The following is a 576,716-nucleotide window of genomic DNA, read 5'->3' on the forward strand; positions in this document are numbered from 1 at the left end:
ATAATATGATCAGATTTAACGAGTGTGATTTCTAACAGTCAAAATTTAGACACAGCTTCAATGTCCAACAGAGGGACCAGGATGAATAACACGTAGTGAATTCACATGACTGAGTGGCATGCAATCACTAAAAATAATATTTTATATATATATTCTCTTAGAAAGATAACCACAGTGTACTGCTAACTGATGAAGCGCATCATACAACAATATATATTAGTATTCCATTTTGTTTTTTTTTTTTCAAAAGGAAAGATTACATACAACAAACGATTAAACGTGGCTCGCTCTGTGTGACAGAAATTATGGGTGGTTTGTCCTTGCTTTGTTTATATTAATTTTCATTTTTTGTCTTAATGTCTTTGCAATAAGAAAGGAAAGTGAATATTTTAATTAAAAATAAACCCTACAGAATTGTACTTCTGGAGAATCAACACAGAAGGTGAAATTCAGCTGCCTTAAACCCTCAGGTCAGGAGCACCCCACACTTACAGACACCTGGCTTACCTCTGTAGGCCCTAATTATTCTCTGCTGAGCTCAGCCCCTTCCCTTTCTCCATTGCCCTCAGAGACAGAGATGCAGTGGTCCAGGTAATGGCCATTATGAGCTGGAAAATCATTGCTGTAGTTACTAGCCCAATTCGTGTGATACCTTTGATTGGCGGGAATGGAAAGCCTGAGGTTAAAACCAAGTTGGGGGGCCGTGGGTGTTGTAAGGACTGTGGCTGCTGGAGGGGGCACACTGTCCTCTACTTTGCTTCCCAGCCCTCCTTCCTTCTAGGGATTCTTAGGCCTAGAAGTTACCCGTATGATCGGGAGAGGCCACGTTATTTCATCGAATGATGCTTTGGAACAGAAGTAGTCTGTGCTTGGCCAGCAGAGGTTCAAAGTGCAGCCCCCTCTGCCTGGAGTAACTCTTTAATTCCTTGCTACTTTATCCCATCTCTGCTTCCTGAACAGACTGTTACTGAGGGAGGGTTCTTTCTGCCTGATTTGTGGCTTCCTCAATAGCGACCAGCCTAGTCCATAAACCAGATGCAAGGACAGCTGTTCAGCGTCCGAGATCAGATAAGATGAGCTGTATCCAGGATGGTGGGTTTTAGTAAAACCTCTAGCAACTTTCTAGCTGCCCTTCCTCCAGCTCCCCCTTTCTCCCTGCCTCACTTCAATTTCTGACTCAGTGGCCTGATCAAGTTTAGGTGAAAAGTAAAGGTTTGGCATGTTTGGGCTCTACTTCTCCCCCAGGAAAAAGGTGAGAGGCGGAAAAAGGTGCTTGACCTAAGTGGAATGCAATGCAGTGAGCCTGTGATCACGTTGGGGGAGAGGCAAAGGGAGCCCCTACTGGTGTGTTCCTGGAAAAGGCTTCAGCAAATCCATAAGACTACCTGAGCCTCAGTTTCCTTATCTGTGAAATGAGAAAAAGGCAGAGGGCAGCGAGCTCTGACCTTACCAGCCTCCTGCTCTAAGATACTAGGCATCTGGTGAATTCCCAATGAATGGAAGACAGTAGTCCTGGGGGCCCTGCTGGGTGATGACAGCAAGTTTCTCTTCAGTTCGGGCTTACAGGTTCCTAACGGGAACATTCCTGAAGGTAGAGCACACCGTGTACTCACTATTCCAGAAATAAGAGCAAGTAAACATGGCTGTAACCTGTCGGGGTGTGAACTGCAAACTTCCCCTGTGTTCTCAGCTCTTACAAACAGCTGTGGTGCCGGTTCTGAAGATACAGCTTCCACTAAGCAAAAGTTTGAGGAGCCAGAGGAAAGCAGAATTAAGATCAAACTGGAAGATCGTGGCTCTTAAGGCTGCAACAAAACAAAATCCCCGGGATGCAAATCCTGTTAGTAATCACGCACACAGGCACCCACGACTCCCACAAGGCTGAGGATGAGGTGCGGCCTTGGCTGACTGACAAGAACGCTCTGGTCTTGTTTCTGAAAACGTTTGTGCCAAGAGAAGAAAATTCCTCCCTCCTGGAAGCCCTACCTGTCTTCGTGTGCTTCAATCGTCTGCTATTTATCCTGTGTGGCTGAAATAGACTTTCTCATGACCATGTCCTAAAGGAATGAGTCTTTGACACCTGAGCAAACTTGGGGCTTTAAGAAATACTTTAAACAACCAAGCGTTCTCCCAGATATCATTGTAATCTCAGGGGAAGAAGCTAGTCTGGCCTAAAGGCCAGATTTCTGAATATTTATTTCACAGTCTCTGTTCCTACTATTTCATAGTCTCTGCTCCTCCTCCTGCCCCCATTATGCCTTGGTATGAAGAGCAAAAACTTTCAGAGGTTGTGAGGAGGAGAAGCAACCACCTGCTCCAGGTACTCGGTATTCAGAGATACGGAATGACTAACAGTGATGTCATTAATTCCAAAGTCACTTTCCATAAAATTTTAGGTTTGCCAAGACAGCTTTGCTGTCATAGTGTTCCAAACACTGAGCAAATACCGAATGTGTCCTGGCCGGGAGCGGTGGCTCACACCTGTAATCCCAGCACTTTGGGAAGCTGAGGTGGGCAGATCACCTGAGGTCAGGAGTTCGAGTCCAGCTTGGTCAACATGGTGAAACCCCATCTCTACTAAAAACACAAAAATTAGCCAGGCATAGTGGCAGATGCCTGTAATCCCAGCTACTCGGGAGGCTGAGGCAGAAGAATCACTTAAACCTGAGAGGCAGAGGTTGCAGTGAGCAGAGATCGTGCCACTGCACTCCAGCCTGGGCAACAGAGCAAGACTCCTTCTCAAAAAAAAAAAAGAAGAAGAAAAAAAAAGAATATGTACTAATCCATCTTTCTCTGGTGATGACACACTCTTGACCCATAGAATGTTTCTCCATCTGTGCAAATTGGCCACCTGTGTGGCACTGGGTTTGGCATCTGGCAGCTTATTTCTGGTAGATAACCATCCATCTAAAGTGACGCAGGATGTCCCTGACTCCTCCGCCCTCTCCAGTTTCTTGTCTGGAGAAACCAGGAGCCCTCTCACTTTCTGGCATTTCCTCTCTACTCCTGGTAAAGGCTCTTGAGCCAAACACGTGGTGTGGCTCTCCCTAGGCTGTGAGCCCAGGGAAGGAAAGCTTGTAAAGCAGAGGATAATATCCTTAAAGGCTTGAAGAGGAGGGAGGTGCTGACCTCCCCCCAGAGTACTGGTATTCCTATCTACGGCACAGGAACCCTGGCTTCTCCCGCCACCTTCCTGTAGAAGGCAGTGTCACAGAATGGCTGTGAGCATAGGTTTTGGAATGAGAAAAGCTGGCATGGGCAAGTTATGTATTATCTGAACCCAGTTTCCTCATTTGTAATTACTCTGACAACCTTATGCAAGGATTAAATGAAGTAGTAAATGTAAAATACACAGCATAGTGCCTGGCATGTAACAACAGCCAGTACGTGGTAGCAGTTTTAAAATAAGGATCTATTGCTCCAGGCAAAAGATCATAAAGTCTGTTGGATGGATTCTATGTTGACCCAAAGGAACAAATTGCTGCTGCAGAAACCAGAGGAACTGATAAAAGATGTTGCTGGGACAGGTTTCTGAAGATGTCTGGATTTATCTTTGCTAATGTATACATGCACATACATAGTTTTCAAGCATGACATGGGATGATGAAGCTCTGGCTGGTTATTAGTGGGGAAAAAAGTTCTCCCAGAACAATTACAACATGTTCACTGCTGCTGCTGGGTAACACTACCTTTTGCTTATATCCTGTAGGTATTAAGTCAAAGGGCCTTTAGTTTCTTTTTCTTTTTTATTGGACTGAGTCTCACTCTGTCAACCAGGCTGGAGTGCGGTGGCGTGATCTTGGCTCACTGCAACCTCCACCTTCCAGGTTCAAGCTATTCTCATGCCTCAGGCCAGGTTGGTCTCAAACTCCCGACCTCAAGCGACCCATCCACCTTGGCCTCCCAAGGTGCTGTGATTACAGGCATGAGTCAACAAGCCCGGCCAAGGCCTTTAGTTTCTAAATCAGCACTGTCCAAAAAAATAACATGAGCAACATATATTATTTAAGATTTTCTAGCAGACACATTAAAAAAAGAGTAAAAAGAGCAGTTAAGATTACTTATCAAGAGTATCCAAAATATTATAATTTCAATACATAATCAATATTTTAAACATTGAGATTTTATGTTATTTTCTGTATACCACATCTGGAAAATTTGGTGTGTGTTTTATACTTAAACACATCTCAATTTAGATTTGCCTCATTTCAACTGCTCAGTAGCCACGTGTAGTTAGTGGTTACAGTATTGAACAGTAAATCTTCACTCTGAGCGACCCTGCAAGACAGTGATGTTTCCTCTGGGGTGTTGAAGGTTTTGGGAATTTCAACTTGACACCTCTCTCAGTGGCCTCAATTCTGTCCCTCTGATTCTTTAGTGCTCTTTGGAAGCTCTTGCTGATAAAGGAACAAGCTGCCTATATCATGACTGTGAATAATATTTACTCAACATACTTAAAGGCTGAGATGGGGCCGAACATGGTGTCTCACACCCATAATCCCAGCACTTTGGGAGACCGAGGTGGGCAGATCACCTGAGGTCAGGAGTTTGAGACTGGCCTGGCCAACATGGTGAACCCCTTCGCTACTAAAAATACAAAAATTAGCCTGATGTGGTGGCGGGCACCTGTAATCTCAGCTACTTGGGAGGCTGAGGTGGGAGAGTCACTTGGACCTGGAAGGCAGAGGTTGCAGTGAGCCGAGATCACACCACTGCGCTCCAGCCTGGGCAACAGGGCAAGACTCCACCTCAGGGGGAAAAAAAAAAAAGGCTGAGATGGAGCCGTTCATAAGCACATCCTGAGGGTTGAGGGGGATCAGTGTCTATTGGCCCTTCCATGTGTCATGTATCTTGCCTCACCCATTGGACAGCTGAAATCTAAGGCTGAAAGGCAATTTGCTTTGTGTGTGTGGTTCAGGAAAGGGGAGGGGTGCCTGGGGTTGAGGGAGCTTTTCATTGTAATCTGGGCAAACACCATTCTTGTCAGCCAAGTGCTCACACTTGGGTAACACTTCCTTCCCACAAAGAATAAGCACGTGTTCTCAAGAGCATGCATGCTCAAGCGATTGCTATTAGCAGCTACAGTTAAGAGAAAGAGTTGCTGCCATTGCCAAGCTGTGGGGTCAACTTCTTCCTCATGCCCTGTGAAGTACCCATGGTGCAGGGTTCACCGCAGGGCCCAGAACGGAGCTGTGAGCCCTTGCTGCATAGCAGACGGCTAAGAAGAAAGAGCTAGGGGGTTGCACAGCTGGGACGCGTGGAGCATTGGCCCCTCCAGTGGAGTGAAGCAAGGCTCTGAGTTGGTAATGGGCTCTGCAGCAGGCAGGATGTCCAGGTTGCTAGGGAGCCCTTCTCAAGGGGGGAGGTAGCTGTTGCCCCACCCTTGGCATCAGGTCCACATGTCTAGTATTGGGTCTGGCTTCCTGTAGGGCAATGGATCTTAGTTTTCTTTGAGAGACCAGTAAAAATTCCCAAAAGAAACGCACATATAAACACACCAGGTTGCTAGGGGATCTTGGAAGAGATGGTATGCAGTCACAGATATGTGCTTGGGCTCTGAACTCAAGACTACCTGAGCTCAAAATCTGACTCTGATACTCAGCCAACTGTTAGCTGTGTACCTTGGACAAGTTTCTTGGACTCTCTTAGACTTTTCTCTCCTTCTAAATAGCAATAAAAACTTACGTAGGGCTGCTGTGTGATTAAATGAGATAGTACAGACAAAGCTCTTAAATGCAGTGTTGCCACCACGCGGTAGGAGCTCAGTCATGTTCACCATCATGAAGGCCTTCAGAGAGGATCTGGCATGAAAGCCTTGGATCACTGCCCTGTAAGTTGTACTTTGAGTGTCATTAGCCTTTTGAAATAGCAGATAACCAGGGAAAGGGCGGACATGAAATTCCATGGCTGATTATGACACCCTCGTTATGAGGTAAGGGACTTCGCTCCTTCCTTCTCATATCTCAGTACAAGGATAAACTTCAGAGTCAACTCTGCCATGTGGGATGCTAAAGGTCAGTGTAACACAGCTCTGTTTTTGCCCACTCCATGCCATCACAACCTCTGCCCTGCTGTTCAGCTAACTCTAGGAAGGGACATCTCCCCGCTTTCTTTGTGATCCATCATTGTGAAATTTACAAGAATAGATCTAGCCCATAGCTCTAGGTCTTTGCTTCTCTTGCCTGTTGAATCATGTTGTTTGCCTGGAAAAGATTTGACGTAGGGGTCAAAACAGCCTAAGATCCTTCCTAAATAAGTGTTTCCCATGCTTTACATGTCTCAGCTACTGCAGACATCATGTGCTTCCCCTTTTCTCTCTGATTCTCACATTTCTTCTTTGCCTTCACCAAAAATGCTTATGGTAAGCATTATTTTGTGACTGTTCCATCATCTTAATCCAATGAAATGTTCTAAAACAAAAGATCTAGAGGTTTAAGATGAATCTTCTAGATTCTGAGGTCAGAAGTTATATTAAAAGGAGAAATTTGGGGCCCGGCATGGTGGCTTACATCTGTAATCCTAGCACTTTGGGAGGCCGAGGCATGTGGATCACTTGAAGTCAGGAGTTCAAGACCAGCCTGGCCAACATGGTGAAACCCTGTCTCTACTAAAAGTGCAACAGCAAAACAAAATTAGCTGGGTGTGATGGCAGGTGCCTATAATCCCAGCTACTCGAGAGGCTGAGGTAGGAGAATTGCTTGAACTCAGGAAGCAGAGGTTGCAGTGAGCCAAGATTGTGTCACTGTACTCCAGCCTGGGCAACAGAGCAAGACCCTGTCACACACACACACACAAAAAAAAAAAAAAAAAAAAAAAAAGACTTCATTAGGTTCAGTGGTCTCTGGAATCTGGACATATTTGCTAAGACCTTTAAATAACATTTGGTTGCCCTGCCTGACTCCTCTCTACCTGCTGTGAAATCTGCTTTGCAACCAGCTGTGCTTCCTAAAGAAAGGCAGATTTTCAGAGACAAGCTGCAAATCACTTGGCTTTGCAAAATTGCCTGAAAGTATTAAAAAATAACACTTGGCCCCACCAGCACCATCATCACTCTTACCAAGCTATAGGATCTCGAAAAGGGTTGTCATTTCTCTGAGCTTCTATTTTTCTTGTCTGTACAAATCGTAACTAACTTCCGAGTATATTGTGAGGATCAAATGAAGTGTTTGTCACAGGACCTGGCTCCCCGCAGCCACTGGAAATTTGGATGTTGAAAGTATTGTTCCCACTCAGACCTCACAGGTTTGCTAAGAGGCAAGCTAGAAGCATTTTATAAACTGGGAGGAGCTATGTGAATGCATGATGGCACTATGTAAAGTTAGTCTGCTTATATTGTCTGTCTTTCTCCGCTTTCTGAAACATGGGGGTGCTGGGTGCGGTGGCTCACGCCTGTAATCCCAACACTTTGGGAAGCCAAGTCAGGCGGATCACTTGAGGTCAGGAGTTCAAGACCAGCCTGGCCAACGTGGTGAAATTCCATCTCTACTAAAAATACAAAAAAAATAAAAAAATAAAAAAATTTAGCCAGGCATGGTGGCAGGTGCCTATAATCCCAGCTACTCGAAAGGCTGAGGTAGAAGAATAGCTTAAACCCGGGAGGCAAAGGTGGCAGTGAGCCAAGATTGTGCCACTGCATTGTAGCCTGGGCAACAGAGTGAGATTTCATCTCAAAAATAAAGTAAAATAAAATAAAGGGAAAGCCTGGTTTCTGTTTCTGAAGAGCTGCCAGCCTCTGCCATTAAAGGTAAAATGGCTGTTTCCAGGGTGTGTTACAAAACTCTAGAATGTTAGACTCTAGTATTCTAGAACAACATTGTGTAGTACATGTGTGGTTGGGAACAAGATGGGAGGGTATACAAACAGTTCCCAGCAGCGTGGTTGTGAGTATGCCAGCGTTGTAACGGGAGTGTATACAAACGGTTCCCAGCAGCATAGTTGTGAGTATGTCAGCATTGTAGCGGGAGTGTATACAAACGGTTCCCAGCAGCGTGGTTGTGAGTATGTCAGCATTGTAGCGGGAGTGTGTACAAACAATTCCCAGCAGTGTGGTTGTGAGTATGTCAGCGTTGTAGTGGGAGTGTGTACAAACAGTTCCCAGCAGCATGGTTGTGAGTATGTCAGTGTTGTATTGGGAGTGTGTACAAACGGTTCCCAGCAGCGTAGTTGTAAGTATGTCAGCGTTGTATTGGGAGTGTATACAAATGGTTCCCAGCAGTGTGGTTGTGAGTATGTCAGCGTTGTAGCGGGAGTGTATACAAACGGTTCCCAGCAGTGTGGTTGTGAGTATGTCAGTGTTGTAGCGGGAGTGTATACAGTTCCCAGCAGCATGGTTGTGAGTCAGTCAGCATTGTAGCGGGAGTGTGTACAAACAGTTCCCAGCAGCGTGGTTGTGAGTATGTCAGCGTTGTAGTGGGAGTGTATACAACAGCGTGGTTGTGAGTATGTCAGTGTTGTAGCTGTGGGGCAGACTCCTCACTCCTCCAGATCTCACCTATGAATGACCTTAAAAGTGAAAGTTTGTACTTTTTAGGGGTTGCAGGATGCCCAAGCCTAAAGATTATTTATTTTTATATTGGGTTCTAAATGGATATGGCTGCAGGAGGGGAGGGAGTGACAGAGCGTGTTGCCAAGAAGCTTATCTAACACGTTTTTGAAGAGAGAGGCTGTAGGAAGCAGTGATTTATCAAGAGACGGTGTAGCCTGCTCGGGCACTGGAGACCTGGGTTCTGGGCTTCTCTCTCTCATTAGTTAATTCATCACCTGAGCCAGCTGCCTCACGTTTTGGCATTTTAGATACCCTCACAAGTAAAATGACTGTTGTTGGATCAGCTGATGTCCCCCATACACCCACTCTCCTACCCACCTGGGCTGTCTAGTGGTGATGCTGTGCAGCTTTGTTTTATATTTACCTAAAGAAGTGCAACCATGGCTGCCAATACCTCCTGCTGTGGCCAAAGCTCTGCTCTGAGACTTGGCCTGCAGGCTGCTCTTGAAGACCGCCTCTCTCCTGGAGCATCTGAGGAGTTCCATTCTGTGTCAAGTTTCCCCCCACCTGCAGGCTCACCATAGCAAATGCAATCCCTGTGACATTTCAGTAGCTGGGCCCTTCGAAGTCAGGATAGCTGCTTGAAGCAGAGATGCTCCTAAATGTGGTCCAAGGGTGGTCCCCAGACCAGTAGAATCCATATCACCTGGAATTGTTAGAAATAAAGATTCTTGGAACCTAGATCAGACCTACGGAGTTAGAAATTCTAGCCAGAAATCTATGTTGTAACTAACAAGCCCTCCCTGAGGATTGTGATGCTGAAGTTTGGGAACCCCTGGCTTGGAGTATCTTGCTCTCTGGTAAGTGTGGTGTCAAAGCAGTTCAGTGGGTTGCTACTTAACACAACTGGGCCCTAGTCCAGTCAAGTAGTTCTCACACCCCCAATCCCCATTGAACTGTCTTCTTTAGACACTTCTTAGAAGCCCTTTTCTTTCACGTGCTAAGGAAGGACTAAGACTCTGTGGCAAAAAGGTGACCTTCAAGAGTTAATGAGCAGGCTGGGCACGGTGGCTCATGCCTGTAATCCCAGCACCTTGGGAGGCCGAGGTGGGCAGATCACCTGAGGTCAGGAGTTTGAGGCCAGCCTGGTGAACATACAGTGAAATTCCATCTATACTAAAAAAATACAAAACTTATCCAAGCATGGTGGTGCATGCCTATAGTCCCAGCTACTCAGGAGGCTGACGCAGGAGAATCACTTGAACCCAGAGGGCAGAGGTTGCAGTGAGCCGAGATCACACCACTGCACCCCAGCCTGGGTGACAGAGCAAAACTCCATCTCTAAGATAAAAAAAAAAAAAAAAAAAAGTTAGTGACCCAGGTTGGGTGCAGAGGCTCACACCTGTAATCCTAGCATTTTGGGAGGCCGCGGTGGGTGGATGACTTCAGCCCAAGAGTAATAGGTCAGCCTGGGGAACAGGGCAAAATCCGTATCTAGTAAAAACTTAAAAATTAATCAGGTATGGCGGTGCATGCCTGTAGTCCCAGCTACTCTGGAGGCTGAGGTGGGAAGATAACCTGAGCCCAGAGGGTGGAAGTTACAGTGAGCTGAGATTGCACCACTGCACTCTAGCCTGGGTGACAGAGCAAGACCCTGTCTCAAAAAAAGAAAAATCCTGTGTGTTGAAGAATCCAGGTCTCTGTGGCTCAGCAAAGGTAGGTGACTGGAGAGAGGACTGTTACCTAAATGGTGTGGTGGCAATGACCTGTAGTCCCAGCTGCTCACGAACCTGAGGTGGGAGGATTACCTGAGCCCAGGAAGTCAAGGCTGCAATGAGCCATGATGTTGCCACTGCCTGAGTGATAGGAGTGAGACCCTGTCTTAAAAAAAAAAAAGCCAGGCACAGTGGCTCACACCTGTAATCCCAGCACTTTGGGAGGCTGAGGCAGGCAGATCACTTGAGGTCAGGAGTTCAAGACCAGCCGTGGCCAACATGGTGAAACCCCATCTCTACTAAAATACAAAGGTCAGCCAGGCGTGGTGACACACATCTGTAGTCCCAGCTACTTAGGAGATAGAGGTAAGAGAATGGCTTGAACCCGGGAGGCAGGGGTTGCAGTGAGCCAAGATAGAGTTGCTGCACTCTAGCCTGGACAACAGAGTGACACTCTGTCTCAAAAAAAAAAAAAAAAAGAAAAAGTTAATGCACATGAGAATCTGACCTAAGAAGGCTTCTGTGTTAATATGCTAGTCTCTCCTCCACACAAGAGTCAACAGGAAGTGGTCTTAGCTTCTGATTTTGATATTGGCCACCTGACCAAATACAGTAAGAAGAAACCTAATGCAGCATTTCCCTGAATTTCTGCAAAACTGATGCACAGAAAGATTTCAAAGATCTAAGGTCTGCTGGTAGCTGAACATACACAGATCAATGGGGCAGCCTAGAGGCCAAGGCGCTGCAGCAGTTCTCGTGACTCTGAGTCAGGCGCTGTCTTGACCAACCGGTTGTGTGATTCCAGAAGACTTCTTTCACCTGAAAAGGCCTCATTGGCCTCACCCGTACAGTAGAAGTTGCACATGGTCTCCAGGGCTTCTTTCATTTCTACCCACTGTTTTTGTTTAGTAATGATGCCTTGCAGTCCTAATGATCTTGGAATCAAGAATGGCGACTAGTGAACTTCAAAATGGAAAGAGAGGCTGAGCGTGGTGGCTCATGCCTATAATCCCAGCATTTCAGGAGGCCGAGGCGGGCAGATCACTTGAAGTCAGGAGTTCCAGACCAGCCTGGCCAACATGGTGAAACCCTGTCTCTGCTAAAAAAAAAAAAAAAAAAATTTAGCCTGGCATTGTGGTACATGCCTATAATCCCAGCTACTCTGGAGGCTGAGGCAGGAGAATTGCTGGAACCCAGGAAGTGGAGGTTGTGGGGAGCTGAGATTGCACCACTGCACTCTAGCCTGGACGACAGAGTGAGACTCCATCTCAAAAAAAAAAAAAAAAAAAAAAAAAGAGGAAAGAGAGAGTAGGATGGCTGAACCATGATGCAGTAGCAATGCTTCTTATTTGAGCACCTTGCTAGACTATGTGTGCTGCAGACTGTGTTCATGATTCCGAATCCTAAATACAACTCTCCTAGGCTTGTCTCTCAGCCTAGACTCTAGACTGTTTGGCTCATTTGGTTGTCTTGGAGATGTTCTAATGCTGAAGGGGGCAGTAGTCCCTTCTACAAGATAGCTGGTCTCCAAATGCACACCTCTGCTTAGTCTGAATCCTAAAGTTATAGCTTGAGCCAATTAAAGTGGGTTCTCATTTTTCTCTCACTCTGATCTCAAGGAGCCCTTTTTCCTCTAGTAATCTAGACCTTCCTCTTCCTTTCACAATCTCAAGGATTGTGCCCCCAAAGCAGATGCAAAGCTCTGTCTACCCCTTCTCCTTCCCCTGAGGTAGAGCTTTATTGAAGGTTTCTCTTGGTAAACGTTAGCTTTCTGAACTGTGGGCTGTCTTTTTATTTTTTCCCTCTTAAGCCCATTGCATAACAATCTCTTGTTGTAATCTTTTGCCGAACACTGCTTTTCTTACTGTCAGAGGTTACTACAAGGGTTTGAACAGGTAACTTCTACCTTTGAACTTCTATTGCGACAGATTCAAAGGTTCCAGGGGAGTGCGTTGGCCACTCTCAGGACAGTACACAGTAGCTTCGGGTGTGTCCCAGTCAGTCCCAGGAGCTGTGGAAAGAGTAGAAGTGCCTGAAGGTGGTGCTGAATCAGTACAGCCAGCTGTGAGGGGAGCACTTCCTCGACCCAGGAAGGAAGAGTCTTCTCCCAAGGTAAGCCACAATGATACTACCTGCTCTATATTGAATATATCTGTGAGATAGTAGGGAGGTGGGTGGTGTGGGGAAAGAAAGTGGGATTTCTTACTCTCAGCCTAAGGCTCTTTTATAATATGAAATTACATTTAGTTGAATAGTAATCTCAGCTGACTTGTGTGGGAGGCAAAGAAAAAAAATCTGCTGGAAAGGGGGTGGAGATACATGAGCTGTCCAAATGCTAGCAGGGGATGGAACTGGAAGGGAACACTGATTTTGCTAAGTGTACTAAAGCACACAAAACCAGAACGTGGGTCTCCTTCATCTTCCATTGAGAAGTTTCTGTCTCAGTGTAGTTAGAAGGATCATGTGTCAGCTGCTGACGGCAGAGAGTCCCATTTGGCAGAGAGAGAGGAAGGGAATCAGCAGATATTCAATTAGGTGCTGGGGACTGTTCTGGGTAGATGACGTATGTTACTTCATTGGTGCATCTCCTCCTGTAAAGCAGGTGGTATCATTCCCATTTCACAGATGCATAGCACATCTCCAGGCTGTTAAACAGCATGGCCTAAGCTACATAGCTCAAAGGTGGTGTGGCTAGAATTTGAGTCTTGATTGGTCAGTTTCCACAGCCTGCCCAACAACGCAGAATTCTTGTGGGTTGCCAAAACTTCTAGTTACCCCTTGAAATCCTGAGGGTGTCACTCATGTGCACAGAGGATTGATAGGAATACAACTGATGGGCCTTTAGAGTGAGTCAACCTTCCTGAACTTGAGCATTTTTATTGGTGGAGGTCAATGAAAAATAAATAAATATGTATCTTCTCCTAGCCCTGAGCCCTTTGGTGAAGGAAGACAGCACCTGCTGAAGGGCCCAGAGGTATTAGCATGGCTGAGATTCGACACCCACTCTGCCATCCTCTGCTCTCCTCTAGAGGACATTGCCTCTTGGGGAGCTGAGTTCCTGAAACTAAGCAAAAGCCAAGTGATCCTCCAGCCGTGAGATGAGCTGGAGGATGGAATGTCACAGGCCCCCCTTCATCTCCCAGCCCTTCATCTTTCTTCCATGTCCAAAGGCGGCTCCCCGGAGGCCAAGAGCTCAGCTCTTGTGTTCTCTAAGATTGTGGCACAGCTCACCCTGGCTTCCTTAGTTGGAAGCTTTTAAGACCCTGCTCTGTAGAAAGAACGAACCCTAATCTAGCTCCAGCAAAGAGCCAGGATCAGGCTGAATTTCCTGTGAGCCTTCGTGGGGGATCGAGGAGAAAGTGCTGCTTCATTCTGAGGTATCTGTGAGGTGGGGAAGGGGCAGGAAAATTTGTTATTTCTGCTTCCTAATCTGATAATGGCAGCTCCAGGGCCCATCTGTGGCCACAGCCTTAGGCAGATCAAAAATGAGACTAATACAGGTCCTGGTAATACTGGGGGTGACCAAGGCAGCGGAATCGATTTTTAAGTTAAGTTTTGAGGTGTGAATGTGTTCCAGGGAAAGAAATCATGCCAACTGAACGACTCACAGCCCTGTCATTCCTGATTTGCTTGTTGGTTTTCTTGGCTTTGCCAGAACAGCTTCAGGGACCAAGGCAGGCAGCTCTGGCGACTGGAGAGATGGGGTAAAAGGTCTTTGTGTGGGTCTGAGGGCTGAGGTGCCCTCTAGCCAGACTCTCCTGTCCTCCAAATCCAGCAGGGAACAGCGCCACTTCTGCCTTTGTGAGGCTGCTGATCTGAGGGGTACCTCAAGTTATTTTAGTTTGTTTTTTTTCATCTTAGTTGAAAGGTGATTGGCCACAGGAGGACAGGGTAAATTGCGTTGAGGCAAGCTGGCTTTTGTATCGGCCCTTAGGGGCTGAGGTGAAAGACTGACACCGAGCCAGGGTAGCTTTGGCAGCTTCTCCCGTCCTGGTCAGAACACTTCCACTTTCAGTTGTGAAAAAAAAAAAAAGAAAAGAAATTAAAACCAGGAAGTGAAGTCCCTGAGCATGTTAGAAAGCCTGACATGGCCTGACTCGGGACAGCTCAGAGCAGGGCAGAACTGGAGACGCTCTGGGCCAGACTTCTGCCCGCATGGACGTTCTGAAGCTACCCTGTCTCTGGAGGAACGGGAGTGAGGGAAGAAGGACAGGGACTCGTGTGGCAGGAAGAACTTGGAGCCGGGAAGTCCCTGTTGGCTAGAAGCACTGAGAGATGTGGCCCCCTCCCAGGGTAAGGGGACCATCGAAGGGGTGTTATTCAGCAAGGGGGTCTTGTGAGGGTGTGACAGAGGCCAAGGGGGCATCCTGACCCCCGACTTTCGTGAAGCGACTTAGAATTAAGGGCCGGCTGAGTTCTACAGGCACACCAGCTCTCTTCCTCCTGGTCTCAGGCATGCCTTCAGATCCTGTGTCAGGAGGAGCAACGGGAAGGAAGGATGTGGGGCATGCATGGAGCTCACTTTCTCCCGACTCTCTTGGGGGAGATGAACCACAACAGAGACCTCTTTTTGTGGGTCTGAGCATCCAGCATAGCTCTCCTGAGGTGGGCTGGGAATTTGCCCTCAATTTTATGTTGGATAAGACTGATGAATGAGACCGATGGGGTGGGAGAGACAGATGAATGGAGTTGAGTGTATTTTAGGAAGCAGGGTCACAGGTTAAGTATCAGGTACTGCTTAATTCCTAAGTACTTCCTTCCTGATGCCCACTCCCTGAGGGTCCTAAGGTGAACCTCAAAGACCCTCAGGGAGTAAGCACTAGAAAGGGACTCTACCGCCGGGGCTTAGTACCTTCTGAGATATCAACCTTTTTTTGGTGGTCTGAAAGGTAGGATGGAATCTGTAGCTCCAATGTGTAGGTGACTGGTATTCTATATCAGAGGCAGAGTCTTAAAAAATATCATTAAGGCCAGGCGCAGTGACTCACACCTGTAGTCCAGTTCTGGGAGGCCGAGGCAGGTGGATCACCTGAAGTCAGGAGTTAGAGACCAGCCTGGCCAACAGGGAGAAACCCCATCTCTACTGAAAATACAAAAAGTAGCCGGGCGTGGTGGCATACGCCTGTAATCCCAGCAACTCAGGAGGCAGGACAATTGCTTGAACCTGGGAGGTGGAGGTTGCAGTGAGCTGAGATGGTGCCATCGCACTCCAGTTTGGACGACAGAGCGAGACTCTGGCTCAAAAACAACAAACAAACAAACAAAAAACCATTGAAACCTGACTTAGTTTTTGTTTGTTTGTTTGTTTATTTCTCCCTCCATAGTCTGATATGGAGTCACTCCGTGGTAGTCCACTCCGACGGATCAGTATTCGAGGTTAAACACTGAACATGTCTTGAAAGAGGCATGGTGTAAAATTTTGTAGGCATCTTTTGTGTATTTGGCATAATAAAAGGAACAAAAACCTAAATAAAACAAGAAGTATAAATGCAAATGCTTATAGGACAGGCAGGTAATATACAGAAGTAAAGTAGATGGTGTGTAATAAGATGCTAATGGTGGAAACTTTAGCAAAATTCAGAGCAGTCATACCCCAGATAAATGCATTCAAATTTAATTATTAAAAAAATAAAACACCTTTAAATCCAGACCAACCAGAATGTTTCAGCCTGGCCTGACCTAAAATAGTCTCTCCCAGGCTATATTATAATTTCTTGAGGGCAAAGGCACCAACAACAGTATCAGTGTGTCACTGATACTAACCATCCACCTACAGTGAGGCCACAGATACCACAAGGAGCCTGGAGATGCGGAAGGAGAGAGAAATGAATAGAGAGAGGGAAGATGAGGCCAGGGAAGTACCAGTACATAGGTACTCTTATATTTAATCAAGACAATCTTCTTCTTCTTTTTTTTTTTTTTTTTTTTTTTAGAATGAGCCTTGCTCTGTCACCTAGGCTCCCAGGCTTGAGGGCAGTGGCAACATCTCGGCTCACTACAACCTCCGCCTCCCCGGTTCAAGCGATTCTCCTGCCTCAGCCTCCCAAATAGCTGGGATTACGGGCATGCGCCACCATGCCCAACTAGTTTTTGTATTTTTAGTAGAGACAGGGTTTCACCATATTGGCCAAGCCGGTCTCAAACTCCTGACCTTAAGTGATCTGCCTGCCTAGGCCCCCCAAAGTGCTGGGATTACAGGTGTGAGCCACTGCACCTGGCCTTCAGGATTTGCCAACTTTTTAGAAACCAGGAATATAGTGTCTGCTCCTGTCTGTATCTCATATGCCTCCTCAGCAGATGGGCAGACCCTTAGCTGGAGGGCAGCCAGGAGTGACTTTTGTGCCTGGCAGCACCCAGCAAGGGTGAGGCAACCCCTGCAGCAGTGAGTCCAGCCATCACTGCTTATCACATTCTGCTGGAAATGTGTCTGGGTCTGTTTCTCCCCTGTGTGTCCGCACATCCTGAGTTCGGAAAGGGACTCTCTCACCAACTTGTCCCCCTGGCACAGGGCCTGACACTTCCCAGGTTCTCAACTCATTTTTTAAATAAATACACGAGATCTGGAGTTTGGAAGGTCAGACAGCCCATGCACTGCTGTGGTCAGGCCATAATATCAGCCTTCTTTGGGGGGAGCTGGTGGATCTCCCAGTCTTCATGGATTATTCTATTCTAAGAGTTGTGAGGTTGCGAGTGGCTCAAGTTGAGGATGTGGGGGCTAGGGGAAAGCTAGGTCAGAGACAGGCCATGGTTCCTACAACTAGAAGTGCTCTGTTTAAATAGAAAAGAGGGCTTGTTGGCCGGGCGCAGTGGCTCACACCTGTAATCCCAGCACTTTGGGAGGCCTAGGATCAGGAGTTTGAGACCAGCCTGGCCAACATGGTGAAACTCCATCTCTGCTAAAAATATAAAAACTAGCTGGGCATGGTGGTGGTCACCTGTAATCCCAGCTACTTGGGAGGCTGAGGCAGGAGAATCACTTGAACCCGGGAGGCGGAGGTTGCAGTGAGCTGAGGTCTTGCCACTGCACTCCAGCCTGAGTGGCAAGAGTGAAAGTCCATCTCAAAAAAAAAGGAAAAAAAGAAAAAAGAAAAAAGAAATGAGGGGCTTGTTAAGACCTTTGCACAGAAGTGGAGGGGCAGTAATCGTTCAAGACCGTGATCATCTCTTTTCTTTTGGGACATCTCATAATAGAACATCTGATATTGGCAAGGATGTGAAAACTGAGGAAAAGGGAAGGAAAAGGGAGCTAGACTTGATTGAGGACTTCCCATGTGCCTGACAGCATACCAGCAGTTCTATACACAGCATCTCCTTTAAGTAGTGATTTTCACCTGCTCCTTCTGCGTACAGTGGCGGGGAACTGATGCTCAGTGACTTTAAGTAACTATCCCCAGGGCTACACATGTAGTAAGTGAGGAGCTGTTGCTCTGGTACCTGGAAGGGCATGACCTTGAAAGTTTGTCCCTGGAAATGACACCATTGACAAGAAAGCTTGTTGCCTGCACTATGGAACTGTTGACCCTTGACCACTGGTTGAGACAGGCAGTGCAAGGGCTGATGCTGCAGAGAACCAACGCAAGAAGTCCGCTTTCCCAACCTCTTGCCTCACCCCGGCACGGGTGACGGGGTCCTAGCACTTTGTCCGGCCTATCTTTTTACAGACCCCCTTATCAGATCCAGTGGATTTCTGACACTACTTCCTCTTACCCCAGTTCTCTCATAATATACTTGGTCAGCAGGCCTGGGATGCCCTTTGGGGGTGTCACTGATACAAGTTGTCCCGGGGTCAGGATTTGGACTGTGACTCACTTCAAGCCCAGTGGTGGATCAAGGTTGACTCTATCAACCTGAGCTCCTGTGGGATTTGTCACTTCTGGGGTCACATCCTGTGGGTGACTCAACTATCCTCTGCTATCTTAATGGACTGACTTAAAAGGCTCTTGGTATTTGACTTAACATGACATTTCCTGATAAATGTACTCAGCTCACTGGCCAAGGCCTGGCCCCACCCAGGCTCTTTGGAGTATGTGAAGGCAATGGCTCCAGTGGTGCAGTGTCTGCACTGGGCCCCATGCACCATCTCATTCATCCTTGAAGACATCCCCCCCCCCACCACTTTTAACTACAGATGGACCCTCCATCTCCAGCAGAAATACCTCTTCATTTACCTCCCCTAAATGTCCCACTTGCCCCACTTTAGTGCCTCTAGCACATCTGGCCATTCCCCTTCTCCACTTCCACTTGGCTCCATCCAACCTAATGAGATGATTGGTCTCTCCATGAGGACAGTAGATAGAGAGACACAGACAACAGTTGAGAAAGATGGTTTGGTGGCAGGGCCACTGGCTGGAATCATAGTTGAGATCTTACTAGACATCAGCTTGATTGGTAGAATTATCTTTTTTTTTTTTTTTAGACAGGTCTCACTCTTGTCACTCTGCACATCCAGGCTCCCAGGCTGGAGTGCAGTGGTGGGATCATGGATCACTGCAACCTCAACCTCCCAGGCTCAACAGTCCTCCTACCTCATTCTCCTGAGTACCTGGGACTATAGGCATGCCCAGCTAAATTTTTTATTTTTGTAAAGATGGGGTCACACTATGTTGCCCAGGCTGGTCTCGAACTCCTGGCCTCAAACGATCCTCCAGCCTCAGCCTCAGCCTCCCAAAGTGCTGAGATCACAGGGATGGACCATCATGTCTGGCCAGATCATCATCTTTGCCCCTGGAAAAGAGACAATTGGCAATAAAGCCAGGGGATCAAGGATCACACATCTTTGAGGTTCTAGTGTTCCATCAGCCATCTTAATGTGCTCCAGTCTGCACTGGCCTCTTCCTCCTTCAACCCATGAGCTCACTGCACACACTGAAGCATTCTGTAAGAGTTGCTAGGACTAGATAGACCCATAAGTACCCAGATGGCAGGAACTATATCAGCCAAGTGTTTGTCCCTCAGCACATGGCACAGTGCTGAACAGGCAGGTCCACAATTTTTGTTTACTTTGCTGAAAATAAATGTATAGGCTGGGTACAGTGGCTCACACTTGTAATCCCAGCACTTTGGGAGGCCGAGGCGGGTAGATCACTTGAGGTCAGAGTTCGAGACCAGCCTGACCAACATGGTGAAACCCCCTCTACTAAAAATACAAAACTTAGCCAGGTGTGGTGAGGCACACTTGTAATCCCAGCTACTCAGGAGGCTGAGGCAGGAGAATCGCTTGAGCCCTGGAGGCAGAGGTTGCAGTGAACTGAGATCGTACCACTACACTCTAGCCTGAGTGACAGAGTGAGACTGTCTCAAAAAAAAAAAGAAGCCGGGTGTGGTGGCTCACGCCTGTAATGCTATAATGCTAGCACTTTGCGAGGTCGAGGTGGGCAGGTCACGAGGTCAGGAGTTTGAGACCAGACTGGTCATATGGTGAAACCTAGTCTCTACTAAAAATACAAAAATTAGCTGGGCATGGTGGCATGTGCCTGTAGTCCCAGCTACTCAGGAGGCTGAGGCAAAAGAATCACTTGACTCTGTCTCAAAAAATAAATAATTAATTAATTTAAAAAAAAAAACAAACGTATAAATAAGTTAAAAGGGCAGAGGGTAAATGTATCCCTTGCCATACACACACTTCTCCAGCCCACCAGGTGCTGCCAAAGTTGAGCGCATCCCATAGAGCACTGGTCTCAAAAGCATCATGACTGCCTGGAGAATTGGCTTAATCTTCTACTGGACCAGAAGTTCTGAGCATGTTTTCCTGTGCTAAACACACTGCCTGGCACACAGTAGGTGCTTGAATACCCAAATGGATGCATTATTAGGGAACCCTGACCTCACTCAGGTTGGGTTGCTTAGCGTTGCCCTTCTCGTGGCATGAAACCCCTGGCTGTGGCATTCTTGAGGAAGACTCCGCCGACCCTGTCCTGCTCTGTGCATAGGAGCACATTCTGTTCCTTGTGGGATTGAACACTGCAGATTTTCCTTCAACAGACTGTCTTCGCTAGTTGCCTTTCTCTCAAATTGTGCCAATGGTGAGTAAAAAGTGAAAGTGGTTTGGTAACAGCAGCTTCCCACGGTGTCTCAGGTGCCGCGCTAGGTGCAGTGGAATCCACAGGTGAGGATGGTCACTATGTGCGTGAGTCTATAGTGCGTGAGTCTATATTCGACAGGAATAGACCTCACAGCACAGGGAGGTCTATTGACACACAGACGTCCATGAGTCACTGGAAGCCTCACTGGGACCCAAACCTGAGGAAAGGGCTTATTCTGTTCCACCTCTCCTAACTCTTCGGAGCTCTGGCTCCTGTAGCTTTTCCTGTGCAATTCAGCAGCAAAGATCTCACCAGTGGATCTGCATCGAATGCCCTAATGATTTATTTATGGTATGCTTGCGTATGGTCCAGGACACCTGTCTGAAGCCTAGACTCTTAACCCTTTCTCTGCCAGCTGTCTTACACATTGGGACTGTTAGATGCCATCTAGCAATTGGGCTTGGAAGAGAGATATGAGAGGTTATTATCACTTACCTTTTAAAAAATTATCTAAGCAATCAAACTGAATCTTTCCATGGTGTGGAAACTACTACTTAGCTACCACTTGGTGTTTTAATAGGGCTTCCTTTGGTAATGCTGTCTCCCTGCTCTATCCACCACATCTCTGCGGAGATGATAAGAAGGACCTTCCCCGCTGGGTGCCATGGCTCATGTCTGTAATTCCAGAACTTTAGGAGGCTGAGACAGGTGGATCGCTTGAGCCCAGGAGTTCAAGGTCAGGTTGGGCAACTTAGGGAGACCCCATCTCTACAAAAAACTTAAAAATTAGTCGAGTGTGTTGGTGCACACCTGTAGTCTCAGATACTTGGAAGGCTGAGGTGGATCACTTAAGCCTGGGAAGTTAACACTGCAGTGAGCTGAGCGTGGGAGGATGGAGTTGCCATGAGCTGTGATAGCATCACTGCATTCCAGCCTAAGCAACAAAATAAATACATAAATAAATAAAATAAGGCCCTTCCCATCTGCCTGGGGCCATGGCTGTTATAAGACAGTGGCTTGAGCATCCATGCACGCTGGTGAGTGGCTGGGAAATCATCAGCAGGCTGTAGGTCAGGATCTCAGACCATCCTTCCTTCTTAGCTACTTGAAATGAACATTGAAAGACACACTTTCAGGGCCCCTCGGCCCCGTGACTCAGCGTTCACCTTTGCTCTGGTTTCTTATCGGCTAGGGAAATGGATGAAAAAGGTTTCCACCCACAGAGCTGCTGTCCAGCTGGATTACTTAGTGGCTGAGAAGCATTTTATACAACATGAGGGCTTGAAAGAGGCTGTGTGTCGAATGTAGCTTCGGTAGTGGGAGAGCCACGCTTGGAGAAACAAAGCTGAGGTATATGCTTAGGTGCATTCACATGAAATGCCACCAACCAAGGTGGTAGGATTTTCTAAAGTAGCTGCCTGTGTTGGAGGTGGGATTATATGGAGCTGTTCATTTTATTGTTCTTTTTTTTAAGCATGAATATTTCAGAAGAAACAGTACACATCAAGTGTTACCTTCCCAGTGAGACTACTCTAAACCTCCCTAATTCAAACTCATCTGCTGGATGCAGTGGTTCATGCCTGTAATCCCAACACTTTGGGAGGCTGAGGCAGGTGGATCACTTGATACCAGGAGCTCAAGTCCAGCCTGGTCAACATGGCAAAAACTATCTCTACTAAAAATACAAGAATTAGCCAGGCATACATCCATAATCCCAGCTACTTGGAAGGCTGAGGCATGAGAATCGCTTGAACCCAGGAGGCAGAGGTTGCAGTGAGCTGAGATCACACCACTGCGTTCCAGCCCGGGCAACAGAGCGAGACTCTGTCTCAATAAGAAAGAGAGAGAGATAGAGAGAGAGAGAGAGAGAGAGAGAGAGGAGAAGAGAATATAGAGATAGAGAAAGACAAGAGAAGAAGAAAGAAAGAAAGAAGAAAGAAAGAAGAGAAAAACAGAAAGAAAAGGAGGAAGGAGAAGGGAGAGGAAGAAGGAAGGAAGGAAGGACGATGAAGGCATTAGAGAAGGAAGATTCCGTAGAAAGGAAAGAACGAAAGAAAAGAAAGACCGCCCTCCGTTATCCCCCTCCAGAAAGAAGAGCAGAAAGAGAAAGAAGAAAGAAAGAAAGAAAACCAGTAAAAACTCATCTCCCTGCTGTATTCCCAATTCTCTTTCCCTGCTCTTGTTGTTTTTGTTGTTCCATAGTCCTATATAATCTAGTTATTGCTCAGGCTTGTTGTCAAACTCCCCAATATAATTCAACCGCATGAGGGCAGGGTTTTCCCTGCTGTATCTCCAACACCTGGAACAATACCACATATACAGCCAAGTCCTTGAGTAACTTTTGGCTGAATGATGGAGTAGCCAAGACTTTCAAGAAATCCAGTCATGATTCCTCCTCTTCCACCTGTCTTTTTCTTGTTTTTTGTTTTGTTTTGTTGTTTTGTTTTTGAGACAGGGTCTTGCTCTGTTGCCCTGGCTGGAGTGCAGTGGCACAGTTATAGCTCACTGCAGCCTTGACCTCCCTGGCTCAAGTGATCCTCCCACCTCAGGCTCCCAAGTAGCTGGGACTATAGACATGCACCACCAAGCCAGGCTAATTTTTGTAATTTTTGTAGAGACAGGGCCTCACCGTGTTCCCCAGACTGGTCTCAAACTCCTGAGATCAAGCAATACATCCACCTCAGCCTTCCAAAGTACTGGGATTTTAGGCGTGAGCCACCGCACCCGACCTCCATCTCTCTTTTTCTGCGAGGATTATCTTTTCAGAAACACAAATGCATATATAATTCATTGCAATTGAGAAGATAATGTACACACTGTCCAAATATATTTTTCTTTCTCCCTGGCAGCACATCATAAGCTCTTTTCATGTTATTACCTACAGATCGACTTTCTTTTTTAAAATACCTGGCCAGAATTCCACTGTGTGGAAGTATTATAATTTGTTTCATTATTCTCCTATCAAGGAAGGCTTTCCTAGGCTTTTGGATTAGCCTATATGGAAAAAGTCCAGTAGATTGTCCTCCAGGGAAAGCTATTCTCAGCTACCCAAGCTATTTAAAGTGATACAAAATCCAAAGGGTCAACAATTCTATAGCTTTAATGATGATAAATATAATAGCTAAATACATGAACCTATGTGCCAGGCGTGGTCCTAAGCACTTTATATATCCATTAACTCTTTTAATCATGGTGACAGCCTTAGAAGGGAGACACCATTATTGTCATTTTGTAGATGAGAAACCACAGAGAATTAAATTATCTGCCCCAGGTCACAAAGAAAATGACCAAGAAGAGCTTGAGCCCAACTAGTCTGAGCCCACATTCTTAACCTGTACTTTACATGTGATTTGTGATGTAGTTTATTGATCTCATGTCTTTCTATGAGATAAGTTGATAGTAGAATTACTAGGTGAAAGGGCATACATTTTATGATGTGGTAGAGGGCAATGGGGACTTCTCTAAGAGACGGCACCAAATGTACATTTCCACAATTCATGTTGCATTTCTCACTGTTTCATCCCTGGAATCTGATGCACAGGGGAAAGGCATGTCATTTAAATTTGCATTCTTAAGAACTGTAAGCAAAGTTGAATGTCTTTCCCTAATTGTAAGTAACTTGCTTGTTTTGCTGTGAACTTTCAGGACATCCCCTCTGCCCTTGCTTTACTGGGTTGAATTTTGTTTTTCATTGACTTTTGAGTTTCTTATTAAAGAAATTAACTCTTAGCCTGTCAGAGGGGTTCGATACTTTTTCCTCAAGTGTCTTTGTCTCTGGTATCTTTTCTGTTGGGGAAGTTTTTATTTTTATATAATCAAACTTGCCAACATTTCTGTTTATAGATTTTAGGTGTTATGTCTGTCTTGAGTCTTCTCCGTGCCAAATTATAAGAGAAAAATCTCTCCATCCTTTTTCACTCCAACTATTCTTATGGTTTTCATTGTTTTATACTTAAGTCTTTGACCTATCTTCAACTTACTTTTGTTGTAGGAATAAGAGAGTAGACAGCTTAGTGTATTCTCTCCTAATGGCTAACCAGTTGTCTCAGTACATTTATTTTAAGTGAAATAAAACTATTTTGATTTGAAATGCAATTTAGCACATGATAATAGCATCTACTGGGCGTGTTTCAGGATGATTTTATTAAATAGGTTTGTCTATTCATGACCAATAGAAAACTCCTGTAGCTGTTTTGTTTTGTTTTGTTTTGTTTTTTGAGGCAGAGTCTGGCTCTGTTGCCCATGCTGGAGTGCAGTGGTGCAATCTTGGCTCACTGCAACCTCCACCTCCTGGGTTCAAGCAATTCTCCTGCCTCAAACTCCCAAGTAGCTGAGCTTATAAGCACACGCCACCACGCCCAGTTAATTTTTGTATTTTGAGTAGGCACAGGGTTTCACCATGTTGGCCAGGCTGGTCTTGAACTCCTGACCTCAAGTGACCTGCTCACCTCGGCCTTCCAAAGCGCTGGGATTACAGGCATGAGCTACTGCGCCCAACCAGAAAACTCCTATAGCTCTATAGTAAGTATTTAAATTTGGTAATGATTACTGCACTGCTACCTACCCAATTCTTGCTATTTTTCAAAATTGTTTCACTCTTTGTTAAGTTTTATTTTTTTCTGGATGTACTTTATAATTGGCATTTTAGTTCCCAAGAAAGTCTTCATTAGGGTTGCATTAAATGTATAGATACCTTTAAGGTGACAGAAACCTTGAATATTTCAGGCATGTCTTTCCATTTTTCTAGCCTTCTTAAGTACTTCAGATCTAAACTTTTAAAATAGAGGTTTTACACATTTATTCTTATATACAATATTGTGAATAGCATCTTTTTCATGACTTCTAAATTAGTTATTTGTATAAAATAAAGGAAAACTATTACCTTTCTGCATACCAATTTTAGTAACTGGCCACCTCTGAATTATCTCAGTAATTATAAAAATGAAATGTACTAATTACCTCTTATTTCCTTAGAGGGTTTTTAGAATTTCTCCTCTCAGTTCTTTTTTTAAGTTTTGTTTTTTTTTTTTAATTGGGAGAGATGACCACAGATTTTTATCTCAGATCTGAATGTTGACCCTTTGGATTTTGAATCATTTTAAGTAGCTTGGGTAGCTGAGAATAGCTTCCCTTGGGGGACAATCTACTGGGCTTTTTCCATATGATGCTTTTCTCTGACTGAGTTTTGTGAAGCAGGATCATTGTCTCAAATCACCTCATCGGTCATTTCCCTAGTAGAAGAAATCTACTTGTGATACAGGAAAGCAAACTAGTTTAAGAAAATATTTTTTAAAAGCCTTTCATCCCGAGGCTCTGAGGAAATTGGGTGAAGCACCTTGCAACTGAACACACACCTGGTTCATGTTCATAGCGTATAAAGGAAAAGGTTATCAGATCTTTCCAGGTGTGCTCATGATGCTAATGGTTGGTAATTTCATGTTGACCTTTTGTCATTACTTTTGGGTTTGTCTAGAAATACTGACTCTGTAGTCAAGGACTGAGAGAGAGGTCTCCTAGGTTGAGGGTGGCAGGAATGCAGAAAAAATGATTTTGGAAGCTGGGTTAGAAATGGAAAGTCCAGCTCAAAAAGCAAAACTTTCATATACTGCCTCCTAAATAACAAACAGGTCTCTCTGGAGTCATAAGTTGTAAAGACTTTTGACATGGTCTCTAGGAGAGAGTAGGTAATTCCTAGTATGGAAAAATGTGTTAACTAATTGGGTGTAAGAACTTGGGGATGCTGGTCTCCCTTTTAATTAGCTTTCTGTCACCATAGGATGAGCCCATACATGCAAGAGAACACAGAAATCAATTAAATACAAATTAACGAAGGCACTTTTTTTTTTTTTTTTTTTTTTTTAGTTTTCTTTTCTTTTCTTTTTAATTATACTTTATGTTCTAGGGTACATGTGCACAACGTGTAGGTTTGTTACATATGTATACATGTGCCATGTTGGTGTGCTGCACCCATTAACTCGTCATTTACATTAGGTATATCTCCTAATGCTATCCCTCCCCGCTCTCCCCACCCCACAACAGGCCCTGGTGTGTGATGTTCCCCTTCCTGTGTCCAAGTGATCTCATTGTTCAGTTCCCACCTATGAGTGAGAATATGCATTATTTGGTTTTCTGTTCTTGTGATAGTTTGCTGAGAATGATGGTTTCCAGCTGTATCCATGTCCCCACAAAGGACACGAACTCATCCTTTTTTATGGCTGCACAGTTTTCCATGGTATATATGTGCCACATTTTCTTAATCCAGTCTGTCATTGATGGACATTTGGGTTGGTTCCAAGTCTTTGCTATTGTGAATAGTGCCACAACAAACATACGTGTGCATGTGTCTTTATAGCAGTATGATTTATAATCCTTGGGGTATATACGCAGTAATGGGATGGCTTGGTCAAATGGTATTTCTAGTTCTAGATCCTTGAGGAATCGCCACACTGTCTTTCACAATGGTTGAACTAGTTTATACTCCCACCAACAGTGGGATTTCTCCACATCCTCTCCAGCACCTGTTGTTTCCTGATGAAGGCAGATTTTTTAAAGCTTATCATTGCAATTTATATCTTATTATTGCACACACAAAACAAATAGTTCTCCAGGCCTAAAAGCAAAGATAATTTGCTTTATTGTCCTTAGACTTCCAGAAATTCAAGGTAACAGAATGATTTCTTTCTTCCCTTTTTTTTTTAGGCAGAGTCTTGCTCTGTCACCCCCCAGGCTGGAGTGCAGTGGTGTGATCTCAGCTCACTGCAACTTCTGCCTCCCAGGTTCAAGGAATTCTTGTGCCTGAGCCTCCCGAGTAGCTGGGGTTATAGGCATGCACCACCACACCTGGCTAACTTTTCGTATTTTTGGTAGAGACAGGGTTTCACCATGTTGGCCAGGCTGGTCTCGAACTCCTGGCCTCAAGTGATCTGCCCTCCTTGGCCTCCCAAAGTGCTGTGATTACAGGCGTGAGTCACCGCTCCTAGTCCAGTATGATTTATTTCTTGGCTGGACTTTCTGCCTACTTAAACCATGTAGATAACTTCATTCCAACTCTTCTAAGCCTGGAGGAGTAGATGGATCTTGAATGGTCCTTAATGTGTGTCAGAAATACACCCCTGTCACCATCCACTATCCCTATCCAATACCTTACGTAAGTATTTATTAGGAAGTAATCCTCTCCAGATTTGCCTGAATGACTTCTTATGATCTAAGATTTGGGAGTTTGAGGGTGGGGTGTTTGTACTGCAGGGAAAATGAGTTAACTAAGAGTATATGGAATAAGCAATTGTGACCTAGAAAACTGTTCATTTGCTCAACAACCACTTGTTGAAAGTTTTTTTATGTGCCAGGCATGGTGAGGGCATGAGAGGCACGGCAGGAAACAAAATTAAAATCTCTGTTCCAAAGAGAACATCAGCTCAGTGGGCACAATGAATGATAAGGAGCTAGGACTATTTCCCAGTGAACAGTGTTGTGGAGAAGAGAACACAAACTCCATGACACTGACTAGAAAGGAAAAGACAATATTCAATGAGGTGATCAGAAACAGTGGGCCTCGGAGGAAGTGACGTTTGAGGTGAGGCCTGACTGCTCAGCAGTACACAAAAATTTCAGATCTGGGGAAACGTTCCAGGCAAAGAGAAGAGCAAATCCAGAGGCTCTGGGGTGGGAACAGACTTCAAAGAGTGTTTGAGTGGGATATACATAGGAAAAATGCAATCTTTTAAAAGATAGAGACTATCAAAAGAAAATGATATTTAGCCAATAGGGATAGTATGAAAGATTCAGAGCAATAAACATAGTTGACCAAAAATTTAAATATTAGAGTAGAAGGAGCCATGTAGGACATTTATCCAAAGAAAAGGAGACTAAATGAAGACATGCTGCCCCAAGTCCACAAAGGGAAAAAAATTCAAAGCTGAATATGGGGTGATCATAACCTAGACACCAAGAATGGTCCAGGAAGCGTGCACAGAGGTGTGAAGGCAGAAGGCGTCCTTCAGCTAACTTGGGAATAAAACATGTTAGGAGCCAGGAGATGAGTGACTGTGGCTCCGGTCATCCATCCACAGGGAAGGGGAGGGCCCTGGAGTGGATCAAGGACAAGGATGGTGGACAAATGGGTACCCTGGGGTCTGAGGCCAAGGCATGTCACCATCACCACGTCAAAAAGCGGAGTAAGCCTTTTGACATGGGCCGTCCTGGAGTGTATTGTGGCTTGTTCAGCCATTTGCATATTACGTGAAACAGGAAATCCCAGATACAGCATGACAGAGCTCTCTTTCCTCTTTTCTTTACCACTGTTGTGCTTCTCCCTACCCTAAACAGGAGTAATGTTAAAAGGAAGAGGAAATGCCAGTCATGCCCACTGCTTGCAGGGGATCCTGTGGAGTGACTAAACCAGAACTGTAGTTTGAGTCACACAGAACATGTGACAAAAGGGGGTGACTTTTTTTCCCCTTGTTTATTTGAACTTCCTTGGAAGTGTTAACAGATTCTAATAGTCAGAATGGTAACCAGAGCTTCCCACTCCTGTCATGGTTTGACCCAGGGGTCTCACCTTCTCTCAGGCCCTTAGTTTCTCCCCCTTAAACAGTGAGAGAGTTACATGATACAGTTGCAAATCCTCTCAGCACTAACCTTGTAAGGTTAAACATGTTTGAGTGTATTGGGCGTTTAAAAGGAGACTATACGCCAGGCGCAGTGGCTCATGCCTGTAATCCCAGCACTTTGGGAGGCTAAGGTGGGAAGATCACTTGAGCCCAGTGTTCAGAACCAGCCTAGTGAGACCCCATATTTAAAAAAAAAATTGTTAATTGTAAAACAATAAAAATAAAAAGAGATTATCAAGATAGTAAAAAGACAACCTACAGAATGGAAGAAAATATTGCAAATCATATCTCTGATAAGTGTTGTGTATATATACATATATTACCTAATTTTTAAATGGGCAAAAGACTTGAGCAGACATTTCTTCAAAAAAGAAATACAAATGGCCAAGAAGCACATAAAAAAATGATCAACATCCTTAGTCATTAGAGAAATGCAAATCAAACCCACAATGAGATGCCACTTCACACCTATTAGAATGGCTATTTAAATAGACAAACAAACATAAAGAAAGTAGCAGTGTTAGGGAGAATGGAATGGAGAGAAATTGGAACCCTCTTACATTGCTGGTTGGATATAAAATGGTGCAGCTACTGTGGAAAACAGTTTGGTGGTTCCTCAAAAAATTAAATATAAAATTAGCATTGACTCAGCAATTTCTCTCCTAGGTCTACACCCTAAAGAATTGGAAAAAGATATTCAAACAAAAACTGTATAGAAATGCCCATAATAGCTCTGTTCACAATATCAAAAGTAGAAACAACCCAAATATTCATCAACTGGTAGGTTGGTAGGTAGGTAGGTAGGTAGGTAGATAGATAGATAGATAGATAGATAGATAGATAGATAGATAGAGTGTAGTCTATCCATACAATGGGATAACATTGAGCCATAAAAAGAAACGAAGTACAGACATACTACCGCATGAATGAATCTTAAAATTATACTATATAAAAGAAGTCAGACACAAAAAGTCACATATATGGTTTCATTTATATGAAACATTTAGAATAGATAAATCCATAGCAATGGAAAGCAGCCCAGTCCTTTCTCTAGAGGCTGGGCATTGAAGGGATTGGGAAATGACAATGTGTTCAGGATTTCTTATTTTATGGTGATGAAAATGTTCTGGAACTAAATAGACGTGATGGTTGCACAACATTGTGAATGTACTAAATACTGCCCGATTGTACATTTTAAAGTGGTTAGTTCTACATTATGTAAATTGTATCTCAATTTTTTTAAAAATTGAGGAAGGGCCGGGTGCAGTGGCTGACGCCTGTAATTCCAGCACTTTGGGAGGCCAAGGTGGGTGGATCACATGAGGTCAGGAATTTGAGACCAGCCTGGCCAACATGATGAAACCCTCGTCTCTACTAAAAATGCAAAAAATTAGATGGGCATGGTGCCGGGCAACTGTAATCCCAGCTACTCAGGAGGCTGAGGCAGGAGAATCGCCTGGACCCGACAGGCAGAGGTTGTAGTCAGTCGAGATCACACCACTGCACTCCAGCCAGACTCTGCCTCAAAAAAAAAAAAAAAAATTTTGAGGAAGGAACCATGTGAAATTCTGTGCACCTCCTACTTGAGTTGGATACCTGGTCAGTGGTAGCAAACTAAGTAAGCTATTTCCATTGACAAATACAAATAAATCCTTCCTTCATTGTCTTCCTTAAATAAAATTCCTTGCCAATATAGGCAAGGTACTCTCATTCTCATGAAACTGTGGCTTTGAAATGTGTAAATATCTCCCTTGTTTGTAACGAAGTGGTCAGTCTTGTTCTATTTGTGGGTAATATGATTGAAGTCTGTCTCCAAGGAGTAGTCAAACATTAACAGACCGTGATCCAAATTAAACTACGAAATGTGTTCTCGTTTATCCCATGCCAGACCTTTAAAAACGGATGTTAGTTAAAATTGAGGTTTCACAAAAATGCAGTCTTCTGGGTTTTCTGGGGGTGGGGGGCAGAATTCTGACAATCTGTGACCCGTAGTATTTTTACTATGTGGTGACAATCACCTGAGATTGACAGCAAGTGCCCCCTTGAGGCTGACCGTAGATTCTCTGTCCGTTTTCTCCCCTATGTATTACCAGTCAGGTTATTCACTCTCCTTCCTGACCCCACCCCCATATCACCACAAATGAAAAGAAATTCCATTTTTAGACCCTAATTCAAAGACATTTTTTGCAAAGTCTTCTATTAAAATATAAATGTGCCATCTGGAAGAAGAGGGCAGAAATCCTTAGTGCAACCATTTTTTCCCGTAGTCGAACAGGAGGGTGTTGGTAAGGATCTCTTAATTTGTGGGTGTGATTGAGGCAGAGGGAAAAAGCCCAGATAAAATATCAACAGTCTGGGGTGGTCGTGGTGGCTGACACCTGTAATCCCAGCACTTCGGGAGGCCAAGGTAGGAGGACCGCTTGAGCCCAGGGATTTGAAACCAGCCTGGGCAGCATGGTGAGGCCGTGTCTTTACAAAAAATTAAAGAATTGGCTGGGCGCAGTGGCTCACACCTGTAATCCCAGCACTTTGGGAGGCCAAGGCGGGCGGATCACGAGGTCAGGAGATCAAGACCATCCTGGCTAACATGGTGAAATGCCATCTCTACTAAAAATACAAAAAATTAGCCAGGCGTAGTGGCGGGCACCTGTAGTCCCAGCTACTTGGGAGGATGAGGCAGGAGAATGGCATCAACCTGGGAGGCAGAGCTTGCACTGAGCCGAGATCGCACCACTGCACTCCAGCCTGGGCAACACAGCAAGACTCTGTCTCAAAAAAAAAAAAAAAAAAAAAAAAAAAACTACAGAATTAACTGGGTGTGGTGGCACACACCTGTGGTCCCAGTTACTCAGGAGGCTGAGGTGGGAGGTTCACCTGAGCCCACGAGGTTGAGGCTGCAGTGAGCCAGAATTGTGCCACTGCACTCCAGCCTGGGCAACAGAGTAAGACCCTGTCTCAAACATATATATATATATATATCTCCAGTCTTGTCACAATATCCCAGCCTGCAGGGGGTGGCTGGTGGTGGACTGGATGGGAGAGCACAAAACAGGCATAGGCTTCTCCTCCCCTTTAGCACTGCCACCTGCTTTTTCAATTTCACAGTCTTCCCTGAGGCAGTCCCCCTTCTCTGCCTGGGCTTTATGGCTAGCTTTTGAATGCTTTTGCATCCTGGAGTGCCACCTCATCATACAAGCCCAGGTAAGGCTGAATTCCAAAAATCCCAGCTTTCAGAATCCTGCCAGGTGGTCACAGTAGCACTCTTGTTATTATGTAACCTAGCACCTGTGGGACCTTGCTTTTATTTTTGTTTTGACTTCTTTCTCTCCCCTTGAATGCAATATGGAAAGAACCAAGGAGTTGAGGACTATTATCCCAGTTTCTGAAAGTTCAGTTTTCTCCTCTAAAATGGAAAGGGACTCTCCAAAGTCGGGTAATAACTCATCAAGGGGCAGAAAGATAGTAAGAGTGGCCCAGGATTTCTTGTGACTGTTCCTGCCCCCACACAAAATTCCTGCATCTTGTGGCCTTTCTCAGACTACAGTGAAGTGTGTTTCCCTTGTTAAAGAAGTTTCCAGGTGGCAGCTAATGGCAGCTGTCCAAAGCTCTAAGGGCAACTGTGATCTTGATCTGATCCAACTTTTAATTGAGCTTGCTTTGTGTTTTGATTTTCAGTGGGCATGTGCGGCCTCATCTCTGAGCTGTTGTTTCATCAGGCATTGCAGTAAACTTTGAAGAATGCAAATTCTGAACTTCATGTGCTGTCACCTGTAAGGTGCTAGAAACATTCAATCCCCTTGAATTCTGTGACTAGAACCTGTAAGAAAAAGTGAATTGTCTTTTTGTAGATTTTCATAGAGAAGTAGCGATAGGTAATGATGGGTGAATCTGGACAAGTCACTTTATCCCAAAGCGTTCATTTCCTCTTCAGTGAAATACTACTTTATAGTGTTGTTTGGCCTAAATTAAACAAACCATGCAAAAAGCCCAGCCCTATGCCTGGCATACAGGAAGTGCTCATGTGTTTGCTGCTATTATATTCTCTTATTCCGGTTTGAAAGCTGTGAGGCAGCAACTTTCCAGGAAAAGGTGGCTTCAACAAGGGTGTGCTCCTAGGACCTACCCGAAAGTTAGTCTCTCCTATTAGAATAGTTTGAAGCTGAACTTGGCTGAAAACTATAAGAAAGGCTGGGATGGGGGAAGCCTTTGTTGCTTTTAGTTTCTTGAGATCTCTTCTTGACCTAACTCTTCAATCCTCGCCACGTGTCACCCATTCTCCAGCACTGTTTCTGTGCACCTGACTGACGTTTGCCTCGTAGTAAAATGATTCCTCTGGGCTCCCTGGGGGAGAGAATGTTGGGCATAGCAAGTTGTAATGCTGTTGATCTTGGAAACCCTTCCGATGTTCCAAAAGAGAAAGCAATGAGCAAGACATATCTAGCCAGCAGGAAATACCCTTCATACAAAATGGTTAATTTCTAAAACCTGTGGCATCACAGCGACCGATCTCTTCTGTTTGGCTTATATGGGGGAAGTCCAGCTGGAAGAGTCCTTCCTGACCCGTGGTCTGCCTGGGCAGAGGAGGTACTATCCTCTGACCACCAGGTTCTGTTGGGTCTAGCAGGCTGCCTTCTTCCAGGCTTTGTGCACCAACATTAAAAGGGCAGTCATTTCTCAAAATTGTCTGGGAAATGATTAACTTGTTTCCTTTGATCCTTCCTGCTTTGTGTGAGGACAGTCAAGTAGCAGGGGTGGAGAATGTGTTCTATTATTTTCAACAGTGCTGAGTAAACATTGGGGGAAATTCTGCTACTAGAGAGGTACAATTCTATTTGAGGGTTTGAAGGCGTGTGTGTGTGTGTGTGTGTGTGTGTGTGTGTCCTTCTGTAAACATAGAGCTATTGAGTACAAAAATATGGCCGTTTCCTCTAAATTTTCTTTCCCCTGTTTTTTTTTAAGGTCTGAATTTCCTGCTGCTATTCACAAAGATGCTTTTTATCTTTAACTTTTTGTTTTCACCACTTCCAACCCCGGCATTGATCTGCATCCTGACATTTGGAGCTGCCATCTTCCTGTGGCTGATCACCAGACCTCAACCCGTCTTACCTCTTCTTGACCTGAACAATCAGTCTGTGGGAATTGAGGTAATCTACTGGTCATCCTTTTAGTTTGTCAACCTTCATCAAACTCAAACGGTACCTCCAAACCTAGGGATAACTCTTGAAGGGGATTGGGTGTGGCATGGGAAAGTTTTCATGTTACCGATCAACAGGCAATATACAAATTTAAACTTCTATTACTGGCACATTTTCTTTTGTAATAAGGAAGGTTGTATGATGTCAGTAATCTAGATTGGAGTTGGCAAACTACAGCTATGAACAAAATCCATCTTTTTTTGTGCATCTGACAAGTAAAGAATAGTTTTTACCTTTTTTAAGGGATGAGTTAAAAACAAAAATGGGCAAGATGAGGCATGTCCCACAAAGCCTAAAGTGTTTGCTATCTAGCCCTTTACAGAAGTAATTTGACAACCCATGATCTAAATAATAGTGTCAGAACTTTGGGGACAGGAGAACATTTTCATTGAGATACCCAGTGTCTGAAAACAATTAAGCTGTTTCCTCCAGTTAAATTCTAGCTTTGAGTTAAATTTATTTTTCTGAAAACTATAGAAATTGAACTAGGCTCACTCCCCTGGCTTTCAGCAAATTCCCCAGCTTCCTGTATCTATGAACAAATAGAAAGTTCCAACAATGTTCTCATTTCTCCTTCCTTCTGCGCCCATGAATATCTTCGTCTGTTTTCATTTTCTACCCTCTTCAGAGGAAAAAAAAGCATTCCTGTTCCTTCACAAGGCTAACTTCTTCTGTTCTTTTTACAGTCTTCTTTCTCCAAGATAGAGGGAATCTTACTGCAAGCTACCTCTACTCTCCAGCTCCTCTCCCACCTGTGGGTACCTCTGCATGTTCAATGTCTTCATTGACATCTTCTTGTCCCGCTGCATTCCACCACCACCTCTCACTCCTTTCCTTTCCCACCAGAGTTCTTTGAGAGTAGTTTGCATATTGATTTCCTCTTCTGAGCTTCAACCCACTGAGATCTGACTGTTTACCACTACCATCTCCTCGACAGTGCTCTAAATCACTCATAACCTAACTTCTAAATTCAATGGCGTCTCTTTCAGCTTTCCTCTCATTTGACTTGAGACTTCTTTCTTGAAACTCTTCCTTTTGCCTTTTATGATATCCTTCCATGAGATTTCTTCCTAATTTCAAGACAGTCTTTCTTTGTCACTTGGGTTCTTTCCTCTCCTCATACTAGGGTTTTATTCTCAGCATCTCTTGATTCCTCTGCAGCAGGGGTTGGCAGACATATTCTGTAAAGGCCAGGCAGTAAATGGTATAGAATTTGCAGATCACATGGGCTCTTTTGCATCAACTCAATACTGACTGCTGTTGTAGAATAAGAGTACAGTACCAGACAACATGTAAACAAATGAGCATGACTGTGTTCCGATAAAAGTTTACTTACAAAGGCAGGTGGTAGGCCAGATTCAGTGTGCAGATTATAGTCTGCCAAACCCTCATCTAAATTCTCACGGCTAAGAAAATACCTCCTCTTTTATGACTTGAAAATGTGCCTAAGTCTGTGACACTGAAATCTGATTTTCTATTCTGACCTCAGTGATACTTAAGTAACTTAAGCTCTCCAGGTCTCTTTATGCTTGTTTTCTCCCTTCTCTCTCTCTCTCTCTCTCTCTCTCTCTCTCTCTCTCTCTCTCTCTCTCTCTCTCTCACACACACACACACACACACACACATGCACATGCACGCGCACACACACCTCCTTTCCTATTCTATTTCAGTTAAATGTATATATTTTTACCCAGTTGCCAAAGTTAAGAGTCTGAAACATCTTGGATTCTTCCTTCCTTGCTCTAGGCACGTAAACAGACAGCAAGACCCTGTCTTCCTTCACTAGACAAGGAGCTTTATTTTTGCTATTTTTTCTCTTAATGTGATAGCCCATGGAAATTTTCCCTGATGTCCTAGACTAAGTCAGATCTCTTGTTACAGCCTCGTGTGTTTTCCTGTACTTTTATAGCTCTCACTTTGGATACTAATTTACATTGTTGAATGCTTATTTAATTGTTGCCTGTTCTTCTCTAGATGAAACTTCATGAGGGTTGGACCACTGGACCACACCCGGAGTGCCTCTTGTGGCTCCAGGGTCCATCCCAGGGCCCTGATCCTGTAGCTCCAGCTGACATTTCTAGATGGATTCCTAGCTACTCCCTTTTTCTTTTTCTTTTTTTCTTTCTTTTTCTTTTTCTTTTTTTTTTTTTTAGAAAAAGTCTCTCTCTTGTCCCCCAGACTGGGGTGCAAATGGTGGGATCTTGGCTCACTGCAACCTCTGCTTCCCAGGTTCAAGCAATTCTCCTGCCTCAGCCTCCTGAGTAGCTGGGATTACAGGTGCCCACCACCACACCCAGCTAATTTTTGTATTTTTAGTATAGAGGGGGTTTCACCATGTTGGCCAGGCTGGCCTTGAACTCCTGACCTTGGATGATCTGCCCGCTTTGGCCTCTCAAAGTGCTGAAATTACAGGCATGAGCCACAGCGCCCAGCTAGCTAACCCCTTTTTCTCGAACACACTGTCCTCTAGCTGCCCACCCAACTCTGCGCTGCGTTTTCTTACCTCCATGCCTTTGCTCAGGCTGTTCCTCCACTCTGGAATTTTCTTTTTTCTCCTTTACCCTCCCCAAATCATATCTTTTTGCCAAATGCCTACTTGTCTTAGAAGTCTGTATTGAAATACCATTTCTTCTCTGTAATCTTTCTGCTTAATACAGAACTGGTTGCTTCATTTCCCCCACGAATCCATTTCCTCCAAACTCATTATAGCATGTACATCATGGTATTATATGTCCATTTTTTCCTTATGACCTACTCATACTCCAACAACCCTAGTGTGTGAGGTGCTTAAGGGCAGCTATTTCGTCTTAACTCACATCTACAGTATTTACAGACTACCTAGAACACATAGTATACATTCAGTAGAAGTTTAAACTCGATACTATAAAAAAGACATAAAACTGTACATATCATCTCTCCTCCATATACATACACAGATGGATGCCAGGAGGGTTACCAAGAACATAACAGTGGCCATCTCTGGGTGGGATTACAGATCCACTTTTCTTAAGCATTTATTACAGTTTTGTATTTTCTCTTTTTTTTCCTGAGACGGAGTCTAGCTCCGTTGCCCAGGCTGGAGTGCAGTGGCACGATCTTGCCTCACTGCAACCTCTGCCTCCCCAGTTCAAGCAATTCTCCTGTCTCAGCCTCCCAAGTAGATGGGACTACAGGCATCTGCCACCATGCCTGGCTAATTTTTGTATTTTTAGTAGAGACGGGGTTTCACCTTGTTGGTCAGGCTGGTCTCAAACTCCTGACCTCCACCCGCCTCGGCCTCCCAAAGTGCTGGGATTACAGGCGTGAGCCACCGAGCCCAGCCTCTTTCCTATTTTGTAAAATGTCTACAATGTAAATATACTATGATTTGGGGATTTTTAAAAACCAATTGACTAGCAAAGAGAACATTCCCATGACCTCAAAATCAGCATTTATGGTCTCTTTAATTCAATTCATAAAGGTTTTGGAAAGAGTGAGGGGAGACTTGGACTCGGCCTAAACTTGGTCTTGTGTCTTAGGGAGGAGCGCGGAAGGGTATTTCCCAGAAGAACAATGACCTAATAAGTCACTGCTTCCCAGATGCCACGACTATGTATGAGGTTTTCCAAAGAGGACTCGCTGTATCTGGTAAGCCTGGTGGTCTGTCCTTGCCTGAAGAAGACAAGGTGGGGTCTGTGGCACATCTCTTTTTCTCTGTCTTACTTCTAAAACCCCAGCTATTTAGATGCACTGATCCAAATAGAATCGCAATATGCAAAATAGAGGCAGCAGTAGAACACAGTATCAGGATGGGTGTTGGAACCAGTGTAAGACAGACTTAGGTTTGAAGCCCGGTTCTTCCATTTCCATCTTCATAATCTTATGCCAACCACTTTGCTTCTCTGAATCTGTTTCTCAATACAAGAAGAACGTCCCTGCCAAAACTGTTGTTAAAGGGTCAAGGAGATAATAATAGAGGACAGTGTCTTTAACTCACTAGTACCTCATATTTGTTTAGAAACATCCCTTTCATTAATGCAATTCCCTGCATTTACAGATAGACAATCTGAGCCAGGACTAGCAGTCCAGGACTCCTGATGTCTTACATTGTCCTTGACTCTGATACCATCCTACTGGCCCAAGTTACCACTTCTTTGGACTTTTTCAGAGACTACCAAATGGGCTTTGACACATTCATTTGGAATACACCAAGCCTTAATATTTATATCTTATATCATTGAACATAATGCCTGGCACACACACGTTTACTTTTAAAAGCTACTGGTTTATAGCTCTTTCTGTGCCTTTGGTCTTTTGGGTGACATTCTGACTATGTAACTTTTATCCGTTCCTTGACTTCTGCGTGTTAACTAACACTAAGAGGATATTCATAGCCAACTCCTGTCAAGTGTTAACTATACAATAGCTGCTGTACATATATTACTTCATTTTCCCTAAACCGTAGAGATTAGTTACCATCACTGCCATTTTTAAAGATGAGGACCCAGACTCACAGTTTCAAGACAATTACCAAGGTCACAGAACTAGAAAATGTCAGAGCTGATAGGAAAATCTAAGTGTATCTGTTTGACTAGGTTGTTCTATTTTAGGTTGGCTCTTAAGTGTTTTATAAAAGTAGCTACTCCTCCAGACAATTAAAGATTTATTGTCAAGAAAACATCTATCTGAAGACTCCCCTGGGGCCTGTACTTAGTATATCTGGCTCCAAATCAGCATTTATTTATAGACTCCATGCAAATAACAAATAAAAACAAACCAAACATCAGTTTGTTTACTTTTCTGGCAATTTAAGATAGTATATGTCCAATACAGTATAATTTCCTTTGGGATTTTTTCTTTTTTTTTTTTTTCAGAGACAGGATCTTCCTCTGTCACCCAGGCTGGAGTGCGGTGGTGTGGTGGAATATAGCTCACTACAACTTCCAACTCTGGGACTCAAGCAATTCTCCCACCTCAACTTCTCAAGTAGCTAGGACTACAGGCATGTGCTGCCACACCTGGCTAAATTTTTTTTTTCTTTTTTTCTTTTTTGAGACGGAGTCTCGCTCTGTTGCCCAGGGTGGAGTGCCATGGCATGATCTTGGCTCACTACAACCTCTGCCTCCCAGGTTCAAGCAATTCTTTGCCTCAGCCTCCTGAGTAGCTGGGATTACAGGCGTCTGCCACTGTGCCTCGCTGATTTTTGTATTTTTAGTAGAGATGGGGTTTCACCATCTTGGCCAGGCTGGTCCTGAATTCCTGACCTTGTGATCTACCTGCCTTGATCTCCCAAAGTGCTGGGATTACAGGCGTGAGCCACCGCACCTGGCCTACACCTGGTTAATTTTTAAATTTTTTATAGAGACAAGGTCTCACTATGTTGCCCAAGCTAGTCTCAAACTGACTTCAAGAGATAACCCCCTCCCTGACTCCAGCCTCCCAAAGTACTGGGATTACAGGAGTGGGCCACTATGCCCAGCTCTAGTGATTTTCTGTTTTTAGGAGTTTTCTTTATTGATGATGTGTTGTTATTGTGACTAAAACAAGCCATTTAGCATGTGATATGTGGTACATGAGATATATAATTTAGGATTTTTTAAAATACTAAATCCTAAACCAATACTGTTAAAATGGCTTCTCATGGAAGCAGGCACGAGAAATCTGGTGTGGCTACTTACATAGAAAAATGATAGCTGGGCATGGTGGTGGTGCCTGTAATCCTAGCTACTTGGGAGGCTGAGGCAGGAGAATCACTTGAACCTGGGAAGTGGAGGTTGCAGTGAGCCAAGATCGTGCCACTGCACTTCAGCCTGAGTGACACAGGGACACTGTGCCTCAAAAAAAATAAAAAAAGAAAAATGACACTTCTGGGCCTATCTGGGGTTGAATACATTAGCCTTAGCTAGTAGTTTGTTTATCTTGAGAATCACTTGGGGCTATTGTTTAAAATATATATCTTCTGGTTACACTTTAGGTTCACTGAATTAAATTTCCAGATAATGAGACGTAAAAATCCTCAGGAAGCTTTGTATTTTTAGCAAAGCTTCCAGGAGATTCTGCATACCAGAGTTGGAATTCTACTTAGTTTAGAGTGACAACTTTGCCAAGAATTTGTTAATGGATGGGTTCTTTGTACATGGCCACAGCTTAGAACAAACAGGTCTGAGTTGACTAAGTTAATGAAAGACTAGGCTGTTGCCTGGTCAGGCATTTGGCTAGTAGGTTGAAGCTGATCAAGTCACAGAGTTTAATGAGACCTGAGTTGTTGCCCCTTTGGGACAATTATTTGACTTGTTCCTTAGACACCAGCCTCTGCTAGCATTTTTATCAATCAAGAGGTGATAAGATACAGTATAATTCCTTCCTTCCTTCTTTCCTTCCTTCCTTCCTTCCTTCCTTCCTTCCTTCCTTCCTTCCTTCCTTCCTTCCTTCCTTCCTTCCTTCCTCTCTCTCTCTCTCTCTCTCTCTCTCTCTCTCTCTTCTTTCTTTCTTTCTTTCTTTCTTTCTTTCTTTCTTTCTTTCTTCTCTCTCTCTGTCTCTTTCCTTCCTTCCTTCCTTCCTTCCTTCCTTCCTTCCTTCCTTCCTTCCTTCCTTCCTTCCTTCCTTCCTTCCTCCCTCCCTCCCTCCCTCACTCCCTCCTTCTCTCTCTCTCTCTCTCTGTCTTTCTTTCTTTAGCGTCTGGCTCTGTTGCCCAGGCTGGAGTGCAGTGGCACGATCTAAGCTCACTGCAACCTCCCCCTCCTGGGCTCAAGCCATCCTTCCACCTCAGTCTTTCAAGTAGCTGGGACTGCAGGCTCATGCCACCACCCATGGCTAATTTTTTATATTTTTTGTAGAGATGGAGTTTTGCCATGTTGCCCAGGCTGGTCTTGAACTCTTGAGCTCAAGTGATCTGCCAACTTCTGCCTCCCAAAGTGCTGGAATTACAGGCATGAGCCACTGTGCCCAGTCCCCAGTATACTTTCTTAGACATTCATCAGCTCTACTACTTGCTGAGTGAGCTTGACCAAGCTGTCTCAGTCCTTCATAATTCTTAGTACAATGCAAATGATAATAGCTGGGAAGACGAGTTAATGTGCTTGGCATGGAGTAAGCATTCAATAAATGGTAGCTATCATTAGTGATTAATGTTAGTACAAATGATCTCATTGGTAGACCACCTAAGGCACACAGCCTGGGGAGCAAGTGACTTCCACTCTGACAAAGCCATGCCTCAGGGAAAATTAGTCTGAGATGTTACTTCTTAGGCTTTCATGCAGCTGTTTCAATTGGAAGCTAAAGTACTAACATTTTCTATACACAGCCTCCTCATTCATTTTTATATCTCTTTAATCAGAGTGGGTCTCTCTTTCCTGCTTTCCTTCTTTTTTTTTCCATCACTTAGTCTAGAAGTTTACTTACTTGCCTCCGAATTCCTAGTAACTGTCTTTACGAATACTTCCTTTTGGCAAGACCTGAATTCCTCTTAGTAATTTGGCTAGATCCTCTCCATACATTTTTCTGCCCTTCTACTTGTCTACTTATAATGGCCTCCTTCTGGCTTAGACGTGAGGGCTTCTAAGCCGCTTAATGTGTTCTTCAGCCTAATATCATTACTTCCTTGAGTTAGCTTTAAAAACTGAGATGCCCTTTATTCTTGTAAATGGATGTTCCCAAACTTATTTTAAGAAAGGCTGAGTAGTTTAGATGTTCAGAAGTTTAATTCTTTTATTGTCAAATGCAAGGTGTAAATTGGAAAAATACTGAAGACAAATACATGAGTATGTGCACACCTGGGTGTGTGTCTCTGTGTTTTTTACAAGCCTTAATATCTTAGAAGATACTCTCATACAAATGGGCAAAGTATGTGAACAAATAAGTCATGAGAGTAAATAAAACCTAACAAGGAAAAAGGTGCCACTTTACTAGCTGTTAAAGAAACTTAGACTACAGTAATAACCTTTCAAACCTATCAAACCTGAAAATAGTTTTGTTTTGTTTTGAGACTGAGTTTCGCTTTTGTTGCCCAGGCTGGAATGCGACGGTGCGATCTCAGCTCATCGCAACCTCTGCCTCCCAGGTTGAAGCAATTCTCCTGCCTCAGCCTTCCCAGTAGCTGGGATTACAGGCATGTGCCACCGCGCCCAGCTAATTTTGTATTTTTAGTAGAGACAGGGTTTCTCCATGTTGGTCAGGCTGGTCTCGAACCCCCAACCTCAGGTGATCTGCCCGCCTTGGCCTCCCAAAGTGCTGGGATTACAGGCATCAGCCACCGTGCCCCGCCTTGAAGATAGTTTTTAAAGACACTATTTAGCGGTCTATGAGAGTATGTTAAAACTTGATATGATAGGAGAAAAGTGAATTGTCACATCTGCTCAAGTAAGCAGTGTAGTCTAGGTATCAAAAGCCTGACTGTTCTGAGCCCCCATTCCCTTCCCTTATTACATTTTAGGAGCTCTATTCTAAGGAAATGTTCTAAATTTAAAAGGATCAATTTGAAAATACTTAGCATAATTTAAGGCGTCAAACTTGAAAACAATCTAAATACCCATGATGAAATAAAGTCAACTACAGTAGAACCCTTCATTGACTGGCCATTGAAACCACTACAGAGAAGAAATAATGACATGAAAATACTTACGTCAGATTGGGAGAGGAAGCAAGGTATCAAAGTATTATATTCATTCTATACATGGGGAATGAACATAACTGTAAAACTATGCAAAAGGGCCATAGAATAATATATCAGTGTTAATAATGGTATTTGGGTGATGAGATTGATGACTCATATTTTATTTTTTTATATTTTTATGAGCATAGTTTTTATTGTAGGGAAATTCAATCCGAGATTGTTCAATACAGGCTGTTTGTGTTTACTTGTAGGCTTTTACTTGGTCATGTTTTGTGGGCTAACCCCATATGGATGGTTTTCTCTGAATGTCTACATTATCATGCAGGTTACATATTCAACACTGAACCGCTCCTGTTTTATGTAGCATTTCCTAAATGTTTCAAGTATAATTTATAGGACTCTTCATCTTTGAGAACTCAGTGCTTTCTGACTTTGAATTTCCTGGACATATAAGAGAAGCTCAAATCCTTGTTGGACTTATCCTTTGTGTCTTGCCCCTTCTTAATCTCCTTTTAGCTTCCTTGGTCCAGAGAATTTGCAACTGGAGTTGATTTTCTTTTAATATTATGTTTTTAGACAATGGGCCCTGCTTGGGATATAGAAAACCAAACCTGCCCTACAGATGGCTATCCTACAAACAGGTAAGTTGAGTCCATGGTTTTAGACAGATTCTTTCTAACATAGTATTCTGAACTACAGGATATGGTATTGGTCAGTTTTGAGTCTTGACCTCTTCTTCTCCCTCTCTCTCTCACCCCATCTCTCTTTTTTGTAGGTGTCTGATAGAGCAGAGTACCTGGGTTCCTGTCTCTTGCATAAAGGATATAAATCGTCACAGGACCAATTTGTCGGCATCTTTGCTCAGAATAGGCCAGAGGTAACTATGTTGAAGCTAACTAAAGGAAATGAGTCAAGGTTAAGTTTAAACGCTTCAAATGCTATTCCCCATCCAGCACTCCAACACTTTTTAATGCTTTACCAAAGCTATTGTTAAAATTTTCTAATGCTTATTCTGCTTGAAAGAGTTACAACTCAGAACCTACTTAATTTCTGGTTAAGTGTCTAGCACTGTCACCTAGGTGTTCGGACTTCTCTTGTTTCCCAGCCTATCATGCGTCATTTGAAGTCAGTCTGATTGTTACATGAGGAAAATAAGGAAGCTAGAAGGGACCGCCAAATAAGATCTTGAAGATATTGTGGAAAGTATGTATTAGTATTAGAACTGAAACTTGCAATTTGTACTTGAACCAGTAAATTCAGCCATTCATTGCTACTGAGTCTGGCCATAGACGTCTTTCCACAGTGAGCGGGAAGAAGATTTGACGGTAAGATGACAGAATCAAGCTTATCTCCAAGTTTTGATCAAGTCATTAGGCACATTATCCCTCTGGGGAAGTCTTTTCATGCTTCAAATGCTCCCTAGAAGTGCAGCATATGATACATATAGCATACAAAATCTGTGTTAATCAACTGTCTGTGTTATCAGCAAGGCTTCCAGTCAACAGAAGCCATCAGTAGTTAAGTTTTCGGGGAGTTAAGTTCTATGTGGATCTTATTGCAAGTTTACAAACTGCAAGTCCCAGTTCTAATGCTAATACAAATGTAAAAATATTCACCAATAATTTTAGGTGAATCTACATACTCTATTCTTGTCACAGTCAGTCTCAATAGAAAAAGGTTCCCTTGACTCTAGTTTAGGAACTTAACACCTAATCTGATACAGTTAATCCTTGAACAACATGGGGGTTAGGACCACCACCTATTCAGTTAAAAGATCCACAGATAACTCCCCCAAAACTTAACTACTAATAGTCTTCCTTGCTGATAATGTAGACAGTTGATTAACACATATTTTTGTATGTTACATGTATTGTATACTGCTTTCTTACAATGCAGTAAGCTAGAGAAACGAAAATGTCGTTAAGAAAATGATAAGGAAGGGAAAATGTATGTACTATTCATTGGAAAATGTATGTACTATTTATTAGGTGGAAATGAATCATTATAGAGGTCTTCATCTGAGTCATCTTTACCTTGAGTAGGTTGAGGAGGAGGGAGAAGAGAGGTTGATCTTGCTGTCTCAGACCTGGCAGAGGTGGAAGAGGTAGAGGAGGTAGAAAGGGAGGCAGGAAATATAGGCACACTCAATGTAACTTTTATTGAAAAAAAAAATCCACAAGCAGACCTTCACAGTTCAAACCCATGTGTTCAAGGAACAACTGTATAGTCTGCTAGGACTGCCATAATCTAATACACAGACCATGTGGCTTACACAACAGGAATTTATTTTCTCACAGTTCTGGAGTCTAGGAATCCAAGATCAGAGTGTCAGCAGGTTTAGCTTCTCCTGAGGCCTCTCTCCTTGACTTGTAGACAACCACCTTTTCATTTTGTCTTCACATGGCCTTTTCTCTGTGCACATGTATCTGTCATGTCCCTTCTTCTTCATAGAAGGAAGGGATTAGGACCCCACCCTTATAAGTTCGTTTAACCTTAATTACTTCTCTAAAAGCCCTATCTCATACACTGTCACATTTGGGATTAGGGTTTCAACATGAATTTGGGTTGGGCCAGAGGAGGGGAGACAGGGAGACAGGATTCAGTCCATAACATCTACACTGACATTTAAGGCCCATCACTAGCAGATTCCTACCTACCTTTCCAGTTTTATTTCCTGTAGTCTTCACGCTTGCTAATGTGTACCCACACAATGATGTCATGCTATCTGTATTAGTTCGTTATCACACTGTTATGAAGAAATACCTGAGACTGTGTAATTTATAAAGGAAAGGGGTTTAATTGACTCACAGTTCTGCAGTGCTGAGGAGGCTTCAAGAAACTTACAATCATGGTGGAAGGGGAAGCAAACATGTCCTTCTTCACATGGTGGCAGGAAAGAAAAGAATAAGAGCAAAGGGGGTGGAACGCTCCTTATGAAATCAGATCTCATGAGAACTCACTGTTAACAAGAACAATATATTAGTCTGTTTTTATGCTGCTGATAAAGACATACCTAAGACTGGGAAGAAAAGGAGGTTTAATTGGACTTACAGTTCCACATGGCTGGGGAGGCTTCAGAATCATGGCAGGAGGCAAAAGGCACTTCTTACATCACAGCAGCAAGAGAAAATGAGGAAGAAGCAAAAGTGGAAACCCCTGATAAACCCATGAGATCTCACGAGACTTATTCACTATCATGAGAATAGCACAGGAAAGAACGGCACCCATGGTTCAATTACCTCCCGCTGGGTCCCTCCCACAACATGTGGGAATTCTGGGAGATATAATTCAAGTAGAGATCTTTTTTTTTTTTTTTTTTTTTGAGACAGTGTCTCACTCTGTCGCCAGGCTGGAGTACAGTGGTGCCATCTCAGCTCACTGCAACCTCCACTTCCCAGGTTCAAGCAATTCTCCTGCCTCAGCCTCCCAAGTAGCTAGGATTACAGGTGTATGCCACCACGCCCAGCTAATTTTTGTATTTTTAGTAGAGACGGGGTTTCACCATGTTGGCCAGGACGGTCTCAATCTCTTGACCTCGTGATCTGCCCACCTCAGCCTCCCAAAGTGCTGGGATTACAGGCATGAGCCACTGCACCCGGCCTCAAGTTGAGATTTGAATGGGTACGCAGCTAAACCATATCAAACTGTATGAGGGTAACCACCCCCATGATTCAATTACCTCCCACCAGGTCCCTCCCAAAACACGTGGGGATTATGGGAACTACAATTCAAGATGAGATTTGGATGGGGATGCAGCCAAACCATACCACTGTTCTTTGTTCATTCACTTCCTTCTTTTAATCTACCTCTCCCTCCATAACCAAATCATACTAGTCCTCTAAAGCCCTGCCCAGTTTTCATCTCTTTCCCACAAGCAGTCCCAAATAGCTTTGCCTCACCCTTGAAAGTGATCTCTGACACCCTAAAGCTCCTAATGCCTTCCATACCTCTTACAGATGGAACTTATCACACTCTGCCTTTGTATTCTGTTCTACCTTTGTATTGCAGTTGTCTCTGTGCCTTCCTTATCTCCCTTATTTAATTGTACTTTATAGCAGTGTTTGCAACTGTCCCTATGGCCCCACAGTGATTTTTTTTTTATTTTTTTACATAAAAGTCAACAAATAAGTAGTGCCAGCACTTTGGGAGGCCCAGGCAGGCAGATAGGTTGAGCCTAGGAGTTTTATGCCAGACTGGGAAACATGGTGAAATCCTGTCTCTACAAAAAATACGAAAATTAGCTGGACATAGTGATGTGTGACTATAGTTCCAGCTACTCGGGAGGCTGAGGTGGGAGAATCGCTTGATCCTGGACAGTTGAGGCTGCAGTGAGCTATGATCACACCACTGCACTCCAGCCTGGGCAGCAGAGCGAGGCACTGTCTCAAAAAACAAAAAAACAAAAAGACAAAAACAAAAACAAAAATCAAAACAAAACAAGACAGAAAACCAGATGGCATTTGTTGGCTGAATGACTGAACTAGTACTCTTCAATATGCCCTCCAGTCCTTACTTGAACTTCTCTCTGTACAGTGGATCATCTCTGAATTGGCTTGTTACACGTACTCCATGGTAGCCGTACCTCTATATGACACCTTGGGACCAGAAGCCATCGTATATATTGTCAACAAGGGTAAAATTTTGCTGTTACATTACAACTTGATTCTTCCTCAATGCTGAGTATTTCTTCAATTTCTGCTGTTTTGTTTATTTGTTTGTTTAAGCAAACTTGAAATGCTGTGGTCAGAAAATGTTCAAGTCTTTCTAGTTTTGTAGTACTTAGGATATAATTTTCAGGAAAGCTACAAAAAGCCCATGAAGCAGAGATACACAGAGATAGAATTTTCAATGACATGCTTCAAGGTGACATGGTATGATGATATAGAGACAAGACTACTTACTCTGAACACACTAGATAAAAGCCCAGACAATGAGCTTAATTGACTAAATCACAGTAAAGCTACAGATTTAATTTCCTACCTTTGTAAATCCAAGTCAGTACAGTTAACCAGCATGTACCAATGTCCATGGTGAGTCTGCAGAAAATAATTGTCATTGCTAGAGAAACAAGTCCAAATTTGATGGGCAAATAACAGTGCTTTCACATATCCAACATGTTACCTTCTGTCATGGGACTAGTAGATTAAGTGAGTAGGTCCGTTTGCACAGTAAACATCATTTGAAGCTTTGTGTAAACATATATCAAAATAAATGTTAAAATTTAGAATTGTAAAATACTTGTCAGCTAAAAATCCTGTTTGCCCCCTCCTGTTTCTTCTATTCCCTACTATCCTCCTCAAAATAAAACACGTTGATAGAACCACACCTCAGTAACCTGTTTAGGTTATCTGAATGACTTCTTAAGCAGAAGGAATTTTGTGGTTCCTCTAGAAACTGTAAAATCTGCTGTCATAGTTCAAGAACATGATGTGTTTCTGTTTCAGTTAAGTTCATTTATCATCAATGGAGTATTTCAGGTTGTACATTATAAATCTGATTTGCAGGTGTAATCTCCTTTGGACACCTGTCAGCTTTGAAAACTTTTCAAACCTCTTCCTTCTTGCAAGGCAATCAGGTACTTAGCAGAGAGGGGGAATGATCTCTGGTTCTATTTTGGCTTTCAGCTGATATTGCCATGGTGATCTGTGACACACCCCAAAAGGCATCGGTGCTGATAGAGAATGTAGAGAAAGGCTTCACACCGAGCCTGAAGGTGGTCATCCTTATGGACCCCTTTGATGATGACCTGAAGCAAAGAGGGGAGAAGAGTGGAATTGAGATCTTATCCCTATATGATGCTGAGGTATGGATCTGAAATTTATCTTGCGGCTCCAATGCTGGTCCAACACCTTGGGCAACTTGCAAGATACCTTCACAAGAGGACAGCGTTCTTGTTCTCCAGGGGTGGCATGTGAGGAGTAAATTAGACTCATGCTGTGAAGCTCTGAGAATAATTTCCACAAGACAACTTTGAAACTCATGCCAGGAGAGGACAAAGTTCTGTGGCCAGCTGCATGGACTTCTAAGTGGATAATATATAAATAGGAGTTCAGTAATAGTTAAAGGAGGTGGCTCCTGGAGCCAGGCTGCTTGTGTTCACATGCCAGCTCCACATCTGTTAGTTAGGCAACCTTGGGCAATCTCATCTCCCTTTCCTCGGTCTGTAAAATGGTGATAAAAATAATCGCTACCTCACAGAGGTCTTGTAAAGAGTTAGATTAATTCATATATGTAAATTTCTCAGGACAGTGATGTGTATGTAATAAGCTCTGAAAATGTTAGCTGTTCCTTTCTTTCAAAAAAGATTTAGTTATGGTGCTAGATGATTGAAACTTAAGAGTACAATGGGAAGTTTGAACATGCAATCTACCCTCTGTAGGTAGATGATTTTCTAGAGAAATCTTATGCTCTTCCCTGGGACTTCCATTGTTCCTGAATGTTGGCTTCTGGTCCTAATCCAGGTTGGAATTTTGCTTATATTCCCATAGAGATGTTCTCATGGGAAAGGGAGGGAGAGGGCCACATTTATCACAGTCTGTCCATCTCAACTGATGTCTTTCTTTCTTGGTTTTCTGTTCATATAGAACCTAGGCAAAGAGCACTTCAGAAAACCTGTGGTAAGTTTTCTTCTGCCTGAATTTGAGCCTTACTATTGTCAACTCTCAAAGTTCATGGTAGAATAAGCCCTTGTGCTTCCTCCTCCAGCCTCCTCGCCCAGAAGACCTTAGCATCATCTGCTTCACCAGTGGGACCACAGGTCAGTGCCCATGAAGCTGAACCTTAGACCCCTGGTCAGCCAAGAACATGGTTTCAATTCTTGGCCTCTGGTAGGCTGGTAAATATTCCCTCTAACGAGCCCTATCCTTAGGGGCTCACAGCCTAAGGCTTCTAGGTGTGAATTCCCAGATGGAAAAACATAAACATAAGTAAATAAACTTCATGTAGTATACTGGGAGCTGTTTACATTCAATAGATTTCAGGGGTCTTAAAGATGACGTCAGAAAGTCCTTTCCTCTGCCCCCACCAACCCACCACTCTCTTGATTTGACACCACTGGGATGGTTTCATTCAATCAAGATAACTCAGTGATAGTTCTCCATAGAGGGCTTCAACCCCACCCTACATCCACCCATCTGTTAGAATGCTTAATAGTTTTTAATGTGGTCCATCATGGTCTACAGTTATATTCATTCTAGTATGCCCAGTTTATAGTGTTTATAACCATATTACTAGATAATATTGGTAGATCTGGAATTCCAAACATATAAACAGCACAAGATGTGGGGCGAAGGGAGGAGGAGGGTTAACTTGAATTTTTCTTTGCAGCTGTGCATCTATCTGAAATCATGGCTGTACTCCATGTAGTAGTAGAAGGCCAATGATGCATTCAGCAGTAGAATCCCCGGGGGAATTAATTATTCCTAAACAGAGGCATATACCATCCACAAAAAGACACAGTGACAGGAAATGCTCTTGGCCTTCTGGAATAAAACCAATTGAATCTAGTTTCTTTCAAGGCCAAAGGCTACCTACTAGTTACATAAAGTATCTTTCTCTCTACCTCTTATTTCCTACAGGTGACCCCAAAGGAGCCATGATAACCCATCAAAATATTGTTTCAAATGCTTCTGCCTTTCTCAAATGTGTGGAGGTCAGTGGTCAGTTGAAAAAGAGGCTCTCATTAAAATGTGAATCTGTCATAAGATTTTTATTTTTGAAGTTAGAGCAGGCAGACACACACACACACACACACACACACACACACACACACATGTTAAAGGCCTGAGTGTGGACAAACACCAGTGTGTTCTTTGTCTACAGGACTGTACATTTTCAAGCCTTGGTCTTTTAGGATCACTGTAAATTTCTACGCTATATGCAGTTCAAGGCATCTCAGATCTACACAGTGTACCACCTATACAGCTGTCTGTGGTAGTCCTGGGAGGAGGTAGTTTTAAAAACTCCACTGGAAATGAAAATTGGCATGAATCTCATGTTGCCTTCTCTTGCTTCCCTGGCCTACATAGCATACTGCTGAGCCCAGTCCCGAAGATGTGACCATATCCTACCTCCCCCTGGCTCATATGTTTGAGAGGGTTGTACAGGTGAGTGTTCTATGTTCCTAGCAGTATGTGGCAAAGGGGGTCCTGACTTGCTATCACATGTTTATTCCAAAGGCAGCTACACAGTATTTACTGTCCTTTCTCTGGTGTGAGAGGCGCAGGCAAGGAGTTGGCTCATGGGAGCTCTAATCGTGGTATGACCCTTCATTTCCTGCAGGGTCTTCCTCTGCTAAGTCTGCATGTGTCCGGGAGGATAGTACTTGCTTCTGCCTTCATGGGGATGTGTGAGTCTAGTGACATCACAGCTGGGAGCTTACTATCTGCCCTTAATTCTGAGCTGACACAAGACATTGTCTTCTTTTTAAATTTTATTTTGGTTAGAATTTTTGAAAAGATCTAGGATTAGAGAAAAGGAAGTTCCCCACAGAGGATCAGGGAAGGAGCATTTGATCCACATAAGGTATGAGATGTCCCCCGTGGGAGTTTTTGCACCGCACCTGAGTGTGTAAGGTGGTGCTGTCAGCATTGTGTGCACTGGAGGAGGGCTACTCTTCTGTGAGTGTACTCCAGGCTTTTCAGGCTATTTTGAGGCTGATTTGAGAACCGAGAGCCGTGTCAGCCTTTCAAAAACACAGGTAGTGTGGTTGGAAAGTTCTCTCTCTGCTCCTCACTACCCCCAAATGCCTCTTCAGCCAGCTCATGGTTGATGCCTAAAATGCCAAAATGCAAGATTCAGTTCTTTGGGCTAAAGTAATGATATCTGATTCATAAAAAATTGATTCTAAGAAACCTTAAAAAATATTTTAACGTAATTTATGAATTGGGCTGGTCTTATGATTGAAGGCAGGTTCTGCTTTAATTGGCAGTGCTTTCTTAGTGCCACATAATGAATTGTGTCTTACAAGGATGATTATCTTAGACTGTCACACAGACCTGTGGTGGAGTCTGGGGGACCACAAAGTCTCAATATCTGTCTTATCTGTCATGCCACCACAGCAGAAATAAATGTTCATCCTTTTTTGGGGAATGAGTCCTGAATTGGCGGGGAGGTGCTGTGTAAGTAAAGTGTCTGTGTGCCTTAGCCCACTTCCCAAATTCCTTCCAAGACAGGTCCCCACTAAAGGGGTTGTTTACCTCTAAGCTCTATAATTTGGTTCTGTTTTCAGACTGTTGCGTACTGCTGTGGAGCCAGAGTTGGATTCTTCCAAGGGGATATTCGGTTGCTGGCTGATGACATGAAGACGTTGAAGCCCACATTGTTTCCCACAGTGCCTCGAGTCCTTAACAGGATCTACGATAAGGTACTAACTTTCCGCTGAAGGGATTGTCTGTGACTTGGGCCTGCATGAAGGAACTCTATACTACTATGAGATTTACTCCACCTCTACCTCCACCCTCTACAAATATCTACGTAAAGCCATGTTTACAGGTCAAGCTATGAAAAACCGTTATAAATACAATACCCGCCAGGTACAGTGGCTCACTTCTGTGATCTCAGCACTTTGGGAGGCCAAGGCAGGCAGATTGCCTGAGGTCGGGAGTTCAAGACCAACCTGGCCAACATGGTGAAACCCCATCTGTACTAAAAATACAAAAATTAGCTGGACGTGGTGGTGAACGCCTGTGATCCCACCTACTTGGGAGGCTGAGGCAGGAGAATTGCTTGAAGCTGGGAGGCAGAGGTTGCCGTGAGCCAAGATCACGCCACTGCACTTCAGCCTGGGCAACGAGCAAGACTCCATCTCAAAAAATAAATAAAAATAAAATTAAAAAATGAAAAGTAAATAAGTACAGTCCCCTTTTCCTTGAGCAAGATGACTTGGACCTGATCTGAAGAAAGAGCTTGACTCAGAGACTTGGGGAACCCCTCAGGGTTCAGCAGACGTTTGGGGAAGCTGTTCCCTTGCTGAAGTGCCAGGCCTCATGATACACATTTCAGAGGCATCCTCTCATTGAATCCTCACAAAATCATAGTAAATCATACTTGCACCTATTATTTCTAACTTATGATGAGGAAAATGAGCCTCAGAGGTTAAATAACCTGCCCAGAGTCACATTCAAAAGGAGTAAGGCAGAATCAAGCTTTCAGTAGTCATGTTTCAGTAGTCATGTTAGCGAGTCATGCTGATGACCAACACTGCTCTGTTTTTCATTAGAAATTACAGAATGGTGATTTTTGTAATTCTGTCTTCCTCTTGCATTCATTAGCTGAGATTCTTCCATAAAACCTGGCAAATATTTGATTATTTTTATTTGTCAATCTTCAGAAAAATGGATTTGTGTCTCAGCAATCTTCAAAAGTAGCCAATGAGATTTTCTCTGTGTATTTTTAGGAATTCATAATTTTCAGATTTGTTTTTTAAATTTCAGTCATTCTTTTTTATTTTTATTTTTTTGAGACAGAGTCCCACTCTGTCACCCAGGTTGGAGTGCAATGGCACGATCTCGGCTCACTGCAAGCTCCGCCTCCTGGGTTCAAGTGATTCTCTTGCCTCAGCCTCCTGAGAGCTGGGACTATAGGCATGCACCACCACACCCGTCTCATTTTTTAAGTATTTTTTAGTAGAGATGGGGGGTTTCGCCATGTTGGCCAGGCTGGTCTCGAACTCCTGACTTCAAGTGATCCACCTACCTCAGCCTCCCAAACTGTTAGTCTTTCTTCTTGATCTTCTAATTGCCCCATCTTGGCAGTTGGAAACCCTCATCAAGTTGCTCGGGTGACCTTTTGACAATACCCCTGTAGCCTCTGATAGCTTCCTTGGTTTCTGGCACAAGTTGTCTCAACCTCATCTTGTATATTTCTCACCCAATTGTTAGATTGTCAGATTGCTTCAAGGAGCTGTCGAAGCTATTTGAACCCAGGCAATATAGTATGTGATGATTCCTCAGGTTGGGATCCGTGAGGAAGTAATACATGGCCATTCTTCACATACTTTGGAACCCTCCCCCACCTCCCCAACCACCTCTGAGATTTTAGCACTTCCTTTTACTATTAGGACTCTCAGCAGATGCTAAATGGGCTCCGGTGACAGGGCAGGCGGTGTTCTAGCAGAACTGATAACAATTCCAACAGTTTCTTACCATGCTATGCAATTATTAGATTTGGTTGTTATTATGGTTTTTGTTCATATGTTGTTGTTGTACATTTTTTATTTTTCAGAGATAGTTATTGTGTAGTTAATACCTAATACACAGTTCACTTCCTGAATGTATTTTTAAAATGAAGGACTTTATTAGCACAGGTCTCTAACACTAACTCTTTGTCAGTGACTTGTTGAGGGAGGGTGAGTCTTGTGAATGTTGAAGAAAGATAAATCTCTTTTAGATGAGGGAGGTTTCAAGAATGGCATGATGCAGGAAGCATTTGAGCATGGATCTTGGAGAGAGATTATGACATATTGGTACAATGATAATGCTATAGGCATAAGAAGATGCTTATGTCCTAGAGCACAATTTACATTAGAAGATAAAAATTATCAGCCCTGCTTGGCTGGAGGCCCAAAAATGGGGGTGTAAACATGGAAGATGGATGGAGAGGGATTCTCCAAATTTTGAACAAGAAAAAAGACTTCAGTTGCCTTGAATCTGACTTCCAGTAGGGTGGAATCTTGAAAGCCAGATACGGAATTCAGGACTAAAGTTTGGAAATAAGGGGTCACTTTGAGTTGTACTTGGGGAAGCTCTCCTTTGGCAGGAGTGTGGTTGATGGAACATATGGTCACAGTGAGGCCACAGTCAGGGAGACCAGGGAAATCATGTGAGCTGGAAAAATGGTGTCAGAATTAAGCCCACTGGAAAGAAGTCATTTTAGTAGGAAGAATTAAGCCCAGCCGGGTGCGGTGGCTCAAGCCTGTAATCCCAGCACTTTGGGTGGCCGAGATGGGCGGATCACGAGGTCAGGAGATCAAGACCATCCTGGCTAACACGGTGAAACCCTGTCTCTACTAAAAATACAAAAAAAAAAAAAAAAAAAAGAAAAATTAGCTGGGCATGGTGGCGGGTGCCTGTAGTCCCAGCTACTCAGGAGGCTGAGGCAGGAGAATGGCACGCACTCAGGAGGCAGAGCTTGCAGTGAGCTGAGATCACACCACTGTACTCCAGCCTGGGCAACAGAGTGAGACTCCGTCTCAAAAAAAAAAAAAAAAAAAAAGAAAAGAAAAGAAAAAGCAGATTCCTAGGCTGCCCTTTGACCTATTAAATCAAAAGCCCTAGAGGTGCTGCCCATTGAGCTGTTGTATTTTTGTTTGTTTGTTTTAAATCTAGTACCCCCCAGGTGACTTTGTAGGCAGTCCCTCTTTATCTCAGTTGTCAAGTTGTTTCCCAAGGACTAAAAATTGGGGCAGTAAAGGGGAGGACTGCAGCTTTGCATGAAGTTCACTTCTTTCTGAGCATGGCCATAATTCTCTGGGCTCATCATTATTCGCAATCCAGTTCATGAGTGTGAGACTGTGAGACCACTTCCTTATGAAGCTAGAACACACTGTTTCTTGCTCACTAATGGCCTTGATGAGTATCTCCAATAGGTTTCCAACTAAAAGGAGCTATCACTCTGCAGGCACAAAATGAAGCCAAGACACCCTTGAAGAAGTTCTTGTTGAACTTGGCTGTTGCCAGTAAATTCAAGGAGCTTCAAAAGGGTATCATCAGGCGTGACAGTTTCTGGGATAAGCTCATCTTTGCAAAGATCCAGGTAGGTTGGGCAAGTCCCAGACTGAAGCAGGCAAATACCTGGGCTGCCTTCTGACTCCATAGACTTTGCTTTTCTTCTGTTGCTTGAGCGTCACTTTAACTAGAGATCCTTTCACACGTTTTGTCCACTGCTTTTTGAGATCTTTCTTGTACTACTTTACTACTAAAGGGAGTAGGTTAAAAAAAAAAAAAAAAAAGGCAGGCTGAGTGTGGTGACTCACACCTATAATCCCAGCACTTTGGGAGGCCTAGGTGGGCAGATCACCTGAGGTCAGGCATTCAAGACCAGCCTGACCACCATGGTGAAACCCTCTCTCTACTGACAGTAGAAAAATTAGCCGGGTGTGGTGGTGGGTGCCTGTAATCCCAGCTACATGGGAGGCTGAGGCAGGAGAATCGCTTGAACCCAGGAGGTAGAGGTTGCAGTGAGCTGAGATGGCACCACTTCACTCCAGCCTGGGCAGTAGGGCCAGACTCTATCTCAAAAAAAAAGAAAAGAAAAGAAAAATATTTTATTTAGGTTCTAGCACTCTCTCTTATTTTCTTTGGTGGTCTGTTGAGATTATAAGCAATTTGAGGGGCTGAAGAATACAAATTATTTGAGAAATATATGGCTTCCGGTCCCAGCTATAGATAGTGATGACAATAATAGCTAACATTTTAAGTGCTTTTCTACAATCCAGACTGTATTCTAAGTGCTTTGTAAATTAACGTGAGAATTGATATCAGTTTAATTCTCATAACAACGCTGGACAGGCTATTATACCCACTCTACAGTGGAGGATATTGAAGCCAAGAGAATAGGTTTTAGTATGTCTTTTGTTTCCATTGAACAGGCCAGCCTGGGCGGAAGGGTTCGCATAATCGTCACCGGAGCTGCCCCCATCTCCGCTCCAGTCATGACATTCTTCCGGGCAGCAATGGGATGTCAGGTAAGCCAAGCACCTTCTTTGAAAATAGGTCAGTTTACTTTTGCACAAATAAGCTCACTGTTTAAATAAAAATGAAAACAACTAAAAGGTACCAAAATGAAGGTCACCCAAATTCTCAAAATCCAGAGAAAATATTCTTCTAATCATCTCTTCAGGCATCTGTGTGTAGAAACTTTCATATAAATAAAACTAGTGCTCTAAAACACTTGTTAACATTGCTCCTTGTCAAATAAAGCTCAGCATCATTTTAATGATTTCTCAATAGTTTATTGAATGTAGTTGACCCTTGAACAATGCAAGAGTTAGGATTGCCTACCCCCACGCAGTCAAAAATTCATGTATAATACTTGACTCCCCGGCCAGGCGCGGTGGCTGGTGCCTGTAATCCCAGGTACTTTGGGAGGCCTGGGCAGGCGGATCACGAGGTCAGGAGATAGAGACCATCTTGGCTAACATGGTGAAATCCTGTCTCTACTAAAAATACAAAAAAATTAGTCAGGCGTGGTGGCAGGCCACTGTAGTCCCAGCCACTCGGGAGACTGAGGTGGGAGAATGGCGTGAACCCAGGAGGTGGACAGTGCAGTGAGCAGAGATCGTGCCACTGCACTCCAGCTTGGGCGACAGTGCGAGACTCCATCTCAAAAAAAACCAAACAAAACCAAACAAAAAACTTGACTCCCCAAAAACTTAACTACTAGTAGACTACTATTGACTAGAAGCCTTACCAATAATATAATTAATCAACACATATTTTGTATATGTATTATATACCGTATTCTTACCATAAAGGAAGCTAGAAAAAAGAAAATGTTATTTAAAAAATCATAAGCATGAGAAAACATATTTACTATTCATTAAGTGGAAATGGATCATTATAAAGGTTTTCGTCCTCACTGTCTTCATGTTGAGTGGGCTGAGGAGGAAGAAGAGGAGGGGTTGGTCTTGCTATCTCAGGAGCAGCACAGACAGAAGAAAATCCACCTATCAGTGGAGCTGTGCCGTACAAACCTGTGTTGTGCAAGGATGGGTCAGCCGTACTCAAATAACTAATCTCCTATTAATGGACACTTGAGTTGCTTATGATATTTTTCATTGTTATAATCAATTAATTATTAATCTAGAATAAATCCACGCAAGAAAGGATTACTGTGTCAAAGTGTATGTCTCTGTGTGTGTGTAATAGTGTATATTATCAAACTTTCTTCCAGAAAGATGTTTTTTACACATTTCGGCAAGTATACGAGGCCTTATTTGCCCACGCTCTTGCCAGTGACAGACTTTATCAGTCATTTAGATATTAGCTAATCAGATAAATGAAAAATCTTATGAAGTTTTGTTTCTTTTATTTACACCAAACATCTTTCTATTGCTTACTGACATGTATATTTCATCCATGAATTATTCTATTACTTCCTTAAAGAAAAACAGGCAAAAGATAATTTGGTCTTTTTTTATATTTCTAAGAGTTCTTCACAGAGTAATACAGGTTAAGTATCTCCCTATTTGAAATGCTTGGGACTAAAAGTGTTTTGAATTTTGCATTTTTTTTCCAATTTTGGAATATTTGCATTATAAAACAGTTGAGCATTCTGAATCTGAAAATCCAAAATCTGAAGTGCTCCAAAAAGCATTTCCTTTGAACACCATGTTGGCACTCAAAAGGTTTTGGATTTTGGAATATTTTGGATTTCAAACATTTGGATTAGAATAGTCAACTTGTAATATTAACTTTTGTCATATTGGAAAGATTTTTCCTAGTCTCATCATTTTTGCCCTGTGTTTTGCCATATAAAAATTTCCAATGTTTTTATAGTTAAACTAAATAATCTTTTATATTTGTAGGTTTTAAATTGCTTAGACAGGACTTCCTAACCCCTGATATTTCATAAGACTGTTTCAGCCTTATTTTCTGGCAAACTTACCATTTTCCATTTTTTCCATTAAGTCTCAGTTCCACCTGAAATTTGTGCAAGTGCTTGGTCATGCATATTGTCTCAATTTTCACCCAGATAGATAGTTTATTCATTCCACCAACCATGCAGAGCATGAACAAAACAGGCACAGACTTTTCCTCATGAGTCCCCTATCTGTATAACCACAATCAAAAGAGACTCCAGATTGATGCCAAGGCCTGAGGTCCTGTAGTCTTTCAAATTAGTATCCTCTTAGCCATTTTTAATACTGTCCTTTCCTTAAGCCCCTAAAACCAATAGATCGGCAGGTCCTGTTGCTAACCCCCTCCCAGAAATGTCTTCTTTAAGCCTTCCTTTGTCTCCCAATTCTGCCTATCACAGGCCACACCCCCCACTACAGCAGCCCGTGAACTTGTTTCCTGCCCCCAGCCTCTCTCCAATCAAGAATATCTTCTATACCAGGGACTGGCAAATTGCGGCACAGGCTAAAACTAGTCTGCAGCCGGTTTTTATTTTTAAAATATTACTGAAATACAGCTACGTCCATCCATTTACATATGGACTGTGGCTGCTTTTTTGCTATGTTGGCAGAGTCAAGTTTTGAGTCAGACACCAGATGGCTCACAAAGCGGAAAATATTTACTATCTTCGCCTGTATAGATAAAGTTTGCCAACTCTTGTTTTATATCACAATGGGAACTATTTCCCTTAAAAAATGCTATTCCCCTTCTTCAGTTCCTTCAGTGATGCTCCATTGCTCAGGTTCAAGTTCAATTGCTACTGGGTTGACCATCACTTAGTGAATAACTTACATGTTCCCACCTACTTGAAATGATGCATTTTCTTTCCTTTCCCTTTCCCTTTCCCTTTCCCTTTCCCTTTCCCTTTCCCTTTCCCTTTCCCTTTCCCTTTCCCTTTCCCTTTCCCTTTCTTTCTTTCTTTCTTTCTTTCTTTCTTTCTTTCTTTCTTTCTTTCTTTCTTTCTTTCCTTCCTTCCTTCCTTCCTTCCTTCCTTCCTTCCTTCCTTCCTTCCTTCCTTCCTTCCTTCCTTCCTTCCTTCCTTCCTTCCTTCTTTCTTTCTTTCTTTCTTTCTTTCTTTCTTTCTTTCTTTCTTTCTTTCTTTTGAGATGGAGTCTTGCTTGCTGTGTCACCTAGACTGGAGTGCAATGGCACAATCTCGGCTCACTGCAACCTCTGCCTTCTGGGTTCAAGCGATTCTCCTGCCTCAGCCTCCTGAGTAGCTGGGATCACAGGCACATGCCACCAGGCCTGGCTAATTTTTGTATTTTTACTGGAGATGGGGTTTCACCATGCTGGTCAGGCTGGCCTAGAACTCATGACCTCAGGTGATCCTCCTGCCTCGGCCTCCCAAAGTGCTGGGATTATAGGTATGAGCCACCACGCCTGGCCAAAATGCTGCTTTTTCATGTAAAGTTCTATACTTTGGTCTATTTCCGGACCCTTTTGGTTTCTGAATGGCCAAAAGGCTTGGTAGTAAATACTTTGCAGCTTGGGTATGAGTTCAAGGTTTTTTGTTTGTTTGTTTTGTTTTGTTTCGAGATGGAGTCTCGCTCTGTCACCCAGGCTGGAGTGCAATGGCATGATCTCAGCTCACTGCAACCTCCTCCTCCCAGGTTCAAGTGATTCTCCTGCCTCAGCCTCTCGAGTAGCTGGGATTACAGGCACCTGCCATCGTGCCCAGCTGATTTTTTTTGTATTTTTGTAAATATGGGGGTTCACCATGTTGGCCAGGCTGGTCTTGAACTCCTGACCTTAGGTGATCCTCCAGCTTCAGCCTCCCAAAGTGCTGGGATTACAGGCATGAGCCACCGCCCCCTCCAAGTTCAAGGTTTTAAGACACTAAGTGGTCTCGAACACTTAGAGACCTTGCTTTCCTCATGTCTTGGCCATAACACATGGCCAGCTCACACTTTATCTTGAGTAAATCTATAAGCTCTTCTTTGGTTTCCCAGGTGTATGAAGCTTATGGTCAAACAGAATGCACAGCTGGCTGTACATTTACATCACCTGGGGACTGGACATCAGGTAAGTCCTCCATTTGCTGGGCAGGAGGTGCCATGGTTGGAAGAAAGGCTCTAACTGAACTAGGACTTTGGAGTTTAGATAACCTCAGTTCTCTGGACTAATGTGGCAAATGCAAAATTCAAGTATTGGGCCCAGGCCTGCCTACCTTGGCTAGTCTGCATTGGTGCGTGATTTTTCAGTCTTACTCTTCTAGAGCCAAGTCATAAATATCTCAGAAATATGCCTGGCATTATCACCATGCAGGACTTTCTCAGCTGATTCAGCGTGGTGTGTTCTAGGTCACGTTGGGGCGCCCCTGGCTTGCAATTACGTGAAGCTGGAAGATGTGGCTGACATGAACTACTTTTCAGTGAATAATGAAGGAGAGGTGGGTAGGTCATGCCCTGTGGTCAGACAATCATGGTGGGGCGGTTTATATCAGAAGGAGCAAATAATTGTAAGCAAACTTGGATTTGGCCCCTTTGAGATCTTTAGCAAAGAATTAAGCACTCTGAACTTCACTTTCCTATCCCCTGTAGTGGAGACTAAGATCTGGTGCTCTTCACAGTGTAGTGGAAGCCATCAAATGATTTAAGGGGGAGCAGATGTTTCATAAACTGCCCACACTGGGAGGAGCAGCCTTTGCTATTGTCACCGCCTTGTATGTCTGCTGTGCAGATCTGCATCAAGGGTACAAACGTGTTCAAAGGATACCTGAAGGACCCTGAGAAGACACAGGAAGCGCTGGACAGTGATGGCTGGCTTCACACAGGAGACATTGGTCGCTGGCTCCCAGTGGGTATATCGTCAGAACTCCTGGAAGTCTGTGCTAATGGACTGGGAAGAACAATTTGCTTATAGCAAGAGGGGCAGAAATGCAAGTAGGTTAATCAGCTGAGGCAGCTGGAGGGGATTAGGTTTGTACCCTACCTGGCTTATGGCTTCCTCATACTATCCAGAGAAGAACATACAGACTGAGGTGGTGGATCACCTGAGGTCAGGAGTTCAAGACCAGCCTGGCCAACATGGCGAAACCCCGTCACTACTAAAAATACAAAAATTAGGTGGGCCTGGTAACAGGCATTTGTAATCCCACCTACTTGGGAGGCTGAGGCAGGAGAATCCCTTGAACCCAGAAGACAGAGGTTGCAGTGAGCCAAGATTGTGCCACTGCACTCCAGCCTGGGTGACAGAGACTCTGTCTCAAAAAATAAGATAAAATAAAATAAAATAAAATAAAATAAAACAAAAAATAAAAAAAAGAACATACAATTGAAAGAATCTAGGTTAACTTGTAACTTAAAAGTTAAAAAAAAAAAAAAAGAATATAGGCCGGAAGTCAGGAGATTTGTGTTCTAGTTGTAGCTCTTCCATGGACCAACAATATGAAATTCTGAGAAAGTAATTTAATGTGTGAATAGGAGCTGCCAAAGCTAGAAAGTCTTTCTTTCTTAAAAAAAAAATTTTTTTAGAGATGCGGTCTCGCTGAGTTGACCAGGATGGACTCAAACTCCTGGCCTCAAGCAATCCTCCTGCCTTGACCTTCCAAAGTTCTGGGATTACTGGTATAAGCTACCACACCAAAAGTACCGCCAGAGAGTACTTTTGGTATTTTGATCACACTGTTATAGAAGACACCAAGATGTAGACCAGTTGAAGTGTTTTCTTCCTGCCTTATTCCTTATTAAATATACCACCAGCAAGCAGTAAGTCAGTGATCCTAGTACTGTTTTTAGACCCAAACTGAAGGTGGGATTCTTTAATATATTAGGTAGACCTGGACATAAGAGTTGGCATGGGTCCCCTGCAATGGAATACATTTGCTACCAGCCAAGGAAAAATTAGGTGACTTCTCTAGGAAAGGAGTAGGGAGATGTACTATTCTGTCCTTTCCCTCCCCCCTTAACTTTTCTTGAGGCAGAAGTTGTCATTTGAGGCCAAGTATGGCGGCTCACGCCTGTAATCCTAACACTTTAGGAGACTGAGACGGGAGGATTGTTTGAGGCCAGGAGTTTGAGCCAGCCTGAGCAACATAGCAAGACCCTGTGTCTACCAAAACAAAACAAAAACCCAAAAAGTTTTGGTTTGATAACGCTGTTGGTCCACAACTTTTGCCTCTTATGAGTGTCTTGGGATAAGTATCCTCCCTATTAATTCACAGGCATATCAAAACAAGGAAGAAGGATTTCTTTTTTTTTTTTTTTTTGAGACGGAGTCTTGCTCTGCCACCCAGGCTGGAGTGCAGTGGCCGGATCTCAGCTCATTGCAAGCTCCGCCTCCCGGGTTTTTTACACCATTCTCCTGCCTCAGCCTCCCGAGTAGCTGGGACTACAGGCACCCGCCTCGTCGCCCGGCTAGTTTTTTGTATTTTTAAGTAGAGACAGGGTTTCACCATATTAGCCAGGATGGTCTCGATCTCCTGACCTCGTGATCCGCCCGTCTCGGCCTCCCAAAGTGCTGGGATTACAGGCTTGAGCCACCGCGCCCGGCCGAAAGAAGGATTTCTAAATCAAGTGTTTGCGGAGGCTAGTGTTTGTCTCTCATTGACCTTGACAGCCCCTTTCTGTGGAAGATACAGAGACATATTTTTAGCATAGCTTGATGATAATTAGCAGTAGTTGCTATTTTCATAAGAAGAAAGGAAATTATTGCAAGGACAGTGATGGGATTTTCCAAAAGATCTCCCCTCTCAAAAGTTTTGTCTTAACTATGTGCTGGGGAAGTGGGAATGTAACTAGAATTTAAAACTCCCTTCTTGCTCAATCAATATTTAAGATTTAAGTGAGATTTAAGGAATGCTTGACAATGTAACTTTTAAGAACACTGGTCCTAACAATGCATTTTATTGATTTGGGTTTGGTAGTTTGCTAACATATTTGTTTCTGTCTAGTAACAGGATTAAATAACACTCTAATAAGCCTAGGATGTAAGCAATAGATATGTCCCCACACCAGGGTTATAGAAGGCGGCACCTTATTAATCACTTTCAGATAATGAACGTTATGCTGAATTGATGGCTAATTTATCGAGTCTGCCTTGTGATAGTTCCAGAGTGGGTTTAGTTAGTCGCCCTACTTAGGGTGTTAGCATGTGGATTGTATTTGCCATTTATCCCAATTCTACAATTCCAATCCCTAAAGACCTAAGCTCCTCAGACCAATTAGTTCAGAGAAATGAAGTTGCAAATGACCTTTGGTGGCTGGTCGGAGTCCTCTCAGCCCTGTTGCTGTCCTAACAAGCCCAGTAATTGACTTGCTTGATTAGCACAGTGGAGCTTTTTGAGCTTACTCCCGGATCTAACAAGGAGGAAAACATAACAGGGAGTCAAGTGGTGGGAGAACTATTCATATCAAATCAAAAGTCTAAACAAAAGACAACACCTCTATCACTGAGAGTTCTGAAAATGAACTAATTGGAAATTAGTGATTGGAAATTGAGAGCTGCACAATTTCTTCCTTGGATGAGGCATCAATTTGCATAATCCCAGCAGATCCAGGAGACTCTCTGAGGCTGCGCATTGACTCTCCACATAGATATACAGTAAAGACAGGTTCTTGTTGCACGATGCTTCCCTCCCCTTTCCCCAAAGCCAAGAAAGAGAAATGAAAGACAGTTCAAAAGTCTCTGGGAGAAATCAGCTTTAGAGAAGAAAGATGACTGTGACTTCACCACTCTCCCCACTGATACCATCTCTGTGGCTCAAAAATACTGATACTTGTATCTGTCTCATGTAGAATGGAACTCTGAAGATCATTGACCGTAAAAAGAACATTTTCAAGCTTGCCCAAGGAGAATACATTGCGCCAGAGAAGATAGAAAATATCTACAACAGGAGTAGACCAGTGTTACAAATTTTTGTACATGGGGAGAGCTTACGGGTAATATATCATTTTAACAATAGCCCATTTCAGTCACAAACCATGCTGGTTCTTGTAGCTACAGGAAATGTGTATAGTTGGATTCAGAATGAGAAGATCCAAGCTTATAAAATCAAAAAAAAAAAAAGTTACATTCCAAACCTCAAATAAGGCAATTTCAATTAAAAAAATTTTGAAACTATTATGGACGTTGTACACAAGTCAGTAGAATTGTTTAGAATGGCTATACTAAAAGGTAATGATTCAGTAAAAAATGAGCTCCACATTGTACTTAGTTCCCATTCCTTAAGGAGTTCCTTAAGGCCATGTTTAAGTACAGTGTGTATAAAACAACGAACTGTTGCAATATGTATAGAACAACACACAAAAGTTTGATCAACAAACTATTGTTTTATACATACTGTGCTTAAATATAGCTTTAAGGAACTCCTTATCCCAAAACAACAAACTGTTTTATACACACTGCGCTTAAACGTAGCTTTTGGGGGGTAAGGGAGAGTTGACATGGACAAGTCAGAGATGCTTTAAGCTTAATGTTGAAGGATCAGATTTGAATAGAACATCTTTGTAATGAGATATTGAGTGGGAAAATGGGATTACAGTTCCATGTGTGTTGAAAATATATGATGAGAAAAGAACATTAGTGCTGGATTTAGGGTTTTGAGGAAATAACTATTACAATGATGTAATTCTGCTTTATTTAACTACTGGCGAAATCCCTACATGGCTTCTCTCATGCCCTTGCACCTTTTATTTCCTTTCCATAGTCATCCTTAGTAGGAGTGGTGGTTCCTGACCCAGATGTCCTTCCCTCATTTGCAGCCAAGCTTGGGGTAAAGGGCTCCTTTGAGGAACTGTGCCAAAACCAAGTAAGTCTTGCCTAGGAAAGCTTTATGCACACCCGTGGGTCCATCGTGGAGGAGAGGATGCCTCACCAGTTCCTGCGTCTGTCACAAGTGGCTGCAGCCCAAACAGGCTGAATAGTTTTATGAGACTCAGGGATAGGATGGAGAGTTTAAAAAATAAAACTCTCTTTTCTATTTACAGTAATATGTCCATTGTGGGAAAAGATTGGGAAAGAAGAATAAAAACGCTATTCAGGGAAAACTGTTAACATTTAGATGTACCTTTTCTTCTCAGTTTTTCTTTCAATATTGGGCATATAATGTGCCCAGTTTTATATTCCTGCTTTCATACTGCACGGCTTTGTCAGGCACTCTGAGTTGGTTCATGCTTAGCTCTTCAGGCTCTTTTTGAAATAGCCATGCTTTAAGCGATGTTTTGTATTCTTAGGTTGTGAGGAAAGCCGTTTTAGAAGACTTGCAGAAAATTGGGAAAGAAAGTGGCCTTAAAACCTTTGAACAGGTGTGTACTACCACTGATGTTATACTGGCCTCTCATCATATTAGAAAGTTTTGTTTCAAGTTTCTATCTCATGAGGTTTACATGTATAATTTCTAAGGAATTGATTTTCGATTTTGTGCCATTCACTGTAAAATGACCTTTCGTAGGTACTTGTCCTTCTTTTTTTGCTGTTTATTATTCATTCTCCCTTCTCCCTACTCATTTCTTTCTCAAATTATATTTATGGGAATGAGGATGTGCCACTATTACCTTTACCCTTTCCCTGCATCAACCTCACTTTCTTCACAGAGCACTCGGCGGGCTCTGCAGAGAAGTCCAAATCACTAATGAGCGCGGATGTGTGTGTGTTCATCTTCCAGGTCAAAGCCGTTTTTCTTCATCCACAGCCATTTTCCATTGAAAATGGGCTCTTGACACCAACGTTGAAAGCCAAGCGGGGAGAGCTTTCCAAATACTTTCGGACCCAAATTGACAGTCTGTATGAACACATCCAGGATTAGGATAAGGTACTTAAGTACCTGCCTGCCCACTCTGCACTGCTTGTGAGAACATGGATTAAAAACTATTCTTACATTTGTTTTGTCTTTCCTCCTTTTTTTTTTTTTTTTTTTTTTTTGCCTACTTAACTCTAAAGCCATAGCTTTTGTTTTATATTGAGAGACATATAATGTGTAAACTTAGTCCCCAGATAAATCAATCCCGTCTTTCCCATCTTCAGTGTTGCTAATATTAAGGCTTTAGGGCTACTTTTATCAACATGCCTGTCTTCAAGATCTCAGTTTATGTTCTGTGTCCTTCCTCATGATTTCCAACCTTAATACTACAAGTGACCACAAGTTCAAGGGTCAGAGGGACCCTCTGTGCCTTCTTCCTTGTTGCTTTGTGATAAACATAACTTGCCAACAGTCTCAATGCTTATTTACATCTTCTGTTCAAACTAAGATATTTTTAAATTCTGAAAAACTGCTTGTAATTCATGTTTTCTAGCCACTCCACAAACCACTAACATTGTAGTTTGAGCCTATCGGTCATGTCAATCATATCTGTGAGACAAATTTCTCCGATGCTCTTCTGTGTAAAATTGTGTACTGAAGGGAAAAGTTTAATCATACCAAACATTTCCTAAACTCTCTAGTTAGATCTCTGACTTGGCAGTATTAAAAATTGGGCCTATGACATATTGTTCAAAAGGAATGCTGTTTTTAAAGCATTATTTATAGTAGCAACTGGGGAGTAAATCTGTCCCCTATAGTTTGCTGCTGAGCTGGAAGCTGTGGGGAAGGCGTTGACACGTGGGCACAGTGAACTTTTCCAGTAAATGAAGCAAGCACTGAATAAAAACCTCCTGAACTGGGAACAAAGACCTACAGGCAAGCAAGATGCCCACACAACAGGCTTATTTTCTGTGAGGGAACCAACTGATCTCCCCCACCCTCGGATTGGAGTTCCTGCTCTGCCTTATCCACAGATAACACACGTTGCTTCTACTTGTAAATGTAGTCTTTAAAATAAACTATTGCAGATACTTATGTTGTGGTGTTTTTTGCCTCATGGACCATGATGAAAATCAGTCTTAAACAAGGAGCCCTTAAAAATCAAGTACAGTATCTGTTCTTAAACTTGGCTACACAATAGAATTATCTAGGAAGTTTAAAAAGACACTAATGGCCATACCACCCTGAAGGTGCCTGATCTTGTCTGATCTCGTGAAGCTAAGCAGGGTGGGGCCTGGTTAGTACTTGGATGGGAGACCACCTGGGAATACCGGGTGCTGTAGGCTTTTTTGCTTGCTTTCTTGTCTTTCTTTCTTTTCTACCTTCCTTTCTTCCCTTCTCTCACTCTCTCTTCTTTCTTTCCTTCTTTCTTAAAAAAAAAAAAAAAAAAAAAAAAAAAAAAAAAGACACTAATGCCCAGCACTTTGGGAGGCTGAGACGGGCGGATCATGAGGTCAGGGGATCAAGACCATCCTGGCTAACACGGTGAAATCCCATCTCTACTAAAAATACAAAAAAATGAGTTGGGCGTGGTGGCGGGCGCCTGTAGTCCCAGCTACTCAGGAAGCTGAGGCAGGAGAATGGCATGAACCCGGGAGTCAGAGCTTGCTGTGAGCTGAGATTGCACCACTGCACTCCAGCCTGGGCAAAAGTGCGAGACTCTGTCTAAAAAAAAAAAAAAGACACTAATGCCTGGGTGCCACTCCAGAGATTCTGGCTTAAATGGCCAGATACAGCCTGGGCACTGGGATTGTTAAAGAGATCCCCAGATGATGCTAGTCTGCAAACAGGTTAACTAGTGAAGAAAAGTTCTGAAGACCAACCCTTCTTATCCAATAGCTGTAAAGAATAAAACAAACACCAGCTGAGCCAAAACTCCAACTGAGCCCAAGTCATATCCATTCTCTTTTACCATCTTTGTTGTACTCTAATTAATCTTGAATATTAATAGTATTCTTTTCTGGCCTCCAACTGGAGTTAAAGAAAATGTTCTTGGATGGGCTTTCTAGACTTTGAGCCCAGAAAAGCCAAAGAAATGTCTATTCTTAGAGTATCTGAAACAAAAGGATAGGCAGGAATTAACTTTTAAGTCTAGCTCCCGTTATCACTTTAACCTTCTCGCCTTCACTTCCTTTCCTTTTCTCCCCTCACTCATTCCAGCTGAACCTCACCGGTTACCTTTCTGTGTATCAAACATGCCAGACACAGGTCCAGCCTGTTTTTGTTCTTACTGCTGTCTCTAAAATGCAAATATCCCAAAGCACATGACTTGTCCCCTCATCCGCCTCAAATGCCAACTCAAGACTGTCCTCCCTTCTTGCTTCACAACAACATGACTCCATCTTACACATATTTTATTTGTCTGTTCACTGCCGAATTCCCAAGTGCTCTTCCCTTATCCTTAACTATTACAAGCCTGGCCCCCAAAGCTTCACATTCCCTGCCTTGGAAAGGTTTCTGAAGTCCAGAGAAATAGGCTTTCTCTTTCCTTCTGTGATTCTACTCTTACGTTTAGACAAGCCCAACTTAAGCATTCAAGCCCACCAGCTAGGATCCTACCACTCACACAAGCTTCAGTTTTTTACTCAAGGGTACATGAGTAGTTTGATATCACTATGTTGAGGTGTTGCTTTACCAGCTGGAACCCTCTATGGCTGGCAGCCCAAAGCCCGGAGGGGGCCTAGGCAGCAGGGCGCCGGTGTGTCAACACCACTCAGAGCTCACGAACACCTGGCCAGGTCCTGACAGCACCCGGGCTTGGCCTCCCCTTTACTCCAGAGCGAGTGCCAAGAGCAGGGAGAGGCCAGGTGGTTGGTGGTGGTGATGGTTGGGGGGTTCCCTTGGGCCCCCTAGAGCACAGGGATGCCTGGGTCTGCAGCCATGACTGGGCAGTTGTAGCTATGCTTGGCTCCTGCCTATCACGGCTCCCCCTCAACCCCCTTCAGGCCACCGCTGCCATCCACTGCCATCACTATGACCGCAATATCCCATTAATAGGGTTAATATGTTGAAGCAAGTGTGTCATGTCTTAAGACATGTTTTAAGATGCCAATTGTCCACAGGGCAGCAGAGCAGTTTTTCCATAAGGAACTAAGATGAACCTTTTTAGATGGCAAAAAGAAAAATGCCTTAAGTAAAAACTGATTATACAGAACATCCATTGATCTTTATTTGATTTGACAAAATCTGCATTATTAAAAGACAGGTAACAAAATCTGAGCTTATACTGAATCTGACAAATTGAGTTCTATAGTATCTAGAATATCATATAAGAAATATCAACTGAGGGAAAAGAGAAGTACCACATGCAGATGCTCCTGGCAAGGGGGGAACTGTATCTGCAGGTGAGGTCCAGAGTGTGCAGTGCATAAGAAAATCCTAGAGAAAATGCCGCTAACTTACTTGGGTGAAATGTTTTTCCTTTGCGGGGGAGGAAGAGGTGGTAAAGAGGGGCAGGAAATCAAAGGCATATGCAGAATGGCTTCTCCATTTCAAAATGGTAATAAAAATATTTAAATCATGGCACTAGGGCACCTTTGAGGAAAAGAACATCTTAACCAGAGTAGGCTCTTTGCATAATTCTTTAGTAATATGTACAATTTTCAAGTAATTAAGCAGACTTAAAGGATAATTTCATTTTAACAGCAGCTATCTATTTTTCTTCTCGCCTTCTGGGGCTTGATCTGTTTCTGCATCACAGGGACACTTTTCCACACATTTTCTAGGGAACCATCCCCTTATTCTTGAAACACCTGAGGGAGAAAACGAAATTGAGGTGAAATTGTCTGATGGATGAGTGACATTACTGAAAGCAGTAAGTCCTATTACTTCAAATTAATAAGCTTTTAGTCAGACTTTTATTCCCCTCTTTGCTATCTAATATAAGCACAGTTTAAAGAGGAAAAAAATTAAGGTTTTTAAATGTTCATTACAAGATAGGAACAGGTATTTCCCAAATTCTATGATCCAGAACAGGGACTAATGTGGTTAAAGACAGCTCCTAACTAGAGTCAGGGGAAACTCAGTATGGGTGTTTACTTATATGTGTATAATCAGGAAAGGTGTTTTTGGCACACCATCACACTACGTATTTTCCAGGGAACTATCTTCTTGTACTCTTTGTAAATTTCCTTTTTAGACTTTTTCTAACGTACATATTTCTTTTTCTTTTTTTGAGATGGAGTCTCGCTGTGTCACCTAGGCTGGAGTGCAGTGGCACAATCTCGGCTCATTGCAACCTCCGTTTCCTGGGTTCAAGCAATTCTCCTGCCTTAGCCTCCGGAGCAGCTGGGATTACAGGCGCACGCCACCATGCCGGCTAATTTTTATATTTTTAGTAGAGATGGAGTTTCACCATGTTGGCCAGGCTGGTCTTGAACTCCTGACCTCAAGTGATCCATCTGCCTTGGTCTCCCAAAGTCCTGGGATTACAGGCATGAATCACGCACCTGGCCTAACATATACATTTCTATATCACGGCCGTCATAAGAGGTTAATTTATGATTAACCCCAACTGTTTTTTAAAGAACACCCTGAGCTAATCTTAACTTTAAAAAGAAACAACTATAAAACTTAAGAGAAAAAAAAAAATACGCAAAGTTTCAATCTACTGGTTTTTGTAGTAAGAGAAATGCTCATTCAAAGTGGGGGGAGCAAATAGTACAGGAGTTTGATGCACAGAATGTGGAGTCAGATTACTTGGGGTTAAGCCCTCGCTCCATCTGTTTTCAGTGCATAGCTATGGGCAAGTTGTCTCTCTGTGCTTCAGAGTTCCCTCAATAGAATGTAAATGATAGTGCCTACCTCCAAGTCTTTTGGGGGCTTTTACACCTTAAGGGAAGCACTTATACAAGTACTTGTCACATAGTTATGAGCTCAAATGTTAGCTATCATTAAAAAGACCTGAAAAATACAAGCGCTATAGAGAAATATATAAGGAGGTTCCTTTTGTTGCTTAGTGATATGCCCTCCTATGCAGTTCCCCTAATGCATTAGGCATGATTAGTTTATAAAAGTTACTCTTGTAAAATTTGGAATTATTGCTAATAGTCTTGTCCTTTAAACATGTCGTTCCATTTCCATACCTTCTATAAAGGAATCATCAAGGATTTTGTCTCCATATAACCAGTATCTGAAATATTTAAAAGACTAAAGTTAATTTTTTAGGCTAGATGATTTTGTCATCGAATAAGAAACGCAGTACTTCCTATTACTTACCGTAAACCTCTTGTGGCTAAAATGAATTCCCCTTTTTGTAGCCGTATTCGAGGTTCTTCAGTGCAGGGGCTTGTGAAGAAGGTTTTGATTCCTTTATTCAAAGGGCAGCAGGCACCACTATAATCTTCTATTACTTTATAGCGAACCTGTCAGCAGTGATCAGAAGAAACCTTTAAATATCCACCCATGATATCTGAGTTTTAAGTCTGAATTTCATATTTTAAAGGGAGATCCAAAATATCCAGTGACAAGCCTTCTAGTTCCCCTTCTAGGGGAACCTCCCAGCTCCCCATCCCCTTCCCTGGGAAGCAACTGATGTTTCTAGTTCTCAAGGCTTTTCTTACTCTTCATTTTAAGCCCATAGCTAAGAATTAAAGTTAGAGCAGGGCTGAGAACATTCTGCTATGATGGAAATGTTCTGTATGTGTGCTATCCAATGCAGCAGCACTTGACACATGCAGCTACTGAGTGAGCACTTACAATGTGGTGAATGCAAATAAGAAGCTGAATTTTTAAATTTATTTAATTTTAACAAATTTAAATAAAACAGCCACATATGGCTGGTGGCCATCATATCCAACAACATAATTGTAAGGATAGGTTTCACATTAAGGAGCTGTATTGAGGATAATTATTTTCCTATGTTGGCAATACAAATTGACTAAATTCCTCCCAACCTCTAGTCCCAACTATTTCAATAAAAACAAAAGTTAACGGCATCAAATTTCAACAAATGTATTAAGGAATACTATTTAATAAAAGCCAACAATTGGTTTCTAGTCAGCCAATTAAAAAAACTGTATGGAAGTACGGAGCCTAACAAAAGAAAAAACAATTACCACTGCAAAAGAAGTACTTACACTTCTGACTCTCTTATCTGCTTTTTGTTTCAACTGTTCTATCTGGAAGAAATGAAAAGAAAAAAATGAAATCTCTTGTCTCAATGTTGAAAAATAGCCTTTCCTCATCAACTGTCAAAGTGATACGGCAAACCCCCAATTTTCCAGCATTTCAAGTTGCTGATAATTTAAAGGCCACAGGTTGTTTTAGCATGGAAAAAAGGCCCTATGCTAAGAACCAGGGGCTGAGAGCGAGGTCCTCTTCTCGCTCTTCACTCTCTAATGTCCTCATCTGTGTATATTCCTAGAGTGCTTACTGTGGCCCAGGGATCAGGGAGTATATTCTCTGCCCTCATGAAGCTTCTCAGGTGAGAACACTGAGATTCACTGATTCTGTAGAGACATAGCAGACACACTACAAATGAATAATGAAGAACATTTAATAATGAAGTTGAATGAATGAATAAAGGTCATCATTATAACTTATTTTGACATAGCTACTATTAAATAGCACTATATTAGATATAATAGGAGAAATAAAGATTACTCATGATCTCTGTCCTAGAATCTTATGAAGTTACAGATATAAGGTACCAGAATTAAATAAAAAAATGAGACTTCATGAGCTACCACAGAGTAGTATGTGATTAAATACCAAATTCAGATGAGTCTACGGGGGTAAGTTAGACTTTATGGAAGAGGTAAGACTGGAACGAGTCTTAATAATTTTAGATAGAGTGGAGGTCACGTAAGATGAAAAAATTGTGGGCAAAGTTGGGAGACAGGAATGTATAAGGAATTCATATGATACTGTAAGTTGGAAGGTAATTTTTGGTCAGATTTCATAAAACTATGTTAAAGGATCAGGACTTTATCTCACAGGTATACAGAGTTAAGGAGATACTAAAATAAAGGGAGAGACATGATATAAGGAGAGCTTTAGAATTATTAGATTCATTTTGACAGAGTGAAAACATTCGTATTACTTATTTTACTACAAAATGTCACTTGAGGGGGAGTTAAGGGAAAGAAGGTGAGGCAAAAAGGAAGGGCTATTTAACAAAAATACTCACTGTTAAGCTGTATGGGTGACAGCCTTCTCTTACTGGCCACTCAAGTCCATCTCCTTCAGGGACCCCTGACCACGTAAATACCTGTTTAAAGTTCCTCCATCTACTTCCCATATCATATGGAAAAACAAAGACTTCATCTAGTTGATAATACTGAATTCGATCTTTAGCCTGTAGGTAACAAAGATATAAGATGGCCACTGCCTCTGTCTAAGTGGCCTTCAGTAATATATTATTGAGAACACTTATTTCTCAAGTTTCTAGCATTCATAAAAGTAATTCCTCCTCGCTGTAATATTAGTGTACACGGAAGCAATAGACAACTTCATCACAGTACAGGAAGAACTTGATATAGAACACCAACCTTGTACACTATTACCTAGGAAATATCTGACAGGGTTTCTTTAGGAATAAGCACTCATAAAGGCTTACTAAAAGAGTCAGCTGGCCGGGCGCGGTGGCTCAAGCCTGTAATCCCAGCACTTTGGGAGGCCGAGACGGGTGGATCACGAGGTCAGGAGATAGAGACCATCCTGGTCTACACGGTGAAACCCTGTCTCTACAAAAAAATACAAAAAACTAGCCGGGCGAGATGGCGGGCGCCTGTAGTCGCAGCTACTCGGGAGGCTGAGGCAGGAGAATGGCGTAAACCCGGGAGGCGGAGCTTGCAGTGAGCCGAGATCGTGCCACTGCACTCCAGCCTGGACGACAGAGCGAGACTCCGTCTCAAAAAAAAAAAAAAGAAAAAGAAAAAAAAAAAGAGTCAGCTAACTTTATCTCATATATAAAAAGTCTTCAGTGCTCCTGGTTGTTCAGCAATACAAAACAATTCAGGTATATAGAAGGGATGCTGATAAACAGATTCAGGAGAAAGGTAAGGGTTTATTGAGGATGGAACTGTTTTAGTCAAGATAGAACTGTTCTGTGGTGTGCATCAGAATGTAACAGTTGTATCAGAAGGTAACAGTTATATCCTGGGTGGCAGTGATGCCCATGGGAATGGCCAGGAAAGGTGTAATAGGAGAGTTGTTTTATGAAAAACATTTTTTAAAGCTAGCAGGTATATACAGGAGATCTTCTTTCTTTTTTATACTATCACACATGTATACATACTCATTTATATATGCATTTATATGTACATGTTATGCATGTACATAACTATTCAGCTTGCATAAATTATATTCCAGGCATTTAAATTGTTAGTTTTAACTTAAGGAAATAAACTGGCTTTGGATTTCTTAAGTTCCACTGACACCTAGTGGTACAAAGATACATTATTTATTTTAACAATTTGTGTACAAACCCTTCAAATTTGTTGTATATAGTACCTGGTAATTTCTAGAAATTTCCTATAAATTTAATATGGTCATTTGTTTGAATTTTTTACTCAGCAATAAAGTGCCAATTCGGAAATAATTTCTAGTGTATGGCCATACCATTGAGCATACTCAGTCTCATCTGAATTAATTTCTAAATGTAGCATGGCGGTTTATAAGGAGCCTTGGTCATTAGCAAAAATAATTAAAAAAATGTTAATCTAATGTCAGTATATTTATTGTGCTTATCAGAAATGATATTTTGAAATATTTGATTATCGGGGACAATGTTTTATGGAAAATGTTATTGCAATTATCTGTTAAGTGATATTAAAGTTAACTATTTACTAAAATAATTATTAAACTATACTGCATATGAATCTACTAAATTATATAAATTCATCTTCCCCAGAAAGTAAAGAATAATTTCTTTTTCTTTTTTATAAACAAAAGCTTCAGAGTCTTCAAAATGGACTGAATTTCAAAGAACAGAGATCTAGGCTACTTACAAAGAAAAACTGGTAAACATAAGAGTAATTTATAAAATGACTAAGACATGTCTTTGCCTAACAGAAACACTCAATGAAGTTAGGATTCTATCAATATTGTGTGTTAAAAGGTGACGAAGGGGTGTGGTAGATGCTATGGGAAAAGGGAACAAAGGAAACAAAAAGTACTTAGCCAAGTCTAGGGAGTGTCCAGGAAGGGTCCTTGGGAGAAACAATACCTTAACTAAGTCTTGAGAAGCAAGAAATCAGGCAAAACAAGAGTGAAGACCATTCTAGGCAGAGGGAACAACATGTGCAAGGATACGGAAGCATAAGATGTACAAACTATGAGTAATTTAGTATCAAGTGTGAGAGACAGTGTAGAGAAGGGTAGGAAATGAGGCAGGAGAAGTAGATAAACAGAAGTCGGCAGTAGCTCATGCCTGTAATCCCAGCACTTTGGGAGGCCGAGGTGGGTGGATTACTTGAGGTCAGGAGTCTGAGACCAGCCTGGCCAACATGGTGAAAGCCTGTTTCTACTAAAAATATAAAACTTAGCTGGGCATGGTGGCATACATCTTTTAACCCTAGCTACTTGGGAGGCTAAGGCAGGAGAATCACTTGAACCCAGGAGGTAGAGGTTGCAGTGAGCCAAGACTGTGCCACTGCACTCCAGCCTGGGCAACAGAGTGAGACTCCGTCGCCAAAAAACAAAAAAAGAAGTCATAAAAGGTCTTATTTATGTAGAAGCTAAGAAGCTCACACCTAAAACCTGTACATCAGTGGCTCTCAAAGCATGCTTTGAGGATCACTTTGAGTTTTCAAGACTTTTTCTTGCTAGTCATTAAGGCCAAGCCATTTTCATAATAACACTGAAATGTTACTTGTCTTTTTGTTGTGTTGACATTTGCAATGGTGAATAAAACTGTTGGCATCTTAGCAGAAACCAAGGCAGTGGCACCAAACTGTGTTGGTAATCATTATGAGCAATTTCATGTAAGAACGTCCTTGATGAAGCAGTAAAAGTTATTTTTAAACATTAAATCTCAATTCTCAAGGAGATGTTCTTTATTTTTAACAGTCTGTGTGACAAAATGAGAAGTATACATAAAGCATGCCCAAGTAGAATGATCATCTCAAGGAAAATAGCTGTTAAGCTGTAAGGTAACAAAAGCTGTAGAGCCAGCTTCTTTAATGTAACACTATTTTTACCTGAAAGAATGAGTAATGTAGCAAACTAAGGTTATTTGGACTTTAGTACTTGGTGAACATTTTCTCAAAAATGAACAGTCAGGCAGTCACTTCAAGGGAATTGACTGACAGTATGGGTTGATAGTAAAAAAAATAAGGCTTTCAAATGCATATTAGAATTAAAAAAAAAATACAAAAAAACTTGCATCTACCACTGTGAGCTTGACAGCTTTCCAATACTTAAGGATTTTTTTCTTATAAAACTGATATATTGATATAAGTGAATGCAGTTTTGGGATACTGTATAATGAAAGGTGTTTAACGTTTGGAAAATCTACATAACCCAGTAAATCAGTATCTCCCAAATGACCAATGCCTGATGTTACATAAAACCACATATTGGTAAAAGATTCATTCAGGCCGGGCGCGGTGGCTCAAGCCTGTAATCCCAGCACTTTGGGAGGCCGAGATGGGCGGATCACGAGGTCAGGAGATCGAGACCATCCTGGCTAACACGGTGAAACCCTGTCTCTACTAAAAAATACAAAAACTAGCCGGGTGAGGTGGTGGGCGCCTGTAGTCCCAGCTACTCGGGAGGCTGAGGCAGGAGAATGGCATAAACCCGGGAGGGAGAGCTTGCAGTGAGCTGAGATCCGGCCACTGCACTCCAGCCTGGGCAACAGAGCGAGACTCCGTCTCAAAAAAAAAAAAAAGATTCATTCAAAGAGCAAGATAGGCTGATGAGTTTTAAAATAAAAAGGTATACAAATCTTACTGATAAGAAGTATCACTTGTCAAGTTTTCAAAGTAATATGGAAGAACATCCACTATTATCATGTAAAAGGCCTATTAAAATACTCTATCCTTTTCTACCTACTTATCTGTGTGAGGCTGGATCTTCACATACTTCAATCGAAGCAACATTTCTCAACAGACTGAATGCAGAAGTGAGAATCCAACTGTCTTCTCTTAAGTCAGACACTAAAGAGATTTGTAAAGACATAAAATGATGCTATCCTTCTCCCTATTTTGTAATTTGGAAATGGTGAATACTCCCCTCTGGCAACTATCAGCTTGGTCTGCCAGGCAACTCTTTGGTATACAGGCTTGCTCCCCTTCATGGACATTATCTGCCCAGACCCTGCAGGTATTTGGGTTTCAACCCCTGCCACAGGAATGGTGAGGCTCTGAGAAGTTTGAAACAGGGAGCAGGGTAGTCAGATTTGTGTTTCACGCTAGAATCACAACGGACAGCACGAAGTATTGGAGGTTGTGAGGTCTGTGATGAGCTAAATGTTAGGAGCTTCACTGAATGTCTAAAACATTGAGAAAAACTTGATGGCAGCTTGGTAGGGTGGAAGCTCCTTTCCAAATGGGTTGCTTTCTCCTCTAGTCTAAGAGATAACGAACAGATGGTTTGACGTGTGGCTTAGGCCTCTGCAACCACTCAGGGTGTATGAGAAGCACATTTCTGTGGGAGTTATAGAATGAATAAAAATGTTTCCTATATTCACCTTTTATGTGGCATGCAAATGACTTATGGTAGCCATTTGGCAGCCACTTTTTCACTTTCAGGCACTTTTCTATTAACAGACTTTATTAATATTGAGGACTTTACCAGTCTTTTATTAATATACTTTTTTAATATTGAAGAAACAATTATTAAAATTTACCTTCTCTTCAATCCATGACTCAATAGAAGTTTTGTTTCTGAGAATTATTTTCATCTGGAAATTAAATCATAGATAGTAAAATTTAATAATGTGACTTTGGTTTCTTTAATATTATCATATTCATAATTCTCTGAGACAGCTTTTATTACTCCATTCCATAGATAAAGATACCAAGGAAAACGGAGGTTAAGTACCACAATTACCATGTCAGCCATCTGACTCCAAAGACCTCCTTCTTAACTACTGCACCACAGTACCTCTCCGTAACAATGATTACACCCATCCATAATCAAATCTGAATCTAGTATATTAATCAAACTTCATGTCATAAGTACTATTTTCAGAGCAAGGTTTGGACAGTATTAATAAAACACTGATATAATCCATTGTAATTTGCTATTAAAATCTTTTATCATTATTTTTAACTAACTTTACATTTATGATTAATCTATTTATGAGAAGTAACAGTGACTCATTTCAGTCAACCTCATTCACTTGCCTTAAAAATAATGAATGTATTCAGTCTTTATTCTATTATTTGATTTTCCTAGATATGACAGATTCCACATATACAGGCTTTTATATTATAGGATCTTAGTTTATTTCTAGTATGATTCTAAATTAGAGGCATTGGGGAAAATTTTTCAAAGAATTTGGTCCCAGGCTAGTAGATGATAATAAAGTATAAACAAAACCAGATTATTTTAAAACCAAGAGTTCCCTCAAAGTCTAGCTGTGCCTTCAGAGAGACAGTGTAGTATGTTAGAAACAGCCTTGGCAGAGGCTGCAATGAGCCGAGATCGTGCCACTGCACTCCGGCCTGGGCCAACAGAGCCAGGCTCCATCTCAAAACAAATGAACAAACAAACAAACAACAACAACAAAAATAAACAGCCTTGGCCCAGGAGTCCTAATGCTATTCCAAGGGCCTAGCGGATAATACCTGGTCCACAGTAGGCCTTCAATGAATCAATGAATGAATTACGTGAATGCAATAGTCGTAAGAATGGTTTTTGGGCCGGGCGCACTGGTTCACGTCTGTAATCCCAGCACTTTGGGAGGCCGAGGTGGGTGGATCACAAAGTCAGGGGTTCAAGACCAGCCTGGCCAAGATTGTGAAACCCTGTCTCCATTAAAAACACAAAAATTAACTGGGTGTGGTGGCAGGCGCCTGTAATCCCAGCTACTTGGGAGGCTGAGACAGAGAACTGCTTAAACCCAGAAGGCGGAGGTTGCAGTGAGCTGAGTTCATACCACTGGACTCTAGCCTGGGCGACAGAGTGAGACTCCATCTCAAAAAAAAAAAAGAATGGTTTTTGGTCCCTTCAGAGCCAGGTCCTCCTCTGTCCTCTCATAGCACTGTGCACATAAATCTACGACATATGGCCCTGGATTAACTGTTTAACATTAACTGTCAGTTCCTAAGGGCAGCTACCTCTTCATTATCATTTTTGCAGCCTTAGAAATTAGCAGAATGATTCACCAGTGTAGGCATTAAATAGCATCTTTATCATAGGGCTGTTATGGAGATTAAATGAGCTAATACATGTAAAGTGCCTAAAACAGTGCCTTATATATAATAAGTGCTTAATAAATGTTAGCTATATTATGATTACTATTATTAAATAGATACTATTATAAAATAACAATGTTTACCAAGTACATGAATGGGTGACATTGGGTAAGTCACTTAACCTTTTTGAGAATCAATGAATTAATCATCTGTCGGGAAGGGAAAACAGTAAGACTCCTCTACTGGGGTGGAGGTGAAGAGCAAGAGAGACTGTACAGGCGAGAAGTGCTCTCTCAATTCTGAAGTGCTCCAGAACTTACCTAACTCTAAGTTAACATTTGAAAAACTAAATCAATACCTAGAAATTCTGGTAAAATCAAAATTATCTGAAGAATACACAGGAGATTAGTTACCTAAATGAAATAAGCAAAAGTGATTTCCATTTCATACTGCACACTCAAATACAGTCTTTCTCTTTCTTGTTCAATCAGTCCCAACAACTTGACACTTTTGACTAGAGGTAACTGAGATGCTTACCTGGATAAAAAACAACATCCCAACAGCTATGGTTGTTCCTAAAGCTAATCCCAAGGCAAACAAGGTGGTAGCAAATGCAGCTAATCCAAATGGAACAATTGGAAGAGGATCTCTCCGGGCTGCACTCATGTCAATCTTCACGGTGTTCCACCCAAAGGAGAGCTAGCACAGCAACAACAGCACACACACAGAATATTTGGTTATGGTAACTGGTCAGACTCTACTGTGACATGTAAAATAACTTGATCAAAGAGATGACAACATGGCCTTGTGGCCAAAGCAAACACAGCTATTTTTATTTTATTTATTTATTTGAGTCGGAGTCTCACTCTGTCGCCCAGTCTGGAGTGCAGTGGCACGATCTTGACTCACTGCAACCTCCACCTCCCGGGTTCAAGCCATTCTCTTGCCTCAGCCTCCCGAGTAGCTGGGACTACAGGCATGTACCATCACACCTGGCTAATTTTTTGAAGTTTTAGTAGAGACAAGGTGTCACCAGATTGGCCACGCTGCTCTTGAACTCCTGACCTTGTGATCCACACTGCCTCGGCCTCCCAAAGTGCTAGGATTATAGGCGTGAGCCACCGCGCCCGGCCAGCTATTTTTAATTAACATTGTAATGAGCTCAGACCGATGTGCAGGGTATCATTCTTAGTTTTCTCAAATGTTACTTTTCGTTGTTGTTGTTTCCTCAGTAAGTGTCAAGGAGACCTTACCAACATCAACATGCATACACAACACTAGACACTAATCTAAACCAAAACTATGTCTTCTCTCTTCTCCTTGCTATTCTACACTGCAGTATTCTTCCACGGTGACAAGCGCTGCCTAGGATTCAGTAGTTTCTTCCCTCATGTTTTATAAACAGTGATGAAGAACTGATAAAATGCAGGCCAAATATGGCCACAGATGTGTGCTGCCTGGCCTGTATAAAGTTTCAACATTCAGAATTAGGTGCCAACATTTAAAAATCAAGAGATTTCACATAAAAATCCAGATTTTCAGATTGTTCTGGGCTAGAATTTCCAAACATCACAAGCTTGCAGATCAAATATGGGCTGTCCCCTCCCCAAAAGACAGACTCTACAGTTTGGCAGTCCCAGCAGGTGTGTGTTTCTCGTTTACTTTCAAGGCCTCTTTAGGGAGTTTTGTTTGTGTCCCCTGAACTTTATCTCATGACTACTTGCCCATAAATCAACTAGATCTCTTGCTGGTTTAATCTGTTTATATTTTATGGTATGTATCTGCTCCATGAGCCACCTTCCAGGGCACTAGAATCAGAAATGAACAAAGAACTACAACTTGCCACATGAATGGGATGGAAGTAGGAAGCACTAGTGTTGTCTTTTTTCTTCTCACTATTCTTTCCATAACTATTAAGTCTGAAGTCTAACAAATTACATATAAAGTATTAAAATATTTATCAGCTTCATCTAGAGCATGTAAGGTAAGTTTTCAGAAGAAATAATCTTTCCTCATCTCAAAATTTAAGTTTTAATGCTTCCTAAAAAGGAACCCATATATCAGTAAAACAAAGTTCTATTTCCCCAACTAAATCACAGAAAGTATATTTCCAAATGAAACTCTTAAATGTTGATAACTACCATTTAATCTTGCATGGATGATTTTATAACAAAACATTTTCATTTTCACTTACCCGATTATAAAGCTGTGTGTACATAGTCATCACAAAAATGAAAGCAGCATGGATACAACCCAGTGGTGCTAAAAGGAGAAACAGTGTGAACGAAGCATGATTTTGGTAACCACAACAGTTGTTGATCCAAGGACAGTGATGGTCCATCTTCATCACACATCTAACAAGAAAAATTTACATAAAACATGAGGCAGAAAATCCTGTCTACTTTAAATAACTTTGGTCTTCAAAAGATCAAGCAAATAGGAATCCAGCATGTCCATGAGCTACGGGAGAATTATACTTCATGGAACAGAAAGAAAAATCTTTATGAGCTTTTAAACAATTATGAACAGTGACTCCTTTTAAATTCTAAACAACACAGGAAAGGGCAGGCTTTCTAACAGCTTCTGAGGAAAAGATGTCTGCTACAAGTATTTGTTTAAAGAAGTCAGGAAAGAGGGTCTCTTTATAATGCTCATTATAAAGAAATGAGCATGGTTCCTGGTTTTCTTCCAGCTTGTAAGTGCAGTGACCCAAGTGACCTATAATAGACTCAACAAATCCCTTATAAATCTCCATTGGGGTTAATGGACTCAAACAGACACATGTAACTTCCTTCCTGTTCTCATAGTATCCTTTAGTTAGTGGATCTCTGAGCTAAGCAAGCAAACTCCAGAATATAAGATATGGTATAACAAGCAAAGTCTTGCCATGCATCTGTTCCTTACTGTTGATAGAAGACAATGTTCTGGCCTCAAACAAAACTTTATTTGCTTTCAACAGTTCTCTAAATTTCTTACTAATCAGTGATTATAGCTGTTCATTAAAAAAGGTTGCAGGTTATTTCACATTTTTAATAGTTTTCTTCTGATTAAGTTTTTGATATTAAAACATTTGTGATGATAGGCACCTGGATTATTAGATTTGTATAAAGTGTAAATGTCTGTCAATAAGTAATGGGGAAAGCAGATCTCCCTTATAATTTAGACTCAGAACAATTCTAAAGTTAGCCCAGATGGCAGCTGACTAACACAATTAATCTTGATATATGGAAACAAACTTAAAGTATAATTTTTCTCTTGTTCTTGCAGGACAAGAGGCAAAGTAAATCTCTATTTTTCTAGAAAAGTTTTTCACTTGTAACAAAGAAGAATTAAATGTATTCATTATCTGGATAATTTAAGTATAAAATGGCGATTATGGATACAAGTATTTTGACAGTATTTTTTATAATATGGCAACCTTGCAGTGAATAGAAGTAGCATTAATGCAGTAGAAGGAACAATGAAAACATCAGTAATTAGTTGATCAATCCTCTCTGAACAGCAAGAAAGACAGGTACCTGTTACACTTTCTGCAGTGATGTGAACGTGGTGCCTTGTATGCTTGGCAGACTTTACAATACTGGAGATACATGGTATCCTGAGAAATTTCCTTGGCAGCAAAACAGAAACAAAAATGCATCAGATACTTGAACCCAAGTATGATTCCTAAGGTATGATTTTCTTTTATGGGAGACAGGGGAAGGAGGGAATCTTAACTTGCACTTCCAGTCCTCTTATTTGAGGATATATAAAAATATTTTATATTTTTAAATAACAATTTTCTGGTAAGAGCAGCATCACTTTCCCAATTACGCAGAAGTCCTTTTAAATGTTTTTTCCCTGTGCTCCACCTAAATTCAATGTCACTAGTTGGTTCTACTTACCCCAAATCTTAGCAGATTGAGGAGTTCAGAAAAAGGCAGCTAACAACTTGGCAGGTATTTTAGAGGGAGGAGTTAAGCATGAGTTGATACTCTTACTGAAATCTGCTCCCTCCTTGACATTACCCGTCACCACCCCTTTCTGGGGCCATTTTTATCACTTTAATCATTTTAATCACTTCCTAACTAGTTTCCTTTACTGTAGTTTTTCTTTAGCACAAACCGTGTATTGTCAAAATAACATTCCTATAACACAACTCTGACTGTGTCAGACTCTGCCTGAAAATTTCTAACACTCTCTATGGTCTACAATTTCTCATGTATTTGAGACCGTCACGATCTGCCTTTGTTTCAGCTGTCTCTGCACTACATAGTCTTTTCCCAGTCACATAGGGCTGTCCATTGCTTCTGAACATGTGCCCCCACCACTCTCTCAACCTGCATGCCCTCTTCCCCATCTCCTTTGGAAATTCCCACTCCTCCCTCAGGTCCCCAACTGAAAATGCTCAATTCTTCTAACTTTAACAGCACCCATCACATTCTACTTTATAGTTTAGTGATTTGCACAACTGCGTTTGTTTCTTGGTTAGGTTATAAGCTCTTTCAGAATTCAAATTGTGTCTTGTCCTTCTCTGTACTCATTTTGAATAGTACACAGCACACGATATACACCAGTGTTTCCCAAACTTTAATATACCTAAGAATCACCTGGACACTTTATTAAAATAAAGGTTCTGATTCAGTAGGTCTGAAGTGGAGCTCAAGATTCTGCCTTTCTGACAAGCCATCAGGTGATGTCCCTTAGCAGGAAACATGGACATTCATAAGCATAAACCTTCCAGTAGTTTTTAAGCTATAAGTGGAATTGGACTATACTTCCCAATGTTAAATTTTCAGTGCAATGATTTTAAAACTTTATGATTTAAACCAGCAGTTTCTAAAGCGTTTTTCTCAGTTCTAAGGGATGTTAAAGTATTACATGAAAAAAGGTCCTACAGCCAAGCCTCACTGTGTATGATATGTGATGTTTCCTAAACTTCTGACCATGAACCCACCCCACCTCCATTTTTTTTTTTAATGCAGAGCAAATATTCAATAAAATTGCTTTGGAAAATGCTATTTTGGATCAATATGTTCAAACAGATATGAAATAAAGTATCTGAGCCTAAATGATCAGTGATTAGAGTAATACACTTACAACTGTGTTTGGTATTATTCGCTAGCAGATAAGGAAAAAACCAAATATGTGATTATCATTAAAGTTCACTGTCTTACAGAATCTTTCTTACCGGTTTCCACCTCAGAGGGACAAAGCCCGGACCGACAAACATGGCATTGAAGTAATTATAAAGAATCATGACAGTCCAATTTATCAACATGATGAAATTCACACTTCCTCCAGTTGTATGTAAGGGCCAATACCACAACACAGAGTCAATCATGGCCATTGTAGAACATATTGCTATAACACCGAGGGCTATGATGGGACCCCAGTGACACAGCCTCTTTAATTCTTGGAGATTTTCAAACTTGATAACTGAACAGAATGTACCCATTTTGGCGAGGAAGAATGCCTTCCTACTTTTAAAGAATTATAGATGTCCTTTTTCTGTGTGCACATTTCCATGTGCCACAAGTCCATGTGTGTTCTTTAACTGTCATGCCTTCAAGCTGTGAACTGTTAGCAGATTACACCATTTTCACTGTCAGGCACCCAAAGCTCTTTATTTTAACTAGGAGAATCCAGTATCTTGGTCTCAAACCCAACCTAAAGAAAACAAAACAGGAAAGTTCAGTTAAAAACAAAACAAAACAAACAAACAAAAAACCCCGCAAAAAACCGTTTATTACATACCATACTTGTTAACTACAATAAACACCTACAGCACAGCATGTCACAAGTGCACTACACTTCGGGATGCATATCTTGTCAAATGGCAAAAAGAATTACTTTTAACTTATCCAAAATATGGTACAAATTTGAATGGTATGCAAACTGGATACATGATTCCAAAATAGTTGTTTTTATTCTTTCTCAGCTTGTCAGGGGACTGTAACCATCCAACGCTTAGTGAATAGTTTGAGAAGACAAAGAACTTTAGAACCGAGAACCAGGACCTTAGAGTTGATTTAATTCAGTTTCCTTCTTCACAGAATAGAAATTGGCTTAGAGAGGCTGAGTGATTACACCAAGGTCACAAACGGGTGAACCAGAATAGAAGGCAAGTCAACGAACTCCCTTTATGAAATTCTAAGCTGCCTCTTATGAAGTCTTGAATTAAGCCAAGTGTGAGTCAGACATGGTCTATGCCATTTGCCTGCAGTCTCCCCCATCCCGCCACCCAAACATCAAGAGAACAGTCAATCTGGCCCAAAAGTAAAGGAGCGAGAGTGAAAGCAAAGAGAGCACGCAAGGAAAGGAAGGGAAGAGAGACAGCGAGAGTGTGTGTGGTGTGGGAAATTATGACCAGAAGAGTACAGGAGAAGAACCCGAATTAGAAGATTCCAGGGAAGAAAGAAGAGGAAGTGCCTCCTGGAGTGAGGGAAACGGAAGGCAGGACGGCGAGCTCGGGGGAGATTTGTGAAAGGGTATCTCTGCCTGGACAGGATCCGAAGATCTGGAAGAAGATCTGAGTTACATGGATAATACAGACTACCACGGAGCAGACGCTGTTGACTTGTGCCTCAGTTTCCCGCCCGAGTCATCGAGCTTAGAAATAAATCCTCACCCAAGGAAGAAATACCCTAGTAAGCCAGGTTGGTCTCAACATTCAGGAGGGCCGGCTCCTACTCTGGTGGGGCAAAGACCACCAAAATCGTGCTTATATTCCCTGCCTTGACTCCCACCTCAGTGTGGTCCCTGGTGTCCGCTCCTCAGCCATCGCACATCCGGGGCGGCCTGGGCTCACCCGGAACAGATTGTTTCCTCCTTGGATGACTCCGTCATGGGCACCTCAGTCCAGGGCAAGCAGAGAGCAAACCCTGGCCGCGAAAGGTTGGAGTGCGGGACCTGCTATAAGCCGAGCGCCTCTCGGCTACCGCCCTCGTCGCGACTCTCCCGCTCAGGGTCCCTGCGCAGTCTCTGTTACCGTCACTTCCGGAGGTTCGCCGCCTCAAACTTCCCTCCGGAAGCAAGCTCCTGTGATCTGTAGCGTGGGGATCCGGAGCCGATTCCCAGAACACGAAGGGGAAAAAAACGCTCCTAGTGATCCCTCAGAACCTGCATATTTTCATACGCTTTTTTAGGGGGGCTACTAATTGGGGCGCTTTTCCTTAGCGAACTTACTTATCTTAAAGACGGAGCGGAAAATAAAGCACGCACGCAACCCAATTTCCGGAGAACCGAGATCGCGACGAACAACCAGGAAGCGACTGGGTTGAGAGCTGTTCCCGGTTCTCCGTTCTGCTCTCGGGGGCACCTCCCGGGGTTCCTAAGCCGCGGCGTACCTCGCTGCCTCTCGAGGCCGTGTCCCTGACCTAGGCTTTGGCCTGGGCCACTCGTTCCGGAGCCGTCATGTCATCCGACTTCGAAGGTTACGAGCAGGACTTCGCGGTGCTCACTGCAGAGATCACCAGCAAGATTGCGAGGGTCCCACGACTCCCGCCTGGTGAGAGCTCTGCCCGACTGGGCGAGGGTGCTGGGGAGAGCTGGGAGGGTGCGGGCGGTGGAACGCCGCCCGAACAAGTGTGTCTGTGAGGCGCGAGGCTGGAGTGGGTGGTGCTGGCTGTTCCCCGGAGGGATAGGGCTTGGCTTGGTTGAGGGTAAAGAGTCAAGTTCGGGTGTGGGGTGCCGTGAAAAGAGCCTTCGGAATCTGAGCCATATGAGTTCGAATCCCGACTTCACTCCCTTGTAACTTGTATAACCTGGAAACGTTTCTTAACGTCTTAAGAGTCTTAGTGTTTTCGTTTGTTAATTAGAGATGTGAGTATTCAAAGAAAATGAATGAAAGTACGTAGTTGATGGATCTACAATCTACAGCGGCGTTGTTGTGTTAGTAATAATATTGTAATAATTATATGCGGCAAAATAGAGGTAAGAATCAGGGTGCCTAGATTCACATCCCACCTCTGTCACTTAAAAGTTGTGCCTCTTAACTGGGGAGGCAGAGGTTGCAGTGAGCCAAGATCTCGCCATTGCACTCCAGCCTGGGCAACAAGAGTGAAACTCCGTCTCAAATAAATAAATAAAATAAAATAATAAAATAAAAGTTGTGCCTCTTAAGCAGACTGCTTAGTCTCTTTCAACTTTTCTTCTTAGTAAATGGGGGAAAATTGTACTTCTCTCATGGGGTTGTTAGGTAGATTAAATTTAAAAAACGTATTTAAAGCCCCTTTGGTGTTGTTAGTTGCTGTATTAGCATTAGTATTTTTCAAACCCCCCATCCCCATTTCTTGTTTCTCATCCTTCTTGGGGATTTATTGTATAACCCAGCTTTATGTAAAAGTTGGTACAAGATAATTTTTCACACTTAAAAAATTTCACATCTCCCATCTGGAAGTGTTTTTGTTTTTGGGTTTGCTTTTGTGTTTTAGCACATCTGATTTTCTATGCTAGACTGTCAGCTATGTGAAGGTGGGAGCTGGGTCTGATTTGCTTGGTGCTTACTTATTAGGGGCTCAGAAAAATAAGTGAATGAGCAGGTGAATATAAATATGATCTTTTGTAACTTTGGTTTGGAAAATGTTGTTTCAGGGATTATCTTTCTCTACAGATTTGAGTAGTTAATCACAGAAAAGGTTTTTACATTTTTGTTTAGTTTTGTTAGGGAAACTGAACCATCATCTGGCTGCTAGGCTTGTCCTTACCCTAGCTCCAGGATATACAGTGTAGAAAGGGGGGTGTCATTCATCTGTGGATTGCTGGGCACTTCACTTGTCCAGTTGTCCTGGTACTAGCAATAATTTCTCCCAGACCTAAGTTGTCATTCCTCTTTCCCTTTCCCTACTTCCCCCAAAACTTACGTGTTTATAAGTAATTTTCTTCCCTTATTTCTTTGTTTTTCTTCCCCTCACCTATTTTCTGTTAATAGGGACATTTGCTTGAAGCCAAGATCTCTGAACTTACATCCCACTCATCTCCTGAAGTCCCCAGTTAGTTCTGGAGGAGATGGATGATGTCTTAAAGAGGTTTATGAGTCCAAGTGAGGGAACAAGAGGAGAGAACCAAGGTAGTATATACCACCAAGCTCTGCTGCCTCAGAGATTTTTGTGTCGAAAGTGGCTGATGGCCTCATCTCTTCATGATGCATCACCTCGCCTCTTCTCTTCAGCTCTGCTTTTCTCCACTGCCGGAGATCTTCTTGATTTTTGTTATTGGTGGAGACTACTTCCTCTGAATTGAGTCCCAGAGCCTCAGAGTATCAGGATTTGTGGTTCCAGTTAGAGTTTTACTCATTTTTAATTGTAATTGTTTTAGTAGTAGAAACATGTATTTGGGTTATTAGCGTTTGTATTGGGAAGCTGTTTTACAAGGTAACAAAATCATCCTTGGATGCAAAGTTGTAAAAACTATTTCCAAGAAAACAGATCGTGTTACAATTTTTCTCTTGCCTTTATATTTTAATGTAACAATTCTTAACACATAGAAGGAAACTTTTTGATTTCAGTACCTTAAAAATAAAACTGTGGGTGGGGCGCAGTGGCTCATGCCTATAATCTCAAAACTTTGGGAGGCCGAGGCGGGCAGATCACCTGAGGTCGGGAGTTCGAGACCAGACTGACCAACATGGAGAAACCCTGTCTCTACTAAAAATACAAAACTAGCCTGGTGTGGTGGCGCATGCCTGTAATTCCAGCTGCTCAGGAGGCTGAAGCAGGAGAATCGCTTGAACCCGGGAGGCAGAGGTTGCGATGAGCCAAGATTGTGTCATTGCTCTCCAGCCTGGGCGACAAGAGCGAAACTCCATCTCAACAAATAAATAAATTAAAAAAGACTGTGCCTCTCCTTAGCTGTAGTATTATATAAGGCCCAAACACAGGAGCTACATTACAATTGAAAGGAGACTGCATTGCTGGCTCTGGAAAAATGCTTACTGACTTGTATTATTGAATAATCATAATTCTTTTTTTTTTTTTCTTTATGAGACAGGGTCTTGCTCTGTCACCCAGGCTGGAGTGTAATGGTGCAATCTCAGCTCATTGTAACGTCTCCCTCCCGGCTCAAGGCTACTCCCACCTCAGCCTCCCAAGTAGCTGGAACTACAGGCACAAGCCACTGTGCCTGGCTGATTTTTTTGGATTTATTTATTTATATTTTTCGTAGAGATGGGGTTTTGCCATGTTGCCCAGGCTGGTCTCAAACTCCTGGGCTCACGCAGTCCGCCCACTTCGACCTCCCAAAGTGCTGGGATTACAGGCGTGAGCCACCGCACCTGGCGTAATCATAATTCTTAAAAATGCAGTGGTTGCTGTCTTAATAATGACTTGTGCTTGCCCCTTTTATAATCTATTTCCAATTGATAAATAGAAAAAGAAGAAAAATATATCCATGTAGTATGAATTTCAGATGTATGTCTGTAGATTAACAGACATTAATATATATAACCATGGCAAAAATAGTCTGATGACAAGTAAGTATAATCTCTCTCTGGGCATCATTAGCAAGTGCAGTGTTCGGCTAAAAGTGACCCAGAGGAGGTGAACTATAATTTACTTGAGTTAAGAAGGATAAAAATTGGAGCAAACTTTCCAGCCAAAGCAGTTCATTCCCTCAACATAATAACTTACTTAAATTCAAGTAGAGTGGGTAGATCTATTGAAATGAACTTTGTGCTGTGCATGTTACAATGTATTAAAGTATTGCTTCCAAAGAGAACAGAAGAGTGAACATTTAAAACTTTTAAGAAAGAAATCTGATTACTCTGTGATTTTTTTAAACAATAAAGAGATTTTGCTCTTAAAGTGTTTGAATCTTAACTAATTCTAGCAGTTGAACTGAGATGGGTGAGTTCTTTCTTAATACCCTTATGGCACTATATTTGAAAATTGTTTTTTTAATTATTACGGTTCTATGGGAAAGTAAGGAAAAGGGATGAGCAGAAGCTATAGTTAGTAGTTTATTGTGAAGTTCCTTTTCCTCTAGTGATGGGAGTGAATTCTTAAGTGGGGAATGTTTTCCTTTGGTGCAAGGATTCTGTTACATGTAGTAGGCTTCCTGAAGAACCTTAAGGTAATCTTTTTGGAATTCATTGCCTACTTTACCATTCACAGAGAGAGAATGATCTGTTGTGAATCCTGTCACTTTATGGCTGTCCTCAGAATTGTACCAAGAAAGTATTACAGCAAAATGATTCAGACTCAGACGTGACATCAGATCTGTTTAGAACCCTAGTTCTGCTACTTACTGGATGTGCAGTCATGGACAATTGCTTGGCCTCTCTAGGCCTGTCTCCTCCATCTGTAGAATGGGGATGACAGAGTAATAATTTCAGCCTTGTAATGTAAAAATCAGTGAAATAAAGCATGTCACACACTAACACAGTTCTTACACAGAAAATGCGTGATATACTAGCCATTAATGATATTACTGCTGCTGCTGAAGACAACAGCTGCTAAGATTAGCCAGGACCCCGATCTTCCGACTTTGTCATGTTAATTGAAGTCTTAAATCTTACACTTCAATTGTTGCTTCCTTTCTGTCCCTAGACTAGAATTAGGTCAATTTCTCTTGATGAACACATTTGAAAGGAGATAAGTGATTAGGGCATTTTAGATATTAATTTGGAAGTGGGCTTTGAACTCAGGATCCCAGCGGGGGCAGTCAGAGGAGAGAAGTGAAAGTGGAGTCAGACAAGGCAGGTGCCCTTTCCAGAAGGAAATACCTGAGTCTACTGCATTAGTTGTGCCAAGCCCTGGAGGATTGTCTAGACCATCTAGACTTAGCCACATGTGGATGAAGGCGTAAACACACTTCTGTGATTCTGTCTTGACTTTACAAGATGGTTGCAGTGAAATAATTCAGAAAAGTTGGCTTTTGTTCATGATATACTGTGGTTTGCTTAAAATATATTTGGCTTTAGAGCTGTAATATCTACATGTAGCTATTGAGCACCTGAAATGTGGCTGTTGCTACATTATGAAATGATAACATTTTAGATATATGCGGTTACATAGTATTAAAACTAAAAAATTATTAATTTCACTTGTTTCACTTGTTTCTCTTAACTTTAACGTTTTTTATTTTTATTTGTTTCTCTTAACTTTAAGGTTTTTTATTTTGAAAAACTTTACAAAATGCTGCTACAAGGAAATTTAAAATCACATGTGTGACCTGCCTTATATTTCTATTGCTCTAGAGGGTTACAGTTGAAGAGATGGTTCCAGTCCTAATTCGGGAATTCACTGCTACAATAGTTTCTTCCTTCTTAGGATTCAGGCTACCTCAAAATCAGCTTTGTGAGCTGCTGGGCAAGGTCCAACTTTTTCAATTGAGCGTACAGGGAAGATAGTCTTTAGCGGTTATTGATGGCCCAGTTATGTCTCATAAAAAATTTAAGCATTTAGGGCTAGCATGGTGGCTCACACCTGTAATCTCAGAACTTTGGGAGGCCAAGGCAGGCAGATCATGAGCTCGGGAGATCGAGACCATCCTGGCCAACATGGAGAAACCCGTCTCTACTAGAAATACAAAAATTAGCTGGGCGTGGTGGTGCGTGCCTGTAATCCCAGCTACTCAGGAGGCTGAGGCAGGAAAATTACTTGAACCAGGGAGTCAGAGGTTGCAGTGAGCCAAGATTGTGCCACTGCACTCCAGCCTGGTGACACAGTGAGACTCTGTCTCAAAAAAAAAAAAAAAAAAAAGCATTTACGGAGTTGTATTCATCTTTGAATAATATACATTCATATAAACAAGTGTGTGTGTATGCATCTGTAGATCTATATATTTATCTGTATGTTGTCTATATGTATATTTGGTCAATTTAGTCAACCTAAGTAATGGCTTCAGTTTTTTTTTTTAAATAAACTTTTTATTTTAGAACAGTCTGAAATTTACATAAAAATCACAAAGATAGTACAGAGAATCCCATATACTCCACGCCCAGTTTTTTCCATGATTACATCATGTTAATATGGTACGTTTGTTACAGCTAGTGAGCCCATATTGATGCATTATTATTAACTAAAGGTCATACTTGATTCAGATTTTGTTTTGTTTTGTTGGTTGCTTTTTACCTAATGTCCTTTGACTATTCCAGGATCCAATCTGGGATACCATGAAACATTTAGTGCTCATTGCTTTTTAGGCCCCTCATGGCTATGACAGTTTCCCAAACTGTCCTTGTTTCTGATGACTTTACAGTTCAGAGGAGTACTGGTCAGATATTTCCTAGAAGGATCCCTCAACTGGGATTTGCTCAATGTTTTTCTCATGATTAGATTGGAGTTCTGGGTTTTGGGGAGGAGGACCACAGAGGTAAAGCATCATTTTCACCACATATCAAGATACATGCTGTCAACATGACTCACCACTACTGACGTTAACCTTTATCACCTGGCTGATGTAGTGTTTGCCAGGTGTTTCCACTTAAAGTTAATCTTTCCCTCCCTTTTCCATATTATTTGGAAGAACATCATATATGCATAGCCTATACTTAAGGAGTGGAGAGTTACGCTCTACCTCCTTGAAGCCAAGTAATTACATAAATTATTTGTAATTCTTTTTATGTAAGAGAGATCTATCTATTCATTTATTTACTTATTCAGTCATTTACATCAGTATGGGCTCATAGATATCTATTTTATCCTTTGTGTTATATTCCAATACTACTTTATTTTCGTGTTGCTCAAATTGTTTTAGCTTTGACCATTGGGAGCCCTTTTTTTCATTTGGCTTCTGTGTCCTTTTGATATACCCCCATCATTTTGGCTTTTTTCTTTCCTTTTTTTTAAGGACTTTATTATTTTCTGATAGTATAAGATACTCCAGGATCATTTTCTCTATTTCCTGTTTCAGTGCTGGAATCAGCCCTTTCTCTGAGGAATCCTGTTTCCTTTAATTAAAGAAGGGTATTAGAAACCAAGATCTGGACACTAGGTGTGCCCATTACTCCTGGGGTGTTGTTGCTTCTGGTACCTCTCAGCTGACAGAGCAAGGAAATTCACATGTATTTACTAAGCCATGTATATGAACATATCTACAAGCATTTGCATATGTAATCATTTGTATATATAGTATGTTAAACACAAGTTCATGCTAGTATCTCCAACGCTAATCCATTATCAGATGGATCATTCTAGAATTGCTTTATTTCAAAACTGACCATTCTATACCATGTTACACAGGGTAGCATCAGTAATATACCCATTTAAAAATTATCTGTTCCTCTCTTAGTGGTTTGACTCCACATTTCTCAGTACATACATAATTGCTGCTGCTAGTTTTATTTTAACATATCTACGTTGCACAAAGACAGGTACAAGTAACTGAATTCAAGTGAGCCTTGACACTTTCACTTTAATGAGGTTGTTCTGTGCTGATTAAGCACTTCTGTAAATATCAAGAAATAATTATACTATGCAAAAACTTGTGTGTGTATGATCACTAAGCACTTCTGTTAATATTGACTAGGAAATGAGAGGCCAAGGTGAGAGGATCACTTGAGCCCAGGAGCTCAAGATCAGCCTGGGCAACATAGTGAAACCCATCTCTGCAAAATAAAATTGAATTTAAAACTAGCTGGGCATAGTGACATGCACCTGTCATCCCAGCTACTCAGGAGACTGAGACGGGAGGACCCCTTGAACCCAAGAGTTTAAGGTTACAGTGAGCCGTGATCATGCCACTGCACTCCAGCCTGGGTGACAGAGCAAGACCCTGTCTCTAAAAGAAAAAAGAAAAAAAACTAATTAAAAATATATTGAGTAGGAAAGTAAAGATCGTACATACCTAAGACTTATGTGTATGTACATCAGCACTTATCAAGCTTATAGGCAAAAAAAAAAAAAAAAAGGAAAAACAGTGGGAAACTTTTTTTATATATTAAATAGTACATTTTATATAATACATATAGCAGTTAAGAGCTCAGTTCAGGACAACAGACCCACCCCAGTGGAGTTCCAACTCTGCTATTAGTTGTTGAACTTTCAGGAAATAATTTAACATCTCTGATCTTATTTAATGGCTTGAGAAAGGAATAGTAATTGTACCTCAAAAAGGTTGTTTTAAGGGTTGACTATAATAGTATTAAACACAGAGCACCATGTACATTAATGATAGCCCTTAGTTACAAAGGTCTGAATCCTAGGAACATGTTATTTGAAAGGGGATGTCATTTGTGGTGGGCAGAATGAATCTCTTTTGGGAATTACATGTGAATGTTGCCAGGTTACCAAAACTTAGTGTCAGTAGGTATTGCCAAAGTCATCTAGTTCAGTCCCCTCCCTCTCCCCTCCTTCCTACCCTCCTTCCCTCCTTCCCTCCTTCTCTCCTTCTCCCTGCCTCCCTCCCTCCCTCCCTCCCTCCCTTCCTTCCTTCCTTCCTTCCTTCCCTCCCTCCCTCCCTCCCTCCCTCCTTCCTTCTTTTCTTCCCTCCCTCCCTCCCTCCTCTCCTTCATTTCCTTCCTTCCTTCCTTCCTCCCTCCCTCTCTCCCTCCCTCCCTCCCTCTCTCCTTCTCTCCCTCCCTCCCTCCCTCCCTCCCTCCCTCCCTTCCTTCTTCATACTTTACCCCTAAATCATCACTTTTAAGATTTGTCTTCTTAAAAACGTGAACACTATAAGGACCAATCAAAGAATGTCTCAGTTCCATCATTATTTCTGACAGCACCATCATGAAATGAATTTTATGAAAAAAAAAATCTAATCGTGTTAATTCCACCTCTATCCCAATTTAATTATTTTTTTTGTAAAGGGAAATTTATCATTCAAATGGGAAGATTTGCCCCAGTCTTTTCCCCTCAGTTTCTCTGTGAGTAATAAGTATGTTGCGGTGTGCTAAGACTGAATTATTCATTCTGTAAGCACTTAATGGCCCCTACCATGTACAGCTCTCTATGCTAAATACAGAGATTGGACACGATTTGTCAAGAGTAGTCTCTGCCTTCAAGGAGCCAGAGATGAGCCTGAAGAGGAAACTGCAGGCCGGGCGCGGTGGCTCACACCTGTAATCCCAGCACTTTGGGAGGCTGAGGCAGGTGGATCACTGGAGGTCAGGAGTTTAAGACGAGCCTGACCAACATGGTGAAACCTCGTTCTACTAATAATACAAAAATCAACTGTGTGTAGTGGCACATGCCTGTAGTCCTAGCTACTCGCGAGGCTGCGGCAGGAGAACCATTTGAACCTGGGAGGCGGAGGTTGCAGTGAGCCAAGATTGCACCATTGCACTCCAGGCTGGGTGACAAAGTGAGAGTCCATCTCAAAAAAAAAAAATAAAAATAAAGAGGAAACTGCAGAACCTTATTTTTAATGACCGTTGGACCCCCTAGAGCCAAGCAGAGAACTCTAGGAATTCAAAGGAGATGAGGTTATGTCTCAGGAGCTCGCCCAGAGGGATAGGTCGGGTTTGGACAGACAGAAACAGGGAAAGACTATATTATAAGAGGTTGCCATACATAGATGCAGTGGACATCTGTTGCACCCAGCAGCTTTCATTCTATCTACTCAATTTCCTATTGAGGAACTACTTAAACCCCGTTTTTCCAGTCTTGATAGAACTGACAGACTGCCCTGCCCTCTGTAGGTCAAGAGATGAACATACTATCCAAGCAAGGACATTCATAGACTTTTTGCCAGGAATTTGATCAGGATGAACCAAGGAAAGAGAATAGAGCTGCTCAAGACTTTTCTTTAGCAGGGATTGTATGTTCCTATTCCCTTGGTACCCTGAGCTACTCCTGATACTGTCTTTCCCAAACTATGTGGCTCATTTTTGTCCATTGATTCTGTGAGCCACCCCACATTATTCTAACAAATTCTCTTTTTTGGCTTAGTTTAGCCAGAATCACTTCTGTCGCATTCAGCCAAAGAACCCTAAATGGTAGCTTAACAAAGATGTAGAGAAGAGAAAACAAGATTTGTTTGGGTGGCAATGAACAGTCTGTCTCTAGACTGCATACTAGAAAGCTTGTAGTTGGAAATAAAGTTGGAAAGGATGCTTGGCTCTGGAATGTCGAGGACCTTAACTGCTAAGCTCAACTGATCCATCAAAGCGAGATTTTAGGAAGATTAAATGGGAGAGGGGGCAGGGAAACCAAGGCGGTTAGTAGCATAGCTTCTTTTGCAAATTCTTGCTCTGTTCTGCATTATTTAACTTACCTTCATTTTTTGAAAACTGATTGTATATGTCAAGTTCATTATAGTGTAGGACTATAAAGATGATTAAGACATGGCTCTTGTCTTCCCAGAGCCCCGCTAAGCTGAAAGGTTGTTTATGTGAGGGATAAATCATTAGGATAACATAAGAGTTATATGTATTTTATGTACAAGAGAGTGATTAACTCTTATGTTGGGTTAGGAAAGCCTTCAAAGAAGTGATGATTTCTGAAGAGAGTTTTGCATAGAGGTTTGCCAGGTCGGCCTGGTGGAGATGGGCATAAGCATTGGGATTAAAGGATTGAAGTCCTGGAAATGTATCAGTGTTAGAGATAAAGATTTAGGATCATAAATACATAATATGATAGTTTTAAAATGGATGAAATTGCCCAGGGACATAGATGATGGTCATAAGAAAGGCAAGGACTGAACTCCAAGGAACATCAGCGATTAAAAGATGGCCTGAAAAATACAATGCCTAGCAGAGGACCGTGAGACAGGAGTGAGCGTTCAGGGGAATTACCAGATCAGGGTGCCATGGGAGCCAGTAGAGGAGAAAGTTATAGGGCGGGAGGAGCAAAGTGTAAGAAGCCACAAGATTAAATAAAAACAGGACCTAAGAATGTCTATTAGTTTGGGCAAAGGAGGGGTTATTAATGCAGTAAGAGTAATTTCAGTCGAATGGTGGGGGCAGTAGTTAGTTTACAGGAAGTGGAGGGGAGATGAGGAAGGGAAACAGAGTCTATACCCTTGCTTTCAAGAAAATTGGCTGGTAATGAAAGGAGAGGAATATTAGCAAAGGGGAATACAGGTCAAGGGAGGCTTCTTTCTTTGTTTTGTTTTGCTAATGAGAAAAACTGATACTTATTAGTCCTGGAGGTCCATGGCATGGACTTTCCTATCAACTGAATATGTTAAAGAGAACAGGATGTTCCCCCTGATGTGTAAATACACCAGCTCACTTTTGATCCAAGATAGGCCTGTCTTTTTTTATATTTTTCTCTATCACAAAAATATAGGGCTATCTAACTATAACTGTGTGAAGATACTGAAAGGATTGAAATGTCCCAGAAGCAAACAAATCTGGGATCATCTATTAAATATTTAATCTGGCCATGTGTAGATTTAACTTTTCAAGGAGGGAAAATTAAGTGGAATTCTAATCCCAAACGCATATTTTTCTTAGGGAGAAATATTGTGAGTACACATAAAACACCTTATGTGACAACTGTTTCCCCTCTATAGTTTGGGGATAACAAAGGGAAAGGGTTAGGATTAGCAGAATCTACTAATAATCTAATCATTGTCTTAGTGAAATAATTTTTTTTTTTTTTTTTGAGATGCAGTCCTGCACTGTCGCCCAGACTGGAGTCCAGTGGCGCAATCTGGGCTCACTGTAACCTCTGCCTCCTGGGTTCAAGCAATTTTCCTGTCTCAGCCTCCCAAGTAGTTGGGATTACAGGTGCCTGCCACTACACCCAGCTAATTTTTTGTATTTTTAGTAGAGACGGGGTTTCACTATGTTGGCCAGTCTGGTCTCAAACTTCTGACCTTGTGATCCGCCTGCCTCAGCCTCCCAAAGTGCTGAGATTACAGGCGTGAGCCACCGCACCTGGCCAGTGAAATAATAATTTCTACTAAAGCTTCCCCACTTAGGATTGGTTGCCCTTCTGACGGCTGGTCACCTGGTAGGTGTTGTGCCCATTTCAAGCTTCGTGACTTTTCTAGTCTGTTGTGTTAGTCAATCTCATTAGGCTCCTGTGTGACATAAACCCAGTTTTAAACAAAGAACAACAAAGTTCTTGGCTCAAGCAACCAAACTATGGTAAAGTCAAGCTTTTATAAAGTCAAGCCATTTCAGTTATTTCAAGCCAGGAACTAACTGTTTCTCTCTCTCTTTGTCTCTCAGTTGTGTTTCATTTTAAATGCAGGATTTATTTTCAGCCGTTGCACGCTTGCTTTCTTCTTGGAGCTAGACCAATGGATGCCAGCAGCTTCTAGGCTCATTTTCTCATTACCAGGAAAGAGGAAAAGACTTTCCCCTTGCTCTAGAACTTTGATTCTTCTCCCTGGTTCATATATGCCTATCCTACCACCCAACCCCCAGATGGATGTGGCCAAAGGATTGAGTTACTAAGATTAGCCCAGCTAGGATTAGATGCCTGTCATTTGCCAAGTCACTCACTGTGACTGAAGAAGCAGAGTCTTTATGGAGGTAGCATTTTCATTGTCCCGCTTGGTGAGGAAGGGGACCTTTGAAGAGAGTAGGGGCTGTTGCCTGAGAAGAGAAGGATGCAGGCAGACAAAAACTAGAGATATTCAATACATTTGGTTTGCACAAAACTTAACTAGGGTATGTGAACAAATAGGCTGACTGGTTGGAATGAGGGTATGGGAAAGCTTTCTGAAATTGTCTGCCAGGACATATCTCTCCTAGAGAAGGGAATTACAGTTGGGTTATAACTTGACTGTATTAGAAAAATAAACCACATACAGAGACTTAGCACTTTATAATATTAAAGTAACGTCACTTGCATCAAGCTTATTGGAGCTACAAGTAATCCAGTAGATTTTTTTTTTTTTTTTCCATTTTAGAGAATACAGACTGAGGCTCAAAAAAAAAAAAGAGAAAAATTTCTTGCCCAGGATCCCATAACCGTTGAGTGAGATAGTAGCTTTCAGTTTAGAATCAGTAGTCCTAACTTCAAATATTTATTCCATTACACCTGATTCTCCATGCTACTGAAAGTACAATTTTTAAAGGATTGTTTTTGCCCAGTTTTAGACGATGTTTTTGTATATGACTTTTAAATTGTATTAACAAATCAGTTATTCCCAATTTATTAAAGTTATGACTTCACAGATTCCTCAGGCCAGCACAAATCTGCTCTTGTTAACTTAGTCTCTCCTAAAGGGCAACATAATTTTTAGTCTCTCTTAAAAATGTGTCTCTCTTAAAAATGGTATGTCTTAATAATTAGGTACTCTATCGGATTATATATTTCTAGATAGCCTAGAATCAGTGGCTTGAAGTGGTTTCAAACCCACCAAAGAATGATATGCTCTTTTGCCTTATGTTCTGTAATCTGGCCAGAAAAGAGAAAGGCATATAAACATCGAAGTTTTAAAATATTAAATTTATTCGTATCTTTAGCAATTTCTTGGTATTATTGTTTGTTTCAGATGAAAAGAAACAGATGGTTGCAAATGTGGAGAAACAGCTTGAAGAAGCGAAAGAACTGGTATGTACAGACAGTAATGCATTTTAACACACAGCCAGAACCATTTCAGCTAATGCCTTCCTCTAGCCTGTTTTATACATTGTGGAAATGTGAAGCATTGCTGATTAGCATTTTATAATTCAGAATCTGTCAGTTTTTAAATTGAAGAGATTTTAATAGCTTCTTGGGATTTTATTCTTCTTAGTAAAGGTGATTCATTAAATATCTGTCTCTAATTTTTATTCCATCATAATACGTTTCGTAACAGCTGTAAATAGCTAATGCTGGATAAAGGCATATTGGATACCAGACACTGGATTAAAAATACTACTTGCTTTATAATATTTAATTTTCTCAATAACCATGTGAGACAATATTATTTGTCAAAAATGATAAAGGGTCTGATATTTTCTCCTATTTGCAAGCTCTCAAGTGAGCTTGCTACAGTTTCATAGATGACTAGAGAAGACATGAGACTCCTAGGTCAGATACAAAAGATTTTTATTATCCACAACAAAAGCAGTTGCCAGTGTTTCAGGCTGGTTGCATCAGTTCCTGAGTTTGAATTCCCACAGTGGTGATGCAGGCAGGCCTAGATGTTGTAGGCAGGCTTACAACAGCATTAGAATGCCTTAGAGGAATGGAACGAGAGCCTAGAAAATGTGCCACTTTCTAGCAGCCTATAAGCAAGGCTGTTGTTTGTCCCAGGGGCACACATTATTTCCTCTCCCTGAGCTCCCCGCAAACACAGTCCTAAAAAATGGCTCAGACAGAGTGCTCAGGACCTTGTATTCTTGGCATACCAGGTAAGACATGTAGGAGCATGAGAGAACCTTGGCCAAGTGACTCTCAACACTGTTACTACTCCTGTTTTATAGGTGGGGAGACTGAGACTTAGAAAGATGAAGGAACTTGTTGGAGGTCCCAAATCCTGTTAAGTCGTAGAGTAAATATTTGCTCCTAGTTTGCTAAACCCAGAGCTCTGGTTCATCTACTACTTTTTTATATAAATAAATTAGTAAAACATGGAGCAAAAAAGGGACTAAAAGTATTGTGTCTTAATTTGGGATTTTAAAAGCCGACTATTACAAGCATGACTCACTTGTTACTATGCATTGTGTCCTATATGAGTGTGTTGCTTTTCTTTTTTATTTTTGATACAGAGTCTCACTCTGTCACCCAGGCCGGAGTACAGTGGTACAATCTCGGCTCACTGCAACCTCTGCCTCCTGGGTTCAAGCGATTCTCATGCTTCAGTGCCCCAAGTATCTGGGATTACAGGCGAGCAATACCACACTTGGCTAATTTTGCTTGTTTGTTTGTAGAGAGGGGGTTTTGTCATGTTGGCCAGGCTGTTCTTGAACTCCTGGCCTCAAGTGATCTGCCCACCTCGGCCTCCCAAAGTGCTGGGATTACAGACAGGCACCACCACACCCGGCTAATTTTGTATTTTTGGTAGATACGGGGTTTCACCATGTTAGTCAGGCTTGTCGTGAACTCCTGACCACAGATGATCCACCCACCTTGGCCTCCCAAAGTTTTGGGATTACAGGTGTGAGCCACTTTGCCCGACCCATACTGCCCTTTTGATGACGACCTTGGGAGGAAAACTTTTTTGATTTGACTATTGGGATTAATTGTGTTTCTGCTGAACATCTGGTTTGTATTAGTCTCTCGGACACTACACATCTTGCAATGATCTTTTCTCCCACTCTGCATTGGCCACATAAATGCTGTGGTAACATGGAACAAGTGCACATTAGCCTCATTCTTGCTTTCATTTTAAGTGCTTGTTGTGTGTTTCCTTTTTCTTTCTTACCTACATTTAATTTAGTTTTAAGGATCCATGTAAAATATCTTCAGCAAAAATATACTTAAGTCTCAGATTTTGGCTTGCATGTATTTTTGTAGTTATTTTTCCGATTGATCCTGTTTACCTTGTTAGAACTAAATAATTGATGATTTCAGAGAGTTGTTTTAAGTAATTGTCTTGCTAAGTAATGATTTTATTTATTGATGCTTCTCATTTATGTTGAGACATAATCATTTAAACTATCACCATTTAAATCAAGGCTAATTAAAATTATCTTTTTTCTTTATAATAAATTGAGCGCTATTAATTGAAAGGTGATTGTCTGGTTTATCTGTATGCTACTATAGTTATTCAGTTGCTAACCCTGAATACAGGTTTTATTAGCGATAAGCTGATAGGGTTCTGGAAGGAACTTACTAGAAAGCTTTAAAAGGTAAACTACATATGATTTTATCAGACATGGCCTGGGCCAATTTGTTGTTGTTACTGGTTTTTATTTTTATTTTTGACATAGAGTCTTGCTCCATTGCCCAGGCTGGAGTGAAGTGATGCAATCTTGGCTCACTGCAACCTCCACCTCCTGGGTTCAAGCAATTCTTCTGTCTCAGCCTCCCGAGTAGCTGGGACTGCAGGCACCCGCCACCACACCCAGCTAATTTTTGTATTTTTAGTAGAGATGGGATTTCACCTTGTTGGTCAGGCTGGTCTCAAACTCCTGACCTCAGGTGATCTACCTGCCTCGACCTCCCAAAGCCCTGGGATTACAGGCGTGAGCCACTGTGCCCGGCCTGGTTTTTATTTTTTAATGACAACTACAAGTAAGCCACTTCTGCTATCTTGTATAGTGCTTGCTGTATCTTCTTCATCACTTGCAATCATCATTACTAGAGTTAATTTTAATCTAACAATTGTCAAGTAAGAGACACTGTTCTAAGTACGTTATAGGAATTGCCTTATTTAATTTTCACAGCCGCTCTCTGAAAAAGATAGTATTTTATAAGTGGGAAAAATAAGGCACAGAGACATTAAGAAACCTGTTCAAGATTCCATGACTAATAAGTAGTAGAGCCTATGATGTGAACGTAAGAGTCTGGCTTCAAAGCCTATGCCTAAACCATTATAGTATTTCTGCATTGCTGCCAATTAAACTGTTCTGTGTTGTATCCAAAGTGTTATCTGATAGCAGGTTGTTAAAAAAAAAAAAAAGAAAAGAAAAGGGAGCCTTGCTGTGATTTCATTGAGCTATATGAAATTTAGCATATTACTGTATCCATTTAATGCCATATCAATGTGGTTATAAAGTATTGGGAGTTAGGATGAAGGTAAAGATCACATGTTGGTTGGTATGTGATTTTCCTAATTAGAAAACACCTGCCAGAATAAAGGTCACCAAATAAGGCTTGGCTTGTTTCACGGATTACCCATGGAAAATAATAGCTTACTTTATCTTCCCATAGTTGTGGAGGTTAATGGTCAGAAGACAAAACCCGGTTAGATTGAATGATGGGCTATTCCAAGTATATTGAAATCAAATTATTAAGAATGTTTGGGTTAATTTGTTTATTTTATTTTATTTTATTTATTTTAGTTGTTATGTTATGTTATGTTATGTTATGTTATGTTATGTTATGTTATGTTATGTTATTTTTGAGATGAAATCTTGCTCTCTCACCCAGGCTGGAATGAGTGCAGTGGTGCAATCTCAGCTCACTGCAACCTCTACCTCCCAGGTTCAAGCTATTCTCCTGCCTCAGCCTTCTGAGCAGCTAGGATTACAGCGGCCCACCACCACGCCCAGCTAATTTGGTATTTTTAGCAGAGACAGAGTTTTGCCATGTTGCCCAAGCTGGTCTCAAACTCCTGACCTCAAGTGATCCACCCGCCTTGTCCTCCCAAAGTGTTAGGATGATGGGCGTGAGCCACCGCGCTTGGCCAAATGTGTATGTTTTAACAAAGCATGTACTTGAGCACAATGTGTGTCACTCGACAAGTACTCAGAATTGTTGAACTAAACAAAAATTAAGAGTAAAAGTAGTTTCAGTGTTATTTGATCATTCAGCACCCTGAGCCTGGTTCCTCAACTACAAAAATGAGGAACTGGAATTAGATCCTTTCAGCTGTAAACATGTGTTCAAATAAGAGTAACAATGTAGTTTAAATCACATTTTTCTCTCCCCCTTCTAGCTTGAACAGATGGATTTGGAAGTCCGAGAGATACCACCCCAAAGTCGAGGGATGTACAGCAACAGAATGAGAAGCTACAAACAAGAAATGGGAAAACTCGAAACAGATTTTGTGAGTCAAATTCGACCCTTTGTCATATTTACTTTTTTTTTTTTTTTATTGTTTCCTTCTCATGCCTCAGTCAGCATTAAATGCACAGTCTTTTGGGCTCGTGTAGAAGACAAGTAACAGCTTTCATTCTTTATGAGTTAGGGATCTAAAAAATGGTTATAGAGACAGCTAATGGTGGAATTTAAGGTATATTGGATTAATAACTCACAAATAGATCCAAGTCATGCGGCCCTTTGCGTGTGAATGGTATTTACTGGTACTTAGCATTTATTAAAATTTTGAAACTCAGTTTCTGGCCTTTCAGGGTTTGGAGCCTTTAGGATGCAGCCTGTACGTTTGAAGCTCCTGGACTTCAGGGGCTCATAATCTCCCGAAAGCATATCTGTATTTCTGGATGCATGTTTCCATGTGTATTTTTTCCTGGGATAAACTCCATAGACTTTATTAGATTCTTAATAGGATATATTATACCCTTCCCCCAAAAGATAAAAGAAACCACTTTTAATTGATAATTTATTTGTGATCCTTTATATTAATTGCCCATGAGAATATTTAGCTGTGTCTTCCTATATATCTGGCTTTCAACTTTATCTGCTTTATAGCAAATTTAAGAATATAAATGTAAAGACATAATGTTAAAGTTGTTAGTGATTAGACATTAATAGGAGTAGAAAAGATATAGCTGAGTAATTCCACTCCTGAGTATCTGTCCAAAAAAAAATTGAAAGCAGAGTCTCGGAGAGAGATTTGCACATCCATGTTCATAGCAGCATTTTCACAATGGCAGAGAGGTGGAAGCAACCTAAGTTAAATAAATGGATAAACAAAATGTGGTATATCCATACAGTGGAGCATTATTCAGCCTTAAAAAAGAAAGGAAGTTCTGACACATGCAACAACTTGAGTAAACCGCGAGGACATTATGCTATGTGAAATAAGTCACTCACAAAGACAAATACTACGTAATTCCACTGATATGAGGTATCTAGAATAGTCAGATTCATAGAAACAGAAAGTAGAATGGTAGTTACCAGGGACTTGAGGGCAGGGAGAAATGGAGAGTTGTTTCATGGGCAAAGAGTTTCAGTTTTGCCAGACTGAAACTTACAAAAAGTTCTGGAGATTGGTTACTCAACAATGTGAACGTATTTAACACCACTGAACCATACACTTAAAAATGGTTAAGACGATCAATTTTATGTTATGTGACTTTACTGCAATTAAAAATAAAAAGATACAGATAAAAAAATATTTTTAAAACTCCGCCAATGATAAAAGGACAAAGAAGTGAACACAGTAACAACTAACGGTTTCTTATAGGCTGGCACAGGAAATTAGGTTTTCGGCAACTTAATGAAATTTCATATGACTCATGTTTAAAAAAAGAAAGATACAGGGGAGGACAGATCTGACTCTTACCTATGAGCAACAAAAGTCATGTGTTGGGTGATGAATCAGCTGTATTTCTGAAGCTGGGGCCCAAATTCACAAGGAAAGTCAAGAATGTGTAAGGATCTTTCTGCCTCAGTTCTCGCCTTAGGTGTTTTGCTTTTTGGAGGTTACACCTTCTAGGCTACTGTATACTTTTCCACTGTAAGACCAACATCAATGGACCCGGTAGAAGTCCCTCCCAGAGTCTGAAAATAGGGTGATTTGCAGTTATGCATGCTTGTTTTGTGTTTGAGTGGCTATTATCCTAAGAAGTTGAGGTGGATCACATCAGTAACTCTGATACCTTTTAGACTGTGCTCCTATTAATTAAAAAAACAAATTAAAACTCATGATGAGCCCAAATTGATAAAATAAATGTATATGCCTAAGTCGGTGCTCTGTACTAGGTAAAATTTTCTCCAACTACTTTGTGAAAGGCTAGTTTTTCTCAGGAAAAATATGAAATATAGTGAAAAAATTGGATTAAGAACAACTCAGATATATACTGAGAAAATTCTAACTGAAGTTAAAGTTTCAGTATAAATGATGAAAGCAAAATAACATGTTTATAAAGATTATTTTAGCTTGCTTGAAGAATGAAACTTTTTGGGGAACTTTTTTTTTAATGGAACTCTTTTCTGAAGATTTTTCTTATGGGTTCTAGAAAAACAAAGGATATGAATTTGCTAGGGCTGCGACAACAAAGTACCACAGACTGGGTGGCTTAAACAACAGAAATTTGTTTTCTCACATTTCTGGAAACTGGAAGTTGGAGTTCAAGGTGCTGGCAGGTGTGGTTCCTTTCGAGGCCTCTCTCCTTGATCTTTAGGTGGCTTCTCCCCACGTCCTCACATGTCTTCCCTCTGCACGTTTCCATGTCCCGGTTTCCTCATATAAGACATCAGTCCTATTGAATTAAGGCCCACACGAATGACATCATTTTAATGTAATCACCTCTTTGAGGACCCTATCTCCAGAGACAGTCACATTCTCAGTATGGGAATCAGGACTTCAACATAGGAATTTATGAGACACAATTCAGTTTGTAATGTTTAGGTCAGTTTTAATCTTTTATTCTTAAATTTTTTTTTCAGAAGTTAAATTATTTCTGTGGTTTATAAGTCAGCTAACCCAATCTTTAGTCTTTCTTGTTTCCCAAAGAGTACAGTCCTGGGTAAAGTCCTTTAGGTATCTGGAAATTGTATACTTGGATAAGTGCTCCTTTCGGGCTATATTTTCTATTATAAAGAAAAATGGAACCAACAACTATGAAACTAGAAATTTATTCTCTAGGCCAGGGATGTCCAATTTTTTAGCTTACCTGGGCCACATTGGAAGAAGAATTGTCTTGGGCTACACATAAAATATCCTAACACTGACGATAGCTGATGAGCTAAAAAAAAAAAAAAATTTCAAAAAACCTCATAATGTTTTAAGAAAGTTGATGAATTTGTGTTGGGCCACAAAAAGCCATCCTGGGCTGCCTGCAGCCTGCTGGCCATGGGTTGGATTAGCTTGATATAGACTATCATTAACAATTCATGTATTTATATGTATATTTGCTACCACAGATTTCTTCTACCATGTTAGGAAACATCTTTCACCACCTCTACTTCTATTGAATAGTGATTTACAGTTTGTAAGTTACTTTAACATACATTATTTCATTTCATTGTGTGAAGAATAGACAGAGCAGATATGGATTACTATCCTCATTTACACATGATAGAACAAAGAAGCTTAGATTAATTATAGATTTCATTCAACGAGAGTTTCTTGAGTACTGTTGTGTGTCAGGCACTGTCCTAGGTGCTAGAATGCAGCACTGGTGAACAAGATAAAGTTCTCGTCATATAGTTTAAATTATAGCAGGGGAAAAATCTAGTGGGGAAGACAACAAACAAATACATACATATTATAATTTCAGGTAGAGATACATTATATAAAGTAAAGTGAATACATGAATAGAGAGTGACCAGCAGGGTGATTGTGGCCATTTTTGCTCGGGTGTTCTCGGAGGTTTAAGTGAGAGAGGAAGAAACGTGTGTGGTTGCAGAGGAAGCAGAGGAAAGATCTGTGACGGCATTGTAAGCTGTGGTGAAGACCTTGGCTTTTATTCTGGGTTGATGAAGTCACCGGAGGACTTTGAGAAGTGAATGGTCCTTCGACTCCTGTTTTACAGCTTTCTTCATTTTACCACACCACCTCACATGATATATTTGAATAGAGTGTAGAAAATGTTGACATAACTCCCTTGTTTTAATTATTATTTCTTTTGTAGATTTAATCCTTTTTTTAAATGAATGGAGAATATCTATTTAAAGATACTTGATAGCTTTTGTATGCTGACATACCATACCTAGAAGTATTGAATTTGAAGAAAGACTAGCAGAGATGGTTCTTCAGCTCTGTGTTTATTGCAATTGAAACCATTCTCCTATTCCCCTTGTAATAGCAAGACTTCGAGGGGGCATTTATGCCCGTGGGGAGGGGCAGAGGACTACTCAATACTGTTTTCTTTGACTCATTTGTCCACTTGCTTTCTTTCCCCAGCCCGTCGTTCTCCTCTGCTTACCCTTTGGATGCCTGGATCCTTCAGACTTCCTCACTACTTCCTCCCATAACCTCCTCTGTGTGTTATCATCTTTCCCGTTCCTTCCATGGCTGCGTCTATACTGACTGGTATTTGTAGCCCAGACCTCTTGGTAGCCCCGGGTTTATATTTCTTACCATTTATCCCAGGGTCTTTTAAACACACTCAGATTCAACAAGTACTGGTTACTTCAGAGTTATCATTAATTTTTCAACCTTGTACATCCACTGCGTCACTGAGAATTAGCAGATCTACCACTGAAATATCTGTACTACTGGAAGCCTTCATGGTTTCTCTATCTGTATAATTGTAGTATGATTTCCTAATTCTGTTCTTGTGTCATTCAAAACCCTCTACATATTCCATAATTATCTTTCGAATACACTGATCTGTATATGTCGTGCCATTACACAAAATCCCAGAGTCCTCATTGTCTGCTGAATAAAATCCAGGTCAATTTCTAGGTATTCTAACCTGTACCATTGCTTCTTCACATGGCTAATAATTTTATTATACTTGCTGTTATGGCCTCTATGTTGTTATAAAGCTTATATTTTATTACTATTTTTTAGAACAGTATATCTCAGCCTTTTTTTTCATTATCACTTCTCTAAGGATACTTTTTAGACATGTTTTTCATAATCATCCCACTCCTTCCCCTATGAAATTTTAATACCACAGATATTCTGTATCTGTATATCTCTTCATGTACTATGGCTCCTTGGAGGGCCACACATCTTTGTAATGTCTTAAGATTCATCATACTCCCAAGAACTAATTTTTGCCTCTGTAGACATGATATTGCTCCTGTTGACAATGCATGCTTTAGAGAATGTGAGGCCTTATTCAGGCAGTTAGATAATTTACCGGCAAATCAGACTGGTCCTTTCAGGGTTTATGGTTTGACTTTGTTAGGACACGTTTAGAGTAGCCCTACTTTTATGGTGTGGCCTTTCTTGGGTTCCTTCTGAATGACTGGAGTGTTTAGTAAGTGCTCTCTCCCCTGTGTTTGTTTGGAATTCCGTCTCTCTGCCCTGGGCAACCTCTAAAATATCCATTCAATCCATTACTCCCCAGTACCTGTTCTCGGGGTGAGACCTCGTGGGGTCTCGTCCTCTACATATGCAAGTTCATTTTCAGCCAGAGACTTAGGGGACCACTTTCTTGATTTCTGGAGCTCGTTCTCTTTGTGGCTGCTTCTCACCATTACCCTGCTATGTTTGATGATGCATCCCAGCAGTCCTAACTCCAGTGTCTGCCTCCTAAGTTCAGTGACTTGCTGCACTCCCTGTGGGCTCCCCCTCCCTGTGCTGCAATCAGGAAAGTGCCTCCAGGCTGAAAGCCATGCGGGGCTCATGGCACATGTTTTTCTTCTTTGAGGAATTACACTCCTCCATTGCTTGTTGTCCAACTTTGGAAAACAATTGATTCGTGCATTTTGTCCATGTTCACAGTTGTTTAGAACAGGAGGGTTTGTCTTGTACCAGTTACTCCACCATGGCAGGAAATGAAAGTTCAGTGTCGATTTAATGTTTCTTAATTTCTCAACAGATAATTTTATATATCAGAGAATGAAAAGTAATAGTCTGCTGTTTACTGTACGAAAGTTGAAACTTTCCCTCTCAAGGGTCGAGTCGAAGTATGCTCAAATGAATTGACACTAGACAGATTAATGGGAAAAACCAAACAAAATGTATTGTGTGCATAAGTACAGGGGCCACACACAAAGTATGAGACTCAAAGTAGGGCCAGATAACTGAAGTTTTTATACTGTGCAGAAAAGCATAGAGGTTTGGAGTGTGGGAACAGGTTATCAGAGCGAGAGGGGAGGAAGGCAAGCAAAGGTTGTCTTGGCTCTGCTTGATGGAGCCTCGCAGGCAGCAGCCCCCCAGAAGAATGGATGGGAACCTGTGGTAAAGCTTTCTCTGTTACCTTTAAAGGTGCCGGGCACGGTGGCTCACGCCTGTAATCCCAGCACTTTGGGAGACTGAGGCGGGCAGATCACTTGAGGTCAGGAGTTCGCATACCAGTGTTCACATACCAGCCCGGCCAACATGGTGAAACCCCTTCTCTACTAAAATTACAAAAATTAGCCGGGCATGGTGGCGCACACTTGTAATCCCAGCTACTCAGGAGGCCTAGGCCTCCCTTGAACCGGGGAGGTGGAGGTTGCAGTAAGCTGAGATCGCGCCACTAAACTCCAGCCTGGGCAACAGAACGAGACTCAGTCTCAAAAAATAAAATAAAATAAAATCAAAGAGCGTCAGACTTTCAGTCTCCTTTTCCTGTGAGTTCATCTTTCCAAGATCTGGGTAAAGCCGATAGGGGTCAGGGTGGGGGCGCTCAGAGAAAGCCTGTTTTGCATTTGCTGTTTACTTCACTAATATTGATTTCCTCTACAAATGCGTATCTCCAGCTTTTCAGAGCCATTCTTATGTTTGTAGCCCCCCTGAATAGCCATCTTAAAAATATGCCAAAGAAGTATATTTTGGGGTGGCATATTTTGGTTTTCTTCATTATAGTGGCTTATCATAGAATATAATTTGTAACTGACTAAATACCTGTTTAAAGGATTTTAAAATTCATGCGGTAGTTTGCAGTCAGCATCGTGTGTGTGGGAGGGTGTTAAGGAAAGTTAATGGTCATACTTACATGCCCATTTATACTATTACCATTCCTGATTATTCTGTTCACTTACCTAATTTCATTCTTCTTGATTTTTTTTTTTTTTTTTTTTTGCTTCTTACAGCCTGTATTGTTCATTTTTGGCTTGTTGTGTAGCCTCAAAGGAAGTTAGTAATATTAAGTTCAGAAGAGGTCACACCTAGTCACCTTATTTTTAGATGAAGAAATGGAGGACCAAGGAGACCAAATGACTTACTGTGAAATCACACTGCTTTCTGGAGCCAGAATCAGAATCCAGTAACTAAGCACCCATTTTACTGTTCCCTTCATAATCCTTTACAACCTGCCCGCCTTCGAGTTTCCATAAAAATTTAATAGTCTGTTTGGGTATTTGTAAACAACTTTTTTTTTTTTTTTTTTTAAATTAGAATTCCTGTAAGCTGTTCTTGTAATTTCTTCCTTCAACATTGGTATGAGGTTAGCTAGGGCCTTCTCATGTCAGAATGTTCCAGAAAAATGAACCAGCCAAGAGGAAAAAAAATAGTTAAGGATTTTTTCAAGTTTAAGATTACTGTTTGCTTCTTAAGAAAATCAAAGCAAATTTTAAAACCCTAAACTTATACAAACAAAAACCCCCCAAAATTGTATAAAATGTTTGACCAAGTCTCAGTAAATAGAAAAAGAAAGAAACAAGTAAGTGGTGTGCCAGTCTAAGGTTCCAAAGGTTATGAGGACATGGTGTGTTGAATGCTTTTTCACTTCTCTGATATTGTGCTATGATGCTAGCACCATCTTGTGGTTGATTTATATAGTTGCATATTTCTTTTTTCTTGTAACAAAGCTGAACTTCCTTTAAGACATACACAGAAGGATTTGGGGTGAATGATTAGATCGTAATGAATGTTAAAAAGAGAGTTTTTTGGCCCCAGTCTGAAGTTCACTTCTATCCCAGGTCAGTGGTGCCCGAATGCTGCCTTTTCCTGTTTGGCAGGCTATGTGATGTGATTGTTAGACCAGCTCCTAGTGCAGAGCTGTCTACATCAGAGAATGGCACTTCTATTGACAGTCTCAGCAGTGAGGCTGAATGGTCCTAGAAATCCAACTACCTGCAGACTATCGGAGTTGGTCCCTTAGGTCAGGGTTCAAAGGATGTTGTGGAACAGCTTGAAGCTTTTACTGATACTACCTGTACTCTCTCTTTTCATAGGTGAATGGACAACTTGAGTATCTGAGTTTATGAGTAAAGCCAGTACCCATATTCTTTTTTTTTTTTCTAACCCGAGATAGACTAAAGACGTTCAAATGAGAAAGGTGAATTTAAATTTTGATTTTTGTTGAAAGGTCAAGAACGTATGCTTCTGTTTACATTTTATCTTTTCTGTACTTACAACTTCCTGGGATATTTTACTTCCATTTCTGTGGAAGTTATGGGAAACCATGAAAACATGTTTTAGAGGTTTAGATAGTCTCAGTGGTAATATGTGGTAACCGTAGCATCAGCTGATCCTTCTTACATGACCATAAGTGCATTCTAAAAAGAAATGAGAAAGGTTAGATAGAACTACCTCAGAAAAGAAAGTTTTCTTTATTGTGTACACTTAATGAATATGCCTGATACTTTAAAAAATTACATTTGTTGTTTGATTCTGTGTAAATATAATACCTGGTCATTATAGAATATTCTGAAAATAAAGAAGAGTAAAAAAGAAAAAAAAATCACCAGTAGCCCTGTTACCCCCAAAGAACTATATTTTTTATTTTGGTTTGTTTTTTCCAATCTTCTCTCCGCTTCTCCCTTGCATAATTTATTGTTTCATTTTACATAATAATGAGGCCATTTGATCCGCATTTCTTTTTTGAGACAGAGTCTCGCTCTGTTGACAGGCTGGAGTGCAGTGGCACGATCTCAGCTCATTGCACCTCCGCCTCCTGGGTTCAAGCGATTCTCCTGCCTCAGCCTCCTGAGTAGCTGGGACTATAGGTGCGTGCCACCATGTCCAGCTAATTTTTGTATTTTTAGTAGAGATGGGGTTTCACCATGTTGGCCAGGATGGTCGTGATCTCTTGACCTCGTGATCCACCCACCTTGGCCTCCCAAAGTGCTAGGATTACAGGTGTGAGCCACCACACCCGTCCCACATTTTTTTTAAATCAAAGATTGTAACATTAGTATTTTCCATTTCTGTAAATAATATCCTCTAGAGTAGCTGGGACTACTGGTGTGAGCCACCACAGCTGGCTATTTTTAAAATCTTTTTGTAGAGACAGGGTCTCGCTATGTCACCCAGGCTCATCTCCAACTTCTGGGCTCAAGTGATCCTCCCTCCTCGGCCTCCCAAAGTGCTGGGATTACAGGCATGAGCCACCATGCCTGGCCTGCATTCATTTTCTTAAAAAGTTGGTTCTCTATTCCTAAGGCTGTGCTAGGTGAAATTGTTAGAAAATCATCATGCAGTTGCCCTTCATTGTCTATAGGATTCTTATTCCTGGCCTTGACCTTGGTCAGTCTTCTCACAGAGCTGCCATTAATTTCAAATGCCAACACAGGAAAGGGACCAAACAGGCAGAGAATTTGCCAAAAATCTATCCTTACCTGTTGTCAGTGCCTTCTGGGAGCTGATGTGTGCTTGTGTATCACCCTGCCCTCCTTATCCAAGAGTCTAGAAAAGGTTCGTGTTCTTGACCCTTCTCTCCTCATCGTGTGCACTTGACTAGAATAATATTATGTGTTAAAGGTTTTATTGTTAGTCCTATGTGCTGAATTTGAGGTTGATCTTAATAGATTTTCTTCACTTTGGAAACTCTTGGCACTTTCTTCCAGTGTGACTATTTTTATGATGACTACTTTGGGCTTGAAAGTGTTTGCCTTTAGCTTCTGTAGAATTTTATAACCTGTAAAATAACTTCCATGTTCACTGTAGTCATTGTCAAAGTTGAAGCATGTCCTGATACAGATATCTGTGTGCATATGCACCCACACAGTCATGTGAGTGTAAAATTTTTTTAAGTTCATGTCAGATTCCTGATTGAATTCTGCAATTCAATTGTAGTTTTTTCCTACCTACTTAACAATAATTTTTCATCATTGGAATTGTAGCTATGTTACCATTTTATGGCAGAAGGAGCAAATTTTTGCTATGACTTTATGGTATTTCTAGTTGTTTGAGTTTTTCAAGTAGATGAAGTATATATTTTCCAGAAACAGTGCTAACTAACTTGCTCTATGTGTATGTGTAGTTTATTGGTTTTCATACAGTTGTTTCTGTTTATAATCCTTCTTAAATAACTTAACAAATTATTAGCAACTTCTATTTGCTTGTTTTGCCCAGTGACTTTGATCTTACTTAGGAAATAAAGAGCAAAGATAAAACCAGAGAAAATTTTGAGAGATTAATTATAAACTGATGACAAATTTGGCTTCATTGTTAGATGGCACTAGATGGCACTGTTTGTTTGCAGAGTGCCATTTTTTAAAAAAGAAACTATGCTAGTAACTGAAATTACTGCCTCATGAATAAAATATTTCTGATGGGATTTGCATTTCTATATTGGCTGAAGACACTGTGTTGAATGTTTTATTAACCAGCCCAGTGCAACTGTCAGCCTATTAAAGAGATCCAGTGGTCCCTGTTTAGATAAATAAGCTAAATAAATCCAATTCATCAAATTGTGTTCCTGGCTGTTTATTTTCCATTCTTTTGATGTACAGTTTATTTTAAGTTAAAGCCACATCGGTTTAAAAATTAATGGGAAAATGTTATTTGGTGTTTGGAACATGAAGAAGCTAATTGCCATCGTCAAAAAGCCAGCTCTGTTTTAGTGTTAAATTGTTTGCTCATAAATAGTAAACTTTTTAGTGATTGCTTACAGACGGTCCCATGGTCATAAATAGTCCGATATTCTGCAAATATATGGCCAGAAACTTTGTTATCAAGACTAGTGGAACCTCTGTTTGATTTCCCTGGGAAAAGTACTGCATAGTTTAAAAGACAAGCCTTTTCCTTGGCTTTCCCTTTGAGTCACTCTCATTTTTCATGTATGGTATACTATTCCTTGGAAAGAAAAGTAGCTAATTGATTTTTAAATGAAATGCCTTTTATGAATGTACTTGCTAGTCACTCTGCTGGTGAAATATCAAACATTAAAGAAGAGACAGTGATGCTGTGGGAGTGATGTTACTGAAGGAACCAGAGACCTCAAGGTGATGGCTCAGTATGGTACTGATGTGCACATGTTCATTGTCCTCTTAAGGCTTACGTTCTAGAAATCTTGAAACTCACAATTTAATACCACAAACTGAACAAAAAGATTTCACGCTTTGGCCCTAGGGTTACAAAAACATTTGAATAAAGTGTGTCAATTTTGTGCTTTGCTAAACTGAAGTAAGGTAGCAATTTGAAATGACACCTCATGATTCCAGTGTCTCATGTCTTTTTTCATAAGTCTTCAGTTGCTTTTATGCCATTCTTATTGTCTTTACCCAGTTCCACATTTGTGAGACGTGGAGTAAAATTTAAAATGGGTTAGGCACTTTTGACTTAGCGTATAGCTTTTAGGTGCGTTTAGCTGATTGTGTTAAAAACTGAGCCAGATCTGATCTCTAGGGTGAAGATTTTTAAACTGTGTAATAGTAGTTGAGTTTTGCTATGTCAACTATTTTAAGCTTTCTTATACAAGAAGTTAAATTGGGACTAGAATAGATTTTGCCAGAGACTTTTCTGATGATTTCAAATCCTCGTAAGCCTAGCAGAAAATGGACCATGCGTACAAATAGTCTCGTTTTTTGCTTATATTGTTTTGTTTGACTTTGTGTCCTTTAGTTCCCAAAACTGGATAGATTGTATTTTAGGAGTAAAAACAAATAACAAGCGTGCAGTCAAATTGCGCTTTGGGCTTTTCTTTTAGGAAATTCATCAGATCATTAATTAAAAGCCTTCGCTAAAAATGCCTCTGAAATGCTTAAGTGCAATCATACTGCGAAACCTCAAGAAACGTGACTCCATCCGCAGTGCATTTTATTAGTTCTTGAGGCTCCTCATGTCTTTGCAAATACTCCAAAGCTATTACAGGTCAAGCTCCATCAAAGAAGATTCTAAGGAAATGTCCAAATTTTCTCATTCTCCATTTGGTTCTGTTAAGTATTATTTAAACAAGTTACTACTGTCTTGGACTTGGAAATGTACTGTGAAATGAAGACTTCTTTTATTAGTCATGAAGAATTTGACCTGCAATTGCATTAGTAAAATGGAGACAGAGTGTTAGATTTTATGCTTTGGAAAGTCATATTGCACGGCATTGGCCTTGGTGTGAAATGTCTGATTATAGAAATCAAATTAGTTTCTTAAAACTGTATTCTGTGCTTTAAAACAAGGATGCCTTATGTTAATCTCTTCTGAATTTTTTATCTGATACCTTTTGATTTTCATAATGGAGTATTGCATCTTTGCATATTGAATGACATTTTTTGTTTCCTTGTTTTCTTATTTTGACCTTTTTCTACAAACAGTCTACAAAAATTCATCTGAAGTAAGGCTAGAGTTGTTTTACTTATGGAAATGTAATTTTTAAAGTAAAGCTTAGGAGAAAATTACTATCCTCATAGCTAGCATCTTGCAGATTTATATTCATTTTAGTTTCAGTGACGTTTAAAATTTTCTACTTTTTCGAATGAATGTGGTTCAGTGCTGACCATTTCATCTTTGTATGATCCTGGGCTCCTAGTTGAATGTTCTATTTATACTTCAAAAATATTATGTATATATTATTAGATTGCTAGAAATAGTTAATTCTATACTTTTCTAATATTGTGTGCAGGCTAAATGTGACCATACTATCAAAAGAGAAAGTGAAATAGAAAGGCCCAGGCAGTGTAGATTGGAGGCCTTGGACATGCGGCATATTCATTCTGTGCTTCAGTTTCCGTATCTGCAAATACAGATTCTAATATCAACTCTGCCCACCTAATGGGAAAATGCGAGGGTCAAATAGATAACAATAAAACACTTGGAGAACTGCACTGATTTTTATTCAGTGACTTTCCTGTGAACAAGTGGTAATGCTATAAAAGAGGTTAGAGGATAACATATCTCAAGGTCAGAAAATTTCTTAAATATCCTGAAAATGTAAACCCTCGTCCGCATTGCTTCAGTGGACTAACTGTGGGAGCGTACACGAAGGATTAAAACGTGTAATCTTCCATCTTATTCTCGAATATGACCTTCTGACTTGGATTGCTTTTGTATTCTAGCACATTTTGTTTTGTAGAAGACATCTTAGAAATTAATCACCCTATGGTAGTAGAGTCAGAATTAAAGGAAGAAGAAATATGATATTACATATTATTTTATATCATTTTGTCATTGTATTATGTTACTATTTGGAGTTATATTTGCACTTAGTTTTTATCTAGAGTTCGGAATACATATTGGATTACTTTGGATTTCCTTCTCATTTCTTCTCTAGCTTCTAATAACTGACAAGTCTCAGCAACATTTGGAAGTCACTGTCGGCCAGGCACGGTGGTTCACGCCTGTAATCCCAGCACTTTGGGAGGCCGAGGCGGGAGGATCACGAGGTCAAGAGATCAAGACCATCCTGGTCAACATGGTGAAACCCCATCTCTACTAAAAATACAAAAATTAGCCAGGTGTGGTGGCACATACCTGTAATCCCAGCTACTCGGGAGGCTGAGGCAGGAGAATCGCTTGAAGCTGGGAGGCAGAGGTTGCAGTGAGTCAAGATTACACCACTGCACTCCAGCCTGGCAACAGAGCATGACTCTGTCTCAAAAACAAAACAAAAAAAAGCCACTTTCTTTACTAGGCCAGACTCTGGCCTAATATATACCATATTTAGAGGGAGAGGAGGAAGACTCTCTAGTATGGGGTTTTAGACATGCTGACTGCTTTTGAATTAAAGGAAATTGGAAGGCCTTAGAAACTGCCTCAGAACCAAGGACTTTCTAACCTTCTCTTGTTTCTCTCTCCCACCTTAACCCCACCCCCTGCTCCTGCCCCAGCACAGGGAGGGGTTCTCTCTGGAAGTTCCCTTATCTGACTGACGAAAACTTCTTCCAACGGAAATGCGCTTGTCTTAAGTCTCCCTTTCTCTCTGAATCTCATCAAATAACCAGGAAAAATCAACCACTTGAGAAGAGACTCAAAGTCCTCACCATGCCCAGACAGATTTTCATTTATTTTTCTGAGAGCTGCACCGAGAGATTATTTATGAGACTTTTTTTTGGCATAAGACTACCATTGTTATCAGTGCAGTTTCACCCCCCACCTTCCCGTAACTCATCCCATTCAACTTCTGAAAATAATCGTTTACAAGCTATTGTCTCATCTTTGGGCTCATTAAATTCCCCTAAATATTATTCACTACCTCTCCAAATTGGCCACACCCCTCTATCTTCCTCTCCCCTAGGAAGAGGATGCATTTTAAACCTCAGATATCTGGACCTTCTTTGCATCTCATATTTGATCTCATGTATACATTAATAAAGTTGTATGCCTTTTCTCCAGTGAATCTGTCTATTGCTAGTTTATTTCAGTGGGATGACTCAATTATTGAATCTTCAGAGGATAAATTTAAACTTTTCTGAAAGTGTCTGTTACATATTGTGATTCACATTAATAAAGTATTGACTTTAGCATACATACCTAAAGACAGCAAGAAAATAGCCCTATAATTTAAAAGTTCCAAGTGTTGTTACATACTGAGAACTTGGCCTACAGTATATACACACATAGAAGGCAGTGTAATACACAGCTAGAAATAATATGGTAGAAGCGAAAATGACTTAAATCAGGCTCTCAGTAGTAAAACAAGTAATATTAAACAAATGTCAAACTAAAGAGCAAATGAGGAAACTGAAGCTAAGAACTTTCGAGCTGATGGTGTTTTAGTCACTTGAATAAAGTTTTAATTTTGGTGGTTCTTAACAATTTTTTGTTATTGTTTTGATATAGATTACTATAAACAACTTACATTGTGCAAGTGGCCAAAAGATGAATAAGACAAATTTTTCAAGGAGCTTGTTGCCTTAATAATTATAATACTGTGGTAAGCACAATTACAGAGGTACAGATGGGATCGTACGTGAAAACAGGGAGGGTCATTCATCCCATATGTGTGTGTGTGCATGTGCATGCATGCGCACACAGGTGCGGGCATGCATGTGTAGGAAGTGGGGGTTTTGAGGAAGGCACCCTCTGGGAGGTGATGTCCAAACTGAGACTGGATAAGGAGGAAGGATAAGGAGGAATTTGAGAGAAGCAGGGTGTAGTCAGATTGAATGAACAACATGAACGAAGAATTTGGGCAGGGGGGACAGTGGAAGGGAGGAAGGGGAGGACTGGAGTGTTTGAAACTGCTCCAGGTGTAAAATATAGGTCTAGGGCCTTGATTCCTATACTTTGCTATACATTAGAATCTGAGGATCTTAAAAAAGTTCTGATGCCCAGCTCCCACTCCCAGATGTTGTGATTTAATTGGCATGGGGTGCAACTTGGGCATCAGAAGGTTTTTCTAAATCTCAGGTGATCCTTTGTGCAGCAGAGTTTAGGAAGTGCTGAGCCAGAGTGTGGGGAACTGAGCCAGAGAGCTTGGCACATCCTTGTTGGTTAAGTTGAGCAGCTCAGCTTTTATCTCATTTGGGATTAGACACTATTGAAAGATTACTTGTGCTGGGTAATATGGTGGCTTTATGTTTAATGAAGCACCTGAAACAATAAAGCTTTTTCTTCCACATGAGTTATAGTGCCATTTTATTTTATTTTTATTTTTCCCTTTTAATCTTTAATGTTATTGTTTAAATAAAAAATTTAAAGTTGGCAAAATCCAGTATTTTACATTTATTCTGTATCAGACTATTTTAAAACTTAATTTTCTTTCGGTATAAAGTTAGGTGTTAGTTGGGGAAAACAGAAAAGCCACGTTATGAATACTTTTGCTGCTTAGGTGGCAAAATGAGTACTTTAAATTTTCAATTAAGTTTAAAAAGAAAACAAAACCCTCAGTCTTTGATTGCATACTGACTGTCTCTTTGGTCTACCTTAAGCCAATGCCAGTGGAATGTCTTCATATGAATTTTTGTTTTTAAATTTGCAGTCTAACTGCTTTGGATACAGGCATATTAACTCCCTTGTAAGAAGGGAAATATAGTTACAAAAGTCTTGTATTTGTATGTTGTTTCTGCATTTAATAGGAGACACTATATATGTCCATTTTTTTCTTTACCCTGTGAAGTCTTGTAAGGCTGATTTTAACTTAATTTTGTACAAGAATTGTCAAGAAATTGCTAGTAATCGCTAATCAGAGAAAAAGAAGTACGGATGTGATGGATAAATAGGATTCTGTTATGGCCAGCATCTTCATTGATCTTAGCAGAATTGCTCTTTGCCTCCCCAGTGTCTGTATTTTCTCTTGGCAGTAAGCCGAGTAAATTTGGAACAGAAAGAAAGAGAGAGAAAATCTACTTGGTTCCAAATGATGATAGCTGTGCATTGGTGTGGGGAAAATAACTTACAACTGGATAGTACAATTACTAGAGGATTTCTTGTATCTTGTTTAGGGGGGAAATTGAAGTTCCTTTTGTGGCTAGATTGGAAAATTTCTAACTTAACATAACCCGTAACTTATGGTATCAATTTGAATGATCATGATATCAAGGGATAGAGTTTTTAATTATGAAATTACTTTTAAAAACTATTTCTGAATAGTAGTCAAGAAGACTCAGATTAGAAAAAAATACTATCTTAAACAGTTGCTATTTTAAAATCTGTTATATTTCTTAAAGCAAAATAATGGTTATTTTCTCAGTTTTTTAACATAATATATGGGTTAAAGAGTTTTGGTTCATGAGTACATTATTTTGCTATGGACTTTGCAATCAGAGAGATTGTCCTTATGAAAGTATGTAATTTCAAATGTTTTCATCATATAAATTTACTTCTTTTAAGCTAATTGTTGTATTCAGGTGGATTCTGAGGATATAATCTTGCTATGTGTCTGGAGATAGAGATTTGGGGTGAAGTTTTTGTCAGTGCATTTTATATCTGAGAGGGCTTTCTCCGTACTCTGTTTAGAGACTGCCAAAGTAGTTAAATTGTGCTTGCTAATTCGAATGAGAAATGGCCGCAGATGGCACTGTGGCTCACACTAATATTTAAAATAGGCCATATTTTGGCATTTTGTGAGAAAAATTTTCAAGACCAAATTTATTTAAAATAGTCTCTTTGCATTAAGAATTTGCTTTTCACTCTGAAAAGGCATTCTTTTTAACCCAGTGAAATTCCAAATGTGAACTATATCTTTTTCAAATATTAGCGAGTCATATTTTATAATAGATTGTGAGCAGTTGTATTTCTTGTGCCCTTGGTAATGTATTTCAAAGCTGGGTCTCTTTTAATACTATTTCTACAAACTCTTTTTACATAGGGATAGCACCTAGAAAGTGACAATTAAATTATGCATATGCCAGTGCTTCTCATTCTTACCTCCAAGAAAGCATCGCTGAAACCTTGCCACTAACTCAAGGTATTTTTTTCTTTTGAGTTTTGTTGTGACTGGGGCTAAACAACTGTCACTGGCAAGTGACAAGAGGCACATACAGCAGGGGAAAGAAAAAGAGAGAAAAGAAGTAGGCGTAGGAGAAACTAAAAGCCGAAGAGATGGGGAGGAAAGATACCCAGTATCTTCCAGGAGGGTAAGGATGTTGGAAGCAACTGCATCGGGTGCCAGTTTGTTGGTGCTCAAGCAACAGTCTGCCTACTTCTGCTGTATCCAGATGCTTTTGATGTCTTTTTGGAATCTAGGAAGTACTAAGAAATGTCTCAAAGTACAGACTGATGTTATCATTACATTTAAATTTGCCTAAAGAATTCTGCCAGTTCTCCAATAAAAAAAAAAAATCCATAAAGAGGCTCAGCTGCAGTGTTGCCATTGCATGTAAATAGTCAGGAGGGTTGCACGACAATGAATATTAACCCAATTTTATTTTCGTAGTCCATGGCATAAACTCGAGTGTCTGATGCATTTCTACCTTGATATTGATACTTTGGCAAAGTCAGGATGCTGCCTTTTAGGGCAGCAAAGACAGGAATTTTCTTTTAACTGAACACTAGTGTTAATGGTAAATCTTTCTCTTTGGTCTAGAACAGGATTCCTCAACCTCAGCACTATTGAAATTTGAGGCTGGATAATTCTTGTGAGGGGGTGTCCCGTGTCTTCTAGGAAGTTTAGCAACATCTCTGGCCTCTACCCACTAAATGCTACCAGGCTACCATCCCAACCCCCATCATGGCAATCAAAAGATGTCTCCAGATATTCCAAATATCCCACTGGGGGCAAAATTATCCCTGGTTGAGAGCCACTCAGTCTAGAATGATGTTGATGGGGATTTCAGAGGGAGAGAGAGAGAAGGTTAACAATAACAATTAAAGACATCTAATAGGCTGGATATCACATTGTATATAATTTATTCTTCACAGCCAGTTTATAATTCAGACATAGGAGGTTATGAAAGCTAACACACTTTTTCCCCAAGGTCTCCTAATTTGGATCCAGGACTTGAAATCAAGTCTCTCAGACTTTCAAGCTACTGAATCATGCTCTGTTATAGCATTTATATCTAAAGAGTCACTAAATTCTCTCTTCATCTAATGTGTAGAGTTTAAAGATGACTTGGTTCATAACCAGCCTACACTTATTTCGAATAGGCTGTAAACCAAGAGAGGCAGTGTGATGCAGCAGCAGGTACACTAGATTCAAGGTCAAGAGTTCTGACTTTGGGTGTCAGCTCTAATACTAACTAGCTGAGTGCCATTGGGCAAGTCATTCTGTCTCAGCTTCTTCGACTCTAAAATGCAGAGGTCAGCCTCCATGCTCTGTAAGGTCAGTGAGCACTGTTGCTTAATGATGCTGAAAATTTGAATACTTGGCATTTTAAGGCTTGTGAAACTTTTCACATTGCTTTAAATCTATTCTATATGCAGTTTAGGACAATCAGTATGCTTTGGAATATTGGGCTCCACTTAATCTGTTAGGCCCATAGTGATATGTCTTTCATGTCTATGATTTCACAACCGTTATTCACCTCCTTTGTGAAGTCTTTTCTAGGCCTTCATGATAGATTTTCTTTACTTTCCATTCACCTTGACACTTATATTTGTAACCTGTATCAACCTACACTCTGTTTGCTTGTCAGAGCTGAAATGATTTATTGATTTTCACTTACTTAAGTTTTATTACTTCAACCAATTATAAGATCTTCAAGAGAGGAGAGTGGGTCATCTATTTTTTGTATTTTTGAAGTATTTAACAAATGCTGTACATAGTAGCTGTTCAACAAGTGCGTTGATTAATTTTAAGACCCAAGATTTATGACTGTAAAGCAAACTTTTTAGGAGAAACATCTGTGATAAATGATAGGCACACAAAACATAAGTATTCCAATGAAAACGTTGCATCCGGTATGAATTATTCTTTAAATGCAATTTTTATTTAACTTAAATAGAACAAAATAATAATGCCATGTGTTACAGTAAGTGTTTTCTTTGTTCTGACTTCTTTTAAATTTCTCATACCTAGGAATTAAGATGCTTTAAGAATGAAGTTTCTGGCCGGGTGCGGTGGCTCACACCTGTAATCCCAGCACTTTGGGAGGCCAAGGTGGGTGGATCACCTGAGGTCAGGAGTTCAAGACCAGCCTGGCCAACATGGTGAAACCCCATCTCTACTAAAAATACAAAAAAATTAGCTGGGCATGGTGGCGGGTGCCTGTAATCCCAGCTACTTCGGGAAGGCTGAGGCAGGAGAACTGCATGAACCCGGGAAGCGGAGGTTGCAGTGAGCCGAGATTGCGCCATTGCACTCCAGCCCGGGCGACAAGAGCGAAACTGTCTAAAAAAAAAAAGAAAAAAAGAAAAAAGAAAAGAATGAAGTTTCTGAAATGGTCCATTGAGCATGTCTTTTTGGAAGTAGCCATGTGTAGGAAAATATGACATGTTCATTGCCAGAGAAGAGCTAATATATATGATTTGATGTTGTATTTTAGCAAACATTTCAATAACTTTTTGACATTTTCCTGTAGTCCTTATTTACCTTATCAGTAGTTATAGTGACATATGATTGTCAACTTTTTATATTAAGACCAAACTAATAAATTAAACATGTTGTGTTTATATCTGATGAAAGCTGACGTTTTGGAAGGATGTTAAAATATACTGACAGGTCCGGTTCATAAGCTCTTTTGGTATAAATATGCAGATGACATCTTTAGATATTGTTTGTACACATGCTGATAGAAAGCCTTGACAATGTAACAAATGCAAACGTCAACCTCACAATTTAACCTTTCTGTGTAGAGAAAAGATGTTAGTTTTAAGTTGCCTGTATCTTTTAACTTTATTTCAGAGTTTTTATTATTTTTTAGCCTGTTATCATTACTGTTTCATGTATCACTAAAAGCAGCTGTTGGAATAAGATTTGTACTTGAGAACTTTTTTCTGTGGTGCTCCCATTTAAATGATTGCAACTGCTCAGATGTATGTATTTTTCTGATTTTTAAATGTTTTCTTCCCATGCTTATTTCCTGTCTCTTGGATCTTTTTGTAGCATCCTTCTATTTATCTACACAAAGTACTTTGGGTTAATAAGTGAACCTAAGGGAACTATTATGAATCTCCCTTTCTGTCCTACACATACTTTATGTTAAAACACTTCTTATAACACTTTACCATGCATATGTCTGTGCTAAGATCAAACAGTTGAGAATGCCATGTAGCACTGCAGAAAATTTTGGTTTATGGAGGCTTATATGGGAGAGCAGTGGGGTGGACTGGAAAGAGCACTGAACTTCTAGTTAGAAGGCCTGGATTTAAATCCTGCCTTGGCCACCAACAACCTTTGAGAATTTTTGCAGGTTAACTACACTTTGGGGCCTCCCTTTTTCATTTGTAAAGTGGAAATAATGATACCTGTTTCACCTACCTCACAATGGGTTAATCATGAAATAATGCATCATGAAAATGCCCTGAAAATGTATTTTGGAAAATACGTGGAAAAGACACGTTTGGAAATCCTTATTACAGTGCCCTTATGTGGTACATCCTTGATGTTTTCTTGTTTACTTGCTCTGTTTCTAATAGACTAGTTTTCTGCTTAAATCTAAAACTAGCCTTGGAAATCTGAGTTTTGGACACTATTAAATCCAAGATCTGAAGATTTTTATATTCACTGCACACAATAGCCATTAGAAATAATATCACAGGTCTAAATAGTATACAATGTAACAAAAAGTGCAAATAACTGATCATGTTCCCTACAATAACACACTCAAAGACCACCAGTACCATAAGTTTTGCACTTATACATCAATCTTTTTTTTCCCTTGACTTCATGGCCAATCCCTAGGCCACAGTAATTTCTGAATTTCCATATCCACATGCTTCTATTTATAGCATATTTTTGATTTTGCTACATTTAATCTCTCTTTACTGCAGTGTATTGTGTATGGTTCTGTTAAAACAGTAATATTTCAGATAGAGATGATATCACTATTTAAAGGGAGGAGTGACCTCAGATTAAGGAGGCTTGTGTAGACCTGTATATCTTATAAATACTCCACATCTGAGTTGAGAAACACTATGATAAAACTGAACAAACTTTAATGCCTTTTTTTTTTTTTTTTTTTGAGAAGGACTCACACTGTATCCCCCAGGCTGACGTGAGGTGCCATGATCTTGCCTCACTGCAGCCTCTGTCTCCCCGGTTCAAGCCATTCTTCTACCTCAACCTCCCAAGTAGCTGGGACTATGGGTGTGCGTCAGCACACCTGGCTCGTTTTTGTATTTTTAGTAGAGACAGGGTTTCACCCTGTTGGGCAGGCTGGTCTCAAACTTCTGACCTCAAATGATCTGCCTGCCTCAGCCTCCCAAAGTCCTGGGCTTACAGGTGTGAGCCACCGTGCCTGGCCTAATCTTGCATTTTTGAGAGGCATGCAAGGTTTATCATTGGTAATTGGATCAAATCCAAATTTGGCATTCTAGCATTCGTTTTGCTCCCCGTTCTCCCTGATCCCCAAGCCTCATCATTTTACAAGCATAAATTGTCTTTATTTGCTTGCTATGACCAAATTAATCTGACCTTGCTATGTATAGTTACTTCACTTATTCTCACCTAGTTGTCTTTTTATACAAGCTATTCTGTCTGGAATTCTCTCCTCCTGCTTGTAACCTTATGGCCTTCCGTATATAACTCAAAAATCATTACTCCAACTTAAAGTCTTTCTGGCTGATGCCATCTCTTCTACTTTATGTGTCTTTTATAATATATTTACCTGAAAGGAAGAAAACACTTTTGTCAAAATAGTTTAACTTAAAAATTGACTGTCATCTCAGAATTTAACTTAAATTTATACAAATATTTTGGTAGTAATTAATAGGTATATTGGTAGTAATTTTGTAGTTTGGTACATTTGGTAGTAATTAATAGGTACATTTTCTGCCTGTGTAGATTGTTTAAGAAGACAGCGATAATTATGCAAAGAAATGTTCAAATAACTGTTTGGGTAGTGATTTTGGCTTATTGGGTCACATTTCATTCATTATGTTATGATAAGTAAATTAAAAGAGTACTGTGATAGCATCAGAATACATACTTCCAATTTATTTTCAACATGTTTCTTATTGCTTCATCCTGCATTCTTCAATCTTTGTACTATCAGGTCCTAAATCTTATGTTGCCTTCTAGTTTGCTTTGTTTAATTAGTGTTGTTCCTCCAACTACATTATATGCTATTTTAGAACAGGAACTGTGATATAGCATGCTATGTAAGAGCATGTAAATTCTAAGTAAATGTTTCTGAATGAATAGATGAATAAGGTCATCAAACTGATATTCTAGAAAAATTGAAATAATTGTCCAATTAGCTATTCTCTATGTTAAGTGAAGAGTACCAAGTCAAACTGTCATTACAATGCAGAGCTTTCCTAAGTCTGAGTAAAATGCCTCTATTATTCTTGGTTAAGATAGAGGACTTTGCTATCCACATCAGCCAGAACCAGACCCAAAGGTATTATTTAATAAGAATGTAATAGTGTTGTTATTGAGCTGGTCAGTGGCTTGAGCAAGAATTAGAAACCTATATTGTTTGATTCTGTATTCAATGTTACTTCCACTGTACCACTTTGTCTTCTATACATTGCACTTCTTGTAGTGGTCTCACTTTTTAAAAGTCATGTAGGACTCTGGCTTCCTCTAATTTCTCTGGTCTTCATTTCTTGTTGGTTCACTATTTGTGGAATATTATGTTTGGTGAAATAGATAACCAATATTCTAGAAATGTCTATGGATTTTAGGTCCCAAGAGCTAAGTATACCATGAAAGGAAGCACTGTTGGGGAATGCAAGGCTCAGTAGTCCTAGGAGCTACAGTATTGTGTCTTGTATATTAACAAAGATTTTTTTAAAAGAAAGGAAAAAAAGATGATAGTAAACTCTTTGATGTCATCCTTTTATTTTATTCTTGTGTTTTGGAGCTTTGGCCTCTTAGCTCACAGTTTCCTCATCTGTACAATGAAGTGGTTAGGGTAGATCTGTAGTTCTTAAACTCAAGCAACATCAGAATCACTGGGAGTGTTTGTTAATACACAGATTGCTGAGTCTACCCTGGAGTTTCTGATTCTGAAGGCCCAGGTGGGACCCAGACAGGGCCTGGGGATTGACATTTCTAAAGAGTTTCATATTGACACTGAAGCTGGTGTCACAGGACCATACTTTGAGAGCCCCTGGAGTGGATGATCCCTGAGATCTCTTCCAGCTCTAAAATGTTTATAACTCAGCTCTGTCAATTTCCTGGACTTACTGGAAGATACGATGTACTCCTTGAATCTCTGCTTTATTTAATTTTGTTTGGTGTCATTTCTTGTCCTACTCTAAGTTGCTTTCCCTTAGAAATTATTTCCTTCCCCAATCCCCCGTTCTTTGTATACAGCCAAACAATGTTTGTTTAAGTAATATTAGTGAAATACATTTCCAGAACTGCTCTTTGGGGAAATTTAAATGAAATTTTAAAGTATCATTAAGAATGCAAATAATAAATTCTTTGATTAGCTGTAGGCATCTTTACATTGGGATGACTAAAAAAGGTTCTGGTTAATTAGAAGTAATTTGTTAGGAACCTGAATTCTCTTTTTTTCTCTCTCAGATTAAAACTCAGTTCCCAGCTGGATGCTTATAAGTGCAGGAAATGTAATTGTCAGACGATTAATTGCAAAAGATAGATAATTAGAGTTCATATGCTGTGTCAAATATGGGTAACCAAGAGGTTGACTTACATGTTGAAAGGGAGCAGCTGAGCCTGTAATCCCAGCACTTTGGGAGGCCGAGACGGGCGGATCACGAGGTCAGGAGATCGAGACCATCCTGGCTAACACGGTGAAACCCCGTCTCTACTAAAAATACAAAAACTAGCCGGGCGAGGTGGCGGGCGCCTGTAGTCCCAGCTACTCGGGAGGTTGAGGCAGGAGAATGGCGTAAACCCGGGAGGCGGAGCTTGCAGTGAGCTGAGATCTGGCCACTGCACTCCAGTCCGGGTGACAGAGCGAGACTCCACCTCAAAAAAAAAAAAAAAAAAAAAGAAAGGGAGCAGCTGAAATCTAGACTGTGGGTTGTGGCTATAGATAGGTGATTTACCTTTACTACAAGAGCTTATAGAATGAACATTTACCTGAATTTTGCCTTTTTAATCCCATTTTGAGCAAATTCCTCACAATAAAAAATACTGGAAGAGTTCCCACTATCTGAAATCAGGCTTAGAAAACTGAATTGTTGCTGAGCCACCATTCTAACGTTAAATAAAAGATTTGGGCCATTTTAATACCTTCTTCTTTTTAACTCTGTTAAACTTACCTGATACATTTTTCCCCAGTTCAGATGACTTGTTTTTATTTACTAATTTTCAATGGTTGGATCTTATTTCTTTTTAAATTAATGCTACTTCTTCCTGGAAGTTAAGTGCTTTCATCATAAATCATTGGATCTCAAGATGGACTCATTTCTGCCTTTTTAAAATAGATGTATTTCTGCTGTTTCTTTTTAAATCGTCCGACAACAACAACAAAATAGTGAAAAAAGTCTTACGACCTGTCGGTGATTAAATATCTATCTCCAGTTTGGCTCACCTGTTGGTTTATTGAAAGTCACAGTGAAATTAATAAATACTACATTTTTCTCTTGCATTTGTAATAAAACTCTCAGTCTTCTAAACTTTGTATTTTTACTAAAGAGTTTTTCAGCCCTCATAAATACTGTCTTACAAATTCAGCTAATGACCCAAATCCAGCTTGTTTGTTGTGTAGGAGTTGTATTAAAATAACTCACTGTATGTGTATTGTCATTAATGATATGCTCATTTTGATAATGGGGCTGCAGATTTTTAGTCTATAGTCCTTGGGGAGATGCTGCAATTTTTTTTTTTTTTTTAAACTAAGTATTGTTCTGGCTCCTTTCCTTGATTGGCCCAGAAATAGCAATCAGCTGGGGAGCAGGATGACATGCCTCTTAGCGATCCCTTTGATCTTTGAGATGAGTATCAACATTGTATGCTTCCTAATGGAAGTGTAATTTAATGAAATCTATTGGGTAAACATACTTCAGATGTTCAAAGGAGGTGACAAAATTTTTGCTGGCAGCCGGGACCTGGCTGCTTTCCAGCTTGCCTCTAGCTGCTATGCGTGTAGCATTGAGAAAGGCACTTAAAATAGGAACACAAAGTATTATTTTCATTGTGTTTCAACCCCCCTGCCCACCCTCCCCTACCAATTTATTTCCCTTAAGTTTATTTCTATGGTGTTTCTGCAAGTGTCCTTTGACATATCACCTTTCCCTAGTATAAAGTGGAATGTGAGAGTTGATCTTTTTATATTTTCCTTGGTTTATTTCATGACAAGAGTAGTACATTCAATGTATGGCACCAAACTCAGGAGAAGTTGTAGGCAGGAGACTTACATCAAAATCCTAGAGGGAAAAAATGTACTCTATGAAAAGGACATATTTCAGTACCAGTTGATTAAATTAAACATTCTATTTTGAGAGGAGATGATAGAGCATTTTTGTTTTAACAATCCTTGAAGAAGTGTAATGGAAATAAGCATAGACAGCAGGAGTCAGGGGACCTGACTCATCTCAGTGAAGTCACTTTCTAGCTGTGTCATGTAAGGCCAGTTACTTTCTCTCTCTGGACCTCAGTTTCCTTATTTGTAAAATGAAGAGATTGTATCTGGTGGTTCTAAAGGTCATTTTCAGCTGTGAGATGTGATTCTTTTTAAGACTGAAGATCAGCACTGTTCAATAGAAATGTTATGGCAGCCACATATGTAACTTTTAAGTTTTCTAGGAACCACATCAAAAAATGCAAAACGAAAGAGGTGAAATTGATTTTAGTAATATATTTTATTTAACCTAATAGCTGGAAACAAAATATTACCATTTCAAAATGCAATAAATACTAAAAATTTTAATGAGATATTTTACATTCTTTTTTCTTGTCTTCAGAGTCCAGTATATGTTTTACACCTACAGTAGATTTCAGTTCTGACTATCCATATTTCAAGTGCTCAATAATCACATGTGGCTGGTAACTACTGCACCACGTTATACAGCAGCTCTAGGTGCTACAATGCAACTATGCCAAACCACATTTCCAGGAGCCTGTTGGGCATAAAAATAAAGGTTCCTAAGCCTCCACCTCTTCCCTCAGCTAGTGGTTCTCAATTTTGCCAGCACATTGGAATCACCTGTAGAACTTTAGAAACTACTGATGCCTGGATTCCCCTACCAGAGATTTTAGTTTAGGTGGTCTAGGTGTAGCCGGGACCCAGGTATTTTTTTAAAAAGCTCCCCAGGTGATTCCAATGTTCGATCAAGGTTGGGAACTGCCTCACTAGATATAATGTTCTTAAAAGGAAGCTGTATGCTTCCCATTACTAACGAAGTTTCTGTCATCTCCAGTCTCTCCTTTTCCACCCCACTTTCTTGGCAATAAGGGGTATATAGAATCTTTAGATCAGTCCCAAAATGTTGTCACTCAGTAAACCATAAACTAATAGATATTTGTGGACACTTTGAAGTGTTTTCAGAACAATAACAACAAAAAACATCATGTAAGGTACAAGGGGAGCCTTTGACGTTAGTCTTAAGGCTCTTTTATACTCAAATTCTGCACGGTATATCAATGCAATTGCCACAATCACTAGTACTGTTTTGATATTATAACAGATTTATTTCTTAGATAAAAGCTATTTCTCCTATAGACCAGCTACTTTTTATAAAAAAACCAAATTGGCCAGGTGCAGTGGCTCACGCCTGTAATCCCAGCACTTCGGGAGACCCAGGCAGGCAGACCATGAGGTCAAGAGATCGAGACCATCCTGGCCAACACAGTGAGACCCTGTCTCTACCAAAAATACAAAAATTAGCCGGGCGTGGTGGAGGGCACCTGTAAGCCCAGCTTCTTGGGAGGCTGAGGCAGGAGAATGGCTTGAAACTGGGAGGCAAAGGTTGCAGTGAGCCAAGACCACACCACTGCACTCCTGCCTGTTGACAGAGTCTCAAAAAAAAAAAAAATTGATTGAGTTATAATTCACATAGCATAACATTTTCCATTATAAATATACAATTCAGTGATTTTTTAAGGATATTTATACAGTTGTTCAGACATAACCATAATCGAGTTTTATGACACTTCTTAGAAGCTCCCTCACGATCATGTGCAGTCAGTCCTCATTCCCACTCCCATTCCATGCAACCACTGATCTGCTTTCCTGCTTCCTCGTTCTGTAGTTTTGCCTTTTCTAGAAATTTTATATTAATTTATTGAATGGAATCCGGATAAGTCAATATGGAAGAAATTGCTATCTTAAAAATACTAAAGTCTTCCAATCCATTTAGTTAGATTTTCTTTAATTTCTTTTAGCAATGTTTTGTAGTTTTCAGTATACAGGTCTTGTACCTCTTTTGTGACATTTATTTCTAAATATTTTCTTTTTAATTGTGTTGTGAATGACATTTTTTTCTTTCCTTTTTCATTTTTTCATTGTTAGTACATAGAAAATACAATTGATTTTTGTATATTCATCTTGTATCCTGCAACCTTGCTGAAACCTTTTAATATTTCAAGTAGTTTTCTTTGTTGATTCTTCTGGATTTTCTACATAAAATACCATGTCATCTGTGAATAAAGACAATTTTACTTCTTTACAATGTGTATACCTTTAATTTTAAAATTTTCTTTATTTTTTATTTTTGCTTTTTTGCACTGGCTACACACTGATATAATATTGAATAAAAATGGTAAGAATGGATTTCTTTGCTTTCGTCCAATTTTAGGGGGAAGTATTCTGATTGTCACTATTAGAATGATTTTAGCTACAGGTGTTTTGTAAATGCCCTTTATCTGGTTGAGGAATTTCCCTTTTATTCTTAGTTTGGGTCTATATTATAAATAGGTGTTGGATTTCATCAAATGCTATTTCATTCTGTTGAGATGATCATGATGTTTTTGCCCTTTATTGTGTTAATATATATTGCATTAATTGATTTTTAGATGTTAAACCAGCCTTGTATTCATAGGATAAATTTTACTTTGTAATAGTGTATAACCCTCCTTATATGTTGCTGTGTTTTACTTATATTGTGTTAAGGATTTTTACATCTCTGTTTACACAGGGATATTGGTCTAGGAGTTTTCCTGTCGTATCTTTATCTGATATTTACATCACAGTAATACTAGTCTCATAGAACGAGTTAGGAAGTGTTTCTTCCTTTGTTTTCTAATGATGATTTTGTGTAGGGTTGTTTATTTCTTCCTTAAATGTTTGATAGAACTCATCAGTGAAGCCACTTGGGTCTGAGCTTTTTGTATGAAAAGATTGTTTTACTAATTTAATTTTGTTACTTCTTATATTCTGTTCTCTTTTGAGTCTATTTTTATAATTTATATATTTCTAGCAATTTGTGCCCTTTATCTAAATTCTCTGATTTATTGACAATAAATTCTTCGTAATATTCCTTTATAATCTTTTTGATTTCTGTAGTGTCTGTAACAAATGTCTCCTTTTCTTTTCGTGATTTTGTAACTTTTGTGTCTTAAAAACAACTTTTGGATTCTTTTATTATTTATCTGTTTTCTGTTTTATTGATTTTGGCTCTGATTTTTATTTCCTTTTTCTACCTACTCCAGGTTTCATTTGCTCTTCTTTTTCTAGCTTCTTTTCTAGAAGTGAGATTATTGATTTTAGACTCCCCCACCTCCCTTTCTTCCTCCTTTCCTCCTTCTTTCCTTGCTCTGTTGCCAAGGCTGGAATGCAGTGGCACCATCTCAGTTCACTGCAACCTCTGCCTCCCAGGTTGAAGTGATTCTCCTGCCTCAGCCTCCCGAGTGGCTGGGATTACAGGTGCATGCCACAACGCCCAGCTAATTTTTGTATTTTTAATAGAGACGGTGTTTCACCATGTTGGCCAGGGTGGTCTTGAACTCCTGAACTCAAGTGATCCACCTGCCTCAGCCTCCCAAGGTGCTGGGATTACAGGCATGAGCCACTGCATCCAGCCAGATCTTTCTTTCTTTCTTAAGACAAGTGTTTAAAGCTCTAAATTTTCCCCTACCAGCTAGCTGCTTTTAAAATTTAAACCTGTGGACATTTTCTATATTATTGCCCAGATTAATGTTCATATTGGGCTATAATAAAATTTGAAAGTAGGCTTGGGAGGCTAAGAATCGGAGCTTTTTTTTTTTTTTTCCAGTAGTAACTCAAATGCTTTTAAGGTCTCAGTAATTGTTTAAGGTATATGAAATGCACAAACTGATGGAAACGTGTCTTTCTAGATGCATTGAAGAGGCCTGAATGTTTTACCACAGTGTTTTTGCTTTAGAAGAATTAGGTCAATAATACGAATCACATGCCAATGGTCCGTTTCATTGATGGGAAGAATTCAGCAATGGTCTTTTTTTTATTATTAAAAAAAAGTTTCTCCATAAATTTTTATTTGAAAGCCTTCAAGCATATAGAAAAGTGAGAAGAAGGGTACAATTGCCCGTGTACCTCTACCTAAATTTAATAACTGTTAATGCTTTTCCTCATTTGCTTTCTCCGTAAGGGAGGGATTCTTTAATTCAATCTCTGAATGTTTCTCAAGAAGGAATTAAGGATAAAGTCCCAAGTTTCTATCTTGAATGACGAGGTGTTTCAAGGGATGGCATGACCTAATCAAGTTGTGAAAGACTGGGGGGCGGGGGGAGTTGTTTTTTTGTTTATTTTGGTAGGGGAATAGTTGTTGTAGAATCAGTAATTCACTTGAGGTGTTTTAAATTTGAGATACCTCAGATACATCCCAGTGGAGAAATTAAATAGCCAGTGAGATTTATCAAGTTTGAGTTCAGAGGAGAAACTGAGTTAAACCAATTTTGACATCAGCATATAGATATTATTTAAAGCTTCAGAAATAAATGGGGATACTTACGGAGAGAAGAGAGTTCTTGACCAAGCTCGCAGGAATTGTAGAGTTTAAGTAGAATTTAGAATTGTATTTAGAGTTCCATTCAATGACTTGAATTGAATTATGAAAAAAAGCTACTAATGAGGAAGATCATTTCTACAGAAGAGACTATTTCAGAAAAGAGGGGAGTTTAACCAAGTTGAATACTATTGAGAAGCTGAGTGAAAGGAAGACGTAAAAAAGTATCTATTAGATTGTCAGCATGATGGTCACTGTTAACCTTGACAAGAACCTGTAGGTTGAGTGGTAGGACCGAAGATTCAGCAAATCCCTTTAAAGCCTGACTTGGCCAGGTGCGATGGCTCACACCTGTAATCCCAGCACTTTGGGAGGCCAGGCCTAAGTGGAAGGATCACTTGAGCCAAGAGTTCAAGACCAGCATGGGCAAATAGGGAGATTTCCCCATCTCTAAACAAAATAAAAATAAAGCCTGACTTGATCATTTCTAACCAGTTACTGAAATATTTATATATAAAGATTGGGCCAGGTGCAGTGGCTTATGCCTGTAATTCCAGCACTTTGGGAGGCCAGGCCTAAGTGGGAGGATCACTTGAGCCAAGAGTTCAAGACCAGCATGGGCAAATAGGGAGATTCCCCATCTCTAAACAAAATAAAAGTAAAGCCTGACTTGATCATTCTAACCACAGTTACTGAAATATTTATATGGAAAGATTGGGCCAGGTGTAGTGGCTCGTGCCTGTAATCCCAGCACTTTGGGAGGCTGAAGCAGGCAGATCACTTGAGGTCAGGAGTTCAAGACCGGTGTGGCCAACATGGTGAAACCCCATCTCTACTAAGAATACAAAAAATTAGCCAGGCGTGGTGATGCGCACCTGTAGTCCCAGCTTCTTGGGAGGCTGAGACAGAAGAATGGGAGGCAGAGGTTTTGGTGAACCAAGATCGGGCTTCCCACCTGGGCAACAGAGCAAGACTCCATCTCAAAAGAAAAAAAAATTTATACATGAAGATTATTAAAGACAAAATTATTGCTTTATTAAACAAATTCAGTTTTAGGTTCATTTCTCTTAAGCAGATATTTATCAGTAACCCATTCAATGCTCTTGATAATGTAGGTGATGAAAACTGCAGTTTTTCAGTCAATGTGAACCTGGTGTGCTGCTGACAAAGGACTGTTTCCGCTAAGAACATAAGTTTACTCTGAATGTATATGTGGTCACAACCACTTAAAAATATTTTTCAGCAGAGTTTTCTTTATGCCTCTTTTATTTCTAACCAATGCAACTGCCAGTTGTACCAATGTTTAAAATAAGTTGCCTTAAAAATAAAAAATAAACAAGCTAGCTGTTCTTTCTTCAGCAATAGGGGGTAGAGGTAATGGTGATAGAAGATGGGAAACGTATGAGGATATGTAACTACATTGGTTATATAAAGTGATTTACAGCTGGGTGCAGTGGCTCACATCTGTAATCTCAGCACTTTGGGAGGCCGACGCAGGCAGATTACCTAAGGCCAGGAGTTCAAAACCAGCCTGACCAAAATGGTGAAACCTCATCTCTAATAAAATTACAAAAACTAGCCGGGCATGGTGGCAAGCACCTGTAATCCCAGGTTCTCGGGAGGCTGAGGCAGGCAAATCACTTGAACCCGGGAGGTGGAGGTTGCAGTGAACTGAGATCACACTACTGCACTCCAGCCTGGGTGACAGAGTGAGACTCTGTCTCAAAAAAAAAAAAAAAAAAAAAAAAAAAAATTAAATAAAAAATAAAGTGATATAACTTTAGAAGCTTTGCTTGGTTTTAAGTTCTTGCTCTGATACTCATTTTCTGTTTGAACTTGGTCAAATTATTTAATCTCTATGCTTTGGTTTTCCTATCTGTAAAATGGAAATAATATCTGCCTCAAAGGATTATTGTGAAGAGTAAATTAACATACACACACACACACTCATAGCTCTTAGAATAATGCCTGATCCATAGTAAGCTCAAAAGATATATTAACTATTGTTTTTGTCTGATACAAATTAGGTTGGTTTTTCACTAACTTGCTCAATTTCAGAGTAAAATATAATCTAAATTAGGCCAAACTTTCCAAGAGAGATGGTTCCTTTGGCTTGAGACTTTTCTGAGTTGTAAACCCACAAACCACACTTGGTTACTCCGTGTACTGAGTGACACCATTTAATTACTGATTTACCTTACTTTACCATTTTCATGTTATATTTTCCAGCTCTAGAAAACAGACCTGGATGAATATGTAAATAGGTTAAAGTTTATCTCTCATGTACAGTCTCACATAAACTAGTGCCAGTTTTACTTATGGGAAAGGATGAAAGATACTTGATTAACCTCTTCTCAAAGTTATGGTTCTTAAAATAAGAAATCATGCCATGATTTGCAGCTGACTCCCCACTGTTTATATTAAATGCCATGAAATATTATAATAGATCACCCCTAAATAATTTTCATTAGGTTTCAGAATATTTGATATTCTTTGGTATGACCTTTCTCCACTGGATTATGTCCTACATAGAAATGCTTTCTCTCCAAGCATTCAGAATGCACTTGAGTTCTTAGTTAAAACAAGTCTCTGTCAGCAGCCAGCCAGGTTTATACTGACTGAAGAACTGGTCTTTCTATTTTATTAGACCATAATCTGCATTTTCCTTATCCATAAGGGGATAAGGTTAAGTTATTCTTAAAAAGTCTCATAATTCTGAAGTGCTATTATTCTGTGATTTATAAAATGTTAATATATATTTATATTTTATTCTGTGACAACATTAAAGTTGGTTTATTTTGTTTGAAGTTGGATAGTTTTCCTCTTACTTGATTTATCCATAGATTCCAAACACATGGTAAACTAATCTCACCACCACCACCAAATGAGCTCAATGGGATTTCCTTACTTCTTAGAGTTCCTAGATACTTTTGTAAAATCTTCTTTCTTAAAAAAAAATTTATAGAATGTGCTGTGACTATTTAGAGGAGCAAAATGACCGTAATTTGCAGATATATTTAAACTAAACAGAAAAGAACAAAGATTGTGGGATACATTCATTGTAACTATTGATTTGCTATTTTTGAGTTTAGTCACATGGGGCTCAAATGAAATAAAGATTGAGTGGATGCAGTTAGAGTTTTGACCACCATTTTTGTTCGTTTGTTCATGTGACTTCCAAGGGTTATCATATTTAGATGACCAATTTTCTTAGAAATGCTGTTGCTTCAAGCGGTAGGTGCTCTATTCAGGTAGCCTGTCACTTTAATAAATGTCTTCCCTCCTAAGTGTCTCTACCTGAATTATTCTATTTTCACCACTGGAACTGAAATGTTATCCAGGAGAGTTTTGTCTAAAGAGAAAGGGGGTGGGAGGGATGGTACCATCAGTCGTGCATCTGCTAGATGTCAGCAAAGGCTTAAAGTAAATGAAGGAATAACCAGGCTTTGGGAAAAGTTGCCTTATCTAGTCTGTATCCTGTACAAATATTTCAACATAGGTAAGGGGAGATATGGCATTTAATAAATATATATAAGGAAAACTTGGGGTATTTAACTTTTTTTTACATTGTATTGTTTGAAATACTATGATAGATGTTATACCTCTGAAACTTTTTTGCTGAAGTCACACATGACCCCTGTTTCTCAGGTCTTTCTTCAGCTTTTGTCTTGTCATCTATGTAGCACTTGGTTCCCTCCCTTCTTCTTGAAACTAGCTTCCTTGACTCCATACTCCCTTGGCCTCCCCCTGGGTCTCTGTTCTCAATCTCCATTGAATTCTCTTTTTCTGCCTTCTTCTTAATGTTTGCATTTTCACGTCATTGTTGTTTTGACTTGTCATCTCTTTATTTTCTCTGGTTAATTTTACGTATGCCTATGGCTTTCACCAATGTCTATAGATTAACGACTTCAAAATTATATCTCTAGCCTAGACTTTCACATTGCATTCTGTACAATTTTTTCAATTGTCCATTTCACATGTCCCAGTCCTACAGACATTCAAATACAGTGTTCCAAGTTGAATTCATTAAACTTTTTATCTTTTCTCCAAAACCTGTTCTTCTTCCTGCATTTCTTCTTCCTGCATTTATTATGCTGGTTAACACATATGTTGGTTATTCTAATTAATGTGCCATCTACACAGTTACCCATATGAGAAACCTTGAAGACATTTCATACTTGTTTCTTTGCCTTACCCTCGCTCCCACTACGTCTCATGGGTTCCACCTCTAGAATATCTCTCCCTCCATCTTCCCTTCTTCACTGTCGCTCTCTAAATGAGGGCCACATGGTCTCTCTCTTGAGCTTTAGGAACAAACCTGAGACTTCTGTCTTCAGTCAAGTCCTCCTGTCTGTTTTTCACTTTGAGTTGAGAGAAAACGCCTTAACAACGTAAACCTGATAATATCAAACTATTATTTTTGTGACTTTACAGTACCTATAGGAGTTCATAAAGCCTCAGTCTACAGGTCAAATCTAGCTAAAAGACATGATATCCTTGCCCTGTTCAGTGTTTTTCATACATTGAAATTGGTTGCCAAGACCGGGCGCAGTGACTCATGCCTGTAATCCCAGCATTTTGGGAGGCCAAGGCGGGCGGATCACGAGGTCAAGAGATCAAGACCATCCTGGTGAAACCCCATCTCTACCAAAAATACAGAATTAGCTGGGTGTAGTGGCTTGCGCCTGAAGTCCCAGCTACTTGGGAGGCTGAGGCAGGAGAATCGTTGGAACCCGGGAGGCAGGGGTTGCAGTGAGCTGAGATTGTGCCACTGCACTCACTCCAGCCTGGCAACAGAAAGACTCCATCTCAAAAAGAAAAGAAAAAGAATTGTTTGCCAACATTAAAATATTGAGAGATACCACATGCTTTCAAATTTCGGGTTTCTACAGAAATTCTAAGAGATCTGGAAAATTTGGAAATAGCTACAGCTAAGTCGCTTTCCGCTGGGTGGAACATACTTTGTCTGGGTCCCCACTGTCACCTGCCATTTCACCCACTTTAATTGTTGGCCTCCCTCCTGTGGGCATCTGAGTTTGCTTCTCCTAGGTCAATGTTGGACTCTTGATTATGCCTTTTAAGGCCTCCTGTGATGGACCCTTCCCTTTTACCTACCGTTTTCTCTAACAATTCTTTTCTTTTCACCCTTTGCCCATACATGCTAAAGCACCACCGTTTAGAGTTGTGCATCACATTTTAGGCCTCAGTTATTTTATACACGCTATATCCTTATCCTGGAATGTTTCTCCTTTCCTTCTTGCCTGCTTGACAAACTACTTGGCATATGAGCCCCCGGTCAAGCTTCTTCTTTGTAAAGCTGTTCTTGACCTGATTCAACCAAGTTTGTTCCTTCCTTTATTTGACTGTATCAAAATAAACCTCCATTTTCTAGTGTGTCAAGTTTATGCTTACTGCAATTATTTGTCTTCATGCCTGCCTTTCCTGGTATCATCAAGGAGCTCACAGTTCAGGAACCTGTTTCATTACTAACACAATATCTGGCATACACTGCTGCTCAACACATTGTTGTTAAATGAAGAAACAGATGGATGAATATAGAACCCCATACCTGTAATCTTCTTTAGATTTGTTATATTTTTTGGTCTGAGTACAAGATGGTCAATAAAACTTTGTGCTTTTATTAAATAATAAAATTTTCTCCCCAAAACTAGTGGTAATCCTTATCTTATGTCATCATAACATTTTTCAGTTTTACAACTGAAATTCCAATATTTCTGGTCTTTCATGGTAAACTATTTTAGTAAATTTAAATCTTTCTCTTCTCTCTTAAGGTAAATTGTTAAAGTTCTTAAAAGATGTTTACAAAAAAATGAACAAAAAGAAAAAAATTAAGTAAGAAAGTAGATATTCTAAAATTGCACTTCTGATCAACGTTTTACATACTTTGATTTTTAAGAATACAATATTAATAGTCATACTTTAAAAGAACTCTAGGTAATTTAATTACTAATTGGAAATAAAAACATTTTTGCTACTCCCTCCCCAACCTCCCACCCCCACCTCCAGCCTTCAGAAATCTAAAAATTTTACACTAAAATTTTCATGTTTGCTTTTAAATTGAATAGTCAGATTGTTTTTGTTTGTTGGGGATAATTGAGCAAATTATTTTCTAAAATAATGCCTGAAATTAAAATGTAGCTCTTTCTTAAAAGGGATAATGCATGAGTTTAGAATAGCACAGTTTGTATGTGGGAAATTTTAAAGTTGACATTTACTTCATTTTCTATGATCTTATGCCCTCAAGTTTATATAATATTATATCCTCCGTGCTATTTTACCAATAAACATAAAGTGGTTAGTTAACCTTGAAGTTAAGCAGCAAAATATCTCTCTGCCCATGTTCCCTAGAATTCTTACTTTTTTTTTTTTTTTTTTTTTTGGAGACAAGGTCTTGTTCTGTCACCCAGGCTGTAGTGCAGTGACATTGCCACGGGTCGCCGCAGCCTCGACCTCCTGGACTCAAGCGATCCTCCCACCTCAGCAGTCTGAATGAATAACTGAGACCACAGGTGCATGCCACCACACCCAGCTAATTTTTTTTTTTTTTTTTTCCTAATTTTTTGTAGAGACAGGGTTTTACCATGTTGCCCAGGCTGGCTGGTCTCGAACTCCTAAGCCTAGGCAAATCCTCCCACCTCGTCCTCCCAAAGTGTTAAGATTACAGGCTTGAGCCACTGTGCCCAGCTTCTTACTCTTTTTAAATCTACTATAATTTTTTAACTTATTCTAGATAAATTAGATATTCATATTTGCTTGTTGTTATCTGTGTTGCGGTTATATCTGTGACCTTCCAGTCAACAACCCCTACCAAAAAAGGAAGACATTAAATCAAATAGAATTGAATGATTAACCAGTATGATAAACATGATATAGTAGAAGGATGCCTGCAGGTGTTTGTGTTGAATTTCTTACGTGAACATGACTGTGGACCCACTGTCATCAGGTCATGCGTTTTTAATTATTTTGCTAAAAGTGAACTGGATTTATATGCATCTCTCTTCATTTTCTCCCCAAGCTCATGCTTACGACCAGAAGTATGACTATATCTTTATTACAGTTGGCTCCAGCCCTGGAATCAAATGTCCCCAGCTCCCTCAAGGATGGGGAGATCGTGAGCTTTTTAAGGAAGTGTAAACTCTAACCCTATATAACCCTGTGTGCTTTTTAAAAAATAGTAATTTAGGATTAAACTTCTTTATTTTATCATAATTAACTTTGACTTCTTTTTCATTATTCTGTGTCTAGTGTTGGTATCCTTCAAGTAACTGATTTCCATGTTTTTACATAGTGATTTTTTAGGAACAAACAAAATAAAGGGTTTTATAGAAGTTTGGAGTGTGTTTATTTTTATTGACATATAATAGATGTGCATATTTTCAAGGTACATGTGATAATTTTATATATTTATGTAATCAAATCGGGGAATTGGGATGTCCATCACCTTAAATATTTTTTATTTATGCTAGGAACATTCTAATTATTATCTTCTAGTGATTTTGAAATGTACAGTAGATTATTGTTAACTGTAGTCATTCTACTGATCTATGGAACACCAGGTATTATTTTTTTCTGTCTTACTGTATATTTGTAATCATTAATTAACCTCTCTTCATCCTCCTCTCCCCCTACCCTTCTACACCTCTGATAACCACCAGTCTGTTCTCCATCTTCATGAGTTCCACCTTTTTAGCTCCCACATATGAGTTAGAACGTGTGATATTTGCCTTCATGCGCTTGGCTTATTTCACTTAACATCATATAGAATGTGCTTTTTATTTCAATTGCTTAGGCTTTCTCTCACTTCTGAAAGAAAGCAAACAAATTTTCTTGCTGCCTATTGTTTCTCCTAAGAAGACAGAAGATGCTCCTTTGGTAAGTTACTCATTTTGTAATTAGTGAAATCTAAAATTAAAATTTTGATTTTGAGCAAATGTCTTCTTTAAATAAATTTTCTAAGTTTTCTTCAACTAACAGATGGTGGCTTTGGTAGAAATTTTAAGAGGACAACCATTTTATTAATGTTTAATTATTGTGGAGTATGTGATAGAAATCATCTGGTATCACTAATTGGTCAGTTTTGAAAGTTTTATCGCTTGTTGCTATCTATGTGAAATAGTGCACTTCTGTTGTAATCTCTTGGGCCATTAGTTACCATTTCTTATTTTACCCAATGCATGTATGTATGATGTCATAGATCTGCAGAAACGGGATGGATAAGATTCACTGGATTCCTTATTCCTTCTTAAATGGGCCAAAGTGTGATTGTTCTCCATGGCACAGGTTTCAGTATTCTGCCACTTTACAAAATGAGTCAAACATGGGGATTCCTTCTTTTTCCCTTGAGAAACTGCTCCATGATCCAAAAGATCTCACTGTTTTGGAACTTTTCTTAAACTCATGCCTGAAATTTCCCCATCAGTTAAACTATACTGCTGAAAAGTTGTACTAAAACTACAACTTGAAGTTCTTGTTGCATTGTTGGAAAACTTACCTAGCAGATGCTAGAGATGGTTCTACCAGTATGATGAAAATGATTATAGTTATGTTGATGATAAAGATGTACAGGGAAAACTCTCCCTTCCACTTCTGTTCCCTATCCCAGTTTGCCATTCCAACCTCCTCCCAAACCTCCAACCCAGGTAACTACTGCTGTGAATTTCTTGTGTATCTTTACAGATTCTCTTTAAATATATACAAGCAAATACAAACGTACATTCTCCCCCAACCCTGCTTTAAACAACAACAAAATGGCACATCACACAAAAGACAGCATATGCTATACACACTATTTTACACCCTGCTTTTCCAGTCGATCTTGGAAAACTTTCCATATCAATACGTAAAGAGCTTTTTTATTCTTTTTTTTTTTTTTTTTTTTTTTTACAGCTTAATGCACCCAATGTATGGATGTACCAAATTTATTTAACCAAATCCATGTGAATTAGCTTTTGCTATTGCACATGCTGCTGAAATGAATAACTTTCAACTATGTCATTTTTCATATGGACATTTTTCGTAAGTAGAATTACTTCTTCCAAGAATATGTGGATTTACAATATTGATCATTCTTTCATAGTTGTCCTCCTGGCATTGCATGGAGATACTGGTTACTTTCATATGTCCTCCTGGCATTGCATGGAGATATTGGTTACTTGCAAATTGAATTATCAGTTATAAAATGAAGAATATTGGTTAACTAATCAGAGTAAAGGGGAGGTCACTGTAGTTTTTATTAGCTTTTATGAGCAAGAAGGAATGTCTTTTATATGTTTTCAGAAACTGTTTTTATGCTTTGCTAGTTTTTTTGGTGGAGGAGGTGTGGGGATTGGTTGTTGATTTCTCTTGTTAAGTTCTATAATTTTTTTAAATGCTTTGAAGATTGTTCCCTATCAAAGATGAAATCTGCATGTATTTTTCCAGTTTACTATTTGTCTTTCATTTAATCAAACACTAAATTTATCCTGTGTTTATTCTATATGTTGCCAAACATTTTTGTTTTTTATATAGTTGAAATTATTAATCTTATATGGTTATGCTTTTAGAGTCATAGTTGCAAAGGATTTTTTTACCTCAGGATTATAAAAAATTAAGTTTAATCCTGGTTGATTGTCTTTTATGTTTTTACCTTAAATGAGGACTTTTCTTCCACTATATGTTCTCACTGGTTGTTGTTTGTATGACTCGATTTCTATATTTTAATTTTGTAGCATGCTACCTTATTAAATTCACTTATTGTTTGCAGTTCAGTTTATTCTCTTGGATTTTTGAGATATACAATTATATCGTCTGTAAGTAATGATGGTTTTACCTCTTCCCTTCCAATTTTACGCTTCTAACTTCTTTTACTAATCTAATTATGTTTGCTAGTGTTTCAGGCCGGGTGCGGTGGCTCACGCCTATAATCCCAGCACTTTGGGAGGCTGAGGCGGGCGGATCATGAGGTCAGGAGATCGAGACCATCCTGGCGAACACGGTGAAACCCCGTCTCTACTAAAAATACAAAAAATTAGCCGGGTGTGGTGGCGGGTGCCTGTAGTCCCAGCTGCTCAGGAGGCTGAGGCAGGAGAATGGTGTGAGCCCGGGTGGCGGAGGTTGCAGTGAGCCGAGATCGCGCCATTGCACTCCAGCCTGGGCACAGAGCAAGACTCCATCTCAAAAAACAAAAAATAAAAGTAAAATGTTAAATAATAGTAGTGTTAGTGGTCACTTTATTGTCTTTTTTTTGAAAAACAGCTTTATTGAGATATACTTGATATATATGTGGCTGTGCATAAACCATGGTATATGCTTGTTTTTTGTTACTTTCGTGCTTACTTCTTGCCTTCTGTGGGGTAAATCACATAATTTTTTTTTTTTTTTTTTGAGATGGAGTCTTGTTCTGTCACCCAGGCTGGAATGCAGTGGTGTAACCATGGCTCACTGCAGCCTTAACCTCCCAGGCTCAAGCGATCCTCCCACTTCTGCCTCCTGAGTAGCTGGGACTACAGGTGTGTGCCACCATGCCTGGCTAATTTAAATCACATAGTTTTTAATATTCTGTTCTCTCTCAATTATTAAAATTTTAGTTATATAGTAGTCCTCCGTTATCTACAGTTTCACTTTCTGTGGTTTCAGCTATCTGTAGTATAGTGTAATAAGATACCGTATTATTGTTGTTAGTCTCTTACTGTGCCTAATTTATAAAATAAAATTAATAATAGGTATGTATATACGGTCATGTGTTGCTTAACGACAGGAGTATGTTCTGAGAAATGTGGCGTTGCCATTTCATTGTGTGAACATCCTAGAGTATACTTAAACAAACCTGGATGGTCTAGCCTGTTGTTCCTAGGTTACAAATCTGTACAGCGTATTACTGTACTGGAGACTGCAGGGAATTGTAACACAATGATACGTATTTGTGTACCTAAAGATATCTAATTATAGAAAAGGTACCCTAAAAATGTGGTACTATAATCTTATGAGACTGCCTTTATATGTGTGGTTCATCATTGACCGAAACATTAAGCAGCACATGACTGTAGGGAAAACTGTAGTATATATAGGGTTTGGTGTTTGTTATCTGAGATTTCAGACATCCACAGGGAGGTCTTGGAATACATCCCCCACAGATGAGAGGGGCTACTATGCCATTTCGTGTTATTTTTTAGTGGTTCCTGTGGAGAGTACAATGTGAGTATTTGGGTTTTTGCAGTCTACTTTCAAACAGTATCATATTACTTCCTGGATAATGTAGACATTACACACTGGAATTCCATTCACCTGTCTCTCACCATTTTGCTATTGTTGTCTTCTATTTTACTTCTACATATGCTATGAGATTCCTGACATATGCTTAGAAAAAGTCTTTTATATTTACCCAAGTATTTACTCTTATTGGAACTCTTTTTTTCCTTCTTGCAAATCTCATTTCCATTGAGTATCATTCCTCTTCAGTTAAAGAACTGGTTTTAGCATTTCTAGTACCTCTGGGTAGTTCTGTAGGAGGTAAATTCTCTCAGCTTTTATCTGTCTGAAGCATTTATTTATTTCACCATCATGTTTGAATGATATATTCACTGGATATTGAATTTTAGTTTGACAGTTTCCTTCTCTTCTTTCTGTATTTAAAGTTGTATTGTTTGGGTTTTTGTGGGGTTTTCAATTTTTTTTTTATTTTGCTTCTTCATGCATCTTGGAATTTTTGATTATATGTCAAGTATTTGATATAAAAGTACAGTGGAGAATGCAGCAGGGGAGCAGTTGTTTTGGCTTTTTTGGTTTTGAATAAAGTTTTAGTTTTGTTTCAGGCATCCAGAAAGGAAGGGTTAAGTCAATCTGATCTTCAGTTGGACTGTGTATGTGGCTTTTTTAGCTTCAGTCTAATTCAGATGTCTTTAGGCTGGGGTTAGGATTCTCCTTTCAGCATCGCTTAAGTTCCAAATGGTGGCGAGTTTTCAGAGATCTCGTTCTGCTTTTCAGCTGAGCCTCAAGCCTTTTAATTTGAGGGAGATTTTCCTGTGCTTTACAGCACCACTGCTTTTGGGGTTTCTGGCAAGTTGCCTATATTCTCCTGGCTTTGTGCACCTTGAGACAGTTCTCTCTGCCCGGCTGCATAGACTAAGCCTTGGAAATGTAGTTGCCTTATACCCTTTGAAGATTCTGAATGCCTCAGAATATTTTCTCTCAGCCCTTCTGTGCCCCTCTTCCACTCTAACTTTTGGTGGCTGAAATGCCAAAATGCGTTAGATAGGTTTCCATCAGCTCTTCTGCCCCCTACCTCCACCCTCAAGCCTATACTATAACCAAGATCTCAGAGCACTTAGCATGGACTTCCTTTAGTTCTGCTGCCTTGCACCCCTCCTTCAGAGGGCTGGCTTAAAATTGGGAGAGGTCTCGCATGACCCAGGGGGCATCTCTTTTAGCTCTTTTACCATGCTCTGAGCACTCAATGATGAACTATAGGAAAAAGCATTGGCTGGTTGACCCTATTACCTCACTCTGTGGCTCAGGCTCCTTGAGATCCTAATTTATTGTGCCAGCTCTGATGCAGCCCTTTAAAGTTTGCCAGAAGTTTGGCTGGTTTCTTCTTACTTAGATCTGTGGAGGTTTCCCCCACTCCACCAGGAATGAGAACAGCTGTGGCTCTCTTCGCTTTAAGAAAAAGGTTCATGATATTCTGGAATGTAGTTTCTTTAGGTGTCTTTGTGTCACCAGCTTTCTGATAGGTTTTCAAAACTATGATTTTGTGGCTTCTCCAGCTTGTATTCGTTAAGGTGCAAACAATAGTCTATTGTCATTTTCTATATCCTTTGGGAACCAGAAGTCCTGTGTTATTCTTTACATAGCCCGGCCTCCTCTGCTTCTCTGAACAGACCGTGTCTAGGAGCGCTTCTGCCAGCAACCAGCTTAAACCTGTTCTCACGTTTGTTATTTCAAACAAAGGAAATAGATTTTGTGCTTCCGAACAAGTCCCTCATCTTTACGAAGTGTATTTTGGCTGCCGCTTCTCAAGCTTATCTATTGCTGAGCACTCTTATTTTTCATGCTCTTTGTCACCTTCACCAAGTGGCTTGTGCATGGTCTCAGTGGCTTTTGGATACCTCTCCACATATTTTGGAGTCTGTGAATAATATCTATTTTATAGTTTTGTCAGAAATAGAGAATTCAGGGTGTATTTATTCTTGTTTTTCATTGATCTATTCTACTCAAGGGGGTAGGAGAGACAAAAGTGATGACTTTAAGGGAACCTGTTAACTTATGAAGCTGTGTTCATATTGTGAGCCCCACTTAATCATGACAACCCAGTATGCATTTTTTATTTCCTCTATGCAGATGTGTAGACTGGGTCTAAGAATGGTTAGACACCCTCTCTGCAGCCACGCACTCTGCAGCCACGCAGATAATACATAGCACAACTGGAATTGGAATCATTGTTTAATTCATACGATTAAATCATGTGCTGATAATGAAGTGCTTTATCTTTGAAGTTTTTCTGTTTTTTACTATCTGAATTCTTGAGAGTTTGGGATAAAATATACAAGTACTTTCTCTTGTAGGGACAGAGCCAAAGGGTGAATGGGAACCTAAATCCTCAGAAAACATTGAAGGCTCAAAGCAGAGGAAAATCAAGCTCAGATACAAACAAATCATGTCAAAAGCAAAAAGGCCAAAATTGGGAGACAAAATTGAGTCACAAGAGCCAAGAAGAACTGGAATAGAGTAGCCATCTGGTCTTTTTAGTCAGGAGAGCTTGGGTCATAACTGGGATTGGGAGTAAAGAGGCTGTGTTGGGCGTGAGTATTTGAGGCCACATTAAAATAAAGAGCTCAGAGGCAAACACAGTTTTGTATGCTAGAGGATAGACTTGCTAGCATTCTCAATAATGATTGTTATGATCAGAATAGTTGTATTTCTTTAATTCCTAGTATGTGCTATGCACTGTAATTGCTGCTTTATTAACTTTATCTTAGCTAGACCTGAAGTCCATATGAGTTCTTCCTCACAGCTTAAAAGGACAAAGCTGGAATTTAACCCAGTCTCATCAGTTGTCCAAAATCTGAGACCTTTCTACTTTATGATATTGTTTCTTCTAAAGACAAGAAAATACCAGCCAAGAAAACAAATTTAAAGGAGTGGTACAAAGTAGCCCCAAAACTCAATTAAAATTAAGGTGCATTTACAATATGAAATATACTTAAAGCAAAAATAAGAAAAACAAAAAGGAATGACATCTTCAAGTTTCCATATCAGGGGTTAAGATTGAATGCCCTTTGGTTCATGTGAGACTCTGGAAGAATTTACTAATGTTCATCTCTGGGTCCAGCTGGGGCTACCATGCCTAAAGATAATTCAGAGAAAATTCTGGGGAGTGCCTCTCAGAGGAGTTGGAAAATTAGACAGATGAAGAAAAGTCCTGGGATCATTTTCCCCGGATGGAAAGTTGTAGAGTTGTTAAGTGTCTTCAGGTCTGTGAAGAGCTATGATGCCAAGTATGGTCAGCAGCTGTTTGTTGATCTCTACTGCATGTGCAACTGTAGAACCATAGGTTTAAGTTTAATTTGGAAAAATCATTCCTGCCAGTAACCAGTGATGGTTGGTAAGCTTCTTTGTGAAAGGTAAGGGACCCCCTTCCTGAGGTCTTCCTAAGATACATTCAATGTAAGATGCTGTGAGGGAGCAAGGCACCCTAAAGGACCTCTCAAGGTCCCTTCTAGCCCTAAGGTCCCGTTAGTATTGCATATTTATAGAACGCCAAAATCTGCTGTGTTCTTTGCAAGGACTAGAATTACATTCAATCCCTGTCCAGTGCTATCACAGTCAAAATTAGACAGATCAGCAATATCTTAGTTGCCAAATCGAGTTAAAGTTTACTGGGCACATGTCTACCCAAAAGTGTGTGTTCTCTTCAAGAACGTTAGACAGTGACCTAAGAGTACGGTAAAAGATCTTTGGTTAGTGCTCAAGCACTCCAGTGAGATTTGCATTCAGTTCCTCGAGGCTTTTTTGTAAAAACATCAATCTGCCATTTATTCTTATCTGTTAAGCAATCTAATTTAGAATTGTTGTCCCCAAAACTTTTCATTTAGAATAAAGTGCACCTGGTGTGGTGGTTTACGGACGTTAATCTCAGCATTTTGGGAGGCTGAGACAGGGGGATTGCTTGAGGCCAGGGGTTCAAAACCAGCCTGGACAACATAGCAAGACCCCATCTCTAAAAAAAAAAAAAAAAAAAAACAATTAAAAAGTTAGCAGGGCCCAGGTGTGGTGGCTCACGCCTGTAATCCCAGCACTTAGGGAAGCCAAGGCGGGCAGATCACGAGGTCAGGAGATCAAGACCATCCTGGCTAACACAGTGAAACCCCGTCTCTACCAAAAAATAGAAAAAATTAGCTGGGGGCGGTGACGGGCACCTGTAGTCCCAGCTACTCGGGAGGCTGAGGCAGGAGAATGGCGTGAACCCGGAAGACAGAGCTTGCAGTGAGCCGAGATTGAGTCACTGCACCCCAACCTGGGCGACAGAGTGAGATGCCGTCTCAAAAAAAAAAAAAAAAAAGGTTAGCAGCATGCACCTGTAGTACCAGCTACTCAGGAGGCTGAGGTGGGAGGATTGCTTGAGCCTGGTAGGTCGTGGCTTTGGTGAGGTATGACTGTGCTGTTGCTCTCCAGCATGGACTACAGAGTGAAACCTTGACTCGAAACCACCACCACCACCACCACTACAATGAAAGCAATTACAGTTAAATGAAGGAAAAAAGGAATTCATACTTTATTGCCAAACAGTTTTAGATGGTATGTAATACTCTTTTATTTTGAACTGATAACTTTGAACTTCTCTGACCATGGATGATGGTCATTTTCATTTTTAAATCATTTTAAACTTTGTATTTGAAAATAATCTCAAACTTGCTGAAAAGTACAAAGTAGTACAAAGAAGAACATATGCTCTCTACCCGGGTTTACCTGTTGTTAGCATTTTGCTCCATTTGCTTATTTATTTATTTAATCTGTACAAATGTATGGGGTACATGTGAGGGTTTTTTTTTTTTTTTCTTTTTTGACAGAGTCTTGCTGTGTCACCAGGCTGGAGTTCAGTAGCGTGATCTCACCTCACTGCAACCTCCACCTCCTGGGTTCAAGCGATTCCCGTGCCTCAGCCTCCTGAGTAGCTGGGACTACAGGCGCACGCCACCATATCCAGCTGATTTTTTGTATTTTAGTAGAAACAGGGTTTCACCATGTTGGCCTGGATGGTCTTGATCTCCTGACCTCGTGATCTGCCTGCCTCAGCCCCACAAAGTGTTGGGATTACAGGCGTGAGCCACCGCCCCTGGCTTATGTGAGGTTTTTTACATTTCTATATAATGCATAGTGTTCAATTCAGGTTATTTATGGTGTCTACCACCCAACTTAAGTATAGTCACTCCACTCTGCTGTCAGATGTTGAATTTGTTCCTTCTATCTTACTGAATGTTTGCACCCTTTAACCTACTTCTCTTCATCCTCCTTCCTCCTCCTAATTCACCTTTCCCAGACCCTGTTACATGTATTTCCACCATCTACCTCCATGTGATCAAATTTTTTAGTTCCCACATATAAGTGAGAACTTGTACTATTTGTCTTTTTGTGCCTGGCTTACTTTACTTTAGAGAACCACCTCCAGTTCCATCCATGTTGCTGCAGATGACATGATTTCAATTGTTTTATGGCTGGGTAGGATTTCATTGTGTGTATGGACCACATTTTCTTTATCCATTCATTTGTTGATGAACACTTAGGTTGATTCCATATCTTTGCTATTGTGAATAGTGCTGCAATAAACTTGCTAGTGCAGGTATCCCTTTGATATGTTGATTTGTTTTCCTTTGGGTAGATACTCGGTAGTGGGATTGCTGGATCGAATGGTACTTCTTTTTTTAGTTTGTTGAGAAATCTCCATACTGTTTTTCACAGTGGTTGTACTGGTTTACATTCCCACTAACACTGTTCACTTTTCTCATCATCCTCACCAACATCTGTTACCTTTCGTTAATAATAGCCATGCTGACTATGGTAAGAGAATATTTCATTGTGGTTTTGATTTGCATTTCTTTGATGATTTGTTACATTGAGCATTTTTTCATATACCTATTGGCTATTTATGTATCTTCTTTTGCGAATATCTATTCATATCCTTTGCCAAGTTTCACATGGGGCTATTTGTTTTTTCCTGTAGAATTGTTTGAGTTCCTTATATATTCTGAATATCAGTCACTTGTTGGATGAATAGTTTGTGTTTTCTCTCATTCAATAGGTTGTCTCTTTACTCTGTTGATTATGTCTTTTGCTGTGCAGAAGCTTTTTAGCTTAAGTCCCATTTGTCTATTTTTGGTTTATTACCTGTCTTTTGTGATCTTGTCATAAATTCTTTATCTAAACCAATGTCCCCAAGAATTTTCCATAGGTTTTTTTTCAAGTATTTTTATAGTTTGGAGTCTTGTGTTTAAGTCCTTAATCCACTTTGAATTGGTTTTGTATATGGTGAGAGATAGGGGTACAGTTTTCTGCATATGGATAGCTGATGTTCCCAGCACCATTTATTGAAGAGTAAGTCCTTTCTCCAGTGTAAGTTCTTGTTGGCTTGTGGAAGATCAGTTGGCTGTGAATATGTCCTATTTCTTGGTTCTCTATTTTGTTCCATTGGTCCATGTGTCTAGTTTTATACCAATATCATTGTTGTTGCGATTACTACAGCTTTGTAAGGTATTTTAAAGTCAGATAATGTAATGCCTCCAGCTTTGTTCATTTTGCTCAGGATTGCTTTGGATATTTGGATTCATTTTTGGTTCCATATAATTTTAAGATTTTTTAAAATTCTGTGAAGAATGATTGATGGTATTTTGATCGAGATTGCATTGAATCTGTAGATTTGGGGAATGTGGACATTTTTACAGTATTAATTCTTCTAGTCCATGAACACAGGATATCTTTTCATGTATTTCTGTTTTCTTCAGATTCTTTCATCAGTATTTTATAGTTTTCAGTATACAAGTTTTTTACTTCCTTGGTTACATTTATACCTAAGTATTTAATTTTTTGTTGCTATTGCAAATGTTTTACTAATTTCCTTTTTGTATTAGCTTGTTATTAATATATAGAAACACTATTGATTTTCGTATGTTGATTTTATATACTGCAACTTTACTGAATTTATTTATCAGTTTTAACAGTTTTTGGTGGCATCTTCAGGGTTTTCTACATATAAGATTATGTCATCAGTAAATAGAGATAATTTGACTTCTTCCTTTTCTGTTAGGATTCCTTTAATTGCTGTCTCTTGCCTAATTGCTGTGGCTAGGACTTAAGTACTATGTTGAAAAGAAAGGGTGAGAGTGGGCATCTTTGTCTTATTCCTGATCTTAAAGGAAGAGCTTTTGACATTTCACCATGGAGAATGATTTTAGCTATGGGTTTTATATATATAGACTTTATTGTGTTGAGGTACATTCCCTCTATGCCTAATCTGTTGAGATTTTTTATTATGAAAAGGTGTTGAATTTTGTCAGATGTTTTCTGTGCATCCATTGAGATGATCATATTATTTTTATTCTTCACTTTGTTAATATGTTGTATTGCATTTATTGATTTGCATATATTGAACCATCCTTGTATCTCAGAAATAAATCTCACTTGATCATGGTGAATGATTCTTTTAATGTATTCTGGAGTTCAGTTTGCTTATATTTTGTTGAAGATTTTTGGATCGATGTTTATTAGAGATATTGATGTATATATTTTTTCCCTGTAGTGTCCTTGTCTGGCTTTAATATCAGGATAATGCTAGGCTTATAAAATACATTTGGAAATATTCCCTCTACTTCACATTTTTGGAAGAGTTTGAAAAGAATTGGCATTAGTTCTTTAAATGTTTGGTAGAATTCAGAAGTGAAAGCTGTCGGTCCTGGAATTTTCTTTGTTGGGAGACTTTCTATTACTTATTCAATCTTCTTACTTGTTATTTTTCTGTTTGGATTTTCTGTTCCTTCCTACTTCAGTCTTGGTAGGCTATATGTGCCTAGGAATTTATCCATTTCTTCTGTTATCCAATTTGTTGGCATATAATTGTTCATAGTAGTTTCTTATGATCCTTTGTATTTCAGTTGTAATGTCTCCTCTTTCATTCTAATTTTATTTACCTGAGTAGTCTCTCCTTTTTTTCTACCTAGTCTTTAGCTAAGGTTGTTTATTTGGTTTATCTTTTCACAATATCAACTCTTGGTATCACTGATTTTTTTCTATTGTTTTTCTAGTCTCCGTTTTATTTATTTACACCCTGATCTTTGTTATTTCATTCCTTCTGCTAACTTTGGGCTTAGTTTATTTTTCTTCTTCTAGTTTCTTGAACTGTAAGAATAGATTGTTTATCTGTTATTTTCTTTTCTGATATAGATATTTATTGCTATAAACTCCCCTCTTAGGACTGCTTTTGCTGCATCCCATTAAGTATTGGTATGTTGTTTCATGTTTTTAAAGTAATGTAATTTTATAACTTCCTTAGAAGTAAAAATATTTTATTGTCAGATAGCTCTACTATTTAACAAAAGGTAGTGGTAACTTGAAACATTATATTTCACCTTGCCTTTGTCCTGTTATCTATTTTAACTACCAACAATGAGGTCCTTTTCATGCCTGTATATGGAATGTATCATTTTTTGTAATTGTTCTTTGGTAAAGTCTTTAAGTCTTAACGTAAGTCCCTGTTACTGTAACATATAATGCTACAGCTTTACCAAGTGATATATTACAGAATTTTGAAAGTACTAAATTCTTATCTAATTTTAATATAAGAAAACATTTTAAAAATGTAAATATTTACCTTTGAAAAATTGAACTAATTAGATTTGTTTAGTAAAATTACATGGGTTCAAGTGAAGTTTTTGACCCTTATTTTCTGTTTCAGCTTGATGCAGAGTCATAGGGCTGAATTTGCATGTTTGCTTATTTCTCTTGCAGTAGTTTATGATTCCATAAGTCCAAGACTGAGTTTCACTGAAGGATTATCTATAAAATATCAGAATGAAGATATGGCTTATCAAAGGGAACAGGATTCAACTCAAATAACATAAACATAATAGAGGGGGAAATTAATTATTTTAGATATTGATGAATAGACATATTATTTTCAGTTGTGAAAATTTTATTATTTTTTATTGATTTAATTATGAATTATCAATATCTTTAGCATTTGATTTTAACATCACCTCTGAATATTCTTCCAGATGGCCTGAGATACATTGTAACTGTGGTGAGGTCAGTTTACTAGTTTTTGCTTTTTCTTTATGGATATTTTAGACATAGAGCCAGAATCAATTTAGGCCTAAGGAGAATTATGGTCTCACTTCTCAAATTGACTGTATTGTGGGCAGAGGTACTACCTGCATTCCTGGAGGGACCGTAGATCAGAGAACAGATTCAAAATGCAACATAATGTCACCTTCATCTAGCTACTGAATTTTGACTTGGAACTTCATTAGGCAGCCTCATTCTCCTCAGATAACAATTAATTCCTTTTTGTTCATGGCTTTTTTTTTTTTTTGTATGTTTATTAGTATTAGGCATACTATGTGCTTTTCTTATATTAGACTACAGCCAGAAAAGCTATACAGAATTAGTTCCAAGAACATTTTTCTTCCTGTAGCACCCACATGCAAGATGTGCGATCTATAGTAATTCTTATTCATTTGAAATGCAGCAATTTGTTCCTGTCACTAGAGGATAGGATTGTTGTTTTAAATTGCTGGGTTTTGTTTTTGTTGGCATGTTCCCCAATACAAATTGAATGGCTGACAAAAATCTATTTGTATGACAGTTCAATCTAGATAAGTGCCCTCTGTTGCCTAACAGTACAATTTGGGGTCTCAGAGATAAAAGCAAACTGAATGCCAGGCTTGTAGCAGAGCTTCTTGTGCAGATAACAGAGGTAATCCATATTCCTCAGGTCCACAAATCAGACAAACAAAGAAGAAATATGCATGCACATCATCTCGTTTGAAATGGTGGTCTTTTAGCTTCTACATAATAAAAAATGGGAATATCTAACTCATGAGAACAATAAAACAGCTGATATGAGATATGCCTATATTTGAAATTAAAGAGAAATGTGGTACTGACTTATAAAGTAGGAGAGTGGTCTGTTGCTTACCATTTTCCCATAGTATATTGGCTTTTTTTGAATATAGTTGCCTTCTATTTTAATATTTCTATCCTGAAATAAGTTATATTTTTAGACAATTATTCATTTATAGCTGTGACATTCTGCTAGAAAAGGTATCTCCTTTTCTGCCCAACATGAGGAACTGAGACTTTGGACCTATTGGCTTACCTCTGCCAAAAACATGTCAGTCTTTCCATCCAAATATCTCCCAAATATAATTCATATATAAAAAGAGGGATGAGAAATATATGTTAATAACAGTTATAAAGAAAGAATGGGGACTAATGCATAAGATAACAAATATACTGGAAATAGGGCCAAGGGCCCCAGTTGTAGATATTCTGAAAAATAAGGGTTTAATTGATAAGGCCTGCTGATTGATTGGATCTGTGTAGTGAAGGAAAGACTGGGATAATTTTTAGGTTTTTATCTAAGAATACCATGATAATATTAAGTGCTCAATAGGAATTGGATTTGTAGTAGAATATGCAGAAAACATATTTGCCAGCTCCTAGGTGATGGTTTGAACAATAGGTATAAAAGAAATCATTCAGATGAGTGAGAAGTGGGCTAAGGACAGAGACCTAGGGGAACACCAGCATTCATGGGCAGATCATGGGAGAAGTTACAGTGAAGGAGACTAAGGAGAGACTGAGAAAGAGAAGTACAATTCCTCCAAGGGTGGGAGGAATTCAAAGGGAGCATGGTGCTGAATCTATTAAGGAGAAAGTGGGCAACAATGTCAGGTACTATCAAGAGGTCAGACCTGAAAAAGGACTGAAAAGTGACCATTGCAGCAAAAATTGGCACCATGTGAGCGACAAAAGAAATGAAGTAGTATTGGATGATAACCCAGAATATAAAATAAATAGCCATGATGCCATACTGGTATAAATAGATGATTGGACTAATGATTGAATAGACAAATCTCCTATGCAATAGAATGCCAAATAATTTATGTAGATACTCAACCCTCAAGGGGGTGGAGCCTAATTCCCAACTCCTTACATGTGAGCTAATGCATAGTGAGTACAACATGAAAGGAGGAAAAGGGTAACTTTACAGTGGATAAACCTGATAAACACTACCTCAGCCAAGTGATCAAGGTCAGCATCAACAATGATGAGTCATGCTGATTGTATGTAGCTTCCATATGATGTGATCAAAGTGGCACTTTACTTCTGGGATCTGCCTCTGGAAAATATATGACTCCAATCTGGTCGTGAGAAAAACATCAGGCAAATCCTAATTGAGGGACATTTTATAAAATACCTGAGCACCACTCCTCAAAACTGTCAAGGTCATCAAAAACAAGTGAGTCTGAGAAACTATTACAACCAAGAGGAGCCTAAGAAGACATGACTATTAAATATAATGTGGAGGCTTGGATGGGATCCTGGAATAGAAAATGAACTTTAGGTAAAAGCTTAGCAAATCTGAAAAAAAGGATGACTTTAATTAATAATAATGAATAATTTATTGTGACAAACTGGGTGTGGGTTTTTTGGGAACTCTCTGCACTGTTGTTGCAACCTTTTTATAAATCTGAAACAATCATAAAATAAAAAGTTCATTTACAAAACGTGACCAATAATTTTGACAACTAGGAAGTCATTGGTGATCTTTGAAAGACCTGCAGAGTGGTAGGAAGGCATCTAGTTCATAATAAGCTGAGAAATGATTGAGACATGAATAAATGGAGTTAGTGCATGTAAAATAGTCTATTAACCCATTTATGCTGGAGGTTGCATATTTTTTTGTGTGAACACTCAGACCTTTGCGATGACCTTGAGTGGTAGGATATAGATAACTCCCACAAGCTTAGCGTTCCAGTAATGGAACACTGGGCATAAATGGGTTAAGAAGCTTGGCTAGGAAGGGAAGCATAAAGAGAGGTTGGGCATTTGCTGGGGGAGAGTAATGTAGAATGAAATAACTGCCAGGTGGTGTGGCTCATACCTGTAACCCCAGCACTTTGGGAGGCAGAGATGGGAGAATTGCTTGAGCCCAAGGAGTTCAAGACCAGCCTAGGCAGCATGGTGAGACCTCATCTCTCTTTCTCTCCAGATAGATAGATAGATAGATAGATAGATAGATAGATAGATAGATGTATGTCAGAAGTTGTAAACTGCAAGCATATGCAAGCAAGTGGGGCCATGATACTAACTTATGTTGCCTTTTGAAACATTAATGCTAAATTTATGTATATGTATGACATAACTTTTTAAAATGTGTAAAGCTGAGATACACTTAAAAGTGTTGATATACCTACCATAAAGGAAAGAACCAGTAGAGGGTGAAACATTGAAGATACACAAGAAAACACTTAATTGATGAAACAAAACATCTGAGTAGGCAAGATTTTATTTTATTCAACCGAAAATGGAGAATCTTTTGGGAAGAATATGTTACTTATGAATGAGACATGAAGTTTCATATTCATTATATTTTGTTTTGGGTCACCCTAGTATAGAAGTAACCGTCAAAATGTTTTCCTAGAAAATTTGGGCTAAAATAATTTTCTTATATTGCCTAAACATCATAGTTTCATTGGCTATATCCATAAAACATGAAAAGACATTATATATCTCTGAATTATGAACCCTATAACCTCACTATAACACAGTGTAGTCTATAATAAAGAATCCGTCGCAACATGGGTCCAAAAGTAAGTACCAGGAAAATAGGTTATAAAAATTGTTTGCCTATGAGGTGGCTGATTCCAATCTAGAATTTTAAAGTAACCAGGAGTCACCAGATTTTCTGAGTAAGCAGGCAGTTCTGAACACATCTTAATAGCTGGTGCGGCTCCTCTCTGAGCCATAGGTAGGCTATTGTTGCTTTATGGTACAGCCTTTGAAGATTAATCTTGAAACATATCTAAATAACACCCATAGGTGTGGTTACAACTCACCCTCTGAGATCGGATGCTTTGTTCTATCAAATAAAACCGTTTACCTTAAGCATTTATCACCCTTGAACTCTCGATTGGTATCCAATATTCTAGCTGTTGATAACAACATATAAAGGTTTGTTGGTTTGTTGTTTTTAGAGAAGGGTGACCAGAAACAAAACCTTTAGACTAACTAGCTGGTGATAACTTCATAGAACTAGGTGAATCGTGCATCCAGCCTTGGCTTTGGAGAAGGAAGGTAGGGGGACTCCAGCCTGTTGTGGCAGTGTAATCAAGTGAAAAGAACACTGGCACTGAGGAATGGGTTCTGTCCTTGTTCTGCCTCATCTTTCCTAGCTCTGTGGCCTTGGATAGATCCTTCATCTGGCTGAGGACCCTTTGTCTCTAAATTTGCAGCCTGATCCAGATGAGGCCTCGCGTGATAACTTGGTGTCAGTTACAGACAATCCTCAGGATAACTTGTTCTTGGATGTCTGGATCACTTGAAACTGTGACTATGGACAGATTTTCAATGAATGACCCCTTTTCCTTCCCAGTGCTAGGCAGATGATATAGAGAAACTAGCATTATATGAGAAACTAGCATTATATGAATTACTTGTGTACACTTATATACTTTGTTGCAGTAGTTTACTTTAAAATACACATGAAGCATCTACTGCAAAACATTTATTTATCAGAGTAACATTTCCCAGTGGGGTGTATAGTGTATTTATAAATCATTAACAAACAAGATAATAAACATTTTGATATTTTGATTATTTCAAGTAGAGTCTATGGAGTTATTTTATTTTACATATCAAAAGACTTTAAAGGATTAGATTTCCTCCACTGCATACTTACACTATTCCAGATGCTGACAACAACATCTGGGCATTCTATCACGAGCTGATTTTCTGAATGAAGTAATTTAATTGTTGATTGACAAGCTAACATGATTTAAGACACAGCCACACCGTATTCAATAGCAGTGTCAAAAGTCATAAACTGCAAGCATATGCAAGCAAGTGGGGCCATGATACTAACTTATGTTGCCTTTTGAAACGTTAATGCTACATTTAAATTACAGGCTAAAGTTTAGAAATGCTGGAAGAGGAAATGAAGAAGTGCGGCTGCATAATTTCTGGGCTCTCTGTTTTGCAAATCATTAAATGATATAGCAGCAATATGGGCAGAGTTCCTAATATAAATAAAAGTCTGTCCTAGCATTGTAAACATAGTTATTATTCCATATGGATTGCAAATGGGTTTGTTAGTCTCTATGTGTGTGTGTGTATGTGTGTGTGTATATATATATAAAACCTCATGATATGCATATAAATATTCACATATGATATTATAGCTAAATTTTAAAAACAAGGGGAAATGTGGTATAACTTATCTTACTGTTTATAGCCAAAACATAAATTTCCATTTTGAACATGGAAAATGTGTTTGAAAGTATAAGCAAAAATAATAAATGAGAGTGATTACAATAAAAAGACAACATATTTTAAAACTAATTTTTAACTTTTTTTCTGGTGTTGCATGCTAAAGAACAATGGATTATTTCAGCAGTCTCATGGTAACCTACTTTCCAGCTCTGTTGGTAGCCTTGCAGCAGGGTGTGTTAGTATTTTTTCTCTGGTGGCTTGCATATGGTCCATTGGCCATGAGCTTATGATAGACACAAAGTGTGCTTTCCCTTTTTTCAGTGCTACAGTATTGGTGACATGTGGCATGTGCACTTTCCAGCGAATGAGCTTGACTTTTAACTCTAAACAGTCCCTTGAGCAAGAGCAAGCCATGTTTAGAGGAATGATTACATAGAAGAAACAGATTGGAACTTTCTCTGATAGCATTGAAGAAATGCAGTAAAGTTTTTTACTATTGGAAGCCATCCAGAAATTGCAGCACCATAAAATAAGGAATTGGGCAAAACAGTAATGGTGGAATTACAGGATCTAAATAATACAGATTTTTAAAGCCATTTTTGGTATGTATTGGCAAATGATTTTTTAAGAAGGATGCATAATTTATACTTTCAGCCATGTATGGCTACTAGTTTTATTGCATCCTTTCCAGTATTTATCAACTAAAATTTAGTTGAACATGCTCTGAAGGTCATCATATACAAAGTGTTAGGATAGGTTTGCATTTGTTTATAACATTTAAATCTTCACAACAGCCCTAGGAAATAAATACTATACCATTATTTTAGAGATCAAGAAACTGATGCTCAGAAAACTTAATTCGACCAAGATCACATACTGAAATGCTATCTCTGTTCTTTTTATTTAGTACCCTGTGCTTTTCCATCCATCCTAACAATGTTCCAGGGATCAAACATTTACCTAACAGTTTTCTTTACCTTTACCTAAGCCATGTAGTATGATACATGTTTTAACCTTAAATCGCTTTTTGCTAGAAATTAATACAGCATGGAGAATACTGTGATAAACAAAAATTCATACATTGCATTTAATTTTTTTTTTCTGGACTATGTGAGCTTTCTGTCCTGGATTGATGAGCCTTTTTAAGTCCTGGTGCAGGGGTGGTGTGTGGCTGCAAAGCTGAAATTGTCCATGAGAAATAGAAGTGAGGCTAAAAATGGAACACTTGGTGCCAAAGATAGATGCATTTTGGAAAATGCCATCTGGGCATTACAGAAGTATGATATTATTTAATTAGAACCAGATAAAATTAGGTAAGAAATGAATGCCAGCAATTATATGACTAACTAATCAATATAATTTCATGGTTTTCTGTAGATATCCCAAAGTGTTAATTATAACAGGAGCAGTTAAATTCTTTAGAGCAGTTAAATTCTTTGGCTATGAAAGCATAGCAATTTTTAATAGATGTATCACCTGGTAACCTTGGGCATTATTAAATATATGGAGACTGAAAGACATGGTAGAAGCAATGGAAAAGTCTGGCCAGACTGGGTAATTTGTTTTAGACCTATGGAGAAATCTATTAACCATTTCTTCTATAGACCCATTTGATTAGGAAGTAGGACAAGCTGTTCTTTCATTACTTACCAAAACCATACTGCACTCTGTATCAATTATTTGGCTGTCTGCAGCACATAGATTAGAATAAAGGGCTTGCTTAGTGTTTGTGAATGTTGTGGATTGCTGATTAGTAATTAAAGTGCTGAATGAAGAAAATTAGGCCAAAATCGAATGGGAATGAGAACGTCTTAATTCTGTGATACAGATGTTAGAAACAGATTGTCTTCAGCAGCCCTATTCAGTGTGGTGACATTCTACATAGCCATCAAGTATTTGCATCCCATGTAAAACTGAAGTTGAATGCCTTTGAGATGGTTTCCTCTCCTATGCCTTGTGATGTAGCTGGGTGGGTATTAATTTAGTGAAATATCCTGTCTGCCAGGTGTGGGAACTAGCTGATTTTATTGTAATACCAGATCATTACTTAATTCATATGCAACAGAGTACAGCACATGGAAAGCATTATAAATCTATTTACAATGTGGCTGGTCTGATGATAACATTGTATTAAATTCCCAGGTGAGGCAATTTAAGCAATTGCTTTGCCATGTGCACGCCATGGAAATTAAATTCTCATATATGCTTTAGTAATAAACCAACTTCATTGTTATGCTTTTGCTATTTCTGGGCTGTAGAATCCTCATTCTGGTTACGTATACTCTATTTCACATGTAGAATCATACAGGAGGCGGAACCACAGATCACAGTTTTTAATTAGTTTAAGCTAAGTTAATCCGTTTTGTTTCTAATTTCTCAGTGCCTGTCCAGGAACACATTCAGTTCAGTTGGGAAATGTCAAGGCTTGGGTCAAGTAGAAAGATTGTTTCAAGCCAAATTTCCAGACAGAACTGAGCAAGTGTATCTGTTTGAACTTGGCTTTAAGAAAATCAGCCAATCAGTATGCAAAGGACCTGTTCTTATACCAAGTAAAAATTGAAAATCGCCTTGAATCCGAAATTCTTGCATTCATAACTCACTTGTGTTATCAGTTTAAAATAGCCATTGAAACTAGTGCATCTAACTTCTTAGAGGTAACAATCAGTTGTTTATTTGTCATATTTTTTCTATAGTTCATGTATGGTCTGTAGATTTTCTTTCTAACCATGTAGTCTACCAAAGTATGTAAGTTAGAAGAAGTAAACTTTACACAAACACACAATTAAAAGTGAGAAGTACTCTTGTATTTAACTCTGTGTATGTTGTGTGTGTGTGTGTGTGTGGCAAGTATTGTCAGCTGAAGCTTTTCCACTCTTATGGTACAGACCAGAAATTGCAGTAGATTACAAACTGCATAGAGCTTCTGTCTTCTCCAGAAGCCACATATAAAGCACCAGTAGACAGTGGTAACTGACAACTAAGACTAAAAATGTTGACAATTTCTTGATTTGCCTGGTTAGCTTATGTATAGAAGTCATTAACTATTTATAAAATGCATTATGAATTGGGCTCCTTCAAACTGTAGCTGAATGTGTGACATTTCCAGCTCAAATTCTCATGTTTGCATTTGGCTAAAGTACAAATTTTATACCGTTGATAATAAAGAAAAAATATTTTAGTGAACTTTATCAAGATACAGTAAATGCTTGAGTTTTATTAACCTGGAATCTTCGAAATTAAATTATTGTGTAGGTACTTATTAATGTAGCATGAGATTTTTTTAATTCCATAAAAGGTAACATAATTTATTGATGTCTTAGAGGAAAATTACCCATAAAATAAGCAGTTTGTCATTCAAAGGATTTTTCCCCCTTTTCGGTATTCAGTTAGTTTAATGATGATCTTGCAGGCTCAGTTATGGTTAGGTACAATCAGCTAACTTAAACTTTCAAGTCGTAAAAAATTATGAGAAAATACCAGTGTTGGGCATCTAAATATAATTAGTTTCTTTTTTTTTAATAGTCTTGATTTGTTTTCTGTTTGGAAAATGAAACTCACATGTAAAGAGTTCAGTTTTCAGCATTGTTGTGTCATGCTGGTGAGGAACTGTTTCTGATATTTGAAATGAGTTGTCTTTTCATTCTTTAAGAAAAGTCAGTCCTGTTAGAGACCACTTTGTTAAACTCAGCATATCATTTGCTTAATTATATCCAGAAAGCCATCCAAACAACCGGTTTTTACCATCCCAATGGTAAAGAATGACATTTACAGGGACCACCCTTCAACTGTGGATAAAGCCTTAGTTCTCCTCTGTTGCTGAGCATGTACACTCTTAATTGCTGGTTTCTAAAAGCAATGGATTCTAACCAAAACAAGATTAGATATTTAGGGATACACATTTATAATTTTCTCCTTTTGAAGTATAGTAAATCAAAATAAGAATATAATGTAATTGAACAATCTATGCCAATTTGTTGGTATTTTGGTGAAAAAAGGGAGAAAACAAAAACAATCTCCATATGATACTCTTGCATACTGTGGAATGTTTTTGTCCCCCATAGTGATGAAATGAATAATTAAAAAGGCAGCTCTGATACCACAGCCTGTTTAAAGGTTTCCATTTCCTTTAATGCTGTAAAATACTTTTGCTTAGCTAGTTTGAAGCTACTGTAGTAGGAACTCCAAATGAGCAAAAGCAAGCTTTGGCTTGATCTAAATATTGTATTAAGGCCATGAAGTGGTCTGCCCTGATAATTTAGCATTTTTAAATGTGATTCTGTATGAAGTCAATAGACATAGCTAATTAATAATGGCTTCAGTAAATACAATAAGAGAACCAGGCTTACTATATGCTGTTTGTGATGGTAAAAAGTCTGGCATGTTCACAAATGACTGAGTTGGGTCACTACTGAATTGTCAAGAGATCTGATATAGATATCTTTACTGACTTCATGCTGAGGACTTGAGTTCTTTACTCTGTCCTCCTCTCTGCAATATTGTTGGTTTTATTTATCTACTTATAGACTTATTGCGGAAGCCAAGGTATAAGATATGCATTTGTGGTGGGGAAATGGGGGTTAGGGTGGAGACTCAGGGCAGGGAGTGGATGCCACCGTCTCCTTAATATCAAAACATTTTGCAATTCTTGTGCCTTTTTCTTAAAAAGGTAATAGAATGAAGAGGAAATTTTGTGTGGTAGAATGAACACTGAGCTGTGAGTCAGGACCCCAGTGTTCCAGTGTCAGTTTAACCAGAGCTACCTTTAGAATTCCATGAAACTTATTTTTTTCCCTAAAAAGCAAAGGAATGTCTAGATTTATTTATTTTTATTTCTACTCCATTCAGCCTTTTCAACTGGGTTCTGCCAGAGACTTAAGCCTTGTCTTCAAATATATGTAATGAACTAAATTTTTTCTTATGCACCATCCTTGGGAGAATTGATAAACATAGTTATTGAAATAATTTTCTGTGTTTTGTGGTTAAGATAAGGAACCCCAGCTGGGAAAAGTTGTAACTTCAAAATGATTTAAAGTCTATTGGTTGTTCTTGTCTAAGGTTCTTTTAAATTCAATGTAATATGTTTGATGTTTAAGGTATTATGATCTCTATGTGGTCAAGCAGTGTTGCTTATTCACTAGTTTAAAATCTAATTTAAAAATCATATTGTTGACATCTGCTCTGAAATTGATAGTCCTTTTAAACTACAATACTTTTTCAGATCACAGTTGAACAAGTAAGAAATTTTAAGTCCCAAACTCTAGATCGCAAGTGAGGAAGAGATTACTGTTTTCCAGCTGCCATTTTTTAATGGAATGGTTTTCTTAGTGAATTCTGAAGCAGAAAAGACAGCAAAGCAACTTGCAAATCTGAAATAGTGATGCTGAAGTGGGATCTGAGGCCCACACTTTAGCTTTCCAATGAATGTTCAGTCTTTTGGCTTTTCCGAATGTGTATACATTTAGATAATTCATGAATTGCTTGCAGACATGTCCCTCTGACTTTATAGAGAAGGGCGTATTTCTTGTAAAACACATTTTCAGTGTGTGAAACATTGACTCATAGCCCACTTGTCTTTATTTACTGGGACTGTGAAAAGTTGACTCATAGCCTACTTGCGTTTATTTGCTGTGACTGGGAAATTTAGTTTCTTTTACCAGACACACACATGCACGCATGCATGCACACATGCACACACACACTTTCATTACTTTTCCTTAGGCCATTATTTATAGAGAGCTGGGAGACATTTAAATTATTGTTTGTACAGGGGAGGGGCTTTTAAATTCCCTCTCTTTCTGGTTAGTAACATCACAATAATGAAATAAATATAGACATGCTACTAGGCATTGCAGAGTATAGTTGGAGATATAATTATTACCCTAGTATTAGAGACTTTTAAAGTCCTAAATTGAAAGCTTTGTAATGTCCATTTCCTGCCACAATATTAAAAAAAAAAAAAAACTATATACGCCTGTCTTAAGTACAATCTAGTGAGTTTTACAGACATACAGTTATATAGCTGTATTTCTTTCAGTTTAGTGGTCTTATTTGAATGGCAATGTATGGAATAATATAGAAGTTCAGATCCATTTATGAATATTAATAGAATACTTACACAATGCAGAGTTTCCTTTCATTATTGACATCTTAAAAACTTCTAATTTACATGAAACTTCTCAAGTTCAGGAACTTTACACAACTTTGGTGTGCAGATTGTAGCCAATAGGTTTCCATTAGGGGGCTCTCGAGGTTTGAGATCAGCCTTGATACCAATAAAGCTTGGAAGCCTTTACTTTCTAACGTTCCTCTCACTCTCTCCCTTTTTGTTTTGTTTTATAGAAAAGGTCACGGATCGCCTACAGTGACGAAGTACGGAATGAGCTCCTGGGGGATGATGGGAATTCCTCCGAGAACCAGGTAGAATGCTAATCAGGAAGGCCCGGTGGGTGGCTGGAGGGTGAAGGAGGTCACTGGCGCACTGGGCTCTCAAGCTGCTCCTTAACGGTATTAGCAGCAACTCATGTGGAAGCGATACTGTTTAATGCAAAGCTGGAGTCTTAATCAACTTCAAAATGTTTCTTGGAGATCTTACATTTAACCCTTTACCTTGTGATCACTGTCTGCTATCTTTTAAAAAAATCTTTTCTTCTCTTTTCTTTATTATTTAGTACTTAAGGAATAACTTGAAACACACCGTTTGCAGACAAAGCCAAGGTCTTCACCTCAAACACATGTAAAAGGAATAAAAAAGTACATAATACAGCTTTGATAATAATGCAGTATAATTAAATCAACACTTGCAGCAAAACAAATGAAAGTAAGCTTTCAAAATTCAACGGGGTAGCCCAGTCTCCTATTATGTGGCTTCTTAAAAATGCATTCACCAAAATGCAAATTGGAAGCAACAGTGTGCAACTTGGATACCAACATAGAGGACCTGCTTCTGTCAAATAATAGTCATAATAATAATAATAATAATAATATGATAAGTCTTTTTGCAGTTTAAGATCTACGTAGGCAAAAAAATAAGATACAATTTCTTCTTAAAAGGGCTTTACACCTTGGCTGTCGGTTCTCATTGGATCATACTGTAGTGTCATGAGTCTAATTAATGTCCCGCCTCTTTCTTTGAATTAATACTACAGACTCCATTAATTCATGCAGATACTGTATACAACTTTAAAAAAGTTTTAAGAACCTCAGTGTAGACATGACTTTAAAAATGTCTCAAAAGAACCCTAATGACTGATTTTCTTTGACACTTTTAAAGAAAATACATGATAGGGACCTTCAGAAGCAAGACCTGAACATGGTTACTAATGCCACTTTGGCAAGTATTATAAAAGTCTCTACTCTGCCTAAATGAAAATGAACATAAATCAGTCACTGAGTAAACCAAAATTTCAATACAATAGTGAAACATTATATATTGATACATATTATGAAAATTGCATAATTGTATTTACCATCTCAAATAGATGATATTGTAGGTCTATATATGCTAATAGTATATTGCTATCTAGTATATTATAATCCATAATAGGGATGTTGTTTGTGTGATTAAGGACTCTACTCACCCACCCCCAAAAAAGAGAGACGAATGTCTGAGCTGATTATGTTTGTTTTTGGAAAGATCTCACCTCCTCCACTATTTGGATGTTATCAGCTTGAGTTCAGACATGTGAACATGTTCAGATTTGACTTGGGATTTCAGCTTCCCTGATTGAAATGTGAGAATAGCTAAAGGAAAAAAAAAAAAACAGCACATCAAACATAAAAGGGTGATGTGATAAAGGGGTTTTACTCATAATAGATTAAATAATGTGAGGATGAGAGAAATATTTTCTTCTGTTTTTAAAGTGAGATTTAGATTGCTCATACCTCTTGAATGAATGAATCATAGTTTTATTTCCTATCTACTGCAAAAAAAAAAAGCATTAATTTTTGCAAAAAAGTGAATGCGTAGTTCCCATGTCAGTTCTTTAAACAGCTATAGATCTTTCCTTCATTTGAAACTACTGCCTAATGCAGAGGAAATAGAAAGGAAGGGGGTGTGCCTGTCTAACTCAGACGCCTTTATTGTAATGGATGTTGTAGTTCTATGACAGGGATCCCTTTTTTTTCAAACATGTTCACTTCTCTTAATGGACATTTTATATGTCTAAAACATTTGCCTTGCGTACATGTAAGTATGATTTTTATGCCTAAAGAAAACTGTTCCACAAAAATAGATTGAGTTCATATTTTCTGAATTTTTCAAATTCTATTCCTGTCACTTTAAAATGATTATGCACAGATTTCCCCTGGACTTGTATAAATCAAACTTACAAATTCTGAAAGTGCTTGGAGAACCTGAAGTTTAGATGTAAGGAACTGTCACTTCAATAAATAGAGTATGATAAATTATAGTCATGAGAATATATACTGTTAGATTATTACTTGTGTGAACTTTTCCTTCTAAAATTTGAATGAGGTGTAAAAGTTCAAAGAGACCACACTTAGCTTTTTGGATATTTTGTTACCAAATGTAGCAAAGTTTCCATTTCATATGAAGTCATTGCATTTTGTTTTAAGGCTCTTTGTCATAATATAGGAATTAAAATCCCTCAAACTAAAACACATCCTTAACTAGGTATTGTCACTTGAGAATAACTTTTTTATTCCATATCAGCATTCATTCAGAATATGGAATCAAGACAGAAGCTCTTTCTGTAAAGAAAGAAAAAATTTTAATTTGGCTCTATATTAATTTTTGTAGCTCGGTAGCTAGGAAGAGATTTTTCTAGGTAGGGTTACTTATAATTTATATAAGAAAAGATCTTCTGCCTACAAATAAGTTTACTTCTAAGTTATTTCCTAATAAATTGATTTTCAGAATTTCTTGTCCATGGAATACTAACAATATGTGGATAAAACTTGGAGATAAACAAAATGAGATAAAAATAGCAATATTCATTTAACTGCAATTGGGATATATCTGTCAGTTTAAAAATATTGATCAAAATAGGAAAATAAGGAATTAATAGCAGTGATTGTATAGGTAGAATACTGGCTAGGTATTTTCAACATCACATACACAGCCTCCTCATAGTTGCTTCTTTGCGAAGATTCGACAATATGAATACAATAGCTATTATTTCTCATTCTGGTAATTTATGATGCAGTTTTTTTTAGGCATCTGAAACCTGACTTTTAATACATATAATTATAGTCTGCCAATTAACTATGAAGTATGTTAATATACTCTTAGGTACATAAACATTTCTGCCATGATTAGAAATGTTAAAAATTCAGAAATTAAGAATTTTTCAAAAGCATTTTTAATGTCCCTCATACAATACACCTTGCATTTAATTCCAAATTAAATGCTTTGTGTACATTCATTTCTGATTCATATTCATTTCATTCAATCAAATATAGCTCGTGCTTGATTTACAAAGAAGGGACAAGAAAATTACCTACTTTGTACATTCGAGTACTGTTGGGCTATCAGCTTTCCAAGGACTATTGTCTTAAGCATTATCATTCTATTCTTTGAAAATACCGTATTTACCATTCCATGAGGCAACATTTTATTTCTTTGGAAGAGTTGAGTTACTGAATGTAGTGATGTTGTATTTAGAGTGGAAATTAATAGTTCCTAACTTGATTGCATTTCATGAGAATCATTCTCATAAAAGGAAAAACACAAGTTGTAGAATAAAATCATAAAGCCTTTCATAGTGATATATGATAATGGGGCAAATAAACTGTTCCAAGCTTTGGTTTTGAACCCTAATACTCTCTCAGTTTCTATATGCAGAATTATATTGATCAGTGACTTTGAGTAAATCCTAAATAGAAGATTCAAAATATAAAGAGTAGACTATTTCCAAATGTGTGGAAAGTTTTGTGGCAAAGCAATATTTAGCAGATAATGATTGCTTAATTTCTTAATACGAGGTTCTCTTAAGTTCTGATTTGGGCTTGCTGTGCATAAAGTGTGTCAAACTTCAGCTACAGACCAGGGGGTGAAGTCGGTCAATTTAATTCCGCAAGATCTAAAGAAGGTCGGTATCATTTCATATAGCCCCGGCAGAGCAGATCATTACCAGGCACAAATCTGTTCGTTACGTGCTGAGGGTTTATAGCAAAATAAATAGACTGTCATCATAAGTTCAGAAAATTGTGTCTTCGACCCACGATAATGTGTAAAGGGCGTTTAATAGAGTTCAGCATTTATTCGTTATCTGTATGCGGACAGAGACGGCAGTCGCGTTATCAGCTTTAAAAAAAATTCGGTAGTTCTGGGGGTCACGTGACGCACCTCACACACAGAGGCGCGCGCGCATGAACCCTCACATGCTCTGCAGTGCAGTTTTGATTTTAGTCACAGCAGAAGGCTTAACCACAAGAGATTCCACTGGTTCAAACCAGCGTAAACCAGATTTTTTTCAGCCCACAAAGGAACAGATTACCTCTTGCATCAAATTCTGCATTGGGGGGAAAAAATCTTTGTTTCAAAAAAGATGTTGATTATCATAGCTCAACATGGTGGCATTGCACACTCTCGCGTTGCCTATGATGGAGCTAGTAACTCGAGAAAATACGAAATCACGACTTACAGTCTAGTCTAAGCATTGTTAATTTTCAAAAATAGGCCATCTTTTGTTTACTTGAATGAATAACTCTCGGCCTAACCAAAAAAAAAAAAAAAAGATACAGATGAAAAACCCTCCCATTACCTAGCTTAGCTACAAATCCGATGTAGAGCTTGAATGCAGCCATGCAGCACAAACAAGATAGAACGTTTTTTGTTTGGAACCTATTGAAAAAACAAATGGGTAGCATTTTTAAACACTCATTGATTATGGCAGGGTGGCATGCCCCAAATGGTCTCTATTGCTGAAGAGTAGTTTTAAACTTTGGCCCTTTAAGTATCATAGTCAACCGAAGAATAGTGCCCCCAGAAAGAAAAGACAGCTGGCTGATCAATTCCCAGATCGTCTCTTTCTGAGAATTAATGTTTGCCTTTTTCTCCCATGATGTTGGGATGGCAAAGAGAAAGATTCCGATATATGATAGGCCAGGTATTTTCGTATAAAATTTTGCTTCTTTTGGGGAAGAATTAGAACTTTTCATGTGAAATGGCAAGATGATTTACTTGTGTGTTACTGAATAGTTGCTGAGAGAATGTGTTAATAAAAATAAAGACAACTTCTTGTCTATTTTGAAACTATGATAATAAAAGTTTCATTTTCACTGGATGTACTGTGAGACATTACATGTTAACTTATGTACCTTTTTTATAAAGGATTCTTAACAGTTTTTAAAATCTTATTCTTTGGTACTCAAAATACTTTTCGTATAACAAATGAAATAACAGAATAAGCTGGAATGCATACTGCCTTCCTTGAATTCGGGACAAAAACAGCATTAAGCGTTGAGATATCCGGGCTATAGTAAACATGATACTTTTAGGAGACTTATAGTGAGCAATTCAGGCACATTTCTCCCAAAGCAATAGTTTAATTTATTGGCCTGCATATGTCAAGTGTTATAACAGATGTTACAGATATTTGGATGTTTAAAAATTATCAGTTGTAGACCTGAATTGCTGAGGATGCAAATTTCAGACCTGGAATGTGGTTTAGTCTGTTAACAACATAGGTTTCAGTTTCTAGTCATTGCAGAAACTGTGGTCGTCATCTCACTTATACAGTGATATTTGTAGTTGAGAATAGTGTCAAATACACATGCACATACACACACACACACACACACACACACACAATGAGCCAGATATATGGTTATATAATTATTTTAGTTCCTAAAGAGTTAAGCAGCTTGTTTTATCTATGTATTTAAGGCAAACAGAAAAATGTTCTAAATAAGAGAATTAAAATGTTATCATAGGAGAATTGACTAACAAGTAAGGAGTGATTTTTTTATTTGACTTTAGTGAAAACAAACTGTAATATAAATGAATTAAGAGCTCATTGCTAGTTTACAATATGAAGAAAATTGAAAAATGAAGAAATCATTCAAAAATTAAAATGAAAACATGCCACATGATTGCAGTAGCCTCTTAAGCAAAACAAAAACCTAGAAATTGACTCTTACATACACGAAAGTTCATATGATAGTGAATTTTTGATACTATGTTCTAAATAAGCATTCTCTATCGTGGCATACTTTATTTTCTATTAAAATAACATTACCTCCAAATGCAGTCTTATTACTAGAGTGGGTACAAGTATAACATTAACTAGCATAATAGTTTGTTGTTTTAAATACTTTTTGGAACCAAAGCATGAGCTATTAATCATTTTCATTTGTAGGTAAAATCTGAAATCAGTTGTCAGGATTCCAAATAGAGAAACATCCTGAAAACTTGTATATACAAAACCTCTTCAATGGTACATTCTTAGAAGAGAGGAACAGTAAACTTGTTTTCTTTCTTTATAATATAGACTTCTATGAAGTCGTTCCCCTTTATTTCATGATGGTGTCTTAGATGTACTTTAAAAGAGAATTTCACACTATTCTCTTTGTTTAATGTGACAGTATGAGAAAGTGATCTTTATTCGTTCAAAAAACTCTGCATGTAGTCTATGTTTAGGTTCTTTTAATGTGTTTGTCTGTGATTTTTAAATGCTAAACATGTAAACAGATAAATTGTCAATGTTAATTCTGTATCCTGTCACACAACTGATCTTTCTTTCCTGCCATTTCTTTCCTTTTTATCTTTTTTTTGTGCATTCATGTTGCAGTTGATAAAATTACGTGAAGAGGTGAGTACTTCCTAGCTTCTTTTTTTTTTTTTAATTCTGCTTGTCCCTATAAAATTGAGTTTTTAAATCTGAAGTGGATCTTTGGATTTGTTTTTCCGGATAAATCTACACAGAGCAAAAAGTATCAATTATATTGTTCAGTAATCTTTTCTGCTCACAATCTTTTAAAACACAACTGTATCCTAATCATGCTTATCTCAGGGATCATTGTTCTTTGTTGGAACTGGGACAAAGTTAATACTTTAATGGCCAAAAATAAGGAGGAATAATAAAGGAATATCTTAAAACTCTACCTGAGTGTAGTCTTATTGTAGGCTCTAACTTCAAGTTTATTTATGTAGTTTCTCAAAGAAGCTAGCATGATTTTTTTTTTCTAACATTCTGATTTACTTTACTGTAAACTGTTCTTAAATAAACTCCTTTCCCCCACCCAAAATTATTAGGTTTAACATAAGACACCATGGATCTATTATCCTTTTGGGGAAACACACATATGTTATAAATGCCTGCTACTCTGTATACATAGATACCTAAGAATGGCCAAAGTTTTCGTCATTGTTAAACACTTTCCTTTTTGTAGCATACAGCACCCAAGTGAGTTCTCATTTTTCTGAGTTTGCTGGACTGTTTCATAATGCAACTCCAGACTTTTTTTGTGTGGCTCAGCAAATATTTACCACAATGTTTATAATTGTATCCTTGTATTAATGAGGGATGCTGAATAATTCTATTTCTAAAAAATTAAGTCAAACATATCAAATATGCTTTGGTACTCTTTTTTAGAGATAGTCATTTTTTTTTTTTTTTAGTAAGGTTGGGTTTTATTTTTCTATTAAGACATAACGGCCTATATTGCAATTTAAAAATTGTCTAATTGCTCATAGTATAGAGTAGTATGAATTACTTTTGAGTTTAGTTTGACGGCATTGAGAATTTTCTAGAATTTTTTTATTGGTATGTCATCATTATGTGATGCAGATGTTAATTTAGAAGCTTCTAGATAGTGGTTTTCAACAACTCTTTGAATTTAAGATGCATTGCTGACGTCCTGCCTCAGAAAAAGTAATCATAATATATAAAATGAAGGGGAGAAATATACAAAAACCCTCACCCTCCAACCTTTTTGTGTTTTTTATCTTCCCTACAGGGGAGCAGTTGTATATTTACTAAATGAATATAATCAGTTGCAGTTTTGATATGTAAGATTATTCTTGAGGTGAGGGATAACATAAATATTATTTTTCTGCAAGATAGAGTATCTGCTTGTTGTATTTGCATATGTTCATGTTTAGGTGAAGAATCTGAATTTTCCAGTGTTAATGGAACTAACAATTAACTTGAAAACCTCTATATGAAGAAATTACGTGAAGCCCTTGCCCCTGAATTTAAGCAGTGAATGTTATTTATATATTGTGGCTTATTACAATCAACATTTTTGACAGAAGATTTATTTTTGTTAAGCCTAATTGTGTCAAATTAGAAATCTTAATTCCAAAAACTTAGAACATCACATCTGCATTTCTTTTAAAGTATTTTTTATTTTTGTTTGATGGCTTAATTCTTTTCTTGTGCCTGTAGTAGCAGTTTCATCAGTTATGGTTCTGGAATTCATGTTTCCGAAACTGTAACCTGTAATTTCATTATAATTGGAAGAATTAATCAACTAATAGAATAATATACTCTGAAATATTCTTTTAACAGTCTTTGATATGGATCTAGCATTGGTATTTATAGACTAGATTACAGTGATGATGCTGCATTGGTATATGGCTTGCTGAGAAGTTATTATTTCTCGGTCGGGATTCTAATAGTAATCATAGAGTGAATGTTACCCCCATGTTTCTTAACTTGTAACTGTGCTAAGAAGACAAGATGCTCCAAAATGTGTTTTGTTTCGCTTGGAAACAAAAATATGCCCCTTCCCTTCCTTGTGATGCTCTTTTTGGGCTCAGTTTTGGAAAGGGGGCATGCTTGGAGACAGGGTTGTAGTGCAGAGGGAGCTGATCTGGTGTTGGCTGTGCCGAGCTCCGTTTGAATCCTGCATCTCCAGCTCTCCACATTGCGCAGCTCCTCACACAAGTTGAGCTCTGTCTGAAGCTCCTGCACAGCTTCACTTACCTGCTTTGAAAAGGGCTGAGAAGAGGGTGAGAGAATGAGTTTAGGATGGAGTGTGGGGGCAAGTTGAAAGCATCAGCTGCTACTGTAGTGTATTTCCTTTCATTTACAGAGACCAGGGCAATGTACAACTAAGGGAACAATGTAAATAGCACAGCTGTTTCAAGAACTTGATTTTAGTTTGACTTAAGTGAAGAGGTTCCAAAACACAAAGTGAAATCCTGCTGTAAAGCTGGTGGTAAACTGATAGTCCTCTTGTGTGCAGATTTACTCTGATAAAATTGAACTGTCCTGAAGAAGAGTTACTTCTATTATTTAGTAATATATATATATTTTTAAAGGTCTTTCAGAAATTTTGCTGTTATAACCATGAAATCCCCCCAGTAATTTTACATTTAAATGCTTTATTTCCTACATTAAATATTATTATAAAAGTGGAAATCCATTTCCAGTATCGATCTTTGTTTTTTTTTCTTTTAATCTGTAATAACTAAATGTTTTCTTTTAATTTTGGGATTTCATCCAATATGAAAATGATGCAAAAATCTTTGTTGTCTTATTGTGGATTAAAATTCAGATTTACTTTTGATTTCACAGATCTGATATCTTTTTAGAGAATCACCAGTTTGAAGTTAAGTCCTTTGTTAAGGTAGAAAACAATTTTCAGGGAAGGGAAGAGCAATCCTTGCTCCCAGAACCTGCACATAAGAAAACTTACGGATAAGAAAGCTATTTTTGACAAGCCTTAGTAAAGTGTTTAATTTTATTTAAAAACAGTCATCAATGTCAGACACATAGAGCTCTCCTTTCTCTTCTTTTTCTTAATTACAGCCTTCAGTGATTTTGCTTTTTAATGATATAAGAAGCTTTCCTTCCTTTCTCTGTTTTATTTATTTAGTTTTTTTTTTTTTTTTTTTTTTTTTTTTTTTTTTTTTTGCAGAAGGAGGGGACAATTTTTCTCTTAATTTCTCTGCTGTACATTGGGCAACTCTATTAATTATTATAGACTGTTGTTGCAGCTTCCTGACCTTCACATCAGGTCCTATCTCTCTGTTCTAAATGCATTGTTTTAATGATTCTCACCCCCCCACCCTTCCCCCCAAAAAAATTTCAAGGAAAGCTTTGATGTGGCTTTAGCTGCCTCCAACGTCTGGCCGCATCTCAGATGTGTCACCTATGCCGGGAGGGAATAAGGAAATCACGTTTTGAATGGTAATGATAACATACTAATCACTTCCTTTCTTTGAAGATGGAAGCGAGATATTCTGTCAGCATCCCTGGCTGCTAGAGCTTGGAGGCACTGGTCTAGGTGTATTAGCTTAAGTGTGCATGTCAATACAGCTTGCATCTCCAAGATCCATGGGGGCTCATTAGAGCAAGGTAGATCGTTTCGCTCGACAGCCACTCAGATAATATGTGTGGCACCTCCTTTTTTATTATTATTAGAAAGCATTTCTCCAATTTTAAATGACATCTGTCAACAACACAAAGTTGTAGGAGTTGTGGTTGTATTTTTTCTTTCTTTTTGGCCAAATACCAATACTGATTTGAGAAGGGAAGATATTAATATATGCAGATACATGTATGCATGTACACACACACGCACACACACACAGATACATACATTTGTATATTTCTAAGTATCTAGACATAAATATATACACACACACACATACACACATGCATCAGTTTTTATCCATTCATAACCATGATTAGCTTATAAATCTGGCAACCTGGATAGATCTAATGTATGATCATTATGGTTATATAAAAAAAAATTAACAACAACCATCTCAATGGAGTAAAGAAAGTTTAGAAGCTGAGGATTTGAAGAAAATCCTCTAATTTCCCCGTCAGATAAATATAAAAGAGGTATATATAATGACTGTAAATTTAGTTCACAGTCTAAACCACTGTGTGTTAAAATATCAACTTCAATCTACATAGCACCATATATTTAGGTACAAATCCACAATTTTGTCCATCTATGTAAATGGAGAAACATGTGTCTCTTGTTTCTTAGTGTTGCCTCCAGTTGTCTGAAAACTAGAAGTGCTGTTTAGTATTCTGTCTTAGTAGCATATGTTGTTCTATATAGCATCGTGTTGCACATCCAAAATTGTGGATCATTTTCTTACAAATAAAGTTCCTGTTTTAAAATTTCTATATGCAAGAATCAAAGGAGCAAATGGATTTTTGAAATGTTTGCATTTTATAAAAAATAAATACAAATAGGGAACATAGATCTATGCAAGTATCTCATATATCTATCTCTGCTGAAACAGAAAAGATCCAGTTGGGTATGGTCTGCGTACTTTTCTCAGTATTTTGGAGTAAGATTCGTTGTGGCCACATACAACGTGAGTCTCCTTTTAAAAACAAAAAAGTGGATGGTCCATACGTGAGTGTTGGAAATCTGTCTGTGGTAGTGGTTCCTATAATGGAAAATTCGCTAAAAATTAACTGTAATGGGTTATGAGCCCCCCGCCCCATGTTAGGGCATACGAAGGCATTTTTTTTTTTTTTTAAGGCAAAAAAAAGAACATTGTAGACGGCTGTCTGATTTTTTTTTCCCCCCTTTTTCTTTTTCAGAGGGCACATCTGCTCGATAACACAGAGAGGCTGGAAAGGTCATCTCGGAGACTAGAGGCTGGATACCAAATAGCAGTGGAAACCGGTAAGAATTCTGAGAGTGAGCAAATTGTCTTGCTTATGCACAGCAGTCTTCACAACACATGACATTTCAGGGAAACTTCAAAGGAGTAGCAGAGACAGCAGCCCGAGATGTGGTTTACATATTGGGGAGACAATTGGGAGCTTATTTGCGCTTATCTTTTTTCAAGTTAAAAGGCATGACATCTACTGAAAACAGTTCCTGAGGTTTAAAAGTATACATCTGAAAAGAGATGGAATACTTTGTCTAAATTCTACATTTGTCTTAATATGCAGTTACATGTTGTCAGTTTACCCACCCGCAATGATTGCTAGCACATGGTGCAGTCTCCAGTTGTTTGCTCCTTTACGTTTTATTCACATATGTAAAAATTAACATTTTAATCAATCTAAACCATGTGAACTAGGGACAAAGAAATAACAATACCTACTTTGCTTTGCACATTTGTCCTGGTGTTGGAAATGGTTCCTAATAATCCTGTTTTTAAAAAAAAATCATGAATAGAGCCTATAATCAGTTACAAAAATTATGAAAAAGTCATAGCAAGGAGTAAGGCTCATGTTCATGATAATCTTATTAGCATTAGTTAATGCTCTTCAAACTTTTGGTTTGAATTAACCCCAGTTATTAATTTCAGAAAACATAATCTTAGTATGACTTCTAAAATTAGTCTACTTAAAATGAACATGCTTTTTTATTATAAATGTTTCATGCAATGACTATTTGTCTCCAGAGTAAATAAATATCCATTAATACCTTATTAGTCATCAGTTTCTTATTATTACTCTACCCTTTTTATTTTGTTTTGTCAAGCATAGATTGTAAATAATCTATTTTGTATATTTTGGATAGCTCTTACCCAATGTGTAAACCACAAAAATACGTAATCCACAATATTTTTATCAATTTTTAAAAATTTAGAGTCACAGAAATGTTTATTTTGCAAGAGCAAGTATGATGAAAATGATTCCAAATAATTTCTTTTATGAATGGCCAGTGTTTTTCTTGTCCTGTGTTCATGGCTGCCCTATATTGGTTGGTTAATGTGATGAATTCTAGGCAACCAAATAGGAATAATACAAACAACGTTTGCATTATATTAATAGTGAAAAAACTAAAGAAAACCACAAACCTTTCCAGATTTAATAGTTATGGACAGCCCTTCGCCCTGAGGTAATTGATAGATTGGCTTTCTGCCCTGATTGGAAGCTTTTGTGTGTTCTTTTTGTTTGGGAGCTCATCTTTAGAGGTGACTGTTCTTGGAAAGAGTGTGAATAATGAAAAGAGCCTTGAACATGAGGTCAGACGACCAGGCTTGCGTTCTAGCTCTTGTTTGTGTGACCTTGAGGAGATCATGTAACCTCTCTGAGCCTCAGTTTCTTCTTCAATAACATGGAAATAATATTGCCTATCTCCGAACATTCTTAAGAAAAAATGGTACATGTAAAAATGTTTTATATACCAAAAAACACATGTACAAATATAAATGTTATTATTACTGTGTGGTCATTGATGATCTACAAGCATTTATCTTTATCTCCTAGAAGATAACTTTTATTATGATTGAAATTTATAAATACTAAAGGAATAGGAAACAAAATGTGTTACTTTGACAATCCTTGGGGAACATAGCACTGTGTCTGTGGAATATGACCATAATCACAGGGACCTTCCTTGACAAAACATCCATTGGTCAACCTCTTTCCACATGGGGCTGGTTCATGCTCAGGGGGTCTTCTCGATGTGACCGTGATCGCAAAGCTCCCTCTCAAAGCTGAAAGAAGATAGCAGATACCAAATGACTGTGTATTGATCAAGGTTATATGCTTGAATGGGATTTGATAGTTATTATTTTTGGTGTGTGCTAAAACATAACAGCCACATCAAACTATCAACATAACCAACATGGAAAAGTCCACTTAAGAGTGTCCCATCAGCCTACCTCAGTCCCTTTGGACTTTTTAGTAAATTACTATGGTATTGACTATGAAGTGTTATAAAATTAGATGTTGACTTGTCATATAAAGCTTGGGAACTTCTTGCAGAATACAAGACCAAGTCTGGGAGAATGGATAAGAATGGGCTTTGTGGAAGTAAAGACAGATGTGGCTCAGCCTGTGCATAGACGGGAGTCATCATTGCTAATTTACTTTTGTGGATGAATTTGAAAGTGGAGTGGGAAATGAGAAGGCAGGGACAAAGTATTTTTCCTGCTCTTTCTACTTACTGAAGTAATGGGACGGAATACATTGGGGTGGGCAACATATTGTTTCTGTATTTCCTGCTTCCCTACTGGTCCTCAGCCGAGTCATGGCTTGTCAATCTATAGCTCTGTATTTTGATTGTGATGTAAATTTAGGATACTTACCATTTGTTAAAGTGTCAGAACAGCATCTTTGGAAAGGAAAAACTTTCAGCACTTATTGATGTCTTCTTCTTAAAGATTATGGAATGCAAGGAGGAAGAGAGGTGGAAGAGCTAGTATAACTTTTGAAACAACACAAAAGAGGAGATCACGTAACCTCTCTGAGCCTCAGTTTCTTCTTCAATAACATGGAAATAATATTGCCTATCTCCGAACATTCTTAAGAAAAAATGGTACATGTAAAAATGTTTTATATACCAAAAAACACATGTACAAATATAAATGTTGTTATTACTGTGTGGTCATTGATGATCTACAAGCATTTATCTTTATCTCCTAGAAGATAACTTTTATTATGATTGAAATTTATAAATACTAAAGGAATAGGAAACAAAATGTCCAGAGGGAAATGGATTCCAAGTATTGATCTGAGAGCCAGTTCTAGGCCACAACAGTTTTCACCAGTCCCCTGCAAAATGAGAAGATAAGTAGAACATAGTGAGTTTCTCATAAAGCATATTTTATTAATTCACAAGGCTACACTTATTTGGAAGATGATGTTTTTCCTATTTTGGGGTATAAAGCAAAGTTGTAATATGATTGAAATAGTAGGTAGAAGTTATTTTTTTTTTTTCCTTTACTTAGAAGAATAACAAAATTGGCATCCCTATTTTAGGCCTTCAATTTTTTTTTCAAATTTTTACTTGACCACAAAATTGGAAACTATGGCCTGATACACTGAATTAGAGAGAGAGAAAAACTGCATCATCTGTCCATGTCATTAATCAGCTGTGTGACTTTGAGAAATCATTTAACCTCTCTGCAAGTGTTCTTATATTTGCAAAATAGAAACTGTCAACCAGATTCTATGTATCCCTTAAGGTTGTTATGAAGTAAAATAAGGTCATATGTATTTAGGGGCTTAGAAACTGAAGAGAGCTCTGTTAAAGTCATCATTTTTAAAAACCACTATCAGCAGAAGTGGTTAACTTTCAGAATCATTGGCAAAGATTTCAACAAAAATCTGTAAACTTTTCTATTCATTAACTTGATGAGTGTAATTGGCAAATACTATAAAAGAAAGTTATGTAGAAAATAGAACGGAGTAGAGTAGAATAGAATGCACGTTATAGGGTCTTCCTAACAAATAATGAAATCCATTGTCTAAAATTCTTGAATCATTTTTGATATCTTATTTTGTCATATAGGCAGTGATTTTCTCTTCTGGAACTCAGCAGAGGGTCACATGTCCACAATGTGCTGAGTCTGAGAAAAGGCACATGATTATTCCTAAGTGCTATTCACACCCTGATATGCACAGAGTTTACTACCAATCAAGTTTGTTTCATGGATCCTTTCTTATTTGAGAAAATTGATGAAGCAACAAGTTAATTGACAGAACACTACACTGGTTGCCCGAACCATTGGCTTGATCCAGTGTGGCATTGCTTTTAAGTTCTTGTCCTAGAATCTGTGAATAAAAAGCAGCTCTTTCTTTCTTTCTTTTTTTTTTTTTTTTTGTTACTATTAATAGTCAGGTATGACTTTTAGCTGTGGAGATATCCATTTGGTTTGAGGTCAGGGACTTAATACTCAAAATTCTGGGTCATCTGCCCTTTCTTCTGAAATTACGATTCTTCTTTTCTCTGAAGTAAATATCCCAGAATTAACAATAGGCACAAAACTAATGGGAGCTGTATTATTAAGAAAGAAACAGGCTGAAAGAGAAATTGTATAAGGGCAGAAACGCAAGGCTCACTCTCTGCTTTTAATATGTAAACAGGTAACTTAAGACCCTCCCAACTGTCCCACCGGTACTGTAGATGGGCCCCTGTGCAGTGCATCTCTGGAACTGTGAGAGTTTGTCTATACTCAGCAGCCTCACATCCTTGAATCACAATCTGTACCACTTGTGATGACCTTGCTCCCCCATCCCTGGGCACCAAGCCTTACAAGTTGTCACCCTTTCTCTCAGTAGTCACTGCAGCCACCTGGCCCTGACTTCCCAGGTGGCCGCTGATCTCTTCACCACAGGGAGCTAACCTTCTGCCAGCCTTCCTACCGCGAAGAAGAGGGGCTCTAGCCTTCACCCAGGGCCTTGTGTGTCCTGATAACTGAATATATGTAGAAATAATACAATGTTTATTGAACATTTAATATGGGCCACACACTGGTTTCCATACTTTATATTCATTCTCTCTTTAATCCTCACCACAAACCTATGTAGTAATTATCCTTTCCTCACTTTAAAGATGAGAAAACAAGGTAGAGAGAGATTAACTAATTAGGTCCACACTTACAAACCTAGGATTCTCCTAATGCTATCCCTCCCCGCTACCCCCACCCCACGACAGGCCCCGGTGTGTGATGTTGCCCACCCTGTGTCCAAGTGTTCTCATTGTTCAATTCCCACCTATAAGTGAGAACATGTGGTGTTTGGTTTTGTGTCCTTGCAATAGTTTGCTCAGAATGATGGTTTCCAGCTTCTTCCATTTCCCTACGAAGGACATGAACTCATCCTTTTTTATGGCTGCATAGTATTCCATGGTGCATGTGTGCCACACTTTCTTAATCCAGTCTATCATTGATGGACATATGGGTTGGTTCCAAGTCTTTGCTATTGTGAATAGTGCCGCAATAAACATATGTGTGCATGTGTTTTTATAGTAGCATGATTTACAATCCTTTGGGTATATACCCAGTAATGGGATGGCCGGGTCAAATGGTATTTCTAGTTCTAGATCCTTGAGGAATTGCCACACTGTCTTCCACAATGGTTGAACTAGTTTACAGTCCCACCAACAGTGTAAAAGTGTTCCTATTTCTCCACATCCTCTCCAGCACCTGTTGTTTCCTGACTTTTTAATGATTGCCATTCTAACTGGTGTGAGATGGTATCTCATTATGGTTTTGATTTGCATTTCTCTGATGGCCAGTGATGATGAGCATTTTTTCATGTCTCTCTTGGCTGCATAAATGTCTTCTTTTGAGAAGTGACTGTTCATATATCTTTTGCCTACTTTTTGATGGGGTTGTTTGATTTTTTTTTTTTTTTTTTGTAAATTTGTTTAAGTTCTTTGTAGATTCTGGGTATTAGCCCTTTGTCAGATGGGTAGATTGCAAAAATTTTCTCCCATTCTGTAGGTTGCCTGTTCACTGATGGTAGTTTCTTTTGCTGTGCAGAAGCTCTTTAGCTTAATTAGATCCCATTTGTCAATTTTGGCTTTTGTTGCCATTGCTTTTGGTGTTTTAGTCATGAAGTCCTTGCCCCTGCCTATGTTCTGAATAGTATTGCCTAGGTTTTCTTCTAGGGTTTTTATAGTTTTAGGTCTAACATTTAAGTCTCTAATCCATCTTGAATTAATTTTTGTATAAGGTAGAAGGAAGGGATCCAGTTTCAGCTTTCTACATATGTCTAGCCAGTTTTCCCAGCACCATTTATTAAATGTGGAATCCTTTCCCCATTTCTTGTTTTTGTCAGGTTTGTCAAAGATCAGATGGTTGTAGATATGTGGCATTATTTCTGAGGGCTCTGTTCTGTTCCATTGGTCTATATCTCTGTTTTGGTACCAGTACCATGCTATTTTGTTTGCTGTAGCCTTGTAGTATAGTTTGAAGTCAGGTAGCGTGATGCCTCCTGCTTTGTTCTTTTTGCTTAGGATTGTCTTGGCAGTGCGGGCTCTTTTTTGGTTCCATATGAACTTTAAAGTAGTTTTTCCAGTTCTGTGAAGAAAGTAATTGGTAGCTTGATGGGGATGGCATTTGAGATGGAGTCTCGCTTTGTTGCCTAGGCTGGAGTGCCATGATGCAGTCTCGGCTCACTGCAATGTCTGCCTCCTGGATTCAAGTGATTCTCCTACCTCAGCCTCTCGAGTAGCTGGGATTACAGGCGTCCACCACCACACCCAGCTAATTTTTGTATTTTTAGTAGAGACAGGGTTTCACCGTGTTAAGTGATCCACCCACCTTGGCCTCCCAAAGTGCTGGGATTACAGGTGTGAGCCAACATGCCCAGCCGAGACAGACATTTCTTAAGTTAATAATGGACAAGACTATTTTGGATAGTGATAAATGATGTAAGGTATTCAAGAGTAACTGCACCAGCCTGCACAACATAGCAAGACCCCCCACCTCCAAAAAAAAGAATAACTGATAAAGGCTACCTTACGTTGGCTAGTCAGGAAAGATCTCCCAGAGAAGAACCCTGTAAGCTGAGCCTTGACTATACCAAGATGCCATCAGTAACCTGGGACAGATGATTCCAAGAAGAGGGAAGAGCAAGCAGAAAGGCTCTGGAACGAGAATGTGCTCAGAATGTTCAGGCAACAGAAAGAAGACAAGTACAACTGGGGTGAAGTGAGCCAGGGGGCATGGAACATGATTAGGGCAGAGTCAAGTGGGGCAGATTGTGTGGGGCCATGGGACATGGAAGGGGTCTGGATTTTATTCTGAGTAGGGTGTGACAGTCATGGCGGACTTTCATCAGGCAAGCAACCTGATCTGAACTGTGGAGAACAGGGATTGGAGGGGTGGCAGAGCAGAGTTGGAAATGAGGAGACATGTTAGGAAGTTTATTATAGTAATCCAAGATTTGGTCCTTTTACCAACTGAACTTGCCGACAGAGGAATTTGGTCATGAAGATGCAGGAGAAATTACAAGCTGGCTTAAAAGGCATTCAGGAACAAAGAGCTTGAAATTTATCATTAGTTCTTTAACAATTGGCATGTGTTTCCAAATATTCTTTTGTAAGGCTATCCCCAAAGCAAATGGGGACTTATTAATCTTTGCACCTTGTAGGAACAAATGGACAGTGGCCAGTCCCATCAGGCTGGCAGTAATGGACATTTGTGATTATAAATCTGGGCTGAAAACCAAGTTTATGATAATATTTTACATGAAGAATTATGATAATGATACTTATTTCCTAGAGTTCAAGAAGGCACAATAAAATAATTTATATGTTTGTAAATTATCTCACAAAACTGTGGTATTTTTTTCTGTCTAATCATTTTCAGGTAAGTTCTGAGTTTATACATACATTGTCATTTTGTTCAATTTTGCATCAATCTAAAGAGGAAATGGGTTAGTTTCTTGCTGCTCTAAGTGGGGTCCAGAACCAGCAACACTGACATCCTCTGGGAGCTTGTTAAAAATGCAGAGTCTTGGGCCCCACATCAGATCTACTGGATCAGAATTTGCATTTTAACAAGATCAGCTGTGATTTGTGTGCACGTTAAAGTTGAGTTAAATGCTTACTTTCCAGTGCTAGTATTTAGTCTGTGTTTATTCAAACTGGATGTCATTTCATTGAATCTTGTGTGTGTGTGTGTGTGTGTGTGTATTTTGCATGTATATGTGTATGTATGCAAAAATTTGACCAGGTGTGTGTGTATATATATGTGTATGTGTGTGTATATATGTATGTGTGTGTATATATATACATATATATGTGTGTGTGTCTGTGTGTGTGTATATATATATGCAAAAATCTGGCCAGGTAGCTAACTATAGTTAATATGTACACTCCTGGCCAGGCATGGTGGCTCACACCTGTAATCCAAAGCAATTTGAGAAACTGAGCTGGGAAGACTGCTTGAAGTCAGGAATTTGAGACCAGCCTTGGCAACATAGTGAGACCCCCCCCATAAAAAATTAATTAATTAAATTTTACAAATGTATGCTCCCTATGAAATAATTAATATGGCTATGTCTGTTAATTTAATTATGGTGGCACTGGATATGAGGGATGGTCTTTTTAGGAGCTGTAATAATTATCTGTCTTACCTCAGGAACATGTGAGTAGGCATTACTTGGCAGCTAGAATAGCTAGTAAAGCATCCAGTAACCCAAAAGGGACTAATTATACACCTTTATTTTTGTCAAAACACATTTTATCTCTATATTTAACACTACTTACTTTCTTTTTTTTTTTTTTTTAAAAAGCATATTCATCACAATTTCCTATATATCTTGTTTCATTAGGGAAATGCAAAAATAGACTTTCTGAGTAAGAATAATACCAATGCCGTGTGTTTTCAAGTTTCTTGCATAAAAGAAAATACTTTCTACCCAAATCTTATTTGTTGTAGAATTGATAGAGTGGATTCTTTCCATTTCTGTTTGAGGGTTTCCTTGGGAGTTCTGTTTCTTTTCTATGAAGGTTATCTCTTTTTAAAAAAATAAAAATACGGATTTCTCTTCAATTTCAGTATTTCCATGCCATGTTATTGTTACCTAATTTTAAACTGCAGGCCGGGAGCAGTGGCTTACATTTACAATTCCAGCACTTCAAGAGGCCAAGGCAGGCAGATCACTTGAACCCAGGAGTTCGACACCAGCTCAGGCAACATGGTGAAACCCTATGTCCACAAAAAATACAAAAATTAATTGTTCATAATGTCATGCGCCTGTAGTCCCAGCTACTTGGGAGACTGAGGTGGGAGGATGGCTTGAGCCCACAAGGTCGAGGCTTCAGTAAGCAAGCTGTGATTGCGCCATTGTACTCCAGCCCAGGTAACAGGGTGAGACCTTGTCTCAAAAAATAATAGTCCAGGTGTGGTGGCTCATGCCTGTAATCCCAGCACTTTGGGAGGCCAAGGAGTGTGGATCACTTGAGGTCAGGAGTTCGAGACCAGCCTGACCAACATGACGAAACCCTGTCTCTACTAAAAATACAAAAATTAGTTGGGGGTGGTGGTACATGCTCGTAATCCCAACTACTTGTGAGGCTGAGGCAGGAGAATCACTTGAACACAGGAGGTGGAGGTTGCAGTGAGCCGAGATTGTGCCACTGCACTCTAGCCTGGGCAACAGAGGGAGACTTTGTCTCAATAATAATAATAATAATAATAATAATAATAATTTTAAGCTGCAGACATTCCCCATTATAGAAATATATTTCCACTGACCTGTTTTATATGATGTATTCAGTTTATGTGTGCCCTTTATGCTTATTTGATCAAAATTTGAATTCATTTGACCTAATAGAGTTAGCCAGAGAAAGATATGGAGTATTTTTTCTTTTAGAAAACAAATAATTTTTAGATTATGGCACTTGAATGAGAATTAGATAATTCATGTACGCCACTTTTTTTTCTTTTACTTTACCTAGCTCTTTTTAAATAATTTTTAACGGAAAAATGATCAAGAGCAGTATAAGCTTACTTTTTTTCTTTTTTCTCTTTTTTAATATGCTTACCCAGGCTTACACTTTTAAAAAATCAACTAAAGGGAGGCCGAGGTGGGTGGATCACGAGGTCAGGAGATCAAGACCATCCTGGCCAACACGGTGAAACCCCGTCTCTACCAAAAATACAAAAAATTAGCCGGGCGAGGTGGTGGGCGCCTGTAGTCCCAGCTACTCGGGAGGCTGAGGCAGGAGAATGTCATGAACTCGGGAGGCGGAGCTTGCAGTGAGCCGAGATAGCGCCACTGCACTCCAGCCTGGGCGACAGAGCGAGACTCCGTCTTAAAAAAAAAAAAAAAAAAATCAACCAAAATGTGCTTGATGTTTAGAACTTTTTAAAGATGCTGAACAAATGCTTTTAAATTTTGAGGTGCCTTTTTAATACATTTATTTGTTTCCAAGTCTTGACTGAACTACTGATCGAGTTTTCCTAAGTCGTCTCATTATATGGAGATTTTGCGGTATAAAAGCACAGTACTGCAACTTGATCGCCTTCTGTCTTTTGGTTCTTGACACCGTCTTTCCACTCACCTTATTATTTTAATCAACTCAGTATAGAACTCATTCAGAAATTTGAGTGGAAATACCTGTTGAGGCAGTTTTTATCAAACTCAGAGCCAGTCACTTTTTTTGTTTTTGTTTTTTCTCATTAAACTTTTTTAATGGGTCTCTAAATTCTGTGACAGATTTTTGGTCAAGTTTTTTCCATTAAAAAGTACAGATTTTTAAAACTAATAGCTTAAGACTGCCACACGCAAAAAAAAAAAAGAAAACCAAAGTGGTCCACGAAACATTCTCCTTTCCTTCTGAAGGTTTTACGATGCATTGTTATGATTCATTAACCAGTCTTTCACTACTAAACTTAAATGGCCAATTGAAACAAATAGTTCTGAGACCGTTCGTTCTTCCACCACTGATTAAGACCAGGGTGGCAGGTATTATTTATTGAATAATGAATACAATAATACTCATTTAGCCTTCTGAGCTTTCTGGGCAGACTTGGTGACTTTGCCAGCTCCAGCAGCCTTCTTGTCCATTGCTTTGATGACACCCATAGCAACTCTCTGTCTCATATCATGAACAGCAAAGGGACCCAGAGGTGGATAGTCTGAGAAGCTCTCAACACACATGGGCTTCCCAGGAACCATATCAACAATGGCAGCATCACCAGACTTTAAGAATTTAGGGCCGTCTTCCAACTTTTTACCAGAACGACGATCAATCACTTTTTAAAAAATCGTTTTAGAAGTTTTTTCACATCCACTGACATTTTCTTCTACCTCCTCCTCTTAATTATATCTTTCTTTCTTCTCTTCTTCTCCTTCACTCCCCTCCCGCCTTCTCTTCGAGAAATATTTTGAGTGTTCACTGTGCCAGGTAAAATGTAACATCTCCTGTAGCAGATTATCAGAGCTTAGATTCCGCCCCCCCACCCCACCTCCCATTTACTGATGAGTCATTTTTAATACTCCTGAGAAAATAGACCCAAAAAGTATTCACTGCATGTTCCTTTCCCTCAGAGCTGTTATCTGTTAAGGTAGAAGAATATATTTCTGATTCTTTCCTATTGGTGAAAGTGGTATAAGATTGTATGAAAAAAAGTAAATGCTATATTTCACTTATTCAACAAGGTTTTGTTGAGCCCTACTGAGTGTCAGGTGCGGCAGAGATGCGGAGCTAGGGCCAGTAAGATAACACAGTCCTGGTCTGGGCTATCTGACTAGAGAATGTTATGTCCATAAACACCGATTCAGATTATTAGCTGAAGTAATTTTGTTTAAGTACAGGTTGGAATTTAGAAAGGCACTATGGTGTCCAAATTATTGCAAAAATAACAAATTAACACTTTATGTTATTCTCCCATATAGGGACAGAAGATAGGATTCTACAGTTAGGTTGATATTAACTATCTTTTATCCAACCATAACTATTTTAGAGAAAAAATTTTCTGTAGAAATATTAAACTTTTTGACAGAGAAAGTTCTCTCTCTAGAAAAAGTTTCTTTATTCATTATTTTGGACAGTGGAAGGATATCTCTGCTTGAATAGGTATTTTTTTAATGCTGAGAAGCATTACTTGACCAGGTCCTATGAATTTTTAAAAGTCTGTCCAGTTCAGTTGCAGAATCATCATTTCTAATGTGCAGTTATCATTTACCTTACAATCTCAAGCCTATTAAAGTCTGGTATCTCAAAAAGCTGTGATTCTCTACTGAAAAGAATCGAGGAGGTTATCATTTGGGCAAAGCTCTTAAAGAGTATTTTCAAGTTGTGCTTATATATACTTTGTGAGGTCCTCTGAGATATTGGTGAGCTCCATGGTGGCAAGAAAAGAATGTCATTTAAACCCTGTTTGGAGAACCTTCTCCTTAGGTGGTCCAAGGGAATTCATAGGGTTCATTTTTAATCTATTAAAAAGTATTATACTCATCTTTAAAGGTGACTTCCCCATAATGCCTATATCACTTTTCCAGTTGGTTTGTAAGATACACGTGGAGCCATTCTTACTCTGTTGCATCTCTGTGAGTTGAGAAAAAGAATGAAGACTACAGCAGATTGTGAAAATGACAATTTACTTTCAAATATTACAGTGAAGCTTATGACCTTGTTGCACTGTACTTATAGAACTTTCTTTGGGATTTTTTTTTAATCAAGTTTATTTTCCCTTTGAGTCTGACTTCTAGTGCCAGAAGGTTTTTTCTTTTTTTCAGCAGTTTATGTATTTAACAGAATTTTTTTGAGATGGGTGCTACAGAATTTTCACAGCATGGGTTTGCATTGGACTAAGACTTTGTGTACGACTTATATCAAGTGGAAAACTTGATAGGCATGAGCTTTAAAAATGGCTTTTTTGTGTGTGCTCTATATTTGAAGCTTTCGTCTGTATTTCCTGTTGGGCTACAGTGTTTTCCAACATTGCCACAAGAGAACAAAGTAAACATTAAAAAATAATTTTTTATTGAAGAATATGTTTTTCCAAGTAAAGTCCTTATCAAAGAGACTGTCGTGGTGGGTCATGATTCACATATGGCACTGTGTTGCCCTTGTGTATCTTAAGATTTAAGTGTGAAGTTGTAGTTAAATAAATATCTATTTATTTAGAGAGAGGAAGAAACCATCCTAAAGCCAGAAAAGGAAAAACGCTTTTTGGAAACTGTTCCTTTTGGAGGATAAAGAAAGCACATTGTTGAGTAGTAGTCCTACCATTACCCTCCATGTTGCTAATTTCACTGTAATCAATCATCTAAGCTCCTGGTCTGCATTAAAAGGTTGATATTTGTGTTCATATAAAATACCTTCACAGTGGAGCTATTTTTTTTTTAATTTCCATTTTTAAAGTTATTTGCAATATATGAAACTTAAATAGGGCTCAGTGGAACTTTAACATTTTGTTCAGCAAACAATTATTAGGCCGTAAGAAATTAGGATTGGATTCGTTGGATGTGGATTGGACTTCTATTGATCTCTGCTATAGCAAGAAAAATACTGCCTTACATTATTATTATTATTATTATTATTAGCAAATTTTACATTTGGAATTAAGGTGGAGGAGAAATTCAGGCCACCTGAAAGGGAAAATAGATTTCATATCATTTAGGAAGGAACAAATCCTGGCACTGTCCTTGGCTCTTAGAATATAAATTTCCTTTAATAAGCTGGAATATCTTGACAAAATGCTCATGGTGAAAATAAATAGCTGTAGATTCTAATAATAAATACAATTAGTGTTTTTAAGGAGGGTAGAGGAAGTAATTAAGTCTATTTCATTATGTCGGGGAAAGACTTGGGAAAGATGGGCCTTATGAAATACATAAGGAGAGGAGGAAGGAGAAGTAAGTAAACTGAGCAAAGCCAGGCTTTGGGGCAAATACATGGCTTATGAGAATTCCCGGGGGGTGTCCTATGGCCTAGCTAACATTCATCTTTTAACATTTCATCATTCAATAATTTTTACTTGGAAGTGATAACATTTATTTTTAAAACATTTTCCATCAAACTTGTTATTATTTCAGAGTAACCATCCCAATTAACCCATTCATTAATAGTCAGATATGTAATTATTTAATATATTATGGAGGTTTTTAATGCTTTAAATCATAAATGTTGGTAATTGTTAATGTATTATGTGCTAAAAATAACAGTGGTACCACAGACGATAACATTGTATATTCTGCTCTAAAATTTTCAGACTACTTTTACATCTATTAACTCATCGTATCAATCAATAAATTACCTTATCTGAAATGGAAATTATTTGTTCAAACTGAGTACACTGATCCCCTGAATATTTCCCCAAATGCCATCTACTTTCACCAAACAGAATGTGTATTAAGTTTTATTTGGTTTCATGAAGAAATAAGTACTTTTTGCTTCCCTCTTTCTCATTGGCATATCTTTGAATTATCTATGTAACGTTCAATACTCCGTGCAGACTGTTGATGATTAGGACCTGTTCGTTTGAAACCAACAAACCAACCAACCAACCAACCAAGTCTGTCTTAAGAAGGCTACACAAATTTAAAGGATGCACCAGTTTTTCTCACTAGTGTTAGCATAGGACTTTTACAGACATCCAAATTTTTCATGTAGGTGAGTCAAAGAGATTGACTGGAGTGACTTTGTTAATGTAATAAGAGACCTTAAAGAATAATAATAATAAAAAAAAACCACTGACTCTAAAAGGTAAGCATGAAGATGGACCAAGTATCTTATTGCCTCACTGATATTGCCTGCCAGCTGTGAATTTTCTTACTACAATGAATCCCCACATTTTTATTGCTGTGTGCAAGGTACAGTGTTTCATTTTTTCTTCCTACTTGGGCTTCCTGTAGAATGCACACCCCATATAGTTCTTTAAATTCATACTGTTGTGAGAACAAGTACGTCTTTCTCTTCTCTCTTTTGTTAACTGTAAGCCTTGTGGAGCAACAGTTCTTTCGTGCCCTCTGTAAGTTGCTGGCCTCTGCTCAAATTAAACACTGTAAGATTATCAGCAGGTTACAAAGGTGTAGTGTATCTCTCTCTTCTGCATTTTTGTATAAGGTTGTCTTGATCTGAAAAATGCTAACAAATTCAAACGAACTCATCGTCTCATATCCACCCCTTGTAAATTGGGACTTTGTGTCTTCTACATAAAAAGTAGGGAGAACACACGTACAATTTCTGCTCTCCTTTGAGGATTTAAAAAAAAGTTACGCATGTAAAATGCACAGAAATTATTTTTTAATCCAAGTGCCAAGTCAGATCACCTCTCTTTCACCTGCAGTGAAGAAGCAAAATGGAATGTGCCTGGAGCTTTGCTACGAGACAGGCTCAGGTTCAAATCTTGGTCCTGCCACTTAATAACTGTAAGACCTTAGACAAGTTCCTTAGCCTTTCTGAGTCTTACTTTTCAAATGTATAAAAATCCTCGGAGATCTTCTATATGGAGGTTGTCATGAGAGATAAATGTGGTAAATGATAAAAAACATCCAACACAGTGGTGATCCATAAATGTTAGTTTCCATTTGTACTAATTTGCATAGTAACACTAGCTGCTGTAACAAATAAACTTCAGTCACCCCAGTGGCTTGATACAGTGATGTTAATTTCTCACTCTTGAAACTGTGTAATGCAAGCGTCCAAGTGAGCGGACAGCCCTTTCAGGTAGTTATTCAGAAATCTAGGCTTCAGCTGTCTTTTGGCTCTGCCCTGCCCCGGGGCTTTGGTGTCCTTTACGTTTAGCCAGCAGCTAGACAAAGAGAATGGAGAAGGCATACCCACTTTTCAAGCTCCACATTAATTCTACCTGTGTTCCACTGTCAAGAACAGTTGAATGGTGCTACATAGATGCAGGGGGACTGGGAAATACAGTTCCAACTGAATGACCACTTTCTAATCACAACTTTGTACTGAGAAAGAGGGAGAACAATATAGGTGGGTTGGGGCTGTTTATCTATCTCTGCATAGTATTTATTTATTGCCTACTTCACTGCCTCATCATCAATTAAGACCCTAGCTATTAACAGTACAATGGGCAGAAGTGAAGGGATAGATGACTTACAGACCAGGTCAGTAGTTGTAATCTTCTAGTTTTTGTGGCAAATGAGACTATTTCTGTCTTTTCTATATTAATAGATACAGTAAGGAGTCTGATATCATCTGCTTTCTTTTCTACTAGGCATTTATCTTTATTCACTTTTCAAATTTGTATTCCTTAGATCTGTAACAAAAAATAATTCTGCTCTTTGTGTTTTTATCTAAGTGGTGACAATAGTTGTAAGTTCGCAAATTTATGTTTATAATTTCTAAAGCAAATGCTAAAAGTACACTTATACTGCACACTGTCACAGCCCAGAGGAACTTAAGGAAACTTAACATAATGCAAGTCCTGGATGGAATCCTGGAACAGAAAAAGAACATTATGCAAAAACCAAGGAAATATGAATAAATTTATTGATTTTAGTTAATAATAATGTATCAATATTGGTTTGTTGATTGTGACACATGCACCATAGTAATGTAGGTGATAATGGGGGAAACTGGATGTAGAGTAAATGGAAACTCTGTACCATGAGCATAATTTTTTCGTAAATCTAAAGCTATTCTGAAATTAAAAGTTGATTTCAACAAAAGGACATTGCAGTCACGGTAGTCTTCATATTTATTGAGTACCCATTGTGTAATATCATCATTGTTGCAAACCTGGCTTCTCTTTTTTAATTTTTTATTACAACTGTAGAAAATTTGTCCCTTCCAGTAACTATAAGGCCTTATGTCTATTTAAAAGCACCTTGCCCAGGTTTGGGCACTAGTAAATGCTCTAAGAATATTTGCTGCTTCTTTCTTTCCTCCCACTCTCTACCTCTCCCTAAGTGCTTCTAGTAATTACAAAAACAACAATATGAACTTTTACTTCACTACTGAAAGAATCAGGCTAATCAGTCATGTAATTTGATGACTCCAGGAAGTATTAGATGTATATGGGGACGTGGTCCCAGCGTTCATGTGGTCTATCCCCATCTTCAAGATGCGTAAGAATGAATAGACCATTTTACCAATTAGAAGAATGAGAGTTAATATTCTTTTCTTTTTCAATCTAGAAAAACAAGAGCGTATTATGATAATAATAGAAATGGTAGCATAAGAATAAGGAGATTACAGATTTTTTTCCCTATTCTGAATTTTCTAAACTGTTACTATTTAATTTTACAATTAAAAAAGAATTTTCTCTATATTGAAATAAGTGCCTAAAATCTATTCTTGAAAAATTATTTCACATCTTAGTTTTCCAAATGTATATGCATACACACACAACATACACAGAGACACGGGGTGTGAGTGGGGAGAGATTCCATATGTCAATATCATGAGGAAGCCAAAGGCTGCTGAAACATAATTTTTAGTTAACGTTTGTTTCTCCTTATTTAACTGCCTGAATTACGTAGTAGTAGGATTTATGTCTAACGTTCAATATCTCTGGAAATTCTACAGTAACAGACTTTAAAAACTCTTTCTATGTATGCTTTTAACTTCCTTGGCCTATTCCTTTGGATTATTTTGGCTTCATAATGGTGATTTCCTGATTTCTCTAAACACAGTTGTACCCATTTCAGCAATATTTCTGTGTGAAAGAAAGTGGAAATTAGAATCCAGATTCGTTGACCCTTGAGATCTTATATTGACCTTAGTAGGTATTAACTTTTTAGATCAATAAACAGCTGTTATTGACCTCTAAGAAAAGTCAATATCTGCTTGTTAATTTGCAGCTTGAAAATGTTATACATTTTGTTCTTCATTATTACCCTACTTATTTCAGCCTTTTAAAAAAATGTCTCTACTGTTTCCGCTAGAGATCATCATGTCTAGATCAACATTTTAGTTTTGGTGTTTAAGGAGATGATCATTGGACATGGTGGTCATTTATCAGTGCTCCATTTTAGTTTCTTATAAAATTGCGACTGTCTGAGATTCATACTGTACAGAAAAGTGAAATATACTTAATGGTACTTGATTTACTATTGTTATTAATGTTTGAGAAACAATTTTAAGTAATCTGTATAGCTCATGGCAAGAATATTCTGACATGTATATATGAGAAATGAAAAGAAAGTTAAATTGGAAACATGTGGTCTGAAAAGAGATTAATAATGTTTTGCTTTTCTGTGTATAAATGGAAATAATCTGTGTAGATTGAGGTTTAGCACACACTTCTCATGTGGATAAACATTTAAAGCTTTTAGGTAAGGACTTCTTGTGTGGGTCTGAATCTTAGAAGCCTATGATTCTAAAGTTTTATTAAAACTTAAACGTTTTAAGTATTGATGGAGAAGTCACTTTTCACATCATCATTGTTTTGTATATTAACATGGAAATGTCAAATTTTGCATAACTTGAAATGTCTCAGAATTGCCTATTGCTGAAATTCAAATGTCAGAACAATACTTCTGCACATATATGACTCTGATATTTCAACTCTAAAAACCTCATAAATGATTCAGTATCAGTTTGGCCTTGTTATGATGTAACTTTTAGAAGAGGCAGAGTGATTTAAATCTGTTCTAGAAAATGGTGGTCTCATTCAGGGTAGACATCAAACACGAATCTCTCAACCCATTAATGCTCATTAATTTTTTTATTATGTTATTTTGGCAAAGAATTTAAGTTTTCATGAGAACTCTTAAGTATTTTGCACCATTGTAAAAATGAAGCTATTTCTTTGTGATCAACAGGATTGGCTTATATCTTATCCTATTTTGTGGTATTAATTGTTTTAGAGGGCTCAATACTTTTTGTAAAAGAAGATTTTTTTGTTTTTCAAGCAGTGAATGCCTTCTAGGACATAAATGGATATATAGAGACCAAAAGGCCTGTAGAAATAAACCTTCTACTATTAATTTACTCTTCCAAATTTTGCATGGTATCTATATATTTAAAATTAAAAGTTTTACAGCTGGAATGAGCCTTGGAGATAAGAAACCTGACTTTGTCATTTTATGCAGAGAAGGGAGTCTTGATGTCTAGTCCCCTTTGTTACTAGCTTTAAATTTTTTATTTGAAAATCTCAACATTGTTAACCGTTACTGATATATTAACAGTTTGAATAAAATAACTTTACTAGTCCCATATTTTTATATTAAGTATTTTTTTTCTTAAGGAAGAAAAGCTTTCCACAGGGGAACTTTATTACTTGAAGAATCTTATTTTCATACATATTCTTAATAGCGTCTTTTACTTTCTCTTCTAGGATATAGTTTTGATAATTAAAATTTGTCAACATTTCAATATGATAAAATTGATATGTTTAGTGGCCTGCTATTCCAGAAACTTTTACAAATGCCATTAGGGTCATAACTTGGAGTGTGTACTTTGGCATGTTTAATTTTTCCTCTGCTTGGAGATTAGTGGAAAATAAGCTCTGTAAATTAAATTTTATTGCAAAATTATCTTCCGATGTTCAGCAGTAAAGATAATATTGAGTGATAAGGCTGGAGTGGATTTTATATAAAGCAATTACAGCATGAAGACCACAATCTGAATGAAAAATATTGCTCAGGATTTCCTATAATCTGTAGAAACGTCATTTTGGAATGTGTTTAAAATTGCCTCATTTTATGCAGGTGATTATAATACTTAAGGTATATCGCAGTTTGAAAGCACCATTACTGAATACTTTTAAGGACCGTTTATATATGGTGGGAGGAACAAATTATATATATCTATATTCACACTTGGACAGTTGTTACCTTTTCAAAATGTTTCTCCACTACTGGAGATTTTTCTGTAAAGCTTGCTTTCTCCAGTGAGCCCATCTCTCTCTTTAGATAACTGCATACAAAAGGTGGGATCAAAATGCCCACTGTGTATTTTACTCTCACCCTGGCATGTGTAAAGGAGGACTTCTGCTCCAGGGCTCCACCATGTAGATGAAGAAGCACCTGGTGTTTTAATAACTTTATTTATACCACAACTCTTGAATTTAGCCTTTACATAGCAATTAGAAACAGATAAGAACAAAGATACTGTTCTTGAATGAGGTAGAAAAGGCTTGGTTTGAAAGGGCTTCGTGCAAATAAAATTGAAGAAGAAAATATGCATGCACATGTGTCTGTAGCCACCCATCCCTCAACTCCTGTTCATGTGTGTTTCCTGGACTTGCATTCTTCATTCCCCAAAAATCAAGGCACCTTTAGTGAATGTCTAGTCTGAGCAAGTCAGTGTCTCTAAGTACCAGAATGATGGAGACAGAGAAATCACAGTGTATGGCAGTGTCAGGACTGGGCTTCAACCCAAGGAAGTGAAATTACAGTAGAAATTATTAAAAGAATCTGTTTCCTAATGGGCAGAGGATCCTGTCATCCTTTAATTTTTTTTAAAAAAAGTCATCTCCTTTAATAAATAATCATGTAAAAGGGAAAAATGCTCTGATTTGAGAAGAAGTTACTTTTTACTTCTTTACACGGAGCTGGGAAAAAACAGCTTACTGATTCAGTGTGCATAAATACTTATCATAGATTTACTGTGTAGCCATTACTTTAGGCAATTCATCCAGCTAAATAGCCTCTAATGCTATCATGAATGAAGGCTATAGCAGTTTATCAAGATGAAAATAGCCCATTAAGAATTGATCTGAACCAGTTTAGAGAAGCAGAGCCTGAGACCTGGCCTGTGCAGCTTTGGCTAGTAAAAGTTCACTTGGTGCTGGGCATATACCAGCTCCACAGGCCCCAACTTTATTAGTGTGGAGATAAGCTGATTAGGTCTTGTCAATCAAAGGTGCCCATATCTCAATTGAGAGACACACACTCTCTCTCGATTTTTCTTTAAGCATTGAAGCAGGCAACAAAGAAAGAGATGTGTGGTATGCATCCCTACGGTTGTCACCATGCAGGGTGCAAGGGTCCTGTGATGATGTGGTGACTGTATTAAAGAGTACATCAATTTGTTTTAAAGTGTTTTGATTTTTTATGGTGGCATTAAGAGAGAGAACATTGTGGTTGCAGCTTTACTAGAAAGCAAAGAATTCTAGAAGAAGAAAAAAAAAGTGTTTCTTTGAAGCCTACCAGGGCTTTGAATCTTGCTGTGCCAATGGGCGCTTAAGTGCTCCCGTAACTGGCAACCTCAGATCCACCATCAGCTTAGGAACTACCATCCTCTCCAAATTATTCATTTAAAGGAATAGAAAAAATTGTGTAAATTGACCTAAGCAATATTAATGATGATTGACCGCAAGTTTTTCTTTCTTTAAGAGATTTCAGATTTTGGATGAACATATAACACATGTTGGTTATACTCATGTGCACTGATTCTGTTGTAAAGAACAGAGATACTTGTAAATTTTACCCAAGTACAGATTGGCAACATTGCTCCATTTAATTGTTCTATACATAATAATGAATACTTTACTTTGTATATCTGGAAAATAAACCTGACTAATAAATGTAGGCTGTCAAAGTATAATTCTGTAGGGCTTCAGCTTGAGACCTCATCATCTCGTCAGTATTGAGAAAAAGGTAGAGCGATGGTGTAGGGGGAAAACCTGGCCTTTTGTTCTTTACATCTGAAGTTTGCTCACTGCAGGCCTCCTTCCCACTTCAAATGCAACAACAGAAAGGAGGCCTTCCTCTTCTTCCCTCACCCTACATGCACCCCCCAGTGCTGCCATCATGCACAGCCATGTTTCCACAGTGGATTATCTCTTTATCAGCTATTCTTCCCTTCACTCCATCCATTTTCCATTAACCAATCAGGCAGCCCTCTTAGGAAAGACTGGTGCTTACTGCAATAAAATGTTAATTCTGTAGGCACAGAGCCACACAGCCATTCTAGATGTTGCTTGTGACAGAAAAGCATTCATGCACCCCAGACGTGAAGAATACCTGTATTGGGTGTCTTATGAGAAAAAATTGGGGGAAATAAAGTTATGATGGGTAGTAGTTACTGAAATGGAAAAGGTATTCTATTCTTTACAGTGCTGACCAGCCAGAGTGGCCACACACGTGTATGGGGATGTAATCATGGGTACCTAAAAACATGCATCCTGCTTTTAAGGCATCTGAGATAGTAAAAGCCAGTTTGTCACTTGTAGTTCTCACTGACCCAGACGGGGTAATTGCACTGCTGACTCTGGTCCACTGAGTGTATGATCTTGAAAGGCCTTCTGACTCTAGAAAGATTCGGGTGAGCGATGCTTAGTAATGGGTGTACTTTAATATATAAAGATTTTCTACTCAGGATTCTCTGCTTTGAGATATTTTATTACTGGATTATCTTAATAGTGATAGGTCTTTAGAGTTTATGGTTTTTTAAAATAAGAAAACATGTCATATGCAACTTTCCAGAAATACCTTTTTAAAAAAGTATTAATGCATTCACATGTGAAAGGAACTTGGCTAAGCTCCTTCTCGTGGTTTAGGTTTCTAGTTTAATGTTATGTCTTCAGAGAAGACTACCCTGACCACTCTTTCTAAAGCAGGCTTCCCCTAAATCTTACCAAGCCCCTTCCTCGTATCATTGATTGTAAGGAGTAATCCATTACTCATTTTTTGCTTGCCTTCTCCGAAACAATGTAAGCTTCCTGAGCGGCATTTTGTTGAATGATTGAAAGAAATGAGCAGCTATATTCCTTTACTGCAAATAGAAGTGCTTTTATTTTTATTTATTTATTAATTTTTTTGAGATGGAGTCTCGCTCTATCGCCAGTCTGGAGTGCAGTGGCATGATCTCGGCTCACTGCAACTTTTGCCTCCAGGGTTCAGGTGATTCTCCTGCCTCAGCCTCCCGAGTAGCTGGGAGTACAGGTGCGCGCCACCACGCCCAGCTAATTTTTGTATTTTTAGTAGAGACGGAGTTTCACCATGTTGGCCAGGATGCTCTCTATCGCTTGACCTCGTGATCTGCCCACGTTGGCCTCCCAAAGTGCTGGGATTACAGGCGTGAGCCACCGCACCTGGCCAGAAGTGCTTATTTCAAAAAGTTTCTCACTTACCTTTAGTATTATAATAATTATAGCCATTTCCCATCCCAGACCGCTTTTAAGAAGATTTAGTGTGGTTCTGTGACATTTTAGAATTAATCTTTGTCTCTTATTATATTGAAATTCTTAACACATTCAAGTGGTTCTCTCAAAAAAAGTATTTTTTAAAAAAAAGAATATTGTGTTTTATTCAGTGAATTTATAATTGAGAAAAGTATACTCAAGTTAGTCTACGATGCAAACTAGTGTATACTCATTAATAAGCATTTGGTGGTAGAGATTTTAAGCCAATAATGAATCTGGGTTCCCTTTTTAATTTGCTGCATGCTTTAGTTATTGAGCTTTGTTTCTTTTCCACTATTTACCCATTCCAATTTCATAAGTTTACTTTGGTGATTGTTTTTAGGCTATAAAATGAATAGTGAAAATTAGGTTGCAGTGTGATCATGTTGCTTTATCATGAATTGAAGTATAAAGTTTGTTTTGCTGAAATTTTGTTAACAAGGAGTAGGCAGAAATGGTTGGACTAGGGACATTTACTTGTAGTGTCTTTGTGTAAATCTCAGTTTTCCACTTTATTATATGATAAGTAAACCACATAACCATTTATCTTTGGTTGCCTATAAGGATACAACAAATACTTAAATTAATTAACATGAAGCTGTAAGCATCATCAGTTCATAACAATGATTTCTGAAAACTGTTTACTTTTTGTTTAAATTTGGAAGTTTAACTCAAGTGGGAAAAAGATATTTTAACATGGTTCTCAGATCACTGATAACTGAAAAATTCTATTAGAATAATATAGGAACTCACACCACAAAATAGATCATGCTTACAGTCAGCACTTGAAAAAAACATTCCGGAAAAAAGTCTTTAAAGAGACTTTAGGGAGACCCTAGAAATATATGGAAGAATATTGCAAACTAAAGGCTATTGTCTTCTCTTTCCCTCTCAGAAAGAGTTTTTTTATAAATAAAGAAATGCTTTTCTGAGTTGCTTTTATCATCAACATTTCACTCCCCGAAAATTAAAAAATCTGTCATCAAACTCTTACCAGAATTTACCAATTCCACCTGATGTTCTTAGCCCCTGAGACACAACTTTTTTTATTTCATAAAAGCCAAAGGAGTATTCTGAGACATTTGATGAACTTTCCTTCAGAAAAAATAAAATAAAATAAAATAATGGCAAATACCTATTTTTCTGCTTCTCAAATGACCTTTCCAATACTTGTCATATATTCCTAAGTTACCGCTGGTTTATCAGGAGCAAACAGGCAGATATAACTTACGACACTGCAGGTTTAAAGTATCATCATCCAGAAACAATGATGTTTTATTATTTAAAAACGGTCTATATTTTTTCATATTCTTCCTTTAAGCTTAATGTTTGTTCGAGAATTAAAGGGCCACACGCTTCTGTTTCTGTGTGTTTACCTTGCAGTTCTGCTTGGCAAATGTTTATTTCTGGAAGTAAGTATGAAATGTCAGTATATTTAGGATAATTAAGTCAATATTACTCCAGTTTGCTTTGTTTTTAGAGTGCTATATTTTCCCAAGTAATAAATTCCAGGTCACTTCCAGAAATGGAAGGATTTAAAAAGTAATACTATCTTTGTGTGTGTGTGTGTGTGTGTGTGTGTGTGTGCATGTGTGTGCATGTGTGTATACACACACATATATAACTATATAAAATAGATTTTCTTTTATGACAACATCTGAGTATCTCTTGATTTAGATAGTTATATCATAGCAATCACATGTTGTGGGGAGTTCTTTTGTACCATTAGTAATAACTAAAACACAATCATCTTCCTAAAGGAGAGAAAGAGAGAGAAGAGGGAAAAGGTGGAATTTGAAAAGGGGGAAAAATCTGTTCCTATTCCTTCCCTGAGGCTGAACTGTTTATCACTCTATCCTCATTCGATAAAAGTGAATTTTTATAATAAAATTTTCCCTAATCGGGCACTGTCAGTGGAGGTGTCTTATCGCTGAGAGGAAAATGACACCGATCCTATCGGAAAACAGAAACGATGTCACCATGTTCCCAATCACAGCTCTTCAGCCCCCATATCTACCTTCTCCACAAACACCAAGCAGTGCTTTTTTCATAAGAACATCAAAACCCAGCAAAGTCATTAAAATTGCACCCGCGTAGAGTTGCAGGGACCAGCCGTACTAGCACAAAATGGGATGTGGGAAAACAGACTCTCTAAATGTGCTAATTCCATTGTCACGTGTTTACGGCTTAATTTTAATCAGTTAAAAAAGCCACACATTGCAATAAATTGGCATTATCTTCTGTGACACCAGAAGACACAGTTGGTTCAAGGATTTAGAGGGTCACTGGCAACAGTATATAGTATTACAGACAAAGTATTTTTACGCTTGAACTATGGTAGCTAAGGTACAATCCCCAGTTAAGACTGCAAACAAAGGCTATAACCCACATGGTACTAAGTTCAACTTGCAGATCACCTTCATCCTTGATGGACTTTGTATGCAAAACAAAGAATTCTGAGAATTTTTTTAAAGGGTCATTCATTCATCATATAAAAAAATTTTTAAGTAGCCTTTCAGTGCTGTAGCCTTATTGCATACTTGGCAATAGACCAAATGTTCTTCCCATAGGTCCTCTCAGTAGACTTGTTTTCCAGTCCTGATGTTTCATTGACTGTGTTTACATTGACCATTCGACTTGCGAGCCTAAACAAAGAGACATTAACACGCTTGAGGAAATGCAAACAGAAAATAGTGTCATTGACAATTGTTGAAGGCCAACAATGAAAGACTGTCTCTAATGGTCTTAATTTATTAACGTCAAATTAGCACCAATATATTTTTACACAATTAAGTTGAGAAAGTACTGAAGTAGAAACTACTGGCAAATTTAATTTTAATTTGTTCCATGGGGTTATTCTTAGGGCATATATATCTCTGTTTTAAAGCAAAATGATCCCTTGATGTGGACTGGCTATTCTACATGAGAATATCTGTGAGTAGTTTTTGGACAAAAACATTTTTTTTCATGGCAAGGTATAGCATATTACTTCAGTTCTCAGATGTAATATTTTAACTTTGTAAATTGTCAGTGCATTTAAATATGATTTTTAAACATTAGACATCATAAAGTTTATTTTAAAAACCTAAGGTGATGAAACTACCTACTAAAATCTTGAAAATTGTAAAATCTTGGTGGTTAATGAAATAAGCGTGAGTGGCAAAATTTCACTTTCACCCTGAAAATAGTTTTTTTTGTTGTTGTTGTTGTTTTTTTTTAATTGACATATCTGACCTTGAGGGAGAGAAAAAATAAATGCAACCACAACTTGTATGGAATGAAAAGAGCTTTTGGAATTAAATCATTTGGCAGTGACTGAAAAATAAACATCGGAGTGGCTTTTGTTTTAATTTTGTTCAGCACGTTATTGGTTTCTTTATAATAAAAGCAATAGAAAGAAAAGATGAAGTCATAGTGAACCAAACAGAAATAATTTTCTGTGCATTGTGCTTGTCTTTACTGTGAGTTCAGTTTTCTATAGTCAATGTCAAATTGATCAGACCTCTACTGTGTGATTGAAGTGCTTCTTTAAAAAAAAAAAAAAACTCACATTGTGAAGTTAAAACCGTTAAGTTGTAGTGTCACTGAAACAGTTTTTCTGATTACATTCACTTTGCAAGAGAGCCTGAGTTTTTGCACTTCCTCCTTGTTTAAACAGCTTAAGTAAATTTACAGGGTTACCCCCCCCCTTTTAAAAATAATGGAGTAAAGGAATGGGTGCAAATTTTGAATATGGTTCTTTTCTCTGTTAGAATTAGCAGCCAGCTCTGGGTGAAAGGAGAAGAGTTGAGAGTATATGAAAAAGACTTCCCTATATGATGACTGCTGGCTTTTTAAAGGAGATACAGAAATAACAAAGTTAACTGTGTACAGTGGAATGCTGGCTCTCACTGCAGATCTAAAAAACATGGTTTTATTGACTTTTGCTCAGATTTTGCTAGTAGCAATGAGTGTTTGCCAATAATTTTTGTTTTCTTTCCTTTTTTAGGAGATGGGCTAGCGTAAAATTTCAAATATACATATACTTACATGTATATTTACCTCATTGAATGCTAATGTTAAAGAAGTGGTGGGAGCTGACCACCTATGCTGCCGTAAAATGAAACAGCTCCCCCTCTTATATTTGACCAGAGACCCACAGTATATATGGATTGAAGGAGATGTATGGAAGTGAATGTATTTATCAAGTTCATACATGAGGCAGCAGAACAGGCTTTATTTAGCCTTCCTATCACTTGTACCATAAAACAGTGGGCCTCTGTTTCGTTGGCCTAATGCAGTGTTAAATTGGAATAATTTTTCTGATTTAAAATTTGTAGTATATGTATTTGGTGTTTTTCAGGGAAAAACTATTTTAAAGACATTACCAACCACAATGTCATATGTTAACCTGACAGTAACAAATATTGAAAATATTAAATAGTTGGCCACAAAACACCATGCTTCCTTAGGTTTATGACAGTGAAGGAAATAGAAACATTTTTTCTGTATTCAAAGGCAATTTAAAATTAATTTTAAAAGACTTATTTTTACATTTTATTTATATTTACTTTCAGTTTATTTTAAATCATTTTGCAAATAGCAGTGAAAGTCATGATACGATAGAAGCTAAATTCTTTCCTGTATACCTCTGATCATTTTTCAAAACTGTATTATATTTTTAAACCCTTATTTACAACTTACACGACTGGCTGTAGTTTGCACGTCATGCTGTATTATACTTTTCTACACATAGGCTGCGCCATTGAGCCACTAGTTAAAGAAATGTTTCTTGTGCTGCCAGTAGTACACGGAAATGGAAATGTGGAAGACATGGAAATCAAGAGGACGGGCTATCAGTTTTTAAAATGTGTGTCACTATAATTAATATAACAAAAAGGAACATATTTTGGTATGCACCACTTTTTTAATCTTTTAAGATATTTTCTAATAATTTTCAATGTGATACTTTCAAAACCTCATTTTTAAAAGTTTTTATTTACTATTTCCCATAAATGTTAGTGAATGTATAATAGAAATTTAAATGTGTTAATAGAAAAATATGATTTGTAACTTAAGCATGTGAAGTCATTTTGATATATTTTGAAGATTATTTAAAATTTATTATAATTTAAAAGGTAAACATGAAAACAACTTTAAAGTGTCAAATATAATTAACAAATATGTGCTTAGAAACTTTACAATAAAGTCTAGGTGTTTAGCATTCTGCATTAGAAATTTGTGAAGTCAAAATGAGTATTTTTTTCCTAATGAAAGATATGAAACTTCAATTAATCTAGGTAAGAACTGGTTTGTTATTATTATTACACACTGCATTTTTATGTTTTATTTCCATTCATATTGAGACTAGCTAACATATAAAAAACTTACAGTAATATTTCTATTGCATTTTTACCTTTTAATTCAATAAAATGTTAATAGATTTAACATAACATTTACAACTGCATTGCATTTAAACATAAACACTTCTTAACTTTTATATGTTGGAAAATAAATTTTAAGAATAATCAAATACTTTTGTCAAATACATGAAAAAATTTGACTTTATCGGTACATTTAAACGTCCTTCCTTGATCTTGCATCTTGCAGATCGGCAGATTCTGGAAACTGCTCTGGGACTATTTCTTTGCAAAAATACTCTGTGTGAATTATTGTTTTACTATTTAATAATTAGAGTGATTTATTGGGAAAAGTGAGATATTTCTCTCTACTATAATAATAGTATGAAAGTATTAGTATTGTTGGCGAATGTGACTCTGCTTGGATTTCCAGCATGCAAGAACTTGCATGCTCCAGCTCATAAATGCTGCTTCATGAATATTCCGTCACTCTATATGTGAACCCTTAGGGAAGGGTTTATAGAAAGTCTATTTGTCAGCCAGTTATGTGTGGGGCGGGGAGGGTCTTTCCCAACGTTTATATTGTTGCTAACTTGTCCTACTGATGATTTGCACATAGTCTCTGAGATTTTCATTAAAAAGAAAATCTTATTTGGACCTAGTACAACCTATTTTTTGTAAGACACCTTTTTTGTATCTCATAATATTCACGTAATTTACTCTATTTAATTTAGACAGAGTATCATTTTGTTGCCCAGGCTGGAATGCAGTGGTGTAATCACAGCTCACTGCAGCTTCGACCTCCCTGGCTCAGGTAATCCACCTAGCTCAGCCTCCCAAGTAGCTGGAACTACAAGCGCACCCCACCATGCCCGGCTAATTGTTCTATTTTGTGTAGAGACCAGTTCTCGCCATGTTGCCCAGGCCGGTCTCGAACTCCTGGGCTGAAGTGATCCACCTGCCTAAGCCTCCCAAAGTTCTGGGATTACAGGTGTGAACCCACTATCCTGGCCATAATTTACTTTATAAAGTTTGGTTTGTTAGGGGTTTACCATGTTATGAATTCACATAAATGAATGACAGTTCTTTTTTTATGATACTGTGAAAATTTATTATTGCTCACATTTATATTATCTATATCTCAATTCTGTTGTGATGTCTGTGATATCAAACAACCATATTAGAAATAATAGGTTGATTTGAAAGTTATAGCATTAGGCTAACATGTTTTTTTCTTAGTGTATTTTATGTAATTAAGCCTTTTTTCTGATAGTAAATAATGTTGTCAAAGCATCAGAGGTATGATTGGGGGCAGATGATTCTTTTTGTAGCTAAAACTATGGCTTAGGAATCTGCCATGTTGGATAATTGACATTGTTAGTCTGTTACCCTATTTGTAGAATAACTGTGTGGTATGATTTGGGGTGCTTAGCAAGTGCTATATTGGTGACCTGTTCAAATTGGAGAGTCACCACTGATTTATATCACAGTTATTCCCAAGGGCATGGTACATCATGTCTCTCTGGTAATGACCTTAGATTATTTGGATCTCTGGAAAGGAGGAGCATTTTAAACGAAGATGAGTGCTAACAATTAGTGCTTAAATAGGGCACATATCTGTATAGGCAAAACCAGATTTCTCTTTTTATATTTTTGAATCTTAAAGTGACTAAATCAATTTTCGGTACTTGGCAGTTAAGCTTGTGATCATCTCACTTAAAATAAGACTATGGAATATACCCAGATTTCATTTTGGAGCCCACGGTGATATTTCATAGCTGTTTCACAGCAACCAAAACTCAGATATAAAGAAAAAATACGCTGTACACCATATGATATTGTGGACAGAGAAAAAAAATAAGTGTGTGGTCTCAGAAGCACCAAATTACAAGTCCTAGGAGGAATTATGCACCTCAAAATGTGATGGTTGGCTCACGCCTGTAATCCCAGCAGTTTGAGAGGCCGAGGTGGGCAGATCATCTGAGGTCAAGAGTTTGAGACCAGCCTGGCCAACATGACGAAACCCTGTCTCTACTAAAAATACAAAACATTAGCCGGGCATGGTGGTGGGCGCCTGTAATCCCAGTTACTTGGGAGACTGAGGCAGGAGAATCTCTTGAGCCTGGGAGGCGGAGGTTGCACTGAGCCAAGATCGTGCCACTGTACTCCAGCCTGGGCAAAAAAGTGAGTGAGACTCTGTCTCAAAAACAGAAAAAGGTTGTGATGGAGCTGCTTTTCATATTAGCAGCTGTACATCACTGTGCTCAGGAGGTGGAGCCAAGAGAAGTGTTCCCTAAATCACAACAAATGGTTCTCTTTGGAAAGGTTAGAGAGCTCTAAATATGATCCCCATCTTATCCTATAACAATCACCCAGCCACCTAAGCATTATCAGGTGTGATTTTATGTTCTCGCTTTAAGTGGTCATATTTTACCTACTTGTATTGTTTATTCAATTTGAGATGATCAAGTCTTCATGTTTTTCCCCCCACTTTTTATAACTCTCCTTTGACCACCTTTCTACCTTTGTGTCCTCTGCCATGCAGTAGGCCCACTTAAAAGGTGAAACTCAGCTGGGCACAGTGGCTTATGCCTATAATCCCAACACTTTGAGAGGCCTATGCGGGAGGATCACCTGAGGTCAGGAGTTTGAGACCAGCCTGGCCAACATGGTGAAACCCTGTCTCTGCTAAAAATACAAAAATCATCCAAGTGTGGTGGTGTGCACCTATGATCCCAGCTACTCGGGAGGCTGAGCCAGGAGAATCATTTGAACCCAGGGGGCAGAGTTTGCAGTGGGCTGAGATTATGCCACTGCCCTGCAGCCTGGGCACAGAGCAAGATTCTATCTCAAAAAAAAAAAAAAAAAAAAGAAAAGAAAAGAAAAAAGTTTTGGAAAAAAAAGGTGAAACTCAAGTAGGTTAATTGTATGCCAGAAACCCTAGTGATAGATTTGTTGAGAAGGCGGATAACCATTTGTTGCCTTCTGTGATCCAGGCATACACTTCATTTGATCTTCATGATTATCTTACATGGTAAATAGTGTTTTTCCCATTTTGCAAATAAGTATACTGAGGTCCAGAGAGGTTAAGGAATCAGTCCAAGTGAAGGGCAGTATAAAGTCAAATCCTTTACTTTTTTTCATTATCACGTGCTAAAGATAAAGTGTTTAATTATCCCAATTGACTTCTAGTCTAGAAAGCAGAACTGAAAGTTAAATTGGAATGTCTCTTGAGTTTATACTCTGAAGACAGAGGTTGGCTTTGGCCGTCACCATGGAGCCAACTCCCAAAGCAATGCCATCTGTAATGCTGTTGGCAGATAACTGTACATTAGTGAAGACTGACAAGCGAAGAGGGTATCCAGGGAAAACTTTGGAAGGTGGTGATAGGATGCTGCGAAGAGGATGCCTCTGAAAGTGGGTAAAAACTTGCATCAGTAGTGCCTAGGTGCCTACTAAAAAAAATGCAGCTTCCTGGGTGTCAACAATAATCGACCAGATCAGAGTCTCTGGAGGTGTGGCCCAGGCATCTTCCTTCCTAAGAAGTAACTTCAGGTACTTGAGAAGCATATTGACTTCTGAGGTTATTGCTTTCACGTGTGAAGCTAATGGAACCTAAGAGAACCTGTACTTTGAAACTCTACATGCCTATCTGCAAAGTCTGTTTTTCTCTAGAGAAAGGTCTTTTCTGTGCAAAGTGTGCATTCAGTACCACCGATTCCCCGCATTTTGGTGCTCAGACCCTCAAAGACATAATTAAGGTGATTTCTTCTTTAAAAGCCTACTGTGTGGTATCTCATGCAATTATATGGCGCTTGTTTTCTGTGTTGGTCATTTTTCAAATATAAAATGCAGTGTTGCCAGGAACACCATCATATTAAAGTAGAAAATTATCTTTTGTGAAAAATAGAGTCAGGGCATACATCTGGGAATCCAACAAACTCTAAACTGGCTGTGTACAAAAATTTTTTTTTTAAGTTTGGAAACTGATAGCTGCCTGAAGGTTGCATATTTAAAGTCAGTTTCCCTGCTTCCTTCATTTTCCCCCTGTGGCAAAGCAAAGCAGCACTTCTTACGGGAAAAAAAAAAAAAAAAAAAAAAAAAAAAAAATTGAAATAAAGAGAAGAAAACCTAGTATTGGCATTCTAATAGTAAAATAATGGTAAGAATTGAGCCTGGATCTTTGTAATACTTTGGATATTGGAATATCCTAATTTCCAGTTGGAAAAATTAGTATAAAATGTATTTTAGATGAAAAGTTCAGTGAATGCTGACCCATATTTTGAGATATAAACAAACAAACAAAAAAAACAATTAAAAGATAGCTCTTTTAATGAAGGAAAATATAGTATTTAAATAAAATAAAGTGTTGCTCATGTAATATCCAGAGTACGTCTGTGCATACATCTCGAAAGAGGCTAAAATGCCAGATATATTTTTGTGCTAATTTTCTCACCAGCTTCTGGAGCCAGTAGAGGAATTCAGCACATAATATCTCATAGAAGGTATCCGTCTCAGCATTTTCCCACGTTCCTCCTTCCTGATTCATTGCTGAAAGCAGAGATAAGAGAGTTAACAAATAACTAGACTAATAATAACCATAATAATGAACATTTATTGGTGGTTACTGTGTGTGCCTGGCACCATGTTATTTCATTTAACAACCATGTGAGTCCTATCATCCCCACTTTACAAATGAGGAAATCAGCAACCATTGCAGCTAATATTTATTGAGCATCTTCTATGTGTTGAATACTGTACTCTGCTGTTCCCTGTGTTATCTTTATCTTGAAAACATTCCATTTTATGGTGTATGGGTATTTATCTTTGTTTTACACATGAAGAAATTGAAACTGAGAGACTAAGTGGCTTATTCAAAATGCCATACTGGTAGATATTAGAGATTCCAGGCTTCTTAGTTCCCCATTTTACTTTGTTTGTCCTAAGATGCTTTTAAAATATCTTCCCATCTTGTCTATTCCTTCCAAGTTTATACTCCAAAGAAAAGACTAGTAATACCTCCTGTATCCAGTGATTCCTCTTAAGGAAACTCATTCCTCTATAGGAGACAACACTAGCCTTGGAAAGCTATCTTGGTATGCCTTAAAAGAAAAAAACACAGCACAACATGCATTATAAGATAGCAGTTGACACAATGAGATGCCAGCTCACACCAGTCAGAATGACTTTTGCTAAAAAGTCAAAAAATAACAGATATTGGCGATGCTATGGAAAAAAGGGACACTTATACACTGTTGGTGGGAAAGTAAATTAGTCTAGCGACTGTGGAGAGCAGTTTGGAGATTTCTCAAAGAACTAAGAGTTGAGCTACCATTCGACCCAGCAATCCCATTACTGGATATATATATATCCAAAGCAAAGTCATTCTACGGAAAGGTAGAATGCACCTGTATGTTCATTGCAGTGCTCTTCACAATGGCAAAAACATGAAATCAACCCAGGTGCCCACCAACGATAAATTGGATAAAGAAAAGATGGTGTATATATGCACTGTGGAATATTACATAGCCATAAAAAAGAACAAAATCATGTCCTTTGCAGGAACATGGATGAAGCTGGAGGTCATTATCCTAAACGAACACAGAAACAAAATTAAATGCCACATATTCTCACTTAAGAGTGGGAGCTAAACATTGGCTACTCATTGGCATAAAGATGGGAACAGCAGACACTGGAGACTACTAGAAGAGGGAGAGAGGATGGGAACAAAGGCTGAAAAATTATTTTTGAGTACTGTGCCAAGACTTGAATGACAGGATCATTCCTACCTCAAACCTTAGCATCACACAGTATACTAATGTAACAAACTTGCTCATTTACCCCCCCCCATTCTAAAATTTACAAAAGTGAAAAAGAAAGATAGTGGTTGATTGTAGAGTTCTGTTTCTGTGTCAGTCCTGCTCTGCCACTTTGCTAGCTGTGAGACTTTGGGTAAACTAATTAATCTCTCTATCTTTCATCATCAAATAAACTGAAGACAATGATAGCATGATTGTGTACCTAATAAGCTTTCAATGAAAGGTATGCATGGTGGTGGGTGTTGTTGATATTATTCCTACATTTAAATGCTTAAAAAGGTTTGCTTTTACAAGCAAACTTTGGCAGTTTTCTTATTTTTATCTGGCAGCCCTCACTAGAATCGTTAAGGAGGATAGATATCATGAAATAAGAGAATTACCATTAAAGAAAGTCATGAAACTATCATTAAACAATCAAAAATGGCTGTTTGTAATAATAACTTTGTCAATAAAAAAAAACTGAAATGTTCTCTCTTCTTAAGGAAACCATAAGCTGTATTTTAATGGTGTATTTTAGAAGATCCTCACTAACTAATCAAATAAATTATTGCTGCTTGAAATTAAATGAGCTTTAATTGTCTGGAAAGTTATCTTTCCTGAAGCATCCCATCCCACCACAATACTAGATTAGTAAGTTGTTACCCAACTTCTGTACTGCTTTAGGTTTATTCAGGGGTGACAGACCCAAATGGTTCGAGGTTTATACTCATAATGTAGCAAATTTTGAGAATTGTTGCTGAGCTTAAAGAAGAATTGTGCTGGCCTAACAAATGTGATTGGAGCAGTATTCAGCCCAAGGTTTATGGTCCCTGGAATGAATTGTATTCATGGTCCTTAATGCTCACTGCCTATGTACCTGTCCTTGTATGCTATCTGCTTCATTACCCGAAATAAACTAAGCAACTTGGGAGTCAAGACTAAGCTTTAGGCCTCTTTATTGTCCCCTTTTCCTGTCCAGTGCCCACTGCCCTGCACTTAAAGGTTCTGCAACTCTTGCTGATAACAGAGGGTATATTTATTAGGGGAAAAAAAAAAAAAAACCCTAATGATATCCATGAAATAATTTTATTATTAGACATAAAATGACAATGGTATTTGCATGTTTGGTGAAAATATGCAATCCCTAAGAAGTGAAAAGGTAATAGATTGAAAAGGAAATTGACTCAGGTACAACCCATCCTACTTGCCTGAGAGGCAGCGTATATAGTGAAAAGACCATGGAATCAAAGAGATTCAAAATTTATTGTCAGTTACACCATTCACTGTCTATGTCTTTAGGAAAATTATTTGTCTAACACTTCCTCCTATTTCTTCTGGGCATCTCTGTATTTTCTGGCAAGCTCAGAAATGCATCAAAAATGCATCTTAGTTGAGGTAGATCCAGGGTCTAGTTGTGAAGGCCCTTTAGAACAGCAAAACTGTCTTATTGCCTGAAAAAGTTTGTAATGTTTATTACAATTTAAAAACCCCTTTTTTGCATAAGGTAATTTGAGATGGCTTCCTGTGATTTGAAAGTGCAATAAGACTAATACCATTGGCTTCTGTGAGGAATGTTTTGTACTTTGTCTTCCCCCAGAAGCTTCAGAATATAGATAAAGTACATTGTTAAAAGGTTAGATTCTTTTTCTGAATATAATTGTTCCTTCTCATAGATCTCTACATGTTTGTAGTGAATCATATTGTTTAAACTCCATTTTTTTCCTCAGTGACTTAAAGTACAGTACTCATTGTATACTCTAAATCATTGGCTTCTAGATATTTGGATTTCAAAAACAAGCAAAGTTTTAAAAATAAAATCAAGTAAGTTTGAGGAGTGGCACATGATTGGAAGCTGTTTATTGCTTCAAGTATGTCTATAAAGGGGACAGGGAGAACTGACGTCTACTAATTCGGTATAAAGGAAATAATATTTGAATGCCACAAATTGGGCATTTGTAGCTCAGAACAAGTGATTGTCCTTTAATGCAAATATATTTAGTCTTAGGAAAAACTTGTTCTAGTGTTCTTATTTTTAAATTTGAACCACCTCTAGTCTATAGACCATAGTTTAGGAGCCACTACTCTAAAGCCATAGCAGTCTTACTCATTGATTACTAAATCAACAAACATTTGTTAAATACCCAGGAGAGGCTGGGTTTGGGAATCACATAAACCTGGATTTAAATCCCAGCTTTCTTTGTTATGAGCTGTGTAAATTTGGGTTAGTCAGTTAACCTTTCTGAGCTTCTTTTTTTCTCATCTACAATAGTGGCTTAATAAGACCTTGCTGAAGTGCTTATTGTTTAAATCTTCTACCACACGTTAAGTGATAGATGAAACCTATCAGGTGATACATACTGTATTAGGCACTGGGAGGAGCATAAAATCGAATGGACAGGACAGAAGTAAATGAGTGAGTACAGTGTGGATGGATGCATTGGGTCAGAGAAGCCTTCAATGTCCTGGTCTAATCATGTGTTCACCTGAGATACAAAGGAAAATGTTGCATGAATTTGACTTGGCTGGTACTAGACCATTGTTGAGTTGTTTGAATTCACTTTTTGAATGCTGGTCCTAATATTGAAAGCTGATATTTGCATTTTCTCCTCAAAATGATTTAACTCGACCATTTCATTGTAACAGATAAAATAAGGCCCTGATGTGTTAAGTAGCTTGCCCATGTTTACATAGCCAGGTAGTGGGGAAAGAAGGACTGAGATTCCAGATCACTGTTGTAGTTTGCTTCACTAGCATGCGATTTCCATGACCGCAGGGACCTTGTATGGTTTGCTTACCTCTATATCTCTCTTTGGTGCTAATAGTAGGAACTAAATAAATAGCTACGAAATGAATGATTGATTTCTCTTTTGAGATTTCACAGCCTAAAAATCTTTTTGCTTTCTCTCACCTAATGATGTCTCTTCCCTGGCACTGAAAACTGATGAAAGTTAGGTTGTGTTCTTGTAGCTCATTTTCAGTTTCTGACGTGCAGATCTAATTTATGGATCTTTTCATTATAATCTTTGTAGCTGTTTTCGTGTATGTACAAGTCAAGATTTTCTTCATGTGTGTTTAAATATCACTGATATTTATCCTGTCTTTGCAAGAGTGGATTTTGATAATGACCAAAGGTACAGCAGTTTTCTGCTTTCAGTAAATGTTTGTCCATGTGTGTTTTCGAGAATGTTAGGTTCATCTTCATCCCTGCTGAGAGTGCTCTACAGGGAAACTTGCAGGCTGTTTACAGTCCAGTGGAATTAATACTGCCCTCATTTAAATTAGCAATTTATTAACTAATTACAGAACAAAATTACGTTTTACCTTATGCAATTAATTAATGTTTAATATTTAACTTGAAGGATGGCACTCTGTTATTCTTGTTATGAAGGAACATTCATAAAATCATTTCATTGACTTTTTAATTTTCTAGGCAGCTTTGGAGCCATTGAAACGATTTTGCCTGATAGACTTCGTATTTTTAGCATTTAAATTGTTTAAATTAATACTATTCCATTATTTTAGATGATATCTTGTTGAAGAGAATAGCTTCTAATTAGCAATTTATTGTGTAGAAAAGTTTAAACCTGTCTTGTGAATTTTTTCTGTCCGTTCTGTATATCTTTTGCCCCTTCCCACCCTGCCTCTTCTAAAAGGGTCAGACCTACACATGTTCAAACTATTTGCTGTTTTAGCATGCATTTAATCATTAGATCATTTCTAAGTACCTCCTAGGAATCAGGCACTGTGCCAACATGCAGACAACACCCAATTTACTAGCCTTAGAACTGTACCATTCTCAGAATAGAGACTTTGGAATCTAAAGGTAATAAAAAATATTTCCAAGTGGAAGTTGAAATTACATTTTAAATATATTCTTGGAATAAATATTAAACTCTCAAGAGTATCTTGGGGTGGGATGGTAGAATGGTGATTACAAGGTACTACCTCCCACCATTTATAATGGTAACATTTTAGTAATGCGTTACTTTCATAATCAGAAGAAGATTAAAAATAAGATGTTTTCTGACACTTCAAGAAGTATTCCTTCATTCTATATTTGAATGTCAAATATGTACAGGGCTCTAGGCTATACATGTCACAGCAGTAGTTTTCAAATTTTGTTATCATGACCTATAGTAAGAAATACATTTCACATCACAATTTATATTACACACACCCACACACACACACACAAAACTGAAATGAATATTTTCTAAAGCAATACTTAGCCTTTCTAACTACAGATACTATATGCCAATATTTTCTAATTTTTTTTTTTTAAAAAGAAATGGCAGTCTTGATTTCTAAATTGATTTTATAATCCGTCTACAAGGTCACAATCCACAGTTTATGTTAGGGATGCATAGATAAATAAGTTTTAGCTCTAACTTAGAGCTTGTGTATTCCAAGAGGGAACATAAAACATGCCTACAAAGAACTCAGTGAGTCCTCACGTGGTGGGGAGAGAGCTCTGATCTTTCTTCCTCTTCTTATAAGGACACTAATCCCATCACGGAGACCCAACTCTCGTGACCTCATCTAAACCTGATTACCTATACTGTCACATCTAGGGGTTAGGCCTTCAACATGGGAGTTCTGGGGGACAGAGACATTCACTCTATAACAATATTTTTATATCAATCAACTTTAAAGCAACTGAAATTTTTTATTACATATCCTTATCCTCAGTGAAACCATGAGTTACACATACCAGTCAAGCTTTCCCTAGTATCTAAATACATACTTGTATAATGATTGAAGTATATACCCCTGAGAGTAGACCAGGCACTCTTTGGTACACAGTTAAAAGTTATTGGGGTTTGGGAAACTAAGTCCAGGTTGAAGAAGAAGATAACATTTGGAATGGGGCCTTGAAGATGGGAGCAGTTACAAAGAAAGCCATCCCCTGTGGGAATAACACTGTGAACAAATAACATACCGAGTAAAAAGTTGTGTTCAATAGCTTCTAATATGTTCTAATTAAAGGCATATGAACGACAGGGTGATAGGATGAGGTCTATACTTAAGGAACATTATCCTGGGAGTAGTATGGGAAAGGAACTGGGAGAAGGACAAGTTGGAAATATAATCTAATCAAAAATTGTATTTTAAAATTAGACCTAGAATCATATGTACGTGGTTAGATCAACCAAGCAGGCTTCCAGGCAGTGAAGAATTGCAAGAGGGCATGATGCAGGGAAAAGACCATCGGACCACCAAATCCGTTCGCTGTTTAAGTTTCAGCAAATCATATACCCGTTTTCTATTCTCATTTCTTCTTTTGAATGGGGTTAATAATGCCTATCTGACCTCATAGATTTGCTGAGAAAATCAAATGAAAAAAGTCTGGAAATACTATGTAAATGTGAAGTAACTTTCTTATTGTTTTGTTTGAACCTTTTTGAACCCAAGAAGTGACCTGGTGATAATGATGCTTTAGGAGACGAATCTGGCCAGTGGCATACAGGACAGCTCAGAGGAGCAGGGATCCTAAGGAAAGCATTTCAGACATTATGGCAGCAGGTCATAGAAGAAATAACTGAGGCTTGAATTAGGGCTGTGAAAGCAGGAATTAAGAAGAGAGGATGGATGCCAGAGACATCACTGAGGTAGAATCAACGGACACAGCAATTGGGCTCTGAGGATAGGAGGTGAGGGGCAGGGATGAAGGGAGAGTTAGGAGAAACCCTACCAGAAATCCAGGATTTCTGGTTGAGTAAAAGGTATATACTGATTGAGTGAACAGTAGAGGAAAATCAGGAGGAAGAATAGGTTTGGAGGGCAGAAAATACTGAATTTAAGATATTAACAAATTGCCCAAGTGTTTTCATTGAGTAGCCAGTCAGAAGTCTGGGATGGAAGCTTAGGAATGAAGTTACAGCTAGATATGTAAACATAAATCATTCTTGAACTGATAATCATTTAAATCTACATATTTCAAACTTTATCCATATGAGTGCAACTTGTAAGCTTTTTGCCATATTGGCACGATAGTTTTACTTAATATTTTCAAATCTATTTTAAGTTAGCTCACTTTTTAAAAGCATAGCACCATTCCAAACAATAATATCTTGAATTTGATGGGATAGATACAGCTTTTAAGATACCCATTAGATGTATAATTACCATATTGCATGATTGTAAGATGTATACCTTTTTACAATTTAACCTTTCTGTAATTAGAGTGTTTTACAATTAATGGCGTCTTACAAACTCTGCAGGCCAGCAGCAGCGGTGATATACTTGTCATTGTTAGCACATGAGCCACCTTGCTTGCTGTTTCTGGTGATGTCAGCAGAAAAGTATAAGCCCTCAACATTTCTATCAACAAACCATTTAAGGATCTTTATAGAAAAGAACATGAGTTTAATTGTCATCCAAAAACCTTACTTTCTGGTACAATTAAGAAAGCACCAACATGGGAACTTCCAGAACAGTATCAGCAACATGGAAGATAACCCCAGAGACACACTTAAGAGATGCTGTATCCCAGTGCCCTTGATGCAGCATCTGGTGCAGAGGACATTGATGACTGTAAGTTGAAAAGTGAATCAGAAGAGGTGGACACTGATGTGTGGAAAATTCTAGGAAAACCTTAACCCATTCATTTTGCTTATATTTCTCTTTTATGTATGCACAAGAGAAATGCATATAAGATCTCTGAGTCAAAAAGAGCTCGTTGAATCAGTACAAAATGAAAATTTTAAATGATAAGAAAACATTGTGTTGTAATTTAATTGGCAGCTGTTTTCTGAGTACTGTATTTAAAAATATGGTGCATCTGACTGGGCACTGTGGCTCACACCTGTAATTGCAGCACTTGAGGAGGCCGAGGTGGGAGGATGGCTTGAGGCCAGGAATTTGAGACCAGTCTGGGCAACATAGTGAGACATTGTCTTTTAAAATAAAAACTAAAAAAGGTATATCTTACAATGGATGCTGACTAAGGTTACATTAAACAAAGTTTCCAAATAAAAAAGTGTCAGTTCATATTCCACTTAAAATAATCTCATAAATGCTACTTTTTAGAAACACATTTAAAGCACGGGAATAAATAAGATCACCCAGAGAATACTAATAGAGAAGAAAAGAGTCTTGGAACCCTAAAGAAAGTGCATTTCACAGGAGAAAAGAGAAAGTGGGAGAAAGTATGTGAGGACGATTTGCAGATAACTCTGGGAAGTGCAGCAGCATGGAAGCCAAAGAAAGAGATTTTTCAAGAAAGAGAAGTAACTTAGAATAATTAAATAAGACCCAGAGAGTATTCCAACAAGTAGGAAGTGGTGGCTTTTAGGAATGGAAAAGTTTGAGTAGTGGAAAAGTTGATCCTAGAATTTTCTTTTTAAGAAAAAGTGACTGGGGAAGCAAAAAAGGTGGTTTTGATGAGGGTTAGAATTATTTTTTTTTTCTTACGTTCAGGCTAGAGATCCTTGAGCATGTGTTGGGGGCTAAAGGTGGAAACTGGTTAAGGGGTAGTGGTGCCAGCATGAAGGAGCCTCATTGATCATTTCAGGACCTGGAAGATGTACAAAGGGATGGAATCAGAAAGGAGGTTACATCCCTGCTTTCTCTGAAGCAGGAGTGAAAGAAGCAGAATATAGATTTTGAATAATGTTTAAATATAGAAGAGAGAACTTCTGGAGAATGACCGTGATTCCAAATAGGAAGCCAAGTTACTCCCTGAAGGTGAAAGACAAGGTCAAGAACTTAGAAAGAAGACGGGAAAGCCTGAGAACAGCTGTGGTGGGGAATGTCAAGGTGACTCAGCCAGAGCCGGATCGGAAATTGCTGAACCATTGCAAGGGTCCAGCTGAGGTTAGGAAGCATGAATGCATAGTGGGCTCAATAGCATGGTTTCACAGTTCTCCCCAGATTGCTTGGCAGACCAAGAATGGAAGCCAAGAAAGTGAACAGTGGAAAGTTGATGCCTGTTGAGAACTAGCAGACTAGGAGTGACAGGAGAACAAAGAGGGAGTGACTGTAGGGTAGTAGTGAGTGCAAAGTTGAAGTGGCTAACTGTGGGAGGCAGGCCAGATGAGGAGGCAGTGGAAGGCCAAATCAGGGTGACAGATAGGAAAAGCGGGGCATCAGGTGATTGACATTTCACAGTGTACACAGAGAACCAAGAAGGGAGAGAAGGAATGTGGGAGTCTGGTTGGCTAAATGGAGATTTTGAGAATTTCAAGATTTTGAATATAGAATATTTAGGAATAACCATGTACTGGAATAATGAATGTACATGTCTTCTTAGAAGGCAGTGTATAGCCTGGTAGTCCATAGCAATAGATTTGGATCTGAACCCAAGACCTACTAGCATTTATACACTGTATGATCGTGCTAAACGTAAGTTTGCCTTTCCCACATGCACCCTGCATGGTTCCTAGGAAGACCAACTCTATGGATCACACCAATGGGCTCCCCATGCTTGCTGGGTTCCAGTTAGGTCACCCGTGGGGAGCTCTGGCAGAAGATGAAACACAGGGAAGAGAGTGTAGTCCAGGTATGAATTCACTTGGTTCTCTTCCTCTGGGATTGCACTGGGCTGGCTGCATCATTCTCTCTGCACAGTCCTTTCTTTCAAAGTCCTGATAACTCCTCCCTCCCCTCCCATATTCAAGCCTGGGGCAATAACTTGTCCACTGTTACTTGCTCCAGGTTAGTGTGCCAGGTCTTGTGGTTTCCCACGCCTTTTAAATTACCTATGTAATAAGGTCTGCTTAAATTACCAATTTGAGTATGTGGTCCGATTTTTATTGGGACTGATAAAAATCACCTTGTATAAGTTACTTAGGCTTTCAGCCTCACTTTTCTAATCCGTAAGATTGTGATAACAGTAGTACCTACCTTGTGGGTTTGGTAGACAATTTGATGTGATAATGTGAAATCCTTACACAATGCAAGGTATATATTAATAGTAAGTTCTTGATAAATTATGATGATAATGATGATGATGCATAGACACTAGAATTTCCATTTGTGTCTATAGAGATCTAAAGATCAGTGACAGCGTTTCTATTAGCAAATAGCACTTCCTGATGCATCTTCATCAATGGCAGAATTTAAGGGGCAAGTTGAAGAGGCAGGACACTAGTCACCTCTATAATTTTTATTAGCCCCTCCCCTGAAAAGCACTTTAGGTTGATAGTATCACAACCTAATTTGTGGAAAGAAGAAACGTAATAGGCAAAATGCTCTAAACTACAATTGGAATATCTTTACTATAACATCTAAGTAAAAATAACATGTTTGATGTGCAAATGCAGCTTCACGACAATATCTCTGACTTACCTCCTTGACATACCTTTCTGTCTTGATGCTAATTTCTGTCTTAGTCAGCTCAGGCTACCATAAGAGAATACCACAGACTGGGTGGCTTAAACAACAGAAATTTATTTCTCCAGTTCTGGAGACTGGAAGTCTGAGATCAGGGTGCCAGCACGGTGGAATTCTGGTGAGGACTCTCTTCCTGGCTTGCAGATGGCTGTCTTCTTGCTCTGTCGTGGAGTTAGAAAGAGAAAGAAGGACATTCTCTCCTGTCTCTTCTTATGCGGGCACTAATCCATCACGTGGACCTCACTCCCATGACCTCATTACCTCCCCAGTGTGTGTTCTCCAGATATATTATGTTGGAGTTAGGGTTTCAATCTCTGAATTTTAGTGGGCAAAGACATTCAATCCATAGAATTCACCTCTTGTTCCTCCAAATATGTGTTCTTCTCACATGCCAAATACATTCCTTCCACCCCAGCAGCCCCCGAGGTCGCTGTTAAGTATGGAAATTGTGGAACCGTCTCTGGTCCTCTAGATTGTGAGCCCTTCTCCAGGTCTCATGGTGACGTGGCTAGTGGAAACCTTTGAGGGCATGGCTGTGCCTTTTAGGTGGTACAAAAGTAGTGATTTTAAAAACCTTTGGTCCAAGAATGACTTTGGTAGAGGGGAAACCGCGAATCACTTACCTTGTTAAATGTATTATGACCTAACAAGGCGATACTTAAACTTGAAGTGTTCTAAATTAGTAATCTCTAATAGTGATGCCATCTTATACTCGATTAGTGCCTTTTAACTTAAACGTGTTTTTCGTCACTTTTTTAAAGTATAGATATTATTGTCTTGTAAATATAACTCCTCTGTGAGGTCGACCGCCTGGAGACCACCATTGTGCACCAGCTTTGAAGAACACCAGTAAGTATGTCTTGTCTGTAATAACCTCCAGGAAAATAAGACCCTCTAAATCTCCATCAGTGACCTGCCCAGCTTTAGGAGTGACCATAGTGCCCAGGAAGGGAGGCATGTTTGCTGATACCTGTATTCAATACTAGAGCAGTTCTGTAAACTCTTCACAAATCGTTTAAGTGGTTTTGTATTTCGTGTCTTATATGCATGTGGGCATCTTATAGAAATAAAGGAAGGAAAGGGGAGCAATAAAAGGATAAGCAAAAATCAAGAGCAGAGTTCTTGGGGCTCAACTGGTACTTTCCTGATTCTCTTGTGCCTTCTGGCCCTGGAGGCTGATCATAACAGCAGAGGATTTGTATGGCTTTACTCACCTAGACACCATATGTAGTTTTAAGCCCGGATAACAACTTCGGTTTGGTAATGTCTTCTTTTTTCATTTTCTCAGGTCCCTAAGTTTGATTTTAGAAAACCCTCAAATCTGAAGGCCATTTCTCTGTTGGATATGTTTGTGTGTATATCCGCTTTATCAGGAATGCGGTTACATTCAGGTCTGTTGTCCTAAGCGCCTTTGTTTGTGGCTGCATTCCATGCAGTTCCATCTTTCAGTCCTGTGTATTTACTAACTATTCAAATGCCTTGTGGTATTCACACACAGATTATGTAAAATAAAAAAAAATACATTATTAAGGCTGTGGATGCTGTGAATGGATTATTACAATTTGCCTATCATGGTAATGGCACCTGTTAGAGGTGTGATACAAAAGGCAGTGACAGGCAGTGTAATTTAGTAATTGTGGCCATTGTACTGTATGGCTGGTCAGTTCACCAGGCAAGTACAAAGGAAGCAGTGTTATAGCAGAGCAGGGGTGGGTACGCTTAATAGAGAGAGCTAGTTGTGTACTGAAAGAGACTTTTGGTGGAGGGCTAACTCCCAGGGGGCAACTTAGAATGAGTTGAAAAGAATGAACAAAAGTACAAAAATGGTACAGGTTTTCCTATTTCAGCTCTTAAAGTGACAGACGAGTTATGTTGGTGCACATTGCCAGCACTTTCTCCTACTGCCAAAACAGCTTTTTTTCCCCCAGAATACCCAAAGTTGCCTTGTCATATGGCAGTCACATATAATGTTCCCTTTTCTTCTCCTGTATATAAAACATATTGTGTCAAAGTTCAGATGTAACTGGCATAGGGGCAAATGCACTATATTCAAGACGACCATATGTTTAGAGTCTACAATAGTATTTAAAGCTCACGTTAAGTAAACAGATTCAGAAGGGATATAAATTTATGTATCCTTTTTCTTTATTAATTCCTCTCCTCTCCTTAGTATTATTATGGTAGTATTTTGGGTGGTTTTGCTACTAGTCTGGACATTCTAGCATCCTACCGGTCATTGTAATTAAGGCAGAACTTTGGCATCAGAATAGGTAACAGAAATTAACAGTCAGAATTTATGGTACACATTTTCTCCTTGCCTCCTTATGAACTCATGAAGTCAAGACATTTTTCAGGGCACTACTGAGAAATACTTTAGAGGAGGAATGAGTAAGAGCACAATGAAAAGGACCAAGCATGCTAAGATGTCTTTTGTATCACAAAGTAATATATTGTGGGTTCACTTGTGGAGAGATGATGAGCTGACCACTGGGCATCGCTCCCCTGGCAGGTATGCTTCCAACATATAGGCATGCGCCATTGGAAGCAGCAGCTTCTTCCACCTGACTCTCACTCGCTTACCTTAGTTTTCTGACCCAATTCAAATTGTGACCGACAACAAACAGCTCAGATCAGACTGCATCTTATGGACCAGCTACTGTACTAGACTCTTGATAAGCATTTCCTCTTTTAATCTTTGCACCAACCCATGGAGTATAGGTAGAATTATTGTCCCCATTCAACAGAGAAGGAAATGTAGGCGCAGGAGGTTCCACAGCCTCCTCACATGCCGTGAGTTGGGATAACATATTCACATTCTCTCTGTGGAGACAGATAGAGAGGGGCAGGTACCAAAATAGTGCATTTAAATCTGTAGTCTTTTGAAGTAAAATAACCATGATGTATTTAGAATGTTATTTGACAGGCTTTTGAAAACAGAATTGTGAAAAATTAGTCAGAAGACTCTGGAATCTTAACATGGAGTAGTATCTGCATTTTGTCGCAGAAGTCATTTTAATAACAAGGATTACACGAACGAGGTTCTTTATTGAGGGTGGATCAACTTATGTAGAATATATAATGCTACTGGGAGCCAGCCTCGTTTTAATAAAGGGCCACACAGAAGAAAATGTATGCTACAAAATGTCGATTCACATCTCCTAACTTGTGTAAATAGTGTTGCAGACAGTACGAGACATGAATGGGCGAGGTGCGCCACTGTTATGAATCACTCCAGCAGGGCTTTGGCCATCAGCCTGATGAAACAGGCATGCCACTTCGGATGCCAGCTGAATAGATTCAGTTGTGTGATATTTAAAACATGATTTTGTACTTTTGCTGCTCAGAACAGCTATTACAGCTTGTTACTTTTTTTTGCACCAGTTTTGACATCTGAACATTCTTAACTGAAAAAGAATGTCATTTTCATGAAAGAACTTTCTGTACAATAAAGTTAGCATTTAGAGTCATCCTAACATATGCAATGATTTGCCAAGCTTGAATATTCTTATAGGCATAAGTTTCCTTTTCTACTTCCCAGAAATTATTCCAAAGTTTGCAGAGAAGGCACAGGGAAAGATACAGGAATTTATTTCTGGCATCAAGTTGTACAGAGAAACAACAAAAGATTGTGGATTTCTTTTTCTTTTTTTTTTTTTTTTTTTTTTTGGTTGTGTCACATACACCCTCTCCACGTCTTTGCACCATGTCAGTAACTTTGGAAAGAATTAGCATATTGACATACAGTACATAAACAGTATTCTAAAATAGTAATATAGCATTCTAGCATAAAAAGTGTTGGGTGTTTCGGCCAGACAGAAGCTGAATCAGAAATCAACATTAGCCTTAAAGATTGCAGTTACTTCTGATAAAACCACCTGGGCTTCCTCCGAAGTCAAGGATGTGCCCGCAAACCCATGTGCTCATCAGACTGTTGGAGTCAACTCCTCTGTTTGTATACAGTGTATAAATGGTAATATGGGTAAACACTGCCCTCTCAAACCACATAATTACGTCGATTGCTGAAAAAACCCAGAAATGTACCAAAATATCACAGGGAAGCTATTTCTAACACGACTTTGCTCTTTATGGCTAAGTGGTAGCCACTGCTTTTTTTTTTTTTTTCCTTCTAAATTATGTGTTCTTGTTTCAAGCATTGAGATGATGCAAAACAGATTTTTGTGGCAACATTCTTTTTCGCAGCCAAAAAAGCATTCAAGGAAGCTCTGTACTCCTCCTTGGTTGCTATTTATTCCGGACCTTTTGTATTATTGGTGTAAACTCATTTCATTTTAAAATGAGAACTAACCGACTTTGGGTTGTTTTTAGCACTGCTAATAGGGCCAATAAAATAGCTAATTATCGTGTGAAGTGGGAGTTTTTAAATGATTCGTTAAAACTGAGTAAGAATAAATGAACATTACAGGTGCAAAAGAGAACCTGTTTCCTTAGTTTTCCGGCAATCTTCTGTATAAAGCCTATTTCCAACAGAGACCTACTAGTTTTTCAACTGGATAAAATAAAGGATAATTTTGACATTGCATATGACCTGTAATCTCAAAAGCAAGTAATACTTTCTCAGTCTTCCTTATCTCTTTTTGTCCTCTTTTCATCCTTTCCTTTTCTTTCTTTGTTCCTGCTGCCTTTCTGTGTACCCCGCTGCCTCCTCTAGCCAATCTCCTTAGAAACAATTGTGGTTAACAAAGTCGGAAGTCAAAACAGTTACTCTCATAGCCATGGTAAAAAAGACCAAAGTAAACAAATTCAGAATTTCTCATTTCCAACATCTCCATTTTGCACATCCTATTATTATGGCACTTAGTTTTAGGGTAACCACTGGTGATTTAGTCGTCTAAAAATGGCCAGTGGTTTTGAGCAGCAAACATGTTTCATTCTTTCATGGACCTTGAAATTTAAACTCAGAAATTCCACATCCATAAACTTAGCTTGTTCTAGCACTATTCATTTATATATGTAAGTTCACATTTTCATTTGTTTGCCTCTGACTTTCCTAGGCATTGCATTTAGAATCTGAGTAGGGTTTTGTATGTTTCAGATGGGCCCTGACACTGTCTGTGGAATACGTATTTCTTTTACAGGATCAACATCTGTTGCTGCAAGAATGTTTCAATTAAATAAAATTTGTGGGAAATTATGACTTTTCTGTCTGTGGTACTTCCAAAAACATGCCCAAGGTTTCGTAGCTCTATAAATGTTCTGAGTAAACACTGTTTTCCAAAGATTCATTTCACAAATTTAATACTTGCCATGTACCTACTGTTGCAGCAGTTAGTCACTGTGGAAAACTTCAGAAGTGTATATTGTTTGTTCTTGCCCCAAAGAGCTTATAGCATAGGAGAAGGAAAGTTAATACCAAATTAAAAGCTGGCATAAAAAAATAAGTAAAACTGTGACTAAGGGAAAGTAATTGGAAAGAATATTAAAAGAAAAGGACTCCTTTACATTAACAGAGCGAAAAGGAGAGGAAAATAATAAACTTTGATGAAGAACAAATGGCTGTGTTAAACAGAATTTCTAAAATTTGATGTCAAAAGGTACCTCTGCAGAAAATGTTGAATATTTACTACTATTTAAGTTGCACTTCTTCGACAACTAAATGTAATGACATTACCTATGCCTAGTCCCAGAATTTGAATATCAGTTAGCAAATGTACAGATACAACTACAACTAAGAATTTGACTGGAATTATAAAAATGGATTGCACAAAATTAGTCAGATTTTCATAAAGGTTTTTTCCCCTCAATGTTAGGGGAGAAAATGGCTTTTAGACTTCCTTATTCTCCTCCCTCCCTCCAAATTCCTGGACTGTTTGAGGTGCTTCTGTTGCCTTCTTACATTCTTAATGCATTGTTTTATTCAAGAGAAGTGGGTTTTCTTTTTTACCCTTAACTTATGCTATGTTGGTTTTAGTAAATTAAGGTTTAAATGCCACCTCTTTCCCCTTGAAATGATATTAAAAACCACTGCTACTCTGATGTCATACAGGAAAAATGAAGTGGATTAAGATGACAAAATGTGTAAAGAAAACCTGGTGGGGCTTTTAAAGGAGCTTGTGCGGTATCTTCTAGCATGAACTTAGCTGCAATTGTCTGTTCAGCTTCTCTACATTGAGCTTAAGTTTTATGAAAAGAAAAAGGTAGACAGGCAACAGAAATATACAAATGAAAATCTAAGTAGCCTAGAGCAAAAAGCAATAAAATATACTTTGTTTTTCCAGCTAATCTAAAATACTTGTCATTTGGGCCATAGCATTATGAAGTGTTTTTTTTTTTTTTTCCTCTTGAAAAAATGAATAAATAAATAAAACCTTAAAATGACTAATTTTTAAAGCAAGCCAGTAACAAAAGCAGTCAATATAATAAATTTCAGAGTATCACTTCACAGTAGTATATTCATAGGAAGTACTACTTGTTGAATATTTGAAGTCATTCAGTGAAAGACTGAAAATATTATGTTGTAACACGTTTGAAAATTAGGTTTCTCTATTCAGTTCGGAGCTACTGTACATCTTCTTTTGAAATGAATAATAACACCCTCTTACAAAGTGAGAGCAAAAAGAAGGACGAGGCTATGTTTCACTCCGAATGGTTTCAAGGCAGGCTCTTTCCTGAGTCTTAGAACTGCAAGTAGCAAGTAGTAGGGAACAGAATGCATGAAAGGTCATCTTTATTGGCTTTGCAGGCCCGTATTCCTCACATAGGCCATCATTGTGTGGGACTTTAATGTATTATAGTAAATGTGTTCAACACTTTCTCTTTCCCGGCAGCATTAACTTCCATGCACGTCATCACTGTGTCATGGCTTTATTTAATCACATTGCTCCTTTACTTCAGGCTTTGTCTAGCTTTCTTCCCTCTCCTGACACCTTCACTCACTTGCAGAACACAGTTCCTGGAAGGGGTAGAGGTATTTATTTCAGTCAAAAGCATCGGTGCCATTTTCTATCACCACATTCCCTACGTATTTCAACACTTTGACTCCTTGTCTTTTTTTTTTTTTTTTTTTTCTTCAAAATTTACAGTGAATGTACAAACGTCGAAGATGTTAGCTTGTAAGAGAACTATTTTGTTTGTCTTCCTGTGTCAGGGAACTGGTTTGCCTTCATAAAATTAAAACCTCTTTCCCCTTAAAACATTGGGGGTGATATGATTTGGCTGTGTCTTCACCCAAATCTCATCTTGAATTGCACTCCCATTATTCCCACGTGTTGTGGGAGGGACCTGAATGGGAGATAATTGAATCATGGGGTCAGTTTCCCTCATACTGTTCTCATGGTAGTGAATTAAGTCCCACGAGATCTGATGATTGGATGAAGGGAAACCTGTTTCACTTGGCTTTCATTCTCTGTCTTGCCACTGCCATGTGAGACGTGCCTTTCACCTTCCACCATGATCATGAGGCCTCCCCAGCCACATGGAACTGTAAGTCCAATAAACCTCTTTCTTTTGTAAATTGCCCAGTCTTGGGTATGTCTTTATTAGCTACATGAAAACAAACTAATACAGGGGGAAAAAAGGAGGGGATATAAATGCCAGAGAATAACATCTGACATAGCTAAAAAATAATAGTAATGATAATAGCTAACATTTGTTGAGCACACACTGTGTGTGACATGGTTATTAAGTGCTCTGTGTGTATTAAGTCTTCTCTGCAACCCTCTGGGGTCGATATTTTTATTGTCCCCATTCATAGTGAAGAGACCACAGAGAGTTTAGTTGTTTGCTGAAGTAACGCTACTAGAAAATGGTAGAACAGGGATTTAAACCAGCAGTCTGACATCAGAATCTAAGTTCTTGACGAGGAAATTATTACTACATGCGCAAGAATTAAGTCAGAAGAGAGAATATTTTATGTTAAGAAAGCCTGAATTTATTTCATGGGAATTGCAATGTGCATTTCCTTAAAGTTGATGATTTATAGTTTTCTTCCTTTTTATAGATTTAATTTGTATAGGGTTTGAAGGGCCAAACCTTAATGTTAGGGTGCTATTTAAGTGCAGATTTCTAGTTTTCATGACACAATATTTTTGTACTCAGAAGATGAACTCAGTAACTGAACGTGGTTTACTCTTCTACCCAGATGTTTTTACCCTGATCTCTATTAGGGATATTTTGAGTCCTAGCTAGGACCTAGAGGTGGACGTTGGTAGCCACTCAAAAGTTTAGTTGATATTAAGAAAATTTTATTACTCAGAGGTGATAATGAAAATGTATACTTAGTGAATCAGAGAATGTTATAAAGAGGAAAATGAAGTATTGGTTGTATGGATGAACAGATAGATAGATAGACAGACAAACAGACAGATAGGTAGATGGAATATCCTCTCTATATATGTTTGTGTATGTGGGAAAGAGATATATAAATTTGTTTATTGCAGGCCAAGCACAGTGACTTCACTTGCAATCCCAGCAATTTGGGAGACTGAGGTGGGAGGATCCCTTGAGCCTAGGAGTTCAAGATTAGCCTGGCCAACATGATGAGACCCCTTCTTAAAATTATCCAGACATGGTGGCATGCATACCTATAATCCCAGCTACTCAGGAGGCTGAGGTGGGAGGATTGTTTGAGCCTGGGAGGTCGAGGCTACAGTGAGCTCTGGTCACGCCACTGCACTCCAGCCTTGGTGACAGAGTGAGACCCTGTCTAAACAATAATAATATTAATAAAAATAAAATAAATTTATCTATTTCATTAGCCCAGAGTTTGGAAACAAGAACAGAAGGTATATGCCCAGGATAATAATTAATGTATAGTGAGATAGCCACAACTCAAGAAAGAAATATGGCCAGGTGTGGTGGCTCAAATCTGTAATCCCAGCACTTTGGAAGGCTAAGGTAGGCAGATTACTTGAGGCCAGGAGTTTGAGACCAGCCTGGCCAACATGGCAAAATCCTGTCTGTACAAAACATACAAAAATTAGCTGGGCATGACGGCACATGCCTGTAATCCCAACTACTTGGGAGGCTGAGGCAAGAGAATCACTTGAACCCAGGAGACAGAGGTTGCAGTAGCCAAGAACACACCACTGCACTCCAGCCTGGTCAAAGAGCGAGACTCTGACTCAAAAAAAGAGAAAGAAAGAAATAGCTTCAGCTAAGATATCTACATTCTGGGCAGCATTGGCAGGAGCTGAGCATGCAAAGCTCGGGAATTCAGCCTCTCTGTTGGGTACTCAGGTTTATGTTAGAAGAGATACTGTTGACCGGGCATGGTGGCTCACGCCTGTAATCCCAGCACTTTGGGAGGCCGAGGTGGGTGCATCATGAGGTCAGGAGATCGAGACTATCTTGGCTAACACGGTGAAACCCTGTCTCTACTAACGATACAAAAAATTAGCCGGGCGTGGTGGTGGGCGCCTGTAGTCCCAGCTACACGGGAAGCTGAGGCAGGAGAATGGCGTGAACCCGGGAGGCGGAGCTTGAAATGCGCTGAGATCACGCCACTGCACTCCAGCCTGGGCGACAGAGTAAGACTCTGTCTCAAAAAAAAAAAGAAGAAGAAGAGATACTGTTCTTAAACAATTGTGTACTGTTTAATTGTTTTATACTGGAATTTGCCTTCTCAAGGTCTTCACCCTCTCCTTCTGGCAAGGTAAAATCTGGACATCTCAGGCTGGTGTTCAAGGCCTTCAGGCTCCGTCGCTATGTTCCTGTGTTCCCAGCTGTATCACACTGATTGTCCTGCAGGTCACCTGGTTTGGTGGGCAGAAGGCCCCCCCCCCAAAATATGTCCATGCCTTAGTCCCTGTAATCTGTGATGACTTGACATTACATGCCAAAAGGAAGTATGCAGATATAATTAAGGTAACAGACCTTAAGTTAGGAGATTTCCTCAATTAAACAGTGGGCCTAATCTAATCATATTAGCCCTTTAAAGCAGAAAACTTTCTGTGTTGGAGGCAGAAGAGATTCAGCAGAAAGGGTGGATGCAGAGATTTGAATGTCAGAAGGACCAAATATATCGTCTCTGGTCTAAAAGTAGAGGGGCAATGTGACATGGAAGGTAGACAGTGTAGGGGGCCAAGAGAGTTCCCTGGCTGATAAGCAACAGGGAAACCAAGACCCCAGTCCTACAATCACAAGGAACAAGTTCAGGCAATAACCAGAAGGAGTTTGGAAATGGATACGTCCCCACAACCTCCGAAAATGAACACAGCCTGGGCAACACCTTAATCTTGGCCTTGTGAGACCCAGAGCAGAGGAAGCATTAATGCTCCGCAGACTTCTCACCTAAAGAACGTGAGATCATAAATATGTACTGTTTTAAGCCACTGAGCTTTTGGTCATCTGTTACAGCAGCAACAAGAAATGAAGACATGGGTCTAAAATCCCCTTCCCCCACCCTTGCCAACAGTCATCATCTGTTCATCCTCCAAGGCTTACCTCAAAGGACAGTTCCTCCATAAAAGCTTCTGGGAAAGCCCCAGTCAGAAAAATCACTCCTGCATCTGTTGATGCCATTGAGTTTCTGCCTCCGCAGTGGTGCATCTTCATTAGACTCCATGTCAGTTTACCTATTTGCATTCATCTCTCCCTGACCAAATCACAGCACGTGAAGTCTATCTGTGCTTTGATTTACATCCACATATTATTTGACATAGTACTTTGCACACAGTAGGTGCCCAGTTCTATAAATGTTGCATTTGGAATATGTGTCATCCTCAGAGAACCTAAAAAAGTGATTAGACATGGTGCCTGTATACATTTACACAAACAGCAAATTATGAGGATATATGGCAAATAAAACTGGATGTTACTCTTAGCCTAATGGATCTTTCAGTCCACAGGAGGAAAGGAAAGTGTTAACCAAGTAATCCTGTGGATAAACCTACAATTAGACTTGTGTTAAGTTCCATGAAGGAAAGTGATACGGCGCTGCGAAGACTATAATCAGGAGCGTTTATTGAATGCAGGACTGTATGGTGTCTGAAGAAGGAAAGGAACCATTGAGATTATTCAGTTTAAAGGAGAGAATGCACAGTAATACTTTCAAATATATACTAAAACTAGATGCAGGCATCTTATACCAAAAGCGAGGATGATCTCCTCTCCCATCTTCCTAAAGGAAGCAGTGAGAAGTGAAATTAAACTGCATTCTGAAGAGTTTAGGTTAGACCAGTAGTTTTCAGCCCTCGCTCAACATTAGAATGAGCTTAGGGACTTTTAAAAATGACTGGTGCAGGGGCCCCATCCCAGGCCGATTGAGTCAGAATCTCCAAGGGTCGGGTGTAGGCGTCAATATTTTTTAAAGCTTCCCAGCTATTTCTGAAGACTGTGAACGACTGCTTTGTGTTTTTGGTGTATTTTCAGAGTTCGTGGTGAAAAGATAGGATTGTGAAGTGAAGGCAGTGAAATCCCCTTCCTCAGGGAGGGCTCTACAAGTAACACAGAAAGAACCCGCTTCAGAGCATGTGGGTGTCAGTACTGTCGAAAAGTCAGCTCCAGGCGATTGGCTCTTTTTTCCCATCTCATAACATTCGTTGGAATTTTTCTGATTATAAAAATAAGGGGTTCTTTTTCATATGGAAAGTTTAGGGAAAATAGAAAAGCACACAGAAAAAAATAAAAATTACTCATAATCCCATCAACCACTAACCGGTCTAAACACTTTTTGGTAAATACCCAGGGGTCATAGGCTAGCGGACTGTGTATATGTGAACACATTTATTCAGGATATGTGGTCTCCATCTTGTTTTTTTTTTTTTTTTTTTTTTTTTTTTTGGAGACAGAGTCTCATTCTGTTGCCCAGGCTGGAGTGCAGCGGCGTAATCTCTGCTCACTGCAAACTCCGCCTCCCAGGTTCACGCCATTCTCCTGCCTCAGCTTCCCAAGTATCTGGGACTACAGGTGCCCGCCACCACGCCCGGCTAATTTTTTTTGTATTATTAGTAAAGTCAAGGTTTCACAGTGTTAGCCAGGATGGTCTCGATCTTCTGACCTTGTGATCCGCCCGTCTTGGCCTCCCAGAGTGCTGGGATTACAGGCGTGAGCCACCGTGCCCAGCAGGTCTCCATCTTTTTAAACTTGGTCACTTCACACCGTGCACTTGATATCATCCTCTGTAAACATTTGAGCTTATAACCCCTGAAGTTTTAATATGGATCCTTTTTTAAAAGCCTGCTTTAAGAAATTTAATAGAGTATGAAGACTTTTTTTATTTTACCAAATATTCTGCTTTGAAATACATCAATGGCTATCTACTACTTTATCCCATGAGTATACCATACATTTATTTGATTGGGCCCCTATTATTGGACATTTTGGGGTTTTTAAAACTATTCTGACTAATATTGCAATAGGGATACTTATTCATAGTTCTTTACATCAAATTCTGGTTATTTCTTAATGATAAATTTTTAAAAACAAAATTGTTGGGCTGAAAAACATAATATTTTCAAGATTTTTAATGTATTGTACCGAATTGTCCTCCCAAACACTACCATAGTTTAATTTTCCTTTCCCTAAACCTTCTCTCACATTGAGCAGAAGGTATGCTTGTACTTTTTATTACATTTCTTTGTCATGAGTAAGGCTGATAATTTCTCTTACGTTGATTAATTGTTGTAATTCTTTCACTTATTTTTTCATTAAAAGTTAATTTTTTGCTGATATGTTTTTCTTCCTGATTTACATAAGAACTCTTCTAAATAACCCTTTTGTGACAAGTTTGTGGTTTACTTTTTTCAAATTTGTTGGTAAGCTTTTTCTTCTGTTCTTGAAGTATTGACATGTTAAATTTGATACAGTCAAATCTTTCTTTTTTAGTTTTTCCTTTGAATGTATGCTCAGGAAAGCCTTCCATACCATAAGACCAGAAAAAGCTTATTTTTTCTTCTAATGCCAGATGGTTCTGTATTTTACTCATTAGGTTGGTGTCTGCTTCTCATTCTTCAATTCTTCTCATTCTTCAAGCAAACTTGAACTTGAGGTTTGAGAATCAAGCAGATCTGGGAGACAGTCCTGACATTTCCGCTTACTCTGACCTTTGGGAATTTTTGGAACCTCTTTGGGCTGTGGGTTTTTGTTTGTTTGTTTGTTTGTTTTGTTTTTTTGTGTGTTGTTTGTTCGCTCTTTTTGCCCAGGCTGGAGTACAAATGGCGCGGTCTTGGCTCACCGCCACCTCCATCTCCTGGGTTCAAGTGATTCTCCTGCCTCAGCCTCCCTAGTAGCTGGGATTACAGGCATGCACCACCACCCACCCGGTTAAAATTTTGTATTTTTAGTAGAGACGGGGTTTCTCCATGTTGGTCAGGCTGGTCTCGAACTCGCGACCAGAGGTGATCTGCCTGCCTCAGCCTCCGAAGTGCTGGGATTACAGGTGTGAGCCACCATACCCGGTCCGGGCTGTGTTTTCTTTGTTCATTCAAAGTAAATTTCAACCAAGCCAGGTGCAGTGGTACATGCCTGTAGTCCTAGCTATGCCTGAGCCCAAGAGTTTGAGGCAGCAGTGAGCTATGATTGCACCTGTGAATAGCCATTGCACTCCAGCCTGGGCAACATAGCGAGACCTTGTCTCTTAAGAAACAGAATAAAATGAAACAACCTGTGAGGGATACCTGGTGTCATAGAAAGTACTGAGCACGGGACCTGGTGCATAGTAAATGCTCAAAAAAATAAAAGCAGTTTTATCTAGCTTCATTCTTCAGAGTAACGTGAGACTAGCACTTGAAGATCCAAGGCCGTTCTGAGTCAGTTTTCTTGAAGTAAACTCTTGGGCACCTTGATTTTTGGCTGTCTTCAGCTTAACCCCTTTCACTTGTAAGTCTCTAATTATCTAAAGCGTATGGTTATGTTTTCACTTATGCAAGTGGTCTATGTACCATTTATTGAAAGACCTCTTCTTTTCCTTCCTTTCCTTCTGAACCATTGTTTTCCTTCTGTTCAGTCTCCAAATGTACCTTTCTCTCCTCTTTAGCCTTTGACTGACATTTCTGTGAAGCATTTTGTGATGTGCATTTAGAACACTACGTAAAAATAAACTGCATTGTGTTATTTAAATATTTAGAGGCCTTTGTAGCCTTGCAGGCTATTTTTTTTTTTTTTTTTTTTTTTTTTTTTTTTTTTTTTTTTTTTTTTTTTTTTTTTTTTTTTTTTTTTTTTTTTTTTTTGAGACGGAGTCTCGCTCTGTCGCCCAGGCTGGAGTGCAGTGGCCAGCTCTCAGCTCACTGCAAGCTCCGCCTCCCGGGTTCACGCCATTCTCCTGCCTCAGCCTCCCGAGTAGCTGGGACTACAGGCGCCCGCCAGGTCGCCCGGCTAGCTTTTTGTATTTTTAGTAGAGACGGGGTTTCACCATGTTAGCCAGGATGGTCTTGATCTCCTGACCTCGTGATCCGCCCGTCTCGGCCTCCCAAAGTGCTGGGATTACAGGCTTGAGCCACCGTGCCCGGCCACAGGCTATTTTTAAAATGACCTTTAAAACCATTTGCAAAGAAGACAAAAGTAATGGGGGAAAAGCATAACCTTTTAATGTTTCCTTCATTAGTGGCGTTCCCTACCTTGGATGCATTGCCTTGCTTTGATAGTTCATAATGTAGGATACATCAAAGACCCAAATAATGGAGAACAATGGGGACCAATTTTTTTTAAAGCTGATTTTGTATTATTGCTGCTGCCATTAGGTGTCAGATGGAAAAGATCCCTTTCTTTTAAATAACCTGGACTCATGATTGATTTTCTATGTGCAGTAGACCCCCTTGGTAATGCTGATGTGTAAAGAAAGACCTGCTATGCATTCATATGTGAATTGGGCTTATCCGGTTTCCTGCGACTTTGCTTCTGTACAGCAAGTTTATTTTGAGAGGAGAGAGTCAATCTGCGTTATATCCAAGTCAGTAATAACAAGAAGCCAGGTCGCAATAAGAGTCTGCTCTGTTCCTTCTTTCATTCAATCCTCCATTCATCATTTCTCCAAAACATACCAGTGCGTCTTTGACTGTATTTTGAGGGTTTAAACCCAGAGCCAACCTTCCAGAAACTTCTCTGATAAAAAAAAAAAGAGAGACGGAGGTCCAGGGCCACTGTGGAAAGCCAATGTTTGAAAGCCTCAAAAGGCCTGAAACGAGAAGCAGCTTGCAAAGTAGGATTGGGGGATCTGCAAGGCCAGAGTAAGGTAGGAAGCAACCCACAGGGAGGGCCCTGATTGAATTAAGAGCATAGCAGGCCATAAAAACAGGCAGCCAAGGTGTGGTGTTGGGTAGATATGGTGCAGGCCAATTAAAATCAATAAAATCAATCTTTTATTGATTTTAAAATAGAACCAGGGCCTAAGGAAGATACTGCCCTCTTGGATCTTTAAGTATAGATAGGGCGTTTGCATGTGAGAAGTTAAATATTAGGACAAAACAGTCCATGGTGGATGCCAAACGACTGGACTGTCAATAAGCGCTGGAGGAGAAGGTCTTCATGGAAAACCTTCAATGCCAGAGATTTTCTTTCCTTGCTTGCTTTACTTTACTTTGCTTTGCTTTTTTTTTTTTTTTTTTTTTTTTTTTAACAGAATCTCACCCCGTCTTCCAGGCAGGAGTGCAGTGGCATGATCATGACTGCAACCTCAAACTCCTAGGTTCAAGCGATTCTCCTGCCTCAAATTCCTGAGTAGCCAGAACTACAGGCACATACCATCCCATCCAGCTAATTTTTCAATTTTTTGTTGAGACAGGATCTCACTATGTTGGCCAGGCTGGTCTCAAACCCCAGGACTCAAGGATGATCTTGCCTCGGCTTCCCAAAGTGCTGGGACTACAGGCGTGAGCCACAGTGCCCAGCCCACCGGAGACTTTCTATGCTCAAAACAAATAATAATGTTCCAGCCCTGGGTAACTCAGTAAATTTTTTTTAATAGATTATGCTATGTGTTCATTAGGTATAAGAGAGATACTTATTATCCTCATTTTACAGAATTGGAAACTAAGGTTTGGAGAAATTCAGAACCATGTCTGCAGGCTCACAGCTGGTGTGTGATGAAGCAAGTTTTAAATTCAGGGCTATCTGACTCCAGTTATTTACCACCACATCACAAAACAATCTGAAAAACGGAATGTTTGAAAACCATGTGTGGCATAGAATAATGCACCCCTCCCTCAAAGATGTGTGACCACATCTTAATTCCTCTCCCATCTTCCAGAGTACCCCTACTATAGTCATTTTTATCCTTATTAGCAGCCAATGTGATGCTTTGAAAACATAACCCAGATCCAGGATCTTCTGATCAAAACTGTCCAATGACTTCCCATCATACTTAGCATAAAATCCAGTCTTTATCGTGGTCCACAAGGCCTTTCATTATCGGACCACTTCTCCCTCCAGCTGTAATTTCTACCACTCTTCTTTACTTGCTCCTCTAAAATGCCCAGCACACCCTTGCCCCAGGGTCTGTGTACTTGCTGTTTCCTTCTCCCAGATATGCACATGGCTCACTGACTTCATTCATGTGTGGCCTCTGCAGAAAGCACTTTCCTGACCACCAGTCTAAAATAGCATCTTTCATTTTCACCTTACCCTTCACTTATCACAAACCTTATAGTCTGTATTTATGGGTTTATTGTCTTTTTCTCCCACGAGAATGAAAAGTCCATGATATCTGGTCTGTTTTGTCTCTACTGTGTCTCTGCCTCCTAAAACAGTGCCTGACAAAAGGTGAATGTTCAAAAAATCACAAATGAATGAATTTTTACAAATGTTTAAAATTAATGTTTGATGTGAATTACATTAAGACAGTTATTTGCAGACATTCATTTAAAGCATGGATATGCATTCGCAATATTCCATCTGCTGTGTGCACTTCCTAGTGCTAAGGCTTTAAAATATGCAAATATGAAGAAAGTGCAATCCCTTGCTTGCCCTCAAGGCATTTACAATCTAGTAAAGGAGATGAATTTCAGTCAGTGTTGGGCTGATAGGTGTAACTTGTAGTAGACTCTGACATCTGTAATCATGTTGCAAGGATAGTTTTATGGGGATTCAGAGAAGGGAGCACTGCATCCAGTTGCTAGCATTAGGGAAGCCTTCCTTGTGGGGAGTGGGAGAGGGCATCTTTGTGCTGCATGTTGGACAATGAGTAGCATTCTGATATGTGGGACATAAGGAAAAGGCGTTCTGGGTGAAAGGAACTGCTTAAACGAAGGTACAGAGGCAGAAAAGTCCAAGATGCTTTTCTAAAGAAAAGTATTGACCACAGAGAAACTAGAGTTAGTATTACCCCAATGACAGTAAATATTGAGGTTCAATAAAAACTAGTTGGCATATCTGCTATGCCTAAACAATTTTGCTAATATTCAGAAGGTTCTCAGCTAAAATTCTGACTCATCAATTATTTACTGTTTTTTTAAATTTATTTATTTAAACAACTATTTCTATGGGGAATCTTTTGTAAATTTGTCTGGTCTAATTAATTTGGTGCCAACCAGGCACCAATGGCTTGTCGACTCTCTTTATTTACTATGGTATGCAGTCACTTTTCTTAGTTGTTCCATGCCTCATCCTAGGAGGCAGGTTTGTCCTGTTTGTGTTCATAAGCATGACTGGCCAGTAAAACCCTTGACCTTTAAACTGATGAGGAATACGAATTCATCTCATTCCGTCATGAAACAAAGATTCTCTGTGTCAGATATTACTATTTATTAGTAAGGCAAGGGGATGGGGGATGCCATGTGCTCTGAGGTATCGCTATTAGTTAATGAGAATGGTCCACATCTTATCCTTTTTAGGAGTAATTTTTCTGAAGGGCATTGGGAAATTAAATAAACACATCTGAAATTGGATTTAGATTTTGATAGAGCATGAATGATTACAACTAGCATCCTTTAGTAGTCTGGGACTATTCAAATACAGATAAAGACAACGCATTTCCATGAATTCTTAAGAAAACATGTGGCTGGAGTATGAGCCATATTCTTCTGAGTGCTGGGGTTGATGGCCATTAAAAATGAGAAGAGCTGAAACATGCAGGCATTAGTTCCTCACATGACAGTTGCTCTAAATAACCATTTATAGAATGCACTTTTTAATGTGAGCATTTCTAAAGTTAACATGAGCAATAGAAATGTCAAAAGTGAAAATTAAATCATTAATTCTAACATATTCCTTTCCTAATTAAGAATAATTACAGCAGGGGCTAGATTTTATTCACCCTTTGACCTCAACCTTGCTTGCTCAGTGCCTGGGACTTACTGTTCATTGAGCGAATGAAAAATTTTTTTAACCAAATCTTTTGCTTAGGCAGGTCCACAAATGGCAAGGGGCATACCCGGGATATTGCTGAAAATGAGCAATTGATATGCAAGAGTTAGATGAAATTCAGCTAAAGCAGTCCAGGGCTTAAATAATACTAGCTCAGAAAATTAAGATAGAGACTTATCAAAGCTTTCTTTCAGACTGATCCTTAATTTTGAAATGTTTATCTAAACCTCTTAAACTCTAAAATAATTTTAGTTTTGATGCCTTTTGATAGCAAATTCTGAAATGCCTCAATTAATGTGAAGCCACAATCGATTATGTTTTTAATATACAAATATTGGTGCTAATGGATTTATAAGACATTGTGATGGACTTAGAATTATAAGTCTTTACTATCAGGCAGCCTTTAGGAAGCAGCTACTAACATGTTTATAAAGGATGCATACACTGGGAAATTGTGGTCAAAATGTCAAACAGTAAAACAGCAGAGTTCAAGCTGGTTCACATCAATATTTATTTTAATTTTGTAAACACTTATTTGGGTGATTTTTTTATGATAGCCTACGCTTTACAGAAACATCTTTAAAGATCAATTTTTTAAAAGCATTTGGTCACGTAGAACTACTTGAAACTATTGTTCAAATAGCCTGCTAAAGCAGATGTGCGGCTTAATTTTTTTAAAACCCAGTGCATGATTGAAACATTTTCTATGTCACCTAGTTATCTGTGGTCAGAACTATTTATTGTTAATAATACTTTATTTTGAATTCATAAATGATTTGTGGAGATTCATGGAATGGGTTATCTTCAGGCTTCTGGTAATTCATTATATCTTTTGCCTAAGTTGTATTGCCATGCTGGCTGAATAACTGAGCCATATTGGGGGGAACTGACTTATTGAAGCTGATTTGGGCCATGTGGCATTGAATTGCAAGCATGAGTATAACAAGCTAAACCCAAATGAAGTTGGACACTGCTAACTGGGGGCTTGTTGACAATGTGTTGCGATAAGAGCCTGTTCCCTGTATCATAAAGGCTTCAAGGAAGACTTGTACCGTAGAAGTCTTTTGATCCTGAGGGTGTGAGGGCTGCCCTTGACCATTGATGTATAGCAGAGGTAGGAAGCGTTTTAATTTTTCAATAACATTCATTGCCTTTTTTTTCCTGAGTAGAAAAGTCATTATTTAATTTAATTTTGTTTTATGTTTTGTTTGTTTGGTTTTTAACCATTTCAATAGTAATAGTGATTTCCTTAGTTGTCATGATTTTTCCCAATAGGTTTTTTCCCTCAGAGGAACTAAGTACTGTTTTACTTCAAACTGAGTGCTTCACACTTTGGATCTCAAAGTATGTCCTAGGAATTTCCAAAGTTTCTTCCCTTTGTATAGTATGCTCATAGATGCTCTTAGATAGTCAAAAGGGGCATTACATCCCAAGACCAGCTCAATGAATGACAAGAAAGAATAGCTTCCCATCATCCACCTTAGCAACCCACTCCCTCCCAATGCCTTCCCCATCCCCCACCTCGCCCAAACATACGAGGCCTGGCTGTGTGCCTGGTTACCTGTAAAGGAGAAAAGCAGTTACTCTTGGTAGATGACAGCACCCAGTAACAATAACAAAACCTTCGTGAGCTCATCCCCCTTAGAAAGCAATTAAGTTAAGCCCACCTGACTCACTGTTTCCCCCTGAGCATTTTCCTGTGTCCAGTGTGCTGTCTTTTAGATTTGAGGCTGTCAGTGCCAGATTCACATGTTTAAGAAATAAACTCATTTTTTTTCTTTTGATTGGAGGGTTAACAGAGAGTGGGGATACGAGTGACCCAGTAGACAGTGGAGGCCGAACGCTATGAGCTATTATATTAATTTTGCTTAGTGGGTGTTCTGGAGCCAGACTGCCTGGCTTTACATTTCAGCACTGCCTCCACCAACTAGCTGTGTTAGTTTGGGTACGTTATCCAACCTCTTTATGCTTCATTTTCCCCACTTATAAAATGGAGCTTGTAACAACTTCATAGATTATTAGGAAGATACATGTAAACAGTTAAAGTTCATATGTGTAAAGAGTTACAACACCTAACACAAAGTAGTTGCACAATAAATTGTGATTATGTCCTTGTTTCTCTATCCCATTCTTCTTTCTTCCCCCTAACTCACTCTCCACCTTTCCATTTTTGCATTCTCTTGTTTCTATAAAAAATCTGAGATATACTAGGATTAAAATAAGTATATGAGAAAATCAGGGCAAAGGCAAAGATAACAAAAACTAAGTAAAATTAGTCAGAAATACATTCTCTAAGGCCCTATTCATTCATTAGAAATGGGTTATAATTTTTTTTTTTTTTTTTTTGAGACGGAGTCTCGCTCTGTGGCCCGGGCTGGAGTGCAGTGGCCGCATCTCAGCTCACTGCAAGCTCCGCCTCCCGGGTTCACGTCATTCTCCTGCCTCAGCCTCCCGAGTAGCTGGGACTACAGGCGCCCGCCACCTCGCCCGGCTAGTTTTTTGTATTTTTTAATAGAGACGGGGTTTCACCATGTTAGCCAGGATGGTCTCAATCTCCTGACCTCGTGATCCGCCCACCTCGGCTTCCCAAAGTGCTGGGATTACAGGCTTGAATTTGCCTCTGAATATCCTACTGGCCAAAGAGGAACATCTGATCAGTTGTAAGAGCCAAAGTTTCCAAAAGATAAAATATACCAACTGGTTTGGAAAAGCACGGCTTTCATTCACCCCAAGTTTTGAGCATTATTCTTATGGGCCCTCGTAACAGGAATGCTGTGGTATGTGGGATAATATGGAACTAGGGCAGCGCTCCTGGATTTATTTGATCACAAGCCCTTTTTTTGCAGAAGTTCTTGCAAACATTCCCCCAGATGTGGTATTTCTGCAATTGGGAATTGCCTGTGACCATTGGTGTGGTAAATTGGAATGTTCAAGAGAAACTCTAACATTCTACTTAAAAGGGTTGCATAGTGTGTGCATATGTTTGCCTGCCCACAAGCTCATGGACATGCCTTTAAGAGTTCTTTGGGGCTTTCAAATAACTTGAAACTCCTATACACTCATAAACTGCTAATGATTTTGCTTCCACACAACCAGATGTATCTCTGGTTCTACACATCACCTCTTTCTAATGGAACTGTTTGGGCATATTCCTGTATACGAGTCTATTACTAGAAAACAAAGGAACAAATGAGAAGAAAATACTGTTGAAGGTTAAAAGCCAAAAGAGATATAAAACATTAAATTTCTGATTTTCATGTTTGTTTTATGATCTGGCGACTTTGTCTAATTAATGGCACGTTTCTTAGTATACAGTGGTGATCACTGAGTACAGTTTTACTCAGGTAAATTAAGTAGTCCTCTTATTTAGAATAGGGTAATCAAATATGTCATAGTGAACATTATGTTTATATAATTGTATACATCTATCTCTGGATATTCTACCTCTCTTATATAGGCCTCTTTTGAAAATTTGTGCAGGAAAAATTTAAAAGTCAACATAGAATTCCTTTCAGTGAACATTATAACCTTTTTCCCCACAGAGAGGTTATTTTTGGTTTCTGTTATGTCCCTGACCCCCACAAGGTAGCCAAACCAGACTTTCCATCCTCATCTTCCCCCACACTCGGCTCAGTCTCCACAGGTTTTGCCCCTTCCAGGCGACCTCGTCCAGGAGTGTGATAAACCCAGGCCTGGCTCCTGGGGTTGAAAGAGGTAGAACAATCTATGTAGTGTCTCCTTGCCTTCCTTTCACCCCTGACATATGCATCTGGGAAAGTTGAACCACACGGTACTGTAGGAACAGCGTTGAGAGGGAAAGAAATTTACAAAAGAACCAACAAGTCGCCTACGAGGTAGGGGAGGAAAGGAAAATTGGTTCCTTTTACTTTTCCAGGGAGGGAGTAAATAAAAGGACAGGCTCATAGCTTTACTGTTTTTCCACTACAACCTTAGCTGCTTCTGAGCAAGTACCCACTTGTGCTGCTTTCAATTGCATGGATTTGCCTAACTCCAGAGAAGGCTCTGTGCACACTGGAGGATCACTGCTCCCTGTCTCTACCTCAGGAGTCTGTAACTCATATATCTGGGGACAAGCAAGAAATGACCTGTGTAAGACAGAGGGAGTGAAAGACATTAGGCATTTTCCCTGCTAAGGCCACTATCTGCCTGCCCACATCCAGCCTGTGCTTGCAGCTCCATGTCATTCTTACCTCCACAATAATGATGGCTTAGAAGGGCCCTACAGGGAAAGAATATGAGTAAAATAGGCCAGGGGTGGAACACAGGGGTATGGGAATTAGCACACACCCTGTCCCTAGAAAGGACAGCTGTGGTGGAGGTTGCATCTTAAGTTATCGTACCCTCCAACTTTTCACGCAAAGCTAGAAATTAGTATGTTCTTGTTAAAGTATCCAATTTTTAAAGCACTGTGTGAGTCAAAACTCTTCTGTTGGCCACATGTAGTCTTTAGGCCATTGTGTGCTAGTCTTTTTTTTTTTTTTTTGAGACAGAGTTTTGCTCTTGTTGGCCAGCCTGGAGTGCAATGGCACAATCTTGGCTCAACACAACCTCCGCCTCCCGGGTTCAAGCAATTATCCTGCCTCAGCCTTCCCGAGTAGCTGGGATTACAGGTGCATGCCACCACCCCTGGCTAATTTTGTATTTTTAGTAGAGATGGGGTTTCTCCACGTTGGTCAGGCTGGTCTCGAACTCCCAACCTCAGGTGATCCCCCCACTTCGACCTCCCAAAATGCAGAGATTACAGACGTGAGCCACCGCGCCCGGCCATTGCGTGCTATTCTGATCTAACTCTTACCAGCTTGAGCATCAAATCTTCCTGCCCATACCACGTGTGCTGCTGCTCCCCCGAATTCTATAACCAGCATCCTTTACCACTCATTTGTCACTTACTGGTGCTTTTCCTCATTATTTCTAGGAAGTAGGGCAAGTCACCATAAGACAGTTATGAGCTGTGTGAGGACAAGAATTAATGTCTGCATCTCCCTATCACAACTTTCTCATTTGCCTTGCGCACAACTGGGCCCCAGTAAATACCTATATATCTATTGTTCTTTTTTTCAGTTATTCCTAATACTTTCTTCATATTACATGTCTAGGACCATGGCCCAGCTGCCCACTAGTTAATGACACTTGAACTGACACTTACATTTGTTTTATTGGTGACTGATGGCTAAGATGAGAATGGGAAAAGAACTAGAGAGAAGACTCACTTTTCTATTTCTTTGTTAAATTTTGTCTTTTATGCAATTAAAATGAAATACTAGTTTTCACAATAAAATTAGCTTCCCATTTTTAAAGAATCCAGTCCTAGTGGCAACAGCTACCACGTAATATTAAACACCAACTTTATGTCAAGTGCTTTACATATATTATTTCTCATCCTTACAGCAACCCAAGAGGTAAGTGTTACTGTTCACATTTTAAAGATAAGAAAGCTAAGTTGGCCGGGCCTGGTGGCTCACTCCTGTAATCCCAGCACTTTGGGAGGCAGAGGCGGGTGGATGACCTGAGGTCAGGAGTTTGAGACTAGCCTGGCCAACATGGTGAAACCCTGTCTCTACTAAAAATACAAAAATTAGCTGGGCATGGTGGTGGGCACCTGTAATCCAACTATTCAGGAGGCTGAGGCAGGAGAATTGCTTGAACCCGGGAGGCAGAGGTTGCAGTCAGCTGAATCGCTCCACTGAACTCCAGCCTGTCCAACAGAGCAAGACTCCTTCTTAAAAAAAAAGAAAGCTAAGTCACAGAGAGATTGAGTGGCCTGTCCAAGACCATCTAGGCAGGAGGTGAGCCAAGATTACAGAGCAGGTATATGTCCCCTGTTACAGCACTTAAGACATCATATTGTAATTATTCACTGCACTGCACTCCCTCTACACCAACAACTCCAGGAGCAGAGACTGATTCTGTCTTATTGATCACAGTATCCTCAGTGCCTAGCACAGTGCCTGGCCTAAAATGGGAAAGTAGGAAAGATTTTCTGAATGGAAAACTATCCTACTGCCCCACTTCCGTTACTTGTCCTTTGTTATGCAAGAAATTACTCCAAACTGAAATAATAAGCATTCATTATGACACAATTTCACTGGGTCAGGGATTCCTCTGTGGCATAGCTGGATGGTTCTGACTCGGTCTCTCATGAGGTTATAATTAATTGTAGGCTGGGGCTGTAGGCATCAGAACACTTGACTGGGGCTGGAAAATCTGTTTCTAACCTCACTCAAATGGCTGCTGTCTGGAGGCCTTGTGCTTTTATTCCATCCCTTGGGCTTCTTCATAGGCGAGTATCCACATGGACCTCTCCATGAGTGAGTGTTCTCACAACATGGCAGCTGGCATCTCTAAGAGAGAGCGTAGGTGAGAATAGCCAAGACAAAAACCTTGGCATCTTTTATAATCTAACCTTGGAATTGACACCTCATCACTTCCGCAGTATCCTTTTGATCACATAGACCAACATGGGAGGGACTACATAAGGGTGTCTGCTCCCAAAAGGTGTTGGGAGGCCATCTTGGGGACTGGCTACCACAAAACTCTACTGTAGACCCTTACTGTGGTACAAACACTCATGCTACAGCTTCCTCCTTTGAAAAATTTTACTTTAACCCTTTTAGAATTTCTTAAAGACACCCAGTAGAATTAGATAAGACTTCCATATCATTTACAATGCTGTTATGTATGTGTGTATATATATATATATAAAACCAACAGTTTAATATTTAAAACAGCGTATGCCTGATGTGATGAATAAAGTGCCAAATGTGATTAAAAAGAACATTTATGGGGTTCTTGATGAAGCTGTATAAATAATTTGCCAAGGAAAAATGATACACAAAGCCTATGGGCCACTTGGACTATAGTTTTTAAAGTTTGTAGGTATTATTTCTTTTCTATATATAAGTCATTGAAATAACCACTTAAACCACATGTAGACATGCTGGCAAATATATTGGAATCACTGGTATGATTATTTATTTCATGAAGGGGAAATAGGCCTTTTATATGATGACCTTACGATAGGGTCATTATTATATGTGGAAAAATAAGCGCCTGTCATTTTCTTGTTATTCTGAGGTCACAGCCTACCACAGAGATTTTAATATTTGAAAACAATTCTATTCACTGGAATTTCAGCAGTTAAAGTAATGATTTTCTTAAGATGCAGCATTCTGATGCACTATGTCTGACCTTTCTTGGTCAGGAAAATAGCATCTTCAACATCTCTTGTTTCTTATTCTGCTCTTTCCATATTGCTTGAAACTGATGTTAAATGATCAGGATGCTTTTTCACTTCTTTAGCATCTTAATTAGCATGTGTCTGTTCCTATAGCTATCATGAGATGTAGCAGCTTTTGCAGTGACAGTATCTTCAGTCAAATATTTGTACTTTAAGAATCATTTTAACAAAATGTATACTAGTAAAAATAAAGTTGGAAATCAAAATCTATAGAAATAATTATCATTTTCCAATGATATAATATCATTGGAAAATAATTATTTTTTGATATCATTGGAAAATGATAATTATTTTTTGGTGGGATATATGGTTATGATAAGGATTTGGTGAATCTTATTTTATTTCTATGTCAGTATGTTTTAAGAAGTTCCTGTTATACTGTGCTGCCTAATCCTACCAAAAAGCTGGGCATATGCTTTGGGGAGGGATTAGGTGATGAAGTGTGTTTTTGCTCTTTGAAGGAGAATTCACTAAAATAAGAACTCATTATAAGAAAAGGAAGCAAGTAATATGGAACAAACATTTAAGATGGTTATATTAATGAAGGTAGTCTTAGCTTTGGAACAAGATCATTAAAAATATGAAAAATATGAAAAACTTCTTTGGGGGTAGTTAAAAATAACTTTAAAAGTAATTACGTTTGTAGTAATGATGAAAAGGATGGGGGAATAATTTGAGTATAAACTCTGTGAGAACAGGGATCAGATCTTATTAATTTTCAAACTCCTCTTCTTGAGTCTAGTACTTTGAGTACAGTAGAAGACAATAAATGTTGAATGGATACATGAATGATATGGTACGTTTTTATAATATAATTATATTACCTTATTTCTGCGTGGAAGCCATGCTTCTTGTTTTAGAAACATTCTAATTTTTAAAGTCTTTCTTCTGAATACTTTGTCATCATAAAGTTATTTTAAGCATTTATCCAGTATGCATCCCCCCCGACATATTATTACCCCCTGAATTAAAAAAAATGAAATCACGTTGGTGAATTAAATGTCGTGGGTTTTGTTTGCCAGATTCAGTGGTGCCTCATGGAGCAGCGGTCCCAAATCCATGTGGAAAGGGGTTTGCTGCTGAAGTCCCCATGGCCCTTAGGCAAATTGCTTCATCCAGAGTGGTACTCTGAATCTCATTTTTAAAAGGATAGGGTAGTTTTAGCCTTATTATCACAAAATAATGCCAATTTATTCCTAGACATTTTCAAAGACTGCACCCTGACTTTTAAGTATAATATTTGCAGAAAAATTGTGGTAAACACACAGGAAAAGAAAAACAGTATGGTAAACAAAACACACAGGAAAAGAAAAAAAAAAAGAGGTGCATTTAATTGGCCTTATTCCAGTTAAAATCATCTTCAGTGTTCAGGGGGAGTCATAAAAAGTATATACTTTTCCAGTCTTGTTTTTTTTCCTCAAGATTTTTCAAGTTGATCCATTAGGACCATGCTGTGGAAAACATGGGTGGCCCCAGGAGTGTCTCTAAGAGCTTCAAAGAAGCCAATGATGAGCTGTTGTTGCCGTAGGTAAAAGCACCCAAAATCAATAATCTCTTGAGCCTTGTAATCTCATTTTCCTTTCAGAGGCATTTCCCAAACCAAAACACCAAGCAAAATGTGGCATAAAGTCAAAGCATCTTTGATTTGGAAAGGATCTTTGAAATCATCCAGTCTGATTTTTATCTCCTCCCCAAATTTCTTTTAGACAATTGACTCTAATATTACGACCTAATGAGTAAAATAATTTTACCAAAAGAGAAAATAAATCTGTGTACATTTCTTTTGTTTTACTTTGATAACTTATTACTCAGAACTTAGGACAAAATACCTATTTAAGAATTGCTTTCCCTCTGAACTCTAGGATGGATCTAGACTGTGTGGACTGTCTAACACATGAAATGAAAATGTCTGTCAGTTGTTGTCAGGCAGATTTTTGCTGCTTTCTTAATACCAAATTTTCTTATGCTCACTGTAAAGAAACCTAGAGCTACTTTTAATCTCAGCCATTTGTAATGAGAGCTATCCCAGCATGGTGACATTGACAAATACTAATAACCTTTAAAAAGAAATGACAATGGAGTAATGTTACTTGCATTGGCCAAAGTCCAGTGGTTCTAGGCATGACTCGTAAATAAGATTTCTTCTCTTATCGGACATAGGTAGAACATAATAAAATGTATTATCTGTCGAGCTGGATTGTCTACGCTTTTTGTTGCCATTGTTTTTCATTGTTTTCATCATCACGCAGTTTAGCAAGTAACTTGGAAGGACTTTTGGAAGCATTAGAAGGATTAGAAGTTCTGATTGATTGTCCATGCTTCCAATACGGTAGTTCCTTAAAAGCTCCCTAGTAATTTGGCAACATATTATTCTGATCACCTGTGTAAAATGTATTTGTGTATGATGACCTTTCTCAGTGTACATGGTAAGAATGAGGATAAGGTTCAGTGGGAAACTTGTTGAGTTCCTTAGAGGTCATCAAGATTATGCCATAGAAAATAATTAATTTTTATTATCAGTACCCTAAATTTATATTTTTGGCATATAAAAACCAAATCTAGAAAGAAAAGAAGAAGCAAGTGTGAGTTATGCTCATTGTAAAATCTGACAAAATAGTCATCTTTGGTAAAGCCCATTTGGTGAAAAAGGTAATTATTTTAAAAATAAAAAAGCCATTTTATCATAAGTTTGAAAACTAAGGTATCAGGATTTTCATGTGACTAAAAATGTTGTCTATCTGTTATCAATCAGGTACCCAATCTGGTCAGATAGTCATTTGTCCTAGAGAGGTCTAGAAAGGAAAACACGGTTTTAATTAAGATTGGTAGAAGCTAGAACAACAGTTTTCAGTCTAAGTTAAATTTTGGTCATCCTATATACATTTGTGTAACCTAGAGTGATTTCTTTCTTGCTTCCCACTAGTCATACTGTAATAAAATGACAAGCATCTTTTTGTTTTGTTTTGTTTTGTTTTAAGAGACGGGGTCTCGCTCACTCTGTCACCCTAGCTGGAGTGTAATAGCATGATCATAACTCACTGTAACTTTAAACTCCTGGGCTCAAGTGATGATCCTCCCACCTCAGCCTCCTGGTTAGCTAGAATTTCAGGTACATGCCACCATATCCAGCCAGTTTTTTAAATGTTTTGTAGAGATAGGGGTCTCACTGTGTTGCCCAGGTTGGTCTGGAACTCCCAGCCTGAAGAAATCCTCCTGCCTCAGCCTCCGAAAGCACTGGGATTATAGGCATAAGCCACCATGCCCAACCCACAAGCATCTTTTCAAAGAAGGCTTTGTAGATAATAATCTATAAAATATGGATTTCATGTGATTTTTCATTTACCTAAAACATGTAAATAAAAGTTATAATGAAGCACTTTCCTATCTTGACAATAGAGAAAAATAAAACAGAATATATATCTATGCTTGCTTGTTTGGACACCATTCTCAATGTTTGCCATTTATTTTGCATATAACCTGAATATTTTACAAATATGGCGGTGAGGTAGGAAACAGACTGTTTTCTTCTTTCTGGCTTATAGATAATGGCTGTTTTTTAAAAATGATACTGATTTTCTCAATGTTAATACTTATTCAACAGAACGAATAAATATTACTCTTTCCTTCTAATAAAGCACGTGTTCAGTATACATATCTAGTCATTTTGGAAGACTTTGCCCAATGGAGAAATGAAGGGGATGTTTTAATAATGGGATATACTATTTTATACCATTCAATATACTATTTAATAACAGTCTTGTAGTTGCTGGAAAAAAAAGTTGGTCTTTTTTAAAAGTTACAGTTGTTCATCTTTCGTGAAGGTGAATGTTTTTCTTTTGCTGCGTTTGTCTTTTCACATTTCGGCTCCTAGAATTTTTATGCTACTGGAAGAATATATAAAGAATATGTTTCGTTTCCCCCCACTTCTTATGTCGGTATGGCTATCTTTACAAAATTCTTTAAACAAAGATGTCCAAAAACACTCAGGTACTTCCTATGCTTTTATGCCTTTCACCTTCTTCCCTCTCGGTAGAGCTCACTCTTTCTCAGCCTCTTTTTTTCTCTTCTCCTTCTGCCTTTTTCTCTTTTTGTATCCCCTCTTTTGCAGACTCTTCACTGCCTAACTTTAAATTGATTAGAATGCATTAATTTTTAAATAAGTGTCACATATCCTTAACTGAGCACTAAAAGGTTGGGAAGGCTTCATGGTGTAGAGTCTGATCCAAAACTAAGTGAGAAGAATTTTAAAAACAAGGGCTGCCCTTCATTAGCCCTCATGCTATCTCCTGACAGGCTCAGTGCACTTCGTTGCCATGCCAGGCCAGGGCAAGCCCTGCTGCCGTGCACCATTTACCCTCTGTCAGCAGCTTCAGTCGGAGCTTGGGCGATACTGTACATGCGAGTCTGTCATGCGTCAGCCTCAATTAAGCTCATATTGCTGTGCTTGGAAACACATCAGCCTCCTGTTAACCATTTTTTTCTTCCATTTTTCCCATTCAGCTTTCTCTAGAAATCCATGTTTCATTTGGTGAAAATATGTTCATATTTTTTTCAACTTTTTACAAAGGGGAATGGGTTTTAGAGGAACTAATGTACATAGGTTCCAATAAGTTGATGGTACTCATGGAAACGTGCTCAGTTGACCCCTGAGTTCGTTAGTTAAAGAAGGGAATTATAGGTAACTCTCATTTGTACCTGTACCATGCTTGGTCTTGAGTCTTAAGAAGCAATTTTGCTTTAGACTTTGTAAGGGTACAAGAGCATCAGGCATCTGGCATTATCAAATATTGAAGTACTTCTTCACAACGTTTTGTTTACTCATGCCCTTGTCACTTAAGGTGGTGCTTTTATTTTTTTAAGAATAGAATGAGACCTTACTACACTTGAGGGGGAGAAAGTGTAGACAGCAGCGGTTAATAATTTGGTTCACTCTTTTGTGGCTTACCATAAGTTTATGGGAAAAAGAAAGAGACCACCCATGGCTTCATCATGCCTGGTGGTTGGCTCACCAACTTAGTCTCTTACAAGAAATTATCTTTAAAAGGGGATTCTCAAAAAAATAAAAGAAGAAGCTTTGAAGGGGGTTTCTTTTCCGTATCTAGATAACTATAGATTATTAGAAAGAGCTCCTGTGTATTTTGATGGACAGGTAGACATTGAGACAGTTGGGCATCTTGAAGGACTTGTGGAGATTTTATGGCCCTGGTCAGTTTGTGAAGTCAGGTTAGATTTTATGGGCCTGGTCAGTTTGTGAAGTCAGGTTAATCCAAGAGGCTATTGTCAGATATTGGTCACAAGGCACAATTATGAAAGAAATTACAACACTGAAAATCTTAAGAGATCTGTGACAGCAAGGCTCTCAGCAGAAAGCAAGGTCAGTTTCACAGATGAGAATAGGGACACAAAATGTGTGGTTATTTTTTTTCTTTTTTCATAAGCACACCACCAGCATAGGAAAGTAGCTTTTAAATAGAATCATATTGATGGATCAATCCCAGGAAAGGAATGGAGTACACAGATAATGGAGTTCAGATTTCCAAAATATGTGGCAAATGGATCACTGTTGAAATTATTAGCTGAAAAAAAAACTAAAAATCCATCAATATCTGACATTTGTATTGGCAATGGGTTAAGGATTTCCAATAAGACTATGTGGCAGTCCATGATATTGACTTTCTGGAAGATATATATTAGCATTAGATGTGAAGTTTATTGAACATCTTAAAGGAAAAATTATTTGTAAGAATAAACTGTCACAGTAGTTTAGCAAGGGCAAGGTTTTTCTGAGATACTATAGATGGAGAGATTTCCATCTGGAAAACAGATGGCAGCAGAAAAGTGACATAAATTAATATTTCGGAATAGTTCTCTTACACTTCAGGTCCTAATGGATATTGTCAAGGGAGTCTTCACTTTAACTTTTTCTAGAGAACACATCTCTTTTTGTTTGGATGAGTCACAACAATGAGGTTGTTTATTTATTTAACACATACTTTGAGGCCCTATTATGTGGCAGACACTTGTTAGGTACAGGTGAGTCAGTGGTGAACAAAACAGACCTCCCTGGCCCTCATGGGCTTTACAGCCTAATAATGAAAATAGACATTAAAATATATAAATTTTAAGCCATATTAATTGGATTGATGGAAAGTCCAGAGGGCTGTTAAAGTGTGTAATAGGGGATCTTGATCTTTGTCTGAGGGACTCTGGGAAACTTCCCTAAATAAGTGACATTTAAAATGTGATCTGAAAGATAAGTAAGAATTAAGTAGGCAAAGGGCATGGGGAAGGGTGAAAGATAGGAGTAGCCCACTAAGCAGAAGAAAGAGCCAAAGCAAAGACCCTAGGGTAGGAAGGAGTATGGCACACTGAGGCAGTGAGGTGCACAGGGAGTGAGGTAGAGTGTGCTAGGAATGTGCCTAGAGGCAGAGATGAGAGCTAAATCATATTTAGGCTCTTCATGGGCCATATTTGGATTTTACCTGTATCTGAGACGACATTTTCCACCTGCAAAATAAGACGATTAAGCATAAAGTTCTCAACCTAGGAGGCTGTTGGAAATGAGTGATCTGATATTAATGGATATTAGATAAAAGTTTAAACATAGTATTTAATGCACTGAAGGATTATTAAGAAAATAAGGAAAATCCCCAAAAAGAGAAAGAGGGAAGCAGTGGGGTTGAAATTAGAATAGAGAGCAGTGATTTATAAGTGTACAAGAAAGCCCAAGATGTTCAGGGACCAAATTTAACCACCAGCACTGCAATCAGGAATCTAAAATGCAGGAGTACATGCACACTTGCATATGTGGCCACATATGCATTTGTACACACACTTAACGTGTGCACACACTCACATGCAATAGGATAGCTAAACTTGAAACTCTTCTATTTAGCCAGTACACTTGAAGAGGGTTAAAATAGTCCTAGGTAAATCATGCCTATTGGCTTCCAGAAAAAACTAAACAAATTTTCTTCTGGAGGAAAGCATCCCTAAATTAGGCTCTCTGGATTCCTATACATTAAGTTCAACAAAATATGAGCTAATTAAAAAGATTTACCAAACATACAGTGAAAAAAAAATATAACCATAAATGAGAGTCAACTCAAACAGCAAATAACACATTTTTACTTCACAAGGTTTTCAGATTCTGTCATTATCAATGTAGAATAAAAATAAGAATTGTATATAATGTATACAGAAAATGAAAGTGGAACTTTTAAATGATCAAGCAATATAAGACTATTAAAATGTCCATAAGGAACCACACAGAACTTTTTGAAATTAAAATCTGGAGGAATGAATTTAAAAGCAGATCTGAGAAAGCTGAAGAGACAATTAGTGAATTGGAAAATATATCTGAAGGAATTATGCAGAATGCAACAGAGAGAGAAAATAAGGTGGAGCACACAAGAGAGGTGTTGGGACATGTAGGATACAAAATGCAGACCAAAAAGACATCAAATTAGACTTCCAGAATGACAAGTTAGAGGAACAATAATTTGAAAAAATAATATCTGAGAAATTTCCAAGTCTGCCAAAAGACATAAATCCACAGAGACACAACATAGACCAAGCAAAATAAATACACAGTTTCACATCTAGACACCTTATAGTGAAACTACAGAACACCAAAGCCAATAAAGGCAGTCAGAGATAGAAGACACATCACCTGTCAACAGATGGCAAATTAGATTGAAAGTTGGCATCTCAACGAGAATTGAAGCCACAAGACAGTAAATAATATTCCAAGTTTTAAGGGAAAATAACTACCACCCTAGCATTGTCTTCTCAACAATGTGTCTTTCAATAATAAGAGCAAGACAACATTTTCAGATAAATAAAAACTAGGACATTGCCATCTGTAGATTTTTACTAAAGGGGTTTTTTAAAAGAAGTACTTCAGAATGGAGGAAAATGACTCCAGAAGGAAGATAGAAGATACAGAAATGAAAACTGAACAAGAAATTACTAAATATAAAAAAATAAGATTTATATTTTAAATTTAGATTAAAAATAATAATAACAATATCTAATTTGGAAGGAGAGTTCATTTTAAGTAAAAGAACTAACCCCTTCCTCCTATTTTGCTTTGTTATTGGAAGTTAGGAGGGGAGTGGTCAGAGTTAAAGTATTCTAAGGGCCTTATATTTTCAGGACACGTGTAAAAATATTCATAAACTTTGAACTTCGTTACATATGCATGGTAAAATTTCAAATATTCTCATTTAAAGAATAAAAATAAGATTAGAATCGAAAAATTTTACAAAAATCATTTGTATTTCTATTTAAAAGCCAAAAAAATGAAACAAATTAAAGGTGCCATTTACAACCACAAAATAGAAGATGCCTGGGAATGAATATAATAAAAGATATACAAAGCAGCTGGGCACAGTGGCTCACTCCTGTAATCCCAGCACTTTGGGAGACCAAGGTAGCTGGATTACCTGAGGTCAGGGGTTCGAGACCAACCTGGCCAACATGGTGAAACGCTGTCTTTTCTAAAAATACCAAAAAATAGCCCAGTGTTGTGGCACCTGCCTGTAGTCCCAGCTACTCCGGAGGCTGAGGCAGGAGAATCACTTGAACCCAGGAGGCGGAGGTTGCAGTGAGCTGAGATGGTGCCATTGCATTCCAGCTTGAGCAACAGAGTGAGATTCTGTCTCAAAAAAAATAAAAAATAAAAAATACAAGACTATCTCTTCTATTTAACAGCTGTGAACTTGAGCCAGTTAATTTCTCTGAGCCTGTTTCTCATCTATAATATGGCAATAATAGTAGTACTTAATAGAATGGTGAAAATTAAATGAGATAAGTAGCATTTAACAGTGTAGCAAGTCCACAGCAAAACTCCCAATAAAAATTAGCCCCTACCTCATCAACATCATCATCATTATCATCCTTAAGTGTGAAGCTAAAAGGCATGAGAGAAATAATGACCCCAACATTCCAAGATCTTAGAGCCTAATAGATTGGGATAATGAAATATACAAATCATTATTTTTTATTTATATATATATAATATATATACTATATATAATATATATATAGTAAATGTCAAAAGGTAATATCAACGGACTGTTAGGAAGGAGCAATAATGTTTGGCTTGGGGGAAGGAGGAAGGGTTGTCAGAAGAGACTTTGTGAGGTAGATGATTTTTGACTCTGACCTTAAAATATTAGTATAGTTAGAATATGCATACCATAGATAGGGAGGACATTAGGCCAAAGTGTTGCTATATATACATTTTGGAGTCTGCCTTTATTAGGCAGATATCTAATTATTGAATATTATTAGGACATCCAAGGTGGACAGCAGGGAGATGCAAAAGCACAATGGATGATTGAGGGGTAGTTCAGCTTGACTGGTTAAGAGGAGGTGAGGTTGGAAGGATAGGGTAGAGGAAATACATTGAAATTATAGAACTGAGTTTTGTTCACACAGCCTATCATGACAATCAACCAAGTATTAATTAGCTGTCAGATAACAAGATGATGTCTGGGAGAATCTCTAAGAAAAAATAAATACATCCTCTGGAATCATGCCTGGCACATTAGTAAACACAGTTTTGTTTTTTTAAAGAACTAATATATATATAGGCCAGGTGCAGTGACTCACACCTGTAATCCCAGCACTTTGGGAGGCCGAGGCGGGCGGATCACAAGGTCAGGAGATCGAGACCATCCTGGCTAACATGGTGAAACCCCGTCTCTACTAAAAATATAAAAAAAAAAAAAAAAAAAAAAAAATTAGCCGAACGTGGTGGCAGGCACCTGTAGTCCCAGCTGGAGGCTGAGGCGCAAACCCGGGAGGTGGAGCTTGCAGTGAACGGAGATCGCGCCACTGCACTCCAGCCTGGGTGACAGAGCAAGACTCCGTCTCAAAAAAAAACAACAACAACAACAGCTAATATATATTTTGCAGTGTGTTCAGAAAATTGTCATATTTGTAATGTCATGTCAAAGTAAACTAGCAGGGTGTTTTGTTTTCCAGCTGACTTCATGATTGAAAAGATAAGTATATACATGGTCCGAGCCAATCCATTGGATTTGGAAAATGGTTCTTTGGGAGAAACAGTGGAAAGGTTAATGGGACTAAAATGTGGAAATAAGTCAGACATGATCATGAAGACAGTTCCTTATGTTCACCTGGAGGTCTGGGTGGGGAACGCTTTCCAGGGATGGAGAAAATGTGGGCCCTTGTGCCCAAGAATCTTACAGTCTTATTTTAGGAGCTAGACTGACACTCCAACAGCTCTTCTTTGAACTCTTCACTGCCTCCACCTGGGAGGCCCCCAAGCTACAAGGTTGGCCTGGGGCTTCTTTAATGTTGTTTCTGCAAAATATACAACTATGTTTGTTTCTTATTTCCAAACCATACCTAATTTTTGCAGAGCTTTCCTCTTTAATGTTTTGCCCAGATGCACACAATCGTCATTCTCCTCGTGACTAGACACGGCTGGGGGAGGAATGTCTGCTAGATGAGACTTTAATTAACTTCCTTCCTTGTGAGTAAGGCTTGGGATAAAATGTACATGGATCTTTCTTGCCTTTTTCCTTGACAGTGGAACTGATTTGCTTGCCAACAAGTACATATGTAGTGGGATCAGGAGGGGAGGATGGAAGCTAGAGGTGGAAGGGAAGGAGACACCACCTAGGGGAGGACATAATTGAAAGGGTGTCCAGCATGGAGAACATGGCTGTCCATGTGGTTCGGGAAGGTGTCGACCCCTAGGTTGTAATTTTAACTTTGAAATTGTTCAACAACAATCTGGTTTTCCCAGGACTTTTAAAACTCTCCTCTAAAGTATTTCTGGCAACAGTCTGGAAATCCTGGTGATAGGTAAAAGCACACTATGTTTTTAAGCCTGGTAAGTAACTTCATGTAATATTAACAGTGTGTGTTGTTCCTTTCACTTAATTATTACTGGACTTTAATAGAATTTGCATCTTATTGTTAGACTGCAAATCTCTTTGGGGTATTATTGTTACCGATCATTGAAGCTATGTGATCCAACAAGCATTTTATTCTTTATTTATGTTCAATATTGTACTAGGCACTGTGGAGCTATGAAGAGGAAAGACACACTGCCTGCTCTGGAGGGCTGTACAGTTTAGTGGAAAGAATGGCTCTGGGAAAGGCTTGCTTATGAGGCTGACAGCTACAACAGAGCTGCAAACTACTTATAGGCCTATAATAGAGGAAGAAGCAGATTCAACTGGGGAGAGCTGGTAGGACTTGTGGCGGGGGCCAGTTTTTAACCCGAAATTTTGAACTGGCTGGGCACGGTGGCTCACGCCTGTAATCCCAAAACTTTGGGAGGCCAAGACTGGTGGATGACCTGATGTCAGGAGTTCGAGACCAGCCTGACCAACAAGGGGAAACCCCATCTCTACTAAAATACAAAAATAAGCTGGGCATGGTGGTGGGTACCTGTAATCTCAGCTACTCGGGAGGCTGAGGCAGGAGAATCGCTTAAACCCAGGAGGCAGAGGTTGCAGTGAACTGAGATCACATCATTGCACTCCAGCCTGGGCAACAAGAGCGAAACTCCATCTCAAAAGAAAAAAAGAAGAAGAAAAAGAAATTTTGAACCATGGCCAAGAGATAGGAAAATTCAGAGATTCTTTTAGCAAAAGTGAGTATCCAGGGACTTGAAGTGCCTTAGAATTGGGGTTAGATGGGCAATGCAACATTCCAGACCAGGACCATTGGCAGAGCCTTTGATTAGGCCAGGACTTGATTTTACATAGGGCATTTTGGGTTTCTCCATTCTATAGATGGAGAATTCCATTCATATGAAATTTGTTGAAAAATGGCCTGTTCTTTTCCATCTTCTTGTTTTGGTGTTTTCAATAATTGCCATCTGTTCCAATATTAACTTGTAAACTCTAAGCAGGTAGCTACATGTAAGGACTTATAGCATTGTTTCCTAAAGTGTGTTTCGCTGCAGAAGGAGGTGTTCCATCAAAAGAGGTCTTCATGCCAAGTGTCTGTGTGCAAGGCTGCGTACTGCACTCCTGTCTTGTAGATTACACATTAGCATATTAATGGTTCTAAGAAGTAACATTCCTTTTTTACTTTTTTTTTTTTTTTTTTCAGGGCAAGGAGTGGTTTATTTCACAGCTGAGTGAAGGATGAGGCCCACAGCCTCGGTAGCAGCAGTAGCAGCTCCTCCCCACCCAGTCCTCTCTTGGTATGGTAGCCAAAGGCCAGGTCAGGAGCCAGGGAAACAGCCAGGGCACAGCCCTCCCGCCACAGGAGCTGGGTGGCCACAGAGCAGCAGCGGGCAGCAGTAGCAGCAGCAGGTTGGGATGGAGGAGGGGGAGTGTTAGTTTGGCTGGCTGACTCCCATGCCCCCATGGATAGTGTTTGGTGAGGGTTGGGGGACCTGGACTGCTAGGTGGAGGGACATCTGGAGTGGCTCAGTCAGCTGTGAAGATGTGGCTGGAAATGTCATCCAGGAGCCAGTCGATGCCTGGCAGCAGGTTCTCCCCGGTGACGGCGCTGCAGCCCTGGATGCACCAGTGGTGGCTGCAGATGGAGTCCAGCTCCAGGGCCTCGCGGATGGCATTAGAGGACAGTGCTCCAGGCAGGTCCTGCTTGTTGGCAAAGATGAGGAGGGTTGCTCCGACCAGGCACTCCTCCACCAGCAGGCTCTGGAGCTCCCGCTGGCAGTCCTGCATGCGCTGGTGGTCCGCGCTGTCCACTACCCAGATGAGGCCGTCGGTGCTCTCAAAGTAGTTCCGCCAGTAGGACCGCAGGGACCTCTGGCCACCCACATCCCAGATGTTCAGCTTGAATCCTCGGTGCTCCAGGGTCTTGATGTTGAAGCCCAGCATTGGGGAGATGGTGTCGATGTCCTCCCCATTGAACTTCTTCAGGATGGTTATCTTTCCAGCATTGTCCAGGCCAAGCATGAGCAGTCGCAGCTCCCGCTCTTTCTGCTTCATCTTCTTCCCCTTTTTTACTTTTTATGCCAGAGTTTCTCAGTGTATTTGGTCACAGACCCTGTTCATCTTATCATCTCATGAAACAAGATGGGGGGAAATGTTGGACTTAGGCGCACTTCATAAATAGTTTTTATATATGTTTTATGTAAGTTTTTCATAGTCCCTCTACCGTCCTTATCAGGTACACATTATTGTCCCCATTATGCAAATGAGAACTTAAGGTTAAGTGACTCTCTCAAGTTCACAAGCCAAGAAAAGAGCAAAAATTTGTACCTAAATTCTCCTAATCTGGGAACCATTCCACCACATTGTACTACCTCTTAGGTTCACGTGTATCATTTCAGTGAGCACCAATGTGTCCCATCCTTCTCTGGACCCTGTCTCTGGAAGTACTTTATAAATGTACTTCTGCCTTGGCTTTTCCAGTCATAGCATGTAGCACGAAATCCTTAATTGTCCACTGTGTAACACCTTTCATGACATGCACTGTTCCATGTGGCACTGACTACTCCAGAGTCCCTGGCAACATTATGCTTTTTTTGCACACTCGTCTCTATTTTCCATGCTATACATTCCTTATATGCAAGGTACTCTTAGTAATTGCAGCGTCTGGCCACCGTCCTTGGCCCCATAGTATCACCTGGTACTTGTTTGCTAAATGACAGTATTCCTCAGTTGTAGGAGTCGAGAGAGAGAGAAAGAGAAGAGGGAGACGGTAGAGAGAGAGAGTTGGGGTGCTTATTTTAACTCTGGTTCTAATCATGCTGCAGGATCAGCTTGCCAAGAAACACTTAAGGCTCTGTTTTTTGTATGTAGGCAGGTAATCCTCTGATAGAGAAACATACAGTTATCCCATCAAAATGTGAGCACAGAAATGTATCAACAACATGCCATAAGCCAATCGATATACCTAAAAGCCAAACTGCAAACCAGTCCCTGTGGCCCTGAAGGGGGCCTCAGAATATAGCTGTTTTTGCAGGCTTTAACATTAATTGGCACAAGACACACCCAACTGAAGCAACATCTGTTGCTGGTTTTGAGCTTCCTCTGCCTTTTACTGATGCTAAAATTTTTAACTTTGGCTTTGGTAGATTTTCATGCAGACCAAGAGTGCGATTTTTATGTATAACATTTTATATTTATAAAACAAAAAGTACCTTAAAAAAAAAAAAAAAGAAGAGGTGTAATGGGATCGGGTAGAAGAGCCAGGACTAGAAAGAGTCACATATGTATTTCTTTATAATGGATTAAGGGAAAACCAGGAAATAAGTGCAGACTGGACATGTTTCAAAAGAAAATAAGATTTGAAAGATAAAAATCATCAATTCCTATAATTTAGATTTTTGCCCAGAGTCAGTGTGTTCATATAATCCCCTTTATTCTTGTAAGCATTTGGTGCAGCAGAGTTCTTTCAAACATCTTGACAATTTTTTGTCCAAATAGCTATACTTTCCAGTGTTGGTTTAAAAATGCGAATTAAAAAATCTGAAGTACAAGTTAGGAGGTAGATTGGTAGAAAGTTGAAGCTATGTAAATAAGAATAGGCTGTAACTTAAGTTTTCCAAATTCCAATTATGGGTATTCCAGTGCATTTAGACAAGCTGGGTTTGTTATTTTTGGAGTTAATAAGCAATTTCACAATGTGCTATATATCACTTTTAAAGACATGATAAATTGTCCCTAATGGTATTGTGTGTATAAACTAGAGCTGTTTCTGCCTCGTGTGTAATGCTCAGGATTGGGTGGTACACCTGAAAAGGCTTGGATTTTAATGGGGCCTTTTTAGCACTTTTGCACCTCGTATGTTCAGGATTATGTTTGATTGATGACTTTAAATGTGCTGGCATGAGAGATATGTAGATCTTAATGCTCTTAAACCATTTGTTTTCCAATCTCTATAAAAGGCCCCTCTGTTTTGGGGTAACACTTTATCCTTCTTAAGTAAACAGAAATAGGTTTCTGGGATTTTGCTTTTTAACATTGTAAATCCAGCAGGAAAGAGACAGGCTAGAGGCTTTTAAGAGAAAACTGAAAACACCATGTTCCCATTTTATTAGAGTAGCCCCAAAAAGTCAGGGCGTGTGTGTGTGTATGTATGTGTAGATATATTTTTCTTTCTTCTAAACAGTATTAAAATAACCCTCTTTTTTTTTTTTTTTTTTTTTTTTTTTTTGCCAGAACTCTCTGAATCTTTTCTTCCTTTGGACCACTTAATATCTCAGCCATTATCCTCAGCCTGCTGGCTGAGAACTCTCTTTGGATCCGGTCATGATCTGAAACAGCTACAGGGTTGGCTACTGTGTGGCCAGGGGCACATTCTCCCCGACAGGTCTTAGAACAAGAGATTGGGGCTATAATCGAATCCTGCTTCCCAAAAGGCACTGGGACTTACTACCCAAGCCTGAAGGTGTTTTATAATCCATTCCTATAGGATTCCTCTGACTTGGACAAAATCTTCAGTGCTTCAGGAGAGGCTAGAAAAAAATACTAGCAAGGGTTTCCAGCTTCTGATTAACAACCGCGGCACTGTGCAGGAAAAGGGTGAAAATTGCTTCTGCTAAAGGAATGGATTGTTTTAAGATTTTTAAGAACTGATTATAAACAGGTTACTTAGGCAGGAGAGAACTGCACTGGTCAGAAGCAGCCTCTGCTGCCAAGCAGTGAAACCTATTGTAGCAGCAGATCTATTTGCAAGGGCCTTCAGCCTCGGCTCCAAGTTGTCCATCATCTTTCAAGAAAAGAGAACAGCATGGGACTGACAAACACATTTTCACTTCCGTCTAAGATATGAACTTAGGGGCTCGGGAGTTGAAAGACTAGTGCATTTACCCATATTTATAATATGTTGCTAATTAGCAGTCACTGTCCTTGTGATCTTTTTCTTTGTGGTCCTCTAGAGGCATCCCATTTCTTTCATTTCCTTTCTTTCCATCATCAGCAACACTAAATGGAATATGGATTATTCTGGCAGCAGGGCAGTTTGAGCCCCCTGATTAGTCTAGAATGAAATGTGAAGGAAAAAAGAAAGTATGAAATGAGCCATTGTGCCTCCTTGTTCTCAAGATGTTATTTTGAAATCTTTGTGGTAGTGATATATTCGCTGGTGGTTCATATTACCTAGACACTTCTAGGATACCTGGGAGGGCTTTTTAATATACATTTTCATTTTTTATGTCTTATTTTTAAAATGGTTCTTATTAGGATAAATGCTCATAAGACTCCTAGGATACCTGGGAAGGTTTTTTAATATACATTTTCATTTTTATTTTTTTAAAAAGTTCTTATTAGGATAAATGCTTATAAGTGAAATATAAGTATAATAACAGGAAAGATAAAAATTGAAGACACAATGTTAGGGTACTTAAAATGGCTCAAACCTCATAACCTTTTATTAGCAGTTTGCTGCTGTTGTTGTTATTGCTGTTTTAAGTCTGTGAATCAGCAGTTTTGCAGTTTCTGGTATGTTTTCTGCCAAATAATCACAAGATTATTTTTCACTTGAATAATTGGAATTGTTTATTGTAATGGGTAGCTTAAGGGCCAGACATGGTAGCACAGACCTGTGATGTCAGCATTTTGGGAGGCCAAGACAGAAGGATCACTTGAGGCTGGGAGTTCAAGACCAACCTGGGCAACATAGTGAGCCCCATCTCTACAAAATATTTAAAAAATTAGCCAGACACAGTGGTACACACCTATAGTCCTAGCTACTCGAGAGGCTAAGGCAGGAGGATCACTTGAGCCTAAAAGGTTGAGACTGCAGTGAGCTGTGATCATGCCACTGTACTCCAGCCTGAGTGCCAGAGTGTGGTGCTGTCTCAAAAAAATTAAAAAGTATTTTGTAACAAAGTAAGGGCTGAATACATATGTTTAACTTGGGTGTAGCCTTTGTGGCTACACCTATATTTGTGTGTGTATGTGTTTGAGTGTAAAAGACTGCTGAAAGCACAACAGCAGCATTACATATGGAAGCACGATTATCGGAAGCATCAGGTATATGCAAAGGAAGAGCTAGCGACCTGGATGGGATTGGAGACTTATTCTAAGTGAAATAACTCGGGAATGGAAAACCAGGCCAGGTGCGGTGGCTCACACCTGTAATCCCAGCACTTTGGGAGACCGAGGTAGGTGGATTACCTGAGGTCAGGAGTTCAAAACTAGCCTGGCCAACGTGGTGAAACCCCATCTCTACTAAAAATACAAAAAATTAGCCGGGCATGGTGGCATGTGCCTGTAATCCCAGTTACTGGGGAGGCTAAGGCAGGAGAATTGCTTGAATCTGGGAGGCAGCGGTTATAGTGAGCTGAGATCGCATCACTGCACTCCAGTCTGGGCAACAAGAGTAAAACTCTGTCTCAAAAAAAAAAAAAAAAGGAACACCAAACATCGTAGATTCTCTCTCATAAGTGGGAGCTAAGCTGTGAGGATGCAAAGGCATAAGAATGACACAATGGACTTTGGGGAGTTAGGGGGAAAGGGTGGGAAGGGGATGAGAGGTAAAAGACTACAAATTGGGTGCAGCGTATACTGTTCAGGTGATGGGTGCACCAAAATCTCACAAATCACCACTAAGGAACTTACTCATGTTAGCAAACACTACAGAAATAAAAAATTTAAAAAAAAAGATAGTACTAAAATAAATCTCTAATAAATTGCGTAAAGCACTTAGAGCAGTAGCTGCACAAAGTGGTAGATCAACAAATTTTTATTACTGTTATGTCTATTCTAATCTTTCTGTTTTCCCCCAAGAAAATGTCAGCAAGAAGAAACAAAGTACATTTGGAAACTGTGTCCTTTTTTTGTAATTATTTCGCAGTAGTTATGTGGACGCATCATTCAGTTCTAGAATCAGTTAGAATCAACAGCTTGGTTCCACACAAAACCTTCATTTTTCAGATGATGTGGCTGAAGCACAGACAGGTAAAAGCTCCCTCCTGGAGGTCACATAACAGTGGAAATCTGAGGTTTTAAGACCATGAAATCAAAAACAAATAGGAATTTTGGGGCAACTGCTCAGCTTCTTCATGTGGCTATATCTTTATTTTTTTTTAATCTATATCTTCAAAAATCTAAGCATTTATGCCTTTTAAAAAAGATTTTTTTCTGTTTATTAGGCAAATTGAATTTGAGATATATACTATCAACATTCATAAAGCTACAGTATATTTATATGTTGATTTATAGAATTATCTGTACTAATGAAATTATAATCTTTTTCTGTTGCTGAGGACAAAACTACATCTTAATCTTCTTTGTATCCCTAAAAGTGCTTAGTAAAATAACTCCTAACAAGTATTTCCAAAAAAAAAAAAAAGAAAAAAGAAAGATAAAAGAAATATAGAGCCAGAACTGATGTTAAAAAAAAAAATTATTATACTTTAAGTTCTAGGGTACATGTGCACAACGTGCAGGTTTGTTACATCTCTATACATGTGCCATGTTGGTGTGCTGCACCCATTAACTGGTCATTTACATTAGGTATATCTCCTAATGCTATCCCACCCCCTTTGCCCGACCCCACGACAGGCCCCGGTGTGTGATGTTCCCTTTCCTGTGTCTAAGTGTTCTCATTGTTCAATTCCCACCTATGAGTGAGAGCATGCGGTGTTTTGTTTTCTGTTCTTGCAATAGTTTGCTGAGAAGGATGGTTTCCAGGTGCATCCATGTCCCTACAAAGGACATTAACTCATCCTTTTGTATGGCTGCTTAGTATTCCATGGTGTATATGTGCCACATTTTCTTAATCCAGTCTGTCATTGATGGACATTTGTGTTGGTTCCAAGTCTTTGCTATTGTGAATAGTGCGGCAATAAACATACGTGTGCATGTGTCTTTATAGCAGCATGATTTATAATCCTTTGCATATATACCCAGTAATGGGATGGCTGGGTCAAATGGTATTTCTAGTTCTAGATCCTTGAGGAATCGCCACACTGTCTTCCACAAGGGTTGAGCTAGTTTACAGTCCCACCAACAGTGTAAAAGTGTTCCTATTTCTCCACACTCTCCAGCACCTGTTGTTTCCTGACTTTTTAATGATCACCATTCTAACTGGTGTGAGATGGTATCTCATTGTGGTTTGATTTGCATTTCTCTGATAGCCAGTGATGATGAGCATTTTTTTATGTGTCCATTGGCTGCATATATGTCTTCTTTTGAGAAGTGTCTGTTCGTATCCTTTGCCCACTTTTTAATGGGGTTGTTTGTTTTTTTCTTATAAATTTGTTTGAGTTCTTTGTAGGTTCTGGATATTAGCCCTTTGTCAGATGAGTAGATTGCAAAAATTTTCTCCCATTCTGTAGGTTTCCTGTTCACTCTGATGGTAGTTTCCTTTGCTGTGCAGAAACTCTTTAGTTTAATTAGATCCCATTTGTCAATTTTGGCTTTTGTTGCCATTGCTTTTGGTGTTTTAGACATGAAGTCCTTGCCCATACCTATGTCCTGAATGGTATTGCCTAGGTTTTCTTCTAGGGTTTTTATGGTTTTAGGTCTAACATTTAAGTCTCTAATCCATCTTGAATTAATTTTCATGTAAGGTCTAAGGAAGGGATCCAGTTTCAGCTTTCTACATACGTCTAGCCAGTTTTCCCAGCACCATTTATTAAATAGGGAATCCTTTCCCCATTTCTTGTTTTTGTCAGGTTTGTCAAAGATCAGATGGTTGTAGATGTGTGCAGAAGTGATCTTAAAACCAACTCTAGCCACTTACAAAGGAGAAAATTCAGTCCTAGTGAAGGGCCATATGTGATGGTCAAAAGGAGATAGAGCCAGGGTTTTCTAGCTGATAGTCCACTGCTCTTCAGGTACAGTGGGGATGCCTTTGTTTTCAGATACCCTGCATTTGCCGTCTTCCAGTTAAAACAGGTAAAGGCTTAATCTAATAATTTTTTAAAGTGTAATATTATTTTTAAATTCACACAAATGCAACCACAAAGCCTGCATCATAACTTTTCACTTCCAAGATAATTTTGTTCTATTCAGACTGCTGTAGTGTTTAACCACTGAAAAATTAATTGCAAACACAGCTTGCTGAAATATTTGTCCACTAATAGACAATTAATTAAACTTATCTAATGTTTATTATCCACAATTGGCTGGCAGATAATTGATCCTCATTAAGTATATGTTGATTCAGTCTTCCCTGTCTCAGCTCTATCTCAAGATGAGTTTTTAAATGATGAGCTTTGTATCATCTTGAATGATTTTTAAAAAATAAAAATTCCTGCACCCAAACCCTATTCAGAATCTCTGGGGAGGGACCTTGGGATTCTATTTTTAACAAACTGGACAGGTGCATACTAAAGTTGGAGAACGACCATCTAAAGTAGGGAGATTGAAACTATCATTGGTTAAAATATCTTCAATTGATCAGTCCAGTTGAAAACTAGAGATACCTAAATGTTATCTCCAGACATATTTTTAAAGTAGTTATATAGGTTCAGCAAACCCTAGTCCTTATATGACAATTTTTAAAATGTTTTGTCATACCTTAATTCATCTTTATTATAAATTATTTAAATAAGATAGAAGTATATAAAGTAAAAAATGAAAGGGTCATCCCCTTTACCCTTACCCATCTATCTCTCCCACTCTAACTACTCAAATATAACCACTATTCATAGTAGGTATATAAACTTTGAGAGTTTTTCCCCTATAAATTCGTATGTTTTGTCTGTATCTAAGTACATGTTTATATGTGTCAACATGTGTGCACACATACATGTGCATATATTCATATATACATTTATAATGAGATGTATTTATTTATTCAACAAATATCGAAGCATCTACTATATAACAGAACCTGGTACTGAGATAACAACAGTGACCAAACTGATGAGATCCCTGTTCTCATTAACTCAACATTATAATAGTGAGACAGGCAATATATCAATAAAAATATGATATAAAATGTGGTAATGATTCACAATATAAAGTAAAATAAAATAGGATAAAAGGTTAGATCATTCCAGGGGGTTCAACTTGAGATATGATGGTTAGGGCAAGATTCTGAGGGATATTTAGGCAGAGAACAGAATGAAATGAGAAAATGAGCCCCACGCATATGTTGGAGAAGTGGACGCCAAGGTCTTCTAGACTATATATGCAAAACCACACTTTTTTCTTTTTACAAAATGAAATTCTATTATGTATACTGTCCTGTACCTTACTTTTTCTAGCCAACTCTGATTTATGTACACACCTCCAAGATCTGTATAGATGGATCTAAATTATTTCCTAGGAACTGCTTAGTATCCCATAATGTGTCTGTATCATAATGTAATCATTCACATGTTGCTGGGCATTTTTTCTTTATATTTTATATTTACAAACAATGCTGCAATGAAATCTTATGAACCGTAATCTTTATGTTTAGGTATTATAGGATTAATATTATAGTTCTGTTGTAAAACAAGATTATTGTAAGTATTTGAATTCTATCAGTGAAAACCAGAGTCACCTGTTCAAGAATAAAGGAACCAGGATCTTGGGATGCAAACATGTATAATAATCATTTTATGTATGCATAGAGGTAAGATTTATTTAATCAGGTTTAATTTTAAAATTGGGCCATCAAAGAATCCTAAATCAAGTTTTTATCATAAAAGACCATATTTTACGGCTTTCCATGTTTTAAAAGTTGTTCAACCAGCTGCCCCAGCACTGGTTCTCATTTACAGGATTGCAGCCACTTTGGATTTGTTTATTTTTATAATGTCTGTTCTCCTAGTATTGGATCATCTATTTAATCTTCAGTGCTGCTGCTTTGTGGTTTTCTTTATCCAAAAGTATTTGATCTAAACTATATTTTATCTTTTAAATGTAAGATTTTGTTATTTAAAATCTTTCAAAATATTATAAATACAGATAACCTTATCACCCAGAGATAACCACTGTTAGTATTTTGGTGTATATCCTCCCAGTGTTTTTTCCAATGCATACATGTGTGTCTATATTTAAAGTATGATTTTTTTAGATTAAATTTTTAATTTTGGGTTCATTGACTCTCTTTGATACACCTGACGTCTCATATCCCATACTGAGAATAGACCCATTACCACTCTTATCATGTTTCTATTACTGGTTACTCACTTAATGATGAACAATCTAGCAGACCCTCTCCATGTTGTCAGTTGAATAGACAGGTGCCTTGCAGGTTGTTTGCCAAGTGAATGGCTTCTGGGGTAACAGGTGATGTTACTGGGACACTCAGAGGCCTCAGACACTTGTCCAGCGGCCATCATGATGGCTGCAGGCAGAGCCTGCCTCAGGATAGCGCTCTGGAGCATCTGAACCCATGCATCACATTCCTCCTTAGGGACAGGGCACCAGAAAGTTCTTCTCTCCTACTCTTCCTTAGGACCAGGCCCCTGAGGAGCTTGCTTTGGATTTTCACAGAAAAAGAGATTTTCCTCCTACACTATTCCTCCTGTCCCCTTCCTTCTTCCTATTCCCGATTTCATCACCACACAGCTCTTAGGAGAATAGTTGACTTTTAAGTGGAGGCTTATCTGGGATTTCCCCCACCTTGGAATTAAGAAGAAACAGAACCTTTTAAAAACAGGACTTTTTTTTCCAGTTAGGCTTCCCTTAGAAAAGGGGCTTCTTATCTCCAGACTCCTGCATGACCTTTGAGGAACCAGTGTAAAACATGCTGTGATTTAGGAATGAATGCTTATTTAATGCAGAAATTATTTTCAAATTAAGCTATACAGCAGCAGTTTAGTAATTAAAAATTTTTAACTTCCACTCCAGTTCTCAAAACTCGCATAAGCAGCACTGAGCTAAGCTTGCTAAGTTTCAAGTGACTGCAGTTAGTCACTTTGCTTATTTGTTTTAACTGGATAATCTCTGTCAATTTGAGGATTTTGATGCACATAAATCCCTTGTGCTTCCGCCTCATCTGAGCCAAATCTCCTAAACATGCCATATGCCATTCATAAACCTTTCTGTGTAGTACAGTGGACAACTTTGCAACTACTGGATTTTTTTAAACGAAGATGATTTTTCAGTATTTTTAAAAATACTGTTTTATAGTATTAAAACTCAGAGTAGAGTTGAGAGGGACTCTAGTATGTTAAAGAAACACATTTATTGTGCCTGAAGGTGTTTGTTTTTTTCTGGAAATGCCCACTTCGTTCCCAGTTGATGAAAAGATGAAGGTTCCAGAGACTCTTTCTTCTGACAGACTTGATTATTAGGGGTTCCCTTCTAGAGAAGTTGTTACCTTATAAACACATGCATATGCATAATCTATTCTGCCCAACACTCCCACTTTCTCATCTGCACAGTACAGCAGAGCATCCCATGGAGTCACAGAACAAAGAAAATCTTCACCCTGAAATTCTTTCCCGGAGCCAAATATGTCCTCAGCTTCAGAAAGAAAATCCCTAGCCTAGGCTGGGTCCCCCCTGCAGCCCTCTGAGGGAATTTTAGTTGTGCCATCCAGGAAAATATTACACTTGGGGGTGCTAGAACTTGGTTTTATTTTCTAGTATGGAATCAAGTTTTGTTCTAGATATTTACCTATATCATTGCAATTAATTCCCCCAGTGATCCTGTATCGTAGGTATTAGTACTCCATGTTTCACATAAAGAAATGGAATCTCAGAAAATTTGAATAATGGGCTATAACTGTATAGTATTAAGTGGTGGAGTCAGGATTTGAACCTCTATTCACTTGACTCCAATGCCCTGACATTTCTATTCTGCCCAAGACAGACTGTAGCTTGTAGTAGCTAATGGAGAGAAAACCACTCTACCCCCATTCAACATAGCTGAATTATCTTTTTCAGCCTGCAGTCAAACCCCACAAAATTTTATTCACTGGCTTATGATATCCAACTCCTTATTCAATAACCAGAAAACAAAAGGTAATATATATAACAATATGAGAAAGCAGTATGAAAACATCACACTTCTGTGCTACTCTCTACTACACTGGGGAGCTCAAGCTGATAAGAGCAGAGTATAGAGAAAAGAATATTTTTTAAACCTTATTTTTTTAAACCTTATTTATTTATTTTAATGAGGTACAATTCACATAACCGAAAATTAACCGTTTTAAAATGTGCACATCCATGACATTTAGTACTCTTACAGTGTTGTAAAGCCACCACCTCTAACTAGTTCTAAAACATTTTTGTCACCCCAAAAAGAAACCCCATGCTCATTAGGCAGTTGCTCCCCTTTTGTGCTCCACCTAACCCCTAGTAACCACCAATCTTCTTCCTGTCTCTGTGGATTCATCTATTCTGGATATTCCAAATAATTGGAATCCTACAATATGTGACCTTTTGTGTCTGGTTTTGTTCACTCAGCATCATGTTTTTGAGGTCCATTCACATTGCAGCCTAGGTCGGTAGGCTTCATTCCATTTTATGGTTGGGAATATTGATTTTAAGTTCTAGGCCTAGCTCTGCTATTAACTCCCTGAAAGCCTGACACAAACCTCTGAGTCTTAATTTGCTCCTCTGTAAAGGTGAGGGCTGATGGCTTATGAGTTCTGCAGGAAGCTCTGGAACAAAAGGTCTTCAGTTCAAATAAGTGTGAGGAACAGTGCATACTGTGTCTTGTTTTTCGTGATTCATAATGCTCCATGTGCTAAAGATTTGCACTCTTTAACCCAGCATTGCTCAATCTGGGACCAGAGAACCCTTTTATTTCACCTATTTTTGTTTACATCTTACAGAACATAATCCAGGATTCTAAGACACTGTAACCTATGAATCACTTACCGATGAAATTACGTAACATGGTAATTATAACAATATAATTGTAATTGTAATTGTAACAGTGTACAACTTGGCCAGCCATGGTTATGTTGATCTTTTCTCCAAGTTAGTGGCCGTCAGTTGGGGTAGTATTCTTCCCTAGGGGACATTTTGAACCTTTGTTGGGGCATTTTGGTTATCTCAGTGATAAGTCAAGGGTAATAAACATCCTGGAATGTATTGTGCAGTCTTTTGTAACAGTCCCCAATCCTGCACAAACTCTCAAATGTCCTGCTGGTCATTTATGTAGGTGCACACCCTATTTATAATTATCTGAACCTAGTTTTCCATATGAACACAAAGTATTTTTGTGTGGCTTGAACATATATGGAGTTTTCCAAGTATACAATAATTGTGTATCATCAGGGTTTATTTTAAAAGACTTCTTTGGCTGGGCGCGGTGGCTCAAGCCTGTAATCCCAGCACTTTGGGAGGCCAAGACGGGTGGATCACGAGGTCAGGAGATCGAGACCATCCTGGCTAACACGGTGAAACCCCATCTCTACTAAAAAAAAAAAATACAAAAAAAAAACTAGCCAGGCGAGGTGACAGGTGCCTGTAGTCCCTGTACTCAGGAGGCTGAGGCAGGAGAATGGCGTGAACCCGGGAGGCGGAGCTTGCAGTGAGCTGAGATCTGGCCACTGCACTCCAGCCTGGGCGACAGAGCGAGACTCCGTCTCAACAAAAAAAAAAAAAGTCCTTTACCATTGAAGGATAGACAGGATTATGCTGCAGTAACAAATTAACCTAGAAATTCTGATGGCTTAACACAACAAAGGTTTCTTTTTTATTTATGCTGAAAGTTGGTCAAGCTTTGACAGAGGGCTCTGCCCCACTTACTCAAGCATCCAGACTCCACCATGGGGATCGTTGCGAGCCACTGTGGGCAGGGGTAGACGGGATTCACATACCAGCTCGTCAATATTTTGACCCGAAAGCGAGGTACATCACTTCTGACTATAGTGTACTGGCCAGAAATAGTCATATAGTCCTATCTAACCATAAGGGCATTAGGGAAGAGGAACAGATGGCAAGTTGGGTGAGTACAGTGTTCATGGTAATGTGACTTGTAGTATTTGAGTTGGCATTACAGTGCTTGTGGATTGGTTTGCATATGTAGTGTCACATGCATGTTGATTGTACATGCATGTGACAATTGTATAGGCACAAGCATATACTTACTTAGATGTATCTATTAGTCCAGTAATGCCTAGGTATTTACGAATAGAAATACTTCGTATTTTGTTATAAGTTATTTTCCTGTATTTTTTCTTTATATTACAGCTAGTGCATTATATTGACTTCTTTTTAAAAAATCATGTGTGAAATATTTGTTACGAAAGGTGGGCTGGGCTGGGCATGATGGCTCATGCCTGTAATCCCAGCACTTTGGGAGGCTGAGGCAGGTGGATCATGAGTTCAGGAGTTCAAGAGCAGCCTGACCAACATGGTGAAACCCCATGTCTACTAAAAATACAAAAATTAGCCAGGTGTGGTGATGCCCACCTGTAATACCAGCTACTCAGGAGGCTGAGGCAGGAGAATCGCTTGAACCCGGGAGGCAGAGATTGTGGTGAGCTGAGATTGCACCACTGCACTCCACCCTGGGCGACAGAGCAAGACTCTGTCTCAAAAAAGAAGAAAAGAAAAGAGAGGAGAGGAGGGGAAAGGTCTGAAGGAGAGGAGAGGAGAGGTCTGACGGTGATGAAAGCCACTTTTCTCGGTCTTTGGCGTCATCTGGAGCACACAGTGGGTCATAGAGAATTACAGGACTTACGTACTAATAGTAAGATCAGCTCACACCCTTTGAGTACTCCCCACGTCCCAGGCACTGTGCTAAACCCTGTAGGTTGATTCTCTGCTTTAAGCATCACCAGAAGCCTGTGAGGAAACCTCTGAATTCTCCATCTTACAGGAGAGAGAGCTGCTTTTCTCCTTCAAGCATAATGGAAAAGTTGTGGTCCCCAGAATTTCTGTCCTCCCTATGCTAGCACGAAGGGATAATTGATCTTCAGACATTGAAAAGAGATAGCAGACAAAACACCAGGGCTGGGACAACACAGCAGGATACCCAGGGAGCCCAAAAGGAAATCAAAGAAGAGATTGGAGAAAAACAGTGGTGAGGAAAAGAACATTGCCCCCCAAAAGTAATATCTCCCATGTGGTGAAGACTAGCATTACCTAAATGTGTCACTGAGAGCATTACCTTACCCTGACTCTGTAACTGAATTTTATTAAATGCCTCTCCTATTTCATCCTTGGTGAACTTCCCAGTTCTTCTCTTATTTTATGGGCATAAGAGCTTATACTTTGAAGTTTAGTTAGTTAATTTATTTAAATAGCATTATCAAGTTGGCTCTAGACCAAAAAAAAAAAAGCCATGACTCACTCCAGAAAATACCATCAGTTAACAAAAGGAAAAAAGGAAAAAGAATCACAGTTAACTCAGAATTATAAAACAATGGTTCTTTTAGGCTTCCTATTTTAGTGGTGTATCCAAACACCTTTTTCCCAGAGTAATAGAGCTTTCTTCGCTTTTGGTTGCAAGCATTATTTAAGCAAGATTGGCCACTTTAAAAGTTTTGTTGCATCCTTACTTTCAGTACTCAATCTTTATTTCTCCTCAGTCTTTGTTCCATAAGAAATATGCTTCAATGGCTTATGCATTTAGAATTGACTTTGTGGAACAGTGCAATGTTTTCCTTGCCTGTGGCAAGACCACTTCGGTTCAAGGCTAAGAAACTAGACTGTTCCTACAGAGACCCTCTGGGTGACTCATCTCTTTTGAGATCCTGATTGTCCATTTTTTGGTTGGTGTTCTGGCAGCAGTGTGTGTTGCCCTGAAGGCACCCTCTCATATGGTGTTGACTACACTATGCTGTGCTATTTAATTTTTGTTTTGGATTGTGCCTGAAGTTTTAAGTCACTTGACAATACAGAAGGTTTCTTTCTCCAAAGATTATCAATATCATACCATTGCTTCTCAGTGGTTACACACACACACACACAGACACACACACACACACACACATGCATGAATTTCATGTTTTCTTCCTTTTGAAACTAAATATGATCTGTCTGACCTTTCTGAGGAGTCTGCTGCTTTTTCAGATTTATGTCCCTGTGACAAGGTGGTTTGGCAAGCTGTTTGTCTTAATCACTCAGCTTCTCCATTAGACAGGCTGTTTAAAAATCTTCTGTGTAATTACCTTTTTTGACTCTCACTCTTCCACATTCTTTTCTTTATTGTAAACTTTCTTATGACTTTTTTATATATCTGCCATGTTCTAAAAGGCATTTAAGCCTTCTTACACTGTTTTGTCTGCTTTTCATTAAGTTTGCCATCAATTTACAATCCATGCCCATTGCCTCCCTCACAATCTGAATGCATAAACATGCATAATAAATAAACTCTGGGGTTGAATCCTGGACTGAGTGGCCAAGATTTTTTCTGTGTCTTCCTTAACTTTTAAAATAGGCAGACCGAGAAGCATTAGAGGAGCTAATTCTAGGAGTCTCCTAAGGACATTTGTCAGAGTTGTCACTGCCTTGTTGTTGCGTATGGCTGCACAGTTCAGAAAGCTGGGGCTGCAGGTGCCTTCATTCATAATATGAGCCAGACACTGTGCTCATTATTTGGGGAAAATAAAAGATAACACATTTCCTGCCTTCAAGCAGCTTTTACTCTGGTAAAGAGGATAATGCAGGCATGTAAATCTTTTGGAGATGAGACAGCGTGCTTAGGAATTTAAGGAGAAAGATCCCTTTGGCAAAGGCAGATACAGAATTCATGGCAGATGGAGCTTTTTAGCAGAACCGTGAGCAGTCAGCAGGATTGTAAGGAGTGGAGATTGGTAGAGACATTCCAGACAGGGAACCGCAAGGGTCAAAGCTCAGAGGTGGCCAAGTCTAGAATATATGCCAGAGAGAATTGGGAGAGAAGCCTGAAAGAGTATTTAGGCCTAAATTCTGAAAGGTTCTGAATGCTGGCTTAAGCCTTGGATTTTTCTTGGTGAGCGTGGCCAAAGTGGTGTTTTAGGAAGATTTTATAAAGATCAAACAGTCGGGACGTATTGATGGTTGTAGACAATGAAGATAGGGAAACCAGTTAAGAGGCTTTTGGGCTAGTCTGTGTGGGAGGTTACAACAGTAGGAATGGAAAAGAAACAAATATGAGAGAGAATTCAAAGTAAGATTTGAGAAAACCCGATGACTGGTTCAAAATGGGAAGCAAAATAAAGGAAGATTCAAACTAAATTGATATGTGTCAGTCCCAAGAGACCCGCTTGATTTGCCCACACTTAGCTGATGGAAAGAGGCACATAGCAAGAAGCTATGATTTTTATTTATGCCCACTGAATTTTAGGGATGGATGAACTACCCAGCATGTAATAGGAAATGGGAGTAAAACTTGGAATAGTTTAACAGATTAAGCATAGAAGCGGAGATGATATTTTAAAACCATGAAAGTGAATGAGGATCTCAAAGGAGACTGTTTGGAGAATGTAGGAAAGAAATACAAAGTACGAACTTGAACTGCCAATAATTATGGGTTGAGATAAAGCAGCACCTGCAAGGGAGAGAAATCTGAGGGTTGGGCTCTGAATGCTTTGCTCACAGTAGGCACTCTGCACGGTTGCATTTACGGATGAGTATGTGTCAAAGTCAAGGCCAACTCTTCCACTACAAACATTGCCATCCCATAAAGCTTTATATAAGGGTGCTTTGTACACCAAGAATCTTGAACTCATCAACTCACACAGTTGACATTCAATGCCAGGGCTTTATATAAAGGTATATAGTTGCAATTAATATTACTTACTATTTTTTTTAACCTATTGTAATAGCTTATTAATTTTCTCCTGCCATTGGATGGTGGGATGGTGTGTTATGGGTGGGTATGAGGAGTGTCCCATTTTGTCAAATAGATTGTAAACTCCAGCTGGGTGCAGTGGCTCATGCCAGTAATCCCAGCACTTTGGGAGGCCAAAGCAGATGGATCAAGAGGTCAAGAGATTGAGACCATCCTGGCCAACATAGTGAAACCCCGTCTCTACTAAAAAAAAAAAAAAATACAAAAATTAGCTAGGTGTGGTGGCATGCACCTATAGTCCCAGCTACTTGGGAAGCTGAGGCACAAGAATTACTTGAACCCGGGTGGTAGAGGTTGCAGTGAGCTAAGATCACGCCACTGCACTCCAGCCTGGGTGCCAGAGCAAGACTCCGTCTCAAAAAAAAAAAAAAAAAAAAAAAAAAAAAAAAAAAAAACTTAAAGTGTAGAGGTAGTATCTTTTTTTTTTTTTTTTGAGACGGAGTCTTGCTCTGCCGCCCAGGCTGGAGTGCAGTGGCCAGCTCTCAGCTCACTGCAAGCTCCGCCTCCCGGGTTCACGCCATTCTCCTGTCTCAGCCTCCCGAGTAGCTGGGACTACAGGCGCCCGCTTCGTCGCCCGGCTAGTTTTTTTTTGTATTTTTTAGTAGAGATGGGGTTTCACCGTATTAGCCAGGATGGTCTCGATCTCCTGACCTCGTGATCCGCCCGTCTCGGCCTCCCAAAGTGCTGGGATTACAGGCTTGAGCCACCGCGCCCGGCCGGTAGTATCTTTTGTTCTTTGGTGTATTACTACAGGGTGCAGTCAGTATAAATTAAATGCTAGAGATCAATTATTCTCTTCCAAAGTGAAGAGAAAATAAACAACCATAGCAAAACAAAATGCAACAACCACCAACAACAAAAAACAGAGTCATTAAGATTCGTTGTCATGGATATAGATAGATCAGAGCAAACACTTCACATTTCTTATGTATCAGAAGGCTAGTCTATTCTTCCAGAACCTAGAGGCCTCTGTCAACTCATTCTGTCTCAGCATAGCCTTAACCAGACAGATATATTTAACTTAAATAATGACATGAAGGCCTTTTTGAATGGTTCCAATAGAAACATTAGAAATTGTTTATTCCTAACTTTTATTTGGTTTTGTTTTTCTAAAAGCAAAACAATTTGGAGACTCAGGAGATTTTATAGGTGTCATCTATTTTGAAACACTGTTTACTTGTATGATGTTTATTCATTGAAGGTTGTGAACATTAAGGGTTTTACTGCATGGCAAACTAATGCTATTTTTACAATATACTTTATATATAATGTCACTTTTTCGGTGCTTCTTTTAATGTTTCCTTGTTGCATATCCGCAAAAAATCATGATTAGAACTGCTATATAGGGCCGGGCGTGGTGGCTCATGCCTGTAATTCCAACACTTTGGGAGGCCAAGGTGGGCGGATCACGAGGTCAGGAGATCCTGGCTAACAGGGTGAACCCCATCTCTACTAAAAATACAAAGAGTTAGCTGGGCATGGTGGCACACGCCTGTAGTCCCAGCTACTCGGGAGGCTGAGGCAGGAGAATCACTTGAACCCAGGAGGTGGAGGTTGCAGTGAGCCGAGATCGCGCCACTGCACTCTAGCCTGGGTGACAGAGTGAGACTCCATCTTAAAAAAATAAATAAATAAAAAATAAAAAATAATGGCTGTATGAAAGACTCTCTTTTTCTTTAGCATTTAACTCTTAAGTAAAGAAGAAATTTAAAAGTAAAGTAAAATTGTAAATAAGTAATTACACCTTTATTTCTGTACTATATGTTACATAAAGATAGACAATATGATTGGCCTAAAAGTTCTAAATAAATAAACTTAAATCAGAATGTGAGGATTAAGGAGTAAAATGATAGTACCAAAAGATTGCCTTTGATGCAGCAGCTTTTTAGATCTGTAAAAATTGTTTACTTGACACACAATGCTTTGGAATTAATCACATATGCAAGCATGTTGTTTGTGGGGGGAACCCCTTATAGTCTCTACATATGTGAATGAAAGATGGGATTTGTTTGAATTACTCTATAGCCTTCATTGTTAAAATCAGAATTAAGTTCTTTGTTTAGTGAAGCATTCGTAGCAATCCTTGAGATTTCCGAGCAGGGCTGGTTGTTGGCAGAGAGTTCTTGGTGTATTATGCTGTTTACCTAAGGGTTTTATTCAAGGAGCTCTCTGAACAGCTGGGCTGATTATTGAAAATGCCTCATAGTAACTTCCAGCCTAGGCTGATCGATATCGGTGCAAAGCTTTACATGGGAGGGAGCTATTTAAACATTGAGAGCCCCAGGGATAAAAGAGAATGAAAAAATAATGCTGGACAAATATGCTGAAATGTTCAAAAGAAGAGAGAAGTATCTTGTCTTGGTATAGAGGGGAAATTCCTAAACAAACAAGCTAGAAAATTTGTAAGCTAATCTCATTACACCCTAAAAATTTACTTATTTTAACTTATAACAATCCCCTAAATATTTATTTCTCTTATAACAGCACCCTAAGTATTTGGTGGCAAGAGGAAAGATTAAAAGTACCAAAGACCAATTTTACTTTTATTTATTTTGAAATGTAACCTGTTACATAAAATTGCATGAGACACTTTTTAGTGATAATATTGGGAAATATTTAACTTCATGGTCAAATGGATTCAGCTCTCATCGTTTAAACATAGCACCAATGTACTTCACCCAAATGTAAGCAGAAAAGTCCTATTTCTTTAATTTTTTTTTCTTTACTACAGAGATCTAGAATATAGATATTACCATTTCCTTCTGGCTTAGTCCTAGCAAAACAGGTTGGGCTTTTTTTTTTTTTTTTTTTTTTTTCATTTCTGTTTTTAAACAGTTTAATAAAATAAATAAAAACTGTACTAGAGATAGGAGATCTTATCTCCTAAAGGCATTTGGTGGAATTATGACATTGAAGCAAAAGTATCAGCATTTAAAAGCCTGTTTCTTTCTACAAAATGGAAGAACAGAGAAATACGCCAAAAAGGGAGGGGAAAACACTCAATTTATCAAAGTAGAAACCTGTATTGAGAAATCCTACATCTTGTTACATCCAGGATTTCTTACTTCTGCTCTGCTCATGAACAACAGGCAGAAAGTTCAGAAACGCAAAGGCAATCAATATGAAAACTGTGAAAGTCTCTTAATTAATCAACTCACACAAACTCTCCAAGTAAGAGGATTTTACAAACATTTCAATTAAAGCCTTCCCTTTTTATTAGTAAATTTCATTGACAATTAAAAATGCATAATGAGAGTTGACATGATTATAAAAAGCAAAATATCATTTAAATACTGAGCTTTTAGACTTATAGGAGAGTGATTTTCTGATGCTTATTCTTTTGATGAATCACGTAGACAATTACTAATTGGATAGCTATTCTATAACAGTGACATTTTGAAATTTTCAAGATTGGTAGGTCTTTGAACATGTTTGTATTTCCCTCCTCATGTTAGCATCATCATTTTGGCATACTCAGACCTAGAAGCTTCATGTCTGACTCAATAATGAAATTCAACAATCATACATATGCAAAGAACTACTAAATTCATTGAAATATTTAAGAACTGACATGGTGTGACTAGATGTTTTAACATTTAAGAGCTCTAGAACAGGCTGAAAACATTAGCATCCAACTGTTTACCTATGAATTGATATTGGAATATAAGAAACTTACATTGAAAAGGTGTATACAGAATATGGAAATTTTTATAAAAAACACAAGCCAGCTTAGTCTAACAGTTTGTTTTGGCTTTTAAAAGAAAAGTTTATTTGAAATCTTCATTGACTGTCAGCTGCTGGTTCCAGAAACTACACATATTCCCAGTATGGCTTATGCCAGTTTTCTGCTTTGAAGACTGAAAAATAGACCAGAAGACAAGATATAATTTCATGATTCTGTGCCTCACTTGTGACAGTAGAAAAGTAATTTAACTCCTTTGTGCAGCTTTTCTTCACCAGTAAATTAGGAATAATCATTGTCTTCTACCTTCTGTTGGGGACTTTGAAGAGTAATGATTCAAGGGCCAATTGGAGTTAAAATAAAAATACGAAATTATTTTTCTTTTACCCAAAGAATTAAGTTCATAGAATATGAGAATATCTCTTAAATCATTTTTATTTTTAAATGCTCATTTTAAAATTCAGCATTTTAAATCTATTTACTTCATATTTATATTGCAAAAATGCTACACAGATGCTAAAAATGTCATATTAGGACATCTTTAATAGCAGTATCTATCAATGCCATGAAAATATTATCTATCTATGAAGCATAAAATCCCACTGTTTTAAGAGTAAAGCATGGGTGTTTAAAAAATATGCAGAAACTGCCCAATTTATCAGAAACAACAGCAGTCAGTTTTTGAATCTGACTAAAATCTTATTTTGCCCATAGCTTGCCTCCTTTCCCACTCCTCCTGCCCCCACCTCTCATGGAGGATAAGTGGACCAGCTCACGTGGGGATCAGGCATTCCGCAGCCTGGAGGTGGGTAAGGAGGATCTCAACAATCTGGGAAAAAAACAAACAACAACAACAACAACAACAAAATCCCCACTAGCTTTTATAGATAAATATTTACATGGATCAGGTTGTTCTACTTTGTAAGTAATTTGTATGCCTTTATTAACTGCTGAAATGATACACACTTTTACTGTATAAAGGGGTTCCAATGTTGATTCCCAATAGAAAAATACAGCTAAAGTATTTTAATATTGGCCTATCATTTGGCAGCTACTGAATTAGGCAGTTGTTTTATTTAAAGTCCATCAGTATTCTTTTGTGTATAAGAAAGTAGTAGCCCTGAGGGTAGTCTGAATGCAAAATACAGGGCTCAGTCCAGAAACAGATCTTGGTGTCATTCATTGTCTGGGCTCCAGAAAGATGTTGGATGCTGTGGTTTAGCATCCAAATTACTCTATTTATATCTCAGTTTCTAGCCAACAATGGACCATCAGGCATATTCAGATTGGCTGTTTTTGTATAACTTCAAAAGAATAGTAAATATTGCCCTGTTGTCTTGTGACTGTTACAGGAAAAGCAATGGATTTTTTTCTTTCCAGGTGATCATTCTGAGAGGGGTTGTGGTGGGGGGCAGATAGCAAAAGTCACGGATTTTCTCCTGTTGGAAAAAGCTCTATCTGAACAGGCTTGTTGAGCTGTCAGTTGGGCACTTCAGGCTTTCTCTCTGATCATGCAGTTCGAAAGCCTTTGCAACTCTCCTTCCAGTCCTCCTGCAGGCCCCAGTGATCCCACATGTCCCACATTACCTCCCTGCTACCCCATCCTTCAAACACACTAAGCTTGCTGTTGATAAAGGAAAAACAGAACAGCCACTTTCCTCATTTTGCACAATGCAGAAAGGTTGAGGACCTTTCCCCACTCGCCAGGGCTCAAAAAATGGGGGATTTGGAGGGACTCACAGAGGCTATAGCAAATGACCGGGTGATGATGTGCATGACAGTTTGGGCTCAGGAGGGGAGATGATTTTAGCAAGGAATAGAAGCGGCAGTTCTGATAGTGTGGAGATGATCTCAGGCAGAAACTCCCAACAGCAACTGGCAAGGGTCCCAGCATCAATTCCGAAGCCCCACTTGCAGAAGGTCACCCTTAAAAGACCTTCTTCTCTATTACCTTTAGTATCCTGTCCCTTCCAGATGTTCCTTTCCCATTTCCTAATTATCCATTTTCAGTGAGAGTACTAGATTAGCCAAACTTCCAGTTATATATTTTTTATGCTGCCCGAAGTGCTTGCTTTTACAAACCACATTTGGCCCCATATCAATCCATTGTGTAGACAACATCAAGTTTCCAGTCCGCAGCCCGGCTCCTGCACTTTGCACCTGTCTTTGAACACAAATGGGCCGCAAAAGGAGAGGAACTGTTAGCCTTTGTGAATGACCGGAAACAGGGTACCGTTGAGCAGAAATGGATCGCACCATGTTAATACAGGAAGATTCTCAACCGAAACCACTCTTTGAGCACCAAGTTAGCAAGTATTGCAATTAAAATGTAATAAATGCAGTATTCATAAACTTATATGTGTCTTGTGCCTTTTGTGCCCGCAGGGTTTCTGTAGGCCTCTATTTATATCAAACAAATTTCAAATATTCCAGAACGTAGACCACATCGGGTTCATTTTTGAAGTGTCCCTCTAGGAACATTTCTAAAATAGTAGATTGTTCCCATTTTTTTCCTAATGAGAACAATCTATGTGTTCGGTGATTATTAATAATAATGGCTTAAAATAAATTGTTGACTGGTTGCAATGGAATGTACTTTCGAGCAGCTGAGGAGCTCCGTGCAAAATGTCTGTGTTGTATTCCTCTGACCCCATGGCTCCATCAGTTCTACGGGTTATCAGCTGGCCTGAGCACAGTTGCTGAAGGGTCAGTAAGAGAAAGATGGAACAGATATGAAGGATTCGTGGTTCAAAATTATAGTAACATTTAATAAAAATTTAAAAGGAGTTGCTGATTCTTCTGTTTCTGATTTATGAATTTGGGGGCTTAAAAAATTTTGTATTCATAGCATTCAGTATATCAGCACATGTATGTATACACTCATAGTATACAGGGTAGTAGGTGTGTGTATGTGCATGCCAAATGATTACCATTTATGAGGCATTGTATGGGGGAAAATGAATGTGACTGATTCCCTGCTATGGTGAAGTTTGTTACAGTCTAATGGGGAGACGGGCACGAGCCCAGTTAGTCATTCTTTACTATCTAGGCCAAGCATAGGGAGAAGACCAAAACACCAAGCCTTGGGATCTGTGCCATAATAGTGGTACAGATAGTGAATTGAGTTCAGAGGAGGGAAAAACGTTGCCAGCTAAGTTGATCATGAAAAACTTCTGGACATTGGTGACACTGGAACTGTATGTAAATGCATATTCCCTGTGTGTAATTCTCTGAGCATATTTTCTTTTCTTTTTTTTTTTTAGACAGAGTCTTGGTCTGTCGCCCGGGCTGGAGTGCCATAGCACAATCTGGGCTCACTGCAACCTCTGCCTCCTGGGTTCAAGCAACTCTCATGCCTCAGCCTCCCAAGTAGCTGGGATTACAGGCACCTGCCACACTACACCTGGCTAATTTTTTTTTTTTTTTTTTTTTTTTTTTGCTAGAGATGGAGTTTCACCATGTGGCCGGGGTGGTCTTGAACTCCTGGCCTCAAGACGTGATCTACTGGCCTCAGCCTCCCAAAGTGCGGGATTACAGGTGTGAGCCACAGTGCTGGGCCTCTCTGAGCATGTTTTCTATTTTGATTATATTGAATTTTGAGACACACAAGTCAGTGATCATTTATGATTATTCAATGTCTTGTAATTTCATAAGTATCTTTAAAAATCTTTAAAATTTTAGCTTTACTCAAAATAATCCAAGACCATTTACTATGACTTAAAGTATTCATAAAGCAAGGTGATTATTACTCTTGAGACCTTTGTACAAAGCCCTGATGTGTGTTACACGTAGGCCAGAAAGCTTTCTCCTTTGTTTTATCTTATGAATCTGTTAGGTTAAAAAATATATATATTTTTTTGCTATTTCTGTTCTTCAATACTTGAAAAATAGAATTTTGTGTGCCTCAATCTAAAAGGAAAATCGTCGAGAGAACTCATTCTGTACTGCATAAGCTACGAAAGACTTCAAAATTCCAGAGGAAAACAGACAAAAACTCTTTGCTTGTTAGTGTACACACCTCCGTTTTCCTAAAGTTGCATAACTAGCTGAATTAGGAAAATGCTGTAAACATTGCATCACTGTTGACATTGGACGTTGCATAGCTAGAAAGAAAGGGATATATATGTAATTTTTTTCATTTGCTATTTCAATAGTCTGAGTCTCAGTGGCAAATGAAAATACAATTGAATCTCAAGTGAATGGCCAGAAACACCGTATATTTTATGAAATATGGCAGCATAATGAATAGGAGGTAAAAAAAAAATGTCCTGGCTTTCAAGTCCTGATGGTTGTGATGTGATTGAATCATAGTGCATTCTGTTTGATGTCTCGGCTTTGCTATTCAGATGCACTGCGAAGTATGTGCATCACCCTCTCTGCAAAGTGCACCTGGCAACCCAGCACGGATGTAGTTTGTTTTCCTTGCATCTGCAAGAAACGTATGTATTCAGAGTAGAATTTAAGTAGGAGTATTTTAATTCTTCTAATTGTGATAGTTTCCCCACACAGAGAAAGCTATCAATCAGGTACAAAAGAAACTGCTTAGGATTTGAAGGAATTTGACAATTTTGTTGTAGTTCCTAGCCTGGCAGGTGGTAATAATGCCTATGCCAGCACTGTCAAAATATGAAAATTAAAGTGACGATGGGTTTTAATGAAATCCATTTGACAAATATAATTAAGGTGTTTTAATATGAAGTCCTGTAATAAAGACTACCGGTGGACTCCCTGAGGTCCTGACTAATTGTGTAGATTGCTTTTAAGCTTTGAATAGTTTTATTGGATAATGAACTGTTAAGAAGTGTTAGATCTTTCTTAAGCAGAATTTGGTTTGAAAAAGAAGAGGAAAGACAGGCCTGAGGTGTGGCATTTTAAACATAATTAGAGGAGAGATTTAAGTTAACATCTTTGATCTTGCTGTCAGTTTTTGATTAGAGCTGTAAATGCTTTAATCAAGTGTAGTGTAGTCATTACATTTCTAACTGTTTTTTAAACTGCGAAATTACTGAGACATTGACATCAATTTTAACACGTTCTGAAAATTTACAGCAGAATTGGGCTTCTCTACCTAGTGTTTGTATTAGAATATCAGCTTATACTGATTTACCAACCTTAAGCAGAATGGCAAAATGATATTATGGTAAGGAATGGTTTAGTTTCAATCACAGTTAGACATAGTAACAAAATTGTACAATTATTTGATATTTATTGTGGTTTCTAGGAATGTGTTTATCAGTTGAAAGCACTCATACGAACCTGTTCTATTAGAATGTATAGATGAGGAAGGAAGTAACCTCAAAGTTTTCTATCAAGTAGATTTTATAATGTTAACTGGTTTTAACATTCACTTTTCAAAGAGCCATTGTAGCTCACTATAATCATCCAATGTCATATTTGGTTTTGTGTTCCCGTCCCTAGTGCATAGCAGGCACTCAGTGTGTGTTTGTGGAATGAATGCGGTATCTATTTATGATAGCTGAATATGTACCCCGCTTAAATTTTTCCCCAGATTTCAATAAGATCATAAATAAGTGAAATGTAAGGAAAAAGTACACTCCTCTTCCCCTTTGCCACCTATCTTAACCCAGTTACTCATTATGGGGTGTAAATGGGTATATATTTGGTATTTCCCACTAGTTTCAGAAAGCATCACTAGAATGATGAGTTAGACCAGGATTATTCTTGGGGGAGAGCAGCTTCCCTAGCATGTCACCCACGATTGCAGAAGTGCTAGGGCTATATAAAGGAGCCATGCCCCAGGGGCCATTCATTGAAGAAGGCATCTACACTAATTACATGATCTTGAACTTCCTGCTTGTGTATTATGCGTTACATAAGATATGAAATGTGGAGTGAAGAAGCCTAGATTCTAATCCAAGCTCTGCTTGATATGCCATTTAGAAAAATCACTTCTCTCCAGATAATCTAATCCAACTCCTGAGTGGAATAAATAACTTCTAAAATCTTCCTGATTCTAGAATTCTACTGATAAGTGTATATCTATCTAGTGCTCTCTCCATAAGAGTTTCTTTACCAACTTTACCCCTTTTCCTTTCTTGCTTTTAATGTTCTCCCCTTTTTACTTTTTTTGGTGCGTTTCTACCTATTTCACTTGATCATTTGTTTATTTATCCATCCATCCATCCAAGAAGCGTGTATTGTATGCCAGGCATTATATGGAAAAGAAAAAACACCAATATACTCTTGTTGTCTTCTTTCTTTTTTCCTTTTTTTTTTTTTTTTTTTTGGATTACCTGATGCCAATGTAGTTCCAGGGATGGGAAGTGGGCAGACAGAATAGAATACTATCTTCTTATCATCCGTTTTGATTTATGTGCCATAGGGTGATAGATATATGTTTATAAATAGAAGGAACTGAATTAGATGCCTTTCAACATTTTTTACCTGCAAATTTTGCTAGAAATACAACCTGTCTTGTAGATTATCCAACTACCTATCCTGTTGTTTTAAATATTTATCATGTACCATTAGTTTCAGGTCAATATGATGTGCATTCTGAAAAAAACAAAAGCTTGGAAGTTAGAAAAAAATAAAATAAAACTAGGAAGCATCGTTTCCATAGGGTCTTACCTTTGTCTGCTAAGATTTGAGAAGAAATGTGAGGCACTCAATAGAGTATTAGACACAGGTTGTCAGTAACACTCAGATTTTACATTATATCCAAAGATACCCACATCACTGTGGGGCAGATGAGTATGAGTGTAGGAGCAAGAAGCCCAGGGTGGACATCAGGAAATGTGAGTTGTGGAGGACCTGCAAAGGTGATGAGCAAATCTGTGAAGAGTACCATGGTTTTTTGTTTTTTGTTTTTTTTGTTTTGAGATGTAGTTTTGCTCTTGTTGCCCAAGCTGGAGTGCAATGGTGCAATCTTGGCTCACTGTAACCTCTGCCTCCCAGGTTCAAGCACTTTTCCTGTCTCAGCCAGCCTCCTGAGTAGCTGGGATTACAGAAGCATGCCACCACGCCCGGCTAATTTTTTTGTATTTTTAGTAGAAACAGGGTTTCACCATGTTAGCCAGACTGGTCTCGAACTCCTGACCTCAGGTGATCCACCCGCCTCGGCCTCCCAAAGTGCTGAGATTACAAGTGCGAGCCACCGTGCCCGGCTACCATGTTCTTTTGTTAGTTGATACAAGACCTTTGGCGCATTCCTCTAAGTCTAGCACTTGTGCAGTGTTCTGTACTTTGTCCTGATGGTTCCATTCATATCATACTACCCCATCTAAGTGTAAGCTGCTAGGTGTTGGGACCGTGCTTTCTTCTTTATTTCTTTGCATGCCTGTTACGTAATTGACTCTCCGTAATATTTATTGGCTTGAATTCTAATCCTACCTCTGACCCAAATTGTTTAACCTTTCTGGAAGAGTTCATTAAATGAGTGGAGATTCCATGGGATAAATCAAAGTTACTTTAAAACTTTTTCTTTACTTCCATGGGCATATAAACGGCTTAACTCTCCAGCCCACCCCACTCTGCCCTTATCCAAATTACGTAAATATTTTCTATCGGGACCGTGACGATTTTCACTTTTGGAATAGCTGTTTAGTGCTTTGAGATTGTGAGGAAAGACCTGTAGGGTGGGGAGAGATTGTTCAGGCGCGATCTCTTCTGAATCCATAGAGATAATCAGAGTCAGGCTCTGCTTATAAAATCATCAACACACTATTTCCCACTGTGCTAGGTGTTCTTTTGAAGTCTCTCATACTAAGCTCTGACCTCATTTCTCAAGATGTATCCACATTTTCTAAACGGAAAATTTTGGCAAATAGAAGACAGCCCCAACATGCAAAATGTTTTGAATGTTGCTTTCCGTTTAACACATAAGGACATCAGTAAAGTAAAATAAGATATGTGTACTATATTGCGTTAACTCGTGTTTCATTAAGTTGTCAAGACGAAAAGTGTGTTTTTCCATAGTTTATATATAGATTTGTTTATTATCAGTATAGAAAGGATTCCACATAGAAATTTTTTGTGAAATAATTACACTTTGTCTCTGCATTTTTTAAATTTATTTTTAATTTTATCTTTATTTTTTGAGACAAGTTTCACTACTGTTGTCCAGGGTGGGGTGCAGTGGCACAATCTTAGCTCACTGCAACCTTCACCTCCCAGGCTCAAGTGATTCTCCTGCCTTAGCCTCCTAAGTAGCTGGGACTACAAGCACATGCCACTGCACCCCGCTAATTTTTCTATTTTTGTTAGAGACCGAGTTTTGCCATGTTGCCCAGGCTAGTCTCAAACTCCTGAGCTCAAGCAATCCACCCGCCTCAGCCTCCCAAAGTGCTGGGATTACAGGCGTGAGCCACCACACCCAGCCTGCATTGTTTTTAAAGAGAACATTGAGATCATCTATTTGGAAATTACACATCAGTTACACATCTGGACTGATTTGGTAGCTTTTAATGAAAAAGCTAAAAAAATTTTTTCTCCTCTGTTGGACTCAGGGCTTAAGAGTAAAAATTTAAGAAGTCAAAAATCAGCTTAAACATATTCATTCTCCTTCCGTTTTGTTCCCTCTCTTGCTGTCACTAAGGAAAGAAAGTTAATGGTTTGTGCCGAAGCCTACTTCCATGAAACTAGAGAATGTTTGAAACTTGTCAGAAGATGCTATTTGTCATATTCAGTGGCAATCCTAGCCCATGGCATGCTTCTTTGTTACTGATGGCATCATCGTCAGATTTCTGAGAACAGTTCTGGTACCAAGCTCAGTGCACCAGACTAAAATGAGCATCAACCACGATAAATTAATTAAATCATCTTTAAGGTTAACCAACAATGAAGTTCATGAGAATATTATACATAGTTCAAAAAGAGGTTCATTTCCCCTATGGTACTAGAGAACCAAGAATAATTTTGAATTTATTCTCCCTTATTCTGTCTCACTCTGTCAAGATTTGTTGTTGTTATTCTTTTGGTAGTAGGCTTAGACACATTCTTTCTACTCAGCAGTCTTTTTAAAATTTTTGTTATTACCCTTTCAGTATTTTGAGCCTCCAGCTTTATAATACAGTTTTCAAAATATGGTATTTTGCTTTCAGACAGGAGTTTCATAGGAGATAAAAATTCCTAAATAGATTACCTGATTAACAATTTCTCAGCCTGTATAAAATGTGTAGTGGGTTTGAGTTTGTCAGTGGGTAAAATACATATCTATTAAATAATTTCTTTACTCATCTATTAAGAGGTTTCTGGCTTTACCTGCTGTGTATTAACGAATATTTTATTTTTATTTAGGTATTTGGGTTTTTTTTTTTTAAGGTTTCAGTCACTTTTCCTGTACCTGACGTGGAGAATGGGATTTGCCAGTGATAAATGGGGAAGTTGACTAGCTAACTAATAAAGATTTGTCTTAATCAAGTATGATTTGTCAGAACAGGAGCGCACTGGGGTCAGGGCGCGCGCAATGAATTATACAGCATTCACAGGAGGGAAGGACCCAGCAAGAGACCTCATAAATATGCTGCCATTACCCACTGCTAATTCGTATTCAAAGAGTGCTCTGCACAGCCGGTTTCTAGGTTGCTGAGCTGTTCACCAGTTTCCTGAGCTTTCTGTTTTTGTGAAAAAAGAAGTTTTTATTCTGTTTTGGTATCATCTGGGTTCTCAAGGTGTATCAGTCTTAAAAACTAAGTTGGTACCAATAATTTGAAGTGTGGCTTATTACATTACATCGTAAATAATATTAATCTAGTTTCTACTATGGCTCACACATCATGCTGGACACAGTGCAGAGGAATCAGATATATAAGGCACAATTTCTGCTAGAAGAGTTTTCTGATGCTTTCTTATGATTCTCTTCAAGTATTGTAAATTCAAGTATGGCTACAAGAGGAAAATGCATCTGCCTCTTTGTTAAATATAGTCATGCATTCCTTAATGATGGGGATGCATTCCGAGAAATGCATCCTTAGGCATTTCATCATTGTGCAAATACCATGGAGAGTACTTACACCAATCTAGATGGCATAGGATCCTGCATGCCTAATGTAATGGTCTAGCCTATTGCTCCCAGGCTGCAAACCTGTATAGTATGTTACTGTGCTGAATACTATAGGCAATTGTAACACTATGGTAAGGATTTGTAGATTTAAACAGTAAAAATATGGTATAAAAGATAAAAAATGATCCACCTGGACAGGACACTCACCATGAATATGAATAGAGGTTAAAGGACAAGAAGTTGCTCTGGGTGAGTCAGTGAGTGAGATTGTAAAGGGCGAGGATATCAGTGTACGCTACTGTAGACTTTATAAACACTGGATGCTTTGACTACGCTAAATTTACTTTTTGAATGTTTTTCTTTCTTCAACAATCAATTAACCTTAGCTTGCTGTACCTTTTTTACTTTATAAGCTTTTTAATTGTTTGATCATTTTGTCATAACACTTAGCTTAAAACACATTGTACAGCTGTACAAAAATATTTTCTTTCTTTATATCCTCATTCTATGAGCTTCTATCTTTAATTTTTTTTCCTTTTGTACTTTTTAAACTTTTTTGTTAAAAACTAAGACACAAACACACACATTAGCCTAGGCCTACACAGGGTCAGGATCATCAGTATCACTGTCTTCCACCCGCACATCTTGTCCCACTAGAAGATCTGCAGGGCCAATAACATGCTTGGAGCTGTCATCTCCTGTGATAACAATGCCTTCTTCTGGAATACCTCCTGAAGGACCTGCCTGAGGCTGTTCTACTCTTCAAGTTTTTTTTTTTTAATAAGTGGAAGGAGTACACTCAAAAATAATGATAAAAGCTATAGTATAGTAAATTCAAAAACCAATAACATAGTTGTTTATTATGTTATCCAGTATTATGTACTGTGCATAATTGTATGTGCTATACTTTTATATGACTCGCAGTGCAGTTTGTTTACACCAGCATCACCACAAACACATGAGTAATGCATTGTGCTACAATGTTCAACAGCTACCATGTCACTAGGGATAGGAATTCTCAGCTCTATTATAATCTCTTTAGGCCACCATCCTATACCTAGTCCCTCGTTGACCAAAACATTGTTATGCAATGCATGACCTCTCAGTGAAGAGTTTTGTCCTCTCAGTGAAGAGTTTTCAAATTAAAAGTACTCTTACTATTTCTTGCAGTTCGACGTACATTAAATACAAAGAAGGTATTTTCTCATGTTTCTGCTAAACTTGACTTTCTAACCTATGATTCATACTATTCTCATCTGTTTATATGACTAATTGCTTTGATGAGTTACATTAGTTATTTTTCACCGTCTTTATTTTATAAATTACTTCTTTGATTTGAAGAGGTTATTGTTTCTCTTCTTCATATTGAACAATTATAAGTGATGCTGTGCAGCTCAACCAACATTTAAGGCCACCTCATCTGTTATATCCAGCTGCTGTTGGGATGATGTCCTTCTTGGCCCTGGAAAGTCAGCAAGGGGAGCATTCGTGACTTCAGCACTTCCTTCTTGCTTCAGTGACCTATAAGATGGTTTTTACATGATATTTTAAATATGACAAAATAGTTTCTGATATCTCACTGTCTTAATTGGTAGAAAAATATTGGCATCGTCTCTCTTAGTGGAATAACCCTTCTTCTCTTTTTTTTTTTTTTTTTTTTGAGATGGAGTTTCGCTCTCGTTGCCCAGGCTGGAGTACAGTGGTGCCATCTCGGCTCACCACAACCTCCATCTCCCAGGTTCAAGTGATTCTTCTGCCTCAGCCTCCTGAGTAGATGGGATTACAGGCATGCACTCAGCTAATTTTTGTATTTTTAGTAGAGACAGGGTTTCACCATGTTGGCCAAGATGGTCTCAATCTCTTGACCTTGTGATCCACCCACCTCGGCTTCCCAAAGTGCTGGGATTACAGGCGTGAGCCACCGCGCCCGGCCTGGAATAGCCCTCCCTGTAGCTGATGATTCCAGCCTTTGTTAGCTGAAACTGATGTCCACATTAAAATAACAGTAATAGTAGTAATAATTATTTTTTGGAACTGTGAGTGTACACTTTCGGTGTGTCAAGGAGGAAATGAATGGGCTTTGAATACCAGGTTACCGTCTTACTTCCAAGGATAATTCCTCCAGGAAAGAAAAGGTTGAAATAGAGAGATGGGAAAGTCCACTTCATGCAAGTCTGTTTTATCAAAGGAAAAGTTTTAGCCAAAGGGCTACTACTTGGTATATTTCTGCAAACTTCCCCAGAACATCAGCCTCAGCCAGAAATAGAAAGGAACACACTCCTCTGATAGATCTCTTACCACTTAGAAATTGTCATGAATCCTAACGGGATGTTTAGAGTGGAGTATGGTCGAATATTTGGAATTCTATAGTGATGGAAATTTCTTTCCTTCAGGTGAAAAAAAGAAAAAAACAGGCAAAGAGAAAACAACTCTTTGAATCAAAGACAATGTAAAGGGATGGAAGTATGGTTGTGGCAGTGCTTAGTTAGAACAATGTCTAAACTTCAGCGTAGACAAGCCCTGAGTGAAATCAAAGCCCCCCACTGCCATAACACCATGAAGATTTTCACAAGGTGACGCAGATAAATGGATGGGGAAAACAGACCAGAGCGGACACTTCAGTCCTCAGAAATGAGTGTCCTTCACATTGGCTGTCACTGACTGTCTCAGTGAGTATGCAGTTGTTGTGTGTCTCACAAAAAACAAATGCACAAAATCCTGGAAAGGGAATTGAGGACTCTGAGGGCAGCTCAAAGAGTTAGAGCCAGTTGTGGAGGCTCACGCCTGTAATCCCAGCCCTTTGGGAGGCTGAGGCAAAAAGGTTGCTTGAGCCCAGGAGTTTGAGACCAGCCTGGGCAACATGATGAAACCCCATCTCTACAAAACATTTTTTTTAAAAAGGAGCCAGACATGGTGGCATTCACTTGTGGTCCCAGCTACTCAGGAGGCTGAGATGGGATGATCGCTTGAGCCCAGGAGGTCAAGGTTGCAGTGAGTCATATTCATGCCACTGCACTCTAGCCTGGGCAACAGAGTGAGACCCTGTCTCAAATAATAATAATAATAATAGGCCCACTGGGCATAGGAGGCAGACCATGATGTGTCTGTTGGGCCCTACAAGACTCCCCTTGCTTTTCTTTCGTTGAAGTAATGTTACCGGTGGAGGGTGTCCAGGTTCTTGGCATCTTGAACAAAGAATTGGACAAAATGCACAAACAAAACAAGGAAAGATTTAAGCAACAAAAGCAGAGATTTATTGAAAATGAAAGTACACTCCACAGGTTGGGGGCGACCTGAGCATAGGGACTCAAGAGCCCCATTACAGAATTTTCTGGGGTTTAAATACCCTCTAGAGGTTTCCATTTGTTACTTGGTATACATCCTCTGTAAATGAAGAGGATGAAGTCAAGTTACAAAGTCATTTACTCAATGTACACCCTATGTAAATGGAGAGGATATTTTCTGTCCTAGCTGAAGTGTTTCCATTTGATTTGGTTCTAGGAAGTCAGCAAGAATCAGCCTTATGTCCCCTGTCTCCAGACCCTATTCTCCTGCCTCAGTAAGAGGGAATTTTTTTCATTTTGCTTTGTATTCCTGTCCTTTTATTTGATTGATGACATTCAAAGAGTCATATAATGTCTAGCTTCCTTCTTTGGCATGTGTTTGTGTGAAGTATAACTCCGAATTGCACAACCAGAATGCCTATGATGTTGGCCACCTATGTGCTGGGGAAGGCACAATGCACAACAGTGGCCATGTCATCAGCTTAGGGATCAATATGGCTTGGGTCTTGAATACTGGCCAACCTTGGGCAAATTACTTAACTTCTCTAAGCCTCAGATTCCTTGTCTTTAAATGGGATTAATAATAATCGACTTCATGTGGTGGTTATGAAGATTAAATACAGTATCCATTAAGTGCTTAGCACAGTTGCTAGTATAAAATGAAGCAGTCAATAAATAGTAGCCCAAAATAAAAACCTTTCCCTGGAGGGGAGCATTCATTGCAGTATTTTATACACAGCCCGTAAGCAATAAACTTTTGTTGGATATATATTGAATGTATGCAGTCATTTTTTCATCCCCCAGGGTTTCAACCTACGTGCTTGTTTCCCCCCCCAAAAGAAGTCCCATCCCAACTTGTTAATACTCTTAGGAGGAAGTTTGGTAGAAGACTCCGTTTTAGTGGTTCCCTAATAAAGTCTGTTCAGATATAATTAAAAAATCTTCCTACAATTATGCTAGTAAGTTCAATATACAGCCTGGCTGATGAAGTCTAATAAATTCCCTATTGTATTTAGAAACAATGGTAGCTTTGTTTTATTCTGTGTTTTAGAGACTCCCAATGTCATAGTGCTTGCTAAGAAAAGCAAACAATAAATAAACTTTTTTGTTGTTAGGAGTTTTACTAAAAGAAGTCTCTAAGTGCGTATTTGGTTTTGTACTCTCCTTCTAAGGTCACACTAATACTTCAGTTTATAAAATGAATAATTTTTTAGTATGCTTCACCTGACATTGAGCAGCAGTTGCCATCTAATAAGCAAGATTTTCAAAATCCGTATTTACTAGCCTTTTCTATAATGTCATAAGGATAGCATAAATATTAGGAAACCTTATCTCCTTTTATTTTTTTACAAGACAGTAATTTGAGTTCAGTTTGGATCTTTTACCACACATACATCTCAAATTTAGATATAATAATAAGATCACATCACCTTAAAACTCTGTCAGAATATACCCTACAGTCATCCATTCTTTTTCTTATACTTTTCTCCATTTATTCACTAGTTCCCTTGTCTTGAGTTTTGTTAGTTTCCACCTCTCAAAATGTCACTGTCTAAAACTACAAGTCTCTTCTACGTTAAAGTTTTTGTCTGCCTCGTGATATAGCATAAATTCTCACCCTTCCTCTGTAAATTGCTCTGGCTTATGCGTGTGTGTGAATAAAACTTTATTTACAAAAACAGGCCACAGGCTGGATTTGGCTAAATTGCCCTAGCTTGCCAACCCTTACAGTGGTTCTCAAAACATAGTCTTAGGGAACCAGCATCACCAGCAGCATCTGGATACTTGTTAGAAATGCAACTTCTTCCCCCCCACCCCCCGCCCCCCGACACACACACCTACCGAGTTAGAAATTGTGGATTCAGGGCCCAGCAATCTGTGTTTTCACAGTCTCGCCCTTTCATTTATCAATTGATTTATGCATTATCCACTTCCACAAAAAAGATTTGAAGTATCTTACAATAGATAATCAGGTAGGTGTATCAAGAGCAGAAAAAATTAACCCAGATCAAAAGATAGAAACCAAGGAATAAAGAGAAGGTGGGTGTATGTGTGGTGGGGTGGGGCAGGGGTGGCAGGGCTCCATGAAGACCTAGAGAAATGCTTTAACAATCAAGGATTAAACTCACCCAGGGCTTCCTAGGATTCAGACCAAACAAACATGTTGGGTTGCATAGCTTGCCTCAGTCACTAGTACAAAATGAATTCTGCCCTGTACTGTCCAAATACATATATATATATATATATATATAATGAAGGGGAGGAAGTGTGATGGTGGTCTTTGAATAAGACAAGCTAAGAAATGTGATAAATCCTATTCTTGAAATCAGCCTAAAACTGTATTGATGTATTCCTTGTTTCATAGTTTAAGTAAATCTTATGAGTACCAAAGGCCCAGAGCTAAAAGGGTAAAGATCTGTCCCAGGGCCAGGTATTTTGGACTAGAGAATGTTGAAGAATGAAGGCCAGTGGCCCATAAGAAGGATTTTGACATGACTGACAGACATTTTTAAAGTGTGCCTATCTGTGCCCCATATCTAGGGAATTAGCCTACAATAAGGGCTGCACAACACTGTTTCTTAAAAGCTTCCTAGATGATTCTGGTGCACACTCGCACATGAGAATCTTTGCCAGAGTCTGTGACCTTCAAATTTCAGTCATCTCACTCAGGCCTTTAAAGCAAATACACGCAGAAAATCCGAGAATGAGAGCACTAGCTGGAAGCTGAAAAGTGGAGAACTCAAAAACTTACCATTTGTCAAGTTTCTGTTGTCAATTGAGAAAGGTCCCAGTGCCATAGATCCAGGAGAGCAAGTGGATCTTATCCCCTGTGCCAACCCTGACCAGCTGGAGTTGACTGCCTGGGGTGTTTCGAGGAGAAGGTTTGTGGCAAGGTGTGTTCAGGGCACCACCGTGATTGATGGACTATACCTGCCAGCTGTTTGGTGTTTAGGAGCTGTGGCATGTATGGCATGTGTTTGTTGACCTTATTCTCAGGGTTAGATAAATGAATAGAAGAAATAACATTTTGTTGAAAAATTCAGTAAACTGACTTACTTTCTCTGAATTTTTCTTCCCAAAACCTTTTTTTTTTTTTTTTTTAAAAAAAAAAAAAAAAAACAGGGTCTTTCTCTGTCATCCAGGCTGGTCTGGAACCCTTGGGCTCAAGCAATCCTCCTGCCTCAGCCTCCTGAGTAACTGGAGGTACAAGAGCATACCACACCCAGATAATTTTTTTTTCTTTTTTCTTTTTTTTTTTTCTTTTTTTGAGAGACAAGGTTTCCCTGCATTGCCCAGGCTCATCTCAAACTCCTGGGTTCAAGTGATCCTTGATCTGCCTCAGCCTCCCAAAGTGCTGGGATTATAGGCATGAGCTACCACACCCAGCCTACAAACTTTATTTCTTGAATTTTAAGCCAGCTTTAATGTCAGTCTTCTCACTTCCTCAATTTTCCCTTCTCATGATTTCCTGCAGGATATTTCTTGAAACTTGATCATCCTTGATGTGGTTTGGATCTTTGTCCCCACAAAATCTCATGCCCAAATGCTAATCCTCTGAGTTAGAGGTGGGCCCTGGTGGGAGGTGATTGGATCATGGGGGTGGTTTCTCATGGTTTAGTGCCATCCCCTCGATGCCGTTCTCGTGATAGCAAGGGAGTTAGTTATCGTGAGATCAGGTTGTTTAAAAGTGAGTAGCACCTTCCCCTCACTCTCTTGGTCCTGCTCCTGCCATGTTAAGCCATGCCCACCTCCCCTCTTCGCTTTCCGCCGTGACTGAAAGTTCCCTGAGGCCTCCCTGGAAGCAGAAGCCACTGTGCTTCCTGTACAGCCTGCAGAAGTGTGAGACAGTTAAACCCCTTTTGTGTCTCTGGTTTGTTTTATAGGAATGTGAGAATGGACTAATGCAATCCTTTAGGTAAAAGCGTTGTGTTTCTCACAGCTCAAATATAGCAGCATGTATGTGTAAGGCCTGTTCTCTTCCTGTATCCATTGTCCTCTATTTTTCAGGTTTAATAACTTTACTTTTTCCATCTATTCAATATATCTATACTTTCTTCTCCTATTTTAGCCTAGGTATCTTCTTTCTTTCTGTGTGCTCAGAAGAGTCAAGATATATAAAAATACTATATAAAACATAACATTTTAAATTTATGAGTCAGTGTAAACATTTGTCCAGGCTTTGAGTTAGGGTACACATTAGATTTTTTTTTTAAATATAAGAGGTATAAGAAGATAGTAACTTCTTCCAGATGAGTTCTAAATATTTTGTATGAATCAAAAATAACTCTTTGCCACCCCCCACCTCACACATACATAATATACAAAAATTAAATCAAAATGGATCAAAGACCCAAGTCTCAGAACTAAAACTATAAAACTCTTAGAAGAAAATATAAGGACAAATCTTCATGGCGTGACGTTGGCAATGCATTCTTAGGTATGACAGCAAAAGCACAAGCAACAGAAGAAAAAAACGGATTAGACTTTATGAAAGTTAAAAACTTTTATGTATCAAAGAACACTATATATTGTGTTATAACACTATATACACACACACACACACACACACACACATATGTATGCCTTAAAACAGAACAACAAAAAGATGTGTAGTATTAGGATGCCTTGTCCTCCACATTGTAGTGCATGTTGGTTTTCTTTTTAATTTGTTTTTGTTGTTGTTAATGCAAAGATCAAAGGCCTAGGAGTCGGGAGACTTAGGATCATGGTTGCAGCTCTTCAGATAATGAGCAGCATGATCTGGGTGATCTTGGAGACCTCCACCTCCCAACTTCCCTCATTCTAGTTTGCTCATTTGCTCAATTACTTTATTTATTTATTTGTTTATTTATTTATTTATTTATTTATTTATTTATTTATTTTTTCCAAGAGACAGGGTCTAACTCTGTCACCCAGGCTGGAGTGCAGTGGTTCAGTCATAGCTCGCTGCAGCCTCAATCTCCTGATCTCAAGTGATCCTCCCACCTTAGCCTAACAAGTAGCTGATACCACAGGCATGCCCCACCACGCCCGGCTAATTTTTGCTTTTTTAAGAGATGGTGATCTCACTGTGTTGCCCAGGATGGTCTCAATCTCCTGGCCTCAAGTGATCCTCCCAGCTCAGCCTCCCAAAGCACTGGTATTACAAGCATGAGCCACCACGCCCAGCTCATTTGCACCATTACTTTTACAGCCCACATTTGTTCTAAAAGTCTTTGATTCTATTGTTATAAATTTATAAAGAACTTGACCATATTTTTAAGTTGAGTGGTTCCAATGAACAAAAATTTCCAAAGCACCTGCATATGTCCTATACTGCCTCTTCAAATGCAGTATATACTGAGAGGAATGAGACATGGCCTCATCTTTAAAGCCATTTACAGTATGTTAGAGAAGAATATATAAGCAAGGAGTTACAAACGTCTATTCCTACGGCAGCCAAGCAGGGAACAGAAATGAGTGAAACAGGCCAGCAGGAAGGTAGCAAACTGGATAGTACCTGGCTCTTCTAAAGAGAGAAGCTGTAACTCAGTTCCAGCCTGTGTTTACCAAGTGGGAATGGGGACTCAGTGTTGCCAGATATTCCAAATTTCAAAAGAAACTAGAAGTTTATCATTTTATATGAAACCTGCTGTTTAAAAATTTTTTGCTGTGATTGCCAGCTGGTTCAAAAATGCTTAAAATAGTCTTTCGTAAAAGCAAAAGATGTTTGCTAGCCACTTAAGTCCTGTGGTCCACCCAATAGTGACTTCTCAAACATATAATTAGAATGCTATACATTTAGTGATAGCAATGTGTGCAGAGTTCACAAAGAGTACAAATAGTGATTAACTCGGCTCAGAATGATTTCTAAAAAGCTTTCTAATTACTTTCTAGTCACTTCTCAATTCTTTAAGCACTTTTTGTTTTTTTAGAATGAGTAATTCATTTACCCTGGAGAGCTGGATGACGCTGAACACGTCTCCCTTGTCTGTTAAGTAAATACATGTTTGGTAAATTCCACAAGTGAGCCTTTGGAATGTGTTTTGACAGTTTTGCCCATTCAGGTTTTCTGCTCCTTCATCTCCTGGCTTTTTTTTTACAGGCTTTATTGAATTGTGAAAAAGGGATGTCCTTCCTGCTGCTCAAGTCTCATTTTATAGAATAGAATGGATTCATTCTCATTTTTGAATGGAGCTATAATTAACATGGTTCCTTTTGTTTAACAACCTCAATTTACATAGTACCTGCTCATTCCGGAGCGTCATTATTGCTAGCACAGCTTCATTGACTGATGTCTGAGGGCTCTGGGAATAGTGTTTGTTAATTATCTGCAACAAACCAGGTAACTAAGGGGAGGTTCTGCTACTATGACTTTGATGAAAGTAGCACTGATGATTTTTTTAATTGCTTAATGATAGATTTGATCATCTTAAAGCAAAATAGAACACATACTCAGCTACTGAGAAGGTAGTGTTAAATCGTAATTGCTTACACACACACACACACACACACACACACACACACACACACACACACGTAGGCCCTGCATGGTCTTTTGCTGTATTTCTTTAAGAATGTATTAAGTTTACCTTCAGTCGATATCAATGTGTAATTTTTTTTTAATAATGTCATCATCAAAGTGCCTGTAAATATTTTATAGTACATAGTAAATGCTAATGTCCTCAGAGGCCAAGCAGTACTGTATGAAGCAGTCTAATGTTGGGGACTTAGACAAAATGGAAACAATATGATCTGCTTAGAAGCATTGAAGTTTCTATTGTTCTGGGTTTTTTAAAACGTTATTCTTGGGGCAGGATGGGAACACATCTCTGGGCCTAATTTGGCCCCGTGCTCTAGTTTTCTTATGTGCTCTCTGGAGAAAAGGCGGCATTCAGTGTTTACAGTGACTGAATTCTAATTTGTTGTTGTTGTTGTTGTTGTTGTTGTTGTTGTTGTCAAGACAGAGTCTCACTCTGTCACCCAGGCTGGAGTGCAGTGGCACAATCTCGGCACACTATAACCTCTGCCTCCCGGGTTCAAGCAATTCTCCTGCCTCAGCCTCCCAAGTAGCTGGAACTACAGGCACGTGCCACCATGCCCAGCTGATTTTTGTGTTTTTGCTAGAGACGAGGTTTCACCCTGTTGGCCAGGATGATCTCGTTCTCTTGACCTCGTGATCCGCCCACCTCAGCCTCCCAAAGTGCTGGGATTACAGGTATGAGCCACCATGCCCAGCCCAAGTTCTAATATTTTAAAGCCAAGGGGCACTAAAGATCATCTAGTCTAAGACTCTCATTTTACATTTGAGCAAACTGAGGCCCAGAGAAAGGGAATGTTTTACCTAAATTAAACCCCAAGTGAATACTTCTTGATTTCTTTGAGTGTGTCTTAAAGACAAGGGAATTTGGAGATCATTTTAGAGATGGTTGTATTTCTGCATTCTCCAATACGGTGACCACTAACCACGTGTAGGTACTAAGCACTTGAAATGTGGACAGTGCTACTGAGGAACTAAGGTCCATTTTATTTATTGAAATTTAAATAGCCCCATGTGGCTAGTGGGTACTGTATTATATTGGAGAAAGAAACTCAGAAATTAAGCTTTTTATCCCTAATTTATTACAGCCTACCTTAAATCAATATGCTACTTTACATATAACTCAAGAGCCAGTCAACAGTATACTTTCTGTTTACCTCCTCTTCATCTTTTGTGCTTCGGTTTTCATACATTTTGCTTCTGCATATGTTATCACTATTTTTATTTTAAACAGGTAATTACTTTGAAAGAATATAAGAGAAAAATAAATGCTTTTATTTTTATTTTCTTATTTATTTATTTTTGAGACAGGGTCTCACTCTGTCACCCAGGCCGGAGTGCAGTGGCATGATCTTGCCTCACTGCAACCTCCGCCTCCTGGGTTCAAGTGATTCTCCCACTTCAGCCTCCCGAGTAGCTGGGACTACAGGCATGTGCCACCACACACAGCTAAGTTTTTGTGCTTTAGGCTAGAGATGGGGTTTCACCAAGTTGGCCAGGCTGGTCTTGAACTCCTGACCTCAAGCGATCCACCCTCCTCGGCCTCCCAAAGTGCTGGGATTATAGGCATGTACCATCACCTGGCTAATTTTTGTAGTTTTAGTAGAGATGGGGTTTTGCCATGTTGGCCAGGCTGATCTAGAACTCCTGGCCTCAATTGATTCACCCACCTCAACCTCCTAAAATGCTGAGATTACAGGTGTGAGCCACCATGCCTGGTCTGCTTTTATATGTATCCACAGATTTACCATTTCTGGTGTTCATCATTCTTTCTTGTACATCCAGGTTTCCATCTAGTGTCATTTCCCTTGAGCCTGAATAATTTCCCTTAATATAACCTGCAGTTTACTTCTGCTGGGTAATATTTTTTGCTTATCAAAGAATATCTTTATTTCACCTTAATTTTTGAAGGCTATTATTGCTGGATATGGAATAATAGAATGACCTTTTATTTTTTCTTTTAGCACCTTGGAATGTTGCTCCATTGTATATTTGTATTGTTTCTGATGAAAATTCAGCCTTCATCCTTATTATTGTTTTCCTGAATATGTCTTTTTTTCTAAGATTTTTTTTTTTTTTTTTTTTTTTTTTTTTTTGAGAGGAAGTCTAGCCGTGTCACCCAGGCTTAGCTAGAGTGCAGTGGTGCAATCACGACTCACTGCAACCACCGTCTCACAGGTTCAAGTAATTCTCCTGCCTCAGTCTCCCGAGTAAAGTCGCTGGGACTACAGGCACCCACCAACATGCCCAGCTAATTTTTGTATTTTTAGTAGAGACAGGGTTTCGCCATGTTGGCCAGGCTGGTCTTGAACTCCTGACCTCAGGTGATGCACCTGCCTTGGCCTCCGCAAGTGCTGGGATTACAGGCATGAGCCACTGCACCCAGCCAAGATTGTAAATTTATCTTTAGTTTTCAGAAATTTGACTGTGACATGACTAGGTGTGCTTTTTATTTCTCTTGCTCAGAGGTTCTTAAACTTCTTTGATCTGTGGATCAGCTTTTAAAAAAATACAGATTGGAAAAGTTTGACTATTAGTTCTTCAGATATTTATTCATACCTTTTTTTGTCTCTAATAATCTCTTTTTCTGGTAGTCTAATAACATGTATGTAAGACCACTTGTTATAACCTCACAAGTTATTGATGCTGTGTTCATTTTTTTTAACTTTTTTTCCTCTTTCAGTTTGGATAATTTCTATTAACTATGTTCATGTTCAGTGATCCTTTATTCTATAATGAAGGATATTCTATTTGGTACACCTAGTGAATTAATTTCAAATGTTGTATTTTTATTCTAGAATTTTATTTGGTTTCTTTTAGAGTTTCCATTTGTTTCTTGATAAACTCATATTTTCACCAATTATGTTTACCTATTCCTATAAATTATTTAACACAATTATAATAGTTCTAAAATCTTCATCTGCTAACTGTAGTGACTAGGATCTATTGGTCTACTCATATAGACTGTATTTTCTCTTGATTATTCTTCTTTCCTGTTTTTTTTTGCATGTCACAATTTTATAGTATTCCACACACTGTATAAAAAAGAACAAGGGAATCTGAAAGGTAACATCCTGGGTTTGTTATACATACAAGATAACATTTTACTCTTATCTTGTATTTAGATAATAGAAGGATCTGATTCTCCCAAAACTTGAGTTGGTGCTGAGCTGAAGCTATAATAAGATTGGATTCATCCATGATTAGTGCACTTCCAACCTGTGTTTATGCTGCTTCTTACAAACAAACAAAACATATTGTCAACGTTTGAGCTGGGAGTTGGTTGATCTGCAGTTTCAGATATTTTTTGGTTCACCTTTAGACTCAACTCTGACAGCGTCTTAAAATATAAGCACACAAGAATGCGTGAGAATATGTGATTTCTCTTTATTGACCAGCTCCACCTTTATTCCCTCTTATTTGGCAGATTTGAAGATTTGGGGAGAAATATCAGACCAAGCAATTTGTTTTTGTGTTTAGAGTTCATCTAGATTCCATTCTGTTTTGTAAGCCTACATCATCATTTAACGTTTGACTGATTCCTCTCATCCCTGTAAATTCTATCCATGGCAGGCTCATTCTCAGAGCAGGCACTTGCCCTATATCAAACTTGGTATCGAAGTTGCCACACCTGTTTGCTCATACACAAAGTACTTGTTTCTCTCTAGAATTCATCAGAACTTCTTTGCATCTACTTACTTCCTCCAGAAAAGTTTAGTAATTATTTTGTCTGGGTTTTTCTTGTTTCCATGGGAATGGTTATTTGCATCTTTCTATGGCATCTTTCTACATCCTAACTGGAAGCAGAAGTTCCTCACGTCTTAGGTTGTCAAATAATGAAAGATGTTGAAAGAACTCTCTTTCCATTGTTGTATTTTTCCAGATATCAGGAATTCAAAAGGCTCTTCATGCCCGAGTAACATCAATACAGAGGATAACCTAGCTATTCAGGGCATGAGAGCAGAGTCAGTGCCCAGGAAGCTATGCTAAATGCCGAAGAGTGACTGATCCAACCACTCCATGATCAGATCCCTCCTGAGAAAGCTGTATGTGAATCCCTCTGCTTCCTGAAGCAGCACGTTTTCTACCTTTATTAGATTCTGTGGCCAGAAGTTCCCAAGTCATGTCCAAAATTCAGCGCTCCAAACTGTGAGGACATATTACTTCAAGGTTTTTCATCTGGTTGGTGTTCTGCAATACATATATGAAAACACATGCTTCAGTATAGCTCTTTTGCAGAACTCCTGCACTTCACAAAAGTCCCTGTATGCAAACAATAGTTGTGTAACTGTGAATGCCTTTTATCTGCTACTAAAATTGCTGGTGAAGTTTTCAAGTGCCAGAAGATACCCTTACCTTCTCTTAGTCCTTTAAAGAAGACCCAACTTGCTATTTTCGCTTTTTAAAATAATTTGTTGGAAACCACATTCTTAACAAAGTTTATAAAAAGAAAATTAAATAAATATAGGTGTGCTGAGGAATAATCACTGTCTTCTGGAGAGTGTCCTGCATATTCCATAATGACTACTTTTAAAAATATTTTGAATGTATCAAATGGGACATTTCCTGGTGAATTAGATTTGAGGCTCCTTCCCTTTCAGCCAGTTTATAACATGATGTGAGCTTCAGTAAGTCCTAACTTCTTATAGAGAATATTTTAATCTGCTCACCTCCAAAATACAGGTCTTATAATTTTTTTTTTTTAAAAAAAGGGGGTTCATTCATATTAGTCTTATGTTAGACTTATACTATTGTTCAGATGGTATTATTATTTTATGAGTGGAGAGACATGATGCTTTCAGTGATACAAGTTCTTCAAAGTAAGTCTTATTTTCATGATGTCAGGCCAGTCCTTCAGGAGATATCTTGCTAGATTTGAAGTTACCTGCTCCTTTCTCAATTTCTTTATGGGACAGGAAAGTATTCAATGGCTATTGTGTATATCTTCCAAAAAGATTGAAAAGTAAAGGAAATGTTAGCCAAAAACCCTTTTGCACATGTGTTTATCTATAAAAAGGGGCTATGGATCAAGGATATGATTGATTCTGGGTAACTGTAAAAACGAAAATTCATTTTATGTGTTTGAGAGCTCTACTCCCAGGATGATTCCCAGGACCACTGTGGAAAGGAGAGAAGTGCAGGAAGGAGCTCTTCCTTCCAGGAATTCATTTATCATGCTCGTACTGACATGGAGAATTCCAGCATACACTGTCAGTTTTCATTGCCTTGTTATGCTTCTCATTGTTTCTTAATCTCAAGAAGACCCTCACAGTCAACAAGTACACTATTTATAAAATTTATGATTTCTCAAATTAGTTCAAGAGCAGCAGTATGGCTGTTCCATTCTCAAGGCACTATGGAAAGTAAAGAACTGAAAATTTCAATCTCACATCTGCCGTTGGCTGAGGCCTCTGAGCTTGTGTTCTTTCTATTATGGTGTTTTTGGTGAATGCTTACCTCTTCAGTTAAATTATTCAAGAAAAATAAACCTAACAATGTTTCTAATTATTTAATGAAATAATCGCCAAACCAAAGATAGTCTGTATTAAAAATAATCCCTCTAATTTGTTGTCTTGATTTGTTTTGGTTCGACTAGAAGAGTGGGCCCCACAGTGGAAAAGAAAAACCACATAACTTTCTTTACATGAATTCTTTTTTTCATTCCATAATAGTAATCACTGTAATATATTTGGCCTGAAATTTTCTTTATTAGAGCATTAAAATGGAAGATAGCAAGCAAGAAATGAAAAAAGAATTGTGTTTCCAACAGTGCATGGCATTTGGGTGTTAAGACCGGGATGCATACATTCTTGCCAATATCTCTTCTCTTGCTAGATCGAGTTAGTACTTGGGATGCTGAGCTGTGTCTCGGGAGGCAAGGAGATTGTGAGAGTGGTTTATAACTCCTGAAAAGACCCAGATCTTTACTTCTTGTTTGTTGATTCCTTCAGTAGCAGACCGTAGGTCCACTCAGAGTTTTCTCCTCGGCGAACCTGATAAAATGATGAATCTATTGCCTGCTTTCTGATGTCAACTTCTCCAGTGCTACACTGGATGGACTTTAAGAGCAAGAATAGGTCACAAACCTGACACATACTTTAATTCTTTTATTTATTCATTCTTTCCACAGATACTTACTGGGGATACGATACTGGCCACAGACACAATAGTAATAACCTATTTCCTCTTCGTTTTAGATTACATGTTATAATACCATCAATCTGAACAGGAGAAAATATGATATAAATAGCATGTTGCTGAAATAATTGCAGTGTTCATGGTGCTCATATATGTTAAAGGTTTTAAGTGAAAAATGAATTATAATTGCTATATTATGTTGATAAAAGAAATCCAATGTAACAGTAATAACAGTATGACAAAATTGAATATTGTCATGCAAGAAAAGAAAAAAATTCAACTTCAGTTACTTCCTCCTTCTCCATTATTGATATCATCTTCCACTGCTGTGATGCTTCCACTGGGAGCCACATATCTTACCCAATTTTACCTTAAGGATGAATTGTATGGGGTTAATAATAAAGAACTGAAATAAGTCTAAGAGGAGCTACTATACTGAGAAAGAATGTTAAAAATGTGTATGCTGTCAAAAATATATTTATGCTAGTGCATGTAACTGTTTTCTATGAGTTGGATTTTCTGTCATGAAAGGAATATGCAGTGGTTTTTCTAATGTGCCTTGAAACACAAACTCTTCTGATAACACTTGTCTGTAACTCTTCTGTAACACTTCTTTAACTGCTTAATCCTTACTGCTGGCATGGAAGCTCCATGAGTGCAAACGCTTGATGTTGTTTGCTGGCCATATCCCTGGCACCTGTACCTGGCACACAGTGGGGACTCAATGATTCTTTGTTGAATACTCTGAATCTTACATACTATTTCATGACATGCCTTTATATGGTACCCTATAGCTTCCACAACATTTTATCTTAGGCTATCTATCTCGTTGTATCATAACATCAACTTGGTGAGAAAGACAGGACAGATATTTTTTCCTGTGAATAAAATGGCAGCTCAAGTGGGCTATAGCAGGGCTAAGATAGGAGAGTGGCAAAGTCATAATAGCCCATTGATGTTCCTGATTGAATGATGATCAATCAATCATCATTCAATAAATGCTTATTATTGTTGTAGACCAGTCACTGTGCTAAATATTGTAACTGAATTACCTTATTGAACTCTTACCACAAGCTCATGATATAGTACTATTATTATTAATATTCCCATTTATGGATAAACTGAGGCACAGTGAAGTTAGCCACACAGCTAGTAAGGGCCAGCACTGGGACTTTGGCTCAGGCAGTGTGAGCTCACAGCCAAAGCTCTCAATGTGGCCTAACTACTGCTCTACATTTTTAGGGTGTCCTTTAAAAAAAGCCTAGCAGTGTACATGTATGAGCCAAATAACTACCATGGTGACTTCTTACTGACTTCATTAAATTATTTGTTATTATTATAATAGGTGCTTGTTTGAATGCTTCTATATGTCTGTAAGCCAGAGATGATTGTTGTTATAGGTATGAGTAAAGAGACAATGCAAGAGGGAAAAGGAGAGAGAGATGTAGAACAAGGTAGTCAGGTTGCCAAGATTATAAGAGAGGCATCCTTCTAGTATGGAATAAGGCACCTCCCAGGTAATGGGGAATGAGTCTGAAAATGATTTATTCAAGGCAGCTGGTTATCTGTGAGGTCAAGCCATACCTACTGTCTTCTAAAAGGGTCTGCAGATTGGAGAAGAGACTGCCTAGTGTCAACCAAATAAGATGATCATGGCACGGGAAAACCTCATTAGAACTCAGCAGTATGGCTTTTTAATGAATGTTCTAAATTGCCTATAACAGTATAAGGGTTTCAGAGTTCTGGGGTGAAAACACTGTCTCCAGCATGAGCTGTCTTCAACTACTTGAGAAGGAATGCACCTCACCTTGAGTTGACTCAAGTACCTACAGCCGCTGATAACACATTAAATGAGCCCTTGCCTTGAAGAGAGCAGAAGCCTAGAGACAGTTCACTACCAATAAGCATATGTAGGTGAGCATATGAGGATTACTTGTGCAGGGCGAATACACTAAAATTAAAATTGTTCTAAATGGAGTCTGACATACATGTGCAAAATGAAAGGGGAAAGGAAGAGCAGAATCATTAACATTACTTATAACCTGTAAAAACCAACAGCTAAATTCCATGATGGCAAAATAGACTAATGGACATCAGATCTCCTCCACCTTTGCTGATATTTGCTGGAGTGGCCTGGGCAAGACGTCATCTCTAAGTCATTATTCTCATGTTGGTTATGTTCTATAGGTCAAATATCTAATTATACCTAAGATAAATAGACACATTTATCAAATACTGTTTATATTTTTCAAATACATGAATTGAAATACGTGTCTAATGTATAATGCATGCATGCTACTTTAACATTTTATGTCATTTGGGTACTTCTGAGAGTTATTCTCATGTGCACTCCAAGTCATTTTTCCTTACTCAGATTTTCTTTTCCATAGAGCAAATTGGTCAGGAGATGTTGGAAAACCTTAGTCATGACAGAGAAAAGATACAGCGAGCACGTGAAAGAGTAAGTACAAGTGATACAGTTTTTTCACATATGCAGTAAATGAAGACATAAATGAAAGGCATTGGGACATAAACAATAGCAATTAGGTAGATACATGTATCTAAGGTGAAAGAGGGTGTAAGGTCTGTGGAAAGGAAAAGACAGAGAGTGACATGGAGCAAATAGCAGCAGACTCTATGTCCCCATCCCAGAATGCTCCCAGGTGGGTATTTTATTTACTACTTATAGAGAAGGTCACTGAGGGAGATTTTGGAGCATGTTCATCTTTTAGAGTGAAAACTATAGAATTATTGGTGGTCATCTTTTCTCAATTCATTTTATTTTTATGTTTTTAGGACTTTGCACATTCATAAGTTGCAGATGAATTACCAAATATTTATGAAATTTTTTCAGCCTGTGCTTTGCTTTTATATCCGGTTCTAGTATCCAGCTTAAAGCTCCCAAGATTACCTCTCATGTGTCATTCTCCAAATATAAGAATTTTCCATGTTTGTGTAGCTGTCAGAAATGTATTTGTTTTTGTATATTTGAACATTTTTATTGTTTGGATTTTCTTTTTTTTTTTTTTTTTTTTTTTTTTTTTTTTTTTTGAGATGGAGTCTCGCTCTGTCGCCCAGGCTGGAGTGCAGTGGCCGGATCTCAGCTCACTGCAAGCTCCGCCTCCCGGGTTCACGCCATTCTCCTGCCTCAGCCTCCCGAGTAGCTGGGACTACAGGCGCCCGCCACCTCGCCCGGCTAGTTTTTTTGTATTTTTTTAGTAGAGACGGGGTTTCACCGTGTTAGCCAGGATGGTCTCGATCTCCTGACCTCGTGATCCGCCCGTCTCGGCCTCCCAAAGTGCTGGGATTACAGGCTTGAGCCACCGCGCCCGGCCTATTGTTTGGATTTTCTATCATGAAATAAATTGTCACTTGCCATGCACTTTAGAAATAATCTAATTGCATGAACTTTTGTTTTGTTTTAACATTGCTGTTCTTCTTGCAGCTTCGGGAAACAGACGCTAATTTGGGAAAAAGCTCCAGGATTCTGACGGGGATGTTGCGAAGGTAAGAGCAAGGTAGGGACCTATCTTTCTCTCTGTCTCTTTTTAAAAATATTATGTTTTCATTCAATTGCAACAGGGCATATTACATGTTTTTGAGCTTCTGCTCTTAGTGCCCTGTGTCAGGACCCGTTTGAAATAGTAAAGCACTGATATTAACTCTTGTTTGGACAGGGACACATCCTAACACAGATTAGAGAGAAGGCTTGAGCTAGGGGAGTAACCTGAAGCTATGGAAAAAATTAGGGTTAGACATGAAGTGTTTTTTCATAGCCTGAGGAAGGCCCCATGGCAGGAGCAGGCTGATTTTATTTTCTGTTTTGATGGCCTCCTTCTCATGGAGGGAATGCAGACCTACCATTTTCAGGAGCACGGTTGCTGTTAGCTTTGCGCTCTGTTGCCTTGTTTTCATTTCTTTAAGTGACACTGTTTGGGGAAACATTTCTGTTTTATGTATACACTGAAAGATGATTTATAAAGCATCAAGATTATCTGAATAATATGTGCTAACAAACAAATGTTCATGTTTTATATGTGTAACTCAACCTTGATTCATGAAAAATATGCTAAATAGTATGAGGAAATAAATGAATGAATATAGGTAATGTTCTTATAAGTACATTCAACGCAAAATTATTTCACATTCAGAATCGACCACGTAAGAATATCATCTAGCATGCCTGTCAGTTTGGAACTGTGGATAGAAAAGTGAATGAGAAACATTGAGAATGGCCTCTGGAGTGGCTTAATTAGAATTTTTAAGAAGGAAATCTTTATAGTTGATACTATAAAGACAACCATCTAAAAATAACTAAAGTCTTCTCTGATCACGTATCCATATACAATAGTTTGCTAAAAGTATGTTTGCCGTGTTACAGATTTATTACATAAGAACCAATCAAATGTCTAGTGGTTTGGTCTTCAAGACTGATAAGATTTTTCTAAGCAGCCTGACCAGTAGCAAGCCTAAAGTTCCTGGGACATTTCCAGCCAAGGCTGGCATAATGTGACATTCCTCCTCGTTTTCTTGGACCCCAACTCCTAACTCAGAATCATAAGCCATCAAATTCTCTGATTAAGAGTACTAGGCAAATGGCCTAAGAAAAACTCAGGATTCAGAGAGAAGGGTAGTGGTGATTGAAAGGAATCTTCCAATTTTTATTTTTATTGTCTTCAGTGCCTATAGACAATAAAAAAGAAAGGAAGGGGAGGGAAAAACCTCTGTTGCTTCCCTGGGAGGGCTCCTGCATCGTGAGCTGTAACGAATATTCTGCATATGTCTCCATTTTGTCAAATCTCATTAAAGAGTCCTCCTGCTTTATGTCAATTGAGCTGTCCAGAAATCATTCATCATTTTTAGTGTAAAAAAAATGATGTGGTTATTTAAATAATGTCATATTAATGTTAAAGTTCAGCTGTCATTTAATGGTATGGCTTAATCAGATGTAGCATTTAGGAAAAATAGTTTATGCGGGCTCCACGTGGCTTTCAGGTTGGCAGATTCAAATAAGGATTTATGGGTTTCGAAACCAATGTATTTCTGTCCGTGTTTCTGCTTGATGTACCTCACCCTTTAGTGCAGGACACTGCAGACAGTTATTTCAACAAATAAAGCATCTCCTGATATTGTGTTTGAATAAATTTGCAAGTCATTTGGAGAGGGTAAAGCACAAACAACTTCGGCAACCTTTGACTGGGCTTTCTGTAGGGAAATCATCATAACGTGGTTGTTTCAGAAGCCTACGGAAGAAAATTACTCTGGTGAAATCTACATGGGGTTCTCTTTGTAGGCAAACTCAGTCAATCACTGACTCATCTTCTTTTGGGATGTATCTAGAGTATGAACAGAAATAAAAATTCCCAGATGGACATCACCTTGCTACATCTGAACCAAGGGTACGCTTAAGTCCACCGGTTCCACCTGTTCGTATGAAAAACATCGTATGACAACGTTTTTCACTAGGCACAGCTGGGATCTTGGTATTAGCCAGGATATTCAGATATTTTCAACCAATGCCTTAACCTGGCAATGGTCTCTGGGGACCAAATGCAGTGGTGGTTTTGTTTTAGTTTCTAATTACTGCCCCATATGATATACAATGTATTTTGGACTTGGGAAAAGGCACAAACATTTTACCAACCTCTCTGCTTCATTATTTTGGTTATATCGTAGAAAAGCTCTCTGCAGAGAAATAGAGGCAGGGTTTATGTACCAAAGCCTCTTATTGAATGCTCTGATTTTGCTTTCCCTGTTACATCCCTCCCATTCATATGGCTTTCGCTTCAGCCCTGGTGAGCTTGTATTTCAGAAAGAAAAGCCACATTCTCTTACTATTCTTCTTACCAAAACTGCATAGCTATGTCATGTGTCAGCAAGCGCTTCTGATTTAGGAAATGCTATGATATTGAATCATGTGCTCATCTGCCACCTTCACAAATGTGTAAAAGAAATGAATGTCCTCTTTGTGCAGTGCGAGCATTTACCTGCATAAAACATAAGCTTAATTATTTTCATATGATAAATTCTGTGTGACTGAAAATAGTTAAATATTCTGTAGTATACCAAACCAAGGAATTACTTTGTTTAAAAGAAAGATTGCAGGTTATTTTTTAATTCTTTTAAACCTTGATTGTTCTCAAATTTGTAAAGTGAACAAAAATGGCTTGGCATGGCTCCTCATTTGAGCCATTTTACGTATGGTCTTTTGTGAAGACAGGTGAAAACACTGTTCCATTGGTACCAAGATCTGTGCGTATGTCCACTTGATTATCTGTAAAACTGACCAAAAGGAGTTGGGGAAATCAAAATGAGTAAACAACAAAATTAAGTTTATAAAATCCAGCAGCCACTAAATAATCATCTACCACTCATGCTTTTTAATCTTTTTTTAATGTCAAATAAGATAAACATCTATTTCCTTCCTTCTTTCCTTTCTTCTTTTCTTTCTTCTGCTTATTCATTTCCTTAGTAAATATTTAATGTCTGTACGCCAGGGCTGGGGATCCTGAAATGAACCCAATTTTATCCTCACTTTCAGAGTACTTTAGTGTAGTAGAAGACATATGCATAAAAATGTACTATGGAAATTCACAAAATTAACAGATTCTCAAGGCAGCTATTGAAGATCCCACAACTGCAGTTAGTCCTTGCTGGTCATTAAAAGGGACACGAGGAAAACAAATAACTAATAAAAAAATACGAGTTAAATGGCTATAAAGCCAACATGTTTGGAAAAAAACTAGAGAAATAGAAAATGGTATATGGAATCATTACAAACAAATTTTGAAAAGAACTAAGGTATGCAAAAAAATTGACATATAATATGTAATTTAGTGAGATAGCAACTGATTCAACCAAAAAGAAATTGCTCTTCGTGTAAGCATGCCATATTACCAAAAGAAAGAAAACAAAGGAGAAAATTGGTCAATTCAAAATTATAATAGTCAAAGTCCACATCAGAACACAGCTATGACTGATTTCCTGGAAAGTAATTTTTCTTCTATTCTGACATAAGATGGAGAGTTATCAAAGGACAAACCGTTCATTTCCTAACTCTGTAGACAGAGTTTACATAAAGTGGAATTCAGATAATAATGAAAATGGTCATGAAACAAATGACCATTTATGTTGTAACTGGGTCCAATAAATGGATTTTTTCATTGACTTTCACAAAATTTGATTTTTATAATTGGCTGTCTTAAAGTGTCACAGTATCACTAGGAGGCTGAAATGTTTCTCTTCATATGTATGTATTGATGTGTGTGTTTGTATGTGTATTTTTTCTATACCTTTGAGCAGAAAGTCTTACTCGTTCAAACTGTTGGCAATCAGTACAAATGAAAATTAAGATTTTCAAAATTCAGAGTCAGAATAAAAAGAAATCATGATTCTATTTCCTTTTACCTCTGAAGAGTTAATGATTGATCACTAATTGTATATTTGTTTCTAAAAGTACATGAACAATGCCTCAGGAATGTAACAAAGTTATAGTTTAAGAGCTCCACTGACAAAAATTTACAGGATAGGCCGAGCGCAGTGGCTCAAGCCTGTAATCCCAGCACTTTGGGAGGCCGAGACGGGCGGATCACGAGGTCAGGAGATCGAGACCATCCTGGCTAACATGGTGAAACCCCATCTCTACTAAAAAAAATACAAAAAACTAGCCGGGCGAGGTGGCGGGCACCTGTAGTACCAGCTACTCAGGAGGCTGAGGCAGGAGAATGGCGTGAACCCGGGAGGCGGAGCTTGCAGTGAGCTGAGATCCGGCCACTGCACTCCAGCCTAGGCGACAGAGCCAGACTCCGTCTCAAAAAAAAAAAAAATTGTACATGATATGTTACTACTTTACCTTGGCTCCTCTGCGGCATTGTATATGCTGGCAAAGTGCTTATAAAAAAAAAAAAAAAGGCATCAGCCAGGTGTGGTGGCTCACGCCCGTAATCCCAGCACTTTGGGAGACCGAGGCAGGCAGATCACTTGATGCCAGGAGTTCAAAACCAGCCTGGCCAACATGGTGAAACCTCACCTCTACTAAAAAATAGAAAAAAATTAGCCGGGTGCAGTAGCTAATAATCCCAGCTACTTGGGAGGCTGAGGCATGAGAATCACTTCAGCCTGGGAGACGAAAGATTGCAGCTAGCCGAGGTCGCACCACTGCACTCCAGCCTAGGTGACAGAGTGAGACTCCATATGAAAAAAAAAAGAAAAGAGAAAGAAAAGAAGAAATGGTATAGATGATTGTTTAACACCTATTCTGTTTGACAATCTCAAATCAAATAATTTCCTCTCTCCCCCACACTACCTATATTTGCCCCCAACTATTTACACACACACACACACACACACACACACACACAGAGATTGTTTCCTTCAGAAAGTGAATTTTGTTTATCCTTCCAGTATGAGTATGGCTCACTTCCTTATGCATGGAGCTGCTCAGAGGTCTTTTGTAACTAATCTGTAATATAAACAAAACAGACAGTATTAAATGCAGTTGACCTAGCTGACACCATTCACACAATATTATTTAATACGCATATTTTTGTTAGAGTTACTTTTGAGTTAGCCTGGGGAATCATTGCCACCTATCATTGCTATCACATTTTACATTTTAAACATAGTCTTTGGTAGAGTGACGGGTAAAACATCTGGAAAGCTTAAATGCACTGTGAGAATGATTCCTGAGAGTAAATAGACCAGGAATGCCAATGCAAGATCTGTAAGCTATAGAAATAAAAATTTTAAAATAAAAACAGGTTTATTCTTACATATGCCATGGCTAGATGTTTAAGCTTCTTTTAAAAACTCATTCTTCTTTCTCCTTCATTTTGCCCAGGAAGCATTCTGTTATATTCTAATTGTTCTTATTACAATGTCTGAAAATTCAACAGTAGAGAGTTTTCAAGACTTGTGAGAAAAATGTCCTTGAAAATGTGCTGTCAATTTTTAGGCACTGAAGAAAGTACCTTCTCTCATAGTACCTTGCATTTATATTTTTACATCTCTATCTCTATCTCTTTTTCTTTTCTCTGTTTCTCTCATTCCTCTTTCTCAGCACATTTTACTTACTGGTGATAAACTTGGGCCCTGACCTGAATTAGTGTAGCAAAATCTCAATGTCTAAACTATTCTTCAGCTTTTAATCAAGCGCTTATTCTTTCAGAATAAAGTGATTAAATTTCCAATAGATTCTTTGGACTTAACAGATTTAAAATCTGAGCTAGAATAATGCTACAAAGAGATTTTTTAAATCTTGGTCCTTTTTGTGTGCATAAGTTTATTTCTGTACACTTGACTCATTGCCTTTGTCCTATGACCTCTTCAACGCCAGCATGGGTAACATTTTTACCAAACCAAAGAATAGCTTTGGATTTGCTTATATGTTTCTCTTTAATAACATGCTGTGCCTTTAAACATAGAATTTTGTTCTAATGTCAGACACTTGAATGCAACACCTTGTCAATGATAACTCTACCAGCTGCATTCATTGAGTCTTAAGTGCATATGTGACCCTAAATCATGTATTATACATCTTATCTGATTTTATCCTTAACAGTTCTGCAAAGGAGGCATCACTATCCCCATTTTACAGGTGAGGCAAACTGTGCTTAGTGAAGTTAAGTAAACTATCCAGATTCACATATTGTAGAAAGGAACAGAATTAGGATGTGAACTTAGTTTGCTCTTTTGACACATTACACAAGGTTCCCAAAGGCCAGTTTATGAATCAGAACCAGTTTTCACTAGTGGTAAGAAGAGTAAGAACAAACAGTTGAATTTTTGTTATGCCAACTTTTATTGTCAGATGCTATTATAGTTCCATTTCTTCTGTGAAATAATTGGTGGCAGTAAATAATTTCCTTAAACTAGGTTCATTGTTATAGTAAATAGAAAAATAAATACTTGGAAATATTAAACATTGGCAATTGTATGTCAGTCCTCTCACTGTCCCATGCCCCCCTCTCATTTCACTGACCAGGAAATTCAAAATCCATGCTATACTATACCCTTTAATAACCAAAAACACTGCTACTTATGCACTCTCTGTTGGGTAGGTAGCAGCCACAGTCCTAGATATTTGTTATACGTTACCTTCTTTCACTTTCATGATAACTCCATAAGATGGATACTATTACTCCCGTTTTAAGAAATAAGGGAACCACTGGTAAATATCCTCAGGGTCTACATAAGTCGTCTGCCTCCAGGGCCTTGTTTTCCTACTGCACCAACTATTTATCCTTCTGTGGAGACTCAGTTTCCTCACAGATGGTCAGACAACCCTTCTGGGTGTGCAGACAGTTGTTCCTGAAAGCAAGGAACAAACCCTACTGAATCCCATCATTGAGGGTGGGCTGAAGGCGCTCAATTGCAGCTGTGTGCCATAGGAGTCCCAAGTGAGTGTGTTCTTAAGGAGTCCTTTCAAATTGTTGTATTGCTAAGCGTAGAAAGTGTGGCATTAACCAGAAGCGAGAAATAACAGCACCGTGCAGCAGAAGAGTCTATCATCTCCCTTACCTCTGGAATTTGACAAGTGTCATTGTTAGAAAATTTTATTTCGATATCTAACTTTATCATCTGGAGTCTTATCCTTGCTGGAGCAAACAGTCCCAGTCTTCTTTAATTATTTATGTGAAATTTCTATGTATGCGTCCAGAGGCATATGTCCCAGTAGATAAGGGGTGGTAGGCTCTGGAGCTGCACTGGCTCTGCCGCTTTTTAGCTAGTAACCTTTGGCAAGAATCTCACCTCTCCGTACCTCAGTTTCCTCATTTGCAAAATAGAGATAACAATAGTCTTTACTATGGAAATTTTTATAAATGCGTAGATACATGTAAAGTGCACACAACAGTGCCTGGCACATGATAAAGTACCAGGAAACATTGAGGTATTGGTTATCATCATTATCAGCATTGGTTTTAAAAGAAATAGGGCCTGAGAGCAAAGACTAAAATCAAAATGTTAATTAATAGTTCTTCTAGGTTGATGAATTTTTAATTGATGTTTTTAAGTTTTCTTTTTCCATTACTAGAGTTTCGTAGGAATTTTTTAAAAATTACAAATCAATAATAATAAATCCCATCATCCTTTCCTTATGTCCCTGTTTCTATCATGGCGCCACTGTTCCCCCTTCCTTCTGGGACCGTCACTCAGCAGCATTTCTTGAACTACTCTAGTGCATTCTGAGTACTACCTGGAGCAAAGCAGTCCTCCAGTCTCACATGTTTCCCATCTCATTTAGGCTGTTTGGGGGCTCCTAGTTGGTCTCTGTACTTCTTCTTCCCTTCTTTTGCCCTTCTGAATATTACCAACCAATTTACTTGGAGGGTGCCAGACGAGTGCTGTTTCTTCTGTACTTAGGGATTTCCCATAGTGATGTTCAACACAGAATGTCTTCCTTAGTCTCATTGCTAAGGTTTTCCAGTGAACTTTCTAGCCTTGTTTGCTGCTGCTCCCTTTGGGTAGGCGGTATGTCCCTACTAGGAGTAACTACTTACAACCTCCAGGCTAGCTTCACTCTTCACTATTTCTAGACATTTGCTTTGTCTGTTACTTCTACCTAGAATGTTCTCCTTTTGCCACCTATATAAGTCAAAATCTTCCAGTTGCATATGGCAGAAATCCAGATCAAACTGGCCATAAAATACACACACACACACACACACACACACACACACACACACATATATGTATCTGAACTCGTGTAACTAAGTAGTCCAAGGGTAGAAGCGACTTGAAACAGCGTTTGAATCTAAAAGTTCCAACAATATCGTCAGGACTGGCTTTTGCTCTTTCCATCTCGTGTCTCAGATCACTTATGGATGGGTTCTGGCCTTCGTCAAGGATTCCCCTGGTGGAGAGAGCTCTTGCCAGCACCTCAGTACAGCCATTGAATATAGCGATTTTTTCATTCGAATGCCTCCAGTGAAAGTAATAGCATGAAATCTTACTGATTCGGATTGGTTCTGGTCAGGTAAAAACTCCATTAATCTATGATCTGATGTTGTAGGCATGAGACCCTGTGCAGGGGACGGACAAACAGACTGCGAATGGATGAAGCATAGTCCCCTCAGAAGAATCTGAGAGCTTTTTTCTGAAAGAGTAATGGATACTGGGTGGGCAAAAACAACAGATGTTACCTTTCGAATATTCCAAATGAGCTTTTGTCTATACTCTGGGTCTCAGGTGAATTACCTCACTCTCCCTCAAGCCTTCTTCACTCTCCGAGACAGAAATGATGCATCTTTGTTCTGATCTTTCACAGCAGCTTGTACTTCTCACAAGACATGAACATCATCTACTTTGCATGGCATGTATTATAATTATTATCAACTGTGTCTTAATTTTCTTCTAGATTTTTTTGTGTCCTCCACCTTATCCCCAAAAGGATGCTTTACAGCTCCTCCACAGTATTGTGCAAGTAGCAGAAATTAAGAAGGGAAGAAATGCCAGGCGCGGTGGCTCAAGCCTGTAATCCCAGCACTTTGGGAGGCCGAGACGGGCGGATCACGAGGTCAGGAGATCAAGACCATCCTGGCTAACACGGTGAAACCCCGTCTCTACTAAAAAGTACAAAAAAATTAGCCGGGCGAGGTGGCGGTCGCCTGTAGTCCCAGCTACTCGGGAGGCTGAGGCAGGAGAATGGCGTGAACCCGGGAGGCGGAGCTTGCCGTGAGCTGAGATCCGGCCACAGCACTCCAGCCTGGGTAGCAGTGCGAGACTCCGTCTCAAAAAAAAAAAAAGGGCGGGGGGGGAACAGACATGGATGAAAGAGAAATGAAACAAAGTCAGGGAACCATGGTGATAACTGCGTGCAGGTTCCAAACAGGTTTAGAATTTCCCACCTGAAAGCAGAGCAGGACGCACAGTCAGCTGGAGGATCCACAGTGTTTCATAAAAGCGAAAGCAGCCTTAAAGCAGCCTTAGTCAAGGCCCAGCATAACCCTCTTGCCACATAGATAGGCCCTTGATAACCGGTTGATAATGTGGTTACTGGAGAGTGGTGATAGTACACGCAGCACATTTCTGTCCCCAAAAGAATGAGGAATTGCTATAGGACCAGTTGTCTTCAGGATCCAGAGGTCAACCCTCACCTCTCTATTGTGAGATACTGCTGGTCAGGAGCCTTCTCACATTTGGCTCAGGGCCACGTTACCCTGATGTAGGCCTCATCAATGAATCGTCTTTGGAAGAATGCCAAAAAATAGTTTCAGAGTTGTTATCTGAGTTCATATGGGTATAATTTAGTGGAAACTCTGCGGGTTTTTATCTGTTGCACTTTGGCTACATGTAAACATGTCTGTTCAAAGATAAAATATGTAACTTCCCAATAAGAGAATATTTTCTCCATTATTTAATTACGATGGAAACACATCTTATCTTTTTTCTTGATTGTGAGCCACAATTTGACCTAATTTTTGAATTACTTTCCTTTTGTGATTTTCCTTTTTTCCCCTGGATGCATGCCATTCTTGAATGCCACATAGAATATGAAGGGTGCACTTTACCTTTTCCGTCAATGCCTTCTTTGAACGCAGCCTTGAGCTGTTAACTTGAAGCAAGGAGCCCTAGGCCTTCCTTATAAGCAAGTAATGGAGCCCTTAGCTCCCCTTGTAAATGGCTATTTATTAACGTATACCATCACCAAACAACATTTTATAATTCCAGGCCCCCACACCATTACACCACTGTCTGCTCCATTGTGAATTAAGGGAGGGCTTTGGCCATCTGTTTCATTAAATGCCAGAGGCAGCGAACAATATCTGAACTTTATAAATCGAGAGTTAGGGCTTCTCCCTCCACAAATCTCCCCCTTCTTCGGCTGCCACCACCGCTACCACCACCATATTTTTTGGTTTCAACGCTCACATTGTAAATTAGCGTATTCACACATCAATTTTAAAAGGCTGGCTGTGTTATAAGACGGGACAAAGCAAGCTCAGTAACAGCTCATGCACAGTGCAGGTGGTCGAGCTAGCTGCTACCCAGATCAAAAGTCAAACAACTGTGAATCTGCTTTTGAAAATGCAGTTAGGGAGACAAGGCAAGGCTTATCTGCACAAACAAGGACGAGTTATAGATATACATCACAAACGCAGGAGGACAAAAGGGGGTTTCATCATCTTGCAGGGCAAGAAAACCCTGTAATGCTGACAATTCTGAGGGCATCTCTGGAATATGTGGCTTGTTTTCATTTTTGTTTTTTTTCTATAATATAAAATTAGTTTTTTATTATGCGGCAATTGATAATTATTATTTACGCTTTGGTGCTGTTCCTAAAGTAGCTAAGAATTTTTTTTAAGCCACCTTTAGGGCAGGAAATGGCTCCTTTTCATGGTTGCATTTTATTTTTCAGCAGCATTTAAGGACAGACTCCTATTTATACCACACAAGCAGTTTTGTCTGTTGTAAACAAAGTAAGTGGCTGGGGATTGTGCTTTCCCAGAAATGTTTTCCAGGGAAGCCATAATAAGAAACAACTGTGTATATCTTGAGAATTTGTCATCTAGGTATTAAGAAAGAATTCTTTTCTTTTATGGGGAAAAAAAAAAAAAAAGGCACTGTGAAGAAATATATTCAATACTCTAAAGTGCAGTTAAAATATTTCTTAAATTGTGATATTTGACCACCTTGCTAGTATTAGTTGAGGTTTTCATTTTTTATTTAAAATTGTCTCAAACATTTTTGACAATGTGGAAGCTGACGTGATAGGAGGCGTAACGATATTTTTTTAATCTCAGTGTTCTTTTTAAAAGGCTAATGACTTCTTTTGCAAAGTTATGTGAAGAACTTTGAAACCAAGGTATGACTATCAATGGAGAAAATGCCAGAATGGTAAATTTGACCACGCTTTTAAAAAGAGAATTGAAGCAGCTTGGAATTACGAAAAAAAAAAACAGCACTATAGTTTCCTGTACAATTATAGTTTACCTAGGAAAAAGCTATTCCACTGTCCACCTACCTTCCTATGGCTTAGGATTTTGTGATGAGGGGGCAAAAAAGAAACACCTGTCAACCATTTAATTCCCAAATCAGTTAAAGATGTCTGAATCAGGTCCCCTGGTGCTTTCCTGAAACCACACTCCCTGTCTCAAGCCATAGGGCAGTGGTTCCTATCCTGGAGTGGGCTTCATGGAGTCTTGAATATCTGAAGTTTTCTAAAAATGTGTGTGCGTATGTGTGTATATGCATCTTTCTGGGGATTTTCCATTAAATTTCCATAAAATTTTCAAAAGAGTCTACAACCAACTCCAAAAAAAAAAGTTGAGAAAATGAGATATTGTTAAAAGAACTGTGTCCAATTTCCTAGCTAAATACCACTTAATTACTTTGATACTCTGGCTTACTTAAAATGCATTGACCTACAAGAAACACTTATTTTGAATTTTTCCACAAAGTTCAACAAGACACTGAAAACACAGGGATGCCATCCTTGGGATATCAGATCATTTGTCAAAAGTACATCCTTAAAGACAGTCAGAGCAGTTAAATTTATATGGGGCCTTATGATTTATAAGACACAGTCACATATATTATTTTATTTAAGTTATTCTTCATAAGAACTCTGAATTCGTATTATCATTATTATCCTGTGGTATAGATAATTGAGACCTACAGAAGTTGAGTCTTGCCCAAGTTCATGCCACAAAGATAGAGCAAAACTTGGACCAGTACCCTGGTTTTAGCTACAGAAATCATGTTCTTAGCAGCATTCTGGCAGTAACACCATCAGCCTTTTCTTCAACACCAAATGTTGAATGTCTACTGGGTAAAAGGGCATATGGAGATTCCCTTAAGAATCCAATGTTAGTCATTGGAGATTCAACAAATTCAAAACTCTACTCCTAGGTAGCTTAATATCTAATTGGGAGTTTTTGTTGAGAGACATTTTAAGAAACAACAATACATAGTAACTTGTGCTACATAGTAAGTGAGAGATCATTGCTCTAGGCGATGACCAGGAAGAAGAAATTCCTGGGGCCTGGATGTGCAGATAAGACTTCACAGAGGAGATGATAGGTAAGAACCAGACCTGACAGTCACTGCCCCATTCTTAACCCACATGTGGCATTAGGCCTTTTTCCTTCTCATGGCAGCTTCAAGGTAATAGCTCCTAGCAGCAGAATTTGAACCCTTGCAGGGAAACAGTGGTGATGGTGTTGGGGTGTTAGGAAGATGTTTGACCACAGCTGTGTTGAGGATACATAGGAAATTAACAAAACAACTTGTAACCTCATCTGCTTGTAAAGTTAATATAATATGAAAGCTTCAATCTTACCTGAAACTGTTGAATTTTTCTTTTGTTTCTGTTTTCTTTCTTTCTTTCTTTCTTTTTTTTTTTTTTTTTAAGGGACAGGGTCTCACCATCACTGAGCCTAGGGTACAGTGGCCCAGCAACAGCTCACTGCAACCAACCTCAACTTTCTGGGCTCAAGTGATCCTCCCACCTCCACCTCAGCCTCCCGAGTAGCCGCAACTACAGGTCCACCTCACACACCCAGCTAATTTTTAACTTTTTTTTAGAGACAGGATCTCCTTATGTTGTCCAGGCTGATCTCAAACTCCTGGCCTCAAGCAATCCTCCTGCCCCAGTCCCCCCAAAGTGCTGAGATTGCAAGCATGAACCACTGTGCCCAGCCAGGAGCCTTTAGCTTTTAGAACAGGAGTGAGCAAATCATAGACAGCAGACCAAATCCAGCCTGCCACCTGTTTTTGTAGGGCCCTCAGGCCAGTAATGGTTTACATGTTTAAATGATTGGGAAAAATCAAAAGAAGAATATTTTTGACATGTGAAAATACACAAATTCAAATTTTTTAATTATGATGAACTCTAAAATTTTCTTAAGTAAGGCTTGAAATCACCTAATAAGATCTAATTGTAAACAATTATGAAAAATCTTTTCACTGGTTGTGCCCCAGTTTTAGAAAAATATTGCAAATTTTCACACACTTGACTAAAATTACATATTTATAAAACTTTACATATTTATAAAATTACATATTTATTAAAAAGTTCATTTTAAAGACAGGTCTTTGAAATAATACTGCATGTTGACTATACATATTCTACCTATGATTCATGAATAGATGCAAAGAATGTTGGCAAAGTACATAAATTATTTTATTGTGGCATATTATTTATTTGATAAGCGTATCACTTAAGAATACTGAATTTTCTTCATGTGTCCCAATTAAATCTTTATCATCGAATGGGCTTATAGAAATTTAGTTATTAGAAAACTTGCCTAGCCAATAAAGAAAAGCATTCATTTTCTATTCTGTATACATGATCTGAAGCCATAGCTTTTTAGGTCTTTTAATCTGTTTGTTCAAGGCCAAGCTATTTATATGGATAATTTTTAAAGCATCTGTATAAAGAAAAAAAGAATATTTTATTTATTCACTGGGGTTTCTATGTGCCTTGAAATTGCATAGATAAAGTATTTTCGAGCTTATGGATCTGGAAGAGATAAAAGGTCTCTTATTTTATAAGGCTTTATGTAAGCTTTTCAAATGTACAGTTTTCTCATGGCTAGAATTTTTTAAACAAAACATTATTTCACTATTATAGCTAGAGTTTGATGTGGGCACCTCTTTTTCTTCCCTGAATTACATGTTAAATTATGTGTTTAAGGTTGTTTTTATGGTATTTTACCTTCTGAATTTCAAGTTTTCTTGTTGGAGAAATTAATTTACCAATCTTCATTTTTAGTAGTGGGCAACTATTTAATAAAACCAGAATACTAAGTGTTAAATATGAATAGAAAACTCAAAAGTCAGATTTAAGAAACAGAAAATGAAACGTACCGCTTGGTTTTGCAACACACTGGTATGAAGATGAAAAATTATTTACCTTCCGCCCCCTTAAGAGCTTTTGCTAAGCCTGGTAGACTGAGAGAGAAGGGGCATTTTTATACTCTGGGGCAACTGGATCCAGACTAGACTCTGGATGAACATTAGCTGTTGTTAGTTGTGCCATGTCAGGGCCAAGAAACAGCTTTCCCTGGCTGGAGCATTCCCAAGTCATCATGGCCATCAGACAGGTGGGGAATAAATATTGTAGAATGGTGGGGCATTTGGAGAGCTCGCTCCTGATCCCAGGGACTCAATTTGGACCGGCTTCAATTGGAGCAAACAGGTGTTCCTGGGAGGAACTGTCCTCAGATGGCTGGAGGGGGTGCCATTCTTTCACATACATAAAAAGTTCCTCTTCCCTCTGCCCGCAGGAAAATTAGAATTAACTACAGCTTTTTCTTTTGAAATGGAAACAGAGAAATAAAAATATGGCACCAGGTTTTGGCTGTGGCTGGATTTCCACAGAGCACGCAATCTATGATAAGTGATGAGACTTCTTGAAGCAAAGCATGCTTGTAGTTTCAACACTGGAGATGCTATAAAAAGTAGATGAATGCAAAGAGTCTTTTTACCAAAAGATATACCTATAAAATCAAATAGTCTTTCCTTCTGTTATTCATTTGTTCATTCACCAAATATTTCTGGAGCACTTGCGATTCCCCAAACACCGGGCTAAGTGCTAGGAACGAGAGTGCAACATATAACAAGGTCCTGCCCTCAAAGTGCTTGGCCTGAGTTGTAATAATGGTAATTGGTTGGAACATGAAAGTGAACCTGAGTGGTCTTTGGGAGACCATAGGCGGAAAGTGGTTGCTGGCCTCAGAAAGATTTGTTTTTCTGCAATATTACCATATCAAAGATATGACTAACTTGTTTTATTTGGGAATATTCTTTTTAAATCATATTTTCCCTATAAAACAGAAAATAGTAATATTAAAGAAATTTTTAAGTAAAAAAATTGTTTTTAATCCCTTTACCTTGAAACAAGCTATTCCTTTGACCCAAGTATTCCCTTCCAACCTTTTAGTCATGTTTCAAGTTCAATATTATATTGCTTTACTCACTTTATATTATAATCTTAAAGTTTCCACAGTCTTTGTGATTTGTATTTTTGCCAAATTTGAAAAATTTATTATGATAACAAAGGATTTTAAAAACCTCTTATTTGGGGCCAGGCGCGGTGGCTCACACCTTAATCCCAGCACTTTGGGAGGCCGAGGTGGGCAGATCACCTGAGGTCAGGAGTTTGAGACCAACCTGGCCAATGTGGCGAAACTCCATCTCTACTAAAAGTACAAAAATTAGCCAGGCGTGGTGGTGGGTACCTGTAATCGCAGCTACTCAGGAGGCTGAGGCAGGAGAACCGCTTGAATCCGGGAGGCAGAGGTTGCAGTGAGCCGAGATCATGCCACTGCACTCCAGCCTGACAAGAGCAAGACTCCATTTCAAAAAAAAAAAAAACCTCTTATTTTGTAAGGGTAAAAAACGTTGTCAAGAAACAGGGAGAAAATTATTCATAATTATACTGGCTAAAGGTCACAACTATTAACTGGCATATTTTATTCCAGTACATACTTTTTTATGTACAACATATAAAACTTTATATCCTATTATGTGCATTAAGAGTAAACTGAAAGTGTTTTCCCATGCCATTAAAAACTCTTTGTAATCATTATTTATGTGGTTGTATGGTATTTCCTCATAGAAATATTTCCTTTCTGTTAAACTTTATACAGGTTTTTTCTAGCTTATAGCTATACAGTGAAGCTATGTATCCTCATTCATAAACTATATTATTTGCTTAGTGTGGCATCCTTGAAGATAATAAACGCTCATCTCTCTTTTTGTTTTTTTTTTTTTTTGAGACAGTGTCTCATTTTGTTGCCCAGTCTGGAGTGCAGTGGCGTAATCTTGACTCACTCCAACTTCCGCCTCCCCAGTTTAAGAGATTCTCCTGCCTCAGCCTCCTAAGCAGCTGGGATTACGGGCACATGCCATCACGCCCAGCTAACTTTTTTGTATTTTTAGTAGAGATGGGGTTTCACCATGTTGGTCAGGCTGGTCTCGAACTCCTGACCTCATGATCCACCCATGTCGGCCTCCCAAAGTGTTGGGATTACAGGCGTGAGCCACCGTACCCCGCCTGCTTATCTCTTTTATGACTTCCTCATTCTTGAGTTCTTAACTCTCTAATCTTGAAGTCAGCTGGGATATATCTTCAAATAACTTTTCAAGAAAGGTACATGATTTGGATCTGTTCTTTTTTCTATACAGGAACTGCACCAATTGCATATATGTGACATACACATATGTATGTATCTGTGTACACTGGGCTGGCTGTAATATTTTTAGATCCTACCCGTCTTAGGAATCTATAGATGTGGAACCATTGTCTTCTGGCATTTCGTGTTTCAGAGTAGCAGAAAAATAGACCAATTTATGGTACTCTAGAGTGACATGTTGTGGGTTTTGTTTGTTTAGTTTTGGTTTTATAAATCTTTGGAATTGAACAGAGTCTAGATATTTCTATATATGAGGTCTTTCACTCATTTTGCTTGGATCACAGAACTTTAAATCTGCACATTCAAGTCCTCCCTCTACCGACCAGAAGAGGTTTTTTTAAAATCATGTCTTGGATTATTGCTTCCATTTCAGATTTTCTGGTGTCAGGATCATCCACAATTCTAACAAACTAGACCTCTCTCTCCAATGTTTGTCATGTTTTAAAAATAATGTTGTTCTCTTCTTTTTCTTCTCATTTATCTCCAACACCATTAACTCCCTCTCTAGCATTGTTTCTAGTCTGTGCTGCTGGTTATGTGAGTATTAATGCCGCTGTTGCATTACTGGTTTCCCTGAAATCTTTTCTTTATCTATCCTATTGCCTCATCTCTTATCTCCTTGAAGTCTCGCTGGTTCTTGCCTTACAGTTTTCTGCCCTGGCTTGCTTAAAGCTTTACCTTCTTACTGTTTTTATTAAGGACACTAAACTATTTTCAAAAACATTTTTTGGTTTCTTCAGTTCATAAGTTTCAGAATTGCATGCTTTCTCAGAATCTTCAGGATGTTGCTTTCTGCCCGCCCCCCCACCCCCACCCCACACCCTTGTTCTGTAGTATTGATTTTTTCTATCATCCTTATGTTATTTTGAGTTTTTTGTTTGGTTACTTTTCAAAACAACATCTTGAATCTGCAAATGGAGAGCTGCTTGATATGCTTGCCTCTGTCCCAGTTCCCTTTGTTGGAAAGAAATGGGACTTCTTCCTTCTCCCACTCCGTGACTCTGTTGGGAAAATGTCCACCCCTTATGTGTACAACTGTCATCTCCTTCCCAAGCTTACCCTCCCACCACCACAAAAAAACACACTATTTATGAAGATCACAGTTCTCAGAATTCACTGCATGATGCCATACCTTCTCTATAGCTACCTAATATTGATGTATTGTTTTCTTGGGAACTCTGATTTCCTTACTGCATATAGAACAGAAACAAGATGGGGAATGTAGAGAAAAAGAAAAGAAGACAGCAGTCCCAATACCTCCTGAGCTACAACACTTATAAGACAGATTGCATCTTGATTTCTGGTTGTTAAAAACCATGCACTTCCTATCTAGTAGAAGACTGTGGCAGGTGAACCACTTCTTTCATTTTTCAACACTGTTCATTTTTTGTAGCAGTAGAAAATCCTTCTAGGCTCTGGCAGTTTGTGATGTAAGTTTGGGTGGTGTAAATTTTCATCATCTTCTATTTTCTTCATTCACATGTAATGGACACTTTGATAGAGGCAGCATTAGGATCCATGTACGAGGCACCATTGTAAACTGGAACTTGAGTGATTTTTTAAATTGCCCTAGATAAGGGGGCCATACGAACTATTTCTATAGCTCTACCCTTGGGCCTGTCTGCCTGGGTGGTCCTGTTTTAACTGTTGGTATTTAATTATTGATGATTTACTGACACAAGGCATGGAAGCCTTAGGGAAAATGAATTCCAACGTGCTAGTTTCTTTAGATGAATCTTCTTTGAGGTTTAAGTGTCCCTCTAAGTAATATAGTGAGGCAGGATTTAAGGGGCCATTCCAAATACTGCCTCGCAAAGTCAGCCACAGCGTGAGTGCCTACTATATGCTCTGGACAGAAGGAACCTTATTAAAGGGCCAAGTTCTTTCATAGTTTTCATGTAACCCATTGATGTGTTTCTTTTCACACGTTATTTCCTCTTGAACATCACTGGTTTCATGGTGTTTTTCTAAGACTTCTGAAAGGTACTACAAACTATGTATGTAGACAGAATAGAACCCCACCAAAAGGTGTACTTTTTCTTTAGTGGCACTGTGCCATCAAAACTGCCATCCCGAGCTGGTGCCCAAAATGCCTCCCTTTAGAGCTTGCTGCCTTGATCATGCAGCTGTGCTGTCTCCTCAGATGCTCTGTGGGCACCGCTGTAACCTGTTCCTCAGCTCTGCTGAGTGTGGCATAATCAGATTCCTTGCTGAGAATCGGTGGGTGGAGGGGTAGAGGGGAGCCAGGGCTAGATCCTCGAGGACTTTAGGAAGCTGTGGATCAGATCAGAGAGCCTGAATAGGAAAGGATCAAATCAAACTTCACCACATCAACAAAACGGGCCTAGGCATACTACAACCTTTTTTTTTTTTTTGAGACGGAGTCTCGCTTTGTCACCCAGGCTGGAGTGCCTCCTGGGTTCACGCAATCCCTCTGCCTCAGTCTCCTGAGTTGCTGGGACTACAGGCTCTCACCCCCATGCCCGGCTAATTTTTTGTATTTTTAGTAGAGACGAGATTTCACCGTGTTAGCCAGGATGGTCTCGATCTCCTGACCTTGTGATCCTCCTCGGCCTCCCACAGTGCTGGGATTACAAGTGTGAGCCGCTGCGCCTGGCAACTTTTTTTTTAATTTAAGCAACAATTTTGCTTTAATAAGACTTGAAACTTTTCACCCAGTTTTGCTTTGGGGAAAAATGTATTAATGATATGTCTTGTCAAGATATTATAACATTTTCAGAATGAAACCCATCTCTGGGCACTGGGGTTCTTACTTGGTGCACACCTGCCTCGTTGATCAAGTTCTCTGGCTTTTATTATTTCTACTTGCAAATAGAGATGCGTAACAGCCAGCCTCAGAAGAAGGTGGGGCTGATTTCAGCAGCATGACTAAAGCTGACAGAGTACTTGAGAGGACCTGGTAGGGTACTGCAGGGCACCTTGGCCTTGCAGATCTGTGAGAAGGAAATGGGCACAGCCCTACAGACATGAACCAATGGACATGATATGGAACCATCCTGGCCCGTGACCAAGTCTTTTTTTTTTTTTTAAGACTGGGTCTTGCTCTGTCACCCAGGCTGGAGTGCAGTGGCGCCATCTCAGCTCACTGCAACCTCTGCCTCCCAGGTTCAAGTGATTCTCCTGCCTCAGCCTCCCGAGTAGCTGGGATTACAGGCGCCCACCACCATGCCTGGCTAATTTTTGTATTTTTAGTAGAGACAGGGTTTCACCTTGTTGGCCAGGCTGGTCTCAAGCTCCTGACGTCAGGTGATCTGCCCACCTTGGCCTCCCAAAGTGCTGGGATTATATGTGTGAGCCCCCATGCCTGGCCAAGTCTTTTTCTTCTCATTTTTATTACACAAATAGTAACATCAAAGCAAAAGAAAAGGAAAAAAAAATCACTCCTAACCCTATAACCCACCCTATCTATAATGATCTCTCCCCCACCCTTATTAGTTTTTACTTTTTATTCATCTGTTGACGTTTTTCTTTATATGGCTCTAATTGTAGTGTAACCAATTTTAAGTTCTGCCTTTTTGTTTTTAACTTAACATTACAGCTTCTACTACTAATGGCAATTTTTTTTTTTTTTTTTTTGAGACGGAGTTTTGATCTTGTTGCCCAGGATGGAGTGCAGCGGCACAATCTTGGCTCACTGCAACCTCTGCCTCCTGGGTTCAAACCATTCTCCTGCCTCAGCATCCCCAGTACCTGGGATTACAGGCGTGTGCCACCACGCCCAGCTAATTTTTTTTTTTTTTTTTTTTTTTTTTTTGTATTTTTAGTACAGGCGAGGTTTCATCATGTTGGCCAGGCTGGTCTCAAACTCCTGAGCTCAGGTGATCCACCCGCCTCAGCTTCCCAAAGTGCAGAAATTACAGGCATCAGCCACCGTGCCCGGCCTACTAATGTCAATTTTTCATAGTTATTATAGTTATTGTAGTTAGTGGGTTTTTTAAAAATCAAGTTATTTTGACATATATGGAGACTCAGGAAAGCCCAGCAGTGTGTGGTTGACATTAATTTGTTTTCAGAAAATAGAAGGGCTGCCTCTAGCATGTCCTGAGAGCTCCTCAGCCTGGTATTTAAGAGCACTCTCAGTTTTGACAACTGGGTACTGAGAGTTATTTGTACCTTTCCATAGTGTCCATCTAAACCAGTTGCATACATTAATTTTAACGTGTTTGATGATAATATTGATGACAAAAATGTATGTATAAGCTGAGCAGGCAAGTCATTGTGGTAGGGAAAAGTGCGGTGAATCCCAGAAATAGCCCTACTTTTCCCAAGGTATTGCCTAACTGACTGGACTTGGGTTAAGGCTCCATGCATTGTCTTCAACAGATGTCAGTGCTTGGAAATGTAATCAGTAACAGTCATGTGCATCTACCTGGTCATGTGTTAACCAAGTGAAATGTGTCTCCGCCTTGCACGAAGCACCGAGGGGCAGCCTCTGCATTCCGGAGGTCAGGAGGAAGGCCGGAGGGAAGGGTGGTTTTGGAGCTGACTCCAGGAGACATGGGTGGGGCACCCTGGTAGGAGGTGCTGGACAGCCAGGGGGCAGCATGGGAGCATTTTGTATGTGATGAAGGAAGACAGAGAATAGGAAGAGGGGGATAAACGAAAACGTCACCGTTCTTCCTGAGTCCAGCCCTGGGGAGGATGATGGATGACTTTTTGTCATCTTTTGTATTTCCTCGGGGGCAGCTAAAACAGAATCTCTCTACTGAGACCGAGGTTGAAAACTGGAAGTCTGTGGGCCACAAGTGGCCTGCAAAATTTTTTTCTTTCGCTCTGCACAGGTTTTTTTAAATTAAGTTATCATTTACATACAACAAAATTCACCCAATTTAACTGTAGAGTTGGATGTATGTTGGTGCGCATATGCAGCTGCGTTGCCTTGTTCCACCATCACACATCAAGATATAGAACAGTTCCCTCACTCCGGAAGTTTCCTCCTGCCCCTTTGCATTCAAATCTCTCTCCCCACCCTGCCCCAGAGAGCCACTGATCTAATTCCTGACATTAGAGTTTTGCCTTTTCTAGACTTTCACGTAAATGGAATTACACAGTGTGTCATCTTTTGTATACGACATCTTTCACATGCATAGAGCTTTTGAAATGCATCCATGTGGTTGCATATGTCAGTATTTCATTCCCTTTAATTGCTGAGTGATATTCCAGAGTGGGGGTACACTACAACTGATTACTCTTCACCCGTAGATGAATGTGTAGATTGCTTCCAGTTTGGAGCTATTTTGAGTAACACTGCTGTGAATATTTGTGTATATATCTTTTTGCAGACATAGGTTTCCATTTCTCTTGGTAAATATCTAGGAGTAGGATTGATGGGTCATATGGTAAGTATATGTTCAATTTTATAAGAACCTGTCTGATTGTTCCCAAAGACACTGAACCATTTTGCAGTCCCATAACCATGGATGAGAGTGCCTGTTGCTCTGCATCATTGCTCTTAAAGCATCCAAACACTCAGAACCCATTAAAGGACACATGGCCTGTAGCTCACCCCAGTTCCTATTTGACCTATTTTCCTCATTTACATTACCCACCTGTCACCTGTAGGTTTGTGACCTGTGCCATTGAGCAGCTTTATGCCCCTTAGTATATAACAGGGCATGACAGTTAAGAGCAGGGTCTATGGAGATTCGCAGTTGGAATCTCCATCTTGCCATTTATAAGCTGTCACTTTGGACTTCCCTCTGAATTCACTTCTTCATCTGTAAAATCCTAAAAACACCTTATTTATTAGCTGGCTAGTTGTAAAAATAAAAACTGCAGAGCATGTGAAGCACCCATCACAGGACTGGGCCTATAGAAAATGTGTACAATAGATGGTACCTGTTAGTATCCACACAGTAGCCCCATGATTCTCTATTATATATGTGTGCGTCAGAGTCATCTGCACAGATTTTTTAAAAACATAGCTCCTGCCCCAGACATAGGCGCCCCTGCTCAGCCCTCCTTCAGAATGAGAATTTCCCAGGCTGGGCCTGTACGTATGCATTGGTTAAAAGTCCCATAGTCCGGGTGTTGTGGCTCACACCTGTAATCCCAGCATTTTGGGAGGCCAAGGCAAGCGTATCACTTGAGGCCAGGAATTTGAGAACAAGCTGGTGAAACCCTGTCTCAACTAAAAATACAAAAAAATTAACCAGGTTTGGTGGCGTGTGCCTGTGCTCCCAGCTACTTGGAAGGCTGAGGTGAGAGAATCTCTTGAACGCAGGAGGTATAGGTTGAAGTGAGCCAAGACCATGCCACTGCACTCCAGCCTGGGCAACAGAACAAGATTCTGTCTCATAAATAAATAAATAATAAATAAATAAATATTCCACAGATAATTGGGATGAGCATCCCTGGCCTACAGCCGTTGGTTGGGAAGATGTAGCAAGGAACCCACGTTCTAAACTCAGTTCTACTGCCAACTAGCTGTGTGACTTTGGACAAATCACTGAATCTCTCTGAGAAAGCTAGTCTAGTTGAGATATGACTGTAGCAAATTTGGTGTTTCACAATTATTAGGCTCTTCTTAGTGAACAGTGGCTACATTTCGAGGCAGATGAATTGGAGGTGGTTGAGGGCTATGCGTATGTCCCAAGTGATATGTCCAAATGAAAGCAAATCTCAGCCTGGATTGGGGCATACACAGAAATATGAGTTAGCAGGCATGCACAAAACCATCACTCAGCATGTCTGATAGGCCCAATGAAGTCCTGTCCTCTTTCCTGGTGGGAGGGCACATTGACAGCAACCTGCATGAAAGGTTCACTTGAGGCAGATGTGAAACTATGTAGCAATGGGTGTTGGCTAAACTTCTAGTCAAAGTCGCAGGGTAAAATCCTCCTTTGAATGAATGGATGGACACGGGACTAAGCCAAAATCTGAATTCAAGGACACCATTCAGGGAGACTCAATTAGGGTCACTGCATTCTGATAACCTTTCCACACATGCTGTGGAAGTGCGAGTGACACTATTTCGAGCCAGTCCACATATCTTCAATACCGTTTCTAATGTCTTAATAATTATTAGTTATGCTAATTAAGAGTAACTAATTAATAAGACAAAGATAGCTGCCACATATGTACAAGCTGCCTCTGGAATGTGGCTTTTCATTAGTCTTTTAAGTGTTACTAAACATCTCTGAAATGTATATTCCCATTAGCCCACTTCAGTTATAAACTCACCACCCTAGAGTGTAGATTAAAACTAACTAATGCACATATATATGTCTCCCTATCTATGCAGAATTACTTTAAAGTTAATTACAGACAGTATAACAGTTGATTTCTGGGATTCCATCCAAACTTAAGATTCCACAATTCTTCAAATGAAGGGTCTTGTAAATGTACTTGTTTCTCAGCACAACTTCTCCTCATCCTTCTATCTACTCTTTCTGGAAGCCTCTGAATCCCCCAGGCCATGTCAGTGTCTTTCCCCTCCCTGTACCTTCGTGGAAGCACGTACCTCTTTCATGGCATCTTATTTCAGGCCCAGAAGCATGCACTGAGGATTCCAGCCTCTGTAAAATGGCATCTCTTTTGATTTATCCACAGTGACCTGCCTTATTTCCCAGATGTCAATGATTTGAGTAGTACCATCATTGTTTTTATTGCAGGGAGGTGAGGAGGGCATACCTACCTGCCTAACACCTGTATTATTTTCCTTTAAATTGGCACAATTTCTTCTTCTTTAGCTTTGTCACACAGAGTATTGCCCATGGTTTTAGTGTGCTAGCTATGCATTTTTTCACACGCTAAAATAGAGGCATAACTAAATATCTGAAATAAAATGTTAAAAGTAAGTAATCATCTGTGTGCGGCCTGAAATCAGCTTTCGTTTCTCCCGTGGTCTGCACACATCACAGTGGGAACCGCTGCTGCGCTGTCCTTGTCGGGTTCCTTGCCCATCTCCCCACCAGACAGTGAGTCCCTGGAGGACAGGGATGAGCTTTCATCTCTGCCTCACCATGTCAGTAAATCTGGTGCCTGGTGCATAATATGCATTCAATAAATGTTTGATGAATGAATGTCTGTCTCACGAGCACAAGTGAAATACCATAGCAAACACAAATATCTGCTATTTTCTCTCACTTTGATTCCCAACCTCTAATAAACTCTTAAGCACTCAAACATGGAATCAAAACATAAATAAGTACCAAACATGTGTAAGTGAAGTGCAGCCCATTTTTCTACCTCTTAAAACTTTTTTTTAAGTAACTGTTATTTAATTCCCCTAATGTTAAGGGGAAAGAAGTTAAATGATTTAAAATTGTAAATAATTCTTTAAAAATAATTTAACTGGCCAGGCACAGTGCCTCATGCCTGTAATTCCAGCACTTTGGGAGCCCAAGGCAGGCAGATTGGCTGAGGTCAGTAGTTCGAGACCAGCATGGCCAACATGGTGAAACCCATTCTCTACTAAAAATACAAAAATTAGCCGGGTGTGGTGGTGGGCGCCTGTAATCCCAGCTACTGGGGAGGCTGAGGCAGGAGAATCTCTTGAACCCAGGAGGCAGAGGTTGCAGTGATCTGAGATTGCACCACTGCACTCCAGTCTGGACAACAAGATCGAAATGCTGTCAAATAAATAAATAAACAAACAAATAAATGTAAGTAAGTAAATAAAAATAACTTATCTGATTCAAGGCTCAAGGCACCTTCACCATGTTAAATGTAAAGATCTTGAAGAACTCTAATTTCCGAGTTGAAAATGGTGCTTGAACAAAAGCAGTGATCAAATTATTGTCTCAGTTTCCCAAAGAAAGCACAAAAAGTAAATTAAAAGGCCCTGGTTGCTCTTCCTGAGTGCTGACTGGCCCAAGATGAATATGCACTTGGAGAAATAAAAGGCACTTCTGGCCCAAGAGCCTGTACACATTCCGAGGCTCCACGAGATCGCTGTGCCCTCAGTCTTTGTCCCATGGTGGAACAAGGCATTCCTGATCCAAAACTTAAAATATTTTATCAGTTCTAACGCCGAGCTCGGTGGCTCACCCTTGTAATCCCAGCACTTTGGGAGGCCAAGGTGGGCGGATCACAAGATAAGGAGTTCAAGACCAGCCTGGCCAATATGGTGAAACCCCGTCTCTACTAAAAATACAAAAACTAGCCGGCGTGGTGGCGCGTGCTTGTAATCCTAGCTACTCGGGAGGCTGAGGCAGAAGAATCGCTTGAACCCAGGAGGCGGAGCTTGCAGTGAGCCAAGATCGCGCCATTGCACTCCAGCCTGGGCGACAGAGTGAGACTCCATCTCAAAATATATGTATTTTTTATCTGTTTTAATCTGGACTGCCCTTCCCATCTCCATCTCCACCCCAAAAGCTTTAAAGCTCCTTGAGGGCAAGGGACTGAAGCTTATTTTGCCTCAGATCCCCTGTGCCTTGCTAGTTACTGGAATAGAATAGACACTCAGTAAGTATTTGGATGGATGGATGGATGGATAGATGGATGGATGGATGGATGGATGGATGGATGGATGGATGGATGGATGGACGGACGGACGGACGGACGGATGGATGGATGGATGAATGGATGGACGGATGGATGGATGGATGGATGGACTAATAAATAAAAGAAGAGATGAGCTATGACATTGATTTACCTGAAGCTTGCTGACTTACCTTCCTGCATTTTAGTAAAGATCTGGAAGGAAACACATTTAGGGGAAAACTCTAACGTCTGGAAGCATGCCTATGAATGGCAGAGTTAGTCTCTTTATTTGGGGTGATTTTTTACTTCTAACGTCCTTTAAACAAAGTTGAACGATTCAGTCTCAAAAAAAACTCTTATTCAATCTGAGTTGGTCTCAGAAAGCAAATGTTCCAGCTGGGCATGGTGGGTCAAGCCTGTAATCCCAGCACTTTGGGAGGTGGAGGCGGGCAACACTTGAAGTCGGGAGTTTAAGACTAGCCTGGCCAACATAGTGAAACCCTGTCTCTACTAAAAATACAAAAATTATCCAGGCATGGTGGCGGGCGCCTGTAATCCCAGCTACTCGGGAGGCTGAGGCAGGAGAATCACTTGAACCTGGGGGCAAAGGTTGCAATGAGCTGAGATCACAACACTTCACTCCAGCCCGGGTGACAGAGTGAGACTCTGTCTCCTAAATAAATAAATAGCAAATGTTCCAAAGTAAACCAGTTGACTAAAAGGTATAAATTCATCTTCCATCTGTTGGATGCCCTTTAAATTATGTGGGAAATGGAACACGTGATATTTTTTTGAGCTTTGTCTTTCTATTGATTCCAAAAGTAAAAAGTTCAAATTTAGAGAAATACTTATCTTACCATAGTACCTGCCTTGAAATTTGCTGCATAATATTTACTGTTTTTATTTCTGATTGAAGCAATTGCATTTAACTACTGAAAGCATATAAAAAATTCAATTATTTCTAACTTGAGGGTTGATTAATTTTACAAGCATTAGTAAGAAACAATGGGTATAAGGAAAAGGGCATATGTATTTACATAAATAAAAAGCATCTAATTAAGCCTTCAAATGACATTTTTTTAAGGGTATGATGTAAAGATAAAAAAGGGTTTGGTTTATTTGCATTGATTTTGCTTTTTCCCATAATTGCTGAGGTTATTATGTTCATAAAAAGGGAAACAGTGCTAACTTCAGGAGGCAGTTGCTCAGTGTCAGGCTGGGGCATTGTGACTGTTCTCTAGCTTACTTTAAATACACATATTTGCTCTTGCAAATATGGCGTCAGTTGATTATGGATAGTTCCTTCTTACACTGGAATCTCTGGCAGGCTCATTCCAGGAAAGGTACAAAGCTCGAGGCAGAGGAAATGCATGTTGCAGTTGCACTGCGTGCCCAGTGGACGAGTACTGCCCTCAGCTTGCCCCCACCCAAACAGCCCTGGAGTGGACACACCCAGTGTTTCGAAATCAAGAAAACTTACACCTTCAGGAGCCTTTTTACTCCACACGTGACACATCCACTGAGGTTCATGATGGTTACTTCAGACAAAAAGCAGAGGAGGTTAAAATTACCTTTCTACTCATTTTTCCCGTCCTCTGAAAAGTTTGATGAAACATGTAAGTTGTTGTGTAAGATTTGCTAAGCACCTTATTACTCTAGAGAACATTGTAACAAAGTGCGCTAGGGAGAATATTTTTACAAAAAGAGCTTTCCTTTACAATGCCTCCAATGTATTTTGTTTACTAAGTATGCCACTTCTACAGAAAAATGTAATTAGGGAGAATGATTATATATATATATATATATATGCAGATGAGCGCATCCAGGGAAATTCAGAAGTTTATCTCAAGGTCTGTATCTCCATCAGAGCTACTTATCTTATTCTATTTTCTATAAAGTGGAATGTGTTTGCATGCTTGTTTGACTAGGGACCTTCAGTGAAATTAACCTAACAATTCTAGCTGGTTCTGAGGACTCAGAAAGCACACTGTCTTCCTTATAGATTGTCTCCTAACCAGTGACATTTACAAAATGTTTTGTAATTTTTGTAGCATAAGTCTTAATTCCTGAGGCTGGTTTGCATGCCTTTCAAGACCAACCTAAGTGAAACTGTTTCAGATTTCAGGATGTGTTCAGTATTGATGGACTATAGATTGTCTACATTCTATATCCATTTTTGCGCTGTTACAAAGTAAAATGTCTTAATATTGAAGAAACATGGGATTGCTAAAATGAATTCTCTCATCAGGCTATTTGTTTTGGTCAAAATATAACTATTAAACATAAACTAAGAAAACCTATGAGCAACTCTCCTCTATTATTTCCTTGGTCAGATTCTGTTTTCTCTGTTTTCTTAATTTGGACTGAGTCTTCGAGAAGAAAAAATAATCACCATCACTTTGTCAGTGTGCACTCTGGAATTTGTTTAAGCAAAGAGTCAGGTCACAGCAGACAGAAACCGTGCTTTTTCTGCTGAGGAATTGTATTTCCTTGAGTATATACTGAGTTGCATGAAGAAATCATTAAGTGACACAAGTGAACAGGAAAAGAGAAGTATTCAAAAATTCTATGACCTCTGTTACAAAGGTGGCTGGCAGAAGACACTACCTTTAATTGTGTGTTTTCCTCTTGCCAGTTTTTATTCAATAAAGCATCCCATGATCCTGCAGTAAAAGGTGATTGGGAAGGCAATATTTTTATTCTAATTATATATCAGTTTTTCTTTATTCAGAATAATCAAAAATATTTTCCTAGGTATAGTCAACTAGTACTTAAACATAAATTATTCTATTAAGCAGGAAAAGCCATATTAATTAGTACTGTGTGAGAAGTGGAATTGAAGCACAAACTTGCAGTCTTTTGCTTTTCTTCTGTTCTTTTTTTTTTTTTTTTTTTCCCAGACAGAGTCCTGTTCTGTCACCCAGGCTGGAGTGCAGTGATGCCGTCTAGGCACACTGCAACCTCTGCCTCCCAGGTTCAAGTGATTCTCTTGCCTCAGCCTCCCAAGTAGCTGAGACTAGGGAGTATAGGTGCGTGCCACCACACCTGGCTCATTCTGTTCTTGGTATTTTCTTTTTTTTTTTTTTTTCTTCGAGACAGTGTTTAGCTCTTGTTGTCCAGGCAGTGCAATGGCACTATCTCAGCTCACCGCAACCTCTGCCTCCTGGGTTCAAGCAGTTCTTCTGCCTCAGCCTCCTGAGTAGCTGGGATTCCAGGCATGTGCCACCACACCCCGCTAATTTTGTATTTTTAGTAGAGACAGGGTTTCTCCATGTTGGTCAGTCTGGTCTCGAACTCCCGACCTCAGGTGATCTGTCCACCTCAGTCTCCCAAAGTGCTGAGATTACAGGAGTGAACCACCGCACCCAGCCTTGTTCTTGGTATTTTTAAAAATAATATGTAATTATATCCATTATCAGCAGAGAAATTAATGGGCTTCAATAACTTTACTGGTCTATTTTGTTGATAGCTTTGTTCCGTAACAAGAAAATAAAATAGAAAATAGCTGCCTGAAATTTTGTTTCTCTGTATTAACATTTACGTGTGTGTGTGTGTGTGTGTGTGTGTGTGTGTGTGTGTGTGTTCTTTTCTTCACCCTGAAAAAAAGCATTAATAGCACATTCTGGGTTTTGTCTACTTTTTTTCTTTTTTAAGTGACATCCAGGGTTGTGTATTTATATTTTAAGCTAAGCAAATCTATTTGCTTTGGAATGGAAGCCTACAGCAGCAGTGTAGATTCATAATGTAACATAAGCTAAAATATTCAGCAAATAGTGTCAGATATACCTTAAAGCCAGCCTCTATCATATGTTACTATCAATAAGAACTGTAGGAATCCCTGTTCTTAGTGCAGTGATGTGTGTATTTTAAAACTGAAAACAAAAAGCCGAATCCTAGCTATGGGAAAGGAACCCTGAGTCTGTGGGCTATGTGGCTTCTCAGACCTTGAGATTTGAGTAATATGTCACTGCAGCTTCCGAACACTGCATATTGTCTCACTGTGTGTTCAGTATGGTTTGGCCCTCGTTTCTCACTGTTGCCTCCCTACATATGGAGTGTACCCCGGTTTTTGCTTACACTGGCAGAAGAGTACTATGTCTTTTGGAAACTATAGACGTAAATCCTTAGTGATGAAACCAAGACAGGAAAAAAGAATTCTAGCTTCAGTTTTTTTAAGTTTAATAATTTATTGTGTTAAGTTAGGACAACACAGAGCTATTGCTTAGCAACACTGGATTAGGGAGAAAATAATTTAAGCTCCCAAATGAGAAACACTTGTAATCGAATATGCTCTAACACTTGCTTTACCACATGGCTTAACACCCTTCTGCTCACACATGGTTAAACACGTGTTTGAACTGATGTTTTAACACCCGTCTCACACATCTTTATGATCTTTGTTCACATATGCTGGAACACATGCTTTGACACCCTTTGTGCACTCATTGTCAAACACAGGCAGAGTATTGTCTGGAGTCTGGCTTTCCAGAGGTTCATTGGTGAGTAGCATTCCATCTAAGATTGGTGCCTAATAAAGTCACAGCTCCTTCTGCTAGATGATGTCCACACTTGTGTTCCTTCAGTCCACCAGAGAAGAAAACCCTCACAAAGATGGCCACAGCTGTGGTCCTCCATGGCTACCACACCCCTGAGTAGTGGCTTGTTCAAGTGTTCCAGCAGATGGATGTGTCATGTCGCAAAGTATTGCTTTCCACCCCGGCCAATTCACTTATATTTTCCCAAACTGCCAACCTCTAAAGTCTTAACTCATGACCAGATGAAGAGCTGAAATGATTTCATGTTCTCTTTCATCTTACTTGGTAAGTTCAGCATAGATGGCAGTTGCCATCACTTTAGGCAAGCTAACTACCTCCTCCTCGCTCTGCCTAGACCTGTCATTGGTGGTATCTTAGCTCAGGCTGCTGTAACGGAATTCCACAGACTGGGTGGCTTAAACAAGGGATATTTGTTTCTCATAGTTCTGGAGGTTGGGAAATTCAAGATCAATGTGCTGGCAGATCTGCCATGTGGTAAGGACCCATTTCCTGGTTTCTAGATGGTAGTCTGCTCATTGTATCCTCACATGGAGGACAGCTGAGAAAAATAGTAGTTCTTAATTCAAGTTAGAATTCAATGGTGATATTAACCTAAATTTAAACCATGGTTTGTAGTTTATAAAATGTGTTTTAGCCATCTTTTTGGATCCCTGTCAAAACACTGGGAGGAGCCGGGCATGGTGGCTCACCCCTGTAATCCCAGCACTTTGGGAGGCCGAGGCGGGCGGATCACGAGGTCAGGAAATCGAGATCATCCTGGTCAACATGGTGAAACCCCATCTCTACTAAAAATACAAAATTAGCTGGGCGTGGTGGCATGTGCCTGTAATCCCAGCTACTCGGGAGGCTGAAGCAGAATTGCTTGAACCCAGGAGGCGGAGCTTGCAGTGAGCCAAGATCATGCCATTGCACTCCAGCCTGGGCAACAGAGCAAAACTCCGTCTCAAAAAAAAAAAAAAAAAAAAAAAAAAGGCCAGGCACAGTGGCTCACACCTATAATCCCAGCACTTTGGGAGGCCAAGGCGGGTGGATCACGAGGTCAGGAGTTCAAGACCAGCCTGGCCAAGATGGTAAAACCCTGTCTCTACTAAAAATGCAAAAATTAGCCGGTTATGGTGGCGGGCACCTGTAATCCCAGCTACTCGTGAGACTGAGACAGAGAACTGCTTGAACCTGGGAGGCGGAGGTTGCAGTGAGCCAAGATCGCGCCACTGCACTCCAGTCTGAGTGACAGAGCAAGACACTATCTCAAAAAAAAAAGCAAAACAAAACACTGGGAGGTAAAACATTATCCCCATCTTACAGATAGACATGCTAAGACCCAGATATCTTAAGAACTCTGCCAAAGATTACATAGCTAGTAGATAGTGAGATTGGATGTTACTGGTCCCTTGATACCTAATCAGTGTTTTTCTTGCTATGTCACAAGGGTAAGTACTGTAAGATGGACAAGAAAGTCCAGAAATAGCCCTTCCCATCAAAGAGCTTATTGAAAAGGAAAGACACTTACAAACAAAAAATAATTCCAGTCTATTGAGCACTAACTATGAGCTAGTCCTCTACTAGGCACTTTATAATGAATCATCGTTCTTGATCTTCACAACAACCCATTTGACAGGTGAGGAAACTAAGACCTAAAATGCATAAGAAACATACTCTGCATCAAAGAACTAATAAGTATCAGAGCTAGAATTTAAATGCAAGCCTGATTCTGAATAAACCCATACCTTTAGCCATTACTTATATTGACTTCCAACCAACAATAATAAATGAGTTCATAGACAAACCATAGCTATTGTATAAATCAAGTTTGGATGAAGTATATTCTTCCCCTAATCATTCCCGGTTATGGTACTTTGTGATTGAGTTTTTAAAAATGTTTAACATTATGAAGTGGATAAATATAACAAGAAGTTAAAGTTACAGATATTATATGAAAGCGTTTGTAAATTAAGTCCAAGTTTAGTCTGTTCCACGACTTTGGTTAAATGCAAGGCCATAAATTGTGCTACCCTGGCTAAATCTTCATGGAAATTTGATTTTATAGGTAACTTGTGCTCATGATTATCAGAAGAGAAGAATCATTTCTCTTCTGTGGGTTTTAGGTTGCAAAGAGTGTTAATGGATGCTAAATTAAATTATTTGAAAATAAATTGTATCTCATTGACTGGACCCTAAAGGGTCATTATTGAGCAAACTATATAATAAATGATACCCTTGAGTTTGGTGAGTCTGAACGGCGTTTTTCATAATTGTATATTAATAACTCCAGCTATTTTTGTAGCTGGCTTTAAAGATAATTTAAAGGTGACTGAAATCCTTGAACTAACTTTCCCTGTTAAATTGGTTTGGACCCAGATGCAGAAACCAACAACTAAACCATTTAAACACAGAACAGGATCAGCCAGGAATAGCAACACTTGGATGCCTGACTTGTGGATGTAAGCAGGAATTAGTGATTACTTCGAATGGCTGGAAGATCCCAGAGGGAAATTTGGGGGGACTCTTCATTCTGTATTGTCCTGAAAACAGAATTGCTCGTACAAATATCTGGCAACATCCAAACACAGGTGCAGATTTGGAATGTATAAAGCCTCATGTTGGTTGCTTTGTATTTTCACTGTATTTCACTATGTTGAGGCTCAAGATCAAATGATTGCATTTTAAAGTAGTATTTGCCAAATTTCCAAACCTCTAAGCACAAAATCCTCAGCCTTCATTTCTTCATTTGCCTGGAAATCTAGGTAGCACTGAGCCAAAATCTGAAGTTATGAAGTGAGATTATACTTGATTAGGAACAAAAAAAAGTCCTACATTCAGAAATGCAGATGTGCACAGCAGTCCTCAGGGAATGTTGGTATTTGATCTCTGAGTCTTAAAGGTTCATGTTCCCAAGGTTAAGAAATGCAGAGAGCCAACTTTTATTAGTAACTAATGCTGAAATTACTCTGGAGATTCTAGAAGTATTACATTACAAATCACTCAGCTTTAGAAATCCTACATCTAGTGAGTTACAAATATCACTGTATGAGAGAAAGGGCCAGTAAGTGAAGGGCGTCATTCATAAACTTGATTTCTACTCTTGCAGCTTGATCATGGGTATACTGTGTGAGAGTTTTCATTTCAGTGAGAAAGGAAAAAGGAACATACAAAGTCCATGAGTCAAGGCCCTAAATGAAAGAAGCAGGAAGCAAAGGCCTCCTTGTGTAGGTGGACTTTGGGTAGGGCCGTGGGGTGCAGCAGTCCAACCTGGGCTACATTATCTTCCTCCTTTTCTAATACTATCTAACTTCGTGACCTGGGGCAAGTTCCTTATTTATTGAGCAAGCCTTCCATTTTGGTGAAAGTTAAAGCTTGAGTATTCATAAAATGATACCCTTCAACAAACATGGCACCTCTAGCCATCTATGAAATAGATACAGATAGCAGACATTTCACTTCAAGGGGAGAATCTTAATAGCACCAAATCCAGTGTTAAAACCAGGATTAGTTTAAAGCATTGCTATGTCACATGGTGCCCTGATTTTTTTTGTTTGTTCATCTGTTTGTTTTCAGACACAATCTTGCTCTGTTGCCCAGACTGTAGTGCAGTGGCACAATCTCGGCTCACTGAAACCTCCACCTCCCAAGTTCAAGCAATTCTTGTGCCTCAGCCTCCCAAGTAGCTGGGATTACAGGTGTGTGCCACCACGCCCAGCTAATTTATTTTTTATTTTTTTGAGCCAGAGTCTTGCTCTGTCACCCAGGCTGGAGTGCAGTGGCACGATCTCGGCTCACTGCAACCTCTGCCTATGGGTTCAAGAGATTCTCATGCCTCAGCCTCTGAAGTAGCTGGGATTACAGGCACATGCCACCACATCTGGCTAATTTTTGTATTTTTGGTAGAGATGGGATTTCACCATGTTGGCCAGACTGGTCTTGAACTCCTAGGCTCAATGGATCCACCCACCTCGACCTCCCAAAGTGCTGGGATTATACGTGTGACCTACCATGCCTGGCTATGCCCTGTTTTTTAACCTTAATAAATTATATTACTTTAGTAGGTACCTGGGTACTCTCTGGTATTAACTAATCAGGCCTCCTTTTTGGCTCAACCATTCTTATTTTAAACTCAGTAGTGATCTGATGTTTTTCAATGAATGACTTTAATTCCAACAACAAAGAAAAGGTGGATAAATCTGCCTTGGTTACAATAATAAGCTGTTAAAGGCAAAATTGTACTTTTCATACTTTTCACCAATAATGTCTACTACTAGATGTATTTTTTTTTTCATTGTGAGATTGATTTGCCCCTGACATGTGTTGATAAGTGTTTTCTTTATAAATGGAATCCATTTAAATCATTACTCTTTGGGAAGAGTTTTTAAACTGTTCAGAATGCACGATCTTAAAAATATTTCTGGGCCAGGCGCGGTGGCTCGTGCCTGTAACACCAGTACTTTGGGAGGCCAAAGCGGGCGGATCACCTGAGGTTGGGAGTTCGAGACCAGCCTGACCGATATGAAGAAACCTCATCTCTACTAAAAACACAAAATTAGCCAGGCATGGTGGCACATGCTTGTAATCCCAGATACTTAGGAGGCTGAGACAGGAGAATCACTTGAACCAGGAGGTGGAGGTTGCAGTGAACCAAGGTCGTGCCATTGCACTCTAGCCTGGGCAACAGGAGCGAAACTCTGTCTCAAAAAAAAAAAAAATTGCTAAAATTTGGAATATGATGCATTATGTATAATTAATGTACAGTATATGACTGTAAATGTATATTTTAAGTAGACAATATATAAGCAAAATATAGGAAGATGAAACATCACATATATATTATTTACATCACACCAATATATTTATATTCAGGTTGTAACATTTGAACATTTGCTACTTCACTCATCCTCACTAATGCTATTTTTCAGATCTTAGATTTTGATAGGTGCACTGTGGAGTGTAGAAATAATCATTATTTAGGTAGCTAAAAAATAGCTTGCCAAAACTAATAATGAAAGTTATTCAAGATGTTCTGTCAAAATCCTTTCCAATTAGTGTTGAGGTCTTGAAGGGCCAAGCTTAACTTTTTATTAATATGTTAGATTTATTAATGTATTTTTTGATATATGCATAGTGTGACTGTCTAATACATCTCATGATATTGCATAATTATGGTACTTTTAATTTGTTATATCCCAGTCTTTTCTTCGGTCTTATTTAAAATTCAGAATTACTTCATCGTTTCATAACTAATCACTCATTAGGAAGCTGTGCCATGTACTTGAGGTTACCTCTAAGGCAATTCATATTAACAATAAACTAGAGAAATTCCTGGCTACTTGACTGTCATTGACCAGTTTAAATATTTAAAGTCATCATCTGACCCTTTGTCTAACCACTTACAGAAAATGAAATAAAAGGTTGTATACAAAATGGGAGAAAGAGAAGCCCTTTCAAATAGTCTTTTCTAACTGAGGAAAACTGGTGGTGCTGTGAGTAATCAGATTCTTAGATAACAATTATATATATATGACCCCACAGGGACAATATGTTATTTTTAAAATAAAGGGCCTGTTTTTCTTTTTCTTTTTGCTTGTTACTTTTCGCCAAGACATAGGCATTTTAGTGTGTCATTCTACAGTTGTCAAGTTCAGACTCATTGTTAATCATAATAATAATTTTAGATAGCTTTTGACTTGTTTTTGTCTTCTGCAAATGATGAGAAATTGAGACTGTTTTTAATGTCTTGCTTTACCCAGATAAGTGAACATGGCTAGAAATTACAGTGGTTCAACCACTTGTTTATGGAGGTGTTTGTTGTGTATATTATTTAGATCTTGTCCCACTCTCTAATTCGTAGTTGAATGATGTTAAAATTTGATCAGCATAATGCTGTGACTATAGTAGTGTGATTTAACTAACATTCAATCTACATGGTAAAAATTACACTAGGTCCAGTAGGGATACAAAGATGATGGTGTTATGGATACCTCTTATGAGGTAATGAGATAATTAGGGTCTATGTTATTTTATTTTTAATTTATTTATTTTTCAGAGGCAGGGTCTTGCTTTGTCAACCCAGCCTGGAGTGCAGTGGCACAATCATAGCTCACTGCAACCTTCAATTCCTGGGCTCAAACAATCCTCCTGCCTCAGCCTCCTAAGTAGGTAGGACTATAGGACTACAGGCACGTGCCACCATGCCTGGCTAAGTTTTTAAGTTTTTGTTTATTTGTTTGTTTGTTTTGTTTTGTTTTTTTGGAAACAGGATTTTGCCATGTTGCTCAGACTTGTCTGAACTCCTGGCCTCAAGTAATCCTCCTGCTTCAGCCTCCCAAAGTACCTGATTACAGTCATAAGCCACTGCGCCCAGCCCCTCTATTTTAGAATTTGAATTGGTCAGGGTTCTTAGATTCAGAGGGATAGAATCAGTAGCTAACTTAAGCAGAAAAAGATTCACTAGAATAGCTTACAGACTCTTTGGGAAGGCCAGTGAAGCTCTTGTAGATGCTACACAGCCATGAATTTCAGCAACAGAAGAGGCAGTCGGACTGTTCTGGGAGGTCTCACTGCCTCACTGTTATTCCACATGGCATCCGTGATACTAGCTTCTATACTGACTCCATTATGACTGCCAGAGCTGTCCCAGAAGAACCAAAGGCAAGCCTCTCTTCTCCCTCTACGCATTCCCCGCACAAACACACATTTGTGGGAAGTGCACCCATCTCTTTCCTTGTGGCCGCCTCACACTGCTCATATCCACTTTCCAAGTTTTGCCCAGGCTCCTCCAGAATCTTGGCCATATCCAGAACCTGGTAGCAAGAGACTTTTGGAAATGTCCTTCTTAGCTTTCTAGCCTTGCTGTCAAAGAAAGCTGCTAAAGAGAATCAGGATCTGTGTGGACTGAGTCAATTCACAGTACTCCCAGAGATGCATAAAGGAGGGATTCTCAAATTGTATTTCAAGGAAACTTAACGTTTGCCCACCCACCTAAAGGTTACCAAGGAGGAAAAAAAGGCGAAACAAACAAGACTTCATTTAGAGAAGCTAGTTCCATGTTAATTTGGCCATCTGTTGGGCATGTTTATAATTGTCATTTAAAAAAAAAATTCTTTTGTCGTTGTTTTTGTTGTTTTAAGTTTGAAAACCACTGCTAATCTACAGTTTACATTCATCAATCTTCTATCTTTTGTGTTAGATGGACTGTCACAAATGTAACCTAGGATTCCTTTCCATAGCAAACCTTTTAATAGAACATTATCACGTTCATAGCCAATATTTGAAAATGACTACAAATCATGTGCCTCTCCCACATCCTCAGAGAAAGTTCTGCTAACAGCCCCATTCATATTAGGGTTTTTAATGTGAAGTTGCCACCTCCTGAGAACATGTCTTTTAGTTATTTCAAAGCCTTTCCAGCATCTTCTCAGAAACCCTCAGCAGTGGAGGGCAGCCCAGTCATCATAGCCATAGGGATAAAGGGAGTGGACACGTTTAATTACTCTTCAGCTACTTTATTTCATTTGACTTCAAAAACAAAATTAGCAGTAGCAGAAGACAGTGGTTACATGGGGTTAAGTTAATCAATGTGTGCTAATTAAATAACTGTTGTGCCTATGCCATTAATGCCTGTTTCAGATGGTAGAGAGCTCTTAGTCTTACCTACTTCGGTCTCTGTACTCTCAATATTTTGCCATACAGACTAGATTAAAGGGATATAATCTCTAAATTAAGTAGGAAAGAGACAAAGCTATTACCTGCGTGCATATGGGTCCTCGTGAAAGGATTGTAATTGGGACCTTTTCTCTTACGGTCTCTAGAGCATCTCCCTCCATAGCACATGTGGCCTTTCCCACTCTCAACCATAACTGCTTTCGACTTACATGTACTCAAGAAACCTGCACTTTTGCTACCAGTCCGCTACTTCTTCGTCTTTCATGTGTTTTCAGGATGCCCTGACCTCATCCCTCCCTGTCATGCAACATCAAAACACAGACCTGCTTTGTCACCCCAGAAACAGACCAACAGCCCAACAGTTCTTTAAAGCCACAGAAGCTTTTTTTCGTACACTCAACATGTTTATCATGTTGCTCCCACTAGCTTAAATCACCTTCAGAGTATTTTATTTTTGTTTTTTGTTTTTTGTTTTTTTTTTGAGACGGAGTCTCGCTCTGTTGCCCAGGCTGGAGTGCAGTGGCCTGATCTCAGCTCACTGCAAGCTCCGCCTCCTGGGTTTACGCCATTCTCCTGCCTCAGCCTCCTGAGTAGCTGGGACTACAGGCGCCCGCCACCTCGCCCGGCTAGTTTTTTGTATTTTTTTAGTAGAGACGGGGTTTCACCGTGTTAGCCAGGATGGTCTCGATCTCCTGACCTCGTGATCCACCCGTCTCGGCCTCCCAAAGTGCTGGGATTACAGGCTTGAGCCACCGTGCCCGGCCCTTATTTTTGTTTTTTAACACAAAAAAATGTGATGAGTTTGTTGAACTCCTTATAATTTTAAACAATAAAACCTAAACGTTTAAAAACTATTACTTTCATATTTATTATTGAATATTTTGAAAATTCAGAAAGGAGTAAAGAACAAACTATAACTCCCTTTAAGCCTCATCCTCTATTGAACCATTGGGGTTTTTTTGGGGGGGGGTTGTCTTTGTTTTTTTGAAACACGAACTCATTTTGTCATCTAGGCCGGAGTGCTAGAGTACAGTGGCATGATCATGGCTTATTGCAGCCTCAACCTTCCCGGGATCAGGTGATCCTCCCATCTTAGCCTCCCAGGTAGCTGGGACTACAGGCATGTGCCACCATGCCAGGCTAACTTTTTTTTTTTTTTTTAAATGAAGTCTCACTTTGTCACCCAGGCTGGAGTGCAGTGATGCGATCCTGGCTAACTGCAACCTCCACCTCCCAAGTTCAAGCAATTCTCTCCTGCCTCAGCCTCCTGAGTAGCTGGGATTACAGGCATGCGCCCCCATGCCTGGCTAATTTTTGTATTTTTAGTAGAGACAGAGTTTCACCATGTTGGTCAGGCTGGTCTAGAACTCCCGACCTCGTGATCTCCCTGCCTCAGCGTCCCAAAGTGCTGGGATTACAGGCTTGAGTCACCTTGCCCAGCTATTGAACTATTGTTAACAACTTTGTATATATTCTCTCCCCTTTTATGTATATTTTACATACAAATAATTGAATGTTTTATTGGCATTTAAGTTTTCAAAACCTGTCTGTGATTTGCTGTTACTTTGAATAAAAATTTTAAAGTTATTGTCCTAAATTGGAAGATGATGTATTTTAACATAAAGAATATTAGAATCTGCCAGAATTATTTATTTGAGATTGACTATGAGCTGTAAAAGTCTGTTTGGTTCATGTAATTGCCTTTGAGTTTTTTTTTGCTACCCTCAGCTATAAAACATCAAACAAAATTAGCAGCTGCAGTCCTGGTTGCACTTCATTAAACATCTAGCCAATGTTTTCACCCCTGTTCCTGGTGAAGTTTATTTAGGTAAAAGGTTGATAACATTCTTTACCGCCAAAGAAAGCAGGTTTTTCTTTCATTTCTGTTAGACAGTTCTATCCTGATAACGTTGAAGATGTTAAACACGAGGACTCATTGCTTCTCACTGATATCAGTGGGCCTGTCCTTCCCCTGTGCTAGCCAGGTATATAAAGTATGTAATTTCACATGCAAAAGAGAGTAATTGTGTGGTATGTGTGTACAGCATGTATATTACTATAGGTTTGTTGAAATACAAAATAATTCTGAAATGTTTGCGTTTTGAGAAAGACTTGGCCTCCACCAGGCACTAATGCACAGTATGCATTGTTTATACATGGGCATATTTATATAAATGGGGTTACAGGTCTGTGTAAACAAGTTACATTGATTATAAGAGCTAATATAAGCTTGGGAATATTTGTGTTAATACTTCAGTTTTTTCAAGTAAGGTCCCATGTATTTCTTACCTAGAAGACTGTTTCCTAAAAGTGGTAAAAAGGAAAACATTCATCTCTAATGTTTTTTACTGTGCCAACTACATCTTTGACAAGATTCTTTTAGTTATTCTACTTATTAGAGATATTTGTAAAGGAATGTATTCTGCATACTAATTAGCATTAAGCAGTATCTTTGACAGAAGCGAGTCACCAGCTATTCTAAGTAAGAAATGAAGAAATTTTGGATGGCATGGAATATTTCAAATATTTCACCGCTGAACAGTCTCACTCATGATGGTCAAATACACCAATAATTGCTGCTTGTATTTCTATAAACATGGAGTTAGGTTGTACAAGCATCCATTTTGTGTAGCCTTGCCCACTTCGCCGTTTGCCGTGAACATTTCTTCTTAACCGTAAATAGTCTCCTAAAAAGATGTTTCATAGTTACACCGTCTGTCTCCTAAGAGCGCAAAGAGCAGTACTTGGTTTCTGGGTGGAAACCCGTAGCTGGCATGTTTATTCCGTCCCGCAGTTGCCAGTAGTTTCTGAATCTATGGGCTTGCTGGCCCTCCAGTGTCTGTTGTCAGTTTTCTTAAGGATTGTCCCGGGAGGAGCATATGTCCCCTTCCTCACCTCCATCCTGTTCCTGATTAGACCCCCTTCCTCTGGTATATATTCTCTTTCATGTCACTCACCATCCTCCTCCTTAAATCCCTGATTAGTCTCTGCCTTCATTTCATTTTAGTCACCATTTCTCCCCAGGAATTGGCTCCCTTTTTTGTGTCCCTTCTTTAAGAGTGTCTGGTTGCTTTGCTGACAAACGCCTCAGAAAAGGGACAGTAAGTTGAAGCCCTATATTTTCATAGATAAAGTGTATACGATGAAGATGTTTGACCCCTAGTTCCCTAAGAGTGTCTGTCTTCAGACAGAACTGCCCCGCTGGTGCTATGGGCAGGCCTAGGCCCCTGCTGGCCCTCAGCCTTCTCTGCAGTACAGCTTCTACCTCCCTTCCCAGCCACCCTCCCCTCGCTTGACCTGCACCTACCAGCCAGCCAGGGCTGCTCCCTGCCTACCAGACTTGCCTCTTGCTCTTATCTTGCTCATGCCATTCCTCCTGCCTGGACATTTACCTTCTCCTCCCCATCAAAATCCTGCCCATCTTTCAGTTCCATGTCTTCATGCTGCAGCCTCAAAAAAAGGAGAGGTCACATTTTTCAGATCTCTCCAACAAGAAGGACTCTATGTTGCTTTTTTTGTTTGTTTGTTTTTTGTTTTTTGAGACAGTCTTGCTCTGTTGCCCAGGCTGGAATACAGTGGCACAATCTTGGCTCACTGCAACCTCTGTCTCCTGGGTTCAAGCAATTCTTGTGCCTCAGCTTCCCAGGTAGGTGGGACTACAGGCAGGCACCACCATGCCTGGCTTATTTTTTGTATTTTAGTAGAGACAAGGTTTCACCATGTTTCCCAGGCTGGTCTCGAACTCCTGAGCTCAAGCAATCCACCTGCCTTGACCTCCCAAAGTGCTCTGTGTTGCTTTGATTGTACTGCTCTTGTTGGACAGATGTGGTATGCCTTAAGTTTTAGCTGTTTCTACCTATCTCATTCCCCCAGCTATATGGTTGGCTCCTGGAGAACAAGTAATACAGCTCTCATGTTTGAATCTGAAAGCACTCAGCACAGTTGTGTTCACACGGAGTGTGCTTAGTAAATACTGGCCGATGAGGATTTTTCAACCTCTGATTTGAATCCATTGGTTGTCCTCCAGTTAATATCTTTTTTTTTTTTTTTTTTTTTTTTTGAGCTGGAGTCTTACTCTGTCACCCAGGCTGGAGTGCAGTGGCATGATCTCAGCTCACTACAACTTCTGCCTCCTGGGTTCAAGTGATTCTCCTGCCTCAGCCTCCCAAGTAGCTGGGATTACAAGCGTGCACTACCACGCCAGCTAACTTTTGTATTTTTAGTAGAAATGAGGTTTTGCCATGTTGGTCACGCTGGTCTCGAACTCCTAACCTCAAGTGATCTGCCCAAGTTGGCCTCCCAAAGTGCTGGAATTACAGGTGTGAGCCACCACGCCCGGCTCAGTTAATATCTTTGAATTTTATTCACTTAGTACTACTGCAGAATAATTATAGAAATTGCACGTGGTTTATATAAAAGCATGAAATCCCCTAACTTGGTTATATTTTTTAAGCAACGTCCAAAGAGAGGCCACTTCCACTTTGGGGTTTACTCTGAGTTCATGCTTTGCCTAATTTTTTCCCAGGTCAGTAGCATAACGTACCTAGGGTCTTGAGGTATCTGCCTTAGCTCTGAAGAGTCTTCCTCAGCTTTCTTAGTCAGTCTGCATTGTTGTTCATGTGTATATGTGTGTCTGTGTGTATCTGTGTGTCTGCGTGTGTGTGTGTGTGTGTATGAGAACCTTCAATTTTAGAATAATATTACATTCCAAATCAAATTCTGCCTCAAAAGAGCTATTCTTCCACAATTTTCTGCATTTCTGTACAGGTTACAAAATGTCACAATTCAGTAGGGCCAATTATTAGATTTTCATTTAATGGGCAGTTTTAATGTTCTCAGAGAATCTGAATAGTAATAACATTTTAAACCAGTGCATTCCATTTAAAGACTCACAGCCAGTTCTTCTCTCTTTGAGCACACCTAGTTATATTTTTGGGTATCATTTAAATTCAGGCTCCCAATCTGTAGAAAAAATCAATGAGTTAATGAATAGCTTCATTTTGAAAATTTTTAAAATATTTTATCCTAATTATAAGGCATATCTAGTGACATTAATTTGGCGAAATCCCAAATCATCAGATTGTGCAGAATAGCCCTTACCAGGGAGTAATTTAGAGAATTTTCAGTTTAACAAATGTACTGTTTTTAGGACCAGATCATGGCTTTGCTTACTCTGAGAAAAACTTTCTACTGTTAAGGTTTAGGGGCCATGTCAGTGTAGGTCAAACTTCATGCTTTTTATTCACAGTTGTGTTTGTTTAGCGTATTTTATTTAACCTATTAAATGAAAAGCATTCCTACTACTAATAATCACCCCTGACATTTGTATAGCAAATTCTTATTGGTAAATCACTCCCACATACGCTGTCTCCGGGCCTGGTGAGCTTCAAGCCATGCTCTCTGACCATACAGTGAGTCATTGGTAAAGCCAGCCCTCGAATCGGAGCTGGCCAAGTTCAAGACCAGTGACTTTCCACACATGATTGGTGTTTGTTCATGTAAGTAAACCACCCCAAATTTTGTGGGGAACAAGATGGAGAATACGCCAACAAAGTGATTGCTTTGGAGTCATTTATATTCTACTATGTGGTCCATAGCTTACCGACTATGTCCTCTGGGACAACAACAGATAATGAACCCTCTAACCAGATCGAGGCTACAGTTTGTGAGAAACCCACAAAACAGCCATCATCTCAGTCTTTCCTAGAGTGTGGTTCCCTCTGTGTGGTTTTCTATTTTAATCTTTGTCCCACTTTATCTTAATCTATTCTCTGTCCATTCTCCAGCTGAAGACACCTGACGCATTCATAGTCTCAGGGAAGTAGAAATCATTTATAAGCAGTGCTTGATGACTCTTCATGGCTGCCCAGTAAAAGGAGCCTCAGCACCTTTATTACTCCTTCAGTATTTGAATGAGTGACCCAATTAGTAATAGAACCTAGTTCTCCTCATTCCCAGTCTGCTTTTCTGTTCATGACCTATACGCTGCTCCATCTTCTTCAGATACATCCTGCCTGGATGTCTTCATTCTTCTCACCCTCCCTCCCAGCCAAAAAGTTGTAGGTGTCACACTCTGCAGGGCTGGCCACAGAGTCACCTAAAATTTACTCTTGCAAATCTCTTTTTATTGGACTGGGACAGAAAGAAGTTGGAGTCCTCATATGTATTTTCAGTAAAAGCTCCTGACTGTGGAGTTTTGAAAAGCAAAAGCTGCCTGGAAATGCTCATCTGCCTAATGATTTGTTTCTCTGCTAGGCCCACAATAGAACTCGATAACTCTATGTGGTCTAAATGGTATAATACAGCTAAATGAGATCAACTATTATCACACACACACACACACACACACACACGTATTGAATGATATAAATCTAGTTAATGTTTACTCCAGAGGGGGAAGAAAGGTAAAAGGGTAGAATACATGCAGAGGGGTAGGGGTGTGAAACTAAGAGAGGCCTTTCCCTTCCTAAAGAAGCTTTCCTTACATGCGACACGTGTCCTAATAAGGAATAGTGTGCATTAGGACAGACTTGCCCTCCCTAATTTTCCACTTGCACTTCACTTTCCACTGCTCCGTTCTCCAAGCATGTGAACTGATTTGCTTCTGTTGCCGATGGAGACTGGTGCAGGTTCAAGGGATGTTGATTCCATAACATCTCATTGTGCTATATGCAGATGTAATGGCTTTAGACTGTCAGGATGTGCTCCCCCATTGTTGTTTTTAAATTTGGGGTGGCAGATGTTGAACACCTGTGAAACTGAATAGAGCAAAAGCTGCTGCAGATGTGGGGAGGCCTCAGAATGCTGGGGATACATTCCACTGACATCCTGTCTCTCCATTCCTGTTGGGCCTCCAGTTCCTGATATAGGACCCCCGTCCTAGCTTTAGGGATCCCCTTTCTGTGTCTCCATGGCCATCAAGGCTGCCCAGAATGGTCCCCACTGCCTAGTGCATTCTCAGCCCCTTAGATTTGAGATGGACCCATGGTCCATATGAAAGACCCCTCCCTCCTTAGTTTCCTTCTGTCTCTGACCACCGCACTGCATGCACCAGCCCAATGGAGCACTAGTATTCTCTTACAGAACTATTGGTTATTACTTAACCCTCTTAGTAATTTAGAATCCAGAGCTTTCCTTCTCAGTTTCAAAACTTAAGGACCTTGCATATGATTTTTCAGTTTCAAAACTGAAGGACCTTGCATATGATTTTTTTTTTACCATTATTGTCAAGATTATTGTCATCATCTTAATTGCCATTTATTTTAAGAGTACTTCAATGCTAACTGCTATATAAGCATTATCTCATTTAGTTTCATTTAAGTGTCAGAGCAAACCTATAAGGGAGGCATTATTCTTTTCTTTTACAGATGAGGAAACTGAGGCTTAGAAAAGTTCAGTAACTTGCTCAAACTCACACAACTCTCAAGTCTCAGATCCAGGATTACAGCAACTCCAGTCTATCAGCCTTAAGAGCACAGATCTCCTTGTCTGACACCTGATACCAGCTGGGTTCTCATCATGCAGTCAGCCTCCAAGAGTATAAGTAATTATACGTAGTCAAAGAAAAAAAATCTGTTTAAAATCAGGCTATGCCTTTATCAATACATTTCGTTTAAGCTATCAATGATGTTTTTAGTTAATAACTTAAGAAACAAATCTTTATTTTATAGTCTGGAAAATGCTATTCGATCAAAAAACACTGACTGAAAAATCCAGCATTATCTTAGCAGATAACATTCAAGTAAGTAAAAAACTGGCCTACATAACTCGTCTGGAAATTATTATGAGCCAACCTTTTCAATCTTCCATGATGTGCACTGTGTTCATGGTTCTCTTAGAATTGTCATTGGCGTTGCAGGTTATAAGTTATATGCATAAAATTAAAACCAAAACTTACCCATCACATTTGAGCCCAAATATTTCCTCTTTTAAGTTGTACCCGTAACTTTGAAATCAGGGTTAAACCACAGGCTTATGTTTCTTATAGCCATTTTTTTTTAAATATTTGGGTTCAATCATACCTGGTAATTTGGTGGGCAGTGATGGGGTAGGCTTGAGAATGTTCAAGAACAAATTGCACCATTATCATTCAGTTCTCCTTAATCTTACAAAAAAAGAAATGAAAAACCACTTATTACTGAATTTTAATACCTTCTGAATCTTCCAGCAAAAAGAGGGAAGATAGCACCTAAAAGAGTAATCTAAACACTGAAAAAGGAGTGGGAGGAGAGAGAGAATCCCAAGTAGTAAACCATATTGACCTACCAATTATGATGATTGTTTTTAAAATCACAGAGTGTTGTGGAAAAAAATTGTCTTTATTTTGCCAGGTTTGTGGAGTCCTCTTTGTTAAAACCTTAGTAGATGAAGTTATGAAATTGAGACTAGTTTATTCTGGAAGCTTCTTAGTGGGGGATAAGATGGCTGGATGAACTTGGAGGACCGTAAACGGTGGAGGTGGAAACCTTATTCATAAAAATACTGTTTTTCATATGTTAAAAATAAAAAAAAGACATCTCATGGTTTTCATCAAGAGCTGTAGTCAGTGAGCCTGTGTACTTCCTTTTCCCTGCCAGATAGTTGTTCCTGGCTGGAAGACATTTTATGATATTTATTTGATGACACACACCTGCTGGGTGGATGAAAAGCAACTGCTCCTGGGGATGACCTACTTCAAGGGCGCAGTCAGCTTCTGAGGACTTCGGCAGGTTATCCTGAAATCATTTGAGTTCATCTTGATATCACCTGTTGAACATATCTAAGACTGGTGTATTTGCAGACTCGTTGTAGGCACAGTTGCTAACCCCAGGGAAGAGATTTTGGAGTCAGTAACTACTTTGTCAGTGTGTTGAGACTGGGAAGACATGCTGCTTTACCAAACCCACTCTGAGCATATGTAGTACTGTTCTTGGCACTCGGGATGTGAATCAGCCCAAGGACCTGCCAGCTGGGAGCGGACCCTGTAGAAGGGTATCTAGTGGGAACAAAAGTAAGTATGGGCCGGGCGCGGTGGCTCAAGCCTGTAATCCCAGCACTTTGGGAGGCCGAGGCGGGCGGATCACGAGGTCAGGAGATCGAGACTATCCTGGCTAACACGGTGAAACCCCGTCTCTACTAAAAAAATACAAAAAACTAGCCGGGCGAGGTGGCGGGCGCCTGTAGTCCCAGCTACTCGGGAGGCTGAGGCAGGAGAATGGCGTAAACCCGGGAGGCGGAGTTTGCAGTGAGCTGAGATCTGGCCACTGCACTCCAGCCTGGGTGACAGAGTGAGACTCCTTCTCAAAAAAAAAAAAAAAAAAAAGTAAGTATGGTCCAACACAGAAGGGATGGATCTTAGGTAGCAGGCATAAAGGATGAGGATCCAAGGTGAGGGGAAAGGGCCATGAAAAAAATTCTGACGAAGTGTTCTCCTGGGAGTTTCCAGGACAGAGACAGATTCCTGGTTGAGATCAGGGAAGAGCAAGGAATATTGGAAACGCATGGAGACACTGTCGCCAATTCATCCTTTGAAGCCAACATGTCTTGGCATGTTCATTTCTATTCTACAAACATTTATGGAACACATGCTGTTGAGACATGGCAGGCCTTAGGTAGTGAAGATAAAATATAAATAATCCACGTCTCTCTCCCAACATATATACTCTAGTGAGAAAACATACCTAAACCAATTTTGTTATAAATTTGAATATAACATATCCATATGTGTACACAAGGAGTTCTTAGCCAAGTTGGAGTTCCTGGAATTGGTGATACCTGGCCTGAGCTTTAAAGAATAAGTGTGTGTTAGCCAATGAAGAGAGAACAGGGACATGGAGGCATTAAAACAATATGTTGTGCCCAGGAGCTACAGATTGAGCATCCCTAATCTGGAAATCCAAAATTCACAATGCCCCAAAATCCAAGTTTTTGAGCCCCAATATGATGCTCAAAAGGACTACTCACTGGAGCTCTTTGGATTTCTGATTTTTGGATTAGAGATATTCAGCTGGCATGTTATTTTGCATATATTCCCAAATCCAAAAAAATTAAGAACTCAAAACACTTCTGGTCCCAAGCATGTTGGATAAGGGATTCCCAACCCGTGCAAACTGTTACGTTTTACTTGAGAAAAAAAAGACAAGGCAGGAACCAGGGTTTGAGCCAGTGGGTACCTCAGAGGGGCTATAGGTTCCCCATCACCCCAAGAGCCCCTTGCCATAAATGCTGCCAGGGCCACCCCAAGCAGACATATAGTTGGAGTAAGGGGACTGTGCTTGTTACATAAATGCAGCTTCATAACAAGTGCCCTTGCACCTCTGCTGCCCTAAGCTCCTCTGTATGGAAAACCTAGAGATTCCACCGAAGGGACATTGGCTCAGTGCTGAAAGTTGGAAGCTCTGAGTCATGACAAATTGGAAGCTTACATGTTGATTTACAAGGCGTCTTTGCCCATTACATTTATTTACATGTCCAGAGGTCATGGCCTAAAAGGCTTGGCTCCAAATGTGATATGCCCTTTCTATTGTTTATGATATGACTCTCCATTCAGTTCTCTTTTTCTCTTCTGCTAGTTATCTGTTGCTGAGTTGCAAATCACCCCAGAAATGCAGTGGCTTCAGCAGCAATCTCTCAGGATTTTGGCGGGTTAGGAAAATTGGGGGTCACTTGGCTGGGTATTCTGGCTCAGGGTCTCTCGTGAGGTTTCTTTAGACAGAGATCAGAGCTGGAACCATGTAGTGGGACAGGAGCCTGGAGTAGCTGGGGACTGGCTGGGCACCTCCCTCTTTCTGTCGTCATTAGTCAAAAGGCCCTTCCATGTGATCTCCCTGCATATGCTGGTGAGGGCAATCTTACGGCATGGCAGCCTCATTCTTGGCAGCCCAGGGCACCTAAGGTGAGAGCTACAAAAGTGAGAGGCAGAAGCTGTGTGGCCTTTTCTAACCCAGTCTAAGAAGTCACACAGTGCCACATTCTGTGCTGCATTCTAGTCAGCAAGACAGCCGCAAGGGCTTGCCAAGGTTTAAGGGGATGGGATAGGACACATACCCCACTCTCTGATGCAGGGGTGGCAGGTTGAGGAAGACCAGTGGGGCAGGAAATATTGTTGCAACCAGTTTTGGAAAATACAATCTGCCACATCCCGGAAGAACATTTTCATCCGCTCACGTAATCCTTTAAGTTACATAAAAATTAATTTACTCATTATGGTGTCGCCCACAACCTTCCTTGGTCCCTTCCCACAGCAAAATCCAAGGCTCAGTGCACACACACAAACCACGAAACTCCCGTTGTCTAAATGAGGGTCAGTCACTCAAGTGTGTACTGTCCCCATCAAGATGACGACATTTGATAAGGATGTATCCTGTTGCCCCATCTTCTAGGAAGCTGCACTTCCATCCATTGTTAAAGCCAAATATCGCTCAGATCTTTCATGGAGAGGCCCCTTTGAAACTAACCCCAGCAAACTAGAGACTCAGGAGTGAATGATTTCAAATCTCTATTTACTCTGCACCTGGGAGATTGATGGTACTCTCATAACAATTTGGTGAGTGGCACTTAGTGGAGTACTGAATGTTCTAGAGAGTGAAAAAAGAGAAACTAAAAGGCCCAGACTTTGGGCTCAAGGAACTTTAAAAACTGAAGCATTACCATGTTCATGGTAAGAAATCTTCTGATTTCAACAATTTGTGTAAATTTTACATTTTTTAGTAAGCACTATTTCAAGTGTGCTATCTTTAACGAGGACTTTAATTCTTGTTTTTGCACATATGTAGAAAACAGAAGTTGAGTTCTTCAAACATTTGTTATCAAAAATATATGATATATAAGCACTGAATTGGAAGATTGTTTTCCCCCTTGGACAATCTAGAAAAGAATATAGCTCTATTCTGAAATCCCTTCCCGTTCAAGAGTTATCCAAGCAAATAGTGTTGACCAAGGTGTTGAATGCACCAGTAATAATAATGCTACCCTTTCATAAAGCTAAGTAATCAGGAATAATGCTGAAAATAAGAAGACAGTCATTTATTTACTCTATTTGGCATTGTTAATACTAATAATGTATTTCAACACAGTAAAATTGCTAGATAATGCTTTTGTGACTTTTATGCAGGTTATTGTTATTTAAATGAACAGTCGACTGCACTGTAATGAAGAAATGCGTGCTTTTCCCAACTCAGTTATCAACCAGAATTCTAGGAAAATGAGAATTTGTGTCTGCTTTCATTCACAGAGCAAACTGGAGGTCACTGTTTTCAATATGAACCTTTTTTTAGCTTTTCAACAGTGAATAATTAGGAGCTGCTGCTTCTGAAATTACCTGTATTCACTGTAGAGAAGGAAAGACTTTTATCTTTCACGATGAAACACATTTTCTCATTCAAACTTTGTCATTCTTTTTTTAAATGGCATTTTACACCACTGAGTCGATCTTCGGTAGTAAAATAAAAGAAATATATTTTGTGAGCTGCAATAGCCTTGTTTATTCAACTTTACTTCCTTAAATTTCATCTCCTCCTTGAAAAATGATCCAAATGCAAAAATGAGTTTAAAGCAGTTGAATGTACAAAGCAATTATCTGCATGAAATGCTATTATACAAACATACATGTTCCTTGCACTTTGATTAAATGGAATTGATTCTTGATCCTTATCGATTACGTGCTTCTATTGTTTTTTAACAGCTTTATTGAGATATAATTTATATGTTATATAATGCACCCATTTAAAGTGTACAATTCAGTAGCTCTTAGTATATTCACTACATTGTGCAACCATTACCACAATCAATTGTAGAACCTTTTTTTTTTTTTAGAGGCAGAGTTTTGCTCTTGTTGCCCAGGCTGGAGTGCAATGGCGCTATCTCCGCTCACAGCAACCTCCGCCTCCCAGATTCAAGCGATTCTCCTGCCTCAGCTTCCTGCGTAGCTGGAATCACAGGCATGCGCCACCACGCCCTGCTAATTTTGTATTTTTAGTAGAGATGGGATTTCTCCATGTTGGTCAGGCTGGTCTCAAACTCCCGACCTCAGGTGATCTGCCCGCCTCAGCCTCCCAGAGCACTGGGATTACAGGCATGAGCCACTGCACCCAGCCCAATTGTAGAACATTTTTATCACCCCAAAAAGAAATCTGGTTTCGATTAATAGTCACTCCCCCTTTCCTGCCAGCCCCTGACAACCACTAGTATACTTTCTGTCTCTATAGATTTGCCTATTTAGGTATTTCATATAAATGGAATCATACTATATGTGGTATTTTGTGTCTGGCTTCTTTCACTTAGTGTAATGTTTCAAATCTTCTTATTGACAAATAATATTCCATTGTATGGATACATAAATTTTATTTGTCTGCTTATCAATTGATGAGCATATGGGTTGTTTCTACTTTTTGAATACTGTGAACAATGCTGTCATGGACATTTATGTACAAGTTTTTGTGTGAACATACATTTTCATTTCTCCTTGCTGCCTACTTAGGAGTAGAATTGTTGGGTCATGTGATAACTCTGCATAGCTTTTGAAAAACTGCCGAACTGTTTTCTAAAGTGGCTGCACTGTTTCCCAGTCCCACCAGCAATGAATAAGTGTTCCAGTTTCTTCACATCTTCACCAGCACTTGCTTTTGTCTGTCTTATTTATTACAGTTTTTCAAGTGGAAGTGAGGAACTATCTCATGGTGGCTTTGATTTGTATTTCCCTAATGCCTAGATGTTGAACATTTTTTCATGTGCTTATTGGCCATTTGTATTTCTTCTTTGGAGAAATGTCTGATTCTATTGAGTTTTTAAAACTTCTTTTGCCTCACCTCAGGCATGTGGTTAGCAGAACTGTTAGAAACAAATATATCTTCCTAAAGGGAGGGATTTTCAAACAAATTTATAAATCGAAGATGTTCTTTTTACCATGGTAGTACTTTAGATTATGCAATAACTGAATTATTCTCAGGAAGCAATTTGCTTCTAAAACTTTGTTTTCCATTTGGCTAGCGATACGGATATTAGTGATCCCAGAAGCATACATAGAAAGATCAGCTTGTCTAATTAACTCATTTTACCAATTAGGAAAGCAAGGGCCTAAGAGGTGAAATATGTGGGTCACATGGAGAATTAATGATAGAGTTGGAATTGTCTCCAGGTGAACTACAGGTATCTGAAATTTTGTGTTTATTTTAGAGAGAATATAGCACTTCGCCACTAGGTTCTCAACTGATTAAAAAAATGGTGAAAATGCCCTGCAATTTACTCAGTGACATTTATTGTTGAGTATTTAACACATATTATTTTATATTATCCTCATAGAAACATATGTAAGATTGATACTTTTATTTTCTCCTTTTATGTGTGGGGAAACTGAGGTTAGCTCACTTTTTCAATGGCACCTACATAGTGAGTGGCAGATTTTCTGATTCCGAATCTGCTGTTCTCTGTTTCTTCTGATCTGTCTGATGAATGAAAGACAGCATCAGCGTATTGCTTCCTGTGCCATCTTCCAACTTCTCACTGTCACTGAAGCAAATAACCGATAGGTGGCATCAAGGAGCACTCACTTGCCATTGCCATAATTAACAGTTATTTAGCAACGCTACTATACCAACTTCAGAAGTAGAATATATGGTTCTGTGGACAGAAGAATTGTTGAAATGTAAGAATATTTTACCATAAGGGACCAATAACAGAACAACTTACATTCACAGGGTACTTTTCAGTTACAAAGCATTTGACTTACACTTTTAATTTGATGCTCACAATTTGGCAACCTTTTCATTGTCTTTGTTTTTATGTACTTTTAATACTCATGATGAAACGAAGGCCTGAAGGGCTTTAGTCACTACAATTCTAAAGTCTGAGGCAGAGCTGCTTCTCAAAACAAGTCTCTTGGCTCCTGTGTAGTCTTGTGTATTCCCTCCAGTGTACCATCCTCTGCCATAATGATGTGCTGTTGGGCACTCATTTGAAAGAAGAGGAGACTTTATACCATTATTTCAGACAACAACAGAGCTATGAACAAGTAGAAGTTATAGGGAGGCTAATTTTGAACCCATATAAAGAAGAATTGATCTGTCCAACAATGAAATGTGTTGTCTTATGAAGGCGTGAGGTCTCTTGTCATTGAACTGTTCAAGCTAGGGCTGACTGACCATCTGGAAGGATCTTGCAGAAGGCATTTCTGCATTGGGGGAGGTGGGGAGTGTGTTTGTGGTGCTGAGAGATGTTAGATGGCACCTAAGAGCCCTTTCAACATGACATTGTGGATCTTTGTTCTTAGAGAGTAAGCTGGTTTAAGGGGTCCTCTGTATCCTTATTGAGGAAAGAGAGTTTAGCGTTTAGCTCTGGTGTACTCTTATCCTGCAAAGTTAAGGGTACAGAGTTTTCTCTTTAAAAGAAAGTAACCAAATTTATCAACCTGGATTACTGGTTTGTAAAAGGTTAGAACAGCTGTTCCCATCTATGTTAACAGATGCTGTACACAACAAGGGATCTATATTCAGATAAGATTTGACTATCACAAGGACAGAAAACCAAACACCACATGTTCTCACTCATAGGTGGGAATTAAACAATGAGAACACTTGGACACAGGGTGGGGAACATCACACACCGGGGCCTGTCTTGGGGTTGGGGCGGGGGGAGGGATAGCATTAGGAGAAATACCTAATGTAAATGAGGAGTTAATGGGTGCAGCAAACCAACATGGCACATGTATACATATGTAACAAACCTGCACGTTGTGCACATGTACCCTAGAACTTAAAGTATAATAATAAAAAAATAAAAAAAATTTTAAAAAGATTTGATATGAGCCTGCAATGTGCTGTTGTTCTTTGTGACTATCCAAGAGAAAGAGAAAAGAAGCAGCAATTCCAAATTTGTTTTTTAGTTTTGTAAAGTGTTTCAGAGCCCAGTCGCTCTCAGCCCTTGTTGCTCATGAGAATCACCTGGGGAGCTTTTTAAAAATCAAATGCCCAGGCCCCACCACAGAACAAATTAATCATATTCTCTAGTTCCCAGATACCAGTGGGTTCCCAGTATCTTAACAGCTGTCCCGGTGATGCTTACGTGAAACCAGAGTTAAGAAGAGCTCGTCTAATCAGTCTAGTCTGAGCATGAATCCAGGCAAAATCTGGACATTTGCTTTTGTAATTCAGCTTCTTGTCTAGCATTCCTATTATCAATTCAAAGCAGTGCTCTTTAGTACAATAAGGGGCAGTGTCTCACAGTGGTTCACACTGCTGCTCTTGAGCCAGACAGCCTGGCTTTGTCCACTTACAACTTTGTGATGTCAGGAAGGTTATTTTCATCACTCTGTGCCTCAAGTTCTTTATTTGCAAATCGAGATAATAATAGTAGTTACAAAGTAAAGGCTAAAGTTAATAAAGACACCCAAAAGAAAATTAAAACTCTACATATCATGATATTATAATTACCACCATCATCATCGTCCTCCTCATCACCATTATTGTTTTGTTGTTGGTAGCAGTGGTATCCTGCTAGGTGTTAGAAGCTAGGAACCTATTGAAAAAGTGCTCTTCCCTGTACAGGACTATACCTTTACTTGAAAACTAAGAAGTCTTAGCAACATTAGCAACATACTTCCTCAGTTCTAGAACTTCCCAATGAAGTGGAATGTTTTGCATCGGACTTTTTGCAAGAAGCTCAGGCTTGAACCCGGTAACCTGTGGTTCCATCCAACACTTGATTCTACATTAAGATCAGGCCACAGCTCTGCAAGGTGAGGGCCCAGACTGAAGGCTCAGGCTGGGTTTCTGTTTAGTAACTGGGAAAGGCATGTACTGCATGCGGCAGGCTGACCTCCTGAATCTTCAGGACAATCTCAATTTCGGATGGCCCACCCTGCTGATCAAATCTGTGGTTCGGAAGGGATGGTTACTGTTAAGCAGGAGGCAAGGGCTCCAAATGCCAGTGTCCTAATTGTGTAAAAAGTAAATATAATTTGAATATGTGGGATAGCCTCAGAGAAAAATCAAAGAACACAATTAAGCATAGTTTCTATTTAGTTTTCAGTTGATGAAGGAATAATTTGAAGTTGCTCTAGTCACTGAGAGTACAGTAGCAATAGTCCTCCATTCTCTGGGATTCAGGGCAGGCGCAGACATTATGTGCATATTACAGGTTTTCTAGCACACAGATTCTATCAAGATAGCCTCTAAGTGCGATTGTGGAAACTGGTGGAATATTCCTAGCAGGAGCTCAAAGGATTGTAAAGCTGAATAACATCTTTGTCTCAAGAACTTATATGAGAAACTTTTTTCCCTTTTTCTCCTACAGGCATTTAGTGGTTCACCATTGCAGACACTGCATATCTTTGTATCCCACACAGTCCCCATGTTAATAGTTGTTTGCTAGTTGTGGTCATTTAATTGAAAAAAGCTGGCACGGAGATATTACAGGTCCCAATAGGTCATTTCTGTATCAAGTATGGTGTTACTGCCTTTAACCAAGCCCTGTCCAAGGCCAAATTTATTACATGCATTAATAACATATAAGAGGATAGACAGGGAGCTGAAGAAAAGATGTGTGTGGCCTTGAACTATGCCAGTCATCTATAGTTCAGAGGGTTGCTTACCGTGGCATATTGCCAGCTGTGCATTATAGAATTCCAGATGGCATGGTACTATCGGTACTTGTTTTGGATTTGCCCTGGGAAGGAAGTTAAAAAGGACACTGAACTATGGCTGGGATCCTTTTGCTTGCCTCTTCCAGGGTAGATCCTGGAAGGCTCTGTCCCCTCCAACCAATCAGAAAGCTGCCCCGACCTCTCTTGGGGATTACGAACTCAGCACAAATTGCTCTTTTCCCGTGAATTTCCCATGCACCTAGTAACCCTGCACTAAGAGGACAGTGAGATTGCATCCCCTCACGTGATCTGTGTTCGCCCTCCCTCAGACCCCAGAGCTGGGGCAAGTTTGGACATGAACTCAAAGACTCTATAGATAAGGGTTGTGTTTTCATTAGCTTGCCTGTCTTGCTTGCTTTATATTCTGTGAGATTTCCTTCCCCCATACCCCCATTTTTTGGAAAAAAAATAAATAAATGAAACCCTTTTTACAGAAATTCACACACAGAGACAAAATAGTGTCATGAACCCACATGTCTCCAATAGCCACCTTCAACAGCCACCAACATGTCACCCTTCTTGTTTTATCCTTCTCTCCTCTTTTTCTTTTGTTAGAGTATTTTAAAGCAAATCCCAGATATCTGATTTTACCTGTAAATATGTCAGTATGTATCTCTAGCACATACAGCATAACTTTTTAAAAATGTAATCACTATTTAATAATGATTGTGTAACCTGTCTGGGTTCGGTATTTCCTAATTGTTTCCAAAGCTTTCACAAATAGTTGGATGGTTTAAATCAGGCTGAAAACAAAGTATATCTGTTGCATTTGGTTGATCTGTCTTTAAACGTTCTTTAATCTATTACAGATCCTCCTGCTGTTTTTATTACATTTATTTGTTGAAGAAATTGTCCTGTAAAAATTTTTGTCCTATAGATTATTGTCCTGTAAAAATTTTCATGTTATGTATTTGAACTATTGCATCTCCGTGGTGCCATTTAACATATTTCTCTTTCCTCTGTACTTCCTGTAAATTAATAGTTAGATCAAATGACTTAATAAGATGCAAATTCAGCTGTATCACATCAGGAGGCACATAACATCTGTTTGCATTACATTTATTGAGTTCAAGATTGATCAGTGGGTTTAGGTGTGGTCAGCCTTTTATCCATTATGAAGTTCTCTATCAACCGGTTAAAATAATAGTTTTAGCAACCATTGATGATCACTGCCAGCATTAATTAGGGATTACAACATGGTAATGTTCACTTCTGTCATTCAGTTTGCTTTTACTAGCTATTATTCTTTCTTTTTTTTTTGAGACGGAGTCTTGCTCTGTCACCCAGGCTGGAGTGCAGTGGCCGGATCTCAGCTCACTGCAAGCTCCGCCTCCCGGGTTTATGCCATTCTCCTGGCTCAGCCTCCCAAGTAGCTGGGACTACAGGCGCCCGCCACCTCTCCCAGCTAGTTTTTTTGTATTTTTAGTAGAGACAGGGTTTCACCGTGTTAGCCAGGATGGTCTCGATCTCCTGACCTCGTGATCTGCCCGTCTCGGCCTCCCAAAGTGCTGGGATTACAGGCTTGAGCCACCTCACCCGGCTACTAGCTATTATTCTATCGTATAGAAGAACTTACTATCATCAACTATTCAGTTACTCTGAAATACGGTTCATATAAGAAAGCAGCATAAATGCCTCTGTTTATTAAATAGTTTTCAGATTTTTGAATGGCACCAGCAATCTCCAAAAGTGATCAGTGGCGCTTGTTTGTTTGTTTTGAGCATCATTATAAACCCGTGGGCTTTTATCTATTTTATAGGTGTTAGGTGTCAGTCCATTACTCTTTGATCAGTGAGATCCCCTTCAAGTTGCCTCTTTTGCCTTTTAACGTGATTCCACTAGTCTTTTCTGTCAGGATAAGATGCCATGGGTTCCTGGCCCAAACCTGGAAGCAACTATTTTTACAAGGAATCCTGATTCCTCTCCTTAGTAAACAGTATATAAAGACTTCGGTCTGGTCACCAAGGGTAGACTGCCCCTGAAATGGTTTATGTTTATGTTGGAGTGGTAACGCAGTCTTGCTTGGTATCTCATCGTTCCTGCTCTCTGTAGGCATCTGGTTCCACCTGGATACTCCCTCCCACCACAGTCTTGTAATGGCCAGTGCTCCTTGTGATTCCACCTCCCTCTCCAACCAGATCCTGCTGCTTCTCTCAACGCTTTCATCCTCTCCTTCTAAATCAGATACCCCAACACATCTCTGGGCTTCTAAGACACCAGAGTGGGGAACACCTCTATAATGCTGAAGAATAATGGTACCCTTTCTTACTATTTTTATGTTTTTATTTCTTGAAGGGAGTCAACCTCCTGTTGCTGTCCAAGCCTTCAGTAGACAAATTTAGTCTTGTTCTTAACCCAGAACAACTGTGCTTTGAAACACCATGGAAACAGGCAGCCCCAGCCCCACACCCAGGGAGGCTTCATGAAACCAACAGTCCCCTCAGGTGTGTGTGTTTCCTAGGAAGCGTGGGCAGTTGCATGTTGAAATGCTTAACTAGGGTTGCCAGGTAATGAAAAAGTGTTACGGAGTTAGTTTATCGTAACCATTTTGAGGCCACATACCTATTTGTACATTTGATGAAAACCATAGAACTTCTCTCTGGAAAAATGTACATACACACAAAATTTTACAGACAATTTCATGGGCTTCAAGGAGCTCAGGGTATCTTGGAGTTTAATTTGTTTTCGTAAACTAGATCCTGATGTGCTCTGGCTTGTTGGAGGCTGCCCAGTTTGGAGGTGAGTCTGGACAAGAAGGCATATAGCTGATACCAGGGGGCCAGTTTCAAATCACTCCACTCAACATTATTCTTTGGTGTAGAGGTACTCCTGGTGCCAGTCTATAAACCATTTGTTGTCAGTCCATGACGTCATAAGTGTAGAAACTGAGAACAGGCATCTAAAAAGATTTATAGCAATTTGATGTTGTCACAACATGCAAGCATATAGTCCTTGGACTTGTCTCATTGAACAGGGCACAAAGCATTTTGGGTGCTGATGAGTTCACATGCTGAGTTGCACGCAGTGGGGGCTGCACAGCAGTCATGCAAAAAGGTCCCCCCATCAGTTGTTGACAGGTTTGAAATTAAACACCAAAACCCAAACTGGCCCTTCATTTCAGATAGTCTAAGAAGCAACAAGAGTGAAAGCCAGAGTACCTTTGCTCACCCTACTACCTTGTTGTTTTAGCCTGTCTTTCTCCACTCTATACTTCTACAAAGTATACCTAGAACAAGGCATAGCGTTGATATTCAGTGAATCTTTGCTGAACGGTGAGCAGAGCAAAACTGTTGCCCAAAAGGAGAAACCACATTTTCTCCCTAATGATACCCTACAGGGAAAAAAAATTTTTTTTGATAATTCCTAGAAAGTTGAAGCTACTTACATGAAAAAAAAATGATAGGAAATAAATTATAAGCAGTTATTAACTTCACTGAATATTCTCATAGCACATGAAATAGAGTAATCTTAAAGAGCTGGTCCTCACTGTGGAAGCTGTGAGGCTTTCGGGATAGTTTGTATTTCAGTGTACATGTTGTATGAATTAACAAGTCAGTAACAAATGTGATCCATTTACAGGGCAGAAAAATTAGAGTGATCTCAAGTATAATGATAGTCACAGTGGGAAGAATATAATTTACTTAATCGACAGAATAAGAGTTTATTATAAATGAAAGGCAAACGAGATATGGTCATGCATTCTCTGCCTAGTTTTTCCCTTCTCTCACCCCTTTATGTCATCCCTTTCTGTCTTCCCTGAGGGTCCAGAATTAGTAAAATCTGTTCTTTGAAAATCTTGCCTTTAAAAACTGGGCTTGTGAAAAGTCACCAGGCAGCCTGAGGACCGACCAACCTAAGAAGGGTTTAATCCCAACCTCACAGCCCCTCTGCACCACCCCCATACCCAGTAGGGTCCATTCCACACCCCTAGTAGCACATCTGTGACACAGCAGGCTGCTGGGGGGATAGTCTGAACCCAAAGTCACCAGCTGTCTCACTCACCAGAGAAAGGGATTTTACCTCAGGACAGTTTCTCAGGTTCTGTGGAACCAGTCCCTACATAAAGAGACAGATTTCCTTCTTTCCTTCTTTCTTTTCTTTTCCGTGCCTCCCCCCGCCGCAAATGAGTGGATTCAGAAACGTTATCTGCTAAAAGTAAAAGAAGAAAAATTGAGAATATGTCACACAGGTGGTGAAATCAGCAGTAGAGGGTGTCTGGGTATGTGTTGCAAGAGTGACACCTGGTTTATGTTTATCAACAACTAAGTGAGCTATAAAATTTGTGGAAATAACTTTGCTTTTTAACATCCCTTTTGAACAACACAGGCCGTTTGCCCTATCTAATAAAAAGGAAACAGTTGTCCTGCTTACCATGCATGGGACACTGAAGGGATAAAGGAGCTTGTCCACAGTATGTGGGCCCAGAAATACACAATAGCTAAAGTCTGATGTGACCTTTGTCTTTGCAAATAAAGAGACTGATAACCCAGGTGTCACCACCACATTTTTTAAACACATGCATCACAAAGGGCTCAGCTTAATGACTATTTTCAAGTACAAACGAATTTCCTGAAATGGAAGAAAAAAAATAGAATCATACTTGGGGGTAATTAGGGGCTCAGGCTACCCCTAGTGTTCTCAGACAATATCTAATAACAGACGTTCACTGCAGCAGTGCCCTGACTCCTATATGGAGTTTTATGGTTATTGATAGTAACATGATTATGGTAACCATTATATATACCACGCATGGGGCTATGCATTTTATGTCAGTAGATTTTTTTTAAATCTGCACAATAGGCCTAAGAGATCAATGTTTTTATTATTCCGTTTTATAAGTAAGGAAACAACTGACTCAGATCATGCCCTCCATACGTGGCCGAGCTGGTCTCAGAACCAGGTCTAACTTCTCAGCCTTAACAACCATGATGCCTTTTAGGGGTTTTGGTTAGGTTGGTTTTGATTTTTTTTCTTAAAAGTTTTTAAAAAATGGGCTGCTTTGCTCCTTGACTAAAAAGGTTCCAAAGCACTTTTTACCCTAGAACTCACACAAGCCAACAGGGAATGGAAATTGGCCACAGCACTGTCACTGAAAGGTAATAATTAATGAAAAAGTGTCACTTAAAGAGGCCAGTGACAAAAAGTGTATGTTTCTCTTGGATTAACTTTTCTAACACTCTTTAAATAATGTGTTGATAGCAGCAGAGACCAAAAAGAATGCAAACAGACCTGAACATTTTAAACCTCTGGGAAGAAAAATATGAAAATGAAGATGTTTTCATAGCCCTAAATGACTTTTTGCACTTCTTTTTCTGTGGTAGTAACTGATGTTTACCACTTCTTGTGTGCCTTTTTTGTGCTAAGCAACATGCTTACTTTTAATTATCAACAATCCCCACAAATAGGAACCGTCTCAATTTTACAGTTAAGAAAAGTTAGATTCTGTGAGGTTAAGAAGTTATAGCTCTGTGTAGAATCTTAGGAAGACTTTCTCATTATGAAATAGACCACATTCGAAATATACAACAGAAGTAACCAGAAAAACACACGCAAATTGATGAGCATTTCCAAGAGATCTCTTACGAGGCACAAGCAGTGAAGGGTCAGCACCTCCTATGGGCTGCTCCATTGTTATTGATGGGGATATGAAGCAATTGAAATACAGTCAGGTGGGCACTCCATTTTCAAATCAGCTGATTGTGGACTGGACACTGTTGGTGTAATCTACAAAGACAGGGAAAAGGGAACCTGAGCCTCTTCAGTGTTGCAGTGGTGTTGGTGAGGGTCACATCTTGTGATCAGGAGAGTTCCACCAGCCCTCTTTGTGCGTCGCAAACCTGATACTCCCCAGAAAGTTCCACAGGCAAAGGCTGGGCATGCTGACCTCCAATCCAGGGGCCCCAGCATCAGGACCTCTCTCCCCAGCAGCAACACCTGGATTGAGTTATTTTACTTCTGTGGACCTGAATCTCACTGACCGTAGAAGAGGGCATATTTCTCAGCAAAACAGCTGGAAAATTATGCTGGCCTTTTGTACAGGTCATATTAAGCTCCTTCATAGACTACATGAACAATCTGGGTTATTTTAAAGGTGAAAATGGGCTTTTTAAGGAGGAGAGGTTACAGCTACCAGCAAACCAGAGATTTCCTCCATTGTGTGACCCTCCTTCCTCTGCATTCTTAAGGACTTGGATAGAACCTGAATTTTCCATTTCTCCTTGTGAAAATGTGTCTTCAGGAGCTTATTGATAATTCTGTCTTTCAGCACAACTTTGTAAAGTTGAGGTCCCTGCCAATTGATAGTCACCTTGTGGCTTGAACCTGTCAGTCCGAAAGAATAAAGATCTACCTTTACATTCATTTAGAGTGAGGGATGGTGTAGAGCCAGGATGCCTAAGTGTCACCTCCTGCAGTTCACTGACACATGGAGTCCCTTTGACAGGTGCCCGAGTTTCTTCTTCCTATTTATTACAACGTATACTTTTAGGGTTTTTTTTTTTTTTAACCTCTTACCCCCTTTCCTTCCTGTTCTTTCTTCTTCTTTTTCCATCTCCTTGGCTTTTTAACTCTCTCCTCTTTTCTCTCTTTCCCTTTTCACTTTTCTTGTCAGCAGTTTACTCAGCCACCATATAATAAATCCAGTAAGTGATCATAAAAATACCAATCCCAATTGCAAAAATGGCAGCACAGCCTCAGCTTGGAAAAAAACTTGGAAAAACAAACTGAAATCATCAAAGACTGAAGACCAGATACTAAAAAGATGGGATTTGCTGTGAGATATATTTTATAATAAAAATTCTGCTATAAAGAAGCATCTTTTTATTTTTTTCCTTGATATAGTCTGAATAGTTTATACCTGATGCCAAGAAATTATATATAATTAGTCTGGGTAATATATAATTTCCATTTGATTATATATATTAAAGTGATTAAGGAACTTCAGTTTTTCACTAGTAAATATCTGCCTTCTTTGTTGCGTTCTGGGTCTGTAATGACTGTTTATATCAAGGATAGCACTCGTTCAGAACTGAAGGGAGCAAAAGTTGGAATGCTTTAACCAAGCTTGATTGCCTGATGTCTATGAATCTGGGAGATAACATGAAGTTAGCTACATTTTGGGAAAAACTGAAGGGAGATTTCAGTCCAATTTCTTGAAACCGTCACGTAGTTGTGCATGACTTCCCAGGAGTAAACTGCATAAGGCCAGGCACAGTGGCTCATGCCTGTAATCCCAAGACTTTGGGAGGCTTGAGGTAGGCAGATCACCTGAGGTCAGGAGTTCGAGACCAGCCTGCCCAACATGGTGAAACACAGTCTCTACTAAAAGTACAAAAAATTAGCCAGGCATGGTGGCAGGTGCCTGTAATCCCAGCTACTCAGGAGGCTGAGGCAGGAGAATTGCTTGAACCTGGGAGGTGGAGGTTGCAATGAGCCAAGATAATGCCACTACACTCTAGCCTATGCAACAAGAGTGAAACTCCATCTCAAAAAAAAAAGAAAGAAAACTGCATAAAACAGCATAGATGAGAAGGCATATTTTAGGAAGATTACTCAGTTAAGTATATGACGTCACCAATATTTTTAATATTGCATAGAATGAAATGAAATTTTTGACATGTCAGTTTTTAATTAATGACTTCTATTTGCCTTTTGCAGATTACTTTCATGTGTTTATTCCGCATACTTTATAGCAGTTTTTCTTTTTCCAATTAGAGGATAGATTTCATCCTTTATCTTTGTAGGTAGCTGATCCAAGACATTTTTATGTAAATGGATTAATTAATTAGTAGCCTTCATTTGAAACTTAAAAAGAAAATAATCCTTTTTGAGAGGCATTAACTATTTTTTAAAGCCACAAACGATTCTTTACTTAAGCACCTTGTCACACAATTAGAAATTATTTGACAGCATTAATCATAATAAAATGCATTACCCTTTACTGAATCACCTTTTTTTTCTAAGCTAATTAAAAGAATCCATTCCCTAGGAGACTGTACAGCAACCTTCACTTGTAAAAATCACATTTTTGGGGAACTTAACAGTACATATTTATGAAACTTTTGAGCAAATGACATCACAAGTTCAATTACCTGTACAGCCTTTGTGAGAAGGCATCTAGCTACAGAGATGTGCTGGGTTCTAGGGAAGGCAGCTACATCTGGCCTTTTTTGAGAGCCCTTAAGCCTCTCTGCCTTCCAGCCCCAGGATTTATGCAAATCAGAAATCTTTGGCGGTCTCTACTTCCTGGCCAGGCCAGCATAATCCACTTCCTTCGGGTTCATGTGACCATGCAAATTTGAGCACTCCTGAATAGTCCCAGAGGGGCTGTGCCTCTCATTATTCCTGCCCCATTCTCTGTGCAGTGCAAGCATTCAGACTATGAATGGACAAGGGTTTAATTACTCACCACATCTGTCAGATCAGATTCAACTTGAGAATGAAGAGAATCCCAGACAAGCCCAGTCGTTTCTTTGCACTGTTCTTCATGGCCGAGGTCATCCAGCTCTGTCTTCTAGGGAATATTTTCCACTCCTTGTTTCGTGACCTCTGGAAAGCAGCGACTGTGGCTTTTGGAGATCCATTACTGAGCCTTTCACATTGTGTGTGGCCTTTACATATGTTAATTAATCTTCCTGATGATGCACTGAGCATCAGGGAGCCCTTTATTCCCCTTGGGCTACTGATGACCAATATGAGTGCCAGAAAGTTTTTCTTACTGTTTCCTGACCCACATGCTCCTCTCTGGATGAGCTTTGCTGCTTTTTCCCCTCCCTCTGATATGTTTCCACATGGCAGATTGACTGCTCACATTACTAGGTCAGCCAGAGTTGACATAGTAAAGGTGGATGGTCCCCAAGTAGAGAACATACCTCCAGTTCCAAGGCTATCAGCCTTCCCAGGAAAATGTGCATAATAACAGGTAGGAAAGAGTGTGTCCACTGGGGACCAGGTGATTCAGCTCAGTGAATGGGCACTAGGAGTCCTTCCCTTAGGTTTCTTTCCTTACTGGGATTATCTGGGTTTAAAAGGAGATTCCTGGCACGTTCAGCTCTGGAATACAAGGTTTTTTGGGCTGCCATGATGTTTTTGGGTTTTGGGTTGCTTTTTTATTTTTGGTTGGATTTTTTATTTTTGGTTTTTTTGCTTTGCTTTTATCTTTTTAAAATTGAAATTCATATAAAATTAACCATTTGAAAGTATACCATTCAGTACATTTACAATGTTATGCAATCCTCATGTCTACCTAGTTCCAAAACATTTTCACCACCCCAAAAGGAAACTCCGTGTCCATTAAATAGTCGCTTCCCATTGCCCCAGCCCCTGTCTCTATGGATTTACTCACCCTGGATGTTTCATATAAGTAGAGTCATACAATATGTGACCTTTTGTGACTGCCTTCTTTCATTTAGCATGAAGTTTTTGAAGTTTGCCATAGTATTTTACTATGGCATTCTCTGGCATAGGGGTGTTTATTATTTGGTCAAAGTTATTCATACATTCTCTGTTTTGGGTAATGTCATCGTCATCTATGGAAGCCTGAGAGTCAGCTGGGACCCCTCCCCTCTCTCACTCCTATTGTCTAATTGTTCTTTAAGTCCTGTGGATTCCACGTTTGTTATACTGCTAGTCAGTTCTCATTTACATTATTTTATTTTATTTTGTTTTGAGACAGAGTTTTGCACTTGTTGCCCAGGCTGGAGTGCAGTGGCGTGATCTCAGCTCACTGCAGCCTCTGCCTCCCGGGTTCAAGCGATTCTCCTATCTCAGCCCAAGTAGCTGAGATTACAGGCGTGCACCACCACGCCCAGCTAATTTTGTATTTTTAGTAGAGACAGGGTTTCACCATGTTGGTCAGGCTGGTCTCGAACTCCTGACCTCAGGTGATCCACCCACCTCAGCCTACCAAAGTGCTGGAATTACAGGCGGGAGCCATGGTGCCCAGCCTTCATTTACATTCTTACTGCTTCTGACGCTTTCAAATGCTAATACTTCTCCAGTTTGTCTTTCTCAAACACAGACCCATCTGACCATGTCACTGCCCTTCTCAGTACTCTCCAATGGCTCCTCCCACCTCAAAATAGGGTTCAAGCTCCATACCAGCAGGCCAAGGCTGCCCACAATCTGTTCCTCCTCTCCCTCCATCATTTCCATCCCTCACCTGTATACCATGTCTGAGCCAAACACATTAGACTGCTCGGGGGTCTCTGGCCCATGATGCACACTCGCTCTTGCATCCCTTTATGTGTCCTGTTTCCTCCCCCTAAAATATTATTCCTCTTCCCACAAATGCAGGAGTCCATTCCTCCTCTATAATCTTGCGTTTTACCTTCTCACTTTCCCTGGTCCATTAATCAGAAGGAATTCCTCCTTTCTCCCTAATTCTGGCATTTTATTTATCATAATACCTATCACAGCCAGTCTTTAAAAGGGCTCTTTGTAAATTTCTGTCCTTTTCCCACTAAATACTGAGCTTCATGAAGGCAGAAATTTTGCCTTACTCATTTTAATATCCAGCAGCAACCATTGTATAAGTCCTCAATTTTTTTTTTTTTTTTTTTTTTGAGACAGAGTCTCACTCTGTCACCCAGGCTGGAGTGCAGTGGCGCAATCTCGGCTCATTGCAATCTCCGCCTCCCAGGTTCAAGGCGTTCTCTTGCCTTAGCCTCCTGAGTATCTGGGATTACAGGTGCCCGCCACCATGCCAGGCTAATTTTTTTGTATTTTTAGTAGAGACGGGGTTTCGCCATGTTGGCCAGGCTGGTCTCAAACTTCTGACCTCAAGTGATCCGCCTGTCTCAGCCTCCCAAAGTGCTTGGATTACAGGCATGAGCAACCGCGCCCAGCCCTCAATAAATATTGTGTTGAATGATTTGAATTTTCATCTCCAGAGAAAAAACCATGGGTCTACAAGGAGCCCCGAGTCAAGGAGAGAACCAGTCTGGAGAAAAGTAACAAGGACTAACATTTAAAATAGTAATTATTGTTATCTTCTGTTGAATTTAAAGCTACCCACAGTGATTTACCAGTTTTAATTCGCAGAAAATGCAACTTTGCTTTTTTTTCCCCTTCTGATTATGTTCTTCATTACAAATCTCAAGAGTTTTATATGCAGTTGCCAGAAATCTCTCTTTTGACAAATTGCACAGGAGGCATTTTGAGATTTTGTGATAGACTCGATTGAATTTAGGCCAAATCCTGTACACTTGTTTCACTCAAAACAAAAATACAGATGTAGGGCTACTCAAACGTTTACCTATTTATTTTCTCCCAACCCTCCAAATCCATCTTTCTTTAAAAACAATCAATCGGATTCCTTTTAAATTAAATGCCAAGTAAACAATGCAAATAAAACTATTTTGTTTGCTGAGAAGTAATTGAAAATCTGCAACTAATTACAAATTGGCAAGCTCTGAGCCTACAAATAGCTGAAACACTCTGCTGAGGCATTGTTTACAGCTGGGTTCAAAACTGCTTTCCTTACACCAGCCATCCACAAGTTATTAATCAATACTTTGCCAAGTTCTATACCTCACCTTCAAAAAATTGTAATAAACATTTCATTTTCAATATGGGCTTCATAAACAAAGCTGTTAAAAACGAGAGGAGGTTTAATTGGTTAGAACACACAAAGCCTGCTCTTGGGTTATGTGAATTGGCTTTTCGTTTAAATACCCTGTTCTTCCTCAACTACTCAGGAACCTGCAACTTAGTTGAAATTAATATTCTGTCAGTCTGGTCACTGAGTCCCCTATGGCATGCCAAGTGCCACAAGACCTTCTTTAATTGCATTTCTGCAGAAAAGCAGCATGTTCATGGACCACAGAGACACAGGGACAATGAATTTAATTTGGCATTGCTACATGCAGGTAAAGTAGAATTTATACATGGCTTTATTCTGAGTGGTGAAATTGAAAATATACATAAATTTTAAAATATATTTTATATTTATATATAGTATATGTTTATATGCTATATATTTTATATTTTTATATATAGTATATGTTTATTTTACATATATATAAAAATGTATAATTTTTTTTTCCTAAATGTTCTTCCTCCAGATCTTCACTTGGCTGTCTCCTTCTTTTCCTTCAGATTTCAGTTGAATGTCACTCCTCAAAAAGATTCTCTGTCCACCTTACCTAATATCTCATATTTATTTCCTTTCTTCATTTATTTACTTGATTATTGTGATATACCACCACTGGATTGTAAGCTAGGCAAGGAGAGACTCCTTGTCTATCTTATTCACTAGTCTCTAGAACTACTGTCTCTAACCCTAGTCTCTAAGAATAGTGCCTGGCACATAGTAAGTTTTTAATAAGTATTGGATGGGCAGACGGATAGATGGGTGGGGGGGTGGATGGATGGACTAAAGCGATGAATGAGGAAATTGAGTTAGGTTGGTTGGGACAAGCAGCAGAGTTAAGATAGAAATTGAATGCCAGGAAAAGGCATGACTCTGAAAGTGGCTCCTCTGATAAGAAACCAAAGTCTGTTGTTCCAAATGCCAAAATTGGAAACAAGTATACAAACTAGGCTGCATTTAGCAATGAAAGATGGTGAGAAATGCTACATAAGGATTTCTCTTCAGTGTTCACAAGGGTTGTTCTGTGGAAAAACAGTTTAACCTGTCTCTGGCCCCAAAGGCTTGAACCAGAACGAACAGGTGGAAGTTACTCAAACATGTATTGTGCCTTCAGTGAGGAGCCTTCTCGCTGAAAGAGCTGCACTGGATGGAAGATGAGTAGTGAGATGATGCTGGTGGAAGTATTCATAGATACAGTGCATGAGTACTTGGCAAAGATGCTATCAAAGGGGAAACTGACATCAAATGTGCTGTGGTTCTGGGTGACTTTTCTGGTCCCTTCCCATCCCAAGCTTTATGATTCTATAATAATCAAGGGAGAAACCCATTACAAAGTGGACAATTTTTTTTCTTTTTCTTTTTTTTTTTTTTTTTTTTGAGACAGTCTTGTCCTTTTGTGCTGGAGTGCAGTGGCGCAGTCTTGGCTCAGCCTCCCAAGTAGCTGGGCCTACAGGCGCACACCACCATGCCCAGCTAATTTTTGTTTTTTGTTTTTTGTTTTTTGTTTGGTGGAAATGGTATTTCACCATGTGGGCTAGGATGGTCTCAAGCTCTTAACCTCATGATCCGCCTGCCTCGGCCTCCCAAAGTGCTGGGATTACAGGTGTGAGCCACCACACCCAACCCTAACAATTATTTTTAAAAGGAAGAATTTAAATGAACTGTAGATTATTCATTTTGTCCCATAAGAAGATAACTAAAAACTGACAAAAATGAACTGAACAAAAATGTTCTAACAAAATAATAAGGCTGAATTTTTAAAGTCTCTTCCACATCTTCTGTTCCCTGGGATGCCTTAGACGGCGTGTGCAGTATTTTAGGCACATCGTGAGCAAGGAGCCTGCATTCCCAGGGGGTGGCAGGAACAGCATGTAAGGTCTTAATCCAGCTCTGTGATCTGAAGGCAGAGCCTCTATGTGTGAAACACAGGGGTACCTCAAAAATAGAACAAGAGCACTCCATCCATGTGAGGATGACTGTCAAGGTCACTGAGACCTACAGTGATCTGGCAAATTAAAGTTCTCTGAGCACCTTTCCTTTCAGGACATACTTCTGGAGATCAAAAAAAAAAAATTACAAATTGATGATTTTCTGTTGCTGAGTCATTTTTCTTGCAGTTCTTTCTGCTTTTCCTGTTGATCGTTGGTTTGATAGCTGAGCCGCAGAATCGATGCCTTTCAGCGAGTGTGAGGGAGAGAGCTGAGGATGGAGATATGTCCCCTCTAGGCACATTTAGGCAGGGATGCATAGGGCCTCCTGCAAGTCCTCAGATGTCCAGAGATCAAGATGAGTGTCTTGTCTGGTTAATGAAGTTTGGATTATTCACTGCACCACAGTCTCATTCTTATCCTTGTCAATTGTTGGGGCAAATGGAACACTGACAATGGAATGTGGGAAGGGAGTTTAAATTCCTCACCTGGTTTCTGGTCAGTCTGATTCATTGTCTTACCAGAGAGGCCTCGTTTGGGCCATATGTAAAGTGGCACCATCCCTGGTGAGCACCCCCTATGTTCCCTGTGCCTGCGTGTCCCTTCATTTGGGTAGATCCCACTGGTCTCACAAGGCCCAGCTTCAATGTTAACTTCTGTTTGAAGCTCCCCAGGCTTTCAGGCAGAAGAACTAGTCTTTCCTCTGTGCTTCCTCACTCTCCTCTATACTGCATTTATCAGTTTATGTTATGGATTGTTCTGTACAGACTTGGCTGTCCTCTGAGGCTAGGAGATCCTTGAGGATAGGGAATATGTTTCCTTTTTCTTTATATCTAGGATTCAGCACAGTTCTTGGTCCTCAATGAGTGCCTGATGAATTAGAAAATTAATGACCGGACACCTGAAATATGAAAGGAATTAATATTTTGTAGGTGGAGAGAAATCAAGACATGTAAAGTTCAGTGTGAAATTAATCTTTTCTCCCCAATACAGTCTGATTAAACGGTGACAGTTTCTTCCTCTCATGAGCCACCTGGATCTTAATGGTTATTTTCTTACAAGACTGTTGAGTTTACAATACGACAGAACTGTGTTTACCTTGGAACGAGGGCTGTCCTCTATTAAGGAGCTTTCAGTACAGCCCGAGAGTCAAGTTATGGTGTTGTGGGCAAAAAGCCAGGAGGGAAAGCCTTGAGGAGAAAGCCCTCACGGATGAGAAATGCTTTATCATCTGGTCCCTGAATCTTACGGAATTCAGCAGTGACCTAGCCGCATGATCCCGCAGTGAGGGCTTAACACGTTCCACGGCCTGGACGCGCTCTGAATGGACTCCAGATTCCCAGTGATGCATGCAGCCCCTCAGGGTCAGAGGCCATCATGCTGCCAATCAGACAAGGCAGGTGGAATGTCGCACAGCTGCACTCTGGTTGCATTTCCCAACACCTCCCTGTCCCACAATGCTTGCACGTTGGCATGCTGTTCCTGCCACCTTGTCATACTTGTGTGTGTGGAGAGCCTGTCCCCAGTGCTGTTTTCTCAGGACAAGCTCAACTTCACTTCCTCCCGCCTTATCGAACCCTTTGTTTCCAAAATTGTTAATCAAGCCACTTGGGGGGTTGAACTCAACTCCACCCTCCCAATATCCTCCCAGTTCAAAGTAATGAGAAAAACAATTGCCCATAGTGAGGCTGTCCATGGCCCCCATTTTCCCCAGTCTATCATGCCTTAGACCGATAAGGCTGTTGAATTTTGTCAGTTGCATGTCCCACATGCTAACGGTGGTTATTTGGACATCTCTGCTTCAAGCCCAGCTTAAAAAACCATATGGCCCCAGATTCTTCAATGCCACAGCTATGGTACTCTTCCATGTTAAGAGACTTAACAGATGAAATATGGTTTTCTGAACCTCTTTTCATTTACCATCAAAATAACAAGCGATGTCTTGTATTTCAACAGAGACGTTCTTTTCACTCAGTTACTCTGCGAAGAATGTGCCCTTGTCTCTGCTGTAGATTTTTATTTTATTTGTAAATTGTGCGTGCTGCATGCTACGGAATACTGAAAAGCCATACACCCTGGCTTGTTGGTTGACACATAGTATGTGTGATTACAGATTGTTTGAATAACAGTGGACTATTGAACTGCCATCCAGATGTGTGTGGAGTTAACTGTGGGAATGTCCACAAAGGAGGATTATCTTTCTTGTTGCTGGGGCCAAGGCCCCCAGAAAGTGGAAACATAAGCGTGGCAGCTACTCAAATAGAACAGTAGCTACAATTGGCTCTTCAGAAGCAAAATTAATCATTTTTTAAAAATTATGCATTGCAATTAAGACTGGGTTTGTTCTCTAAAAGTAAATCATGCAAAGAAAATGCCAAACAATAACAAAAAAATTGCAGCTTTGAATGCCCTTTGTGAATGGTTTCGTCATTTTGTGTTTTTAAACGTTTAGAAATTCAGAACATTGTAGATTAAAGATAAGACCTCAACCATTACAAACCTCTGAGCCATCATCTTGTAGACTTGATCTGTGTTTCCTGCACTCTCTTCCATTCTCTATACTGTCCAGGATACTGTAAGCCTTGATTACATGGTGTTCACAAATACTGGCCATGGGAAAATAATGCAGAATTCCCCCTGTGAACACTTTCTTTCTTTTTTCTTTTTTTTTTTTTTTTTCTTTTGTTTTTGAGACAGAGTCTTGCTCTGTCGCCCAGGCTGGAGTGCAGTAGCGTAATCTCGGCACACTGCAACCTCCGCCTCCCGGGTTCAAGTGAGTCTCCTGCCTCAGCCTCTTGAGTAGCTGGGACCACAGGCACGTGCCACCACACCGGGCTAATTTTTGTATTTTTAGTAGAGACCCGGTTTCACCATCTTGGCCAGACTGGTCTCGAACTCCTGACCTCAAGTGATCTGCCTGCTTCGGCCTCCCAAAGTGCTGGGATTATAGGCTTGTGCCATGATGCCCAGCCTTGACATTTTCTTTAAAAGATATTTGAACCACAATGAGATGCCACTTCCCACCTGCTAAAATGGCTAAAATAAAACAGACAATAACAAGTGTTGGCAAGGATATGGAGCAATTGGAATGCTCATGTGCTACTGGTGAGAATGTAGGGTCATTCCAAATGGGGTCACCACTTTGGAAAACAGTTTGGCAATCACTTAAAATGGCAAACATGGAGTTTACCCTATGATCCAGCATTTCCATTACTACGTGTCTGTATCCAAGACCAATGAAAACCTATGTCCACACAAAAACTTATACATGAATATTTATAACAGCATTATTTGTAATAGTCAAAAAGTAGAAGCAACCCAAATGTCCATGAACTGATGAGTGTATAAATAAAATGTGGTCTATTATTCAACCATGAACAGGAATGAAGTACTAATCCAACATGGATAAACCTGAAAACATGCTCGGTAAAAGAAGACAGACACAAGAGACTGCATGTTGTACGAATCCATTGTGTGAAATGTCTGGAATAAGCACATCTATAGAGACAAAAAGTAGATTATTAGTCGTCATAGAGCACTGGAGAGGGGAAATTAAGAGTGACTGTTAATGGGCCAGGCACGGTGGCTCACGCCTGTAGTCCCAGCACTTTGGGAAGCTGAGGCAGGCAGATCACTTGAGGTCAGGAGTTCAAGACCAGCCTGGCCAACATGGTGGAACCCCATCCTAATAAAAATAGAAAAATTAGCTGACCATGGTGGCCCACGCCTGTAATCCCAGCTACTCAGGAGGCTGAGACAGGAATATCACTTGAGCCCAGGAGGCGGAGGTTTGTAGTGAGCCAGTATCCACTGTACTCCAGCCTGTCTCAAAACCTAAAAAACAAAAAAGTGACTATTAATGGATATTAGGGTTTCTTTTGGAGTGATGAAAATCTTCTAAAATTGATATTGATGATGATTGTACAACTCAGTGAACACACTAGAAATTCTTAAATTTTACACTTTAAATGGGTGAATTGCGTGGTATGTGAGTCAGACCTGAATAAAACTGTTTAAAAATGAAGACGAATGAAGACATTTTCAGATAAAAAATTTTTAAAGGTATTTGAAGATGAATTTTTAAAAATTATACCTAAAATTAGGATATCTTCAAAAATCACATATCTCACATTTTTTTAGCAGTGTAGAAAAAAAGGGGAAATGCTTTTCAATTTAATAGCTTATATCTTTTTTTTTTTTTTCCTGGAATGAAAGATCTGTTACTTGTTCGACAGCGTCAATGCTTTCTATCTCTGGTTGGAATCTGCAGCAGTGAGTTGGCACCCAGCCATCAAATACCTAGATTTACCTTTGTGCAATAAAAGTCCCTTTAGCAATGCATATGGAGATATATCATTTTGAACCTATTTTAAATTCTGTAGCAAGCAAGTAAAAAAAAAATTAAATCATGAAACATCAGGCAAGTCAAAGGAAACAAAGAAACGAATAGGAAATCCTCTCTAGATTCTGTTCCCACTTTACTTTCTGTAGTTTGATCTAAAGAAAAATGTGGAATTTCCTGCAGAGTGATTAATAGGCTAATGTGGTGACTGACAGGCACTCTGAGCTTGACCTGGCAGGTAAAGGCTAACTGGTACGTTAAGTTGATTACACAATTTCCTCTAAATAAGTTGACAAGTGGTTTGCACAGTTGCCTTGACTTTTGCCCTTATAAATGCACACTTATAAATGAATTGCTTTTTCAGCTAAAGCAATCCTTATTTTAGATGTGACATGTGTTAAGTAAACAGTTTGATACAGAACCCCAGCACCCTAGCCTTCCGAGCCAGGTCAGATTATCAGAGTTGCTAGGAAATAAGAGTTTTGAGCCTGAAACTCAGCTTTGAGATGTAGTTGTATCCCTAGGGCATAAGAAACCCAAAACTATTTTTCTTTCCTCTAATATTGTGAAGCAGATTAGTAGATTTGAGAAGATGTGTTCCACAAATGGCTTGAAATAGTCCAGGAGTGGAGGCTGCTAAATGGTTTGCTTAATTCTAATGCTTTGTACAGATCGCCTTTCAGGATGTCAACTTCATAGGAAAATGCAGCCTTTGGTTGGTATTTCTTTAAAAATATGACAGAGAAAAGATTGCTAGTTGGCATCTCTGTTCTATGATCGTTTTCACAAGAAGAAAATGTCCAGTTATACTTCAGAGAATATGGTTTATTGAGATATTTTGTTTTACAGATGTACTACTTCCTTCCATTTAAGGAAAGGAGTTACAAAAAGCCATGGTAAATGAACAGGAAATACAGTTTGAGATAATAAATCAAAATGCTCTTTAGGAAAATAACTATTTATTTGTAGATTTATAAGCCAGGCACCTTTATTGAACCTAATATATCCTGATTTGATAAGCAAGAGGAGATTTGCTAATGTTGTTGATTTAGCTGGGACCTATTCTCGTGTGTGTGTGTGTGTGTGTGTGTGTGTGTGTGTGTCTTCCTGAATGAGTTAAACATTTGGAAAATGAATTGATTTTTATTTGTATATACAAAGATGATACCATTTATGCTTTCCAGGTCTAGAATACGACAAGCCTTGAGTTCATCTGGAAAATAGAACATTATTAGGACTCAGAGGTTAAATGTACCATCCCACCATCAAAGTCTGTGAATGCTCCCCTGCAACAATGAGCAGGCCCATTATAAATCGTCTTCATTCATGTTAACTCTTACAAAAGATGAAACCTGTCAGGCTTACAATGTTTACTACTTTCCAGAGATGACTCATGCAGTAATCTTTTTATTTATTTCATTATTTCACTCCATCGTCTGGAGGTACTCATAACAAAAGGATTGCCTTCCACTTTCTGGCTGGGGCTGGCTGTGTACTTGGTAAGGACCGTGCTCGTCCCTCCTACAGTGTGGTTTCTCCTTGCAAGTCGTCAATACTCAGTAACCATTAACTATGAACAATATCCTCCACTCATTTTACTTCCTCCCCAGCTGGCCAGCGCCCTTTAGACATATTCACGAGCCAGGGGGAGATATTTCATGCCCAGCCCTCTCTGCCTGTGGAAAGTTGGAGTCTCCTGAGGTTTGGATTTAAACTCCACATGGCAAACCCAAGTTTCAGGAACCTTCCACCCCAGTGGAATACTCAGAGAAGTTTCTGCTGCCTCTCACTTTTCTCTCTCAAGAGAGAACACTCTTAAAAATAAAAAGAAAAAAATTATTTCGGTTATATACATTTTCAGTCAAATATTTTAGAAATGAAAAAGATAGGACATAATGTAATGAATACCTTTCTTCCCGGTATAAGCTTAAGAGCTAATATTTGCCGGGCGCGGTGGCTCAAGCCTGTAATCCCAGCACTTTGGGAGGCTGAGACGGGCGGATCACGAGGTCAGGAGATCGAGACCATCCTGGCTAACACGGTGAAACCCCGTCTCTACTAAAAAAATACAAAAAACTAGCCGGGCGAGGTGGCGGGCGCCTGTAGTCCCAGCTACTCCGGAGGCTGAGGCAGGAGAATGGCGTAAACCCGGGAGGCGGAGCTTGCAGTGAGCTGAGATCCGGCCACTGCACTCCAGCCTGTGAGACAGAGCCAGACTTCGTCTCAAAAAAAAAAAAAAAAAAAAAAAAAAAAAAGCTAATATTTTACAAATACAATGAAGCCCCTGTTCAACCTCAAGTTTCCTTATAAGACTAAGTCCTCAGCACCTTGAAGAAAGCCACATCAAATACTGGGACCCTCCCCGTGAAAGGAAAGAGGGATGATATACTCAGGGAGGAAGAATGGACTTTTTCTTTGTTGGTTTGTGTTCTTATTATTCTGAATATTTGAACCATTAGAAATTGCTAGTATTCAATTGTTTTCTACTTACGAAAATGTCAATTTTATATGGATCAGCCTCATAGCAGCGAGACAAATGTCCTTTGCACATTACAGAAGAAAACTAAATCAAACTCGCATCTCCTCTTGTACAAGCTATGAGCTTAGCCTCAGAATTAGCTTCCCTGCCTTAATTCTCAACCCGCTCGGATTCAGCCTCCACTCTCTTGCCATAACCATATTGATAAACCTGACTAAAGTTAATTTCTGGCTAAAAATTTAAAAACACTTCATTGCAAAAGTATCAGTGATTTGTTATGGTGTTCTGCCCCCAGAAGCTGCCGGAAGTGATATGGAACATATGGTGTATGCTTACATTTTCTTCTTCTTCTTTTTTTTTTTTTTTTTGAGACAGGGTCTGTCGCCCAGGCTGGCACAACCACAGCTCACTATAGCCTTGGCTTCTCAGGCTCAAGCGATCTTCCCACTTCAGCCTCCCAAGTAGCTAGGACTATACGCACACGCCACCATGCACGACTTATTTTTAAATTTTTTGTGGAAACAAGGTCTTGCTGCGTTGCCAGGGCTGGTCTCAAACTCCTGGGTTTAAGCAGTCCTCCCGCCTCCGCCTCCCAAAGTGCTGGGATTACAGGCGTGAGCCAAGGAACCTGGCCTACTGTTGCACTTTCAGTGTTGTCCCTTAACTGTGCATCGACGTCCCTCCCTGTCGGAGCTCTTACTAGAAGCCAGCTACATTGCAGAGACGGCACGTTAAGCATCTTGTCTCATTTCATCCTCACAGCAAACTGAGATTTCCAGGGGTAGAACAGGTTTTGTGGGACCTGAAGCATTTACAGTTTGGGGTACTCTCTGAAAGAAACATTAAACTCAAAGTTAGTTATGAAACTTAATGACCATTTAGGTCAAGAAAAGAAAGTACAACACATTTTTTTAAAGCAGGCAAATACTACAGACACCATAAAAAATGTCATTTTATTAATTAACTGATTGACATAATACTTTTTTTCCCCTATGTTTTTTGGCTGCGTAGTCTCTGGCTATTTCTTCACATGATAGTTATTTTATGACTTTTTATGGAGAGAATAGGAAGAGGGTTAACTTCTTCCTCTAGCATGGTTGATCAAAACTTGGTTTTTTTTTTTAATGATTGAAAGTTTTACAAAAGCTTCTTTGGCTCCATGGTTCAGTGTTAGTAATGTTATGGAAGTTTTTAAGATTGTTGTCAAATGAAAATATCTCTCACTTTTTGTCCATATATGAACTGTAGGATTTGGAATTTTTTTTCTCAGACTAGTTTCTGGCTCTATACATTTTGTTTTTCTGCCACCCACGTGCCTCCAGTGTCGAGTGTTCTCACTGTGTTCACATCACACTGAGACCTCTGAGCCTGCACCTTTGTGTCCCGTTACTACACAAGTTGACCATCGCCAGCTCAACACAGCTAACAGTGATGTAACCAGACATGGAAATGATTGTGGACATGTGACCCCATCCTACTGCATCCAAAGTAAATTATCCCTAACTCAGCTTCCCCTTTGCTGGATCCCAAAAGTGCTCACAGCCACACTGATGCTGTCCAACATGAAAGGGAATGGTAGAAAGTAATCATTTGCAGTTACTATATCTGATTTTTACAAATTTTACAAAGATATTTGGCCAAGCCAACATATTGCTAAGACCTCTTTCAGGACCTTGGAAGGAGCCCAAACAAGTGAGGGGCTGACCCTGAAGCCCCGAACGAAGCTGAGAAGCCACATGTGAATCTCCTTGGAGAACTGTGCAAGGTTACTCAGGTAGCAAGAGACAGAGCTGGGATTTGAACTCAGTCTTTAGAGGCCAATTTAATAATCTTTTAAATTATGCTAATTCATGTCTTGTATTACAAAACCTTTCCCTTCCCTATCCCACCTTAGTGCTCAGTTAAGTACATAACCATTGGTCAACATTTGCAATAGAAAAAGTGGACGTCTAAGTCTCAAAACAGATTTGCTGTGTTCTTGATCATATTTGGGCCAACTTCCTTGAAGACTCGGGAATTTCACGTCTATTTGAAATCAATTTTATCATGATATAGAATTTCAGATAACTCTGTAGGAAACAAAGCTCACTGTTTCTACTCCACCCATGTTCTAGAAACCATGTTGCTCCTTATCCAGCTGGGAATATTTCTCAGCATGCCCCAAGGACTGATAAATATAGTACAGTCCTTAGGTTTATCCTGGTGTCCCTAAGAGTCACAGTTCGGAAATGGTGGGACACTCTTAATTAGAAGGGGGAGAGCCAGCAGCGACCCTGCTTTCAGTGCCCTGGCACCTACAGAAAAAAGCCTTTCTGTCTGATAAACCCTCTGGTCTGCAGCCCACCGCTGTACACATGGGCGGAACTCGCTCTCACGGAACAAGTGTGTTTGCCAAAACAGGGAGTGAAGTATCTTGCAAGGCCACTTGTTCCAGAAGAAAGACAGGATAAGGGAAGTGGCAGAAACAGTGATAGGGAAGGAGTTTTTCCACGCTAACAAGCGTGAACCGATAAGCTTGACCTTACAGACAAATGTTGAGGGTCCTAAGAGCACCTCTCAGGCCAAAATTAACTGAGCAAATTTGACTTGGCTTCCCATTTTATAATGGAAAAAATTCCTAGGGAGAAAGAAAACTCAACATTGGCTGCTATCACGGCTGATGGATTTGACTTCTTATCTGCCAGATTTTCCTACTAAACAAGTCAATGGAATCACTTTCTAATACGTCCGAACTAGAAGGTTGCATGATAAAAATATGTTAATAATATTATCATTCTTACAGTCCCTGGGCCAAGAATGTTTACAATGCTTATCTCATTTAATCCTCACAAGAACCCTCTGGGGCTATTTCAATTTACAGGCGAAGACAGTGAGGCTCAGAGAGATACAGTCATTTACCCAGCCCAGTCACACAGCCAAGTGGTGGAGGCCGGCTTTGAACCAGGGCAGTCAGACTCATGGGCCTGTGCATTTATCCACTGTTACATAGTGAGGTCCATCAGAATCGTACTCCTTTCTCCCTCCTCAGGACTCCTCCGGGCCTCCAAACACTTCCCATAAATGGGGAATGCCTTAAGATACTCTCTGAATGTTACCCTGTGATGTGTGTAAAGCAAACAGGAGCTATTTTTATCATCTGCCACAAGTATTCTTATTAGCATGCATTGCTTAATGACGGGGATACGTTCTGAGAGTTCATCGTTGTGCGAACATTACAGACTGTGCTTACACAAACCTGGATGGTAAAGTCTACTACACACCTAGGCTGTAAAGTATACCCTATTGTGCCTAGGCTACACTCATGTACAGCATTTTACTCTCCTGAATACAGTAGCCAATTATAACACAATGGTTAATTATTTGTGCATGTAAACATAGAAAAGTTACAGTGTTGTCCCTTAACAGTATAATAATACTGTATTATAACTATAGTTTCCGTTGTTGACCAAAACATTGTTGTGCGGCCCATGACTGTAATTGTTTTGTTTTGTTTTCTCTTGGGGTGCCTAGAATAAAACATAAGAATATTGGTAAGGAAGCAAAATAAATGTGTATTGGTCCCCATAAACCTTGATACATGCTCGATTCTTCACCCTTACGTGGAGAGCGGGTTGTGTAGAAGGAAGCCCTCAAAGAGGAATACGTAGAGTGTGGCTTCTTCCTTCTGGCAAACTCAGAGTTCAGCGCTGCCCCCTTGGGGGTTAGAACAGGGTTCCCCATGTGTTTCCCACTTGTACCTAGCAATTCCCCTAGGAAGTTTTTGAAAAGTTTCCAGGGGTGGCAGCCATACTCACATGGCCCGGCTGGAGGGTACAGTGGCAATCCAACGCCCAGCAGGGTCCTGGGCAAAACGCCTCAACTAGGACTCCTAGACCAAAGCAGAGAGGAAGTGATGGGCCAAGGCGACAAAAGGGAGCCTTAGGAGAACACGTGCTCCAACCCCTCATCTCATAGGTGGAGAAACTGAGGCCCAGGTAGAGGAAGTGACTTGCTAAAGGTCACTCAGCTAATCTTGGTGGAGCCAGCACTAGGATTCCTGACAACATACCCCTTCCACCATAGGCTGCTGACATGCCCGCCTCAGGGCAACATCACCCACCCAGACAGTTACCTCCCACGGCAAAGCCTAAATACACAATGATAGATGAGTCATACAGTGATCCAATTGGGGGTTGCATTTGAAAATTGTACTGAAAAAAACAATAACCAGAAAGACTGTGCCCATTTTTCTCAGGTGGCTAGATTCTCAGTGTAGAACACTAAAAAAGCTATTTAAATTAACTCTATTTTATTCATACAGTTGGCGACTCATCTGTAATAACACATGTTGTCACATTACCTGAGCCAGTTAAGTTTTCTCCAGATTTATATTCCACAGCAGAGATGCAGGGAAGTTGCCCAACAAGTCCTTTATTACTCATTCTGAAAACCAAGATGTACCCTGGATAATGATACACATGTACAAATAACTCACACACAAATGACACCTGTTACTCTTTTTTTTTTTTTTTTAATTGAGAAACTTTGTTTAAATATACTTGGAAAGGGATGGGAAAAATCAAATTATTGTTCACATCAATCTATCTTTGCCATGAGAATATTTTTAGAAAATGTTTTGTCTTACATGCTTTAAGTATATTCTTTATCACAACCTTGGAGTTACAAATTTAGTTCACTGGAATTAGTTAGTTCAATGGCAAAGTATACTATATGACCCAATGAGTAAAACCAATCTTCATTGTCAAATAAAATAACCAGGTAGACTGATTTTCTAACAGAACAAGTCTGACTTGATTAGTTTTCTGTTTAAATAAATGCATTAGTACGTGGACCAAGGACAACAGCATCACTTCTGTTCTAATTCTAGGGTAGGTGGGAAGCCAGTCCAGTGGCCTTAGGTGGATTTATGGAGTGTGGAGCTTTAAGCCTGTCTGTGAATTTGGCATGTGGGGCAGAAGGCACTGCCACCATCAATACTGCTTACTGACACTCTTATTTGCTTTGTCCTCACAAGACTTTCTCAGAAAAACTGCATTCTTTGAAAATGAGGTAGGGGGCGGAAAACGTGAAACCATGAATGAAGATTGTCAAAAGTTGCATCACCCTAGTCTACAATACATCTGAATTCAGATCATCCCAACAAGGGTTGAACGCTGTTTCACCCTAGATAGGAATACGTGTAAGACAGGGAGAAACTCAGAGCTGTAGCTTGGATCTGTGGCCCTTGATGAAAGGAGTAGCTACTTACAGCAGTCCTTCATATTGCCTGTTTGCCTCTGTGGAGGTTTTCACACTTCAGGCAGAGCTACTTAGTAAAGTGGGAGAAGGCATTTAAGGAAAGAGAGGGAAAAGAACTGCAAGATACCTGGATTAGTTTCAGCAAATAATACATATAGGAGGAACCTGGAAATCAGTTCTCTTAAACTGAGCTATACTCTAGTTTGAAGACTTCAAGAAAACTTCTTGCAGATACTGACAAGAGGCCATATACCCAGGCATTTTGCTGCAACACTGGAGTAGCAGAAATTTAGAAGCAACATAAATGTTCATCATTTAGCAAGAGGGTCAATGCAGTAGCATACTATAGAGCTGTTAAATGAACCATGCACACATATATGCAGTTTGAAACTTACCTTGAGTCAAAAGATAATATTCAAACATGCTTTATACAGAGTATTATGCATGTTGATAGATATGTAGTAAAAGTATAAAAACAGGGACAAGCTTCAGGTTAGTAGTTACCTGGAGGTAGAGATGAATGAGGAGGAACTGTCACCTGTATTTGTAACATGTTATCTTTTCAAAGACCAGCTCAGCCTTACATGGGATTAAATCAATTATTGTCTTTGGGGAGAAACAAAGAGACTGACTTTTTTTCTTTTTTTTAGTTTTGTTTTTGTTTTTTGAGGTAGGGTCTCACTCTGTCGCCTACACTGGAGTGCAGTGGCACGAGCATAGCCCACTGCAGCCTCAAACTCCTGGGCTCAAATGATCCTCCCACCTCAGCCTCCCAAGTAGCTAGGACTATAGGTGCACCTATAGTGCACCTATACCACCTATAGTGCACCTATAGTCTTATAGTGCACCACCATACCTGACTAATTTTGTAATTTTTGTTTGTTTGTTTTTTTGTTTGTTTGCTTTTTGAGAGAAGAGGTCTCACTGTGTTACCCAGGCTGGTCTGGAGCTCCTGAACACAAGCAATCCTTCCTCTTCAGCCTCCCAAAGTGCTGGGATTACATGAGCCACCACACCTAACCAAGACTGATTTTTAAATCCGTGTCTTGTGCAACAGTCTAATGGCAGAAAGGGCTTTAGAGTTTCAACTTAGGCTTTTGTGGGGGAACAAACTAACTGAGCTGCCTCTCACCTAGGATACTCCTACAGCCCAAACTACGAGTTCGAGAGAATTCTGTCTTGGAAAGGGCTGAGTCTTGTTAGACTGCTTATCCCTAATACTCTGCAGAGTCATCCCTCATTTATTTTTTAATGAAATTTGACAAAATATGTACACTAAGTCTCCTGTAGAATGGCCATAATTTTGCTTAGGAATGCATAATTTTATCAGGATCTCTGTAATTAGATATTGTGCAATAGAATAAAAAGCAAATACTGTGTGTCCCATGGCAACCTCGGCCTTTAGTATCTCACTATCTTTGAGATAACGAAGGTTTCCACAGACACACGTACCACATGGGATTTTTAAGTGACATCCAGGAAGAGAACGAAAGTTCCCCTGTTGGTTTTCCCCTATTTTTAAGGGCGAGTATATGAATGTGTGTCTTGTTCTCTTCCTTTTATATTGCCTCCTGGATTTGGGTTGTTTTCCTTTATCTGTCTGGACTGTAAATGTGGATATGAAGGTTCATAGTCCTGTGGAATGATGTCAGTGCTTGAGCTAGTGTTTGGTGTGAAGTACCTATCTTTTGAAGGGAAAGAAAAGAATTACAACTCTGGTAAGATTTAAGAGAAAATAATTAAGATTATGTAAGGATTAAAGAAAGGTTTGCTGGGAATGTGGTGTGTGTTTTAGCAGAGACCCCAATGACCTGCCAGGGCACGTAGAGAGAGCAGGCTACTTGAGGGCAGGGAGTGGACTGCCACCATTTCTGTAACCTCACATCTGGCATGGCCAGGCACACAGTAGGTGCTCAATAATTAACTCCCTGCTGTTTCCCTAATCATGTAGAGGAAAACAACAATGTTCAGTAATTAACTGTTAAAAAAAAAAAAAGAAAAAAAAGCCCTGCAAACTGCACCTTTGCTTCTAGACCAGGAGACAGCTGCCCACGTCTCATGGGGATGCAGTTAGGACATCATTTAAAATATCATCCATTTCTTCTAAAATGTATAGTTTCTTTGGAGGCAATTGTAGTCACTTTTGTAAATAGGACCAATAACGGGGATAAAATTGTCCCTCCACTGAAATAAGGAAATAGAGCAAGAACCTAGGAGTTCTAGTACTCTACTAGAGATTACACATTATAGAATAGTGCAGAAAGCAAGCCACATGAAAGGGTCAATTTAATGTCGCCTCCTGCAGAGGTGAGGAGTTGATCTCCAACTATTCTCATTGGTTACACAATCACATTGAGGTATTTAAATCCTGGCAGGTGGGAGCCTTTGCTTCCTTTGCTCAGCGGTGAATTCACATGGTAGTGCGGTAGGCAGAGGTTGCACGGCATTCTCTAATAGCTACAACTTACCTAGTCTTATCCAGTTAGGTACCAGGGAAGTGATTACACATGTTCAGATACATCAATTTAACAGTAATCAAAGAGTTCTTTTAACTTAGAACTCAGGGAAGTCAGGTCTGTCTTCTCAAGCTGAGAAGAACCAAAGTCATGGTATAGACATAACCATACACAGGTAATGTAAAACTCTAAGCTGAAAACAGGTATAGAAAAACCACGAGAAGATGCAGTTATGAGAGGGTTGCAGGTGTTAATGACCAATTCCTCTCCACTAAGCTGTGGTGAGACCCAGAGTCAGGAGATAACAGGACTGAATCCAGCCTGGCTCCAACCTGGGTCCCCTTCTGTGTTGCCACACTGATCCCATTTTGTCTTCTGATCCCCCTCCAAGTTTGTGCTATTCTGATTACATTATTGACTAGTCTGAAGCAGAGCTGATATCTCTTCACTGGGGAGTCTGCTTCACCAGCCACAGCTGCTGAAAGAATAACTTGCAGATTTCACCCACTGCATTTCTGTTGCTCAAACACTTTCTGACCTTTGTGCTATTTGAGAAATCTTTGAAATGCTGAAGGTATGATTCTCCTTCAGGGGGAGCATGCTTTGGAAAAGTGCCCACTTAAAAAAATGTATATTCTTTCTGCTGTTGCTGCCAGGGATTTTATAAGGCCCATTTGCTTTAGGTAGGCGAAGAACAGCTTCTAGAATAGATGTCGCCTCCATTTAGGAAACTATGCATTGTTTTCTATGCTGAACTATCACGCTACAATATTAAGTGTTTTGGGAAGAAATAATTCTGCTGCCAGGTTGGTGTTCTGCTATTTACCACCTTAAAATTCATCCCATTGGGATTACAGTGGCTTGGCAGTCTCTTTTGGGTATAGTGTAGACTTCTTTTTGGTACTTCAGCTCATTTACATGGACTTGTTTTTTGCCTAATGCCCTTTTTTTTTTTTTTTTATGATAAAGGTCTATAATTTGTGGGCTCTGAAGCCATATTTACAAATCAATAATTAAGACGTGAAACCTGAAAAAGGGTTGTTGTTTTTTTCCCTGATTTGTATGTGTATCTTACATAAAATTTCTTCTAAATTAAATTAGATTTAATTATACATTAGAAAAAAATACCTTTTAAAAGGATCAGAGTTTATAAAATAGATGCAGCCCTGAAGCAGTTGTGTTATATGAGCATCCTACCTGTAACATATACAGAGTTGCAATGTTATCAGCTGTTAGACTCAACAACTTATTTTTGAAAAAAAAATCCTTTGCCAGGTTTATACACATGAGAGAAACAGCCAAGAAACTTTACTCTTTTAAATATAATAATAATAGTACAACCTTGAGTTTCATAACCAGAAAGAACAGATGTCTCCAAGACACTTTTGTCAACTCGAGAAGGGGATTCAGCTTGTCTTTTATTTTTTGTTTTTTCCCCAAAATTACTATCCTCAGAGAGGGAGAAAGTAGGCAAATCCTAGAAAGAGTTTATTCTCCTTAAAAAGAGAGAATTTTCTCTCCAGGGTAATTGTTTGGTCTTGAGACAAAACCTGTAATTACTATTATCTAATAGTGGATAGCATGGCATGCGCTATTTGCAAAGAATTTTTTCCATCGTTGTTTTCATTGGCCATTTGGAGATACAATTTGGTGTTAAAAATTAGCTATTTTCCCCTGGTATGGGAAAAGAGACTACGCAAGAGCAAAAATAGACATTTTTCCCCAGATTTCTGTTCTGCCTACCCTGAGTTGAAGTCGCCAGGAGCAGAGTACGATTATTTTTTGTGACTATATTCATATGAAAAGAATTTGCTATTTCTTTCTCTCACGGTTGGGAAAGACTCAATTTCAGCCTATATCCACAACTTCGTGGGGCTTATAAAAGAGAAAGAAAATCTTTTTGGAAAGAAACCCTTTAGGTCAGAATGAATCAAACCATCAGGAGAATTTCCAAGCATCCTTTCCACCATCAAGTCTAAAACGGTAAGAAGAAGAACAGTATACATAGCACAGGTAGGGATCGTGGAGCCAGGAAGAGACCCAGCACACAGACATCTTGCTGCGACTCGATGTAAGTTTGTAAGCTGGACCACCAGAGAAAATAAAGCTGGCATTCTGTTTGGGACATTGCACTCTGCAAAAACAAGAAAACTTTGGGAAAATGTGAAGCCCAAAGCAAGAACGTAGACGTTCCTTAGGAGGGACAACCACAGAGAAAGGGACTGTTTACTTCTCAGGAAGTTATGAAATCTCCTATGTAAAATGTAGTCATGTTTTTGTTATTACTTGATTAACACTCCAGGAACTTAGCCCAAGCCAGCTGTGATCCTCAGGCTGCCCCGCTCATTAAAATCCCCTCCTTTTGATTCAGACTCCCTCTACCATGACTGACTGCTGCCTGGCCTACTGTCCCTCAACTGATTCTCTGTAGAATTCAGGAATGTGCCTGTTCAGTGCTCCCAGGAAGTTTCTTCTTAACAGCTTCTTTTCTATCTACAAAAGTTAAAGTTCATTGTAGAAATTTTGGAAAATTCTGAAAACCACAAAGAAAAAGTTCACAGAACAGTAATTCTCACCTGTACACAGAGTGTACTGTTAAAACTTTAATGATATAAAGCTGTTATTATTTTTTAAGCATTCACACTAATTCTGTAGATACCAAGAGCTGCAAGAAATCACCTAACATGGAAGAACTGAGGCTTTCCAACCTCATTCTTAAGGACGAAGGCCACATCGTCTCTGTCTCTATGCTCTGGAAGCTGGCCCAGCGCCCAGCATGCAGAGGGCACAGAGTGTTTGCAGCATCCACAAGCCTGGGATTTCTAAGGAAAGGGAAGGCAACAATCTAGAATCAGTCTAGGAAAGAGGAAAAGAATTAGTACTTCTCTCAAATGGAGACTATAAAATATATTCCTCAATGATGACATTTTTCTGAAAATTTCTGAAAATGTCAAAAATGTGTTCATAAGATGGTTTGGGGACTGGGACTCAAAGAGAAGGTTTCCAAGACTGTTCAGAAGATAGGTTTGCTTAGCTGGGCGTGGTGGCTCATGCCTGTAATCCCAGCACTTTGGGAGGCTAAGGTGGGCAGGAGTTGAGGCCAGTAGTTCAAAACCAGCGTGGCCAACGTGGTGAGACCCTGTCTCTACTAAAACTACAAAAATGAGCCGGGCATGATGGCACACGCCTGTAATCCCAGCTACCTCAGGAGGCTGGGGCATGAGAATCGCTTGAACTCAGGAGGTGGAGGTTGCAGCGAGCCGAGATTGAGCCACTGCACTCCAGCCTGGGTGACAGAGCAAGACTCTGTCAAAAAAGAAGAAAGGAAGAAAGAAAGGAAAAAAGAAAAAGAGAAAGAAAGAAAAAGAGAGAAAGAAAGAGAAGAAAAGAAAGAGAGAGAGAAAGAAAGAAGAGAGAAAGAAAAAGAGAGAGAGAGAAAGAAAGAAAAGTTTGCTTCAAATTCTGTGACATATCTGCCACCCATAGCAGAAGGATGCCCGCTTGGGAAAGCAGACCCCAGAGATACTGTTTGGGAAGAGGCCATTATCTGCCAGGGTGGGGACCACACTATCCACCTTCAGTACTTGATTCCTGGTGGAGCGTGGGTTAATGAAGAATAGTGGAGAGGTAGGAGTGCTTGGTATCCAGGTCCTTATAACTTACCAGGGTCTGCACGTGGACCAAATGTCCCTGCACGGAGCAGCGCCCATAAACAGATTACAGAACAGCCATTCGTTAATCCCAAAACAGTTTTCTGTCAGTTAATTAGAAAATTCATCTTATTTTGCCTCCAGGCCCTGTAGCCTTATTGCATTTGCACATATTTCAAAATGTTTCAAGTACTGACCAGATAACATTAATGAATATATTAGATAGGCAAACGCTTTTAAACAAAAAATAATAAACATACTTGTGTGTATATATAAAAAAATGTTAATTTCGTCTGGAGCCAAACAGGTAATTTTCCCTTCAGCATTTTTTCAGTCAGCTAAGACAGGTTGGCCTAGGAGTGCAGTCAGCCTGTCTGCAGTCTCTGGCTTGACTTGCATACCAGGGTCAGAAACAGACAGCGAGATGATCTGATTGGCCCAAGTCCAGAGCATGCTCACAAGGGCTTCTTTGATGAAAGGGTTCTTGGTAAGTACTGTACCAAAAGCAGCCTGCCACCCTCCTTTCAAAGATACCCATTTAGAGTAATTCCCAGAAAGGGAAAAAACAGCGAGAAAAGGAGAGAGGGAGGGGAGGAGAGGGAGAAAGAGCTGAACTACAGGATCACCGCACGAATAATTATGCTCCCTGGCATGGAGAAAGGGGTAAAAGTTATTACAAGTAAACTGTTGGATGTGGAACTAGCTGGTTGGCAACTCCACAGGCACATAAGGAATGTGCAATTAAGCTCATTAAAACATCATCATTATGCTTATCAATCTTCTTCCAAAAGGGGTGGGGCGGGGCAGTGTGTTACGGCATGACTGCTTTTGCAGATAGAGATCCCGGGCTACCTAGTTGCCCCTCTCAGCAAACAAAATCAGCCATTCAGTTCCACGCAGCATTTACACTTAGGCAGGCTGGCTCCAACTAACACTGGAGTCATGCCTGCACTCTGGGGGAGGCATCCAGGAGGCTGGCTTCTCTCAGCAGGCGTGCTTCCTTCTGCCATGATCTCCATCAGAAAAGCCGGTCTTTATTAAACACCTACTACATGTCCGACACTGCTGTTCAGGAAAATTCAGAAATACTACATATGATGGAAGCTCTGCCCTCTAGGTATTGTTAGCTTAGTTGGAGAGGTGAAATCCGGTCTACGAATCTGTGTCATTAAAATATTTTTTTCTCTCTATTAGACCCTAATAGGCCAATAGAGATATCCAGCAATAAAAGACAAATGTAAGCCTGCTTTCTTTAAGATGCATCATTCAGCTGGGCATGGTGGCTCACGCTTATAAACCTAGCACTTTAGGAGGCCAAGCCGGGAGAATCCCTGAGTCCCAGAGTTCGAAACCAGCCTGGGCAAAATGGCAAAACCCTGTCTCTACAAAAAGTACAAAAAATTAGTCAGGTGTGGTGGTGTGCCTGTAGTCCCAGCTACTTGGGAGGCTGAAGTGGGAGGATCACTGGAGCCCAGGAGGTCGAGGCTGCAGTGAGCCGTAATTGCGCCATTGCGCTCCAGCCTGGGTGATAGAGTGAGACCTTGCCTCAAAAAAAAAAAAAAAAAAAAAAAAAAGATGCATCATTATGCATTCATTCAACAAATACTAATTCAGAGGCAGCCAAGTGTAGGCCTCCATTAGCTACTGAAGGTACAAGGGTGACCAAGCAGGACATGCCCTGGGCCTCACCCTGTAGCAGATAGACAGTCAGTCAAGCATAACTTCCATGACATAGAATTGCTATGTGATGAGTGCTGGGAGGGAGAAGGAGTAACTACTCCAGACACAACTGGCCCATTTTCCAACTTGTTCCTGGAGGAAAAGCTCTTTTGCTTTTCCTTTCACTCTTTCTTTGTTGCTGTGATTTTTTTTTTCTTTTTCTTTTTCTTTTTTTTTTTTTTGAGACACAGTCTTGCTTCATTGCCCAGGCTGGAATGCAGTGACACCATCTCAGCTCACTGCAACCTCCGCCTCCCGGGTTCAAGCGATTCTCCTGCCTCAGCCTCCTGAGTAACTGCGAATACAAGCATGGGCCACCACGCCAGACTAATTGTATTTTTGTAGAAACGGAGTTTTGCCAGTTGGCCAGGCTGGTCTTGAACTCATGGCCTCAAGTGATCTGCCCGTCTCGGCCTGCCAAAGTGCTGGGTTTACAGGCGTGAGTCACCGCACCTGACCTGTTGCTTTGATTTTTTAATGACATTTTTAATATGACAGTAATATGTTTCTTTTTAAAAACTAGAAAACAGAAAAACTTTCAAAGAAAATAAAAATCATCTGTAATTTGGCCACCTAAAGATACCAATTCTAACTTTTCAATATATTTTCTTCCAATCTTTTGTTTTTGATTTTTACAAAACATGTAAATAGAATTATTGTTTACTTTTTCTACTTGACAGCATGTGAACATTTTATATGCTATAAACTATTGTTTAGGAGGTCTGCACAGTTTAATCTTCTACTGGATATTTTGTTTACAATTTTTAGTCATTATAAATAATATTGCCCTGAGCATCTTTGCGTGTAAGTATTGTCATTTATTTCAATCTGACATATATTTGCAAATAGCATTTATGCAATAACTACCTGTAAACTAAGGTAAGATGTGACTGTAGGACCCACACTGGAGCTGCAGAAATCTGTGGAATGGGAAGTTCTCAAGATTAGCATGAACAGGAAGGCTCATAGAGGAGGTGGGTCTTGCACAGGGTTGTATAGTCTTTTAGAGTCCCGTATTACTGCAGATTTTCTCAAGACCCCCGGCCTGTACTTTCTTCTCATCATCTCTAAGGAGTGTCTCTCTCACTGCCAGCTCAGACCTGGCAACCTCCACCACCTATGTCTATCCCACATCTCAAGCTGTAGTTCACTGATCCACAAACATTTGTCCACTTCAGGATCACCTAGGGTACAGGTTAAAAAGAAAGACTTCTGGACCCCATCCTGGACCTGCTAAATCAGAACCCATGGCACAGGGTTCAGGAATCTACATTTTTAAATGCACCCCAAAGTGATTCCAGGGCAAGACATCCAAGACCCAGTGCCGCAAGAGGAAGTGCTGGTTGTGGCCACGAAGGCTGGCACTCGGTATTCAAGAGCAAGGGCTTGGGCTGAAAGGTGTGGGATCAGGCTCTGGCCCTGCCATTCACCACTTTGTGGCCTTGGGTGAGTCCTCTTGCTTACGGAGTCTGTTTCCTCTTCTATAAAAGGAAGATCATAATAGAAGATCTCTCCAAGTGTGGTTGTGAAGACTGAATGAGGTGCTTATGGGTGGCCCAGCCCGTGCCGCGTTCTCAGTGCATGTTTTGGTAGTTGTTATTACTTTCATACACATCATTTCTCTTTAAGGCGTGAGCAGCAGGTAGGCATCTTCCTTTCGAAACCAGCCTGGGCAACATGGCATCTACAAGGTAGGCATCTTCCTACCTGCTGCTCATGCTTTAAAGAGAAATGATATGACCCTTGGCTGGAGCTGAGTTCACCAATGACACCCTGTGCTGTGAAAGTGGCCTCAGAGATGAGTCTCCTGCCCTGTTCCCTCCCAGGCCTCCCCTGCCTCCCTACCTCAGCCAGCTACCAGAGGGGAGGTCTTCAGTGGCATCTGATTGGTAGAAATGCATCCTTGGTTGGGAGCCAAGTTAAGCTACAGTGAGAGAGGAAAAGAAGCCCGAGGCAATGCTGATGTGGAGAGGTGTGACTGGAGAAACTCCAGGACCCTCCACCAGAGGAAGCCAGCTTGAACTTTCATTCCTGGTTTGATCAAGGTAGTGTAAAAATGGACCCCAAAGGTCTTCAGATGGAAAACTAGGTTTTAGGTTTCACTTATGAGCTGTAGTTAAAGCCAAATACTCATTCCACTCAAATTGTGTGGGTGGATCACTTTCCTCCCACTGTTGAAGTGTCATGTGCTAATAAACTTAATAAAATCCATTTCTTATTTCCCCGAGCACATAGAGTTCGTTCACATGCCTTGCTGAACCAACGTTTAGCGACACTGTGTTAGAAAGTATTTTTGTTGGAAACAGACAACGGACACAGTTCCATTGCAAAACACTTCTCAAACAAGCTTCTTTTCTCCAGTCTCAAACTTGCAAAGAGCCATCTGAATTCAGGGAATCCTCCCAGTCAACCATAACACCTACACAAAGTATGAAGGAATTCTGTTTTATTGGTTCAAGAAGCAGATTCAAAGGAACTGCATGCTTTTCTCCTCCCACAGAAGCTCCCACCTGCCCTTCCCCACCCACCGCCCCCCACCCCACAAGTCCCCATTGCCACTGATGGCTCACTGTTCCAGGCACTCCAGGTCTGCCTGGATCAGAAGAATAGGGTACATTGCAGGGTCTAACCAACCCCACATATTCTCGGAGTGAGTGGTGATTGAATGTGGATGCTGTAATTAAACAAAACAAACAAAAACACCCATCTGAGAACTGTGAGGCAGTTTGGGATGGGAGAACAAGGCCCATCAATTCCCAATGGGGAATACTGGAACCATCTCAGTTCCAGTATTGCAAAGAGCCAGAAGTGAAGAGGAGGGGTAGGGAAGATATAAACACAGAAAAATATACGGGAGTCCACACGAAGAACTAGAATCTAGGGAGGTAGAAATAGATGGCTGAACAATTTCAAACATCGTAGTTCTCCCTTATCCAAGGGGGATACGTTCCAAGACCGCCAGTGGATGCCTGAAAGCTTGAACCATGGATAGGGCCAAGCCCTGTTCTGGTTTTCCCTGTACATGTATACCTATGATAAAGTTAAATGTATAAATTAGGCACAGTAAGAGATTAACAGCAATAACTAAGAATACAATAGAATAATTGTGACAATATACTGTAATAAAAGTTAGGTGAATATGGTCTCTGTCTGTCTCTCAAAATATCTTAATATCTTTCAGACCTTGGGTACCTGAAACTGCAGAAAGTGAAACCATGGATAAGGGGAGATTACTATATCCTGTTCCTTTCTAAAATGTGAAAACCTAGTGTTGAGACTCATCACAATTCGTTATGTCTGTGATACTTCCATTACCAGCGTGTGTGTGTTGGGTCAAGGACCAAGATGAGATTTTATCTTATTATAAGAAAAACCAGGCCAGGCGCGGTGGCTCACGCCTGTAATCCCAGCATTTTGAGAGGCCCAGGCAGGCAGATCACAAGGCCAGCAGTTTGGAGACCAACCTGGCCAACATGGTGAAACTCCACGTCTGCTAAAAACACAAAAATTAGCTGGGCGTGGTGGTGTGCGCCTGTAATCCCAGGTACTGGGGAGGCTGAGGCAGGAGAATGGCTTGAACCCAGGAGGCAAAGGGTGCAGTGAGTCGAGAGCGTGCCACTGCATTCCAGCCTGGGTGACACAGCAAGATTCCATCTCAAAAAAAAAAAAGAACAACAAAAAAAAAAACACCAAAAAGTTGGAAACAATACAGATGTTCGTAGATGTATGATATTAACTTCACATTTGATTTAAGATGCAGAAATAGGACATAGAACCCTTGTCAGCACTGCTTTATTTTAGTGATAATTGAACCAATTATATACATGAGCATTTACCTTTTCTTTTTTTATTTTCAAGGCTGAAAAAAATTAAAGTCAACCTCTTACTCAGGCTCGCATACCATGGGCTGTATGTCTTGAGGAATCCGCTGCTATTTAACAAAGCGATTGCGAGATGTTCGCTCTTCTGTGAGGTGAAAAGCTAGAAAATTGCAATGCCATGCCCATGTTTGCTGAAGTGATCACCCTTAGATTCTGTGGAGTTTATCTCCTGGTATAATCAGCATGGCCCTCTTAAATAGAGCTGTCTTAAAAACACAGATCTACTGGTAAGGTTTGTTTTAATTTAGGTCTAACAGCCTTAGGATTACCCCTCAAGACTCTATCGTCAGGCTTTTGTACAAACAAGGAGCTTACACAAAACTCCCATTATAATGGTGGTTTGAGGGGAGGAAAAAGCCTTGTTTGCTTGATTGAGTTATGATTGTATAGGGAACAAATAAAGGCTTTCTTTCCTTAAACATAACAGTTATGTCTTACTCTCACTAATAATGCCACGTTTTCTTTTAAAAAAATATTTACACAGCCTGACATTATTCTTAATGTCAATGCAATGTGTTACCTCTAAGTTAAAATCCAGTTTTAATCCTATAAGCTAGAAAAATAAGTTCGATTTTACACAATTGAGTTTGGAAACTGCTGATTCTGTTGCTGTATTTATTACCAGTGCTTGGTCTCTCTCCCTCCTCTTCTCCCTCCTCTCTCTCTCTCTCTCTTTCTGTCTCTATGTGTGTATGTATATGAATATATTAATATATGTATAGCTGATCTTGTATCTTTGTGTATCTGTACACATGGAGCAATCTTGTCCTTGCCATAAGAAACTATCTTATTTCGTTTCTGAGTATCTACTCCGTGATCTGAGTAAATAAAGTCTTTTACAGTGAACTGATTTACTGCAGTCCTGGATAGCATTATGCTTTCCTCTCCAAAGAAGTTAAATGGCCGTTCTTTGACAGTTGTTGCACTGGATACATTACAGTTTTACTTACTAGATTTTATTTAAAATCTCTCTTTAATAAAAATCGATGGGAAAGCTTTGTTGCTGGGTAAAAAATGTTATTTCAGCCGAGGGGTGGCCAAGCACTGGTATCACGGTTACTTCAGGTCTTATTTCACATGGCTTTAAGGGCCACAGCCCCCTTCTCTGCAGTTGGGCTCATAGGAGATACTAGAGCCAGTGTTTCAGATGCAGCTCTGTAACTGCAAGGTATAAAGGGTGAGAGCCAAAAAAGAACAGAAAAAGTGAAATCAGGGGTGAAGTTGGACAAAAGTAGGCTGAGAACTTTTTTTTTTCCCCTAATGGAAAGCAGATAGTAATCCAGAAACACGAAGACAGAGAGGTTGCTACAAATTGGAATAGAAGCCATAGTTAAAGCTTCCTAAAGTGAATTTGAAATTACTTTGGCCCTAGGCCGGGCGCGGTGGCTCACGCCTGTAATCCCAGCACTTCGGGAGGCCGAGACGGGCGGATCACGAGGTCAGGAGATCGTAGACCATCCTGGCTAACACGGTGAAACCCCGTCTCTACTAAAAACTACAAAAAACTAGCCGGGCGACGTGGCGGCGCCTGTAGTCCCAGCTACCCGGGAGGCTGAGACAGGAGAATGGCGTGAACCCGGGAGGCGGAGCTTGCAGTGAGCTGAGATCCGGCCACAGCACTCCAGACTGGGTGACAGAGCAAGACTCCGTCTCAAAAAAAAAAAAAAAAAAAAAAAAAAAAAAAAAAAAAAAAAGAAATTACTTTGGCCCTATATTAGAAACTGAGTGCTTTTTGAGTTTTCCAAATCCATCTTTAAATATTAGTTTCTGCAAGTATATTTGGGCAGGAGATTTGAATTAAGATATTATAACTTCAACAGGACTGACTAATTTTAATCAGCTAATTTGGCATTTAAAAAGGACTACAGGTCATTGTAATTATGCAAGGGATATGCAGTCATTAGCTTCAGTATTCCAATTTCTCATTAATATCTACCCGGAAGAGAGTTGTTGAATATGAGGCTATCACCACTGCCTGAAAATGAACATTTTCACTTGAAAATGTGGCTTACTTTCCCTCCCAGCTACTTCCAGAATTGATTTCTGTGCTGGGCCTGGACAGCAGTTCCCTTTAGATTTCAGGGCCATGTCTCACATACTTGTAATGGATCAAGACATTTAAATCTCACTGATCCAGTTCAGCACAACCAAAAGATCTGGGCCAATGCTAGTTTTAAATATATATATAACAAGAGCCACAGCTGAAAGATGTTTCTGCAGAGCCTCAACCCCTACCTTTTGGCACCGAAAACTCTATACCCAGACAGCCCCTGCCACTTGGCACTGGACTCAGAAACCTATTAGTGCTGCCACTTTGGTGAGCAGAGAATGAATGACTGAGCATGTGGCCTCTTAGTAGACTTAAAATGTACCACTGGGCTGGGCGCGGTGGCTCACGCCTGTAATCCCAGCACTTTGGGCAGCCGAGGCGGGTGGATCATGAGGTCAGGAGATCGAGACCATCCTGGCTAACACGGTGAAACCCCGTCTCTACTAAAAATACAAAAAAATTAGCCGGGCGTGGTGGCAGGCGCCTGTAGTCCCAGCTACACGGGAGGCTGAGGCAGGAGAATGGTGTGAACCCGGGAGGCAGAGCTTGTAGTGAGCGGAGATCGCACCACTGCACTCCAGCATGGGCAACAGAGCGAGACTCCGTCTAAAAAAAAAAAAAAAAATGTACCACTGGCCTTTGTGACGAGTCTGACTTCCAAGCATAATTTTACATGCCTCACGTGCACTAAGGTGATGAGGTTGAATTGAGTTCTTGCTTCTTTTCTGCACGTTTGTACTAAGAGCGTGTTGCCCTGCTTTGTAGCTCTGAGAAGTAAATGTAATGGCCTGGTGGCAGTTAGAACCCTGCTTTGCTGAGTTGTGAGACTTCGTAACCCTGTGTTTGGGAGTTTTGTATAATCTATTGATATAAGCTTTCTTGGTTTAGGACCTATTTTATCCTACATCTCAATCTAGCTCTCAGGTGTTGTTTTATTAAAATGCGCATCAAGGTCATTGAGTTTCTGCCTGTGACCTCTAGCCTCACCCTTTTACTGACCACTGCCATGTAACACAAAGAACATGTGGTAAACTGAGTGCCAATCAGACACTGCTTCATTGGCATCTACAGACATCACCTGATCTCAGTTGGTTCATCTGTCTGATTCACACCACAGCACCCTCTCCAGAAAACAGCATCCCAAGGATGTGTACGGTTTCAGGGAGAGAAAAAGAGAGAGCTGGAAGGAAAGATTTTTAATAGTTGCAATCATGCCTGCAATGACTGTCTTCAGCATCCCTGGGAGTTGTTTAGAGATCCCCAACAGACTGATGCCCAACCTATAGCAATGAGAATGGCGGCCCCCATTCATGGACATGGCAGGGATTTTATCTCTCCTGTGCCAGCAGTTTTTGGATGTGGTTTGCATGCATGCGGTCAGTAACCAGCTACTTAACCCCAATCAGTGCCTGCAATACTTGATGTGTCGGTCATTGCAGCCAGTTGCAGAAATTCTTGATTTTCTGTGGAAATGGAGGAGACTTGCAGTGTGGTTAACCCAAAACAGTGAATAATGCAAGAGTCATGTTTTGAGTATTATCTTTAGTTGGTTCTGTGTTTACAAAAGTGCTTTGCCTCCCTGGTTATATTTTGCTTAAGCCAACATGGTGTTTAAAAATGTTATTGTTAATTCTTTATTTTATATAGAGTGATGTATTGAAAAAAATTGGAAAATTATCGGGAATTGTGAAGAAAATAAAGACCACCACACTCACACCATTAATAGTGCTTTTGCTGAATATCTGTCTAGACATTTTTCTCTGGATATATACATGTATAAATACAACTTTTTAATTAAGTTGAGCTTTTTCATTTTACTTAGTATTGTGAGCCTGGTTAATGTTAACATTGTGATCATGGTTAATTCTACATCAATTAATTCATCTCAGCGTCATTATTTTTGTTGTCTGCATGGTAGTTAGTGTTGTCAGTGCACCACAATTTGCTCATACAAATCTCTATTAGTGAATATTTGCATTATTTTAAAATTAGAGTTAACTGTGTTATAATTTATACTCTTGTACATACATATACCTGTGTGCAGATGTACTAATACATCCTTAGAGTTAATGACTAAGGGTGGCATTGCTGGATCATTTTAAATTTTCATAATGATGCCAAACTGCATTCCAGAAAAGCTACTCAAACCCACATTCCTACAACAGCAGTGATCCCCATGTCCTGGTTGGATATTGTAATTCCCTTTCATCTTTGCTAACTTGACAAGTGAAAGGGAAATGACATCCTATTGTTATACCTGTTTCCTAGTTTACTAGTTGAATTTGAGCATGCTAAAATACCATTTCTAGTTCTTGCTTTGTAAATTACCAGTTCGTATGTTTTGTTTTGTTTTGTTTTGTTTTGTTTTGTTTTGTTTTGTTTTGTTTTGTTGAGATGGAGTCTCGCTCTGTCACCCAGGCTGGAGTGCAGTTGGCTCAATCTTGGCTCACTGCAGCCTCTGCCTCCTGGGTTCAAGTAATTCTCCTGCCTCAGCTTCCCACATTGCTGAGATTACAGGCGCCCGCCACCACACCCGGCTAATTTTTGTATTTTTAGTCGAGGCGGGATTTCACCATTTGGCCAGGCTGGTTTTGAACTCCTGGCCTCAAGTGATCTGCCCACCTCGGCCTCCCAAAGTGCTGAGATTACAGGCGTGAGCCACCTCACCTGGGCTGTTTTTCCTTTTAAGCATTATATTTATGTTTAATTTATTGAAAAATATTTATTGAGCACCAATTATGTGCTAAACACTGCTAGGTGCTGGGGAAATGTTGATGAGCCAAAGGGACACAGTTTCTGCCCTTAGTATCGTGGGGGAAACAGACATTAATCAAATAATCACATACATTTGAAAGTAATTGTGATGACGGTTATAAAGGAGAGCTTCATGGTGCAGTAGGACTAGATGATAAGTAAGTGATTCTAAAACTTCAGCAGGCACCCGAATCCCCTGGAGGGATCGTTAAAACAAAGCCCAGATGTCTGGGCCCTACCCGGAGAGTTTCTGTGTCTAACCTATCTCTATGTGATGCTGATGATGCCAGTCCAGGGACCACACCTCCAGAGAAGCTGTGGTCTAGAGATTTTACCTTGACAGGAGGCCAAGGCAGGTTGATAAAAAAGAGATGCGTGAGCTGAAGTGTGAAGCATTACCTAAATGCTCCTGTCACAGATGAGAGCTTGTGCAGGAGCCCTGTGATGGAAGTGGGCAGAGGACAAGAGATAGAGTTAGGCCAGTGTGTCTGGAGAAGCAAGAGAAAGGAGAGAGTGGTATGATGTCAGGGCCAGACCTGTAGGTGTAGTAGCACATGCTAAGGAATGTTAAGGCCTTTTGACAAGGTTAAGCATAAAAGGAGACATTAGGCAATAAAGAAGGTGTTCCGTGGAAAGAAACAGAAGTCAAAGTTTAAAACTGACTGGAAGCAATGCACCAAGTGTGGAAATTATACATACATAATGTTAAGTTCAACAGATGGTAGCCAGTACTTTCAAAGATAAAAATAATTATTATAGAGTTACTTTAAGTTTTTGTTTATAAACTTTGCTAAATTCGATTAAGAGCTGTGTGTAAACTTAGGTTCAAATATAATTCTGGATGTATTAATTAGAAAGAAACTGTTTCTGCAAGCAGTTGGTATCTGAGTCTTACTTGCTGGTTGCTCCAGGCAGCCTCACTTGAAGAGGAAACCATTGCATTCAAATTAATAGTCAATAGGAGAATCAGGAACCAGATTCTCCTTGGAAGAAATGCTAGTACTCTTCAAAGAGGAGAGAAAAATACTTGCTTCAGATTAACAAAAAATGCTCAAGGAATCCTATGGTCCAAAGAACTAAAATCTCTCACTGGATTCCTCCGTAGGGAAGAGAAAGTGATGACTTCTAGCAAGGGTGCTGGAAAACAGGTCTTGTATGCATCTTCATAAACCTTTTCCTTAGTTAGCTGGGGGCAAAGGAAATTTAACATAGCATAGGTATTCTAAGTATTTCCAAGTACTTTGAGAAGATGTGAGACTGGTTTAGTGGCAGGTAACTTGGATGAGATGGAAGCCAAGGATTTCTTTCTTTGAAGCTATAAAGGGAAAAAAGAAGTAAGATCCATGCCAATTGTAGTTTAGTGAGAAAAACGTAGCAATAGTACATTCAGGTGTTAGTTCTTTAAATCTTGCTCCACATATATTACATATCCTTCAAAGCAGAGTTTAAAGCCACTGATTTCTTAGCCATGAGAATTTTTATTCTTTAAAAGGGAAATGATTTCATCAGCTTCCCAATCTGTGGCTTAAAGTTGACGTTTCAATCCGTATTGGAAGAATAGTAATAGCTAGCATTTATTGAGTGCCTTACTGTATGTCAGGTACTGTGCTAAGCTCTTATATGTGTTAGCGCATTTTAATTCTCACAGCAATCTTTGGGTAAGTAGTTTCATCATCTCCTGCTACAGATGGTAAGGCCAATGCCCAAAGTCATAAACTAGTCAGTGGAGATCCTGGAATTTGAATCCAGATGGTCTGACCTCAGAGCCCTTACTCTTAATCATTTGTCTATTTTGCTTCCCCAAGTCCCTTCTTTACCTGGAGGCAGCAAACCCTAATTGCAGACCCAGTGCCTAAAAGGAAATAAGTGCCTGTTCAATGCCTAATATGAAGTAAAATCTGTCTGAGTAAGAGCACAAGGAGAGAAACCATTCTAGTGTATTGTGCAAAATATATTTGTGCTAGTTCTGAAAACAGGAGGGCATAAACTAATAACAACAGCATGGCACATACTGGGACAAAGGGGAGGAGAAACTCCCTAATGTTAAATGCATTCGTTTGAGTTTTCAACTAAAGGGTCTTGCCTGCCTGCCTACCTTATTTCTTCCTTCCTTCTTTTTTTTTTTTTTTTTCTGTTTCTCTGTATTCTCCCAATTTTCTTGGTTGAATGAAAAAATAATAATAATTTTTAAAATTGTTTGAAGACCAATGGGACATGTAACTAACTTATTTTAAACACAAACTTCATGTAAGGCATGGTGAGATGATATAAAGGCCAGAATGTTCTGGGCCCTTCACCTCTTCTTAGGACCAGTCTTGTCATCAGGCATCTTGGGGAGGGTGACCTGCAGGTCATGTGCCCCAGAGGCACTAGTATCACAGAAGCCGAACACATATTACTTCCCCCTTGGATCCCCCATGCCTTTCCTGGACTTCTGTGCTCCTATCTCCTCCTTCCCAAGCTCATGTGATAGGTGACCTCCAGAACCAAGCCAGGCTTCCCTCAGGCCTTCTCTGTCCCTGCCCCACATATTCAACATCCAATTTTGACCTTCAGTGGTTTGCAGCTCCCTGCAGATATTGGAAAAGAGAATGAAGTGATTTACATAATTAAAACAAATTGCCTGACGAGTGTGAGGAGCCATTGTTATGGTATAATGGAATGATTTAGAGGCTTTGAGAGAGAAAGAGCCTCTGCCACCCTGGAAATGTAATTATTGCTCCACAAGGCGCTTTCTGGAGAGGCTTGGGATGAATAGAGCAGGACGTGGCAGTTGTCTCTGGAAGAAAGCATAAGACCAAAATAGAAGACTCTTAGCTTTGCAAGTTGGTCTTCTCAACTTTAAGCATATGATGCAATTCCTGGAGCAACTGCTGCAGTCCAAGGGAACATTTGGTATTCCCCCATGATCGTCTACCAGTTTCAGCCATTACATATAGGTTTTTTTCTCCTTGTTTGCATGTTTCCACCCTCAACCTCTATCTGTTCTGGTTCTCTGATGCCACAAAGAAAGCATCTTCAGAAACCAATTAGGATTTCAGATTTAAAGAAACCAAAGAGGCTTGACAACTAGAAAACTAAGTGCAGTTCGTGATCACAAGTTGGAATCCTGGAGCGGGGGTGAGGGTGGGGAAAGAAAGAGCATTACTAGGGCAATTGACAACACAGACTGTGGTTTCCATGTTAGTATTAGGTCATTATTAAATTTCCTGATTTGGGTAAATGTGTTATAATCATGGAGCCTCATGTCTGCAACTGACTCTCAAATGGTTCTCAATGAAATATGCGTTTATGCAGACAAACAGAGAATGGTACAGCTTATGGTGCAAAATAATAATAGTAAATTTACGTGAAGGGTATAGGAACTCATTTTTCTTGAAACTTCTCTCAAGTTTAAATTTATTTCAAAATAAGTTTTTGTTTTGTTTTGTTTTGTTTAAACCCCAAACCCATTAGGGAGTAATTCTGGCCTTTTAGGACTGACAGTTACTCACTTCTTGAAAGAAAAACTTGGAAGGGCTAGCAAAGGGAAATAACATGCAGAGCCCAAATAAATTTTGTGTGAAATAGGGAGAGCTAAAATTTGCAATTAATTACATCCACAAGTAAGTTGGAAATCCAGATCGCCACCACAGCCCAGCTGACTTCAGAACACAGACAGCAGGCCTTGCTTATACCCTGATGCAGGGCATGGCTGTCTCAGGACCTCAGTGTAAGGTTATCCCAACTAGGAAGTGAGCCCTTCCTGTATGTGGAAGGATTCCACGCTGCCTCTGGTGGAGTCAGGGAGGGCTTTGTCATTTAATCTGCAGGGTCTATTTACCTCTCATTCTCATAAGGAAGAAAATGAGTTGACTTAAAGTCCAAGTCCATTTGGAATATTAGATGAAACCATGGAATTTCTCTATCTTCGTGTCTTTGATAAGCCAGACTTGCCAACAATAGCCTCCGAGTTCATGCCTGGGTGCACCACCCCTCCATAAGCTGGAGGTCCCCGGCAAGGTGGAGCCTTGGTGAGGCATAAATGCCCTCCGGGAATCTCCCTTAGGTTCTGTTCTGGGTGTGATATCAGGCTTGCAAGCCAATGTAGTTTCAATCCATGCATCCCATTGCTCTGCATAGTATTGGAAAGGTATATGGCAAGATCCAGGGGACTCACCTCTTACCTTCCTGTTGCAACACCACAAAGCTTAGAACATAGCCTGGAGAAAGAGCAGGTAGGAATCTGGGAAATAACCCAGTTCAGAGGTGGCATATTTACATACCTTAGGAACCAGGTGGGTACCACAGTGAGTGAAAGAGGCCAGGAGGTGATGAGAACTGGAGAGGGAGTGCCCTATCCAGAGGCTTCTCAGAATCCACCCCATGGTTGCTATGGGGGCATGTAGGCCCACTGGGGTCATATCTTCTGGAGTTTCCAGAATGCTTGCATTCTGGATTACAAATCTTCCCATTTGTAAATGTTGGCGAGGATTTTTTTTTTTTTTTTTTTTAATTAAAAACCGAGCAGGCCAAACCAACACATCTGCAGGCGGAATCTGGCAATGGGCTGCCAGTTGGCGACCTCTGATCTGATCCAGCCCACTAGTATTATGTGTTTGACACTTTTATTCCACAGTTATTGGATTCCAACTGGCTGCTGGTACCCAGAGATGGCAAGTAACTGGCCTAAGATCACACAGCTAGTTAATGGCAGAGGCAGGCATACTGTATGAAAGTGTTAACTCATGTAGTCTGTATGCCAGTATGACACGAAAACAATAATTTGGCTGAAAGATGCAGCCTCATGAACAAAAGAGATTAATTCCAGATGTTTTCTTAAAAAGAAAATTAATTCCATGGTTAAATCCTGTAACACCCTGCTTCTGCCATGTTTGTAGAAATATCTCCTTAAAACTCACCCAGTAGGTTTCTTCCTAACAAAATTTCTTCAGAAACAAGTAGGGTTAGAGATGGTATTCAACATGTCAGCTGCAGGGGAGAAAGTGACCCTTCTCCCATTTTCAAATGACACGTTTTAGAAATAAACAGGACAGATAGGACTTATCTCTAAAGAATGTTCTAGCTTCGGCCGGGCGCGGTGGCTCAAGCCTGTAATCCCAGCACTTTGGGAGGCCGAGACGGGCGGATCACGAGGTCAGGAGTTCGAGACCATCCTGGTGAACACGGTGAAACCCCGTCTCTACTAAAAAATACAAAAACTAGCCGGGCGAGGTGGCGGCGCCTGTAGTCCCAGCTACTTGGGAGGCTGAGGCAGGAGAATGGCGTGAACCCGGGAGGCGGAGCTTGCAGTGAGCTGAGATCCGGCCACTGCACTCCAACCTGGGCGACAGAGCAAGACTCCGTCTCAAAAAAAAAAAAAAAAAAGAATGTTCTAGCTTGTCTCTAAAGACATTTCTGGCTCTCCCAGGGAACACTTTGAGTCATTTTGAATGGAGAAGGCTTTGGGATTCCCCAGGACCGCAGGAAGGGATGGCTTGCATGAGCACACCTGGGCACCCTGTCTAGTGCGTAACCAAGATTCACATATGCCCAGATTCGAAGTCAGGTGGACCTGGGTTCAAATCCAGGCACTGCTGCTTACTAGCTGTCTGACCTTGGAGAATTTTCTTCATCTTTAAATGGACAGATAACAGTGGTACCTACCTCAGAGAGCAGTTGGAAGAACTAAATGAGATCATTTCTGTACAACACTCAGTGTGGAGCCTGGCAGGCAGCATGTACCCAGAAATGAGTCAGTTCTCATCACCAGGGTTCCTTCTCTCCATCCTGCAAGGGATGTAAAGGAAAGCACTTCTGAATGAGCAGCACCCCTGCCCACATGAGGCCGACCATAGGAACTGGGGAAGGAACAGGAGAAATGGTTTGCTCGCCCCGCAGCAAAGCGTCTGTGCGAGAGCTGCTTTTCGTTTGCTTGTTTCAGGGAGTTTGGGGGTACTTTTTTTCAGTAACTGCTTTATTGATATATAATTCACAAAACCTACAATGCACCCATTTAAAGCATACAATTCAATGGGGTTTTTTTAGTATACTTTTATATTTGCAACCATCACCATAGGCAATTTTAGAACCTTTTTATCACCTCAAAAAGAAACCCTATACCTTTTAGCTATCATCTTCAGTCCCCTTATTCCCCCAGCCCTATGCAATCACGAATCTGTTTTTTCTATAGATGTAGATGTGCCTCTAATCTGACCTTTTCATGTAAATGGAATCATAGAATATGTGATGTTTTGTGACTGCCTTCTTTCACTTAGTATAATGTTTATCCTGGTTATAACATGTGCCAGTACATTATTCCTTTTTTACGGTCAAATAGTATTCCATTGTATGGATATACCATGCCATTTTGTTCACCTGTTCTTCAGCCAGTGGACATTTAGGTTGTTTCTGCCTTTCGGCTATTGTGAATAATGCTGCTGTGAACATCTGTGTACAAGTTTTTGTGTGGGCATATGTTTTTAATCTCTTAAATACCTTGGAGTGGATTGGCTAGATCAAATGGTAACTCTGTGTTCAACTTTTTGAAGAACTGGCAAACTGCTTTCCAAAGCAGCTGTACTGTTTTGTATTCCCACTAGCACAATATGAAGGTTTTGATTTCTCCACATATTCACCAACACTCATGATTATGAGACTTTTCAATTCTAGCCATCCTAATGGATGAGAAGTGGTATCTCACTGTGGTTTTGATTTGCATTTCACTAGTCCTAGTGATGTTGAGCATGTTTTCATGTGCTTATTGGTCATTTTATATCTTCTTTGGAGATGTCTACTCAGGTCCTTTGCTCACTTTTTAATTAGGTTGTCTTTTTTTATTACTATGTTGTAAGAGTTTTTTTATATAGTCTAGATATGTCTTACAGTATATATGATTTTTATATAGTCTAAATATATCTTATTGTATATATGATTTGCAAGCATGTTCTCCTGTTCTCCAGTGTGTCTTCTTACTTTCTTGATAGTGTCCTTTGAAACACGAAAGTTTTTAATTTTGATGAAATCCAATTTATTTTCTTTTGTTGCTTGTGCTTTTGGTGTCACATCTAAGAGTCTATTGTTAAAACCCACACCACAAAGACTTATTCCTCTGTTATCTTCTAAGGGAATTATAATTTTGGCTCTTTCATTTAGGTCTTTGATTCATTTTGAGTTAATGTTTATACATGCTGTGAGGTAAGGGTCCAACCGTCTTCTTTTGCATATGGATATCTAGTTGTACAGCCATGTTTTTGAAGGAAGAAAAAGAACTGTGGATTGATGTGGTCATCTACCAAGACATACCTCAGCCCAGTCCACCTTGGAAACCCATTGGTCAGTCGGAACAGAACTGACCAACTGGCATAGGTCATTCAGAGCAGAACAGGGTGGAGTTTAGCAATAGAATGCCACTTAGCTTGAGAAACTCTAGTCTGCAAGCCATAGAGTGTAACTCTAAAACTCATAAAGTGTGCCCATTTGGTAGATGAAATAATTACCAATAAGGTAGTGATTTAATCATCCTAATTTATACATGTCTCTTACCCCCCTTACCATTTCTTGACCTTTTGGGCAGAAGTAGGATGTAATAAAAAGAGAATTGACCTTGCTATCAGAAGTCTAAGAACTGATTCTTGGTAACCCTTGTGACATTAGGCAAGTCACTTAACCTCGTTGAGTCTTAGTTTTCTTATCGCTAAAGTGGGATAATGATACCAAATTTCTAGTCTTACTGAATCAATCAAAGGAAGTTTTTCCAAGGTTTGGGAAAGCACATAGTACCTGGTGTCTAGTTGCCACACAAAGCGTGCATGTTCACACTTACCACACTCCTCTTCCCAACTGTACCATCGATCACACTGAACACTAACTGAACTGCTGCATCAGATCATAGAGGCCAGACCCCTGGAGTTCCACACAACCACAAATTCCAGAAACACAAACCTGCCCCATAAACTATCCTGTGCTAGCCCCATTCCTCCATCCAGATCATTAACCATGGGAATCTCGGGACAGGATGATACTTGGACACACCTCAACTTGGCTAAGGGTGTGCCTGGAAAGTGTTCACCCTCAACACCTCTCAGTGTTGCAAGTGGTGACTCCAGTATCTGGGAGGAGACAGTTGACTGGAAAGAAAATTTGTAGTTATAGGACCAAGTGATGCCCATCCAGTGCGTCCTAAATGTGGGAAGAGAGGACCAAGAGGGATCTTTAAGTGCGATTTCAGATTTACCCCGGGCCTGAAATTCCACTATGCCTTTGGGTTAAGGCATAGTGTTGTTGCCAGGATCTAATATCTTATCTGGGGTGGGCAGCAGAGAGCCAGTGGATGTGAAGATATTGAGAGGTATAAGAAGAGCTATGTAAACATGACAAGGCACAGTAACTAATGAGTAGCCACTGACATAATCACAGAAGGTTAGAGCAGAGAGGAAGGGCCTTCAGGAATCTTCTATCGGGCTCCCTTATTTGGCAAAAGAAGACAGCTAGGGGTCAGAGACACTCGGTGCTTGGCTGAGGGAAGGCTGTAAGCAGCTGCAGAGCAGGACACCTAATGCTCTTGCCATTTGGCACTGAGGCTGTGGAACCTGGAACATTTTGATGTGGAGGGTGTTGGAGAAAGTATCACAAAAAGAGACTGAGCATTCAGGTCTGGCGCTGAGGGCACCAGAGAAGCAGTGTAGGAGCGATTTTGTTGGGGAGACAGAGGCCAAAGCAGGCTGGGGCAGAGACACAGAGGTGTCTGTGTTTTCTGGAAGGTTCTTCTCATAGTTCTACCTCACTTCAGGACGCCAGAAAGAAGCAGTGGGAAATGCATGACCTGGGCCTGCCTCTGCCATTGACCATCCAGGGGCCACCCCATGACAACCACTTCCTCCTCTGAACCTTGGTCTTCCCACTACAAAGGAGATGGGAGTGAGGGAGGTGAACTCCAAGTCTGACGGCTCTGACCAGTCTCCGAGGGGAAAGCCAGGTCGGGCTTGGGTAGTAAATTAATGTGAGGATGAACAACTTTATGTGAGCATATTTAAAAATAAGTTTAGGGTGATGATTTTAAGTTCCACTTTTTTTTTTAATGCATCTATTCAGGTGACATATTTGACCTGATTAACAGAAAGTACATGGGCCTAATGTACAATATTAGGAGATAATTGCAATGGATGAAAGTCACTTGAGTCCATTAACTCTTATTACCTGGAAACCATTTAGAAGAGGCAATAAATTATTGGGACAACACAATTAGCAGTCCCAGAATGAAACAGATTTTGTGTGTGTGCACGGAGAAGCCCCCCTCCGGAGGGCCTGTCAAGTTCAAGGATACATGTTTGAGGGGGACTGCTGTGCCCTTTTGTGTTCACAGGAGTGTGTTAACATGCAACAGGGCTGACATATCCCAGGCTAGACCGAAGCAATGAAATGAGCTTTCGACGCCTGAGAACAATGACGCCTGTGTCACCACCAGTCAATGGCTGCCTCAGTGCCTTTTCCCTAATAGACTCTCACTGAACGTCGGTCGGTTGGCTGAGTGATATTGAGGTTGGGTCTTGTGACTCTGTTTAAAGACCATTTCTAACACCTCCACTCCCGAATTTAAAAACTGAAACGGCTTAGCATTTAGAAAGACCTTTTTCATCAAGTTACATATTCTATACCAGCATGGATAGAGTTGGGATAAAGAAAAAGTTTTGTATAAAGATTCTTTACCACTGCAGTAGCAAATAGGCTCCAAGAGCCTCATTGATCTCTTATACTTGTTTTCAATCCGTGGAAGAAGAGTGTGTTGTCCCAGAGCAGGCCCAAGTTTAATTCAATGTGTCTTAAGGCTGTGGGATCCTGGGTTCCTTGCCACTAAATCTATACACCATTTGCTTATTAAGTAACGAACTACCCTAGAATTCTTTTGCAATGATCTGAAATAACCTGGCATTTGCCTTCACTGACCTTTTAGTGTTTCTATCACCTAAAGCATTTTTCCTTCCACTGCTGCATTACAAGCAGGATCCAAATTCTTAACAGCGGGGAGGGGGGGAAATCCCAAAGCACAACAAATGTTAATGATCAACATTTCATTTTGATCGTGTTGACTGTTTCAACCACAAGCTTAAAGAATTATCAGGGCAGACTGCATGAGTCCAAATAAGCTGAAAATAATACACTGGCCAGAACTAGTGCTCAGAAGGCAAATTTATATATCGAGTCATTGAAAATGTAATAAAGAAGGAAATCATTGCCACAGGACACAGGTCTCTCTCGTTTGTGTGTGTACCTCCAAATTTGTGGGTTTTAAAAATATATCACCAGATACTTTTGCGATAGTCTATCTGTGACTTCTTCAATGGATAAATGTGCAATCTGATCTTTTGGAAGAATAAACAGTTCCTTGTTAATTAATTTATACAGCTGTCAGTGCAGCTTTCTCTGTCTTCGCACTCTAAGTGTTTCCCTGCCATAGATTTTCTTGCCGTTTCTGGCAAACCTCCAGTGAGAGCCTGGGATTTATTAGGCTGACTTGGTGCAGAGTCTATTGATTGTGGTCCCGAGGGTAATAACTAAATAGAGCCGGAGCAACAAGTCAATAACACCATTGTTGCTGCAGCCTGCATTCACTCGAGGAGTGAGATTGTTTTACAGCAGCCGAGGGTAATCGTGGGCAGATCAGTGTGTTCAACACTCGCTGCACCGTGTTAGTGCTGAGGACTATTTGAAAGCTTTCAGCGGGATCACTGGAGAATTGGGGTGGGGTACTGGGATTATGAACCCTGTGAACTCCTTCATTACAGCTTAAAGGTTTCAACTTTAGTTTTTAACATCTGCTGCAACCTTGGGGAGCTCAGGAGTAAGGCTGGTGCAGGGGAGTGCAGAAACAGGCTCTGGGCCTTAGCACTAGGCGGTCTGTTCTGGTCTGTGTCCCGGAAACAAGATGGTTATGAGCAGAGAGATTGTCTCACAGCTGCTGTCTGACATCCATCCGTCTATCCGGCCGCCCATCTGTGTGAGGTGCCAGCCAGTGGCACCATCCCTACCTCCTCATTCCCCAGGATGCATTTAATGTAAACCATCTAAACAGAAGAAACCACATTATTATAATTTTCTCACTTCCAAATCTTGAGTTAGGCTGACTTAATTTTTTTTTTTTTTTTTTTTTTTTTTTTGGATACAGAGTCTTGCTCTGTCGCCCAGGTTGGAGTGCAGTGGGGCGATCTTGGCTTACTGCAAGCTCTGCCTCCCAGAATCAAGGAATTCTCCTGCCTCAGCCTCCCAAGTAGCTGGGACTACAAGCGCGCACTACCACGCCTGGCTAATTTTTGTATGTTTAGTAGAGACGGGGTTTCGCCATGTTGGCCAGGCTGGTCTTGAACTCCTGCCCTCAGGTGATCCGACTGCCTTGGCCTCCCAAAGTGCTGGGATTACAGATGTGAGCCACTGTGCCCGGCCAGGCTGACTTAATTTTAAAAGCCATTTTTCTTAAGGCTTACTTAGTAAGAGAAACTAAAACTCACATCTTTCAAAGCTTTTTTTCCTAATTGGTAGAAGTTCACTACACTGACTTTTACATACCCAATGATTAGTTTTTTTAATTACAGAAAGTAAAATCAAAGTCCATGTCAATTCCTGTCACTCTTTTGCCTTTTAAAGAATCCTCATGGATTCTGTTTCTATACATGGAAGACCAGAAAATAAAAAAGACAAGTTCCCAGATGTGGCTAGTGCTGACCTATCCCCCAGCCTTCCAGGCTTGCCTTTCTGAGTGATGTCTGAATTACTGTGGTGGGGATGGATTTCTTAGGCCCACCACAGAAGGTTTCAGGACCTTATGCCCACAATACAAGCACTAAATTGACACCAACCAATCAGTGCCATCTCTTCAGGAGGGAGGGTGGAGACAGCCACGGAGCAGCGCTTAATTATGCAGAAGGTTTGTCCTTGGAGTCTGACATAGAGCACTGTGAGGAAAGGCTATCACTTGGGGCTAGAAAGTGAAAACAAGACTTCGCAGAAAAGGATTTTATTCTGAAATGTAAGACCTGCCTGGTAGAGATACCTCCCCAAGTAATCTGTGGTGATTATCTCATTTTAATTCCATGCCTGCCATTCATCAATCACAGGCAAAACTCATTGGCAGGGAAAGAGATGAGAGGCCTCCGTTTCCTGGACATTGTGGCATTCATCCTCTGGCCTCTTCACTAAGGAAGTGCTGCAGTGAAACTCGATTCTGCCCATATTGTCATTTAACTTTCACAGAAGCAAATACAAAGTATTGGTGAAAGTGGCCAGGCATGGTGACTCACGCCTGTAATCCTAGCCCTTTGAGAGGCCGAGGTGGGTGGATCACCTGAGGTAGGGAGTTCCAGACCAGCCTGATCAACATGGAGAAACCTCATCTCTGCTAAAAATACAAAATTAGTGAGGCGTGGTGGTACATGCCTGTAATCCCAGCTACTTGGGAGGCTGAGGCGGGAGAATCTCTTGAACCCAGGAGGTGGAGGTTGCAGTGAGCTGAGATTGTGCCATTGCACTCCAACCTGGGCAACAAGAGCAAAACTCTGTCTCAAAAAAAAAAAAAAAAAAAAGTATTGGTGATAGCAAGTTCCATAATAGCTTTATGGAACTCACATTACTCTAGAAAGTGACCTTTCTGATCTATGAGCTGGAATTACCAGTTACCTGGATAAACATCACCTCATTGTTAAGTTAATACCAAAGCCATCATCTCCATGTTGTTGAAATGAAGAACCTTAGAGTGGCTTCAGGAAAGGCTGGTGACTCTGAGCACTGGTGGAAAGTCTTCTGCCAAGACCATTCACCATTGTTACCCCAGTTGTCCCCCTGATAAGAGATGGCCATTGCGAATTATACCCCAGTGTCACCACGTGAACCAATTACCCCCAAATAACCACAACCCCTTGTATGATACCGCCTAGACTGAGTGCAAATCTTTCATAAAATGTTGTATTTTTCAAAAGAATGTAATTATTCTGTACAGGACCAAGAGCTTTTCCTGTTCACCCCTATTTTACTGAGAAAAATCTTTGGCAAATCTGTGGCAAAAGATAAAACTTGGGAGGGTTTCTTAAAATTACTTGCAGTATGAGTCACCTTAATGAAAGCTTCAGAAGCGTGGAGCAGTTCCATCAGGTAGCAGTCCTCCAGGAAATTTTTTTTTTTTTTTTTTTTTTTTTTTTTTTTAGTTTAGTCAATACTAACATACAACATATGGGCAAAGGTAGACTGCCTCCTTGCTCTACTGGGAGACATAAATAGCTTTCTTATCAGACTGTTTTTTGTCTGAATGAAGAAATTTCTGTCCAGTCTGCTTAAGTTCAGCTCTGTGATCCAAGAAGTTTTTGACATATCCAGATGACCTGAGAGTTGATAAGCCTTGGCACAGGAAAGAAATATACAGGAGAAGTTCAGGAATTGAGTGACACATTTTCCTAAAAGAAGGAAAAAAATAAGAATAATAATCGAAGTGGATTTGTTGAATACTTTCAAATTCTCAAAGATGTTTCTGTTTAGGTGGCTGTGGAAACCTCACGTTTGCTTTATGGCAGCTTGAAAACGGACAAGACGGCCGGGCGCGGTGGCTCAAGCCTGTAATCCCAGCACTTTGGGAGGCCGAGACGGGCGGATCACGAGGTCAGAAGATCGAGACCATCCTGGCTAATATGGTGAAACCCCGTCTCTACTAAAAAATACAAAAAACTAGCCGGGCGACGAGGCAGGCGCCTGTAGTCCCAGCTACTCGGGAGGCTGAGACAGGAGAATGGCGTGAACCCGGGAGGCGGAGCTTGCAGTGAGCTGAGAGCTGGCCACTGCACTCCAGCCTGGACGGCAGAGCAAGACTTCATCTCAAAAAAAAAAAAAGAAAAGGGACAAGAGAAAGAAATACCAGAGGATACACATACTTCCAGTTCTTTTGAGTGATATTACCAATATCTCATCTCGAGATTTCCAGGGGTAGAAGCCAGATATTTTCAGTCTTATGCACTGTTTAAGGGTCAGAAGGAGTAAGAATCAACTCTGATGGAACAAACATGGGGATAAGCAGCTGAAAATAATAGCTTTGTGTACTTACTACATGCTACGAAGTCAAAGGAAGTGGTGTGTGAGCTTGTAAAACAATGGCTGCCAGCTTTATCTTTTTAAGAGGAGACTGGATTTTGACACAGAGATAAGCAAGCAGGAGCAAACAGTGATTTCTTAAACTGCTACCCATAAAATAAGCTTGTTGCGAATATATCTACGTAAGAGAGATTGTCCTCTCTTTTTCATCTGTGGGTCAGGTTATTCTAAGCTCTTATATACTCATGATGCCAGAGGTGTAGGCGCTGGGCTTATGTTCAGCTATTTCAGATCATCTGGACTTGAATTTAGAGAATGTCCTTGCTCTGTCAGCACATGCTCACCCCACTATTCAAAAAAATGACCATCTCGGTACAAAGTTTCTTTGGCAATCAGATCTGTTTCAGCATCTCCAATCAACATATGTTTTTCTTCATTTTGTATCTCCTTGTTTGTGGCATTTTATGGATTAGAATAAGCAGAAAATAGGCATCTAAAGGATTATTCCCATAAACAGGTGAGATTGGCAAGAGAAGAAATTATTTTTCAACATTATTATTAAATAGAAGCTTTCATGCTCTGTATAGCCACATTCCTCTATTTGCAATGGCTGTTGAGGCTGAGAATTTCCTTGTTCTTTAGGTTTCTCACAGATTATTTTTCTGTTACAAGCTGTTTGTTACTCAGTTCTGAGTTACTGAGGTTGTTTAATTGTAAACTTAATTGTATGGCAGATTACAGCTCACACCTGTAATCCCAGCACTTTGGGAGGCCAAGGCAGGAGGATCACTTGAGGCCAGGCATTCGGGACCAGTCTGGGCAACATAGCAGGAGCTTGTCTCCTAAAAAAAAAAAAAAAAAAAAAATGCAAAAATTAGCCCAGTATGGTGCCATGTGCCTATAATCCCTGCTACTCAGGAGACTGAAGCAGGAGGATCGTTTGAGCCCAGGAGTTCAAGGTTGTAATAAGCTATGATCACACCGCTGCACTCCAGCCTGGGAGACAGAGCAAGACCCTGTCTCTAAAAATAAATAAATAAATAAATAATAAAATAAAATAAGCTACCAATATGCCTAGACTTTTAATAATTGAAAATGTGGTAGCACCATGATCTTGGTGGAAAAGGCATTGAGCAATTTCACTTGGAGTTTGCTCAAATCAGTTTCTGCCTGACGTGGGATTCCTCTGCGGGGCTGTCTTGGCTCCAGATCTCCTCACTGGGTTGGTTAAGACTTTGTCAGTCCTGGCCAGGCGCGGTGGCTCACACCTGTGATCCCAGCACTTTGGGAGGCTGAGGCGGGTGGATAACTTGAGGTCAGGCGTTTGAGACCAGCCTGGCCAACATGATGAAACCCCAACTCTACTAAAAATACAAAAATTAGTGGGGTGTGATGGCACGCACTCGTAGTCCCAGCTACTCGGGAGGCTGAGGCAGGAGAATCGCTTGAACCCAGGAGGCAGAGCTTGCAGTGAGCCAAGACTGCACGACTGCTCTCCAGCCTGGGCAACAGAGTGAGATTCTGTCTAAAAAATAAATAAATAAGACTTCGTCAGCTCTGCACTGTGGTCCGAGGTGCTTCCTGCCCAATACTGCTTCCTCCCGCATTTATCTGCTACAGGTATTACCTCCGAGAAACCTCTTGCACACCTAACTGCTTCCAGCATCTCCTTTCCTAGAAGACCCATCGACTGACACAAGTCTCCTCTTCTAGATGCTCATAGAATCATATCCGCTTCCTTTGTAGCGATTACCACAGTTTAAAACTCAATTATATTGTTTACATGTGATTTTGTTAAGGCCTGGAAGCTCTACGAGGACAGGGACCTAAGTTTGCTCATCACTGTACCGCTAGACTGGAGCCAGATCATTTCCCACAGACCTCATCAGAGTGCTTGCTTGACTCTGTGTGTCCAGGGCCTTTCACTGGCTGTCGCCATTTGCGTGCTGGGGCTTTCAAAGCAGCGCTGAGAGTGGAACACTGAAACCTCACGCCGACTTGGAGGCCGCACTGGAAAAGGATGTTGCAGTGACGCCTGGCTCAGACCAGCCCCTGTGTTAAGGCCCTTTGGCTTCTTTCTCAGCGTGGAAGTGCATGCTCCTTCTCCTTGAGGAGAAGATAGGACCTTAGCATTTCCAAGGCCTTCTGAGTGAAAACGTCTGTATCCGATTTTTCCCATCGCGGCGTATTAGTGAAGTCCGGCTAAAGGCAGCTTGTAGTTGACAAGACTCCCATCAGAAGGTGTCACTGCCATCAGCTGGAATGATAGTGGGGCTGTTCGCGCTGGTGCCCTAGCCAGATGCCAGTCTGGGTAATTACATTTGGTCTACCTAAACTCCCTACAGACTCCTCATCGGACGCAGCATTCTTCATCTCTGCTCTGAACTGCTAGGGAGTGTTTGCTAAGAGCCTTTCAGCTGCTGCCATAGTTCATTCCAAAAATGGATACATTCCTGAAGGACCACTTGTCAGGGGGTGTTGCTGGGGGGCATTCCAGCTTGGAAGAGGGCTGGCCTGGCTAGGTGGCCCCAAAGGCCCCGTCCCCTTCTAATTTCGATTCTGTGATTCAGTGATTATAACTCAAACTGTACTGTTGATGGAACTGCTAAGAGCCTCATAAATGAAAATACCATCAGATCGAAAGTGCAGAACTTGTAGGAAAGACGTCCAAATAACACACACACACACACACACACACACACACACACACACACACACACACACAGAGAGACACAAATCTGGATATCCCTAGGACCCAGAAACAGTCACAGTTACATTTCCTCTCTCAAGTTGATTCTCAAGCCATAATTAAGTGAAGACAAAAACATATATACATTGAATGAAAGGCGTGTAATCTTTGGGATAATTCTGATGTAATTAACACAGCAGAGCTGCATTAAGGCCAATGTGCAATGAGTGGAATTTTCCAACATTGATTAAGCGGACTCAAAGAGAACTGAGTCTTTGTCTCAAAGCTGCCAAATGAAAACAACTTTGGGATATTTAAATTCAGGTTGGAAATTGGTTTGGGTAAGGGATATTTAAACCACAGCTGTTCAAGGGCTAAAAACATATGAGTTGTATGTGCATGCACGCGTGCACATGCGCGCGCGCGCACACACACACACACACACACACACACACTGCCTGCTCTGAAAACAAGTTAGCTAAAGGTGTACATTCCTTCTAGGTTCTCATGATCAACAGATGTAAATGTTCACGGTGTTCAGATGAATTATGGACCCTAATGAGATTTCAATACTGAGCAAACAATAAAAATTTATGCATTGCATAGTTGCTGTGGCCTTTGGCTTCATGGCTAGTGTTCTACCTTTTCAACGGCTTCAGTAATATAATATCCAGCTGGCTTTGGAGGTAAGGAAAATTCGAAGAGAGAATTGAAATTGTGAGAAATAATTTGATGGATTACTTTGTCAGAGTAATGCATGGCCTTGGCATAATTACCGTGGCCACCTTAACCCTGGAGGCAGGTGGTGACAAAGGCCTGCAGGGCCTGGGTGCTGAGCCGATTCCAGCATGTGCTGCTGGCTCTCCCGGTCCCCAGAGTCCGGGGAGTCTAGGCACTACTGAACAAATGCCGAACAAGCACATTCCTGTCCTACTCCAACAAGCAAGAAGGACAGCCGAAGGGCTGCCTTCTCCCGCGAACTGTCATCTGTGTCAGAGTGAAAGGAAGGAAACAAAAGGCAGACCAACCTTGAAGCAAAATGGGGTGAGGACAGGGAAAAGGATGAATAATATCTTTTAAAGCAGAACATTTAAACACAAATGATGGACACAGGCACACTAATCTTTTTTTCTCTTCTCCTCCTGTTTTTTTATCAGTTCAGACCTTGAACTTAACGCATGTCTGCCTTGCACTTTATAACGTTCAAATCTGAACGTGATTAATAGCAGATTCCCCATGTGTACGTGTCAGAGACCACATCTGTAGCAAATCTGCCGGTATATTCCTTACACTAGTTTTACTTTGGAGCCATAAAGTAATTCCTGTTTTGTGAATGAGAATAACCCTATTATGCACTAATATAGCTACACCCAGCATCTGCTTTTGGCGGGGAAAAGAAGTTGCCTATATGATACAGCAGCTCAAATTTCAGTGTTCTGAAGTGCTTTTCAGTGTGGCCTTCCGCAGTGAGAAACCACTCCTGCCTGTTTCTTGCTTTTATTATGATAACATAAATATATTTGCAGCATGTTGACAAACTCATTTGGAGTAAACAGAGTAGTCCTAATTGTAAGTTCTAATGTTTTAACGCTAAATTGGGCGATAAGTCAATGTTTCAGTTTGGCACAGTCAACCACACGTTTTCCAGAAATAGCCTTTGACACTTTTTAAAGCAAGTCAGTGGTGTGCTTAGACTGTTCACAAAAGACTTCATTCTTGTCTACAAACGGCAAACCTCCCCTTCATCCCAGAGTGCCCAATTCAAGTGAGGTTGGAGAAAAATAGATACTTCCCCTGTTTTAAGGCGTTTCTCCAACTGTTACACTAGTCAAAATGAAAAAATGTTGGAGTATATGGAGAAAGCATGCCTAAGAAAGGTTATCTTGATTTTCATTTAACACACCCTCCCACTGACTTTTTAAAAGGTCCATCGTACGTATTTCTACATAGCTGAAAACACAGATTCCACCCTGGAGAGATCTCGGGGCTGTTCATGTTACACTGTGAAGCCATGTGTTTTCACATCATGGCAAAACTCAAGATGTAGGCAGATCCCTTGGCCCCCGTTGGCTTTGGATTTTAGTCTTTTCATTGTTCTCTACTGTAAACTTATACAGAAAAAGACCTCCACGCCCCTGAATATAAGCACAGCCAGTAATGTTTTCCCACACATGCCAGTGGTGTAGCTGAGCAGGACCCCAGAATGGTGGGAAAGGGAAGGAAGTGGGGGCAGAGGTCCATGAAGGCTGTAGATGGGAGCAAGGGGCTCACTGGGCTCCCCAAGAGCCTTCCTGGAGGCAGCCATTCCTTAAGAATCCTTGTCAGAGGCATGACCAGAGGCAATGCGGTCTCTGGTCTTTGTTGGGAAGCCCCTCCCCAACAAAGGCAGCTCTGGAGCTTGTAAGACTCTGCTACAAAGCCATAGAGGGGCTTTATATTTATGCTTCTCTGTACACACCTTTTTTTGGATATATGATTTGCAAATATTTTTCCCCACTCTGTGGCTTGTCTTTTTATTTTCTTAATGGGGAATTTTGAAAAGCAAAAGCTTTTAATTTTGATAAAAATTTATCAATTTTTAATTGTATGGATCATGCTTATAGTGGTTTACCTAAAAATATTTGCCTGTCCCAAGGTTAGAAAAATTTTGCTTCTATGTTTTCTTCTAGAAGTTTTATAGTTTAGCCTTTACATTTAGGTCTGTGTTCCATTTAAATTTTTCTGTATAGTGTAAGGTTATGGTCTATGTTCATTTTGTTAAATATGGGTATCCAATTCTTCCATTAAATTGCCTTGGATCCTTTGTCAAAAACTGACTGTAAATATAAATGTTTGTTTCTGGAATGTCTGTTTTGTTCCACTGAACTGTGTCTTCCTTACACTCAAACTTCCTTATATTCAAAACACTCTTGATTACAGTAGCTTCATAGTAAGTTTGAAGTCAGGTGGTATAAGTCTTTCACCTTTGTTCTTTTTCAAACTCGTTTTTATACATTCTAGTTCTAGTTGTTTCATTTACATATACATTTAAGAATTCCCATTTCCATTTTCACACCCCCCCCCCCAAAAAATGCTTGCTGGCATTTTAATAAGTATTGCGTTGAACTGTCATGTTAACAATATTGAATCATCCAATTCATGAATGGAATTGTTCCTCATTTATTTAGATCTTTAATTTTTAAAGCTATATTTATAGATTTCAAGGTACAGGTCTCATTTTGTTAAAGTTGTTTCTAAGTTTTGCGTTCTTTTTTGATGCTATTATGAATTACATTGTTTTCTTAATTTCATTTGCAGACTCTTTGTGGCTATAGCAATACACTTGATTTTTGTATGTTCTCATCTTGTGACCTTGCTAAATCTGTGTATTAGTTCTAGTAGTATTTTGTCGAACTCTTAGGATTTTATACATACAGAATCATGTCAGTTGTGAATGACAACAATTTTCCTTCTTCCTTTCCAATCTGGGTGCCTTTTATTTTTAATTTTTAAATGCCAGATTGCACTGGTTAGAAGCTCCAGTACAATTTTGAACAGGAGTGGTGAGAGCAGACATTTTTGCCCTATCTCCAATCAGAAAGAAAGCCTTCAGTCTTTCCCCATTAAGTATGATATTAGCTGTAAGTTTTTCATAGATGCTCTTTATTGAGTTGAAAAAGTCTCCTTTTATTCCAAGTTTGTTGAGAGTTTCTATCATGAATAGGTGTTAGATTTTGCCAAGTGTTTTTTCTGTCTAATGAGATGATTATGTGATTTTGGTTCTTGACTCTATCAATGTCATATGTCACATTAATTGATTTTCAGATGTTAAATCAACCTTGCATTTCTGGGATAAGTCCCACTTGGTCATGATATTTAAACCTTATTAATATCTTACAGGATTCATTTCATAATGTTTTGTAAAGAATGTTGGTATCTGTGTTTATGAAGAATATTTCTTGAAATATTTTTGTTTAACTTTTGTATCCAGGTGATACTGGCCTCATAGAACAAGTTGGCATAGTCTCTCCATTATTTTCTAAGAGGATTTGTGTAGGAACAGTATTATTTCTTTCATAAATTGTGATGTAATTCACTATTAAAGCCATCTGGTCCTGGACTTTTCTTTGTGGGAAGATTTTAAATTACTAATCCAACTTATTTGCTTGTTACAGGGCTGGTCTATTCAGGTATTCTATGTTTTCTTGAGTCAGATTTGGTAATGTGTATATTTCTATGAATTTGTCCATTTTATCTAAATTATCTGATTTGTTTGCAAAGCATTGTTCAGAATATTCCCTTGTAATGCTTTGATTTTTGTTAAGTAGTGATGTTCTTCTTTCATTCCTGATATTCGTAATTTGTATCTTCTTTCCTTTTTTCTTGGTCATTCTAGCTAAAAGTTTATCAGTTTTATTGATCTTTTTGAAGAGCCAACTTCTGGTTTCATTGATTTCCTCTATTATTTTCTACTTTCTATTGTGTCCATTTCTGCTCTAACCTTTACTCCTTTTTATTGCTTCTGTCGGGCTTAATTTGCTCTCTCTTAATGTGGTAGCTTAGATCATTGACTTGAGGCCCTTCCTTTGTCCCTAACTAGGCAAATAAATTTCTCTCTAAGTTCTGCTTAAATTGCATCCTACAAATAGTGATAATTATGGTTTGGATTTCATTCATTAAATTTTCGTTGTGATTTTTCCCTTCGATTCATGCATTCTTTAGAAATGTGTTACTTAATTATCTAATACTTAGGACTTACCAAATTAGTTTCATTTTTCTTTTTTTTTTTTTTTTTTTGAGACGGAGTCTCACACTGACACCCAGGCTGGAGTGCAGTGGCACAATATTGGCTCATTGCAACCTCCGCCTCCTGTGTTCAAGCAATTTTCCTGCCTCAGTCTCCCAAGTAGCTGGGATTACAGGCACACGACACCACACCCAGCTAATTTTTATATTTTTAGTAGAGATGGGGTTTCACCATGTTGGCCAGGCTGTCCTCGAACTCCTGACCTCAAGTGATCCACTGAATCCCACAGTGGTGGATTACAGGCATGAGCCATGGCGCCTGGCCACCAAATTACTTTCTATTATTGATTTCTAATTCAGTCGTGTGATTAGAGAACATTTTTTTAATTATTTCAATGTTTTAATAATAAATTAATATTTAATAATAAATTATTGAGACTTGTTTTATGGCCTATATATGGTCTATGCATGTTCTATAAATGTTGATTTCTATATCTAGTCTATCTAGTCTTCTATAGCCTTGCTGATTTTCTGTCTAGTTAGTCTATCAGTTATTGAGAATAGTGTATTGAAATCTCCAAGTATAATTGTTGAACTCTGTATTCTCCTTTTGTCTATCAGTTTTTGCTTCATGTTTTTCAAGACTTGGTTATTAGGTGTGTGTGTTTATCATCATTATATCGTCTCAATACATTGAGTCTCTTGTATCTGTGAAACATCCTTTTTTGTTCCTAAGACTATTTGTCTTAAAAGCCATGTGTCTGATATTCATATAGACACTCTTACTCCTTATAGTTACTGTTTGCATATATTTTTTCATCTTTTAACTTTTAACCTCTATATACTTTTTAATCTGAAATGTGTCTCTTACAGACAGGATAAAGTTGGGTCTTTTATATCCAGTCTAACAATCTCTGCTGTTTGACTGGAGTGTTTAGTCCTTTAACATGTCCATGTTAACATTTCGTCCATTAACATTTAACATGTGCATTTTTTTGTCCTGTTGAATTTGTGTCTGCCATTTTGCTATTTGTTTTCTATATTCCTTGTGTCTTCTTCTTCCTCTGTTTCTTCTTTTCTGCCTCCTTTTTAAAATAGATATTTTTGTATGCCATTTTAATTCATGTATTGATTTTTTTCATTACATTTTTAAGTGTTCTCAGTCTTTGCTCTAGGAATTGTATCTTCTGACTTTTCATAATCTACTTCAGGTTGACACTGACTTAATTCTAATAAAATGCAGCAGTGTTTTTCCAAAATAACCAATTTCCTCCCTTCTGCTTTGATATATATAGATATGACTATGATGATCATATCTACACATGATATAAACCCAACAATACAAAATTATAATGAGTGCTATGCAATCTAATGGTTTTTAAAGAAATTAAGGGATGAGAAGAAAAATATATGTATTTATACAGTCTTTTATATTTGCCTACATATTTACCATTTTCAGTGTTCTTATTTCCTTCTGTGGATTTGAATTACCATCTAGCATAATTTCTTTCAGCCTGAAGGACTTTATTTAGTGTTTCTTGTACAGCAAGTCTACTAACAAAACATTCTCTTATTCTTTATCTAGAAAAGTCTTTATATCACCTTCACTTTTAGTGGATAGTATTGCTGGATATAGAATTCTTGGTTGATAAGTCCCCCACCTCACCCTTTTTGGCACTTAGAATATGTCACTCCACTGTCTTCTCTTCCATTGTTTCAGATGAGAAGTCAGCCATTAATCATATTATTATTTGCCTGTGCATGATGAGTCATTTTTGTCTTGCTACTTTCAAGAGTTTAGCTGTCAGCCATCATTTCTACCAGTATATTTATCTGCTACTCTCTCTCCTCTTCTTGGATTCCCATTACACATATGTTGGTATGCTTGATATTGTCACACACATCTCTGAAGCCCTGTTCATTTTTCATCAGTCATTTTTCCTTTTTCTTCTTCAGATTGGATAATTTCTTTAGACAGATTTTCAAGTTCATAATTCCTCTTCATTTCATTTACTGTATATTCAACTATAGAATTTCCATTTGGCTCTTTTTTTATAATTTCTCTTTCTCTGTTCAGATTTCCTGTTTGTTGAGGCACTGTCATCATAATTTCTTCTAATTCTTTAAGCATAATTTTCTTTAATTCCTTGGACATATTTCTAATAGCTGCTTGGGAGTCTTTGCTAAATCTAACATCAGAGTCACTCAGAGTCAGTTTCTATTGACTGCTTTTTTCCCCTGAATATATAGATCACACTATTTTTTCCTTTTCTTTTTTTTTTTGGTTGTTATCATGTCATTTTTTGTTGAAAATGGGACGTCTTGATAATATATTGTAGCAACACAAGAGTCTAGTATTTTTAAGTAGCTTTCCTGAATGTAATCTGTACAATCTGTCTCCCCTGCAGTCTGCTCAGTTGTTCCTTTTTTTTTTTTTTTTTTTTTCAAGTCTTATCTTTATTTTATGAGGCTGGTTTCCTAGGGGTTGCCCCTTCGTCTGCATAGCTTAGTGGTCAGCCAATGACTGGGCAGAGATTGTGTTCAAAAACCTCGAACCCATAAGGCTTCCATCCTCTGCAGTGATTTGTGTGTGGGTTGCAGCGCACATTCAAAGTTCAGCCAGTTCCCAAGCCTGCCTTGGCTTTGGCTTCTCACTGGTGTCTCTCAGGCCTTCCCAGCACATACATATACTTTCCCACTCCATAAGAGATGCATGGAGAGCTTATCTAGCACTTCTGTGGCTCTTTCATTTCCAGGATCTCCCCATCACATTTTTGGTTGGCCTGTTACCCTCCCCAACTAGGACTGTAACTTCAGGCTAGCAGAGCTGTGGGTTTTCACCATTCATTGTCCTACCGAGTTTGCTACTTTTATTGACAATGCTGCTGGGCCTGGGTTTCACCCTCTGCTCCAAATCAAGTCAGCCTCCTCTGGCAGCCCCACCCTGGTAAAACCATCATTCTAGCCAACTAAGCTTAGGGGTGAGGTGGGGTTTTCTTACCCAAAATTCTGCCAGTTTTCTATGAATGAGCACTTCTCAATTTGTTTTTTGCCTTTGATAATTATCCAGATCACTAAAAGGTTTTTTTTTTTAATTTATTTTTTATTTTTTATTTTTTTGGTCCATTCTCCAGTTTTATACTTGTTTTGTGAATGTGCCGACCTCTTCACTCTTAGCTGGAAGTCCCCTGGTAGGAGGATTTTGGCTAGTCTGTAGAATGTGTTTGTAGAAAGTGTTTAGGAACCCTTGCAATGAAAGACCTCATCTTTGTGGATTTGGGTCTCTACTCCCCAGAATCCCAAAAACCCCTCCTCAAAGAGCATTCGGTGCTTGAGGTTCTCCAATATGGCAGTGAACAGCTCTGCATACTCTTGTTTCATTCCTTCCACTGTCAGGGTGTAACTGCCAGGATCCCGTCTGCGTGTGCTCCCATCAGCTTTGAATCCAGGCAGCTCTTGGCCCATTAGCTGACCCAAAGGCAACAGGTGGGACCTGTTTTTGGCGGAACTGTTAAAGAAAAATGCCCTAGTCATCAGCTTGTTTCACTTTCATTTATCTCTGTCATCTGGGAATACAATATAGATAGTATCAGGAGCAACAAAAGGTACATTCTGATATTATTTTCAGTTTTTTGTCTAGACAGAGAAGACTAAGCACTTGGCTATCAGAAATACCTACCACAAAAAAATAAGAAAGACACGCTCACCAAAAGGCCAGAGGGGGGTAGCACTGCTTGTTCACTTTCTCTATATATATTCTGTTTTAAAAGAAGAAAAAAGTTTAAACCCCACCACCCACTCATCAGGTGATTGGAGACTATAGTTGTAAAAATGTGCTGCAGGCAGAAGTTCTGAAAAATCCCAGAAAGTGTTGAAAACATCCCTAAACAAGGTATTTTTCTTCTGCACCTTTATTGCTAAAGGTCCCAATTGCTGCCAAGAAAACTAGTGAGAATGTTAGCTGCCAAATAAAAAATTTATGACAGTGTTTGGCAAAGGACTATCTCGCTGCTTGTTTTATACATTTCCACAAGGCGCTTGAAGGCGGCCTCTTTTTTTCTTGCCCCCACAGCACCCCCTCACTTTGGGTACGTATAACTTACTGATCACTCTTCTGGGTCTGTTCTCTAATAAAAAAGCAAATTCCTATAAAGTAGGATTAAACAATATAACTTTCTTTCCCCCTTCTGTAGCTTCCTAAAATATGAGGGAAACGCTTTCAAATATGATGTGTTGCATAGAAGGGGAAAAGAGATGCTGGGATTGCGTATTTAGAATAGATACATTTAGAGGAAAGGAATAAGAACCTTTCAATTAAAAACTGTAGACTTGCCGGGCGCGGTGGCTCACGCCTGTAATCCCAGCACTTTGGGAGGCCAAGGCGGGCGGATCACGAGGTCAGGAGATTGAGACCATCCTGGCTAACACGGTGAAACCCCGTCTCTACTAAAAATACAAAAAATTAGCCGGGCGTGGTGGTGCGCGCCTGTAGTCCCAGCTACTTGGAGGCTGAGGCAGGAGAATGGCGTGAACCCGGGAGGCGGAGCTTGCAGTGAGCCGAGATCGCGCCACTGCACTCCAGCCTGGGTGACAAAGCAAGACTCCGTCTCAAAAAAATAAAAACTGTAGACTCAGCCGGGCGCAGTAGCTCACGCCTGTAATCCCACCACTTTGGGAGGCCGAGGCAGGCGTATCACAAGGTCAGGAGTTCGAGACCAGTCTGGCCAACATACTGAAACCCTGTCTCTACTAAACATACAAAAAATTAGCTAGATGTGGTAGTGTGCACCTATAATCCCAGCTACTCAGGAGGCTGAGGCAGGAGTATCGCGTGAACCCTGGAGGCAGAGGTTGCAGTGAGCCGAGATCGCGCCGCAATACTCCAGCCTGGGCGACAGTGCGAGAATCCGTCTCCAAAAAACAAACAAACAAACAAAACCCTGTAGACTCTTAGTGTTAGAAGGAGTCTTAGAAATCCCCCAGTCCTTATGTGCCCAACATCTCATGCTTTGTAGATCAGGAAATGAGGGCCCAGAAGCAGTGTGGTCACACAATGTGGTCACACTGTGTGCCTGAGGTCACACAGCCCAGCAGCCCACCTGGGACCCGAGCCTGGCTCTCACCTTGATACCACACTCTTCCCCAAATAATCACTCCAGCCCAGCGCTGCTTTTGTTTGTTGGCATAATGCATAATCACCCCTACACACACATGTTTTATGAGCATTCCAATTTTGAGTTATTCTCCTTTATGAAAATTACAACATTTCCTTCCCCAGAACTCTTCAAAAACCTAACTCATAAAAACCAAGTCAAGATACGGCAATGATACTACTAAAGTGGTATTGCCAGCCCGTATCAATGAAGCCTCCTGGCTGTGTCAGTGAATGTTTACATGAGCCTTTTAAAAGAGGGGAAGGGTGGGGACTGTATTTAGAAAAAAAAAGTTTTTTTGAACTGAGTTTGGATGTTGATAGTGATAATTACATAGGCTGCTCGACACCCTGAAATATTTTGCCTGCCTGTCTGAGAAAGCAAAGTTATGTCTCAGTCTTTTCAAAATGCTTATCAGATTATGCTTTCAGTTGTTAATTGGTGCTGTTTAGCACATACTTCATCATCAATCTCACTTACTCAAAAGCCTATGATGCACTCTTGTTCCTTGCCTCGCCTGGCTCTGTTACAGGCATCGGCAGTAACTGTCGCACACTCGGTGAAGTGGAAACACAGGGCTGGGGCTGAGGCTGCCTTTTGCTGTGGCTGTGTTAAGGAAGCCAGTGTTATTTGATATAAAGTGCTGCGGACAGACCAGGAGTAAGCGGATTATTTCAGACAGCGTTAGGAGGTAACCAGAGGAAGATTAGCTCGACATGAGGCAGATAGCATAAGCAAATTAGAAAACCTCCCCAATTAGTACAAGAAACCCAGATTTGTGCTGTTTGTGATCTTCTGCTGAAAGGCAAAGTGTCGATGTTATGGGCTCTAGCCTTGATTCAAGTTGAAATGTTGGCATTTCCTATCAGTGCATGTTAGCATCTGAGGCTGTATACTGGCCTAATAAATGAAGTAAATTCCCGTTCTCCTGCACTGCTAAGTATTCCCCATTCCAAGGTTCTATACATTGGGTAATGTTTTACTTGGCCCTGGAATAATCTCTAGGGCATATTTTAATGTTTCTATACTGGGAATATTCAACATGACTCCAGTGTACCACACTTAATCTCTCTTTTGTTTGTTTGTCTTGCGGAACATGTATCATGCTGAAGTCATAAAAATGAAGTGTGCAAAATGTCAGATGCTACAAATGCAATTAGATACTTAAAAATAGCTTTCTTGGTGGCACTGCTTGAACTCTGAACTGGGCCTTGTTTTTACAAACAGGGTGGCGCTTTTCTGCTATGCTTCTGATTGTGTGCTCTGATAGGAGGCAAGGCTCTGCTTCTAAGGCCACCATGCAAACCATCAGACTGTTCTAGAATTGGACTAGGTGCTGATGTTATACGACGTCATTGCAGTTGCAGGAATGAGGTTTTTCTCTCCAGGTGCTCCGTGTACTCTCGGGCTTCTTGACCTCTGATGGTTTGCAGTCAAGCTGTGTTGGCAAAAACCCTCAACCAACTAAGTCTGACCTGTATAAAGAAGATGAAGTGCTCACACCCCTCACCCCTCACTTTTTAAGTTCTAAATGTGTTCCACATAAACTTTTATTTCACCAGAACTCAAACAACCACAAAGCTCAGAATTTATTTTGCAATTTTATCCAAGGAAAAAGGTGATGTTTTTATGTTGTGGAGAAAAGGGGGCTGGATCATATTTTCTGATTATAAAAATAGTACATATTTATTACTCCAAAATTTGCAAAATTCAAATCAAAATGCAAAATGCAAAAAAAAAAATTGTAAAATGCAAAAAATCAGAGATTTTTTTAAAATCATGATCCTGGCCAGGCACAGTGGCTCATGCCTGTAATCCCAGCACTGTGGGAAGCTAGGTGGGAAGATCACTTGAGGCCAGGAGTTCGAGACCAGCTGGGCAGTATAATAAGACCCCATCGCTACAAAAAATAAATTAGCCAGGTGTGGTGATGCATGCCTATGGTCCCAGCTACTCAGGAGGCTGAGGTAGGAGGACTGCTTGAGCCCAGGAGGCTGAGGTGGGAGGACTGCTTGGCCCAGGAGGTTGAGGTTGCAATGAGCTATAATCACACTGTTGCACTCCAGCCTGGGCAACAGATTGAGACTTCGCCTCTAAAAAATAATAATAAATAAATAAAATAATAAATAAAAAATTAAAATTATGATCCCAACACCTAGACACAATCATTATTTACATTTCAGTATATATCTTTCCAATTTCTATTTTACATTTATATATGTAGTTTTTGCAAAATTGAGATCATACTATGCATACTACTTGTAACACTTGCTTTTTACATGATATATTATGAGCAAGAAAATTGGTCATCCTAATGATGACTAGGGTGGGGTCAGATTCTGTTAAACTTTCTGAATCATCAAGAACAAATTTGTTCCATATAGTCTTAGTAATAATTCTACTCTTGTATAAGCTTTTCTTTGAAAATTATCAGCACCCAGATAGCATTCGTAACAACTCTCAACTCACCGATAATATATGAAATATTATCATATTACCATATTCCTTTGAGGAGAACATTGTGTTTTCTCTGCTTTTACACATGCAATCTAATTCGAGTATCACAAGAATCCATGAGGTAGGAAAAAAGGACAGATGTTGTTGTCCCTGACTTTAATCATAAATGCAAAGTGACTCACCTGGCATCACAGCCGTTTGGAACTAGAGCTAGGAAGCAAGACATTCTGTGACTTGTTATTTTCCTCACCATTGTATTGCATGTGGTCTTTGACATCAGATCCGATTTCAAATACCACCTTTTCCACCAGCTAGCCGTGTGATCTTGGATAGCTTAACTCTCTAAGCCTCAGTTTCCTCCTCTGGAAAATGGGAATATTGACACCTTTGCCATAGATTTGTTATGAGGATTAAATTAAAAACTTTGAGTGAAGGACTTAGGATAGTAGAAATCACTAAAAATAAAAAATTTATGTTTTACTCTTGTTCTTTTTTCTCCTACACATTCCCTATTACTGTTTTTTGTTTTGTTTTTGTTTTTTTTTTTTCCTGAGAGACAGAGTCTCATTCTGTCACCCAGGCTGTAGTGCATTGGCGCGATCTCAGCTCACTGTAACCTCCACCTCCCGGGTTCAAGCAATTCTCCTGCCTCAGCTTCCCAAGTAGCTGAGACTACAGGCATGCGCCACCACACCCAGCTAATTTTTGTATTTTTATTAGAGACAGAGTTTCACTATATGTTGGCCAGGCTGGTCTCTAACTAACTCCTGACCTCCAGTGATCTGCCTGCCTTGGCCTCCCAAAGTGCTGGATTACAGGCATGGCACTGCGCCCTCTTACTCTCTTATAACACTGTGAATAAAATAATCTATTACGTTTCTTTTATTCAATATACTGAATTTTTAGTTTAACATTATTGTAAATCATTATTATATATATAATGAGATTATCTTATATTATCTTATTATATATTATATATATTATATATAATAAGATACAGTAATTCAAGAAAGTGTAGAAATACATAAAGATAGAAAAAACAACCACCACCTGAATATAAACACCGTTAACACTTGGCCACGTTTCCTTCCAGTTCTTTTTCTTTCTGTGCAAAGACTTGCCATTAGTTCAACCAGTGTTTTGAACTAATGAAAGCTAGGCGATAGTTAAGGCTTGTGTTCTGATTATAAAAGAGGTGCCTCCTTGAAATCCCAGTTGGATTTTCAAGAAGCCAATATGAGGGATCAAAAAGCTGTCATGGGGTGACACGCGGTGGCTCCCCCCTGTAATCCCAGCACTTTGAGAGGCCAAGGTGAGCAGATCACCTGAGGTCAGGAGTTCGAGACTAGCCTGGCCAACATGATGAAACCCTGACTCTACTAAAAAATATTTTTAAAAAAATTATCCAGGCATAGTGGCAGACACCTGTAATCCCAGCTACTCGGGAGGCTGAGGCAGGAGAACCACTTGAACTCCGGAGGCCAAGGTTGCAGTGATCCAAGATTGCACCACTGCAGTCCAGCCTGGGTGACAAAGCAAGACTCCATCAAAAAAAAAAAACACAGAAAGAAAGCTGTCATGGGTCTGCAGAGGGGTGTGAGAAGGTCTCACGAACCTAAGACATTCAAGTGAACTAATGAATTCCCAACCCACTGATCTCATGGTCTAGGAACAATTCAAGTAAAATGCAGCCCACCTCTTCACAAAACTGCTTCCTCTCATATAAAAGAGGTTCTGGACAAGCAGAGGCCACCATCTGTCAGGCCCCAAGTTGGCCCTGGTGTGGGCAAGTCCTTGAAAGAATCACTCTACTAGAGTATATTCAACCCCTGAGAGGGAAATGTTCTTCCCGGGCCTGTAAAAGGCATTCTGTTTAGGCTGAAAGGAAATTTCCTATAGCCAAGCATCTCCTGTCAGCTAATTTGATAGTTCTCTATCGAGTAAACCATTAGTGAATACATTGATCCTTTTTTTTCCCCCTTTCTGCGGTTCTGCCTTGGCTATTCCCAAGATTTCTCTGAACCAGTTGGGCAAAATTGATTTTTATTAGTTCCACTGGCCTTGTGGAAAATTATCTTATGAACTGGTTTTTATAGGAAGACTCAAAGCATAGCACAGGGTAAAAAATAAGCCTATAGCAGTCAAAACTGTTGTCTGAAATGTCTTCAGACTGGAAGGCTGAATTTATTGCACAAAACAAGTACTAGCAAGGCGGAGGTGTGCAGTCCTGCTCATTATCACTGGAAAGGGGAACCAAAAAGCGGAGTGAAAAATTAAATTTTAATAATGCCAGTGATATTTTCTAAATCTTTCCTGACAGAAAGATTCTCATTATTTTTATCTGTCTCCGAGTAGGTTCTTTTAGTGCCATCTCAGAAATGGCCTCAGCTATGATTGTTTTCCAGGCTTTAAAGCATCTAAAAAAACAAATATATACAGAGAGAAATATGCTTTAGATTGTTCGAGGAAGGGCCGTGACCGTGGCAACATCCCGGCTAGTGTATTTGCAGCCAACATTTGCTGGGAACGCCTGCAGCTTTCACAAAAGCGGTCCATGTCGTTAAGACAATTGCTGTAAATCCCCCCAACAAAGAGGACCCAAAATCCACTGCAGTTGGCTACAGGAAGAGCCCAGGGGCCCCGAGTCCCAAGTTTGGGTTCATTCTAGAAACCTCTCTATGCTGGCCATGAAAGGAAATTGAAGAAAAAAAAAAAAGTAAGATATCCTATTGTTTTAGTAAATCTGAAAACTCACATTCCAAGTGATACAGAATTTTGGGGGGCAGGAGGGAAACTAAAGGCAGAATCATTAAAGTAGCCAATCTGTGATAAAGTGATGATTTTTTGTCTGTTTGTTTTCTCACCTCTTCAGTGCCTGTGTATGAACCTGTCTTGGTCCCAAAAGGAATTAGAGCATTTACCTAAATATACGCAAGACAATAAGATTGAATATTTACAAAATGAAGTAATGGGGAGACGAGTACACAAACTGTGGAATCACCTATACATTTGTAAGAGGTGGCCCACAGGTTTCTCTCTGGGCATTCTGGCGGCCGACATGGAGAGGGCAATGGTTTCAGCTATGTGAGTCAGTATGTGTGAGATAGAAACTCAGCTTTTTCCCCTACTCTGATGACAGACAACACTTTCTCGTGGGACCTCTTCACAGGGACACACACTGTGCAGGTTAGTAAACAACAGGCTCCAAAGCATCCTTCCAGGGAGGACAGTGAGCCCTGCAGGGCGCTCTGACCATCCTCCTTTCCTCAGGCTGGCGGTGTTAGGTCAGTGCGGCTGTGAACCAAAGCAACGCTGTGCAGATGGGACACTCAGGGGGCTCAACTGCTCCAGGGTCGATCTCAGAGCCTCCAGTAGGAGAGGTGGACCCCAGTTCACTCGGCTCCTCAGCCAACACTGTCTCTCGGCTGGGCTTTCAACACGTCTTCCACAGGAGAAAATTTCAGGTTGTTCCCTTTGCTAAGGACCTGGAGTGGAAACGCCGTATTATTGGTACTTAAGGGCCATCGTGTTGTCTAGTAGCCAGTTAGGGGGTCAGATATCACCATCATCTGTGAAAATTAAGGCCAGGGAGCTTGAAGGGAATGTCCCCAAAGAATGACAGAGTGAAAGTTCACTCTCTCTTTGCAAGACGCAGGCTGCCTTTTGACTTAGTCTGTATGAAGATCCCTCCTAATTCATGGGTGATTTTCCTACTCATTGCTGCCAAATACAGGATCTGAGAGAGTGATCAAAGGATCAAAGGCCACACTACTCCTTGGCAACTAGTTTTCTTTGTCTTTATCAAGTCCACAAATACGGTTCTTGGTGCCCATCCTCAAGGGTGCTGGGTTCTCATATGTTTACTGCCATTTTAAAGATGGATAAACTGAGGCACTATTTGTTCTCCCTAAGATCACACAGCAAATTGTAGGTAGAGGCAACCCTACAAGGCTGCCTTTGCTCCTCACCCTCCAAGAGAGACCTCTGGCCTTCCCATTCCAGGCCTCCTGACCCCTAACACGCTGCATAGAAAATGCACACCATTCTCCCCAGGAGTCACCAGCTGGGCTTTTCCAGCCACGTGCTACAGACCATGCCAAGGTCAGGGGGCTGCAGGTGTGCGGTCCAGCCCTGACCTCTGCTTATGCTTCTCGTGAGAGTCCATGAGGCATGCACAAGCTGGTTTCTGGCTCCTGTTGACCCCTCCCTGGCCTTTGACTCCACGGTTAGGAATCGGTTATGGGCTAAGTTGGATGATCTCAGTGTAGACCCTGGTTATTGATGCTGCTACAGAGGCTGAACTTCAGGCTTCTGAGAGCCACGGGGTCAGGAGGGCTGGGCTTTTCCCGTCTCCAGGGGAGTTTCCAGGAGGGTAAGGCAGGGATGCGCTCACCACCACTCCCTCTTCCTTTTAATTTCTTCCTTAATAACTAGTCAGAGGTCGCAGACTGAAGGCCCACAGGGTGAGTCTACCCCACAGATGTGCTTTCTTTGGCCATCCAGTGTTTTGGAAAACTTTGACTTAGTTGCCAATATTTAAAACTTGGGAGAGTTCACAAAGAGAACACCATTTCTGGCTTATCTTGGCAAATCAGAAGGTCTCAGTCCCAACAGCAGTCAGTAGCAGCCCCTCGCTTTAGAAAAAGGGCCGGTGCCCCCGTTCTCCCAGTCCCTGCCCCTGATGCCTACAGCCTGCAGACTGGATCTCCCCCACCCTCACAGGACTTTCTTCCTTGGTTAGAGAGAAGGATACGCCTTCCCAGGCTGGCAGGTGATGTGGCTTCACCTGCACAAACCTGGGGGCTCTGTTATCTGATCATTACCCCACCCCACCCTCCTCCCAGCCTAAGAACTATGAGTCAATCATCCTGCTTATAGTTAATGAGCCTTGGGGGGAGGCGTTCTTAACCCAGAGTTCACCTGCTCAGATCTGATTAATGCTGCTTTGGGGTATGTGAAGTCAGTTTAACATTATGAAGGAGATATCACAAGTTTGAACAGACAGCACACACTCTGCAGCGGTCTCATTCAATGTCCAACTAAGAAAACAGGGCAGCCCAGGGCTTAGCCACAGCTGGACACCCCTCCACCTGGGCTGGGGGCACTAGGCAACGAGCAGTGGCCCTGGAGCCCAGAGAGAGAGAGAGACAGTTATGATGTTAGGATCTAGAAAACGTAACCACATCCCTCAAGAGTTGACAGAGATGCAGGTGGCTGATAAGCCTCTGCCAGAATGTTTTTCCTTTCTGACATCAGGAAAGAAAAAGGTGTTAAATAAATGACTCTTAAGTGGTAAGTATCGAATGTCAGATCTTAGGGAAAATAAAGCCTATCACAAAAGCCAAGGCAGCCGAGTCTTCACCAGTATGTTCCAGGAGAGGCATCTTGGCCGTCAGGCAGTATCCCCAGGGAAGCTCACGGAGCCACAGAGGAGCTGAAGGCAGGGATTCCAGGCGAGTAGCTCAGCCTGGACCGGACAATCCAAGCTAATCAGGACTAAGACCAGATGTGCCCTGTTGAGCCCTGGTCATCTGCGGGAATCTGAGGAGGGATTTGTAGGCTTTCAGAGCAAGGCACCTGAAGCAGGAGGCTGCCTGCATGAGGGGGTACAGCCAGACAAGGAGGAGTTTCAAGAACTAATGTGGGGAGATGGGTGAGTATGATAGGAGTGGAGTAATAATAGTTCCTATAGTTATTTATTGAGCAATTACCGTTGGCCAGGCACCGATCTAAGCACTTCACATTGAATTAAGCCATTTATTTATTAATGTAATTCATTAACAGAGTGCTGCTATTATTAGCCCCATTTTACCAATATGGGGAAAGCACAGCATTGGCTCTTTGGAGCGTGTCAATTCCTTGTATTGGTACCGTTTTCTTTCATAGAGACCTGATGGTAGATTGTTCACTCTTTATTTTGCCAAGTAAGAAAGAGTAATTTCCGATGAGAGACTACATTTCTAATGTCCAAGAAAAGACTCTGGGACATCTTCTCCTACTATCACTGCATAAAGAACATTTTCATTTTCACAGTAAAGCAGTCAAGAGGATGTAATCTCAGAGAAGGAATGCAGTAACTTAACCAATGCTGCACAACTGGTGTGTGGTAGATCCTAGATTCGAATCCAAGCAATTTGGCTCCAAAAATGAGCTCAACCTCCACCCGAATGTAGTCTGTGGTTTCTCTGGAGGCTGAAAAGGATGAGGGACCTTCATGCAGGAAAGAGCTTGGTGGGTTACTGGTTCAGGAGGGCAGTAAGTTTGCTTCTCAATAAAGGGTCAGGACTCAGTAGGGGTGGAGAACCTTCTCCAGCAGATTTTCCCAGGATGGCCAGCAGGAAGTGGGAGGGTGAGGAGTACCTAAAGCTGGGGTTTGGGGAGGGGTCATCCTGGCCCAGACACCAATCACGTCTGCCCTGGGCTGAGAACTTTCAGGGCCACCTCTGGAGTGGGCCTGGCCTTTTCCCTGGGTAGGCCTGAGCCGTCAGATCTAGGTCCTAATACATAAGGATAGTTATAAAAATTCAATGACATCTTGTATGCAATAAACCAGAAAAAGATACTTTCTTTTTAAGTCTGTCCGGAAGTTATATAGATCTTCACAAACCTTGTGGAAGATACTTGGGAGAGCTTCCTTTATTACCATTTCATGGATGGGGAAACTCAAGGACCTGTAATCCTTTCCCAGATTTGCACAGTGAGCCTAGCTAGTTCTTCCGTCTGATTTTCTTTCTGCCTAGAACTCTGTTCCAGCAGATCCACTACAATAAATCTTCAGCAGACCTGAATCTTTCTGTAGTGTATCCCCTCACCCATATGTTATGTAAAAATAAAAAATCGTGGCCGGGCGCGGTGGCTCAAGCCTGTAATCCCAGCACTTTGGGAGGCCGAGACGGGCGGATCACAAGGTCAGGAGATCGAGACCATCCTGGCTAATACGGTGAAACCCCGTCTCTACTAAAGAATACAAAAAACTAGCCGGGCGACGAGGCGGGCACCTGTAGTCCCAGCTACTTGGGAGGCGGAGGCAGGAGAATGGCGTGAACCTGGGAGGCGGAGCTTGCAGTGAGCTGAGATCCGGCCACCGCACTCCAGCCTGGGCGACAGAGCCAGACTCCGTCTCAAAAAAAAATAAAATAAAATAAAAATAAAAATAAAAATAAAAAAATAAATAAATAAATAAAAAATAAAAAATCGTGTGTTACAAGGTCATTGGCAGCTCCCAGAGAACCCTTGCCATTCTTTCTGTCTCAGACTCTTTGGTGAGGGATCAGGTGATCATGCGTTTACCTAGAAGACATAAAGTAAGCCCCTTAAAAGGCTGAAAGGAGACAGGCAATGTGCCAGTAATTGAAGAAAGCTGATGAAATATGCTGCAGAATAAAATGAATATTACCTTAGTAATGTACTGCGTATTTACATTAGGCACTAAATGAAGAATTGGTTAACTTTGGTTAATCAGTGCCCTGCACTACCAACAAAAATAAACTTGCAGCTGGTTGTGGTGGCTCGCACCTGTGATCCCAACACTTTGGGAGGCCAAGGCAGGAGGATCGCTGGAGCCCAGGAATTTGAGACCAGCCTGGGTAACATAGGGAGACGCATCTCTACTAAAAAGTTTTGTAAATTAGCCAGGCATAGTGGCGTGCACCTGTGGTCCCAGCTATTCGGGAGGCTGAGGCAGATCACTTGAGCGCGGGAGGTTGAGGCTGTGGTGGTCAGTACCACTGCACTCCAGCCTGGGAGCGGGGACCTTGTCTCAAAAAAAACATAAAAATAAGTTTGTGTACTCAATGACTGTGAACATAGAAAACAATATAAAGATATCCAAGACTCTTCCATCAAAGAACCAAGAAGGATCTAGTAAAGATTCTAAGACACACGGTTATATAAATAATGATCTGTGTGCTGTACGGTGGTAGAAGATGGGGCTGGGGAAGTGGGTTGAGGCTTCGGTTACCTCCTCTGTAAAAATGGGGATGATAATAGGCCCCAGCTCATAGGGTTGTGGTGACGGTTCAGGCACAGTGTATAAAATGCCAGAACAGCGCCTGGCCTGGAGTAAAGCCCAGCCAACCTGAGCTGCTCGTGCAGGTATCCCTGCTGCCATGGCTGCAGCTGTCCTCGCTGCAGCGGATGTTGTTGCGGCCGCATTCTCTAGAAGAATCACCAAAGAGTACTGCTGGGTGGGATTTTCTAGCCCCATACTTTACAGACATTCAGATTTCTTGGAATTGACCTTTTCGTTTTTTTTTAAGTACAGGCCTATTGGAAGATTGTCCACTATTTATTTTGCCAAGTAAGACAGAGTAATTTCCAAGGGAGAGTACATTTCCAATGTCCAAAGAAGGACACTGGGGGAAAACCCTGCCATCTACACTCGTCATCACTCCATAAAACAAGGGACATTTTGACACTGAAACAGTGGAAAGGGCATATTCTCAGAGAAAAGGGCAGCCTCGAAATTGAGTAATCTTGGTTTTAAGAAAAAAGCTTCCTTCTGATGTTACTCTTCTTTTCCCTCTTCAGCCTTGGCCTGGAGTTGGGGGCCACTTTTCCCAGTCATCCCATGCCCCGTCTTCTTTTTATTTTATTTTATTTGTTTATTTTTTGAGGTGAAGTTTCGCTCTTGTTGCCCAGGCTGGAGTGCAGTGGTTCAATCTTGGCTCACTACAACCTCTGCCTCCTAGGTTCAAGCGATTCTCCTGCCTTAGCCTCCCAAGTAGCTGGGATCACATACATGTGCCACCACGCCCAGCTAATTTTGTATTTTTAGTAGAGATGGGGTTTCACCTTGTTGGTCAGGCTGGTCTCAAACTCCTGATCTCAAGTGATCCACCCGCCTTGGCCTCCCAAAGTGCTGAGATTACAGTCACGAGTCACCACACCCACCTTCCTTCTTCATTTTAGAGAGAAGTGGGTTTGGGTTGGGCTTATGAAGAGGTGGGGCCACTGATGGGTTTGAGTTGCTGTCACGTACAGACACCGTGAGAGGCAGTGACCACTTGAATGAGAAAGAGTGTGATAGTGAAGCAAAAGTGGGCCCGGGGCCGGAAGACCTGGCTGTGCCCCAGGTAGCTGACCCTGGGCACATATCTTCCCCTCTCAGGGCCTCAGTGTCCTCAACTCTAAAATGAAGAATCTAAGCCAGATGTGGTGATGTGCACCTGTGATCCCAGCTACTCAGGAGGCTGAGGTGGGAGGATCACTTGAGCCCAGGAGGTGAAGGCTGCAGTGAGCGGTGATCGTGCCACTGCACACCAGCCTGGGCAACAGAGTGAGACCCTGTCTCTAAAAAAATAAAATGAAGAATTTAGACTAGGGCGTGGAGGCCTTTTCCAGCTCTAGCCATCTACAGACCTGTGAGGAGTTAAATATACCTTACATTTCTAGAACATCCTTATTTAATTCTCTTCAAGTTCTTTCCAAGCCCTTTGATTGAAGCGAGCTGCCTTGATCCTATCTGGGAGTCTGCAGCCAGCAAAGCCACTCTGCAGGCCCCCTGCCATTGTCAAGTCCGTATTTAAGAATGGCAGTGGCCATGGTACCCAGGCTGAAATTTGATGTACACATTTGGCAACATAGAGTGCAATGTAACTACACATTACTGATCAAAACCCATCAGATTTATCAGTGGGCTCTGACAGGTACTTGTTGGCTGCCTTCCCAGGCTGGGAAGGTATCCCTGAGCCAGCCAGTGCGATGCCCTCCCCTCCCTTTTGATGTTTGTGGGAGAGAAGGCTCGGCTGTGCTCGGGAGACTGTCAGCATGAGGCCCAGATGGATACCAGCCTGTGGGAACCAGAAGCCTGGCAGGCTTGGGAAGCAGCAGCTTCCTGGATTACTGCCTCCACCTTCCCATCCAGCCACTGGAAGTTTCCTAGGCAGCTTCTCCAGTGCCTCTCACCTTTCCTGAAATACTGTCTCCTTTTACAGAATGATTTGCCAACTGCACGCATGTAAAGAGCTTTTCACAGTGCTTTAAAATCTTTAATGAGCTAATCCTCTCCTTCCTTCCTGGGGTGGTTGGTGAGTTGCTGATTTTGTTTGGGAAGAAACTGAAACCCAAATGTCATGGGGTGACTTGCTCTAGGTCGCCCCAGGTAAATACTGGATTATGGGCACACAGCACATTGTCCCGGCCCTGGCATTACTCTAATTGCGGCCTTTGTTGTGAGGCTTCTGTCATTCATTGATTGCTCATTGTGACACCATAAGTTCCCATAGGGTAGGGACTCTGTGTTTCCTTTGTTCTTCAGAGGGACTTCAGCCAGACCTGCCAGACCTGTCTGTGCAGCTCACGCCTTGTCCAAGACCACCACATTCTTCAACCAAGGAGGGCCGCCCTAGGTACATTTTAGATTTTTTTTTTTTTTTTTTCCTGAGACAGAGTCCTGCTTTGTCTCCCAGGCTGGAGTGCAGTCGTGCGATCACAGGCCACTGCAGCCTTGAACTCCTGGGCTTAAGCAATCCTCCCACCTCAGCCTCCAGAGTAGCTGGGACTAAAGGTGTGCCCCACCATGCCCGGCTTTTTTTTTTTTTTTTTTTTTCTTCTTTACTTTTTGTAGAGACTTGGGTCTCACCATGTTGTCCAGGCTGGTCTCAAATTCCTGCCCTCAAGCGATCCTCCCACCGTAGCTTCCCCAATGTGTGGAGATTACAGTTGTGAGCCACTGTGCCCAGCCAGTAGCTTTTAGCTTTTAGATCACGAGTGGTCAAATCACAGACAGTGGGCCTTATCCAGCCTTCCTCCTGTTTCAGCCACAGGCTAATAGTAGTTTTACATTTTTAAATGGTTGAAAAAAACTCAAGAGAAGAATTTTTGACACGTGAAAATTATACAGATTCAAAATTATACAACTCAGATTCCAGTGTCTGTAAATAAAGATTTCATTGGAACACAGCCATGCTTATTCATTGACATACGTCACTGGCTGCTTTACACTACAAGAACAAAGCTGAGTAGTTGTGACAGACTGTGGAGTCCCCAAAGCCTAAAATGTTTAGTTATGGGTTAAATTGCAGCCCCTCACCTTAATTTATATGTCGAAGTACTAACCTCTAGTACCTCAGAATATGACTTTATTTGGAAATAATGTCTTTGCAAATGCAATTAGTTAAGATGAGGTACGGGAATAGGGTGGACCCCTGAGCCAATGTGACCGGTGTCCTTATTAAAAGGAGAAACTTGAACACAGGCACTCACACAGAGATACCACCTTGTGAAACCAAAGGCAGAGATGAGGGAATGCATCTACAAGCTAAGGGACCCCAAAGATAGCTGACACCCCACCAGAAGCTGGGAGAGAGGCATGGATCAGACCCTTGCACTGCTCTCTCAGGGAACCAACCCTGCCAACACCTTGACCTTGCACTTTGGCCTCTAGAACTGGGAGACGATCACTTTCTGTTGTTGAAGCCACCCAGTCTATGCGACTTTGTTATGCCAGCCCTAGCACACTAATATACTGACTGTCTGGCCCTCTACAGACAGAGTTTGCTGATTCCTGTTAAGCTCTAAGTATTAAGAAAAATTTAGAAACAGGGCAAAGCGACTCTAGTCTGCAGTCGGGACCTAATCTAGATATGCCAGGGCTCAGGGACTGGCTCTGGCTCCTTGGTTCCTTGCTGGAGAAAGTGCTCATCTCCCTGCCCATCAAAACTCATCCCTCCTATGTCCCAGTCCCTCAGGTCTCTCGGATGACTGACTACACCTAAATTGATGTTAGCCAACTGGGGCTACTAGTGGCTAATGATGGCTTGGTAGATTGGCCCAGAGACAGCATCTAGTTTTCTTCCTATTTTTATGATGATGATGATGATTATTATTATTATTATTATTATTATTACTATTACTATTATTTTGAGACGGAGTCTCACTGTGTCACCCAGGCTGGAGTACAGTGGCAAGATCTTGGCTCACTGCAACTTCCACCTCCCGGGTTCAAGCAATTCTGCCTCCGCCTCCCGAGGAACTGGGACTACAGGCACTTGCCACCACACCCGGCTAATTTTTGTATTTTTAGTACAGATGGGATTTTACCATGTTGGCCAGGCTGGTCTCAAACTCCTGACCTCAAGTGATCTGCCCACCTCCCAAAGTGCTGGGATTGCAGGCGTGAGCCACCGTGCCCGGCCTTATTTTTTTATTTTTGAGATAGGGTCTTGCTCTGTTACCCAGGCTGGAATGCAGCGGTGCAATCATTGCTCATTGCGATTTCAACTTCAGGCTTAAGCAGTTCTCCTGCCTCAGCCTCCTTAGTAGCTGGGAGCACAAGCACATGCCACCACACCTGCCTTTTTTTTTTTTTTTTTTTTTTTTTTTTTTTTTTTTTTCACAGAGATGGGGGTCTCTCTGTGTTGCCCAGGCTAGTCTCAAACTCCTAAGCTCAAGTGATCCTCCTGCCTCAGCCTCCCAAAGTGCTGGGATTTCAGGCATGAGCCACTGCACCTGGCCTTCTTCCTGTTTTAAATGGCCTATTCCAGAGGCAGGAGTTTTGTGAAATGAGTGTTGTGGCACATGCCCCCTCAGTCCCCTTATCTCACATGACTTCAGGAAACTGCTCTGCTCATGAATGGAAATTCTTATTCTGAGATGTAAGAATCAACAGCTCCCAAAGACTGTGAGCCCCACAGCTGCATGCAAAGCTTCTGTGAACTCAGCTGGGACTGACCTGTCCTTTGGAGGAGGACTTAGTGTAGATCCACAGTAAATGTGCAGTGCAGCCATGGGGAAGAAGTTGGAGACATGGAGAACAGTCATCATGAAACCCAAGATAAGATCACCAGCTCCATATGATGGTCTGGATCTGAGCACTCCGTATATTCATTTTCTAGGGCTGCCATAACATCGTGGCTTAAATGCAGTTATTCTCTCATAGTTCCAAAGACTAGAAGTCTGAAGGTAAGGAGTTGACAGGGCGATGCTCTCTCCAAAAGTGTAAGGGAAGAATTCTTCTTTGCCCCTTGCAGCTTCTGGTGGCCCAACATTCCTTGGCATGTGGCAGCATCATTCCAGTCTCTGCCTCCATCTTCACATGTCCCTCTTTGTCCTCTCTTCTTTTAAGGACATCAGTCATTGGATTTAGGGCCACCCTAAATCTGGAATGATTTCCTCTCAAGATCCTTAATGAAGTCTGGGCACAGTGGTTCATGCCTGTCATCTCAGCACTTCGGGAGGTCAAGGCAAGAGGATCACCTGAGGTCAGGAGTTCGAAAGTAGCCTGGCCAACATGGTGAAATTCCATCTCTACTAAAAATACAAAATTAGCTGGTTGTGGTGGCACACACTTGTAATCCCAGCTACTTGGGAGACTGAGGCAGGAGAATCACTTGAACCAGGGAGGCGGAGGTTGCAGTGAGCCGAGATCACACTATTACACTCCAACCTGGGCAACAAGAGTGAAACTCTGTCTCAAAAAAAAAAAAAAATCCTTAATGAATCACATCCACAAAGACCTTATTTCCAAGCTGGACATGGTGGCTCGGCATGGGGCTTGTGACTGTAATCCCAGCACTTTGGGAGGCCGAGGCAGGAGAATCTCTTGAGGCCAGGAGATCGAGACCAGCCTGGGGAACAAAGTGAGACCCTGTGTCTACAAAAAAAAAAATTTTTTTTTTTTTTTGAGACGGGGTCTCTCTCTGTCGCCCAGGCCGGAGCGCAGTGGCCAGATCTCAGCTCACTGCAAGCTCCACCTCCCGGGTTTACGCCATTCTCCTGCCTCAGCCTCCCGAGTAGCTGGGACTATAGGCGCCTGCCACCTCACCCAGCTAGTGTTTTTTATTTTTTTTTATTTTTTAGCAGAGACAGAGTTTCACCGTGTTAGCCAGGATGGTCTCGATCTCCTGACCTCGTGATCCACCCGTCTCAGCCTCCCAAAGTGCTGGGATTACATGCTTGAGCCACCATGCCTGGCACAAAAAATTTAAAAATTAGCCAGGTGCAGTGGTGCATGCCTGTAGTCCCAGCTACTTGGGAGGCTGAGGCGGGAGGATCACTTGAGCCCAAGAGTTCAAGGCTACAGTGAGCTATGATTGCACCAGTGCCCTCCAGCCTGGGCAATAGGCCAAGACTCTGTCTCTTAAAAATAAAAACTAAGGTCACCTTCTGAGGTTCCAGGTGGACATGAATTTCCAAATAAGGTCACCTTCTGAGGTTCCAGGTGGACATGAATTTGCAGGGACACTGTTCAATCCAGTACAGTCAGTATGATTTAAAGTGAGAGGCCGGGCACAGTGCCTCATGCGTGTAATCCCAGCACTTTGGAGGCTGAGGTAGGCAGATTACCTGAGGTCAGGAGTTCAAGACCAGCCTGGCCAACAACATGGCGGAACCTCATCGCTACTAAAAATACAAAAATTAGCCTGGTTTGGTGGCAGCACCTGTAATCTCAGCTACTCAGGAGGCTAAGGCAGGAGAATCACTTGGACCCAGGAGGTGGAGGTTACAGTGAGCTGAGATTGTGCCTCTGCACTCCAGCCTGGTTGACAAAGCGAGACTGTGTCTCAAAAAATAAAAAAAGAAAAAAAAAGAAAAGAAAGTGAGAGAATCCCCAACCATACTTGCTCCAGTCAATGGGGAATTGTTTGGCTCCTGTAACTGGGAAGCTGAAGTGTGACCCTTCAGGTTTCAGACACACAGCAGGAAGAGGAAGCAGGGGTTCAAATATGTCTTCAGGAATCCGTCTCTTTTTCTTCATCTCGGTTCTGCATTCCTCTGGTGTCGGCTTCTTTCAGGCAGCCTCGTCCAGTGCGGTAGTAAGAATGGTCCTTGGCAGCTCCAGGTTCTCACTGTCCTGACAGTCAATCTCAGTAAAGACAGTATCTTTTTCCTGATTTTCCAGTAAGAATCCCAAGAGGAACTCCATCTGGCTTGGGTGGCAGACCAATCCTTGAGCAAAGGGTAGTGCGACAGCTAGAGAGCTATAATTGGCTGGGCCTGCCTGGGTCCTATGCCCACCTGTGGAATCAGAGTGGGGTCAGCCTCCCTGAATTATTGGGATGGGGCTGAAGATTCCTCCTAGAGATGCAGGACATAGAAGACCCAAGATGGACATTAGCAGGCAGCATGATAACCACACAGCTCTAGCTCAGAGGCAAACATGTCCCCAGCTCTGAAAATAACCCTTCCAATTAAAGTGAGTGTTTGAGGCAGATGACGATCAACTGTTTCTCCTACTCCTATTTTCATTTCTTTCTGGTGAATACTAACATTGAATTGGATATAGAATTTAAAGAGCTTTCCCTTGGCCCATGTTTTGGGAAGTGCCCAGAGAGAAGCAGATCCGGGCTCATTTGCTCAGAATTTATCCCATGCTTTCACGGTTGCTAATTACTGTTCTGTCAGACCCCAAAGGTGGGGCATCGTTATTCAGGGCCAGTCGGCCAGGCAGGAAGGCAGGTACAGGATGCGGCTCTGAACCTGTAAAGTGTCTGCCACTCTCCAGCTAATGAATACAGGCTTGTAAAAGAGTTGGGACTCTGCTGGCATCCTTAATGGGACAGTGGCTAACAGCTAAGTCCTAAAGCTGTGCTTGTCTACAAGCAGCCCTTAGAAATCAGGAGAACAGTAACTACGTGACCCTGAGCACATGTAGGTAGAGTCTCTCATTTCTTCACTCAGCAAGCATTTTTTGAGAACATTTATGCCAAGCTCTGTGTTAGGCATCAGGGATACAAAAGACAAAGGAAATTCGGTCTGTGGAAGGTCCACTTTTTACTGGGGACTGTAGTCAATGTACTGGAAAGAGAGATGCGTAGGGAGATGGGAGAATACAAGAGGGGCATAGCCAGGAAATGCCTCTTGGAAGAGGAGGGAAGAAGGCACGTATGTCATAGATCAAGGACTTGGTTTGGAATCAGGGTGACTCAACCTAAAAATGCTTTTTGGTCCTAAATAACAGAAGACCCAATTCAAACTGACTTTGGAAAATAAAGTCAGTTTATTTTCTCATATAAGTTAAAGTCCAAAGAAAGGGTGGTTTGATTAAAACAAAAAGAGAAGCTCACTGCTGACCTGGCACGGTGGCTCACACCTGTAATCCCAGCACTTTGGGAGGCTGAGGTGGGCAGATCACCTGAGGTCAGGAGTTTGGAACCAAGCTGGCCAACATGGTGAAACCCCATCTCTACTAAAAATACAAAAATTAGCCGGACGTGGTGGCAGATGCCTGTAATCCCAGCTACTCTGGAGGCTGAGGCTGTAATCCCAGCTACCTGGGAGGCGGAGGTTGCAGTGAGCTGAGATCGCACCACTGCACTCCAGCCTGCAGACAAAGCATGACTCCGTCTCAAAATAAATAAATAAATACATAAAAATTAAAGTTCTCTGTCTTCGGGACTGGGGTTCTATTTCTCTGCCCACTGTCGGTCAGCTTCTTTCTTGGGTTGCCTTCCCTCAATAATCAAAAGGGCTGCAGTGGATCCAGCCTAACATCCACACACCAAACTGTCCAGGTGACCCGGCATTTCAAGCAAAGTTGCTGAGATCCACTCTGTTGAATGGGCTTCAGTCACAAGCCTGCTCCTGGTCCAGTTACCATGGCCAGGGGCATGGAATGTACTGACCATTGCAGCCTCAGTACCCCTGGAGCTGGGGTAGCGTCAGCTGTGTGGAATAGGGAAACGAACGCAGCCACTGTAGATCTGCTATTCACAGGAAGCAGACGCCTGGCTAGGCCTGGTGAGGCCTCGTGCGTGGTATCATCACTCATCAATACACAGGAGCATTGGCTGGAAGAAGTTCCTGATTCTTCAGTGAAAAGTGTCGTGACCAAGAGGTCAGGAAAGTTTCCCAGCTCTTGAAAACCAAGAGGCAAAAACCTGTTCTTCAAGGAAAAAGAAAAAATATCTTATCAGTCCTCATGATACCTTGGCTTCTGAAATACATGAAACCAGAGCCTCTCTTGGCTTGGCCAGATGCCTCCTCTTGTCTGAGAGGCGGACAGTAGCGTATCACTCAGGGTAGCTTATGGTATTCGGCAGTGAAAAACAACCCGCAGTCCTCAATGGCTCAACGCAAGTCTAGGTGTGACACACCTAGGAGTGTGACACTCCCAGGAGACACACCTGGGAGTCCAGGTGTGTCTCCAGGACAGTGGCTCTTTACATGATGACTGCAGGATCCGGGCAGAAGATGTTACCACCGTCCTGTAACTTGCACTCTCTGGAACCATACAGTCACCCCCACAATCAAAACCGCAGGAAGAGCCAGCTAGAGACAAACACTGGAAGTTAGATGCCTCCACCTGGGAGTGACACTCAGAACTTTTGCTCTCATTTCTTTAGCCAAAGCTAGTTCCAAGACCACGCCTAACATTAAGGTGAGTGCATCCATGCCTGGAAGTAGAGGAGAACCGGATATTGGAGAACACTCGTAATGCCTGCTCCAGTGGAATTCCTGGACTCCTCGAGCAAGAGCAGAGAACTGTGCCAGGTGCCGCGCCTGCCCCCTGCACTGGAACCAGCCTTCTGTGATTCCGGCTGCCACACGCAGGAGCTCATTTCCAGGCTGGGAGGAGACTGGCAATGGAAAGATTAACTGCTCCCTGGGTTCCACATGGGGATCAGTACTTTCAATAGTACTTTGTGAGTTCAGCCTCAAAGTAAATGGTTAATTCATCTTGTATCAACAGCACTGTGATTCATAATGTAAACTTGGAGAATCCTTGATGTTTCGGGCCCACATTCCTTTTATTTTGGCTCTGCATTCTTTTAAAGCCACAGTGTGCTCATTTAATAGAATGCAGCATGCAAATGCACAAGTTTTTGCCTGGAGGCAATTTAGCCTGGCTGTTTCAATGGATGTCTTCTTTCAAGTGTATATTCTTTCTTAAATTATTTACTGGGTAAACACACTTTGCATTTTCAAAAGGGAGATTAAGACGGCTTGCTGCAGACCTAGTTCAACAGAAAGCTCCCCGCTTGCCCAAAGTTAGGAGGAAGTTACTTTGGGCTTCTCCCCAAGTTCCCTCGCCACCATCTCACTAGCTGGGAACCCCTTGGCCTGGCTGGTTTTTCCGATTCTCTCCAAACTCTGCATTCCTTTCTGCTTTGCCTACAGCAATATGGGCCGGCAGCCCCTGGCTGCAATTGCAACTAGGCTTCCTCACAGATGGGGTCCACCAATGCCAGCCTGTATTTCCCCCTTCCAAACTGGCTCGGTCCTATCCACCCAGATGCCCTGAGAGTTCACTTTTCTGGTCCTGAGGGGGACCACATTTGCACAACTCCTTTGAGATCCAAAGCTGGGTGGACGGCCCAGCCAGTCAAGCTTACTTAGAGCTCTCTCTGTTCCAACTCTTTCCCCACCCCCATCTACTCTGCCTCCCAAATGTCTGCCGGTATTTGGTTTGAAAGCAAATGCCCTTTCCTGCTGACACCCCGCCCCCACCCAGCACACAGGAGTTCCTTCTAGCTTGGGGAGAAGACCCAGTAGTCCTCTGAGAAGGCGTGATGGTAGGAAGTTTCATCTTTGGCGGGGCTTGCTTCAACTTTGAACTCTAGTCTTTTCCATGCAGACTCCCTGAGATTTTCCTGCAAATTAATTGCACAGACTTCTTCTCCATTGTCCTTTGAATGGAAGATTACAGTTACCAGAGACTGCGTTCTTTCATGATCACTCTTTGGGCAGTTCTCTTGAATACCTGTGTGCCAGCAACTGTGCCATGTGCTGGGGTGGTAGAGGTGAATCCGCATGGCCCCAGTCCACACAGGTTGGGCCCTTGGAAGCGGGCGGTGGAGGGGAAGCCACCAGGCCCTGTGGGTGCACCAAGGAGGGGGTGAGGCCCAATTAGGAAAGCTAGGGAAGAGCTGAGGATTTAGGGATTCCTGTGTATTCATATTTCTTACCATGCCTCAGATTGAACAAGTAACACCCACAGTTAATCCTTTCTAAATTAGCATCATGGATGCCTTGGGGTCCTCAACCCACAAATAAAATGGTTGTCAACCAAGCTGTACAAGAGACACACTACTGTAGATTACGGTAGGCAGAATTTTAAAGAGTTTTCATGCTTTTAATCTATTTCACTGCTGAGTTTCAATTTTGCTGATTTCCTTTGCAAGTCTGATGAGGGTGACTGTGGTAAATAGAGATTTTGACAGTGACTTGGGCAAATGGGATGTGTAGGGACTGTTCTGAAGACTTCTGTCCTTTCCAGAGAAAAGGGGGAAAAATCAATTTAGGTTTTAAACAGAGCCACCAAGTAGCACCGATCAGTGTTCATAATTAGCCTCCCTATAATAAGCCATGAAGTCCTGTTTTTATTTATTTATTTGGGGGACAGAGAATCTTCCTGCCTCTTGAGTAAGTATGGCCTGTTAAGTCTGAATTAGCTGTCATCACAGAAGAATTAATGTCGGAGTGCAGACTTTCTAGTGGGGAAGGGAAGAACTAAACGAGACAGATCTTAGCCGAGCCTTGCGTGATAAATGAGGACCAAGTGGGCCATTCATCTCCTGCGAGGAGAGTGGACAGAGGCACTAAGGCAGTTTTGCGGAAGACGTGTCAGCAAATGTGATCATTTTGTAACCTGTCAGGAGGAGAAGGAGCTCGTCCTTTTAGGGGGCCACAAGGGAGTTGGTTGGTCTGATATGACAGTTTCCATTCAACCGTTTAGGTTTGGAGAAGGAGGGGACGGATGAGGAGGAATCCTACTAAAACTACAACCTGATGTCATCCTTCCAGGAAATAAACTCATCTAGGAAGTAGAAAAGGCTGCAGATACCCTGCAAATATTTTTGTGTGTGAAAATACAAAGTAGGGGTGTGGGGTCTCTGTTCCGTGGGGGGCCCGGCTTCATCCCCCCAGCTCCTCCCCATGGAATACCCATGGCCAGTGTTTGGAGACTGGAATAGAGCAGGAGGCCTTTTGCTGCTTGGAATTTGGAGGAGGGCTGGGTGGGGTGCGTGGGGTTTTAAGCTGAACAGATAGCTGGCTAGACTGCCAGCCAGCCTATGTCTCTATTTCCGTGCGGCTCTGTGAGAGCGAGCGTGGGCACGGCTGTTTGACCTAGGTTCCCTTTGAAACTCTCAACAAAGCACTCTGATGTTCGACCTCTTTTCTCCGAATGAGGTAACAAATTATGAAACAACCTCATCAGAAGCTCTCTGCAGGCATCTGGGATCGTGTGTCTCCACTCTGGTCCCCCTTCTGAGTTGCTGGTTCCCCATCAGCATGCAGCCCAGCCAGAACCCAGGGAGGGTGGAATCCCTGGAGGTGAGGGCCCAGCAACAGATGCACAACAGGCACCTTGAGTACATTGTATATTTCTCATTTCCATCTTTTTTGCTATGGAGCAAATGTAACTTTTCCTCGTGGCGTAACGGAGCGTGAGCCGCAGTGACAGATGACGGTTTCACAGCCTAAGCTGCACATTTGACACTTGCTTCTCAATTCCATCCTTTTCTTCCTTAGTCTCTCTTTTACTTTTCCCCAGGTATTTTTATGCAGGTAAGTACCTTACTGACATGTGTTTCCTTGGAGTCTTTTACTTTAACAGGAAACACTGCAAAAAAATGAGGCTTGTCTCACCTTTTAAATTAAAAAGAGAAGCTCGCAAGGGGCCCTTGATCGCTTAAAGAGACTACATGGTATTCTGAGCCTAGAGAGCCATTTGATTCGCCTTTGCAGTAAGCATTTCTCGGAGGGCAGCGTGACAATCGTGTGGAGTCTTTCGTTTTCTCGTGTATCGTTTGTAGAACCAGAAAGCTGTGTGATCTCTCTTCACACACACACACATGCACACGCACACGCACGCACACGCTCCCCACCCCCACCTGCGAAGCTGCCGTTTGATTAGCCACCCTGGCCTCGGACGGCATTTGTGGGAAGGCCCTCCACTTATCTGTGTGTGTTTTTTCTCCTTTGCTGTCTCCTAGAATCATCCAGAACCGCATCCTGCTCGTCATCCTAGGGATCGTCGTGGTCATCACCATCCTGATGGCGATCACTTTTTCTGTCAGAAGACACTGATGTATCTGCTCTCCCTTGATAAACAGCAACAACAGCTTGTTCTGAGTAATTAAGACAAAATGGTCACATGAATCATTCTGTTGCACTGACAGGCCCCGGGTGACCCTCTCTCTCCCTCACCGCCGTTGGGCTGAAGTGCAAAGAGTGTAAAAATATTTTCTATTCCTGTTTGCATGTGGGTTGGTTTCCTTTTTGAGGTTTGTCTTCACCCAGATTCGTTTTTTAGAGGGGAAGGTGAATGTTTATTTGCCTTTTTGCTAATGTCATCAACTAGCCAAAATAGCCCGGTGACACTCCTCTTAGCCCTTTGGACGTGTCAAGGGCCGTGGTTTGGGAGAGGACATGATGAGTCAGTCACGAGAGCTTCTGTTTGTCACACGCCTCTTGTTGCTGAAAAGCTCTTCTGTGATGTCCGAGGATAAAAAGGCAGCAAAAAGCAGGGGATGGAGTCAGTGACCCAGTCCGGCAAGCCAGCCCTGTTCCTACCCAGGCCTCATGAATATGGTCATCAACCTGCTTGAGTGCTTTCATTGTAAAGGTCGGTATTTAACGTCAGTTGTACAGGAAATTGACTTAGCACCTTCCCTGTTTTTCTATTGCATAATTTTTTTTGAAAACCCAAGAATATTTTTGCTGAGCCTGCCCAATATTCACTGTTCACAACTTTGATTACTGGCTTCAGGAAATATTTCCTTGCCTTCCCCAATTCCCATACTCCCCAGAATCTGCTGGCAAAGTGAGCCCTGGCACGGGATTTAATTGTGACCTCATCTTCCCTGACCTATGTAAGCATCTCTGTATCCTTTCGGTTTTAATATCTGCACTGCCAAAAGCAGTCCTCATACATGCAAAAGGTCTGACAAGGTTCTCTCCACATCCATTCCAGTATGTAAAGAGACCATGAATATTTCAGTAAGAGCAAGAACATGACTCCATCAGTGTGAAATTTCAAATGTGATTATAAATATGGGAGAGTCCTATAGGAGGGTCCACCAGAGATAAACTTCACGGAAAACGTTCCCTAACCTCCTTTAAAAGAATAGAGGATGGTGGATTGTTACAAAAGGAACGGCGTGGGTTTTTTAGCTAACAAATGTTAGCAAGCCTTTCCTGAATTCACTATGTATTCAAACTTCTAATATGCTTTGTGATTTTTTTTTCTTTTCATTTCTTTCTGTCTGAGGTAACCAGGAATTGCGTTCAAAATGAGCTCATTTGTGATCAGGCTTAAAAGTTGCCCAAGCTGAGGTCGCTTCCCCCCTAGTCACAAAGCAGAATGTGTTTTTCTCAAGACTTCATAGGCACTTACTGGTCCGTACTATCTTTGGAATATAATTAGAAGCTTTGAATCCTTGAAAAGCAAACCTGTTCTCTTCATCAAAAATGCTAACCACCTGTGCCCATGGATCAAGATCACCTGGATGTAGTGCTTGATATTTTTCCCAACTCAGAAGAAAACCATTATGGTTTAGAGAGGAAATGCAGAGTGGCAGAATCCACCAGAGAAATTACACTTATCGAAACAGGCCAAGGCCTGCATATGTTCCGATAAATCATTTAGTATTGTGTAAATAAAGCTGCAGCCTTTACTTTGGAGGGATGGTGTGGGATTTTGGCCGAGGGAAGCCGGACAGAGAAGGAGCAGGAAGCTATGCTAATTTTCCTGTCGGCTTAAGGGATCCGTCTCAGCAAGAATCTTGTATTCTGATAACGGAATGCTGTACATGCTAACCACATCTAAGAACCATTAAAAAGCAAGGAAACAAACAAACAACCCTTTTCTCATTCCGACACACGAATAGTCATCGAGTATTACACCAGCCCCTCTGGTGGCTTCCTTCGAAACTGTTGATATTAGCTAAAGTGTATAACCAGTTACCAGCCGCACTTCGCACGGCCATCCCGTCTAGAATGCGGCAGACTCTTCCCAAGGCCGCCTAGCAAGCAAGGTTGATCGGATCATCTAAACTTGCCGCCTCCTAAATATTTCACTGAATCCTGGCGTTCGTGTTGAAGTAGACAAAATGAGAAAGGAGTAGTGCATTGCACACCTCTCGATAGCTTTTTTCGTTCAAGTTCTATGTCTTTATCTGCTCTTGACTGTGATTTTACCCCAGTTCAACCTTGGGAGTGGGAAGAATATGAACAGATAACCCTTGGCCTAACAGCTCCATCAAACCTCCTTGAGAGCAACCACCTAGGCCAGGCTAGTGAGTGCGTTGTGAGGAAACTGGTCAGAAGGTTCCCTCAACTCCTTCCTGGTCCTCCTGGACACTGCAGAAAAGATTTAGGGAATCCCCAGCAGAGGCCAATTGCTCTCCCTCCTTCCCTGCCCCACCAGGAAAGGAAGAACGTCCACAAACTGGAAGCAGATAGAGAATTAGATCTGTGAAAGGTTCTAGGTACTTACTGTGCAGACTTTGACAAATATTTCTCAAGTTGGGAGCCCTTGTTAAAAATGATGTTTAAGGGAGTGGTTTGGGGGGAAGATGAAGACATGGAGGAGGAAGAAGAGAAGGAAGCCCTTGCCATATAAAATTCATGCGGACTAAACAGTTTCCCTGACAGAATAAATAAAGTGGATGCTACCCCACTCCAGAATCAAAAGCAATTTAATTAAAGTCTCTTAAGTTGTAAAGAGTTTTAAATGATCCACGTTGAAGGCGAATGCCTGCAAATGCAGCGGGCCTGACGTCAGCTGCCGGGCCTGGGCTGGGAGGCCATTTGCTATTCTGTTTAAGGCAGGCTGGATTGTCTTATTTTGGAACCAGCTTGGTGGGGGGTTTGCTTTGCTACTGCTTCTGAGCCCTGAGCTTCAAAGGCTGAAATTAATGGTGAACAAAATTGTGCGGCTCTGGCCATCCCATGCGGGGCAAGCCCATTGAGGGTTATCATTAAGTAAAGAAATAAAGAGGGGGAAAAAAGCCTGCCTGTTCCAAAAACCTCATCAGATAATGACCTCAGTGATTGGGTTTTCATTACCAAACAGCATCCAGAGATTATCAACCCATAGAAGAAGGGAGGGGGAAAAAAAAAAAGAAAGAAAGGAAAAGCAACTGTCTTTCTCTCCCTCTCTTTCTCCTTTTTTTTTTTTTTGCACATCTTTTCTTTAAAACTGTCAGATCATTTCAGTATTTCAAATCCGAGGAAAACAGCCTGCCTGCTGCTGTATTTGAAGTTGTAATGGTGTCAAAAAGTCACGACTGACTGACAGCCGTCAGTCCCAGAGGGGCTCATTAAATCATAAAAACTTGACAAGGAAATAATTGCGCATTGCCAGCAACTTGGCGCCTGTTTAGACGCTTTTATTTTCTTTCATTATTAGTCCCCACCATTACGTTCATTAACAAATTGCATTAAACAACTGTTAAGGGCTAATGATTTGTTTATCGCTTTTTTTTGTTATTATTATTTAAACATTAGCTGTGTCATGTGGTACCCCAGCAGCCTCTTGCCATCATCTGACTGAATATTTTTCCACTCCGAGCTCTGGGTACTGTTGGAATATGAAATAGATTATTCATTACTCTCCTCTTTGCCACTGATTTGGTTTCATGTAGCGTCTTCCACAGAGAAAGATGAAAACTTGTCAAAAATAGGTTATATCTTATTCGAAGGGGTAACAGTAGCAGCAGGTACAGGCACACTTTAATATTTAATTAAGGTTGATGTTAACCCCTTTAAATGACTTTAGCTGTAAGTTATATTCAAATGCAGAAGAGAAAAATAATTGTTCTTAATTTGCAACCTGTTCAGCAGGCGTTCTTCATGGAGTGAGCTGGAAATTTAGAGCAGAATTTTTAAATAATGAAATTTCCCATCATAAATATTTATAGCAGTTTGTCTACGTAGTGGAGAATTAACTAGAAGTGATGATTTCCTCATCCCTTTGGTTTGAACTGCTAGCCTAGTGAGGCACTCCATGCTTGGGAGTGGAGGTGGCTTTTCCTGGGAGAAACGTGTGTGTGGAGGGGAAGTTCAGAGCCAAGTTCTGTTGGTCGGTTGGTTGTGGTCAGCGCTGGTTTCAAAGGAACCACTGTGAGTCCCTAGTCTCCAGGCCACTTGCCTTCCCCTTTGGCTGAGTGTGTGGTTGCAGGGATGTGGGCAGGTGGGAGAGCCCGTCTTAAAGTAAGATGTGTATCCGGTCGGCTGGTTCGGGAAGGGTCTGATTCGGGGTATGTCTTGGGCATTTCCATGCAGTCAACTGGAGCTCATTACAAACAGCGCTTCCCTAATACTCTACGGGGAGACACTTGGCTGGGGGGGCCTTCTGTCCTTTTTCCTTTCTGTGACTTGCTCTTCTTTTCCATGGGCCATGAGCTTGAAGGGCCAGGGAGGAGAGAGCCCCATCATCCTCATCCTAAATCGGAAGTCAGTGGCCTTCTCCATGCTATGGCTGCTGTCTGTATGTCTGCTTAGCCTATTTGTTTGATCAGTTTATATAACCGTGGAAGCCACCCTCAGAGGCCTGGTTCACTGACACTTCAGGGCAGGGGTGTTGGGTCAATATCAGGGAATGGGAAGTTCCTTTCTCCCATCCCCAGAGGGACCAGGCCCCTTATGTAGTTCCGCCACGGGTGTGAGGGGAAGAGATGGTGCGTGTTCCTTGCTCAGTGTAGCATCTCTCAGCATCACCCACCCAAGGACAGATGGTCCTACAGGACCCATGGTGTGGGAGGTACCTGCCTGGCAGACATGAACCAGGTGAGACCTGGCCTCAGGCCTCTTTGGTTACTATGGTCATAGGAACAGCAGACATGCTAGGCTTTGGAGGGTCTCAAGCCTCCCTTTCAATCCAGGATAAATTAGCCACATGACAATCTGTCCCCCTTGAGATGGCCTTCACACCTCAACAGAAAAGGTACCCAGAGCCATTTTTCCAGGAAGGAAGGAAGGAAGGAAGGAAGGAAGGAAGGAAGGGAGGGAGGGAGGGAGGGAGGGAGGGAGGGAGGGAGGGAGGGAGGGAGGCAGGCTCACTCTGTGATGAGCCATCCCCAGTCCAACTCCCAGTGACCCTGGTTGAGGGCCTGCCTGAGACTAGCTCAAACTCTACCTCACCCTATGCTGTAACTCTCTAACTCTACACTAGCCTCCAAGAAATACTCTGGTGGCTTCACTTTGCCTGCGACCCATCAGACTCAGACCAGTGGCACCTGCCAGAAGCTGGCCACATAATGTCAGCAGTCAGGTGGCTCTCAGACCAGATGCCAGTCTTTGTTAAACAGGGCAGCTGACTATGTGGACAGCTCAGAAAAGCTCCTGAAGCCACAAATATTGCACCCAAGATGGATGAGAGCAGCCAGGCCCAGGCAGGAAGAGTGTGTCACTGGAGCCAAGACTTCCTGAAATGGGTGACTGAGCCAGGGTTAGTGTCCTGTTGTGGATGAGGGCAGACGCAGGGAGTGCCGAGTGAGGTCCCATCTCCATTGGGATTCCAGCACAGTAAGAAGGAGCCAGCTTACCAGAGGTGAGCAAGGCAAAAGCAAGATGTCAGGACGGGGCACGATGTGTTGGGGGTTGGGTAGCAGAGGGTGGACAAGTGAGGGATGGACGGATTTCCCAGCACCAGGGGATAGCAAGGGCAAGTAGGCCCCCCTGAGCTCATCACTACCCTTCTTCAGGAGGAGCTAAAGATGGGGAAAGACAGGGTGCATCTCTCCAGGACCCCCTGCCCCAGTCACACACCCCTGTGGCCGTGGCTCCTGGGCTCCCAGTGTGCAGTGGGGAAAGCGATTCCTCATCCCGAATCGCTCGTTACTCGTGCTACATAAAGAACACAGGCATCACAGAGGGGGGATCACCAGGAAGCAGAGCTCTGGACTGTTATTCCATGAACTCGTGCACCCCCTCCTTCCCTTCATCCAAACAAGGCCCTTTGGCGTGAATAATAGCTCAGCGGCTCCGAAGCTGTATTGATCGGCTGCACGCGCGGCTCCGCCGAGAACTGCCAGGGCTTTTCCTGGGGGCAGGACCAGCACCGCTCAGCGCAGCCGCCTCTCCCCCTCCCACTTCCCCAGCCTCTCCCAGGTGTGTTCAGGAGGGGACAATACCTGGGGGAGCCCAGGCCCTCTCCAGCTCAGTGCCACTTCGTTGCTACAACTTTTCTGTTTTTCACTTATTTTGCCAGGGAAAGCACCTAAGTTAGAGAGAAATGTTTTTTCATGACAAGGCCCCACAGAGTTGAGAATGAACACAACCTCCCGCTCCAGCTTCTCCCCAGAAGGTTCTGCCAAAGACCCAGGCCATAGAGGCATCCTGGACTGACACCTGTGGGGACCCTATTATACCCCCAGCGCCAACGAGCACTTCAGCATCCTGTACCACATTTTCCCGTTACTCTCCCCTGTCTTATGCCATCAGAAAAGAGGAGCCGAGAACATGGCTAGGACTTACCACCTCCTTGGGGAATGGGGACTGTTGCAAAATTCAACAGAGGTGCATCAGTCACAGGCTGGGAGACCAGCAGAGACCAAAGCCTGCCAGCCCCACTCCCTGAGCCTCTGACCAGACTGTCCCTTCCCGTGTTTGCACCTCTTCTGGACACAGGAAGTGGCCAAGGCCTTGACTCTTTGAGGGACGCCAGGCCCCTGCGCAGTGACACCCTCGTGCCGGTGAATGCCTGAGACCCCACCCCTAGAGATGCAGTACTGTGATTTCTGCCCTGGAACACTGGAAAAATGCAGATTCATTTTTCCCTAGACAGCTTCAGTCCCACCAGCCACAGATCCCTCTGAGTGAGTTGTCTGACCATTTCCTAGGGGCAGATTTTGGGTTTGGGGGAGGACAGACCCACTACGTGAGGGAGCCTGATGGTCTTTGGGACAAGGGTTAGAAGGAAAGAGGGGCTTGGTTCCCTGGGAGCAGCTCCCTGGAGGTTGCCCCGTATCAGCTGCCTTCAGCCTTGCCCTAAAGCCCACTCCCTGGCCAGGCCCCTGTTCTTCTAAGGATTGTGTTCTGGCTCAGGGCTGCATGCAGGGAAACACAGGAGCCTGAGAATGGGCTCTGCCAAGGAGCAGATAATGGGTCGAGGGTCCCCTGGCAGGTCCCACGGCCATGCCCTGGCTGAGAAGGATTGAGAAAGAACAGGGAGGCTGGGTTGGAGTTTGGACAGCTAACCCTGGAGGCAGGCAAATTGTGTCCCTCCTCTGGCCCTGCTGAGGCTGCAAGAAGTCCAAATCCAATGTAGCGTACAATTTGGCATTTGGGAAAGGACCCAAAACGGATTCTTCCTGCCCTGAGCAGACCTTCCCCACACTGCCACATCCAGGGGTCTTGGCACAGAGGGGACACTGACCATCAGAGACTCTCCGCTCAATTCCATCTTCTCTCATTCATCCACACCCACCCCTCCAGAGCTCTACACTGCATTTCTAAAGAAAGGGAGAAACTCGAGTGAGAACTGGAGGGCTTCAATGAGTTCATTATTGTCCCCGACAAGCCTTCTAAATAATCCAGCCTTTCCCTGTTTGAAGCATGAGAAGTGTAAGCAGATTTATTCATTCATTCAATCAATATTTATTGAGCATCTACTATGTTCCAGGCCCCGAAGACACATGGTGAAGAAGACAGATAAGAAAACAAGGAAGATAGTCTCACTGCACTGCAAGTCAGAAAACTATTTTCATTTCCAGAATCCTGACTCCAATCTCGGGCAAGGTCACTCTCGGGGTCTCAAAATCACATTGCGATGCCTGTGCCTCTGCCCCCTTCCACGCTGTCCCCTGAGAGGAATGCCCTACCACTGTGAATTACCAGGCAAAATCCTCTCCAAGTAGACAATGCTGTGTGCTCATTCCTCCTTGCAGTCCCCATGACTGCATTAGCAAAGGAGCCCCGCTGGGGCTGAGTAGGGCTGACACTTGCCTGCAGGTGGGCAGGTCCCCATCAGCACTGGTCCTACTTCCAGGACTAGCCTAGGAGAGGAGAGGCCAGGGATAGGAATGGGGACCGTTTACATCGGGGCTGACTTGAAGGATTTTTTCCCCCTGCTTATTAAATGTTAAAGGTTTGACTTGGCAGGCAATCAGGAGCCCAAAATATCATAAAAGGGAAAAAAGTTGCCGAGTGGCTAAGAGGTGCACCACGGGAGTGTCACTGGGCCCGCCGGCGAGGTGAATTGCTAAGCAGAGAGCAGTGAACAGGGAGGAAATGGAGCAGCAGACATTTTCAAAGGCTTCTCTCCCCTTCTTCTCCTCTCTCTGTCCCCCATGCGGAAAGGGGAAAATAGAAGTAGAATCCAGATTGGGGCGCGTGGCTGATTTGGTCCTCCTCCCGCACCATCCTCCCCCAGACAGCAGAGAAACTTTGATGTCTGGGTGCGTGGCATTCAGGGACAGAGGAGCCCGGGCATCCCAGCAAATGCAACCGCATGTTCCGCCTGTGGATGGCCTCTCTGAACTCCTTTGTGAGGGGAGATGAAGCCCACAGAGCTGGAAAGAGCAGCATTTTGAAATGAGGAAGTGTGGATCGGCATTCCTTGAGCTCAGTGCTAGCCACCTTGGCGATGGGGTGGGCCAACCAGGAGCTCAGATTTATAAAACTTTTGAGCTTTGCGGGCCCTAGGGGGCCACTGTGGTCTACCTGTTGATTTTCAGATGGGGAAATGGGAGCTCAGAGAGGGGACAAGATTTGCTGAAGGTCACCTAGCAAATTGGTTACAGGTCCAGGAGTAGATTCCATGCCTTCAGTCTCTGGTGAGACATCTTTCCTCTGCACCAGGAAGTGGAACTTCAAACAGCACCAGGGGTTGGAACTTTTGTCTCAAATCCTCTCTGCCTCATCCCCACCTACTGCCCAGCAACTCCAGGCTGGGTCTTTCGTCCCGTCAGGCTCAGAAGGGCTGTGGCCCAGCCACAGAGCCAGGGGCCTCCTCAGTAGTGTTGGCCTTCACACTCTTGGTGCTAAAGTTCTCCAGTTACTTTTTTATTAAACCAACACGTACAGAAAAACTCAATTTTCGGCTGGGCACAGTGGCTCACACCTGTAATCCCAGCACTTTGAGAGGCCGAAGCAGGCGGATCACTTGAGGTCAGGAGTTCGAGACCAGCCTGGCCAACATGGTGAAATCCTGTCTCTACAAAAATACAAAAATTAGCTGGGCATGGAGGCGTGTGCCTGTAGTCCCTGCTAGTCGAGAGGGTGAGGCAGGAGAATCGCTTGAACCTGGGAGGCTGAAGTTGCAGTGAGCCGAGATCGCGCCACCGCACTCCAGCCTGGGCAACAGAGCAAGACTCTGTCACAAACAAAAAACCCTCAGTTTTATCCCTGTGGGCTATGACGATCATCATAGCCCCACCATGATACTGAGCCTCAGCTACTGATGCTAAGGGGATGCAACTTAGAACTGGAGGGGAACCCAGACACCACTCCTGGGTCCAGATGGCTGTGGCTGGAGTGCAGTCACAGCAAGGAACAGTGTGGCAGGGACACCAGTGGGGCTCTGGTCTTTTCTTAGAGTCTGGCATCTTTCATGCCAAGTTGGGCCTCAGGTCTTGGGGCTCTAGACCCTGCTGTGCCAGTGGCCAGATGTGTGGCCTTATACGCCAGTCATACCCTGCTCCAGACCCCAGTTTCCTCATCCACAAAATGGGAAAGCTGGGCTAGAAAATCTCTTACGAAGGTAGGTCTCTGCTAGCTCCCAGCCTTCCATGGCAGTGCAGAGGGAACCTTCCCAACAAAGTAAGAGCCAAAGGCTAAGATGGCAGCCGGTGGTTTGTAGAACCTTCTAGAAGATCAGGAGACTTGGTAAGCTGAGCTTGTAAGTGGTCCAGGATGCAGGGCTGGTGTCACAGGTGTGTGACCAGTACAGGTACACAGGGCTTTGTGCCCAGAAGGGCCCCACGCTTGGGAAATAAGGCTCTGCAGTCATTGTCTTCAAATTCTTAATAATTTTATCTTTGTCACTGTGTTTTGTAAGTGAAGTCCAATGGGACAGTGGACTGTGAACTGGGGAGGTGAAGCCTCCCATCTCCCTGTGTCCAGGATCTGCTTCTCAGCTACTTGCGCCTCTGCCCCCCCAGCTCCAGCTCCACTCAGCTTCTACCTCCCTGCCTCCCACCCAGCAACCACTGCCAACCTGCCCCCAACCTGGCACAGGCACACCCTTTGGGGGAGGGGGGCAAGCACACCCCACAGCATCTCAGAGTGGGGCATGGTGGCAGCAGTCCCCATCCTGCGCTGACAGCCTGGGGCACATTCAGTGCAGGACTCTGGGGGAGTGAGCCCCTAGCACCCCCAGATCCAGTACCTCGTGTGTCCTGGTACAAAATTTGTAGTGACCCTGGGGGCTGCCCGTCTGCTGTGGGTTGGGGCAGGAGCCTGTGGGAGGATGCCTGGCTCAACCTCCTGCCCTAGGCCTGGGGCACAACATGTGGGCCCAGCAGCTCACAGGAAAGGGAGCCAGAAGATGGGTTCAAGTGTTCGTGTGTTCCCCAAGTCACCAGGGTGCCTGTGGGGGTCTGCACTCCCCCGGGAGAACCCTCATGTCTAGGGAGCACCCCATGGGGTCATCTCCATGCCTGAGAGGACCCTCCCTTCTTTCAACCTTCTGGAGTCCAGTTTGTCTCTTCTGGCCAGGTCAAGGTATCCTTCTGAGAGAACCGTGAAATACAGTGTGCCGTTTTGCTAATTTCACATGCAATATTCGGATATTTGCATTTAAAACTGGCGTTGCACAATGTAAAGAGGAATGGTAAAAGTCGTGCTAATAATTTAAAATTTTGACTTTACTTAGAATGGCATTAACTAGCAAATTTAAAACACCATGACAAGTTGAAAATGAGACTGGGGAAGAAAGCAAAAAGCATGTTTTCTTACTAGTTGAACAAGGGGCCCCACATTTTCATTTTGTAGTGGGTCCTGAAAATTATGTAGCCAGTCCTGCCTGGTGAGCCACCTACCCTCTTGGGCATTTAGTTCTCTATCGGTAAACTAGATCATGAACACTGCGTCTGCCCCTCCTGCTCACGGGCACGTTAGGAACATGCACTTGGATAAAATCCAAGACAGAGATTTAGAAACCAGTGCATGGTGCCAGCTCTCAGCCTTGGAACCACAAGCCCATTTTTCTTAAAAAGGGATCTGGAGTGGCATCCAAAGAGATTTCAGTCCCCTCATGTAGGTTTAGCCACCATGGGCAAGGCAGTCTCTCTCCCATGTATTTCTCTCCCTAGGTGCTCTACCCGAGAAATGAGGCCCCAGTCTAAAAGCCCCAGTCTAAAGCAGCCCCATCAATACAGAACCCAGAGAGATTTAATTTGGAATCCAAGCAAGTTGTGAAATGGAAAGACTAGTCAGCCAGAGAGCTGAGGTCTTACGGTGTGCAAAGACCAGTCCTCAATATCTGCACCCATCCATTTGAGTTTCAGGTGAGGTTTAGGATTTGGGAACTCAGTACAAAGGTGCCAGCACCAAGGAGGGTAGGTGCCAACTACGTTGGGTTTAGAGACATCATCCTCTTGGGAAAGGTAAAAATCCTGATCCACTGAGTTTCCAGGAAGAAGGCATCCCCATTTCAGAACTGTTTTCTAAGCCACCCTCATGGAGGTTTCACCTGCAGCCTTCAATCTGCTTTGTCTGATGTCTGAGGATGCAACTGCCCCAAAATGGGTCTAAAGTAACATCCCATCGCGTTCTGTGAAAAGTAATACTGCACTTTAAGGTAACACTTATGGAATGTATGAATGAATGAGTCAGTTTGGATCAAGCTGCCTCAAATAGAGTCTAAATATAAGATTTCATACTTAATAGTGTCATTTCAGGATCAGGAAAAATTAGGTGACTCCCGTTTGGTTTCTACAGCTTTTCCCCAATATCATGTTAAAGTTTCGGCTTTTTATCTTATTTCACTTATTTCATTTTGAGTGATGTCTTCTGGCTCCAGCTCAGCTTCCTAGAGATAATTCATTAGGCCCGAGAGCTGCTCCAGAGTGGGATTAGAACCGGTGTAGTACATAGTCACATTAAACTGAGATCGGCTAATTAATCGCTCTTCTCCGTGTAACTGAGCGATCGCACTCCTTCCCTGAGGAATTGCAATTTCATGGTTCCTAATGATGGTGCGATTACATTATGTGGATCACTTAGGCTGTGGGTGTCAGGAGCAGTACTTGGAGCCTCTCTCGGCAGGGATGGGAGAAGTCACTCCTAAAACCAGGGAGATGGAGAAAAGCAGTTAGAATGTCTGTTACTAATTTTTGTTAATGTGCTGCTGTTTCCTACATCTCATTCAGGCATTAGCTTCAAGTTCCATTTTCCCCCAGCACCGCGTGGCACCTTCCCCAGAACCCTCACGTGTTTTTTCTAATATTCACAGGGTTATTGTTTGAAAAAAAAATCTATTTATTTGCTGTGTTCCACCAAGTAATTTATTTTCATTAGATTTCTTGGAAATGTGGCTCTACATATCGTTAGTACAAGTAATACATTTTGATTGTTGTTTTCTGGAATAACTTGTATTATTTGATGAGTTAAATAAAATGCCTAATTCCAAAGTCGGCTATTCCCATCTTTTCCATTTGAATTCTTTCTCTTACTTCCATTTCCTTTCTAATTGAAGGTTAGTTCAAAATCTTCAGTTCAGTGCTCTGCTACAGTTTTTGGACTGTGAATTAGATGCTGTCATTTTTTTATTTTTATTTATTTTTTTTTTTTTTACCTTTTTTTTTTTTTTTTGAGGCAGAGTCTCACTCTGTCGCTGGGGCTGGAGTGCAGTGGCCGGATCTCAGCTCACTGCAAGCTCCGCCTCCCAGGTTTACGCCATTCTCCTGCCTCAGCCTCCCGAGTAGCTGGGACTACAGGCGCCCGCCACTTCGCCCGGCTAGTTTTTTTTTTGTATTTTTAGTAGAGACGGGGTTTCACCGTGTTAGCCAGGATGGTCTCGATCTCCTGACCTCGTGATCCGCCCGTCTCGGCCTCCCAAAGTGCTGGGATTACAGGCTTGAGCCACCGCGCCCAGCCAACATGTCATTTTTTTAAATGATGAAACTTGGAAAGATAATATTCAGGGTTGTTTTTGAATGCAGGTTTTGTTTTTCTTTAATTTCCCAGAAATACGGCATTACAGAGCAATCACAGACTTGGGTCTGAGCTCTCATTCTCTCACTGGTGAGCCTGGATAACCTACTGATCTCCTCACTGAGCCTCAGTTTCCTCGACTGTAAAGCAGAGAAAATAGCACTCCACCCAAGGGCTGATATGAACATTCAATTAGGTAGCGGTGGAAAACACCAGGCATGTAAGAAACCATCACACTCATCATGATTAAATGTGTTACTCGGTAACATGGCAGACAAATATTGCTTGGGGGGGTTGTTGGTGTTTTGGGGTTTTTTGTGTATGTACAGATTCCTCATGATTCTGGGCTTCAGATACCTAAAGAATGCCTTCATTCCATACCGTAGCTCCAGTGGCACAGTCAGTTAGCGCACGGTATGTGGAAGAACACCTTAATGGTAGAAAGATATTTATTTCTTCATTATTTAAAAAATTCATTTTTAAAATGTTTTAAAATTATTTTTTAACAATAAATAGAGCTGGACATGGTATCTCGTGCCTGTAATCCCAGCACTTTGGGAGGCTGAAGTGGGAGGATTGCTTGAGCCCAGGAGTTCAAGACCAACCTGGGCAACATAGTGAGACCCGGTCTCAATAAATAAATAAATAAATAAATAAATAAATAAATAAATATTAGACATGGCCCCAGGATCATGAAGGTAACATTTGAATGACAAAACTGAGTCTCTGCTTTCCCCAAAGCTCAAGGGTACTAAGGGACATCCAGCAGTTCCCTGGCAATTAACTCCTATAGGAACTCAGTCACAGAGAGACCTGGAAGGTAAGGCAGGCAGTCTTGGTCGGTTATGCTGGTTTGAGCCTACCTAATGTCCAGGACACGGCATCCTGAAGGAAATTTGAGGACACATTTGAAACATTGATTTTTAAAAATCTATTGATTGGCTGGGCACTGTGGCTCACGCCTATAATCCCAGCCATTTGGGAGGCCCAGGCAGGTGGATTGCTTGAGATCAGGAGTTCAAGACCAGCCTAGCCAACATGGTGAAATCCCATCTCTACTAAAAATACAAAAAGAATTAGCGGGGCATGGTGGCAGGCACCTGTAGTCCTAGCTACCCAGGAGGCTGAGGCAGGAGAACCACTTGAACCCCGGAGGCAGAGGTTGCAGTGAGCTGAGATTGGGCCACTGCATGCCAGCCTGGGCAACAGAGCAAGACTCTGTTTCAAAAAAATAAAAATAAATAATCTATTGATTGAGAAAAGGGAGACTATGAGAAATGAGAAATGCTGTGATGAGATGCTTTTAAATGATCTCATAACAGCATCTGTGGGAATGTGAAAAGTGAGGGATGCAGAATGTAGTTATTTATTCAGTCTGTGCACAACGCTTGACTCCTAATGAAATCCTGGACCCCTGGATCACTGGTGGTTCTTGAATAATCCACTGCTGAGGGGCAATTAAAAGGGAAGTAGAGAAGAAATAACTCACCTGTGCTCTCCCAGGAACACTGGTAGAATCCTAGCCCATTCTCCTCCACCCTGGTCAAGCTGCCACCTCTCACCTGCCATAGCCTCCAAGCTGTTCTCCCCACTTCTACTAGGTAGGTTGTCCAAGCTCACAATAGCCAGGGTGAGGATTTGACAATGAAAATCAGATCATAAACCCTTCTGGTTCAAAAGCCTCTGACTCGGCATAGCCTTTCAAATCAGAATTCCTTCCCATGGCCCGTCCAGCCTTGCTTGACCTGACGCCTGCCCCTGGTCAGGCATTTTCTCTCTCCTCGCCTCCTGTCTCCACTCCACTTCCCTCACTCCTTTCTCCCTCCAACACTGCAAAGTCTTTCTCCCCTCAGAGCCTCTGCCTGGAACGTTCTCCTCCCCTTCCCTCTTCTCCTTGACTAGCTCTTGCTACCTGCTCTGTCTCAGGTTACATACACCATCGCAGAAGCCGTCCCTGAACCCTCCTCCAATCTCAAGGAGGTCCCCCTGATTCTCCCTCAACCTACCTTTTTCCTTATCATAATACATACTCCAGTATTTATTCCTGTGTTTATTCTTTCATGACCGTCATCCATATTATGTGGATCACTTAGGCTGTGGGTGTCAGGAGCAGTACTCAAAGCCTGTACCAGGGACCGGGAGAAATCACTCCTAAAACCGAGGAGATGGAGAAAGCAGTTGGAATGTCTGTTACTAATTTTCGTTAACATGCTGCTGTTTCCTCCATCTCACTCAGGCATTAGCTTCAACTTCCACATTTTTCCCCAGCTCCACGTGGCACCGTCCCTAAAACCCATATATATATATATATATATATATATATATATATATATATATATATTTTTTTTTTTTTTTTTTTTTTTTTTTTTTTTTTTTCTTGTAGACAGGGTCTCACTCAGTCACCCAAGCTGGAGTACAGTGGCACGATCATGGCTATATATATATATATATATATTCTTGTAGTTAGGGTCTCTGTCACCCAAGCCGGAGTGCAGTGGCACGATCACGGCTCACAGCAGCCTCGATCCCCCCAGGCTCAGGTGATCCTCCCACCTCAACCTCCCGAGAAGCTGGGACCACAGGCGCGGGCCACCATGCTCAGCTAAGTTTTGTATTTTTTTGTAGAGAATTTTTTTTTTCTAATATGCACTCCCCAGTTAGTCTGCATGCTCGGTGAAGGCTGGTACAAAGCCTGTTTTATTTCTCCATTGTTTGGTGCCAGAAGAGAGAGTGGCACATAGTGGGTTCTCAGTAGATTATTGTTGAATGAATGAATGGGAGAGAACTTCTATTATTTCAGACAACCTGCTCAGCCAAAACTTCACCACCAGCAAGTTCTCTGTTAATTATCGTTTGTCGCCATCCAAAAGCCTGAGCACTGTGCATGGTGTGGGAGAGAAGACATGTGGGATCCACTTTCCTCCCGGACAAGAGGTGGGGCTGGGAAGAGGTGCTGGGCCGCCAGCCACACCTGAGCTAATATTCCTGGCACATCAGGTGCTTCTCAAGTGTTTGCGGGCAGACTGCTGCCTTGGATGAAATGGTATTCACCAGGCGTGTCCTTTTACTGTCTAATTTGGTCACCAAGATTCTCCCCCATTTTAAGAGGGAGCCGAGCAGCTTCACAAGGCTAGTCTTGTTTGGATGCATAGCACAATGAATTGGTACCCGCCGAGCCTGCAGCGCTGACATTTCAAAACCTACAGTACACTAAACGTAAAACTTTGTTCAAATTTCAAGGATTTTGATAGCCCAAGTGAATAGACACTGCCTATTGATTTTTCCCTTACAATGACTCTTGGATAACCTATTTTCTCATTTATTTTTAAAGACAGCTCATGAGATTTCATAGCAATTCTGCCCAACCTCCTAATATCAAAATCCCTCCTTGACCCTGAAAATTGTAATTCTGCTATAGATCACAGCTGCTGAATATTACCTTTTACTAAGCTGGTTAAATAAAATATGTCCAAATCACTAGATCCCACAGGCCGTGGGCTGCAAGTCTAATGATCCAGAGGCAGAGGTTTCAGCCGCTGCACACTCAACAGCCCCGCGCTCTTGCCGGCCGACACCAGAGTGTGGGAATCGAGAATATCGGCTTGGGTTTGGAATTTAAGGAGGAGGAGAGAAAAAGGATAGCTCGGCTGGTCTTCAATGATTTTCTTGTAAAACTTTTACAAGGGAGACTTAGGCTGTTTGATGTGTTCTAGACAATCAAATGCCCGCCGAGTCTGAGGCAGAGAGTGGCTGGTTTTCTCCCTAGTGGAGGAGGGGGTGTATTTGATGTAGGGCAAGTTCAAAACCCCCAAAGCCTTGTACGCTGGTAGGTCAGATTACACTCACAAGCTGGGGGAAAATACAACACGTAAAATGTGAAGAAGACCTCTGACCCTGAAAGTCTCATTCTGCCCAGGCCAGGGCTGTTGGTGGGCTCTTAGTTTGGCTGGAGAGGGCCTGGGTATCATTTATCCCATGGAGGCTTCTACCCTGCCTGCACCCCGTTGGGCCTCTATGCATTCCTGCTCTCACCTGCACTTCATCCATTTTAGCCAAAGGGGCCCTGCCCACCACGCTGTCCAGCAGCGCATCCACATCAGACTTACTTTTTCTCTTTCTCAGAAGAATGAAGGGCGGCACTGACCCAAGTTGGTTCCAGGGGAGTTGTGAATATTTCAAAGCTGAGACTTAGATCAAGAGTCATAACCTCTGGCTTTCAGACTGTCCTCTTCCCTTATCTGGGTGGCCCCTGCATCCAATATGGAAATATTTCCTGGAGAATCTCACTCATTGCAGGTGAGCGGAGCCTGAACTGACTCTCACTCAGCAGAAATGTGGCCTCTCTCAGCAGTGGCCATGGGAGCCCATTTGAAATGCAAGAGACTCTTCCGTGGGCCTGTGGAGCTCTGTAGCTCAGCTGCCTCCCAGCCCTGGCCCTGCAGTAATTCTGCTAGACCTGTTGCCTCCCCTCGCAGGGCGGGCAGTGGGGCTTTGGCAGGTGATGGGTCCATGGAATAGATGCAGAGATCTGCTGATATCAGCACCAGGTGAGTCTGAGTGAGCAAGAAACTGTCCATTGAAAAACAAATTAATCAATAACAGTCGTCCCCCAGCCCTGGTCAAGACCTGTCAGTGGATCAGAAGAGTTCACATGTTACTGCACTTTAAGCATGCCTTATGCCAGGGAGGACAGGCATGTGGCAAGAGGTCCTCTCCTTCCCCTCCCCATGCTCCTGACAGACATTGCTAATTGATCCTGGCTCTTTCGACTTCAGAATCCTCTTCCTCTCAGCATCTCCTGCAGCCTCTACTCATCAGAAAGAGTGGAGTTAGTGGGTGCAATCCATCTAACCCCTAGCCTCCCATGTCCCACATCCCACATCACCTGCATACCTCTTCCTCTACCTAGAGCATCCTCATACCCCTCTCCAGTACCCTGCATACTCCTTCAAGGTTCCACCCAGTCCCTGTTTTCCTGACCATCATTCTCCCCACCGCCTCACTGACCACTAAGGAACCAAGCAGAGGAGTGAATCGGAGAGTAGGGGTGTGAAGACTCCTAAGTTCTGGCCCTGGTTTTGCCTCTGAATTAGCTGGATAACCTTGGACAAGTCACTTTCCTTCTTTATACCCTTACTTTCCCATCTGTAGATTAACGATAAAGACTGTGATTTCTAAGGTGAGTCTCAACTCCTCCATGTTATTATGCAAATTCCTTTGGAGCTATCCCACTCTTTGAGCCATTTAATATGGCCCTTAGTCATTTCTTTCTCCACCCATGTGAGCTCTTGGAGGGCAGGAATCATGTCTGGGGCTGATGCTGTATTTCTCCTTGGGGCATCAAAGTGCTGGGAGACAGAGTACTGAGGGCCTACTGGTGCCATGTTCAATCCCTGTAACACTGATCTTCAGCTCCCAAAGAAGGAGTATTCTTGGAAAAATGCAGTAACTTCAAATTAAGCATTGTTCAAAGGGACTGACTCTATCTTCTATCCCTCCAAGGGGCTTCTGAGCCACTTCGGAGCTCAGGACTGTGAGCCAATGAGAGATAAGAGAGGTGGTGGAGGCTCAGGGCCACAAGCCAGACTGCTGCTTGCTCTCTGGCTAGGTGAGCCTAAGCAAGTTAATGCACCTCCCTGAACCTCGTTCCCTTCCCTGCAAGTTTGTCATGGTAACATTACCAAGTTACGGAGGTGGCGTGAGGATCAGATGACAGAATCCATGTGGCACATGCAGCTCAGAACCTGGACAGCAGTGAGTGCTCAGTGAATGGACACCCATCACAGCCCTCACAAAGGCCACCAGCCTCGGCCAGGCCACACCCCTGCCCCAGTCTCTGGTCTGTTCATGGGACATTCCCCACAGGAGCTTGTTCTCTTAGTTCAAGTGAGCTGATGCCTGCTCTGTGCCAGCTACTAGTCTAGGAATACGGATGGGAATAAGCAATTCTTGGCTAGAAAGAGGAGTTGAGAACATCCAGAGCACAAACCAGATGAGGCCAAACAAGGAGGTCACAATTCTGACAATCAGATGGGATGCTCCCCAGAGAGACACCATCCCTAACCCCCAACCAACCTGTGATTGATTCCATGCAAAGAACCCTCTCATGGTATAGCAGACCCCCTGCCCAGTGGACAGTGCCACCTGCGCCTGGGGAGAATACAAGCCACCAGGCAATAAATTTCAGCTCTTGTTACCACCTCTCCATTCTCCTCCATCGCTCCCTCTTGATCTCCTCTCTCTGCTGACAACAAGATATGGCTGGCATTTAGTTGAGGATTTAAAATCAGGAAAGCTTCTCCCTCCCTTCAGGCTGGAAGCTCGCTCCCCTGGCTCTCTGAGGCCTCCTGAAGCTGGGCGTTTGCTGAGTGCCAGGAGACCAGCTCCTGAAACCGGAAGGGGCCTGCATTGTTGGACTAAAATAGCAAATGTGCAACATGAGTCTCTTCAGGGGCCTTCAGCGGGCTGGCAGCTTCCGGTGGGTGCTCTACACAGGCCACAGGGAAGCAAACTGGAGTGGCCCTCCCTGCCACTTGAGAGAGCCCTTCTATGTACATGACTGTTCTGTCCCTTAGCTAGATTAATTTATCCAACTGAAAATGGACTTTAGCTGTGCCCAGCAAAAAAGAAAAAAAAAATGGCATGTCTGAGTCAAATAAACCATGCTTAGACACAGGGCGTGTGTGCTTCCCGACTGACATAAATCTCATCTGGGGCTTGCTGCCCTGGATCTCCCAAGACAAAAGAGACCTCCCAAAGCCAAAAAGAGCCCTCTCACATGGATGGCAGCCACAGCCCAACCCATGAGGCCAGAACACGGAGCTCCAGAATGTCGCTTCTCTTCCCCGGTGGCAGCCAATTGATTACTTGTCAGTTTCCAAAATGGTCTCATCTCCAGAAGAAACAATGCACGAAAAGGCAGTTCTGAAAAAGAGAATTAAGAGCTTGTTAGACACTGGCCTCAGGTCAGGGTAGGTGGCCTATCTGGGGGGCCTTTGAGGAGGCATGCTGCGATTGTTTTAAGCCAGCCCTCTCCCCTGCAGTTCTCGCTTAATGAAGCTGCTATATAAGCCCCTTGGAGGGCCCACGTACTGCAAAGTAGTACCAAGTGTCCCGTTACTGTAAACGGCCTTTTATTTTTAAACTAATGCTATATTTGGAAAGCAGTAATCCTGGGGAAATGATACTGGGACTAATGGGGAACATATTACCTTTCATGTGTTTTTTTCATGTTTAACGTTTCTTTGTTATTATCTGAGTAGCAAGGCTCTGCACACACTCTTGGGCAAAAAATCAAAATAAGCCTTAAAGCAATAATATTTTAATAAGCATCAAATGTCTTCAATGAGATAAAAGTATTATATGGTGTTTTGATACTGGGCTTTAGTTAAAACCTCATTAAAAAAAGAAAATTTCTCAGATGTATTGGGGTAGGGGGGCAGTAATGTATTTTTAAATTCAGGTGGAGGAAAAGTTCCAGTTCAGGTCAATTATGCTAATTAAATGCCACAAATGACTGAAATCGCCCGCAAATGGACATTATTATTTGTTGCTTTCACTATTTCCCATTGATCAAAAACAGCAGCTAATGACACTTGAGCCTGCAAAGGCCAAAGCTCCAGTCTGAATAAACATCGGCTGCCTGAACACCAATCACAGCCCTTGGGGTGGGAGAACTAAGCTCTTGTCCAGCTTGCGTCCGGCACTGCCCTCTTCCTGGGTGAGGTTTCCAACAGCCGAGGCTGCAGTCACCTCCCCAAAACTCAGATTAGTTTCATCAGTGAATGCCTGGTCCTGTTCCCAGCCCCATCTGGGAAGTGCTGAGGGGCGCAAGTTACGAAATGAAACTAAGTCTTTGATTTCTTCACCCATGGCCAGAGACCCAGCTAGAATCATGAACTCTTTGGAACTGAAAGGAAGAACCTTGCAGATCCTTCATTTGGTTATATAAAATGAGGAAACTGAGGCTCAGAGAGGGGAAGTGACCTGCCCGAGGGCACACAGCAAGCTACTTGCAGAGCCAAGAATAGAACAGCAGTTTCCTGATTCTCAGTCCATGCCCCTTCACATGCTGTCCTCTCCAATATTATAGTATAAAAGAGAACTTCAGCTTTCCTCTCCGCTACCTCATAGCAAATTTCCCTCCATTTTCTCTTGTAACTGCATGTCAAAGCTTAGTTGGGGACTTCGGCACAAACTAACCTGATTCCAAGATTGGAATCAGGCCACGTGTAGTAGGACTTGAATCTGTCTTCTCCTCTGGTTGACCTAAAAGAGGAGTCTAATTTCAGCTACAGAATGAAAGGCAGTGATTGTGTATGGATGGGACATTGGAGCATGATGTGGGGAGAGCGGGGGTATGGAATCCATGGTTTCAGGCCCATCTGTAGACTCCATGATCCTGACTTTATCTCCTGAGCTAATGTAGAAACCATACGCCAAGCTGCTACCAGTCATTTCTACCTCAAGGTAAATAAACCGTCTCGGAAGAATGCAGTGTCTTCAAGTTAAGCATTGTTCAAAGGAATTGACTCCATCTTCTATCCTCCAAGGAGCTTCAGAGCTACTTCGGAGCTCAGGACTGTGAGCCAATACTGCAGGAGAAGGAGTCAAAGGAGATCAAAATCCTGGGAAGGGGCCGGGAGTGGTGGCCTACGCCTGTAATCCCAGCACTTTGGGAGGCCAAGGCAGGCGGATCACAAGGTCATGAGTTCGAGACCAGCCTGGCCAACATGGTGAAACCCCATCTCTACTAAAAATACAAAAATCAGCTGTGCGTGGTAGTGCATGCCTGATAATCCTGGCTACTTGGGAGGCTGAGGGAGAAGAATTGTTTGAACCCAGGAAGCGGAGGTTGCAGTGAGCCAAGATTGTGCCACTGCACTCCAGCCTGGGTGACAGTGCGAGACTACATCTCAAAAAAAAAAAAAAAATTCCTGGGAAGGGGAGGGGATGGAAGACATAGGGTGGGTGGTTAAGGATGTCACAATGACCCACCTATTCGTTTCTTGTCCTGCTGACGTGGATCCTGAAGGCCATGACCCCTGCTGCTCCTCAGCCTACCTGATTTCCAGGCGTGGTTGCGTGAGAACCCTCCTCCACAGCTCAATCAGAGCTGCAGCTGACATGAAGACAGCCCTGCCCTCCTAAGGGCTTCAGGAATCCTTGGTTCTGCTCCAGGCTCTATCCCAGACATGTGACCCTGAGCAAGTCACTGGCCCACTGGGCCTCAATTTGCTGATGTGCAAGATGGGAGGGCTTGGTCTGGAAGGCTTGGGGTTGAATGGCTCCCCAGGAACAATTCCTGGGTCTTGGCAACATAGGGCAGGCAGCCGTGGCCCTAGAGACATACAGGTGATTCCTAGCCGCAGGTAATCCTGAAGTCCTGTTTGGGCTTTATAGGGAGACTTCTGCGATGTCTTTGAAGCACCAGGGTCAGATCAGCCATCTGAATTTGGTTTGCCTCACGGTCATGAAATGAAACCACTTTTGGGTGACAGTAGAAAAGGGGAGGGAGGGAGTACCCAGCCCAATCCAGGCCTGGGCCGAGGGTTTGACCTGCATCATCCGATTAATCCTCAAAATGGCCCTCCTAGGAGGCAGGAACCTTCATGTTCTCCATTTTCGGATGGGGAAACGAAGGTCAGGATGCTGAAGTCATGCTGCTATTCAGGACCGAGGCCAGTGCGAAGGCCCGGGCACACAGCTCAGTGTCCTGGCCTGGTACTGAGTGCGTCTCCCTTTGCCCACGTGACTTGGGAGGAAAAGACCCCAAGAGGGCTGGGGCCAAGCCCACAAGGCAGGTGCTCCCCCCGCTCTGTGCATTCTACTCCCAAGACAGCCCCAGGTGGGTGGGGCCAGTCCCCAGGAAGGGCCTCGGACAGGCCTCGGGTCCTCCTGGGGTCAGAGCCAGAGATGACTGCAGGTGGCTACTAGGGGATCCCAGGGACCTGGGAGCAGAGCCTTCTGCACAGACTGGGCAAACACCAGTGCATGTGCCTATTGGGAAGCAAATTTGAGTTACTGAAAAGTAAAAAGTGCTTATGCGCTGCACATTATGTCATATATGGTGTAGATTACAACTGGGAATGATCCTGTATCCGATTTTTTTCCCCTAGACTAATTTGTATTTCGTGTGTCCAATATTTTGTTGAAAGCATCAGGACACCCCCTCTTCTTAGAAACACAGGGCAGGAAGGGAGTAGGCAGGATGGGAAGGAACTCAGAGACCCTTCACTGCCCCTGCCTGTGGGTACCAGGTGACTTGAAGGGCAAGAACAGGGGCACAGAAGACGCTGGAGGAGCAGGGGGTGCAGAGAAGGAGCAGGCCTCAGTCACGGGCCAGCTCACTGCGCTTCCAGGCGTCTGGTGTCGTGGAAGTGCACTGCTCTAAAGGTTGTCAGATCTGGGTGAAATCACGATCCTGCATCTCCTAGCTGGGGGCTTCAGACAAGTTCCTTAACCTCCCTGAGCCTCACTTTGTCACCAGCAATGTGGATGATGGTGATACTGACTTTGGAGGGTTGCCACCAGCATTTGACCAGATCCAGTCAGTCCCGCAGCCTGCAGAGTTTGCAGCTGATGCAAGAACCCCACTTTCTCCCCCTGAGGGCTGCTGGCTGGGTCATCTCGCAGCTCAGCCCAAGGAGGGGCCACAGGCAGCCACTGAGGCTGGTTCTGCTGGTTGCCCCTCCCTTGCTCACGGGTCAGGGATGGAGCTGGAGCCTCATCTCAAGAGCAGGAAGAGCAGACACTGGGGAAGGAGTCGAAACTCACTCATTCATCCATTCACAGGGTATTTCCTGAGCCCTGGCAGGGCAAGCACATTTCGGTCCTCAGAGGCTCTGACAACCCACAAACCATCATGAGCCTTTGTCATTTCCCATTGTGAGAAGCACCGCGACAGTGATGGGGGTGGGGTCCTGGCCTGCAGGGGCAGCTGCTGAGCTGGAGGAGGTGACACCTGAGCTGAGTCCCAAAAAATGCTGAGGAACCCAGTGGGGAGTTCCAGGCAGAGGGAAAGGCCAGGGCAAAGGGCTGAAGGCAGGAAGGAGGCTACTTGGGGAGGTGGCCCGGGAAGGTCTGAGTGATGCCATCTGAGCTTTTCAAGGACCACTGGCTGGTTGGGAGGGTTGGAGGGAGCATAGATGAAAAGGGAGACAAACATGGAATCAGAGAGACAAGGGTGGGCTCTCGGGGATGATCCAAAGTGCTCCCTGCTGCCCTGAAGGGTTATTCTGAGATAGAGGCACTGCTGCGGGGGGGGCAGCCCAGGAGTCTCTCCTTCTCACTGCACCCCTACTCCTACCTCCGCTGCCCCTCCCCCATCATGATTTACCAGACCTAGCACCCTAAGGCAAAGCAGGGTCACCTCCCTCTCAGGAGGGAGGAACACCTACCATCCTGCTGTCAGTGGGACCATCTCAATGGGGTGGAGCTTGCAGGGGATAGAGGATGAGTGGTGACAGGCAGCTTGGTGTAGATCAGAATGGCCCAACTCCACATACCCAGTACAGCTGAGGGGCTTCAGGCACATTCCTGGACTTCTTTGGGACTCAGTTTCCTCATCTGTAAGTTGGACTGCTGTGAGGATAAAGAGCTGAGAGACTGGATACACAAGTGGAGGAGGGCCAGGCTGTATATAAAAACAGGACTCTGCCTCACGGTCTGCAGCAACCTGGCCAGGAAACCAACTCTTAGCTACATAAACAACCCAGGAAGCCAGCTGGAATGACAGGAAGCCAGGCTGCTATCTCTGGTGAAATCCAGAAACTAAACAATAACTCCTGCCACATTCTGCCCTAAATGGCCAGGACTTGATTTACAACTGACAGCTTCCCTAATTTTTGTCTCCATTTCCTACTTAGGACCAACCAGAGAAAACCAAATGTGCACCCCAACCAATTAGATAGGATGCCCCCTTCCAGTTATCCCAGCCACAACTCCCCCAACCCAACAGCCTCCACTCGGGGCACACCAAAGTCTTCCCACTCCTGGTGGCTAGGCTAACTCCTTTGCTACAGCAAACTCAGAACAAATAGCCTTCGCTTATTCTCATTGGTTGGTATCATTTATTTCCACAGTGCCAAGGCATGAAAAGCTCCTATTGCCTCCCTAGCACTTAACAGGTGCTTAGTGAGGTTCTGTCCCTACCCACTGAGACCCCCTGAGCAGCTGCCTCACTGCCTGCTGGCCCAAGAGCGTCTAAACTCTGAGCTGTGAGGTAGGCACAGGTGCCCTAAGAATTGGCTGGTTCCCAGAACAACTGGACCCCTGGGGGGAAACTGAGCCTAATAAAATTCTGTATTTCCTTATGTATGGTATTGAGGGGGTGGGATTAGGGAGAGGCTATATTTTTGGGAAGGAGGCCACTAGTATAATGGGAAGAGAGTGGGTTTTGCCTGGGTTCAAATCCCAAGTCCGTGCTAGCTCTGTGGCCTTGGGCGACAGTTGTCTTAGTTGTTAAGTGGAGAAGATTAAATGAGCTAATTGGGGTTAGATACTTAGCACAACACCTGGCATCTAGGACATGTGCCTTCAACAGAAACTAGCAGCCAGAAGTGGTGGTGACAATGTGTGGCCATCTCAGCCAGCACCAAAGCAAGTGGCCAAAGGTTCAGAAAACTGTTCAGGAGGACACATGTAGGCACACCCCTCCAGAATGAACCACTCTCTGGAGTCCTCAGCACACTAGCTTCATCCCAGGGCTTTCCTAGGGGATAGTAAAGAGACTGCAGGACTCCTGAGATCTGCAACTGTGACCCTCTCCCCAACTAGGCCCCCACCTCAGTGGAAGCAAAGGTAGTTTCCCGAAGGGCTAACAGAGTAAGTGACATTCTATCAAGAGGCGTGGGCCGGGCGCGGTGGCTCAAGCCTGTAATCCCAGCACTTTGGGAGGCCGAGGCGGGCAGATCACGAGGTCAGGAGATCGAGACCATCCTGGCTAACACGGCGAAACCCCGTCTACTAAAAAATACAAAAAAGTAGCCAGGCAAGGTGGCGGGCGCCTGTAGTCCCAGCTACTCGGGAGGCTGAGGCAGGAGAATAGCGTAAACCCGGGAGGCGGAGCTTGCAGTGAGCTGAGATCCGGCCACTGCACTCCAGCCTGGGCGATAGAGCGAGACTCTGTCTCAAAAAAAAAAAAAAAAAAAGAGGTGTGGGTCCCAAAAATATTAGTGCACCATCCCATGTAAGAAGGCTAGACGAGGGTGTTCTGGAAAACAACCGAATTGCTGTTCATCCATTCTTAGTCTTTATATTTTAATAGGCGGCAAAGCCCTGAGTCCAGAGAAACTCCATTATTGTAGGCTTTCAGGCAGTTTGGATAAAAAGAAATAACCCTTGATTGAGAGAAGAGGGGCATTGGGAGCCACACCACCAAGATGGTGCAAGGGGCATTGGTCATGCAGCTGGCCAATATCAAAGCCCACTAGAGGACCCTCTTGCTGCCAGGGACCAGGGAAAGTGGGCGTCTGCGTCTGGAGCTGTCATCACAAAATAGAAAGGTGGTGAAGAATTCATTCCAGCCCTGCCCATGGCAGTCACAGCCACTTTCAGAGGAGCAGCACCAGAAGGGGGTGTGGCACTCCGTGGTGGGGGCAGTAGGAGCTCAGGCCCCAGGGTTTGGCAGCATCCCTGGTGGCATCCGCTGAGCAGGGGATAGTTTCCAGGCACAGGTCTCCTGCCCTCTTGATAATTCTATCACTCCACAATAGTCTTCCAATAAATCCCGTCTCTACTAAATCAGTGGCTTGCCACTAGGAATCTGCTCTGATGCAGCCCACAAGCCCAAGGCCAGTGGAGGCAAGAGAATGATTACAAAAAGCAAGCGACACTGTTGATTTTAATTTCACGACATGGTTTCCAACAACTGGATACAGAAACAAGGAGTTTTTAAAATGAGTTGCCTGTTACCAGATGGAAAAGTGATAGGGTTTCCATAGTTGGGTTAGGATTAGGGAAATGTGGCTTACATATTCTCATGCTTTCATGAGACCTGCCCCACCCTGCTTCCCCCATCCTGGGGAGGCTGCAGAACTCATCTCTGATCACTCACCTTCCCATTACAGCCAGGTGTTTACCAGCTCACATCAAAGTAGCCAGCCCGCCATGGGACACATTTCAACTTGGCTGTGCCTTACTTACAAGCTCACATGAATCTCCTTATTTGAGATCCTGAGGTCCAAGGATGAGAACTGGTCCAGGTCAGCAGGCCTGGCTTCCAGCCACAGCTCTGGGACTAACTGGCATTACTCTCCTCTCCGGGCCTCAGTTTTTCCCATCAACAAAATGAAAAGAACTAAGCTGTCTGTATAAAGGTCCTCTGGCTGCAAATTCTATGATGCTATTATTCTGATTATTTGGCAGTCTCCCTGTCATTGCTTCCTTTTCTGCACTCTGTATAGGTGGACCACAGACGTAACACAGAAAACAGGGGGAGGAAATGCAGCAAACATCCATCTTTCATCTTGCAACCAAGTTCTGTTCCCTGCCCTTAAGGTGTTGATGGAACTGTAGCTGTCAGGGGGTTTGGTCATGAAAACAGAAGCCACTCTGGATATTCCAAGTAGGAAGGGTTCCAATACAGGGAATTGGATACTTGCACAATCACTGGAAAGGCTGGGGAAACAAAGGTCAGGCCAGCAGCTGCCAGAGACTGGTGATTTACAGGAGCTCACCCGGAAGCTGCAAAGAACCCAGCAGTCTCAGCGGTGGCTACAGCCACCAACCTCAATAACTAGAAGCACCAGAGCATGCGATTCTCAAGGCTTTGGGTTTTACCCGTGGGTCAAGCTGCAGCTGCCCCCAGAGAATGACAGTGATTCTCCTTCTCCTTCTTCGCCTCCCAATTCTCCCAGCAGTGCCTCTCATTGGCTGAGTCTAATGTGGAGCTGTACAGGGAAAGGGATTCTGGGAAATGCAGTTCCAGGCTTCTCCCCAAGATGTAGACTGTAGAAGTGTGTGGCCATGATGCCAAGGACAACATTCAGCAAAGCCACAAACCAGGAAGAGCAGAGAGATTTTATCTGAAGAGCCAGCTCCTGGTTCATTGGTAATGGCTGACCAGAGCACTATATGGAAAATAATTTTGAGGCTGTGTCTAGGAGGAGCAGGAAAAGGTGGTACGACTCACTAGCAGTGCCTGTCATGGGTATGGAATTAATGTGAGGAATCGTATGCAACACACTTGCACTCATGCTCTAAACTGATGATTGGAAAGTTCTCTAAAGTGACTGCTAACAGCATTTGTTTCCTTTGTCCCTGAGTCAAACATACACGTTGTAACCATCTATGTGTGGAGTTAACACCCATAAACCTGGAGCTCGAGAGGGATCTCAGACTTAGAGCAGCTAATGAAAAACAGGGTGGGAACATTGAGGAAGCCGTGGGGGTCTCCAGCCTCCTGGAACTCTGCTCTTCACAGTCCACACAGTCACGTTCCTCAAGGTCATTGTGTGGTCAGCTCTTTCATGACCAGCCCCAATCCCCTGTCCTCATCTCATTTCACTTCTAAGCTTCCAGGCCCGGCTCCGCCAGGCCTACCACGTGATCTTGGAGAAACCTTTCCCCACCCCATCTCCAGTTAATTACTTCCGCTCTCTGTACCTCGGTTTCCTCATAGGCATATTTACGAGTTGGGTTAGATCCACGGTTTGCAGACTGTGTGCCCAGGAGCCCTGGGGCGTTCAGGAGGAGGAAGGTTAGAGGAATGCCAAGGCATAGGGCTTTGAGAGGCATTATTTTATCCGTTTTAGATATTGTGCTTTGGCTTAAGATGTCATTTGAAAAAAAAGGGTAAAGGGTCTGCTGCTATAAATAAAAATTAAAGGCTCAAGAACCTCTGGATAAACAAAAGGTCCCCCTGGAGTCCTTCTAGATGTACCATTCTCTGGTGCTGCTTGGTTTGTCTCCCTCTCTTCTTCTCTCTTCATTTCCTTTCCTCATTTCTTTTCCCATCCCCCTGTCTTCCAAAGAAACGAGTTGCAAATCTCCATCTCAACTTCCAAAGTTGAGTTGAGAACCAAACATGAAGCCTGGATCTTGTCATTATGAGAGGCTCTGAGGTCATGGAAAGGAGAAGGGGACGATAAAGCCAAGACGGAGTCTTGCTCTGTCGTCCAGGCTAGAGTCAGTGGTTCGATCTTGGCTCACTGCAGTCTCCACCTCCAGGGTTGAAGCGATTCTTCTGCCTCAGCCTCCCAAGTAGCTGGGATTACAGGCACCCACCACCACGTCCAGCTAAGTTTTGTATTTTTAGTAGAGACGGAGTTTCGCCATGTTGGTCTGGCTGGTCTCGAACTCCTGACCTCAGGCGATCCGCCCATCTTGGTCTCCCAAAGTGCTGGGATTACAGGCGTGAGCCACCGCGCCTGGCGTGTTATCCTTTTTTGTAATTGAAAATCACACTGAACCATGGAAAATGTAGTTTGACATCCTGAAGTTAAGAGATATTCACCCTTTCCCGTCCTCTTACTGTGCAGCGTGAAAGTTGGAGAAATGGGAACATGCTGCTTTGAGTTGTTTTTAATGTCACTGCGATGACTGGACAGTTTTTATCGTTGGCAAGAAAAGGCAGGAGGAACCATTCACATAGGGTTTTCTGCTCAAAATGTACTTTGGAGTTCCATCTTGGGGAATAGGAACCCCTCTGTTCCTCTTCCCGCTGCAGTTTCACCGAGGTTCCACTGGTGTCAACTCCAGAGGACTCTGACCGTGTCAGCCGTAAAATGTGTCCGTTCAGGAAGAGGACAAGTTCATTTTCATTATTCCCTGGTGGAGAGAAAGGGCAGAGTCGGTAAGAGGCCTGGCAGGGCGTGTTTGAAGAATGATGGCCCGAGTCTACCATTCCACACCAGCTCTGTGGGGTCCTCTGGCCAGGGTCTTGGCTGGAGAAGGACGTGGCGGGAACCCCCCACCCGACAGCCTTTGTCTGCACAAGTTGGAGCAGGACGGCCAGGTAGACACAGAGCACGCACAGACCTCGCCTGCTGATTGGCTGAATCCTGGGGGTTCAGAAGGCAGCGCCTTCTGCCATTGGTTGTTCCAGGTGGGCACAGCTGGCTGGAGAGGGCGGGGCTTGTGTTCCGCAAATCCACCTGTCTCACCTGTTCTCTGGTTCCCGAATTCCCCCACTAAGAAAGAGGGGCTGCCTGGACTTCACTAATGCCTGGCTCTAGAGAAATGCTTTCAGAAGTAACTTATGCAGCAGCGGCCCTCTCCCCAGGAGTAACAGTAACCCACATACAGGAGAAGTGGTAGCTTTGTCTTTCCTGAGAGCTCCTTGGAGACAGAGTTCAGGGCACTGAGGGTTGAGCTGGAGGAAAAGCCTCCTCGGGAGGAGGAGGAAAGTCAGGGCTGTTTCACTCAGGACCAGCCCCGGGTTCTCCCAAGGTGGAGCTGATGACCAAAAGACAGAGGTGGGGGGCTGGACGTGGTGGCTCACGCCTGTAATCTCAGCACTTTGGGAGGCCAAAGTGGGCGGATCATTTGAGGTCGGGAATTCGAGACCAGCCTGGCCAACATGGTGAAACCCCATCTCTACTGAAAATACAAAAATTAGCCAGGTCTGGTGGCATGCACCTGTAATCCCAGCTACTGGGGAGGCTGAGGCAGGAGAATCACTTGAACCCGGGAGGTGGAGGTTGCAGTGAGCCACGACTGCACCACCACACTCCAGCCTGGGTGACAGAGCAAGGCTCTGTCTGAAATGAAAAGAAGACAGAGGTGGGAATCTTGATGTCCTTTCTGGAGAAGAGAAGAGGGCTCCAGGCAGAGCCTGGCAGAATGGGAACTTGCATCACAGATAGGAGAGTTTACCCCCAAAATAAGCGAGTCATCTTCCGTTCACATTTCTTTTGGGGGGTCTTTCCCCAGGCACTAAAGCCTGAATCCCATTATCAGAACTTTCATGTTCTGTTGGATCTCCTCTTGAACTGCATTTCCCTTAAAAGGGCCATAGGAAGTCCCATCTTACAGAAATGGATACCTCATGGCCTTGGGAGTGGCTGATGTGTGCACAAGCTAGACAGGTGGGAGACTGGCACAAGCATGCACTGTTGATATTGGAACAGCACTGGCCAACAAAACTCTGTGACGATGTTCAATAGAACTAACTCATGCTGCATAACAGTGTATGGCAACTGAGCACTTGAAATATGGCCAGTGGAACCAAGGAACCGGGTGTTTAATTTTAATAGCCAAACTGTCTACTGGCTACCATATTGAACAGTGGCAGTTCTAGAAAGTCTAACTTGGAAGAGACCCAAGATATACTTTGGTTCAGGAAGTCTCACCAGGTGAAGACTCCAGGAGGAATGCAGCCCTGCCAATGCCTTGATTTAGACTTCTGACCTCCAGAACCATAAGATAATACGCCTGTATTGTATTAAGCCACTAGTTTTGGTAATTTGTTATGGTGGCAATGGATAGCTAACACAGCTACTGTTGGAGGGGTTGGCTCCTGCTGTCACCAGGATCTACAGAATTGAGAGAAATGCATGACAGGAGCTTATTTCCTTCAAATTATGTTTGTTTCCTCTGTTGAACAGTGTCCTCCAGCTGCGGGGTCTCTCCTCCCTCAGTAAGTTTTTTACTTTTGTGTGGAATTCCTCTTTGGTAGTTGGAGCAGCTGCCAATCTCCCTTGGTGCTCTAGGGAGCTGATCATCTCCCTTGATTTCCCTTTACCTTTTTCCCAAGAGGCCTCAGGCACTTCAAGCAGATCGAATCTCCTAGGATTTGTCTTAATATTCCAGAGTTCTTTTTTAACACCTAACTTTCCTACTCTCTTCTATGTCACCTCTTCCCTCTATCCCCTCAAAAGTCCAATGAGCAAAGCCAGAAACTCAAGGAAGAATGGGAATCAAATTTCTATTTCCCATCCGGAGCAAGGAGGGTCGCCCTCTGATTCCCAGGATGACAAGAGCCACTGGATCACTCAACCTTTCCCTGTTTCTACAGTTTGAGCAGGCCCTAAAAGCTACATTCTACATGCAGCTCCTTCTTACTGCCAAGAAAGAAGACCAGGCCCTGAATTCATCTAGAGATCCTTAGGAAACATTCTTTCCTACTCATCCTGAGAATCTTTCTGACCATCACAGTACCCACCATTCAGCATGCCAAATGAGATAATTTAGTTATTCTCTCTTACAAACCCCACGCCTTTTGTGTACGCTTATTTATTCATTCTACCATTGAACATTTCCCTAGAATCTCCTGGGTGCCAGACACTGTGCCTAGTTACTGAAGAAACATATCTCCCATCTGCGGCACCAGGCATATAAGCAAAGAAGAAACCATCTTGGATAGTCCAGCACACACCACATAGAGCGGAAGAACCACCCAGCTAAGCCCAATCCAAAATGCTGAAGCATGAGAAAAAAAAATAAACTATTATTTTAGGCAACTAAGATTTGGGGGTAGTTTTTTACACAACAATAGCTAATTGAAACATTCCCAGACACAACCCCCATCATCAGACTTTAGGTCTTGTCTTTTAGTTTCAGCAGGCTCTTCCCAGCTTCTTGGCCAGCTCTCCCAATCCCCTCCTTGTCAGCTGCTTGTAGTTCTGTAACTGGCAGCAGTGCTGGGAGCACCTGCCCAACCAGTTCTTTGTGTGGTCAGGTGTAATTAATTAACTAGCCGTTTGTGGGCCCCAGACAGGAGGTGCCATTGGTCTTCAATCTCCTCCTTTGATGAGTAGCCCTTGAGCTGGAGCCATTAAGGGAGAGGCAAGGATAACTCGGGTAATTCCAGACACAGAACCCCACCCCTGCTGTCAGTCACAGATGACCTGATGACATGGTCCCTGGCAAATGACCCTGGTCAGACCCTGGAGAGCAAAGAAACCTCAAGAGAGGCTTCCAGCAAATGGGAAGTCTCATGAGAAACAACAGAAGTGATCATATTTAATATCACAGGTTGGAGACACAGACCATGGCAGTTACAGTAAACCATGCGTTTTCTGTGGATAAAGTCTCCTGGCCTATTACCTTATTCAATAAACAATTCAATTATTCAGTCCAGCAAACATTTGCTAATTCCAGATGATCACAACCAGAAAGGGAAGCCAGAGAAGCAAAAAAGTGATTATGATGCCTTTTGATAGTGTAGAAACAGAAGCACATACAAAACCCAGAGACTGCCCTGAGGAGGAAGAGAATGATAATTTCTGGGGGTATTCAGGAAGGCCCCCAGGAGGAGGTGACCAATGAGATGGATCTTGAAGGGCAAATAGGAGTTCGCTAGCCATAAAGGGTAGGAGGTCATCTTTAATGGTTGGTAGCCATGATTTGTGGGTGGGTCTACCTGGTTTAAAGACAAAGAAGCAAAGCCAACTTTCCACATACAATTCTCAATATGCATACATATTGATCTGATGGTGGGGTGAGGCCAGCTTCTGGACCTATGACCAACTTTGGAGGTCATGACACCCACTGATGTCTTGGCAGGGAGCAGCCTTAGAAGGCACAAGCACTGGTGGAATCCACCACTCATAAGGCTATTAACATGCACAAAAACTCATAAAGGTTATTAACACTATATGAGTTTTTGTGCATGGTATAGCAAGACAGAAGGAACCAAGGAAGAACAAATGGAAAACAACACATGCTAAGCTGTTCATCTGCAACTGTTAAGACTCCAAGTGGTGACAGTGCTAGCTCAGAGCCCTCCACCTGCTGGAGATGTTTCTACATTGTGTTCATACATGGGCATTCATCCCTTAGTGGGGTGGGATGAGCCCTGAGGTAAGGTTACAACTCCTGAGACCCCATTTGTGGAGATGACCCATCTAAGGAACTGGAACCTGGGGCAACCTCACTCCTTCCTCCACAGTGAAATAGACTGAACCTCCAGCACACTGACCAGCACAGGTCTTGAATGGTGACTCCTGGTCTAGGGCTGGTCCCCTCTTAGAAAACCTGCCTTCCAACGATGGAGGGCTCTGCCTGGGTATCCATTGGAGGGGGCAGCCCTGAGGTAGGAATTACCCCTTTGAAAAGAGCTAATGTCATTCTTGTCACTTTAAATTAACTTTAGCCAAGAGGGACTGACAGAAACATGGATCTGGGTGAACTGTATTTGACTGATAGTCTGTCAAATATCGCGTGGGGTTGTGATCCACAACTTTTCCCATCTGCTGCTCCAGTCTTAGTCGCTGAATGCACAATGGCATCATTACCATATTTTGTTCAGATTTCCCTCTATCGGATCAGAGCCTGTGAATGTGAAATGTGCCCACAGAAAAAGGCAGCCCTGGCGAGGTGGGTGCTGCAAGGGCAAGGGTGTCCCTTAGTTCTTCCCAAGGGGAGAGCTGGGAAGGGGGAGGGCTCCTCCGGAAGGCGTCCCGGCCCTCACCCAGGAAGGTGCACATCCTGGAAACAAAAGAGGAAGGTGGCGGATCAGGAGTAAGGAGTGGGATTAAGATCACACAAACCTGCAGCCTTTAGAAACTAGCTTAATCCATTTTATAAAGAGTTGGGAGGGTTTTTCTCTCCGTGAATATAATACCTTGCACATCTGATCAGCGTTTTTCCCAGAACATTTCAAAGCTCTCTGCAAATACAGCAGAGTCTCCTTAGATTAGAGCACGGCCTATTATTACCTGGCTTTGGAGACACCCCAGGTCAGCGGGTCACCTGGGGCCTTCTGAAATAAGACAGTTCCCTACAACAAAAAGCCTGGTGTGATGTGGTTTGTCTAACTAGTGGTTTTCAAACTATGTGAGTCATAGGACCCTTGAAGAAAAAAAAAAGAAACAGCCTGAAGCTCAATTTCTAATTCAGAACAAAATGAAATTAGGTTAAGGTAAAGAGTAAAGGAAGAGGGTGAGGGGAGCAAAGAGAGGTCCACCTGACACCCCATTCACTAAACCCCCAGGACTCCCAAGACCACAATTTGAAGACTACTGTGGAGGTCACCCCCTCCCCAACCAGAAGCAGGTTTTCTGTGAAGTTAATGAAACTTAAGTTTCTGCAGCGCACTTTCTCTTCCTAGGTACCTCTTCCAAGACTTGGAACTTAATTTTATTTCTCTTATTTTGTGTTGTTTTTAAAATGAGGGCCCCCCAAATTATATAAGTGTCACAAAGGACCAGCTACATAATTTGGGCAGCCAAGTGCAAAATAAAAATGTGGGGCCCTTTGTTCAAAAACAACTAAAACTTTGAAGATGGCAACACCAGTACCTTCTTGGCACTGGGCCCTGTGCAACTGTGCGGGTGCATGTCCATGAAGCCAACCCTGATTTCATGCCCTGCGAAACCTGGATCTGCCCCTTTCCCCAACTTTCCAAAGAAATGCCAGTTGATTCAAATAAACCTCAGCCTCTCCCGAGAATTCTCTTACGTCCCAGTGTGTCAGATTAGTTCACCTTGCAGCACCTGAGACTGCAGCTCCTCCCAAGACAGAGGCACATGCTTCCTTCCGAACTCTGCTTTCACATAGAAGATTGGCTTTAAGATGAACGCCTGCATTTGCTAACAGAAACTATAGCAGACACATAAATCCATTGTATTTTCAGGCATTCAGATTGGAGCAGAACTTAAGAGAATTGGTGGGGTGATCCTGAAAGTCTCAGAGCATTTGACTGAATCATTTCAAGGTGCTCCTTGAGGGCCAGGGCCACATGCATTCCTTTTCTGGGTCGCCTGTGATACTAGGCCATGGTAATGGTTGAAAACATGTCTATTGAGTAAACACAGCCTCTCTACCAACTAGACTATGTGCTCATGGCTCTCTGACTGTGCCATACTCATGGCAATTGACAAACTTTCATATGCTTCTTCCCCTGCCCAGAAAGATCTTTCTAGTACCTCCTTCAATCGAGATTCTGTCTACACGCTGAACCCCTGTGGAAGTGGCACCTCAGGCAGCCCTGCCTTTGAGATGAAATAGGCTGCTCTGTTTTGGAAGTAAGGGGTGCCCCTTCCTCAGGGGTGTTGGGTTAAAGCTGGACATCAATTAGTGAACACACCCAGCAAAGTCCACCCAGGAAAAAGAAACCAGAAAGTATTGAAAACAGAGGGATGTGAGTGCAGGAATTGGTTTTTGCAGGAGATGGAAGAGCTGAGAAGCCATACAGGGGCTTCTGAACTCCTGAAGCTTCTGAAGTAGGGAGAGGCATTTGAACTTGAGAACTTTAGGTAACCTTTCCAGCCCTGGGAGGGGCACTTGATAGGAACACTCTTTACTTTCCACCACACTTCACATGATAATGGCCATAGGAAGACTGTTTCTCAACCTCAGTGAAATTATACTGAAAAATCTTTCCACTGAATATTTAATATCCCACCAGATTAATTTTTCTTTATAACTAAAGAGAATGTTGTGTTTTCTGACTTGCAGATTCACTTCCTTTTATGAGACAAAAGAAAAAAAATAAAATGAAAATGAGAATTATATAACCAATCATATTTCCTTTTTTGTGTTAGCTACCAGGAAGCTCTAAGCTAAATTTGAAACTTCCTAAATACAGATTTTTAATTATATACCATCCCATTTTATATTTCTTTACATTCACAATTTTTAATTTAATACTCTCATGGATTAAATATGTTATAATATAAGACACCTCAAATACTTCTGAGTAAAGTATACTGTGGCTTCTTTTAAATTTGAGATGATTCCAACAATTCCTACATCTCTAATTCTTTCCCACATTTGGTCTCTACCTGTTCCCTTTCCCCCACAAAACTTCCTAGTGATTTGTCATTTTCCCACGTTGAGAAAGCCACAGGCCCTCCCCACTTCTCCATGGCACTGTCTTGCTCTTAAATTATTGCTATATCTCTTTCACTTCTCATTTCTCTGCCCTCTTTGGAGATTTCCTCTCCAGCAGGGCATGAACCCTTTCTAAGCAGTGCCAGCATCACGGGGCCCACTAAAGAGGAAGCCGCAAGTCTGGACAGAGAAGTGAAGGCTCCTGAGGTGGGGGGGTTGGCACGTGGCATTATTGGCAGCATGGGCTTTGGGTCACTGACCTGTACCATTCACCTTTTGTGACCAATGGACGTCTGTGGTGTATACCTGCTTCGCAGTGCAGTGTCCCCTCCTTCGTTCTTGGTAACAGCACCCAGCTTTCCTCTGGGGATTGCTCCTCTCCCCTTGCATTCAGTCTGGATAGGACTGTCTTTCTTGGTTTTGTTTTGTTTTGTTTTTTGAGACGGAGTCTTGCTCTGTCGCCAGGCTGGAGTGCAGTGGCGTAATCTCAGGTCACTGCAACCTCCACCTCCCAGGTTCAAGCAATTCCTCTGCCTCAGCCTCCCGACTAAGTGGCACAAGGCGCGCACCACCACAGCTGGCTAATTTTTTTTTTTTTGTATTTTAGTAGAGATGGGGTTTCACCATGCTGGCCAGGCTGGTCTCGAACTCCTGACCTCGTGATCCACCTGCCTTGGCTTCCCAAAGTGCTGGGATTACAGGCATGAGCCACCGCGCCTGGCCAGGACTGTCTTTCAAAGTGCCATGTTCTCCTTGTCTAAGGTAAAGCCAGGCAACCCGGCCAAATCCATAAGACTTACTCTTCCGAGGGGGTAAATTTTGAGTGGGGTGACAAGTTAAAGCTCAGTATTTTGCCTGCAATCTCCAATTACTGTGTCTGTGAGCTCCTACTACCTCCAGCCCTAGAACTGCCCACATCCTTGTCCTTGCAATACCTGCTTGCTCACCTTTTTCTTAAGTCTTTAAGAATGAGTCTCTGTTGCTTGCAGCCATCAAACTCCAAGTGATCCAGGGTCTGATAGTGGGCAAGGTGTGTAGCCTCTTTGAGCTCCAGATTCTGCATTTATATAATGGAGATACCTCATGAGGCGAGGGGCAAGGTGCTTAGTCCATCATATGTGTTTCACAAATATTTCACACTTTCTTCCTTGCCCTGCTGAACTAGTGACCTTCAAAAGGTAATGGAATGTACCCACATTCCACAGGTAGCCAGTGGCAAACATCGATGGTCAAGTCTCCTGAGACCTCATGTTGTTCTTCAAGACCTTGAGATCACACAGATGGGTGAGCAGTGGTTTACCTATTTCAATGGAGGAAAAGTGAAATTTCTTTAAAAAAAAAAAAAAAAAAAAAAAACAGCTCGCCAAAAACTCATCGTAAGGAACAAAAGCAACAGATTCTCCAGCTGTGGCCCTTTACCAAAAGCCCTGGCCCAAGCTTCTACACAGCAAAGCTGCTGCACTCTGTGGATTCCTCTCTCCATCAAACTGCCACTGATTTTGTTTAGAAGGATATGCGGGAAGAGCCTTGGCTTTGAGGGACCTGCCGCCTCCCCTGTGACTCTGAATTGGTGAGCACAGAAGATCCTCAGATCCTCCAAGAAGTCCTCAGCAGACATCCTCAGCCTCCCTTCTTCTTCACCCTGCTCAGCATGAACCTAGAGCTGGAGGCAGCTGGCCATGTCTGGCTGCCTCCCTGGGTCCTCGTATGACACTGAGCCAGGTCTCCAGGGAACACTGTTCAAATGGACAGAGTCAGAATTCAGTAGCATGCTCCTGAGCCCACAGTGGGCTCCACGGGAAACACACCAGCTATTCCAAAGGCCTGCTGGCCACAAAGCCTTCTAACAGTAATAAGTACTAGCAGTATCACTGCCATTTATTGCTTCCTGTCAGGTGGGAACTAAGTCCATTAGCCCAAGTTCAGTAGCCCTGTTTTACAAATGCAGAAACAGGCTTAGAACAATTAAGAAACTTGATCAAGACCATCACAGTTATTAAGGGATAGTCAAGAATTTCACCCAGGTCTCCCTGTCTCCAAAGCCTCTGCTCTTAACTACTATAGATGTCTCTAATGCTTCGGAGGGGAGGCTACCATGACCCCCACTTACAGTCACCAGCTGGGCCCCAGCCACCCAGAGATCAAGCAAAGTGAAGAGAACTGATTTCCAGCACTGCTGCTCCATGGCTATGTGACTTCCGACAGTCTCATTTCCCCTCTGTTTCTCGGTTCCCTCTTATGAAAGATGGAGGACACTATACCTGCCATGCCTCAGTGGAGCAAGATCATCTATAATGTTCTGCGTGGAAGCACCATGAAGGGCATTGCGAGCTTGAAGAAAACAGTGTCTGGAATGAGGCGACACCAGTACGTAGGGAGAGCAATCGGGAAGCGATGAGAAGGAGATTCACTAGAGGTCTGCTGGGCCGCCTGCTGCAGAGAATGGCTCTAGAATTCTGCACTCCCATCTTCCCTTCTGCAGCTCAAAGCTGGCCCACCCTGGGGATGGTACTAGCTGGGGCACTCCTTCCAGGCCTCTGGGAGGGAGGGGAAGGAGCCAAGAATGGGTCAGTAACCACAGGATTCTTTGAGTTCACAGAGAGCCTGCCTGCTGTGGGCCTCCAAAGAGTCCTGCCGGTTCTTCCCAAGTCAGTTTGGGCTTACAGTCCTTTCTGCACCAACTGGGAAGGAGCTGGAGAAGCTCGACCTGGGATGGGAAGCTCGACCCAGGATGGGAAGCCTACTTTGTGTTGAACTTCCTATTTTGTCACTCTCTGCAGGCCCAATGACCAGAGAATTTTCTTTGCCCTTTCTGGCAAGATTAGTGGCTTCCCCTCACCCACTCTACCCCCACCTCCTCATTACAGAACAAAGGAACCTAGCTCCTTCCCGCCAGTCCAGAGAGGGTTCCTAATTGGCTTTCCATTAAAGAGAAAATAGACTACTGTTTCCACCTCATTATTTATGAGCCTTTCTGGAAGTGCATTTCCATGCACTCTGGGATTACTCACGCCCGTTTTGCATGGCCATATTTTATGATCTGTTTTATTTATTCAGGGCCTCTATTGGGTACTCACATCTGAAACCAATTAAAAACCAAGAAATAGGAAAAATCAAATAAACACCTGGAGATGTCCAAACGCAGTCTTCCTGAAGCCTGCTTTTGGTGGGACTGGCATGGCCATGCCAACAATATAGGCCATTGGAAGTGGAGATTGCTCTCCTAGAGATATCAGGTAACATGGCCACACAAAATGGCAGCCCACAGATGCACAGACTTCCTGCCCACAGAACTTGGGCTGAAGTTGCCTGATTCGTTGGTTCCCCTGAGGTCTCCCTGTGCAGGGCAAGGGTACTGCTTATTCATTTTTGTATCCTCCTTTCAGCCTGGCATATAGTAGGAACTCAATAACTCTTTGTTCAGCCTTGTCCTCATAGACACCATGCTTGCTGTGAGTGCATCTGTGGACACACTGTCTCAAGAGTTTAAAAGGACAATATGGAGAACCATCTCTATGAATTCTGGAATGGTTTGCCTTTTATAAACAGTGATTCCAGCTCACCCTGGATGGATTCCTAGGGCTAAACACACTCCCTTTCAATCTCAAGAAAGCAGCTACCAAGCCTGGTTTTCCTAGAATCAGACAGTCTCACCTTCTGAAGCCCTGCACTCAGCCAGGTACAGATGGGGGTGCCACGGAAAAGAAAGCAGGCACTCCCATCTTTTTCAGGGGAGCCTGAGACCATTCACACATCTGCATAGGGTTTGCTTTGGAGTCTGTGTGCATGGATGGCCTATCCTGCCCCTTGCTTTTCCACATAAAATGTGCAGAAGTTCCCCCTTTTATCCCACCTGCCCTCACCCATCTCCAACTTCAATCTCTGCCAGAATTAAAGGCTCCTCTCTGTCCATTTCCCACCTCCACCCTGGAGAGGCAGCACATTGCTTGGTGGTCTCTGTCCTGAAGCCAAATGCCACACCCCTCCCATTCCTCTCCTCAGGCTGAGCTGGGTGTGTGGACAGTGTGGACAAGTACAGGAGCAAGTGGCAGTGGGAACACCTGTGGGGCAGGCAGATGGGTGGGGGGTGAAAGGCAGCACATGGCAGGACTTTGCAGGGCTTCTGTTGGGATTGAAGAAAATAAAAATACACACCACATATGTTACTTTTTTCTCTATAGGATATTTATGATGCTTATTGTAATCAGATTTTAGACACATACACACACACATACACACACACATTTGGGGATGGAACTGGGCCCCTGAATTCTTAGGGATCACGCTGTTTATAGACTTATCTCTCCCAATCTCCAGCCTCCCCTAGTAATTTATGTAAGTCCTCTGTGTTAGTCAGTCTTCTCCAGAGAAATAGAACCAATAGGATCTATTTGTCTATCTATCTATACATACATAGACAGAGAGAAAGGAAGAGAGAGACAGAGACAGTATGGGAATTGGCTCACAAAATTATGCATGCAAAGAAGTTCCATGATCTGCTTGTCTGCAACCTGGAGAACAAAAGAAGCTGGTGGTATCATTCAGTTCAAGTCGAAAGACCAAGTCTGAAGGCCTGAGGACAGGGGAGCAGATAGTGTAAGTCTTGATCTAAGTCCAAAGGCCCAGCAACTAGGAGTACCAGTGTTCAAGGGCAGGAAGAGATGGATGTCCCAGCTCAAATAGAGACAGCGAATTCACTCTTCCTCTGCCTTTTTGTTCTACCTGGGCCATCACTGGCTTAGATGATGCCTACCCGCATTGGTGAGGGCAATCTTCTTTACTGGGTCTACTGATTCAAATGCTAATCTCTTCCACTCCCTCACAGACATGCCCAGAAATAGTATTACCAGCTATCTGGGCATCCCTTAGTCCAGGCAAGTTGACACATAAAATTAACGACCATATTTTTCCTTCCCTTCCTTCCTTCCTTGTTCATCAATCAGCCAACGATGTGTTGAGTGCCTGTATTGGAAGCCACTGGCTGCACATCTGATATAAACTACCCCTCCGTTAGCTGCCAGCCTGTGCCTTCTCTTGGGATAATGCATTTCACAGGCTTACTCTTTAGTTTGAATGTAAGAACTATGAAAGTCATCATCTCTTGAGACAGGAAGGGAACTAGGAACCTGACACACTCTATTTGTCCACAAACCACTGCTTCCAAATTTGAGGTCTGTTCTCCTATCTCTTAGTCACATTCTGGCAAACATGATCATTTCTTGCTGCCACAAATGTCTGGCCTGATGCTTCCAAATATGCAACGCAAAGTTACCCAATCTCCCCATCCCCTACTTTCTTCATCAGCACATGGGGACTGATAGTATGGTGAAGATCCAGGCAGCAAATAGGCAGGTGACTGGGGGGAGTGGGGAGGAGAATGCCCACACAACCACAGATGCCTTCCCACTCAGAGAAAGATCCAGAGTTTGGCAATGTCAAGGTGGGTTAAGTGAAGCTGAATTACTCTGTGTGCCCATATATTGGCCCCCCGGGGAAGGCTAAGGATCCCTTCTCAGATTCATGTTTTTAAACAGATAAAACAAAATATTAAGATGAGTAAGCCAACTCTATTAGAATACAGTTATCAAACTATCAAACTATATTAGAATACAGTTATCAAAATATTTTAAAAAGTGTAATAGAGTAATTTATGTGCTTTTTTTTTTTTTTTTTTTTTTTTTGAGATGGAGTCTTGTGCTGTTGCCCAGGCTAGAGTGCAATGGCACAGTCTCGGCTCACTGCAACATCTGTCTCCCAGGTTCAAGCGATTTTCCTGCCTCAGCCTCCTGAATAGCTGGGATTACAGGCATGCACCACCATGCTTGGCTAATGTTTGTATTTTTAGTATAGACGGGGTTTTTCCATGTTGGCCAGGATGATCTCAAACTCCTAACCTCAGGTAATCACCCCACCTCAGCCTCCCAAAGTGCTGGGATTACATGAACCATTGCACCCAGCTTTTTTTTTTTTTTTTTTTTTTTTTTTACCAGACAGAGTCTCACTCTGCTACCTGTCGCCCAGGCTGGAGAGCTGTGGAGCGATCTCGGCTCACTGCAACCTGTGCCTCCCAGGTTGAAGAGATTCTCATGCCTCAGCCTTCCAAGTACTTGGCATTACAGGCACTCATCACCATGCTTGGCTAAGGCGAGCGGATCACTTGAGGACAGGAGTTCTAGACCAGCCTGGCCAACATGGTGAAACCCCATCTCTACTAAAAATACAAACATTAGCTGGCCGTGGTGGCGGGTGCCAGTAATCCTAGCTCCTTGGGAGACTGAGGCAGGAGAATGGCTTGAACCCGGGAGGCGGAGGTTGCAGTGAGTTGAGATCGCACCACTGTACTCCAGCCTGGGCTACAGAGTGAGACTGTGTCTCAAAAAAAAAAAAAAAAAAAAAAGGAGGAGGGGGCTTTGGATATCCACAGGTCATGGAGTACAGGGGTCCGGAGATGGTCTCATCTAGATCTCAGGGTCCTGGGACCCCTGCACGTTGGGTGGCATCTAGAAGGGTCACAGGGCCTTTTGCAGAAGAGAAAGTAAGTCATTCATGGCTCTGATGTTCAGGGGGCTGCAGAATGGTCATTCTGGTAACCCCCTGACTTCTCACTTGCTTTTTCCACAACACACAACCCTTCCCTGGGGCTCAGGCATCCAGAAAACAGGTGTGGCCTTCCTGGGGTGTGGATGCTCCCATCACCATATCTAAGGGTTTGGCCCTTTCAGAAATCTGAGTGAGAGACTGGCCCCTAGCAGTTGCCAGCCCAGGCGCTGGTTGCAGAGGAAGTTCTAATGAGAATCCAACAAATGAACCCCCTTTGCCCTGCCTTGCCTCCAGCAAGCCCACGCTTCCTCACACTGTCTTCCCCATGCTGTTTTGTAAGTTTTCTTCCTAATCTCAACTTCAATTCCTTTTTCCCATTCTTCTGAATGTTAAAGTCATGACCTTTGCGGTTTATGGGCCACCGGAGACTGAACTAAATGTGTTAGCTCAGAGTCCAAACAAGTAATAGCCAGCCAATTAAATTAATAATCCATACTGTTACAATGTTTAACTACGGCTGTTTCCTCAGCGGTCTGTTTAAATCACAGCCAAGGCCTGACCTATTAAAATGAATAACTGGAATTATGAGAAACTCCATTTAATAAACACAGCGAGGAACGCAGCACAATTGGGCATGAAATATTTATTACCACTTGAAGCAGAGAGCTGTTTGGGACTTTCAAATGGGATTAATGAATGCGTTTTAATTTCTGACTCACAAGGTGGGAGGCTGGGCTGGAACCAGGAGCCCTTTGGTAGATTCCTGGAAAAATCATCTCACCTTATATTATCACACTGTGATGGGGCTACTTGTTTATGTGTGGGCCTCCTTCAATCCACTGTAATCATGGCCCTACAGGGACCTAGTACTTGCTTAGCAAATGTTAGTGGATGGATTGGATGGATGGATGGATGGATGATCAGACAGATGGGTGGATGGATGATCAGATGGATGGATGAATGGATAGATGGATGGGTGGACACATGGATGGATGGATGGATGGATGGATGGATGGATGGATGATCAGACAGATGGATGGATGATCAGATGGATGGATGGATGGATGGATGGATGGATGGATGGATGGATGATCAGACAGATGGATGGATGATCAGATGGATGGATGGATGGATGGATGGACACATGGATGGATGGATGGATGGATGATCAGACGGATGGATGGATGATCAGATGGATGGATGGATGGATGGATGGATGGATGGATGGACAAATGGATACATAGATGGATGAATGGACTAATTATAATAAAATCGTTTTGACATTTTAGTGTCTACACTTCAGTGATACAGAACATATAAAACACAGCTCAGTGCCTGACATGTTCAAGTCCTGCAGTCAATAATAACTGTCATTACAGTTAGGAGAGTAAGGTCTCATTAATTTACTAAAAAATCAGTTCTTACATTTGGCAACTCTTCGGGAGTTTCAGAGCTGCCCCAGGACCCAAGTTCCCGCCTGACTGGCCCATTTATCTTTATGTGCACTTGGGAGCCTGATTTGCACTGGAGGTTTTTATTTTACTGTTTTTGGCTTTTTTCAGAGTTGCTCCCTTCTCTGTTTTCCCAAAGCTCAATGTCTTATCCTTGCATTTGCCCTAGCATGTCCCAGTTCTCCCTGGTATGGCTACATTTCACAGGGTCTGTTTCCTTTTCCCAGACAACGTCAGCTCTGAAGTTTTGATAACGGGTTTAGAAAATGTGGTTGCTATAATGATAGCCCTTAGCAAGTTTTGTAAGCGCAGTGATTATTGGGGATCTCTGAACAAGATAACTGAGCCTTTTCTCCAGGAGAGCCCCAAATGGGAACAAGATGGCTTAACTCTGCCAAAACTTGCTTTCCAGAGAAAGGGGAAAGCAGGCAGCCCAAGCCGTGTGCTGACAGAGCACCTTTGACATTGTAAGGTCTGGTGGGGGGGAGGGGAGGACAGGAGGGGAAAGAGCCACAGGAAGGCTTAGCTTTGGTTTCCTCTTTTGAGAACCAGAGGGCATCTCTTGGAGACCACAAAAATTCCGCTCAGGTTCAGTCATCACATTTGCAGGTCCAGAATTCAACGTATTAGTAAATCCAAGGCAGGCAAAGGGCAGTCTCATTTTGGATAGGGAGACACTTGAAACTAAAACCAGAAAGAGGAATGCACTTTGTAAAGGTGGGTAGGTCTCTGTGTTTGGAGGTGATGTTGGAGACTTTTTTTCTTTCATTGAGAAAAAGATGGATCTAACTACATGGAGACTGATGGGATCTTGCCACCTCCCTACTAAATTCAAAAGCCCACCGTGGTCCCAAAGAGGAGTGTCACCAGGGGCCTACATGGCCTCACAGGATGTGGCATGGGGAGCTTGCCCGGTCCTGAGACACCTTCAAGAGATTGGAACTTCAAAGGGTTCTGTCTATCTGGCAGTCTGCAGATATGATAACAGTGTTAGTATCTGTTACTTCTATCTCTTTAATCCTTAAGGGTGGATTCGACACATGGCTGCGTTGGAATCATGTGTTTTCCTATATGGTGAAGGAGCCTTATATGGAATAAGAGAGCTCCAGCCCTCCTGGTAGAAGGCTTCAGAATTACATAAAGACATAAGGTAGAGCTGCTTCTGTATTACCCATCCCTGCCCTACTAGATTGTACGTTCCTACAGGGTAAGACTGTATCTTATTCATGTTTGTATCCCCCACTGTGACTTGCACAGTAGCTGATGTCCTGTAGGTTCTCAGCAAATGTTTGTGGAAAGTAAAAGCCCCCATTCGTGGGGCTGTGTGCTATCCTGAGCTCTGTGCTAAGTTCTTTGCATGTTCCCTCTCATGTACTGTTTCCAACCACACTAAAGCTCTCTGTTATCCCCCAAGTTATGGATGAGGCCACTGAAACAAAAGAGATTCAGCCCTTGTCCAAGATCATCTAGATAACAAGGAATTTGATACTAAGGAATTTGAACCCTTATCAGTAATATTGCTAAGCCTTTGCTTTCATTGCTCTGCCATTTGGTCTGCAAGAGTTGAACTCACACACAACTTAACCAAGCACGGAAACAGACAGAGTCTGAGCAAGGCTGCGAGAGTGAGGTTGCAGAGAGAGGAGGTGCAAGAGATTCTGGCAGCATAGACTTGCCTCTCTCTTATGGCTTTCTCTTTCTCATCTCTTACCCAAAGCATAGTTGAGTTTTCTCCTGTGCTTTGTGCCCACCAAGCACCTTGTTACTAACAGGTCATTCCATCCCTCAAACCTCTTAATGCATCCACGAGGTATGGCAAGAAGGCCAAGAGTAGAAAGCAAGAGGTGTGGGTTCTTGGCCTGGCTCTGCCACTGATGTGTGGTGTAAACTTGGGCAAGCCACCCAGGCCCAGCTTACCTGACAGTACCCTGAGGGAGTTGGATTAGCTGATCTTCATCTCTCTTCTGTAATTCCTCAGATAGGTCATCATCAGATTAAATGCCTTCTCCTAGCCAATCTGGATTATTCTTTGAGGGTCTTATGACAGTTTCTGTGCCTGTCTACAGGATCCGGTAGCCCAGGTCTGGCTGTGTAAGTAAGAGACCAGTCAATGGTACATGAACAGCAAGTGAACACTGAGTGTGAGGTCAGGCCACTCTGGGACTTTTCCTTCGTGACCCTGACCAATAGCCACTAAGTTCCTATGTGCTTTGGCACTCTGGGCTTTGGTTTCACCTGTGTATTGAGGATGATAAAGCCTGTGCTACTTTCTTCCAGGACTATAAGAGGGACTAAATAATATCACAGATGCTTTGAAAGGTTGGAATGTGCCAGGCACAGTGGCTCATGCCTGTAATCCCAGCACTTTGGGAGGCCAAGGTGGGTGGATCACCTGAGGTCAGGAGTTCAAGACTAGCCTGGCCAATATGGAAAAACCCTGTATTTACGAAAAGTACAAAAATGGGGGGAGGGGGGAGGGATTGCATTGGGAGTTATACCTGATATAAATGACAAATTGATGGGTGCTGATGAGTTGATGGGTGCAGCACACCAACATGGCAAAGTATACATATGTAACAAACCTGCACGTTATGCACATGTACCCTAGAACTTAAAGTATAATTTAAAAAAAAAGAAAGAAAGAAAAAAAAGAAAAAAAAAAAGAAAAGTACAAAAATTAGTTGGGTGTGGTGGTGGGCACCTGTAATCCCAGCTACTCAGGAGACTGAGGCAGGAGAACTGCTTGAACCCAGGAGGGGGAGGCTGCAGTGAGCTGAGATCATGCCATTGCACTCCAGTCTCCCCACCTCCCCACCGTCTTCCACAGAACCTCAATTTTACAATTCCCAGACTCCCTTGCAGCTAGATGTGGTCATGTGATAAGTTCTGGCCAAAGGGAAGTGAGCAGAAATGATTTGCTAACAGCCAGTCCATGGCCTTAAAGGGAAGGGGCTCTGGCCCAATTCAGCCTCCACATGTAACCTTGAAATCTTTAGGCCAAGATGGCTACATCAGAGAGAAATACACTTCTATCTTGTTTAAGTCTCTGTTATTTTAGACCCTTGTTTCAGCAGCTGAAACTTTATACAATCCAATACAGAAACCTAGAAATTAATTAGTAAATATTAAGGAGTGTGCCCAGCCTCTGCCACTCCTTAAAGGGAAGAAAAGAAACATAGTCACTTCTTCTGCCCAAGGGGCTCAAAACCTAGCAGATAAGGCAAGTCTGATTCACTTTTTCTAATTGTGTAGAAGAGTTTATCAGAGGCTAACTTGTGTGCCACACACAGGAAGGTCTTCATTTCAGTGCAGTGCATTACATGAGTCCTGCCCTGTTTTATCAAAGGATGAGAAGTCGGTCAAACAAAATATAACGTGAAAAAAGAGACCATCCAAACAGAAGAAAGAGATAGATAATAGGAAAAGACTTTTGGGTCCAATACTTTGGCAGGATGAGTTTTGTTGGTAAAAATAAACAAATAAATAAATAATGTCAGGGCCTAATGACCAAGGAGTAGGAGGAGGGAGTCCCTCTAGCTGTTGCTGAGTCCTTGCTTGTGCCTTCTGTAGCCACTGCAAGTTAAATATCAAGCTGCATATACTTACAAATGCACCCAAATGTCCATCAAAAACATGTGAATTGCTTGCTCTAGACCTAGCATCAATCTTTATCTGAGGAGCCCTACCTTCATTGAGAAATAGTATTTAAAGACCGTAATCTGGGCTCTCTTTGTTGCTGAATTGGTTGCTGTTTCCAAATGTTTAAGTGAAAAGTGCTGAAAAATATTTTTTAAGGGAAACTACATCATGAGTTTAAACAAACATTCCAATTCTAATTCTATTGGATTTTCACTTATTTGATTTTATATACATATTTCTTTTATGATGAAAATCTTGATTCCTAAAGAACACCAACGTAATTACTTATTTCAAACATGTAAAATAGTTTCAAATTAACATCGATATTAATGCTAACAATATGATTTTAAAGGTACAAAATGAGAGTGGATTGTCGTCATATCAGAAAGCAAACAGCTATCAAAGACTTCTGTAATTGTGTCAAAGGACATAGAACTGACCCAAAGTGGCTCCCCACTCGCCAAAGGTGGAGAAATCTGCACAGTAAAATAATAACTGCTTTAAATCAAAGCACATCAAATATGTTCCAATCCATGAGTTCACAATGATACTTTTCTTTAAAACTCTCATAGTTAATTATTAGAGATGGCTAGGGACCTAATTTCATTTTCTGAAGACTGGCAAGTAAGGAAAGAATCAAGTATTTACCTGCCCTACTGGCATGAACTATGCTTCCGAAAAATCAAATAGTTGATGTAGGAAAGTTCTTTTTTATACAAGATTCTCAGCTAATCAGTGTGAAAGAATGACAAAATTAGAATATCACCATTTTACAACCTCTAATGAAATAATGGATCCAGGGCTGGGCGTGGTGGCTCACGCCTGTAATCCCAGAACTTTGGGAGGCCAAGGTGGGTGGATCACTTGAGGTCAGGAGTTCGAGACCGGCCTGACCAACATGTTGAAACCCCATCTCTACTAAAAATACAAAATTAGCTGAGCATGGTGGCACATATCTGTAATCCTAGCTACTTGGGAGGCTGAGGCAGGAGAATTGCTTGAACCCGGGAGGCGGAGGTTGCAGTGAGCCAAGATCGTGCCACTGCGCTCCAGCCTGGGCGACAAGAGCAAAACTCCATCTCAAAAAAAAAAAAAAAAGAAACAATGGATCCAGGCAATGATCAGCTACGGCTCCTGAAGCCTTCCAGTGAGAAGCTAATGGGGAACTGGATAGTGAACAGACCAGGCTGATGATATCTGAGCCCACTGATCAATCTTATAACAAATAACATTACATACCCTCTCACATAAAGTAATACAAAATACACAGGACTCTTTATGAAAGATTCTTGCCAGAAAATCAAACCGAAATCTGATCTTGCTGCTAGCTCTAATTACAATTGACAGAAGGTACAGGGGAGAGAGGAATAGGTTACACAACACCCACATGATACAGTCAGCAAAAAACAGATTGTGGGACTCTCTATCAGATGACGAACCAGTTCGTCTGAAAAAAAAAAAAAAAAGGGTCAAGAAAGAGAAGAGAGAGAGGAGGAAACTGTACACTAAAAGAGTCTTAAGATCAGACACAAAAGCCATGTATTTTATGAAATTTTTTATATTAAGCATTCAGAATGGGCAATTCCATAGAGACGGGAAGTAGATTAGGGGTTGTCTCGGGCTAGGAGAGAGGGGAACAGGGAATAATTACTTAAAGGGTATTTTTCTGAGATGATGAAAAAAAGAATTTTTATTTTTTTTTTTGAGACTGAGTCTTGGTCTTGTTGCCCAGGCTGGAGTGCAGTGGGGTGATCTTGGCTCATTGCAACCTCCGCCTCCTGGGTTCAAGTGATTCTCCTGCCTCAGTCTCCCCCATAGCTGGGATTATGGGTGCCCGCCACCATGCCTGGCTAATTTTTGTATTTTTTAATAGAGGCAGGGTTTAGCCATCTTGGCCAGGCTGGTCTTGAACTCCTGACCTCAGATGATCCACTCACCTTGGCCTCCCAAAGTGCTGAGATTACAGGCATGAGCCACTGTGCTCAGCCTGATGAAAATGTTTTGAAAATAAAAGAGTGAATGCACTAAAGGCCACTAAATTGTGCCCTTTAAAATGGTAATTACATGTTATGTGAATTTCACCTCAATAAAAGAGAAAGAAAGACTTAAGAGACATATCAACCATATGTAAATGTGTGGTATAGATGTTGATTCCAACAAACCAATTGTAAAAAAATAAAATAAAAACTGGCCAGGTGCAGTGGCTCACGCATGTAATCCCAGCACTTTGGGAGGCTGAGGCAGGCAGATCACGAGGTCAAGAGATCGAGATCATCCTGGCCAACCTGGTGAAACCCCATCTCTACTAAAAATACAAAAATCAGCTTGGTATGGTGGCACCCACCTGTAGTCTCAGCTACTCAGGAGGCTGAGGCAGGAGAATCACTTGAACCTGGGAGGCGGAGGTTGCAGTGAGCCGAGATCACGCCACTGCACTCCAGCCTGGGACAGAGCGAGACTCCATCTCAAAAAAAAAAAAAAAAAAAAAAAAATGAGACAATCAGAGACTTATGAATATTGACGGGATACTTGCTGGTATTTTAATAAATTATTATTCTTTAAGTTTGATAATGATATTTTGGTTATATTATCACCAACAAAAATCATTTTATGTTTAAAATATATACTGAAAATGTACAATTTATATGATGCCTGGAATTTGTTATAAAATAATCTGGTATGTTTGTGTATATGAGGAAGGAGAAGTAGGAAGATATATAAATGTTGAAACTGGGTGATAGCTACATAGGAATATCCTTACTCTCTATTATGGAAAATTTTTGAAACTTTCCAAAATAGATTCTAAAAATAAATTTGCAAAGTTGGTCATCCAACACTTTAAATATAGTTAACCTCCCTAGTGATCAAAGAAATGCAAATTAAAATTACGAGATGCAGTTACCCACTTGTCAGATTGGCAAAGGTTATGAGAATGATAATATGCAATATTGGTAAAGATTAGGGTAACGGGCACTCTTTTGCCTTCCCGGTTCACTTGGTATGGCCTTGGTATCACCTTACTACAAAGCATCTTGGCAGTATGACTGAAAAGCCTTAAATATGTAGGTACCCTTTACCCCAGGAGTTCTGCTTAGATTAATTTATCCAAAGGAAGTGATTAAACAAGGGTGCAAGATTGGTCAAGGATGTTTATTACAGTTTAATTATAATAACAAAAGATTTAAATAACCAAAATACATACCAATAAGAAAATGTTTTTAAGATGAAGGTATATCTACATAATGGATGTAGATATACAGAGCCATTAAGAGCTGTGACAAAGATGCATATATTTATTTGTTTATTTATTTATTTATTTGAGACAGAGTCTCACTCGTTGCCCAGGCTAGAGTGCTATGGTGCATTCTTGACTTGCTGCAGCCTCGACCTGCCAGACTCAGGTGATCCTCCCATCTCAGCCTCCCAAGTAGCTGAGACTACAGGCATGCACCACCATGCCCCACTAATGTTTTGTATTTTTAGTAGAGATGGAGTTTCACCACTTTGCCCAGACTGGTCTCGAACTCCTCGGCTCAAGTAATCTCCCCACCTCAGCCTCCCAAAGTACTGGGATTACAGGGTTGAGCCATCGCGCCTGGCGAAGATGTATCTTTTGTTAGCATAAGAAGATGTGTCATAGATACTTTAATAAGGGGGAAAAAATCAAGCTTCAAAGGTTTTATATGGTAAGATAATTTGTGGGTTTTTTTTTTTTTTTTTTTTAATGCAGGAAGAATTTGCAACAATGACAATCTCTTGGTGATGAAAACATGGATTACTTTCATTACTTTCCTTTTGCTTAACTTTATTTTTTTATGTTTATGCTTGCGATCTTTTTACCTAGGGAGGGAAAGGAGAGGGAGGAGAGGGGAATGGGGGCACAACTTCTGCACACCTGAGCTTGGGTTTCTTTTTTCTCTTGTTCCCAAGGATGTAAACAGGGTGGAAAAAATACGAAATTTTAAAGGGGAGGTTGAAATAAAACCACCACCAACAATAAGAACTCAGACGCGCCGGGCGCGGTGGCTCAAGCCTGTAATCCCAGCACTTTGGGAGGCCGAGACGGGCGGATCACGAGGTCAGGAGATCGAGACCATCCTGGCTAACACAGTGAAACCCCGTCTCTACTAAAAAATACAAAAAGACTAGCCAGGCGAGGTGGCGGGCGCCTGTAGTCCCAGCTACTCGGGAGGCTGAGGCAGGAGAATGGCGTAAACCCAGGAGGCGGAGCTTGCAGTGAGCTGAGATCCGGCCACTGCACTCCAGCCCGGGCGACAGAGCGAGACTCCGTCTCAAAACAAAAACAAAAACAAAAACAAAAACAAAAAACTCATATGTAAACAGCAAAGTGGAGGAGACCGAAGGTACAGGGGAGTCCATGCCGCTTCAGTTTTTCATTTTCCTTTTTTTGGAGATGGAGTCTTGCTCTGCCGCCCAGGCTGGAGTGCAGTGGCGCGATCTCAGCTCACTGCAACCTCTGCCTCCCAGGTTCAAGCGATTCTCCTGTCTCAGCCTCCCAAGTAGCTGGGATTATAGGCACCTGCCACCACGCCTGGCTAATTTTTGTATTTTTAGTAGAGACGGGGTTTCAGCGTGTTGTCCAGACCGGTCTCAAACTCCTGACCTCAGGTGATCCACCCTCCTCAGCCCTGCAAAGTGCTGGGATTACAGGTGTGAGCCATCGCACCTGGCCTAGTTTTTCATCTTTCTTAGTGGATTTTGAGTAGTTTTGGAACTCCAAATAATGAATTCCTATATAATTAAAATCACCTTTGTCAAGAGAGTAGATCTTAAATGTTCTCACCTCAAAAAATAAGCATGTGAGGTGATGGATATGTCAATTAGCTTGATTTAGTCATTTCACAATGTGTGCATATATAAAAACATCACATTGTACTCTGTAAACATATTCAATTTTTGTTAGCCAATTATACCTTAGTAAAACTGAAGGGAAAATTAAATTTTTTTATTTAAATAAATAAAATGTCCTTTGCTTACTAAAATGACTTGAGGTCTGGAATTTATTCCAAAGTTACCTAGGATCGCGCTATAGAGAAAACAATTTGGGCTGTGGGTTGACAGTTCTTGAACCTGGGTAACCAGGTACCTAGGGGTTTGCTTTGATTTGTTCTCTACTTCTGTGTTTAGAATTTTTCTTCTTCTTTTTTTTTTTTTTTGGAGACAGAGTCTCACTCTGTCACCCAGGCTGTAATGCAGTGGTGTGATCTCAGCTCACTGCAGTCTCAACCTCTGCCTCCTTGGGTTTAAGCAATTCTCCTGCCTCAGCCTCCTGAGTAGCTGGAACTACAGGCACCCACTACCATGACCAGCTAATTTTTGTATTTTTAGTAGAGATGGGTTTCACCATGTTGGCCGGGCTGGTCTCTAACTCCTGACCTCAGGTGATCCACCCACCTCAGCCTCCCAAAGTGGTGAGATTACAGGTGTGAACCACCATGCCCAGCCTTGTTGGGAATTTTTCATACAAAAGGTTCTCAAAATAAATAAATAAATAAATAGGCCAAGCGCGGTGGCTCATGCCTGTAATCCCAGCACTTTGGGAGTCTGAGGCGGGTGGATTACCTGAGGTCAGAAGGTCGAGACCAACCTGGCTGATGTGGCAAAACCCCATCTCTACTAAAAATACAAAAATTAGCCAGGTGTGGTAGTGGGTGCCTGTAATCCCAGCTACTCGGGAGGCTGAGGCAGGAGAATCATTTGAATTTGGGAGGTGGAGGTTTCAGTGAGCCAAGATTATGCTACTGCACTCCAGCCTGGGCGACAGAACGAGACTCCATCTCAAAAACAATAAATAAATAAGTAAATAAGTAAATAAATAAATAAATAAATAAAAATAATCTTTGCCAGTACAAAATGACACTTTGTGATCTTTGGCGTCTACTCCTTCCACAACACACCCCCAGAGATCACAAAGGGTCAGCGTCATGCTGTGAAGCAGGATCACTGTCTGATATTTTGCTTGTTAAAATGGCTCACCCCTCCTGTGTTCAGAAAGGGATTGGGTTTGAACTGGCCCTCTTCTAAAAGTCCCTCCCTTTCTGACTTTTCCTACCTACACAAGATAGTTCTGATGGTTATTGTATGTGTCAACTTGACTGGGCTCGGGATGCCCAGATATCTGGTTAAACATTACCTCTGGATGTGCCTGCAAGGGTGTTTGCGGAAGAGATGAGCATTTGAACTAGTGGACCCAGGAAAGCAGATTCCCTTCCCCAATGTGGGTGAACCTCATCCAATACATTGAGGACGTGACCAGAACAAAAATGAACAAGAAGGTTGAATTCACTCTCTGACTGTCTCTTTTAGCTGAGACATCAGTCTTCCTGGTCTGGGACTTAAACCATTGGCTCTCCTGATTCTCAGACGTTCAGACTTGGACTGAAACTATAGCACTGGCTTTCCTGGGTCTTCAGCCTGCAGGCATAAATAGCAAGACTTCCTTTTTTTTTTTTTTTTTTTTGAGACAGAGTCATGCTCTTGTTGCCCAGGCTGGAGTACAGTGGCACAAAATTGGCTCACTGCAACCTCTGCCTCCCAAGTTCAAGTGATTCTCCTGCCTTAGCCTCCCACATAGCTGGAATTATAGGCATGTGCCACCATGTCTGGCTAATTTTAGTATTTTTAGAGGAGATAAGGTTTCACCATGTTGGCCAGGCTGGTCTTGAACTCCTGACCTCAAATGATCCACCTGCCTTAGTCTCCCTAAGTGCTGAGATTACAAGTGGGAGCCATGGAGCCCGACCAAATTACAGGACTTTTTAGCCTCCATAACCACATGAGCCAGTTCCATATATATATTTATATTTACGTAAATATATACATACACACATATATACACAATATGAATATATATGGAACTGGCTCATTGCTTATGTACATATAAATACACATATATTATGGTGTGTGTGTGTTTGCTCTGCTTCTCTGGAGAATCCTGACTAATATAATACCTGTCTGAGGCCAGGGGCACAGACTTCAGCCAAGAGATTCAGAAGAGCTAGTTGGTTCATTTAAGAAACAGACTCATAGCCTTTCCCTTTTTAGCACCTTTGTCAACCTGATTCCTGTGTCACCCTACCTTTGATAGCCTGCCATGCTCCCTCCTACATGGGCCATCTCCTTCTCAAAGGAAGGAAGCATGAAGAGGTTAGTAGATTTGGCATTCCCAGCCTGAAGATTGGTTCTTTTCATTTGGCCACTGCTTCACACTGTCTCATCCATGCATGTTGGCTACAAAAGTGCCTGGAATGCAGAAATTACTATGAATATTCATGAAGTTATATTATGAATGATACTTCTATAAAAATGAATAGTCTTCACCCTGGGAAATTGAATTCTTTGTCCACACGTTGGGTCACTTGGAGATTGTCAATAGCAGTGTTCAGCAAACTATAGCCCATTGGCCAAAGGTGCTCCACCATCTACTCTCATATGGCCTGCAAGCCAAGACTGATTTTCACATCTGTAGATGTTTGAAAAAAAAAATCAAAAGAAGAAAACTCTTTTGTGATATATAAAATTATTAAATTCACATTTCAGTGTCTATACCATTTCATTGAAACACAGCCACACTCATTTGCTTATATTTTGCCAAAGTCTGTTTTCATGCTACAAGGACAGTGTTAAGCAATTGTGATGGACATATGACCCACACAGCCTAAAATATTTAGTATCTAGCCTTTTACAGAAAAAGTTTGTTGACCACTGGTGTATAGGCTTGAGGTTCTCCTAAATGCATTCTTGGTGGTTCCAAACTCTTGTCTCATAGAGCTGAACTGCAGTGCCATACATTGCCAGTAGGTGAGGCTATGCACTACACACCAGCCTGAAACCACCAGGAGCTGAAGCTTTGGGATTTAGAACATTCATTCATTCATTTATTCATTCATCAAAGATTTAATGAAGGCCAACTTTGTGCCACACACAGTTTTAAGTTCTAGATATATATAAGCCTACAAAACAAGCAGAAATGTCTGCTTTCTTGGAACTGAGGTTTTACTGAGAGGAGATGACCACAAACAAGATGGATAATACTACACAGTATGCTAAGTGGAAATGAGTGTGATGAAGACAAATAAAGCAAGGCAGCAGGTAGAAAGGGTCAGAGATGGGGAGAGTAGCAACTTTAAATCAGGTTAGGTGGCCAGCACAATGGCTCATGCCTGTAATCCCAGCACTTCAGGAGGCCGAGGCGGACGGATCACTTGAGGCCAGGAGTTTGAGACCAGCCTGGTCAATATGGTGAAACCCTGTCTCTACTAAAAATACAAAAAAAAAAAAAAAAAAAAATTAGCCCAGGGTTGTGGTGCACACCTGTAGTCCCAGCTACTTGGGAGGCTGAGACATGAGAATTGCTTGAACCCAGGAGGCGGAGGTTACAGTGAGCTGAGATCATATCACTGCACTTCAGCCTGGGTAACAGAGGGAAACTGTCTCAAAAACAAAATAAGTAAATAAATCAGGTTAGGTATCAATTTTTACCTTGTCAGTGAAGTCCTGAAGGAGATGAGAGGGCAGGCAGTCCATGAATATGTTTGTGATAAGAACATTCCAGGGCCGGGCGCGGTGGCTCACGCCTGTAATCCCAGCACTTTGGGAGGCCGAGGCGGGCGGATCACAGGGTCAGGAGATCGAGACCATGGTGAAACCTCGTCTCTACTAAAAATACAAAAAATTAGCCGGGCGCGGTGGCGGGCGCCTGTAGTCCCAGCTACTCGGGAGGCTGAGGCAGGAGAATGGCGTAAACCCGGGAGGCAGAGCTTGCAGTGAGCCGAGATCGCGCCACTGCACTCCAGCCTGGGCGACAGAGCAAGACTCCGCCTCAAAAAAAAAAAAAAAAAAAGAACATTCCAGGCACAAGGAACAGCAAATGCAAAGGTCCTGGGGTGGACTGCACCCATCACATTCAAGGAAGATCAAAGGCAATGAGTAGTAGAAATTGAGGTCAGGAAGGCAAGGAGTAGAGGACAGCTCATATGGGGCCTTGTAGGTCACATTGATGATGTGGCTTTTATTCTGAGTGATGTATGAAGCCAGCAAAGCAATAGGAGCAGATAAGTAATATAATCTGATTTCCAATTCCTGAATTAATATCTGTCTGAAATATTCTACCACTACTTTACATAAATGAGGCATACTTTGCCTTTTATTTTGACATATTATGTTTAAAGAAAGTTGAAATGTGTGAGGGTAAGTATAAAAAGTTGAGTAACAGGAAGAAAGTATGTCCATGATCACTTCAGTTATCCATTGCTGCATAACCAATCAACCCAAAGCTTAGCAGTTTAAATGAACAATGATTTGCCATTTGTCATGATACTGTGGCTTTAGTAGGATCAGTCAGGCCATTCTACTTGCTTGGCATCAGCTGAGGTCACTCATGTGGCTGAATTCTACTGGCGAGTGAGCTGGACTGGCAGGTCTAAGGTTTCACCCCACACATCTGGAACTTTGTTGTCCTCTATGGGCTTCTCCCCTCAGTTATCTTGGGCTTCCTCACAATATGGCAGCCTCAGAGTCTCAGGGTTTCCAGGATTTCTGCAAAAGCTGGCTTCAAGAGGGAAACAAGAAGCTGTCAGAACTCTCAGAGGCTAGACCTATAACTGGCACAGCATCACTTCTGCCACGTTGTATTGGTCAAAGTAAGTCAAAAGTGCAGCCCAAATTCAAGGCTAGGAGAGATTCCATCTGGTGATAGTTGTTTGATGGGTTGAGCAGCGTGCATGTACTTGGAGAGAAGAAATTGATGGTGGCCATCTTTGGAGACTGTCAGAATGGGCAAGAAACAATGATTTCCCCCATCACCACCATGGCATCTTGGGATGTCCTTCTCTCCTTTTGGCCATTGTGTGTGCATAATATTGATCAATTTGACTGGTGGACGGAAAATGATTAACTTTATATTCTTGAATCATGCGTTTCCCTGAGGCCTGGAAATTATTCTGAGAAGGCCCCTGACCCCTATACACGAGCCCCCTTATAGCCTGTGTTGATTTTCCTCCCTGGCTCTGCAGGCCCACCATCCCATTCCTGGGCATTGTCACACTCTGACAGGCAGTTGGGCTACTGTCAGAAAATGGGACAGGTGGTATGGTATTCTGCAGAATTTGGGGGATGTGGTACAGCTTCTTCCCTGGAAGAAGCCAGAGCTGGCCAGACTGGCCAAATGTGTACCCCAGCCCTGATGATAGTCCACCTTCCCAAAAGGAAAGCAAGTGAAAGATCATGCATTTAAATTACCTCTGGGCTTCATAAACAAAACCAAAACCTTTTTTCTGGAAATAATTTTAGATTTATAAAAGAGTTATAAAGATAGTACAGAGAGGTTCTCACACCCTTCACCCAGCTTCCCCGAATGTTAACTACTTACATAACCATGATCCATTTGTCAAAATGAAGACATTAACATTGACACCCAGGCGTAGTGGTGCACGCCTGTAGTGCCAGCTACTCAGGAGGCTGAGGTGGGAGGATCCCCTGAGCCTGAGAGGCGGAGACTGCCGTGAGCCACTGCACTCCAGCCTGGACAACAGAGTGAGACCCTGTCTCAAAAAAGCAAAACAATAACAACAAAAACATTGGCACAATACTATTAGCCAAACTACAGACTTATTTAGGTTTCCCCAGTTTTCCCAATATGGCCCTTCTTCCGTCCCAAGAGCCCATCTTGGATTCCACGTAACATTTAGCCTTAGCCATCAAGTCTCATTAGTCTCCTTCATGACAGTTTCGCAGTCGTTTCTTGTCTTTCATGACCTGGAGAGCTTTTGAAGATTAGCACTCAGGTGTTTCGTAGAATGTTCCTCAATTTGGGGTTGACTCATGTTTTCTCATAAGTCAACTGAGGTCATGAGGTTTGGGAAGACGTGCCATGCCATTCACATTGTATCATGTCAGGGGCACATGCATCAACCTGCAATATCACTGGTGATGTTAACCTTGACATTAACCTTACCTAAGGTGGTATTTGTGAGGTTTCTCCATTGTGAATTCACTGTATTTTCCTTTCCATTCTCTATTCGTTAGAAGTAAGTCACGAAGTCCAACTCACACTCAAGGAGATGGGAATTTAACTTCTGCGGGGAGGAGGAACCTCTGGGCTTTTAAAAATACACAGCACACTAGGCTGGGCTGCCAGGAGCAGGGAGGGTCCCAGGCCTGCCCACTGACTTGCTGTTGACCTTGGGTGAGTCACTCTGTTTCTCACAGCCGGGATTTCCCTCCCTCTTATGAAATCCATCACGGTATCGCAGCCCCACAGCTGTCTCTAGGAGCCTCAGAAGGATTTAGCCGGTAACACTTTGAGCTGCTGGAGTACGGACCTGATGGGGGACACAGGATCCTTGTTAATGACACTGGGGTCCTGTTCCTAGTCTGTAAGCAGTTTCCAATCCGGATGCTCATCATCCCCGTAACAGGGGTGCCCCCTCAAAGTGGTGGGGCCGTCACTATTTTTACAAAATAGTCTCATGTTATAAACATGCTAACAAGGACTTCGTGTAGTAGGAAATACCACAGGGAAATATTTTCGTAAAGTGAAGCATTATTTTGGAAAGTGAATAATTCCCCTGAATTAGCCTTTTTGTCTAAAGTCAGCTTTTCACTTATTGGATTTGCTTAAACTAAGGGGCTCTAGGAATTCCTTCCAAAGTACGCACTGTCTTTGTGCAAATGCTTCTGAACACACAGAGTGTTTTCTATGTTGATGGTGATGAATTACCTGAGAATCATAACTTAATAGTAATTATTTTACAGCCTTGTTGGTTGACTCCTTGCTAGAGGAGAATCCTGGCCAACTTGTATTCCCTCAATTGACACTAACAAGAACTAAACCCCAAAAAGACTGCTGTTTGGTGACTTTAGCAAAGATAATGAATGGTGAGCTATGTTTTTCTTGGAGTAGGTATATCTGCTGGGATTAGACGTTTTCCCCATTTCTTTTGACATCGCACCACTTTCCATGGGCCACCATGTCTGGGCACACAGACTTTGCATCCTGCACAACTCCAGGGCATCACTCCCAGGGATTCTGATGTGGATGGTGCTCCCTAGAGTTCAGCAACATGGCAGGCCTGTCTCCCACCCTGTGGAGCCACTGCTGAACTCGCCCAGTTACTCACCCCACATCAGTTCTCTGAGAAGCCTGGAGCAGGGCTGACATAGAGCAGAATGCCACTGGTCCAAGACTTCAGTGTCCTCTCCAATGTCCTGGTCTCATGTTTGGTTCTGGATCTATCAGGGCCACTGAATGGAAATGACCCACCCAGGAGTGGAGCCACATCAGAGGAAAGAACAGAAATGGATGATGATGATGATGACGATGATGATGATGATGGTTTGTTTTTTGTTTTTTAAGACGGAGTTTCACTCTTATTGCCCAGGCTGGAGTGCAATGGCATGATCTCAGTTCACTACAACCTCTGCCTCCCGGGTTCAGGTGATTCATTTTCCTGCCTCAGCCTCCTGAGCAGCTGGGATTACAGGCGCCTGCCACCGCACCCGGCTAGTTTTCACATTTTTAGTAGAGACGGGGTTTCACCATGTTGGTTAGGCTGGTCTTGAATACCTGACCTTAGGTGATCCACCCACCTCGGCCTCCCAAAGTGCTGAGATTATAGGCGTGAGCCACCAAGACTGGCGATGATAATGTTTAAGCCCCTGGATTCAGCTGTACCTGAAGTTAGAATTCTCCCTTAGACTTTTCTGGTACCTAAGCCTATAAATTCCTCTTTTGCTCTAGCTAGTTTGGTTTCTGCCACTTGCAATACAAAGTTCTTTGTGGATAGGGATCACGCCTGATTTACCTTGACATTCCCCTGTGGCAAGCACAGTGCTTGGCATATATATAGTAAGTGTTTCATAAATAGTTATTGCTGATATAGGGGAAAATATACTAAACCAGTCAGTTCAAAGGGGGAAAATTCTTTTTTTTTTTTTTTTTTTTTGAGATGGAGTCTCACTCTGTCACCCCCAGGCTGGAGTACAGTGGCACAATCTCACCTCACTGCAGCCTCCATCTCCTGAGTTCAAGTGATTCTCCTGCCTCAACCTCCTTAGTAGCTGGGATTACAAGTGTGTGCCACCACACCCAGCTAATTTTTTTTCTATTTTTAGTAGAGATAGAGTTTCACCATGTTGGCCAGGCTGGTCTCGAACTCCTGACCTCAAATGATCTGCCCCCTCAGGCTCTCAAAGTGTTGGGATTACGGGTGTGAGCCACTGCACCCAGCGTAACGGAGAACAATTCTCATTTTATGAAAACCAAATAAACCACAGTGGTTTTTCACCTCTCACGTAGCAAGACAAGGTCCACATGGTAGCCTATGGCCCTGGGTGCTTGTCTTTATTCTCTCCCCTCACTCCTTAGTCTCTGAACTATGGCTTCTTAAGACCATGAACTCTAAGGTCAGGCTGCCTGGCTTCAAATCAACATTTTGCTGCTTATAAGTCTGTGTCCTTAGACAAAGTATTTAGTCTTTCTAATCCTCAGTTTCTTCAAATGTAAAATGGGGAAAATAGTAATATCTATGGCTTGGGTTGCTATGAAGATTAAATGAGCTGTTATTATAACTTTTTTCTTTTTTTTTCTTTTTTTTTTTTTTGAGACGGAGTCTCGCTCTGTCGCCCAGGCTGGAGTGCAGTGGCCGGATCTCAGCTCACTGCAAGCTCCGCCTCCCGGGTTCACGCCATTCTCCTGCCTCAGCCTCCCGAGCAGCTGGGACTACAGGCGCCCGCCAGGTCGCCCGGCTAGTTTTTTTTTTTTGTATTTTTTAGTAGAGACGGGGTTTCACCATGTTAGCCAGGATGGTCTTGACCTCCTGACCTCGTGATCCGCCCGTCTCGGCCTCCCAAAGTGCTGGGATTACAGGCTTGAGCCACCACGCCCAGCAACTTTTTTCTTTTTCACTCTGTCACCGAGGCTGGAGTGCAGTGGTACAATTAGCCTCTACCTCCTGAGCTCAAGTGATCTTCCTATCTCAGCCTCCTACGTAGCTGAGACCACAAGTGTGTGCCATCATGGCCAACTAATTTTTAGAAATTTTTTTGTAGAGATGAAGTTGTTGCCCAGGCTGGTCTCAAACTCCTGGGCTCAAGTGATACTCCTGCCTCAGCCTCCCAAAGTACTGAGATTACAGGTGTGGGCCACCACACCACCACACCCGCTTATTATAGCCTGTTATAATTCTTTCTTCTTTTTCCTTTATTTTTTTTTTGAGACAGAGTCTCACTCCGTTGCGCAGGCTGGAGTGCAACACACAGCTCACTGCAGCCTTGACCTCGTGGACTCAGGTGATCCTCCTACTCCAGCCTTCTGGGTAGCTGGGACTACAGGTGTGCACCATCATGCCCAGCTAATTTTTCATATTTTTTGTAGAAACAAGGTTTCACCATGTTGTTCAGGCTCATCTCAAACTCCAGGGCTCAAGTGATCCCCCTCCCTCAGCTTCCCAAAGTGCTGGGATTACAGTTATGCAGTTATGAGCCACCATACTCAGCCCACAATTCTTAGAATACCAACATATCCTCCCTGAAGTCTATACCATTTAGCTGTTTCCTGTTGGATCCTAGGCAGGACTTTGGGACCAGGCCATGCTGTGCGAAAAGGTGCAGGAACAGTGTCAGAGTTGGGATAGTGTCAGCCAGAGGAAAAGCAGGTGATCTCTCAAGTAATAGATAAAGAAGACTTCAGATTTCTGTTAACTGCAGCCAACCTCTACCAAGAATAAAGGCACCACATCCTCAGACTTTACAGATGTAATTTTTCTCCTTCATGGATGGAGGAAGAAGAGAAAGAAAAACATGAGTTTTGGTGTGAGACTGATGGTTCAAAGTCCAATTCCGATCCTTCATAACACTTGGACCTCTCAGAACCTTAGTTTCCTCATGTGTAAAATGGGGATGACATTACCGACTTCAGTAAGAAAAATCACTTAGAATAGTAATTACTCAGGCCATCATTCAACACAGATATTTTTAGCTTAGTCTGTTACAAGCCTTCTGACACATGACAGGGTGAACAGTATACTCATGCACTCTACCCTCATGGACCTTAGACTAATGAGGAAGAGAGTTATCAGTCAACAGATTCTAACAAAACATGGTGAGTAATTTGATAGGGGTAGGTAAAAGGAACTCAAGATCTTATAATGGGAGGTTTAAAATGTAAGTTAAGCATTTAGAAGATGAGTAAACAAAGAGGAGGAGTTGAAGGACTGATAAGGAGCCCAGAGTGAAATTGAGGAAAGCAAGACTTCTGTCTCAGCCTTGTGATCTGCATGGGATCCCTCTCATCTCTAGCTCCAGGAGTAATTTCAGCCTTTTATCATAACAACTGATGGAGGCGGCCCAGTCTTAAGCCAAACAGCACATGACATTTCCACAGCAATTGTTTTGGGATGATCCAATTAGAGCAAAGATAAAAACTCTTTGTTCCCATTGATATGACTTAAAAAGCTGTGTTGGCAGCCATCTTACATACAACTATGTGGGAAATTTGACTGAGGACAAAGCCAATACCTCAGAAGGGGGCAAAGACTGAAGAACTACAGAGCCTGAGCCCTGATCAAACTATACCTGAAGCTTACCACTGGTCTTTTGATGATGCATGAGCTGATAAATCTTTGTTTAAGCCAGCTTGTGCTGAACTTTTTGTTATTTTTATATTTATTTATTTATTTATTTATTTATTTTTGAGATGGAGTCTTGCTCTGTCGCCCAGGCTGGAGTACAGTGGCACAATCTTGGCTCACTGCAACCTCCACTTCCTGGGTTCAAGCAATTCTCCTGCCTCAGCCTCCCGAGTAGCTGGGATTACAGGCACCCACCATCATGCCTGGCTAATTTTTGTACATTTAGTGGGGACAGGGTTTCACCAGATTGGCCAGGCTGGTCTCAAACTCTTGACCTTGTGATCCACCCACCTCGGCCTCCCAAAGTGCTGGGATTACAGGCGTGAGCCACTGTGCCCAGCCCATTTTGTTATTTTCAAATGGAATTATTCTAACCAATAGATAAGAGAAGAGTAGTTTGAGAAATAGGAAGCAAGTACAATAGTATCTGATGATATCAACATGTCAAGCAAAAAAAGAACAAGAAGTTTCCTTTGGATTTGGCAACATGAAGATCACTTGCGACCTGGGCAAGATAAGTTTCAGTAGTAGGGAGTGGGGTGACAAGGAGAACTCTACGCAAGCTTGTACAGTGCAAGTAAGCAGATGACCCCCTTGATTGTGTTTGAGGGATGCAAGCAATCCATAGTCTCTGTCATCACAGTGGGATTATATTTTGTAAGATCTTAAACATTCTGTCTTATTGTCCCACTATCCATCAAAACACTTCCCCCAGATCCTTTAACTGTTTGGGTTCTGGGCTGTCCTGTAGGTTTAACTATAGAAAGTACAGTGTTTCAAGTAAACTGTGTAAGAAGCTTCCATCACAGTTTTGGCCTTTTTCCAACTAATATAGTTATTGCTTCCTAACATTCTGGGGACAGGGAGTCACATAGCCCTTAGAGAATTAGATTAAAACCATGAACTCTCTCCCTTGGAGAGAAAATGCCCCCAAATTCTGTGTACATTTCTGAGGCTTCATGATCACTATGCAGCTGGCCTCACAGATTATCTGGGACACTGCCCAAGCTTGCCATCATTTATAAGCTCTAGGGAATCAAAGTTTCCTTAACTGGGGTCTTGTTCCAATGAATGAAGGATTCCAACTTAATCAAACTAGCTCTTTCTTCCTGCCAGTAGCTCCTGGAATTCCAGCTTTCTCCTTCAGCCTTCAGGGGTTGATCAAGGTGGAGTTTGTAGCTTTCTCACCCTGTCAAAACACCCACACCAGCCTCACCTCTCTCTCCTTCCCTTCCCAATTTCTCTTCCACCAAGCACAAATCTCCAGCCCTGGCCCTAGTGAAAGCCATGAATTTAAAAGGTGTGTGGGGTCATACTCTCACTCACTCATCTCTTCATTCTTGGGATTCTACCTGCAGAGTGAGCCACAGTTCTCAGACACCTGTCCCATACAACCCTGAAAACCACACACAGGAATTGGGAGGTGAAGACATACAAGCCCAGGATGTGACCTGCCACTAACACATTCCCTACCTGTGGCCTGAATGTTTCACATCATGCTACTCCTTCAGTATAAAATAATTCACTTGTCCCGAACTGCTTGTTTCAGCCCAGCTATGAGATTGGCTGGAGAGGAAGGGTGTGGTGTGTGATCTGGGGGCAGCTCTGGCTCTCCCATCTGGAGTAAACAACTTTGCCTAATGGTATGCCTCCCACCTGAGCTGAAGAAAAGGGTCTAAAGTACTTCGTTTTGACCTCTGTTAACACTTATAATTATGTCCTGATTGTTTGCATGCCCACCAGTCATCCTCACTAGCTCCTTTGGGGTGCAACCATGGGTAATTCACCCTCATGTATTACAGATAATAACATTAACAAGAGTGAGTGTGGACTGAGCTCTCTGATCTGAGAATGGAGTTAGGCACTATCTATGCCTCCCTCTCTCTCCCAACACTATGCGTTACTAACATCTCTTAAGTTTTCTTAAACTTTGTTTTTTTTTTTTTTTAATCAAAGTCTCACTTTGTCACCCAGGCTAGAGTGCAATGGTGTAAACTTGACTCACTGAAACTTCTGCCTTCCAGGTCCAAGTGATTCGCCTCCCTCAGCCTCCTGAGTAGCTGGGGTTACAGGTGCACGCCATCATGCCTGGGTAATTTCTGTATTTTTAGTAGAGATGGGGTTTCACTATGTTGGCCAGGCTGGTCTTGAACTCCTGACCTCAAGTGATCTGCCCGCTTCTGCCTTCCAAAGTGCTGGTGTAAGCCACTGCACCCAGCCTTAAACTTTTCATTCTGTACTAATTTTGCGATTCTTCTGCAATACTAATATTGCAAAATTAGTACAAAAATATTCCCATATATCCTTTACCCAGCCCCTGCCCAAATGTTAACATCTTGCACAACCACAATAAAATAGTCAAAATCAGAAAATTAACACTGAGGCAATACTTAACTAGCCTATGGAACTAATAACTATGTCTAGTAATAGCTAATCTCATTCAAATTTCACCAGTTATACCACTACTGGACTTTTTCTGGTCCAGAATCCAGGGTTTCATGTTGCATTCAGCTGACATGTCTCCAGTTTCCTTTCATCTGAGGCAGTTTGTCCTTAATGCTTTTGAAGAGTATTGGTCAGTTAGTGATTTGTAGAATGTCCCTTCATTTGGATTTGTCTGATGTTTCTTTAGGATTAGAATCAGGTTATGCATTTTCGGCAAGAATATGGCAAAAGAAACGCTGTGTCTTTTTCAGTGCATCATGTCAGGAGGTACATGATGTCAATTTACTGCATCTCATTACTGGGAATGTCAACTCTGATCACCTGATGAAGGTGGTATATACCAGCTTTCTCCACTGTAAAGTTACTTTCCCCCTTTGTAACTGATAAGAATCTTGTGGGGAAATTCTTTGAGACTATGTAAGTATCCTCTTCCTCATGATACTTTTCCTACTAATTTTAACATCTATCAATGATCCTTTCTTAAAAACAATCATGACTGGGGTGTTTGCCAAATGCTGATCCTCTATTTCCATATTTCTTTCTCCATTGAAAACTGGAATTCTGTAAGGAAGAGCTTTTCTCCTCTCCTTTTTGCTTACTTAGTTATTTATTGACATCAGTATACACTCAGAGAATATTAACCCCATTTTTTCATTGAGGCAACTGAGGCTGAAAGCTGTTAGATAATATGGTACCCACAGCCACAAAGCTAGAATGAAGGAGAGCCAGGATTTAGTCTTGCGTCACCTAAGTGCTTAACAGATACTTCTTTATGACGATGCAAATTTTGTAACTTAGCATGGTTACCTCTTTGCTTTGATTACCAGGTGATATAGTTTGGCTGTGTCCCCACCCAAATCTCACCTTGAATTGTAATAATCCCCACGTCTCAAGGGTGGGGCCAGGTGGAGATCATTGACTCACAGGGGCAGTGTCTCCCATACTGTTCTTGTGATAGTGAATAAGTCTCATGAGATCTGATGGTTTTATAAATGGGAGTTCCCCTAAACAAGCTCTTTTGCCTGCCGCCATGTAAGATGTGACTTTGTTCTGCATTCACCTTCCGCCATAATTGTGAGGCCTCCCCAGCCACGTGGAACTGTGAGTCAGTTAAACCTCTTTCCTTTATAAATTACCGAGTCTTGGGCATGTCTTTATTAGCAACGTAAGAACAGACTAATACACCAGGAAATTCAAATTAAAGACTACCTTCAGTAATACTACCAGTTTGTACAACATGCAAATTTTGCTACTACATTCTCTTATTATTGTATCCTATTTTTCTCTTGCACCCATGTCATTATCTGTGTTTTATTTTCTCGATCGTATTTGTATTTTTTAAAATCACATTAAATCTTTTTAGGGGAGAAAACAAATAATAAATAAATATATCTCTGAGGCCAGGACACGGTAGGTTGCTTATTATTACATGATGTGAATCACTTTGATTGCTGAAAGATTGTTTCTTGACAATAGTGGCCACATGTGGTCCTTAAGAATTATCCACAAGGACAAGTTCACAGAACGTGTAGAGACACACACCTTCTTTCTGTGGCTCCTAATAAATGAGTGTGCTCAGATGGGGTTATCAGAGGATGCAATGACAGCCAGGTACCAAGTGCTGAATGCCTAAAGTTGATATGTGGAGGGAGGGACATTTTTAATGATGTCTCTTTAAGATGGAACCCCAAATGGCTTATTCTGGGACATTGTTTGGAGATTAAAGAGACTGACGGGGCAAGCAGTGAGCTCTCTGAGACTGCAAGTATTTGAGCGGAGAATTCCAGCAGACCAAATACAAGGGCTTTTGCAGGGCATGCCAACGTCACTTGGAAGATGTGAATGGTAGATCTTTGTGCTTTGCTTTCCAGGCTCCATTTTCCCCCCTTCTGGGAAGCAGGCCTAAAGTCTGAAATGCGTCTCTCCTCCACTGTGACTGCATAGTTAGAGTAAGCTGAATTCACTCACAGCTCCGGGTCTTTAAGCCAATACATTTCACCTATCCCCAACCATAATGTCTAGTTCAGGTATCTGCAGGTAACAACCCAGAGTTGGAGACTTGATAGTCAGCCTCTAGCACCTTCCAGGAAAGAGAAGCTCATCTCCTCCAAGAAGGTTTATGGAAGTGATATGCTCTCTTCCCCGGTGATGGTGAGTGTGAAGTAGGGAGCTATGGCAGCCTGATGATAGTCAGCCTGAGGCTAAGCCAGACAATGGGAGCTAAGAAATGGAACTATGGTCTGAGCTGTGGCTGTGGCTCCATCAGAAGCCAGATATCTCCTGGATCTCCTGGATGATGACAAGACCCAGTAGTTAGCCATTCTTTATTAAAACAGTAGAGGCTTTGATCATTTGCAACCGAAAGAATCATAAATGTTAAAACTAGATGGACTAAAAGTCAGATTTAGTTTTAGAACCACTGAAGGAAGTTTACTAAACACACAGAATGCCTTTAAATTTGTATCAAATACAAATATGATTGATAAACATCCCCTAGTAATTCTTGTGCATACCCAGACCTGGAAGCCACTGATCTCTGCTCAAACACATTAAGACTGGCCTTTGAAAGGTCCTTAGTGTGTCTTTTGCTCCCTTCCCTCCTCCTCCTCCTCTGCCCTCTCCTCAGCCAGGTGAGAGACCCCCAGGGAGAAGGCCTGGCCCCAGCCCCGAGCTTCAAGGCTTTCTATTTATATGCGAAATTGCTTGCGTTTTCCTAGTTAGTGGCAGATCTGCCTGTTTGATGTTAATGAGTTTGTGAACCCAACAAAAACATGAAAGATGAGGCTCTTCCAAAGAGAAAAAATAGAAAATAAAGTGCCATCCAAAATGGGACAGGCTTGAAATCAGCCTTGCATCTCACCAGCCCCTTTCTCTGTCTTCCCAAAGGGGCCCCTTTCATCCAATTGAGGAAATCAAGATAAAATGCCAGCCTAGTGAGCATCCTGCAAAACCAAACTGATCTGATTTGTCTGGACAAAGAAAATGAGGAATTTGGCTGATCAAAGTGGGCACAGCTCCCTCTTAAGCCCCACCCACCCCATCAGGCCTCCTGTGGACAAGAAACACAAATCTCTTGCACTTCAGCGCCGCTCTCATATTCATTTTCAAATAGCCTCTTGCATCCTGGTGCAAATCTTAGCTGTCTCCTAATAACCCACTTTAGGACATGGATGTTCTGATCTGATATTATTAAATGGAAAGGGGCCGCTTTCTAATCTGGAGAGAGGCAGGGGCATTTGTAACAGCCAGAATCAAAGGCCTGGTCTCTTTCTGTTCCTAATTATCAATAGTGTTTTATAATCTTATTAATATTGATACACAGTATACTGAAGATCTGTTAAGATGTAATGTATGTGGAAGATAATTAACAAGATCCGAGTCAGATCAATCGCCTATTTGACAGCCAACGGTGTGTGGCTTATAAATTATACATATTCTAGGTATTGCTCAAAATGTTTAAAGTTTCTGTCCAATCCTTCCGATCCAGCGCTGGGGGAAGGCATGAACCTAAAGGTACCGTCCCCAGCCTATTGGAGCCTTCTCTGCACACGCAGGACTCACTCTTAAACTTAAAAATCAAAGGGTTCTGTTAACCGCCAAGATCTACACAGAGCATAAAAACACACCTTCTCCTTGTAAAGTGCAGAAAAACAAAAGGTGAAATCTTGTAATAAAAGAGATGATTAACAAAAGGAAGATAATTTGCCTTTTGATTTCTGAGAGAAGGTAGCAGTTGGGTATTTCAAATGGCAGAGCTGATCTTTCCTGCTGATGCCAGTCTGTAACAGAGTAAGATATTTGGTGGCAGTAAATGCAATTAACAATCCCAATTAATGCGTATGTCTGGGTGGATTGAAGAGCTTAAACTGGGCCAGGTGCAGTGGCCCACACCTGTAATCCCAGCACTTTGGGAGGCTGAGATGGGCTGATTGCTTGAGCCTAGGAGTTCGAGGCCAAACATAGTGAGAACCCGTCTCAACAAAAAAACAAAAATTTGCCAGGTACGATGGCACATGTCTCTAGTCCCAGTTACTCCAGAGGCTGAGGTGGCAGGATGGCTTTAGCCCAGGAGGTCAAGGCTGTAATGAGTCAAGATTGAGCCACTGCCATCCAGCCTGGGTGACAGAGCAAGATCCTGTCTCAAAAAAAAGTTTAAAATGTTCTCTCTTGCTCTTGATCAAATATTGTATGTGTGTGTGTGTATGTGTGTGTGTGTTTATGTGTGTGTGTGTGTGTCCATGTGCTGTGAAGTCACTGAAAATTATTTTTTCTCTGACAGCATTCCTTTAGGGACAACCTGTCCCCCATTCTATAACAATCCCACTGGGTCTATGCAGTTCAGATGGGTCTGACCCCACCCCAGCAGGCACAATGCCCAATTTGGCCGATCAGATTCCTCTCGCCATTTATTTTTCAGTCACCAGAAAAGACTGTATGATTTCTCACTGGGTTTTTAAGCAAGAAGGGTACAAACCTTCTACTGCTGGTGGTCTCTTTGCCACCAGGCAGAGAGAGCCTGCCTTAAACTGGGCCACTGTACTTGGCCCAGTTTAAGCTCTTCAACCCACCCAAAATACACATTAATTGGGATTGTTAATTGCATTGCACCTTCTCTCAGAAATCAAAAGGCAAATTATCTTCCTTTTGTTAATCATCTCTTTTCTTACAAGACTTCACCTTTTGTTTTTCTGCACTTCACAAAAAAAGTTTGAAGTTTCAGTCCAATTCAAAAAAAAAAAAAAAAAGGCAGCACTAGGATGCTAGTCCTGCTAGCATCACGAGCTCCTGGATAGAGCTGTGCCTGAAGTATGCACTGGGACTCTCAATTACCAAAGCCAATAATTATGTCCCCTTTTCTGCATAAGGCAATAAGAATTGGGCTTGTATCACTTAACTGAAAAAATTCTAGCTAACGCAGGCAATTGAGGCAACGTTTTTGGCCCTTCTTCTGTTCTTCTCCACAATGCCAATGAGAAAGGTAGGCAACACAATGAGGTTCAGTACCTGGAAAAGGACGAGCCACCATAAGAGAGTGCAGCCCTTTTATCAAGACGATGGGGGCCTGATGTAGTGGCTCACACCTGTAATTCCAGTACCTTGGGAGGCTCTGGTGGGAGGATCGCCTGAGGCCAAGAGCTTGAGACAACCATAGGCAACATAGCAAGACTGTCTCCAAAAAATGTTGAACCAGAAGTGGTGGTTTGTACGTGCCTGTAGTCCTAGCTATTCTAGAAGCTGAGATGAGAAGATCACTTGAACCCAGGAGTTAGAGATTACAATGAACTATGATTGCACCACTGCACTCCAGCCTGGGCAACAGAGTGAGACCCTGTCTCTAAAAAACAGTGGGGCTGTGATGAGATGTGATGTGGTGCTGAGTCCTGCAGATATCCAGCATCCATCACATTTAACTGGGGAGACTGCAGGGCTTTACTGCAGAGCTTGCCGCCTCCATCAGAAGGAAGTCAGGGTTTCAGAGAGTCCTCCAAATCAAGCAGTGTACTGGCCTGGACTGGGGAAAGTGACAACCTACTCAAAAGGAATAGCTCCCTGAGCCTAAACAATCCTTGGGATTTGCAATGGGTCATTGTGAGGACATTGAATGATGTTGAGTATTGTGGTATTGGGTTCACGGAGGTTCACCATGATGATTCAGTGTAGCCTCATCTTATTTGCTGGTTAGGTACTAAAACAAGTGTTAAGGTCAACATCATAGAAGGAGTAATGTGGAACTGCCACACTAGCCTCTACAGTGTTTTGGCACAAATTGGAAAAAGTTACCGCCTTTGGATAAACAAATTAGAAAAAAAAAAAGATGTCTCTTCTAGAGAGAAGACTACAGCAGAGCACAGGGCTTGGAAAGAGTAGTTCTAGCAGGAATTTAATTGCCGTTTGTCCCCTTAGGCAGCCCTTTGTGCAGTGCACAGACTAGACAATGGTATGTGGCAGCCCTGAGTAGAGACTCCCTAATCAGCCCCCACTAACTAACTCTGATCCATCGGCTGCTCTTCCTGCCCTCTATAAAACATCCGAGGGGATGCGTGTCCATAGCCATCTGAATGCTCAGGATTGGTGCATTTCATACTCTCCAGTGTTTCCATGCACCTCTGCTTCCCCAGCTGAGTTTAGTGCTTACCATGAGTCCACCAGATTTGTACCCAAACCTGCTTATGCCACGACATTGCAATGAACTAATTTAACAGAAAAGTATGGCAACCAACAAAACAGGAAGAAGCGGAGAGCATAGTGGTATCTATGAGAACTAAAGGCATGCTTTGGAATGATAAAGGCAAGTTGCTAAAAAAAATCCTTAAAATTAAGGAATTGTTTAGGGGTAATAGAAATGCATTATAGCTTGATAGTGTTTCACAGCTGTATAAGACTGTATCCAACTTATTAAAAAATTAAAAATTCAACTTTGTTAAAAGATGTTGAATTATGTGTTGTAACTAGATGCAGTTTATTATATGTAAATTATTCCTCCATAAAGTTGATAGGAAAAATATTAAGTGCAAGTGAGACAAAATAAAAGATTGGAGAAGAAACATAAAACTCCTCAAAGAGTTTTGCAATCTGATTGTTCTCCAGGTGTCTTTAAGATCTGGCTTCACTTTAAGAAAACCACAACTAGAAATTGTAAATGATGGGCATTTGGCCTAGTCAAGAAAGAGAAGCCGGAACTCCAAAGAACAAACCCATTCCCTCAAGAAAAGCCTTGGTTTCACATCAAAAGATTGGTAAAGAAAATGTGTACTTACCATGTTTAAATTTTGTTTGTTTTGTTTTGTTTTGTTTTTGTAGATAGAGTATTGCTCTGTCACCCAGATGGAAGTGCAGTGGTGTGATCTCAGCTCACTGCAACCTCTGCCTCATGGGTTCAAGCGGTTCTTGTGCCTCAGCCTCCCCAGGTAGTTGGGATTACAGGCACGCCACCATGCCTGGCTAATTTTTGTATTTTTAGTAGAGACAGGGTTTAACCATGTTGGCCAGGCTGGTCTCGAATGCCTGACTTCAAGTGATCTGCCTGCCTCAACCTCCCAAATGCTAGGATTACAGGCATAAACCACGACGCCCGGCCACCATGTTTTAAAATTTTTAAAAGCATTTACAGTATCTGCACATGAGCTGTTTTATAAAGATTCTCCATTTAACTGATTTTTTTTGTGATTAACTGTCAACGTATGCCCTGACTGTATCACACAACAAGCCTTCCACAATGGTCTAGTCATCCTGAAAATCCCAGAAATCATCCTTAAAGTGTGCAGTAGTGCCATCTTGCAACAAATCCAGCACAATCTATTTTTCCTTTTTTTCCTCCAAGGAAACGGTTGCTATTTCTTCAGTTGAGCCTGTGTGTGTGAGGGCCACAAAATGCTGGCTCCCACCCTCAGTGTAGGAGCCATCAGTGAAATGTGCATCCTATGGGAGGCCCTTCCAGAACAGAACACAGGCTTTCCTAGGGAAATGCCAGGTGCAATCACCTACACCATTTAAGTTGTTCCGTGTGTGAGGGGGGTGGGGGGGAGTGGGGGGCATGTAGCTGAGTTTCTTATAACTTAAATTTTTATATGCTGGGATTCTGCCACATATCCACTTATATACAGCAATTCACTCTTTATCACTTCTATTACTTCTACCAACTACAGAGCCACATGCCGGAGTAATGGGCTCTCCCATTTAGAATCACTGAGCATTAACAATAGGAGTGTGTTGCCGGGCGCAGTGGCTCACTCCTGTAATCCCAGCACTTTGGGAGGCTAAGGCGGGTGGATCACCAGGTCAGGTGCTTGAGACCATCGTGGCTAACATGGTAAAACCCCGTCTCTACTAAAAATACAAAAAAAAATTAGCCAGGTATGGTGGCTGGGAGGCTGAGGCAGGAAATGGCATGAACTTTGGAGGCGGAGCTTGCAGTGAGCCAAGATCGCGCCACTGCACTCCAGCCTAGGTGACAGAGCAAGACTCCATCTCAAAAAAAAAAAAAAAGAAAAAAAAATAGGAATATGGTCAATGAGATTATCATCCCAATCCTTCCTTCCCTTCCTTCTATAGCATTATAATCCCCCTCTTACGGCTTCACCAGGGCACAGTACTTCTCTATCTCTAAACACTGGACTTGGCCATTGATGTGGCCATGCAGACATGACAGGAGTTGTGGGCCAGCAGGAACAGACATAGGCATGGAGATTTGCATGCTGTGATGAATGACGTTGGCTTTATTCTGTGGGCAATGGTGAGCCAGGAACAGTTTAGGGTTTCCAGAAGCGTTATCGTGATGATGACACTGAGCAAACTTTCATACAGCTATCAGAGAATTGGGTGAGACAGGTACTGTATAAATATTTTTTTTTAGGACAGAAATGGGTTTGTGCATTTGGCTTGCTATCTTTTCTTTCTGCCATATGCCATGAAAAGAGCATGCCCTAAGAAACCACTGGTCCAAGGAAGGTAAGACACACAGGGAGAAAACCTAGACCTAACCTACTGTCTGAAATGAAGCCCAATCAATCCATACCCTAAAACAGCGCTGCCTTAGCCAACTCGTATAACCATGAGCTGGAAATGTATGCATCTGTGTTGTATGCCACTGAGACTTAGGAGCCTTTTGTTATGCAGCATTGTGGAATAAAAACCTAACTGATACAAAAGGGAAATTAAAGACTTTCTAGTCCACCCCACTGATTTTGTAGCTAAAATTATTTACTCTGGAATATATATATTGCTTAGACAGTTTCTGGTCTCAGTTCCATAATCTGTGAAATGAAAATACTGTACCTGGCCAGGCGCAGTGGCTCACGCCTGTAATCCCAGCACTTTCGGAGGCTGAGGCAGGTGGATCACCTGAGGTTGGGAGTTTGAGACCAGCCTGGCCAACATGGCAAAACCCTGTCTGTACTAAAAATACAAAAATGAGCCGGGGAGGTGTTGCATGCCTGTAACCCCCACTACTTGAGAGGCTGAGGCAGGAGAATCACTTGAACTCAGGAGGTGGAGATTGCATGAACCAAGATCATGCCACTGCACTCCAGTCTGGGCGACAGAGTGAGACTCTGTCTTAAAAACAAAAAGCAAAACATACAGTACCTGTCTTGCCCAACTCTGACCGTTGTGCGAAAGTTTGCTCAGTGTCATAGTCACAATAATACTGCTGGAAACCCTGAACTCTTCATGGCTCACCATTGCCCACAGAATAAAGCCAGCGTCAGTCATCACAGCATGCCAGTCTCCATGCCTATGTCTGTTCCTGCTGGCCCATCACTGCTTTGTTTCTCCCCATACTCACACACTCTGTTGCTGCCATTTGAATTATTTGCCATTTCCCAAACTGTCTCTGATCTTCTCTCCACGGGTTTTCTCTCATTGGTCTCTTCCCTAACAAAGCCTTTTCCTGCCATCTCACCTTTTGGAAACCTTCATGGTGTAGCTTAGATATCGCATTCTCCAAATGGCTTCCCCTATCCCTTTAGCTGAAATTAAGACATATTTCCTTCTGGATGCTTAACACATTTTACTCGCATTACAGGCATTGGGGCCAAGTCCATCACCTACACTAAGAACAAGTTTATGAGACCAAGGATCAGTTTTTGTTCATTTGCATCTCCTGTGGATCCTACCCTATGAAGCACTGTGTCTGCTCAATGTGTGTTGATAATCAGATATCTTAGCTTCAAGAAGCACAGTCACCGTAGCATAGTATGGTGGTGTATTTCTTCCATATTCTAGTGTCCTCCACAGTAGATAAGCAATGGTACTGACCCACATGTGGATGATGACCTGAATAGCTGCCATTATTGAGCACTTATTCTGGGACAGTATCTGCACTAGCATACTGCACATGTTGTCTAATTTAAATCTCTCCACAGCCCTCTTGGTTGTCTCCAGGATTTGCTTCATTTAACAAATGAGATACGGCAAGGACTGTTATACATCGTTCCTTTCTTCCTGAGCACCCAGCTAGACCACACTTCCCAGATTCCCTTGCGGTTAGGTGAAACCATGTGACTGGTTCTGCCCAGTAGAATCCGAGGGGAAGTAGCATGTGCCACTTCCAACCCAGGCCCATAAAAACCTCCCCTGCAAAGCTCCTCGCTCCTGTTCTGCTAGTAGATGTAGAAGATCCAGCCAATGACCTTGAGGTCTAGAGGATGATGGAGCCACCTTGCAAAGAGCTTGGGTTCATGACTCACTTTCCAGGGGAGGTCACCTGCTGAATACTCCTGTATTGAACTGTAATATGATCATGAACTCAATTTCTATTGCGTTTAGCCAAGGAGATTTTAGTGTTTTTACTTGCAGCTGTTACATGAGGAAACTGAGGTTCAGTTTAAATGACTTTAGGCTGATTATATAAGTTAGTGGCAGAGGGCTATGATTTAATGCAAACCTAGCTGTCTCTGATTCCTGTGATTCTAATTACTACAATATACTGCGTCTTTGCTAAGGAAAAAAAACAAAACAAACAAATGAAAACAAACTCCATATGGGGGCAAACTCAGGATTTTCCAAACTGTGACTCCCCCCGGCTCTGGAATGTTGCACCAGCAGAGTTTTGTGAGATTGCTGAATGGTTGCCTACTTTAAGGGAGTGGGGAGGCAGAGGGGAATGCCATGTATTGATTCCCCACACATTCCAGGCACTTTACATACATGTTATTTCCCTTACTCTTCACAGTAACCCTCTGGGACAGTGTTAATGCCACAGGCTCTGAGAAGCTAAGCAACTTGCTCATGTTTCCGCAGTGAGGAAGCCACAACACTGCGATTCGAATTTATCTCCCTGTGATTCCAAGTCTAGTGCTGCTGCTTTTCATAACCACCTCAAGGCAGATATCATTTCAGGATCTGTTTCTTTCATTCCTTCCCTAATTGATTTATTTAATCTTAATTGAGTGCCTACTATGGGCCAGGCACTCTGCTGGTCCCCAGGGATTAGGGCCAGAATGAGGGTGAGGCAGGAAGGGCGCCTAAGGCACTGCATCGAAGGAGGCACTGACTCCCAGGCACTCACCCTGTACTCCCACAGCCCTGAAGGTGAGTACCTTTTTAAATTTTGTGCCATAGGCACTTGGTTGACCTCACCCTAGTTCCATCCCTGAAGGAATAGTGAGCAAAGCAGACGTGCACTCTGCCCTCAGAGACCTGACGCTTCAGTAGCAGACATGTAAGCTAAGGAGATTCCAGTTACCACAGCAGATCACCCCCAGCTTCCTCCTGGAAAACCACCATCACCTTATTGTGCTCGCAGAGTCTATGGTCAAGAGCTCAGACAGGCCCAGAGGGCACATGTTTCACATGTTCCACTGTTCCACATGTTTCGGGAATCGGCTGGAAGGTGTGCAACTTAGGGGTGATGAGGACAAGTGGGATCACCTGGAATCACCTGGCACTTCGTCACTCATGCATGTGGCATCTGGGCTGCGATGAGTGGAGGGTCAGGCTAAGCTGGGACTGTGCAGTGGAGCACCGCATGTGGCCTCCCCAGGTGGCCCGGGCTTCTCACAGCCTGATGGCTGTGTCCCCAGGGGATACATTTCAAAAGGGAGCACCCAGAGAATGATGGGCAGAGTCACAAGGTTTCATTTATATCTCATACCCAATTGGTCAAAGCAGTCACCGGTCTGCCCAGGTCTAAGAGGAAGGGATAAAGTCCCACCTTTGGTGGAAGGAATATCAAAGTATTGGTGACCATTTTTAAAATCATCACAATGACCAAAAAATAATAATAATAATAATAATTCTTCTACAGAGGAAAGGAACATTGTTCTATGAAAGTGTAGCAGAGAACTGAACTGGTAACAGTAATATGCTTCGTTCATTCAACCACATGGAGCACCTATGAGGAATCAGGCTGTCAGCAGAGGGACTGGAATAACAGATGTTCACAGGGAAGGAGCAGTTCTGCCCGGGAAGGCAGCGCAGGTCTGCTTGCTTTTGTCTGTCTTTGTATGCAGCCATACAGGTGGTGCCGATCCATTACACAAAACTGGCTCAAACGTGTGTGTGTGAATCGTGTCCTGGGCTCCTCCCTGTGCTTGTCTTGGAGAGGAGTTGAGGGTGGACAAAGAAGGAACAGTTCTTGACCCTGAGAACTTGGAGTCTGTGTTGTTAGTATCATCACCACCATCATTATTATCAGGAACACACTGCAGCCGGGCGCGGTGGCTCAGCCGGGCGCGGTGGCTCAAGCCTGTAATCCCAGCACTTTGGGAGGCCGAGACGGGCGGATCACGAGGTCAGGAGATCGAGACCATCCTGGCTAACATGGTGAGACCCCGTCTCTACTAAAAAATACAAAAAACTAGCCGGGCAAAGTGGTGGGCGCCTGTAGTCCCAGCTACTCGGGAGGCTGAGGCAGGAGAATGGCGTAAACCCAGGAGGCGGAGCTTGCAGTGAGCTGAGATTGAGTGAGCTTGAGTGTCACCACTGTACTCCAGCCTGGGCGACAGAGCGAGACTCCGTCTCAAAAAAAAAAAAAAAAAAAAAGGAACACACTGCAATCAATGCTACCTTGATGTCCTTAACAATTCCTTGCGTTTCTGAAGTGTTATTGGTCAGGGTTCTCCAGAGAAATAGAACCAGTAGCAGATACAGACACGAATGGATGACTAGAGAGATGATAGGTAGATAGGCAGGAAGTGATTTATTGTGGGACTTGGCGCATGCAATCATGGAAGTCAAGAAGTCTGACAATCTGCTGTCTGCAAGCTGGAGAATCAGGAAAGCTGGTGATGTCATTTGGTCTGAGTCCAAAGGTCTGAGAGTCAAATAGCTAATGTGTAAGTCCTGGTTTGAGTCCGAAAGTCTGAAAACGAAGAGCTCCAATGTCCAAGGGCAGGAGAAGGTTGACGGCCCAGCTCAAGAAGAGAATGATATCCCTTCCTCTGCCTTTTTGTTCTATTCAGGCCGTGTATTGCATGATGCCATCTTCTTTACTCATTCTACTGACTCAAATGGCTAAACTTTTTGGAAACACTTTCACAGAAACTCCCAGAAATAATGTTTTACAAGCCATCTGGGGATCCCTTAGCCCAGTCACGTTGACACGTTGACACATAAAATTAACCATCTCATGAAGGGCTGTGGGTTCCAAAGCTCATTCACACTCCTTAGCTCACAGGAAGCTTACCTCCAACCTCCAGGGCAGGAGGGTAAGCATCCCCCACACTCCCATTTTACAGATGCAGAAACTGAGCTCAGAGAGTTGAAACCCCCAGATCGGAGAGCTAAGCACAGCCTCCAGACTCTGCACTGGCCCATGCCTGGAGGGTTTTTGTAAATTCTCCAGTTTTAACATCACCAATCATCAGAAAAATGCAAATGAAAACCACAGTGAGATATCATCTTACACCAATCAGAATGGCTATGATTAAGAAGACAAAAAATAACAGATGTTGGCAAAGATGCACAGAAAAGGGAACATTTATGCACTGATGGTGGGAATGTAAGTTAATACAACCTTTGTGAAAACTAGTATGGAGATTTCTCAAATAACTGAAAAAAGAACAACCATTCCATCCAGCAATCCCACTACTGGGTGTCTCCTCGAAGGAAAAGAAATCATATCAAAATGATACCTGCACTCTTCTGTTTACCACAGCATTATTCACAGTAAGAACGATACAGAATCAATGTGTCCATCAACAGAGGACTGGATTTTTTTTAATGTGGTATATATATAAGTGGAATACTACTCAGCCGTAAAGAATGAAATCCTGTCTTTTGCAGCAACATGGATGGAACTGGAGGCCCATTATCTTAAGTGAAATAAGCCAGGCACAGACAAATACCACATGCCGTCACTCATAAATGGGAGCTAAACAATGTGTACCCATGGAAGAGTGTGGAATGATGGAAAGTGGGGACTCAGAGAGGTGGAGGGGGTGGAGCGGATGGATGATAGGGGGTTGCTTGGTGAGCACAATGTGCATTGCTCTAATGATGGAGGTACTGAAGGCAGTCACTTCACAATGCAATATGTCAGTGTAGCAAAACTGCACTTGTACCCATTAATATATACAAATAATTTTTTTTAATTAAAAAATTCTTTAGTTCCTTTTCTACCAAATTCCTGTGTCTTCCTGCTATCCGTCAATCCTGATTTCCCTTTAGGGCCATCCATTTAGAAATAAACGAATAAGGCCAGGCACGGTGGCTCATGCCTGTAATACCCACACTTTGGGTGGCCAAGGCGGGCAGATCACCTGAGGTCAGGAGTTCGAGACCAGCCTAGCCAACATAGTGAAACCCCATCTCTATTAAAAATACAAACATTAGCCAGGCGAGGTGGCACATGCGTGTGATCTCAGCTACTTGGGAGGCTGAGGCAAGAGAATCGCTTGAACCCAGGAGGTGGAGGTTGCGCTTCAGCCTGGGTGACAAGAGTGAAACTCCATCTTAAAAAAAAAAAAAAAAAAAAAGAAGCAAAGAAATGGATAAAGTCACTGAGCACCTCTGTGCCAGGCATCATGCAAAGCACTCACATATGCTAGCTCAGGTGATCTTCCCAGCACTCTACAAGTGAGGTAGAATTATTATCGTCTTCACCTTACAGACAGGGATAAACAGCTTAGGAAGTGACAGTGACTATCTCAAGGTCACAGAGCGAGTAAGTAAGCTGTGGAGAAGGAACTGACCCCCTATCAGTTTGACTTGAAACCAACTTGGGTACCGCTACCCATGGCTGCCCCTCCTCCACCCCAGCTCTTGCCATGGGAGCCTTTGTCCCCAAAATGCTGGACTGAGATGGACGCTCGGTGACCCAGATTAGGGTGCTCTGCCCTTGCCTAGGGTGAGGTGAATATTCACTGTCATGACCAGCTTGGGAAAATCGGGCCTCGCTGACGTTATCAATTATGCATGGTCCTGGGCTAGGCCCCTGCACCCTGGGACTTGGGGAAAGGTGTTTCCAGTGGGAGGGCAGCAGTATGTTGAGTCACTCGCCTCTCGTTTAACTCTTTCCCTGCCGCCTCGACTCTGGAGGCGGGGTTTGGGCCTGGGGTTCTGTTTTGGGCGTCTCTGACAGGGCTTGCCGGGTTTCCACCCCAGTCCGCTCCCTCCACTTCAGGCCTCATTAGTGCCCGGAGCTCGGATTTACACAGATGTAAATCAGGTCATTAGCACCTCACACTCTGGCAAGGAGGTGTGGCCAAAGGGAATTTAAGGGCAGCAGGGGGTGGGGGTGGGGAGTAAACTTTGAGCCCAACTTAATGTTTAACCTCTCAGACAATGGGATTGTCAGGCTTCCCCACCTCTATTCCAGGCAGTTTCTTGGGGAAAGGGTCGATAAACACCCACAGATAACAGACAACGCTGGGTGGGTGGCAGGAAATGGATCGCTAAATTATACATCAGATGCAAGGTAGCTAGGTTGGGGCAATGGGAAGCAAATTCTCCAGGGAAAAGCTTCCAGAGCCCCCAGTTCTCTCCCTAACCACGCTTTAGCCTTCCTTTGTCTGGAAAGAGAAGCCACTAAATGCCTCTTACCCCAGTGTTAACTGTTTGTGAGGGGAGAATCTGAAGGGAAGATAATTCCAGGAGCAGGAAAGAATGAGAAAGACAGAAAGAGAAACAGACCCATTTCTGGTAAATAATTAACAATAAAAAATGTTTTCCCAAAAAAAAAAAAAAAAATGCCCAGCAGAACTTTCAACTTCTCCAATTTGGGAAGTCAAAAGTTTAACTGGGTGCCAGGCAGCTGATGCCAAGACAGGTCTCTAGCCATGTAATGCTGGCCATGCCTGAGCTCAGCTCTGGACCTCTCCTTCCTAAAGAGATGTGGCATCTGGGTGACAGCAGTTGAGGGCCTCTAGCTTTCTTCTAGAGCCCCATGCAGGGAGACAGAAGCCTGGGGTCTGTCACCCTGGGTGTTCGGAATCCTCCCACAGGGCTTTACAGAAGCGCAAGTATGTCATCAGACTGATCTCAAGTCAAGACATAAGTAGCATCAGTTTGTGAATCACACCTGGATCTCCATTCCGGCTTGGCAGTTACCTGCTGTGTAACTTCACACAAGTTACTTAACCTCTCTGAACCAGTTTACTTAGCTATAGAATGGAGTCAACAAAACTGCTTTGGGAGAGTTGTTGCCAGGATTAGACACAGTACATGTCAAGGGTCAGCAAACTATGGCGTGTGGGCCAAATCTAGCAGATGCCTATTTTTGTCTCTTTATATAAAGTTTTAAAACAGCCACCCCCTTTGAATGACCGACTGTCCATGGCCGTTTGCATGCTGCAACAGTGGAGCTGAGTAGCAGAGCCCCTGTGGCTCTCAAAGCCTAAGGTATTTACCTGTTAGCCCTTTGCAGAAAATGTGGCTGACCCTGGGATATGTAAAGATGCAGCTTGGTGCTTCAGAAAAGTTCAAAATGTGGAGGAAGCGGTGGTTAGTGTCGCTAATATCATCCCAGGCTATTCCGCGTCTTGTCCTTCATTCTTTAATCTGGGAAGTGTGACTCTTGCGTCCCTTGTGTATTTTGTTACTCACAGATCCTGCCTCCACTCACACTCTAAGTGCTGGTAGTTACATTTGGGACAGGGGCTTTTCTATGCTCTGAGTGTGCAGGAGAAGCTAATGACAGCACCGCTTGCCCTTGTTAGGACCAGGCAGGCCTCCACCTTGGGTGGCAACCAGGCCACTTGACAGATGGCAACCTGGGACCCAGGAAGAGAAAGCCCTGGAAGCAGGTAAAATCAGTGCAGACCCGAGAAACAGACCACGGCTGAACTCTTGTTAGGAGCAAGTTTGCCCTGGGATGAGGGGCAGGCAGGGAAGAAGGAGGGAGCTCAGTCCTTCTAGACAAGTTCCCGGAGTCCATCAGGAGCTGCCTGGGCTGCCTTGGCTGTGGAAGGACAGTGCAGACCCCTCCCGCAAAAGAATGAGGTACATTCACTTCACTCCTGCCTTCTTTTTTTTTGAGACGGAGTCTCACTCTGTCGCCCAGGTTGGAGTGCAGTGACACGATCTTGGCTCACTGCAGGCTCTGCCTCCTGGGTTCACGCCATTCACCTGCCTCAGCCTCCCAAGTAGCTGGGACTACAGGCTCCCGCCACCACGCCTGGCTATTTTTTTGTATTTTTAGGAGAGACAGGATTTCACCATGTTAGCCAGGATGGTCTTGATCTCCTGACCTTGTGATCTACCCTCCTTGGCCTCCCAAAGTGCTGGGATTATAGGCCTGAGTCACCATGCCTGGCTGGTTGCCTTTCTCTCTTTTAGCTTGCTGTACGGGATGGACAAGTGAGGCCCTAGATCGCATGGATCATCCTCTCATGGTATAACAACAGGAACTTAAAAAGTAACCTCAAAGCTCTGCCCACAAATGCCTCTGCCCCTACCCTCGTGGCCTGTTGAGCCTCCTGTGGACCTTTCCCTACAGGCAGTGTCTGGGAGAACTGCACCACCCTGATGAGAGCCCAACTAGAAAGCCTTCTGCTAGTGGTGTTCTCAGCAGTATTTATCCAATAACTCCAAGTTTTTAAGGCCCGTACACTTGTCCAACCACACTAGCCAGAAATGCCAAGTCCCAGGGACCTTAAAAGGAGGACCCTGGACCCTTCGCACTGTAACCCTACCACCCTAACCCTACCACCTTGGGGTAAGCATTATGTTAATGGCCTTACATGCACTAGTACCATGGTTCTTAAAACTATTTCATCACATTTTCATAACATAATGAAAGCATTATTTCCTTTTTTTTTTTTTTCTTAACTCTCATTCTCTCTTAAGTATATGATAGAATTTTCCAGAGGATATATGAAGCATGATGATGTCACCATTCTGATGGCCAGTGGAATCTATTTTCTAGGATTTTCTAAGGTGAGGTCTTTGGGGTGTTCAATAATTTGCGGGTAGAAGGGCAGGGTCTTGCTCTGTCTCCGAGGCTGGAGTACATACAGTAGCGTAACCCCAGTTCACTGAAGCCTCGAACTCCTGGGCTCAAGCAATCCTCCCACCTCAGCCTCCTGAGTAGCTAGGACTACAGACACATGCCACCATGTCCAACTTATTATTATTTTTGTAGAGATGGGGTCTCACTTCGTTGCCCAGGCTGGTCTCAATCTCCTAGGCTGAAGCAATCCTCCAGCCTCAACCTCCCAAAGTGCTGGGATGACAGGAATGAGCCACTACACCCACTCACTCAATAATTTTTATGAATGTAAAGGGGTCCTGAGATCAGAATGTTGTGGGGTTTTTTGGTGGTGGTGGTTGTTGTTGTTATTGTTGTTGTTGTTTTGAGAGGAGTCTCTCTCGCTCTGTTGCCCAGGCAGGAGTACAATGGCACAATCTCAGCACACTGCAGCTTCCACTTCCTGGGCTCAAGCAATTCTCCTGCCTCAGCCTCCTGAATAGCTGGTATTACAGGCACCCGCCACCACACCCAGCTAATTTTTAAAAATATTTTTAGTAGAGACAGAGTTTTGCCATGTTGGCCAGGCTGGTCTTGAACTCCTGACCTCGGGTGGTCTGCCCACCTCGGCCTCCCAAAGTGCTGGGATTACAGGCATGAGCCACCGCTCCTGGCCTGAGATCAGAATGTTTGAGAACTGCTGGACTACTACGGTCTCTTTTTAAACCCTCACAACAACCTATGGGATAGGTATAGTCATCCCTTTTTACAGATGAGGAAACTGAGGTTCAAAGAGGTAAGTGGGCCAGGTGCAGTGGCTCACGCCTGTAATCCCAGCACTTTGGGAGGCCGAGGCAGGTGGATCACAAGGTCAGGAGTTCGAGACCAGCCTGGCCAACATGCCGAAACCCGTCTCTACTAAAAATACAGAACAAACCAGCCAGGCGTGGTGGCACACGCCTGTAATCCCAGCTACTCAGGAGGCTGAGGCAGGAGAATTGCTTGAACCCAGGAGGCAGAAGTTGCAGTGAGCTGAGATTGAGCAACTGCACTCCAGCCTGGGTGACAGAGTGAGACTCCATCTCAAATTAAAAAAATAAAGTAAAATAGCCACCAGTGACACCATTGGCTAAGGAGCCTGAGAACAGAATCCCTCACTTTTGTTGCTTTTTTGTGTGTGTTTTTCTGTTTGTTTTGTTTGGGATATTTTATTATTCTGCACACTTCAAAAGAGGCTTGTGCAGCCCAAGAAGGCCTGTATTCCTAGCTCATTTCCCTCCCGTGGGGCTTTTGTGGACCTGCTCCTTGGGTTCGTCTTACTGTTCTTGTCCATGGATTGGGGCTGTAAAATAAAGAGATTGGATTTTTAAAAAGAAACAAATGTGGCCAGAATGGAGGTGCCCTGAACAGCTCAATTCTACCTGCAAACACAGGTTCACGGTAGCCCTTGGGGGTGAGCATTCTTTTTCTTGGGCAATGGTCGAACCTTATCCACTGAGTCAAATCAGCCTGAAACCTGGGACCTATCTTTGACCCTACTGTTTCTCACCAGCCCACCCAGTCCACCTCCAAGGTCTGTGGATTTTTTTTTTTTTTTGAGACAGAGTCTTGGTCTTGTCTCCCAGACTTGAGTGCAGTAGCGCGATCTCGGCTCCCTGCAACCTCTGCCTCCCAGGTTCAAGCAATTCTCCTGCCTCAGCTTCCCGAGTAGCTGGGATTGCAGACAGCCACCATCATGCCTGGCTAATGTGTGTTTGGTTTTTTTTTACGTATTTTTAATGGAGACGGGGTTTCACCATGTTGGCCAGGCTGCTCTCAAACTCCTGACCTCAGGTGATCCACCCACCTCAGCCTCCCAAAGTGCTAGGATTATAGGCATGAGCCACTGTGCCTGGCTGGTGTGTGGACTTTAACTCCTTCACTGGGCTTAAATGATTGGTGTCACAGAAAGAAAATGAGTTTTGGCATTAAACGCACTTTGTTTGTTTCTGGTTTTGCTTTTATTTCTTTATTTGAAATGGGGTCTCCCTCTGTCACTCAGACTGGAATGCAGTAGCGTGATTGCAGCTTACCACAGCCTCAACCTCCCAGGCTCCAGTGACCCTCCCACCTCAGCCGCCCAAGTAGCTGGGACTACAGGCAGGAGCCACCATGCTTGGCTAATTTTTGTATTTTTGTAGAGACAGTGTTTCACCATGTTGCCCAGGCTGGTCTCAAACTGCTGGGATCATGTGATCCACCTGCCTTGGCTTCCCAAAGTGCTGGGAATACAGGCGTGAGCCACCACACCCAGCCCAGACCTGCATGTGAATCCCAGTTTGCTCCTTCTACTCTCAGCAAGACCTTGGGCAGATATGACCTTGATCAAACAGGCACTATATTGTCCTGGCTCACCTTCAAGGTCACCCGCCATTCCCTGTGCCTGCTGACCGTCTCCATCCTCAAGTGCCCAGGGTCTCCCCTTGGTTGCAAGAGATCTTGCTTAGCCTTGAGCAGGGCAAGCAGAGTGCCCTAGATTTAACCCCTCCAGAGAAGGCATCCCCCAAAGAGGGCCAGAGGCTGTTGACTAAGCATCTCAGCTTCCTCATCCCTTTGGGGACAGGAGATGACACAAGGCACTGATTCCTCGGAAGGTCCCCAGCAGGATGTCAGTTGTCCATAACACACCTGCAATGTCTCTTCCTTCCCTACTCCCTCACTGGTGCTTCCTGGGATCGCCTCCCGAACAAACTACCTGCTCCCAAATCCTCCCAAATGCTAAGCTCTATAAGCCTCAGTTTTCCCAGTGGTAAAAGGGGGCTGGCAACATCCGCCTCACAGTGTTGTTAATGAGTGAGAATACGTAATAATCCTCGCCGTGGAAAAATCCAGAGGTGTATCTGCTCTCTCCCTGAGCCCATGTCTACTATGTGCTCTATAGGATGAGGTGGGTGTTTATGAAGTCTCATAATGTCATGACTACCGTGGGTTAGTAGCCAGTGCACAAAGGCTAAGGTTTGGAGAATATACGTTACATGCTTGCATCAGTACTTAGGTTCTTACTGGGGCTCCCGTGACAAATGAAAAATGGCTACTATAGAAAAGAAGGGAAATGGAAGTCTCCATCTAGGTGAGAAGACAAATACACTCTTCATTTGTCAGCAAGATTTCAGGTCCTTTCAGAAGTAGCATGAAAGAGCAGAGAGTTTGAATCTTGGCCCCATCACCTAATAGCTGTGTAAATGTGAACAATTTACTTGATGTTGCTGAGCCTGTTTTCTGCCTTGCAAAATTGTAATGAGAATTTAAATAATATCCGCCTCGAGTAGAGGCAGTTCTATTGTGGATAAGAAATGAATGATATGGTCTTTGCTTTCCAGGATCTTAGAATCTCATTGGGAGATAGGGCCAGACAGGTGGCTCACGCCTGTAATCCCAGCATTTTGGAAGGCCAAGGCGGGTGGATCACTTGAGGTCAGGAGTTCAAGACCAACCTGGACAACATAGTGAAACCCCTTTCTCTAGTAAAAATACAAAAATTAGCCAGGCATGGTGGTGTACACCTGTAATCCCAGTTACTCGGGAGGCTGAGGCAGGAGGATTGCTTGAACCCGCAAGGCAGAGGTTGCAGTGAGTTGAGATCATGTCACTGCACTCCAGCCTGCGCAACATAGCAAGACTCCATTTGAAAAAAAAAAAAAGAATCTCATTGGGAGATAAAATCAGACACAGGAATAGCAGAAGCAGAGCGTGACTGGATCCTTGGCCAGCAATATTTACTGAGCACCTACTATGCACTAGACATTGAAATGCAGGTGCTTGCTAGAGGTGGTCACAGGAGACTCTCCCTCTACCAGTATTCATCTTACAAGCCACCTTTCCTTCCTCCCTCCCTCCCTCCCTCCCTCCCTCCCTCCCTCCCTCCCTTCCTTCCTTCCTTCCTTCCTTCCTTCCTTCCTTCCTTCCTTCCCGTCCTTTCCTCTTCCTCCCTGTCTCCCTCCTTCCCTTCCTTCCTCACTTCTGTCTTCTCTCCCTTTTTCTCTTCTTTTCACCCATATTCTTTCATTCCTTCCTTTCTAAATCTGTTTTTCCCTCCTTCTCTGTCAGGACCATAGACCTCCAACCAGCAACATTACTTGATCTCAGGGGAGCTGCAGGTCCAGAGGATCCCAAGCCCTGGAGATCCCGTCCATCCTTCAGGGTAAACTGGGAGCATCTTCTTCCACCCCCAGAGTATTTGAATTTGAATTTGAATGGAAGGAGGAGCATCATAACCACTGAATGCATCGACTATCTCTGAGTCCCATTGTATGTAAGGTTCTCTACAAATAGCAGTATGCTGGAACCAGCTCATACTAGCTTCTAGGAAACAATTATTAAGTTGTCAGGATTTTTTTTCTTAAATTTATTCATTATTATTATTATTATTATTTGAAACGGAGTCTTGCTCTGTCAACCAGGCTGGAGTGCGATGGCGGGAACTCGACTCACTGCAGCCTCCACCTCCCGGGGTCAAGGGATTCTCCTGCCTTAGACTCCTGAGTAGCTGGGGTTACAGGAGCACGCCACCACGCCCAGCTAATTTTTTTGTATTTTTAGGAACAACGGGATTTCACTATGTTGGCCAGGCTGCTCTCAAACTCCTGACCTCAGGTGATCCACCTGCCTCAGTTTCCCAAAGTAGTGGAATTATAGGCGTGAGCCACTGTGCCTGGCCTTTTAATTTATTTTTTATTTTTTGAGACAGTTTCATCCAGGCTGGAGTGTGATGGCACACTCTCAGCTCACTGCAACCCTTTCCTCCTGGGCTCAAGCGAGTGTCATGCCTCAACCTCCCAAGTAGTTGGGATTACAGTCATGCACCACCATGCCTGGCTAATTTTTGTATTTTTTAGTAGAGACAGGGTTTCACCATGTTGGCCAGGCTAGTTGAAACTCCTCAAGTGATCTGCCCACCTCAGCCTTCCAAAGTGCTGAGATTACAGGTGGGAGCTATCATGGCCAGCAAGTTTTCAGGAATTTCTGAAGTGGTGGTTGTCACATTGGTAGCTTGAAGTCAGCCATGATGGGACTATTTATACTACTGAAATTGGCAGCTGCTACAAATCAGAAATTTATTTTCTTAGAGAGCCGGTTGTTAAACACTTACCAGCACACTAATGCATAAAATACAGGTTATACAAGAGAGACAGAGATGTGTAGAAACATGCCCTGCCTTCAAGGAGCTATATAGGAGGCGAGATGATAATGATGTTGAGAATGTTGCTGATTTATAGTCAGGAAGTGAAAGTTCAAGTTTCAGCTGTGCCACCCAAGGCAGGTCATTTTCTTTCTCTGGAACTCAGATTTCTGTCTGTTAAATAGGAATGATGGTAGTATCTTCTTGCCTTTTCCACTGGGTTTTTAGGGAATTCACCAAAAATGATACACGTGAAAGAATACCCGTTGGGGCCGGGTGCGGTTGTTCATGCCTGTAATCCCAGCACTTTGAAAGGCTGAGGCGGGTGGATCACGTGAGGTCAGGAGTTTGAGACCAGCCTAGCCAACATGGTGAAACCCCATCTCTACCTAAAATACAAAAAATAACCAGGTGTAGTGGCATGCATCTGTAATCCCAGCTACTCAGGAGGCTGAGACACAGGAATCGCTTGAACCCGGGAGGGAGAAGTTGCAGTGAGCTGAGATGGCACCACTGTACTCCAGCCTGGGCAACAGAGTGAGACTCTGCCAAAAAAAAAAAAAAGATGGGGGGTGGCTGTGGAATTATGTAACATCTCTCTGCCTTTCTCACTAGGTTATTAGAGAATTCACCAAAAATGATACACATAAAAGAAATCCCATTGGGATCTATACTGGGCTGTTCCAATCATAGAAACATCCAGAAGGCACAAGACTGTCACCTGAGTGCCCCCAAGAAGGGATTTAACCACACACGGGACCACCCTGATGAACTATTAGAAGCCAAGAGAAGCAACAATTGAGTTTTATGTCCCCTGGTTAGACAGAAGCAGCTTGACAGTCTGGCCCTGTCTGCTATTTCTTTGTGCCTCTCACCAAGTGTAACACAGGATTGTGATCCTAAGGAATAAACAGGTGGTTCAGGCAGGAGGCTTGAGGGCACCTGTGGTGAGTCCGCCCACAAAGGCTGTGCTAAGAAGGGAGGCAGAGGTAGTTCTGTCTTCTCCAATCCACTGCACAGAGGCTGTTGGGGCTGTGTGCAGGTATCTGAATGATGAAATGGAATGTCCTTGATGGATAAGGAGCAATAACTACTGCAAGCACATGACATGGATTGGGATCTTTAAAAAAAATGTTCACCTAGGCTGGGTGCGGTGGCTCACGCCTGTAATCCCAGCACTTTGGGAGGCCGAGGCGGGCAGATCACGAGGTCAGGAGATCGAGACCACCTGGCCAACATGGTGAAACCCCATCTCTACTAAAAATACAAAAATTAGCTGGGCATGGTGGCAGGCGCCTGTAGTCCCAGCTACTTGGGAGGCTGAGACTGGAGAATTGCTTGAACCCGGGAGGTGGAGGTTGCAGTGAGATGAGATCGCGCCACTGCACTCCAGCCTGACGACAGAGCAAGACTCTGTCCCAAAAGAAAAAAAAAAATTGTTAATCTAAAGAGCAAGGTAAGGGTGACTCGCTTTGTAGCCTGGGGGCTTCTCCTCGGGCCACTGGTGGAGCATCATCCTGAAGGTTTCCTTGTCAGCCGGTTGTCCCACTCACTTTCTCCTGGCATTCCAGCCTCACCTCCTGCACCCTCCTGTTATTCTTCCTCCCTCCATGACAGTCCAAGGCATTTACACTTGGAGCCACCCATTCTGTAGCATAATTATAGGAAAGTATCTGTATCTTTTTATCTAATGATTTAATGGTCTGTCTTCCCAACCACACTGTAAAACCCTGGAGGGCATGGAATATTGTCAATTGTATCTGTTTCTCCTGCGCTTCTTATTAGTACCCTGGAAGTGCTCACTACATCATATGAGCCAGAGTGCTGGCCAGGAATGAGACCACGCTTTGCTTTTTTTGATACGGAGTCTCGCTCTGTCACCGAGGCTGGAGTGCAGTGGCCGGTTCTCAGCTCACTGCAAGCTCCGCCTCCCGGGTTCACGCCATTCTCCTGTCTCAGCCTCCCGGGTAGCTGGGACTACAGGCGCCGTCACGTCGCCCGGCTAGTTTTTTGTGTTTTTTAGTAGAGACGGGGTTTCACTGTGTTAGCCAGGATGGTCTCGATCTCCTGACCTCGTGATCCGCCCGTCTCGGCCTCCCAAAGTGCTGGGATTACAGGCTTGAGCCACCGTGCCCGGCCTGGTCTATCTTAAAAACCCGTGCTCTAGACCAGGTGCAGAGGCTCACGCCTGTAATCCCAGCACTTTGGGAGGCCAAGGCGGGCAGATCACAAAGTCAGGAGTTTGAGACAAGCCTGACCAACATGGTGAAACCCCATCTTTACTAAAAATACAAAAATTAGTCGGGTGTGGTGGTATGTGCTTGTTGTCCCAGCTACTTGGGAGGCTGAGGCAGGAGAATCACTTGAACCTGGGAGGCGGATGTTGTAATGGGCCGAGATCGCATCACTGCACTCCAGCCTGGGTGACAGAGTGAGACTCTGTCTCAAAACAAACCAACCAACCAACCAATGGTCTTAACAACTATGTTATTAGGCAACACTGAGGAAAAGCTGTGAGTTTATTGAGTGAGTAGTACTATGGTGTTATCTCAACTTAGCCAATTGAAGAACCGATGCACTCAGTGGTTAAGACAACCTGCCCACGTTGTCTTAGGCAGCCGGGACCTGCTGGGAAACTCTTGGATGGTAGACCTCTGCAGGGAGTGTGAACTGCCAAGGGCTGCTAGGTCTAGAAGAGAGGGCCTGGAAGGCGCTGGAGTCTCGGATGAACAGTTCTCTAGTAAGGTCAAACAAGATGATGGTAGAAAGACTTTAGGCTCCGAAGGGCGCCTCCGTCCTCTTCGTTAGGTTTGCCCTTAAATCCAGTGTGATTCGGTGAAAGCCTCCATTTCAGGTCTGTTTTCCTTTCTTCCTTCCCTTTTGCTCATCCTCGTGCAGAGCCCAGGGTATTTTTGGTGTTTTATTTTTTCACTTTTCCTCCTGCACTGTGTGACTGCAGCAGAATGTTCCGGGAACATCTAGTTAGAGATCACTTCATGTGCTCCAAGGCCTGGGGACATGCTGTCCTCCTGGCCAGGTGGCCGCCAGGAACTGTTAATATGGCAGCAGCGCCAGCCTCCCGGGGCTAAGGGGGCACAGGATGGGCCTGGCCCAGTCCCTCAGGACTACCCCGGAGGCTCTATAGGCAGACCAGATACCAGGGTTACATGGGGGCTGCAAAACCCAGAGCAGGGGCCAAAACTGAGATGAAGGCCAAAGCCCTGCCTTCAGATTCTACTTCTTCCCCAGCCAAAGTCGGCCCTGGGCTTCTCCTTGGCCTTCAGAAATAGCCACTGAGGCACAGACCAACTCTGGTGGCCTAGAATGTCTCAATCTGGTCCTCTTTGCACGTGTCACTCTGCAGACCCATCAAGCTGGCATTCAGAGCTCCATTCCCAATAAAGACACCTCTCATCTCTTGACATTTCTAACCTGCCAGGCACTGCGTCAAGTACTTCCTATATAAGATTGCAAGATAAGGCCGGGTGTGCTGGCTCAGGCCTGTAATCCTGCCTGAGAGGCAGTTTGTACCTTCTCATCTGCCCCCACAAAAGTATTGGCTCATGGTGCCTTTAACAGGGCAGTAAGTATCGGACCAGGAAACGAGTACATCTGGGTACTAATCCCAGTTCTCACCTAAACCTCTGTGGATCCAACTTGACTTCTCTGCATCCCATGCACGAGAAGTCAGAGGCACAGTTCTAAGTCCTTGACCTATATGAACTCATTCAGTCCTCATCTCTTTGAGGCAGAGACTACTGTTGTCCCTATTACACAGGAGGAAACTGAGGCAGAGAGAGGTTCGGTTACTACAGGCTGACTTCAGAGACTTCAGGCTTAATCATGACATAAGACTACCCTTGAGGCCACACAGCACAGTGGTTGTAGCATAGACTCTGGAGTCAGAATACTGTGGGTTCAAATCCTGGCTCTGTTGTTTGGAAGCTCTGTTACTAAGTTACCTCTTAAGGGGGGAAAAAGCTGTGTTAATAACAGTAATTGGCTATATTTATGTGTGTTCCAGGTATTGCACAGGACATGATATTGCATGGGACACGCTTACACTAAAAAAATCAAATTGAACGGATATCCTGAACCTTATCGAGACGGAGTCTCACTCTTGTTGCCCATCCTAGAGCGCAATGGTGCGATCTCAGTTCATCGCAACCTCCACCTCCCAGGTTCAAGAGATTCTCCTGCCTCAGCCTCCTGAGTAGCTGGGATTACAGGCATGCACCACCGCACGTGGCTACTTTTGTATTTTTTAGTAGAGTCGGAGTTTCTTCATGTTGGTCAGGCTGGTCTCGAACTCCTGACCTCAGGTGATCTGCCCACCTTGGCCTCCCAAAGTGCTGAGATTACAGGTGTGAACCACCACACTGGCAGGAGAGACACATTTCAATATCTTGACAGCCAGCACAGCCATAGCCATATGTGTTGGTGAACTTTAGACCCATGTATCAAGCTTCAGGAAATAAACTGTCTCCATCCACTAGAGAAAGAAAGGTTGAGGGATAATGTGTTTGAGCCATGCTTGGTTGAATCCCCTCTCACTGTGGAACAGTGCAGCAGTCATAACTGTCTGTCATTAAACAGTCAGATAGGCAGGGGTCAGTTCCTGTCACTCATAACAGGCCTTCGCTGTCAAAATCTGATAAAAGACCGGGCGCAGTGGCTCATGCCTATAATTCCAGCACTTTGGGAGGCCAATGTGGGTGAACTGCTTGAGCTCAGGAGTTTGAGACCAGCAGGGGCAACATAGGAAGACCTTGTTTCTACCAAAAAAAAAAAAACCCAAAAACCAAAAACCAAAAAACCAGCCAGTGTGGTGGCACACGCCTGTCGTCCCAGCTACTTGGGAGGCTGAGGTGGGAGGACCATTTGAGCCCAGGAGATCGAGGCTGCAGTGAGCTGTGATTGAGCTGCTGCACTCCAGCCTGGGTGACAAAGGGAGACCCTGTCTCAAAAAAAAAAAAAAAAAAAAAAAAAAAAAAATCTGATACAATATGGTTAGCCCACGTTATGGTGATTTCAATAGGAAGAATACTTGTAAAAGGTTTTTAGAGAAAGCCCCAGACCAGACATCAGGGGGCTTAGATGCTAGTCCAGTTATGTTCCTAACTGTGAGATGTAGAACAAGCCATTCTCTTTTCTTTTCTTTTCTTTTCTTTTCTTTTCTTTTCTTTTCTTTCTTTCTTTCTTTTTTTTTTTTTGAGACAGAGTCTCCCTCTGTCACCCAGGCCGGAGTGCAGTGGTGCAGTCTTGACTCACTGCAGCCTCTGCCTCCCGGGTTCAAGCGATTCTCCTCTCTCAGCCTCCTGGGTAACTGGGATTACAGGTGCCCATCACCATGCCCAGCTAATTTTTGTATTTTTAGCAGAGACAGGTTTTCACCATGTTCATCAGGCTGGTCTCAAATTCCTAACCTCAAGTGATTTGCCCACCTTGGCCTCCCAAAGTGCTGGGATTACAGGCATGAGCCACCATACCCAGCTGAACAAGCTATTCTCTAATTTTGTTTCGTGACAAGAAAGAACTGGGGAATGGATTTGCCATGACTCATTTGGTTGCAAATGATAAACAATCAACTCAAACAGGTTAAAGCCCCAAACTGGACGTATCTGTTCACATAACTGAAAAGTTCAGAGATGATGTTAGTTTCAGGTATAGCTGGATCCAGGGGCTCAAAGGAAGTTTCTATGATTTGGCCTCTTCCTCACGCTTTCACAATCAGTCATGCCCACTTTATATGGTGACTCCAGTAGCTCAGCCTGACATGATCCTTATAGCTAGCAATCCCATCAGAAATAGACCTTCTGTATTCAACAGGTCCATCCAAAAGATTATATTTGTACTGATAGGAGTCATGTGTCCATCCGAAATGAATGACTAAGGCTGGAGGGATAGAATATGCCCATCGTCCAGGTCTGCGTTATATGTCCACCCTTTGGAGCCAGGAGCAGGTTGGCCCCATCCAAAGATCTGAGAGTACAAGAGTGTTGGTTTTCCCAAAGATAAATCGGGGTGCTGTGAGAAAAGGAAGAAAGAAAGGATGCTGATGCTGGGAAGCCATGGCAGGTGTCTACCACAATTGGCTCTCAGGTGGCTCCTAGTTCTAAAAATCTGTAATTTTGGAGAATAAAGTTCTCTGCTTTCTGTCCTTTGATAGCTTACAAAGAGGACAATGTGGGGCAGAAGATAGTGTTCTCTTTTTGATTTATTTCTATTTAGTAGAGATGAGGTCTCACTGTGTGGCCCGGGCTGATCTTGAACTCTTGGACTCAAGCAGTCTTCCCACCTCAGCGTCCCAAAGTGCTGGGATTACGGACATGAGCCATCATGTCCAGCCTACTGTTTCTTATTTCACCTGTTTTTCCACTGTCGTGTGCCCCTTTGGGAAGAGAGCAAAACAAAGCATTGACCTTGTAAAAAGTCAAAAAAGGCCACTCTTCAGTAGCATGGATGGAAGACATTCTGCATCTTCCTTCCCAAACAGTGTGGGTCTCCAGGCAAAGAATTAATCATTATAAATGGTGGGGAGGGACGCACAGCATCAGCATCTATTGCCATCTGAGCAGCCACTTTGTCACTCATAGAGCAACAACATTTGCTCTTCTCCCTTCCCAGAAGCATTTACCCTAAAGAATCCTCTGGTCCTTAAATCAAGCTCCAGGCTGATTTGTATGCTGTAATGGTGATACACACCATCTGGTTACAACCAGGTCCCAATGCCAAATGGTGAACTTGTCTGGGAAAGTGCAGTTTTGTGAACAACAGTAGAAGGAAAAATGTCAATAAAGGACAGTCTGCTGAACGGAGGTTAAATACTTTCATATGTCTCAGCTAACCCAAAAACTTCCCTGAATTCTCATTAAAAAAATAAAAAAACATAATCTGATGTTTTAACCTCATTAAATGCTGCACTTTGAGAAGCAAGAAAAGGACTGAGTTGAAAATTGGCACCTGGTTCAGGTCACTGAGCTGTAATTCTGTCTTTGCCTTGCCTAGTTTTCCTGTAGGGGAGTGCTCTGCAGAGTGACAGGAAATTGGGCAGGGGTTGAAATTTCCTAGAGCCTCTGAGAAGTCTTTTCCTCTCCCAGCCCCAATCCACAAAGCCGATTCTAGTTCCTTCCTCCATAACTCTCCACTGCTGCCCAGGCCCATTCCTTTCCCCCACTGCCTTTGGGGGACAGGCCGCCATGTTGGTTCTTGAATCCTGGCCAAAAGATTGAGAAGTCCGGAAGCAGTCAGCTCCCTCTTTTGAAGCCATTGGCTTCCTTTCTGTCCCTGCCTCCTTTTCTCCTTTCCCTTCTATGCTTCTATTCTCATTTTTCTTCTATATGTCTATTTTCTTCCAGTTTTTAGTAGCAGTACTGAAAATTCTAATAAGAAAACTTAGAAGCAATTTTTTTAAAGTAGTAATGTAATATACAAAAGACCATTCATTGAATTGTATGATTTAAATGGGTGAATTGTGTGATTATATAAATGATATTTTAATAATTTTGTTTTTTCAAAAAAAGAAGAAAATATGAGAACTACAAGTGGGTAGTATAGGTAATTGAAGATGCGTTTATCTAGCAGTATTCATTCATAAGACTAAGGAATCACTTACTACCCACATCCAAAAATGGGCTAAGTTAATGGAGATTGAGCGGTACATTCACCCGACTTGGCGTCACAGCTGTTCTTTTTCCTCCCTTCCAGAAGCCAAAATGGCAGATGAGTTTGAGGTTACGGTCCAAACTGGAGATTCTGTGTACAGAGTGTATTTATGTGGGTGGGAGTCTTTCCATGGCCTCATAAAGTTTCATCTCCTAAGCATCGCAGCGTTTGTAGTCTCAGAGGTTAAATTCGACTAACAATGGCTTCCTTTTCTGAGAACGACTTGGTTAAAAGGTGTATGACTCATATTTGTCAGGGGCAATTTGCTTTTATCTGACTTTTTTCCTCATTGGCGTCACTTCCTCCTCCTTTCGTTTTCTCAGAGGTAGCCTTGGGATTTGGCAACATGAACACAGCAATTTACAGGGAAGTCACACGTAGTCTCCTGTTTGGCTCCGGTGGCCATGCTCAGAGCTACCCTAGGTTACCCTAGGCCTTCATACACCACCTGCCCCAGTTCGCACACTCTCAGCCCTGCATAGGAAATTCACCACTTTATGGCTTCGCGTAAAAGTGCCATTCTGAATAAACGCAAAAGCAATCAAATGCTCTTGAGTTGTTGGTCTTAAATATCAGTCATGCTTCATCGCAGGCATGCAGGACCTGTTCCTTGTATGATATCGTCATATAAAGATTAAGGACCTCAGGGGCATCTTAATGAGGTGATAATGAGGAAAAAATGTTCTGGTTTTTGGCGGGGGCCTGTAGTCTTCACTTTAATGTTCAAAATGGGTTTAATCTGACATTGAACTCCTTGTTATACAGTATTAAGGAAGAGTGGGGAGGGAAATGAAGATGGTACTCAGGTAGGGGTGTGGGTGTGTGGTTGTGTTTGTGTATGGGTGTGTGTGTACGCGCGGGTGTGTGTGCGTGGATGTGTGGGGGTGTGTGTAGGTGTGTGTGTCCGAGGTGTGTGGGGGTATGTGTGTGTGGGGATGTTGGTGTGGGTGTGGGGGGGTGTAGGGGTGTGTGGGGCTGTGTGTGTGGGTGGCTGTGTGTGTGGGTGTGTGGTTGTGTTTGTGTATGGGTGTGTGTGTACGCGCAGGTGTGTGCGTGGATGTGTGGGGGTGTGTGGATGTGTGGGGGTGTGTGTAGGTGTGTGTGGGGGAGGTGTGTGTGGGTATGTGTGTGTGGGGATGTTGGTGTGAGTGTGTGTGGATGTAGGGGTGTGTGTGGGTGTGTGGTTGTGTTTGTGTAGGTGTGTGTGCACACGTGCAGGTGTGTGTGCGTGGATGTCTGGTGGTGTGTGTGTAGGTTGTGTGGGTGTGTATGGGGTGTGTGTGTATGTGTGTGTGGGGGTATATGTGTGTGGGTGTGTGGGGGCATGTGTGGGGTGTGTAGGTGTAGGTGTGTGGGTGTAGGGTGTGTGTGGCTGTGTGGGTTGTGGGGGTGTGTGGAGGTGTGTGTGTGTGTGTGTGGATGTGGGTTTGTGTGGGGGTGTGAGTGTGTGTGTATGGGGGGATGAGGGTGTGTGTGGGGGGGGTATATGTGTGTGGGTGTGTGTGGGGGGTGTGGGGTGTGTAGGTGTAGGTGTGTGGGTGTGTGTGGGTGTAGGGTGTGTGTGGCTGTGTGTGGGTGTGTGTGGGTTGTGGGGGTGTGTGGGAGTGTGTGGAGGTGTGTGGGGGGTGTGTGTGTGGGTGTGTGGGTGTGTGTGTGGATGTGGGTTTGTGTGGGGGGTGTGAGTGTGGGTGTATGGGGGGATGAGAGTGTGTGTGTGTGTGTGTATGTAGGCACACACTGTGCTTGGAATTTTTTTTGTTTTCAAGACAGGGTCTTGCTCTGTTGCCCAGACTGGAGTGCAGTAGCATGATCTTGGCTCACTGCAACCTCTGCTTCTCAGGCTCAAACTGTCCTCCTGCTTCAGTCTCCCTAGTAGCTGGGTCTATAGGCACATACCACCATGCCTGGCTAATTTTTTCTATTTTTGGTAAAGATGGGGTTTCATGATGTTGCTCAGGCTGGTCTTGAACTCCTGGGCTAAAGTGATCCACCCGCCTCAGACTCCCAAAGTATTAGGATTGCAGGCGTGAGCCACTGCGCCAGGCTGGAACTTTCTTAATCTGCCTTTTATTGCTCTTGAACACCTGCCCATAATATCATGAGGTTCTCCTTTTGACACAGACTACCCAAGTCCTAGGGCAGTAACTCCAAGGAGCTTCCTTCTCTAATATCCAGACCTCTTTATGTTCCCTTCCCCTGTATTTATACCACTGTCTTTGCCGCATTACAGTAGTATTGTTTTCGCTTTGTTTCCTAAGGTGCCCTTTGTTACTCTTGAAGACCTGCCATTATTTCAAAACCTTTTCTCTTTATATGAACCACTGTGGAGCAATAGGGTGAGGGAGCTTCTGACTTCACCATACAGATGGTCTTTATTCTCCCTTCCTTCCTCCTTCTTTCTTTTCAGACACTTGGAATAACCAGATAGTTGAGAATGTTCTTTGAAATGGGAAGTCACAAACTGTGTCCTTTGCTGAGTGACTTAACCCCTTTGGGGGAAAAAGATTTGTATAAAACCAAGCTGGCATTGTTGTGACTATGGAATAAGAACAATAGATGAGTTAAATCATTCATTCATTTGTAAGCTAAATATTCCCCTGGGGTTATGACAGGTTTCCTGTATGTTTATGCACAAAATTACATTTGCCCTGAATCTTCACCCATTTGACTAAGAGGATTCTGCAGTCCATTTGTGTGTGATTCTCCTATTCCTAGAAGTACAAAATGTTCTTAGTCATATCCTCATTTTTGCTCCCTTGCCAGTTAATTCAGCCCACAATCAATTATCCATCCATCCTTTCATCTATCTGTTCATCTGTCCATCCATCTGTCTACTCATCCATTCATTCCACACATATTTATTGAGCATTTAAATGAGGCAGGTACTCAACTAGATGACTAGTGAGGGATTTGGTGTGAGTCTGAATATCTGCCCTCTGGGAGAATAGACTCTCACAAGGGATATAGACAAAGAAGTAGACAAACAATTACAATACGTGTTAAGTCCAGTACAGAGTGGACAGAGAAGGGGCAGCTGGCCAGAGTTAGGGACTCAGAAAAAGTGCCCCTAAAGAAATGCTATCAAAGACCCAAAGGATAAGAAAAAACAGGGAGGAGACCGGGCATGGTGGCTCACGCCTGTAATTCCAGCACTTTGGGAGGCCGAGGTGGTGGATCACTTGAGGTCAGGAGCTCGAGACCAGCCTGCCCAACATGGTGAAATCCCGTCTCTACTAAAAATACAAAAAATAGTGAGGCATAGTGGTACATGCCTATAATCCCAGCTACTTGGGAGGCTGAGGCACGAGAATTGCTTGAACCCAGCAGGTGGAGGTTGCAGTGGGCCAAGATCACCCTACTGCACTCCAGCCTGGGCTACAGAGCAAGACTCTGTCTCTCAAAGAAAGAAAAAAAAAAGAAAAGAAAGGAAAAGAAAAGAAAAGCGAAAAGAAAAGAGAAAGCAGGGGAGAGGAGAGAAGGACTTTTTTTCAGAAAAATATCCAATGACGTAATCTACTACTCTCCTAAGCAAACTAATTCATCTTGTTGATCCCTGAGCCTCTCACATAATGATGGATTTTCATGTAGAAAGAGCAGAGATTTGGATTTAGTGGCTCAGGACAATTTTGCTTAAATTTTTCTGGGTGGAGGTTGCCTCATTTGTAATACATACAAGGTAATAATTCCTAACCTACAGAGTTGTTAGAAGAATTAGATGTGTTACAGGCAAAGCCCCCAGCACATGAGAGGCCTTCACAAATGGTAGATCTTATTACCATGAAAAGCAAAAAAAAAAAAAAATCAGTGGTTCTTAAGGGCAAGGCGGCGGGGGGGGGGGGGGGGGGGGGGGGGGGGTTGGGACTCCCAGGAAGCTCTTAAAAAAAAAGAAAAAAAAAGTAAGGACAAATAAACAAACACACCCAGGCTCCATCCCAGGAGGTTCTGAGTCACTAGGTCTGGGGTGGGTCTCTAACATCTGAACTCTGTAGGTGATTCTGATCTTAGCCCCGTAGGTGATTCTGGTCTTAGCCACGGTTGGGAAGTGCAGCCATACCCTGCAAAGGCAAGGCTCTATTTTCATTCATAGAGCTGCCATTTTAAGTACATTAAAACCACAACTAAGAGCGCAGTAACCATGATTTAAAGTAACTATTAAACAGAGTTGGAAGGGCGTGCTGATGGTCAGTAACCACCCTCCCTGGGTAATTGAGAAGGGACTTATGAATCAGTGAAAGTGGAACTGCAGAATTTCTCAGGCTCTTAGAAATGAGACCTGTAAAAACGTCTGGCTGGAGTCAGAGTGGAATTTAGCTGTCATATTTCTCTTGACTGACCACTGTAACCCTGTGGTAATTGATCTAGTAAATTAGTAACTCATATCACACAGCAGCTTAAGCTTTCCAGAGTTCATGATTGCTTGCTGAAAATAGACATCTGGCCGTAGAATTTCCAGCGTAACTAGTAAAGAAAAATTCAGACAGCCATTTGCTCATGAAAAGTCTCAATATTTCAACCCACAGTCTGAAATTTCAGTTGTTCAGGGTGGAATTCTTAAGTATGTTTGTAAATGTTCCCTGAATGGAGAGTGTTCAAGCTGTTTGTCTCTTATTCACGCGCTCACTGTAAGACAACACAATACAACACAGTTGACGTTTGGATTTGCCTAGAGCTTGAAGACAGTCACTATCTACGAATTGCTGGGGAAAAAAAATCTCAGGAATAAGCAAGCTTTGGTCTTCAGAGGTGGTTGCTTTAGAGATAGGATAAGAGGAGACTAAATATTCTTGGTTTGTCCTGAATCATGTCAGCAAAGAAAGAGCATGGCATACAACTCTTTCCAAATATTATCCAAGGAACTTCCCTGAGAATCACCAGCCAGAGCTTATGAAACCCGCAGGTTCCTGGGCACTCTCCCAGCCTTTCTGAATTTCTGGAGGTGAGGGCCAAGGCTCCCAGGTGATTTTTATAGTCATGACTACCTTATGAGAAGGTAAAAAATGAGGCTGGGCACCATGGCTCATGCCTGTAATTCCAGCACTTTGGGAGGCTGAGGCAGGAGTATTACTTGAGCCTAGGAGTTCGAAACCAGCCTGGGCAACAAAGCAAAACACCATCTCTGGGAGAAAAAGAAGAAGAAGAAGAAAATTAGCCAGGCATGGTGGTGCATGCCTGTGGTCCCAGCTAATTGGGAGGCAGTGGTGGGAAGATCCCTTGAGCCCAGCAGTTGAAGGCTCCAATGAGCCATGATCATGCCACTGAACTCCAGCCTGGGCAACAGAGTGAGACCCTGTCTCCAAAAAAAAAAATAAGTAAATAAATAAAAAGAGGGTGATAATGTATTTTTAGTACACTCTCATTTTGCCACAATGGAATTCTATGTCTGCATTTAGATTTTTTTTTAAAAGAGTAACTTAAGAGCATGAGACTTGGAGTCACCCATTTCCACTCCCTGTTCCTTTGCTAATTCTTTTTTTTTTTCTTTGAGATGGGGTCTCACTCTGTTGCCCAGGCTGGAGTGCAGTGACATGATCACAGCTCACTGTAGCCTCGAACTCCTGGGTTCAAGTGATTCTCCTGTCTCAGCCTCCCAAGTAACTGGGATTACAGGTACACACCCACACCCAGCTAATTTTATTATTTTTTGTAGAGAGCAGGGTCTATTGTTCAGGCTGGTCTCAAACTCCTGGGCTCACGTGATCCTTTCGCCTTGGCCTCCCTAAGTGCTGGGATTACAGGCATGAGCCACCATGCCCAGCACCTCCCTTACCCGTTTTGAACTTCCGTTGTCTTCTCCATAAATGGCACTAATAAGGGGGGTTATCCTTCCCCCCACATTTCCTTAAAGACTAAATGAAAAAAATGGATATGAAAATACTTTGTAAACTAAAAATACACAGTTCTAACATTATAGCCATTTTATATATGAAGAATCTACAGTTTAGGATTCCCAGCTGACAAAATTCCTCCTTAATTTGGCTGTTTTTATTTTTATTCAAAGAGAGGAGGGTGTTTCCATACACAATGAGCCATCTAGCCCTAAGCATAAATAAGGCAGTTCAGATGTTGCAAAGAAGGAGACAGGGGTCATTAAGTCCTTAACATATCAATCCAGAATTGCATAATGCACATCTAGAGCAGCTACCAAGGAACAGAAGCAGCTTAATGTGTTCCCCAAAGCGCATTATGTTATTCTACATCTAGGAAACTGCTTAAGTCAGAGCTTTCTCCAACCAAAGCAATGTCCACTATCTTTGACGGCTTGCCTGCAGATAATTTTTTTTTTTTTTTTTTTTTTTGCCCATTTCATGAAAAAAAAAAAAAAAAAAAAAAAACTGGCTGTAGGACAAGCCAGCTTGATGCATTTTGTGACAGATCTTTGCTAATATTCTAATCTCTCAGGCCCCAGACATGAGTCCTCAAAAGAGATGGAAAGACTTTGTCCTAAATGTAGTTGATATATAAGAACCTTCCATTATCCGCCTTACCTTACCCATCTGAGCTTCAGTCTAAGAAAGGAGGTTGTCTCCTTCACAAGACGCATTCACTGGCATTTTCAATGGACAGAGATTGAGTAATGCATTAAGTAGTCCTGTATGCAGCTGTTGATACTTAATCACCTGAGATCTCTTCAGTACTGTTTATCTGGCATAATCCGATAGGTGCCCGTCCAATTATTTGCTTTGAATAGATCTGTTTCCCAGGCCTAGAGGAAATAGCCATTGATGGTAGAACTCGTATAAGCCCCTACCTAGCAAACAAGGAAAGGCTGGTGAGGAAGAGAGACCAGGAAGAGAGAAGTAGGACCCGTGGCTTACTAAGCCTCTGTGGGAGATGAAATGACTGTCTGGACTGGAAAGAGAACTTGCACTCATTCTGCTCATCCACTCATTCATTCATTTCATTCATCTGCTCAACAATATTTACTGCATGCCCCTCTGTGCCAGGCAGTGTCGTGGGCACAGGAGCTCTGTGCCATCCTCAGATGAAAGTCACTTAGCACATCGCTATAGCCTGGGTTTATAGCCATACATAGTATTTACAGGTTGGGGAAGTTTTCCTCTTGCTTTGTTTGGGAGAACAAAGAACTATAAGAAATACTGGGCTAAAGCAAAGGGGAGAAAATCCAGTTCCACCTGGCTCCTTCCTGAATGGGCTCCCACCCCTTTCTGGAGTAGGTGGGGCAGTCAGAGCCCCTAACCACTGGCTTGGAAAGAAAAATCCTGAAGTCATTTGATCCAGCTCTAAGAGGTGCATTCTACCAGGAACTAGAAGGCACCTTCCAGGGAGTTAACCCTTTTGATCACAAGTACAAAATGCAAGACCTTCCAGGCACTAAGAGGATGCATTATATGAACTTGAAAAAGTTGATGATGATGAAATGACAATGATGTGATGATGATGATGACAATGATGACAATAAATAGCTCCCATTTATTGAGCTTTTACTGGGTATCAGGTACTGTGCTATGTGCTTTGTGTATTATTTCATTGCATCTTCACAACAGTATGAGGTAGATACAGTGATTATCTTTATTTTACAGATAAGAAAATTGAGTGTAAGTAAAGTTAGGACTTTTGTCCAAAGACATACAACTACTAGATGTCAGAGCTGGGTCAGTGTCCGTTTATCTTCCTTCTCTATTCCTTTGGTTCTATTTGGGATTGTAAAACAATGTGAGCTCACTTCTATGTAAAAAGTCCCACGTAGTTCCTATTCTATTTTGTATGTGTGTCGGTTGATCCAGGAGTTGTTTGCCTGGCATAGATGGCTCCTCTGATCTGATTCGACTTTCTCGGTCTTGGAAGTCCTCCGTTTTCATTTACTGTGTAGTAAGATGGGGAGGGGCACAAAGAAATGCCAGTGTGAGGTTACCTTTGGCCAAAGTCTTGAGGCCATCCAAGAACCAGCTACCTCTTTAGCTCCGAAGACCTAAGGACCAAAGATCCCAAAGAAGTAAGTGACATGGAGGAAAGAACAGATGATACCAAATGAGGACAGATGATACCAAATCAGGAAACACACCAGAACCAAGGAGAGAGTGGAAATGGTCCTGAGTACCAGCACTACTCCTTTTGACATTCCTCAGCAGTGACCAAGTTTTGCTCTTTTAGAGTGGGAGGGAGCTTTGCTCTTTTACAGCTCTGTGGCTGAATCAGGCTGGGGACAGAAGTGAGTAATGCCTCCATAGGTTAAAACAAAACAAAACACTGGGCGCAGTGGCTCACGCCTGTAATCTCAGCTGGGAGGCTGAGGTAGGCAGATCACGAGGTCGGGAGATTGAGACCATCCTGGCTAACACGGTGAAACCCCATCTCTACTAAAAATACCAAAAAAATGAGCCGGATGTAGTGGCAGGCGCCTGTAGTCCCAGCTACTCGGGAGGCTGAGGCAGGAGAATGGCGTGAACCCAGGAGGCGGAGCTTGCAGTGAGCAGGGATCGCGCCACTGCACTCCAGCCTGGGCGACAGAGCGAGACTCCGTCTCAAACAACAACAAAAACAACAACAAAAATGATGACTACTGAGGAGGTTTTCGGGAGTTGCAGAACATGGCACAGCTCTGGAATGAATGTCTTACTTTCTTTGAAAGGACAGTGTCCACCTGGATGTTTGTACATGGGTGTCTCTGTTCACGAATCTAACATAAGCTTTCCATGGTCCATCCTGTTTGAGGTGGAATGCAGTGTTTGCATCCTCAGTACCTGTTCAAGTATCTGGGACTGAGCAGATACTCCATAAATGTGTGCAGTTTATTTTATTTTATTTTGAGACAGGGTCTCATTCTGTCACCCAGGCTGGAGTGAGGTAGTGTAATTATGGCTAACTGCAGCCTTGACCTCCCAGGCTCAAGCGATCCTCCCACCTCAGCCTCTTGAGTAGTTAGGACTTCAGGCATACACCCAGCTAATATTTTAAAATTATTATTATTTTTTGCAGAGACAGGGTCTCTCTCGGTTGCCCAGGCTGGTTTTGAATTCCTGGGCTCAAGTGATCCTCCTGCCTTGGCCTCCCAAATTGCTGGGATTACAGGCCAGTGCATCTGGCCATGTGTGTAGTTTAAATGAAGAGCATAGCACTTCTCTCTGGCAGAGACTGAGCTGAGGAGATAACAGAGAAGCCCACCCAGGTGAACACAGGAGTACCTGTAGGGCAGGTGGCAATGGCCAGGCCACTGATTAGGCAGGCGGAGAAGGACTAAGTGGATGGTATCAATTGGAAAGTCCAATAGTATAGAAAAAAGTGTCATGCAGAGCATAGGTCTAGAGAATGAAGCCAGACTGTGAGCCTGAGGTCAAAGCAGAGAGCAGGCCAGAGATGGTGCTTGGGTGTCAAGGAAGGGCCCAAGCACTACAGTGTAGCGGGAAAAGTCTAGGCTTTAGAGTCAGGCAAACTGAGATTGAATTTTGCCTCCACTTACTGGCCTCTCTGAGCTTTGGTTTAGTCTTCCCTAACTGCAAAGTAGAGATAATAAAACCTACTAATTCTGCTTATGTATCACTGTGTAACTACGTATCTCAAAATTTAATGACTTAAAACAACAGCCATGGTTTTATTTTATTTTGTTTTTGAGATGGGGTATTGCTTTGTTGCCCCGCTGGTCTCAAATTCCTGGGCTCAAAGTCATTATTTTTATATCTCACAATTCTGGGCAGGGCTTGCCTGGGCGATTCTTCTGTTCCATGTAGTATCAATGGATGTCACTAAATGGTATTCAGCAGGCTGGGAGGCTGCTCTGGAGGGTTCAAGAGGGTATCACTCATAAGTCTGGAGCCTTAGTAGGGATGACTGGCAAGCTGGGCTCAGCTGGTACTGTCAATCAGCACACCTACACCATGAATATGTGGCATGGTGGTATTAAGGTAGCTGAACTTTCTATGTGACTCCAGAGAGTAAGGAGAAAACAGCAGAGCTTTTTTTGTTTTGTTTTTTGTTTGTTTGTTTGTTTTGGAGACAGAGTCTTGTTGTGTCACCCAGGCTGGAGTATAACGGCATGATCTTGGCTCACTGCAACCTCCACCTCCCGGGTTCAAGTGATTCTTTGGCCTCAGCCTCCCGAGTAGTTGGAATTACAGATGCCCACCACCATGCCCGGCTAAGCTTTGTATTTTTTAATAGAGACGGAGTTTCACCATGTTGACCAGGCAGGTCTCAAACTCCCAGCCTTAGGTGATCCACCCGTCTCAGCCTCCCAAAGCATGGGGATTACAGGCATGAGCCACCAGGCCCAGCCAGGCACAGCTTTTTATGAGTGAGCCTCTCACTGTATTCTGTTGGTGGGTATATACACAGGACCACCAGAATCCAAGCAGAAGGGACATAGGACCTACCTTTTGATGGAAAAAGTATTGAAGAATTTGCAGCCATGTTTTAAAATGGCTACACTATCTCGTGGTGAAGATTGAATAGACAGCATTTAGCACAATGTCTGGCATGCAGTAGGTGCTCATAATATTAGCATCTTTTCGTCATCTTGTACCCTCAAGGAGAAAAATAAATGAAGTTTATGGTCTGGGATTTCATGCCAGAAGGGCCTGTATCAGTTAGGAAGTCTTAATCATAAGTAATAGAAAATATTCATATGATGGCTTCAACAGGCCAGGCGCGGTGGCTCACACCTGTAATCCCGGCACTTTGCAAGGCCGGGGGGGGGGGGGGTGGATCACCTGAGGTCAGGAGTTCGAGACCAGCCTGGCCAACATGGGGAAACCCCGTCTCTACTAAAAATACAAAATAAGCCATGTGTGGTGATGCACGCCTGTAATCCCAGCTACCCGGGAGGCTGAGGCAGGAGAATGCTCAAACCTGGGAGGCAGAGGTTGCAGTGAGCCAAGATCGTGACACTGCACTCTAAGATGATATATTATCTCATATGACAAGAAGATGGGAGTTAGGGCTGGACGGTGGCTCACACACCTGTAATCCCAGCGCTTTGGGAGGGTGGGGTGGGAGGATAGCTTGAGCCCAGGAAATCAAGGCTGCAGTGAGCTATGATTGTGCCACTGCACTCCAGCTGGAGCAACAGAGCAAGACCCTGTCTGGGAAAAAAAAAGAAGAAGAAAAAGAAGAAAAAAGATTGGAGTTAGAGTGAGTCCATGGTTGCTAATTTAGCTGTCCAATCATATCTTCAAGGAATCAGGTTATTTCCCTCTTTTCATTTTGTTATCCTCAGTCTGTTTACTCATCCTCTCAGTTGAGATTCCCACCTAGGCCCAAGCTGGCCGCTGCAGTTCTGAGAGCAGCATGAACATAGTAACGTCCCTTAAGCAATCCATGTGAGTGCCAGGGTGGGGCTTTGGTGTTCCTTTTCATGAGCGATGAAAATGTTCTGAAAGGCTCCCCAGCAGATCTCCCCTCGCAACACATGGGTCCACATTCAAACGATACATTTGGCAAGAAGAATGAGACCGTCATGACTGGCTTAGATCCATCCAGATTTCAACCCTAGGGCCAACCTTCCTGAAAGGTTGTGATCACTTGGGGAAGGGGAACAAAGTTAGGATTCTATTACCGCGAAGGTAGGAGAGAATTGCCATTGAGTAGACAGCCCACAGTGCCTCCCACAATCCCCACCATTTGCTTATTCATCACACCCTTCGTCCTGGACGTGGCCTCACCATATGTAGGGGGACTGAGCTTGGACATGGTCTTGGTGGGCATGAGGAGTCATTGTCTTGGAGATGGGTGATAGAGAACAGAGAACGAGGGAAAGAAGGTGCAAAGATGAGAATAGAAATCTAAATCCAAAGTATCTGGGACACTGAGTCAAAGCCAAGCCACCAGAATGAGGGCTTGAAAAGGCAAAGGTACAGCCATTTTGAAAACAGTATGGAGATAACTCAAAAAAACTAAAAAAGCCACTGCCCAGCATGGTAGCTCACACCTGTAATTCCAGCACTTCAGGAGGCCAAGGCAGGCAGCTCACTTTAGGTCAGGAGTCTGAGACCAGCCTGGCCAGCATGGCCAAACCCTAGCTCTACTGAAAATACAGAAAAAAAAATAGCCAGGTGTGGTGGCATACACCTGTAATCCCAGCTTTTCAGGAGGCTGATGCAGGAGAATTGCTTGAACTTGGGAGGAGGAAGTTGCAGTGAACCGAGATCGCACTACTGCACTCTAACCTGGGCAACAGAGCAAGACTCTGTCTCAAAACAAAAACAAAAACAAAAACCAACCAAAAACAAAAAACAAAAAAACACTAAAAATCAAACTACCATATGACCCAGCAATCCCACTTTGTGGTATATACCCAAAGGAATTAAAAGCAGTATGGTGAAGAGATATCTCCCCTGCCATGTTAATCAAATGCAGTATACAAACACAAAGAAATATTATTCAGCCTTAAAAAACAACAACAACAACAACAACAACAAAAACTGGAAATTCTGTCATTTGTAGAAACATTGATGAACCTACAGGATACTATGTTAAATGAAATAAGCCAGGCACAGAATGACAAATACCACTTATGGATCTCAATTATATGCAGAATCTAAAAAAGTCAAACTCACAGAAATAGAGAGCAGAATGGTGGTTACCAGAGGCTGCGGTGGGGGTGAATGGAGAAAGAGAAGATGCTGGTCAACAGGTACAAAGCTTCAGTTAAGCAAGAGGGATAAGATCTGGTGTTCTGTGTACTGCATTGTGACTATAGCTACTAATAATGCACTGTAGGCCAGGCAAGATGGCTCACACCTGTAATCCCAGCACTTTGGGAGGCTGAGACAGGCAGATCACTTGAGGTCAGGGGTTCAAGACCAGCCCGGCCAACATGGTGAAACCCCATCTCTATTAAAACTGCAAAAAAATTAACCAGGCATGGTGGTGCATGCCTGTAGTCCCAGCTACTCAGGAGGGCCAAGGCAGGAGAATCGCTTGAACCTGGGAGGTGGAGGCTAGAGTGAGCTGAGATTGCGCCACTACACTCCAGCCCGGATGACACAGTGAGACTCCATCTCAAAAAAAAAAAAAAAAAAAATGCATGGTATATTTCAAAATAGCTAACAGAGAGGATTTTAAATGTTCTCACCACAAAGAAATGATAAGTATTTGAGTTGATAGATATATGCTAATTAGCTTGATTTGCTCATTCCACAATGTATATGTGTATCAAAATATCACATTGTACTTTATATATATATATGTGTGTGTGTGTGTGTGTATCAATTGAAAATAAACCTTAAAAAAAGGTAAAGGGACCAAATGCTAGGCTGATCTTTACTTTTAGCCATGTTTTAGCTATGCTGGGGGCTAGGACAGGACTGAGATTAGTATGTAGGTAGAGTTGAGCCTATAAGTAGGAGAAATTATCTTCACTCTGAGATAAGAGAAATGTTGAAGAATGAGCAAGCCTGGCCAGGTACTGTGGCTCATGTCTATAGTGCCAGCACTTTGGGAGGCTGAGGCGGATCACTTGAGAATCACCTGAGGCCAGGAGTTCCAGACCAGCCTGGGCAACATGATGAGACCCCCATCTCTACAAAAAATTTTTAAAATTAGCTGGAGGGTGGTGGTGCACACCTGTAGTCCTAGCTAGTCAGGAGGCTGAGGGAAGAGGATCACTCGAGCCTGGGAATTTGAGGCTGCAGTAACCTACGATTGTGCCACTGCACCCCAGCCTGGGTAGTAAAGCAAGACCCTAGATTTGAAAAATGAAAAGTAATTAAAAAAAAAAAATTAGGGGCCGGGTGCGGTTGCTCACACCTATAATCCCAGTACTTTGGGAGGCTGAGGTGGGTGGATCACCTGAGGTCAGGAGTTCCAGACTAGCCTGGCCAACATAGCAAAACCCTGTCTCTACTAAAAATATTAAAATTAGTCAGGCGTGGTGGCACGTGCCTGTAATCCCAGCTACTCAGGAGGCTGAGACAGGAGAATCTCTTGAACCCGGGAGGCAGAGGTTGCAGTGAGCCGAGATTGCGCCACTGCACTACAGTCTGGGTGACAGAGCAAGACTCCATCTCAAAAAAAAAAAAAAAAAAAAAAAAAAAAAAATTAAGGCTGAGGCAAGCAGATCGCTTGAGCCCAGAAGTTTCGGACAAGCCTGGGCAACATGGCGAAACCCTGTCTCTACAAAAATACAAAAAAAAAAAAAAAAAAAAAAAAAAAAGCTGAGCATGGTGGCTCTTTCCTGTAACCCCAGCACTTTGGGAGCCCGAGGAGGGTGGATCACTAGAGGTCAGGAGTTCGAGACCACCCTGGCCAACATAGTGAAACCCTGTGTCTACTAAAAATACAAAAATTAGCCAGGCATGGTGGTGTGTACCTGCAATCCCAGGTACTCGGGAAGCTGAGGCAGAAGAATCGCTGGAACCCAGGAGGTGGAGGTTGGTGTGAGCTGAGATGGCAGCACTGCACTCCAGTCTGGGAAACAGAGTAAGACTCCATCACCAAAAAAGAAAAAAAGATAAAAGAAAAAATAGCCAGGCATGGTGGTACACGCCTGTAGTCTCAGTTACTCAGATGGCTGAGGTGGGAGGATCTTGCAGAGGCTGCAGTGAGCCAAGATCACACCACTGTACTGTATTCTAGCCTGGGTGACAGAGCAACACTCTCTCTCTCAAAAAAAAAAAAAAAAAAAAAAAAAAAAAAAAAAAAAATATATATATATATATATATATATATATATATATATATATATATATATATAAAATAAAAAGTCACCCCACCACTTTGGGAGGCTAAGGTGGGTGGATCACAACGTCAAGAGATTGAGACTATCCTGGCTAACACAGTGAAAACCTGTCTGTACTAAAAATATTTTAAAAATTAGCTGGGCGTGGTGGCACGCACCTGTAGTCCCAGTTACTCAGGAAGCTGAGGCAGGAGAATGGCGTGAACCTGGGAGGCAGAGCATGCAGTGAGCCGAGATCGTGCCACTGCACTCCAGCCTGGGTGACAGAGTGAGACTCCATGTCAAAAAAAAAAAAAAAAAAATCAGAAGCCTGAAATCTATGGACAGCAGCTTTCTCATAACTAAAGTGGTAAGAATCACTTCATTGGCCCCATTACCTGCACCTGCATTGCTCCTAGAATAAAGACCCAAATCCCTAACCCAGCCTCTGAGACTGTGTGTGGCCTAGTAGGGCCTCTAAGTATGATTGTGTAGGTGTGCCCTGGACAAGCACATTTGGCTGAGAGATGAGTGAGGGCTGAAATCCAGTCCTCACTCCAGTAGCCAAGCATGGACCCCACATCTTTGTTTGCCTGGAGGGATTGCCTTTTCTAGAGTCACTGGGCTTGCAGCAAGTTCTGGATCCAGCTCTTTCTCTCTTTCCATTCTCAGGTCCCAGAGGTACTTGTGCCCTTTTCCACTGGCCTTCTCAGAGTTCCCCATACACACTGTTATCTATAGCCACCAGAGCAAACCACGTCAATACTGAGTGGCTTGAAAGGATGATACGATATTTATTTTGCTCACAGATCTGAAATCCAGGCAGGGCTGGCTCCACTTGGCATCTGCTGCAGTGGGTCAGAGGCTGGGTCTGGAGTCATCTGAAGGCCCTTTCAGTCTGGAGGGCAATTGGCCCTTGCCAGCTGGGACTTTTCCACGTGGCTCCATGGGTGCCTCATAGCATGGTCCTGGGTTCCAAGAAGATGAGATAGAACATTTTTAGATTTAGCCTCAGAAGTCACATGGCATCCCATCTGCGGTAGGCCCACTGGATTCAGGGGACCCAGACCTTGAATTCAAGGGGACACAGACCTTCACCTCTCCATGGGTGAGTGTGGCCTCATGTTGCAGGAAGAGCTATGGAGTATCACACAGTGATGCAGCCATCTTTGGAAAATGCACTCTGCCACACACCTGCTTCCTTAGGCCACAGGGCCTTTGGACATCCTGTTTCTTCCACAGGGAGCACTCTTTCCCCTCTTCTCCTAATTAAAGTCTACTTATCTTTTACGTCTCAGCTGGGTTATCATTTCTTCAGAGAACTCCCCAACCAGGTCAGTTCCCTTAGTTTATGCTTACTTATTCCTCCTCAAGGAGTGTCACCACTATATTTTACGTATGTGTGCATGCATATAATATATGCATGTAATTTTGTGCTCTTTTACACACACACAAAACACACCATATCAATGCCTGTCTCAATTAGATGGTAAGCCTCATAAAAAGAGGAACTGTAGAGTTTGTTGGGTTTTGTTCATAGCCCTATCCTCAATGCCTACTGTAAGGACTGGAATACAGCGGATCTCATATATTTGTTGAATAAAAAAAATGCATGGATACTCAAGGCTGGATTTTGGAGCTTCCTGTGCTGATGCCTGTGTTACCCCCTGGGCAGGATCTTTAAACCCAGGAAAAAGAGATTCAGAGGAAGATGCTTCTGAGCTTGACACTGGAATAGCAGCTGATCTCAACTTCAGGAGTTACATCAATGTTCATCTCAATAGAACGAATCCCTCCTGCCCAGCTCCCACAGACTTGCTTACAAATGCTAATGAGTTCATTTCATTTGTCTCTACCCAGCAACCCAGGTTGTACCAGCCTCCCAAAGGGAATTAGGGGAGACTTGGAATACTAGGAAAAATACAGGACTAATGAATAGTTTCCATGTGGGAGCCAGCCCCGCCTCCAGCTCCTTTGTCAGAGGTGGCAGAGATCTCCAACCTGTTCTAACTTTGCACTCAGATTAACAAAACATGCACTGCTAGGGGCACACAGATTCCTCCACCAGGCAAAGGTGTTTGGGTTCAGCAAGCTTACGCCCTAATTAGAAAGGAGGAGAAAATGGAGCAGAGTCTGCAGTGGGGACAGGAAGGATTTTTAGGAAGGGCATGGAAAAAGAAAAAAAAAGGTTAATAACCAAGTTTGCTGTGACAAACTTCATGACATATTTGTCCAGACCCTGCTGAACATTTTGCAAACCTCTCTTTGGGAAGCAAGAGAGACACAGCCAACAGGCAAAAACTGCAGGGTGGGAACCAGTTTCCTCCTAGATCTACTCTGGGGAAAATCCGGAAGCCCAGGACTGCCAGAGACCATCTTCATGTTCTCATTCACGTTCAGACCCCAGCTTTTGAGGGCCTAAAAGCAGCTCAGGCCTTGTTCCGTCTTTCTCAGGGAAAATCTGTAAAGGAGAGTGGCCAAAAAATATTAACTAAACCTACCTGAGCAGGAGTTCTTTTTTTTTTTTTTTTTTTTTGAGATGGAGTCTTGCTCTGTTGCCCAGGCTGGAGTGCAGTGGCGTGATCTCGGCTCATTCCTACCTTTGCCTCCTGGGTTCAAGCAATTCTCCTGCCTCAGGCTTCCAAGAAGCCGGGATTACAGGCGTGTGCCACCACACCCAGCAACTTTTTAAAATATTTTTAGTAGAGATGGGATTTCATCATGTTTTCCAGGCTGGTCCCAAACTCCTGACCTGAAATGATCCACCTTGGCCTCCCAAAGTGTTGGGATTACAAGTATATGCCACTGCGCCCGGCAAGAGCAGGAGTTCTTAACCTTTTTTGTGTGTCATCTGGTCCCCTCTGACCATCTGGTGAAGGATATGGACATTTTCTCAGGCTCTGTATTTTGTTTTAAATGCATTAAATAAAATAAATAGGATTGATTGTAGATTTCTGCTACTGACCAAGATGGAGTAATAGAGATCAGAGTTACCCTGCCTGAAAAAGTCAGATGAAGTATATGCAGCAACGGTTTTCAAAACATTGATAATCAGGCAAATAGGGCAGTTGATCCCCAAGGGTTGAGAAATAAACAAGGTGACCGCTATGACACTGCCCAGCTTATTGCATGGAGAGTGTCCCAACTGTGGTACAAAGATGAGGAGCTTGTAGTGTTGCTGGGCTGAGAAGGAAAAGCTGGGAGAGAGGGGAGGCCAAGGTGGCGGGAGTTCGCAAAATCTCAAAGAGGAGAGAATTTCACAGAGAGAACTCTGGAAATCTGGAGAGGGTCTGCCTGGAGTCTTCCGCTGAGTCCTGATTAGCACATGTACATGAGGAAACTATGAGACACCAGGAAAAGAACCAGCAAAAGGAACAGAGAGAACTCACATAGGGTCAGTATAGTTCCCATCCTCATCAATCAGAGTAGAAAACCTCATAATCCACAGGGCATAAGGTACAGTACTCTGAATAATTTTGTCTCAGTAGTTGGAAAAATTCAGGTCGAAACTAACTGCTGCTCTCTTCTCACCCAACAAGGCTTGAAAACAAGACTGAAAAAATCAAACTGATTCTAAGTAACTTAACATGGCCCAAAATAAAGCTCAAGAATATTTACAGTATTTGTGAAAATACAAAAAATATCCAGTACTCCAAAAGGTAAAATTCACAATGTCTGATGTGTGATGAAAAGTTATCAGGCATGCAAAGAATTAGGGAAAGACAACCCACAGTGAGTATAAAAATCACTCAATCAAAACTGAATCACAAACGATACAGAGGATAGAATTAGTAGACAGGAACAATGAAAGTTATATTCAAGAAGCTAGAGGAACAATTAAGCATATTAAGTAGAGACATCAAAGATACTTTTAAAAATCTTAATAAGAATTCTAAAGATGAAAACTATAATATCTAAGATGAAAAGTACATTAGATCAGATTAACAGCAGATTACACACTGCAGAGAATGATTAATGAATTTACAAATGTAATAGAAACTAAAGTAAAACACAAAGGAAAAAAGACTTACAAAAATATACAAAGTATCATTGAGCTATAGGAAAACTTCAAGTAGCCCAATACATGTGTAACTAGAGTCTTCAAATGATAAAGTATTTGAAGAAATAATCATCAAAAACTTTTCCAATTTGATGAAAAATATGAACTCAAAGATCTAAGAAGCAGTCCGGGAGCAGTGGCTCACACCTCTAATCCCAGCACTTTGGGAGGCTGAGGCAGGTGGATCGCTTGAGTTCAGGAGTTCAAGACCAGCCTGGGCAATGTGTCGAGACCCCATCTCTGCTAAAAATAAATAAATAAATAAAAAATTGCCAGGTGTGGTGATGTGTGCCTGTGGTCCCAGCTAACTTGGGAGGCTGAGGTGGGAAGATCCCTTAAGCCTGGGAGGCAGAGGTTGCAGTGAGCTGAGATGGCGTGACTGCACTCCAGCCTGGATGATAGAGCAAGACCCTGTCTCAGGAAAAAAAAAAAAAAAAAAAAAAAAAAAAAAAAAAAAAAAAATCCAAGAAGCTCAATAAACCCCAAGCACACACACCCGAAATAAACAAAATTACAGTAAAGCATATCTTAATAGAATTGCTTAAAACCAGTAATAGAGAGAAAAGTTTTTAAGAAGCCAGAAATAAGACATACTATGTACATAGAAACAAAGATAAGAGTAACAGTAGAATTCTTGTTAGAAACAATGCAAGCCAGAAGACAGTGGGGCAAAATCTTTAAAGAACTGAAAGAAAAAAAAAAACACTGATAAGTTAGAATTTTATAGTCAGCAAAAATAACTTTCAAAATGAAAGCAAACACCCCATCAAAGACAGCAAATAAACTTATGTAACGATGGTCAACATCATATGAGACTAGGGAATTGCAGTTTAAAAGGAATAATAAGATACTACTATACGTCTATTAGAATGGTTGAAATCCAAAAATACTGAAAATATCAAATGCTGACAAGGACATGGGATAACAGGGACTCTCGTTCATTGTTGGTACTGGATGGGAACCATTTTGGAAGATAGTTTATCACTTTGGAAGACAATTCTTGCACAAAACTAAACATAACTCTTACCATGTGATCCAGCAACTATACTTCTTGGTATTTATCCAAAGAAGTTGAAAAATTTGTCCACACAAAAACCTGCACACAAATATTTATAGCAGCTTTGATCACAATTACCAAAACGTAGAAGCAACCAAGATGCTCTTTAGTAGATTAATGGATAAATAAACTGTGGGTCATCCAGACAATGGAATATTATTCAGCACTGAAAAAGAAAAGAGCTGCCAAGTCATAAAAAGGTATGGAGGAAACTTGAATGTAAATTACTAAGTGAAAGAAACCAATGTGAAAAAGATATGTGCAGTACGAATCCAACATTATGAACACCTGGAAAAGGCCAAACTATAAAGACAGTAAAAAGATCAGTGGCTGCCAGGTACTGGGGGAGAGGGAAGGATGAATAGGCAGAGCACAGAGGATTTTTAGGGCAGTGAAATTATTCTATGTAAAATGATAATGGTGAATACTTGCTATTGTACATTTGTCAAAATCCATAGAATGAACCAGAGTGGACCCTAATGTGAACAATGAAATGTGAATGTGTCAATGCACGTTCATCAGTTATAACAAATACGCCATTCTGGTGCAGGATGTTGATAGTGGGAGAGGCTGTGCATGTGTTGAGGCAGGAGAACATATGGGAAATATCTGTACCTTCTGCTCAATTTTGATGTGAACCTAAAACTGCTCTAAAGAATAAAGTCTAAGGCCGGGCACGGTGGCTCACGCCTATAACCCAGCACTTTGGCAGGCTGAGGCGGACGGATTACGAGGTCAGGAGATCAAGCCCATCCTGACTAACATAGCGAAACCCTGTCTCTACTAAAAATACAAAAAAATTAGCCCGGCGTGGTGGCGGGCACCTGTAATCCCAGCTACTCAGGAGGCTGAGGCAGGAAAATCGCTTGAACCTGGGAGGCAGAGGTTGCAGTGAGCCAAGATCACCACTGCACTCCAGACTGGGCGACAGAGTGAGATTCCATCTCAAAAAAAAAAAAAAAAAAAAAAGAAACAAACATTTTATCAGACATACAAAATTTGAAAGAATTCATCACCAGCAGATCCATACGACAAGAAATATTAAGGGAAATTCTTCAGGCAGAAGGAAAATTGCATCGGTGGGAAATCCAGATCTACATGAAGGAATAAAGAGTACCAGAGACATTAAGTACATGGGTAAATATCGGACTTTTTCCTTATTGTATAAATCTATTTAAAAGATATTTGACTGTTTAAAGCAAAATTATTTAACAATGTATTGTAGGGTTGATGAGATATGTGGCGGTAAAATGTGTGGCAATAATGACACAGACTGGGTGAGGATAAATGGAAGTATATTATTGTAAGTTTCTCATACTGTATGTAGAAAGGTATAATATCGTTTGAAGGTAGACAGTGATAAGTTAAAGGTATATACCATCAACCCTAAAGCAATCATCAAAAGAACCAAACAGTTACAGCCATAAGCCAACAAAGATGATAAAATGACATCATACAGATGTTCAGTTCATTCAGAAGAAGGTAAAAACGAGGGGAAAAAAACCCCCAAAGTACAGAAATAACAAATAGAAAATAAATGGCAAGATGATATATTTAAACCCAGCCATAGCAATACTCACATAAATGTAAATAGTCTAAACATTTCAATTGGCCTGGTGCGGTGGCTCACACCTGTAATCCCAGCACTTTAGGAGGACAAAGGGGGCAGATCACTTGAGGCCAGGAGTTCAAGACCAGCCTGGTCAACATGGTGAAACCCGGTCTCCACCGAAAATACAAAAATTAGTCAGCCGTGGTGGCACACACATGTAGTCCTAGCTAATTAGGAGACAGAGGCACGAGAATTACTTGAACCCAGGAGGCAAAGGTTTCAGTGAGCCAAGATAATGCCACTTCACTCCACCCTGGGCAACAGAACAAAACTCTGTCAAAAAAAAAAAAAAAGCAGTTGAAAATAATTAATTTTTTAAAATCCATAGGATTAAAAAAGAGCCCAATTGCATTGAAATGCAGTTATCAAAATATTTTTTAAAAATAAATTTGCAGCCAGGCGCAGTGGCTCACTCCTGTAATCCCAGCACTTTGAGAGGCCAAGGTGGGAGGATCGCCTGAGGTCAGGAGTTTGAGACCAGCAAGGCCAACATGGCAAAACCCTGTTTCTACTAAAAATACAAAAATTAGCTGGGCGTGGTGGTGCGCACCTGTAATCTCAGCTACTTGGGAGGCTGAGGCAAGAAAATCACTTGAACTCGGGAGGTAGAGGTTGCAGTGAGCCAAAATCACACCACTGTACTCCAGCCTGGATGACAGAGTGAGATTCTGTTTTGAGGAAAAAAAAAAAAAAAAAGAAAGAAAGAAAGAAATGAAGTAGAGCAGAGTTAAGTAGAGCCTGGAGCTGTTAGGGACCCTAGGGTAGTTAAGTAGGGCCTGGAGTTGCTACGGACCCTGGGGTATCCTGCAATGCCTAGACCCCTTGTCTTGTGGAAGTTGCAGTGGGTCTGGTGGGACAATAGCCATCGATGCTGGTGGTCAGTGTTGGAGGCTGGGACTTCCTAGAGGGGGTGGAAGGTTCTACCTTGAGAAGGACCGGGGCAGGAAGAGCCAGAATGAACTCTAATCCCCAAGAGAGTCTGGGTCCAGTGGGACATCATGACTACTTGATACATCCCAAGAAAAAGAGCCTGCCTGGGCCAACAGAAGGGACCAGAAACCAGGAACGGGGGTTCTGGGTGACTACTAGGGACAGAGTAAAAGAGTCCTCAAAGAGCCCAAGGTATAAGGATAGTGGGTTGGGCTTTTCTTTTGGTCCAGCTTCTGGAACAGCACTAAAAGTCTCCAGATGACAGATATTGGAAATTGTGCGTGAGGCTGCAACCTTTACATCACTATCCCCAGATTAAGGAATTAGTAGCTGGATGTTAGCAATGTGATTGATGATTCATTGGAAGAGCTAGTGAGGCCAGCAAAGCAGAACAGTTATGATACAATCAGGTATCATAAAAGTCATGCATAGTTTATTACTTGTCCCATTACTGACATTTTAGCTGCCCCAGGGATTTTCGAGTCACTCCAGGTGACTAGACAATGCATCTTTTCCACCACGGACTTGGCTGGAATGTAGGCTCTTACTTGGCTCAGGGACCTGCTACTCACATAGGAACCAGATTTCAGCCTCTCCCTGTGAACCTTCAGAGATTCCCCAAAGGAGTAATACTGAAAGTATGCTCCCACTTCCCTAGCCAGACTCCGGGGGACAGGCACCAAGCCCCAGCCTGAGAAGCAAATCTGCGGTAGACCTTGCTTCTAAGGCAAGGGACTTTGGAAAGACACTATGGATGTTGGCAGGAGCCTCACATGGATCTGGGCAGATCACAGGGTGTAAGATATTAGACTGGGTTCTCTGAGTGAATGACTGCCATGCCAAGTTCAAGTTTTAAATTCTCAGCATCTAGTACAATATCTTGGCACATATGAAGATGCTTTGCAATTCTTTTTTGGATTGAACTTAACTATCTAATGATGATATTAGTGAATGTGAACGTAGATTCTGTAGAATTGCGAAGCTGGGAAATAATTTAAATATTAATTGGGAGGTACATACCATAGACAAAAAAAAAATGTCCAGTGGATCTAAATGTGAAAGATAAAACAAAAATTCTTCTAGAAGGCGATATAGGAGAATATGTTTATGCCCCTGGGGTAGGTAATGATTTCTCACGTAACACATATACTCA

At 41.2% G+C, this 576,716-nt stretch overlaps 3 protein-coding genes and 2 pseudogenes across 16 annotated transcripts; 3 read left to right on the top strand and 2 right to left on the bottom strand.

Moving 5' to 3' along the window:
• The first annotated feature begins 12,050 nt into the window (after positions 1 to 12,050).
• On the top strand, positions 12,051 to 67,009 carry ACSL5 (acyl-CoA synthetase long chain family member 5). Of its 2 annotated transcripts, none has more exons than XM_030940898.1 (21): positions 12,051 to 12,312; positions 33,791 to 33,975; positions 37,545 to 37,653; positions 43,193 to 43,257; positions 43,392 to 43,493; positions 47,150 to 47,249; positions 48,241 to 48,419; positions 49,201 to 49,233; positions 49,322 to 49,373; positions 50,194 to 50,267; positions 50,644 to 50,721; positions 51,846 to 51,980; positions 55,235 to 55,369; positions 56,205 to 56,300; positions 60,186 to 60,258; positions 60,537 to 60,625; positions 60,916 to 61,032; positions 63,972 to 64,115; positions 64,883 to 64,984; positions 65,409 to 65,480; positions 65,840 to 67,009. In XM_030940898.1, exons 2-21 carry the CDS (start codon positions 33,820 to 33,822, stop codon positions 65,978 to 65,980), a joined length of 2,052 nt encoding a protein of 683 aa, XP_030796758.1. In that variant the 5' UTR covers positions 12,051 to 12,312; positions 33,791 to 33,819; the 3' UTR covers positions 65,981 to 67,009. The 2 variants fall into 2 exon arrangements, with proteins under 2 accessions (XP_030796758.1, XP_010364222.2); XM_010365920.2 differs by lacking the exon at positions 12,051 to 12,312 and adding an exon at positions 14,202 to 14,493.
• Positions 67,010 to 67,140: 131 nt separating this feature from the next.
• On the top strand, positions 67,141 to 67,260 carry LOC115900498 (annotated as a pseudogene).
• A 1,858-nt stretch (positions 67,261 to 69,118) lies between these two features.
• On the bottom strand, positions 69,119 to 86,259 carry ZDHHC6 (zinc finger DHHC-type containing 6). Of its 3 annotated transcripts, none has more exons than XM_010365922.2 (11): positions 86,072 to 86,259; positions 84,452 to 84,930; positions 82,800 to 82,891; positions 81,476 to 81,635; positions 79,819 to 79,980; positions 77,769 to 77,822; positions 73,104 to 73,271; positions 72,052 to 72,093; positions 71,192 to 71,337; positions 71,059 to 71,105; positions 69,119 to 69,726 (listed from the first exon to the last, which is right to left on the bottom strand). In XM_010365922.2, exons 2-11 carry the CDS (start codon positions 84,716 to 84,718, stop codon positions 69,623 to 69,625), a joined length of 1,242 nt encoding a protein of 413 aa, XP_010364224.1. In that variant the 5' UTR covers positions 84,719 to 84,930; positions 86,072 to 86,259; the 3' UTR covers positions 69,119 to 69,622. The 3 variants fall into 3 exon arrangements, with proteins under 3 accessions (XP_010364224.1, XP_010364223.1, XP_030796759.1); XM_010365921.2 differs by having other exon boundaries at positions 86,010 to 86,259; XM_030940899.1 differs by lacking the exon at positions 86,072 to 86,259 and having other exon boundaries at positions 81,476 to 81,543; positions 84,452 to 84,926.
• A 33-nt stretch (positions 86,260 to 86,292) lies between these two features.
• VTI1A (vesicle transport through interaction with t-SNAREs 1A) lies at positions 86,293 to 459,543 on the top strand. 10 transcript variants are annotated; one of them, XR_004060059.1, is made up of 11 exons: positions 86,329 to 86,770; positions 99,595 to 99,653; positions 103,630 to 103,740; positions 165,724 to 165,801; positions 176,865 to 176,949; positions 307,018 to 307,088; positions 308,073 to 308,134; positions 353,789 to 353,964; positions 354,092 to 354,162; positions 354,998 to 355,410; positions 357,782 to 358,680. XR_004060059.1 is itself a non-coding variant. In XM_030940900.1 (9 exons), the coding sequence occupies exons 2-9, from the start codon at positions 88,270 to 88,272 to the stop codon at positions 456,163 to 456,165; spliced, it is 621 nt and encodes a 206-aa protein (XP_030796760.1). In that variant the 5' UTR covers positions 86,503 to 86,770; positions 88,193 to 88,269; the 3' UTR covers positions 456,166 to 456,217. The 10 variants fall into 10 exon arrangements, 5 of the variants coding, with proteins under 5 accessions (XP_030796764.1, XP_010364227.1, XP_030796763.1 ...); XR_004060056.1 differs by having other exon boundaries at positions 353,789 to 354,162; XR_004060058.1 differs by having other exon boundaries at positions 354,092 to 355,410.
• On the bottom strand, positions 257,521 to 258,393 carry LOC104664441 (annotated as a pseudogene). The gene has a single exon (XR_004060060.1). The product of XR_004060060.1 is annotated as an ADP-ribosylation factor-like protein 2 pseudogene (transcript).
• Positions 459,544 to 576,716: the final 117,173 nt, after the last annotated feature.

Source organism: Rhinopithecus roxellana, chromosome 11, assembly GCF_007565055.1.
Source record: "Rhinopithecus roxellana isolate Shanxi Qingling chromosome 11, ASM756505v1, whole genome shotgun sequence".
Taxonomy (NCBI): Eukaryota; Metazoa; Chordata; class Mammalia; order Primates; family Cercopithecidae; genus Rhinopithecus; species Rhinopithecus roxellana.

What these genes read in the sequence shown, in the direction of transcription:
- ACSL5 (XM_030940898.1), top strand. Translation starts at nt 33,820, where the DNA reads ATGCTTTTTATCTTTAACTTTTTGTTTTCACCACTTCCAACCCCGGCA. An exon ending in ATCAGTCTGTGGGAATTGAG is followed by an intron (nt 33,976 to 37,544) that starts GTAATCTACTGG and finishes CTTGTGTCTTAG; the next exon opens with GGAGGAGCGCGGAAGGGTAT. An exon ending in CAGTGAATAATGAAGGAGAG is followed by an intron (nt 60,626 to 60,915) that starts GTGGGTAGGTCA and finishes TCTGCTGTGCAG; the next exon opens with ATCTGCATCAAGGGTACAAA.
- ZDHHC6 (XM_010365922.2), bottom strand. Translation starts at nt 84,718, where the DNA reads ATGGGTACATTCTGTTCAGTTATCAAGTTTGAAAATCTCCAAGAATTA. An exon ending in AGTCATGGATTGAAGAGAAG is followed by an intron (nt 73,272 to 77,768) that starts GTAAATTTTAAT and finishes TGTTACCTACAG; the next exon opens with GCTAAAGATCGAATTCAGTA. An exon ending in GTCACCCATACAGCTTAACA is followed by an intron (nt 72,094 to 73,103) that starts GTGAGTATTTTT and finishes CATTTCTTCCAG; the next exon opens with ATAGAACAGTTGAAACAAAA.
- VTI1A (XM_010365925.2), top strand. Translation starts at nt 86,677, where the DNA reads ATGTCATCCGACTTCGAAGGTTACGAGCAGGACTTCGCGGTGCTCACT. An exon ending in TTGAAGAAGCGAAAGAACTG is followed by an intron (nt 99,654 to 103,629) that starts GTATGTACAGAC and finishes TCCCCCTTCTAG; the next exon opens with CTTGAACAGATGGATTTGGA. An exon ending in TACAGCGAGCACGTGAAAGA is followed by an intron (nt 307,089 to 308,072) that starts GTAAGTACAAGT and finishes TTCTTCTTGCAG; the next exon opens with CTTCGGGAAACAGACGCTAA.